Raw genomic sequence first — 500443 nt, forward strand, 5'->3', positions numbered from 1 at the left:
ACCTCAGACTGTTATGAAATAGAAGAAAACTTCTTAGTGAAAGGGGCTGCATTTTCAAGTTGCCTTCTTATAGCAAGTGCCCTAATTACATTGCTCTCATTGAAAGTCTTAGGGAGAAAACAGAACATCTGCACTGAGATTCACAACTTTTTCAGTCAAATTCTCTCTCTTGAGCTGTGATGCCAAGGAATGTGATATGGAAAGTAATGGCTGTTCTTGCTGAGGTCAGCCTTAGAGACCAAGGAATATCCACCCACTTTAATGTCTCATCCTAAATCCACCACCAGGCACCTGAGGCCTCACTCTGCAGTAGCAACTGCAAGACATTGGCCAAGTCACTCTAATTTCTGAGGCTTCGTGTCCACGTCCTTAAGGATGGGTATTATATTACTCCTACCAGCCTCAGAGATTTGTGAGCATCATATGAAAGAAGAATAGTCTAGAGAATAATAATCCATGGTGAGAAATGATGAAGACCCTTGCCACCCCCTTTCTTGGCCCCAGACCTCAGAAAGCCTGGGGGAGCACCACTTTCACAAATGGGTCTCAGCTGAGCTAAACTGGTCCTTCTGGTTAGAGGGAAAGTGGATGTTTATCCTTCAGTACAGGGGATTAGCCGTGCTTTGCACGCTTGCCATTATTCCAGCTATGTGGGCTCTTTCTTAATGAGAACGCCACCCTGGGACACATCATATCATGAGCTTTTGAGGTGGCTCTTGGAACACATTTTCTAGGTTCCTAGCCAAGGTATGGGATGTTCTGGGGGAGGACATGAGAATAGAAGGAATAGAGTGATAGGAAAACTTAGCTCCTGGACCAAGAGTCACAAAAGCTGCAATCCAGTCCCAGTCCTGACACAGAGTCACTCTGTGACCCTTGACCAAGTACTTCCTCTCTCCAAACCCCATTCTGGAAAGTGACTGGGTTAGATCTATTCACCTAGACTTTCCTTTCTTGTTCTAAAAATCTGTGATTCTAGACACTGCGGAGAAAAGAACAAGGACACCAGAGAGTAAGGGTAAAAAGAATGGAATTCCAACAGATGGGAACCAACTCATTCACTTGCTCATTTATCCATTTCTCCTTTCTTTCGGCAAGATGTCACTGAGCCCTTAATCTACAGGAAGCACAGCGAGGAAGAGAAAGAAGGGACCGCCTGCTTCCCCAGGAACTGGGGGAAGAAACACTGGCTGCCTGGAAGCAAATGAAGCCAATAATTGTCCACTGTGTAGTTCATTTAAGCCAATGCAGGTAGCCAGACAGCAAGCTGAGAGCAGCATTCAGTGACTGTATTCACTCGTCCCTATTTTTCAATGTGTCTTTCCCTTAAGTAGTAGTAACTGAAATAAGAATAATAAGGAGAATCCCCAATATTTAAAAATAAATGATGAATACAAACCTCAGCATACTGGATTCCAAAGTTCATGGAATTGTTATGCCAGAACGAAACAGATAAAGCAGCAACGTGACCTAGAAACCTGGGTTGTTGCTTGAGATCTGTCACCGACTACAGTACCTGTTTCGCTTCGAGCAAGGCACTTTCCCACTCTGAGCCTTAGCTTCCTGTTCTTTAAAGTCTGGGTTTGAACTGGATAGTCTCCAAGGACACTTCTAGGTCTGATGTTACATGAGACTCTCCCTGATATTATTCCATAAGGTAGTGTTCCCTTCTAATAATACAGCATAATGAAAATTCCCCAGAGCCAAATGCAACCCCTCTGTTTCCTTTGCACAGCTGATTAAATTAGTGAAAACCAAGCAGGCCCTCACTGGAGAGCCTGGGAAATTGCTGGATATTGGGAGGTTCATGCACAGTTGCCCTTGGCTGGATTATGCAGTCCTCCAGAGTTTCCTCTGAGTTCTTTTTAAGCATGAAGCAAAGAAGTTCAGCGATGTAGAGAACAGGCCTGGGCTCCCCTTCACTCCTTCTCGACTAAGGGCTTTTTTTCCATTTGGTGCAAGGAAGCGCATTGATTCTTTGATTCATTTTTTATATCTCCACAACCATATTTTAATTACATAAGGCTATAGAAGCCTTGACCTTCAGCTGACACTGAACAGTTTTTCACAGCATACTAGAGACTGCGTAGGAGCTTTGGGAAGCCTCTTTGAGAACCCATCCCAGGGTGAGTGTGGGTGGGTGGGTGGGTGTGTGTGGAGAGAGAGAGAGAGAGAGAGAAAAGGAATTGAGATAGGAATCTTTTTCAATGAAGCCTTCTGAGATGACGAAGGTGCCAATTGGGGCACAGAATGGGCACTGGGGACTCCCATAACTCTGCCTAAACCACCCTTCAGGTCCATGGGGAGGGAAGAACTTTCAGAGCTGAAGAGGCAGGCATGATGCAAAGAAGGAGAAGTGAATGTGGCTTCATTTAATTCTCAGGGTTGAAACTTGGAAGACATTTGTAGTTAAAAGTTATTAAAAACCTACTATGTTCCACATACAGTGAGAAACACTTCATAGACATTTTCTCTTTTTGACCCAAAACACATATGCACACACACCTCTTTGAGGTAGGTGTAGTTATCCCCACTTCATTTATGAAGACAGCAGGGCTTAGAGAGGTGAGCTGATTTGCTCAAACTAGAAAATTGAAGCACAGGTCTTTCTTACTAATTATGAAACCCAAGCTTTTAACAAAGCCAATGGTTCCCACATTGCCAGAATGGGAAAAGCCTCCTTATAATATTAAATCCTTTCTCCTTGCACTCCTTTATGAAGCTAGATTTTTAAAAAATCCATTCTACATGAATGCCTGGGACAACTACAAATTTGGAGGAATTGGAGGAATCAGTGCATTAGCCTTGCTAATGGATGGGCTCAGGACTAACAGGGATTCCTTGGGTCCACATAAGAAAGTGATGAGGAGAAGTGGACTATTAATACCTATGTTTTATCACATATGGTACGCTCTGGCTTAGAGGACTTCAAACTGGGAACATAAATTTTATTCTTTCTTCCCTCGCCCTTTCTTTCTGAAAATAACAGATTTTGACTTTTCTATACCTCCAAGGAGATGTCAGAGTCTCCTTGAGAAAAATCAAAACAAAGCTGTTTTGTGAGTAAATATATGCTGAATGAAGGAATTACCATAAGCCATTTATTCTAGGTTCATTAATTAACGCTGCCTCATTCATCAGCTGTACTGTCCAATTTACTTTAGAGGACCAGCTGTCTCCAACTCTGGAGGGCTTATATGGGGTTGAGATCATTAGTCTCTACACCCTGAAGGAGAAGTGGAGGCACAGTCTTGCTCCTTTGCAGAGTTGCACACTGAGAAACTGGAAATCAGAATAGAAATGAGTTATTGACTGAATATGAAATGATCAGATTGGCCCATATGTAAACGTTAAAATTGCATAGAGCTATAAGAGAACATGTTTTTCAAAGTGTTGAGATGTTCCCTTTACCATATTAAAGACTTAAGTCTAATCAGGCTTCTCTCCAAATGTTTATCAAGGTAGAAATTCTGCAGCAGACTGTCTATAGCCCCAAGGCATCAAGTAGAGCCAGTTTAAAATACAGCAAACATTTGTGATGTAATCTAAGGAGGCCCTTTCCCTTAAAATAATCTTTAACCCATTGGCCTTCTGGCAATATTTGACATGACACCATTAACTTCATTGGGCTAATAAATATTTTTCTGGAATAGGTGCGACTGACATGACAAGAGCTGAGACTGGGCAGTTCTGATAGGACTGATGAAGAATTAGCAGTCCAGGGCATGAGGCCCTGTTAAAGGCAAATGTGGGCAAAGACACCCCGTCAGGCAGGTGAAAGTTTGACAGTTCATTGAGGCTGGTGGTCTACCAAGAAAAGGGTGTAGAATGGGGAATTATTTGTGTGTGTGTGTGTGTGTGTTTGTGTGTGTGTGTGTGTGTGTGTGCGCGTGTGTGTTTATGTATTAGGGTGTAGGTCTCCCTACCTAGGGAGACAAACTTAATCTCATCTGTTCTTTCAGATAGTAAGCAAACATTTGCAAAGCAAATAGGCATCAGACACTAAGCTAGGCAGTCACACCTTGAAACAAAAGCTTTATAAAATTGATTTTTAAAAAGTATACTTGGGTGCCTGGGGGCTCAGTTGGTTAACCATCCACCTCCTGACTTCGGCCCAGGTCATGATCTCACAGTCATGAGATAGAGACCTGCATTGGGCTCTGTGCTAGGCAAGGAGACTGCTTAAGATTCTCTCTCTCTCTCTCTCTCTCTCTCTCTCTCTCTCTCCCTCTTTTTCTCTCTCTCTCCCTCCCCCTGCCCTCTGTCCCTCTCCCCTGCTCATGCACCTGTGCAATCTCTCACTCTCTCAAAAAAAATGTATACTAACAAATATAAATTGGATTTATGCAACAGGACTATGCAAGTGCATGGGGGATCCACACAGAGGAAAAGAAACATTGTAATAGGTAGGATGACACAGGAAAGTTAATCCCAGAAGACAGTCTGGAGATGTAGTTTGAGGAGGAAGACAGGGAAAAGGTCGCTCTGGGTATAACTTGGCTCCAACGTCAATTTTCCCTCAAGTAGAAGTTGGCTCAGTAAAAACCAGAGTCCTCACTATTCCCCTATAAATGGGCTGAGATCTTTCCCCAAAGCACTATAATGCATTTGGACATTCTCTTGCTATATTTGTATGGGAAAGAAAGAAAGCAATTCACAGCCTCCCTAGTTCTTTTTCTTACTGCTCTCCATTTGTCTTTGTTGCTGGCATGTTATTTCACTAAAGAGGAATGTCCTATTTTTAAGAGGTGGAAGGCACTATGTGGGGTGGAGGTTATACTAATAAATTTTGACATGGAAAAAAGGAGACCTCTTATGTCCTTATAATAAATGAAAACTAAGCCAAGAATCTTGAAACTCACTGTCATGTCAAAGTAATGTGAAGGCCTTCAGGAAGAAAGAGATGTCTTCAGAGGGTGGCATGTGCCCTGCTGTTGATGTGGGAGTGAGCAGCAGTACCTAAATCCCCTCATGTTTTTATTAATGCCCTCAACTCCTACAAATTCCCCAGGTCTCTCTGTGGCTGGGTGTGTCCTTTCCCTCAGAACATGCTGCTTACATCCAATCCCTCCTGGGTGATGCCAATCCTAGATTCTTTTTGTCATTTGATATACATTTATTAATTATCTTCTATTTTCCAAGAAGCTCTAAGTACTAAGAATCTAAAGAATCCAGAGATTATTAAGAAAACCTTTCCTGTTACAAGCATATTAGTCTGCTTGGGATGCCATAAGAAAATATCACACATTCAGTGGCTTAAACAACAGAAATGTATTTTCTCACAGTTCTGGAAGCTCCAAGATTAAGATGCAGGTGTCAGCAGGTTGGTTTCTCCTGAAGCCTGTCTCCTTGAATCGCAGATGGCCATCTCCTCACTGTGTCCTCACGTGGCCTTTCTTCCATGTGCATGCTCTCCTGGTGTCTCTGTGTGTGTCCAAATTTCCTCTTCTTAGCAGGACACCAGTCAGACTGGATTAGGACCCACCCTAATGCCTCATTTTAACTTAATTACCTCTTAAAGTCCCTATCTCCAAATATAGTCCCACTTTGAGGTTTTGGGAGTTGGGGTTTCAACCAATGATATTGAGGGACACACAATTCAGCCCACAATAGCAAGGCAGCTCCCTATACTCTTAAGAAAACATATATATTAGGCCAACCCACAAGAAAAAAAAAGCTTCAATTTTTTTTCTCACTCCCCCTTTTTTAATGTTTGTTTATTTTTGAGAAAGAGGCAGAGTGCAAGCTGGAGGGCAGAGAAAGAGGGAGACACAGAATCTGAAGCAGGCTCCAGGCCCTGAGCTGTCAACATGGAGCCCGATGCAGGGCTTGTACTCACAAACGGCAAGATCATGACCTGAGCGAAGTCAGATGCTTAACCACTGAGCCACCCAAGAACCCCCAAAATCTTCCATTTTTATAAAGGACCAACAGATGAAATGTGTCTTTTGGCCAGAGTAGGTCCCTTCATGTAAGTTTGCTCTTCTAGGGGATGGGGAATTCTCCACAACTTCAAGCTGCTTCTTATCCCAGTAGAGATTGAATATGCAAAGTAATTCCAGGCAGAGGGGACAGAAGATGCAAAAGCACAATCATGACAGCTCCTATTGAAAGAGTAGGATGTATAGGATGGTATCTCCTGGGGGAAGGTTAGGAGATAAGACAGAAAATCTGTAAGGCAGGAAAGGCCTAGCGGGAAAAGGACTGGGAATTTAGGTTACGGATCTCAATTTTACCCTGTAGGCTCAACAGTAGGGTTGCAACTTGGACAAGGCAGAATATTTTGACTTGAATCTCTAGGTTTTTTAGAGATATTACTGAAGCAACAGCAGGAAGAAAGACCAGAGTGGGGAGAGATGCAAAGAGGGACCCCACTTAGGAAGGGACTGAAATGCTTTAAGACATTTTCAAGTGCTTCTGTGAGTAAGTCATAGAGGTGAGGGTCAAGGTTGCCCTCATTACAAAGGTATGGAATCTCCCCCCTCAAAAGACTCTAGGCAATGTTTTGTTTTTTTTTTTAATCTGTAAGAACAGACAAATGCCAATGAGGTCAGATTTGGGGAAAGGTCACTAGCCAGAGAAGGTAAGCACCTTATTTGTAAAGCCTCCAGACACAGTTCCATTGGTTTACCTTGTACTTGAACCAAAGCCACACTGAAGGGAGAAAGGAATGAGATCAGAGTCTCTCAAAAGCTATGTGGGGAGTCTCCATGGTCATGTTAGCTGTTGGATAATTAAATTACTTCTTAGAAAAGTAAGATATATTTCCTCTTTCCCAGTATAGTATTTTTGGAAGAGAAATGTGTGCCTTCTGCTGGCTGCCTGGTGTGTCCAATTCTAAATGTCAAGGCCAAGTCCTGAAAATAGTGCTGGAGACATTTCCTCTGAGAGGTGAGTCAAGGTAGGTCCCTCCCACTGGATCAGATGAGGCTTCTCCACCAAGGGGAATAAAAACTTGCCTTCTGCAGATGCAAGATGTACACTTTCCTGTTTCAAGAGGGCCATATGATTGGACTTTTTTTCTTTTAGCTTTTCATTCCTTCACTCAACATTTGTCAAACACCTAGTATATGTCAAACTAATGATAGACACTGGTGGTACAAAGGTGAACATGACATAGTCCAGAGAAGTTTCTTGCTGTCTGATAGGGACCAGGCAGATACAAATGAATCAAAATGCCTTATAACATATACTTAACTGACCACAGAGGAAGAACCACACCTGTGTGATTTCTGTCCTCAGACAAAGCATATCATGATGTACATTGAAGATGCTGGATCCAAATATGTAGTTCATTGGCATGTATGGGTATCTGGAATTCCTACATTAATTATTCCCTGGGTTAAGACCTATTTAAATATAAGAATGTTTTATTCTAATCATATCCTGATATTTCAGCTCAGTCACTTAAAATGACCATTCACTCAAACAATACAAAACGACATAGAACTGACAGATGATCTGTTAATCATCCAAACATTTATTAACTATCTCTTATCCAAAATGTACTGGACTTGGGCACTGTAGCGAGGTAGAAAGGCATGTAAGGAGGAGAAATGGAAACAAGTAAGGCAGTTAGCAACTGCTGACCGTCAGGCATTACGTTGGGTATTTGACACATATTACATTACTTATTTTTGAAAAGAAGGCATTATTGGAATCTCTGTTGTATAGGTCAAGAAGCAGGTGATGTGAATTTCTCAAGTTCACACAGACAGCAAAGAGCAAGTCATTGCCATTCCAAAGCCCATGACCAACTCATCACTCGCTGGTAGGCTGGCAAGAGTGTTGGAGGTACATTTCACAAGGGAAGGTAGGGGAGAAGGAAAATCCTAATATGAAGTAGAGCAAGCATCTGGGAGGGGGGGTGGACACCCAGTGCAGAGCCCACCATGGCCTGATTTTTCCAGAGGTGCAGGGATAGAGCACACCTCCAGCTTCATGTACGCACACATGAAAGTATGTCCACACACTGCTGCATTTGTGGTCTTACTGGGTCAGCATTAAAGGCTGCTGTAAGATGCATGTGCTTTGTACATACATGTGCTACCATTTTTCAGGTGAATGTACATGATAATATTATCAAAATGAACACCCATTTAAAGGAATTTTTGGATTTGTGTCTTTCTGTAATCATAGATAATATTAGTTAATGGATACCAGAAGGACTGTCACTATTCTGTATGGGACATGATGACAGTTTTATTACTTGACCTCAGACCAGGGTCATCATTTTGGAATAGGTTATGCATCAAAGGACTAGAGAAATTGTATGGTTCCCTCTGGTTAGTATCTGTCTAGGTTATAGCCCCAGATGTTATGAAAAAGACATTGTACATAATCTTACTTGAGTTTCATGGAAGTTTTGTAAGTGGGTAATATTATCATCCCCACTTAAGAGATGAGAAAAACAAAGCTCAGAAATATCAAGTGATTTGTCCAAGGTCACACAGCTGTTTCCAAGCTCTTTAATATATTAGCTCATTGAATGCTCATTTACACTCCTGTTAAGTATGTACTATTATCATCATCCTCTCTATTTTTCAAACAAGACCACAGAAGCATAGAAAAGCTCAGTGACTTGCCCAAGGTCACACAGCAGGGGTTTGGTCTTGTACCTGGATTTGACCCGCACAGCTCAGCTCTTAACCATTAGCCTCTCTCACTTGATAAACTGTGATTCTGCCTTCTTGATGCTGTCAGGCTCCAGGCTGCAACTTCCTATAGGAACCTGGCTTCATCTTGTGGAAAAGACCCTTGAGCATATTCTCTGAGTGATAAAGCACCTTGCCTCCAAAAGCTCTTTTGAGCTGCTGCTAGAATGCTTTTAAAAGGAACTATTCGATAAGTTGGGGAGATTTCAGTGGAGTTTGTCATCCTAATGGGCTGGTGCTCCGGACATAATCATGCACAAGATAAACTATCCAGTGGAGAGAAAATGAAATTCCTTGCACTTGGAGCTGGAAGACACCAAGATGAAATTGCACTGAGGCTCACAAGGACAATCAACTAATCGGTTATAAGAGACTTTGGGTCCCAAAGGCCTCTGCCAGTCTGACTTCGCCTACATCTCCAAATGTAGGGAATTAGCTCCCTTCAGGAATCTAAAGGTCATTGGATGCATGCAGCCTAAGACTGTATTATTGCCATCGTGGTTCTGTCCATGTTCTACTGAACCTCCTGCTCTCTTCCACATGAACTACTCAGTGTCAAGCCAGATGGCCAAACTCTTATCCTGGCAAGATTTCCTTTGCATCTAAATGTAGGCCTTAAATCTTTTTGTCCTTTTATTTCATTTTTAATTTGATATTGCCAGTTTTTACCCAATATTACAATTTTCAAAATACTTTTGAATGTTATTTCTGCTGTTCATCATATCAACAAATATTTCCAAGATCAAACTAATCCATAAATTTGGAAAGCTTGAAATCTTATCTTCTTCCAAGTTATTGATGAGAAGTACAGAACGTGGACCCAGCTCTTTGTTTATGTCTCTTGAGACCTGACTACAGGTGGACCTCAACCCACTGAGAAAGCTAGACTCCCTGGTGACTGATCAGCTTCTATGGCAAGTTTTCAGTGAATCCTTTCTAGATCCTAGAGACTGTCATCTTCTAGTCTAAGGACTCAAAGCCATCTATTTAGTCATCTTTTCTAAATGGTCCAAATGCTCCAATCAAAAGACATAAGGTGTTAGAATGCATTAAAAAACAAGAACCATATGCAAGCTGCCTACAAGAGACTCATTTCAGAATATTCGGTTCTCTTTCTTTCTTTCTTTCTTTCTTTCTTTCTTTCTTTCTTATAGAGAGCATGCATGAGCAGAGGAGAGGGACAGAGGGAGAGAGAAATTTAAGCAGGCTCCATGCTCAGCATGGAGTCAGTTCAGGGCTCTATCTCATGACCCTGAGATCATGAACTGAGCCAAAATCAAGAGCAGGACGCTTAACTGACTGAGCCACCCAGGCACCCCAGAATGTTCAATTTAATCTATAGTGTCTTGAGGTCATCTTTGTCTCCTATATTAAAAACAAAAATATCTGCCTGTTTCCAATATCTGATCCATTTTTCATGATATCTCAAATATTATAAACAATTATCAATGATTGTAAACGCCAATTCATTTCATATGCTAATGTGTAGTTTAGTGAAGCCGAAGATTTGAGTTTAAAAAGTTACTGGGTAACCTCTTTCTCTCTTTGTCTCTTCTCCCATGGAGGCTGCAAATAGATTTGGAATGTATTTAGTACTCCATACACACACACAAGAAAACCTTCCCCATTATCTATTTATCAAGGAGAACAGAAGACTCTAGTTATTTACCCAAGACCACAGGATGAGGAATGGGAAAGGTGTCTCATGAAGTCAGTTGACAACATCACCTAGTCATGGCGTATCTTGAACACTTCCATTAGCTCAGAGCCTGAACCTAATTGGCAAGTTTAAATGGATTGTAAAATTTTATAACGGGGAACAAATTTAGAAATTGTCTAGTGCAGCCCCTCATCTTGCAGATAAAAAGTGAATCTCTCAGGGGGACAGTGGCTTAATGAGTATTATGTGGTAGATCCCTGATGCAAATTCAAAACAATCCTAATGTCCTTTCAATTATACTGGATCACTTTTCTAAACACTAATTGGCATATCAGATGGAGGAAACAGTTATTAATGGTGCAACTGATTTTGGCAAAACAGTAACAAGACTAAGTAATTTTATGAAAGGGCACTGTAAGTAAGGAGCCCAAATAGAAGCAAACAACTCATAGATGTTCCTTAGAATGGTCCTCATAACTTGTTTCCTGTCATTCCTTCCACTCAGGCATTATTTTGATTTGAGAGATGTGGAAACTCAGGCACAAAAAGCTTGGTAATTTTTCTAAATTTAGAGATGATTTGAATCCAAAGAGAGTGGCTCTAGAATTTGAGTTTTTAACCACTAGACAAAACTATCTCTCCCATTCACTTATGGCTTCTAAAGTACACCAACCAGGCTGCCACCCCAATAGGGCTAACTACTTCTTTCCAACAGAATGTGCCTTCTGTACCTGATCTAGCTCATCTGATAAACTGATATGTGCTAATGAGCACAAACGAACTATGCCCCTCAATTTACACTTTTTGACAGAGGCCTTCTGGAGACCATGACTTTGCATGAATTTAGTTCAACCAATATTTTTTTTTAATTTTTTTTTAATGTTTATTTATTTTTGAGACAGAGAGAGACAGAGCATGAATGGGGGAGGGTCAGAGAGAGAGGGAGACACAGAATCCGAAACAGGCTCCAGGCTCTGAGCAGTCAGCACAGAGCCTGATGCGGGGCTTGAACTCACGGACCGCGAGATCATGACCTGAGCCGAAGTCGGACGCTTAACCGACTGAGCCACCCAGGCGCCCCAACCAATATTTTTTGAGTACAAGCCCCATGAGGGACCTTTTACAGGTGTTCTCAGGATAGTTAATTTTACCCTTCCTCTCACATGTTAAAGCAATCTGCCTACTGTGTGATAAATAATAACACCCTGTGTCTGAGATGCACAATACCTTGAGATCACGTCTTCCCTCTTGATCCCTTTCCTGAAGCAGTTGAACGCTGAGGCAATGCAGACCCTGTGACTTTGTGGGACCTGTTTTTCTTTTCTTTTTTTTTTCTTTTTTTTTTTTTTTTTTTTTTTTTTTTTTTTTTTCTTTTCTTTTCTTTTCTTTTTTAATTTTTCTTTCCTTTCCTTTCCTTTTTTTCTCTCTCTCCTCTCCTCTCCTCTCCTTCTCTTTCCTATTCTCTTTTTAATTATACTCTGCTGTCTCACACATATTAGCCCATTTTAGAATGGAGGCCATCCAAGAGAAACTGATGAAGGGATTTCACAGATGTAGGGTGGTGTATACACTAAAATCACCAAGCTTTACTGGAATTCGAGTGGAATGAAGTCTGCACTTAGACACTGAAGGCATGTTACATCATTTGAAACTTCCCCTGTTGCTTAGTACCTTTGTAAAATTCAAGGGATTAGACAGATGAGATCTAAAAGTGTGACATGGCCCCACAGGCAGCAGGAGGGTGAAGGGTAGGAAATATCTAAAAAGTCAAGACAGACCTTCTCTTTGTCTTCAGCCTAGTTAGAGACAGAAAGATAGCCCAAAAATGAAAAATGTAGAACATAAGTTACTACAAGCCCACTATTTCCTAAACTTTCATCTTACACTAACCACATGTTTTTCCCATAATGCATATTACGGAAACTATTATAAACTTACTATTTTTCTTTAAATTGATTAATTTATTTTACTTAGATGTTTTTCTTTTTCTACAAAAATACTGAAGTACAATATTCATGTAGAGAAGTTCTCCAGTTATAAATATATAACCTGATAAATTTTTGGAAAGTAAATGCTTTTGTGTAACTGTCATCCAAATCAAGAAATGACCACCAACACTCCAGAAGCCCTCCTCCTGCCTCTTTCTATTTTTTTAATTTTTTAATGTTTATTTATTTTTGAGAGAGAGAGAGAGAGAGACAGTATGTGAGCAGGCAAGGGGCAGAGAGAGAGGAAAAAACACAGAATATGAAGCAGGTCCAGGCTCTGAGCTGTCAACACAGAGCCCAGCTTGGGACTCAGACTCACAAACTGTGAGATCATAACCTGGGCCGAAGTCAGACACTTAACCCACTGAGCCACTCAGTCACACCTCATCCTGCCTCTTTCTTAAGCATGACACTTGTCTTCTCCTCAAAGGCAATCACTATCCTACCTTCAAAAACCACAACTTAGTTTGGCTTCTTTTAGAAACTTATTAAAAATGAAATTATGATACTATGTAAGCTTTTTTGTCTGCCTTTCTAAAATGTTTATTTATTTACTTTTGAGAGGAGGGGAAGGGGTAGAAAAATGGGAAAACAGAGAATCCTAAGTAGGCTCCATGCTGTCAGTACAGAACTGGTCAAGGGTCTGGAACACAGATACCAGGAGACCATGACCTGAGCCAAAACCAAGAGTCAGACACTTAACCAACTAAGCCACCCAGGTACCCCTTGTTTGTTTGTTTGTTTGTTTTTTCATTGTTGTTGTTGTTCAATATATTGGAAGTTAGATTTATCTATGTTTGTTACATGTAGCAATAATTCGTAATTTTTCTTTCCTATAGAATATTCCATTCTATGAATATGCCACATACAGTTGAGGGGCATCTACGTTGTTCCCAAAATATTGCTACTACAAACATTTTGCAAGTCTTTTGGTGCAGTAGCATAACATATTTCTGTTAAGTATATATTTTGTAGTGGAATTGCTGGGCCAAAGATAAGTGTATGTTCACCTTTAATAAGTACTGATAAAACAGTTTTCTAAAATAATTGTACCAACTTATATTCCCACTAGCAGTATGTGACACTTCTAGTTGCTTTACATCTTTACCAACATTTGGTATTGCCAGTTTTATTTTGTTTTTTTGTTTCATTTTTGTTTTTGTTTTTTGTTTGTTTTGGTTTGGTTTTGGTTTTTAGCCATTATGGATTGAATATGGTGGTATTGCTTTGTGGTTTTAATTTGCATTCCCATTTTGACTAAGGAGATTGTACAACTTTGCATTTAGATATTCTATTTAATGAAGTGTTTTCAAGTTCAAGCCTTTAAACATTTTTCTATTGTATTGCCTTACTTTTTCTAATTTATTTATACTAGTTATTTATATGTTCTGGGCATAAGTCCTTTGTTCCTGATAAGTGTTGTAAAAATCTTCTCTGACTTGTCCTTTAACTTTTTAATGGTACCTTTAGAGAAACCTTAAATTTAATATAGTCCAATTTATTAATCTTTTCCTTTGTGATTAGTGTTTTTTTTTTTTATGTCTTAAGAAATCTTTTCCTATCTTAGGGCCATGAACAATTTTTCATGATATATTCTATATGCTTTATAATTTTACCTTTCACATTTAGGTTTGCAATTCAACTATAGTTGATTTTTGTATATAGTATGAAATAGAGGCAAGATTCATATTTTTTCATGTGAATATCTCATTCATCCAATACAGTTTATTTTTTTTAATTATTCTTTCTCCACGTCTTTCAGTGCCATGGGTGATCATATACTCTGGATCTGCTGCTGCATTCCTTATGCCAGTCCATTAACATATTAGTATGTTTTTTTTTTAACTTTTATTTAAAAAAAAATTTTAATGTTTATTCATTTTTGAGAGAGCGAGAGAGAGAGAGAGAGAGAGAGACAGAGTGTGAGTGAGGGAGGAGCAGAGAGAGAGGGAGACAGAATCCAAAGCAGGCTCCAGACTTCAGGATCCAACTTTCAGCACAGAGCCTGACGTGGGGCTCAAACTCACAGTGAGATCATGACCTTAGCTGAAGTTGGATGCTTAATGACTGAACCACCCAGGCATCCCAATGTATTAGTTATGTTCTTGTGCAAATACCACAATGTCTTAAGTAATGTAACTTCACAATGACCCAGGATATTAGGTAGTATATAAGTCATTAACTTTGCTGTTCTTTTTTTTTTTTTTAATTTTTTTTTTAACGTTTATTTATTTTTGAGACAGAGAGAGACAGAGCATGAACGGGGGAGGGGCAGAGAGAGAGGGAGACACAGAATCGGAAGCAGGCTCCAGGCTCTGAGCCATCAGCCCAGAGCCCGATGCGGGGCTCGAACTCATGGACCGTGAGATCGTGACCTGAGCTGAAGTCAGAGGCTTAACCGACTGAGCCATCCAGGCGCCCCAACTTTGCTGTTCTTTAAGACCGATTTGGCTCAACTTGGTGGTTTACAGAAAATTTTAAAATATAAACTTGAGAATCAGTTCATCAGTTTACACACACACAGACACATACACACACTTTCCTTTTATTTTGTTTGGGATTATATCAAATGAACAAACCAGTTTGAGAAGAATTGACATCTTTATAGTATTGAGTCTTCTAATTTATGAACATGGTACATCCTTTCTTATAAACCTTCCTTAATTTCTGTCAATAATGTTTTGTATTTCTCTATATAAAGCTGTTATACATCTGTCCCTAGACTTATACTTAGATACAAATGTTTTATTCCATTGAAATGGTATTTTTTTTTTAGATTTCATATTATAATCACTTGCTGCTAATAAATGAAAAGATTTTTTTTGCAAATAACATGTGTTTGGGTTCAGTTCCCTACTACTCCACTACTAGTTCTGTCTCACCTGCAGCATGCTGTTTTTCTCTTTTCTGGCATTTGGAACTACTGTTTTCCCCAACCCCAACATTAACATCTTAAACAAACCTTTTGTTATTCATTTTATGGTTATCATAGAGACAACAACAAGTAACCTTGAATTATTAGAGTTTAATACACATTAGTACTAGTATCCCTTCCTAAAGAATGCCAGGATCTTAGAACACTTTACTCATTTACAACTTGACTATTCCTTGTGCTTGGTTGTCATGAATTTAATTCTGTAAGATATTTTATGGTTTCATACAGTTAGTATTCTTTCACACTTGCCACATATTTAACTTTTCTGTCACTGCTTTTTGTTGTTTTCTTTCCTATATTTTCTTACTTTTGTATGAACTCATTTTCCTTATGTAAGAATAACTCCATTTAATATTTAAACAGATTTTTAAATAACAAATTATCTCAAAGTTTAATTAGCTGAACACAACTTCACATATTTTGAAGGCTATTTTATTGGATAAAGAATTCAAGATTCACTGTTGTTTTCTTCTATATTTTGATATTTTCTTGTCTTCTTACCCTCATTGTTTTTTCTGATAAGTCATTGGGAAATCTTATTGCAGTTGAAGATAATGTGTCTTTTTCTCTGGTACGTACTTTCATGTTTTTCTTCTTGTCTTTGATTTCAGCAGATTTATTGTGATGTGCAGTGCAGTTTTCTTGACATTTACCCCATTCCAGGTATGCCAAACTTCTTGAATATGTGGTTGGTGTCTTTCATCAACTTTTGAAAATACTTGACCATTATGTCTGTCGATATTTTTTCTGCACCATTCTCTTTTCCTCTTCCTACTCAGGCACCAATTATATGTGTATTTGCTCTCTCCTCTATGTATCATATGTTTTTGAAATCCTAATATTTGTCCACTCCACGCTTCTAACTGGATTTTTGAGGTACACTGATCTCCTCTTCAGTTGTATTTAAACAGCATTCTTAACTTTGTATTGTGTTTTTCAGTGCTAGTATTTATATTTGATTCTTTTAAATAGATTCATGATATTCCTCATCTTACTATTAATTTTTTAACATTGTTTTAAAATCTGTGTCTATTAACTTCAATATACTGATATCCTTGGGTTTTCTTCCAGTTGTCTGATTTTTTTCCTCTTGTTTCTTACTCATTTGGACATGTTTCCTGGTGTGTGTAAAAAGAACAGTTATGCATATAATTGAAGCATGGTGTACTTCAGTAAGGATTTTCTTTTGTTTCTGTTAGACACTTGAGCTAAGAAAAGATTATCTGAATCCTATTTTGAGCTGATTGAAACTTGGGTTTCTGTCATTGCAAAAGTGGTTCTATTTTTGGTTCCCCCTTATCTTAAGAAGTAGCCTTTCAACAATCAAAATTGAAAGCACTTCTCAGTGATTCTTGAACTCCAATTTTTACCTCTGAAGTCTAGAGAGATTACTGAAAGTTCACCTCAGTTTTTCATTCTCTCAGCTGCCACTTAAAATCAGCATCTGCTCTAGAGAAAAATGCAGTTGAAGACCAGTTTCACTTCTCTATGCTCCCCTTTTCTCTTAGATCTTGTCCCCTCATGGTTCGTGCTGCTGTGGTAGCTTTCCAATTATTTCAAACATATTTTTTCCCTCAATATTTTAGTATGGGAATTTTCAGATATAAAGAAAATGTTATTTTACAGTGAACAGACACATACCCATAGACCAGATTCCATTATTTACATTTTTTCATGATTGGCTTATTTCATGTATCCCCATCTATCTATCCTTCTGTCCATCCATCAATTCAACTTTTTATATGCATTTTAAAATATATTAAGGCCATGAGACACCTCCCTTTAAATATGTCAGCATGCATTTCATTAACTAGAGTTCAATATTGCTTTACAGACATTTTTTTTAGACACAAAAATTTACATTAAATGAATTTTGTAAATTTTAAGTAAACACAGATTGAGTTTTGACAAATGTATACACTGTATAATCCAAACCTCTAGCATTCATGCCTCTTTCCCATTATTTCCCACTCCAACCACCCCAGAGGCAACAGCTATTACAATTTTCTTGTACAATAGATTATTTTTGCTTATTGTAAAACTTCATAAATATGGAAGCACATACAGCATGTGATTTTGTGTAAGGCTTAATTCAATATAATATTTCTGAAGTTCATATTGTTCTGTGTATCCATAATTTGTTCTTATTTTGTTGCTGAAGAGTATTCCATTACATGAATATACAAACTTTGGATAAACTTGGTTATTCAGTCTCTGATTGAAAGACATCTAATACATTTGTATCCTTTGCCTTGTTCCTGATCTTAAGGAAAATGTGTTCAAAAGTTCACCATTATTATGTCAGTTGTTGGTATTTTATAGATTCCTTTTATCAGATTAAGGAAGTTCTCTTTTGTTGTTAGTTTGCTCTGTGTGTGTGTGTGTGTGTGTGTGAATTATAAATAGATGTTGGATTTAATATTGTCAAATGCTTTTCCTGAATCTATTAAAAATATACTGTATTTTTCTTTATTATATCAACAGAGTGAATTACATTGATTGTTTTTCTGACTTTGTATTACTAGGGTAAATCCTACTTGGTGATAATATATATTACTGCATTCTATGTGTTCATATTTTGTTAAGAATTTTTACATTTATGTTCATAAGAGATATTGGTCTACAACTTTCTTTAGTATTTCTTTATCTCTTCACTTTTTTATTTTTTCTCCTTTCTTTCTTTTTTCTTTCTTTCTTTTCTTTCCTTTTAAATAATGTCCCTATCAATTTACCCAAGGGATACAGGAGTGCTAATGCATAGGGGCACTTGTGCCCCAGTGTTTATAGCAGCACTTTCAACAATAGCCAAACTGTGGAAAGAGCCTAAATGTCCATGAACTGATGAATGGATAAAGAAATTGTGGTTTATATACACAATGGAATACTACGTGGCAATGAGAAAGAATGAAATATGGCCCTTTGTAGCAACGTGGATGGAACTGGAGAGTGTTATGCTAAGTGAAATAAGTCATACAGAGAAAGACAGATACCATATGTTTTCACTCTTATGTGGATCCTGAGAAACTTAACAGAAGACCATTGGGGAGGGGAAGGAAAAAAAAAAAGGGTAGAGAGGGAGGGAGCCAAAACATCAAAACATAAGAGACTCCTAAAAACTGCGAACAAATTGAGGGTTGATGGGAGGTGGGAGGAAGGGGAGGGTGGGTGATGGGTATTGAGAAGGGCACCTGTTGGGATGAGCACTGGGTGTTGTATGGAAACCAATTTGACAATAAATTTCATATTTAAAAATAAATAAATAAATATATTTAATTGATCTTATAATAAATAAATAAACAAACAAACAAATAAATAAATAAAGTCCCTATCAAACTTTGGTATTAACATTACACATATAACAAATTGTGAAGTGTTTTAAATCTGATACTACTCCTTCCATAAATTTTTATGGAATTTGTCAGTGAAACCATCTTTCTCTATTGTTTCATTGGTGGAAAGGTTTATGATAACTAATTCAATTTTTGTAATAGATAAAAGGCTATTTACACATTCTATTTTACCCTGCTCAAATATTTTGTCCGTTTCATCTACATTGTCAAATTCATTGCATGAAATTGTTCATGATAGTCTCTTGTTTTCTATTTAATATCAGTAGGATCTGAGTGATAATCCCTTTTCATTCTTGATATTGGTTATTTCCTTCTCTTTCATTTCCAGTCTAGCTAGGAGATAACCAATTTTGTTGATCTTTTCAAAGGGCAAATTTTAGCTCTATTAATTTCTATCTCATTTCTTTTTTTCTCTTACCTATATGATTTCCTTCTTCCTATTTGCTTTTGGCTTACTTTCCCTTTCTCTTTCTAAATTTCTAAGATGAAACATTTGGTCATTGATTTTTAGACCTTTTTTCTTTCTAATATAACATTTAAGTGTGTCACTTTCCCTCTAAACTCTGTTTTATCCATATCCCACAGAGTTTGATATGTTGTATTTTTTTACCATAGATATCAGAATATACTCTAATTTCCCATATGATTTCTTCTTTGACCTATGGAATAGCTAAAAGTGTGTTGCTTAATTTCTAATTACTTAAGGGTTTCTATGTATCTTATTATTGATTTTGAGTTTTACTCCACTGTAGTTAGAGAATATACTCTGTGCGGTTTTGTTCTTTAAATCTAATGAGGATTGTTTTATTATCCAGCATATAGACTTTCTTTGTAAACAAACCATGTACTTGATAAGAATGTGTATTCTGGGGACGCCTGGGTGGCTCAGTCCATTGAGCACCTGACTCTTGATTTTGGCTCAGGTCATGACCCCAGGGTTGTGGGATAGAGCCCTGTGTTGGGCTCCCATGTTGAGTGTGGAGCCTGATTAAGATTCTCTCTCTCTCCCTCTGCCCCTCTCCCCTGTTCACGTGCTTGCTCACTCTCTAAAAAAGAAAAATAATGTGTATTATTCTGTATTTATTGGGTGTAGTGTTCTACAAATAATAATTAAGTCCAGGTGATTGATAGTATCATCTTTGACTTTATTGGTATTTAGATTAGTGTAAGTTCTACTAAATGCATAAACGAAAGTATTAAAATCTCAAGCTATCACTGGGAATTGTTTATTTCTCCCTTTAAGCTTTTGCTACCTCATGTGTACCAGTTGGGAATTGCCCTCTAGCTAGAAACTGTAAAAGACAGAAAACTCCCTCCATCCTGTTCTCTTCTTGAAATGTCAACTCCCCTTGAGAATCTGCCAGCTTTTGTCCATTCTTTTGTCCCCAGTATATAATTATCTGTAGAACTGTTTACACAACCATATCATAAATAAGACCTTCAGATGGCTTTTAAAAATTTTTTTCCAGCTTTTCTAGGTATTTTTGGTGGAAAGATTGGTATATTAGAATTTGGTCTGCTATAAATGGAAGTGAAAGTCCCTGGTAAATGTATTTTCAAAGGAAATTTTGAATTGATACATTAAAAAAATTAAATGTAACTATTATAATTTAAAATGTTTATTGAAGGAAAAATAAGATAAAAACAGAGAGGGAAGCAAACCATAAGAGACTCTTGAATACAGAGAACAAACTGAGGGTTGCTGGAGGGGTGTTGGGTCGGGGGATGGGCTAAATGTGTGATGGGCATTGAGGTGGGTACTTGTGGGGATGAGCACTGAGTGTTATATGTAAGTGATAAATCACTAAATTCTACTCTTGAAACCATTATTAACCTATATATTAACTAACTTGGATTTAAATTTTTTAAAAAGTCAAAAAAATAAAAAATAAAATGTTTACTTATGTACCACTAAAAAAATCTTAATATATCAACTATAAACTTAATATATACATCATGTTTTGGCAAAATACATACTTGCTAAAGTGACCAGATCGTGATAGTTCAAGTTTGGAAGGGATCTTAACTGTCCAACCACCTATCCAAATCTGAAGCCCCTCCACAACATTGTTTGAAGGTGGTCCCAGCCTGAGCTTGTCCAGTGACAGAAAAAAACTCATTAGCTATGAAGCAATTGACTCCCATTTTTGGAAATTCTCTGTGTAAGAATCATCACCCTTATCCTGACTTGAAATATGCACCCTTGTAAATTCCACTCATCAATCCTAGTTCTACCCCTTGAAGTCTTCTAGAATAGTCACATTTTCATTTACATCATAACCCTGTAGATATGTGGTCTTCTTCAGCTCTTAGTTATTGGATGCTGCTAGGCTCCAGAGATCCATAATGCCAAGGACAGATATTGCAGTCAGCTCTTTTACAAGGAAGGAATTAGGAGATATATAAGAGAGTAAATAATTTGACTCTAGGTTTTATGGATACCTTGATTGCAAGAAAAAAATTGTTTAATCTACCAAAGAAATAATCCCACAGCAAAATAGATCCTTAGCCATCTTTAATATAAAGGAAAGAAGACTTTAAAAAGCAAGAAGAATAATTTTGGGAAAAAAAGATTCACTCTGAAAAGTCTGAAAAGGTTATCTATAACATTATTGAAAAATAGAATTCATCTAATTAGTCCTCTCTTCAGAAAGGACTAACCAATGGGAAAGTATCTATTCCACTATTAAAGTTGTCCTTTGACCTCTCCTGTGATTAAAAGTCTTTTCCTGTTCCTACTGCAACCTTTCCTTCTGCATGTGAAGTTAATTTTCTCTCGTTTTGTCAGTGGTGCACAATGGTAACAAAATAAAGGAAATGAAATATTAAACTAAGTTGAAGCAAGTTATGAAATAAAGGAAAGAAGAAAAGGTGAGGAACGAATTAGAGGAAAATGGAAAACATTTCCAGAAGAAAAGCATGAGATATGTTTATTTCCTGAGAGTTGTATAGAGAGGAGACTAAGAACAGCATCCTGGGAATCAAGAGTTTGATTTCCACACTCTCACTGATGAGCCTCTAAATAACTTCCTCTGTAAAATGGGGGATTTGATCAGAGGAATCTCAGGCACTTTCCCATCTGAAAGAACATAAGTCATTCATTCATTGATTCGACACTGTCGCCAGTTTTCCAATTTGAGATATGGAGTGTGGACCAGTGATTCATACTTCGAATCTGCTGCCAATTATGATTCCATTCTCATCTGAACCATGGACTCCCTGCTTACCCTGGGGGGAAAAAACAGGTTTTGGTTTATTAATTTCTATGTATAGAAAGCTATTTCCAACTCGGTTGTATACTTATTTCATTCCCTTCATTTTTAATATGTCCACAGTTAATTGGAGGAGATCAATACAGGTAGAAAGACAATTGCTGTCCATCATTTTCAATGTTATTCTTTCTATTCACCCTAAGGAGCTAATTTCTAACTTTTGGACTCATTGTTGAAAGCTTTTGGCAATGCCTCTTTTACTGAGTGGGAGAAAAAACAGTGGAACTCTCTCAACCTCATGTGGAGGCAGAGAAGCTGGACATGGTGAAGCAGTGAAACACAAATCTGATGCCTCATGCTTGCTATCTTGGCAGCAGCTCCAGATTCAAAGCCCATTCATAGGCAGGTTTTGAACACTGGCTTCCCTGCTCAGTCTGAACTCTAAGTGGTCTTTAAGTTTATGTCTATGCTAGAGGAAGTCATTTGCATGACTATAAATTGGTGACTATATGGGATTCAAATGAAATATATGTAATAAAACATCAACTGGCCATAATGTTCTACTCCAGGATTCTATAGTTTCTGAGTGGGCATTTACAGACTTATTGCTTATGAGAGACTTGAGACACTACTATTTTCCTGTGTATCTTGATGTTGCAAACAGTAGTTTTGATTAGCTTTTTAATCATTGGCGCCATGCCAATGGCCTGCACCCTTAGAAGAATTTTTGGTAACCTGGCACTATGTGGTTTTGTCCTGCTCTTGTGGAAACTCTCTTGACTCAAGGCGGTCATGTAATTATACAAGTGTATCCTGACAAAGGAACCTGCTGAAGAGACGGGTAGGTGCTGAAACCATTCCTTTTTCCATGTACCAAATCACCGTTCTGATGTGTGTTACATGCACCTAGAAAGACACACAAAGGACCCACAGATGGACCTAAACTTATTCGACTTCATCCTCCATTTTTTTTCCTTCCTTCACCACCCCAGGACAACCTTGAGCCCAGGAGAACTGACTCTGGATATTGCAGCCTTCCTACTGCTGGTCTTAGCCTTGGACTATAGACAGGAGAGCCAATTCACATCTGAGCTCCTCCCAGTGTTCTTAAGCAAGTTGCTTGTCCCCTTCTTGGCTTTGGTTTCTTCACCTGTTAAAACACCACTCTCTCAAGGTTGGATGGTGTAAAGGTAACAAGCAGTTGGATTCAAACCTCTGTTTTGGCCCTCATTTACTACCTATGTATACTTGGGCAAGTTATATAAACTCTTTATGGCTCAATTTTTTAAATCTGTAAAGTGAAATCCTAATAGTACCTACCTATAAATCATTTAATCCTTAGAAAAACCCTACAGAGCACATAATATTATTTCCACTTTACAGATTTAAAAAATTGAGATCTAGGAGGGGACACTAACTTGGCTAAGATCAATCACATAGGAGCTGAGACACGAACACCGGCTCTGGTCTAGTACTAAATTAAGACCAGCATACACAAACACACATGTGTGCATACAGTGCTTGAAACAGTGCCTGGCATATTATGCTAACATTATTAACAGTACCTGGTATTCAGTAAACACTCAATAAATGTTACCTATTGTTATGATGATTATGATGATGATGATCTGTAAAGAAGTTCCTACCTGCTAACATGCCTTCCTGCACTGGGCATTTATGTTTCTATGAGGCCCCAGCTTGGGTACTCATTGTTGCTTGAGCATTATTTGCATTCTGAAGGGGGCCTGAGGACAGCCTGCTCTGAGGGTGAGAACAGGAGCAGAACTGCCAGTGAACTGACTGGTAAATATAGAAAATCATCAGATGGGTTGGCTGCATGGGTATATCTGTCTGTCTGTTTGTGTGTGTTGGGGAAAGTAGAAGTATGTAAGCTTATTTTAATTTGAACTCAGCTTTTCTTGGCCCCCAAGAACTGTTAACACCTCTTTTTGGTGTTTTGTGGGAATTCTGGGCATAAGGTCTTTAAAGTAAAAAACTCTATGATTAATTACCCTTCCTCAGTTTTCCTAGACCACTGAAGTGAAGAGAATGTTTTCAAGGATACATGGGTAATAGAATGAACCTTCTGTGCCCCTCACTCCACCCTGTAAAATGAGTACAGTACCTAACTTGCCAGTGGAGAGTGAGGACTGGTCTCAAGGTCAGGAGGATGGATGAAGTGACCTTTTCCAGGTTCCCCCAGCCTTGAATTCTGAGGAGAGATGGGTATGAAGAGAGTATTCATAGGATGTGTTATTATATGTTGTCATACACATAGCTAGACTGGCTTACTCCTATTTAAGGGTAAGGAGACCTGGGTCCCCATTAGCCTTAAATACTTGGGAAATCTTCACCTTTAGATTTTTATACATTTGCTTCCCAGACTTTTCCTCCTCCCCCCACCCCCACCTCTTAGTTCCTACTAAGGGTAGTAAGTGGAAGGTGTGGGCAGAGATTTTTCTAATCCTCAATCCTACCCCAAGTACCCAACTAGAGAAAATACCAAAATGACTTCAATACTCAATGGAAGGTATTGTGTGATGCAAACATTCAACTTTCCAGCATCTTGTGTCCATTTTCCAGCAGGTCATGGAATAGGCAAAAGGCAGGCTGCACTCAACACTGACGGTCCCAGTGGTTATGGGCAGGAACACTTCCACTATATGGACCACCAGGGAAACTCAACCATACTTTGTACAGAGATATTACCTGGATGTGGCTTGTAACCAGTTGGGAGTCTCCACCCACAGACATCACTCTGAGGCTACTGTAGGTGGAAAGCAGGTAATACAAAACCCTCAACTTTATTCAAATTAATGTATTTCTTTGTTTTCTTATCTATATTCCCAATTACACAAGAAAATGAGGTTAAGTTCCTTTTACACATGGTAAAACCAAGACACTGGAAAGGTTAGTGAAGTCCCCCAGCTCACAAAGCAGCAACAAAGCTAGTTCATGTTCTAATTCTTCCAGGCTCCAGCTCATAGACATTATCTGGGTTTCACCATCTTTCAGAATTGCTCAAAATTCTTCCAGCATAAATTAAAATCTATGCTCCACCTACCATCTTCCATTTCCTCCTAGGCATTCAAATGTTCTTCTGCCCCCAGGCCCCTCCCCAGAAGAAGGAAGCTACAGTAAAAAGACCAGCAGGTGGGAGTAGGAGTGGTGGGAAACCTGACCTGGAGCCTGTCCCTTCAACCTGCTCCCAGTCTATAAGATCAAAAGCATCTGCATATTTCGAAACATCCAAATCAGTCCTATTTTTCACGTTCATATCAAAAATTTGGTTATGTCTAAATACAACCATAGAGGGCTCAAGAAACAGCTGGCTGGTGAGTGGACACAGCTTAGCACATAAATGAAAAAGACTGATTTCTCTCACCATTTGTTAATCTGAACCTCCAATATGAAATGCTGGCATCCCTAATGAGACGGCTAGCCTATTGAGTATTTTATTATCCAAAGATGGAATTAATAGCTGTGCCATATCTATGTCAAACCTAGGCAATAAAACTTTATGAGTCCTTCCCCATGAAATATTTTGTTTATGTCACATGAGTCTAATCTAATGTTCTTTTTTTTCTTTTTCTTCACTTCCCCACCCCCCACCCTTTTCCCTGCCCTCTTTGTCTCCTGAGGCCTATTCCCTTTGGAAGTGCATTAGTTACCTAGGAAACCTTAATGTCATTTTTTATATGAGTGGAGTTTGGTGCAGCATAAAGTTAATTTATAGGGTGGTTAGGAATTCATGTCATGACTGGTGAAATAGGAGACTTTATTATGATTTCTAGATCCACCTGTGTGGTAGGAATACATACCTTCCCTCTATCATTATGGGTAATTTCTTGAAACATAATTATGAATATGTATGCTATTTCACAAAATGAGTTGATCCATTGTTATTCAATGCAATTCATCATATTGTTCAATCTAAGCCCTAGAACATAATTAGCAATAACAACAAACCAATAATATACTAGGCAATCTGTTACAAGTTGAAGGACATGGTGGAATTTCCTTTTACATGATGAGGCAGTTCTGCCTTAGAGACAAAGAACAAACAAGATGAGATTCTGAAATCCTTCAACTACGTCTTTCATGTTCTCTGAGGCCCGCATTAGGAAACTAAATTCCAAATATGTCCACTACTTCATTCTGCTATGTTCTTTCTGTCTTTGTCCAAGGGAAAAATATATAACCATAAAGCTACATTAATGAAATGTTTCAAGACAGCTTACAAATAACAAAGAGGACATTCCAGAGCTTTTTCTAAAGGCTAAGATCCCCCACCCGTGTGGTTGGCGGTGTTTCCGGTAGAAAGGCTATCAGATTGGGAGTTGGTGCCTTCACTGTGCTGGACTGTGCCCAGCATTTTAAATCAATTAGTTCATGTGGCCCCCATAATACTCCTATGAGGTTGGCATTGTTTCTGCCAATTACAGACAGTTTCTGAGAAGTTCAGGAACCTATCAAAGACACAAAGCTACCAGTGAAGAAGGGAGCATGGAATCTAGGTTTGTACAATTCCAAGACCCACTCTTTTAATGAGTTCTACTTCCTGATCTGTTACTATGTTTGGTTTTTTGTTTGCTTGTTTGTTTGTTTATTTCCCTGGGGAAATTTATGGAGACGCCAGAGCCTTAGCATCCTTAACTATTAAATGTAGGGGGTGGGGGGACACAGAGGCTGATAGAATTAGATCTGTCTCCCTACTCTGTTGAGAGCTCAAGGTTGATAGCATCAAAGCTGCACTTCCTCAAGATGATGGACATTTTAGGGAAGACCTGGGTTCGCTGAATAAACATAAAGTCACTCAGTTTCTACAGACATCTGTGCCCATTTTGAAAAAAAAAAAAAAAAAAAGAATAATGGCTCCCACCACTCTTCAGGACATTTGGGCGGAGTCGCTAATTGGCACCATGGGCTCACATGACTGTTGGCTAATAATGCTATAGTTACAAGTGTGTAGTAATGGGTGGGCAGCCAGGAATCTTTTGAGTGCCAGGAGCCAAGGTAACACACAGCCTTACTGGGCCCTTAAATTCGCAATCCCTATGCAAACACCTTTTGCAGGCACTTTAATTGTTTCAGAAACATAGACTTTCGGGCTCCAGGAGCTCAAGCAGCTGTCTGAGTGAGTGGGGGTGGGGATGGATGGACAGGGTGGAGCAAGAGAAAGTAGGTGCAAGCATTCTGCAAACCTCTCCACAGTGCCCTCCAGCAGCAGAAGAGGCAACTTGCAGATACTTTAGGATAGGCTAAGGTGTGGAGTATAGTTTAGCAATCTAAGGCAGGAAAAAAACCCACACACAATGGGGGAGGACAAATATTCAAGGCTAGCTGTATGGTGCTGGGGAAAAGAACCAAGCTTGCCTGGCCACATGCGGTCACAGAGGGAAGGGTCCTTGGAGGCCATTCGGCCCAGTTCTCTCATTTCCTGGGTCACTGTGTCATAACGAATTAACTGCATGCCCCTACTGCACAAGACCCCCTCCCTTGTCATATGCTGAACAGCCCCTGCAACACACAATCCATTTAACTGAAACATCCAGTAGATCAATACTATTTCTCACAAGGTAAGGGCATAATTCATTCCAACATTTCCATTTTGTTTCTGTTCAGTGTTTCAACCACAGAGTGGTGCTATTGCAAAAGATAAGGGTGGGCAGAAAGCATGCTCCAGAAATTTGCTTTAGGAGAGATTTTGTAAGGGGGCTTTCAATCACTGGATCTAGTTCCTGCCCTCACAAACAACTTTCAGGGAGAAAAAGAAAGTTCAGCAACCTAAAAATACAGTCAACAGATGGATGGCCAAGGCCATGACCAAGGAGTCAACTTGAAGAGAAGCGATTACCTGGCTAATCAGAAAAGACCTAGTCCTAGATGGACTTCCACACCCAGCACTGTCTATGGGGCATGAACTCATCAGCTTACTTCCTAGTTCTGTTCTTTGCTTTAGCTGTCTATACCACTAAGATTTTCCTCTATTTAGAGAAACGGGTTTGCTTAGAAGCCCCAATGTTCTGCAGTTCCCAAATGAATCTACATTACATACAATTATCTTTTACTCTTTTTAAAAATATACACCTTCTACTCCTTTTTCCAGTCACCTTCCTCTTTGATCATCTTGCTACTCTTGGAAGCCAAGAGAGAGACCTAGGCATCAATCCCTAGTCTTCTTTAGAGAGGAGAGAAGAATCTTTTACTCTGAAACAGAAAGGAAAACAGTGAAGGAAAAGGCAGCTTGCCGGCTAGAGGGAGATTTTCTGAAAAAGGTCTTCCACAAAGGAAAGGACCAGTAGCTCTCCATTTGGAAAAAAAAGTGAGGAAAATGCATCTTTTACCCTCTGCTTCTGTCTGGTTCTCTCTCTCTCCCTCTCTCCTTCCCTCAGCCCCTCCCTCTACCCACCCCCCCTCAAAGGCACCACACATATTTGGCAAGATTAAGGTGTCACCTCTCATATTACAAGGCGTGTTGATTGCAAGCAAAGACAGACCCACCAGTGCAGGACACCCCCCCCCCCCAACTCCCAGTTGGAAAACAATACAAACTCTTCCTGTGCTTGCCTAGGTCCTGGCAAAGTGTGGCGGCCAGTCCGTGCACAGCATCTGCAGAACAAATCGGGTCTTAAACTCACTGCTGCCTTTTCTTCTTTTTTTTTTCTTCTGATTTTTCAAATTTAAGTTTGCCCCCTTCCTCCCCCTCCTCCCTCCAGACTGCCAGTGACCGAGGAGCTGCAGGCGGATCAGCCCGCACATGTTTTTAACCCTTTCCTTGCTGCAGCAGGAGCCAACCACCTCTTTCCCTGCGACCCTCGGGTTACTGGAGGACCTGGAGCTCCAGAAAGGAGCCCCTAGAACTTGGCCAGTGGAGCTGAAACCGGGCCTGAATCCTTCGTTTGACAGCGGAGGTGGGGGTGAAGTGCGGGAAGTGGGGGAGGGCAGGGAGGCGGGCCAGAGCTCAGGGAGAAAACCAGAACCCAGCAGATCACGCCCAATCCAAACCTTCATGGTGCTGTGTGTGCCGAGTGGAGGGAACAACTCGGCAGCTTAATCTGGTCCGGAGGAGGACCTCAACATTTTGGCACGAGGGAGGCACTGAAGGAGGACCCCACTCTTTCCAAGGACTGCGGGAGGTGCGACCCCTGGGCCTCAGTGGGCGCTTCTGGCCGTTTTCGATGTGGCAGCCTCCAGCAGCCAGGATAATGATGAGGCAGGTACAATCTATCTAGTACGCAGCCCCCCAGGCTCCCCATCCCTTCCTACCTCCGCTCGGACCCCGCAGCCTTGCTCTGCGTCGGGTTCGGCCTGATCTGGTAGGCGCAGTGCCCGTGCTTCTCGGTGTTTGACCAAATTCTCAAACAAGTCGTAGGAATTTGGATTTTTTTAACCTGACGCCGGCTGAAACAGAGTGGGTTGCTTCTTACCCACCTTGGAATGGCAGGGCATGACGAGACGAGACGGGATACTTACTTGCTCCCCTCCCCCAATCGCGCGTGAATCAAAAGGTCCTGGCACGAGATGGGGCCAAAGAGTGGCAGAGACTGCAGGGAGGAAGTGGTAGGGGGCTCAAGGAAGGAGTCCGCCACGCCCTGGCCCGGGGAGCTGAGCCGGAGGGGGTCAGGAGCACAAAAATCCGCTCCAAGGCTCTGAATTTCTCCTTGACCCCTAAGCGACATTCTCTCCCCCCCCCCACCCCCCACTCTCACTTCTCTCGATGGCAAATGGACGAAAGCAAGATGACTTAACTCGGTAAATTTAGAGAGAACGATCTCAGAACAAGTGGGGTCTAATGGGCAGCTAAAATTATCGCGAAATAAGAGATTTTGCCCCCTCCCTCCCATCCTTTCCTCGAATAATCTATGGGTGGGGGAGTGAGCGTCACAACTTTCCAAGCGCTACTACGAGGTTTGTTTGTGGCTTTTGCCTTTTCTGCTTCCCCGCGCTGTCCCCGCGTGCAGACTGGTGGGTGCTGGGCGGGTGCTCAGCTGCAGGGCCCCATCCTAGGAAGGGGCTTAGAAAAAGTTGGAGGCTGGGTGAAATGGGAATCTCCGATCCATCCCCCTCTTCCTCCACGTTCACGTTCTCGCAAACACACACACACACACACACACACACACACACACACACGCGGCCGCCCCTTCCTAGGTCCCCCTGAACCCCGCCTCCCCCTACCTCTTGAATCCGCTGTCCTTGACCTCCCGCACAGCGTCCTGGGTACTGGTCCCTGAGAGCAGCGAGTTCGCTGGGGAGTGATTGTCCTTGGGCGTGTTCGCGTTGTGGGGTGGGGGAAGGAGTGACGGGTGGGCTTGATAGGAGGTGGGGAGAGATCTAGAGCTGGAAGGGTCTAAGGTTTGGAGGAGGAGTTTGCACATTAGACCCAAGCCTCCACGGGGAAGGGGCAAGAAAGGCCCTTCTGCCTACAGAGGAAAATCTTAAATAAAAAGAAAGAAAAAAAAAAAGATCAAAAGGAAGTTTCTCAAGAAAAAAACAAATAAGACAGGCTGAAGACATTAACATGTAAAATACAGTGAAAAGTTGAATATTTCGTTTTTTCCTGGATCTCTAAGGGGGATAGTGAAGCCTACTATTAACTTGGAAGTTTTTGGTGTTTTTCTTGTAGAGAGGCTAGGAAAGATGACCTCGTCGCCCCACTGCCCACCCCACGCCAGCCCCAAGTCGGAGGGGCACAGGGGCTTGGGCTGGCAAGGCGCGCGGCGGCCGGGCGCGGGGGCGGGTGGCGCGGCGCTGAAGGGGTTAAGGCGCTGAGCGCGGAGCCATCTGGCCGGGTTGGCTGGTTATAACCGCGCAGATTATGTTCACGGGACTCAGAGTTGAAGGCTCCTCTCCCTACCGAGCAGCTCCGCGCGCGGCCCCGCGAGAGAGCCCGGCGCAACTACTTTCTTCCCGTTTCTTTCTTTCTTTCTTCTTCTCTTTTTTTCCCCCTGCTGGGTAGTGGAGGCGGCGGGGTGGGAGAGACTTTGAATGACCGAGTTTGCGTCCACCTTTCTCTTCATGTCGACGTCCCTGGAAACAGTCACACGGATGCCATGGTTACTTCTGCCACGGTAAGGGGAGGCGGGTACGTTGGGTGGGCACGTTCAGGGGTGGGAAGCTGAGTAGGGGGATTTTCCAGTGGACTAGCGCGGGGGTCCCCAACTCTGCACCCCGCCCCCACCTCCATCGCTCGGCTCTGGCTCACTTTCCCGGGCTTGTGCCTTCCCCGAAGTTTGCGCTGGGATCTGCCCAGGCCGAGGCGCAACCGCAACCACCCCCTCCCCACCACACACTCAAACACACACACACACACACACACACACACACGCACACACGGACACTCCTCCCCACCTCTTCTCCCGTCCCTGGGCTGCCCGAGAAACCGCCCAATATCTGGGAAAGTGATCAGGTTTAAGGGACCTGGATTGGAAATGGGGGCGGAGGCGAGGGGAAATAGGGACGACGGAAGGGCAGCGAAGAGATTCAGCAGAACCGCCCTCCAACCCCCAATCAACACACGCGTCTGCTCCTGCAGAGAGGGCTCCCCGTGCATCCTGTAACAAAAGGGGGTGGCAGACAGATCCCGCGCAGGGAAGAGTCGAGCGTGTCACCACGGCTCCCCGGCACGCGCCCGGCGCCCGGCTCCCAACATATCGGGGCTCCTTGCATGCCTCCCCCTCCCTGGTCCCGGGCGTGGGCTGGGGGAGGGGACTCGGAGCTCCGGACTGGGACGCCGGCTTCCGAGTTCGGGAGTTGCAACTCCTCGCCCGGCGCGGCGTACCTGTGCTGGAATACTCTTGCCTCTTCCGAAAGCTTTTCTCGGCAACGGCCACGCACCCCGGACTCCTTGTGGCCAGCGCCCACCCCGCGGCTACCCCACCCCGGGTCTCTGCGCAGATGTAGGAGCTCCGCGCGTTCTCCGTGCATCTGGGACCGCGCGGGGAGCGGCGGGCAAGCTGGCCGGGCAGTCCCTGGGGAATTCCTCGCTGTTTCTCCGAGCCAGCTCTCGGAATTTGAGGCGGCGGTGTGGGAAGGCTGGGAGACCGGGGACCGGTGGAACTAGGTCGGAGTCAAAAGGACCCCCGGTGGGCCAAATTACCCCATTGCCCCAAAGCGCTACTCCTACTCCAAATGAATCTGGGACGCTTGGAAGTTGAAGGTTTGGGAAAGGAGGGGTGGGGGAGGGGACTCTGGTGCTTTCGGGCGCCAGCGGGTGCGCGGCGAGAAGGCGCTGCTTCTTTGGGGGGAGTTTAGCTGCTGCATTCCTCAGCTGCGCTTTAAATGCACGGAACTGAGACCCTCGCGCCGAACCGGGTGGGGGCTGCTAACCGGTAAGGGCTCCTCCCACGTCTGGGAGCATTCCAGGTGGAGGAAACATTGAACTGGACCGCCTCCTTTAGACCTCTGGCGGCGGGCGGCAGGTTCAGAGTCGGAGTGGAGGCAGCCTCCTGGACTCAGCCGGAGCGCTGGGCTCAGAGCAGGAGAGCTGGGGCGCCTCGCGCGGGGGGGTGAGGGGGGCTGGGGGGGGCTGTTTATGTGTGCGAAGAGCAGGGGGCGGGAGCTGGGAGGTTTGGCATGAGAGGAGGTGGGTGTCACTCCTGGAGCCTATTAGAGAAGGTGCTGGACGACCTGCTTTTTCATAAAGAGATGTCCTCTCCCAGCAGACAGACCTGAGAGCAAGAAAAACACCTAAGCCCTCTGCCCTAAATGTCGGGAGGGGAGAAAGTTGTAACATAGAGGGAACTTTGCAGTTGGTTCCGTTTTCCCTACACCCAGAAATTCTCCAGCATACTCAGCCTGGCTCCCTCCCGCCCCCAATTCCTTCCTGACATGTTGCACAAAGAAAGTTGAGAGGTAGAATTTAGGGGACAAAATCCAACCGCCTCTGCCTTGGGCTCAGACACTTAGACCTGGGTATGGTGTTGGGAGTGGGGAGGGGGAGAGGAGAAGAAAGCAGGCTCTGTGAACAGTGTTGGAGGAAAATAGCAAGTCTGCGGGCCTGCAGCAAGGAGCGTGTAAGATTTTGCAGTTGGTAAGGACGGGATTGTAGCTGGAATTGGAGGGCTGGGTTCTGTGTGAATGGATCTGCTTTGCCAGGGAGGGAGAGTGGGACCCTTGGGTGCTCTGTGTGGTCAGGGAAGGAGGTTTCTGGAAAGTCTCTGCACCAGGGTGTGCATTGCGGGTGGCCGGAGAGCTGGAGCTCCACCCTGCTCTGTGCGCAGTGGAGGTGTGCGTTTCTGAGGAGAGTGTTGGATGCGCATATGTGTGACTGGCAGGAGATGAGAGCATGTGGGAACATAGGTGTAGCTAATGAGAAATCTGTGCCTGTGAAGGGTGTCAGAGCAGGAGGAGAGGTACAGTGTGTCGAAGACAGATGGCTTGTGCATGCCTGCACAGACACATGGAGTGGGTGTGGCGTGGGAGGGTGGCTGTGTGTAGCAGCGAAAGGTGGACGTGTGTGTGGAAGGTTGGGCTCCTGAGGATTACGGAAGGAGTGGGGGGGGGGCAGGGAGAGATTATCTGCAGAGAGCGGAGTGTGAACTTTTTGAGTGTGCATGGGGAAATGTGGCTGGGATGGCACTGGGGTGTGCAGAGGATAGGAAAGTGAGGGCTCAGGCACTCTTTATGGAGAAACAAGGCATTTACAGAGAAGGATGCTGGGTTGGGTTTTGCCTTCTCCCCCTCCCTACCTCCTCAGAGAGGAAGGAATTGGACAAGGCTTAGAATGAGGGGTATACATTTAAGGGGAAAAGCCCTGTGTGTCAGCACTAGGTGATGATCAGGGAGGACGTCCACATAAAATTGGAGTGAGGGGAGGAATATATTTTGCATTACTGGTGGCAGAGGTGCGTGTTCTATTCTGTTATTTGATGGGTTTCTTATTTAATAGAGGAATTCATTGTTACCAATTAATATTGATTATTAGTTAATATTTGTGGAATGCCTACTGGATGCTGAGCCCATTACTGGGTACTGGGGCATGGCACCGTGCTCTGGAAACATTCCTTCTCGGACTCAGCTGACTGCGGCAGTTTTGCCAAGAGGACTGAAAAGAGCTGGATGCCAGTTGAGGCCTCTTCAAGAACCATAATTCAGTCTAGAGATGTTTATGGATCTTAGGGGCCAAAGGGAACCTGACCTGAAATATATCTGTGATTTTGTAAAAAGGGGGCACAAGGATAGGGATGAGGTCTGGTTTTGTGTGTTGGGGATACAGCTGAAGGGTGTTCCTGTTCCTCATTGTGGGTGTGGGCTGGGCATGGGGGGTGGGTGCTGTGATCCAGGGCAGAAAGCAGGTCCTGATACATTTGAGGATTGAGTTTCTGGAAATGTGCAGTACTTCCTCACTAGCAGGAATGAGGAATGAGACTTGACATATCGGACTGGGAGTGTTTTATTAATCTTTGATGTTTTCTGGGCTGTGAGTGTGTAGCTAACCCAGGGTGCATGTATGTGTGTGTGCATGTACACACACACACACACACACACACACACACACACAGTAAGGCTGAAGTTAAGTAACTAAGAGAAGGTGAGTCAGAGGATAGAAGGAATATATGTTCTGGCCCTTACGAGGGGGTAGGGCATATTTTTTTGCAGGAATTCTGTGTGCCTGAGGAAAGATGAAAATTGTCTTGGATGCTCAGATGTGTATTTTAAGTACAAAAGGTATAGATAAAAGAAGAGCTGTAGGCTTCTGGGAGCATTTGAGGAGTGAGGGAAATGTGACATTGACTGTGTTCATATTCTGAGACAGCTAGTGAGGTCCCTGGAACAGAGCAGGAGGGGGGTGCTTTTGATTGCACATACATGCTTGCCCAGACCAGATGATAGGAAACCTCATTTATTAGGTTCTAATCATGCGAGGGCATATAATTGGGGAGACTTTATTTGACTCCTGACATTTTAAAATTCATGACATCAGAGCTGTGTCATTTGGAAGTTCTACCTTATTTTTAGGTGAAATTCATCTGCGTAAGAGAGAGTTGATAAATAGGGTGTGACCATTGGTCAGAAGACCTGGTGGCAGACATTTCAGAGGATGGTGGGAATGCCTTGATTCTACTTCAGTTGTGCCCCTTTGGAGCAGTGTGATTTTGGGGAAAATGTTCTAATCCCAGGAATGACTCAATGAGAAGAAAAGTTCACTCTGCTTTCCCCCCAGTCAAAGCTTGGTATGGGGAGGAGTACAAAGCTTTACTCAGAGGTGAAGTCTCATTGAATACAGGCACTAACATGTCTGTGACCATGGTAAAAATGAGATCTATACCTCTTCCCAAGTTGGCAACATAGTCTTAATGCCCACTGCATGTCTACTGCTCATGTACTTTGCAAAGAGAACTTTCTATAACTACCTCAGATTACTCACCCAAGAAATGGAGGCAACCTAACCGACATTGCAGTTGTTGGAAATCAGTATTCATGAAAGGTCCTTGAACTATTCTGAAGAAAGGTGGCCCCAAAATCGATGTTATTAATTATCAGAGACATTTTCCTGTTCTTTAACATGAGCTATGCAGACCACGACATGAAAATAAATGTGACTTTGAACACAGAGAAAATAGTAATTGTCCTTGGCATATTTGAATAAAAGAGGAGCAAAGTCCAGCCATCCTGGGTTGTAATGAAGGTCTGTTTTGCTCTAGACTGCGGGTCCTTGGAGGCAAGACCCTGCCTCGTAAGAGGCTTTGGGCTTGTAAAGTGCGGTGAGTCCAATGCAGCAAGTTGCTAAAACGTCTTTCCCCTGAGACAGAGGTGGAGGGCACAGAGAGGCAGGGAAACCCACTGTAGCCTCCCGGTCCTCCCAGAAGTCAGCACACATTGTCAACTCCTGGCTCAGACTCAGGCTCCCATCCTCGAGTTCAGTGGCCATAAATAGTCAGGAGCTAAGCTATTTCCATGAGGCACTAAACCAATTCTGTTGCTTTTCTTGGCGAGATTGGGCCAATTAAGTTGATTGGAAGAGGTCACTGCTGATGGGTCTCACATTCCCCAGGCGGGACAGGCCAGCAGAGTTTAATTACATAACGTTTCCCATCCCTGCAATTCCTCTCCCAGATGGATCAGATGTTCAGGCCTCTCCTCTTCCCCTCCATTCAAGACAGCTAACTGAGTGGAGGCTTCTGCTCCAGGCTCCTTCAGACCTTCTTCTGAGCAGTTACAGCGCTCTGGCCCTGTTGGAGGGAATGTAAACCCGCATGTTCCCATGTTGGCTGAAGTGAGAGAGGGGAGTCAGGCCGACACAGAAAATCTTTAAAACCCACCACCCTGCCTCAAGACCTCACCAGCTGCTGTTTTACTCTTTAATGAGGCAGGCAGTTTCTGGCAGTGGAGATGTTGAACTAATGACCGTTGCCAGGGTTTTAGATTTATTTTTATTTAAAATTGAGTCTGTTGGAGAGGGACCAAATCTACTGGAGACCAGTGTAAGCCCCGTGTGGTGCTGCTGATAAGGTCTGTGGATGTACTTTGTGCATGGACAGACGTGTGCAGAGCCAGAGGAGAGCACAGGATATATGTGTGCGTGCTGGGGGACACGTGATCTCAGGAGGGGCCTGGGTAGGCAGGAGGCGTTTGCAGAGCTTATGTCATGGGTGGTAGGTACATGGCTGCCTGGCTCAGATTACATGATCATCATATTGCTTCTTGCAGAAGGGCCAGCTGATGGGAAAAGTTGGTAGCTGCCTCTTTCAGATCATTTGTATACAGGGATGGAAGATGTGTGAACTTTTAAGAAGCATGAGGCCAGTATAGATGGTACCTCACTCTTGGCTGGACAGATTTCTATTAAGATCAAGGCTGGACAAAGGTAAACTGTACAGAGAACTCACTTTAGAACACATGAAAGCACATACAGATGCCTGAGATCTTTAAAGTATTTTTTGCTGTTGTTGATAGTTTTCTGTAACTCAGCCTTTCATTCTACCTAAAAATACCAAGGGGCTAGAGAGTGCATGCACCCCTGGATAATCAGAACGCATTGGCTGTTTCATGTCCTCATTGATGCCACAGTCCTTCTCAAGCAGCCTTAATTGGGAATCACCAGAGGCTCTCTCTGGCTCTCAGCATCCTCACAGGATAAACCTCTTAGTACAAGTGGTGATTAGCTGGAGAAGAGCAGATTTTGAAGTGAAATTTGGTGTGGTCTGTTGTGATTGCTCGCTTTTTAACAGCATTTTTAGAAAAGACCCAAATCTTTTATGGATTTGTTCAGTCAAGGTTCTTGAAAATCTTAAGGGTCTTGTTCATTTAAGGCCAGAGCTGTAGGAGTAAATGGTAGCTTACTGATCTCAGAAGATCTCAGGCCAACAAGGTGATGTCAAGCAGCCCCAGGGCAGCAGAAAGCCTGCTGACTTGGAGGTGGGGGATCTGGCTTGAGACTAAGCTCTGTCACTAATCAGATGTTGTGTGACTCTGGGTGTTCTCTCCAGGCCTTGATTCACCCATCTGTAAATGAAGGGCTTAATTTAGAAGATCTCGAAGTCCCATTCCAATTCCACCATCCTAGGATTCTACAGTGGCCCCATCCTCCAACACAATCAGTGGCTTGCCTGGAGTGCATCTTGGCACACCCTAAATGAACTCCTGTTTTTTATCTTTAGGGAATGGCTTAGTCAAAGTAGGAAAGGCATGCAAAGAATTTACCATAGTGTTCTGTTTTGGCAAGAATGCTCATGAAGTTGGCTTACCCTGCACAGCATGTGCAGAGCTAAGAGGGGTTGGGTTTGGTTTCAGGTAGGCCTGATGCAAATCATCCAGTTTCTACATGAGTGCCTTTTGGTGTCAGTGTTTGTGACTAAGACAAGTACCCACCTTTAAGATGATTGATGATTGGGACCCCTGGATGGCTCGGTCGATTAAACGTTTGACCCTTGCTTTTGGCCCAGGTCATGATCTCACGGTTTTGTGAGTTCGAACCCCACGGCCTCAGGCTCTGCAATGACAACACAGCCTGCTTGGGATTCTCTTTCTCTTCCTCTTTCTCTGCCCCTCCCCCACTCATGCTATCTCTGTCTCTCTCAGGATAAATCAACTTAAAAAAAATCTTTAAAGAAAAAGATGACTGATGATGATTGATGATGATGGTGGTGGTGGTTGATATTTGAGTACTTACTAGGTTCCAGGTGTTATTACAATTGCATGGCAGTATCTCAATGCCCAGGGTGATCTCATGTACAGATGGAGAGACTGAGGTTGCATGAGGTTAAGGGATATGCTTACACGGTTACACAAGTAGATGCTGATGTGCTGGCTTTCCATCCTGAAGCCTGAGGCCATCTCAAGTCCATCACCTGCCAGTCAGATTCTGTTTTCTGAGTTCTGTGATGTCATCCAGATTAGAGATTGTTTGATTGCCCTCTGCGAAGTTTCTCACCCCGCAGGGTGACCTGCGCCACTGGAAGGTTCATTTTCATATGCAAGACAACACATTTTCATGTGTTGAGGCTTTTTAGCCACCTGCTGGCAAGCATGTGTTAGATCTGTCTTAGCTCCCATCGGCCCTCCCTCTTTACTTCCCCTTTCTGTTGACAAGGGTATCTGCCCTTCCAGAATGGAGGTATTGATTTAAGCCACAATTGCCTCCTTGTAAACTCTGTAAGATTGGATCTGGACATCTGGTTTTGATCCACACACCCACGAGAGGTGGTAGGTCCCAGCATTCTTGAGTCCTGCGATGAGGGTTGCACGCAATCAAAGTAAAAGAGGGAGAATGGAGAACATGAGGGCTCTTCAGAATTTGGAACATTCTTTCTCTGATAGGCTCGAGAACTCCCTCCACTTAAACCAGGGCCAAAGTGGATGTCAATTTCTTGCTGAAAGGTTGGGGGCAGAGGTTGCTGCTAAGGACTGGGATCCCCAGACTGTATTTGATGCAGAGCAATGCAGTTGTAGATCCCCAGCCCTGACACTTGCCTGCCACATGCCCTTCTCTGGGAAGTACCAGAAGTAGGTAAACCAGAGGGGTGCTTGGGGTGCATGTTGCTATCTCTGAAGGATGTGACTGCAGGCTCTTATTCTTCCTCTCCCTTTGCTGATTTCCCCACCACCACTATCAGTACATTCAAGGCAATTAATGCGAATGACTTTGTTCTATTGCTGAAGGTATTTGCAATATGCAAATAAGTGTAGAACACTAATTTGATGCCTGTGAGATTGTAGTTGCTCAAAAATATGTGTCTACTTTATTTTAAACAGCTTTTCATATGTAGGGTGATGCTTTTCTTCTTAGTAAGAGGACATAGCCCTTTTATTTTTATTTATTTATGACAGCCAGGTCCTTGCAATTTACTGCCTCCTGTCCCTCTCTTTCTAGGTCTCAGACCCTAGAATTAAAAAAACATCCTCCCCCTCTGGCTCTAAATTACACCTTAGGGAATGTATTTCAAATGTGTAGTCTGGGATTCTTTCCACACTGTATCTAGCAGACCTGTTCCTGACTGTTCATAGGGCATGTCCCTTGCTTCCACTGGGTTCCACGGGAAAATGCAGCTCTGGGAATCACCTGATTGCCAACAAGTGTGCCCTGCAATTGGGAAGGAGCCTGGCTCTCCTGACACCTAGCTTCTGCCTGAAACAGCTTGCCCCATCTCTCCTGGCGAAGAACACAAAGTAGCTTCGTGACCTTGAGCAAAATCACTCTCCTTCCTTGGGCCTCTGTTTTCTTTTCTGGAAAGAGAGTGAATTGGATTCTGTAGAAGGTCAAAGGACCCTGCCAGTTGTGACAGTTCACATATTGTGATTCTGCTGCTCCCTAAGCCTCACTGTGGCCCATGCCTGGGATTTCCAGGTATCCCTGCTGGCCTGGAGGACTTATGTGCAGAAACGTGGAGGGGGTGGAGGAGGAAATTAAGTTATGTGATGCCAGATAAGTTATTGAACATATGGATCAGTGTATGTTTATAAAGTGCTGAAGAAGCAAGCTTGCCAGATTTGTGGCAGATCTTGGATTGGAAGTTGGGAGCATAGGGAAAGGTTTATATGGGATAAAATAGTTTGTGGGTAGCAGAATTCAGTAAGCTAAATCAGAAGGATCCTGAGCTATGTGCAAGAAGGCCAGACTCCACCCTCTTACTCCAGCAGAAACTGTGCAATTTTAGGGGGTCCCGAGTCACACCAGGTTTCACTTTCCTCATGTGTTAAGTGAGAGAGTTGAGGACTACTAGCTTTAGTGATCCCTAAAGCCTTTCCTACCTCATCCTCTGTGGTGGGAATGGGGACTAGTAGAAGAACCTGGATGGATGGATGCCTAAGGGGATGTGGCTTAAATGTCACAAGTGGCAGACGTATACTCTCTACTTGAATTTGAGACGGCCCTGGAGGATATATTCTGTCTTTAGAATGCCCTCCCCTCCTTCTTCACCAGGGCTATGGAAGTCATCCCTCACATCTTTGCCTTCTCTGGGAAGCCTCCTTGTATTCTCCTGAGACCCCGTGGCTCCCTCCCCAGCTTCCCTGTGTTATAGCACTTAGCAGGCTGCGTTTTATTTGCATTCTTACCTTTCACTAGAATGTGAGCTCTGGGAAGATAGGGTCTGGTCTTTTCATCTTTGTGTCCCCCAACACCTGAGCCCTGTCTGCTACAGAAATGTGTTGGTGAATGGATGCAAGAGAGGTCATCCGTGAGTCCAGACTGCAGCGCTAAGGGGCCAGCTCAGAGAGGCGATGTACCTCCCCAAGGGTCCCGAGCTGTGTTCTCTGTGTCTCCTTTTGGCCTGTCCCAAGACTGGGGTCATGGTGCTCCCTGCCTGCTCACTGAGAAAGGCTGTTTCTGCTCTCCTTAGAGACTCCCCTCATGTCTTAGTCTGCCAAGCTCTTCTGCAAATTTGAGCTCTTGGTCACAGACGAGTCGGCTGTCATTGCCCACGAATTAGGACAGTCCATCTCTCGACACTTGGGAAGTACATGTAGAAAGGTTATTCAATAAACATCGTGTTGATGGCTGCTGAGGAGCAGGCCCTGTGCCAGATGTTGGAGAAGATGCGGTGAATGCCACACCTCTGACCTTGAGGATACAGAACTGGTGAGGGAGATGGAGGGCTTACATCCTTGTGCTCCAGGGAGGAGCAGTGTGAAGATGGGCGATCAAGCGCAGGGCTCCTGACTGGAGTGCTGTTTTTTAGCCTGAATGATGATCGGGAATCTTCTCGGTCAGGCACAGCCTTCCCTCCTGTAGGTCAGTGGTTTTCTTGTCCCTGAGTTCCCAATGCCAGGCCATGGCTCTGGCAGTGGGTGCTCAGAGCCCATTCGGATGCGTGCCCGGGGTTCTTTGTGGGGAGAGTTTGGGGCAGGTGCATGTTCTACAGGTGTTGGGGCTTGGTAGATGTGTAAGTGTGTGTGCTCACAGGTGTGCTTTCCAGAAATTTCCCAGCTCCTGGCTTCAGTCTGCACAGACAGGGGAGAGGGGAGGTGCATCTGCTTGAACCTAGCTCTCTGTTTCTCCCTGTAGCCTCAGTGCTTAGTTATTGTCTCTGTGACCACAGGGACAGACTGCCATCTACTGTCCACTTCTGTCCTCCAAGTCCCTCCTGCTCAGGGAGCTCCTCAGCATTTTTTTTCCTATCCTGTTTTTAATTGGTCCAGATACCAGGAGAAAGAGAATAGACAGTGAATCCTTATTTAGTAATTTCTTGGGAATTTATGAGGGACCTTTAAGAAAAAACATAACACATCTGTTCCATGTTTTTCTTACCTGCTTAACAAAAGTGTTGTTTTCTGGGGGGGCCTTCTGCCTTACCTGGTTCTTCTTAGCCACCATGCTAGGCAAGAACCAGATGGAACACCACGAGGTGAAAGGCAGGGCACCATCTTCAGGAGCCTTGCAGTCTGTTTGGGAGTCTGGGACAGACTGCAGAGAAATAGATGGGTGGGGGCAGGGGTGCAGGGTGTGTGTGAGAAGTGGCACATTAGTGGCAGGGGCCACGGAGACTTTGAGAGTTTGGAGGAAGGAGGAGTCCTTGTAGGCTGGAGTGATTGGAAAGACATGTGGACCAGCATGACCAGCTCTGCTGTTAGCAACTCCAGGGTTCGATGAGAGTCTCCTGAGGGAGGTGCCTAGTGTCCTGGCTTTGAACTGGGAGTTCTGGGATCTAGGGGCTGTGACCTGGGGCTGCCAGTCTTGCTGTCTGAGGGCCACCCCGTCCCTGACTCTACATTACATGCCATGCTTGCATGACTTTGAGAGGTGGCCCCTGCTGTCCAGCCTGTCAGGAAGCAGCAATGCCACAGTCCCACTTGGATCTCATGCAGGGAGGGGCACCTCCAGATGTGTCCCTGCCTGTCCTGATAGCCCCACACACAGTGGGAGAGAGAGAAGTTCCCGGAAGAATCTTGGGTCCTACACAAACACAAATGTGAAGAGGTGAAGGGCTTCATGAGGCGTCTGCCACATTCCTCCCCTCCATCTCTGTCCTGGACCTTCCTTCTGAAAATCTATCTTCTTGAGTCAAAGATCTCTCCCCCAAAGGAAACTGTGTGGGTACCCTAGCACTAGTCATAGCTCGAGTGTGGGATTCCCTCACACTAGAATTCAGCCTACCTTTGCTTTTATAAAGGAGCCATGTGTTTGTTTTTTGTTTTAAGTATCTGTGACTTTTTGATGGTTGTGGATTAAAGTGGGAAAAAGTTGTTTTCATCACTCACCCTCATACTCTTCTTCCCTCTTTTCTTAGCACGTAAACAATCACCAAGGAAACCTTCAGTTCATTTCATGTTCTTGTGGTGTGTGTGTGTGTGTGTGTGTGTGTGTATGTGTGTAAGGGGAATAAGAGAAAGATATTTTAGATTGTGGTCTATTAGCAAGTCTAGGAAATCAAGCTGAATGTGGTTGGGTTACTGGCAGAGAGACCCTAGCTTGTCACTGTAATCCTCTGATATTTCCCTTTTACTTTTTGGCTCTTGTATGAATAGGGAACATGTCTTCCCAGCACACCCTTCAGTATTTACATCTCCTTTTAGGGCTGCTGTATAAAGTTACCGTCTGTCTGCTGCAAGTCCTGAGTCTTTTGGGGGACCACTTGTCAGAGGCACAGTCAAGGATAGGGCCATTCGAGAAGGTCCAATTTTTTACTAAAAAGGGAAAAAAATGTTCGGGCTTTGGAGAAAGATCTCGGTTGTTTTCCATGTGTTTTCCTGGAGGCACAAGGATGTCTGAGACTCTTGTCCAAAGAGAAATAGTGAGCAGGGGCTACAATAGAGATAGAAAGGAAAATTCCTCCAAGAGCAGCCAGTATGGAGGGAGATCATCAGTTTGAGCCAGACAACTAGTGGGGGGACTCTCTGATGGCTTGTGATGTGATTTGTAAGCATCTGTGAAAGTAGGAGGAGATGAGGAGGAAGAGAGTTCCAGGTGAGGAAGCAGGTGGGAAAAGGCTGCAGAGGGAGAGTAACAGGGGCCAGAAGAGCTGAAAGAAGCTAGGGTAGGTGGTGCACAGACCAGCGTGGGATGATGTGTAGAAGAGGTGTGGAAGAGGCAGGAGCCCACAGGGGCTCACTCTTTACCCCAAGAGTGATGGGGCACTACTGAAGACTTGGAGTCAGCCCTGGAGAGGGCACAGTCAGGCTTTTGCTTCAAAAAAGGATCACTCTGGCTGCAATGTGGAGGACGGCTCTTACGATATAGCTGTTCAATGAAAGCCTGACTGTTGGTTGGATTGATGGAAGGATGAATGAGTGAGCGAACAAATGAATGGTAATGCAGAGGAGGAGCCATAGCCTGATTTGGTCCCTGGCGACTCTGACTATGGTGGCTGGAGGAGATGATCCCAGCCTGGGAAGATGGGGGGCAGTGCACTGATGGGCATGGCTCTGACTGTGGGGAAATAGGAACTAAAGCAAGAGATCATAATGTTCAGAGTTGAGGGTGCTTGGCAGCATTTCTTTCTCTATGCATTTCCATCTTAATTGGATTCCATTTACAATCAAAAAAGAAGGTGGCTTTTGGAGTTGCACCCCCAGAAAATCTGAAACTGTGACAGTGACTTGCTCCAGAGGGGGCTGCTTGCGTTGCAGACCTTTTTACAGGTGTAAGGTGGAGTGTGAACAGATGCCAAGGTTCCTGGGTCCTGAACATCAGATCCACCTATACATGATTATTATGGGTGTGTGTGTGTGTGTGTGTGTGTGTGTGTGTGTGTTTCAAAGTCTCCTAAAAATACCAAATTCCACAGAACCTCTTTCAAGAGGTTTTTGCAACTTTCCTCAGCACTGGATCTGTACAGAGAGTCACTTGCAAGGTCACATTGTTCAGCTTATTATTAGGAGAGTGTGTGTGACAGTGACCCAGACAGACACTGGGCATACTGTCCAGCAGCTTGGGGTGTGGGAATTCAAGAACTCCCCTTGGTCAAGCCAAAGGGAGCCCAAGTGAACCTCAGGTGTCATCTCAAAGGGCTTTGTTCAACAGAGACAGGCCCACATTCTCGCTGTGCTCATCTCACTTTGCACATCCTTTCCCTTTGGCTCGGTTGTTGTTCTGGATGACATTTTGGCCAGTTGAAGTTGAATGTCTAGAGTTGAGACAGAGGCATCTGTATTTTTTAATGCTTGCCAGGGGATTCCAACATGCAGCCAAGATTGAGAACTCCTGGCTCACAGAACCAGCCCACTCTGCCCCATCTGTGCCCATCCTCACCCTTAGTGTGCTTGTGTGGACTTCTCACCTAGTTCAGGATGTTTAGTGAGTTTGGGCTGAGCTCTCCTACTCCCTACCTATCCAACATTTGCCCCAGAAACTGGCAATCAGGAGACAGATCGCAGGTAATCAGCACATTCTGAAGTGCACCACCATGCCCCATCCACTGGAGGGGTTTTTGAGGGTGAATGGTGCAGAGCAGGAGAAAGAAAGGCCAACATTCCCAGGACAGTAATGCTGTACAGGCACTTTGGTGTATGTCATCTCATTAGTTTCCACCAACAGCCCTCAGGAGCAGGTATTATACCAGGTTTCCACAGTGCATTTAGGATGCAAAATGGTTTGTGGTCTCTGAATGATCAGATTTCCTGCACTGGTTCTCCCTGGGAATATGCATGCCACTCAGAGGCCCTCCTCTAGGCTTAGCTGTGGATCAGGGCTGCTGATTTCTGCACTGATGGCTCATTGGGAAAGTAAGCACTTCTCTTCCCTCTCACTCTGTGGGATCCAGCCCAAGTGCCAGTCTTGGGATGAGGCTTCCAAGAGGCTCAGCCTGAGGCCCTGCTTTAACCAATGGCTTCCGTGTCCAAGAACATAGTTGTTCTCTCCCTTGACATTTTCTTGTTAGGAAGCCAGGGCTTGCAGGAGGGCCAGGTTGCAGAGGGTCAGAGAAGGAAGCTAAAAATCAAGGTTTGAAAAAATTAATAAGGTCTGAAAAAGTTACGTTTCCAGCCACATATTCCTGAATTGTAAAGTGGACCATCTGGAATCATTGCAATCTCTGGGTTTCTCATTTACAAAAAGATATTACCGTGTATGCTGTCAGACATGCTGGGGCTGGACATCTAACATCCATTGCTAAGTGTGTGCTTCTGGAAGCACTTTGGACTTGGGATTCCCCGACAGCAGAGTAGCCTGAGGGTGGTTTAGGAACTATAATGAGGTGGAGTGAGCCACGCTATCCAGATGTGAAGACTGGGAAGGTGGTTCAAGGAAGGAGGTCAGACATTGGTGTGACCCTGATCTGCGGCAGTGGGCAGTGAGGTGGGGACAGGCCTCAGCCTGCACAGGGCACTGCTAAAGGACTGCACTGTCACAGCCAGACACAGGCCCTACAAAGAGCAGTGGAGGCAGAGAGCCCAGGGCCCTCTCTCTCTGTGTATCTTGTTGTGGAACTGAAGTCATTCTTGGCAATGTGCAGCTGCCACCATCCCCCCACCCCAAATATGCACAGCAATCACCTTCAACAGTGTTGTGTTTTGTTTTTTTTAATCAAGGGACAGTAATGTTTCAAAGGAGAGAGGAGATTGATGAGCTGAGGCATTTATTTCTGGACTCTGGGCAATTTATATTGTTTTCCCAAATCCAATCTAGATCATGTTCATAAGGGACCATGAACTGAGTAGAAAGTTGACACTAGTATTGAGGAATATTAAGTACATTTGACAGTAGGAGCAGATAAGAGTGGTCCTCCAGTCTCCCCCTCCCCATAGGATTATGCACAGGAGTTTCAGGAGAAAATGCTCCTCAGGCTATTTCTGCCTTAGAGCGAATGGTGAAGGAATGTAAACCTCATTACTGCAAACTATATTGAGAACTAACATTTAAGCAAGAGGACCCAGTTCTATTTCCACTTCTGTCAATCACTAATAGTCACCACCTCTTGGAGCCTTAGTCTCCTCTTTTGTAAACTGGGATAATACACCCTCCCCACTTAACGTACGTAATTAATGCGGAATTTCAGATGAGATAATGCCCAGGAAAGTGTTTTGCAAGCTGTAAATTACTTTACAAATATTTGTTATGATTTAAACAGGTATATTCTTATGCTAATAGGACATTGTTCTGTCTGAAAGATGGCTGTCCTCCAAGTCAGGCAATGTTCCTGAGCAAGAACCTGCAGCACGGGGGTGTTTCTGCAGCCTTGGGACTTTGGGAGGTAGCCTTTAGATGGCACCATAAGAAATGGAAGAAATGTTCCAGCTGTGGCTTGAAAGAATCCTCCTTTACCTCTTTCTGATGATGCCGTCTGAGGGTCTAAGCTCAGGGTACCGCCATTTGTGAAAGGGCAGCTGGAGAAACAAAGTTGAGAATGGACATGCGCCAGGCAGTCAGAATGTCATCTAGGAATTTTGAGTTTATTTCAGTACAGGTTGCCCACTCCTTCTGCGAGGCCAGTCACCCAATTTGTGTCCAGCCGCTTGCTGGTGTTCTACTCCTTCCACAAGGACACATCTGTATCTGCAAAACACAAGTTTCTTAACAGCACTAGTGTGGGTCTGGTTGCAGAGCTCATGGATGACCTTCCCTCCTGCAGTGGCCCTGCCCTTTCAGTTATCTTCTCATTGTGAAAATCTCCTTGAAACATCCTAGTCTCATTTTGTGGATGCAGCACCTTATAGTTTCGAGATTATGAAATATCCACAGTCCCTTTCTGATTGCATTTTGTTTTGCCCGTAATTCATTTTGTTGATTTATTTTATATACATAAAATAGAAAAATGGTATTGCAAAGAATTATGCCTCTTGCTCAGTTTTTTGATTCGTCTTTTAACTCCTTCCTTGGGTTTGAGTTTTCCCAGTACTAGTTTGCTGTTTTCTTTTCATGGTGCTGGCTTTCCTCAGAAAGGGGGTCATTTATTCTTATTGCGACTTTATCTTCTGTGGCAGATTCTACGATATTCCTTGCATGTGGCTTCTGTGCTTGGTGTCAACTTCTCAAGTTGTCTGTGGCTTCCTGAATGTTTACCTTCTTTGAAAGGGATTCCTTACAGTTTCTGGCCAAGTCTCCCTGCTTGTTTTCAAGCCCAGGCAGGTAGAAATTTATTTTAATGTATTTTCTGTTCTATACGTGGATTTGATACAAGAGGAGAATTGCAGTGGGTACTCAGTCTGCCATCTTGAAAGGGATTCCCCTCAAAGTTCTCTGAATGCTTAATATATATGCATAAATAACTTCGGGAGCCCAGCCTTTCAACAGAGGTGCAACTGTTCTCAGAGTGCAGGCCTGTGGACTGAGCGTTTACTCCCCATATTATCCATTAAAATGATCAATAAATCACGTCCAAACTGAAAACAGAAGTGAGGCACATGAGGGTTCTTAAGTGAGTGGAGACAGGGACAGTCTGAAGAAGCCAGTCTCTTTTGGGCTGGGCTATACACACAGTGCCTGTGCTGAATTACAGGGCAGAGCCCCTCCTTAGGAGACTCTGCACCAGGGAGGAGAGAAGCAGTTCACAAAATGCAGACTGATACAGGTGACAAAGAAGCAGACCACAATGGAGCATCCTATTCAGAAAAGGACTGGTTGGCATGTTCCTACAAGACTCTTGCTGAGCCTCTGGTTATGCCAAGACCATCCCTGGTCTTTATCTTTGGGTAGCAATTCAACCAGGTCCTTTACATGAGTTGACAAGCATGAAATGAATTCTGCTTGTAGTTTAGGAAGGCTGGGGGAGGTTTGATAGGTGGGTCCTCCCCTGTGCCTCACATGTGCTGTGCAACACCAGGAGCCTGGGGCTTGCCTTCCAGATGAAAGGCTGCTAGTCTGCTGCTCAGCTTCCCTTCCCAAGCACAGATCTTAGCTTTCCTCTATGAAGATCCTTTGGACTCTCCTCATAGAGTCAAAATGTGCAGACCTTCCCTGTATAATGGGGTTCCCAATTATGTGAGCCTTTTACTTTTAATTCCCTGCATTTTCTAAGTTGAACACAAGGTTAAACAATGAAGGGCTTAGGATTCTCCAAAATGGCAAAGATTCAAATCCTTAAACCCTAGACAATTAGATAACCATTTTCTGACCCCTGAGGAGGGTTTTTAACGTGATAATTTTGTTCAGGATTTATTTGCATATGGGGATATGACACCAGGTATCCACTGTGCTAGGTACAATCCCAGTCCCCATAGCAACTCGATAAGACAGCCGTAATTTCCCCCATTTTACAGATGGAGAAACTGAGACTCAAGAGAAATAAAGCGGCTTGCCCAATGGAGCCTTGATCAGAAAGAAGCAAGATATCTCTGACACCCAACCTCATGGGCTGCCCACCTACGCTGCATCCTCTCTGTTCAGAACTGCAGTTGTTGTCTATCTGGCTTCCATTTGTCCATCCTTTCAATAAAGCTACATACCTTTTTGTAAGAAATATATAATTTCATTAGTGAAATTCTTTTACTGTACCCTTTGATCTAATTGTTAGATTAACTTTTGAGTGAACTTCAGAAGTCTCAGCCATTGTCTTGCCTCTCTTTTCTTTGTTTCCCACATTAGCCGGGACTTTTGTTGATGGACAATTTTGGTGATTATGGAAGAAAAGTGTCAGCACACCCCAAGCCACCTAACACTTGTATGTTTAAATAAATAAGGTGCGATAGAAGGCTGTCTCCATCACACAACAAATACAGTCCTAGCTCCTGGAATACGACTGCTTGTCCCTCCATGACATACTCTGTCTGCCTCCACAGGGTTTTCACAGCCATACTTTTGTTTATGTTTTTCCCAAAGCTTAGGATTTCTTTCACCTTTGTTTGCCTGGCAGACTGTTACAGGTGCTCATGCAGGAAACCTTCCCTGAAGCCCAAAACAGATCTCTGGCTTACCATTTACAGCCTTACTACATGTCCCATGAAAATATGTTGCTCATGTGTCTGTCTCTCCTGTGTATCTGTATGCTTTTTGCTGGTAACAGCCTTATTCTAATCATCTTTATATTCACCAGGACTAATTCCAGTGTTCCAGAAATGTTGGTTACACTGAACTGAACCCCAGGCAAACCTACAGCAGCACAATGGGTAACAGAATTTGGCAAGACTCTTTTCAGCGCTGCAGGATCTATCTTTGCTGAACACATCTTTGTGGGAAGGTTTGTGGTCATTTTTAAAAGCCTTCTGTTTTTTTCCATGAGAAATTTCAACTAGATAACTTTAAAAAGCAGGCTGATTGGCCAGGGCTATAAAATCATGGCTTTCAATTTCTGATCTCTAGGAATTTCTCTTGGCATTAATATTGACATTTGGAAGAGCTCTGTTGGCAAATAATTCTTACATCAGTATCCTGAAAGATTTTTCCATCCAAAAATATTTAGTGAGCACCTGCTATATGCTAGGCACTGTTCCAGATGTGGTAGATAGATCAGTCAATGGAAAAGATTAACTCTCTGCCTTCACAGAGCTTACATTCCAATGGAGACAATCCATAAATGCTGAGACAAACAAGCATAGAAATACTTCGAAAAATGACATTTTCCTATGGGGATCAGGGCCAGGATGGACAATAAAACAAAGTGATGTTACACAGTGGGAGAGGGGATTTTGGATTGCTGTGTTCAAGACACAGCAGGAAGGGTTTGTGTGGCTGGGACAGAGAGCAAGAGAGGCCGGCTAGATTGTGTAGGACCTCATGGGCCATTTACAGAGTTTATTTGTGTGATGAGTTGAAGCGTGTAATGAGAAGCCAGGATGTCCCCATGCCCCCAACAAATGTGTCGGGAAGCCAGAGTTTTTTCCCCTTCAAGTATGGTGGAAAGCCACTGGGGGAGAGTTTGAGCAGGGAATAATGTCATCTGGCTAACCTTTTTAAAAGGTTCCTCTCCTACTTGTTGGAGGGCAGGCTGGGGAGGCTGTGAGACCATCAGATGACAGCACCGTGGGTCAAAGAGAATGGTGGCCTGGACATGGGTGGTCATGAGTGAGATGTGAGGGAGCCAGAAGATTGGGGATCTGTTTTGGGAGCAGGACTGGCAGGATTTGCTGATGGACGAGCAGTGGAGGGTGAGGGGAGGAAAGCTGTGATGGAAGAAGGGACAGTCAGAGCCCCAATGCCGTTGTTCTTGTGGGGTTCTGGAAGTCCCCCCAGGAAAGAGCTTGCTTTCCATGCCCGATTGCCGTGTGTGCCACCATCAGGAGCACAAGAGAAAGAAAAGAAGTCAGAATGTTCAGTATGCTTCATTTCTCTCCTCTGAAAAATGAACTCTACTCAGTGACCTAATGGGCATAAATTCTGAGTCTAAAAAAACCACTCATTCGGCAGTGAGCTACTGAGTGCCTGATATGGTAAGGTATTGTGTCCTGTGCTGTGGGCAGTACAAAAATGTGTGGTTCCCCACCTCTAAGAACATATAGTACATCTAGGGAAATAAGACATCTTCGACTAAATAAAACTCAAGAGAAAGGCTTAAGGCAATGGGCATTTTGCACACGGAGGGCAGTTAGAGCTCTAAAGACTTTTGGTAGGCGATTGAGGAGACCCCTGGATCAGGCAAGAGAATTTTCTGGGCAGTAGATGTGGGTGGCACAGTCAGAGGCACAGAGGTGGGGAAAAGCATGGAGTGTTTAGGGTTTGACCAATGTGCCTGAAAGAGAGAGCTTATGCAAAGCAGTAATAAAAGCTGTGTCTCAGGGTACCTTCTTCTCTCTTGGGCAGTGTGGTTTGGGGGAAAGGGCCTATTGCATCCCCTTATGGCTTCCCTTCCCTTTTTCTGTTTTTGGTTTGCATTATTTCCCCCCTTAGAGCGTTCTTTGAACTTTCTGGAAACTCCTCCTGGGGTCTTCATCTGTTCCTAGTTTAACACAATGCACCAGCTCACAGGGTTCCGCTTTATAGGTTGTAGTGTTTGAGGTTCAGTGTTCCTGAAGTGTTTCTCTGTGTTCCACACTAGGTGCATGTTGTCACCCCAGTCCCGGGAAAGGAAGGACATAGCAGTGGGGCCTCGGGGAAAATCCTAGTACTTCTGAGTCCTGAGTTAGAGCCAGAGCTCTGCCAAACCTGACTTCACAGAGAAGAGGAAAAGCACTAACAACAAGTATCCTCTCTGATGTCAAGTGCAAACAAATCACTTAGCTCCTCTGAGGTCCACCCAAAATAAGCTACTGGTCTGTGAAACTGCAGGATAATCCATCTGGTTTAAGCTGTGCGTTTAGTTACTTAAAACATTCTTGCACGTGCATATGCTGGGACATGTACATACAAACACACACATCTCTTTGTGCCCTCTTCTAACTTCTGATGACTCTTCTCCTCTCCGGGAGGCTAGAATCCAAAGCTTATAAAATAGACTTCTGGAAAGCTTTTCCTCTTGCCTAGCCAGGGCACCATTTCTTTCCCTCTTCACTGGCCATTGGCCGAGTGGTTGGGGCATGGATCAGAAGCACCCCTGTATTCTGGGAGCTCATTCCCAAAGTCTGGATGGAAATCTGTACTGTGGCCTGTAATCTGGCTCCACCTGGCTCTGGGCGAACTCCACTGAAGCGTTCGACCAATCTCATGACTCCCAAATGGCCATGTGGACTTAAAGGAGCAACAGACCTCCTTTCCTCTTGGCCTCTGCCATCCTTAGACATGGGGAAGAAATGATGGCAGACCAGCATGGGAGCAGGTGAAGTTCCCTGGGTTGTGTGCCTTCTGTTAAATCCTGAAGTGGGAGAAACCAAAGGGCAGATATTATCTGTATTAAATGATGATAGAAGTGATCAGGGATTCCTCTGACTTCCTCTGGGGTTGGATAAGCCCCAAGTGAGAAAAATTTTGCTCTTTGTTTCAGTCACTAAGAAACTCAAGACCCTATTACAGTGATGATGGTTTAATGTTTCCTCCATCGCTCGGGATGAATCCCCTTTGCTTCTGCAGTTTCTGAATGGTTGCAACCATTTCTTATCATTCCCTGTGTCATCACTCAGACAAGAGGAGTAAATTTGGCTCCTTTAATCTCAAAATAGTGGTAATTGTTAATATTTGTTAAAGTGGGAATCGTGTTCAGTGCCATATGTGTGATCTTATGAATTCTCACAAGTACTCAATGGAATAACTATTTGAATATCACCACGCCATTTTGTAGACAAGGCTGCTGAGGCTTAGACAGGTTTCTCTTCATTGCTCCTAAGATCATCTGAGAAACTATGTATTTTCCTTGCTTTCCCTAATGTATTATCTTTTTTCCCCAATTATAAGTAAATTCCATGTGCAACAGGGCATTTTTGTATCCTTGCTTCACTGCTCTATCTCCAAGACCTGGAATATGACATGGCAGATGATAGTTGTTCAGTAACTATTTCTGAAATTACCACATAACTCACCTAAGGTTAAATGGCTCAGAAGCAGTGGCACCAAGCTTAGAATCACTCTTCTGATTCTAGAGTCTGTGTTCCTAGCCACTACATCACACTGCCTTCTTGTTTATTTATAGATAATTTCCCTTCTTTTCTCCCCCCCTCTAGCACCTTTCGTTGTAGCTGAATAAACAGCACATCTGTCATTTACTAGATGCAGTAAGCAACAGTCTCCCGCCACATAGACACCCTCATCCCACTTGACCTCCTGAACATGATCCTTCATTGAGTCCCTATTAAATCAGCAGGTATCGTTAACATATTTATAGTTCTTTTATCTAATTAGAAACACAAAACAATTGTCTCCTTAATTCAGAATTTCTGTTTTTTTCTCTAAATTAAGATCAGGGCCAAAAAAGTACCATGGAGTTGATTGAGGCTGCTTGGAATTCCTTGGTGCACCTGGTCGGTGGAAAGTCTCATCAGACAGACAGCTAAAAATGACAGCTAAAGCTTTGGGACCCTCCCAGAAGTAGTTATAACATACAACATTGTCTTCTGATTGTGAAATAAGTACCTGTTCCAATGCATGTGAACTACAGAGAATTAGGAAAATGTTAGGATAAATGAGGAAGACAATTTTTAGTATATATCCCTTGCAGTTCTTTCTGTGTGTGTGTGTGTGTGTGTGTGTGTGTGTGTTAATGTATCTCTGTGTGTATGTTTCTTCTTCTTAGTAAGGGAGCTCTTCACACCTTATAAACTATTTTTAAGTGGCATTTTTCCACCTCTACATATTGTATGTATTTCCCCATGTCTTGAAGTATCCTTTGTAAGATGATTTTCCCTGTATAATGGTCCATCATGCACTGTACCTGAACCATTTCATTGCTGTGGTGTATTTTCATTTTAGCCACTGTTTTTATGCCACAGTTAACCATATTTTTATGTTTTTATGTAGATTTTTATATGCATATCTGCTTATTTTCTTAGAATAGATTTCTAGAAGTTATCTTTCTCAGCTTAAAGATGTTAAAATTTTTAATTTTTTTAAATTATTTTTTTATTGTTTATTTTTGAGAGAGAGAGTGCATGAGCAGAGGAGGGGCAGAGAGAGAGAGGGGGACAGAAGATCTGACATAGACTCTGTGCTGACAGCAGAGAGCCTGATATGGGACTCGAACCCACAAACCATGGGATCATGACTTGAGCCAAAGTGGACACTCAACCAACTAAGCCTCCCAGGTGCCCCAAGATGATAACTTTTTTAAATGGTGGTGATTTAAAAAAAATTTTTTTTAATGTTTATTTTTTTGAGAGAGAGAGAGAGAGAGAAAGAGATTGCAAGCAGGGGAGGGACAGAGAGAGAGGGAGACACAGAATCTGAAGCGGGCTCCAAGCTCTGAGTTTTCCATGCAGAGCCCGATGTGAGGCTCAAACTCACAAACTGTGAGATCATGACCTGAGCCGAAGTCAGATGCTTAGTCAGATGCTTAACTGAGCGACCCAGGTGCCCCTAAATAGTGGTGATTTTTAAAAGGTTTATTAGCTCCTAGAGGGATCTGAGCTGTTGCCTATCACAGAGCAGCAGAGGGGATCCTCGCCCAGGCCCCATGTCCCTACATCACTGGCTCCTGCCCCCAGGAGCAGCACTAGTGAAGAACAGTTTGAATTATGGGAAAGACTGTCACCTACCCTTTGCTCCGTTAGCTTGATCTTTCGGGCATATGTGTGGTCTTAATCTAATTTTGGATTGCTCCTCTTGTCTTCTGTCCCCACCCCACCTACCACCAAAGAAGCGGGGTGCAGGAGCCAGGCCAGCTCCATCACTTACTAGTGGGGTGACCTGAGCAAGATACCTTGCCCGCCTGTCATCCCCAATTTCCTCTCCTGTAAAATGGGGCTAATAATCGAACTACCTCATCAGATTGTGTGAGGATGAAACAGCTGAATCCTGTAAAGTGCTGCAGACAATTCCTGGCACACAGGAAGCTCTTAATAAATGGCGATTTATTAAATAAGTTTTAAGATGGATAAACAGACTGTCATTCTTAACATCTGTGTCCATATGGTTTTGACTTAATTCATAAAGTCTGTCAGGAGCGTGTTCGCACGGCTGTGTGTGACTTGCTGGTGACTTCCTCTCCAGTCCCTGTTACCAGCTCCCTCCTCCCTTTGAGTGTTTTTCTTTCCTCCTCTCTCCCCTCCCCTTGGTCACCTACTATTTTAAAGAGTGTGGACTTCTCCCCACGTCCCGATCCAGCTGCGTGTGCATGCTTCTCCTTCCCATCCCTCTTGGGCTCGCCCTCCTTATCAGTTTATCTGTTCCACTTCAGAACCTGGCCGGCAGCTTTTCCAGTTGATTCTGTCTGTGCACTGCATGGCACAATCACTCTCCCTATTACTTAGGAACCTCTTGGATCTGTGTCGAGCTGGATTTGTTCTCCCAGCAGATGTGTGGGTAGTTAGATTTTCTTATCCCGTTCGCCTAGCCTCATGCCTCTTCCGGCTCCCCTACTAGTTTGGGGTTTTTTGCCAGCCGACCACAGACCAGGGACATCTGTCCTGAAGCTCTCCTCTCGCCTGCCCACCTGCAGTGGCATGTTGACCGAGGACTTCCTGGAGTGCCTGTGTAGAGGGAGGAAGGTTGGGGACATCAGTTTGAGTTTCCTAGACATGTTCTGGGAGCTGTATGGATCCACGACATATACGTGATTCAGCTTGTGCTCTGTGGCACCTTGACAAAAACTCAACCTAAATTATCTGCTGTGGACAACAGAGTGAGGCGCTAGGGTAGGGCAGGCAGCCGAGAAGAAGACTACCTGGGAAGTACTGTATGGGTTTTCTTGGGTTGCCATAACAACACATCACAACCTGGGTGGCTTAAAACAACCAAGAACTTATTGCCTTACTGTTCAAGAGGCCAGAAGTCCAAAATCAAGGTGCTGGCGGGGCCGTGGTCCATTTAGAGGTGCTAGGGAAGGAAGTGTCCCTTGCCTTTCCCTCAGCTTCTGGTAGCTTGATGCGTCCCTTGGCTGGTAAATGCATCACTCAGATCCTTAATCTTTGCAGGGTATTCCGCATGTGTGTTTTCACCTTGTCTTCCCTCTGTGCAGATCTCTCCGTGTCCAGATTTCCCAATTTTATAAGGATACCAGTTATATGAGGACCCGCTCCAGTGACCCCATTTTAAATTGATTACCTCTGTAAAGACCCTATTTCGAAATACAGTTGTATTTCTGAGGTGCTGGGGATTTAGGACTTTAATGTATCTTTGGGGGGACACAATTCAACCCATAAGAGGAAGGAAGGACGTTAAGGATTCACACTCCTCCACACATTCATGCTGTGAAGAGTAGGCTCTGTGCAAATATTCAGCCAATGCTTTTCAGGATTACGATGAAGAGGGGTAAGACCTTTGAGCAGAGTCTCTGGCTGTCTCACCAATAGTTGAGAGTTAAGGAGGAAGGTGTCTTGCCTTCCTTGTCTCAATCCAACCATTTTTATTTTCAACATGACTCCTGTCTCCCTCTTCCACCAATTTGGGAGTTTCTAGGATCCACAGAGAGAATGCGCAGCGGGAGGCCAGCTGGTAGGGAACAGCAGGACGTGATGGGGGTCTGGGAAAGCAGAAGGTGGAGGTAAGTGTGGAAGGGGTTGAGAGAAGAGGAAAGTTCAGGGAGTGAAGCACCAGATTGGTGAGGAGGTGGCAAAAGATTGCCTGAATTCTTGTCCCAGCCCTGCCACTAGGTTGTGTGCCTTTAGACTAGGCGTTCAATTTCTCTGGACCTTGGTTTCTCCATGGGTGAGATTGGGAGGTGGATGGCTGCTCCCTAGGGCCCCTTCCTGGCCAGAACAGAACTCTCAATTAGAGCCTAATAGGTGGAGCAAATGGGAGCTCTTGGCCCCCTGCAGAGAGTCCAGCCCCTCTTCCGGTGGAAGTATCTTCCCAGCAGCGCTGCCCCACCCACAGGGTCACCCAGTGCTTTTTTAAACAGCTCCCACTTCTCTCCTCTGCCCCCCTCCCCCACAACTGCTGTCTCTTTCCACATGTAAGCTTGCTACTCCTTTTCATGATTCACATTACTCTTTGACTGCACACATCTGTCTTCGATCGTTGTCAGCTCTGGGAGGCTATGCCAAGCTTCTTGAACACAGCCTGCGACTGCCAGGGCTCTATCCCGTGCTTTCGCCGGGAGCTGAGAGGAAGAAGGTGCCTGAAAGCTGGGATGGGGCAGCAGTGCCGGGCCTGGCTCCAGCTCCCACTGCAGATGTCCTGCCCTCATAGGTTAAGTGAATCTTAGGGCCATGATCACCTGTTTAGCTCTCCTTTACGTGCACGCACACACACATACACACACACTGCCCTGTATTCACAGGACCCGAGCCCTGCCCATGCCGTCCGATTTAGCCTGCTGCATCCTGTGTATGTTTCTATGGAAGATGGGGAAGGGGAAGTTAGGGATGGCTCCGAGAAGTGAGTGTCTCGCTTAGGGGTACCCAGCAGAATAAGCTGCTGGCCCCCAGATGCTGATGCAGGAAGCTGGCCCTGTGCATCCTTCTGTTGAAGCCCCTTTCGTGGTTGGCAGGGATGAGCAGGGAGAAGGGTCAGGAATGAAGGTCAGTGGGAAGAATTAGACGGTCTGCAGAGTCTAGGAAAACAGAACCAACTCTGGCACACACGGATCATAATTTCCCACCCCAGACAGGATACGTGTCAGTACTGGGAGTAGAGAAAAAGGAGGGGTGTGGTCCCACTGCAGGACAGGCCAGCTGTTTTCTTGTTGATGGCTTCTTCCTTCCAGTGTCCTGGGAAGTCCACAGTCAATGGGTGGGCTGTAGGTCTGCAATGGGCATTGAGCTTTCTTAGCAGGGATGCCGTGGGCAGTTTGCACAGGACAGTGCCTGGTGATTAAGTGCCACTAGCATCTTCCCTCTTCCAGTCACCGTGACAACCAGGACCACCTCCACACAGTCCCAAATGCCCTTTAGGAGGGGCTGTATCAGCCCTTTCAGAGAATCACGTTGATCAGCATTGATTAAATGAGTGCAAAACGAATGAATGATCTCCAACTTTTGTGATTTTGCAACACACTTCAGCTTCCTTTTCTCATTGTAGAAACGTACTGAACACTGGGAGCTTTGGAACCTTCAGCCCTAGGTGGAACCTTGCCAGCGTTATTTAATCCATCCCCCTGCTGCTGGGGCTGACTGGACCCAACTGCCTCAGGCAGGGCTGCCGCTCGCTTTTCAGAAAGCTCTCTGTGCAGAGGTGGTCTAGGTTGTTTCGTTTGTGCCCCTCCTCCCCGCCCCGGCTGTGAGCCTGGGGAATCCACCTCTACCCCTCCCCCTTAGAGCCGTGACTTTGGGGTCAGAGCTCTGGCATTAGTCAGCTAAGTGTCTGACTGTTGGAGGAGAGGTTTGTGTAAGATTCCCTCCACAGCTCAGCCCAGATGGGATGACGAGGACCAGATTCCATTTCTGCGCTCTGATATTTGCCAAGAGTTTCACCAGGCTTCCTGAAATAGACAGGGAAGCAGAGCAAGCTTCCTTAGGTCAAGTGATTCGGGTCCAAGTTTATCAGAGTCCTTGAGTAACTGCTGTGTTAGTAGCACGAGTGTGCCAAGCATCCTGGAGCCACTGGTCCAGGAGAAATGGTTGCGGGAGGAAGAAGGGGTCTGCTGAGCGGCCTTCCCATTGCCACCCACACACACAGTCCCAGGGCCAAGGCAGTGTCTGCCTGAGTTTGCTCACCTGCGAAAAGAAGAAAATAATCATCTCGCTACTTTTGCTACATGTACGGAGAACAAAGAGAAAATATTTATGAAGTGTTTTGAATTCCAGGAACTGTATAAATTGATGGCATATTAGGATTTGAGGTCTGCACGGTCAGAAGTTAGAAATCCATCTAATCTAGTCACTGAGTGCCATTGCCAGGAAGTTCCTGGGGTCTCTGAACTAGAGGCTAGCCCCCCAGGGTCCCTCAGGCCACCAGTGTCCTTCTCACCACTGCAGGATTTCTCCAGTCAAGTTCATGCCTTGATTCTCTCCTCCTCTTGACAACCTCAGCTCTTCAGTAGGGTCTCCATTTCTGTGGTTTCTGTTCAGTGCTCAACCTCACTGCAGTCTGGCTGTCACCACTGACATGCCACAGAGCCTTCTCTGGCCCGTGGCCGTTGTGTCACTAAACCCAGTGAAGAGAGCCAGCCTCGTATTGCGTGGCCCTTTTCCATGCTGTCTTCTTTCTTGAAATCCTGTCCTCCCGTGATACTTTCCTTAGCTGACTTTTTCTCCTCTGCCTGACCTGGGCTTTCCTCTCCCCCCACACTCTCCGCAGCCAATGTCAGGCATTCTAGTGGCTTCTCCTGTCTGCTCAACACTGACTCCCAAACACACGGGAACTTTCTCTGAGGCTCCAGACCCATGTATCCAGCTGTCCAGCAGATACGCCACCCAAATGGCTTAAGGGTACTTAACACTCAGTGCGTCTTAAATTCAACATGGGCTCCCAGGTGCTACAACCCTGCTCTGCCTCCAGTGAATGTTCTCCATTGTTTTCCAGCTTAGTAAATGGATCTACCTGCTGCTGCATTTGGTCAAGTCAGAAGTCTGGGGGTCATTCCCAGCTTGCCCTACTCTCATTCCCCATGACCAGGCACCCTCCACGTCGTCCTAATTCTAAGCTCTGAATTATCAAGTTTGTCCCAATCTCCTAATTTCCACTGCCACTGCCCTAGTCAAAGCCACTTTCATCTCTCGCTATTCACACTTTGCAAAGCTAATTGGGCCATTTTTCCACTTGAAATTTTATACTGGTTCTCCATTGCTTCTGAGTCCTTATCACAACTCTCAAGACTGTTCATAACCTCCCTTCTCTTTATACGTCCTTTCTCCCTCTCCCTCTCTTCCCCTCTCTTTCTCCTCCTTTTCTCTCTTCTCCTCTATCCCTCCGCCTCTTCCTCAGCCATACTGGATTTTGTTGTTCCTCGGAAGACAAGTGTGCCTTTTTGCCTCTGAGCCTCAGTATTTAGGTAATTGCTCCCGTTACCTAGAACAATCTCTCCCTACCCTCAGTGCCTCTTGCCTGATTCTTATCACTCTTCAGGTGTCAGCCTGAGCATCACTTCCTTTGGGAGTCTGTCCCCAGTCCCTTGTCTTATGCTAGGGTCCCCTGCTACATCCTCTCGTATTTTTCCTAACAACAGCATTTCGTATTCTAACCACTTGTTCGACACCTTTTTACTAGACTCAAGACTTCCTGGGGGCAGGAACTATCCCCATTTGTTAATAGCATCATTTCCAAACACACCTAATGCAGTACCTGACTTATGTAGTTGTCAAATGAATAGATGAGTGAATGGAAGGTATTTATCCTGCAGAAACCTGGAATGGGATCTGAGGTCGGGCCTAGGACTTAGGAATTCCCAGAACTGTGACTAACCCTCATTCACTCTGGCAAACATTTACTCTGTGCCACACAGCCAGGTAAAAAGTTGAATGAGATTTAATCCCTTCTCACAAGGAGCTTATTCCTTCTTTGAAACAAGCTCTGAAATGATTTTGGCAGGTAGACAAACTGGTCCATCTTTCTCTGTGACCAATGATGTAGGAAAAGGGAGCATGCATGCGCACACATGCACACACACACACACACACATGCACGCACACATACACACACATCATGCTCACACATGGACATGCCCAAACCCTTCTTCTGTTTTACAAAATGGTAACTCACTTTTCATTGTGGTCTTTTGGCATGCCATGGGAAATCCCATCAGCCTTCAATCTGGGGAACGAGGTTTGACTCTAACAGTCAAGTTTGTAGCTCAGTCTTTGCTGATTTCCTTCCTGTCCCCATTTCTCGTTACTGAGCACTCTGCTTGCTCCCAAAGCAAACACCTGATTTGGCGCCCCCCAAACTGTTTTTCTCCTGTCTGTGCTTAGAGTTCATCATCTCTTCCTCTTCCGGATTCTCAGATGGGATGAAGTCAGAGGATGGAGACTGACCACACCCATCAAGTTTCTTGGAAGCTCCCAGGAGGCAGCCAGTCCTTGCTGGTGGGGGAGGAGGAGGCTTTGAGAAGCTCAAGGCTCAGTGCCTGCCCCCAGGCTGCTCAATTAAGGACTTGTCTGCCCTTAGTTCTCAAAGATGTTGCTGTTTCCCCCCCGCCCCCCCACAGAGTGACACCCGGCACTGGCTCCTGCCCTTCACACCTCAGCAAGAGGCTATTTCCCAGAGGTCTTATAAGGGATTCCGTCCTCATTGGGACTGTTTTCTATTTCAGTTATCTTCAGGGAGGAACATACGGATTGGATCTTTGCCTAGCTGTGAAATCTCATTTCCATTTCTTTACACCTGCAGTTGCAATATGAGAAAGAAAAGACCAGAGCTCAGCTGATGTCCCAGACCCAGGTTATCAAGGTGCTTTGGGTTGTTTTCCAGAAGGGGCTGCAATCCTAGAGCAGATCCCATCAGTAGGGCCTTTGAGGGGACACCTTTCTTCACCTGCATTCTCTTCAGGGTGTCTGGCTTTTCATTCTGTCTTCTTCACAGGCATGGGAGCTCAGTCTGAGCACTTAGTTCACGTCTTTACAACTGACATTAGTCATCCCAGATGCTCATTCCAACTTGCAGTTTGTCCTAAGGGGCCAGCTTATCCTCTTGCATTTCCCCTTTCCTGATCCTACTTATCAGTCCCCCCCTTGGGATCTCATGGAAGCAGAATTGGTCACCACAAGGCCAACCACCCAAGGGATTTCTCCATCTTTATATGTTCCTTTCTACCTCTACCCATGGCAGACTTGGCATATAATAGTTGAACATTTAGTGGTCATTCCCTCTCACAACCCGGGACACCTTCTTAGGGACAACAAAAGAGGGCAAGGTCAACTCCAGTGCCCCCACCCCAGATTGAACCTCATTCTCTCTTCTTTCTACAATAAACTGGATCAGAACCAGCAGCCCTGCAGGAGTACATTTCTTTGTCTCACAACCAGGCCCCAGAGAGCATTTGATTCCTTGGCAGAGAGGTGTAGGCTTAATTAATTTTTCTCTTTTTTCCTTTGAACTTCTTGGAATACATGCACATACTCACATTCATGCACAATTGGGTGTATAAGAATTTTAATGGCAGGTGGTGTTAGCAGTTCTTTCCCTCCTGATACAGACCAGGGTTTCTCCATCTGGACTTTTTAGCAGGACCTAAGAATATTGACTTTCTAACCACTTGGATTTGGGTGGAGTGAGCAGAATGGGAATGGGGGAGAAGGTTCAAGGGGGAAATGTGCTTATATATAAATCACATGTGAAGGGAGTTTTGAAGTCATTATTGCTTCAGGATGTGTGAACTGTAATTATTTTTTAAGGTCTTGATTTGCCCAATGAGCATTTCCCAGGGTTGCTGCTCCAAGCATGACGTCTTTGCTATCAGGGGGTCCAGCCTGGTCTGATACGAGTTTAATCGCTTTAAAGGGGGCCCAGGGTAGGATCCGGTTTCTCCAGGCTCTCAGCTGCGGTCAGTTCTGCCTGAAGTACAACGTCCAAATGACTTCAGTGATTAAGACAGTGGAGCTAAAATGAAGAAGAGACATTTTCCCCCTCCCTTCTCCTTTTTATTTTTATTTTTTCAATGGTTGGCTGCACAAGGCAGTGAATCACTTTTAGACTGGATGGCTATTGATCATTAGCCTTGCTGTTTGTACTCCTCAGCTCCCTGCTCAAAACAGGCAGTGCTATTTTGCCTGCCCTTGGAAAGTGCCTGGTCAGCTGCCTGTGCTCTGCCTTTTGGCCCCCGTGTGTAGTCCTGCCTTCTTGCCATCCTCCTTCCATGTCCTCACACACCCGACTCTCCTGGACTCCATTCCTCACGTTCCATCAGCTGTAGCCCTCAGTCAGTAATGGTCATTCCAGGGAACAATTGTCAAGGGTCATGTAAAACATGCCACCCTCAGTGTTTTGAGAATGTTTTCCATCCCCAAAGGGCCTTTCTAGATAATGAGGAAGGTCAAACAGGGGCAGCCTACAGGAAGAAGCCCTTAGAAGGGAAATCTGTGTCCATAAGCCATGCTGATCCGAGACTTGTTTTCTGGGCTAGCAACTTAAAAATATGGAGAATTTGGAAGACTTGGGAAAAGAAAATCAAAAGAATGTTGAAAATGTTTGAGGGGTATGTGTATGGTTAATTGTTCAAAAGTTGTGGTGGGGAATTAGATTTGTGTTAAAACTTTGTATCAGGGTAACTAGGTCATTCGCTGAAGTATGCTTCAGTGCAAGGGTGACAAATTCATCACACACGCTGACACACTCTACTTTTGCTCATATCAGACCTCACTAATCAATCACAGCACTCCTTACTATCATTCTCTTGCCCATAGCAGACATCGCTAATCAATCATAGCACTTGTTCCCACTGAGTTTCACCAAGTCTTTCAGTCCTCTACACAGGCCTTTAGGTAGCCAGATGTATCCATCAACTGGATTTGGAACTTAGATTGAAACCCACTGAAACCTCTCATTTAATAGAACATTAGGCTCAGAATCAAAATATCTGAATTCTAGTCCCTGACCAATAACTTACCAATAATTAATTGCTAATAATGTTTGTCTAACTTCAGTTTCTTCCTCTATAATAAGCAAACATGCTCACCACTGAGGTCTGAGGTCAGGATTAAGTAGGAGAACGTATGAAGTATAAGATGGCGTATGTGGCGGGGCCTAGAACAGCGCCTGGCACAGTGTAAGCACTCAGCACATGATAAGCAAACATGATTTGAAGTGGCACAGGCACCACGTGCACCTCCCAACGTGTGGAACAGCGAACGGTACTTCTTCCACCCTTGCTGCTGCTTTTGTGTCCTCAGGGAGGGCACATGGAGAACAGCTGGGCCCTCTAAATCTGCCGCACTCTAACTTCATACGCACAGGGCTCAGGAAATCTCTCTTTCAGGAGCCAATATAATGCTCCCTTGTTGCCCTGGGAGGACACACTTAACACCCACGTGTCAGGACCTGACACGCCGAGTGTGTGGCCACGTGCCGTCACCAGGCCTGTGTTAGTACTGGGCTCTCCAGGCATCTTCCTGTGACTGAAGAAAGCACCAGCAGAGATCTCAGTAGAGATCTTTATACAACTGGTTGACATGGATGAAGGTGGCAGGAGAGGGTTTGTTGGAGGAGGTGTCGCTGTGCTAACCTCATTCCAAGGTCAGATGACTGCAGAGTGGTATGCAGGGCATCCCCAGGAGTAAGATGATATCAGACTGAAATCCAGGTTTGCCTCCAGACTGGGAAGGAAGTATTTGCAGAGCAGCAACCTCAGGGACCATTCTTTGAGCAAATTGGGCCCTTGCTATCATAAATTTATGCATCCTGAGGTATTGACGTCTTTAAAATGCCCTCTCAAGTTTACATACATATATATGTCATATGTAATGCATGCATTTTACTTCCTATCCTACTGCACTGAAAAAGGCAAGCTGAGTAAACCTTTTCCATGTGGCTTCAAATTCTCTTTGGATTTTGACTCATCTTTCCATTCAAAAATTTTTTTTAACATTTATTTATTTTTGAGAGACAGAGACAGAATGTGAGCAGGGAAGGGGCAGAGAGAGAGGGAGTCACAGATTCTAAAGCAGGCTCCAGGCTCTGAGCTGTCAGCACAGAGCCTGATGTGGGGTTCAAACTCATAAACTGTGAGATCATGATCTGAGCTGAAGTCGGATGCTTAACTGACTGAGTCACCCAGGCACCCCTCCATTCAAAATGTTTTTAAGTTTGTTTATTTTGAGAGAGAGAAACAGAGCACACGAGCAGGGGAGGGGCAGAGAGAAAGGGAGAGAGAGAATCCCAAGCAGGCTCCGTGCTGTCAGCTCAGAGCCTGATGTGGGGCTTGAACTCACGAACTGTGAGATCATGACCTGAGCTCAAATCAAGAGCCCGATGCTTAACTGACTGTGCCACCCAGATGCCCATATCTTTCCATTCAAATATGGGTGCTCCATACCAAAGGTCAGTCAAGGGTTTTCTGCCCTTTCTTCGGGAATGAAAGAGACAGGACCTAGATCGTTTCATCAGGTCAAGATTCAGTTCAAGTGAAAAAAATACATGTTGAGCACCTAAGTGTGTACTAGACAATGTAGGGGTTATTGAATGCCATAAAAATGTTGTCCCTGCCCTTACACAGCTTAAAAACTGTCATGGGGGGTGGGGGATAAAGAAATATACAAAGGTCAGGGCAAAATAGAAAATCTAAAGACATCATCGAAAAGCCTTGGGAGGCAGATGCCAAAAGGCTTTGTGGAGGAGGTCAGCGATTGTAGTCTTTGGGATCAGTCTTGCCTTACGGCACTGGATGGGTGGGCAGGGATGGTTGGGGTGAGGCAGTAGGACTGAAAGGCAGAAGGAGCCCCCAGAGTGAGGCTGCACAAATAAAGAGCCCTGATGGGTACAGGTTGCTATGAGGATGGATTTAGACAAGGGACATGGCCTAGGAGACAACATGCTCTCTTTTGAGGAGGTTGGATTTTAGAGGCAGAAGTCTGATACGTACTCGTACGTACTCGAACAGATCCAGCGTGGGATCTTGGCAGGTCTGCGGAATGCTTGGATAACTGGACGGCTGGCTCAGTTCTCTTCCCATTACACTGTACCACTGGGGCGCCCACTCGCTGTGAGAACTTGGCCAAGCTACTGCTTCACTCTCTGGACCTCAGTTGCCATACGTGTAGAGTCAGGAGGTTGAATTGGGTTATTCTGGGTCTGGCCCCTTTTAATTTTGTGATGATGATGAGAGGTGATAGGAATTTGTTTATTTATTTGCCACGTGGTATCTGTCTCCACATGAAAGTAGAAGACAGGGGCCGAGATCTAGGCTTGGCCTAAGCCATGCTTTGTTTCCTGCCCTGGCACTGGTAGACAGTTCGCCCGTCTTCTCATCTGGGAGGTTCCAGTAGGCTCTGTATTTGCAGGGCCACTACTTGGAATTTCATCGCCGTCCAGTAAGTGCTCTTTGACCAGTTCCTGTGTGGGGTGTGGTGCTGGGGTCATGTAGGGTAGAGATTCCCGCCAATGTTGAGGCAGACAGGCAGACATGGAAGGAGTAGTGGTCCCCAGACCTGATGCTTATTAGAGCCACTGCAGAGGATTTATTTGAAATGTGGGTTCCTGGGCCCCATTCCTTGGTATGTTGATAAAGTAAGCCCAGAGTGGGGCCTGAGAATCTGTAACGTCAACCTCTCCCAGATGATTGTGACGCTGGGCCAAGTTTAGAGAGCTCCAATCTAAGGACGATTCTCAATTATCACTACTCAGAATGACCATGTTGTACCCTGTGCATTTATTTGAATTCAATATCCGTTTCTTTCTCTTGTGTGCTTGACATAGGCATCTGTGTTCTGGGGTGGGGGCTGCAGATGGAGGGTGTAAGCTAGAACATGGGAAGACTTCCACCTCTGAGGGCCTGCATAGCTTACAACCTCCGGAAGGCAAGCCACTCACCTGGGAAATGTTGTCATTGGCATCTGCACCAACCGTTCTCTTGAGCTTTCATTTGAGAGTCATGTTATATGTACTGACACTGGAAAGAGGCCCCTATAGTGGACAGGTCAGGTGCCATCATCTCTTTTTTCCAGATGTGGCTCAGAAAGGTGAATCAGTGCACACAACCCACAGAAGTAGCAAGTGTGAGGTCTGTCACTCGGAGCATAACTCCTGCCCTCAGTTCGGTGCTGCTCCGCACTCCATGCTAAGTGAGAAGCATCTCCTTCCCCCTTCAGAGGTGCATTCTGGAGCTGGGAGAGGCCAGTGTGGACTGGGGTCATTGGGGACAGCTGCATGGAGAGGCAGACTCAAGGTGGCAGAGGACTGGCTGCAGCCTGTCGCCCAGAGCAGGGCAGCTGCCACAGCTTTGATCTAGAATGACAGCTCTTTAGATCTGCTTCCTAAGGTGGTGGCACCATGACATGTGCTATGGTGTTTCCTCTGCACAGAATTCACCTGAGGCAGAAAGTAGGCAGAGTTTATTACCCAGAAGCTTACCAGTGGGAGGATTAAGGTCAAAGTTGGTACTTTTCCTAAGTGAATGGAACTAGTATCTATTGAATGCAGTGTGCCATGAAATGCCTCATTTATTCCTCTTCACTGCTCTGCAGGGTAGGCAGTGCTAGCCTGGTTTTACAGCTGGGACAACTGAGGCTTACAGACGTTGTGTGATACAGGCACAGATGGCTAAGAGATGGCAGGGCAGGCCTTCCACTGTGGGTCTATCTGACTTTCCAGCCGGCCCTCTTGTATCAGAGCCACCTACTGTGTGGTTCATGTGGTGGCACTGCATCTCTGGAGCCCCAGTCCAGGGAACCTACTAAGCTGCTCCAACAAGGGCACCACAGCAGTAGCATCTCTGGGAAAGGTTGGTATTCATCTCATACCAGCACCTGTAGCCACTTATGAAGCATTGCCACAGAAAAACTTGTTGAGGCTCAGAGAGGTGACAGGAGTCAGTCAGGAGCACCCAGTTTCGATGTGTGGGAGAGCCCAGACTGAAAGGCAGGTCCTCTGACTCAGCCATCCTCATACCATTTGTTGCTCAGCCTCTCTGAAGATCGCTGGGAGTTGTAAGTTCCACCAGGCCAAGGAAGCCAGAAGCAGGGCCTGAGGGAATGGTTAGGCCCATGCTCCAGTCTGCAGGTGCCTCTATCCTGCCACGGGCACAGGTCGGTACTGGAGCTTTTCATGTCTGGGAAGCCAGCTCCGGCACCTCTCAGTGTCCCTCCTGAAGGGCCAGCCCTGTTCCCCTGTGGCCAGTGGTGGGATGCACCATGGTGAGGGCAGCTCCCAGTCTGGGACAGCAGAATGGGGCTGTCCCTTCTTATGCGGCTGAGTTCTAAAACCAGCTTGCAAGAATAAGGCCAGAAGAATATTCTGCCAGCCCCAAGGGTGTCTTTTATGACAACTTCTTGTTCCCTCATAATTCTTCTGACAAATTCTCCTTTTGATCCAGACTCTCCTAAGCATCAAATCATTCCAGAAGTGACATGCGTGTGCACACATACATGCTGGAGGGGAGTCCAGGGAAAAGGATAAGAGGGGAAATGAAAACTCTGAATCTGCTCAAATGTGGTAGAGAAATATATCCAGAAAGTACTGCCTACTCACTGAAATGTTATTTGCCTTTTCTTTCCCCCTGGGTAGAGTCTCCTGTTCGAACTTGAAAATAAAAATTCCTCCACTTTAGAATGAACAAGGCGAGAAATGCTGTAGGTTGGGATTTCCCAGGAGGACTGGCAGCCGTCTGCCCTGGGACCGACTTGGGGAACCTGAACTCTCTGTACTTGTTAGTTTTGTTTAGGGAAGTGAGGCAGAGAACGGGAGCAGCAGGAACATACCACCTCTACAATTTTCTTCCATGACCTTGAAGAGTAAGGACTTACCGGGCTCTCTGGGAGCATTGGAAGGAAATTAGGAAGAGCTGGTTCTGGGATTTGGGTTATGTGATCTTCACCAGAACTTCTCCTCTGTCCTTCCTGTTATCAGTGACTGCATTCAAAGAGCAGAATTTTGTCCTCCCAAATGTACACATCCCAGTGCCTGGGAAGAAGAAGGATTTAGTGTGGTGCTTATTTCTGTTCTGTATTTAACTTAACCTATTATTAAGCCAGATTTCCTTGGGTGTCCTCTCTATGATTTAATTGATCTGATGAAGGTTACAATTTTGTCATAAAAGCAGGACACAACTTGAAAGGGAAAAAAGTGGGGGGTGCTCCTGGGTGGCTCAGTTGGTTAAGCATCTGACTTCTGCTCAGGTTATGATCTCACAGTTTGTGAGTTCAAGCCCCACATCAGGCTCTGTGCTGACAGCTCAGAGCCTGGAGCCTGCTTTGGATTCTGTATCTCCCTCTCTCTCTGTCCCACCCCTGTTTGCACTCTCTCTGTGTCTCTCAAAAATTAATAAACATTAAAAATTTTTTTAAAAAAGAAAGGGAAAAAAACTAAAAAAGAATTGGTACAAACTTACATTTAATTGGTTACACAGAACCCGGTGCCAGCTGGACCGTTAAGTGGCTGTGACTTTGGGCCAGCTCACCTTGGTTCCTTGGGCCTTGGTTTCTTCAGCTGTAAAATAAAGGCTGAGGAGTTAGATGATGACCTCTCTGCTCCTCTAAGCGCTAAAATCCTCGTCTTCTGTGATGACTGTTTTTTAAATGCCGCCATCATTTAGAAGCATGTGTTTAGGAAGACACCCCCCCTCCCCCCACCCAGGGGAGCATGACCTCCTGTTGTCATGTATCTGAGAGGTTGTCATCTAGTCAGGCTGCGGCCACCTGCAGCTGTGAGTGGCTTTGACCGGCCTAGAAGGTAAGAATTCTGAATTTGCCATTTTCTTCTCCAAGGGATTGGCCAAATGCCAGATTCTTCTACTTCCCACCTCTCCCCCCTCCTCAAATGGTTGCACCTAAAAAGATTCTTTTGATTCATCCTGCTAGACCTGTCCATTAATCTTGCTTCTTTCAAACCTAACCATGATGAACGTCCATCCCTGAATTCCGACAATTAGAAATGAGGTATGTTTCACTGTTAAGTTACCACATCGCAGTGGATTTATTTCCCAGCACACAGCCGCAGCCGCAGAGGGATAGAGGGGCCCGTGCTTATTGGCTGCCTTTCCTGTTCTCCGCCCTCCCTGCCCAGATTCCCCTTTGTCCCACCATCCTCTCCCCTGGATTTTTCATGCTGTAGACCTCGCACACCCCTTGCAAGTGGACAGAGGAATCTTTTTTCCTCCCACTTCCCCAGACTCGGCCATCTCTCCGCTGCACCCGCTTCAACCCCCGCCTCCCCCACTGCCCCCACCCCCCTTGGTTCTCCTCTGATGAGATTTCCTCTCCCAGGGAATATTTTGGTCCTGTTCTCTGTTCCCAAACAAATTCCCCTGGCCCTTTAAACCTGGTTTCAATCAACATAATCACAGTCTGTTCCGTGATATCAACTCTGCCTTGATTTGTCCGTGTAATTCATGCTGTGTCCTCCACCTCTCGGGCTGTTTTATATATACACACTTAAATGCATATATATGTGTATATATTACATGTAATGTATGTGTATTATAGATTGAAGGAGCGATACATTTTCCATCATGCCTTTCATTTCTTTTCATCTTTCTCCAAATCAGTGTCTTAATGCATATCACCTAAACTGGGTTCCTTTTGAGAATCCCATGGGCTCTTTTTACTTTTTAAGAAGAGCTATCCAGGCGCCTGGGTGGCTCGAGGGTTGAGCGTCCGACTTTGGCTCAGGTCATGATCTCAAGGTTGGTGACTCTGAGCCCCGCATTGGGCTCTGTTCTGACATGAGCCTGCTTCAGATTCTGTGTCTCCCTCCCTCTGTGTCTCTGCCCCTCTGCTGCTCATGCTCTGTCTCTCTCTCACTCAAAAATAAATAAACATTAACTTTTTTTGAAGAAGAAGAGGTATCTAAATCTGGGCCAAAAATGAGTAATCAACTGAAGGCTGACTTCTTTCATCCCCAGCCCCAAATCTCATCCACGTACCAGGGTAGTGAAGAGTGAGGTGGGTGGTTTGCGTCTCCATGCATCCCCGCTACTAGGAGTGTTTTCTCAGCTTTCATTCACCACCTGTTACAGGTCCCTTCTTTTGTCTGGAAGAAAGGATATGAGGCGCTGGGGAAGCTCTGGCACAAGGAGGCCCTGGAAGTGTCTGTCACAGCATGGATATGAAGTCAGAAATGGAAGCTTAGTGGTAGAATCTTGGTACATGCATCACATACTGAATTCTACTAGCCCAGTAATTATGCTGCCTGGTCATGCAGATATAGCAAAGCAGGACAATGTTCCCAGTGATAGTGAAGACCCTACCCCCACCCCGGCAACCTGTGGGGTCATTAACACTCATCACCTCATTGGGGAGGGTGGACACCATCTAGAACAGGGAAGTCAATTAAATTGCAGAATCGATTCTGGCAAGTCATGGCTCTAATTTCCAGAGCCAGGCACTGAAGAGAGGAAAGTGTTTTGTGAATTCTGAAAATTAACTTTACAGTATTCAGAACCACAGCTGGAGGAGTCCAAGGATGGTGACTACAGAGCCACTTTCCCAAACAACAGGGGAAGAGAGGAGACTTCTGGTGGGGGGGGGGGGGCTGAACAAAGCTTAGACCTGCTCTTTGGAGCGTAGCTGGGGGGGACAGGGGGAGCTAGGGTAAGTAGAGTCCTAGAGACAGGCAGAGAACTATACTGGGAGGCACCACAACAGAGGGCACTGGACATTGCCTAGGCTTCACCATCTTGCAGTGTGCAGCATAATGGGGAAGTTCCCTCATCTTTGCTTAACTATAGGCTGTGGATGAACATAGAATTGGATGGGATTTTATCACTAATCCAGAACTAACCCTGACCAGTAAGGCAAAATGTGGAAACAGTGGCCAAGCCTTACCAGAAGGTCACAAATCTTGGTGAAAGTGTGTCTGTCCAAAGCAAAACGTTCCAACATAATAGAAAAATAATTTTGAACCATGCATTTTTTACCATTTAATTTTTGTGAGATAAATTTTGACTCGTGGCCTCCATTGTTCTTTTTTAATTACACGTGTCTTTGATTTAGTGAGATTCCCTACATTAAAAAAAAAAAAGAATGAGAGGAACCCCATTTCCCTTTTGCACTATTAGTTGTTCATGAGTTCATTTTAAGAGGGGCTTCTGGTGGACAGGTTTGTGTGGGGAGGAAATCTACGGTTGGGATTCTTCCCCTTCTCTGGTACGGAGACAAGAGCCCTTTCTTATCTTCCACCAAGAGCAGGAAGCTGGATTAACTACCACAGACTTCAGGAGGGAATGTCCAGCACATCTAGGTTTTGCAGCAGGAAACACCCCCTTGCCCTGAAGTCTATTCTTAAATCCTGTGTCATGGTCTGGATGCCCAAGTGGAAGCGGGGACATCCGTGTTCTGGAGGCATTGTGCCTAGAGACCCTCTGTAACCAGAGTGGACGGTCGGTGTGTGCAGTTCCCATGGGTAAATCTCCTCCACTACCCATCCTCCCTCAGCTACAGGGCAGGGGCTGTGCCCTCCTCCTCCTATCCCGGACAGGTATGCCCCTGCCTTCTCCTGGGTCCTGGTGCAGTGGGGACTAGAGAAAGGGGACTTGGGGGTGACATAATGGGTTCCCCTGCCTTTGTCCATCCGTACCAGCCAGCAGAGCCAGCAGAGACCCAAAGACCCGAAGACACTTACAGAATCCAAATGCATCCTCAGGACATGCCACCCAGCCCGGGGGCAGCTTTTCAGTAAAACACACACTGACTGGAAAAGCAGTGTGCGGCCCAGGTGACATCTGATAAGGGCTGTTATTTTGAAATACAAAATGTGTGTCTTCCAAGTGCTGATTTTCACAAAAGCTGGGCATGTTGTCAACACCTGCTTTGAGCTGCTTCCCTTCCCCACCCTTCTATTTGGCAACACAAGTTGCAATTCATTTCCTCCATGACTGGTCTCCTCTCTCCTGTTCTGTTACTGGGTCTTGCAATTGAAGCTTTCAATAGTTTATTCTTCCACAGTATACTTTGTGTTGAGGAAGGTGGACTTACTGACTTTAAGGTCTTTTGTAGCACTAAAAATTCCTCTGGCTTTTATAGACTGTTTCATGGGCTATTAATGCAGAACAGACTGCCTTTGGAAACAGCAATTCACAAGAGGGTCAGCGCACCTGGATTCCTACTTCCCCTTATGTCATCAACCAGGGAGTAACTTTAAATATGTCACTTTCCTCATCAGGCCTTAGTTTCCTCGTCTGTCACACAGAAGCACTATGTGGGTTAGGAAAACTCTAATGCAATAGTATCTTGAAATTTTAAATTAATGCTGAAATATCAAAGCAGGATCTTGATGCTCCATTTCCACCCAGCGCATGCGGAAAGAGAAGGGACTAACTTTGCGGTAAGAAGCTTCTGGGTAGACCGCAGGGGCACGGACAGCCGAGGGGAAGCCATGGCCCTTCCTAGAGGCCTTTCAGAAGGGTCAGCTCGAGCATGACCCTTATTGTGCACATCTCTCGCTGTGGCCATTCTCTTAGGGAGCTCTTCTTGGTGACACAGAAAGGAGTCGGGGGCGGGGACAGGGATGGTGGTGAAGAATGGTAAGAAATCTCCTTGAAAAGGCATTGGAGAGTGAGTAGGCTCTCTGCACAGATCTGAATTTGTTCACTGGGGAGAGATTTCTGGACCTCTACAGAATTCAGGGACAGATAGATGTCTTGGCAGGGAAGTCTCTGCTTCCCAGTGGCAGTTAGAAAGTAGGGTTCAGCGTCCTGGAGGTTTTGTCTTGAGGGGTGGTTGGAGCGCAAGGAGACAGGGAATGAGCTCCCCAGTGCACGGCACAACCCCTATAAGTCTGATGCAGGAATGTATTATGTACAAGACAGAAAACCAACCTGGGGGCCCTGAGACCTTTGTTTGCCTACTGTCAATTTTCACCTGGTTGCATTTTGACAAATGTGATATCTGAGGTCTTATGGAGGAAGCATCACCTGGCGAGAGGTATGTTATTCAGCTAACAGTAAGGTTGCCATCTATACATAATAAGGCTCTCAGAAGTTTCAAGTTTTTATTATTATTATTTTTTTATTCATGGGAATAATTTGAAAAATCTTCATGGAATGGGTAAGAATTCTAGGACTGCACTGGTGAAAAGCAGGTTGGGCGCTGTGCAGTGGGAAGGGAAAGCGTGATTAGGCATGTAGCGTACGTGAGTATTTAGGGAAAAACACGAGTCTGGGGTTGGGGGATCTGATCCTAGTTGTGTTGCTTCCTGGCTGTTTGCCGTTGGACGATTCATTTAACCTTCCTGCAATTCGGTTTGCTTAGGTTTAAAATGAAAAGAGTATTGGTCCTCCTATCTCACTGAACTACTGTACCAATCAGTTTGAAAACACACAGAACAGTGTATAACTTAAGCACTATGATGACATTTGGGATTCACCACTGCCACCACCCTCAGTAGTTACTTACTCTGTCCCTTGTTCTGGTCAGTTTTTTGTTGCTATGATTTGAACCAGCCTGGGAGTGGGGGTGAGGAGGCACTGATCTCCCATGATGCCAGGCGATTGGGCAATTTTTCAAGGCTGGCATCACCACCTTCCCTGATCTCTTCTTGTGTGCACCTGTTCCCCCCTGGGTCCAAGGTTCCTGGGAGGGTATTTCTTTTTTTTTTTTAATTTTTTTTTTCAATGTTTATTTATTTTTGGGACAGAGAGAGACAGAGCATGAACGGGGGAGGGGCAGAGTGAGAGGGAGACACAGAATCGGAAACAGGCTCCAGGCTCCGAGCCATCAGCCCGGAGCCTGACGCGGGGCTCGAACTCACGGACCGCGAGATCATGACCTGGCTGAAGTCGGACGCTTAACCGACTGCGCCACCCAGGCGCCCCTGGGAGGGTATTTCTAAGGGAAGTGGCAAGGTCAGAGACCACCACTGCCAGGAGCTAGTCTGAGAGCTAACCTTTTGCTTTCTGCTCTAGAGTATCAGTGACCTCAGATTTCTCTGTTGATATCTGTATCAGTTTACTCCAAGAGCTATTATTCAGTGAACTTAAGGGGAAAAAAAAACCCGAGCCTTATTTTCCTTTGGTCCCTTTCTGAGGTTTACTTGTAGGATTCCAACATTTACTCATTTCAAAACCAGCCTTCTCTCCCCTAAGTGGTCTTGCTAAAGACACGTGCCTGAGCCTTCTTTTGCCACCATGAGGGATTTCAGCCTTCTTTTTCTTTACCTTTTCCCTGATCGGCTCTTCCCAGATCCTTGTGCCTCTCCTGAGAGTAAATCCTGTATGATCCATACACAGAATTGTGTTGTTCATGTTGCACCAGGCATGGTGCTAGGCGCTGAGGCTGCCGAGATGCTTGAAATGTGGGCACTGCCCTCAGGACCACTGACGCCCAGTAGTCACCTAGAGCCACATGGGCCCCTTGACCTGGTAAGTGGTCTTCTTGGGGCCTTGCCCCAGCCTGGACTAGACCATAACAGCAGTGGCTAACGGGGCATTTTGGCCCAGCTGTAATCTCACATTTGCAAGTCCTATTGGATTTGCTTTTATTTGCAGGTTCTCCGGTCCTGTGCATTCCCTCCCATCCCTAGGAATCCCCAATCTGATCCTGTGGCTATGCCAGGGCTACAGGACCAGGAAGCCCTGCTGCAAGCATCATGGTCTACTAGCAGGTAGAGAGGGAGGGAAAGGAGCCTCAGGTCCAGAGGGGCTTTGGACTTTGGGGCAAGTTCCTTCCCGTTTAGTGCAAGTGTCCTTCTCCATACCCCAGACAGCTGCCTTCCACCTTGCTTCTCTCTCCTAATGAGAGGCAACCATGCTGCTCCTGGGCAGTAAGCTGGGACTACTAGAATTGAAATTTTTATTTTTCTTTTTTGGCATCTGAATCCTTTTTTGGCAGTCGCTGACACACAGTTTTGTATGAGAGATCACCCACATCAGGCACTGTCTCCCAGTACCTCCAGAAACTCCTCCCAGCCATCACATGAGCATCCTCAACTGATTGACCCATCCACCTTCCTGGTCTTGCCTCTGAACAAGTGTCTTTAAAGGGTGCTGTTAGGGGTGGCTGGGTGGCTCAGTCAATTGAACGTCCAACTCTTGATTTTGGCTCAGGTCATGATCTCACAGTTGTGAGATCAAGCCCCACGTTGGGCTCTGCCCTGAGCATGGAGCCTGCTTAGGATTTTCGCTCCCTCTCTCTCTCTCTGCCCCTTCCTCACTAGTGTGCACAAGCACACACTCACTCAATCAATCAATCAGTGGTGCAAGTAGCCCATATCAAGGGCTTTTGGAGAAGAGTGAGCATGAAAGAGAGAGCCTAATAATAACTACACCAGGGAAAAAGCATAAATGGTCATGCTTCCTAAGAGGTTCATCTTTTGGCTCCAGGGACTTCTTGTTTCTAGAACCCTTTATACAGTACTTACCACGAACTAGGTACCACTGTAGGTGCTAGGGACATCAGACATGGAAAGAGAGCTTTTGGTCTGCTGGGAAAGACAGACAGTGAAAGCATGGTTATACAGGACTGTGGGAAGTGCAGAGGGGAAGTCATCGGGGGGGGTCAATAAGAACAGGGGCAGACAGACAAATAGGAAATGAGGGGAGACAAGAGAGTCCATGCAGAGGTGAGAAGGCATAGGGTGTGTTTACAGAACTGAAGCCCCTCCCTGTGGGTAGCGTGCATAGAGTAAGGGGAGAACAGTGAGAGATGAGGCCAAGAAAGGAGTCAGCCAGGAACCACTGGGAAGGGCCCCGTGCCTGGGCAAGGGATTTGGGCTTTATCCTGAAGGTTTTAGTAAAGAACAAATTTTTGCAGCTGGGGAGTGACCCGGTAAGGCTTAACTCGAGAAAGCTCATTCCCTTCCAGTGTGGACAAGAAATGCCAGGGAGTCTGGGAGAAGACAAAAGTAGGGGCTCAGAGACCACCTAAGATTCCATTCACGTCACCTAGGCAAGAGAAGTAGCTCAGTCCATAGAGGAGTGGGCTAGCAGGAAAGGGGTATGTACTTGGAGAAACAGAGGAGGCAGAATCACCTGGAATTAAAGATCAGTGATGTGGGGGGCAGGGAAGAGTGAAGACTCAAGCATGATAATGTGGTGAATGCTGGTGCCCTTGCCGGAGAGCTAGCACAGAAGGCCCGAGAAGCAGCGTTTCGAGGAAGGTGGTGAAGTCGTTTGGGGACATATCTCCCTGGAGATGCCTCGGAAACAGTCAAGTGGAGATGTCCAGTGGGCAGTTGCATCCGCAGGCGTGGAGTCTAGGACTGAGGTCTGTGCCGGAGGTGGGGATTGTGGGGGCTACCCACATGTGGACAGGTTTGCACAATTGCGCCATCGCAAGCACAGATGAGAACACGGAGGATTTGGGGAGACAGCACTGAATGCGTAAGAAGGTACGTACTGGTGGCAGTTGGACAAAACTGTGAGAGTGCTGTCACAGTAGAGGAAGGAGGGAGATGGACAGATTCAGGAAGGACTGCAGGCTCTGTCCGATTTCAGTAAGGTACTCAGGGGTGTCCTGGTAGGACTGGCGCCCCGATGATGGTGATGGAAGGTGGGGGCTGTCTGTTGCGAGGGGGCTGAGGAAATGGACCTGGACGAAATGGCAGGTGCTCTTCTGCGAAGCTGGGCTGGGAGGAGGACAACTGTTTTCTTTCCTTTTTTTTAAGGTTGGCAACAGGTAGACACTGTGTACTGAAGGGAGGAAACCCGTGGTGGGGAAAGGACAGGTTGAGGATAGGGCCCAGGTGGAGGCCCAGATGGAATGAGGCTCCCGAGAAAATGGGAGGGAGTGGGACCAGCATGTCACCATAGGTCCTGTTAGAGGGGGCTGTGACAGGGATGACTGGCCACTCCGAGGAAATGATGGCTGACGCAGGGCAGGCCCTACCCCACCCATGTGGTCAGTAGCACCCCCTATCACTTTCGGGAGTGCAGTGGGTTTGGGGGGTACAGGACCAGTCCCTTAAACCATGTGCATTGGAGCAGAGTCTGGCGGGTTAGGGAGTTAAGGAATTCCTGTCTGAAGGACTTTTTTTTTTTTTTTTTTTTTTGGTGCAGTAGGAGCAAGGTTTTCAGTGTTCTAAGGGACCTCAGGGGACCAGTGTAGTTTTGAAAAAGCCGTCCCAAGGACCTGGAAAGAACAGCGGTGTGTTGTTGATCCACAGCAAGGGCCGAGCTACACCTGGGAAGGTGAATTTGCTGGGCAGCAGGCAGCGCACACGTGGGTTCCTGCTTCCCAGCAGCCTGGCCGCTGGCAGGGAGGAGGGAGGCTCCAGTCCACCTGAGCCCGGAGCCCTGCTGTGTAAGACAGATGTGCCTGAGGGTGAGGGAATGGCTGAGGCCACGTGCGAGCACTAACTCACACCAGCAGTCAGCTCTGCGCATGGAGACGTTTACTGCAGCTTTATTTATGAGGGCGGAGAATTGGAAACAATAAATTTCCCACAAAGGGGTGTAATCCAGTAAATTACAGCACATTCCGATGATGGAATATTATGTAGCCATCAAAATTTTGTTTGTGTGGAATTTTAATATGATGGGAAAATGCTTCAATTATAAGATTAAGTCAGAAAGTCACAGGATGATGTATATTAAACATTCTCCACCATGTACTGCAGAGGAACACTTTGCATGTGTTTAAAAAAGGCTGGACACAAATATTCCATAATGATACTTGTGGGAGCTGATAGATGTCTTTATATACTTTTGCATTTTTAGAATATTCTTCAATATGCTCTTATTTTATAAAGAAAAAGATTCTCTCTACAGAAATGTATTTAAGGAAAAAATTCTTTAAACATAAGAAAGGGTGTATGCAATCATAGTTTAATTTTGTCTTCTCAAAAAACCATTGTAGGGAGTCTCCATTCTCTCAGGACCTAACCGAGAAGCACCACCAGCATGGCCTCGTGTTTAAGAACACGGATTTTGGTGTCAGACATGCCTGGGTTCGAACTGCAGGTCTGCTACTCATCTTCAGAGCCTACTTAACTATGTGGTATGGCCATGGTGTGATCTCAGGCAAGCTACTTTCTCTTGGGAGTGGTTTCTTACTTATGAAAGAGGGAGCCCAGTAAATGCCCCCCAGTCTCTTTTTTATAAATCCAAACCCCAAAAAGCTCCAAAACCCAGTGTCATTTCTTGAGATTACAGCAGATGCACTTGGCTACAAAATACAACCTGAATGGACACTCCCTTCAATGAGCATTTATAATTTTGCAGTGAAAATCTTAGTTTGTTTAATCATGGGGTACTGCCCCAGGTCCATTGAGAGTATTAGATGATATACAGTAAAATACAGGGTTTCAGAGAAGAGACTGAACCGGAGGGCCTTCCTTGGAGTGTTATTGTAGAATTAAATCAATTATGACTATAGAGTGTGTAGCCCTATTCCTGGCACAGAGTCAACCTCCGTGAGGTTGACTATGATCATTATTGACATTCTAATTATTCTGGAACCTTCACTAAGTAGAGTGCATGATTTTTGCTTGCCCTTTTTTTCTTCTGTTCCTTTCCTTATTGGGACCTTTGAGGAGACTGAAGTGTGGTTTATTATGGGAACTTAAGCTGACATTGTTTAACACCCAAGAGTGGAAAAAAATGGGAACTTCCAGCAAGAAGTTCTCATGCCTCTTTCCTTCTTCCATATTTCAAGAAGTTCTCATGCCTCTTTCCTTCTTCCAGATTTCTAGTTTCCTGGAGAAGAAGCCATAGGAAATAGGGCATGTTAACAGGGCACCCAGATAGTTGAAGAGCTCATCAAATAAATAGGTCGTATTGCCTTGGTAAATAATTGAATCTCAAAGCATATGTGTTCATTGTGAAATTCTAACATATTTACAGCACAGTTGCTCTACATTAAAGGATTTACTTTGCTTAAAGCTGAAACTAGTCTAATATATACATTCTTTTTAATTGAAGAATGATGTTTTACTGTTTTCCATGGGAATCCACAATAAGCTTTTTTTATTGTAAGCCCTTCTAGTGTTCTTTAAAATATAATTCAGTTCACAAAACTTTGATTTGCACTCAACCTTTTCAGAAGCATAAGTAGGGTACAAACTGAGGTCATTACTTCTTCCTTTTCCTGGATGAGTGGCGCTCCATAAATTCTGTTAGTGTGGCACTAGCCAACTACATTATTAACATCACCAAGGGGAATTAAAATGTATCATGTTATAGGATCAAAAGTTCCACATCCTGAGTCAATGCCAGTTTATTTCCAGACCCTTCTGTTTGACCGCAGTCTGCAGTGACCCCCTCCCTCCAACCATGACTCACCCACACTGGGGTGGAAGTCACTCACTGCTCCCACACATCTGTGTGGCCCCATCAGCCTCCCTGTGGTGAAGTGTTGTGCCTTCACAACATCAACATAGAATCACAGAGCCTCAGGTCTGGAAGGAAAACTTTTTTGCCATCGGCTCTATTAAATCCAGTTAATCTGGGCATTTAGACTGCATGCCTGGAAACTCACTACAGCATGCTTTCTAGTAAACTGAAATAGATCTCCCTGAAATAGATGGCTCTAGTGTTTTGTGAGCTGGTCCAGTGGCGGAAGAGCTAGTCGGTTGGCCAGAAATGACTGCCTATAATGAGGCCTATGACCTTTTCCGCCTCAGTTCATCGGGTCCCTGTTGGCCCTACCACGACATGCCCAGCACAGTGTCAGGACACATTCCTGCACATTCTTAGGTTCCAGCTTACCCTCCGTATTAATCCATTCATTAGCACCAAATTACAACGTCCCTTGCCAAACCCATCAAGCGTAATTGGAGCTTCTGAAGTCGGTCCCCCAATTATATTAGTTCAGCTGTCTCATTAGCCACCACACATCATCCAAACCCATCGTCAGACATGTTTTCCTTCATTGTTGTCATTTTCTTAATACAGGTATTGTGGAGAAAGATTGCTTTTAACACACATTTCTGCTGAAACTATTGTTTGATCTGCAGAATGCAGTCCATCTTCCCACTGAAGAGAGGCAGGTTGGGGAGGGTGGGGGTAGGGGTGGCTTATAAAAAAAGTGGGCACAAAACTTGGGCCAATGGCAGGTCCCATCCATCTGCTTGGACAGAAGGATGCTCTTGCGGCTTGCAGCCAGAGGGGGCCCAGCTTCAGAAATGACCCACTTCGTATAAGCTGGTGCATCCAGGATCCAGTGAGCCTAGAGAAAAGTGAGGTCTGCATTTCGTACTAGAGGGGCTCTCCCAGAGTTCACAGATGAAGGATCTCTGCTCCCTGGGGGATCACAGGCATGTGGTATGCCCTATGGACTCTTGAAGACTTTGGTAATAGAGAAGGTTGTCTTTTAGGAAGAGTGCAGGACCAAGAGTCAGGGAGCCGGAATTCTGATTATAGTTTTACTTCCAGCCATGACAACTTTGAGCCCATCACTCACCACCTCTATGCCCTCAATGTCTCAGCTTTAAAATAGAAATACCCTCTCTTTTAATTTTGCTAACTCCATCTAGACCAAAACAGCCTAAAGACAGTAGGATAGAAGTTTTAAATTCAGCCCTTGGCTTATAACAGGTGCTCAGTGTATCATCCTTCCTTCCTGTAAGAGAGTTGATGGTTCTGCCATGTCCCCAGATGTGTTTGTCTGCCTTGGATCCATGTGTCTGATCCAAGCCTTCTTTCTAGCCCCTGGGGTCTCATGTTTCCCCCACTTGCCCCTGCTTGCACCTCTTAGGTCAAGGGGTTGCCTCACTGCCTGTCTCGAGGTGGCCTCTACTTGCTCTCCAGAACACCTGTAGGGATGAAGCCATTAAGTACAAATACACTTTTGAGGAAGAGGAGCTATGCACAGTTCCAAGGCTCCCTTGACCAGTTTGAGGTCTTCAGACCTTCCAACTCAACCCCTCCAGAGCTATGGAAACCTACTTTCTGTCTTTTGGGAAACCCACAAAAACTAGTGTGAAGCCATTTTTTAAGTCAAGCCCAATTATCAGAAGATGCATCAGAAAGTCACAAGGGGGCTGGTGTGAGGGGTTGGGGTGCATGAGGTAAGGGTGGGTGAGGACGGATGGAAGGGCTGCCTGTATCCCCATGAGGAGCATTGGAAGTTATGTTGGAAAAATCTCTTCAGCCTTTATTTACCATGGTGGCTAGCCACGGGAGGAGGGGGGAGCCGGGCTGGGGAAAGAAGACAATAGAATGCTGTGTTGCCTTGCTATAAAAGCACGCTCTAAGCAAATAATGTGGCAAGCTCAGTCAGAGCACTGCTCAATTAGCCCCAGTGCTTAAAGGAGGGTCTCCCTGCAGCTGGCGGTGGCGGCGGGCGTGGCGGGCTGGGGCAGAGGAGCTCAGGAGGCAAACCTGCAAGAATCCTAAGCAGGAACTGGCCCCAGGATGAAAAGCACAGAGCGCGCCAGCCTGACCCAAACCCATGCTTCTTGAATAGCCAGCCTGAGAGGGGCTTGATGGGCTGTTCTTGGGAGAGGCAGTGCAGGGAGCCCACGGATGATGTGACCAGAAAAGGGAGTGCAGACGTTTCATGCAGAGAGTGACCGACATATGGAACGTGTTATCGGGAAGGGTTACAGGCTGGAGGAGCTCCTAGAGTTTTTCAGGGGTGGGATGGGGGAGGGGGAAGCCCTCAGAAACTCAAGGAGGTTTCTAAACAAAAGGAATTTGAGAAGGGTTGGAGAAATAATGAGAAATGCAAACTTGACCCAGAGTTTTTCTCTTTCTATCTCTTGGGCTTCTCCCCTGCCTGTCCTTACATGTTTCCAATTCACAGGGACCAGAGAAGGCCACCGGAGCCATGTGCCTTACTCCTTAAATGAGCAGAGCTGGTGGGTGTGTGGTGGGGCGCAGAGTTATGGAAGACCCCTGGGGCCACCCCTTGATCCTCTGTGTCCACGGGGGCCAGAAAGAGAGTGTCAGCCCAGAGCCTTGCCTTAGACCCCTGTCGGGGGGCACCCTGATAGTGGAATGATCTTAGGATGATTTGTTCTGATCCCTTCACTCTGTAGAAGAGCAGACCAGTGCCTGGAAGGTGGGGAAAAAAGGCTTGTCCAAGGTCCCACAGTGACTACGTGGGAAGCTGGAGCAGGGGGCCCCATCTTTGGAGTCCTCTTAACCCTTGGGTTTTCTCCCCTTCTTGGCTTTACTCTCCCAGCGTACTGTGCATGCGCACACACACACACACACACACACCCCACATTCACACACACTCACACACACCACACACTCACATGCAGATACACTCATAGATACCCACACAGACACGCACACTACACACTCAAACACATTCCCACAAACACAGAGACACACACCAATGCACACAAACAAGTAGTCACATAGATACACACATACATACCACACACTCACATGCAGACACATGGACATACATACCACACACAGATTTTCACACAGACACGTAAACGCACACACACACACACACACACACACACATTCATACACATTCACACACAGATGTCCACGCAGATGTGCGCACCACACACACACAGACATTCCCACAAGCACCCAGACACACAGCACACGTAGACACTCACACCACAAGCACACACTCACACAAATATTCAGTCACACACATGCATACCTACCACACACTCACATGCAGACACAGACATACACACCACACAGATATTCACACAGACACATAGACACACACACCAAGTGTGCACATACACTTAACTCACACACAGATGTACACACCACACACTCACACAAACACACAAGTTTTCACATAGGCATGCACATGTAGACACACTACACACCCACACACAGATATTCACACATACACACTATACACTCAGAGCAGATGCACACACCACACACGGACACACACACACACACTCACAGATACATACACCCAGCCATACACACACAGACATAACATAGATGTTCACACAGGCATGCGGACACATTCACACACACACACACACACACACGTGCGCTTGCACGCTGCCTGGCCTGTTTCCTAACAGCACATGCTTTGATTGGAATTCCTCTTCTTCCCCACCTCTAAAGACCAAGGGCTGCTGGCATTGCCCCCACCCATTCTTGGAACAAGGTACAAGTGGCCTGAATGATTATGGCCTATTTTGTGGGCCTCCACACCATCGCCAGAAGCTCCTTTTGAACCTGAGCTCTCCTGCCTTCGTGCTTTCCTGTAGTACCTGGTCTGTGGCTACCTGCCCGCCATTTCCCTGGTGGGTGGGAAGAAAGTGTAAGCTGGTGCAGGATATCTGGAGGACAGTGGCAGGGTAGAGCAGTTTCTAACATGGATCTAAGTGCACACATCCTCTGGGGTTACAGTGGTGGTGGCTTTGGAGAGGACGTTCATTCCCACTTCTGTTTTTCCCTTGCCAGGAAAAAGGCCACCCATCCAGCAGCCTTTGACTCAGTCGAAAACTCCCATTCAGGAAAACCTTGTCTACCTCTCTGTCTCTGTGTCCCTCCCTCCTTCCCTCTCTCCATTCCTCCCTCCTTCTCTTTCTCTGTCTTTCTCACACACACACACACACAGGCACGCATGTACACACATGTGCCTGTGCACACGCACACACACACACATACACACACATACACCCTGAAGCCTCAAAGAGTAGAGGGTGGCTTCACTCCCCTGCTTTGGCACTTTGCAGTCAGACCCTTCGGGATTTCAGCACCTGGGCTCGAGCATGCCTTCAGGTGATCGGTGGCTCCAAGGCTCCTGTTCACAATTCCAGCCTCAAGTCATCAGCAATATGCCAACAGTGGTCCTAGAGATTCATTTTAGATCTGTCCTCCAGGAGTTTACTCAGACGCTTCCGGGCAAATTTCATGAAATGTCATCATTGAAACTAACAAATGACACATTTAATCCTGTATAGTTTTTCTAGCTCTGGGTGTTTGCTTATTTTCGCTATGTAGCAAACCACCCCAAACTTAGTGGCATAAAATGCAGCCATTTTTTCATTTCTCGTGACTTTGTGGGTCAGGAATTTGGGGACTGCTGGGTTGGGTGATATTTCTGTGCCATGTGGCCTTAACAGAGGTCGCTTGGTGGTATTCATTTGGGTGATGGGCTGGTCTGGATTATTTAGGTCAGTTTTACTTGCAAGGCTAGTGCCCTGGCAGGGCCAGACAGAAGACCATCAAGGGGAGCCTCTCCAGCATGGTGGCCTTGCGACCTGCCAGATGACTCTTGCAGTAGCTCAGGGCTCCAGCAACAGGTGGACGCTGCATGGCCTCTTACAACCTTGGACGTCATATAACATTACTTATGCTTTACTGTATTGGTCAAGCAGCCACAGGCCACCCACATACGAGGGCACACAGATACCACCTCTAGATAGGAGTGTCAAAAATGGGCAGCTGTGTTTTAAACTAGCAACATACTTGTCTGTGTTATCTGGCCCCAGTGTATTTTCCAGCTAGACCCTCTTTGTAGATTGAACCATTTTTGATACCTGATGTATCAAGAGAGCCTCTATTTGTGCTTAAACATCCCCTCTCAAGCTTCCAGGGTGTCTCCACTGTCTCCATCGTCCAGGGTTCTGTGACTGGCCTGCAGTCCTCTGACCTCCATCTTTTCCTCTGAGAATGTGCAGCCACACTCAATAGCATCCTGAGAAGCGTAATGACAGTTAGAATCCAGAGAGGCTCTCCAGAAACAATGAAGTTTTCAAACATAATGGAGAGCATTGGTCTTAAGGACATTGAGGAACAGGGACACCAAAGGGATGGAAAAGCCATCAGCATGGAGGTGAGGTCATGCAGAGTAATGACAGGATCACACGTGGGAAGGAAAATGCACGAAATCCTAAAGCCCTTGAGGAATGTGGATATCACATGGAGGATGGTGCTGATGCTACCCAGATATTTGTAAAAGGAAGAAGAAGGGAAAGATTCTGCTTCCATGGGCCACCTCATTGGCTAGGTCAGGCTATGAGCACCTCAGACCACCCACATTGTATTGTTAAAGGTGCCATGCTGGGGCGCCTGGGTGGCGCAGTCGGTTAAGCGTCCGACTTCAGCCAGGTCACGATCTCGCGATCCGTGAGTTCGAGCCCCGCGTCGGGCTCTGGGCTGATGGCTCAGAGCCTGGAGCCTGTTTCCGATTCTGTGTCTCCCTCTCTGTCTGCCCCTCCCCCGTTCATGCTCTGTCTCTCTCTGTCCCAAAAAAATAAATAAACGTTGAAAAAAAAAAATTAAAGGTGCCATGCTGGTCACGCTCACACGGGACCCCTCTGCCCCCTCAAGGATGCCCTGCTGTCAGTGAGCCTTGTGGACAGGACCCCTCCTTGTGTTCTTAAATATATTGTCCTGTGCTGGTTCCTGATGAGTAACACATGGCTGGTCCTCTGGAGAGCTGGGTTCTTTTTTTTCCTTTTTAAACTTTATTTTTTTAAGTTTTTTTTTTAATTGATTTTGAGAGAAAGAGAGAGGAATGGGGGAGGGGCAGACAGAGATGGGGAGACAGAGGATCCCAAGCAGGCTGTGCACTAGTCAGCGTAGAGCTCAAACCCACGAACTGTGAGATCATGACCCTAGCTGAAACCAAGAGTCAGATGCTTAACCGACTGAGCCACCCAGGTGCCCCATGGAGAGCTGGGTTCTATTTCTGGCTCTTCCACTAATTTTGTTGTTCCGTTTGGGGCAGATCACTTTCCTGCCATAATCTTCCCATGCTATGAGAATCCTAGTGGACTAGGATGCTGGTGCTGGCTCCATAGAATGAGGAGGACCAGAAAATGAGGCCAGTAATGAGGCTCAGGGTTGGCAAAGGATAATAGAAGAATGGAGGACTCCAGCTCAAAAGAAGCTTTAAAACCCTTTAGTTTGATAATTCTTCACCTAGGGTCTGTGGACCTCTGGGTTAGACTTCAGGGAGTCTGAAATGCCTTGAAAGTTTTCTGAAAAGTTGTTCTTTTATGTGAACATGTTTTTCAGGGGAAAGATGCTTTAGCTTTTAGCACATTCTAAAAAGGGTCAATGATCCAAAAATGGTTGAGAACCACTGCTTCAGTCTACCAGCATTATGTTATGTGATTCTTAACCGGGAGGGATACAGCCTCCCCAGATGGTATTCAGAAAGTGTGAGTACATTTTTTCAGTTGTCACCATGACTGGGGGACATGATTGGTATTTAGTAGATGGGGACCAGAGCTTCATGTGTGGGGGACAAGACTGAATAATGAATAACTATCCTGCCCAAATACCAGCAGCACCCTGTGGAGAAATATCATCAGGAATTCAGACCCAAAGACGAGCAATGATTCTCCCGTTGCCACAAAGCTCATGAGTGGCAGAGTTGGGTTTTATTCATGAATCAGAGCAGGAAATGTGCCAGGAGTCCACGTTATTTTATTTTTGCTTGCCAACCACAAATATACTACAAAGAAAACCATAGAATCGGAATCTGTCTCACCTTCGAAAATCCAGCAATTTTCCAAAGAAATCCCTGGGTTCTTGGTCTTCTTTACCATCAAATAAGGAAGGAGGGAAGAAGTGTTTTACATATTGGGAAGCCAGGGAGTGTATAAATGAGCCTGTTAGCCACACATGCCATAGATATATTTTTCAGCCGCTGTGAATTGGTGACACCAAGCTTAGACTGTGAAATGTACTCTTTACATTCCGGAGGCCCTGTCCTGGATGTCCCTTTCTCTAAAAAGGAAAGGAGCATTAATATATCAGTGTGGCACTCACTGCCTGGTTCACTGCAAGCAAGTGGCAGGAGCCTTAGACTCTCTGGAATGAATTGGGAGGCATTATGCAGTACTGGCTACAAGTAAGGCCCATGGGGTCACACCGACAGGGGTTTGCATCCTGGCTCTGCCTCTCAGTTGATATGTGATCCCAGACAAAATGACTTAATCCTTCTGAGCCTCAGTTTCCTCAACTGAAAAGTGGGGATAATAATCGTCTCTGTGAGGATTAATTGAGATAATCCATGTAAAGTGTCCCACAAAGTCCCTAGCATATGGCGCGGCTCAGTAATGCTAGCTGTTATTACAAGCGATTATTACGACTGTGTCTGTGATCAAAGACAGCTTCGGGTTCAGAGTGTTGGTGCCAAAATTGCTTTCAGAGGACAAGCTCTGGGTTGGTTTTCAGTCTCGCCCAGCTGCCCAGAAAGAGAGTCAGTAGACTGTTTGGGATTGGAGTTGTAATGTTTACAAAGTGCCTACCGCACACTCCAGCTTTGGTGGAAGATTGATTTTCTTCCTGTGTGCACATCCCGTAGCCTTTCACAAGGGGGCAAGCAGAGGTCCAGGAAATCACATAGACGTCTCTCCTGCCTCGGTTTCCTGGTCTGCCAGGGTGTTCAGGTGAATGATGGCAGCCAAGGTGAGCAGAGGGAAGAGGTGCCCAGAAAGTAGGCAGAAGCCGTGGCACTCAGTCTTCAGCCGTGAGTTTCCTGGAGAGGGGATCCAGACCAAAGATGGCCACGGACTATTTGCCAATCCCTTATTCTCATGAAAGGAGGTTGGCCGTGGGGCCAGCAGAGAGGCTGAGGGGGAGACATAGGCTATATTTGACACGAGCCCTATTGCCAAGCCTGGAGGAGAAAGGCTGCCATCTGACCACACTGCAGCCAAGTCCTCATGGGGCCAAACCATTATGGTTTGGGTTGATCCCGGTCTTGCTGCCGCTGCCCTGGTTGATGCACAAAGGTTTGGGTATTGCCAAGTCAGCTGCGGTCTTGGTTTGGAAGAGGCATCCGGAGTGTGAATGGAAGTCGTGCTTTGGGATTTCCCTTAGCTTCCAGCACTCAAGATGAAGCCAACTTCTTTTTCTGCCATTTTGAGACTCATTCTTGGCCAGGTGGACAAGATAAGTAATTTATCATCATCATTGTCATCATCTATTTTCACTATTAAAGATCACTCAGCAGTCCCTACCTTGTAATAATATTACCTTTCAGCTGTATAGCACTCTGCAGGTAATGCAGATGCTTGACACATCAACCCAATTCAAACACAAGGCATAAATCTAAAACAAAAAGTTGACTTGGACCATTATTCTCTGATGCTGAGAGTTTAATGCCAGCTGTACCCCCAACTGTCTGTATAACTGAAGCAACCTCCTCTTGCATGTTTTTACACTTGGAAAATGGAGTTTCCCCAGATGCAGAAAGCAAAACCAAAATGTCTTAGAATATTAAATGATACAGTCATTTAGAAATAGCCTGGCTGTACCCCATCCTCATCTTGAGGGGGCTGCAGCATGCCCCCCCCACACATGAGCCCATATATGCACACTTTTATGTACACTGGTGGGGGATTGTTAGTGTCCAGAACAAAGAAAACTAAATTTGTAAACACATGCCATTATAACTAGTAGCTGGATTGACTCAGATTTTCTCTGCAGATCCTTCCTTGTCCACCCTTTGGCCATGAAATGAGAGTCTGTCGTATGCAAAGGATAAAGAAAATCTGGATTTCCTGGGGCTTGTGTTGGCATACCAGGCTCCTTTCAGATCTCTTTGCCAAGATGGGGGCCACGCCAGAGGGTTCCTTGGCCTGGGGAATAACTGTACTACCTTGCTCTTGGAGCTGCTGATGCACATTGTTTTGACATGTGCCATACCTTCCATCTTTCACTGCCTTGGGGCCACAGGAGAGGGTATGCTTTGAATAATGTCAAATTCCTCTTCCAACAGCTGTGCAAAAGCAAACTCACAGCTTTCAACTTCCATCTCAGGGCATTGGGCTTGGGTTTTGAATATGGGCTCCTTGTCAGTTCAAGAGTCTCTCTTCCTCATTTACTGGCCTCCAAGAGGGACCAGTGTCAGAGATTCCTTTCCGAGGGAGGTGAGTAGACTTTTGAAGTTCTCTATTTTGTTTTGTTTCATCCTGGGATGTGCCTTCCCTGATGACTGTGTGCCTTGTTGCCCCTGGGGAGCCAGCATCTCCTGAAAGTTGAGGACCTTGTCCTGTCCCAGATCTCGGGGCAAGTGTTGTCCAAGTCAGGCAAGTTCAGAACCCTGAGTTTAAGTAAGCTCTAACAAGAGGAACAAGAGAGCAATCCAGATCCCTCCCCCTGCTCTCACCTGTTCTGACTGTGTAGGTGTGGGTCTGCCTAGGGACCGGGCCTCTCAAATGAAGCAAGGAGAGGTGTGTCTTCCTTCCTTGGGTCCCTGATCACTTCTGGTTTGGGGGAAGCCAGAGCATACTCATCAGCACCTTTTGTGAACAGCCATACACTTGCTCTCTGATCTTGGCTCCATTTCTTGCCCTCTTTAAGGCTCAATTTATGTATTCTTTATGCTTCATGAGACAGGGAACGGAAGAGTTGCTGCCACTGCAGAGGCGAGCTCAGAATGTATGAGGCGAGATTTAGAAAAGAACATAGGGCTATAGGAGAAGACGGTGCTGTGGAAACCCACACAGCCCTGGTCATGTGAGTTCATTTCTCATTTGCTCCTTGTAGCCATTCCAAGTCACTCCTTCCCTTCATCCCTTTACAAACATTTCCCTCCCTTGTTGGTTTTGGATTCATCTTGCCCCCAGTGAGTTAACCTACGTGTTTCTAGTTTGAATCTCATCATGCTATTTCCAGGTTGCCAACCCCCATGGGTGCTGGGGAATAATTGGTCTGTCCTCACCGCTGTTTGCAGCACCTTCCCTTTGAGCGTCATCTGTGCATTTTAATTAATCTGCCACTTTTTCCTCTCTCCTGCTTCCGGATCATTAATAAAGAGATTAACCAAAACCAGACCAATCCCCAGCAGAGGCTCCACCAGGATCTCTCTCTCTCTCTCTCTCCCTCTCCCTCTCTCCCTCACTCCCTCTCCCTCTCTCCCTCTCTCCCTCGCTCCCTCTCCCTCTCTCCCTCGCTCCCTCTCCCTCTTCCTTTCTCCCTCTCTCCCTCTCTCTCTCTCTTTCTTGCTCTCTCTTCCAGCAACAAGCCTTGTCATGGGTCAGAACATCTTCATGTGGCCCCACTGACTAATTTTCAGGCCCCAGGACCTGGGTTCAGAACAAAGCCAATTTGAATTAATTTTGTAATTAAGATATGGGGAGCAAGCTTCGCCAGTCTTTTATATGGCCTTAGTTTAATATTTCCACCACATTCCTTTCCCTTTTGTCATTCTACTTTAAATCTATCGCTTTCCCACCTCTCCCCCTTTCCAGTCCCTGAACAAGATATTAGGGTTATCTGGCAGGATGGAGTCTTTTGAGCCCTTAGTATTAGAGACCATGTCATAGCTTCAGAAATTCTCCAAAGAATTAAACCCTTTTGGATACAGCTGGACAGTGTCCTTGTTAACCCAGCCAGAGAAATGCATTTGCCTCCAGAGGATGTGGCTGTACCAGAAATAATGAAATCTCTTGAATTTGCATATTAAAAACTTGGCAAATTAAAAAGTGCCTCCACATTTGATCTCATGCCTCCTCCTGGAGAACAGCTAGAACATAGCCTCTATGCCTTGTTTGTAAGTCATCCTGGTTTCCAGTGCTGGCACCAAAGCCAGGACTTGAGATGGTATGTTTGGTGCCCTGTCCACTATAGCACGCGGCCTCTGCAGAGACGGGTGACCCTCAGAGGGACTGACCTTGGAGGGCATCAGGCCCCAGCAGGACAGAGTTTGCTTACTTTCATGGTGAACACTTTCATGGCGAATATGGGGAGGAAGAAATAGGAACAGTGTCCTCAAACACCTGGAAACTCTGCCCAGCCGTGGACCTTGAACTTCCTCTGGAAATAAACTCTCTGGAATGTTTGAGGCCGGGGACGGACGGACCACATGGCGTAATCTTTGAGAGCATCGATTCCAGAGCCAGACTGTGATCAAATCCTGGCTCTGCCGCTTATTAGCTGGTTACTCACCGTCTTGTGCCTCAATCTCCCCCATTTGAAATGGGGAACGTTCGTCCATACCTCAGAGGAGCTGTTACTGAGATTAAAGATTTAATGTATGTCGGCCCCTGGCACGTAGCATTTTTGTTCCTGATGCTCCCATTCCATCCAGGCTAACAATGTACTCCACACGTGTGCAGCAACCAAGGTCTCTAGGTGCTGGCTCAGGGGGAGGCGCAGCTCCTGGAGAGGCTAGTCCTGGAGAGGGAAATTGGAGCTCAAAGGAGAGCGCCCCCAGGTGTTTGTGTGTGACAGACATGAGTGGCTGTGGGCTCAGGTCCTGTCCCACCCTGGCTCTCTACCCAGCTCTCTTTTCCATTTGTGCTGCTTTGCCCAAAAACCCTCTGTGTGTGTTGTAAACTGAGCCAGAAAGGAGGAATCAGAAATTGCTCTCTTTTGAGTATTTTGAGGGATGGTGAAACCTTGTAGGAATGTTGCTCCGGGGACTGAGAAAACACCATATGTGGGAAAGCATTTCTAAGTGAGGAAAATAGCATCTGCTAGTTGGTCAGGATCTTGGAAAACTCTGAGCAGGGGAAATGGGCACTGGGGAGAGTGTAGGAAGGGGGTTTTACTGAGGTCTTTAACAGGTCTTTTTCCAATTATAGCCAAGAAGAGCCTGGGGACCATGGCCTACTTCAGAGCCAGGCCTTGTATTTTCTTTGGGAAAAGAAGGCCGAGTTGAGTGGCTTCCAGACCAGGCTTGGCAGAAGCCCATACAGGATCTCAGGCCACTGAGCAGTGTGTTGGGCAGGTCTTGATCGTGGTAGGCATTCATTTACTAAGGAGACATGGGGACTCTGCAGTGCTCCAGCCCTGTGCTAGGCAGCAGGCATGTGTACATGAAGGGGACATGGGCCCTTCACCAAGAGGAACATACGGATGATGATAACACACTAGGATACTTGGATACTTGACCGAAAGAGAAGGAGCATAGAGATCCTTCTAAATTGAAAAATTCACTGACGTGCCATGCCTGGGTCAAGCTGGCGCTGCCTTCCTTTTCTCACTCCCCACTCCAGAGAACTCGTCTTCTGGGGAAAGCCCACCCCAGAAGATGGGGTGGAAAATGCAGGCTCTGGTGACCAGAAGGAGCCAGAGCTCAGATTCAGGCCCTTCTTGCCCCTGGCTTATTCAGAAACACCACTTCCCAGCCTCCCGTACCTGTTTGCTTTTGTGATTTTCCTATTCTCTGTGCTTCCAACTCGCAATAATCTTTTCTTCTCCCACCACGAGTGTGGCTGGTCTGAGATCCAAGCACTTGCTAGTGGTGGCATTTGGGAGAGAGCTCTGTGTTGGTGCAAATTGCTGTGGGTTGTCTGTGGAAAAGGAATTCCTGACTCCAGCTGCTCGGTACCTTGTATGTGTGCCTCGAGGACAGGCATGCAGCGACTCTGCTGCCACAGATAATGCAAGTTCATGTCCCAATAACATTTCCAGTGTACCGCAACATGCCAGATACTGTGCTCAGTGCTTTCATACAGATTTCATTATGTACCTCTCACAATAATGTTGACTATGCACTAGCCACATGATCTTTATTGAGCTTAGGAACCAGGTGTCCTCTGTCACTCTTTACTGTTAACTGAGGCGTCGAACCTTAGAAGATGCCCTCCACCCCACGCCACGCCTCAGTTTCCTTCAAACATCTGTGTTTTAGAGAGTTCTATTAGCACCATTCTTAGACTTGCCCTCTACAGAAAATCTACAAGCAGATTATCAAGGTGGAGGCCACAGGCACCCTGCTGGGTTTTTTAAATCTTTTTTTAATGTTTATTTTTTGAGAGGGAGAGAGAGACAGAGCATGAGCAGGGGAGGGACAGAGAGAGAGGGAGACACAGAATCTGAAGCAGGCTCCAGACACAGGCTGGAGCACAGGCTGACAGCACAGAGCCTGACATGGGGCTTGAACTCATGGACCGTGAGATCATGACCTGAGCCAAAGTCGGATGCTTGACTGACTGAGCCACCCAGGTGCCCCACCTTGCTGGGTTTTTTTTTTTTTAATTTTTTTTTTAACGTTTATTTATTTTTGAGACAGAGAAAGACACAGCATGAACGGGGGAGGGGCAGAGAGAGAGGGAGACACAGAATCGGAAGCAAGCTCCAGGCTCTGAGCCATCAGCCCAGAGCCCGACCCGGGGCTCGAACTCGCGGACCGCGAGATCGTGACCTGAGCCGAAGTCGGACGCTTAACTGACTGAGCCACCCAGGCGCCCCTCCTGCTGGGTTTTTTGTTTGTTTTTTTTTTTAATTTTTTTTTCAACGTTTATTTATTTTTGGGACAGAGAGAGACAGAGCATGAACGGGGGAGGGGCAGAGAGAGAGAGGGAGACAGAATCGGAAACAGGCTCCAGGCTCTGAGCCATCAGCCCAGAGCCTGACGCGGGGCTCGAACTCATGGACCGAGAGATCGTGACCTGGCTGAAGTCGGATGCTTAACCGACTGGGCCACCCAGGCGCCCCCCTGCTGGGTTTTTAATGCAGCCTTGCAAGTGCCTTAGAAACACTGACCAGCCTGCAGATGATTTCCGCCCACTGCATATTCCCAGGTATCATCATAAGGTTTTGGATTTGATGGTAAGAAACAGTGGAGCTCCAGAAAGAGGTAGGACTGATGCTAAGAGGCATTTGGAAGCTTCGTTATGTTAACACTTTTTTTTTTTTTTTTGTCTCACCCCCACCCCCACCCATGATGGCCTGATTTTTCTGTGTTGAGTTTCTGTGCTTGGGACTTGAGAGAGAGCCAGAGTTGTCTAAAAGAGTCAGGAGACCTGTGTTCTAACCCCCTCCCCCCATGCCCTGGGCTCCCAGAGGCAATGCCAAACAAGGTAGGGGTGGTAGGAGCAGGTCCATCCAGGTACAGCAGTGAGTATTGTCAGGAGAGAACCTAAAAATAGTAAAAAGATCAACTAAAAGTCGGTCTGCTTTTTATGGTCAGCATGCTTTGGTGATTTTTTAGCCATATCAGTGATAAAATATTCCTTCCTGATGATCCTGACTTCTCCCATTGCCCCCATTTAATTCCCACTTTCCTTGGTTGTCACTGCCCAGGGAAGGAAAACAGGTAGTCATGAGGGCCTTTTCACTCTGCACAACCCCAGGCTCTCCCAGCCAGATTGCAGCTGATGTTATAGCCCTCGTCCACAGCTCTGAACAGGAGGACACCCTCCCATGCAGTCCTTGGTGGACTGGGCTCTGCCTGTCCCTCCTGACCAAAAATGGATGGCTACTCTTACCTTCAAACAATCTCTGCAGCCAGGGCTGGCTTCTTGGGTGTGCAGCAAGTGCCATAGCACAAGGTCCTGCACTCAAGAAGGGGACCCCACACTCACGGTTTAATGCTCTATGGTTACCATTTTGAAGTTCTTAAGAATTTTATCTTCAAATCTGTGTTTTATATGTGAAGTCTGGTGGGACCATGGAGCACACACCTGAGGGCTGGGAGGGTTTGCTCACATACAGTCACACCTCCTGCCACCATTATTTTCACACAAGGCTTTGCAACTTAGGTAGCTGTCCTGACTTCAGCCACCCTCACTTCCGTTCCTGGCTCACTGCACCCAGACCTCCACCTCGTATTCACCATGGAGAGGTTGCAGGGGAGAGGCACAGACAGGAAAGGGCTCCTGGCCTTGGAAAAGAGGGAATCTTGTGAGGAAAGCACGGAGTGCCCTGAGGCCTGTGATACCTCGTACCACAGCCAATTGGAAAACACACAGAGATTGCAAAGAAAGTGGTGGTTACTACTTTGGGGTGGGGGAGGGAGGCTTGTGGAGAAGTTAGCTTTCCAACTGGGCACTGAAGAATGAGAATAACTTCAACAGGAGAGGTGATGAATGTGTGCCAGGGGAGAGGAACGACACGTGCACACGGCTCCTAAAGCTTGTCCTGGCAGCTTTTGGAAGAGCAAACAAGGCTGGGTCCTGGGAGCGTGAGCCCAGCTGTAATCTGACCAAAAGGGCCACCTGGCCAGGAGTGCAGGGGATCCCTCTACCCTGTGCATTTCTCTTCCTCTTTCAACTGCAATTAAGTTTTCCTCATCTATAAAATGCAGGACTTGGATTAAATGCTTGCTTTATATCTCTCTTCTACTCCTACAACCTTTTGTTTCCGTGTTCAAGCCCCATAAAGATTCTTCCTTTTGTATCTCAAGGCCATCCACTGGCACCATCCACTTTGCTTCCTGTCCGTTCCCCCTTGTAAATTACCTTGCTAATCTACACATCTACTCTCCTTGTCCCTAGGATCTCTCTCACTGACCCTACTTGATCTATTTCCCCACGAGCAGGTATCCTATGTATTCTTAGCTTACAGTGACTGGGCCTTGAGAGGATTTCATAAATTGTTTTTTGATAGACTCTTAGTCCCCAATTATTTTATTGCAGCTGTATTCCATTTTGGGGGTGGGGAATGAGCGTGCAATTCTAGCTACACGTATGCCATTCATTCTGGGCTCAAGTTTCAATTTGTCAAGCCTGCAGTATTGAAGGAAATGTCAGTGATACGCAGAGTGGATGGGAGAGCAGTTATTCTGTGGGAACCACTTTCCTAGGATAATACAATTCCTGGGACAGTCTCTAGGGGTGGGCAGTAAAGCTAGAATCCTTCTTTTGGCTTTGACCTTGAAGGAGTCATTTGTCCCAAAAGAGTGGTTCCCATGGAAAGAAGATGGTCCCCTTATCAAAGAGGTGGGCCAAGGGCCAGGAGGAGGAAGTTGGAGCGAAGTGCTTGCAGCGTTGTTGGCCTTTGGGAACGAGAGAGCAGTGCTTCAGACAAGACGGGAAAGAGGCTGCGTCTGGAAGTCCCGGGAGCTAGTTAGCGTGGGCAAGCTTGGGCATGGGTACTTGGTAAGCAGGGCTGCTTCTGTTTCTTGTGCCGCTCTTGTTTATTTCCCTTCTATTTTCCCCCTGGATTTAGTAAAGTCTTTCTGCAAATACCAAAGGTGAACCGAGGGAAGGTTTTTTATTTTCCATGCTTAGAGCCTTAAAGAGGAAACTGCGAAGCCCTGGAGGCCAGTGAGGTGGTAGTGATGGTAACTAAGGGATGGAAACCTCAGGGCAGTGCTGTGGATCACGGAGTACAGGTGGAGATCACTCCTGTAGCCAGCCCTCCCCACCTGAAGCGCCTCCTTGCAGCACCGACCTTCGGAAAAGCTGGGCTTTGCTCTAGTGAGAGAGAACCAGCCAGAAATGTATCTTGAGGCCAGCCCTATAATTCCGTAAGGACCCGACAGAAACCACGTCTAGAGGTTCTGCTGTGGCAACGGAAGGAGAGTGTGGATGGATTAAAATGCCACTTCAACAAGGAGATAGCAAAATTAAGACACAGCCACCAAAGGAAACATTTTGTACTAGAAACTTAAAAGGCCAAACAAACAAACAAAAGTGAATCCACAGGGAATCTTGCTGTTCAGGGCAAGTCCAGCCCATTAACTTGAGCTGGTTGTTGCTCTGTCTCCATCTCCTACAAGCAGCGCTCTGGCAGGACCTCCCCTTTGTGAAGGGTTTGCGGGGAGGGGGGTTCTCTGTGAAGCAGTTGGGCACCCTGGTGAAGCATGTCCACTGGAGAGCTTGGCTAGGCCTTCTCACAGAGTGGGGAGCAGCCCACAAGTTCATTACAAGGTCAAGAGAACAGGTCCACCAGACATGGCCTGGCGAGGGAGGAGCCCATTTCTGAGGCTACATCATGCAGGCAGCTGACCTGACCCCATCCTCAGGTATTTCTTTGAGAGACCCAGAAGCTTCATCAGGTGTGGGGGAGGGCAGTAGAGCTCTGTTCCTTGAGACAATTGCAAGTCTGCTCCTGTTGCTAAAAGAATGTAAACACACCTTTATAATTTTTAGATTCAATTTCTTCATAATTTGCCAAGGTACATTGGACTCTGGTCTTTTCAGGCTCAAGTGATACTTAAAATTTTTTTTAATGTTTATTTATTATTTTGAGAGAGAGAGAGACAGAACGTGAATGGGGGAGGAGCAGAGAGAGAGGGAGACATAGAATCCAAAGCAGGCTTCAGGCTCCGAGCTGTCAGCACAGAGCCCGATGCGGGGCTCGAACCCACGAATGGTGAGATTATGACCTGAGCTGAAGTCAGACACTCAACCAACTGAGCCACCCAGGCACCCCTCAAGTGATGTTTAAAGAAGTAGCAGGACATCGTCCACACAGAAGAGACGGCTGCAGATAGAGCACACATCAAACGCAGATGCCGTCGGGGATTTCTGAGAGCAGAGACAGAAGTCCAAAGTGCTCACCTCATCCTCCCTCTGCCTTTGAGGCTCCTAGGAACATGGGTCCTGGGGAGAGCCCTGACTGTTGTGTACTGTAGATCTCACCACTCATGTATTTGGTTTAAAAAAAGTTATTTTGCCCTCTCTGTCTCTCACCTGCACAACACACACACACACACACACACACACACACACACTTCTTTCCCTATCACACAGCCACAATGCTGGAGGGAAGATTTGAGAGGTCTAAGAGAAAAAGGTACTTTAAAGATTCAGAGGACTCCTATTGAGACGGTATTTCCCAAGGAGAGAAATTGACAGCCCTGGTCCCTGACATCAGAGAGGACTCTGGAAGGTGACACCCTGCTCTTGCTTGCTCTCTCACAGGGTTACTCAACCCAGAATGACATGGATTCAGCTGCCACAGCCTGCTACTAATACCTGCGTTTCCTTTTCAGATCTTACAGGTGAACAAGGTGATGTCCATCTTGTTTTATGTGATATTTCTCGCGTATCTCCGTGGCATCCAAGGTAACAACATGGATCAAAGGAGTTTGCCTGAAGACTCACTAAATTCCCTGATTATTAAGCTGATCCAGGCAGATATTTTGAAAAACAAGCTCTCCAAGCAGATGGTGGACGTTAAGGAAAACTACCAGAGCACCCTGCCCAAAGCAGAAGCCCCCCGAAAGCCGGAGCAGGGAGAGCCCGCCAAGTCGGAGTTCCAGCCAGTGACTGCAATGGACACAGAACTCCTGCGGCAACAGAGACGCTACAGCTCGCCCCGGGTCCTGCTGAGTGACAGCACCCCCTTGGAGCCCCCTCCCTTGTATCTCATGGAGGATTACGTGGGCAACCCCGTGGCGGCCAACAGAACGTCGCGGAGGAAGAGGTACGCAGAGCACAAGAGTCACCGAGGTGAGTACTCGGTATGCGACAGCGAGAGCCTGTGGGTAACCGACAAGTCCTCGGCCATCGACATTCGGGGACACCAGGTCACGGTGCTGGGGGAGATCAAAACCGGCAACTCTCCCGTCAAACAATATTTTTATGAGACGAGATGTAAAGAAGCCAGGCCTGTCAAAAACGGTTGCAGGGGGATTGACGATAAACACTGGAACTCTCAGTGCAAAACGTCCCAAACCTACGTCCGCGCACTGACGTCAGAAAACAATAAACTTGTAGGCTGGCGATGGATACGGATAGACACCTCCTGTGTGTGTGCCTTGTCGAGAAAAATTGGAAGAACATAAATTGGCATCTCTCCCCATATATAAATTATTACTTTAAATTATATGATATGCATGTAGCATATAAATGTTTATATTGTTTTTATATATTATAAGTTGACCTTTATTTATTAAACTTCAGCAACCCTACAGTATATAAGCTTTTTTCTCAATAAAATCAGTGTGCTTGCCTTCCCTCAGGCCTCTCCCATCTGTTAAACCTTATTTTGTGACCCGGCTCTCAGGAGCCGTTCTGCCCCTCTGTAAAATCTGTGTACACCAGTATTCTGCATTCAGTATTGTCAAGGCCATGACTGTCGTTTTAGTAAACTTGTTAAAATCAGATGCTGTCAGAGTTGTGTGTAGACGCAGTGATGTCCCCCCTTCTGGTATACTTCATGTTTGATTAGTTCATTAAATGCACTGTTACCACGTCCGTTGAAATGATACCCGGTAGCTTTGAGCTCCACACTTACTTCTGGCCAGCAAGTTCACCATCAAGGACTTGCTCTCTCCTTTCTCTGCTGTCACTTTTGCCAATTAAAATCATGATCTGCTCCAACATTACAGCCCCGGAACAATAATAACAAACCTGGCAATTTTAGTTTTGGAAGTTTCTTTTCAGCACATTTGTTGTTTTGGGGTTTGGGGTTAAGGGTTGGATTCTTTTTTGGTTTTTGGCTTTGCCTTTTGTTTTGCTTTCTGTAAGTGGTTTTCATCCTTTTAGGCATATAGGAAAAAATGTTTTAACTGTTTGTAACAGAATAATTGTACGGTTACCCAAAAGCAAGCTGAAGTGGATCATGGATAATCTACACACGGCAGCAAACTTCCTTCCTCATCAGAGATCCTCTGAGCACATGGCCTCCCCACTCCTATCGGGGCCCCTCCCAGAGCTGCATGAGGAATTAGAAGATGGTTGCACTTTGGAGTCAGACCTGGGTTCAAATCCTAGGTCCTCACTTCCTTGTGACTGGGGGCAAGGCTTTGAAGCCTCTTCGAGCCTCTGTTTCCTATGGTCAGAAGGTCCCCACATAGGGATTCTTGCCAACTCACAGGGCTATCATGAAGAGTCAGCTAAATAACTACTATAGCCTAGACTTCCTAGCATAGGGTAGGCATTCGACATAGTTCCATCTTCCTTCCCTTCCTCTTCTTTCTTAGCTCTTGTATCCCTCTGTAACATTTTTTGGTGGATTCATCATTCTGAGATGGAAGGAAGGTGCTACTGAGTCCCAAAGAGATTGCCATGGTGATAGCCACACCAGTTCGCAAAGGCAAGCCTAAGGAGTTCCCCCAGGTTGTTCTCCCAAGCCCTTCCCCACTGGGAAGCAGACCTTCCCCCTGGTGCTAGAGCCCAAGGACTCTCATCTCCCATCTTGTCTGAGGCACAAATACCCACTCTCCTGCTCTGGAGCCCAGTCCTGTGCCTTTCCTCCATTGCCCTGCCTTCAGGGCCTGCGTGTACTCTGTCTAGAGCAGCCCAGGCCCCAAGATTTCTCTAACACATGCCTAATAAAATATATGTTCTTTATGTGGCATGAGCCTCTTGAAACAGATTCAACAAATTGCAGTGGCTTTGGTTAAGAGCATCATTATACTACACTTGATTCTGGATGCCTAAAATATGAAGGCAGGACATGAGGAATTTGCCTTGTGCCCACCTTCTGCTAAGCACTTGCAAACACTGCCACCCTTCATTGTCACAAGCCCTTTGAGGTAGGCATTACAACCTCAAGTTTACAGATGAGGACACTGAGACTTGAGGGTTTAACTTGCCCACAGTCATTGAGCAGGCAGGTGGCAGAGTGAAGAGGTAAATCCAAGCTTGAATGAGGACACAGTCTTGTTTCCTCTTCTCTAAGCCTCCTTGGCCCCTGCCTTCTGTGCAACACTTTGCATTTCAGAATGAACATTACAGCCCTAGGGAAAAGGAGAGCTTAGTTGCCTGCGTGGAAACCTTTTGTAGCTCCTGCTTCATGAGGAAGAACACAACCGACCAGTTGAGAGTAGTGGCTGTCTTATGATTGAGCCAAGCCCAGTTCTCAGGCTGGAACTAATGGTCCTTTTCTAGAACTGCTATTCCAAGTCGGTGTAGAACCTGTCTAGAGGGCCTGGCCACCTGGGGAGATGGGCTTGGGTGACAGAGACCCCAGTCTGGGAAAGCACCATCCCTAAACAATAGATCCCTAGCAGAAGGAGTTTGCCTGCACGTCGAGAGCAAGTCTGAAGCAGTGTGCTTCTGGGCTAAGGGCAGCTCTGGCGAGAGAGTGAGCCTGAGGATGAGATGAAAACCTTCCAGAAAGGACTCCAGCCTTCAGGCCATTGGAACGGCTCTGCCTCCCGTGTGCTGGGTGGCAGAGTAATGAAGCATTACCTGGTTCCAGTAACTTTTTTGGCACAAGAGGGCATTCAAGTGCTGCCAAAGTCAACATGTTGGGCTTGTGGGCCCAGGGTGGAGCCTTCCTCAGGGTTCCCAGGAGTCACGTCTCTATCCAGCGTCAATACTTGCCATTGAGATAGCTCCAAAGTTAAACTCATCGCTGTGATTGAGGACACTTGGCGGGCTGGTGTCTGGCTCCAGGAAAACTCTACACTCACCTTCATCTTCCCTTATTGCCTGGTTTCCTATTGGAGCTTCATGACACAAGGTGTGATTCAGTGTGACAAACTTCACTGAATAGGAGGCAACAGGCTCTGGCTGAGCTTTGTTGCCAGCATCTACATGTCCATGGATAGCTCACCTGTCCTGATGGGGCCTTTCAGCATCATGAGATTCTCCTGCACAGAGAGCTGTGACCAGACTGGACACTCCTCACTTTCTTAATGATGGCAACGGTGAGAAGCTCTGTTGGCCATTGGTGGGGGCTTCTCTCTGCCCTCTCATAAGTCTACAGGCTGCCTCCATCTACAGGCTGTGTGAACTTGAGCATGTTGCTTAACCTCTCTGAACCGTTGTTTCTTGGTCTATAAAATGAGGATAGAGCCTACATCATAAGATTGTTTCACAATGTAATCAAATCATCCAGTTCTTGGCTTGTAAGTCCCTCTGAGTGTTAGAGATGATGACAATGATGATGATTAGCTATTGGGGGATTTGCAGGAGTCCTCATTCTGGAATTCTGGTAGGAATTTCTAAACTTCACAGTGGAGGATTGACCCTGATTAAAGTATGTTGATTAATCACCAACTCCCAGGAGGCAGTCTTCAGGGTAACATTTACCTAGTTCCCCTGGCCCAGTCTTCCTAACTGGACTTGAATCCTCAGTTGACAAACCAAGAAAGATATTCCTAACCCTCCTCAGTGGAACTACTAGCAACGATGTGCTTTTCCGATGTGCACGAGTGTGTATTTTGTTCCTTCTCGCAAATTCTTGAGATGGCCTTGTTCTTGCTACATCTCCTTTACACTTGTACCCAATGAGGGTTGGCATTTTTGAGGATTTCTTTGTTGTTCCCTTCCCCCTATATGTGTTCATGTGTGCTTTTTAGTTTATTTAGTCAATGTAAAAACGTTCCACTGAGGCTTGGAGGAACCATCTGCATTTATTTTATCACCTTTGAACATGTGTTCAGAAATGAAATCTGTGTAGTCAGTTTATGGCTACCTAGAGATTTGTTTGGCTTCACCAGGAAGACGCGTCCCCCAGACTTCAAGCTCTGACGGCCCTGGGTGTGCACATCCAATGCCGGGCCCTCGATTAGGCTTGGCTTTGCCTCCCAGAACTCCAGCTCTGCTCAACCCCAGGGAGGGTGCTCTGAAGCCTGGAGAATAGCCAATAGCCTACAGCGGTCCCTCCTTCCACTCTGACCCCACCCGTGCCTCCGCCCCCAGACACTGTCCTCAACCCTGGCCCAAGGTCCTTGAATGTGCTCGGGGTTCCACAAACCCAGGACAAGCCACAGCCACTGCAGGCTAGAATCAGAAAGGTCCCTCAACTGGGACCTTCTTCAGACTAACCCCCAAATCTAAGGAGACCCAGACTCCTTACACATACCTTCTCAAGTTACACCGGGTGAGTGGATGTCTCAAAAGGCACACATGTTCACAACAAGCTGCAATGCAGGCACCTCAGTGTTGACTGGAACTCCTGGGTCTTTGGTTCCAGATGGAGGCTGGCCCAGCTGAGAAGAGCAGAACCACCGAGCAGGTCAGAAGTACTCTGAGGGGCAGTGGATTTGTTTCCTTCAGCCCTGGCCTATATTTGGCTACAGTATACAGAAGGCCAATGAAACAAGCACAGACATGCCTGTGGTGGGAGCCAGGGGTGCAGACAAGCAAGGAAGTAGAAGGCAAAGAGATATCAGAAGCCTTTTCTAGAAACTGGCTATCACTGAGGAGTTTGGCAGAGTTGTTACAGAGTTCAGTTAATGACATTGCCTGTCAATAATAGAGGTCTCTGTGGCAAGAAAGCATAAAAGTTTACTGGGAAATTGTGAAATACAGCCTAAAGAGTTAGATGGTTTTTCACAAGGAGATGCATGGAGGTGGATGGGCGTGTGTGCATGCATGCATTTGCATGTGTGTGTGTGTGTGTGCGTATGTGTAGCTGCTTTGATATCCTAACCACTGATGTATTGCATTTTTTTAAGGGAAGGTAATGCTGGAAAAGAATGCCCTGGAACACAAGTTTAACCTTTAGGAGACTGAGCTGGTAGCCAGCTGGGGAGCATATGGAAAATGAACATTCTTGGGGCTAGAAAACAGGCTGATCAGGGTTGAGGATTTACAGACAGAAAAGGCATCAGGCATCCTCCACAGCCAAAACAGAAGGATCTGGAATCGTGGGCTTTCTGATTTGGTAGGAAAACACTGGAAGCTGGTACTGGACTTAGTGGGTGGAGGATAAGGACCAAAGAATAAATAATAGTAATGGTGATCATTTACTGGCTGATCTTTCTGTGTAAGGCACCGTGTGCACCTGGGAGTTTTAACTCTTTTGTGCAGTTGAGAACACTGGTTAAAAAAAGTTATCACTTGCCCAAGGCTGAACAGCTAGTAAGGAAAAGTACCCAGATAGGCACCCCGGAGGTCTGTGTAGTTTGGAGGCACAAGGCTTTTAACTGAGTAACACAGTAATGGAGAAGATGCTGAGTGCTTCAGGGGACCCTGATGGCTCAATCGCAATGAGGTGGGGGGCGTGAGGAGGATGGCATGTGCTTGGCACACAGGGGAGATTGAAGGGCTAAAGTACAGCGGAGATCCCCAACAATCGCTCCACCTGAAGGAGCTGCCAGACTCCTGCAGCAGCTCTCAGCAGCAGAGAATTTCAGTAGATTGGGGAACATGAGTGGCCCTCCTACCCCACACTTTCCCTCCCCCATCCAGCCGCTTAACAATCAACTGTGCTAGGGAGAAGGTGGTTGCGGCTTCCCCGTGAAGTATAAAGATCAGCATTGCTGTATTATTTCTCTGGGGACAGGAATTTCAAATTCAGTTAGAAACTCTCATCCTCCCTTCCAAGGCAAAATTCTTTTGTTCATTCAGTCTTTTTCTTTTTAATTTGTGGAGTTTCTATGAGATGTCGTGCACCCTGTCCAACCATATGGACTCAGCACAAGAGATGTCATCCTTCCCAGAAGAGCAGTGAGTGGAAAGGATGGGACCTTAAGGCACAGCAGCATTGACTGGCCTTTATCATTTCCACATCTTTTCCATAAGCACCTCCTCTAATTATCTGATAGAAATCCATTCCCTATGTTGAAAGCCACATCCACAGATACATCTCTAACTAAATTGTCAACAAAAGGGCTACAAGAGCCCAGAAAATCGGCAACTAAGTGTAGCTTGGGACCATTGAGGAAGGCTTCACTGAGGAGGTGACCTCTGTGCTGGCTCTTAGGAATGAGTAGGAGTTTGACCAGGAATAATGAGAAGAAGGATATTCCAGACAGAAGAATAGCCTACAAAAGTATGTGATGGTGAAGGGGTCTGACCTACATAGAGAAAAGTAAATAACTTGGGGTAACAAGAATCTTCAGGACTATAGGAAGTTGGAAGGAGAAGCTAGGACCAAATAACTCAAAGCCATGTGTGAAAGGCTATGAAATTTGTATTTGATTACTTGGGTACCCCCAACTTTAGCCCCAGAATAACCACCAAGAAGTCTTCTTAGAACTGACTGCTAGGTCCTGTCACCTGAGTTTCTGATTCCTTAGCTCTGGGGTGGAGCCTGAGAATTTGCATTTCTAACAAGTTTCCAAGTGATGGTGCTGCACACTTTGAGAATCACTGATTTGCTAAGCAATGAGGAGTCAATAAGGGCTTTTTCGGCTTTTTTTTTTTTTTTTCAAGAAGATGATTTGGTGGCAATATAACTGACAGACTGTAGATAGGTTGATAGAGTGATAGCTGGAAGATCAGCAAATAAATAACCCAGGCTAAGGAGAAGGCAGTAGGACTGGGGAGAAACATCAGGTTGGAGAAGCATTTTTGAAATGCCATCTGTAAGATTTGGTAACCTATGGATGTGGAAGGTGAGAGAGGAAGGTGTTAAGGAAGATGACCACAATGTTCTCAAGGCATTGTGGTTCTAAATTCAAGAGGACAGCAAGATGTGTGGGTTTGATGGCAGGAATGATAGACAGTGAGTTTGAGGGGGCCGTGGGACATCAAGATCGAGAAAGCCAATAGACAGTTGATTTTCAAGATAGCCTTATGCTTGGGATTATAAAAGAACAATTCTTACTTATTGAGAAATAATCCAGCATAGATGAGCCATTTGTAAATGGGTCTAGTCAAAGCTCTGTGGATGGGTTGAAGCGCATCAGCAAATCAGGGTGTGGAATCTGGATTCTTCTGGGGATCTATAGTCAGGGCTCCATTGCATGTGTTCTATTCCACCTGCCTTCTTTATCAATTTGAAAGCTGGACAGACATATTGGAGATGACTGAGGAGAAGCAAATGAACATGCTGAGGCCCAGGGCTGTGTCACTCCCTGGAGATGTGTCTTGGCAACCAGCTTGAGGATACTACCATCACAGACAATTCAGGGTACGTTTTAAAGGGAGAAGTCCGATCTTGGGAAGCTGAAATCTAAAGGTTCTGTCACAAGAGGACTTATTGTGGTTTTATTTTCTGGGCCAGGACCTCTACCAATTGTTAACATGCCTCCTTGAAAGCCTCTTGGTCAATCAGGAAGATAAAAGATTTCTCTCACTATTAGGAAAATCCTGGAAGGAGCCAAACACCCTCTGCTCTGGAGGTGCAGACATGTCATTCCTTCTGCCTTGAATGCTTTTCTTTTGTTCTCCCCTCCCTCGGTCTGATTCACTCTTGCTCAGTCTTCAGATCTCAGTTTGTAAATTCCTTTTCCCTGTGGGACCTTTCCTGAAATCCTCTCCTGAGTTCATCACCCAGCCCTCCCCACCGTTTTATGTTCCCATAGCACCCAGAATTTTATCCCCTACCACATAGCACAACCAAAATGAGCTACATAGTTATTTATGTGATCACTTGTTGGATATGTTGCCCATTTGGCTGTAATCTCTGTAGGTAGATACCAAACTGGTTTTACAGCCTATCCCAAACACTGGGCACTATGCTCTCAGTAGGCATTCAATCAATATTTATAGTACAAACGAATAAAGGAGTCCCCTTCATAAACTGGGATCGCAACAGGAAGAAGGATTTCAGTCAAACCTAAGGGAGAGTGGATTAGTATGGATGATGGTATTGCTCTTCGGTCATTTAGATGTTGATGATGAGTTAGGAAAATATGTTTGGGAGGCAAAAGTTCTAAATTTATTAATATCCAACATTCTGCAATCATAATGTCTTTTTCAGTCCTAAGCTTTGAGACTCCACTATTCCATTGGTGGAAATGTTGGGATGAGAACCCGAGTTGGAAGAAAACAACTTTTAAATATAAATTAAGGGAAGCAAAACACAAGGGCATGAACCAGGGCTATGTTTACACTTCTTAAATTTTTTTTTCGTTTTATTTTAGAGAGGGAGAGAGAGCATAAGCAGGGGAGAGGGAGAGAGGGAAGGAGAGAGAGAAAATTTCAAGCAGGCTCCGTGCTCAGCGAGGAACCCAATGTAGGGCTCGATCCCATGACCCCAGGATCATGACCTAAGCCAAAATCAAGAGTTGGAAGGAAGTTCAACTGAATGAGCCACCCAGGCACCCCAACACTTTTTAAATAAAGCACAATCAGGTACCGGTTGAGCAGTCATTCAACCATTCAAGCACACATCCAGTCAACAGGTTTTCATAAAAACCTACCAACATGCCAGCTCTCCTCCTGGGCATTGATTAGTATAATGACAAACAGGCAGATGACGCCCATACCTTAGTGGAGCTTCCTTGTCTGGAGGGTGTGACAGAGAAAAAAGAAAAAGAAATAAGCAAATATGTATATAAAATTGTTCCAGGCAGTGGTAACTGCTAAGAAGAAACACAAAACAGGCAAAGGATAGGAATGAACAGGGAGCAGGTGGGGCAGGGGGATAGTGGTCTCACACGCCATGCATTGTCATGATTAAAAAAGGCTTGCTGCTTGAACTTCAAGCCTCAAACATTGGTATACCTCAGGGAAGCCAAGCACATTTCCTAGATCCAAGCAATTAGTGGCCCTAATTGAAGCAGAGAATCTGTAACCAAAAGTCAAAAGTCAGGCTTTGGCAATAGAAGTGCAAACAGGGCCCAATGAATGAATCATCTCTGGGCAAAGCTTTTTATCAGAGACCTTAGGCACCCCATTCTCCTGTTTGCATAGTGTTGCTTTTCGCCAGAGGGTCTTCTTCAGCCTCCCCTCGCTCTGAGGGACTTTTCACCCTGTCAAACCTGTTCCATTCCAGGGAAACAAGACTCAGTCACTCCCTCCTGCCGCCAGGGAGGGCCCTCTGGTCCCCTTCCAGATGCTGAAAGTCCTGGGGTGGGGGACGCAGGGGGTGGGCAAGGCCACTCCCTCTGAACTTCTGTGCCTCTGGCTCCTGCTAGCAGGTCCCCAACCAGGGTGGGGGGGGAGAGGTTTGCCCCACCCAAGGCTAGGTTTCTGGCTCTGGTACCCCAAGGGGGCTTTCTTTTCGTTTAAGTCATATTTCAAGACATCATCCCCATCACAGTGACTTTTCTTGAGACTGTGGTTGAGTCCTTTGTATTCTGCAACCCTCAGTTTTCCTTTCCTGAAAAGTGGGTATAAAAACATTCCTCATTCAATTATAAAATATCGTGGATGCTATGCCAGCCTACCTTAAAAATGAGTGGCTGGGGTAAGGATTTGAGTTTGCAAGAAGGAGAGGCAAGTGGGGAGGCCTCTGAGAAGCTCCAGAAGGGCCATTAGCACTACTTCCCTCCCCACCCTACTATGTCAGCTGGGCTCCAGAGAGGTTAGACAACCCGGCTAAGGTCACACAGCCAATATGCAGGGCAGAGCTAAAATGAGAACTAGATCTTCTGTCATCTTGTCCAGAAAACCCTCCACACTGCCTCAATAGGCTTCTTCTTGACCAAGCTGCAGGAGTGACGGACAGGAGCAGTCTAAAAGCTTCTACTGGACCAGCAGAAAAGCATTTGCAAGATGTCATCCCAGCATCTGCCCTGCCAGCAGATGTTTCTGCTGTTTCCAGGAACTTCTCAGAGACCAGATTCTTCCACATGGAATCTTCCATCCATGGCTATCAGACCCTCCAGAGACTGCCCCTCAGATCTGTGGTGAGATGTGGGGACCCAAGTCTAGCCAACCTACGCTTGACCCCTGATCTCTCCACTCATAACCATGTGATCTTGGGCAAGTTCCCTGATTTCATTCAGTCTCAAGTTTCCCATAAAATGGAAACAGTGTAGGACCTGCCTCTTGGAAGAGAGTAAAGATGTCTGTGGCTGGAGCAGGCAGTGTGGATCAGCGGATGGCGGTAGACTGGAGCAGGGAGGCTGGGGGCCTTCCCGGATCTTCTCCGGGTGTTGGAGTAGAAGGAATTCCTGAGGACCCCAGAGGAAAGGTGGTGGGAGCTCCCTCGGGGGAACCTGGGGCAGCAGTTATTTCTAACTGGTGCAGAAGTCATTTGGTATTTTAACACCTGCCCCGCTGTATCGACACCTTCCAGCCTCACATCCACTCTGCCTCCCCCACTGGGAAGTTGTCAGGATGGAAGGCAAACATGGGAGGCACATGGCAGCACGCTTGGCGTCCAGGATGCTCTCAGGAACACAGGCTTTCTCCCCCTGAGACCCAGGACCTGCACCTGCAGTTCCACAGATTGGGGATCCAGCCGGCCGCACCGCACAGAGGCACGTGTGAGGAGGAGGCATCCTTCTGAGGATGGCACTCACTTCTGAGGAGGCATCTCTTTTTCTTGCCCAAATCTTTCAGGCTGCAGCTCAAGCCAATTCCAGTGCTTGTGATTTTTTTAGTCCAGACCAGATCTGAAAGCTTTCTGAAGTCCTTGTAAAAAACACAAAACCATATATATGGCTCCAAAAGCCCAGTACCAACTGGATGAGAAGGAGGTCATAAAGCAGAGGATTCCCCATTTCTCCCAATTTCTTTTGCAACATCTACCTTTTCTCCTCCTTGTGGTCTAGCAGACAGTAGCTCCACCAGGGCTCAGGTCTGACCCTGCTTCTGGTGAGACATCACCCTATCCTGGTCCTTTCTGCTTAGCAAGAGGCAGGAGAAACACACACAGGTGAGAGCTCATGCGCCCATCAGGAGCTACAGATGTGAACCCTCCTACACTGGTCCCACCACAGGAACTCAGATGAGGCAAGGGTCTCTTGGCCACATCCATGCTCTCTTCTCTCAGGACCGGCTCTGTGTCAGGAACCCGCCTGAGACTGCAGCACTCCTCTGGAGAGAGAGGCACAGATAGCAATGTGATCAATGTTTTGGTAGTCCATGGCAGACTGTGATTAGGCAAAGATAAGAGGCTCTTTGCCTCAAGCCAACCAATAGCTTTGTGTTGTTGGAACATAGTGAGGACAGCAAGGGTCCCATCATGGAGGCCAATTGTGCCATGCTAAGGAACTCGAACCTAGTCCTACAGAAGAGGGGGAGTCTGTGTCTGTGGGAGCGAAGCAGAAGAATGGCCTTCAGTAGACAGGTTAAGAGGGGTCCAAGGGTCTCATTGGTCGAGAAGGGCCCTGAGCTTCATCTCTCTACCCTCTGGTGCTCTGGACCACCTGAACCAGCTGTTTCACTGTATCCGTGCACACTCAGGCCTGCCTGGAGTGGGAGGAGCACATGTGGCCAGCCAGGTGGTAGCCCCAGTGTACATTACAGGATGGGCTATTATTACATCCTCTCTGGAGGAAAGACATGCTCAAAGTCAGGTTGAAGGGAAAGCCCCGGAGGGATCCTGGTGGGTTGAAAGCCAGGTTTGGAGAAAGGGGACGCAAGACTCAGCATATGGCAGGGCCACCGCATCACTCACGCCGTCATCTGGCTCTGCACCATCACTCGGCATCCCGCGTGCATTCTCTGGTCCCCTTGTCCTGGTGGGAGGACCAGCTCTGGTTACTGCCCTTTGTGGTCTCCTGCAGCTGGAAGTCCAGATGCTGGGTCTCAGTCCCGGGACGATTACGCTGTCCACATTGCTTCCTCTCCCTCTTATCCTGTCATGCTTCCTCCTGAACTTTTGACATGAACCCTGCTTCGTGTCAACCTGACAGCCCAGTGGAGCCAGCCTCCTCTGCCTCTGCAACCCACAGGCATGTTCCAGGCAGGCAAGCCACACTTCCTTTCTCAGCCTGCGGGTGGCAAGGCTATGATTCTTTAGAAGGGTAGGAAGACAGACAGCACAGCTCTGGTGGCCCTCAGAGCACAAGGCTCCTGGCTGCCCCATGGATTTCTTTGCATTGTGTATCCTGTGCTGCTGATCAAAAGAGGTAAGGTCTTACCGTGTCCAGCAGGAGCCCCGCGGCAGGGCCGGCTTTCCTCTCAGCTTTCAAAGTTGCTGAACGAGAGTATTCCCAGACATGAATTTTCATCAATTGTCACTTGCATCAGGTCTCACCCAAATGCTTCCAGGAGCTCCCCATTGCTAGAATCCAAGCTTCCTGGCTGGGCACTTGGGGTCACTGACAGTGCAGCCCAACCTCTTTTCTGAATCTTTCTTTCTCTCACGGACACTGGGATCAGCCCTGCTGATTGTCTCCCTGTTTCTCAGACCTGCGGTGCACATGCCCAACGCGGATCTTTCCCTGACATACAATGGTCCCCCCTCCCCACCCGCCCCACTGCTCTGACTTGAAAGTGATGCCTGGAAAAGGAGACATGACACAGGTGTGAAGTACGGACTCTTGAATGTATGACTTTCTGCCTGAGACAGATGAGGATGCTGCACCCCAGGGAGGGTCAGTACCTCGCCCGCAGTCACAGTACGTGCAGGAGAGTGCTGGCACTTAGTCCTGCACCCTCCAACTCCAGAGCACAAGCCTCAGAATGCTCCCCATACAAAACTCATGTCCTCCAACTCATGAGGAGGGAGAGAGTTTTGGATTGCATACACAGCGCTCCCACATGTCTTGCACGCACCGGACCCCTTCTGGATGTGGGGGACGCACTTTTTCTGAAGGGAAAACACTAGCCAGTATCAGGACAACTTGGCCATTGCCAGAAGCTGCTGCCATTTCCCTCCTCGGGACTGGGGACAGAATGTGCAGAGCCCGATGCAAAAGGCTTAATGAGAAACAAATCTTATTCATAAATGAGAAACAAATCTTAACCCTTAGCACAGAGCCCTTCTATAGGCAGGGCCCTGGGTGACTGCCTGTGTGGAACCCTGTGAAGCCTGCAGGCTCCTGGTCTGGACTCCAGAGCACTGGGTGCTTCTCTCCCAGCACTCATCACCACTGGGGGCTGGGTAAGCAGGGCCCGTGGCTGTCCTTGCTGGAGCCCCAGTGTGAGCAGTGCCCACACATAGTAGGTCCTCAATAAACATTACTGAATTGAAAAGACTTCTTGTGTGCAAGGGGTTATAAACTTCACAACAGGTGATTCTAAAAACAAAAGTGATACCCATATGTCCAGATCTCCTGGTTCTTGAAACTAGAGAAAATATATGAACCTCTTTCTTTTCTTTTTTTAAAGTTCATTTATTTTTGAGAGTGAGAGAGACAGAGAGCAAGTGGGGGAGGAGCAGAGAGAGAGGGAGACGCAGAATGCAGGCTCCGAACTGTCAGCGTAGAGCCCAATGTGGGGCACCAACTCACAAACCGTGAGATCATGACCTGAGCTAAAGTCGCACGCTCAACCGTGTCACCCAGGTGCCCCTGAAACCCTCTTTAAAAACAACAAAAGGCTGAGTAAAGGGACACCTGAGTGGCTCAGTCGGTTGAGCATCCGACTTCAGCTCGGGTCATGATCTCATGGTCCGTGAGTTCAAGCCCCGCGTCGGGCTCTGCGCTGACAGCTCAGAGCCTGGAGTCTGCTTCTGATCCTGTGTCTTCCTCTCTCTCTCTCTGCCCCTCCCCAGTTCACGCTCTGTCTGTCTCGCTCTCAAAAATAAACTGAAAAAAAAAAAGATTGAGTACCATAACAGATGTAATTATGCACACACCTCCCTCAGCCCCCAAAATCCAAAGTGTTAAAATCCTACCCCTAGTACCTCAGAATGTGGTCATATTTGGAGGTAGGGTCTTTAAAGAGGTAATGAAGTTAAAACAGAGTCATTAGGGTGGGCTTGAATCCAATATGACTGGTGTCCTTATACGAAGAGGAGGTGAGGACACAGACACACATGGAAGGAAGACACACCATGTGAAGACACAGAGAGAAGACCACCATCTACAAGCCAAGGGGAGAGACCTGGACCAGACCCTTCCCCCAAGGCCCTCAGAAGAAACCAGCCCTGTCCACCCTTGGTCTTGGGCTTCTAGCCCCCAGACCTGGGAGGCAATATGTCCCATGGTGTAAGCCCCAGGCTGCATGTCTTTGCTACAGCAGCCCAAACAAACCAGCACAGGTTGTTAAAGAAGAAAAATAAATCACAACAAATTATGAATGCTAAAGGTTGATAGGTACCGCTAAACAATCAGAAAATATGAGAAGCCTAAAACAAATAAACTCATTAATTGCCTATCAAACTTCTATGATACTTTCTTTCCCATATTTTTGGTCTGAGTATTCTTCACATCTGGTCAGAGTTTCATCGTATCATTTTCTAGAGAGAGACTAGAAAGAGAACTTGGCCTCACTGGTAGCACGGGTGATCTCATTTTGCTTTTTAATAGCGATATTCAGGAAAGTCTCTTCCAGGCTCACAATTTCTCCTTGGTAATGTCATGTACCTTTTTAGAAGTATCATCAAATTTTGGAAAACCCCTATTAGGTTTCTTTCACATATCAGCTGAAAAATGTCCATTTTTTAAAATACAGTGATTGATCTTACCTGCTCTCTGAATTACCAACATTCATTAACCAGTCTATCATCCCATTGTGGGGTTACGTTATCTTTGTTAATGATGGTAGTTTTTGTTGAATCAGCATAAGAAAAGAAATCTCTCTCCCATGTGAGCATATAATTCATTCCTTTCCTATAACTGGATTATGTAATAACCCAAGACCCGCTCATTACTCCTAACAGAAATCTATCATTTCTATTGGAAATTTGTCTTTCTCTTCATGAATTAATACTTTAATGTGATCTGAGGGATTTTGGTGGGGGGAGGGGTTTACAATTTGTTTCTTGATATCAGAATAACCATACTCACTTCCATCAGATTTTAGGAACTATGTCACATATGAAGGCATTACAAGGGCGCCTCCCAGTCTTTGGAAGGGGCTGGAGCAAGTGAGGGAAACTGAAGCTTCATTAGCTTCCTGGTAAATCAGCTCTGGTCAAGGTCAAAGGCTGGGGCTCAGAAGAACTGAACCAACACACATCTCTGGCACACCCCACTCCCTAAGCCGGTCACTATCACTTGTCCCAGCCAGCAACAACGGTGTTCAGTCCCACAGTCCTAGGCTGCAGTGAATTTCTGTGAGATTAGGATGAATTTATGCACGTTTTCTGTGTTTGTGTGTAGACAAAGGGAAACAATTTCCTGAATCCAAAATGAAGGTGACTCTGAGGGCATTGTCTACTCTATTCATCTGGTCAACCAAAATTAGATTTTCTCTGGTTTCCCATGTAAGGGTATGCTGTTTGTCCTTTTCAGCAGGATGAAAGGGTTTGGTTTTGTTATCCATTCCACATGGAACCGCTGCATTCCCTCCGGAGGAGGGACTTGTCAGAGGTGGGTGAGAGGGGTCCCATTGGTCACCCAGCCTGTCCCTGGCTTTCGGGGTCCTCAAGGTAATTAGTGTGGTCTCTGGAGCCAGGCAGCTGTAACTCTGACATGAACTCCATCCTGTACTAGCTGTGCAACAGGGGCAAACTAACTCTTCTGATCCCTCCTTTCCTCACCTGTAAAATGGAGGGAAAGGTACCCAATAACACAGGACAGTTGTTGCAGTGAAAAGTTAGTTACTGTTGCAGGTAAAGCGCTTAGCACAGGGCCGGGCACTTCACAAGTGCCCACTACAGGATAGCTAATGTTTTTATTAAGAGAGTGATGGGGAATGCCTGGCTCAGTTGGTTAAGCATCTGACTCTTGGTTTCGGCTCAGGTCATGATCTCACAGTTCGGGAGTTCACACTCTGCATTGGGCTCTGCACTACAGTGCGGAGCCTACTTGGGATTCTCCCTGTATCCCTCTCTCTCTCTCTGCCCGCCCCCCCTCTCAGAATAAACTTTAAAAATAAGGGGGGCGCCTGGGTGGCGCAGTCGGTTAAGCGTCCGACTTCAGCCAGGTCACGATCTCGCGGTCCGTGAGTTCGAGCCCCGCGTCAGGCTCTGGGCTGATGGCTCGGAGCCTGGAGCCTGTTTCCGATTCTGTGTCTCCCTCTCTCTCTGCCCCTCCCCCGTTCATGCTCTGTCTCTCTCTGTCCCAAAAATAAATAAACGTTGAAAAAAAAAATTAATAAAAATAAGGGTGTGATAGGGAGAATCAGGGAAAACTCATAGTGCGGACAGACCCTGTCCCTGCTCCAGGGGATCTACCCATTCCTCTCCCTTAGGCCCCATTGAAAACTGCCCTTCTGCCCTGGGGAACAGCCACACCTCTTGTCTCCCAGTCTCTATCAGGCCCAGTGCGTGAGGTTATACGCCCCGAAAAGGCCAGATGACAAACACTGAGTATTCCAGACAGGCTGTATTCCCCAGCCCATCCCTGATTGACAAGAGCTCACTGCAAAACCTGACCCATCAACCACTAGAAAGGCAGGCCCGCTGCTTCTTCCAAGAAGTCTTTCTGGCTCTTACTCTCTTTCGTTGAATTCTGGTCATAGCCTGTATCTGCTCTAACCCTGGGCCCAGTTTATTCAAGAGTTGTCCCTTACTGTCATGTATAGTGTTTCTGAAACTGTGCATTAAAATCAAATGTTCGCAAGCATGATCATAGACTTACATGGCTTAGGTGAGCATTTTCCCAAGGATCTAAAAGAGATTGTAACATCTTGATCACACCTCACCTTTTTTTGCAATATTTTGCAATATGCTACCCATATTTTGAACATATTTGCTAATTTGTTTCCTTTACAATGCTACATGCACAATAAAATATCAATATGAAAAAAAAATGGTGTCTTAGGGACCAGACACCAGTCTAGGTATTTGGGACATATCTTTCATGGGTGGAGACAGATAATAAAAAGGGCACATAATAAATAAGTCAGTGTGTTAGATGGTGCTAAGTGTCACGGGGAGTGGGAGAGAGAAAGCAGAACAGAGTAAAAAGAGGTCCCAGAAGGCAGGGGAGGGTGGGCAGGAGGGTCCAGAAGCCTCATTGATATGCTGAGCTCTAAGCAAAGACTTGCAAGGCTGGTGAGGGAGAGCTCCCTGCGGAAGGTCAGGGGAGGAGCATTCTGGGTAGAAGGCCTACCATGGGACGCATCTGGCTTCCACTGGAACACAGTCCGTCGTCTTAATCGGGGTGAGCTCCTAAGGGTGGTTTCTTTGCTCTTCCTTGAACATGCCCTACGATGCCTCTCTTTGTCTCATCTGTTATGTTTGTGAGACCCACGTGTCCTTCCCCTAATCTCCCCGGCTCTATTTTTACAAAGCAGTAAGTTCAAAATTGAATTAAATATGTAAAATAACTGCACAAACTCTGACCCTGAGGCAGAGGGTGCGGTGGACCCTGAACTGCGGGCTGGCACGCTGCGCCCCCACGTGGAAGCTTGCGAGGTTTGGCCCCTAGGCGTGGAAGCTCCAGTCTGGCACTCGGAAGGAAGTCCCTGGGTTATCAGTGCACGGTGACCAAACGTGCATGCTGAGTACAAGAGAAATTTATGAAAGTCAAGGACTTCTTGCTGCATTAAAGAGAGGCAGGGCATAAACAGGGTGTGGGGGAGGGCTGCGCGATGCTGGTGGAATGTGGGCCACACCCACGCTCCTCTCAGAGCCAGGGAGGACTTTCCTGTCCTTGAACCAGAGAGCAGACAGTCTCCCTGAGGCTGCTGTGTGTGTGTGGGGCGGGGTGCTGGGGTTCTGGGAGGGGGTGTGGTGCCAAGGAGGGTGCCCTGCTGGATGGCCCACGATGCAAAAGTGCACTTTGTACTTCTTGGCAGAGGTCCTTGTGTTTACTGGATACGCATGGCTTTCTTCTCCACCAGCATGCTTAGGGCCAAGACCTTCTGGGGCACCCAGGCCGCAGTTCCCAGAGGCTTAAGGACAGGCTGTGGGACATGTGGACGTCTGGGCTGGTGAGCCTGGGAATCGGGGAGGGGGTGTCTGTGCAGGGAATCTGGCCCACCCCAGTCATAAATGCCATCCTCTTAGGGACACGCAGGAGTATTTTATTGTTTCATTGAAAACTGAGCCCCCAGTGCAGCTGTTCCTCCCAGGAATTCCAGGGGGCAGGGATGGTGCGGGAAGTGGGGAGAGGGCTCGCTTGTCAAATACATGAGATCTTGTTACTGGGGTTGGGGGAAATTGGATGCGGTTCCAGGGCTCAAATCTTTCTTGCCCCACACACCAGGGCGCTGGCTCCACTAAGGGCGATCAAGGCACAAGGGCCGTGTGTTTATTCCCCATCAGGCGAGCAAATGGTTTCTGAGCCAACTCTGACAGCCTGTTTTCAAATAGGAAAAGGGTTTTAAGAAAAAAAAAAAAAAAACCTCTTTGTTTAGAGAGCAAAACCTGGTCCCTGTTAGAGGTGACAGTTCAGGCTATGCTGCAGACAGGACCTTCCCCTGCCAGTTGGCTCACGGAAGGTCTTGCACTAGCTGGTCTGTCTGCCTGGAATGCTCTTTCCTTGGATTTCCACTTGCCATTGCCTTCTTGTCTTTCAGATGGCAACTTTAAAGGTCACCTTTCCAAGGATACCTTCCCTGCGCTCCGTCTCTGTCCTGCCGTACCCCCTCCTGGCACCTGTCTCCACCTGGTATTCTTGTGCCCACGAGAATACAAGCACCTTGAGAACAGGGTCTGTCTCTTCTTTCTGCTGCGACATTAGCACCTGTAAGAACACCCAGCACATGGCAGACATTCAAGAAATATACTTTATTATGTGAAATAAGCATTTTGTTTCAATGAAGAGAGGGAGAGAATATAACACGGTAGAGCAGAGGAGAAGATAAGGAGAGGGACCTGAATCAGGAAAGAAAAATAATACTGATTTTTTTTTTCTTCAAAGGTCACCTGCTCCTTGAGATCAGATGCCCTTTTGGTTCCTGCCAGGCTGCTCAGAGGCACCGGATGTGTCCCGATGTCACCTTCACTTGATGGTGACATCAAGACCCCAGTTTTCTCTCCCTTTGTCAATCACATCCCTATCCTATAGGGTCCTGAAATCCCTTTCTCATTTCTAAAATGCTTTCCTGAAACCTAATGACTTTAACTTCCTCCCTCACTTTGGAATGGGTTGTCATTTCACATTACAAAAGCTAAAAAAAAAAAAAAAGGAAACAAACAAAAACCCCACTTCCAGTCCCTCCAAACACACCTGGATTCTCCTGGAGCCAGTAGTAGTTGTGTGACCTTGATCAAATCACTTCCCTCTCTGGGCCTCAGTTTTCTCTTAAGGAAGGAGAAGTTAGAAAGTAGTGAGTTTCTGATGCCCATGCCCAGATAACATCCGCAAAGAGGGCTGCTTCTTCAATGAAAGCCTCACTTCCTAGCATCTCATCATCTCTGGGAATTATAGGAAGCAGAGGACATCCTTCCTGGTGCCCAGACCCCCTGCCTACTACCCCCTGCATCTGTCTTTCCTTTGGACACACAAAGCATCATGAGGACCCAATATATTTGACAAGAAACGAGAAGCAGAGTTGCCTCCCTGCAAAAATCGCCCCAGTTCTCCACACCCTACCCTGTATCCCACTCCTTTGCAATGCGAGTTCATATTTTTCTCATCTAGACGTGGTGCCTATGTTCCTTAAATCTGGACTGGCTTTGTGGCCGCTTTGGCCAAAATAATGCCCTAGAAGTATCGATCAGTAAATCTGGAGCATTTTCAAGAGGCTTTGCACAATTCCTTTCTCCTTCCTGGACTCCTGGAGCTGCCATGCTAGGCTAGCCTATTGGAGGGTGGGACACATGAATGACCCCATGCCACCACGAGAAGAACTGACTAGCCAAGCCCAGCAAACATCAGCCAAGATTAGCCAAGCCCGATTCTGATCAGCAGAATCATGCACCTGACCCACAGACTTGTGAGTGATGATAAATGGTCCTTGCACGGTGGCTGATAGATGATACACCGAGACTCATCCCCCACAACATCCCAACTCTCCCTAGTGTTGCACCCTTGGCCATCCTTGCACGTGAGCTTCCCTTTCTGCCTCTGCAATGACCGCTTTATTTCTTAAAAATACAATTTCCCACCCCAGAGTTCAGCTTTATGTATAAAGGCATACAGACAACTGTCTACATGATATAATTTTATTTTTCAAGGTCTTGGAAAAACTGAGTGGCATAGAGTATCAGCCACTTGGGCCAGCCATGGTATCTGAAGCTATGGTCTGAGGAATCCATCTCTTGAATTACCATAGAGATTTTGCACATCATGTAGATGAACACACAGCCCGCCTCGGTCTCAGTGGCAGGAGCTCGCAGGTGAGGAGGGAATGAGATGCAGGGATTACTACTTCTGTGGTTGGAAAGGGCTCCTGTCAGGGCTGTAGATTTGGCTGGGTGTCCCAGTAAAGGCCTCCATAGGGTCACTGGAACTAAGCAGGCCGAAAAAGCAGGAGTGCTCATAGCTTTGCTGTGGATTGACCCTGTTTTGGTACAAGCATTCCATTTCCCTTCTGAGTTTAATTACCATTTGTTAGAAGTCTAACCTAAAGCAGGTAGACACTGGGCTAAGCCCAGGAGATGACAAAAATAAATAAAGCAGAGTCCTTGGCCTTAAGGAACTCGCTAGTTCATAATCAGAAAAGCCCTAGGAGTATATGCCAATATATCACTAGGTTCAGATTTAGTTCTTCCTTCTAAAAGTCTGGCGATAAAGCCAGATCAATGATCAGCAATTAGAAAGATCAATTAGTAGGACATTTGTATTACTTATGAGTTTAGAGTTCTTTAAATTATACTCAAACTGCATTTCTCTATGCATATGCTATTAATACTCAGAGGCAAACTCTTGATTTCCAGCCCTTTCCCAAAACCCATCTCCCACATCTTTACCCACCTCTGTAAGTGATTCCTCTGTTCATCTACTTGCTCAGGCCAAAAATAGAGGGGCATCATGTATAAACAAAGCAAAACCATATATATTTGTGTATAAAATCTACTATTCTTCCTTTTGCACTGTATCTTATCCACTGTAAGTGCCATAATTCTTGGCTCCTTGGTGGCTCAGTCAGTTAAGCATCTGACTCTTGATACCTGCTCAGGTTGTGATCTCATGGTGGTGAGATCGAACCTGGAGTCGGGCTCTGCACTGAGCGTGGAGCCTGATTGGGATTCTCTCTCTGTCCCTCCCCTGCTCTCTCAGAGGAAATAAATAAATGTAAAAAAATAAAAATGAATAAATGCTATAACTCTACCCTCACAATGTACACCAAAGCCAGCCACTCCCCACTATCTCCACCACTACCACCCTGGTACAAGCCATCAACACCTGTCCCCTGGACTTCCGCACAAATCTAACTGGTCTTCCTTCCTACTTCCATCTTCTCTTACTCTTACATCCATCCTTACTTACTCTTGTAACCAGAGGGCCAAAAGATCCCATTCAAACAAAAGTCCAACTATGTTAGTTCTCAACTAAAAACCCCCAGTGACTTCCAACCACACTTACGATAAAATCCAAACTTCTCATCAGAGCCTACCAGTTCCCAGATGACCTGACCCTGACTACCTCTCTTACCACATCCCCCCATCACTCTCCCCCTAGAGCCGGCCCTGCTTTAGTCACTTGGGCAGTATTGCTTTTCCTTAAATCTGCCAAATATTCCTACCTCAGGGCCTTTGCACTACCTGTTCCCTCTGCCTGGGACCCTGCTGACCCAGCTTTCTTCATGGACTGTTTTTTATGACATTTCCATCTCTACTCAATTTCTACCTCTTCAGAAAGAACTCCCTTGATCACCAGCGCTAAAACCCACCATCCCCACTACCCATTCCTCTTCTGCAATGCCCTTCATTTGCTATCCCTTTGAACAGTGTTTACCACCATATTAATGTTGTATTTGTACTTGTTTATTTCCTGATTGGATGCTGAATGTGGGCCACCTGGCACAGCGGTCCCAACTGCCTTGCGTCTCTCCATATCCCAGCACCATGAATAGTACCTTGTGCTTCCTAACTGCACAATAGGCATTTATGGAATGGATGCCCATGGGTTCACATTCATTCTTTTAATCTTTCTAGATGTTTTGATTTGTAAAATAATCATTAACTGAATGGGCAAGTCTCCAGCATAACTCAAACATTACTCTTGGAATTCAGAAGGTGTGAATTAAATCCCATTGCCTCTCTGTTTGTTTTTCTTTCTTCAAATCATGCCTTCCTCCCTCCATTCCTAAGAGACACTGTCATTACTTCCATTTTACCAAGGAGGTAAGTCAGCCTCAGTCTTTGCTTCCTCAATAGGGCGAGCCTCTAGAAGACAAATTCTGTCCCAAAATTGTGGCCAGAGAAAGTCACTCTGGGACTCCCTTCTAAGGCACCACTTTGTGTCCTCAACACCTGCAACACGGGAAGGGCCCCTTGCCCAGGAGCCGCCTCTGTCCAGCTATCCCCGCCCCTCATAGGGCGGGCTGAGACTTGCTTGTGTCTGGGAACAAGCACCAGGCATGTGGGTCGCTGGTTTCTAGGAGCACTGCCAGTCTCCAGGAGCCCCAAGGCTGTGCTCTCCAGCGTCTTCCTGTCAGGGGCAAATAACCAGTTGTTAATGTCTTCCTGGGCGTATGCGCTTGATGTCGTCACAAGGATCTCTGCAATTGGCACAGGCTGGGGTGCAGACACCCAAGGCCTTCAGGCTGACAGCTGCATGGGGTCATTTTCAATTAGAGGATGAGTTAGAAAAGAAGAAAAAGTCTAGTGTGGAATCTCCTCCTGAAGTCTGCCTGCCCGAGACCTGGGGACTCCCAGGTGGAGGACGAACAGCCCAAGCCAACAGTGTGGCCCACGAAGGAAGCGGGGGACACAGCTTGTGCAATCCTGCCCTGGCACGGGCTGCGCTTCCAGACAGGAAAAGAAAGCACAGGTGCCTCCATAGGCTAGCTGTCTCCTGGACAGCCTCCCGTTTTCCAAGTCCTCCTTCCAACGACAGACTCCACACACCACAGGGCAGTGGGCAAGAACTCTGGAGTCATACAGAATCGAATTTGAACCCTGGTTTTGCTACCTGCTAGCTGTGTGACCTTGGGCAAATTCCTTGACCTTGCTGTATTAGCCAGGACTCCAGCAGGAAGCAGAGGAACAGTCAAATTGGATAATTTGAAGAGAATTGTATTAAGGGATGAGAGATGGTGCAGCATGCCTGGGCTGGGAACAGTGGGGCACCATGACCCAGGGCGGACCGGACGAGTGTGAGCCTGTGAAGGGACACTGAACAACTCAGAAATCAGACAAAGAATATCTTAAAGCAATAGCTTTTCAAATTAAGGTCAACATAGAAAATTCATGGTAAGGGGTGCCTGGGTGGTTCAATCAGTTAAGCATCTGACTCTTGATTTGGGCTCAGGTCATGATCTCATGGTTTGTGAGTTGGAGCCCCATGTTGGGCTCTGTGCTGACAGTGCAGAGCCAGCTTGGGATTCTCTCTCTTCCTCTCTCTCTGCCCCTCCCCCAGTTGTACACGCACATGCTCTCTCTCTATCCCTCTCAAAAATAAGTAAATGAGCATTTTTAAAAAACCCATAGTGAACAAAATATCAAAATCCCTAAATAAAACCAAGCTCCAGCGATGCCATGCTGAGCCATGATGAAAGACCAAGGCAGAAGGAAATGTGCACACCTATAGATATATGTCTCTGTGTATTTATAATGGTTAAGTTTTCCCAGAGCATATTGTTTTTAAAATACTGAAAATTAAAAGTAAGTAGATATACTCAGCATTATTTGAAACTTTAATATTTTATTCACATCAAACCAGATTGCATCATATTTTTACTTCCCTGGCTTAAAATGAAAGCAACTTAATCAGTAATGTTTTCAGAGCCTACTTGTTGATTTATGTCATTTTCAACTCAGAGAATTACTGTTTTTGACAGTATCTGCTAACCAAGTGACTATTTTAAATAACTTTTAGTTAATTTCAGCTCACCAAAATGTCTCTTGCAGGGCAACACTAACTGGGATGGCTTAAAATAAAATTCTCAGGGGGAACCTAGGTGGCTCAGTTGGTTAAACATCCAACTCTTGATTTTGGCTCAGGTCATGATCTCATGGTTTGTGTGAATTTGAGCCCCACATTGGGCTCTGCACTGACAGTGTGGAGATTGCTTGAGATTCTCTCTCTCTCTCTCTCTCTCTCTGCCCCTCCCCCATTTGCTCGCATGCGTGCTTGCTCGCTCTCTCTCTCAAAATAAATAAATAAATATTAAAAAAAAAGTTCAAGGCCACTGTTCCAAATTTGGAAAAGACTGCACTATGCAAAATGTGTGAATCAGTTTAAGAAGATCCAAATACAATGCTGATTTCATATTGCCAATGATTGATATATTATGTTAGTTAAAACTATCCCAGATGAAATTTCTATAATGCTCATATCATCAGTATGTTTAAGAGCTAAACCAATGACTTCCTTTTGTAAATCAGATCCTGTTATGGAAAATTACTTTTTATAGTTAAAAATTTGAAATCCAAAGATTCGTTGTAGATAACTTTCATATCTCCATTTCAAATGTGGAAGTAAGACATCTAAAATTTTAAGTTCTATTTAATATGCACTGACCTCATCCTAACTGATAGTGTGATCTGTGATCCATACATTTCCAATTTCCTTAGTTCTTATTTCCTTTCTTCCTAAATTCAGAAAGCATGTTTATATCTGCTGATAAAGTCTTATATTCATCAAACATATATCCCAAGTCATTTCCTCTTATTTGTTGTAACTTACAACTCTCAATTAAAAATAAGATAAGCCAAGAAATAGATTTTCAAAATATTAATGATGAGCTTCTTCCATTCAAACTTGGGAAATAAAATTAGAATACATTCAGTGTGGTGTATAAATAAAATGTTTAAAATATATGAAAATAACATGAGTTTTGATACATCCACTTCTCAATTTTTCAGTATTTTTCAGCTAATGTTCTAGAAAAAAATAACCATTAAAAACAATATAAAAGTATGTATATAAGGGCCCTTAGTTCTCCTGAGACCTCAGGCTCCAATGTGGCTGTGCAGGACACAGCCATGCCCATCCCCTGGCCTGGATGGGAAAGTTAGGAGGGGCTTCCTGGAAGCTGCAGATAGAGTGGACAGGACTAATTGACAGGAGCTGGGACCTCAACAAGGAAAAGCGAGGAAAGCATCCCAACCTCCTTCTCCTCTGACATCTCCTGCCGGTGTTCTGCATGGGCTGGACCCAACTACGTGCTGGTGGGCAAGGGAGCCCATTGGTGTGGTCCTTGTGTGCCCCTGTGGGTCAGCCTTGTAGCATAGGATGGAGAAGAGATTTGGAGGGGCACCTGGAAAGTCTATAGGACATCCTTTCCTTCTCAGTGTATTTGCTCCAAAATACAAGGTTTTCATATGGGAAAAATAAGACAATGTGTATAAATTGCCCAAGTTTTGGCAGCCCCAACCCTTGAGCCAATATTAGAGCTGAAGTGGAAGTAACCACTGCTGGCAGCAGAGCAAGGGACTTCCAGATCACAGAGGGGTAGTGGTAGGGTCCTGAGGCCACACGGGACTACATGGCAGGACTGGCCCCAGAGGATCAGCCCTGCCTTTGGAGAAACACAGTGATTGGATGGCCTCTGTTTCCTCCACAGAGTCTGATGGTGATAGAGCATACCTATCTTGCAGGATTTTGATAGATAATGCATGTGAAAGCATTTTGTAAACTCTGAAACTTGCTGATTTTTCAGTTAGGGTAGAAGGGCTGATGCTTTTTTCATCCTCAAAACAGAAAACCACATAAAAGCCATGTGGACATATTGTCTTCTTTACTGTGAAATCAGATGCAGAAAATATTTTCCTTCCTTTAGGATGCCGTGTGAATTGTACATGTTTGACAGAATACTAGCATCCAGAAGTAAGGAATTAAAAGATTCCAGTACCAACTTTCTCCTGTGTTACTGAGATGTTTTGAATCCATGTCCCCTCGTTGTTCCTCAACCTCCCTGCATGCCAAGGAGGAGCTATGGTGCTCAATTAAGTGTTTTATGCTTTGGAGAAGAGAAGTGAGTCACCTTGACAATTCAAGGCTTTGTCAGCCTGAGTGGCCTGTTCCAAGAGGAATATGTATTCTATGGTAGAGTTCAAAAATAATGAGGAAGTGGGTGCATCTAAAATGTTCCAAAATTGGAATGGCACAGATTATTTTCGATGGCCTGTTCTCCTGGAGGCAAAATGAGTTGGAAAGATCACATAATTGGACCCCGAGGCGGAGCCCAACCCCAGTCTCCCTGGACAGGATCAGAGGAGAGTAGAAAGTACATGCCTGCCCCCACCCCCCGTTTACAGATGAAAGATGGGATGCACAGCTGCGATGTGACCTCAGGGCCCAGCACCATGGCCACAGGCACACCTATACATAGGAATACACAGCAAGCTGAGGGGGGGGCAATAGGGATGTGATTGTGTGATAGCCAGAGGACTCCTCAGGGGTCTGTCCAGTCCTGCCGTGCTTGGCTCTGACCCTGAGCCAGCCACCTCACCCCTCAGCCTCATTCCTCAGCTGTGTGATGAGGGAATAGGGGTGGGCCAGGGGTACTATAGTCTGGGTGTTTGGAAGAATACATGGGAGTTTTTAAAAATGCATTCTCTTGGACTTTTGCCCCTAGAGATTCTGAGTCAGTAGACTTGTAGCACAAGCCCAGAGTCTATAATTTTTCAGATACCTACAGTGGCTTTGAGAAGAAGCCAAACTTGGGAACCATGAGTCCCCATGGTCCCCTGGATCCCACCAGCCCTTCTAGTGTGTGGGTAGAAGCTATAGAGACAGTAGGTTTGGAGCATAATGTCATGGAAGGCATGGAGGGAGAGAGCTTCCCTGGCTGGAGATGGGGCAGGGATGACTACAGTAGGTGCAAAGGCCTGGACCTCTTTTAGCCTATGTTGAGTCCTGTGTGGGTTTTACTGATATCACCATGTGAAATCAGCACACTTTCCTGACTATTTCCTTGCCTCAGATACCACAATTTCCCATATCACCCCCATAAAATCCAACCTTCATTGATCTAAAAAGGTTATAATAATAGCAAACCCCAAACACTACATTTACCTTCTTGGTCTTTGCTGGCGATTCCTCTGCATCCTGAAAATAACTTGCAAGGCACTGTGCCCGGTTCTAGATTCCTCCTCAGACTGGCTGTTTGGTAGATAAGCAGGCGCCTCCAGGGGCTGCATCTTTTCACGAGGAGTGGTCAGCTGGCCACAGGAAGACAGTAAGAGCTGGCAGTGGAGGAGCCAACAGGAGACGGGGCCAAGTGACTAGTGCCACAGAGGCAAGCAGAGACCCAGATAGTGGGTCTGGGTGTTGGGGGTATGGCAATGGAATGGCCCTACCAGGCAGGGCAGGCCACGGGCCTGAAGCTGGGGTAGGGGCTGGATGCCACAGAGCCCCAAGAGGCACTAAGACGGCTTAAACATGAAGCCTGAGGCACACATGAGCTGGGCTGTATCCCAGAGAGAAGGTAGGGACAGAACCTCCAAGCAGCAGGCAGTGCTAGGTGGTCCACAGTCCCAGGTGCTCCACCCAGAGCCCTGGGCAATGGCTGGACACTAGGTTCCAGGGCTGGGCAAGAATGTAGGGGAGGATGGGGGGGGGGAGGCTAGTAAGAGGGGCTACCCATCACCAGTCTTACCTTATGCCAGCTACTATGCCACATTCCTTTAGACCTCGGAAGTCATCTGATCCCCATTTTACAGGGGGGGAAACTGAGACTTACAGAGTGTCAAGGACATGACTGATGGGTGGCAGAGTTGGTATTTAACCCGGTTCTGTGTGACTACCAAGCCTGTGCTCTTTGCCAGGAGGCCAATCAGAAGCTGGGAAGAGGAGGCCGGTTGAAACCAGTCCATGGAATGTGCCCCGGAAAGAGTCCGTGTGAGGGGTGAGGACCACTCAGGTGCTCACTGGATCCCCACAGCCTTCCAGACCCTGGGCAGGGTTGGTTACACCGAAGGCCGGGAGGTTGGGTGAGGGGCCGGGTTGGCACTGGCTCTCTATTCTCTCTCCAGCAACCTTGGTGGGTAGGTCACCAAGGGAACGGAGGTCAGAGCCAGGGTGAGGGCATAGGACAATAGATTCATCCAGCCCAACCAGTCTGCAAGAAAACTGAGGCCCAAGAGCCGCCCAAGAATCCACCTGGCATCCGTCAACAACCCAGTGTCTGCAGGGAATTTTATAGTAAAGACAAGTATGGTCTGCAATGAACCTAGATACAAGGAGGTTTCTGGAAAAGATCAATCATGACAATGTTGTTGAGAGGTGATCAAGGCCTCCAAGGTGGAGAAGGACATGCCTGGCAAATAGACAGAGGGGAGACATTTCAGGTTGGGGCAAGAATGGTGTGTGGGATGGCTCGGAGCTGGTGCAACACCTGTGCTGAATTCGGGCAGAGTGGTTCAAATCCTAGGCTGCCACTTGACCAGTGGGGTGGCCATGGGCCAATCCATGACTTATCCGGGTCTCCACTTGCCTCCCATAAAGATGGCAGGAATAACACAAACCTCTCAAGATTGTGGTTTTGAGGAATAAGATCACGTGTGTAAAGCATTCAGCAGAGTGCTCAGCCTGTGCTGGGGCACCGGGAACGGAGTTACACCTGGGTAATTGCTGATGGTACCAAAATTCCTGGTAGCTAAAATGGGAGGAGAGAGGAGGCACGATGATGCTGAGGGGGGAGTTGACGTGAGGTCACCTCAAGACTCAGCTGACCATAACTGATATCACAGACGAGAGGCCTGGGGGCTGCCCCACAGAACACAGAGGGAGCAGAGCACAGGGCTGGTGGCCAGGTTTGCAGAACTTGGTTTTAAAATCCAAGAGCACATGGTTGATGGTGCTGCCTGGGGTTGTGGCTGCTCTGTGCTGAGGGGCTTGGGATACCCACCTGCCTAGGCTCCTTGGACAGCTTCCAGAATGCCAGGCAGCCAGACGTGAGGTCATGTGTTTACTATAGGGAGCCTGCAGCTGGGGTGGAGAGGAGGAAAGGGAGGGGGCAGCGAGGCAGGAGCCGGCTGCTCCTGTGTTCCTGTTGAGAGAAACTGGATCAGAGGCCCTTACGCAAAGCACGCATTGGTGGAGGGGTGGGAGGGAAGGGTCCTGCATCCCTGCCCTCCCCACCCCTACCCTTGTTTCCTTTACACTGTCCTGGGCCCGGAGCTTGGTGGCAGGTGTTGGTACAGGTCTGACAGGCACCCCTTAAGAGCACAGGCTGCTCAGGTCACCTTTCAGTCACTGCCCCAACACCTCAGGCAATTGAAACTCCCCAGGAAATGGCTCTGGTGGAGAGGAGAATGTGAGCCCTCACCCACAAAAGCCACTGGATGGGGTTATAAGGGGAGGTTAATGAAGTCAGAGCACTGGAAGGGCTTCAGAGGCCATCTGACCCAGGCCTCACACTTCACAAATGGGGAAACTGAGGCCCAGAGAAAGGAAGTAGACTTCTCCAACAACAAGAGAAATTAGAGGTTGTCAAAGGCTGAAAAATGCTGCCCCTCCTCCCAGAAGATAAGCACGTCCTAAGATATGGAACCTGTGAATGTTGCCTGATAATGAGCCAGGGGAGTCTTTGCAGAAGTGATCAAAACAAAGATTTTGAGATGGAGAGATTATACTGGATTCCCTGGATGGACCCTAAATGCAATTACATATATCCTGATAAGAGAGAGGCAGAGGGAGACTTGATAGAGCCCATGTCAAGGAGAAGGTGATGTGAAGATGAGCAGAGAGAGAAGATGCTGACCCTGAAGAGGAGAGGGATGTACCTGCAAATCACCAGACCCTGGAAGACCCCAGAACAGATTCTCCCGCACGGCCTCCAGAGGGAGGCAGCCCTGCAGACACATTGATTTGGGCCTGGCGAAACTGATTCCGGACCTCTGGGCCCAGAACTAGGAGACCACACATTTCTGTTGTCTTAAGCCCCTGAGTTGTGATTTGTTACAGCAGCCACCAGAAACGAGTGAACTAAAGTGACCAGGCTCCGCCCCTGGGACTGTACTTTTGCCTATCATTGGCTGCAAGGACAGAGGAGGGATGATGGGGGCCGGGGAGGCGGGGGACCCAGTTTTCAACAGGAGCTCTCCCCAGTCCTGCTGTGTGTCAAGGAACAGGGACAGAGACACACTACTTGGGCAGGCAGGCCAGCAAGCGTGTTCACTCTGTCCTGCGTGTGAGCAGAAAACCAGCCAGAGCAGGATGGAGGCAGGGCCCCAGACCAGCCTCCTGCTGCTAACCAGGCTTTAATGCTGTCTAAACACAATTTGGGATATTTACAGTTGAAATTGCTACTGTGTGGCACTGAGCATTTGGAGTCTCACTCGCTGTCTCCCTGCAGCCCAAGGGGGAGCTCCTGGGATTGATTAGGAGGAGAGCCATTTGGGGAAAGAAGTGTTAGAGCTGGGTAGCATTCCCTCCCTGCAGGCCGAGGTGGTCACAAAAGAGTCTTGCTTCTGCAGAGCAAGACAGGCCAGAAGGCTGGGCCCAAACTCCAGTGCAGAGCCACTGTGCGTTCCACTAGAGAAAAAGGCAGCAGCTCATGTGAAAATCCGGAAGGTGGGTGCAGATGATTGGGAATCCAGTCTGCTCCAGCAGCCTGGAGACCCACGGCTTTGGGTGAGGTGCTGGGCCTCCTGGAGGTTGTAACAGTTAAATGGGGAAGTGTCTGTGAAAGGGCTTTTGTGAGCTGTTAGAGGTCCCGACTCCCAGGGATTGTTAATTCTAACCCTTTAGCTCTGCTGGTTTTCCTAATCGGGTCCTACTGCACCCTGGTCAAGAAGGCCCAATTGGAGGAGGGAAGGCTGTGATGCCACGGTATGCCTGACCCAGGGCCAGTCCATCCCACCCCTGAAAAATAGCAGAGCAAACATTACCATAGGGCACACACATACACATTTCCAAGGACCTGGGGGATGGGACAAGCTTGGGTTCTTGAAAGCCCTCAGTCTGGCAGGGGACACTAAATGCATACATGGGAAATGACCTTAAAAGAAGGCAACACATCTAAAAGTGCCAAGTGACACAGCCCAGGCAGATGCAAAAATGCTGAAAGCCCACGGAGCTGGAACCCAGGGACAAGGCTGGCCTGAGGTATACCTGGCACTCCCCTGCAGCCTGGTACTAAGAGCTTCGAGGCCCAGTGCCAGACCCCTGTGCATGCCAAGGAGTGGGAAGAGGATGGGGCCATCTGGGAGAAGTGTGGCTTGGGGCAAAAGGCAGGAAGGGCATCTTCCCTTGTGTTACTGGGGTGACATGGAAAAAAGGAGATTCTGGGTCAGGAACACTGTGGTCCCATGAGTCTGGCAGAGGCTGGCAGTACCAGGACAGGGATTCTGGTAGGAGGACCTGTGAACGTAGCACTAGGTGGGTGGGAGGGAGTAGGCTGAGCCTTGTCCAGGAGGAGCCTTGTCAGGGGAACAAGGGCTCTCCTGAAGTGCCACCTGACCATGACAGAGTTCCGTGTAAGTGCCACTGAGAGTCGGAAGCCCAGCCACAGGCATGAGGTCTGGACGTGACCAAAATTCCATGTTCTAGGACCTACACAGAGAGGGAAAGCTGGGGTCTCATAGAGGCAAGTCCGAGTTCTGCCACAGCAACCAGGCAGAACCCCCAGGACAGGCTGTTTAGGGGCAGGTGGTTTCTGGACAGGTGGACTTGCCGGGCCGTGAGTGTGCAGCACTAAGTAGAGAAGAGAGAGCCAATCACCTTCCTCGGATAGTGGTAGGCTGTGACTGTGCACAGCTCCCACCACTGTTGTTTTCATTTATTCCTCTACGTCCTCCATCCACAATCCTCTCCCCACCCCCTCGATGTGTTTGATACAAATCCTTAATAGAAATGGACTCTAAAACACATTTTAAATACATTGTGTTTGTGTGTTTAATCTACACAAATGACATCATGCTGTGGACTTTCCGCTGTTTCCTCTCTTTTTTAACTTAAAAGTACGTTTTTAAGATCTGCCCATGCTGCTAAGTCTTAGTGTTCCATGGAGCACCCCCACCCCTTTTCACTTAGCCAGACCCCTGGGGATGAGTCCTAGCCTACACCTGACTGTGCTCATGTCCTGTCGTGACCGGGCTTCAGTCACTACGTAAAGGCAGACTCTCTTAAACATTCCAGGTTTGTCTCCAGAACCTCGGCACCAGCAGCACAGGCAGGAAGCCAGACTGGTCCTCACCCTTGTCCTTACCATCATCGTTGACACTCTGATGAAAGCCAAGTTCAGGGTTTTGTGGTAGTTAAGAGTCTGGGTTCAGATCTTCACTCCATCACTTACTAGTTATATGACCTTGGGTAAGACACTTTTCTATGCCTCTGTTTTTGCTTCTATAAGATGGGGATAGTGATACCATTACCTCATGGCATTAATATGAGTAGTAAATGAGCTAGTAAAAGTGTGGTGCATATTTAAGTGTTTAGTAATTACTACATTACTAGTACACTACTTGCTGCTATTAGTATTAGAACTTCTAGTGAGATTTATCATCTCTTTATATACTTGTTGGCCACTTGCGTTTCCCCCTATTGTGGATTGCCTATTCATACCTTTTTCCCCCCATTATTCCATTGGGAACCTATGTATTTCCTGCTTATTTGAGTTTGCTGAACATCCTAGATTTTTTTTTTTAATTTTTTTTTTCAACGGTTTATTTATTTTTGGGACAGAGAGAGACAGAGCATGAACGGGGGAGGGGCAGAGAGAGAGGGAGACACAGAACCGGAAACAGGCTCCAGGCTCTGAGCCATCAGCCCAGAGCCCGACGCGGGGCTCGAACTCACGGACCGCGAGATCGTGACCTGGCTGAAGTCGGACGCTTAACCGACTGCGCCACCCAGGCGCCCCTAGATTTTTTATTTTTGTAAACACCTCCCAATTTGTTACTGGTTTATTATCCTTGACAGTGATGTCTTTTGTTGAACAAAAATTCTGATAAAAGTCAGATGTATCATTTTTTAAATTGTTTTGTGGTTTGTGCTTTTGGAGTTTCATTTAATAAATACTTTCTTACAGAAAAATTGAGAATATATTATCTCTTTTATTGTGTTATAATTTTACTTTTCATATGTAGATCATTAGTCTTTCAAAAGATCACACTTATGCTTCGTAAGGTAGGTTTAGAATTTATTTTCCTCCAATATAATTCTTTTTTTCATGATTTTGTAGTGATTCATACATATATATTCAGGAAATGAATATATATGAATATAATGAGAGTTTTTAGCACTGATTTCTATTGCATTGATCTCCTTGGGTATCCCTGCACCAAAATCACCTTGCTTTTATCATTACATCATGATAGGTTCATAGTATTTTCATATTTTATGAGTAAGATGACTATCCTTAGTTTCTCTTTACGAAGTTTAATTAGCAATTTGTGAATCTATATTGTTTGATACACATTTGGAATAAGTTTATGTCTCCAAAAAAAATCCTTATGAGATTTAAATTGGAATTAAAATGACTTTGTAGATTTCTCTGGAGAGAATTGAAATATTTACAATGTTAGATTGACCATTCATTAGTAAGATACATTTCTTCATTTATTTCTGCTTCATTTTTATTTTCTATTTCCTTTAATTCTTTGGGTTTACTCAATTTCTCTTTTTCTACCTTCTTGAGTTGGAAACTTAGCTCATTTGTTTTTGTTCTTTCTTGCTTTGTGATCAATGTATTTAAAGCTGTAAAATTCTCTCAAAGAAGTGATTTAGTTGTGCCCTACATATTTTGACACATGGCACTTTTATTCTGTTCAGTTAAGTACTTCATACTTTCCCCTCTGATTTCCTCTTTAACCAAAGGGTTATTCAATAGCATGCTCTTTAGTTTCCAGGCATATGGGATTTTTAAAAACTATCCTTTTGTTATGAAGTCTTCACTATATAGCATTATAGTCAGAGTATAGTTTGTGCAATGCTTGTTCTTGGGAATTTATTGAGGCTCCTTTTGTCACTCAAGTTTAATGCTGACTTTTGTGAATATTCCATGTGTTCTTGAAAAGCGTGTGCAGTTTATATTCATTAGGTGTGAAATATATATGTATTAGTTCAGGCTTATTCATTGCATAGTTGTATAATTCATATCTAGCATATCTTTTCTTTTCTTGTCAGTTTCATTGATTAGTTTCATGATGGAATGTGTTAAAATCACCAGCTACAACAAATGATTGATCTATTTATCTCAAAAGTTAAGTCTCAGTTTTTATTTTATATGTTACAAGTCTTTATTATTAGGTTCATACATGTTTGTGTATGAACCTATTGTCTATTCATTTTACTGATGTATAGTATTTTTCTTGGTCCCTTTGGATGAAGTTTACCTCAAAATGCATTTTGTCTGAAAAAACTTGGTTATGTGTTTGGTACATATTTTCTTGGTATATGTATTTCCATACCTTTGTTTTTATATATTGAGTATATGCAAAGGATACTTTTAACACAAGTAAAAGGGTGTCAAAATCAATAAATATGAACATCAGCCACTGTTCAGCTCAAGTGGTAGAACATTAGCCCCTGTGTACTTCTTCCTGATCCCATCATGTTCCCTTTACCCCCAGAGGTAACCTGAATTTTTGTCTGCCATTTCTTCACTTTTCTTTTTTTTAATGTTTATTCATTTTGAGAGAGAGAGAAAGAACACACCAGCAGGGGAGGGGGAGAGAGAGAGAGTGACAGAGAATCCCAAGCAGATTTCACGCCGTCAGCACAGAGCCTAATGTGGGGCTTGAACTGATGAACTGTGAGATCATGACCTGAGCCAAAGCCAAGAGTTGGTTGCTTAATCAACTGAGCCAACCCAAGTGCCCCTTCACTTTTCTTTATGTTTTCACACATTCATGTATCCCTACATAGTAAATCATCCCATTTTTCATGCTTTCTAACTTTGTATGAATGAAATAATATGGCATATATCTTTCTGTGACTTTTTTTTAACTCAACATTACTTTTGTGACTCATCCATGATGATGTGCAAGACAATAATTCGTTAATTTTCACTTTTTGATAGTATTCCACATTCACAATATGATTTATATATAATATATGCATATAAAATATAGATCAAAATTTATGTACTTATGTTCTTATTACTTTCTAGTTTTTAGTTTTTTATTGCTAGGTTAAGCATTGCTGCCATGAATATTCTCTCTCTCTCTCTCTCTCTCTCTCTCCTGATATATAAATGCAAGAGTTCTATCTTGATTGTGAATTGTTGGGCTGGTTAAGGTTTGGATTGGAATTGCTAGGTATGCAATTCAACAAAGATATGCATATCCTCAAAATTATGTAAATATTAGAATTCCTCACCCTAATATCCACATATTTTGACATATCTTTTCTGATCCTTTTTTTTTTCTTTCTATGCTTTCTTTTGCAAAATTTCTTTTGGAAAATTTTTGAGACATTAGTCCTCTCTTTAGCTGTTAAATTTGCTGTTTAGTTCATCCATTGAGCTCTGTTTTAATTGTTACATTTTTTAGTTTCTACAAGTTCTGTTTGATTCATTTTAAAATCTCATTGGCTTTTTTGATAGTCTTTGGTCCTTACTAATTTTTTCAAGCCTCGATTTTATCTCCTAAAGTGTAGCAAAGGTATTTATTTTATTTCTATATCTGATTATGCCAATATCCAAAGTATTAACGGGTGTGCTGTCTTTTTTCTGGGTCTACAGATTAATAAAGGGAGAGGATATCAGTTTGCTCTGTGAAATTACAACAGAGGAATACACACACTTCTGGAATGGGGTTCTAGCTATGGAGGTGGAAGGGCTAATCCCAGCAGCCAAGCTTGAATAGAGACCCAAGTCCCCAAGTCAGAATGAATTTCCTGTCCCTCTCTCTTTCTATCTACTCCCCCTCCGTGATATGTACCTTGAAAAGCACAAAATGGGCAGGTCATTTATCTCATGCCACTGGGCCATGGCGTTCTCATCTTCTGATGGATAACCCAGGAAGAAATTATATTAATACAGTGTGGGATTAATATCCTTTTCTATTTGTAGCCACATGTGGAAGAAGTTTGTCACCTTCATGCTGACTGCATCCTACCAGTATCCTTAGAGCCACATAGAGAAATATTACATTCTTAACCTCCACTTGCGAAGGCAGACAGGCAGCAGACAGAATCAGAGCTGGGAGAGAAGAGGATTTTGTAGAGGGGAGCCCAACCTAAATGAGAATCACAAGCAAACCTTATTAACTACCCAACAGTTACTTCTCCTTTATCCCTCCCGAAGAAACCCTGACATTTCTCAGGTATCCACTTCCAGAAGACAGACTTCAGGGGAGGCTGTGTTGGTTTCTTCATTCTTAAGGAGAGAAGCAAGAAGAGCTGGCCACTGTTCTTCCATTGGACATTATCATGTGTGGATGAGATGCCTGGGACTGCCATAGCCAACTTGTGACCTTGAGGGGAATCAGCCTGAAGATGAAGCCACCCTGTGGAAGAGGAAGAGGAAGAGAACCACAGGAGTGAGGAACCAGAGCCCTGACCTATTAAGCTGGCTCTGCTTGTGTCTTCTCATATGAGATATGAATGAGATATCTCATTTAAGATATGATTGCTTAAAACTTGAATCAAGGTCATCCATAATTTGTAACCAAAACATCCTAAATGAATCCAAAGTAAGAGAGAGCATTTCAAAACTATAGTCACAGAATAGAAAAGAGCTGGGAGGGTGTCTAATGCCCCCCAAACCTCTCATGGAAGAAGGCTGAGACCTGGGTCCATGCTAACTCCTGTAAGGGCAGTGACTGGAAATGCAGGCCTCTTTGTCTTGAATCACAGCCATTTTATCAATGACTGACTGGCCAACTAGCATTTGCCACAGTTCCCAAGAAGTAGACACCTATTTATTCCTGTTCCAAATCCCATTTTTATTGGAATTTACCCTATTCCATGTGATTCTGATGGGATTGTCAATCCAGAGGCACCATCAGAGGGAGAAACATGTGGCCTATGCTGGCCAAGACTTTGTTCTTACTCTGACCAGTATGTTTGGGGATGAACATGTGACCCCAAGTCTGGCCAGTCAGAATACTTTTCAAGCATTGTTGAACTGTTGCATGTTCTAGGAAGGACAGGGGCCAAACCCTTTTCCCTCCCCTCAGGATTTTAGGAGACACCTGAGATTCTTTACATGACTGTCTTTTAGACCTGAAATGAAATGCCACTTTGCTGACACTCCAAGATAAAGGAATCTAACCAAGTAGTGGATCTCCTCATGCTGCTCTATTTTCTTCATGGTTTTTTCCATTATCTAGTTGTTTTTTTTTTAATTTATTGTTTGGTCTCCTTTTACATTCTCTCACACCCCCCACCATCATCAAGAATTTGGTAATTCCATGAAAGCAAGGACCTTGTTTGTATTGTTCTTTGCTGTATTTTCAGTGCCCAGAACAGAGCCTGGCACAAAATAGATGTTCGATACATGTTCATTGTGGTAGACAGTAGTATTCTCTAAAATATTTGCTCCCTTCAGTACCAGATCCTTCCCTGTGGGTCCCTTTATGAGGTTTATCCCTATAGGAATGTATTTCCCACCACCGCTGATACCATACTTGACCTATTTTGGCCAATAGAAACCATTATTGGTATTTGACTAATGCAGGCTGAAGTGATATATACTACCACGGAGCAGAAGCTTAAAGAACTAATGGACAGTTTTATTACTGCTTTTTTACTCCTTCACAAGACCAAGAAAGATGGCACATTCTCAATGTGGCCCAGTAATGAAATCTGTGTCCTTCTTACCCTATGAAGGATGTATAACTTGAGTAACAAACTTTTATAAATGTAAGACACTGAGATTTGGAAAGTAGTTGTTACTGCAGCAAAATCTAGGTAAAACTGATTAATACATTAGTTAAATCAATTAATAAGCTAATAAATTATTTTTCCTTGAGCTAGTTTTTATACAATATTTATTTTATCTTATACAGTAAAAGTTACATTTTTGGTTTCCAGTTCTATGAGTTTTAGAACTTGAAAAAATTTGTGTAACCACATCACAATCAGGTTACAAAACAATCCCATAACTTCCTCAACCCCCGTAAACTTCCTCCATGGTCACAGTCTCTCCAACTCAAACCTCAGAAACTACTGACCTGTTCTTCATCACTATTGTTTTTTCTTCTCAAGAATATCATATTAAGGCAACCACACAGTAAGCAATGTTTTGATACTGTCTCTTTCACTCAGCATAATGCTTTTGACATTGATGCAAGTTGTTGCATGTATAAATAGTGCATTCCTTTTTATTGCTGAGTAGTATTTCATTGTGTGGATACACCAGTTATCTTTATCCAGTTGAACAAACATTTGAATTGAAGGATGTTTGACTCTTTCCAATTTTTGATGATTATGAATAGAGCTGCTATAAGCATTCATGTACAAGAGTGGGATTGCTGGATCCTATGATAAGGACATGTTTAATGTTATAAGAAACTACCAAAGTATTTTCCAGAGTACCTATACTATTTGCATTCCAGCCAGCAAACATATGAGAGCTGTTCATACATCTTACCAGTTGTCCCACATCTCCATCAGCACTTATCATTGTCAGTATTTTTATTTTAGTTATTCTAATATGTATGCAGTGGTATCTAATTATGGTTTTTATTTGCATTTTTCTAATAGCTAAAGGTATGGAACATCTTTTCATATGCTTATATTCCACCTGTATCTCCTCTTTGCTGTCTGTTCAAGTCTTCTGTGCATTTTCTTTTTTTAAATCATTTTGCTATTTTTATCATAAATGTGCTCTTTAATCCCCATTCTCTATATCTCCCATCCCCCCCACACACACCTCCCCTCTGCTAATTATCAGTTTTTTCTCTACACTGAAGAGTCTATTTCTTGGTTTGCCTCTCTCTCTCTCCTTTTTTTTCCTTTTTCTCGTTTGTTTTGTTTCTTAAGTTTCACATGTGAGTGACTTAATATGGTATTTGTCTTTCTCTGACTGACTTATTTCACTTAACATTATACTTTCTAGTTCTATGTTATTATAAATGGCAACATTTCATTCTTTTTATGGCTGAATAATATTCCTAAATATATATATATATATAGAGAGAGAGAGAGAGAGAGAGAGTACCTCTTCTTTATTCATCTATCGATAGATACTTGGACTGCTTCTGTAGTTTGGTTATTGTAAATATTGCTGCTATAAACCTTCACATGTATCCCTTTGAATTAGTGTTTTTGTATTTTGGGGGTAAATATCCACTAGGGTCATTACTGAATCATAGGATAGTTTTCTTTTTAATTTTTTGAGGAATCTCCTTACGTTTTTCCACAGTGGTTGCAGAAATTTACATTCCCACCAACAGTGCAAGAGGGTTCTTTTTTCTCCACATCCTCACCAACACTTGTTGATACTTGTTTTTAATTTTATGAAAGCTGTGAGGTGGTATTTCATGTAGTTCTGATTTGCATTTCCCTGATGATGAGTGATGTTGAGCATCTTTTCATGTGTCTGTTGGCCACCTGTATGTTTTCTTTGGAGAAATATCTGTTCATGTCCTCTTCCTATTTTTTAATTGGCTTGTTTTATTTTTGGGTATTGAGTTGTATCTGTTCTTTATATATTTTGGATACCAACCCTTTATTGGCTACATCATTTGCAAGTATCTTCTCCCATTTTGTAGGTTGTCTTTTAGTTTTGTTCATTATTTCCTTTGCTGTGCAGAAGCTTTTTATTTTGATATAACTCCAATAGTTTTTTGCTTTTATCTCCCTTACCTCAGGAGGCATATCTAGAAAAATGTTGCTGTGGCCAATGTCAGAGAGATTACTGCCTATGTTCTCATCCCCGAAGAGAGCTAGTTTTAACTGCATGTCTGTCACTTGCAACTAAAAAAGCTTGTCATTAATATACTCTTATGCTGTTCTCTTTTCACTTATGTTTCATCTTCCTCTCCAAAGTGTGAGGAGAGACATCTTATCCATCATTGTACCTTCAGGGCCAAGGATAGTATTTTCTCATTATGTATCTATGCTTTTATTACTTGGTCCTTGCCTTTATAGACAAGCCATTCAAGATGGAGACAGGGGAGGGAACTTTCAGGCTTCAGAAGCTCCAAATTAGGGATATTCTTGATCAATTCTTAACACTACACTCTGCCATCTGTTTTATGTCCTCTGACCTAACCTATCTCATTAAAATGAGGGAACAGCAAAGTGGCTCTCCAGGTGTTTTTAGACCAAGGAGTCTTGCCAATGTGGCTAGAGAATTAACAAAGTTTTCTGGGCTACTCTGAAGCTCCTATCTCTTTATGTGGGGACCTGACAATTTACTAATTTTCAGCTGATGGTACTTTATTTTGTTTTTCTTAGTAGAGTGAAGTTTTTGGAGATAAAAAAGAAGCTCAAACCTTCTGTGAATAACAGATGGGGAAAGATGAGAAAGTTCAGGAAGGTAATCCGTGCCAGTGTGGTCCCAGGTGGAGGGAGGATGCCAGGGCTGGGAGATTAGGTGTAGGAATAAGGAGCCCATTGACCCAGCCAATCACCTGTGAGAGGAGACAGCTCCAGGTGACTTCACTGTGGTGTGGGGAAGACTAGTTTCAGATGATAGGTAGCTAGTCTCCCGTCCTACTGACACCAGGTAACCCAGTTTTATGGCAGGAACAAAGGATCAGAGTTTGACATGGAAGAAAGTGTTCCTGAAATTAATATTGATAGTTTACTGCTGGGTCAGGAACATAAACATATTTATGCATGCTTGTGTGTATATATACACACACACGCAAGACCCAACACAACATATATCTGTCTCTTCCAAATGGTTTAGAGAAGAGTTTTGAGTGAGGTGGTATAGAGAAGGGTCTGGAGCCATGGATCACTCTGGCAGTCTGTTAAGCCCATAGCCACTTCTCAGAATGTTTCTTAAAAACTTAGAATACCATAAAACACATACTATTACAAATGAAAACAATGGTATTGAAACACAGATATCAAAATATGACAAAAACATGATGAAATGCCTTTAGTAATGCAATAAATAACAAGATACTGCAGTAATTCCAAAAACTACCATTATTCCAAAGCAGTAATGAGTATGATGGTATTTCATGACATCCGTAACAACTAGGACATGATATGAAACTATGCATTCTGTTGGTGACAAAGTCACTAGAACCACTATTAGTAATGTGATTTGGCACCTATCCTCAAAATAGATGGATGTGCTACAATTCAGTTAGAGGTTAGTAAAATAAACATATATTTTTTTTCCCATCCAAGCTCTTGGATGAATTCTATCCAAACATATCTTGGAAGTCACTGAATCTTGGATAAGAACCCTTCTTTCAGAGATAGGCCACTGACTTAAAGAGATGTAGCATCTTCTTGGGATCCCATCCTGCCCTGTCGATTCAGACCTAAATGACCCAGTTACTCGGTGTTTGACTCAAAGAAGCAAGCTGTGTACCTGCTTTGTTGTTCTGCCCCATTGTGCCAGGGAACCAGACTGGGCTTTGAATATGCATAATCTGGGGTAGTGCTTGTCACTTCTCCCAGATCATCACAGAAGGCCTAGTGGCACAGATGGGGCCTGCTCTGTGCCCTCCAACTCAGCAGCCTGGAGCCATCCCAGCAGGAGCAATGGCACCAATTCCTGCCCTCACCCCTTTCTCCAGCCCATGCCCGAATCTATGTGCCCCACCTACTCATGCATCCTTGAAGCTGCATGTCCATCTGAAGACCACCACACCCCTGAAGTGACATGAGAAAAAAAAGGGGGAGGGAACCAAGTCAGTAAGCCTAATGTGTGTGGGACAGTATGACAAGCACTTTACATACATACCCTGTCAACACAGCCCTGTGACATGGGTGATATTACCCCATCTTGCAGATGAGAACACAGAGACCCTGAGAGGTTAAGTGAGTTGCATCATTTGAGGCCCAGATTGGTGGAAGCCTCATTTCCCAACATAATGCACAGAGTCCCCAGATTGAGATCACACCGTCTCTTTGAAATAGCTCATTTCTCCTATGGGTAGCTCTGACCCCACATAGTTTTTCCTTATACTGAGCTTTAGTCTGAGGGTTGGTTGGTACTAATTATTAATTTTATTTAATGACAGACTGTTCATTTATTCATTCATCTAACAATGTCATTGAGTTCCTACCAGTTGTAGGCACCAGAGATGCAGCAGAAAGAAAAACAAATCCTTTCCCTCTTGAAATTCACATTCCAGTAAAGAGAAAAGCTATCAAAATAAGTAAATAGCAGGTATATCAGATTATTGAGAGAACTCTGGAGAATGACACGGGAGATACAGGTGATCACGATGGGCTCCTCGGAGGAAAGGAAATTCCAGCCAAGGTTAGTCTCAAGAGTAAGGTGACAACTCACATTCAGGGGAGCATCCACACAGGAATGCCTGGCACACATCAGTAGAGCTTAGCATGGCAGGAGTGGAGTGAACAGGAAGAAAATGCGGCAGGAGCGTCGCTGATGTTCAGCTAACATATACCGATAACGGCAGTACTGATGATGAAAATACTGAAAACCTTCTAACCTGGTTGGTAAACAACCTCACTTCCAAACTCTCAAGTACCACCTCAGCGTTACTCTAGCCCCATAGACCTGCCCTCCCTCTTGGAACTCCTTGAATCCAGCAACTAGGGGATAATGCCTGGCAGAGCAGGGAATCTTCAGGCCCTTCCTCCAGTCCTGTGGTGGGCACCGGCTCAGACTGGTCAGTGCCCACATGGGCACCCTTTTGTGCCATTTAATAGTCTGAATATCACCCTGTGACACAAAGTTGAAGAAAGAGCAGGGTCCAGATCAGGTAGTTAAGACTTTGTTTACTTTGGATGGGAAGGGAGCCCCCTTTGTAGTTCCGAGCAGAGGAAAGGCATGGGCAGTTGACAGGTTTAAATACCTGACCTGACTGCAAGGTGGAGAATGCTGAAAACAGATTGTAAGGAAGCAAGGTCTGAGGCAGGGAGCCCAGGAGACTATGGTCACAATCCCGCAGAGATGGCAATGGTTTGGTGTGGTTCAGCTGGCAAGAAGTGGTCTGATTCCAGACATAGTTTTAAAGTAGATCTGACAAATGTGGGTCATGAAAGAGGGAGAGGGGGGAAGGATGATGCCAAAGGTTTTGATCCGAGCAGCTGGAAGAATGGAGTTTCCATCACCAGAGACGAGCGAGACTGTGGGTGGCACTCAGATGAAAGACTGACTCTTTGGACTAAGACACCAGGGGGTTGAGACCACGAAAGGTTTTTAACCTGAGCAATTGGGAAGCAGAATCGCTGTATACTGGGATGGAAATCCTGCAAGAGGAATCTGGTTTGGGAGATAGTGAGATAATATTAGATATTCATATAATCCAATATGCAGAGATCAATGTTTGCAATTTGCATTTAAAACCCAACACTACATAAGAAATAATGATGTAAGGGTAGGGAAAGGGAAAAGAAAGATCCAAGGAGTAAACTCTGGGACAGATGTAAAACAAACAAAACAAAACCAAGAAAAGAAACAGTGAAGCAGGGGGAAGATCCAGAGGGAGGGGTGCCCTGCAGCCCCCTGAGCAACAGCATCAAGGAGAATGTAACCATCTGTAGCAGGTGCTGTGGGTTCTCAACAAGATAAAGACTGAGAATATCTCTGGATGGCGCAGCATGGAGGTGTTTGGAAGTGGCGACAAAAGCCAGATGGTGAGGGCTCAAGGGGGAATAGAACATTCCTCCCAGTGGAGACCACTGAGATTTAAAAGTCTTTTGAGGAATTTTGCTCTAAAGGAGAGCAGGTAAATGGAACAATAATTGGAGGGAGAGGTTTTTCTGTTTTTGTCTTAATATGGGAGATATTACAGCTTGTTTGTGCTGATGGGAATGATCCCAGAGAAATAGGTGCAGGAGGGGCCCAGACAGGAGAGTGCTGGAGGGCAGATGTGCAAGCTCAAGGCCAGCAGGCTGGAGGGCAGAGGTCCGCCTCTAATGGCTCCTACCTTCTCAGTGAGAGAGAGAGGGTGAGGAGGGAACCACTGACGGTCTGCAGGGAGAAAAGAGACAATGAAATAGTTACCCAGCAAAGCGGGAGAGTGAATGGCCTGGGAGAAGATGTCACCAAGCAGCAAGCAGCATTGCCACCCTCCATAGGCTTGGGAGGACTGAACCATTCCGTTTCCAGTTTCTTTGAAGAGACCATTCGAATCTCATACAGAAAGGACGGAGGGTGAAGCAGAGAGCTTCCCAGGTGGTGTCCAGAGCTCCTTGAAGACAAGGACGGGCCGTGCCTCTAGCACCTCCACAGGCTGAGGGCACAATGTAGAGCAGCACTCACTGCTGCTGCTGATGGTTGATGACCCCCTGTCCTAAAGTACCTCAGCCACCAATTGCCAGTGTCTGCAACCCTAATTTAAAGCTTCCTTTTAATCTGAACATTTTATGATTATAATAAAGCATACCTACAAGAAGGTACATAAGTCTGAAGCACATGAAACCACCACTCAAGTCAAAGGCATAGAACATTCCAGGCACTGAGAAGACTCCTTCCTGGCCTCAGAAGCTTCTCTCCTGCTCTCCCTGTCAGTGACTTCCAAAATAACCCGTACTCTTGTTTTCTATAAATTTTTTTTGCCTGTTTTCGAACCCTGTATAAATGGATTCATACTTTGAATATTTTTTACATATGGCTTTTTTTGCTCAATATTATGTCTGCAAGATTCGTGTTGTTGCATATAGTAGAGTTTGTATTTTTTCTCTGCTGCATTGTATCCATTGTATGTGAATTTATCACAGTCTATTTATAGTCCATGTACTATTGATGGGCATGAAATTTGTTTCCAGTTTGGGGCTATTACAAATAATGCTGTTATGAGCATTCTTTTATAGTCTTTTTCTTTTCACAAATATATGCATATCTGCCAGTTATATTTGTAGGTGTGGACCCTGGTGGGTCCTTGGGAATGTGTGTGTTAGCTTTCAGACAAACGGCACACAATTTCCCAAAGTAGTTACACCAATTTGGGTTATACAGCTACAGTAATTCCTTCTCTTGAGCCTTAGATATTTTTCCAGTCTTTAGAAGGTCCTTCTTAGATCCCTTTTATTTCTTTTTTTTAATGTTTATTTATTTATGAGAGAGAGCACAAACAGGGGAGGGGCAGAGAAAGAGGGAGACACAGAATCAGAAGCAGTCTCCAGGCTCCAAGCTGTCAGCACAGAGTCTGACGTGGGGCTTGAACTCATGAACCGTGAGATCATGACCAGAGCCAAAGTTGGACACTTAACTGACTGAGCCACCCAGGTGCCCTTCCTTTTGTTTCTTCTTAAGAAGAGAAACGATTTAAGTCTGGGAAGTGAACATCATATACATGCTTACCTGGGACCAGGAATAGAATATTGATGGTTCTGGGTGACAGTGGGGAGAAGCTCAGGATCAGCTGTGGTTGGGATGGGGAAGTGAGAGGGCATTAGAGTGAAGCTGTCATGATCGGCCAAGGCTGGCCCTGTACAGAAGCAAGCAGACCCTCTTCTGGGTCCGGAGGGCCTGCAGCATCTAAGGACATGGAGCCCTAGCACACTCACCGCACCCCCATTACTCTCTCACCCACTCGTGTGCTTTATATCCCTTCTCCTTATGATCCACTCTGATTCATTACCAATGTTATGCTTTTTGGGGGGGCGGGGGGGGGGGCGGGGATGGCTCAAATGTTTTTTGGAAAGCTGCATAATGCAAATAGTGTCTTAAATTATGAAGCTGTATTAAATTTTTTGTAATCAAGGATCTGGCAAAAAATCAAAGATTATAGAATCTCCTTCAGTGACAGGCCAGGATCTCCCATGAGTAGGTCTGTAGGAGAGCAGGTCGGGGGAGGACATGATCTCTCTAGGTTATTGTGAGTCCGAAGGGAAAAGAGAGTGGGAAGGAGCAGGAGATTGGCACATGAAGGAAACAGAGAGAGTCAGAATACCTTAAGGAACAAATTCAATCATTTCAACTTAAGCTCCAACTCTGTAGATCCCCGTGTAAATCCAGTTGTATGTCCTTGGCTCTAGAATGGAGTCCCAGAAAATGCTATTCAGGGATTATCTGACTGATTTCCTTACAGGATAGAAGAGCTAAGAAAGCACCAGCTGCTCTAATAAGTAAACCCCAACATGTCAGTAGCTTGACACAATAAGGTGTACTTCTGCCTCCCATAACAGTCCAGTGTAAGTGTCCTGATTAGAAAGATTCCAGCTCAGGGACTCAGACTCCTTCTGTTTGTGGCTCTGCATCCAACATGTGGATGGAGATAGCAGTGGATAAGGCACACTCTCTCTTGTAAAAGACTTTCAGGTCATTCACATTCATCCACTAGTGAGAATTGGTTATCTAGCCACACCAGAATGCAATAGGAAACATGGACATCTGGTCTTTCGTGGCCATCTCTGGGACAAACTCATAGCTTTTGTCTGATTTATGCAGATCCACTTTATTATGTCAAATGTCCTTTTCTCTATTCTATGTTTTAGTATCAGGGCCCAGATCATGTGTGATACTTTTCTGAGCCACCAGCCCCCAGCATACTGGAGGAACTTTGTAACTGATGATTGATTGATTGCTTTTAGTCCCTTCTAGAGTTTTACAAAGGACCAAGCCCTAATTCTTATTTTGTTTGTTGTCTACCTACACCTCCTACTTCCTGGACAACCATAACCTCCCCACCCCTTTTTCTATCTGTAGAAAAACAATCATGCTCCTTGACTCAGTTCAAATGGTGCCTCAACAGCTAATCCTTCCCCATCTACCAAAAGTTTTTTGTTCACAAATTTAGCACTTGACACTGCTTCTTGAGAATGTTGTGCTCTCAAGTGCATCTAACAAATTGCCCTTCTAAATTCTAGTATTTCCATGCCTCTGAATCCCTCTTAACACTTTGTTCTGAAACAGGCAAGGAGAAAATTCTCAGTGTAAGCTTGCCAACTAGTGGGTCAACAAGATGAGATTCTCACACTCCCCCAAAATATCCCCTGGACCAACTGCCTTGTACCTGCCTGTATCAGCACATAACTCAATAAAAGCTGAACTCTTTTACACAGTCAGGCAGTGCAGACAGCAATATTAGAATGCAGCTTCACTTCTACCTCACTCCCCTTATCTCCTCCTTGTCATCACAAGTGAAACTCACAAAAAAAATCTGAGCAGAGAGAAAATTTGGAAGAAAGGAATATATGATCCCTGTGGCATGAGCTTAAGTGTGTGTAAGTGTTGTGGTAGGGAAAAAGGCAGAATCCTAGGGAAAGTGCCTTCCACACCCAGTCTGCTGAGTGTCGGAGGGAACCAGCTGGCCCCAGGATCAGTTGTCTCTGAGGTTGGGGAGAAGGCAAAGAGCACAAAGACCTCTCTCCAGGGGTCTTCTTATCTAGGCAGGGTTGGGTCGTATAGTTTCCTGGCTAAAACCATGAGGCAATATGCTATGGGAGAGAAAACATTGGATATGGTGGTCAAGGAGGCCAGCTCTCTACTTACTGTAATGAGGTAGGCCCTTACACTTCATCTGTGAAATGGACATAACTTTCTGCCACCATCAGATCCACAGAGGTATGGAAAGGCAGCTTCCATGATCCAGTGATCAAACTTGCCAACAAAGGGCTTTACACTAAGTATAACCAATAAGTATATTCCAAACAAATATCCCAGAGTATTATAATCAACTCTCCCAAGACCTCAGCATCCTGGAGCCACAGATTACAAACACGGAAAGGAACTTGTAAAGTTGGGCTAGCCACCTTCTTCTAGAACCACCTTCTCATTTTCTAGATGACCTATGTTTCATTCCTAAACACTCAGATCAATTGCTGGGAACTGACTAAGCCCTGGACAATAAGCTGTAAACCTAAGTTATAGAGTGGGGTTTCCAGAAAGCTCCTAAGAAAAATAAGCCCCTTTAATCCTTTTTACTTAGGATACAGTGATGGCTGGAGCAGAGGCCATTGCAGATCTGAGATGACCTTGAGGAAAGAAGCCTGCATGAGTCCTCTGGACCCTGCAAAGGAAGCCTTGTGTTTGTTCTGGCCATCTGCCAGCCATGCCCCTCCCCTTGCAACAAGGAATGCCCCCTTCTGGACCACTTTGCTAATATTCAAGACCCCAGAATTTTCAGACTAAATCATCCCAAGCCCACTCCCAGGGCAACGTGTCCTCTTCTGTGGGTCTGTCCTCCCAAGCATGGAATATGTCACCAGTGTTGGCACCCCTAAGTGTCTGGATGCATGGTGGTCAAGAAGGCCTCTCTGAGGAAGTAATGATTGAACAGTGACTTGAATAAAGTAAGGGGACAAGGAATGTGAGAACCTCAGGCACAGGAACCTCAAGTACAGAGGCTTTAGGTGAGAAAATACTCATGTGTTTCATGAAGCTGTGGGACCTGACTCTCTGGAAAGTGGCACCACAACATTCACCTCAGAACCCATGAAAGCCAGTCTGTGCCACCAGGGTGTACCTCATGGCAGCTGTGTAATTCCATCTCCTAAAAACAATTTGAGTCAGGTAAATTCTGAATTTAAGTTCTACATAAATTAGCCTTTTGCCCCCTCTCAAATGTTCTGTACATCATTCTCACATTTACCAAGGCTGTAATGACACCAGCTTATGGTTGGCCACCTCTGGCCATGGGCAATATGGTACCAGAAGGCTGGTCTGTATTATCTGTTCCAGTTGCCATTCTCATTCCTGGAACATGGTTTCCTTTCATCTTAGACTAATTTCTTCCAGGCCCTGGGCTCATTTGCCCATTTGGTCTTTGACATACCCGTCTGGGATGAGTTTGATATGGTTCCTGGCCTGGAGGCAGGGGGATGAAGGAGGTGACCTCCAGAGGAATCCACAAGCCACAGGAATTATCAGTGTGTGTCTGAGTCATGTCACCACCAACTAGGCCAGAGTTTGGCCCATTTTAGCATTTGAGAGTTCTTTCTCAGCAGGAGGGGGAGAAGGGAAGGAAATGAATTAAGTGTAGGCAGGGAGAATTGTGTGAGCGCTGTCCTCTCCTGCAAAAGATTTATTGCACGGAGAAGATAGCAGGTGTTCATTAAACTAGGTTTCTTTGTGTTTGAATCTATTATCTGGTGTTGAGAAAACACAAGTTGCTTTCAATGCAAATGCATCTTAGCCACTCAAGTCGCCCTTGGAAAGGATGCCAACTGACTCAGAGTACATTCACCAGGATATAATAAAGGCAGAGACTCTTCAGGGCTTTGGGGATGTGATGCAGGGCCAGCTGTGATTAATACATGTCCTGAGATTGGATTAGAAATGATAATTAACTCTTCCTTTAGGAAGAGACTAGGATTTGGGGAGCACAGGAGGGACACGAAGAATTGGAGACATAAAAAACCTTGCCTTCGCTACAGTCTCTTCAGGAAATCTGGAAGGCCCAATGTTTCTTGATAAGATTTCCACAGAGAAGCCAACTTGATAGACGCCAAAGGTTTTCCCGTCTTGGATTTCACTTACATTCTGGAGCCAAGGCAAAGGTAGGCAGCTACCCGCTTGTTTCCTTTGGAATGAACTCAGGCAAATTCCTCAGGGTTTGTTTATGTTGGCTGTCTGCAGGGACTTAAGAGCCTAGAGGCAAGAGAGGGCAACCTCCACTCAGAGTATCTGAGCAAATTCCAGTGATCTTAAGCTTCTGGAAGGGAGTTTCTGGGTGGGGTGGGGTGGGGTGGGGTGGAGGGCAAATGGAAAGTGAGGAGACTTCCAGGACTAGACACCCAGGAATTGGTACTTCTTTGCAGAGATATTCAAACATTTTATACTTGGAACAGTCTGGACAACTACAGAGTGCTGAGGTCCCTTGGCGTGACAAGCATCACTCCTTTATTTACTTCCAGGATCATAGGGAGGACCAGGAGGCCTCCAGGGAGTAGCTGAGGTGGCCTGGAGGTACCCTTGGGGGACTTTGGGTCAGGAGCAGGCAGTGGCTATTTATAATCTCGTAGAAAATTATATGAATTATTTTAGTCCTCAGTCTGGACTTGCTTGTGTGTCAGTGAAGTATGGGCTCTGCTCCTCTGCAATGTGGCTGTGGAGAGTGCAGCAATGAGACATGGAAAGGGGAGGGAAGTGGTGGGTTATTGTTGCTTTCCAATGAAATCCTCCTTGCTGACCACCTTCTAAATACCTACTCCAGTCCCACATTGCTTCTTACCTGCCACCCTCCTTCCTTACAGCAACCAGCCTTCACTGAGTGCAGACTATGTGTCCAGAGACTGTGCAAGGCTTTGGATCCTAGAGAGATTAACATGTGCCCTTTTTCCTTCAGGGAAGTCAAGCCCACGGGTGGGTTGTACCTAGCCTAACACCAGGCCCACTGCTGCACAAGCACATTTGTAGTGGTTTTGTGACAGAAGAGTGAGGAGTTGGGGACTGGAGAGAGGTCTGTCTGAAAAACAGTGTAGAGAAAAAGCTGACCCTTTGGTGTGTGCACCCTTGAATGGGAACCAAAGGTCAGGTGTAAAACCATGGGTTTTCTGGCAGCACACCAGAAATGAGCATTCCAGATGTAGCAAAAGCCTAGGAAAGGAACATGGGAATATATAAGAGACCACAACAGATTGGTTTGGCCAAAGTAGAAAGTTTATATAATTAAATAATGGGCGGGGGTTGGGGGGAAGGCTGGAGAAAAAAACCTAATGGCAGCATGGCAGAAGAAATAGCATAGTCTTTAAGAGACACCTGGGTTTCAGGGCACCTGGGTGGCTCAGCCAGTTGAGTTCTGCTCAGGTCATGATCTCACAGTTAGTGAGTTCAACCCACATTGGGCTCGCTGCTGTCAGCATGGAGCCCGCTTTGGATCTTGTCCCCTTCTCTCTCTTCCCCTCCCTTGCTCATGCTCTCTCTCTCTTTCAAAAATAAACAAACATTTAAAAAAAAAAGACCTGGGTTTTACTTGTGGCTCATGAATGTATTAGCTAGGTGTCCTTAAGTTAATTAGAGAGTGTCTTAGAGCACCAGGTTTTTTATCCATTAATGGGATCGTTGTTATGGGTCTTTGTGAGGATTACAAATAATGACTCCAATGTGCCCGGTCCAAAATAGTCTTAATGAGTGGTTGTTCCATATGTGCATATCCATCCCCCTCACTTTCCCTAAACCCCTTTGGATCCCAGACCCACCATGTGTACGTAATCCCCCTTGCAGAGTAAAGGAGGTAATTGTAAAGTGTTTGTGGAGGGAGGTGGTGGAATGGTAAGCCTGGGCCAGGTGGCCATGACCATGGTGGGCCAGGAGTCTCCTGACCTGTCCTAAGAAGTGTCATGGAAGGGCATGACCAGGGATGAGGGATGAGGTTGATGTAAGCTTGCAGGAGGATCCCTGGGCATGAGAACTGAGGGAAGGGCAGAGAGCTCAGCCTGGTGAGAATGGCATAGGCGAAGAGAAAGGTCAGGCCCTGTCTGGGCACCCCATAGAATCATGGGGCATGTGGAGGGTCAGGCAGCTGGGAGCCACAGCCTGTCTGACCATTGCTCCTGCTCAAACAGTACGGATCACGTAACTTGAGGAGTCCAGTTAGATACTCGGTGAAGTTTGCAGCCTCTGTTGTTGTAGTAGTTGAATGAATTGATAATCCTCGTGTTGTCCATTACCTGACACCCCCTGCATGTACTTTCTCACCCCTCTCACCCTCCCTACTTTAATCCCCTTGTGTATATAATAACAGCTTCAAATCTCTCTTCAGAGTGGGTAATCTATAAAGAAATAGAAATATCTTCTCTTTTTAAAAATCTCTTTACCAGTGAGACATGCTTTTAACTGATCCCTTGCTTTCCAAATGGCATGCCACTGCCCACATGCCTCCCCTATAAGGGGCAGAGAAATGGCTACATAATATCTTTCCAATATAAACTCTGATGTGAGTGAGCACTCTTCAATGTGCATCTGATTCTTCATTTCTGACCTTACTGAAAATAGATTCAAGAGTGCAGATTTGCACTGATAGATGGTAGACACTTTTCAGAAAGCCCATTCTTGGTTGCCAGTTCTCTGAAGGTCCTTTGGGATTTTCTGATTTCGTGATCCTGGAAAATAATTGCCTCCATGTGGCATCCTGAACAGGAGATAGTGTAACGAGAGTCACCATGTTGGATTCTAGATGTGTCGTGATGCTATGAAGTAATCATCCAAAGATCAGTAGAAAAGCCAGTTTTCTTCTGAGGGGATTTCAGTCTTGATGATGAAGCATTTCAATCCAGAAGTCTACCCTGCTCCCACAATAAACTCTCTTTTCTTTGGTAGACGTTTATAAGGAACCACTCAAGGAAACCACAAAAACCATGAAAAATTAGTTTAGATTAATGCATTTTCTGAAAATCATGGCCTAGCGACTGAAGCTTATACTTGGGTATCACTTGATATGTTTCTAATGGAGTTGGTGCAATGTTTTCAGAAAACCACGACATACTTATTCGACGTCAAAGCAAGGCATTTGTTTTAAAAGCCAAGGCACATTAACAGGAGTGGGGAGTAAAGACAATAATTCTTTAGTGCATCCTGGCTAGTGACATTGCATTTGAGGTCTCCCTCAATAGTTTACTCATCTGGAAACCCAGCCTGGAATGGAGTTTAGCAAACGTGCTGATGTCAAGAATGCTAACCAGCCAGTGCCGGGTACTCTGCAGAGATCATCCCAGCACGCAAATACTCCATTTCCTGGCATCTGTGCCACCTTCTTGGAACCTGGACATTAGGTTTATTGTTGGCCACAATACTCTCTACCAATGGGTTTTATACTGGGCATATATTTGTCTTAGCCATTGATGATGATGTTTTTCTTCTTAGAAATGTAGGTGTTTGTTACAATATCACTCCTTGATATAAATCTCATGATCTGCAGTCCTGAGAAGGATGCAGGGCAGGTATCATTTCTATGCTCCAGATGGAGAAAGAGCTCAGAGATGTTGGAGTTCGCCCCACTGAGACAGTGGGCTCTAGAACCAAGTCTGGCTCCAAAACAGAGTGCATTTTCCATTAGAGTACATTGTCTCAGCATCATATGAGTCTCTGTCCCCCAAAAGGCTTTACCCAAACACAGACAACTGAGAAATGTTCCTTCTTGCTTCTCACCAATGAGTGGTTTGGAGGGGTGGCAGGCTGCAATTCATTCCAGCTTGGCCACTTCCTCGCTTTGCACTCTCTAGCAGAGGCAACACTTCTTTGAGCCTTGAATTCTGCATCTGTGTGTGACAGAGTGCCAGAAGCCCCTGCCATGACCCCACATACCATCTCTGCCAGGTAAGATTAGAGGCTCTAGATTCAGTGAAGGCTGACACAAAGATTTCCTTCTGTGTGACAAGGGATTCCACAGAGTGGAAGGAGACTAGAAGCTTCTGTAGCCTTAGAGAGGCAAACCCTTAGATTCAGCTTGGGCTAGAGGCAAGATTTTTCAACCCTCCAAGACCCCCAACTGAAAATCCCAAATTGGCATTTATCAGAGTGGATCAGTGTGGCAAGAAAGACCCCAGGGCCTTAGACGGGATGTCCCTGTGTGGAAGTGGTGTTCTCAGTGGTGAACTTGACTTAATGCAAAGATCCAGCCATTCCTGGGGAAGGGCCGAGCCTGGCACATATGTGATGAGGCTGAAAGCCCTTGGGGATCCAGCCCCCTGTGGCACAGTGAGGCCATACCTTGTAGCAAGTGTAGGCCATGACTTTGTTATGATCAGAAATCTGTTCAGCAAGGGTGCCCATGTTGAGTAGCAAATTCTCCAATGGCGCCCTTTGTGCACGTTAGCCAAAGAGGAGAGAATACACCTCTGTCATCCCTTTAAGGAGGTCCCTGAAAGCCCCCTTGGGGTGGAGTATGCTCAGGGAACTTGGAGGAATCAAAGGTAAGTGGCCTCAGGAAGGAGATATCGATGGTCTCTCATTCCAGCTTTATCAAAAATTATGTGGGCACTCAAGTGATTAATGGGGAAAACAGAGACATGCAACTGAGTGTGGCAGTGTGACTCACCTGGTTAAGTGTAAGATGGGGAATAAAAACACTTTGCAGGAGGTTGTAAAGATTAAGCAAGGTGATGAGTGTACAGTTCTTATCACAACTGGCTCCTAGTGAGTGCTCCTCGGGTGGTGATTACCATTACTGTCACTACGAGTACTGTCACTATGATTATGTGACTCCACGGGCCTCAGGCAGAGCACCCAGGGCCAATGGACTCCTGAGGGAGGTGTCATGATGCCGAAGAAACACAGGCTGGAGTTTGAACCCCAGGATTAAAGCCACCATAGCTTCAGTTTCAGAGGCCAGTGATAAGAGGCAACTTTAGAGTGAGATTCCTTCCAAGGGAGCCCAGGATCTATGGAAAGACTTCTGAAATGTATGGAAAATTGTTTCATATCTTAGAGCTTATATATGAAAGAAACTTGAGAGAAGCATTCCCAAATTTGGCAATAGTCTTAACATTCAGATGAAATCACCAATAAGCTGTGGAACTGAAAACAACTTTCTAGGTTCTTATTTTCTATCAGAAATAAAAAGCACGGTCTGAGGCGCTTTAAGGGCCATAGGCTTCCATGCAAATATGGCCAAGTCCAAGAACCACACCACTCACAACCAGTCACAAAAATGGCACAGGAATGGCATTAAGAAACCCCACTTACAAAGATATTAATCTCTTGATGGGTAGGCCCTGAGTTCTTGAGGAATGTGCACTTTGCCAGGAAGCACAAGAAGGGCCTGAAGAAGGTTCAGGACAATGCCAAGGCCAAGAGTGCATGTGTCGAGGCTATCAAGGCCCGCAACAAGACCAAAGAGGTCAAGCCCAAGATCCCAAAGGGAGGAACCACAAGTTTGCCTATATCGCTCATCCCATGCTGGGGAAACGTGGTCATGCCTGCATCGCCAAGGGTCTCAGGCTCTGTGGCCCAAAGTCTAAGGCCAAGGCTCAAACCAAGACAGCTCTGGCTCCAGCTCCTGCTGTGGCTCAGGCTCCCAAAGGTGCACAGGACCACCCCCACCTCCGCTGCCCCTCCGCCACCAAAGGCTCCAGCATAGAGGCTTCTGTCTGCCAGCGTGAGGACAGAGGGACTGGCATGACCCCTTGGCTTCTATCTGCAGGGGTTGGTGTCCTCCTGTCCCATTGGTACAAATACACCTGTGTGTGGCAGGATCTGTCTAAAAAAAAAAAAAAAGAAGCAAAAGCAAATGTTGATTGACTTTGCTAGGAGAAAGAGTGAATTACCTTTCTCTTTCCTAATTGAAAACGTTGTTATGAAAAGCAATCAAAAAGTACATGACTAAAGATGTTGAGGGAGCAGTACTGTAATATAAAGGCAAGCAAGTCAGTTCATTAATAAAAAATAAAACCATTTGTCATAGATTTTGTCATGTTTCTGGTTTAGACTAAAATTTGTATTTTGGAACTTTTCTTTTCATGCTAAATATTCACTTTTGTACCTGATTTTATTTTATAATTTTGAGTATGTTTTCTTGAAGAGGATCCCTAAAATTGTAGAAGCTTCTGGGCCCACAAAACCAGGATCTGCCCATGTTAATCACACTACTTTTAACATAACGATATTGAAAAGTGCTTTACATATGCTCCACATCGACGCAGAGAGGAGCTTCAGGGAGCTTTCTGGAAGGAGGTGGAACCATTGAGAAGACAAATAAAGAAGGAAAACCTTGCTCTGTGAAAAGATACTGAGCGATCAAAAGAGACAGGTGGAGTACAGTGAAGTCAGAGGTGAGGCAGTTGAGAAAATTTAAAGGGTTAAGGCAGACACTGAGAAAAGTTTCTGAGTGTAGTAGGAATGAGGCCCATAGAAAAGGGTGGAAGAGGCCTATTTTAGGGGCCTCATCTGTTTCTCAACTAGCAGCTTCACTCAGACCAAGCAGATGTGGTTCTTGATAGAAGTTGACACATGCTCTCTGAAGAATTAGATGCAGGCCAACCAGAGTCCATCATGCTGGGAGAAAACTAGGAGCAGGTTATTATGTGGGATCCTTGTCAAAAGTCTGCCTCCTTCCCTTAGGGCCTATGGCTTCATTCCCCTAATTGAGGAAGACATCTTGGCTTGGAAGCCTCAGTCCTCAGCTCCTTACTCTGTTAGACAGACAGGAAGTGAGACAAAGGTGGGGCAATAAAACATGAAGGTTCCTGAACTCATATGTAGAGCTGTCTTTTTGAATTCCCATCTGGCTTTCACCTTGCACTTCCTTTCTGCAGATAAAGCTGCATGTGCCATGGGAAGTGCAGAAGAATAAGTGGGTTCCACTGCCTTTGAGTCCTGGTGAGGCATCTGTCTTCTAGCCTGGTTTGGAAGGGGTCTGGTTCTTGGGGCACTGCCATTTCCTGCTGTACAGAACAGGGAAGGGGAGCAAGAGGTTAGCCAGATGTGTAAATAGGGCTGCATTCTGAAGAAACATCTGCTCTGTCTTCCAGAACTTGCGGCTAAGCCTTCAAGGGTGGGTTCTGCTCTCTGGCGCCCTCTGCTGTGGCTGAGCAGAACGGATACTACTGTGGGTTGGGACAAGAGTAGAAATTCCAAGCAACTCTTCCCTGGGCTGAATTGGGTTAGGTTATCCAAGACACAGATGGCCAGGGCTTGGGTTGTGAAAGGTGAGTAGAATGGTAACACGGAAGATAAGACTGACTATGCTCTTCATGTTTGCCGTACCATGGTGATCCTGTAGAACTGTACATGTCAACACATGGATGTGAATGGATGTTAGTGCTTGTCCAGTCCAACCTCTTCATTTACTAGCAAGGAGCATATCTTGGAAAATACATGCAGCAGGTAAAGGTTGGGCCATCAGTAGAACAGGAAATTCAGAAGAGTAGGGTATGGGGGGATGAGGAGAAATCTTCACCTCTCCCAGATTATCCATGAAGGATCATACAAGTGAGAGCTTGGAAACTGCTAGAATAATATGTTTGAGATTATAGGTGGGTTGCTTCTGAGGGGAGGAGGCAAAAAATAACATGGTACTCCAGGAAGGGCATGCTTCTGAAATATGGAGTGATCTCAGGACTAGGAGAAACATGCTGAGAAAAAGAAGATGGTGGCCATGAAGATAAAACACTGGAAAGGTGATCCAAACCTTCAGTGTTTCCTTAAAGTAATCAAAACAGTTGGAATGGCTACACTAGACTCTGTTCCTGTACTAGAAGAGTACTTTCCAGAGCCGAGAAAGAAGTGATATGCAGACTGAATGTGGCCACAATATTTCAGGCCTGTGAAATAATGAAACCCGCATCAAGGCACATTCCAGTGAAATTTTTGAATTCCAAGAATACATTTTAAAACCCTATTTGCACGAAGGCAGGAAGAAAAAAGAAAGGTACAAAGGAATATCGATCAGGCTTATGCCAGAAGTTTTCCCTCTGAAACCCTGGAAGACCATGAATTAATTGCCACAGCCATAATGTTTTGAAAGAAAGGATGGTGACCCAAGAAAGGTAAATCCAGTCAAATCACCATTCCAACAAAAGCAAATGCTCCATGTCTTTGGTCAGGTCCCCTGAGATGGGAACTGCATACCTGACCTGCAGGAGGTTGACTGGGAAGTGTGTTCCAGAAGCACACCTGCCGAAGTGGTGGGCAGGGGGAGGGGTGAGGTAAGCAGACCAGGGCAACCGGAAGAGCTGAGCTGCAATACATTTTGGCCAATTCCATATGGAGCTCTGGAGCTGAGGAAGCCCTTTAGAATTATCTCGAATTGAGCCAAGGGGGGCCTCCTCCACCTACAGAGATGAGAGGCTGCCCCCAGCAGAGAAGTGGCCCTGGTCTTCACTTATAGCAGTTCTGAGAGGGGCTTCAAACTGTGGCCATCAGAAGCTAAGGAGTGAGCACCTCAATCCTGAAGGGATCTGGGTAGAATCTTTAACACCACATTGTTAAAAAAAACATATTACCTGAAGGTATACTCTGGACACCTAAGGGAGGACTGTGACAATATAAAAAGACAGGAGCATTTTCCTAATTTATTTTTAACCTCAAACCCTATTTGGCTACGTATTTCAAACAACCATGGGGCACACTGGTCCCTGAGTTTTCCCAACTCATTCTTGTCCTTACTTCTAGAATGCCTTCCACAGCCAGGTGGAATCTCCAACCACAATTTATGTCCGCTTAGAAAAGCACCTGGTAAGTTTCTCTCCCGTGTTTCTTAACAAGGATTCATCTGTTTACAAGGTTAGAACGTTATTTTGGGTGCATTAGCAAACCCAAAGGCTTTCATTTGCCTGGCAGAAAAGCAAAGTTCCATATGGCAAAACAACAGCCATTTTATTGAGGAGTTAATGATGATTTTCTGCATCTTTAAAATCCTTGCCGAGAATAGCACCTTTCCCCCACCCCCAAGCAGGATTGTCCTAGACAGGGCTGCTCTGGAGAGGCTATGAGAGGGGAGAGAGGGAAGGGAAGTTCACCTTTTATTCCATGCTCTTTTCTTTACAATGAGTACATCAAGAAAATAGCCATCAAGATTATTTATGTAGGGGTGCCTGGGTGGCTCACTCAGTTAAGCATCTAACTCTTGATTTCAGCTCCAGTCATGATGTCACAGTTGTGAGATTAAGCCCAGCGTCGGTCTCCATGCTGACAGCGTGGAACCTGCTTGGGATTCTCTCTCTCCCTCCCTCTCTCTCTCTCTGCCCCTCCCCTGTTCGCTATCTCTCTCTGTCTCAAAATAAATAAACATTTTTTTAAGAAGATTATTTCGGTAAATCAGCCATCAAGTGGATTCCATTTCTTTTTATTCTTAGTAAGGAAAAAACTGATGAACCCAATGGTAAATACTGTTTGCCGCCATGACCTCCATCTAGAGCTCATGGCTGTTTCTCTTGGAGTTAAAAATTCAGATTATTTAAACTATTTTATTTACATTTTACATTTTTTTGCATTTTCTAAATCTTCAATGAGTATATGTTACTTTTATGACTAAACAAAATAGATGCTATTCCAGATCAATGTAAGTGACCACATATATACCATGAGACCACAAATGAAGTCAAAGTAAACTCAGACATTAACTGTTATTATTTCTAGAGAAAAGGTGTAGGAAAAGGAGTGATATTTTTTTCATTTCTTCAGTGTTACAGATGTTTGCTCATAATTAATTTTCTTTTGTATTTTACAGTGAAATGTCAAAGTTTACAATTTCCTTAAAGAGCAGAGGGTGGGGGGTGCTGTTTGGCTCAGTCGGTTAAGCATCCAACTTCATCTTATGTCATAATCTCACATGAGTTCAAGCCCCGAGTCAGGCTCTGTGCTGACAGCTCAGAGCCTGGAGCCTGCTTCTGATTCTGTGTCTCCCTCTCTCTCTCTGCCCCTCCCCCACTTGTGCTCTGTCTCACTGTCAGAAATGAATAAATGTTTAAAAAAATAAATAAAAAAGCAGAGGGTAGGTTTAATTGTTTGTTTTAAATTAGGACTGGGGATGACTGGGTGGCTCAGCTGGTTAAGGGTTTGACTCTTGATTTTGGCTCAGGTCATGATCTCATGGTTCATGGGATTGAGTTCCAAGTTGGGCTCTGTGTTGAGTGTGGAGCTTACTTGGGATTCTCTCTCTCCCTCTCTCTGTTGCTTCCCTGCTTGCGCGCTCTCACTCTACCTCTTTCTCTTTCTCTCTCGCTCTCAAAATAAGTAAGTAAACATTAAAAATAAATAAATTAGGATGCACCTACCATCTCTCTACCCAGACTAACAAATCCTTTGGGAAGTTCTTAGCCTACATCCCAGTTGCTGCCCTGTTGGGCAGGCACTTCTGGTGGTCACACTGGTAAGGCAGGTGCTGAGATGATTTTAGCCTGGGGATGGGGGCAAATCACAAAATTCCTAATTCATTTGTAGTGAGAGAGAGGGAGAAAGTGGAGTCCTTTCAGGGTGGAAATGTATATCTGGGCAGATGGAATCTCCCTTCCTCTCCATCTAGATCTCCCTGGGAGGTGCTGTCTCGCCTAATCACTAGAGTGTGGGCTTTGGCCACCACAGGCTCCACACCCAATCTGCAATCCAGGAAGGGGTGGGGCAGGAAACAAAACAAAAACGCCCATTATGCAACGGAAATTAAAATGGAGCCTCTACCCCTGCTACCAATCCCCTCTACCTTGCTTGACTTTTTTTCTCCATAGCACTTATTATCCCCTAAGACACTATACAGCTTATTTTCATTGTTTATTGTGTCATCCTGGCTCACCTACAAGAAGGCAGGAATCATTGTGTTGAGTGATGTATCCCAAGTGCCCAATATGGAGCCTAGTACATGGTAGTTGTTTGGTACGTACTTTTGAATAACATTCAAGACAACTGAGGGGCGCCTGGGTGACTCAGTCAATCGAGTGTCCGACTTCAGCTCAGGTCATGATCTCAAGGTCCACGAGTTTGAGCCCCGCGTCGGGCTCGTGCTTACAGTTAGGAGCCTGGAGCCTGCTTAGGATTCTGTCTCCCTCTCTCTCTCTGCCCCTCCTCCACTCACTCTCTCTTTCTCAAAAATAAATAAACATTAAAAAAATTGACAACAAACTTATGGGATAAAAGGAATGATAAGCTACATGAAGCGGAAGAAGAAAGCAAGATAGCATATACTGCATATTTGCAACCAAAAATACAGATGTACTTGAGAGGGAATGACAGTCTGGAAGGAAACACAGCAATTGTTGATGTTGATTACAAATTTGAGGACTGTGGGTGATTTCACTTTCTTCTGGTTTTTTTTTTTTTTTTGTGTGTGTGTGTGTGTGTGTGTGTGTGAGAACAGGGGAGAGAGGGTGTGCATGGCAGAGAAGCAGGGGGAGAGAGAGAGAAAGAGAGAGAGAGAGAGAGAGAGAGAGAGAGAGAGAATCCTAAGCAGGCTCTATGCCCAGTGTGGAGCCCAATTCGAGGCTTGATCCCACAATCCTGGGATCATCACCTGAGCCAAAATCAAGAGTTGGATGCTTAACCTACCCAGCCACCCAGGTGCCCCTTGTTTTTTAGATCATCTGACTCTTGGTGTGCAAGTTCCACCTCTCTGATCGTACAAAAGTGTGTACTTGAAAAAAGGAAAAGAGGTGGGGTCCTGAGCCAGCCACAGTCCGTGCAATGTGGGTGTCTTGGTGCTGGAGGTGGCCCCTGACCATCAGAATGGACCATCACTGCTTGCAGGAAATACCAACCCCACCCACACCCATAGAAGTCCTGGGGACATCCTCCTCCTTTTTATGGGCCTGGAATCTCCCTGTCATTAGTGCCCCAGAAGTGAAATTTTTCTCTTATTGGCCACTTCCCTCCCCGCTGAGTTAGCTGAAGCCTGTTGTAAGATGATGCAGTGTTTTGGTAATACTGTAGTTTGAATCTAGGCTAACATGGTAGGTTTGAACATTAAAGCGTGAAGTGGTTAAAATTTATTGTAGGACTACTGGTATGTGAGCGGCGTGGGACAGGATTGTCTGCTGCTCCTTCTAAAGCTGTATCTATGCCCTGGAGTCCCCATGAAAGAAGGAGCTACTTTCCAGAGCAAGAGTTGGCAGGGCAGTGCGATCCTGCACGTGGCCAGGAGGACACAGAAGCCATGGGGAGCGGCAAGGATGACCAGCCCGGCACCCCAGGCCCTCGAATTACCAGGTGTGCTGAAACATGAGAACACTCATGTCTTCTCTGGAGTGTGGCCCTCCTCAAAGCTTCTATGCAGACACTGAGAATGACCTGGGAGGAACTGGGGCCGGGTCCCGAGGAAGAGGACTGTGCAACAGGTTTCTGGACAGTGTGTGGGGCTGAAGTGTGCAAAGGACGGTGATGAATGGTGTTTGGCCTTTACTTCCAACTATACTTGAAAATCTGGCCCCCCAGCTCTGGGAGGAAAGATGTAACCTCAGAACCATCTCGGGTCTGTCATTGATTTGTATATAAAATGGTAAGCCCCTTACGTCTCCTGCTTTAACATTTCCTGCCTCCTGTATCCCTTGTATTTCTCCAGAGCCCTTATTACTAGCTAAAATCCTGTCTCTCCCCAGAAAGTGAGCTCCATGAGTCAGACATTTTATCTCTTCTACTCTGCTCATCTCTCATCTCAGAGACCATCTGGGAAGCAGTTGGTCCTCAATAAATATTGGTATGAAGTGACAGAAAGAGAGAGAGCCACAGACAAGGAGACGCATCTTTATAAAGAATGTTTTGATTTATTTTATTACTTTAAATCTGAACCTGCATAAAGTGATGGTTAGTTGCACAAGCTCAAAGCATCCCCATGACATGGAGACAAGCTCAGGTTGGGACCTCTGCCACTCACCATCAAGTCCTGTGGCCACAGCCATCAGCCCTGTGACTTAATTTGTACCCACTGAGGCTGTGACAGTCCCAGCTGCAAGCGACTCAGAGGGGTCTGCTTGGGGAGCTGGTGGGAAAGGGAGAGGGATCGCTCAGGAGGGGGGCTTGCTCCTCTCACAGACTGTGACCACATGAGAGGGGACACCTGAGGAAACGCAAGGAAGGTGCATGGCGCCTGGGAGCTCTGGGGTAGAGATACCCAGTTCTTGCACCGGGTGACTCAAAATGGGGTGCCGATCCCCCAAAAGGATACAAAGAGGACCTAAAAGGAACTTAAGCTTGAAGTTTCTGAGAAGCAGCTCCAGTTCTCTTCCTGCTTGTGCTTGCTCGCTCGCTCGCTCTAACCCTTCTCTCTTTGCACAAATGCACCTTTGCAAAGACCCCCTGAGGCCGGGCCCTGGCAGACGCCAGCCAGCCCTCCCATGCAGGTGCACAGGCATGCTCCGTGAGGTCCCCTGCCACTGCGGCAGCCCCCGCGGTGGGGTCGACTCGCTCACACGTTGGTGTGCTGTGAGGCAGAAGACGCGATGCTGCCTGGCTGGCTTCGGCCCGAGGGTGCTGAGCTGGCCGCCCGGCTCTTGCTCCGACGCCCCCCTCCCAGGCTCCTTGGGGCTGGCTCGTCCGTCAGCTTGAGTTTCTCGTGCTCCTCCTTCAGGAAGAAGTCCACCAACAGGCCCTTTTCTTTCTTGATCTGGTCGCTGATGTCCGTGGGGATATCTGGGATCATCCAATCCACGAGGACACTCAGGAACATCACGAGGTTCTGCCAAAAAGAAAGGAGAAGGGTTGCGAGGAGAGGCCCAGCCCAGTGGGTCAGAGTGAGGGTCTCAGCAGCGGAGCTGGCAGTGTGATGCCATGGTGGCAGTGGTGGAGAGCACAGATCCAGGGGCAGGATACCTCCGTGTTCCTCTGGCTCTTCTACTTACTGGCAGGTGGTCTTAACCAATGAGCAGAAGTGTCTGTCCTGCAGGGTCGGAACAGTAACAGCACCTGCCTCCCAGAGTTGTTGCAAGGATTAAGTAAGTCAATACCTTGCACGCAGTGGAGCTTGAGAAGTGTCACCCATTGCTTTTTCCCCTCTGGTTCTTCCCGCCTGGCTTCTCAGCCTCCAGGTCCCCTGCTCCAGAGCCTTCTAGGAAGTGGGCGCAGAGCTTGCTGGCCTCTCCGGGGCTTCTGCTGGGCCAGCGGCTCCTCTCCTGCTTCCTGCTTGCCTTCTGTCCTCCATATCAGAGCCAGTCCTTTGGTTTCTGTGCTGAATTCTGGTTTCAGCAAACCTCACGCTCATCCTGCTCTCTCTTCCTGCTAAGCCAGTCACACTGGCCCAGCTAGGGTCCCTGCCCCTAGCTTCCCCTTCTCCTTTCTAAGCTTCTGTGCACACTTGTAATTGGCTTCCTTCTTCCACCTGTGGAGCCCCATCCTTTCCCTTGGAAACGCAGGTAAGACAGGACTACCTTACCCTGCAGCATTTTCCACTGAAGCGGTAAATATATCACAATAGTGCCAGCATGGCCCGATCCCCACCCAGTTCCCCAGGCCATGCTCTGCCCAGTATGCTGCTCCAGTGGTGGCCTTCTCTGCCTGCCAATCACATGCTTGCTCTGAGATCTGGGCACAAGATCATAAGGGTATGGCTGTCTTCCAGGCTCCAAACCTAGTCCCACCTTGACCTTGAACCTCGCTTGCACCCAGGGGCCCAGAGGAGGGCCCCGGGACCAGCTGCTGTTTCCAGAGGCTCCTGGGTGCATTCATGCTCTAAAGCTGCTTCGAGTCACACTCTTCTCTTAAGCCAACTTTCACAGTGCCAACAAATGTTACAGGTGAGCTGTGGGAAAGCCAGGGGACACCTGCAGGGGGGCATCAGAGTGGTTTTTCTAACAGACCACCCCATCTCCCCAGAGGAAGAATGGCTATCTTCTTTAGGTGAAAGACTAGCCGAGGGGCTTCTCCACTTCCTGGGCCAGGGGCAAAGCCAGATATCTTAGAGCCCTCCAGAGATCTGCCTTCAGGGAATATAAAAGCCTGAGGGAGTGGAAGAGAAAAGGATCTTGAAGGCCGGCAGGACCCCAAGTGGGAGCTGGGGCCACGCACTTGGCGGATCTCTGCCGTGCAACCGGAGCTGCGGCCATTGTCAGAGATAGCAATCACGGGGCTCGAGTTTGCTATTCACCGAGGCATGGCCGGATGGCTCTGGGGCCCTCTCTGCCAGATGTCTCAGGGGCTGAGGCACTCTAACAAAGGAGGGAGCCAGCCGAGAGCTAGAAGAATGATTCAGAACTTGAGCCCTTTCTTGGGCTGCAGAGACCAGGCGGGACTGTTTGTCTGCATCGGGGATGAGATTCTGGTTTCCACTGCTCTTCTCACTTCCTGTCTTGTCTTACGTCTGAACGGGACTCTATCTCCACCCTGCAACTTACTCCACATCTGTCTTGTAACCTTACTCTGTGTTCTATTCTCTTGCTGCAAATCCATCCATGAATGGAAGCCCTCTCAAGAGTGCTTCCTGCCTCCTCTGGGGAGGCACTCACTTCTGCCTGCCACATGCAGACACCCCTAGGTCACAGCGCCATTAAAACCTGCAGATGAGGAGCAGGCGAAGAGCCATGTGGTCTTTACCCCTGCAGCCTGGATTCTAACTGGCTACTCTTTATCTGAACAACTCACCTGGAAGATTATGACAAAAGCCAGACGGGCAGACAGAATGGACCAGTACTGTTTGGAAAACTCATATGGGTTCGGGGCCCACGGCGGCTCTCGGTAATCCTTAAACCTGCCCAGAGAGAAATGTGGTGTTAAGATTTGGACGAGGTGGAGGGAAGGGGGTGCTTCTCCAGGGGGAAACCTCAAGGATGAGAGCAGCAGGCAAGCCCCTGCCTCCCCAATTTGGGAAGTAGCAGGAAGCAGGGAGGAACAAATGTCTGTGGAACTTAAGCCATGTGGACAGATCATAACATGGTCAGTAGAAGAGAATACTGACCAACCGTGGAATAAGCCAACAAGTGTCCATGGAATAAAAGTACCAAAGTCCAAAACAACCAGTCTTGGCCTTGATATGTCTTTTTCCAACACTCTCTCCAACATCCCCCACAGCTTCCTCTGGTGTCTGGATTCTTCTTCCAGAGGAGCCCAAGGCAGTGGATCCATGTTGGCTCCATGAGCTTGAGAAGGGAAGGGAGATGCCCAGAAACCTTGGACAGTTCTCTGAAGTCCAGGGGCTCAGGGAGAACACAAGCACCTGTGGACAATCCTAGGCTTCCTTTCTGGCTAGCTGTTTCAGGACCACAGCCATAGAGGGGCTGGCCTTGCTTGGTAGCTGCATTCTTGCACCCCAAGGAAGGCTGACTCAGACCAAGCTCAAGGCTGAGTGAATTTGGGGGGTGGCAGTAATAGTTGCTATTGGTCAGTATCTTCTTCTACTGACCATATTTATGATCTGTCCATGTGGCTTAAGAAACAAAATGTCAGGAGCGCCTTAGTGGCTCAGTCAGTTAAGCATCCAACTCTTGATTTCAGCTCAGGTCATGATCTCATGGTCAGTTGTGAGACAGAACCTGGCATTGGGTTCTGAGCTAGGCAGGGAGCCTGCTTGAGATTCTCTCCCCCCCATCCCCCCAATGCGTGTGCACGTACATGCTTTCTCTCTCTCTCTCTCAAAAAAAGGAAAAGAAAAGAAAAAGAAAGGAAAGGAAAGAAAAGAAACACAATGTCAGTGCGTGATGTAAACTCGTGCCTCTTTCTCAGACCCGTGGAACCATCTAGGGCTTTTCCTCACCGCTGCCTTTTCACCCCCATTCTGTGATGACTCATGTTAAAAATGGCTCATTTTTTCAGACTCACTTTTTTCTAAGCCTGGAAAAGTGACAAGAGCTGGTACCAGAAGAATTATAACCCTTCGTGGAACTGTTTTCTCCCTGGAATTCAATAGATCTTTGACGTTGAGTAAAAGCAAAACAAGCCGCGGGCTGGGGGAAGGAATAGGGTGGCATGAGGCCACCAAGTGGGGTGCATGGCTGCCAAGGAAGGCAGGGGCGGGCAGGGGACTCTGCCCGAGGAGGGGCCACAAAGGAACATGCAGAGTGTGCCAATCCCTGAGCAAGGAGCTTTACTGGAAGTTTTCCCCATTGGATCTCCACCACAACATCCTTGGGCAGGCACTGATATCCACATGACACAGGAGGAAACTGAGGCTCAGGGAAAGTCAATTACTTGCCAAGGTCTCTCTCATGGCCAGCAAGAAGCAGAGTCAAGGTGAGACCCCAAGTCTGGCTGAAGGCAGGCCTTTTCTCTATTGTCACAAAGCACCTCACCAACAGCTGCGGTTTGAGGCGGGGGATTCAGAAATGGGTGCTTTCTGTCCCTTCCCTGCCCTGAATGAGCCAGCTGCCCTAAAATATCCAGGAAACAGCACAGTGGCTTCCCACTGTCCAAGGAGAGATGCAAGAAGAAGAGAAGGAAAAAAAGAGGAAGAGGAAAAGAGATACACACACACACACACACACACACACACACACACACACACCCCAGAAAGAAAAAGGCACAGCGGCAGAGTCAGCAACAGAGACAGAGGCTGATACTAAGCAGTCAACTAGGGTTGGGCAGGAGGCCAGGAGCTGCCCCTTCCCCACCCCCACTTCCAACAGCTGATCACAGCTGTTGCAGGCTCACTTTGCCATCCGGATGAAAAGCAAAGCTAACTGCAGCCCAGCAAAACACCACAGGATTCAGCATATCCATCCATGGCTGAGGACAGAAGCACGGCCAACCCCAGATTATGCTTGCTGACGGGAGACAGGGAGAGCATGGCTTAAAGGACAGGGACACTTTGGAGTGGGAAAAACCCCGGCTCGCCCGCCCTCCTGCTGCTCCCCCCACCAAAGGATCTCACGGCAAAAGGGGATTTCTCTACTCTTCCCAAGACCTCAGGAGGCGGGACATATGCCCATTTTGTACCACAGGCACATCCCTCCCCAAGTCCAGCCCATCCCTCCTGCTACAATCAAAGTCTGTTTGTCTTGTTCTCTAGCTCCATCTAGGAAGGGACAGCTGCTCACTGGCCTTGGTGTAGGGGCCACTGCTCACTCCTCTTTTTCCCAGTCTGAAAAGAGTCCATAAATAATCTAATTCTGGTCCCACTTCTGCTCCTCACTCACCACAGCTTTTGGAAATATCACTTTGCCCTCCTCGAGTGTCCAAGACATTTTTAAAAGCTAACAAGCACATCCATTTAATCAAAGATCTGAGGAAAGACTAACACAGATATTTCCAGAAAGCTTTACTTGGAAATACCCCTACACCAATGGGCTAGAGGGAGCCCTGTTGGGAATGACAGGACAAACTACCCACAGACAAGAACAAGACACAATTTAATGAGTTCTGCATCTGTTCACGTTTCCCTTTCCAAAGCTAACTTTAAAAAAAAACTGTGACCTACATTACTAAGAAATACATTACATTAATTTTACATTAATGCACACATAAGTACATGTCAAGGAAATAAAAATTACACAAAACATGCTTACCCTGGCTGTGTGCACTGATATTTTCTGATTCTATCCTATCCTATCTTATCCTATTCTAGTCTTTCAAGTGCTGACCATGATCTGCTAAGATGATTTCATAACCTGCTAATGAACAATGACTCATAGTTTGAAAAATATGATTTCGGTAAGCCTCTGCCACCAGGTAAATGATTGGTTGTTTACATTCCAATAGAGGTTCAGATTTCATAATTGTTTAAAGTGGCATCCTAAGAAGTCAAGCTTATCAAATGTTTTCCCTGAGCAACAAGAAGACGCTAATTAAACAAGGAGATAATTAAGACTAGAAATGGCCACAAAAAATGGACTTAATTGCGTCCGCAGCAGTGACGGTTGTCTGCTAGGTCTGTTTGGCTTCTAAGCCCAGGGCACGGCACTGGCAAAGGCATGGGCTTTGGAGTCACCAGGTGAGGGCTTGATGTCTTCTCTACCACTTTAGTTCTATGTCCTCTAAAAAGTTACCCAATGTGCTGATGGCTATGGTGCTGGTCTATGGAGTAGCCTCAATGCTCCAGCTCCCAGGTGGCATGTAATGAGGAGGAAAGGTCAATGAAGAGCACCCGACAGCACCTGGCCTATCAGGTACATGCCCAATACACACTAGCTATTCTTTCTCCCCCGACTGAAGGCACATTATGGAATACGCCTCTTTCTTTAAGAGGACAGAGCACATGTGCCCCTCTTCCCGGCTCCCCCTGGCATTCCAGGGGGATTTCTGAGCACTCGGGCGCAGATGCTCCAAGTTTCCCATCGTGCTGATATGAATGAGAAGTCAGCCACTGCCACATCTGCAAGGGGCTTCTCTCAGGATCTCTGTCCAGGGAAATGGCACAAAATAGGTAAGCCTTAGGCCTGTGGGAAGTAGAACTTCTGCTCTGTTCCCATCAGCTCAAAGGCCTTCCCAAACGAGATACTTCACCCCGTTTGAGGGAGTACGTCTCCCAAAGTCCCTGTGAGTGGCCAAGCACTGGGTGACCTTCATAGCGGGTCACCTCCTGCACCTGCTGGCTGGGACTTAAGCTCGGAAGTATGATTTTAGGAGCCATTCCTTTCTCACCCTCACCCCTCCAAGGCTCTCCTTATTCTGAGCCTTAACATTGATTTTGAGAGTTCCCTGGAGTCTCATAATAATGAGAGGCTTGTAATTACAAACAACTAGAGTGTCTAATGAGCTAGTGCGCCCTGGGAGTGGCTCTGTCACTTACTAACTGTAAGACCCCATGAAACGTATTTCCTACCTCTGAACCTCAGCATTCGGATCTGTTAAGTGGGGCTAGTGAAATGTGCTGAGTACAGAGAAGTGCTCCAGCTCTCTCCCACCAGCCACAAATAAATGAACACGTGTGCGCGTACATTAAATGTTAAAGGAAAGCACAGTGAAAATTAAGTAAGACAATGCATGTGAATGTGATTTCTGGAGGCTTCCACAGAGAATAAACAGGATGGTTTCAACAATGACTGGGGTGGGGGCTAAGGAGAAAGTCTTTCCCTTTTGTGTATATACCTATGTATATAGAATTACTTCTATGATAGCAAAAAAGTTCATAATTTCAAAAGAATATAATTAACTGTGATATTCTGTTCCGTGCACTTTTATACTAAGCTTTCAGGACCTAAATTATAGTGTTAACTGAGACAGACTCACACAGAGTAAGTGAAACTGGTACAAAAATCATTATATCTTAGCTTTAAGTTACTTTAAGATTATATCGAGATTGTTCTAACACTATGAAAAATCACATTGAGTTGTATTTATACACTACCTAAAGAAAGAAGGTTCCCATGAATTCAAAATGTATTTCACTATTATAAAACAAAGCCATGAAACACCCTAAAGGTTCTATGAGTTCACTTGATGATGATGCATGGAGAAATGTCTGAGAAAGACTCACACAAAGGTGTGACTGAGATTACTGTTGGAAAAGTGCCCAGGACTGGGCAGAGGTTAGGGTGGAGGTAGGACAGAGTTAGAGAGGTTGCTTGTAATGTTTGGAGTTTTTATAGACTCTATAGAACAGATTAATATATTACATGTATCATGAAATACTAATTTTTTAGAAACAGAAAGGAATCTTTGGAGATTATTAATTCCAAGTTCCCATTTTTATAGATGGGGAAACTGAGATGTGGAGAAGGAAGAGAGACTCCTGGCTCAGATGTCCCCCCACCATCCTCACTTGCAGGAGTGACCAGTGACCATGACACCTGCCACAATTCATCGTAATACAAAATCACCGTGGGCAGGAAGAGGACATACCGAAGTAACAGACAGAGGAGTTAGACATCAACACTCAGGAATGGCTTTTTCCAAAAATGAGGTTTTAGTTACACTATGAATCAATTAGTAAATACATCTCTCAACTCCAACCACGGTATGTTAATTGTTTTAATAGTCCCGATGGAAATTAATGTCATATTAATGCTAAACACAATTACATACAATATTTTCATACCATCTGAGCTACTTCAAACTGCCTTCCGAAACTGGCCTTTGACAAGGGAAAACAGTACAGGCAATTAGGAACTAATGAGAACCACGTTAATCCAGTGGTTGATAAAGATCAGGAAAGGCAACACCTGGAAAAGCTGAGTCTCCTTCTGGTTTCAGCGAGGAACAGATGAGAGGCAGCCATGTACTGAAGAGAACTTGCCCCTTCAAAGACTTTTCACATGACTTTGGGATATGAAAGAACTCGGGCCCTGCAAAGAAACCTAGCAGGGGCCACCAAGGATGCTGTTTCTGGATGTTCAGCACCTCTAAGCAGACCCATGGGGTTGGCCATGCCCAAGTAGGCTCCCCAAGCTCCCGGACCCAGATCCCCAGCCAGGCTCTCTCCCATACTGACCCTCTGCTCCCTTCCAGTGGAGCCAGAAGCCTGAGCCACCACCCACCGTACAGGACATGGTAGCCCTTCAACCCTGTCGGTAGCCACTAATCATGCCTGCTGCCTGATGTCGCCGGACTTTCTGGAGCAGCCCCCTGCTGGAGCAGCTAGAGGCCTGAAGAAAATGTTGCTCCAAAAATGCTGGGAATGCATCTCAAATGGGCAGCTGGAGACTTGTCCTAACTTTTATTGCTATTTTTAAGATACCTCTATCCCTGGCGAGGCTGGGCTGGAGCCCGAGACCTCAGTTTTATTTGACCACATTTATCTCCAGAGGTCACTGAAAGCTAAGAATAAGAAGGGTCATAGAGTTCCCAACACTATTTGCCAGAAAACCAGGGCAAACTTTTCATTTCCCACCATGGAAGCAGTTTTAAACATTGGCTTTGGGGCTAGCTCTAGAGCTGTCTCTGTTTCTCACAATCTCTCTCTTCTTCTCTCCTTGTCTCTCATCCTCTCTCCCTCCCTCTCTTCCTCCCCATCCCGCCCCCCCCCCAACTCTCCTTCATTTCTATTTTGTACAGCCACTGACGACTCCTGGCTTACAAAGACATCAGCAGGTTAAGCCACCACTCCCAAACTCCTGGGCCAGACAAGTTCACATAGCATGCAGTGAGTAGAGCATACCGAGGCAGAGATTTCCATCAACAGTTATTACCCATCTAGGAAAGGTAGCCCTAAAGTACACCTATGTGATATGCTGTATCTAGATAATATGCTGACGCCACTCCCTGGACACCTGCTTCCACCGTAGAGTAGAGCATCTCTTTATTGCACATGTAACCCACTGCTCTTCACACTGCAGCCAGAGAGAACACTAATGAGAAGTAGGATCTCATCCCTGCTCCCTGTGGCTCCCCACTGCCCTAAGATGAAGTCCACACACCTCCATATGCCCACCACATTCTTCACGGTCTGGCTTCTGTTTTTTCTTCCCACCTCACCTCTCAGAGCCTATCCTCTACTCGAGCTCCCACCACCGAGCACCGAGTAGCCCGTCTACCCGGGATACCTCATTCTCCCTATCATTATTTTAATTGATGTGATTGGAATAAAATTCATCATATTTACTGTAAAATTGGATTCTCTTAGCATCTTCCCCATCCCTGTCAATGGACCCACCATGCCCGGTCCTCTGACTTTAGCCCAATCTTGGGAGGTATCTTTGCCTTGGGCTCCCTCTTCTGTCCCTTGTCACCAATGCTGTCAGGTATTCTAGTAAACAGCTCATCTTCTCACTTCCCCTTCTACCACTCTGGTCTATGTTCACCAAGGTTCATGGCTGGTGACGGCAGCAACTCAGCCACCCTCCGGAGTTATCCCAATTCTAGTCCATCCTTCTCTCTGAGACTAGATTAATTCTCCTACGCATACACTTTATCTATCATTCCTGGCTCTAAAAAGGTAACTTCCTATTACATCATGTTACAATGCCTGCAGTATTTCAAGACTTCCCATTACCTACTTCATCTACCTATTCAAATTCAACAATGCTTTGGCTTATACTATCCTAGGAGTTTTGATATATTGTATTTCCTATATTATTCCTTACTGTGATCTTCTAAGCACTCTCCTTGCTAATTACATCACCTAGCCCCTAAGTGTTCATCTAACACCCCAAATTCATCCCCACCCCATGACTTAGCCCATGCCAACTCCCCACCTAGCATACTCTTTCTGTCTTAAGACTCCTCAGGCCCTCCAGGAAGCCTACCCTTCCCATTCTAGCCCCCACCGATCTTTCTCTCTTCTGAACACCCACAGTGCTCATGTTCCACACTAGATATAATCCCTGAATAGCCTGCTATGTCTTATCCGCTCTGTTTATTTCTTCCAACCAGCCCATAAACCTCTTCATGGTAAGGACAAGGCTATATACTTCTTTGCTCCATAGTGTCTAGCAAAAGGCACTCAATAAACATTTATTGATGCACTGAAATTGATTTATAGTTATTCGGAAGGTTCAGGGCAGGAGAAAGATGGAGAGGAGAGTGATATCAATCTAGATCTTCCAGATAATTAGTTGGATCTACCACATCCGGTCATCTGCTGCCCTCCTCCTCCCGAGTTCTTTACCTGCAGAACTGAACTTCCTGGTCAAACTGTGAGTTTTCTGGTTGCGTTCCCTCCTTCAGCTGGCTGACGTTGAAAAAGGAGAGGGTGTGGTTGACAAAGCCGTGCAGGGTCCCGTTGTGACTATAGGCATACTGGTACACGAGACGGGGGATGAAGTCAGAGGTGATGGCAATGACAAAAGCCTGCAGGACAGAGCACACGCACTTGAGGAGTGGTCAGGATGGATGCTATCAGGTGGAGCAGGGTCCTTCTGGCTGACAGACTGCTGCCCCTTGGGCTCCCCATCCAGAGGCACTGCTCTGGCTGATACAGAAGTCCTTATCTCTGAGCTCCCACGGCTTTTCCATCTTTGTTATGTGTAAGGGAATCCACAGACAGTGGCTGTCAGGAGGGTGAATTACAATCCCTGATGCAAAGGGTGCTAAGCCAGTGTGGATCATTTGGTTCTGGAGAGAATGAGCCACCTCTGGTCTGAATTGACACTGGTGTTAGCCAAGTCAAAGCAGAGTAGAAGATATTCTGAGAAAATTACTGACGTTGATTAGAGTGTCACTTAAGTGCAATGTGCAAGGACACTGAATGGCCATGTACATCTGCCTCTGAGTGACACTAGAAAACCAGGAATACCAAGGATATGGGTCCACAGTTCCCCCAATTTGACCATTGTCTCTTGACACTTTTCAGCACAGCATGTAACGGAAGTTGTTCTTTCAACCAAAGAAAGCAGCGGGTCTTGCCCGATCGAACCACACGTACCTAACATACTATCTGGCATATTTAAGTGTTCTATAAATGTCTACAGAGCAAACCAAACACCAAGTGAGTGATTGCATGTTTGAATGTAGAGGTACTTTCTGCAAAGAAAACCTTAAATCTTTTTGGCAGGTGTTTATACTGTATTCTGCACTAACAATTAAAGCCCTTTTAAAAATGTAGTTTAGGCGTTGTTTTCTAAATGTATATATGAGTGCGGATGGCCACACCATATTTGAGAATGAGTAATGTGCTTACAATCACCACAGCTACAACTTACTGAGCACTTGCTACATGTCCTTTCATCTTCCCATTTAATTTCCAGAATGATCCTATTTGGTGGGTAACCTTATGCTCTCTCATGTTTACAGATAGGTAAAGAAGACAGAAACCCAGAGAAGTAAGATTTCTTGTCATTCTGTCATATGATAGAAAGTACCTAGAACGCAGGGCCTCTTTTCCAGTAGACACAACCCCAAAGGAGCTACTGATCTGTTTTCAAATTGCACCTCATTTCTCAGCCACAAGATGTGCGCTTCCTACGTTGAACATTCACAGTGCAGTGAGCTGATTCTCTCTGCCTTTCCTCCTGCCTCTCCAGGCCTTTAATGTGTTCTTAATAGGCAACCAAGTCACAGAATCAATGTTTCTCTCCCAGGGGAAAATGGGTGGTGGCTTTCTTGGGAGGTGCCAAGCTGGGGGTCTTTTCTTGGGAGGTAGGACAGGAGGCCCTGCCTAGCCACCATCCATACAAAAGGCAGAAGCAAAAGTTGCTATTGGCTTGGGCCCATCAGGATTTCCTCTGAAATGTGGACATGTCTGGCAAGGCAGTTAAAGAGGTCACAACAGGTAGGACACCCCTTCTTGCATGTCCTATCTTAACCTACGCGGTGCCAGAGTCCATGGGAATAATTAGGACTTCGCATTGACAGCTTGGAGGAACCGTAATTAGGAACCGCCGCCCGGGCAATGCTCCAGGTATTGTTTAGCTCAGGAGGAGAAAAAGAAAGGAAAGAGATGGATAGATATGTGGAATTCTTTCCTCATTATTCTTGGCTCCGAGGAAAGATCAGATTTTGACTCTTAAGGTCACGGTATGCACTCTGGTGGGTAATTACCTTCCTTTCTCTCTGTGAAATTAACGATATAGTAGCGCGGCTCTGGCCAATGGCACCACGTATGCACTACTAACCAGGGGGCTGCCTTTAACAAAGCTCCAGAAGGAAAAGGCTGGGAGGTAACAAGGGCTGGTATCCTGCTCTGAAGACCTCAGCTCCTGTGGAAAGCCCTTCCCACAGGGCTAGGGTGTCACGAATTTAACACTTACGTTGCTGATAACAGAGAACTTGCCGATCCCGGAGAGAATGTCAAACCAAATCCCTGTAAGACAGAAAGAAGGGCATCTGGCTCATTCCCACCCTTGGCCCGGTGACAACAAGGCTGCAGCTCAGGGTGATGCTCCACAGGCACATTACCAGTGGAGGTTTGCCAGGTCCCCCAGAAATGGGCTTGCCTACAAAGCCTTAGGTGTCCCCCTCCACCGTCTGGAAAGCAGGGGGACAAGTAGGGGTGGATAAAGGTCTCCCAGAGCCTGAAGATATGAGGATGAGGACCTCCAAGGGCTTCCCCCAGCCCTCTTGATTCCAGACGTGGTGTGATGGTGGTGGCAGGTCATGGCAGGGAGACTGAGGGGACAGACAGAGGCAGAGGGCCTGCCATGGTCTCTAAGCAGGGGACATACCAATATCTTTGGTTCTCACGGCATCTGGCCGTCTCAGCTCAGTCACAAACTTCTTTGCATCAAGCCGCACTTCAATGACATTGTTGAGGAGGGCAAACACAGGTGCCAGAGGGAAGGAGGCCACAAAGAGGGTGACAAAGCCAAACTGGATGACTACGAGAGAGAAGAGGAGGAGAAGCATCGCTGGGAAGAAGTAAGAGCTAGATAAACTTTGCCTTGCAGCTATGGCCCCTTGGCTTTTTCTTATGGGGTCTCTTTCCCACCTTGATCTCCCAGGCTCCCTTTTTCTCCTGCCCACAGTCATGGGTGTTTCTCTCTCAGTATCTGCAGGCCCACCAGCCAAGGCTGTCACCCAGGAGCAAAGCTCTGCATTAGGCACAGTGAGAAGACATGAGAAAAGGAATCTCTCCTTTCCATCACTCTATGTCCAGTCACTAATCCTGGTCCTCTAACTCACAGGTTGACCACCTTTCTCAGCAAGGGTCCAGAGAGTAAATATTTTTGTATTTGCAGGCCACATAGTCTTGTCACAATGACTTAACTCTGCCATTGTAGAGTGAAAGCAGCTAGAGACAAAACGTAGACAAATGGGCTTCCAATAAAACTTTACTTACAAAGGCAGTACGTAAACTGAGCTGGATTTGGCCCATGGGACATAGTTTGCCATCCCCTGATGTAACATAAAAAAAATCACCTCCCAAATTTGGACTCTTCTTTCTATACCCATAGTCCCTGCCTTTATTTAGAAAGTTTATTCATTCATCACACATTTATTGAGAGCTCACTGAGGGTCAGGCACCTTGCCAAGTATTTAAGGAGGCGAAGGTCTGGTCCTACTTTCAGGGAGCTGGGTGTTAAAGCAGAAGAAAGAAATGTACACAAAGATGTGCTGCAAGACTTTATGTGTGCCAAGAGAGCCTCCATATCAAACACCTAAGCTTAGTCCTGAAAGGTGGGCCTGGATTAAAGAGAGCATCCCAAGCCATGGAAGCAGTGTGAGCAAAGGAAAGGAGGCAGCTTGTGCCAATCAGATGGCCATGTGGAGCCCAGCTCCTCATCCCTTCCACCTGGACAATTTCAAGAGCCTCCTAACTGCTTCCCTTGTCACCAGTCTTCCCAGAACCTCCAGCAGTCTGATCCTGTCACTTACCTCCTCCCGAAAATGTCTGCTGGCTCCCTTGTGTTCACTGGGTATAGGCCAAATTACTCATGTTGGGATGCAGGTACCTTATAATCTGCTCCCGACCACCCTCCAGCCCTGTCTCTCAACATCTCCCCCCAGCCATCATGCCTGTGGCTTCTGGCACTGAGCTTCTGCCCCTCCGGATCCTCTCTGATCCTGTCAGGTGCTCCTATACACTTGTGGACAAGCACTTGTTCACCAGCTAGCAATGTCCATGCACCCTCGAGACAGTTCAAATACCATCTCTTTGGAGAAGCCTGCTCCTCCTGCTCTATCCTCGCACCACCACCTTTGTGCCTGCCTCTGTTACGGCCATCGTCATGTACTGTTGTGATTGATCTACTCACATGTCTTCCTTTCCCACTAGAAAGGCAAGGGCTCTGTCCAACCCTAGGGGCTCAGCACCCATAGTCCTGAGCCCCAGGAAAACCAGTCTAATAGGACACCCGTACATACCAAGGGCAAGTTATTTACTTTTCTGTGTCTTAGTAACTTCAACTATAAATTGAGGATGATAATACCCACCTAGGTTGTCACAAAGGTAAATGATACTGTACAAATAAAGCACTTAGAACAATGTGTGGCACCTAATAATTGTTCAGTAATATTACCTGTTACGTATATTTTTACTCTTGTTGGAATAAATATCAATACTTACAGATGGCTGCCATGTATATTGCACACTTACATGTTAAACAGACACAAACTTTTTTTAAAAAATGTTTATTTATTTATTCTTGAGAGAGAGAGAGAACACAAGCAGGCAAGGAGCAGAAAGAGAGAGAGGGAAACAGAATCTGAAGCAGGCTCCAGGCTCTGAGCTGTCAGCGCAGATCATGGAACAGGGCTTGAACCCACAAACTTGAGATCATGACCTGAGCTTAAGTAGGACGCTTAACCGACTGAGCCACCCAGGTGCCCCAAACAGACACAAATTTAAGCACTAACTGAGAGTCAGGAGGCCTAACCGCTAGCCCTGGATATGTTTCTCACTAGCCGTATGTCTCTGGGCAATTTACTCTGTTTCAATGGACTTCAATATCTCCATTGATAAATTCCGAACAGACTGGTTTAAATTCCTTTCAGGTCTGATTTGTAACGATGCTGTGGTTCTCATTCTCTCAGACAAGCTTCAAGATTCTAGAATATCCAAATAAAGAATGAAAAACAGGATCCAAACTAAAAAAATAATAAAAAAAGAAAAAAATAAACGTTCACAGAGGGATATGCCTAAACTCGGTCGAAGTTTCGAGAAAGAGAACATGCGTGGAACTTCACCCAGCACAACTGCTTTTGATTTGGCAGCTTGATCAGACCCACAGTTGTGGTTTATTGCTCTTGCTGATACAAGTCTGTCACTGCCATGGCCCTTGATGCCCAGTTGGATTCTCAGCTGGCCCTGGGAGACCAGCAGGTGCCAGTTGGTGGCAAGATGCACCAGAAAGCTCGGATTTGTTAAGGTTGGGCCCTTGGAAGGATGACTGCCAAGCTGGCTGGCCAAAGGGGTTGGGGTGGTGGGGAGGGAAAGAGAAATCTTCAAAAACAAGCTCTGGGAGCCAGTTCAAGATACAGGGTCTATGGCATCTTTTAAATCAGGCTTTGCTGAGGAATTCACTTTAGAGTTGGGGGTGGGGATGGGGGCAGAGAGAGTGGAATTAACAAGGAAAGCAAAACAGATGTTAGACTAGTTTTCTAAAACCTGTAAAATGCATGTCTGTATTTAAGTGTATATATATGAACCTGTCTTTATTTATGGACTTCTAAATTGGTCTTCTTGATTCTAATGAGCTCAGTTCTACAGGGCAAATGTTCTTCGTCTTGTAAGTGACTTCCTCTCACAGAACTGTGTAAACTCTCCAAAGCCCCAACAAGGGTCAGGCAAGGAGACTGACAGGGAAAGGAAGGGGCAGGTTACTTCTGAGTGACTATAAATGTAGACAGCCTGCCCTCACCATACTCCTAGCAGCGGCACTACACATCCAGTGTCTTCTGGCTATAGGAAAATAGGACTCTCTACTTACTCTCCTTTCCTTCACGTCATCTCCAGAGGCAGATATGAGACCTCTCCCAGGGGTTGCCCTGACAGTTTGCTTTCTTACCTTCATAAGCTCTCCAGACACACAGGCTCCCTTCGATTTCTCTTCTGTTGGCACAAAGGACTGCCAGTGGCAGCTCAGTGCTATCAGTGCCCATGAATTACCTCAAGTCCATGATATGGTTCTTGTCTTTTTCCTTGCCATGTAAGCCTGTGTGTCCGGCACTGGATAGCCTCAAGGGGTTGGGCTCAGCACAGGCCAGTGGAGCTGTCCCCCTTCCAGTGTTACCTGGGGTACTTAGGCTGAGAGGAGCCACTCTCTGTAGATGCTCCATTTCTGCAGGTGCTGCCTGCTTGGATGGGGCATACTACACATATCTAGGAATCAACCCAAAGAGGCAGAAACAAATAGGAAGCTTTGGTTTATCTCGGGGAGAAAAAAATATATCAAACTATAGCCTTCTAGCATACAAATTCCAAATCCAAGACTTTCTTTTTAGTCAAAGGCCTAACTGCTGTATCAGATGGGCGTCCTTCTGGGTTCACTTCAGAGGACACGATGATACCGGCCTTCACCAACACCAAGATTTGCTTCTAAAAACAGCCAGCCTCCACTGGGAGAAGAACAACGCCAGGAACCCTCAGTGCACTACATAATAGAAGCCAGCTTGGCTTGACCAACAACAGATTAAACCTGGCCAAGCCAATTACGGAGGAATCCATAAATTGATTTTCAACTAAATCTTTACAAAGCCTGCTGTGAAGTGCTCCAGAAATGCTGAGCTGGAAGCAGAAAGATTGGAAACATTCCGAGGCCCAAACTCCATCAGTTTTCTCATCTTAGTCTCTAGGACCTTTTAAAATAACCACCAACCCTATACTACCTAGTGCTGGAGACAATTAAAATCTTGGCCTTGGTTACCTGGGCTTAGGTTAAAATAACAAGGAGGAGTGTATTAAATTAAACAAGATGGCTTCCAGCAAGGACATTCCAGGACAATGTGCTTAAAGAAGAAAAATAGTACATTAGGTAGAATAGATTGGCCAGGATTGGTGGAAAAGCTCTTGATGGAACATAGTTTTTACTCATTTATTTAAAATTCTTCAGTGAAAATATCCACCCTCCCCTTACACATGTGCACATGTGTACACACACACACAAACACGCACACACAGATCCTTGTCATGGCATTCAAAACCCTTTGTGATCTAACCCTAATTTATTTTTACAGACACATCTCCTCACCCATGCTCTGTGCTCAGCGTTAACACTTAGCTGGTATGCTTGAAGACCAACTTTGTCTGCTTTCCAACCATTTCAAAACCATTTGTATTTCTTCAAACTCACCATGTTTTCCATGTCTCTGAGCCTTCGTACATCCTGCTACTCTCTGTAATTATCCTTCTCTTCTTGTCTGCTGAATGAATCACCATCTACATTTCAGATCCAACTCACATCTAACCTTCTCTATGGAGACTCTCCTACACCCCAGTCCTACCTCCTCACCCACCTCCTCACTCCATAAAGTCTTGTTCTATTTGTCTGTCTAACTTGCTCCCTAGATGGGAAACCCCTTGAGACCATGGCCATATCTGATTCATTTCTGAGTCCCCACAATTTTGTGTGGTGCCTATCCCACAACAGATGTTCAGAGATTATTTATTTCATAAATACAAACTTCCCTTTTTTACCAGCTGTAAACACAAAACAGATACAGAGAGGCAGCTTCTAAACTGTGGGAATGGAAGTCACTGCACTTAGTGATGGTGAGGTGAGATGGGGCATAAATGCTAACACCTCCACACAGCAGTTTTTAGTGCTATAAACTTGCACAGGGGACTTTGAGGAAAGTGGTGTAAAACCAGTCAGTTAGGAGAGTCTAAATCTAATGAAAATAATTATAGCATTTCCCCCCTCAACTCTTGATAGCTTAGTAAAAGCAACACAGTCGGGATTAAAACCTGAGGGCTTGAGAATTTTCCCTTTTATGAACCACTAACAAGAAGCAATGCAAGGAAATTATCGAGGGACACACTGATGTGAGCTTGTCTTCTCACTCAGGAAGCAGTTACTAAAAACTACAAACAGCCCATTAACATAAGCGCTTATGTGAAAACACAGTAAGGGTATGTCATCACTGTTGATTTCATCAGCCCCTATTTCAAGGCTGCAACCCAGTGATGCCCTCCTCCTGAGGGCAAGGGAAGCCAACTGTGCTCAGCACTGAGAGTATCTGTTGTAAAAAAGAATTGCAAATGTTGGTTGATGATTAAATAGAAAGAGATGCTGAGAAGGGCGTGAGCTGGTTCCTCAGCCTGGGCCTGTACTGCTTAGGAAAACAGTTAAAAGCCCTGAAAGAATATAAGAAGGTTCTCAATGCCCATCATTCACCATTCATTCACCCATCCAGCAATCATTTATTGAGCACATTCTATACATTGGGCACCATGTTCATTGCTAGGAAACAAAGATGAACAGATTACTATGTCATCCTTCTAAGAGTTCACAGTATGCAGTGGAGAAGCTGGCCATGAAAACAAACGCTGCTGGTGTCACAGAGTTGAACTCTAATGGCAGCATTAATAGAGCACCAGGGCAGGAATAACTCACATTCACCAGCAGATCCATGAAGGCTTCACAGATTCACAACCACTGGGCTTGACTTGAAGAACAAAGTAAAAGAGGCATTTGAAGGTTGGCTATACGGTTGGTAGTTAAGATCTATCCTGAAAATCCACAGATCCGGGGCATCTGGGTGGCTCAGTCAGTTAAGCGTCCAACTTCAGCTCAGGTCATGATCTCACGGTTGGGGAGTTCAAGCCCCACATCGGGCTCTGTGCTGACAGCTCAGAGGCTGTAACCTACTTGGATTCTGTGTCTCCCTCTCTCTCTTTGCTCCTTCCCCACTCACACTGTCTCTCTCTCTCTCTCAAAAATAAATAAACATTAAAAAATTGTTTAAAAAAAAGAAAATCCACAGATCCAAGTTTACAAATGAACTACTTAGGAAATTCAGTCAGTGGAATTCCTTTGCAGTATGTATGGAGTCACTTGGGGTTTATACAATGGATCAGGCTCAATTCAGAAACTCTGGAAGTCATAACAGGAAGGAACAGGTTTGAAGCAACAGATTAAATATTAAGAGTTTACTGCATACAAATCAATGCAACATTGGGACAGATCAGCAAGGCATATTTTCTTTTCTTTGTGATTAAGGGAGACCCAATACCCACTTTGCCCTCACCCCCACACAAATTCTGAAATACTAGTTTCTTCAGATGGGGAAAGAAGATCCAGTGACTTTTGAGAGTCCTGCTCTTCAACAATTCAGAGTCTAGCTATAACAGCAGAACTCTGGGTGATAGTATGATGCAGACCAGTCCATTAGCAGCTTTCTTCCCTCCTTGGGAGCAGAGGCTAGGGTCAAGGGAGCCTTCAGAGATGAAGTGTGCTGACGACCACAGAAAAGGGCAGGAGAATGTGATTCTCAGCCACAGGGGGCTTAAAGGCCTGGACACTATGGTCTTCTGGAAAAAATCTGCCCATTGTTCCCCTTCCATATCCTTTAAGCAAAACTCCAAGTGCTCAGACTTCATGGAGCTTCAACCAACATTTCTTAAACATCTACCATGTGTAGGCACCATGCTCTCTGGTTCATAAAATAATAGTTAGTGTCAAATATTATTATTATTTCCATTTTTCAAGTAAGAAAACTGAGTCTCAGATGAAATAATTTTCCCAGGGCCACATACCTAGCAATTGATGAAGATGGGAAACAAAGATAGTTTCTGATGCCAACATAATTCGATATCCTTTCCTCACACAAAAATGTAAATATTAGGCCCTGTGTCCACTCTCACATCTCTTAGGTTTCCTTTATTGGATCTTCTCCAATCCGATTTCTAATATTCTTGTCAGACAATGAACCAGCATCTGTGCTGATATTTTCACTCTCCAAAGCACCTTCACTCACATGTCTTGTATGACTGGTGCACTAGAGCTGTCCCTGCTGTTGTCCGTGTCATTACTCCTGTCTGGCCTGAATTTGTGCCCCCTCAAAAAACTGACATCAGTGGACCTAGTTCAGCATCTTAAAACAAGAGAGAACTGAGTTGGTGAGATCTACTGATTTATTTCTGATTTTCAAAGAACAGCCTGGTGAATTTCCAATAAATGTTTATTGTGAACAAATGAATGACCTGGCTTACTCATGCTTGTTTACTTTATCCACCTGCAAAACGGGAATGTGAAGGCCAGTTACTCATTCCTTCCTCTCATCCATTCACCCATCCATCCGTCAATCCTCCCATATACCTATTTGGGCCATGGTAACACAGTCAGTGAGGCAGAAGGGCAATGAAACTAGGCATGATTGGAAAGAAGTTCCCAAGCAACAAATGATTAAGAACGTTTTTCCTTTATTCTTTTCCCCTTTCATCTTCCCAAAGGGCTTTAAAAAAGCCAACAAAAGGAACACACAGTGAGGTTTATGGAATTTTAGAAAAAAGGAAGTGACAGAGAAAGGAGAGAGAAACAAATATGCAAACTCTAAGGACCTATTATGGGGCCACAGCTGAGCAACAGAGTTCACTCTGAGCTTCCTGGGTGTTCCAGAAAGAAGAGAAATGATAAAGTGATGGTGTTCTCCAAAAGTTTTAACCTTAAAGACTGCCTTCCATTCATTCATTCACTCATTTCATAAGCACTGACTGGGCATCTTCTGTTCACCAGAAGCCTTCTGTAGTACACTTAGGGGTATCATATCCAAATATACTCTTGTCTTTTCTCTTAAGTATGTATGGAGAGAGGGACTCCTAGTACAGAAAGTGACAAGCAATGTACACTTCAAAGAGAGAGAGAGAGAGAGGGAGAGAGACATGAACTGTGACTCACCCTACTTCCCAGAAACACTGGAATGAGACCCTGGATACTGCCTGAACTGTGTTTAAATGCCATTTGGAGAAGATGGCAGGTGCCTGATTATCCAGTGAGATGACTCAGTTTGTATAAACAGGATGGTTCAGGGAAAGGAATTTCCTGATTCTCTGAGCCACTGCCTCGTAGCACACAATCTTGGAGTTCTGTGACAAAATGATCGAGCTTCAGTGCTGATGCTTGTACAGATACTCTGGAATATTTCATCACTTACAGCTAAGGCACCCCTGGGACTAGTTTTATATATCCAGCCCGTTAGAAACTTGGAAATTACTCAGTGTGGTCTCTATTATCCATGACCAAAGAATATCAGAATATGGAAGGGATCCTGGGTGTCACCAAAGTCACTGCTCTATTGGAAGCTCTCTACTCTTTCTTTAGTAAGGGGCTACCTTTACCTGGTCATTTCCAGGGGAGGATACTCAGGGAGGTATGGAGCCAGCTCTTTCCATTGCTCGTTATTCTCTGTCTCAGCTGCAAGTCACTGAGACTTCGGGCCATTTGTTACAAAGCTTTATCATAGCTGTAGCTGACTATTACATAGAATATTTTGCCTGAAGTACCCAGATGATTAAACAAGTCTACCAATTTGTATGGCCTTAGGAAGCCTGCCTTTGGGAGGATACCATTCCCTAATCATAAGCACTTGAAAATAAGGATTCTTGGCCCCTGGTTGGGGGAAGTCAGGGGTAGATTGTGCCAGCTAAATCAACACAGCCAGAGGGGCTGGAGAGCTCTGATGAACGATGATGTCTGTGGAGTCCAATTGTCACTCTGTCTTCAAGGTCCACACTACAGAATCACCTCTTTCATTCTATATTCCTCTTCTTTCCTTTTCAAACATTCATTGAGCACCTACTGTATGCCAGGCCCGGTGGTTAGGTGCTATGAATGAATAAAACACAAATCCTGACCTCAAGAAGCTCCCTTCACAGTTTCATGAATATGAACATAGGCCACTGGTCTTCAATTGTATCACTTATTTATCTGATAAACTGGCAATAAACTTGATCGAGAGATTCTTTAGGAACTTATAGAATTAAATTTGGGCCCACGTTCTTATGCCAAAGTTACTCTACACAAGTGGAACTATGGCAAGTAACAGAGAACTAACGTTGCCTGCAGCCTTAAAGCAACTCAGGAATTTCCTCCCATTGGCCCTGAGGAAAACTCCACAATGGGGCTGTGAGGGACCTGTGGCCAAAAAGCTTTGAAGCCCCATTTTGGGGTTGGGGACAGTGATGATTAATGTCACAGCCTGCTCCTGGGCCAGCATTCTTTCCTCCCCTCAGAGATGGGGGTGGGCGACTACCCTTGAAGTCCTTTTTAGTAAGCTCTTCAGGAAAAGGGTTTGATATTGGAGATTCCCTCGAAAGCTTGCTGTTCCCCTCACAGGTTTCTCCAGCTTAATCCCTCACTCTCAGGTTTCTCTTTGTCTGGGGCTGGCCCATCCCCACCACCAGTGCCGCCCAGAGGTAGCTCCCTACCGCCAGTGCCCCCTCCACAGGCTGACTCTCAGCAACCCCCCCATGCCACCCCCCAATTCCCAGCTTCCCCTTCACCTCATGGCCCCTCCCCCATGCCTGCTGGGCCCCGGTTCCAGTTCAATTTAGAAAAATGTAAATATAATACATCTCTCTCTGCTGCCTCCCTCAACTGATGACGTGCCTCACCATTACAACTGACAGGCTCAGAGTGGGCTCAGCACACTTCCTGTCTGCATGGGTGGTCCTGGGGATCACGGGGAAGGAAGCTGACAGCTGAGAGCGGGGCCAGGGATCACCATGTCAGGCACACCAGAGGGAGTGGGCAGCTTTGGTTTCACTGCTCTCATTTTTGTTCAAAGCCCAAGACAAGGGCCTTTCTGGAATTAGGAGGTCTAGCCCATTGGGAAGGAAGAAGAATACCTCACCCTACCCCTATCCCTCCGCTAAAGCCCAAGTTCCCATAAGTCCTCATGAAAGTCTCTTACACAATGATCCAGGAAGGGGCTCTGGCTTTCAGTCCCACTAATGGGTGTGTGGGGCAACCTGAGGCAACTTGCATCACTCCCTGGGCCTCTTGGCTTCAAGGTACACTGTCTAAGATGGATATGTGAACTGGGATGCCAGCACTGGAAGAGACCCTGGAGGTTACCTGGTCCAGCGGTTTGAAACTCTTTATTCTTGTCAAGACACTCAGTAAAAAATGATTACGTGCACCATTCACTTCCACTGGGGTGGCCAGGTTTTGTGCATGCTGAAACTTTCTTTGCTCTCTCATTCAAAAATAATCTAGAAATGTGAGAAAGTGAGGGTGATGTTGCCTCTGCTTTACCTTATATTTTTAAACTATATTATCAGTAGGAGCACCTAAGTTGTGATATATTACACATTTGGTTGTGACTGCAGACCAGTGGGTCAGGTCTCTGCAAGGAAAAACTCACCATCTGGTCTAATTCCCTCTAATGTGAAGGAGGAAAGTGAGGTTCAGAGAGATGATAGGAGGTGCTCAAGGTCACACGTGCACTTAAAGGCAGAACTGGATTCACATCCACTTCTCACCGGACACCCTGGGAAGTTGGGAAGGAGAGAGATTGCTTGCTCTGTCCTACAGTGATCATCTGAAGAGAAAAGCAGGCTTCATTCTGAAGACAAAGGTGCAGAGAAATCAGAAGCAGTGATATGATCACCACCACCAAAGCTTAATTATCCACAGAGATGGCAGAAACTATCGCCTCCAACAAGGTTTTGACATTTGTGGACTTGGGTCTTCTCTCTAGGCAAGCTTTCCCAGGGCTGCTACCTATGAGCAGCATGGAAGGGTTCATATTACGCCTTCTCTTATTTCCTTGGCTTACTCACTGGAAAGGAGTACATAATAGGCCTGGGCTGGGGGAGGGGAGAAGGCTAAAGCAAAGGGGAGGAGGGGGAGGGGAGACAGGAAAGGAGGAGGAGGGCAGAGAAAGAGAAATAGGGAAAACCCCCAATTCTTGGTAATCCACTCAATGGATTATCAGCCCATTAATACGTGAGAACTGACAGCAGCATTGCTAGAAGTAAGTTGTTTCAGCCTAGATAAGAGAAAGGCAGAGCCAGATAAGTGATACCCTCCTGTTCAGTCACTCCTTTACAGGGTTTTTTGGTGTGTTTTCAGTGCCCATGCTGTGTGCAAGGCCCTGTGGCTCCAGGAACCTGCCACCTAGGAAATCAGTTACCAAGAAGTATCAGAGGCATTACTGTCTTAGGAGGCAGCTTGTCTGAAATCCTGGGGTGGGAGTAGGGACAGCTAAAATCCTGAGGAATGGGAGAGGAGGGGAGGGGAAAGAGGAGCAGGAAGGGAGGGGGATGGGAGGGAAGCTGTTTTGGGAAGGAGGTGACAGCAGAGTAAGAAGGCAAAGGGGATTCCAGGGCAGGGAAGAAGGAGTGAAATGAAGGCTATGAGTGATAAATTGTCTGTTGGGGTCCATTTTGGCTGGATCCAAGAATATGTAAGAGGGCCTAGGGTTAAATACACCGAAACAATGTCCCACGAATGCCTTAGGAAAGATATGGGAACCCTGGAAGTTTTAGAACAATGGATGGCAAGACCAATGCTAACCTTCGTAAGAAGAAACAGGGCAGTGGAGAGATGGCGGTGGTTGCAAGGGGCTGTGTTGAGGGTGTGGCAGGAAAAAAACTACTAGGTGTAGGAGATTAAGAGGCTGAGCAGAAGAAGCAGCCTCCAGAGATATCCTAGAGGAAAGATGGTAGCCTGGATGGGAGGTGTGTGGAGACAGAAAAGTGAATGAGCAGCGATGTTGAGATTTCTCAGCTAGGGGCCTGGAGGGAGGGGGAACCATACGTGTGGTTGGGAAGGCAGGAAATGGTCACACAGGAGCTGAGTCTCTGGACAGAAGAGCTGAGAAATGTCTCCCCTGGGATAGATTCTCCTCCTGGCCTGTCTGTTGTCTCAAAACAAGCCTGAGGTAGTGGGTGGGAGATGAGTCTCTTGTTTCTAGGCCAGAGTCTGTTCTGCCTCAGTACATGGGTTCCAAACCCAAGGAAGTTTGGTCAGTTGGCAATTACGAGCCGGAACAAAGAAGAGAATGGACAATTCTCTGTAATACACCTCTGCTCCATTAAATGGAAGCTTGAAAGGGCTAGCCTCTCTGAAGAAAGCACAGTCAGCTGCATTGTGTGTGTGTGTGTGTGTGTGTGTGTGTGTGACAACAAGGCCCTTTCATGTAACCTTCTGCCCCTGTCACTCTGCCGCTAGACCCTGAGGTCCTGGGGGGCCCGGGGCCCACTTACTGCCTCTGTGCCCCCAGTGCCTGGCACAGGTCCTGGAGCAGCAATGCTCCCGGGGACAGCCGAGGAGGGGGCACCAAAGAGGGAAGACGTGAAATCTGAGTTGAGCTTAAATCCAAGTCTGAGGGAGAGCATTCCACTCTGTCCATTTTGGCTAATGACTTGATCCCTGAAGGCAAAGGAACAAATTAAAGCCAGAAGTGACTTTTCTTTAAGGGAAGCCCTGATAATAAACGTGGTTCACTTTGGTCTTGGGAGATGAAAATTGCTGCATATAAAAAATATATATAAATATGTCCACAGTGAAAAGGGAGGCCAGCCCAAATATTGTGGGATAGAAAGAAGCGGGGCCTCTATTTCTCTGCCACTGAAGGAAGGGAGCTAAAGTGCCATTCATTCAAGACACATTTTATTGAGGTCTTACTTACTACATTCCAGGAATTGTGCCAAGTGGTGAGCCTAGGGAGGGATAAGGGGGTCCCTGCCCCCACAAACTCACATTTTTTCCTCTACCAAAGCAGGTATAGGAGAAGAGAGGAGCCATTGATGGAAGAAACTGCTTCCAAGAGACAGGTTAGAGCTTGAGCAACTCAGCAAGAACTTGCTGCAGGCAGGTGAACTAGCACAGGCAAACCCAGCCCTGGTGGTGGCAGATAAGCATGTGCGCATGTGCAGAGCCAGCGGGAGGAGGGCGAGGATGCTCTTACAAGCTATACGTGCAGGACACTGGAACTTTCACTTAAGGGAACTCTATCACGTTGAAGGATTTGACATACAAAAGAGAACATGCTCTGGACTGTACCTTAGCAAAGCCATTGTAAAAAGAAAATGGGAAAGAGGGAAAAAGGAGGCAGGGGACAAGTTAGGACGCATTTGGAGTCATGCAAAGGAGGTGAGTACTTGCCATTATAAAATAAGTAAGTCAAGGAGATGAAAAGTACAGCATAGGGAACACAGTCAATAATAAAAAAAGAAGTGGAAGAAGAAGAAAAAGGAGGAAGGGCAAGGGCTTGAGTGGGGATGCAAAATTCTTAGTAGAGGCAAAGCCAGTGAGGGAAGGAGCCATGAATATAAAAGGCCCTGGATCATACTGATCCTCTCCTCAGCAGGTGTTGATGCGAAGCCAGACAGGAATCTTGGAGAAGAAGACAAGGTCTGTGCCAATGCAGTGATGCTGCTTCTGAACCCAGAAGTTCAAGTCTGCAATTTCAGGAGGGCGCTGCAATCTTTGGGACCTACCCCATGCGTTTCCACCTGCTGGATGACTCTTACAAGTCTTGGTGGACAGCCCTTGGCCCTCCAAAGTCATGACCTGGCCTTCATTCCAAATGAATGAGTAAGTAAATATCCAAGCTCAATGCACCTCCCTTTCTACTAAAGTTTGACAGGATGTAAACTCATGACCAAGAAAAATGAGGTTTCCTCTAACAACTATGTGAATGACAGAAAAAATTCATCTTGTCACCCACATTAAAGGCCTAGGGGATAGGCCTATTTAAGAAGCTGAAGGAACGCTCTAGGGGGATAATTGAATTCCTGAGTCAGGAAGACAATAGTGATTATTTTTTAGAAGACTGGAGGAACAAAAGTTTGCGGGTTTTAGATAAACAGATGACAAAAGGAGCCCATTTGCGATGCCAGACTTGACAAGGAGAACCCTAAGGGCTTAGATTCTCTGAAAAGACAAACATCTTGGAGTGTTTACCTCTCAGACTTCTGAGTGTGATTTTTAGATTTGCCTTGGAGTCTGGTACCCACAGTCTTTCAACATTACTGCCCAACCCTATACTAATGGGTCAATACATTGAGGGCTCACTACATTGAGGGCTTTAAATTGTTTTTAGTCAATTCCTAGATTAAAGGGAAAGAAATTGGACTCTTGACAAGAACAGTGGCAGCTCATATCCATAGACAGCCTAAGTGGACCAAGCACTGTTTTTTAACTATGTTTTATATTCATTACCTACTTCTCAGAACCATCCTGTAAGGTAGGTGCTATTATCATTAAATCTACTTTCCAGATGGGGAAACTGAGCCTGGCTGGCTTTATACATCAGCCCAGAGTCATGTAACTAGCCATAGCAGGCCTGGGACTGGAAGCCTGGTGGTTTGACTCCAGAGCCCACCCCTACCCTCACTTAGCCTATGTTGCTAAATGGGGTAATGTTTGGTAAAGTTTAGTCTGCAGTCCAGTCTTTGATTGTACATGGGAACAAATATTCTCTTCACAAGGGTCAAGAGTATATTCCAGAGACAAAAGGAATAAAAGGACTCTAAGTCAGAAACATAGCTCTTGCACCTATATAAACTATGAAATAAAATAATCACATCTTTGAAGTGGCTGACAGCTTGGCAAAATGGCCTAAAGAATGCTGGGAGTGAGTTTCTGTGGAACCCAGCTTGGAAAACCCATGTGTGATTCGTGCTTCCTCCTCTAGAGAAGCCTGAATCAGTATCAACTGCATTGTTGACTGAATCAATATCATCCTGAACTGTTGAAGGCTCTGTCCTGGTTTCCAAACTTGTTCCTCCCTTTATATGTTTAATACATATCTGATGAATGAAATAATGAATGAATGAGTGAATGAGTGCGCCTGTGTTTCTTCTTCCTTCCTTAGTCTTTCTTACTACCTCCCTTCCACACTTGCTGCCTATCTCCTCAAGGGAAACAGAGTCACAGCACTGGCTAAGATTTTACAACTGCTCCCTATAGCCTGATGTGAAACACAAATTTGTCTCATCTTCAGACAAATTAACGTACCAGGTCTTTATCTAAGCCCTATCTACCCAAAAACCACCATTTGCTATGTCAATACTTACTCGTGGCCAGGAGACTCTTTGAACTTGCGAGTCCTTTTCCTTGGAATGCTCTCCCTTACTCTTATCATTAATATGTAGACTGTCAGAACCAGAAGGGACCTCAGGAATCAAGCCCGACCTCCTACCTACGGCTGGAAATCTCTTCAAAACATCCTTGACCCACCCACAATCAACCAAGCCCCGCTTTGAAAATGATCCTTCATTTGCCACTTGAAGTTGTTAAAAGCTTACCTCTGTTAAGAAAACTTCCCTCACTAATTAAGAAATCATTCATTCATTTACTCATATTTGTTTATCAGACACACTGAGTGTCTGTTATATGCCAGGAAATGTGCTGGGTCATGGAGGCCATGAAGATGAATAAGCCATGATTCCTACACACTGTTCTTTAGAATCTAATAGTCTGGGTCTGCAGAACAGATATGTGACCAGTATTATCATAATTCTGGAAGATACACCATCAGTGTGTGTACCTATATGTAATGGGACAGAAAGGCAAATAATTAATGATTCCTCTCAGGAGGAATGGGGCTTGATCTAGGGAGACTTCACAGGGAGAGCACCATGAAAAGCTAACTTTTGAAGGAGGAGAAGTCTGGAATATTCAAATCAACAAAGTGGAATGAGGTGGCCACAGGGGGCTGAGCATCTCAAACTTACTGTGCACTGATAATTCCTTCATATCACATTACTTCAGGCTACTAAATAATTTGTATTCACTGGAAGAGTATTTTGTACACTGCCTGTGGCTCGGTGAATTGGTCTAATCCTTTTAGAAAGCAATACATAAAATAAATAAATAAATCAAGAACTATACAATGGCCATAACTTAGATCTAGTAATCACATCTGTGGGAATCTACCTTGAGGAAATCATTAGCAAATATGGAAAGGATTATATGCATGGAGATAATATATATTAGATTACCAAAATAGGGGAAGAATCAGAAAGTGAGTCTCCAATGTGTTTCACTGGAAAATCAGCAAATGAACTACAGTACATTTATTAGAGGGGGTCATTTATTATGCAGCTCTTAGTTTTGGATATTATATGACAACTTGGAAATATTTATTCATCTAATGCTAACTGGAAAACAGCAACAAATGTGTGTATGTGATCACAACTTTATTTTAAAAATCATATACATAACAAAAAGGGTCTAAGAAGAAATGGCACCAAAATGCTAGTAAACATTGGGCTGAAATGAGGTAAGTCTGGGAGACATGTTCCCTTCTTTTCTCTATTTTCAAGCCTTCTGTTATATGGTTGTTTTGTTCCCTTATAACCTGTAAGGAGTTTTGTGTGGGCGCACGCGCGCGCGCGCGCGTGTGTGTGTGTGTGTGTGCGTTTTGTTTAATCTACAGAATGAATTTCACTCTCTACAATCGTGGTATAAACTTCTTCCAGAAGCCACTAAATCTTCTAGTTCTCACTGTTTTTTCCCCTCTTCTCATTACTTTGTAAAGTGCCCACGTCTGAACACATAGTGGATGTCCATTCAGTGATAAGGTGGCTGACAAAGTTCAGCCTATATCCCTGCACGTGGCTTTCCTAGGGTTCAAGACCATTAAGAGAATCAGCAATACTTGACAAACCCGGCTTTTATATGTGTTAGATGTTCTTCTAAGCACTTTTCAGATACTAATTCATTAAATACAACAATCCTATGAGGTAGATATTATTATTAACATCTTTTTTTTTTTTTTACAGCTAAAGCAAACTGACACACATAAAAAGTTAGCCACTTACCCAAAACTGTCCAAATACTTGGGTCACAGAGCCAGGATTTGAACCCAGAGAGTAGAGCTCAAGTGTCTCTGCTCTTAAGGGTTCAAAAGAGGAACCTTTGAAAGAGCCAGCTATCTAGACAGACAGGTACACAGGCCAGGAAGACCTACATGGATAGCTGGGTGGTGGGGTAGGGGAGTAATGTTGGAGTGTGGGGGTTGGGAGCCATATTTAATGTAAGCCCCTTCCCAAATGGAAGCCTCAGCTTCTGGCAGCAATTTCTGTCTGATAGGATGGCAGACATTGAGTGGCATCTGGAGTATGAGTGATCACCTCTGTGTAAAAACCTGGCTCAGTGCTGGAGAGGGATCAGAGATAGTACTTAGATAAAGGAAAAAGCATAAGGGAGCTACATATTTCCATAAACTGTGTCTTGATATTTTCCTACCCTATAGCTCCCAAAGCAGATATAACTGTTTCTCTTCTGATAAGTTTGTTTAGATTATAAAGTACAAATTTTTCCTGGAATTTTAGATACCTCAGAACTAGAACAGACATTTTATGGCCATCTAATCTAGACCCTGTCCATCCCTCTACCCTTAACATACATACACACATTCTTATAAACAGAAGAGGAGAAATATCCACTAGAAATAACAAGCAAGGGACCCAGTGCACAAAAAGGTATCTGTGACCCCCCTATTGCGAGTGATTAACCAAAGGAGGCAGGAGCCATTATGCAAACACAATGACAGGTCCAATGACAAAGTTCCAAGTGATTCTTCTGATGGGTCCCACTGATGTTTCTCCGTATACATTCTGGATTGAATAAATGTTTAGATGATATGGCTGACCTCTTGGTCCTATGTTTTTAATTCATTAGTTTCAAATCTTATGAAGAGGCTTCTCAAATATCTACCCCAATGAAAGGTCAGGATTATTCACAAGAAACCAAGAGTCTGAAGGCAGCTTATCTAAGTTGGGACATTTATCATGGAGATTTCATGGCTTCCAAACCACATCTGAAATGACTGTGTTCTACCAGCCTGTACTACCCGCACTCCTACTTTCAAGCCTTATCCAAGAACAAGGAGAGGCTCTCTCACTGGAAATATACCCCTCATCCCCTACACAAAACATCCCAACTTTTTAAGAGAAAATCTGACATGTTACCCAGCCCCACTTGAGTAGAGTAGGGGACTCTTCTATATTCTCCACGTTAAAGATGCTATGTGTCCTTACTCTTCCTAATGACAATCTATTCTTAAATTTCAGACTTCACTATTTCCTTTTCAGCTTTATCAATGCCAGAAACCATGGCAAAATACCTGAGACCAAACTTCTCATATCATAGATGAGGAGAGGAAGCCCAAGAAGAAAAGGATATTATCCTAGTGTCAAGGTGGTGACAGAGTTGCTCTCGGTTCTCATTCCAGGACTCCTTTTGCCCTACCCTCCCTCAACTTCCATGTGGCACTGAAGGTGACACTGTGCAGCCATGAAGCCCAGGAGGAAGCAGAGACTGCCCCAGTCATTTCCCTACCCTCTTCCCTAGCCCTTTTTGCAGACCCCTTGTGTGAACCTGCCCCCAGTAAAAGGAAAGATAATAGGATCTTACTCATCTCCATGTACTCTGGAGTCAGTCCAGTGTATGGCTCCAAGCTGTAGTCTAGGTCCCACTGCTCTGGATGCTTTGAGTGGGCAGAGTCAGTTTCTCCAGGTTCTGTCTCATCTTTCAGCTTCCGAAATAGTTTCTTTAGTTTCCTGGAAAAGAAATGGACCAGTCACTAAAAGCCTTTGGAAGACAGAGTTAGTTATACAGACAGAAGGAGAGAAAAACTAAGGCTTTTTGACACTGCAGTTATCTCTGCTCCAAGGACACACAGAAGGACACTAAAAAGACTACTTTTCTCTTAAAGACAACCTGGGGTTTTTCAACAGGATAAGGAAAGGTTCCCCCCAAAAAGGGTCAGGTTTCTTCAAAACCAAAGAAACTGAATTCTTCCTACTGTTTGATGAGCAGCAAAAGAGTTGGCCCTTCTTGCCAAATGCTGAGATCATCCTATTGTCTAACAGGTGATCTATCCACCCTCTTCATGGGGAAGAGAGGATGCCCAGAAAGTACTAAAAAGATGCTTTCCTCCAAGCTCAAACATTTTCAGGTCTTAATAACATAAACAGTACCATATTTTTCATTAAATCCAAACTAAATGTTGTCAACTACTCTTATGGGTTGAAGTGAGTCCCCCAAGATTCACCTGTTGAAGCACTAATCCCAGATGTGCCTGCATTTGACTACAGGGCTTTTAGTAGGTAATTAAGATTAAGTGAGGTCATAAAGCTGGGGTATTAATCCAATAGGACTGGTAGCTTTATAAGAAAAGGAAGAGACAGTGATCTTTCTCTCTCCACCATGTGAGGAAGGACACAGTAAGAAGATGGTTATTGCAAGCCAAGAAGAGGGCCCTCATTAGAAACCAAACTCTACCAATTCTTGATCTTCGACTTTCCAGCATCCAGAACTGTGAGAAATAAATTCCTGTTGTTTATGCCACCCAGTCTATGATATTTTGTTATGGAAGCCCAAGGAGACTAAGTCAACCAAGATAATAATGGCCTAGCCTCTCAGTGCTTGGATGAGAATTGAGTGAAACAATGTCTATATGATCCTTAGCATAATATCTGGACATAGTAAGCATTCAATAGGTAATTAATATTTTTATTTTTAATATTAAATGCTAAAATATGCCTGAGGATATGGTCTTTTCATACTTCCCATTAATGCACAATCATAGGGAATGAAATTAGGTAAAGGAACAAGGTGCCAATTCTGCTAATCAATCTAAGAGAAAGTTTCTAGGAGATAGTTGGGAGGAGAATTAATAGCAGAACAGTCAGAATCATAGACTTGAAAAGTTAAAGGGATTTTGAAGTCCATGCTCCATTCAATGCAGGAATTCCCCCCACATTCCCTACACAAGATGATTTAACCCCTGTGTTTCCAGAAGAACATTCTCAATATCATTAGGTATAGCATTCCATTGTTAGAAAGTGCTTCTCACAGTTAGTGGAAATCTAATGGTTCAAAACAATGTTTTGATCAGTGTCTTGTCTACTACCATTTGTCATCAAGAAGATGTAGTATAGTAGTGTAGTGTAGTGGGTAGAAGTCTGATCTTTGATGTCAGAAAATAATTGTTTAAAACCCAGTTTCACAACTCACCAGCTATATTTTCTTGGTGAAGCTATTAAAACTCCGTAAGATTTAATTTTCTTATCTATGAGAAAATAAATATCAGCTACCCCATAGGGTCAGTTAAGGAGATAATCTCTGTAACATGCTTAGCTTAGGGCTTGGTACATGCTAAGAGCTCAATAAATATATTTATCCTTGTCCCTGTCATCACCGTCATCATTATCACCATCACCATCACAGAAGGATTTAAAGAATGAGTTGAGATCCACAGAAGCCATAGTAAAATACAGTATTTCATAATAAAAGAGCAAGCAAGAATTCTGTGATAATAAGAAATTGAGAAAAATCTAGGTGAAGCCTAAAGATTCTGAAGCCAAATAGTTTGGACTGGCTGAGACCCTGTGTGTAGGTCAGGGCAAAAGGAGAAGTGAAGAAAAAAAAATGAAAGAGAGAAAAAAAGAAAAAGAAAAAAGAGAGAAGGAGGGAAGGATGGAGGAAGGGACGGTCTGGAATCAGAACTAAAATTGAGACTTTTCCTCCAGATAGCAGTAATCAGAAAACGTGGCCAAATTTTTAGTAAAGAATAATCAGTGGTTTTAAATAAATATGGAAAATTGAGCACATGTATATATCTCTTTTCTGAAACGCGACTAAAATGATAGCGAATGAATTTTAGAATGAACAAAATCACAAGGTTAAAGAAAACAGTCATGAATACAGCAGTGTATAAGAGATGTTAATAAATATCTTAGAAGACAGACAGTGGATAAAGGGGTTAGCAAAGCTGTGATGGCTGAACACCAAGTGCCTGCAGTGAAAAGCAGCAGAAAAAAAAGCAAGCCCTCTCATGCTGGAATCTCAAAAAGGTTCAGAAGTTTTAGGCACTAGGTACTGCTAAAGGCAGGCAATAGTGATTGGTCAAGGCACTGCTTAAGGAGGAAGAGTAGACCCTAGTGTCTCTGCCCAACCATATTGCCCAGGTGACTGACTACCACTTCTCCCACAGGAGGATTAAGAAGTTTATTAATTAATCAGCAGGATTAAGAAGTTTATTCAGAGGAAAAAATGAACTGGGGAAATTACAGATCTGAAATGAGTCCAATAAAATGATCGGAAGTAAAAAAATCAATAAACTCACAGAAGAAAATAGAAAAGAAATAAATAGACAATAGGAAAGAAAAGATAAGACAATAGGAAAGAAAAATAGAAAAGAAAATAAATAGACAATAGGAAAGAAAAATAAGCAACTGCAACATTTAATCAGAAAGAGAATACAGAGAAAATGGCGAGGAAAGCATAAAGAAATATAAGAAAATGTCCAGAGCTGAAAGATATGCATTTTCTGATTGGAAGGACCTACTCAGCATAATGATGAAAAAAAGGACTTCCACCAAAGCCCATCACCATGAGATTTCACAACTCTAGGAACAATGAACATGATTCTAAAAGCTTCCATGACTAGAGAGACAAACAGATTCTCTAAAAATTATTTGGAACAAAAAGATATTAGAATTCTCAACATCAGTCCTTGACATTAGAAAGCCCCAGGGAAATTTATTAATATTGAGAAGGCAAATGATTTTTAGCAAGGGATTTTATACCTAGCCAAAGTATACATCAAGTGCAAAGGCAGAAGAAAAAATGTAAAACATGCCTTTAAAAACAAGGTTTTTAAAAAGATATCCATGCATCCACTCTTGTGAAGTTCCTGGAGAATGAATTTCACCAACCAGTGATATAAAACAAGAAAGGTAACAATGGAATCCAGCAAACAAGAAATTACAGAAAAAGCAAGTGCTAGATCTAACTGGGATTCACAGCTATATAGAAGGTTCAGTGAACAGTTTTGGTTTGAACAGGAGAATGAAGATTCCCAGAGGATGGTCTCCAAGAAAAAACAAGACATCTGATGTGTTAAATGAGGCCATATAGCTGGGAAAATGGACACTTAAGTACTGCCAATAATGTGTAGTATCATGAAGGGAGAAATTTAGGTAATTATGACAAAATAAAACAAAGAAAACTAACCTGACCTGAAGCAGGGGATGTTTTCCCCAAGGAAGAGATGCATAAACCAACTAAATGATAAAAGATGGCAGAAGCATAGGAAAGGGAGAGTGGCATGATGGGTGAAGATGTGTTCTAGGCAGAGGAGATCATCTGTGCAGCGGCCAAAGGCAAATATGAGAACAGCTCAGAGAAGGGACTGAATGGAGTTCCACATGCTCGGAGCATGGAGTAGGAGAGGAAAAGTGAGGAAAGAGAAGAGCAAGAAGGCAGCACAAGTCTATGGCATGGAAAGTAAGCCATATTAGGCAGTGGCCCAGCTGACAGATTATGGCAGCAGAGTCCAGGGTAATTGCAGTGGACATGAGAAGGAGGAGGCAGACTGAGACAGGCTCAGGAAGCAGACTTAAGAAGCTGTGGTGACCTGTACATGGGAAAGAGAGGAACCAAGGACCATTTTGGGGTCTTCAGGCTTGCATGTGGATAGTGGTACAGTTTGCTGCGACAAGGAACACTAGAGAAGAGGCCCTTTTGATGAGGGGGAGGCAGGCGTGTCAAGGCAGAGGATCCCACAGGACAAGTAAGTAGGGATGTCTAGTAAGCATTTTATACATGGGTCTAGAGCCCTGAAAACAGATCTGGGTGGACGCTAACAATAATGAGAATCATCCTGGAGAGAGCAACCAAAACCATAGCAATGAGCCCCACCTGTGGATGGAGCACAGGGAAGGAATACCAACAGTCCAGGGATGGGGAGAGGGAGAGGGGCTTTCCAAGGGCAGGAAAGCAGAAGTCACAGGAACAGAAGGCCAACTGCTAGACCATGTAGCAAAGAAGGGAAGGGCAGAAGGGGAGCTTCAGGAATGACACTGCAGTCACTGTGTAATACACTGTGGGCACGTCGAAGACGATGAGGGGAAAAACAACCCACAAGTAATTCTTATGAACCCTTCCTTCCCAGAAGCTGCCCTTCTGGAGATCTCAGTGACCATTAAAAAAATTAATAAAGAAGGTCCCTCAAGAATAGGATTTAACAGGAATCCTGCAAATTGTATACCATACAGATGGGCTGTTTGGAAAACTTCAGATTACGATTCCGGCTGTATGATGCACTCGCTCGTTAAAATAACTCCTTTGATGTTACCCCCTTGTCCTTTTCATCTGCTCTGCTATTTTTCCGTCCCTTTTTAATGACAGGTCCGAGAAACTGTCTGGAAGGCTTGGAGCCTTTCCTTTGCTTGTGCCCCATGGGCTCATCCCAAGACCATGGTGATTGTCTGTCACACCTTAGGCCTTCCCACTGCAGGAATCTGGGGCCTAGGCCGCTCCGTACGCCTCAAGCCTCATTAAAGAAGGCAGGACTAAGCCCTAAATGAGCCAAACAAGATGAACACAGCAACCTCTGAGCTATGATTCCTCTCCTTGACACCTGACAAGGTTCAAATTTGTTCCTTAAACTTCTGATTCATGGCCAGATTCCACTGTCTTTGAGAACACAGACCTCCTTTGCCTGTGATGGCTTTAAAGAGAGACTGTTTTATGTCTTGAAATGTAATATTTATCACATTTACTGAAAAAAAAAGCATAAAGTTTATAGAATCTTACTGGCCGTGTCCAGGGTACATTACAACTATTTGGGGATGTGATCTGGTGTTTTTAGTAAGAATAGGGATGGGGGGACATTTTGCTAGTGGAAGTATTGATCTATTTGCTCTGTCTCAGACTTTGCCCAGGAAAGAAAAGGTAGGCATTTTATCTTTTATTAAAAAAAAAAAAACAACACCCATCTTTCTGAATGATAAAAGGCTCATTTCCAACTTTCCTTCAAGGAAGACTGGAACTAAGTTTGAGAGAAAATTATAGTGAGAAGTTAGGATGTGGGGTGGCACGTTTTAGGGGCACCATCTGATTCATGCCAAAAGTCTACAAACACATATGGGAAAGGCAGGGTGTGGGGGGCAGCAGTGAGGGAACAGAAACCCCCGATAGGGGACTCAGGTAATAAATAGCACAAGATCAGATTCTGCCATACCGCCCACCATGTCTGAAGTCATCTCAGATGGAGCTGCCGATGAGCATTGTTCTGGGGCCTGTAATGTTTAAAACCGTCCAGTTCCTCTCTGGAAAGCATCTGTCACAACTGTGTCAGGCCCCAGGAGCCTGGGGTTGCTAAGTGGGGATAGTTCAAGGCCAGATCACGCAACCCAGTTTTATTTATTATCATGTCCTCAATTAGTCACAGAGCTGCCTTTAAAGAGCCTAGTGCCCCCAGTTTTATGGCCTCCCTTTGAAGCACTTTGTGTTTCCATCCCCAGGGTCTCTGAATCAGGCCTAGCCAAGGTGGGACTGCTGCCGTCTGGTGGAAGGTGCCTGGAGGGAGCTGGGCTTCTGCACGGCCCTGTCTGGGACACCTGCCAGATTTAGGGGCAGCAAAGGAGAGTCTGAGAGAGTTGGTGGAGCTTATCCAGGTCCCAAAGGGCAGCTGTACAGTAACCATGGGCATGCCTAGTATCTGTGCCAGCCTTGTGGAAGCCTGTGGGATTAAGAAGTGATAATATTGCTCTAAAGCAACGTTTCCCAAGCAACAGTCACATTCCAACAGCAGTTCATTTGACACCTTTGGAGGTCCCTACACTTGGCCCTCATCTCATTAGATGCTCCCGTTCAGCTCATTTCCTGCTCCCGTTCAGCCCCTCTGATGGCGGTTAAGGAGAAAACCCCAGTCTGCTGCTGGCATGTCTTTAACAACTCCCCAGTGCCCGTGCAGCTTCCTTTAGAACAAAGAGAATGCAGATCTTAAGCTAATGTCATTGGTTGTTTAATAATGTTTACTTCTGACTGTATTTCTTTCTACTGTGATTTGCTGGTCACAGTAGCTGATAGTGTTCATGTTTCATTTTCAGAAATGTAATGAATTTAAATAAAACATGAGTTGCTTTAGAGGAAATTAATATGCAACAGTCAGGTAGTTATGGAGAAAAAAACTTAAAGGTTAGTTCACAAATCACCAAAGATTGGACACGGTGTTCTACAAGAAGCCTACTAGAGTATACAATTCTCAAGGGCATTAAAATTGTGGTTATGGTATGTTTGTAAGACACACACACACACACACACACACACACACACACACAGAATCTACTAAGAATGTTGCATCCTTCACCCTCAGGGAGAGAGGTAACTGACTACCTGGCTTACTGATAAAGGTCACTTAGATAGTCTCTAATATTTTAAAACTTTCTTTGGAAGAATCTTAGAAAACTACTTCCAGAAGTAGATGATAAACATCTTCTAATTGTATAATCTCATGTTTTTTTACCCCAAATATTCTTAACTAGTATAATCACCTACCTAACTCCTCAGCCTTGCTTCTGTTTTTAAAAATCAAATCGGGTATCTAAGACTAATATTTACCTCCCTTGGGGAAAGAATTTGATGTAGGCTCTGAAGGTACATGACTCAAAGGCCATCAGGCCCTGAACAGAAGAGAAAAACAGTGCTCCTGACTTGATCTTTTTAATCTCACTCTTGGGCTTGCAACAGTCACAAAGCGTCACTTACAAACATAAAGCTAATGACATTCAGTAACACCTTGGCTGCCTGGAGCCCCTAAGAACGGTTCTTCCTTTCTCGGATTTCATATGCTCTATTTTCGAGATAGCTGAGCATTTGTCCAACCTTTATTTGTACATAAGCCAGGTTGCATGAAAATCTTTCTAGAATAACTTTAACAAGGTCACACAGTGAGTATACTACAATGGCTCAATTTAAACCCAGATCTGTTGAACAATCTCTGTCTTACTGAAATGTGCTACCCCCTCCAAAGAATTCAAGACCAATGGGTCTCATTCTTATCATTTATACCTCTTCTTCCTGTCAGGTCAACTGTCATATCTCTTTTGACTTGGAAAGACTCCTTTTTATTTTCTTGCTTATTTCATGTTTCTCAACTGTGTCATTCATATAAGGATATCTCCAGGTGCTTGAACTCTGGATTGGATGGGGTCTAATTTATTGAGAGTGGGTTCTGAGCAAGGAGGGGAAAATCCAAAAATCACCATCATAGTGATTTCATGTAACTGAACTCAAAATACAACCTGTAAAATTACAAGAACTTTGGAGACAGAAGACTCCAGGGCTTGGTAGAAGGATTCTGCTCTACATCCTCAGTGATTAATTACATACTTATTATTATAATTAACTATGTATCTTATGTAGTTCATATATATATTATAATTAACTACACAGTTATATTGTATGTGTCCTTTAGCAACCTAGAAACTGAAATGAGGAACAATCTTTTGAAACAGAAGTAACTTGTATTTGGAAGCAGCAGTGCCCAGTTTTATTGAGTAGACGACATGGTCACAGAATGTCACAGCTGAAATGAGAACACCTTGGAGATGATTCTAATGCCATTATTTTCATCAGGAGATGAGGACAGCAAGACTTAGAAGCTGAGAAGTTGTTTGTTCCCAGCTTCATGAGTCACTGTACAATTTCCATCATTAATTAAAGTGTGGCATATTAAACACATATCAAGCATAAACAAGAAAATTTAGCCTTTGAGGCAAACAGCCATGTGTTAACTTCATCTGTTATGAAGTAGATGGGTGGGGGACATGCCAATACACTGTCCAAACATATGCCTGAGCTCTTGCCTCTCTTCTATCTATAAAAGGCCTCTGGTCCAGAGTAAATGGGCTAAGTAGTAGAGCAGATGTCCAGGCATAAATAAATCTCATGCCTGCAAGCTGTATACAATTCCATCCAGAGCAGAATAATGATACACTGGAAGGACAGGTGTCTTTCCCAGATGTCTGAAGGAGAATGGACACTTTCCTTTGTAGCAGCAGTGGAGGGGCTGGTCCCTTGGCTTCAAAGGAGCCAGATGTGGCTGTGGTACATCTTTTCTTGGTCTGTATATTTTCTGGATGTTTCTCCACAACAAATGTAGTCTCTCTCTGAGATGGTAAGCTCCTAGGGAACAGTGACCATGTGTCTTACCAGCTTTGCTTGACTATCACCGAATGACTGTCAACCAGAAAGCTGGGGATGGAGCAAAGTTTCAGAGGGCTGGGTTTCTCAAAATTGATGATTTCCGGACTGGTGACCAGAGGCTGGCTGCAGCAGGGAGGTGAAACAAGATGTCCAGACACCAACATTCTTGCCAGTCCTCATACCAGAAAAACACACACCCAAGAGCCATCTGAGATTGTGTCAGTGTGAGGACAGAAAAGCACCCTAAGCATTCAGCCTAAGTAATGGTATGAGAACACCAAAAAGCAATAGAAATGTGTGGTGGTGGTGGTGGTGGTGGTGGTGGTGGTGGTGGTGGCGGCGGCGGCGGCAGTCAGGGGAGGGGGGAGGGGTTACATTTTTCTTTGACCTGAAGGTAGATTTTCACTTACTGCATTTTCTTTCCTTTTGGATCTAGTGCCTACAAGTCTGTGTTTATTTTCAAGTCGATCTCAATGCAACACTTAAGGGAAAGAAGTCCTTCTGTGAAATCTGTATAAAACCATGTGGGAGGAGAGAGAAGATCCACATGCAAATCCAGCCTGAGCTTCACCAGCTCTGCACCCTTCCCTCCTCCAAGACCACATGTGTCTAAAGTATTACGTAGTATTTCCCCCTTTCGTATTCATTTCTACCCACCATAATGAAAGTCTACATTACTCATTCAGTGGGAGGACAGCGAGCATTAAAGATATTTTACACTTTGAGGTCCGAGATACCTGAGTCCTGGCTCTGCCACTTAGTCATTACATTACTTAAGCAAGTGCTTAATCTTTCAGAGCCTCAAACCTCCCCAATCAGATGGGTAGACAAGCCTCATGGGAGGGGCCCTGCCTCATGGGGAAAACTATTGGCAAGTGGGCAGAGGAGTAAATAACCAGGCTCTCTGAGGGGAGGAGGCAGGGAGCATCCTGCTGAAAGTCTGGCCCTGCTGGGCTAGGCCCTGGTGGCAAGTGAGGAGATAAGAAGAATTCATTACATACGGGACTCCGATCTCAAAGATGTTATTCTGGATCAGCTGCTTCCCCAACATGATGATGCTGAGCTGAATGCAGAGCTCCATAAGGCAGCCTCCCGGAGCACACTGCCCAGAAGAGAAGATAACAGTAGATGTGGTTAAGACCAAGGGGAGCTCAGGGGCGCCTGGGTGGCGCAGTCGGTTAAGCGTCCGACTTCAGCCAGGTCACGATCTCGCGGTCCGTGAGTTCGAGCCCCGCGTCGGGCTCTGGGCTGATGGCTCGGAGCCTGGAGCCTGTTTCCGATTCTGTGTCTCCCCCTCTCTCTGCCTCTCCCCCATTCATGCTCTGTCTCTCTCTGTCCCAAAAATAAATAAACGTTGAAAAAAAAAATTAAAAAAAAAAAAAAGACCAAGGGGAGCTCAGAGAAGCAAGGGCAAAAAGTAAAGCGTGCGAAACGGGGTAAGGGTGAGGCTGAGGCCAGGGGGGCGCCTACAAACCACCAGCCAGCCATGGACCACTGGTGGCTATACTTGCCTCTTCCATGCGGTAGCCATCAAATACATAAACGTAGCTTCCAGGTCTGCCCACGAACCTGAAATCCACAAGCATGGGAGAGTTAGGGAAGGAGAAAGGCAGGGTTGCTTGTAGGCATGGCCTTCAGAGTGGAACAGCCACCACCTGGCGTCCTCCTTGAAAGTAGGGGCTAAATCACCTAGGGCCCTCACCTGTACCACCCAGGGTTCCAGGGAATAGGGGCCGAGGCTGGAGCTGGTGTGGGGCTGGGAAGGTCACATGTGTGGGTGTGCATGTATGACAATCTCTGAGCCTAAACACCACACGGTTTGCATGATATCTAAGTGTACTTTCTGTGCACCTTCTTCCCCCAACTAATGCCAAGAATTGAGTTCTGATTGCAGCTCCTCGGTGAGAGCTTTTGATTTCCCAGGAAATGAAGGGGGAGACAGGCCAAAGTTGCAAGTACAGATTCCTGGGGTCCGAAAAGAAAAATCCAAACTCCTAACTGAAAGCATCTGAAGGAATGGAAGCAGCCTGTCTCATGCTTCTTCCAAGTAGGGTCTATTTTACTGGGGAACAAGAGGATGGGGCAGGTGGGGGTGAAGCAGAGAGGTAAAAGCCAATCATGGAACCAGACAGGTAATGAGAAGATTCCTTTTCACTTGTAATGTCAGCCCCTCATCCACCTGTTGAAATCCTACCCATCTATTTAAGGCTCAGCTCAAATCTTTCCTTCTCTGTAAAGTCTTCTTACTGTCTCTGTTCACAATTACATATTTCCCCATCACTTTCTTAACACTTCTCTTATGGCATTTACTGCAGTGTGCTGTTGACAAGACCATCTTTTTCAATATGCCACAAATTTACCTAAGGGTTGGGACCCTATTTTTTGGCCTGGAATTTCCATGTATAAAATTTGCTATGGATATTAAATCTAGAGACAAAGCAACAGTGGAGTATATACCCATTAATACAGACAGTCTCTCTACTACTATAATTTCATAAGAGTCAAGAGCAGAGATCCCAGGAAGGACGCTGTGGTTTTGGTCAAAAAACATTTATAAGAAACTATCAAATATGTACAAGAACAGTTTTTGCTATCAATGCCTGCTTGATGAGATTTTAGTGATAGGAAAGCTTCCTGACAGTTAATCATTACTGGGAAATCTCCTTATAGGTAGCCAAGTGATCTAACCATGAAAAGTATTCATCAGAAGTCATTTTACATCCAGACAGTCTATATAATAAAGAATCTGACTGGCCTTTGTTGTTGGTTCTTGGGAAAGCCTCTACATCCTTAGAATTTCTTGGTTGGAGTCTCTTTGTTATTCATGGTGGCCTCTTGGGACTATACCTAAATTTATGCTAATGAGATCACTCAGGATGGGGGAGGCTGTGCCAGAAAAACCAACTATGTGATTAGAGGGTTGAACCTTTGATCCATGTAATAGCAGCCTGACCTCAGGGAGAGAAGGAGGACTGGAGGTTGAGCTCAGTCACATGGTGAATGATCTAACCAATCATACCTACCTACGTACCGCAACCTTACAAATTCTGGCCACTGAGGCTTGGATGAGCTTCATGGTTGGTGGTACACATCAACGTGCCAGGAAACTGATCCATCTTGAGGACACGGAAGCTTCTGTTTAAGACCTTCCTAAATCTCACCCTATGTGCCTCTCCCATTTGCTGGTTTGGATTTGTACCCCCTTTCTATCGTAAAACTGTAATTTTAAGTGCAGCACATTCCTGAGTTCTGTGAGTCATTCTAGAGAATTATCAAACCTGAGGAGTTAGTGGTCATAGCCGGTGGGTACCAATCACAAGTGGCATAGGAACCCCAGGGCCTGCAGCTAGTGTTCGGAGTGAGCAGTCTCGTGGAAGATCATGCCCTTACTTGGTGAAGTATGTGCTAACTCAGGGTAGCTAGTGACAGAAATGCATTGAAAGACTTCCAAATCACTCACCAGACCTGAAATTTCCTCCTACGTCATCCTCAAAGTTGGGATGTCCAGATTATTCTAAGACTCACCCTCTGGGGCCCAGGGTCAAATCCCTGCAGTTTCCCTGGTTACCTGAATCTGAAGATTCTAATCCAAAATGATGTGGTGCGAATGCCATTGCTTCAGGAATGACAAGGTGGGGACAGAAGTGGGGAATAGGATTGAGGGTGTGAATGGGCAGCAGGGACAAGCTGACTCTAGCAGGGACCCCTGTCTTAGTGACAAGTCACCACGTGTGACACCATTATACTCACCGCCCCTTGAAAAAGGCCACATAGAAGATAGGCGAGTAGGCATTGACAAACTTTAGCAAGAAAGCTTTGAGTATCAGGCGCTCTTCAAAAGTCTGTTCTGTTTTTGGAACCTCTGAAAGATAAGAGCAAAGATGCTAAGACTGAGAGGCATATTTTTCACCTCTTCAGAGTTTTAATCCGTATTACATAAGCCATTGGTCTCTTGGCTCTTACTGCTTCAGGGTAGAAGCCAAGAGACCTGTCTCTCTAGCACAGCAGAACTGAAGTCATCTGGGAGTCCCAAATGGTTTACCAGATACTATGAGGCTACAGAAGGCCAAGGGTACATATAATCATCACCTTTCTCCTTCCACTTCCCTCTTCTTACCCACTCTAGCAATGGTTTCTTACCATACCCCTCTGAGGGGGATCTTGGCTGGCAGAACTTTCTCCAACCACCCTCTCTTCATCAAGGGGTAGTCAGCTTTTCCCTGTGTGATTGCTGCTTCCATAAGATTTTATCTGAACAAAATCCCTGATGAAAAAGGCTTGTTAACCAATGAACAACAGTCAATAGGCAGCAAAGACTTGTCTTGGGCACCATGACATTGTTCCTCTTTTCCGCCTCCTCCATTTCTAGCAGGACAGCCTGGATCTGTGTGCTCTCTGGATAGGCTGAGACACTTCTCATGCACTCACTCAAATGATGAAGGATCATCAGATAAGTGAAATAAGCACAAGCCTAATAATGTCTCAAACTCGGGGGTCACAGCCCCATTGAGTTCTATGAGGTCCAAGCAGAGGAGCCAGCTGATAATCCCCAAAGGGGCCTGAGAAATACTGAGCAGAAAACCTCACTGATGCCTTTGGAAGACCCGAGACCCATGGGATGCTCGGTGGACAACTGGGCAGAGTGTTTGATGGGGATTTCATAGACTGTGACAAATGGCTTGGCAAAGATAGGAGGTTAAAGGGTCACATTTCAGGGGCAGAAAGAAAGCACCAGCCCTGTATCATGTGCACTGATAAGTACCGCCTGAAAGCGTGCTGAGCACAGGGCCAAAGTACCAGGACCATGCCAGCCAGGAGGTTCCGTGTCCAGATGAGGATGACACACGGACCCACCTGACTTGTCTGCCCACCTGACTCACACATAGCTTTTGTCAGAATCTTTGGAAAAGTGGACACAAAACTCTGTTCCCTCCCCTGGAATTCCTTTCCCTGGGCCCTCCTCTCATGTACAAATCCTTCATATCCTTTACCATTCAGATCAGATGTTGCCTATAATCTCCTTCCTGAAGCCTTCCCAGATGACGTCAGATGGTAGAAATCTCTTTTTCTCCTACAGTATTTTACATTTCTCTGTATTAATTACCCACATCCAAGCCCTTTGAAAACCACAACAGTAGCTTTAATTAATCTTCTGTCTTACTTGGGGTGGCCCTCTGTGTCAAGAAGTAAGCAGTTTGGGAGTAAGTGGCTTATTTGGGAAGTGCTCCCAGGAAGCTTGGGGTAGTGAGACAGGAGTGGGGAAGACAGCACGGATGTGTTCACGAACAATTTAATGCAGCAGGCTACTAGGGCTCAGTCCCACTGGGGGGTCTTCTTAGAGACTGTGAAACCCCCCTCATAATTATTACACTGAGGAGTGAGAGCAAGTGGAGCCCCTACCTGGTTGAAGGTCACTGCTGGACTTGACTCCCTAGCACTTCCACCTTGTCCTATGCGTGGGCTGAGCATGCTCACAACCAGAGAACACCCACATGCAGGGAGCTGCAGTGACCTCCTGGGTGGCCAAAGGGATCATGCGCTATGCAGGAGTGTCTGCTCTGATCTGCTCCACACCTGTTGCATACATCTGCTATCTAACGTCATCCTTACCTACTTGTGTTGGGGTGGGGGTGGGGGGGAGACAGTACATCTCACTGTTATAAATAAAGGCAGCTCAGATCCAGAGAGATTAGAGCCTTGCTCAAGATCACACAGCCACAGTGGCTCTTATGGGTTACGTAAGAGTTAAGGTTTTGAACTCATATCTGCCTGTCTTCAAAGACAATTTTTACTCTGCCGCACTGTGAACTCAAGATCTTTGATTACTGTTTACATCGCACATCCTCTGTCACCTCCCCACCATCCACCCACAGTCTAACATGATATATACCTAGGAAATATCTGTGACTGTTCAGTCCACATTAATTGAACACCCGCCAGGATGAATAAAGACTTCACACTCCTCAAAGAGCTTAATTTAGCAAGGTCTCTGTGAAAACCTTTTGCAAACTGCTAAGTCTTTTCAAGATTGAATCTATGAGTGGCAAGGTATCATTTCCCCTCAGGTCATGGCAGAAGGGGATCTTAGGGAAAGAATGCTGTATTTCCATGATCTGTTTTCCCACACAGCACAGTGCGCCCCTCATTCATTTGCAATCTTAGAACACAATCCTAAGGATAAGAGACAGTGCCCAACATCATCGGTGTGGTCCAAACACAAGCCTAAACCTACTAAAGAGACAGTCACAGGCATATGTGAGCTCTTGGGGATGAATGGCCCTGGGAGGGGCCTTGAGAATGGGAAAGCTTAGAGATGCAGGTAGTGATCACAATTGTGATCTGGCCTTGACTTCTCTCTAGGCTGAAAGAGCCTTGAGAGATGAGAGCTACTCATTGTCTAGTCATGTCCTAGCCCCCATGAGCCCTAAGAAACATGGCATCATCCCTAGGCAGACAGTGACACGGAAAACCAGCTCATTCTCCAAGTGTCTCATCATCCTAAAGCCTACTTGAGTTTGATTATGCTTACGAACAGTCCTAGAGGCCCTGGCAGGCCATGCCGAACCTAAAGAGCACCCAGTCACGCTATTCTGGGCTCAGCTGTGTGTTGAGGGGAGTGACTATTTGATTGTGTTACTCCAGAGGTGGCTGTAGGGGCAGATTTTTGCATCAGACACACCTGATTTCAAATGCAGAGCATAATTAGAGGTCTGAACTTCTATAAAAAGAATAATGACATCCACCCAACAGGGTTGCCCTGAAAACTGCATAGGATTCTTAGAAAGCCCTCAGCCTAGTGCTTGGCAAGTGCCAGACCTCAATCAAGGATAGCTCCTGTTGTCCTAAAGCGTTCTCTTCTTGCATCACCTCCTCCAAGCTGGCAGCCCTGCTTTCTGCAGCACGGTTGGGCCATCCATGGCCAGGTGTTTGTGCACATGTCTTAGCCCCAAAGGTTCTGGGCATCCTTTCCATGTTGTTTAATGAGCACTTTCTACCAATCAATGGGGAGGATAGTGAGGAGGTGATCCTGCTGGCACATAGCTGGGAAAATCTAATCGAAACAGCCTGTCCTCACCTCTGCAGAAGTCCACCACCCAAGCTTCCCGAGGTTCTCCAGACAACTATGAAAATAAACATTGCCAGGGAATCTGGAGACACTGTCCTCATTTTATAGGAGATGAAGTTGGAAAAGTCTACCGTGCTATCCCTCAGCTGGCAGACAGCTTGGTAGTTTTCTCCTTCCTTCCACGCCTGGAGGGACATGGCATTGCCCATGAGACAGAAGGCCAGGCCAGTCCCACACTGCCTTGCCCAATAAGCATTTGGATAATGATCTGTGTTCACCATTTACAGTGAACACTGCCTCAGCTGCTATTTCTTCTTTAGTTTATGTACATCAGCAAAGCCCCTCAGATATTTAAACTGTAAGGCCTTTTTTGTTCCTGCTACAAATTCTGCCTGACAAAGAGGCCAGTGCATCCCTGTTTGATTTATGTTTCTCAAGTCTTCCCTGGGCTCAAGATCCACATCCCTTTCCTCGGTCTGATTCCTATTCTCCTTGACAAAAGAAAAAAATGCTGAGGCCCAGGAAATGCTTACCATCAATTTCTAAGGTCACTTTCCATTTTAAGATCTCATAACAATAGGGGTGCCTGGGTGGCTCAGTCTGTTAAGCGTCTGACTTTAGCTCAGGTCATGATCTCATGGTTCGTGGGTTCAGGTACTGTGTCGGGCTCTGTGTTGACATCTCAGAGCCTGGAGCCTGCTTCAGATTCTCCCTCTCTCTTTCTCTCTCTCTCTCTGTGCTCCTCCCTGGCTTGTGCTCTCTCTCTCAAAAATAAATAAACATTAAAAAAAAAAAGATCTCATAACTGTGAACCCCCATATGACTGTTAACCCTCACTTTCCCAAGCCCCATGCCACCCTCCCCTCGCCATGCATGGTTTGGGTGGCAAAACAATGAGCATAGTCAGATACACCTTCTGGTAGGCCACAGCTATCACTAGATGTACTCTTCTAAGCATATTTATTGAAAGAATGAATAAATGAATGAATGAATGAATGAATGACATGAAAAAATATGATTTGGAATAGTGAAAAAATATTTATCATTTATTAAAAATTCCCTGTCATATTCCAAGGACCACTGTTTGTGGGTATGGAGTCACAAGAAAGACAGATCTGCCTAATTTCAATTTCAATTTAATTTAATCGATTTAAATTTCCCTACCTTATCCACAAGATAAGAGCTGGGGATGTTGGGGTTAGATGCAGGGCCATGCCCATGCCACGTGAGGGGCAGGGAGGGACAGGAGGTGAGGTGCTCTCTGCCAAAGAAGAAATGTAAGTGATGGGGGAGGGGCAGAGGCACCCAGCAGAAATGTTCATTAACTTCCCTGTCGTTGGTAGTGGGATCCCATCATTAGCATCTCCACGGAATCTTTAGTAAAGACGCATTAAAACCTGCTTTCCTCACCAGTGTTGAAAGAATTCTGGGTTTGTTCTTAGGGGAGGGATATGCCAAAGGACTGAGTCCTGCTTCAACATGGCCACAGGTCATGAACAGAGACCACCATGTGCCCTGTTGTGTTACAGAGGAGAAAGAGACACAGAGAGAAGGAAGGAGGGAAAGGGAAAGAAGGAAGGAGGAGGGAGAGATGAAGGAAGGAAGGAAGGAAGGAAGGGAGAGGGATGGAGGCAGAGAGTAAAAGAAAGGAGGAGGAGAGAGGAGGGGAAGGGAGGAAAGAGGACGGAAGGGAGACAGGAAGGAGGAGGGGAAGGGAAGGGAGGGAAGCAGGGATGGAGGGAGGGGAGGAAGGAAGCAAAGACTTTCAGTAGGTTTTTGAGCCTTTGTCCCATGTACCTAAGGCAGCCAATTCAACAGTAACAACCACTGCTTGTCTCTCATTTTAAAATAGTTTGGGTATAAGAAAATTAAAACTGATGTCACCCCAAAATAAGTATTCAGGTCTAAGGAGCTGAAAATTTGGAAACTTGTCATGTAAATGTGGCTAGAAGGGGATTAAGAATGAGGAACAGAGAGGCACGTGTCTTTGATTTTCTTTTATAATCTCCTTTGAACTCTTTGTACTCAGATCTCCCAATCCCTGCAGGAATTTCCTCCAAGTTCTGGGGAAAGAGAATCTGATCCTTTCAGGATGCTTTACTCCAACTGGAAATGAGTGGCTCCTTTCCTCCATACTGATAAATCATGGGCCTAGTTATTATTTATTAGTTTTATTTCTGAAAACAGCCTTTGCCTGCACCTTTAGGGCCATGAGCCATCATAAATAATGGGCATTTCCAATAAACAATCCAAATCCGCTTGATAGGCCACTAAATCAGCTGGATGCCCCCACCTCAGAGAAGCTCTGCAGCCATGTAATGTGCTTCACAGAGCCTTCCAGGGAAGGCTCCCAGGGAATACCTTCCAGGGATGGAGATAAGTGGGGTGGGGGTGGGGGTGGGGATGGGAGTGTTAAAGCCCTGAAGCTCCAGTTAGACTATTGGATCTGTCTCAGTAGCCAACACTAGGAACCTCATCTGTCTATGGCAGAGACTATATGACTCAAGAAACAGAACAAGTTTTCCCAGGGTCCACTTGGGATGGGATGGTGTCTTCAGTCCAAGCAGAACAATTTGTACTGCAGGCCACTGGGCAGGATCCCCTCATAAGACACAGACCTCTGGAGTGGTCTGAATCTGAGACCATGAGAAAACAGCCCAGCCTTAATGCTTCATAAAACTCCAAGCCCAGTGCCTTCAGGCTACAATCGCTACAGGGAGGTGAAGTAGGGAGTCAACACAGAGAGAGTGTGGGTAAGTAGAAGGCAACCCTTCTCTGTCATTATATGCTCCTGAAATCCCATATCCCCCAGAAAGTCACCCCAGGTTGACTGGACGCCTTCTGAGGGTTTTGCCTGCTCCCAACCTGTTGAAGCAGATTTCCAACAGAGGGCAGACTCTATCCAGGACCAGGAAGGGCAACCACATGGAATTCCTGTGCAGAGCCATTACCCAGCCCCCCTTTTTGTTAAGTGTTAAACCTCTGGAGTGTTGTGTCATGAAAAAATATGAGTACAAATGACCCAGCTGTAAACTGCCTTGGAAAATAATTAGTATGAAAGCCCAAGTTAGTCCCAGGGGGCCAGCTCAGAATTCAAAGTCCCCAGAGCTCCATCCTAATCATATGGAAACAGTATTGCCAGCAAGAGGATGCCAGCTGCAGAACCTGAATTTTTGAAAAGCAGCTCGGGGTAACTGGAGCCCCCAGCAACCCAGCCAGCAGATATAGAATGATGGTGACAAAAGGAAATGAGATGTCCAAGTGTATGTTTCAGGAAGTACCAGCCCCGGCACTGCTCTGGGCAGAAGGAAGGAGGGCCTGAACTTGTGTGGCTGAGTCAGAAAGCAGAGGTGCCTGCCCCTCTCCCCGCCTCTCCCCCAGGGCAGATCCAGCTTCTGCAAACAGCTACATTTTCTGACAGCCCTACCACCTGGCCTTCCGTGTGTGTGTGTGTGTGTGTGTGTGTGTGTGTGTGTGTGTGTTGGGGGCAGGGGCAGAGGTAGGTGTGTCTCAGCCTCCAATGTGATGCTGTTGCCTTGTTTGTGTCATCGGAAAGGAATCACCTTAGGAGAAACCAGCCAGCTGGGTAATTAAGCAGCCAGAGCATTGCCTAAGGGAGCTGAGAGCCCCAGAACTAGAGATTAAGGAAGGGCACTCCTGAGATATGCCTGAACCCTAGAGAATTCCGTAGTGCAAGGGATCCCTCCTTTAGAGTCAGGAAGATGACTTTTGATCCCAGACGAAGGGACGTGAGACCTGCTGTGCTGTCTAGCAGCCTAGCCCAAGGTGACAGCATCACAGGGCATCTCATTTTAAGAAAGAAGGAGACTAGGGGCGCCTGGGTGGCTCAGTCGGTTGGGCGGCTGACTTCAGCTCGGATCATGATCTTGCATTTTGTGAGTTTGAGCCCCATGTCGGGTTCTGTGCTGACAGCTCGGAGCCTGGAGCCTGCTTTGGATTCTGTCTCCCTCTCTCTCTGCCCCTCTCCTGCTCATGCTCTGTTTCTCTCTGTCTCTCAAAAATAAATAAAGATTAAAAAAATTTTTTTTTAATTAAAAAAAAAAAAAAGAAGGAGACTAAATAGGACGGGAGCATCTGGGAGGGGGAAGAGGAAGAGAGAGAGACTGATTAATACTGTTATGGGCCAATCAGGAAAACCCCATGCTCAGTGCCCACTATGTGCCGGGCACTATACGGGCACTTGCCATGGATTCCCCATGTGATTGCTATCACTGCCCTGTGAGGACTGTCTCCCCATGGCAATGATAGGAGTGGGGAGACAACAGGTAGGTGTGCCTGGTTTGTGGCCATCGACACTCCCACGACATCAGTGGGTCATCTTGCAAACACACACAGGTCTGGAAAAGCCCAGTGAGAAGGAAGGGAGTCATTCCACCTTAGCCCATCTCCTCATGCCTTTCCAGGGAAGGCAGCTCAGAAGGAATGCTTTTATCTTTTTCATCCTTCCCTAGTTCCACAAATGTTTATCAAGTGACTATTGTGTACCAGGCATCAGGCACTGGGAATACAGTGGTGGCCAAAACCAATAAGCTCCCTGCCATGAGGAGATTACAGTCTAGAAGAGGGGCATAGATTAATGAGACCATTCTGGAGAGCAATGAGGATAAAAGGCAGGGAGATGAGAAGAAAAGGGGGCAGGAAGATGGTTTTAGTCAGAGCGGTCAAGAAGGGCCTCTGGAAAGCTGACCTCTCAGCTGAGGCCCCAGGGATGTGGTGGAGGGAGCACGGACGAGCTGGGGAGGAGCCATGGGTGGTAACCACAGGGAAGGGCAGCAGACAGGAGAGACCTACAGATGTGTAGAGAATGGAAAGACCCCAAGGACTGGAACATTCTGAGCAAGGAGAAAGCATTTATTAGGCAGTAGAACTGGAGGAGAAGGCAGGGGCAGGTCAATGGGACTTCACAGGCCACAGAAGGGACTTAAACCTCACTGGAAGCACAATGGGAAGTCGCCTTGGGGTTTTGCAGAGGGGAGGGCTATAGCGAGATTATATTTTAAAAATATCACAGAAGATGGGCTGTGTATATGTGTGTCAAGAGGGAGGTATGGAAGCAGAGAGACAAATGAGGAGTGCACAGTGGTCCAGGCAAGAGATGGCCAATATTAGGATGGAACCTGTGAACTGTGATCAGATCTGGGGTATATTTGAAGGTGGAGTGGACAATACTTAACAGACTGGACTCTAGGTTTGAAAAGAAAGAGAGAAAGAGAGAAAGAGAGAGAGAGAGAGTGAGTTCGGGTCCGGGATGACACTTGGGTTCTAGTACAAGCATCTGAGTGGTTGGTGGTTCCACTTCCAGAGAGGGGAAAAAAGTGGGTGAGAACTAACAGGTTTGGAGGGAAAATTAAGAATTCAAAGTTGGACACATGGAGTCCTTGGACCTCTGTGCTTCTGTCCTCCCTGGGCCGTGCCCCCAGTGGGATGGAGCACTGCATGAACTGTACCATCCTTCAAAGGTACCCAGCTAGCTTCAAGGAACCAGAGCCTTGAGCAAGTCATGGCCCCAGGTGGAGGGCACACCCTGTGATATCCCAAGTGCTTCCTGCTTCTGGTCTTTTTCTATTGTCTGTGACACAACTCACAAGGCTGTAACAGAAGAACACAGGAAGACCTTGGGCCGGAAGGACTTTTCTGTCCCAGTGTTCCCAGATAAGGGATTTATTTTTCTGCGCCTCACTGTCCTCATTCCTAAGATGGGACCTTCCTTAAACATTTCTTGTAGAGTCTGAGGGAGATAAAGTATGGAAAGCACCAAGCATAGAGGAAGGGCTCCAACATTTGCTTTTATTATTTTATGTACCAAAGCATTCTAGCAGACATTTAATTTCTACACCTGCCTCCTCTTTAGTGAGACAGGTACCTGCAAGTTACCTAAAAATCTTGACAGAGTCCTCTTAGAAGGTCAGGGTGGGCATCACTTGGGTTGGTGAGGGCCCCTGGAGTCACCAGGGTAACCTCTCTCTGAGGGAGATTCAAAGGGATAGTATCAGATCTATTGTGTTTTGAAGGTTAAGAAGACAAGCTGTATGTCCCGGAGCCTACAGGATGGATGGCATCCTGGAGATGGGGGTAGAGGTATAGACGGGTGTCCTGAAAGCAGGCGACCCTGACGGCTGCAGCCCCTTGACTGAGCTCACTCTAGAGGGGAGGATCATCCTCCCTGAAGAGCAATGGCCTGCCCGGGGCCTGCGACCCGGAGGGACCCTCTCAGCAATGGCCCAGACTCTTCTGTCAGATGGGACAGGGCCAGCATCCAACAGCAATGCTGTGTAGCAATGAGAGGAAGGCTGGCCATACTGCAGGTCTGACTTCCCTGTTTAAATGTGGATGTTGGCCTGACCACCTCTATGAGTCAAGATCCCATCAGGAAGCAGAACTCCCCTCACTGGTTCAAAGGAAGTGACCCTAATGAAGGTATTACTTACTGCAGTGAGGGGGCAAGGAGAAGAAATGGTGTCACTGGAGCCCAAGAAGGGCCATGAGGGAGGACTCATCCGGTAGAATCTGTGGACACACGCAGTTTTTTTTAAGCTTTTTAAATGTTTTTTTTTTTTTTTTTTTTTTTTTTTTTTTTTTGAGAAAGAGTGTGTGTGTGTGAGCGGAGGAGGGCCAGAGAGAGAGGGAGAGAATCCCAAGCAGTCTCCGCACTATCAGTGCAGAGCCTGATATGGGGCTTGAACCCATGAACCATGAGATTATGACCTGAGCCGAAATCAAGAGTCAGACACTGAACCAACTGAGCCACGCAGGCACCCAGAAAGGGTGCATTTTTGTCAGAGATGAGGGAGAAGCAGGGAAGAACTACCCCCAATTCTCCCTTGTGCCTGCTAAGCTTCCTTCTGTTCTTCCATGGCTTCCTATTGAAGTCAGAGCAGGGGGCCCCAGTGACACCATCGGCAGAGCCTCAGGGATGCAGGACATGGTGCAAAAGGGTGGAGAAGGGGTCTGGAGAGAAAACAAGGCAAACAGAGAATGCCCACCATACTCTGTTCTCTTCTTGTGGCTTAAGTCTTGAGTCTGGGTTCTTAGAAACTCAAAGAAAGGGAGAGAAATATATCGGACTTCCCGCTAACAGGAGATATGAGTGCTTCAGTGACTAACTGGAAAAAGGAGAGAGATGTGTTCATAGTTACCGTTCAAATTTGGGAAGAAATTCTTGCCAGTTATATGAAACTATTATAAGTAGCATGCTGCTAATAATAGTTTCATATAACTGGCATGGATTGTTCCACGAACTTGGGCTATAACCATGATCAGGTCTTTTTTATTATTAGCAGCAGCCTCCCATGATCCAGGACCCTCCCAGACAACATTTACAATACTTCGTGCCCGCAGCACCAAGGGGGCCCTCAGACAATGGCAGAATCCACTTTCACCACACCCTTCCCCTGGCCTCACAGATGGGCAGGCAGGAGGCTCTTCCTCCCCAGTTGCCTGAGGCCACCCAGAGAGTCAGGAGCTCAAATACAACCCTACGGACCTGACTCAGGCCAGATTTCAAATTACCAGCACTACAGCACCCCCCACCCCCTGCCCTGTCCTCAGGAAGACACAGGTTCTGGCCTGCACACACCCACCCGCATCCACACGTGTCCTCGCTGTGGAGTACCTTCCTGAGCAGACTCGGTCTGCAGCAAAGCCCACTCTCCTTGTCCCAGGGCTCCGAGCCAACAAAGCCAGCACGTCCCCCCTAACTCTGAAAACACACGTTGCCCACATTTGATGGAAAATTAGATCCATCCATGTATGTCCAAAATGTTCTTCTTTAAAGAATTTCTGATGTCCTGGCAGCCTTTGGTAGCAAGCTTTGTCTTCTTTTTTTCCTTTCTTCCCTCTTTTCTCTTTAGTAGTGATACATTGGCTTTTCCTGAAGGTAGCTTAGAACTCGATTTTAGACTGAGCCATTTCAAATCCTCAGAAAAAAGCTTTTTTAGAAAATTTAATAAAGCATGAGGGACTCCAAAGTTTGTGAACCTGCGCAGGTGTCCTGATGCACGCAGACCTAGGAGGCAGGCGACGATGCGCTCAGAGTTTGCTCCCTCCAAGTCTCCCTGATCGTCTCAGAGACCCCTACCATCTGCCACTCACATGGGCCGGGGCATTGCCTTTTAAACCTTCTGGAGCCTCTGGTGTGCTTTCTTTGGCTTTCTCCACACACCTAAAGTTCCCTGAGGAACCAGGACCGCTATATATTACCAGACAGTAGAGCATCACAGTCTTAGAGTTGAGGCCTGACTCACCACCTCCCAGCTGCATGACTTCGGGCCTATTAGCTGTTTATCTCTGTGTCTCAGGCTTCTCCACTCTAAAATGGGAGTGTTAAGAGTCCTGATGCCCTTGGGGCTTGTTTTGAGGATTAAATATATTGATAAACAGAAAGTGCTTACAGCAGCGCTTGGCATGCTCTAATACACACACACACACATACTCACACATGCCACCAACCAGATGCTCCTGGGTCAAGTTCCTAAGCGTCTTCAGGCTTCCCAGAAGTGAAATGAAAGCCATGACCAGTTCCCAGCTCTACGGTGACGATTCTGTGGGATGATGTATGTACAATGTCTACCAGTGCCTGGCACATGGCAGGTGCCCCCAAAAGTCCTTCACCCCATCCCTCTTTTTGTTCCCTTCCTAGCCCCACTTCAGTGGCCCTGGGGCAGCAACACTCAGAAGCACGGCATGATCAGTATTTAAACAACTCAAGAACACAGTCATTTTCCTACAACTTGGAGACTCTGACTTGGCACACCACCATCCTTTGAGCACCTGCAAGATGCCCGACCCCAAAACTAGGAGAGGCTCACCGCAGAGTGAAGGGTGAACCACACAGCTCCACACACAGCCAGCACTGCGCACACAGTTTTGAAAGGGAGAGGAAGAGAAGGTGGTGGTGGAAGAGCTAGAGATCGAGAATGATCCTGATAAAAAACAAGCTGCTGACATCTTGGTTATTAAGGCTAGAAGCCTGCTGGCAGCCCTGCCCCTCTCACAGCTGGAGTGCGGACATGCTCCCCATCTGGGCCGAGCCTGACCCATGCCTATGTTGGTCACGAGAAGACCCTACAGTTTTCAGGAGCTCTGGACATCCTGCTCCCCATGTGTGGGTTCAGAAGCTCGCTGCCTCAAAGGCACCATCTATCCCTGTGCCAAGGAAAAAGCATGGTCTGCATGCTTGTGCACCCCACCCCCGGCCAGAATTCATATGTTGAAAACCTAATCCCCCTTGTGATGGTATTCAGAGGTGGGGCCTTTGGAAGGTGCGGCCTTTGGAAGGTGCTCAGGCCATGAAGGGGGAACCTTCAGGAGTGAGTGGGGTGCCCTTGTAAAAGAGGCTCCAGAGGGGCCCCTCGTGCCTCTGCCATATGAAGACACAGCCATAGGACCTGGGAGAGGACACTTCCCCAGCCCTGTTGACATCCTGAGCTCAGACTTCCAGCCTCCAGAGTATGAGAAACACATTTCTGCTGTTGACACCCACTATGTGGTATTCTGTGATAGCAGCTGGACAGGCTAGGACCAAAGCATGCCTTGAGCTCGTCTACTTGGTGACCCTTGTCACCTTGCCTCATACCCTGGCCTCCAATGACATCTGAGCCCGGTCTGATTTTCCTGGACATCTGGGGTCCTGATGTCCTGCCCAGCTATTGCTTGTTTCCCATCCAAGGAACCAGACCCTTTCCTATAAACCACCACCTGGGACCCCTTCAGGAATGAACAGATCACTGGGGACCGTACTGTCCCACCTATTCATTGGGATCCTCACAAACTAATTACTGACACTTGCTGAAGGGGGCTACCCACCTTGCAGAGCAGAGTCTGGCCACCAAGGCCCCAAGCTTCACTCATTTTCCCCTAGCAACCCCATCCCACCACCTAGGTCCCAGCTTAGTCTCTGCCCCACCATTGCCATACAGCCACCAGCTCACAGTGTGCCTTGCACCCGAGCCTGTGACCACTGTTACCATGGCAGCCAGGGAGGCAATTATTGTGTCTTTATCTACCACTGCTGAGCCAACTCTTAACACATTCTGGAGTCTGTCACAAATATTTGTGGCCAGAAGGGACCTCAGATGGGCCTGATGTCTGGGGCTGTTGGGAGATGCTCCCAAGAAATCGGTCTTCACCACCCAGCCTTTGCAGGAAACACTTGGGAACTCGCTGGGGTTGTTTACACCAGCTGTTTGCACCTGGTGAGCAAGGCGGTAGTCATAGGCTCCTCAGCAATCAGGAGATCTGAGGCAAGAAGCCAGACTGGTATTAAAGCCAGCGTGAGAATGGCACAGGAAACCCCTAAGCCTGGCAGAATCCTCATTCCATTAGGTGGCCTTATTCACAACTTTTTGTCCCCATGCAGGCCTGGGGGGACTCTGCAGTCATACCTCTGCCTGAAGATGCACAGGTCACCCCTGCTGTGCACGACCACCTCGGTGAGTGAGTTAGTGTGCACACTCTTGGCCATTAAGGACACTTTAAGTCTTCTGATAGCTTTGTTGCATCTTTCAGTGACTGTCCCATCAAGCCAACTTCACATTTACCTTATTCATCTCAATGTTTCTGCAAATCCTTTTGAAGGTAGGAAATAACAAACGCATACATGCTCGTGGTAGCTTCCACTGTGGCTTGCAGGATGCCTAGCCTATGGGCATTCCCCGGAAACAATTTTTTTGAATGCATATACGAAGACAGAGATAACTGCATCAGCAAACTCACAGATCTCCTATGAGGCAGGCACTATGGGGGACATAAAAGGAAACGTAAGACCGAGGAGCTGTTCTCCAAGGCTTTGTAGCCTGGCTGGAGCCAGCAGCAGAGACCCTTGCTGTCCATGGAGTGTCCACACACTTCTACACATCTTCCCACTGCTTCACAATTAGGCTGCTTCCAGCCAGTGTGCTGTGAGCAGAAGTGAGAGATGGTGTGTTTCACAGCCTCCCTGGTGTCCATGTGGCCTCCATCAGTCTGGGTCCAGAGCCCCTGCCCTGCTGCACTGGACATGGAGCGTGAGCAAGAACAAGTAAACAACTCCGAATTATGCACCTGAGATTTTAAGATAGATTTATCACCCTGGCAGAGTCTCGTCTACCCTAAGACTGGGAAATCCACACACAAGGGCCTCAAATGCTAGTTTATATCTGACCCAAGGGCAAACGGAAGTTGTCTGTGGGGGGATGGAGTAGTGCTCCCCTCCCCCAGCCCAAGGAGAAAGTTTGAAAAGACTGACTGGGTGGGGATTTCCAAGCAGGAGGCCCATAGACAGAGGCTAAAGACAAGGGCATAGTCCTTAGGCTGTGACAACAGTCCCCACAGAGGTGATGATCAGTGGACAGGAAGGAGGGAAATAATGAAGGAAAGATCAATAAAACTGGTTCCAGAAAAGCTCCCTGTTTGCCCAATGCCACGTATCTGGGGATGGGAGGGAGAAGGAGTCAGGCCGAGAACTCAAAGGTTCCTTCCACTGGGCTCCCGAATTCAGTGGCCCTTCCACTATACAAAAACACCTGTCTGACCCTCTGAGAACATCCAGTCCAAGGCAGACAAGAGCAGCAACCTAGGACGAGGCCCACATGGGTTCCTGCATGGAGACCCAATACACCACTTTGGTACAGACAGTAAGAAACTCACACCGACAGAGCGCAAAAGGTATTTGCAGTTCAGAGGGACAATCTGAGTTTGAGCCTTAGTAAAATGAGGATATAATACTCTCCTTGCTGACCACACACAGTTTCTGTGAGGATGAAATGGGATAACAGAACTCTTTTAAGTTGAAAGTCGCTTTATGAGTATCACTATCACAAAGAACAAAAGGTACTTGCCAGGATTTCATCTCCTTTCCAGAGCACAGACTTCCTTACCAGCCACTGGTTGCACAGCGTGGGGGAGCCTGAACTTTTTGGGTGAGGGAGAAAGCACTGTTAGGAACAGTGGATGTAGCTTCACAGTGTGGATGGTGTTTTATGGCCCAGTGCAAAGAGAATTTGCCCTGCGTTGTAGACAGGAGGTGCTCACTAAACCCTTGTCAGTGAGGTTCTGACTGTGGACCAGGCTCTATCTTCTAGCCCTACCACTCTCTAGAGCCATGGAACACAAGTGAAACAAAGTAATGCAAATGGGCAGCAGGAAGACATTTCTGCACCATCGCCGATTTCCTGTTCCTCTCTTCCCTACTTCCTGCCCACACACTCATTAATCTCCTTTACATTAGGCCTTCCTGCCTCTCTCTTCTCTGTGGCATCCTATGTCCCTGCCAGGATAGTTCTGCAAACATACAGCTCCAATCATGTCACATTCTTCAGAAAGTCCCCCAGTGGTGTGGGGCCAGAGCCACTGAGGGGGATGGGGGACGTTTCTTTCCACTCCTGATGCTTCCCCGATGTGGAAGGAGTGTGCTTATTTGTAATGCCCTAACTTGTCTCCCCCACCTCATCCTTTACCCTCTTGAGGGACAGAAGCTTATCTCATTAGTCAGCCTGGAGGGTGACACCAGCATGCCTCATCTGTCCACCCCCTCTGCCCTTCCTCTGGGGAGAAAAGGGTCTATGCCCTGCCCCTCCACATCCTAAGACTTGCCTGGCTTCCCTGCCCTCCGTTGCTGGCCACTGGGAGGGATGTCTGTCTGTAATCCTGTATTAGGAAGTCTATCTGGCTCTCCTGCTAAGCTGTTTCCTCCCATGTAGCCTATTTTAGCTTTAAAAGTGAAGTCTTGGCTTTTGCCTACATCTTACTTTTTAGCATATTCAATGATTAGGGCTGAAAGACAGGTACTTTTTATTAGATGACTCTTCAAACTCCAGCAAACACTTTCCCATGTCTATGAAAATTAGCAGCATCCTTGGCCTGGCATTCAAGGTCTTCTACAGAAAAATCAGGTCTGGGTCAATGCTCTGGGCCTAGTTTCTCACTCCGCTATGCCCTGGACATGCTGCAGACCCTAGAAGAACCACCACACTGGACTCCCCTAGCATCCTGGACATGCTTCGTGTTTCCTTCTTCCGTACGCTGAGCTCTCTGCCCCCTCAGCTCCCCTGGCACCAAAGTTGTGCCCATTGTACAAGCCTAGCCCCTGTGCACGCACCCCCCCCCCCACCCCGGGGACTTTTCTGACCCTGAAGGGTCTGATTTCTCCCTTCACTGCCAGATTTCTTATCCTGTTTCCTCTGCCAGGAACCTCTTCTCCTCCTGCCCTCTTCCCCCTCCCTCTGTACCTGAGCAATCCAACTTGATGCCCTTATACCTCAGAAGCCCCCCCAGGATGCTCCCCCTAAGTGCTTCTATAGAATCTCACATACCACTAAACACCCTGAAGCAACATTCTCTGCTGACTTTTCTCCAGAAACCTATGAAGGGACACGGACGGGTAACACTTATTAATGTGCACATGCCTAAAGAGAGCAGAACCTCCATTCCAGATGGTACCTTGGCTACATCCACATGGAGACCAAAAGTCAATGTCCACTGTGAGTAGAGGCCAAGCCAGGGAAAGGCACTGAAAGAATCCCTTTAACTGGAATTAGTGAAACCTTTCTGGAATGTTCTGATCCTCCAGGGAAGGCTCTCTTGACAAGGGGGTTATCCTATCAAGTGTCTAGCTTTTAACTAGTCAGTGAATTAAAGACATCTAATCATTAGTTCAATTTTTCTGAGGATAGTCAGAAGCTGACAGCCCTAGTCCCCAGATTCCACCAGGGAAAGAGGTGCATGCCCCAAGGCCACCCAGGATAAGTACCATGAGGAAAGGGTCTCAGTTCTCAGCTCTCCCCTGTCTAATAAGCGCAAATGCCAAAAAATGGTGCTCAGGCAACAGCAGGTTGTGGCTCAAATGACACGTCTGAATACTGAGGCCACCGCATTTTTCTCACTGGCTTGAAGCTTGGGAAGTCTGATATGCCTCTTTGAAGTCTGCTCAGTGTGTGGGGAATGTGTGGATTTTCTGGGGCCTCAGCAATATGGGGATAGATGAGACCCTCCAGGGCTCAAGTATCAAGAGCTTTCTCCACTCTGTAAACACTCCTGGGAAAATGAGGAAAGGCTAAAACTCTGTAATTTGTAACAGGAAGTGTTGAATCCATCTTGCTTCTAGGTTAGGCTAAAAAGAATAGGTCCCATGAATGATTCTTTGGGGACAATGAGGCAATCAACTTGGGCTGGAAGACTACTGATAGAGAATGCCCTAAGGAGGATTTCTCGCTGAGGGGAGGCCCCTGGCAGGCCCTGCAAGTACTTAACTTCAGTACTTCCTCATTTCTCCAACCGAAATGCACTCTACAAAGCATTTTGTTCCTGTTCCTTTTTTCGTTTTCAGTCACCACCACCAAAAACCTCGCATGTGTTGAGCCGACTTCGTTCAAGGGGGCCTAGGGCAGACATGGGATTTCGTGACACAGTACCGATTTTGGTGAGCCATGTGGCCACAGCACCATAGATCTCGTCCAGGATGAGGATGACCACGAGGTTGATGATGACTGCTGTGGCTGTCACTGTCACCCGGACATTGGAGCGTGTAGCCTTGTTGAGAGACAGGGCTGCTGCAGTTGTTATGCGATACACGATGACCCCAAAGACGATGGAGAATGTCAGGGCAATCTGTTTGAGAGAAAGGGAGAGTTACAGCTCAGCAGACAAGTACCGGGCAGCTATTATTTGGTCGGCCAACAGTCCTCTTCGCTACGTCAGGTACTATTAATCTGGAGTCCACCAGTAGGCAACAAGGGGGCGGCACACCCTCTAAACTCTCCTGCAAATTCTATGGAGGGGTGCACTGTCCATGGAGACTGTCTTCCATTTACGAAATGCCAAATGGTCTCTAACACATACAAACCCCTAAGGATGAAAACACTGGACGCTGAGGTGCGTACAACACACGTGATGTTATTTCTTTCATTAGGGGGTTTCCAGTTGACCACAGAGGAGAGCTGAACTCTTACAGTGAATGATACCTGAGAGGTACTGCATGCTCTGTGAAGGGGCTGAGAGTACAGAGGAACAAGCAGATCAGGGGAATAATGGGATGTAAACTGGGCTCTCGGTGAAAGGAAACAGGGAGCCGTGGAAGGTGTCTGAGCTGAGAAGCGGTGAGTCAGCTTCATGCGGTGTGTGTGGGAAAGCTGCCCAAAGAAGAATAAAGAGAGATAAACCAGGCATGAGATTTGTAGACTCTTGGTCCTCAGGGTGGACAAAATATCACTGTAAGATTTCTCTGCCAGGCAACTGTAATAGAGGACTCGGATTTCTCCTTTGGTGCAGAAATCTCCGGCTGTTAGGCTGAAAGGAAAGCTTACCAGTCGCTTGACCTCCAAGGGCCCCCCATTTCCTCTTTCTAGAACCTAAGAATAATAACTCACTCTCCCAGACCAGGCCCTCTCCTCTCCCATCAGAGCCAGGGAGGACCATTTCCATGAAGCAGAAGGATGTCAGGGGAAGAAAGTGCCCTGCATAAGCTCTCAGGGCAGAGGAAGGAGATTGAACGTCTAGGTGTGTAACCTGCTCAGAGCAAAACTCTAATTTGCGTCAGTCAAGTGAAGTCTTCTTAGAATTCTTTCTGCACAGGGGCGCCTGGGTGGCGCAGTCGGTTAAGCGTCCGACTTCAGCCAGGTCACGATCTCGCGGTCCGTGAGTTCGAGCCCCGCGTCAGGCTCTGGGCTGATGGCTCGGAGCCTGGAGCCTGTTTCCGATTCTGTGTCTCCCTCTCTCTCTGCCCCTCCCCCGTTCATGCTCTGTCTCTCTCTGTCCCAAAAATAAATAAACGTTGAAAAAAAAAATTTAAAAAAAAAAAAAAAAAGAATTCTTTCTGCACAGAAGGCTGTTCAGGTAGTATTTCCTCTGGGATCAGGGGATGGTGGGGGCAGGAGGGGGGTGGTTGGCGCTGGCTGGGGACAGCAAAGATTCCCTCTGAAAATACAAAGTATCCTGGACTACACGTTCCCTCCCTAGAAAGGAGGGGAGGAGAGAGGGGGTAGCAGGGGTCGGGGTGGGGGCGCTCTGGTTCAAGCAATGCTTTGCAAGCTGTGTATGACACCGGTGGGCGAATGGGGAATGGGTTCCAGATGTGTCAAGGTATGAAGGACTTCAGGCCTCTGGGGGGCGCCTGGGGGTGCCGGAGCTGGGGGTGTGCTGGTGGCAGCCTCAGCTGTTTATCCCCGCACGTTGTACAAATATCAGCATTTGCCCTGTGGGCCACAGTGTGAAAAAGGAGGCCTCCCTAAGGCAGGCAGGATGGCAACGTTCTCTGGGTAGAGGGCGTGTGTGCGTGCATGTGCGCACGCACATGTGTGTATGTCAGGGTGGAGAAGAGGTTACATGGGAATGACACCGTGTGGGAGACCCTCATTAGAGGGAGTGGGAGCAGCAGAAGCCCCAGCCTCCAGGACAACGGAGGAATGGGCACCGTGTAAGTAGGAAAGGCTGGACATGACATCACCGCTCTCCAACAATGTAGACATTTTCACTTCCCGTTCCTCCGGGACTGTCACTGCCAGACAGTAAGGGCCTGGAAAACGTGGTGTGAGATTCTTTTCCCCCGAAATCACTTTTGCAGCAAAAGGCCAGTGATGGAAGTATTGATGAGGCGGGGAAGGCCAGGGCATCAAAGAGTGAGTGTGTGTGAGCGTTCTGGAGGATTCTGGGGGAATGACTGGGGGGAAAACAATGGCAAAAACATCCTTTGCTTTGGGTCCTGGGGGTGGGGCATGGAGAAATGAGGGGGAAGGAGATTGGCTTCTATTCTTCTCCAAGAGGCCCAGCTGCTAAACTGGGGAAGGAAGAAAATTCTTTATTGCTACCCAGAGTGTGACCCATGGACCTGCTGCATGGGCCAGGAGCTTGGTCAACATGCAGCATCTCCAGCTCCAGATCCAGTGGCTCAGGATCTGCACTTGAACAAGACTCCTATCCAAGTTCTAGAGGCACTGCTCTACTCACTTGTCCCAGCCTCCTGTCCTCCTGGGCCCTACCTCCAACACACCCCTCCCCAGCCCTCTGGTGCTGTTCTGTGCAATCCTAGATTCTCAGCTCCTGATTTTCCCTTCCACTACAGCAACCAGGTCTGAAGCTGTCCTTCAGTGTCCCTGCAGGCTCCTCAGGACTCCTCAAGCTAGATGAGCCTGGAGGACACCAGCCCAGTCCTGTGACCAGTTTGCAGATGAGGAAACAGGCATGAAAAGTGAAGTGATTTGCTCAAGGTCACAAGGCGTGGCCTACAACCCTAGCCTCTGGGATCCTGATGGGAGTTAAAGGATATTAGCATTCAGGGGTCATCCACGTCCAGCCTCTAATTTCATATATAAGGAAACTGAGGCCCAAGAAGCAGCAATGTGATCAGTCCAGGGTCTGGATAGCTCCTGGCAAAGCTGGGATGCTAATGGCGGTGCCCTCTCGATTGCGTTATTCAGTACACATCTTCCTGAGCACTTATCCTCATAACAATCATGTAAAACATGCCTTTTGTGGATGCCATTTACTGACTGTCCAGGATCTGAACCCTGCTCTGTGGCTCCCACGTCTACAATCTCATTCTATCCTGATGTTAGAAAGCAGGTCCTCTAGTAGTTACTAAATTCAGCACTGTTTTCACCACTGTGGCTACAGTGTTGATGTTGCTTAGTAAATTCAGGAAATATGTGCTGGGGATATTTCATGTTTATGAGCAGTCTCCCCCCAAATAGGCCAAAAGTGGGGACTTGTCTTGGACTGCATTCTGTGCCTCACGCCCTTTCACAGCGGTGCCTTACTGCAGAACCTACTTGGTAAAGATTTGCTGGTCCCTGGCTCTAGCACCCTAGCTCTCCAGAACATGGGAACATCACCATGGTCCCCATTGCTTTTGGTGTTCTGATCCCATAGCTTTACTTGTGGACACAGCCAAACTGCAACAGAACCCAGGCTATGGAGTCCAGAGTCCTATTTAATGCTATGAGAGACAGGAAGGAGAGATGGTCTGGTCCCCACGCTCCAGGTCTTACATCCACAATCATGGTGGAGAAAACCACTGCACACGTACAAGGATGAGCCTAATAGCAGGCGGACAGAGTACGGGCTCAGTTCATGAGCTTCATATGTGCCGAGCAGAGCACAGGGGGATTAGTCAGAGAAAATCCCAAAGAAGTAGCTTTGGGACAGTTTCCTACGAGAAAGGTTTGGAGAGAAGAATACAAAAAACAAAACAAAAAAAAAAGAGCAAGTAGAAACAGATAAGTCAGAAGCAATCTTGGCTGAACCAGTGGGAGAAGAGCCAGTCTGAGGCAGGGCACGTAATAGTAGCTCAATTTTAAAACACACACACACTATCGACTTTATCATTGACATAATAGGTCATCTCTGGCAACTTATTAATGATTAATTACCTTACTTTCTCATTCAGTCACTCATAAAATATGTCTTGAGTACCTTCTACATGCCAGTCACCATTCTAAGTGTCAGGGATATAGTAGTGAGCAGACTGCCCAGGAGTGTCTGCCCTCGTGGCACTGATCTTCTAGTGGGGAAAGACAGACAACAAACTACTAAAATGCATCAAACAGAGAGTATATCTGGTTAGGAAAGGCATGGGTGAGGAGGTGATATTTCAGGAAGGCCCTAAAGAGGGAAATCGGAGGGAAGGGGCTGTCAGGCAGAGGGTGGCCAAAGGAGAATAAAAGGGGGAGGTGGGTGTGGAGAGGAGGAGGGCCATTCCTGTGGCACAAGGATGCTGGCTTCTATATCTCATGAGATGCAGGGCCTTAAGAGAGTTTTGAGCAGAGAAGTGACATGATTTGATCCAGATTTTAAAAAGATCAGTAAGCTGATGATTTTTTTTTTTTTTAAAGTAGGCTCTACACCCACCATGGGGTTTGAACTCACGATCCTAAGATCAAGAGTCGCATGCTCTATCAGCTGAGCCAGCGAACAACCTCAGCAGGCTGACTAATCTGGAGGGGCACAATTGGAGGCCACCACAATAAGGCAGGTGATGGAGGAGGGTTTCTGGGGGCTGGTCCCCAACACACAAGTGGAAGTAAATGACTGCCTTGGGCATGGAAGGAAAGCTCAAGCACCTAGCTCTAGAGCCAGGACACTGCTTCTGATAATCCCCTCCCACATAAAAAGAAAACAAAAGACCTTTAATTCAAAAAGGAAAAACACTGTTGTAGCTCAACACATTAGGTTGGAGAAGAAAGAGAAAATTCACCTTGTCCCACGCTGGCCTCTGTCACAGCTGGGGAAGAGGAACACAGCAGCGGGGCACTGCCTTATTCTCAACCATCCCATGAAAAATATCCCCAGCTGATCTGGCAGACCGGCATCCCTGAAACCCTCCCCACAGCCGTGGTCCTGACCTCTCCTGCCAACGTTTAATCACGGGGTGGAGGAGAGAAGGACGTTCAGTACTCACATGTGTTGCAGTATGTGCCTTTGGCTTTACTCTAATTCCATAACCAAACCCCACTTTTTAAGAAACATCACCCTGCCCCTTTATGTGCCACTCCACACCTTGTTCTAGGGCTGTGCCAAGCCCTTTTCTTTAGAAGACAGAGTTGTTTTTTTTCCAATGAAAAAAAATAAGGAAAAGTTAGCATAAAATAAAGATTTTTAAAAATCTAATAGGTATGAGACTATGTAATTTATTGTCCAACCCATAATACTTTTGAGAGTAAGAAGGAGTGCTATTGATCTTTATTTCTGTCAACCCAAGCACGCCTGACTGTAAAGGGGTGATCTTTAAAGGGCTCCTGCCCTATTTCTACCACTCTCCTCCTAGCTCCTGTTCACGTAGTCCAGTTCTGGGCACTGGCTGATGACAGGTGGGGGACCCCAGGCATAGAGAGACGCAACAATTAGTTCTCAGTTCCAATATTGAATCTCCCATTTGTATCAAGATGTGGAGTCAGTCGGGTGGGGTTGGGAAAAGGAAGATCAAAGATATAATTATATATTACTTCCAAACAACACAGAAAAAACTCCACACCAGTTAGGAGGTCTCCATGGAATTAAAAAAAAAAATTAGAACTTTGGGGAGATGACCCACCATTGAGCCAGTTTTCAGTACCGGCAAACCTCAAGAGTGTTGCGGGTTTGGTTCTAGACCACCGTGATAAAGCAAGTTATTATGGTGAAGAAAGTCAAATGAATTGTTTGGTTTCCCAGTACATATAAAAGTTATGTTTGTACTATATTGTAATCTATTAAGTGTGCGGTAGCATTATGTCTAAAAAAAACCCATCATACATACTCTGATTAACAAATATTTTCCTGCTAAAAAGTGCTAACGATCCGAGCTTTCAGTCAATTGTAATCACTGATCACAGATCACCGTAACAAATATAATAATAATGAAAAGGTTTGAAACAATGCAAGAATTGCCAAGCTATGACATAGAGACCAGAAGTGAACAAACGCTTTGGGAAAATGGTGCCAAGAGATTTGTTCAAAGCAGGCTGCCACAAACCTTCAACTATAAAAAATGTAACACCTGCAAAGCGCAATAAAGGCACAATAAAACAAAGGTATGCCTTCGTTTGTCCGTGGTGGTGAGGTAACCTGTTTGTTGTTGACAGTGATGCTGATGATACCAGTTCCTCTCTCATACAGTAGACAAGCTTCTATTTTCAGTGCTCTCCTTGCCTGACTGATCACTGGCATATGACATAATTGATTGCCCTCCCCTTGCAATACTTTCTTGGTTTCCACAACTCCCTACAATCCTTTGGCTGTTAGTTTTAATCTTGTCTTTTGGATCCTCCTCATGCTCCCAAACTTGAACATGGCAGTGTCTTGGGACTCAACCCTAGGACTTTCCTCTATTGACCCTCAGCCTCCTGGTAATCTCATACAATTTCATGGCTGTAAATACCACCAATAACCATCTGATTAGGAGTCCTCTGAACTGCAAATTTATATCCATTATGAAGGCAACTTCAGAATTCCTCCCTATCCCAGTAAGGGATAACTCCAGCTTTTTTGATTGCTCAGGATAAGAACCTTAAAGTCATCGTGGACTTCCCTCTGTTTTGCATCCTATGATGAAATTCTTTTGGATTCACCTTTTCTCCAAGTATAAGCAGTGCCACTTGCATGGCTCTGATTCTTGGCTTTCTGTTTTTTCCACTGGTCTAATTATATCCTGGCAACAATGCCACACCATCGTATTTATAACTGTTTTATAATAAGTGTTCATTTGGTATATTCTTAGCCTTGTCCTTCCATATAAATTGTCAGGGAGAAAATAAAAAGACCTAACACTGTTATGGTTCCATTAATGGCCACCCAACTTATATGCTATTATTACTGTGTACACTGTAATTCTACCTTATTTACTTTTATTTTAATGTTTATTTATTTTTCAGAAAGACAGAAAGACAGAGTGCAAGCTGGGGAGGGGCAGAGAGAGGGAGACAGAATCTGAAGCAGGTTCCAGGCTCTGAGCTTTCAGCACAGAGCCTAATGTGGGACTCGAACTCATGAACCATGAGATCATGATCTGAGCTGAAGTCAGACACTTAACTGACTGAGCCACCCAGGCACCCCGATTCTACCTTATTTTTAACCCTATGAGACACCATCATTATAGTTTTCACAGCCAAGGTACGCATAGGCTTTCCCACATTATTTACCACTTTGTTCTTCACTTCTTAAAACTATAATTCTCCATATGGGATCACATCTGAAGTACATTCTTAGGATTACCTTTAGTGAAAGATTCAGTTGGTGGAAAACCTCAGTTTTTGTTTCACTATAAATATCTTTATCCTAATACTTCTATATTGTATTTCTCCTGGGTATAGAATTCTGGATTATCAAGTGTTTTCTTTTCAGCACAGGAAGACAGCATGTCAGTATATTCTGACTTCCAACTGCTATGTGAAATCAATGGCTAATTGGACAGTCTCTTCATTGAAGGTAATCTTTTGATTTCTGAACATATTTGAGATTTTCCTTGTGTCTTATATATTCTATGATTTCATTGTGATGAATGTAAATGTAGATTTCTTTTTATTTTTCCTGCTTAATTTCATTGGGATTCTCCATTTATTTATTTATTTATTTATTTATTTATTTATTTATTTTGGAGAGAGAGAGAGAGAGAGAGAGAGAGAGTGCGTGCGCGCGCACAAGTGGGGGAGGGGCAGAGAGAGAAGGAGACACAGAATCCAAAGCAGGCTCCAGGCTCGGAGCTGTCAGCACAGAGCCTGATGTGGGGCTCGAACTCACAAACCGTGAGATCAAGACCTGAGCTGAAGTCAGACGCTTAACTGACTGAGCCACACTGGGATTCTTCAATCTCCAAATTGGAATTCTGTTAGCAGAATTAGCCAATTAGGTGACCATCGGTTAGTGTATCTTGTTCATTACTATTCTCGCTCCTTTTGCAGTAGTGCAATTAAATACATGTTAAATTTTCTCAGTCTGTTTCCAAATCTATTAATTTCTCTTTTGAATTCTCAACCTTTTGTCTCCCTATGCTGCATTATGGATAATTTTTTCTAACCTGTGCTGTAGTTCAAAAATTATCTCTTCAGCTATGTCTAATTTGTTGTTAATCCCATCCATAGTGTATATATGTAATATTATGTTTATGTACATTTATATACTCCTGTTCATATTCATATCACATATGTTCATTATTAAATATTATATATTCATATTTATCAATATATATTCATTTCTAGAAGATTATTGGCTGCTTTTCAAATCTTTAGGTCATTTTTAAAATAGTTTCTTATTTTTGGCAGATATTTTCAAACTGGCTGTCTTAACCTGTGACCTTTAGTCTTTTCTGTCTATCCCCACTGGTTCTCTTTCAGAGTGCTTCAGCTTCTTGTGCAATTAATTGTTTTTAACTGTGTTCTCTTTTTGGTCTTGGAAAAATTCTTCTGGGGGATTTTTTGAGGACTGGTGTAAATATGCCTTCCTACAGAGAATCTGTGTTGGCTTCTGCCAGGCACCTGGAAGGGCTGCCTGTCCTCGACCAAGTTTACAGCCCGAGGTTCCCTGGGTCTCTCAAGTGACAAACTATGCTGTAAGTCCACGATGGGGATGATCCATGACCACTTCTCAGAGACAAGGTTTTGTTCCTCTTTTCTCCCTGTTCTACTTAGAACCAGAGCAGTGTTCTCTACAGTCACACGAGTCGGGAGGGGGTGGGTTTAGTTCTATTTCACATTTATTCTGAGAGTGTGGTTCCTTGTGGAGTTCCAGTTTAACTTGGTGAGAACTTCCTGTTAGCATCCCCACTTTGAGTGAGCCATATCTTCTGATTGCTATCCTCCTTGCCCCATAAAACCACCAAAACCAAAGCCCAAGTTTGTCTACATGGGAAAATGTCCTCAAAGTAAAAGCAGTATTAATGCCCAGGTATTTGTTTCTTGGTTCTCAGTTTCCCCTAGATGGATCCATATTAGGAATAGCCTAGTATTGGGGTGCCTGGCTGGCTCAGTCAGTTAGGCGTCCAACTGGTTCAGGTCATGATCTCATGGTTCACAAGTTCAAGCCCCGAATCGGGCTCTGTGCTGACAGCTCAGGGCCTAGAGCCTGCTTCAGATTCTGTGTCTCAATATCTCTCTGCCCCTCCCCTGCTCACACACTCGCTCTCTCTCTCTCTCTCTCTCTCTCAAAATAAATAAATAAACATTAAAAATTAAAAAACAAAGGAATCGCCTAGTATTCATTACTAACCTATCAGCCTCCCAAGCCTTTAGGAAGAATGAAAAAATACATTCATCCAGTATTTTTTGTTATTTTCAGCAAGATGGGGTGCTACTAATATCCTAACCTACCACTACTGGAGATAGAAGTCTATTTTACTTATCAATTTTCTTATTTATGTATGTATTTGCCATCTGTAAACTCCTTAAAGGAGGGATTATTTTATTTTCTACTCTATCCCCAGTGCCTAAGAACAGTGTCAAGCACATAGATGGCACCCATTAAATATATTTTAACAGTGTTTTATGAAGATTTTACTTTAAGTAATCTCTGCACCCAACGTGGGGCTCGAACTCACAACCCCAAGATCAAGAGTCGCACACTCCACCAACTGAGCCAGCCAGGTGCCTCCCCCACCTGCCCCGTTAAACATTTTTTGAATGAATGAATAAACTTGGAGATGACAATATGCATATTGTGGGAGGCTCTGAAATGCTAAACTAAACTTTGTATCATTCCTGTGTAACACCCTGCAACTTGCCACATATTCTTGAATAAATTCTATATGCCTTGCTCTTGTTAAGGTAACAGATGCAGACTTCTAAGTCTTGGCGAGGCACCCATCACCTCTGTACTTCAGAGGATCTGTACATCAACTCTGTACTGCTCTGTGAAATGAGGAGCAGGAATAGGTGGTGCCTAGGATCCCTTCTCTTTTTCAATCTCTGAGATTAAGACACGGCTCCTGTCCCCAGTGATCACAGTGACCATAATAATGGCAATAATAATCTCAGATCAGGGCCAGAGTTGCCAGAGTCACCAGAAAATAATTATGATTTCAGTCCCAGAATAAGCAATCCCTCCCCAACCCCACAACTAATGCTTAGAAATGCTTAGAAATGCTCTAAGGACCCAACTCTCCTTTGTAAGCCGGAAGTTCTAGTCTTGAACACTAGAAGGAATGTACACAGAAAGGGGGGGGGGCAGGTGTCTCAGTGACCCGAGCTGAGCCCTTCTGAGCTTCACCTTCCTGAGGTCTTCTTGCTCCACTCACATCCTGGCTCCCAAGAATGACCAGCTACCACTTTTCTGATCTGACTTGAGCCTGAATCACAGACCTATTCCTGATCTTTGCTGACATAGCTGAGACCATCTGGGTCTTCTGAAAAGGTTCTTCCAAACTCTAAGGGAGAACATAGGGAAGTAAACATGGCAAGGCTGAAGAATCAGGCTCGCGGAGCCAAAGCTGGCTGTCTTCCGTGGTTTCCAGGCTCTGTTCTCTTCCACAAACCATCAGGGAGAGCCAGCCAGCCCACAGCCCCAACAGGCTGCCACAATTCTGCAGCCATCTTACCTGGATTACTTCTTCCAAGGTCTTGGTCTGTCTCAATGCGGAAGGCACCACATCACAACCCACCCCCGGAAGTTCCAATTTCAAATACCTGGGCTCAAGGCTGGGAAGACAGAACCCCCTTCTGTAGCCACTGAAGGCCACTGACCCCCATCCCAGGTCCAAGGGAATCACCTTTCCCTCTTCAGATGGCGGGTAGTGGCCTCGCTATCAGGTTAGATCTTCCCTGTTTAGACAGGACTGTGGCTTCATCTTTACTAGTCCTCATTATCCCCACAGCATACTAGAATAACCCACCCATAGCATTTGCTCTACAGGATCTACATGCATAAGTTACAGGCAGGTGTTCCATCAAGGAAATTACCATGAACAAGATGGAGGCGAAGTTCATCAAGTAACCTGGGAAACGATCTTTCCAGGTCAGCTTATCTTCATCATCCTGTGGAAACAGGAGAGTACAATCAGAAGGCACAAACAGATATATCGATTTTCTTTCAAATTTGCACCAATTTGCATATCCTTAATCATTCATTACTCTAGATAGGTGTTTTCCTAGTCTCTGATAGCCACAACAGCCCTCCTAATTCTGTGATCTCTACATAGCCTGGAAAAACCAAGGCGAAATGAGGACAAGATTTGATCCTTGCCTCAAACTGAGCTGACATTTTAGTTACCAGCTGTGTGATCTCAGACACAAGTCTTGACGTTTCTGACCCGCTATTTCTTCATCTGTAAAATGGGCGCGGTCATGACACCCATTCTGCCTAATGCACAGGATGGTTTATTTACTTTGTTTCATTTTAAAGAGAAATATGTGAATGTAATAAAGCAACGGACAGATGACAGACAGAACCCGACCCAAAGAGCTGCATCCCCAAATAGATCATTCTTTAAACAAAACATCAACCATTCACTGTAGATCCTAGTAAGTGTACAAATTACCCACAACTGCCGTTCTTCAAAGAACCTGCACGTGTGATCGTTTGTTTCCTCCGAAAGGACTATGTTCTGCCCCCGGTCACAAAAGCAAACATTTTGAGGCAGAGGTTGGGCTGATGCCTTGCAGTCAATCTGTCTGCGAACCCCACCTTTCCTTCTCAGACTGGGTCCAGTTCACCCAGGCCACTCTCCTGACCACAGTCATCCACTTTGGACAAACTCTGGGGGCCCGCATTGGCAGGGTGACGCCAGCAAGGTATGGATGTAAGACATCTCTACCAATTAGCTGCCACTTAACTTCTGCCCGGGCACTTGATTTCTCCAAGCTGCCGTTCTATAAGATTAGAATTGGTGCAGTGTCCTGCCTACTACCAAGGTTGTGGGGAAAACCCTCTAAAGCCACATTGGTGAAGATGCCCTGGAACAGCAAAGCGCTCCATGCTGGTGAGGCAGGAGTCCCCCTGCGTCTCTGCAATGTGTCTGAGTCAAACTCAGCAAGTGAACGGTCCAGGGCCTCCTGCTCTATTTTCTCTTCCCTCCTCCCTCTTATTTCAGAACACACCTGCTTTGACTCTAGCAACAGTGCCATCTAGCCTGTGAGAGCTTGTACTGTAGGCTAAGGGCCCTCCTGGCCTAAAAGACTTCTTTCTAAAGACAAGTGGGCGCCCACCGTGTGCAGACCCTAGTGCCAGGCGTGGTGGGAAGACAGAAGAATGTAGATATGATCACTGCCCTGGGAGGCTCACAGTCAGATGACACAGAAGGGACACCCACACCAAAAAGCTTCAGGAAGCACTTGCCATTTGGGAGAGAGGGTTATCTGAGGAGTGAGGCTGTGGGCAACTTGAAAAAGGAATGGTGTGTGTCTTCCTCACGGCACATTGAAACTGAGCACAGGGCTGAGCTGGCTCAATAAATGGGGGTGGAAGTGAGGGTTAGGGCAGAAGCCATTCAGTGATTAGCACAGTCATTCCCAGATGACATAAGTAAGTGACACTCATATTTCACAGATGGCATGATACAATCCAGGCTCTAGACACCGAGCCCAGCAGACTTGCCATCACACAGTGAGAACAGGTAACTAACTACTGGTCAGACCATTCTGAACAGGTGGGAGCTTGTAAACTTACTCCTATTAGGACTGGAACAAGACGTGTTCATATTCTAAATTAGGCCAACATTAAGAGGCAGTTAGCATTCCTTTACTTTTCTCCTTCAGTGTCAATTCTTAGTTTTACTCACACCAGTGATATTTGAGATTTTGATGAGGAAAAGTGAGGATGAGTAAGATAGTAATATCACACCAAATTACCATGCATCTTAGATTGATTAGCCAGCCTGTGGCGAGGGCCAAGCGGTATGCACCCACACACAGAGGTAAGAACTCTCAGCACCTCCCTCCTCTTTTAACAATGGAGATGACAACACTTGTCCCACCTAAGTGGCAGAAGCATTGTGCAGATCAGGAGTGAATGCCTCATGAGAGCTTTGTAAGCTATAAGGCGGTAGCAGACAAAAGTAAGATCTCATCAACTTTATGGTTATGTCAAAGGTATCAAAGGATTAGGAAGCACTTAGCTAATGTCCCCATTGTTAAGATACAAGGCTAGCTGTCTTCTGTGTTTGTTTCTTTGTCTCTGCTGTCTTGGGTCTTTGTCTCCGGGTTATGGCTCCTACTTCCAAGTCTCCAAATAGCAAACAGCTCAGCCGCAATATTCACTTGAAACCAACAAAGTGCCCTTTGGAAATGGGAGCACTGACAGTGTAGCAGGTGAGAATACTATGTAAACAAAATCCTTCCGGAGCAGTTTTGAAAAGCGGCCAATCATCCCTGAGTTGTATTTTCATTTTTAATTAAGGTATAATTTACATAGAGCAAAATTCCCCTCATTAGTGTGCAGTTCCATGAGTTGTGATAAACATACACTGCTGTGTAGCCACAAGCACAATGAGGACAAGGAATAATTACAATTCACTCAATACCCCCCCTCCACCCAAACCCCAGGTCCCTTTGGAGTCCATCTCCCCGATCTCCAGCTCCTGGCATGACCTGCCATGTGTCCCTTTAGTTTTTGCCTTTTCCAGAATGCCGTATAAGTAAACTAGAGAGTATGGAGCCTTTGGGCCTGACTTCCTTCACTCATCACATGGCAGCTGAGACTCATCCATGTGGCATTCCCAGGAGTCTGCTCCTTTTCATTGCTGAAAAGTGTTTCATTGTATGGACGTGCCATGGTCCACCTACCCATCAGCAGCAGAGAGGTGTTTGGACTGTTTCCACCTTCTTATGATTATGAATAAAGTCATTGTAAGTACTGGTGTACTGGTTTTGGTGTGAGAATAGGTTCTCATTTCACTTAGGTAGCTACCAAGTCATGGGCTTGCTAAGTCATAGGGTAAGTCTAGAAACGAGACTGAGAACAGTGATAACTGTATAAGACACCTTCTGTGAAGATGAAATGAGGTAACACATGGGAATTTGTACGGGTCTGTGCCTGGCACACAGCTAGAACCCAGTATTTGCTACCTAATATCATTACCATCATTATTATGGCTTCATCTACCATGGACCTTGGCCATGACTGGAACATATCAGGTTAAGTTTCCTTGTCAAAGTAGCAAAGGAACCCCAATTCACTTTGGGCAATACTTCCTGTAGCTCAGACCCAGGGACGACTCTTCCTGTTCCAGAGCTACACAACCATCCTGTGCGGCCTCATTCTGCCATTTTGGTGCCACTCTGCCCTCACACATAGCTGCTCAACGTTCCCTCTGCTGAGTGAGTGCTCAAGAACTCTCAAAAACATCTACTTTAGAAACAGAGATCCCACCAACGTTACCATATTCTCTCTTTTTAGTTCTGTCTCCAAAAATAGTTCCTTCTCCAGGAACCCTTCATAGCCTGACCAGAGTAAGGCCAGCTTTTGAGTACATGTCCCTCCTTTCACTGAGCCTGAGCACCCCCCACCCCCAACTGGTCTTGGTCCCCAGAGCCCCAGCACACACAGCCTCTTGGGCTGAGCCCAGTTCCTGCCCCTCAGCCCTGTGGACTTGCCCATGACTGATGCCCAGAGCCATCTAGAGACTCTAGAGATAAAGAAAGACTTTTAGGGACAGGGCCTCAATCGAGGAGGGAAGTCTTGGCAAAGGAGCATGAGGCAGTCACATGGCACAGCACCTAAGTCTACAGGCATGCCTGAAGCCCAGGGCTGAATGCAGTATAATTTGTGGCTAAAATGGAAAACATTCTTTAATCCTCCCACTGCTTGGTTTACCCAGCAGACATAGAAAAACAGACTCTGGCTCCCTGTCTCCTGTCCTGAGGTCCAGCCTGCTTACTCTGCCCTCTTGGCTCCCCACACAGCTTGCTGCTTCACTTTCTCTTGTTTCTCGGCCTGCTGCCTTGGCCTTCCTGGGTTCCAGTGCTGGGCTGAGATCTTCTCTCTCCCTGACCCTGGTCCCCACCGTTCCACTGTGTGCTCTGCCCCAATTCAGAATGGAGACAGCCCCTCCCTACTCACTCTCTCAGGGGAACACTCTTCTACACTGACCCCCCTGGCAGGCCTCCTTGCCTGTAAAAGGAGGGAGTCTGGGCTGAAGCCAGTAGCCCCTCCACTAGTACTATATGTGAGGCCTTAAGATATAACCTCAGCTATAACATCACACAAAGGACTTAAGCCGAATGACCATGGACTTAGAATATGTCTAAACCCTGTGCCAGACTCCAAGGCTGACATGATCTGGGGTCTGGCTCCTCTCGAACTTCATTTCTTACCATTTAATCCCTTGCTTACTCCATTTCAGCCCCTTGGTTTCCTTCTTGCTCACTGAACACCCCAGCTGGTTTCTACCCCAAGACTTTTGTCAGACTCCTCGCTGACCTCTTTACCCAGCTAGGCCCTCTGCTCACACTCCTGTTCTCAGTCCTAGCACCCCTCCTGCCATGAGGTCTGTCCCAACGCTCCAGTCCATCCCCTGGCCCTTTCCATTCTCGATCACATCTCTTCACTATCTGAAGTTATCTTGCTTGTTTATCTCCTCTCTGTCTCCCTCAGGAAAACAGAAGCTCCACGAGGACAGGCAGTTTCTGTGTCTAGTTCTGCACTGGATCTCCGGAGCTGTGGTCAGCCTGGCCCATGGAGTTCACGTGCAAGTAGGACTCAGTGGGTGAATATCAGCTTGCAAACAACAGCCTAGCTCATTCTGGTAGCGCTCTGTGCTCGCAAGGTTGGGACCAAGTATTTAATCTTGGAGTGCGACAAATTTAGTGCCACATTAAGAGGAGCCCACAAAACAATGCTGTGCCACTGCCTCGAGTTACACACCAGTGCCAAGACCTAAGGGGGAAATGCAAATGGTTCATGGTGACCTTTCAACATTTAAAAAAAACAGTCAAGCACGTGTCCCACGGGCATGTGCCATTGAGGACAGCTTTTCTCAAGCTAAACAATACAGGGAAGAGTTTTAGCCTGTGACTGATAACCAGAGGTGTTCTGACCCATCTTCCTGCCTCCAGGCTAGGAGGCCACAAGCCATCCTGTGCTCATCAGGAAGATCTCTGTGACAGAGACCCTGCAGCCACACTTAGCTCCTCCTGGTTGTATCTTGTCCCTTTGGGTCACATATTATATCTTACTGTACCTTACAAGCCTCTAGCTTCAGTTTGGACCCTTTCCTGATGTTCTAGCCCACAGAAGACAGAACCGATCTGTAGAACATTTGCTTACAAACTGGAAGTTCTTCATGAAATCCCCCCTTATTCTTGCTTTCTTCAGGCTCCATACTCATCATTCTTATTGTTTTCTACCAAACACATATGGCTCTGCATTCCCGTCTGTATCTACTCCCTCTGTACCATGATGGCCCTATAGGTGGGTATCCACAGCTCACAGTGCTGGGGTGGGCAGGGGGCTGGAAAGTAGGTCCTGAGCCTTAGAAACTGGACAGGAGAGGGTTGGGGGCTCATCCCCCAGCAGATAGATGCTCAGGGCAAAGAGAAGATAGGCTGCGCTGCTATGCAGGGGTGAGGTTGGAATGGGACACCCACGGTGATGTCACTGGCTCCCACATTAGCTAATCATCACAACCACTTGGGGAGCGTTTGAAACTACACCAGTTCCTGGCCAGGCCCCAGATCTACTTAATCAGAATCTAAGGGGTGAAAGAATCAGTTTTTGAAAATGCTTCATGGGTGACGCTGTAGATCAGCCCAATTTGGGAACTACTCTTCAAGACTCACCCCTCCCTTGCTGTTTTGCTCCAGGGCCCATATTCCTGTGGCTTGCCCCACTGTGAACAGTCTCGGAGAGGAGCTCACAGCGTGGAAGCAAGCTTGGAGACAATTCCCTCATAAGAAGAGTGTCCACACAGAATGTGTCATGTCAGCTGCCCTGCTGGCCCAGACAACTTGCCAACTGGCTCCCATCCACACCCTCCCCGCCCACCCGCAGGCTGACTGCAGAGATGGAGCAGGCACCCATCACACTCGAGTGTGGGGATAAATTTCAGATCTACTGCGCTGTGTTGGCAAGAACCCGGAGGAGAACGCACGCCCTAGGCATCAGCCATGCTTGGAAGGCCAGTAGCTGAGGCCTGGTGTGGTTTGCAAACCGTTTGTTGGACATGTCAGAGAAGACTTAGCAGCTGATTACCTGGCTTCATTTGCAAAGTTTACCTTGCATTTTTGTGAACTTATTGAGCTTTAAAATTCCCCACTAGGTGCAGAGCAGCTTAATAGACACCTTATTAGGGGATGGTCCCTGCCTTCCATTCAAAAGCAGAGGTGACAGGCTTCTCAGCATGGGGGAAAAAAAATGACATTCGGAACTGTGTTGGTAACTTTTATTTAAAGACTGCACCCTTTGAAAGATTTCAGGTGCAAATGAGTAAATAATGAACTTTACTCTTCTGAGTAAGGGCACTTTGTTCATGGTTTTAGTAACAACATCAATAAATTCTGGCCTCAAGCCAGGGACAGGGGTGTTACTCTCACACCACAGTTAGACTGTTAGATTGCATACATTTAAACTGGTGCTTGTAACTAGGTCTGCATGAGAAACAATTGTTCAGGAACTTGCAACAACAGTACACTGGCAAAAAGACACTGTAATTAACTCTCACTGTGGAATTTAGTGACACTGAACTTGAGCCTGCAATGTTTGTTTGTTGGTTTGGTTTCAGATTTTGTTAACTAGTAGACAACAGTGGTTAGTTGCTACTCCTCTTCATTAAAAACAGAGGTCAGAGCAAATGGAAAGGAACCCCAGCAAGGAAAATTGGGTAAGACACCCAGAAGCACTTCCTAGATCTTCCTCAAACCTGGGGGCCCCAGTCAAGGAAGGTGTCTTCCATTATGCTTCAGGAGAACAGTAATCTCCAACCCTGGCCCTGGCACCTCCTGTAGACACACCCAGAGCCACTAAAACACATCCTGTTCTGAAATTAAAAAGTGAAATAATCCATACAAGGGATGTCTCCCTCCATATGGACTGTGTGTAAGGTGAGAGCCTGCCCCAGCCATGCATGCTTTTTCTTTGGGTTCGGTGCCCTCCGTGACCAGGAGTTGGCTCTGTCCTGTTAGGCTGAGGATATCCTGGACAGAGCCACAGGACCATAACAGAAGGCAGTGTCCTTGGCATGCCTCACTAGGCTCTGGCACAGACAGGGGAGTGAAGCAAATGACAGGAAGAAAATCTAGAAAGGGGAGGAAATGGAGGAGGAAGGGAGAGGATTGTTGCTCGTGGTTGAATGCACAGGTGGTCTCTGCTCAGCTTCCTCTGTTGCTAGTAATACCACAGGGCCCAGGACAGGGCTCTGCCCACAGAGGGCTACTGGGTGGACTAAGTGTGTGCAGATCCCAGCACAGGAGGGCAATTGGAGCTTCTGCACTGACTGCCACCAGGCCATGTGGTGAGGAAGGGAAGGACCTGGGGCCTGCTGCTATCAGCAGACCCCCTGTACTGCTGCACCTCCCACTCTCATCTCACCCATATAGAGACCTTGTCGTCAGCCCCTCTAGCTCCCAGTCAGTACTGAGTTCAAAGGATTTGCTTTTGACACTCAAGAAAGGTTATGACACATTAATAGGCTGGTGGGGTCAGGCCTCTCAGATGCCACTGGTGCAGTAGCCCTAGCTGCCAGACTATTGAGAGGAGGTGCTAACGAGTCCTTTTACATCCTTTAGTGAGCATCTACTTTGTGCAGAGACTGTGCTGTGCTCTAAGAGTCTCAATGTCATTACAGAGACAGATGGGTAAACACTTACAGTGCAGTGGAGTAGTCGCTGGGATGTGGCCATGCCCAGGATGCCATGGAAGCATGGGGGAAGTGCTCCTAACTTTTATGTCTTCGGAAAGACTCGGGAAAATGCATGAATGAGTGCTTGTATACATATGTGTGCATACACGCACATGCACACGTATATACAATCAAGTTTTGTGGTCTGGGAGTGCCCCAGAATAGTAACTCTGCTTAACTAAGGTAGTGATCCAAGACTGACTGTTCTATCCATCCATCCATCCATCCGCTCACCCATCCACCCACCACTCATCTATCCATCCATCTATCCATCCACCCACACATCTATCCACCCACTCACCCGTCCACCCATCCACCAACTCACTCATCCATCTATCCATCCATCCATCCATCCATCCATCCACCCACCTACCCATCCATCCATCCTTTACTGTGTGCTTACTATCCATCCACCCATCCACCCACTCACCCATCCATCCACCTACTCATCCTTTACTGTGTGCTTACAATGGGTCTGCCCACCCATCCATCCATCCATCCACCCACCTACCCCACCCATCCATCCATCTACCCACTCACCCATCCATCCATCTGCCACTCATCCATCTATCCACCCATCTGTCTCTCCACCCACCCACCCTTCTATCCACCCACTCACTCATCCATCCATCCTTTGCTGTGTGTTTACCATCCATCCACCTGTCTACCCATCCATCCATCCACTCACCCATCCACCCACCCACTCATCCATCCATCCACCCACTTACCCGTCCACCCATCCACCAACTCACTCATCTATCCATCCATCCACCCACACATCTATCCACCCACTCACCTGTCCACCCATCCACCAACTCACTCATCCATCTATCCATCCATCCATCAATCCATCCATCCATCCATCCACCTACCCATCCATCCATCCATCCTTTACTGTGTGCTTACTATCCATCCACCCATCCACCCACTTACCCATCCATCCACCTACTCATCCTTTACTGTGTGCTTACCATTGGTCTACCCACCCATCCATCCATCCATCCACCCACCTACCCCACCCATCCATCCATCTACCCACTCACCCATCCATCCATCTGCCACTCATCCATCTATCCACCCATCTGTCTCTCCACCCACCCACCCTTCTATCCATCCACTCACTCATCCATCCATTCACCCAACCATCCATCCTTTGTTGTGTGCTTACCATCCATCCACCTATCTACCCATCCATCCATCCGCTCATTTACCCATCCACCCACCCACTCATCCATCCATCCACCCACTCACCCGTCCACCCATCCACCAACTCACTCATCTATCCATCCATCCACCCACCCACCTACCCACCTACCCTCCCATCCACTCACCCACCCACCCACCATCCTTTACTGTGTGCTTACTATGTTACAAGCATTTTTCAGGATTCTTTATATATCTGATCTCATTTATTCCTCACAATAAGTTTATGAGATAGGAATTATTAGACCTATTTTACACCTGAGAAAATTAGGACCCAAGAAGATTACTTACTTGATCAGGGTCATGCTAGTACATTCATAAGTCGCTGAGCTGGAATTTTAATCTAGATGTGAATGATTTCAAGTCAGTGTTCTTTTTTATCGTTCCTGCATTCCATACACTGTGTCCTTCAGAACACTGGATGTTCCACATGCACAACCTCTCTCTCTTTTAGGATATGTAATAGGCCAATGAATACCAGAGGCTCTGAGAAGACCTGAAGTATCTCCACCTAAGCCAGCATTCCCAGACCCAGCTGACCATGAAACTTCTTTGGCGGCCAACTACCAGTCCCATGGCTTTTTGACAAAAGTTGCTTTATACCCTTTCTGATCTAGGATTACAACCCAGGACTTCTGCCCCCACCCCCCACCCCCCTGGCAAGGTATTTTTTTTCTTCAGCCAGCAAATAATGATTTGACCTTATGCCAATCAACAACCCATCCCTTGCATCTTGAAGATGTTTTTCTCCAACGGGCCTTCCACCTCTATTCTCTCCCCTGAGCTGCATGGCTTTTCCATGAAACACAGAGGGTAAACGACCTCATGGAAATGAGGGGTTTGATCTGCAAGTGTGGGCTGCACATACACTGGAACCTTCTCAACCTGTCTCCTGGCTCTGGGTCTCAAACTGTGACTGGCCCGGGGCAAGCACCCATCTTCCTGGTCATTCTAGCCTCATACCTTCCACTGCAGGTACTACTGTTAGGCTGGCAGGATAATGACCTCGCTTTCAATGCTCGGCCTCTCAATTGCCAACTTCAGCATTAGAGAGATCTATCTGCTTATAGTTCTCTTCCTGAAAAAGAGACAGACTGGCAGGACCAAGCCAGACATGCATGCTCCATGCCCAGAAGAGATTTAACTCACTGCCTCAGAAAGAGGGACTGGGCCCTGCCTCTCCCCACCTGCAGCCAAGAACCAGAAGCCAAGGCTGACACAGTGTTGTGTCCACCTGGGGGAAGCCCCTCCACTCTGCACCCTGCCCCACATCCCTGTTCTGCCACCTCTGACCCAGAGAGTCAACACACGTCACCTCCCTGCACTCCAGGCCCTGACTCACCGCATTGTTGGGCAATGACTGCCCAGAAATCTGCAGCCTCAGCTGCTCCAACCAGGCTCCCTGCTCTGTACCACAGGGTACAGCCACCTCCCTATATCACAGGCTAAGGGTTTTGTTTTGTTTTTTTTCCAATGAGCTCAAGTCACCCCATCTCAGTCTCTTGGGAGTTGGCTCCCAGGTCATGCACAGGGCATCCCTTTACTTAGGGAACAAAATGCACAGCTTCACATAAGAGCCTGCCCTCTTCTGACCTCTCCGCCACTCACTCCTCTATCTCCAGACCCTGACAAAGGGCAGCCAGGGTTCTCTGGGATCCTGCATGAGCTAGATCAGAATTTATGGAGGATGCATTATGTTTTGATTTTTTTCTGATATAACAGTGAGGACTGAGGCAGAGGAGGGAAGAGAAATCTACCTCCTTGAAAATGGCAAGTAACCTGGAAGGAAGCCCCCGGGCAACAGATGCCTGATAGAAACAAGGAGTCTCCTCCATCACTCTTGTTTTCTTGCCCTTGTTTCCATCCATTTCACTACATCTTCAACAAATTCTCTGGGAAAGAAGGAGGGAAAACAAAAGTGAAGGAAAGAGAGTTTCAAATTACTCCTATTGACTTCTCTCTCTCCTTTTTTTCCTTTTCTTTTTTGAAAGAGATAGAGAGTGTGCCCATGTAAGCAGGGAAGGGGGGCAGAGAGAGAATGAAGGAAGGAGGGAAGGAGGGAGGGAGGGGGAAGGGGGAGAGGAAAGAGAGAGAGAGAGAGAGAGAATATGAATGAATGAATCCCAAGCAGACTCCACACTCAGCATGGAGCCAGACAGGGGGCTTGATCTTACCACTGTGAGATCATGACCTGAGCCAAAATCAAGAGTTGGACCCTTAACCGACTGAGCCACCAGGTGCCCCTCTCCCTCCTTCCTGAGTGTGGGGAGGAAAGCATCAGGCAGCTACCCCGGGGCTGCCCTAGAGTAGATGGATGGCTCACATCACCACTGGTTTGTGCTGGGGAAGCACTCCTGAAGTGAGGTTCTAGCCCCAGCTCTGCCATTTACTTGCTGTGTGCCATTCAGGAGCCAGAAGGAAAAGAAAAAGACATTCAGATTCCTCACTACTGAATTTTACCTTGAAAAAGTAAACTAATTTTCTGAACTATGCTCACTACTATATCCATCTCCTTTCTTCTCCCAAAGCTTCAGGCTCCCCCCCCCCCAAAGCTGGCCACTGGTATTTCAGCAGATGAAGACTCTTTGGTAGTTGTGCAGCAAATAATTAACCTTAACCAAAAACAGGTCAGATCTTTGCCCTCGGCTGCTTAGAATGCCATGGCTGATGGGAGCATCTTTGTTTGTCTGGAATATTTGGCCAACAAACTGTATGATAATGTGATTTATGGTGAGGTCTTTGGGCCACATGGCATCAGTTCTACCCCCACACAGGCTGGAGACTAAGGATCAGTCATGCAGGTGGTATATATGATCAAGCCCCAATAAAAACTCTAGACACCAAAGCTCTGGCTTGCCTGATGGGCATTACTTTGTGAGTATTGTCACACACTGATGCTGAGAAAGTGACACTGCCCTGACCACATCGGGGGAGGACGCTCCAAGTTCCGTGTTTGGTGCTTTCTTGGACTCTACACTATGTACTTCATCCCTTGGCTGCCTTCAAGCTATGTCCTTTCCTTGGAATATACTATGCCATCAATATAACAGCTTTCAGTGAGTTCTGTGAGTCCTTCCAGCAACTCACCAAAGGGAGGTATAGGGACCGCCAGACTTGTGATCTGTGTCAGAGCTGAGGGTGGTCTGTGCAGACGAAGGCTCCTAACTCTGAAGTGAGCTAACTCTTTATAGTTGGCCTCAACTTTTATGGTGGATAATACTGAGTAACGGATTGGCAGATGGTACTTCTACTGGTGAAGCAATTCCTCCTGTAGTGGTCTGGGAAACGTACCCAGTAAGGGCTCTTGCTTCATGAAAAGATTACAGGGATTGCCTTAAACGTAGTAGTCAGCTTTTAGAATCAGATAAATGCAAACGCACACTGCCACAGTGCCAGGGTTGCAGAATTTCTGGCAGTCTTGGTAATCCTTCATGGAGACAGTGCTTGGGAGCTACACAGCCTTCCTTGCTGTGCCCTTGGCCCTCGGTTCATGCTGTCAACATACACTCATTGCATTCTGTTCTGATTTTCTGTGTGTCTCCGTGCATATCAGACTGTGAGCCCCCTGAGAGCCGAGACCATGTCTTGCTCATCTTCTGCTTTCTGGAGATCAAGGCAAAGGTTACACTCTAAGTGTCTGATGAATTAATTGGACTGGGTTTGCTGATCCTTCAACACAGTAAGCAGTTGTGTCCATGGATGTGTGGTTATTATAGCCCCATAACCAGTTTCTCTTTAAACTGTGAGCCCACATAAAATTTTACAAGTCTCCCGTTCCTCTCTAAGAAGATAGCCAAAAGGAAAAATCAACACGGAGGCAGCAGCATGGAGCTAGGAGCACACACGTGGGATGTGGGAGACCAGGGACCTGGTGACAGCCTCATAATCCCTGGTGGCTACATGACCTTAGACAAGTCACTTGACCTACCACGAGGTCTTCTCACTGTGAGGCAGCAAAAAATAGCGTGGCATCTGGCCACCTCCCCTCCACCCACAGAGGTGCCAAGAGGTAATAATTCTAAAGCTCATACTATCACAAGTTCAGATTCCACAGATATTTTTTAAGCACTTAATACCTGTTAGGGACTCTAGAAGGCACTTCACCATTGTTTCTTTCCCTTGAGTGCCCCTATTCCGGTGTTGGAGGGTAATAGTGGGGAAGAAGCCATGAATGGAGGTAGAGATGGCAGAAGCTGGCCGTGAGACGATAATTATCGAAGCTGGGTAAGGGGGTCTGAAGGTTCACTCCACTGTCTCCTCCATTTCTGTGTATGTCTGAAATGTTCTAGTAACACATGCATTTAAAACAATCCTCTTGACAACAATGTGAGGCGAGTCTTCCTGGTCCCACTTGACCCATGGGGAACTGAGGCAGTACTGAGGAAACAGGCGGGTTCTACAGGATGCTAAAAGCAGAGTTGGGTCTGAGACCACAGGTTGCTACTTCTGTGCATTCTCCCACACCCCCAGCTGCCCATCTCTGGGGAGGTGACTGTCCTGCACAGCAGGTGCCTGCTCACTCAGAACCACACTTGCCCTCAGAAACAGGTTCTTTGAAGGTACAGGTTTGCTTCCAAGGGAGGCATATGACTGCAAAACAGTGGAGACATGAGAAAAAAATCCACCTTCCCCTCCTATGCCAGGGACCCCCTTCCACATTTCATTTGAGAAATTCAAGGAATATGGAGACTCCTCAAAGCCACAATCATCATCGGCAAACATTTGCTGAGCCCCCAAGAGCACTGAGTAGCCATCTCTGGAGACTCCAAAAGTGCTATAGCACACAGGCCTGCACCTTAGCAACTGCCTCAAATCTGCTGGCAATGATACTTTTAAATTTATTAGCAAACAGTACAAAGAGACAAAAATATCATCACAATAGTCTTCACCTTCAAAAGGATTTGCTCTAGAATGGAGAGAGGACTGCCCATCTCTTCTGCAAAGGAAGGAACTGTGTGTGTGTGTGTGTGTGTGTGTGTGTGTGCATTTTTGTACATGCATGTGTGTGTGTCAGGGAAGAGGGGATAGATGGAGCTGAGCAAAAAGAAACACACTTCTCAAAAGCCACACTAGGAACATGGCCATCTGCAGTGCCAGAGTTGGCTGCAGCTTGCGTTTGTTTGGAAGTTCAACACTGGGATCTACACAATTTTCCCTAAATAGCCCCTTGGAAGGAAGAACAACATAGCACAAGTAACACCAACAGTACTCGAAAGCATGGAGACACGCTCAACCATTTTCTTTACTCTGACCATATTTTGCCAAGGCTCACGTCCTAGAAATCTCTCCCTCTCCATTACAGGGAAGTCACCAGATGGGCTGTGTTTTCTCGCCCCACGTTTTAACTTTTTCTCAAGCTCTTGCAGCAACACACTGGTTGGCCAAGCAGAATACACCAAGGAGCTTGGGAAACATTGCCCAGTCACTTCTGCCACCTCAGAAACTCCCACCGTGCCTGTCACAGGACATCCACTGCACACGTCACTGTGCATGGCACTGCTTGGGTATCTCTTCCTGGTGGGTGGGGTGGGGGGGGTTATGGCTGGAAAGGACAGCCCCTAAATGCTTCTTCCACACTTCCTCTCTAAATCAGGTGACTTTTCAAGCTATAGCTGGATTCCCCATACTCCAGATTCTCTGTGGCATCTCCTGGGCTTTCCACAGAACCAAGAGGCAATCAGCAGACCAGAAGCTAAACCCATGACCAGGCCGCCCATCCTCCCATCCAAGGATATGTAAAAATGTATCAACTTTATGACGCTGGGGAAAAAAGCCAAGTCCAACTCTGTAATTGTGGTCCACTCACAAGGCGCAACTGTATTGTCAGTGCATTCTCTGGGAGGCTAGGCTGTTCATGCCTCACGGAGGCAGGGGCTGTGAAGGGTAACAGAGGCCTTGCAGTGTTCTACATTCTGTGCCCTTCTAATGATCTGGATTTAAAAAGTATAGTCCTTGGATTGAAGAATCAAGCTCTTCAAGTAAATGCTGCCCGGCTCATTTTCTTTCAAGTTAGATTTGGGCCTAGTGTGGATGGTCCCTGGATGTCAGTACCCGGTGTAAGGGAGTCAGCTTCCTATATGTGTGTGGTGTGGTGTGTGTCTGTGTGTGTGTGTGTGTGCCCATGAGCGCCTGCTAAGGAAGCAGAGAAAGTAGCAGACACCCCAATACATCGAAAATTTCTGCCAAATGACCTCACAATGAGGAATAACATCCACCTTGGGCAAGAGTCTAGAAGTGAACAATTTCAAAGAGAATTCCACGCACTTAGAAAGAGCCAATATTAGTATCTTAGAGTAGATAATGCAATAACTTCCCTTTTGTTTGGAAGTTCTATGTAATACCACTTCTGGACTTCAGGAAGGCTTTTTTATGAATTTAATTTTTAAATAGGTAATGTGCTCCAGTGGTTCAAAACACCCAAGCGTATCCATGGTAAAGGGTCTTCCTCTTATCCAAGTCCACACCTGCCTGGCTCTCATTCCCCAGATGCAACCACTATTACGAATTTCCTGACTACACTTACAGGATGACTTATGAATACAGGAGTACAAATGTGTGTGTGCGTTTACTTGTGTTTTCTCCCTCTTTTACACAAAAGGAGGCACACCATGCACCCTGTTTAGTACCTTTGGTGAAGCCTGAGAAAAGCTATACTAACTCTGAGGACAAGCTGGAGAAATGGGGAGCGGATAGCGCTGTGCAGTGGTGGAGACGTGGCACAGAACCAGAAATGGAAGCTAGTTCTGTTGACTTTCTGTCTTGGGTCCTTTCCACTGTGCTGCCTTCCCATTGCACTGTCTCCTGGATCTGCTATTTGCTCACTGTTAAAAAACAGACAACAGGCCCAAAATGGAGTCTCTTGTGCTACGCCCATGTCACCAAACTGAGACTTAATACCTAACCCAACTGCAGTTTCAGCCTCTCCCAGGAATGCAATCTTAACCAGTCAGTCTGGAATTTCCTGATCAGCACTAGTGAGATAATCCACCTGACAGACCCCTGCCTTCCCCCCAAAGATCTTGCTTTAAACAATCCACTTTTTGCTAGTAACTTCCTTGTTCTGTCCCCTTCTGCCTAGAAGAGTCTCTCATTTTGTACAGCTCTTTGGAACTCCTTTCTACCTGGCAGATTAGATGCTAGATGCTACCTGATTCATAAGGCACTGAATAAAGCCAACAAGTTTTTTTAAATTTACTCGGCTCAATTTTGTCTTTTAATACCATGTAAAGGAGTATCTCTTAAGCCCCAGCAAGCCTCTCAGAAGCAGTTTGTCCACTTCTTTAAGTGGCTTAAAATCTCCCCTGGCAATCTTGCACATACTACTCATTTGTTTAATAAACCTTTTCCTCATAGATGATGCAAAGATCAATTCTGAGCCCTTATCTCTTCAAATGATTAAATGGCCTCACCACATGGAAGGCCCAGCCCAGTGCTCGGCACATAGTAGCTACTTCATAAAATAAGTATTAGCAAAACTGGTTGATTACCAAACTCCAATTTAATGGGATCTGCAGTAATCCATAGACAGAGAACTGGCTCCTTTCAGAGCCAGACCAGTGATGGTTTACTCTGGCGACAAAAGCCTTCCTCGAGCCTGAGGTCACTTCCTACCCTCCCGCCAGAGAATCGGAAATAGTGGTTTTCTTCATTTTCAGAATTCATTTAAGAACCCCGTGGATTCTAATGGTTACCTACTGGCAATGTTCAGGCCCACCCCTGGACAAAGCTGAGCTGGAAGGCCAGGCAGGTCAAGGGGGGGTGTGTGAAATGGCAGCACCAAATTTGGGGCAGGGATGAGAAATTCTCTCCCAGGGCCACCTTTACTGTCCCTCCTGGCTTCCCCCCACTTCACCCCTGACCTGCCCTTGCCCATCAGACCAACTCTGGTCTTCCATCAGACTGATGATCTCAGGAAGTCACATTTCTTTACTGCTGGCTTCAGTCATGTACGAGAGAGGGTGACCCCCTGGAGAAAACAATATTTACTCAGAGATTCCAAAAGTGAAGGAGGACTCCCAGGAAATTAGTTGTTGCTTTTGTTGGAGACCGCGACCACTCTCCACTCATCAGTATAAATAATTATAAACTTGTGGTAGCTAGTGAGCACAGGAAAGGAGAGCAAAGTAAAACTTCCATTGGCTGGTAATTTTCTGAATTAATCTGCAAGGTACATGTCTTTTCCAGGCCACCAGAGAATCTCAGGTCAAGTCCCCAAACAGTGCACTGGGCTCTCATCCTAATTTTCCCTTAGGGAGCCAACACAGTCATTACCTCCACATAAACATGTCACCCCTCCCCACACACAGCCCTGGGAAATCTCTCCCAGCCAGCCACAAGTGAAGGAACTTAACAGCTCTGGCAAGCAGCACTGTCTCAAATACAGAAAATGGCTGGCACAAGGCTCCCTCCAGGGTCACAGCCTTCTGTTGGCACCGGTGGCCACGTATTCCTAGAAGAAGCGCTCTCTGGGAAAGGTGCAGAGCTGCCGGCTCTTCCACCACACCCAGACTGCAGCGGTGACAAGTGCTGGGTTTGAATCCTGCCTCTCACACTGGGTTCTGAATCATTGTTTTAGTTGCCCGAGCCGCAGTTTTCCTCATCTGTAAACCTCTGCCTCCTGGAGGAGTTATAAGGACTAAGTGAAAGTATCCTAGCAAAATATTGAGCAGAGCACCTGGTAGGCTGGTAGTGCTAGATAAATGTGACTTATCTAACATCATGACTGTGGCCCTCAAAACAGAACACCACCCCCTGCCCCCACTGCCTACTGCATCAGGCTTCCACTCTGCTCCCTGGCTTTCAATTCTCTCCCTCCAAGCTTTCTCCCACATCGTGTTCCGGTCCTCATTTCCTCCTGCTCCCCGTCAGCCATCTTCTGTTCCCAGACATTGGGAGAGTGTCTCCCTACCAGCTCTTAGTCAATAATAACAAGAATAAATCATCCCAATAACAACAACAGGGACAGTAGGCAGGTGACACCTGCATATGCTGGGTGCCGAGAAGGGCTCTGCATAGGCCCTCTCACTCTGTCTTCATCATACCACCTCACTCGCTCACCACAAGCCTGTGGGATGGGGTCAGTATGTCAGCTTTAAAGCTCAGGGGTAAAAGGTCAAGCTGCCCAAGGTCAGTCTGCAACCTTACTAGAATGTAAGCTGAATGACAGCACAGGGTGCTGCTATGTCTACGTCCATGTTCCTAAAACCTAGGAGCGTTCCTGCCCTTCAACAAATATTAGTTGGATACATGAATGAGTGAATGAATGGGTAGATGGATGGATGGATGGAAGGTAGGAAGGAAGGTAGGAAGGAAGGAAGGGAGGGGCTGGAATCTGAGTCTCTGGTCAGTGTGAGTCCACGTCCAGATATGACACTCTTCCTGCTACCTCTCTATGTATAGCCTATTCATCCTTAGGAGACCAGCTTCTTCCAAAAGTTTTCTGCCAGCTACAGCCCACTACTTTCGGTCCTTTTCTAGTGTGTTTGTAACATGCAAAGTCTCCACCACACAATGCAGGGCTTCGTAAACAGTCTAAGGGCAAGGGCTACTTATTCACTAGACCTCTTGGTCTCATAAATCAGGCACTTAAGAAACACCTCCTGGTTGAATGGCATCTTTCAGGGGAAAGGCTGCCAGTCATCACCTCCTCTAGATCCCTCCATCTTCAAACGCTAGCCTTTCTAATAGGAAAGACGAAGTGAACTGAGTCTTACTCCTGATGTTTTTCGAGGAACTACATTTGCCCTTGATCTCTTGCCCCAGTATGTCACCACCTTCTGGCAAGTTCTTAAAGCTGCTCTAACAATGGGCTGTAGCAGTAACTCTGCCCCAGGTGCCAGGAGTCCTGGTCCCAAGTCCCAGCTCTAATGTTACTTGCTATAAGAACTTCTCCATTCTGGAACCCAGTTTTCTCATCTGTAAAATAAAGGTGTCCACGATCTCTACATTCTCATCTGCTTTGACTATCCACGCAACTCATGTGTCCACCCTATCCTCAGGGCCACAGAGAGCAGGACAGGTCTACTTGCAGCTGAACAGCCCTTCTAAGGTGGGAGGTCCGTGTCCCACCTCCCCCTTCCCTGTGGTTTGCACCATGATGTCCCTCTAGACCGCTCCTCAACAGAGGGCTCCTGGACCAGGAGCCACATCACTTCTGCCAAGATGGCACACTGTGTACCACTCTGCTCCCCTTCCTCACAGGGCCCCTCTCCTTACTAGAGACCAGACACACTGCTCTTCCCTGTCACAGGGGCAAGAGGTGACAAGAGGAAGGCAGGGTTCTTAGCAAGAGTTGCCGACAACCTCTCCTGAAGGTAAAGAAGCTCTCTGAGCACCATGGTAAGAAATACACTTTGGAAAGGCATCAGCCACTGAAAGGGGATCTCTCAGATAGACAGGAATGAAAAGAACATTCGGTCATGGCTTGGCCAAGAAACAAACATGCTGGGCAATTGTCTCGTGCCGACAAAGAATGAACAACAAAAGGATGAGACTGCTTGCTTTTAGAAGCATCAAGCCAACTAACCAGGTGAAATGTGGCTCCCTGTTCACAATAATTATTGGGTGAAAAACTGAGGTTACAAAGTGTGCAGTACATCCCATTTTACATACAGACAAAGATGCACGAAAGCACACAAAGATCCAAAGCAAATATATTAAAATGTTGACAGGGATCACATTAGGAATGACGCTTTTAAAAAGCATTTGCTTTAGGCGTGCCTGGGTGGCTCAGTCGGTTGGGCGTCCAACTTCGGCTCAGGTCATGATCTCGTGGTTCATGAGTTCAAGCCCCACATTGGGTTCTGTGCTGACAGTTCAGAGCCTGGAGCCTGCTTCAGATTCTGTGTCTCCCTCTCTCTCTGAGCCTCCCCTGGTTGTGCTCTCTCTCTCTCTCCCAAAAATAAATAAACATTAAAAAACAGCATTTGCTTTTAAAAAAAATACTTCTTTGTAATTTCTAATTTACCTGCAGTAAACAAGCATTGTTCCGTAAGGAGAAAAAAAATACTAAGTTATTGTAAATGTCATCTCATCCTAAGATTTTGAAAATAAAAATGTTAAAAGTAAAAGGTTCTTCCCTTCTAAAATGTACTGCAGAACTGACCCCAGATTGAACAGAAGGAAATGCATGAGCTTGAGGAACTAGAGAAAAGATAGAGGTTCTCAGGACTCAGGAGGGGCACAAGGCAGGGAAAGGGGAAAGGCTCCAGGAGACACTTGGGGTCAGAGGGGTGGTGCTAGGAAGGCCCCCGGAACCCACCAGAAAGGAGAGTAAGTCATGGAAGACAAATCCTGTTCACACACAAGTCAGACCTACAGGAGACAAATGGGAAGTGCAAACCAACAAGCCAAATCCTGTTTCAGAACAGAAGCAAAGACAACATTACTCTACTTGATGTTTGGAGATTCAAGAAGGTATCATTCTTTCAACATGTATTTACCTTTTATTAGTTATTAATTATTGTCCTTTTATTAGTTATTACTTATTATTCTGTTAGCATAATCCATTATCCCTCTCTACCCTCCTCTCCTCCCCCTTTAGCAAAAGGGGACTTTGCAGATGTTCTGGTTTTTCCGAGGCCCTGGTTAGGTACCCCTGGTGTGCTTGGGATCCTCTCTCTGACTCTCTCTCTCTTTTCCTCTCTCTGCCTCTCTCTCAAAATAAATAAATAAATTTAAAACTTCTTCTGCTGAAGATGAGCAGGAGGAAAGATCAGCTAGAGGTAGGGAAGAAAACCCACCCCAGGAAAAGAGTGAGACTATGGACACATTGCTTTCTTCCCTGAAGCCATCAAAGGCTTTGGGTCCCGACTCCTTGTTGAGAAGTTCTACTCCTCAGGCTCAGTTTGGAGATAGTGGCCCCTGGGTAACTGAAGTTGGCAGATTTTGACATGTATTTCCTGGGGGTGACCTTGAAGATGTTCTGATTCTAATTTAGAAAGACTCTCAGTTTGGAACACTAGCTGCATAGCTAGATCCCTATACCTCCACCTCTACCAGATGTGACAGGATCATTTATGTTAGGAATTTGAAGGGCTGTCCAACCAGAGCCTTGGACTAGTGCCTCAAGTTGGCTCCAAGTCCACATATGCTTAAGCCAAAACCTTCAGGGCACCAACTGGGTGGCGAGGGTGTCTCTGGGCTCTGAGTTAGGAGGCCAAATTGTCAGTTTCCTGGGACATATCTGGGACCACACTCTCTGTATAAAGAGACACATCAAGGTGAATGCTGGGGACCGAGGTTAACATTTTCCAACACATTTACTGGAACACAATGCTGATATGGAGTGAACGCCATCTTCTTGTGAATTACACGGAATTAGATGGACTGGTAATTGGTTAAGTAAAAATATCCAAGAGTGTTGACAAGTGAGATAATGAAGGAAGGTCCTTGATAGTGTGCCACAGTCCTTTGCTCTTTCCTGGTCAATATTTTCATCAATGATCTGGATTAAAGACAGAGACAGTAAGCTTAAACTGTGCAAATATCACCAGGCTGGAAAGAACAGATAACACACTGGCTGTCAGTAGGAGTACCCATGAAGATCTCAGTTGCCTAGCAAGAGTAGCTGAAATTCACAAGTTGGGTTTGAATCTGACAATTGTAAGGACCTATATTTAGGTTCAAAAAAGCATATGGGTGAGCACAGCCCATGCCAATGTCAGCTCATCTGAACAAGACTTAGGAATCTGAGCTCAGCATAAGCCAAAAGCGTGAGGCAGCCTCTAAAACTTAGATTATACTGACAGATGTATAACTTTTGAAACTAATCCAGTAAGTCCAACTCTGTCTACTTTTGGAGCTCTTCTCTGGCACCTTATTAAAAGGGACACTCACAAATAGGAGAGGTGACCAGAATAGGAAAAGATCTGGAAACAGTGTCAAGTAGGGGATGGGTGAAATAGATGGCATGCTTTGCGAGGAATGGAAAACACTCAAGTGAGGCAGGACAGCCAGCTTCAATTATCGGAAGAACTGCCTTGTGAAGATGGCTCTGCCTCTGCTGTGTGCACCTGGAGAGCAGCACTAGGACCCACTGGTGGAAATTGTGGGATTCCTGATCAAAAGGTGGAACAGGCTGCATTATGAAGTAGTAAATCTCCATCCCTAGGAGCATTCAAGCAGAGGCTAAATGAGCACCTATCAGAGACATGGTAGAACTTATTGGAACCCTCGTAACTCTGGGGCTCTGTGAATTCAGGGCCACATAATGATGCAAGAAAAAATCCCAGGTAATGAGGAAAAGCAAACAGGGGATATGTCATGGCTAGCCACCTGCTGGAATTCTGGTCACGAGGATTAATGGGAGGTGACTCACAGGTGGTCTCAGGGTAAAGGATACAGACAAGGTTAAGCTCTCATAAAGACGAGCCTCTGGATGAGAGAACTGCTCTGCAGTGAAAAATGGAAAAGCTTTTTGCACGAGGCTCAAGCTTTGCACGAGGCTCAAGGCACGAGACAATTGCCGGAGTGGAGGAGGTACCCGTTACTTGTCCAAGGACCTGGTGCCATTGCCAGCAGCCCCAGGACCTGCACTAAAGACTTTGCAACAGGGCACTACCTTGTGCTCTGTGTGGAAGGGCGATCTCTAAGCTGGAAAGACACTTCAGATAAACTCAGAACAGATAGCATCCCTATTAACAGATCTGGGGTGGAGTCAGTGTGGCAGCCATGGGACTTCCAGGAGATCACTTCCCCTATCTACCCTTGGCGTTCTCTTCAGTGAAGGGAGGGGAGGGCTACAGATATGTCTGACTAGTCACTTCCACCTCTCACATTTGCTACGACTTTCATGGATTTTGTGACTTTTGGTTCAGTGACATCAAGGTCACAGCACACATGGGAGGGACAGAGTGCCCAAGGTGTAATCAATTTCCCATAAGGATGAGGCCAAAGCAGGGTGTCCTTGGGGAAAAGCTCCATAAGGACAGCATTCAGAGTTGCGGCTGACCCCGCCCCACTTTCCCACTCCCATCCCTGGGAATAATGCTTAAAGTGCAAGTCCCACTAAAAGTTAATGAACAAATCCCCCACTGATGTTGCAGTCGCTTCCACCCGGGAGGAAATTTACTCTCTTCCTCTAACCTTTTCCTTCCTTATTCAGCTTCATATCCTCTTCTTACTCCCTCGAGCCCATTACTACTTATGGCCCCTGTGGCTATTTTTCGAGTCAAAAAGCTATTTATTAAGCTCTTACATCTCTTCCTTGACAACCCTTATTCTCCCTCATTTCCCTGTTCAATCCACAAACCTACACTTCCTTTGACTAACCCCCAGGAACACAGAAGGATCAGTCTTGGCAAGTTTCCTTCCTGGATCCAGAGGTTAAGCATAGACTGTGCTGGGAAACAGAGGGGTAGAAGGCATAACCGGACAAAATTATGGAAGAAGAGGTCCATTGCTTTACTTAAGTTATTCAAAAAGTGATATTCATGCTTTCTCTTTAATGAATTTTCTTTTTTTCCTGAGGAAGAAGGGAGGAAACATGCATAGAGATAAGTTCAATGGTTCTTGAATTCTTTATCCTAAGACCTGTGTTTTTCTTTCTGGTTTCCTATCCCACAGTTTTGGATTATTAAATTTTTTCAGCTCCTATATTCACCCAAACCAGAAAGTAGGTTGAGGATTCTGGTCTTTTGAGATTTTAAGAGATAAATGAGTAATCTACAAGGGAAACTATTATGGTCTTGAGTTATCGGCTGTATATTCTCTCTCTCTCTCTCTCTCTCTCTCTCTCTCTCTCTCTCTCTGTTTCTCTTTCTCTCAGCGGGGCTAGGCAAAGGGAAGGAAAATGGAAGGTCAGTCATAACAATGAGGGATAGAGGCCTGGGTAGTGGTGGGTTGGGGGTGAAGAGAACCATGCTCACAGCAGCCACAGGCACAGGAAAGAGGCAAGGCTAAGAGGTCCTGCAGTTCATGCTGTTCAGCTCCAATGCCCTGGGAACTTACTGTGTCCAGCTCAGGTAATGTCCTACAGGCCAAGAAATACTATGTTAGGCACTGAAGAGCCTGTGTTTGTGAACGCAGTTAGGCAAGAAAGCAGGCAACACATAAGGACTGGCCATCTCTTTCCCTGGATGTTAAAGATTTATTGAATTCTGCTATGTGGCTACTGCCATGCCAACTATGGTGGGAAATGAAATGAAAAACTATGGTTCTCTACCTTCAAGGAGCTAATCATGTGGTTGATACCATATTTGGATACCCAACAAAGATCACTCACCTGAGTGGAATGAGTGAAATGTGGTCTTATTTGGAGGCAAATGGAGAGACAAGAAAACATTGGGAGTTTTTCTTTTCCACACTGAGATGTCTATACTTATCAGGAGAAAGCAGAGAAGAATGGTGACCTCTAGGACCCTGTAGCACTGAGGGCTATGATGATATAGCCAGTGTCCCCTAGGGCCACCCCCTCTCTGCAGTGTTCTTGGACCTGTCTCTATTCTGTGCATTCTAAAAGCATATCCTGACCCTGGGCTGTGAGAAACACTACCTCCAGCTGTCTGCCTTATTATCATCATAAGCCTTCTCTCATGGCCCTCTCTCTATGTGAGCCTATAATTAAAGTCAGAAGACACAGCTCAGGCAAGATCCTGAACTATCTTATTTTGGGGAAAAAAAAAATCAAGAAGTGGAGGAAAGATTCAGATGTCTCTCCCACTCTCTCTGAACTGTCAGAGATCTGTAAAAGATTAAAAAATCTAAAGGGAATGCAATGTATACCATCTTCCCTCAACAGACTTTAATCTGGTTGAGGAGACAAGGCTCAGACAAGTGAGGACTTAAACACTAAACAAATAATAACAGACTTAAACAGGCAAGTTGGGGGTCCACAGAGTCAATTCTGTGTTGGCCACATACAGTGGAATTTTCTGGGCAACCTAAATTTTTAAAAAAAAATTTTTTTTCAACGTTTATTTATTTTTGGGACAGAGAGAGACAGAGCATGAACGGGGGAGGGGCAGAGAGAGAGGGAGACACAGAATCGGAAACAGGCTCCAGGCTCTGAGCCATCAGCCCAGAGCCCGACGCGGGGCTCGAACTCACGGACCGCGAGATCGTGACCTGGCTGAAGTCGGACGCTTAACCGACTGCACCACCCAGGCGCCCCTGGGCAACCTAAATTTTAACAACCAGATCAATCGTTAGGTCATATGTCTTGATTTTCAGTTTAGAAAACAGTCACCATGATTGTATGCCAAAGAGTCAAAAAGATACTGTGTGTAAGAGAACTTCAGAAGAGGGAGGGGGAAGATCTCAGTGCAGGCAGAGGAGGTCAGAGATGGCTTCATGGGGGAGGCCATGACAGGGACCTGGAAATGGTCCCCATCCTCCAAGTGAGTGCACCCACTAGTCCGGCCCTTCCAAGGTTTGGCCTCGCAGCTATCTTGCCTCCGGTCCTACCTTCATCTCTCTTGAATCTGCTCCACTTGGGCCCTCCCTCTGCCCCCATGTGAGATAGTGTTCCACCATCTATAATTCACTGTGGCAGGTGTGTTCAGGGACAGGAAGGCATGGAGACAGGAGACTATAAACAACTGTCCTCACCACCACTCCGGTCACACTCAAAGCTTAGGCAGGCCCAGTATCTGCCCTGGGGCCCTTCATGCCAGGTGTCCCTCCCACCCCACCCCTCACCAGGCCCTAGGGCTCCTCGGCTGACAATGTGGCACCAAGATCTGGCAGTAAACAGCTCCACCAGAAATACCAGCTGCTCTTGGGTTTTTAGCACCTGGGTCACTGCCAACAGTGGGACCACTGCTCCCCTAAGGGATCAGAGCACCAATTCACAAATATTCACTGAGTTTGGGCCACGGGCTAGACACAGACACTATGATAATAAAACAGAGAAGGCCTTTGCCATTGAGGAGTTGATAATCCAGTGGGGAAATAGCCAAGTAAGAAGAAATTAGTTTACAAAGTCTGAGCACTACACAGGGAGCTGTCCCTCTTTGAGGGCCACGGAAGCTCCACGTGGTGTTCTTGGTTCAAAGTGGGTCAGCTTCCACCTGGGAATACCATTCCCCCAAAAGAGTACAACTTCTTCCCAACTACTCTGGTTGCCTTGGCCCTAGTATTCAGCATTGCTTGAAACACCACTTCTTCTAGGAAGTCTTTCCCTACTAACCATATTCCATCCTAAATCTCTATATCCCTTGAAGGTTGTAAGATACAGCATGGCACACCCATCTGCTGATATTTTTGGTGCCTCCTTCCCACGTAGTTAATGCTGGTTCCATTCTAACCATTACCCACTTCAGAATAAGGTCCAGATTGTTTACTCATTTTAATCTTCCCCCTGGAAGTCCTAAAGAGCCTGGTGCTTTAACAACGGTTCAAGGCCCAGGCTTTGGAGTCACGGGTCTTTGGTGCAAATTCTGGCTCCACTACATATTAGCCTAGGAGATTAGGTACATTACCTATTTCTGTGAGCCTCCATTTTACCCCTTATACAATGTATGAAATTAACCAACTCCCAGAGTAGCAATTAAATAAGGTAACAGCAATTAAATAAGGTAATATAGGAGAAAGGTCTAGTTCTGTGTCATGTACATGGCATGTTCTCAAGAAGTCAGGGTTCTTTGGTGCCAGATCTGTACACAGTAGAGACTCAGTATGAGCCGGAGACTGCCTGTGCCCATCTTGGCATGGTTATGAGGAATCAACTCTCTCTACTCTTGGGCTGGCCAGTGGTAGAAGAGACAGAGAAGGCCCCAAGCATCTACTAAGCCACCCTGGAAAGGGGCCTGACCTTCAGAGTAAGGCCTGCACGGCTGTCTGAACTTGGTCAATTAGCAGAGGACTGGGGTCAAGAGCCATAGGAAAGCTGGGGGCTTACAGGGTACCAATGATACTCTTGGCATGTCCACAGGAGTCTCCGTGAACATGGAAAGGATCATAGGAGCGAGGGCTGGTGACAGTCCACCCTTCCCAGTCAGGTCAAGTTCCTTCCTTCGTCACCATCTACTCCCTCACCACTCACCTCCACCCAACCACAACAGAGAAGAGGGGCTTCAGGGGAGAGCTGAGGGCAGGACAGGACAACTGCCTGTGGCGACCTTCTCACTCCAGCCTGGCTTCTGCAAATAGCTCTGCCCACAGAGGACTTGGCCATTTCCCCAATCCTTCTGCTGGAGCAGCACCCCCCTCAAGTGGCAGCAGAGATAATTCTATTGAGACTGGCTTCTTCTCATCTGGAAAACAGACAGTTTTGGTATCAGGCAGAGAGGGGCCGGCCCCCCAGACAAGGTGGGGCAGCCTTTACATAGCGAGGCAGTGGGCAGGCTCCTGCAGGATCAGGTCCTGGGGCAGCTCTCTGGAATGGCAAGGTTTCACTCCCCGTCTCCTGGCAGAGCCCTCCACTGCCTGCTCACTGCACCCCAAGAAATGAAAAGCATATATGTGTTCTCATAGCCATCAGCCAAATCTGTTGACCCCTACAGAACCACTACTTACATTGTCTGCACATACACACACACACACACACAATCTTTCTTAAACACTCATCAACTTGCAGTGCTAACTAGGTACCATGGACAGGAATTTCCAGAGCTCTCCTTATGGATTTCAATATAAAACGTCTACATTCCTTCTTTATTTCCCAAATACTTACTAAGCACTTACTATGTGTCAGATTAATGAAGAGACAAAGACAAATTAGACATGGTCCATCCCCTTTAAGGGGTACAGAGTCTAGAAGGGGAAACAGATCTATACCATTAAACTGTGCCACAAAGGCAGTCAACTGTTACTTGTAGTAAAATAGAAGTCCATTTCAATGCTATGGGAGCACAAAGGGGGAGTGGTTGGTTTTCTTGAAGGTCTAGGGGCATCTTAAGGGAAGGCTGGGGGCCTTTACACTAAAGGGCCCCATGGCCCTCTGGGAGGCTAGTGTGTGGCACCTAAACCTGGCAGCAAGCAGTCCACCTGAGGACACTGGCAGGGTCACTGTCAGTGTGGGAACGGTTTTCTGATGGTTTGTAATGCCAATTTCATTATTCTCTTTAGTTCCTTCCTTGTGCAAACAGTGGAAATACAATGCCCCAACCCTGTTCCCTTGCCTCATGTGCAGCTACCATGGCCCACTCAGTGTTTCTGGAGAACTGGGTGTTCTGCAAAGATATTCCTGATGGCCAGGATGAAACATCCAAATTTGAGTAAAGGAGGCTGAAGGAAAGTGTAGGTGTGCACGCATTCATCTGAACGTGTACAGAGGGAAACAACGGGTGACGGGTAAGTGCAGGATGGAGAAGAAACTGAAGAAAAAGAGGAAGGCCACCTAGAAAAGGTTGACAATCATCTGAAGCAACATACTTGGCATATCTTTGGCTGAGAATAGTTGATAAACAGTGCTTTAAACAACTGAGTTAAGCTAGGTTACAAATGGTTGCACAAGGCACTGTTTCCACCTATTCCAATGATGCACAGTTCATGTTCCACATTCTTTAGTGATTTGCCTTTTGCACTGGACCCTCAGCTCAAAGGGCCTATCCTGTCCACCACCTAACCCTGTGCCTGGCTGAGAACAGTTGCTAAATAAAAATGAATGAATGACCTTTGTTGAATATGAGCAAAAGAAAATGAGAGTTCGGAGAGCCCCACACCAGGAAGACTGTCCCACAGGAGGGATTTTTGAAACCCCAGGATATACCTCCAATGAAGTGTGTGCAATTACCTTACTGAAGAAACTCTGTGAAATGGAGTTGGCATCCACAAGTCTGGGCTGGTCAGGCGGGATCTTGGATGGAGGCTGGGGGACGCCCCACCCCCCTCACATGTTTTGGATGCTGGGGCTTGATTCTGAATGCTAGCAGCATGCAAGGTGTCCCCTGCACGAGGCCATGTTTTCTGAGAACTTGGAGTGCTGCACAAATACCCAACATCTGTGAATTTCCACAGTACCTTTCTCTAAGGAATTCCACACACTTACAGACATGATCTCATCCATCCTCTCTTTCCCTCTGAGGCAGGGAGGGGACCAACATGATTATCTCTGTTACACATGTGAGGGGACAGACACAGAGAAGGAAAGAAACTTTCCCAAGGTTACACAGCAAATACAGGACTGTTGAAAAGGATACCAGGTGGTCTGGCCCCATGCCCCCCATTGGTTCCCTCTCCTGCCTTTGCCTTGACATTATACTGAGAGTTAGAAGCATTAGGAAAAGGTACATATTATGAGGACTGTTGTATTATCATCATGAATGTCCGGTGAAATCCAGTAAGACCACTAAAAAATAGTATTAGTCATCGCTACAAACCCTCTTCTCCTTCCAGGTTCCTACTTCAATGATTAGGACCTTGTGGGGGAACAGAAATAAATAAAACACAGGAACAACAACAGTGGTGAGAAAGAGGCCAAAATTCTACCCCTGGATCAGGGCCTGAGCAATGGGCTGAGCCCATCAGCTCCCATGGGAGCGGGGATGGCTTTGGAACATTCAGTGCTTTGGGAAATCATGAAGGGAAGGAAGTCTGGCCTGAATAAGAGCCCAAGAAGCAAAGACCGGCTGAGTGTCACAAGAGGCCTGGAGCAAGGACAATCCTTCACAAGGAGGACCAGTCACCCCTCTCTGCTTTAATCAGAGGGCTCTCTTAATTAACACAAAGCCCTGGCTATACCATTGACAAGGATTTTCTTACAATCTTTAAAGCCCCAGCTGCCCCTAAACAAAGGCTTGACTCCTCTACTCCCTTTTGAGGGATTAAAGTACTGACTAATCTAATCCCATCTGTACCTACTCAAATCCCTGGGAGCCTAGATCTAAAGGGCTTAGACCCAGAAGGTGAAAATCTCAATTAGGCATGCTGCTTTATCCAAACCTAGGAGACAATGGCACACAGTTTAATCCAGATTCGCCTATTACTCTGCAAATAGGTCAAAGGGTAATAGGGCCCAGTGGCGGCTGGTTCATCCAAGGCTAGCATTCTTCTACACAATCCCTATTCCTTAGCTCCACTAAAAAGAAAATCCTGACCCATGGGAGCACCCCTCCCTTGTCAGAGGTTTTTGAGCACCAGAAATACCCCATGTCTCCTACCTAACTCATATTTCTATTTCAGATGATCAGTACACCAGTCTCCTAAGTCCCTATCCTGCTGTCCAGTCTGGAGGCACAGGAAGTGCCAGTCTTAAAGGGCCAAGGCCTCAAATCAGGGATTTGCCCTCTCAGGTCGCGTAATGGAGATGCAGAGAGCAAAGACAAAGTGAGAGCCACAGGGTGTACTGATTAGGAAGGCAACTAATGATCCTAGAGAGATCTGTTTCAGAAGTATGGGGAGGGACACAGATGGCAAGGTTATTAAAGGGCAAATAGGATGAATGGAGGCTAAGGTGGGAACTTCCAGAAGAATGGCAGTAAGAGAAACTGACATCAAGGATACTTAAAGGGAGGGGGGGGGTACATATTTGACGGGGTATTTGTAAGACAGCAGGACTTTGACTTGGTTTTAGGGGAAGAATGGGAGATAACTTAGAGATTACAAATGTGAAAGAAAAAAGATCATTTTTGAGTAAAAGCCCAGGACTGGACAGGGAGAGATGGGGTCATGAACATAGAGACAGGCTTTTTGCGGGAGGTGGGAACTGGCTTCATTTCAGTACCTTCTTGGTGGAACCCAGAATCTACTGTTCTGCGGGCCTGGCCCCTCAGGTCCTCACAAGGTGTGACCTCCAGGGCCAGGCCCCGGCTCACCAATGCTGACCGAGGTCTTGCTCCTAAGCTCTCACGGACTCTGGTCTGCTCCCATGACTGGCTCTTCCCTTTCCTCCAGACCCAGCTGGGATCTCTGCGTTCAGCTGCCCCGCACCTTGAGACTTGCTCCCCTTCAAGCCCACTGTGACACACAAGCAGGTGGACTGAGACTCCTGCAGGGGTGCCCATGGCAATGGGCAGGTTTAAGGAGAGAAGCCTGGCCTGCTGCGGTCTCTTCTTTTTCTTGTGGCCTAGCTTAGGGTGTGACCTTGTGGAGTTGCCAGCCCGGCGTCTGGCACATAGTATACACTCAAGAAATAATTGCTGAACTTAAGCCTGCTTTGTATTCTTCTTCCCTTCTTGGAGGCTGCTAATGGAAAATGATTTTTCCTAAGCAAGGCAGCTAAAATGTTGCTTGTGTAAGATGCTGACATAAGACAGACGCCCGACGTGCGCAGTGTGTGAGCTTCGTTGTGACATGTTTAAGTCTCAGACCGCTCGCGGAAAGCAGCTCTCCATACGCCCTGCACAACCAGACGCAGCAGGGCAAAGTCAATTCTAAAATTACCCAGGCACTTTCTGCTTTGAGAATCGACTGGCTGGCTGGACCTATGGAGGAAGTCACTCCTTAACACAGGCACTCGCGACAGAATGAATGCATGGGACTGATGGGAGACATGAAGGCAAAGGTGACAAGGGGCTCAAAGCACCCTGAATCCAGTCCCGAAGCAGCCAGGATTGAAGCCCACAGCTTTGGAACCGCCTGCCTCCCTGCCTCACTATTTTCTCACTCAGGATTCCCCTGAAACAACATACTTAAAAAAAAAAAAAAAAAAAGCCAAATAAGAGTGAGTGCTCTGAATGAGGGAATCCACAGTTGCTACTGACTTTGGATCTCCAGGAGGAAAACGAGGCAGCCAAAGCTCTTGGCCAGCTTCATGTTAACATAAGTTGGCCAGCTCTGCAGATTCCTGAAAGTCTACATCCTCCGCGGGGTGAAATTCTCCTTTGCTCTGTGCCTGGTCTGTTCTAGCTCAAGCCGGGACATCAGCCAAGTCACCCCAGGGCAAGAGTTTCCAAGGTAGCTGCCCGAGGTTTCCTCCTGTCCTGGTGTTACCCTGTCATGTGAAAACAGGAGCTGGGAGCTGGGGTGGGGGGTGGGAGGGCATGACTCCTACCCTGGGAAAGAGGGTCCCTCACTCTGGGCCTCAATTGGCTCAAAGGTTCAGGCAGAATCACACCAACGTTCATTATACTTGGAACAAGTTGCCCCCATTCTCGGCATAAAAATAAAGCTGGAAACCTAACGAAAATCAGAAATTAGACCTAAAATTAATTTTAGAAGCTCTGACTATTGACCAGCCAGCAGGCAATTATTGAATGAACACCTACTAAGTCTCTGCACTACTGCAGAGAGAGAGAGCACATGGCAGTGACAAGTCACAGACTCCCCATCTCTGTGATCACTTCAACAGCACATGTGCGAACACTGGAATGACAGACTCCCCGCCTTCCGCGAGCTGACGTAAAGAGGGGATAGGCATCAAAGTGGTAAGAAATAAATGAGTGAGACTGTTTGGGGTACTGTCAGGTGCTAAAGGAAAATCACCCAGGTGAAGGCAGAAGGGCCACGACAGCTAGGGCTGGCAAAGAACTCTCCAGAGAGTGATGAGGAGAGCAGACAGCCGAACAGAACACTGAGAAAGAACCTCCCAGCAAACCAAAGGCCCTAAGATGGATATGAACTATTATTATTTCAGGGACCAAAAAAAAAAAAAAAAAAGAACGAATGCAACAAGGTGAAGCATGGAAGGAGAGAGGGAGATGGGGACCAGATCTTGCAGGGTCTTACAGACACAATGGGGGAGGCCTCTGGTGGGTTTTATGTGGGTGACATCATCTGATCTATACTTCAGAAAGCTCATCCCGGCTAACATGTGAGGCTAGACTACAAGAGAATGAGTCCCCCAGACAGTGCAGACGGGTAGTTCTTGCAATAACCCAGGCCCAGTGATGGGGGTTTGGACTAGGTTTGCAGGAGTGAGAAGGGTGAGGGGCATTCAGGTGAAGGATATATTTCAGTACTAGAGCCAAAGGTACTTACTGTGGAGCATCAGTTACATACAGTGTACAACAGAACAAAAAGAATCAAGGATGGTTTCTAAGTTTTTGTCTGTCTGATTTTTTTTTTATGTAAGTTATTCAAAAAAGACACATGCTTAAACTGGAGATTTGAGATATCTTCTTCAGCCATTAACTTGTTAGCTGGCTGACATCTGGTTGATACTGAATGCTAAATTCAAGGAGATGCATTGACTCCTGGATTCACTTAAGCCCCTCCACTATGACATGGCTCAAAGATCCCAGGGGCAGGCCAAGATCAGGCTCTAATGCAATCAACTACATTTGGGTCCTGGCAGCGGACCTACACTCACGTGTAGGGTGCTGTGTTCCCACCAAGCAGTTTTACCACGGAAGCCCAGCATCCCAAGCTGGCCTGGGTTTTAGCAAGATGTCCGTGGCCTTGGTGGGTCTGCGAGTGATAACAAGAGGCCATTTCCCAGGTGCCCATTCCCAGACCAGAAGGTCATGAGGCGGCCCGGGTGAGGGCAGAGTTGGCAAGGGAATGGGAAGATGAACTGAGAAAGGAGGAAAATGAAAACGGGCACTGCTGAGCGCCAGTCACACATCTATGTTGGTCTAATGGCAGCGCGGGGGAAGCAGTTGGTGACCCCGCCCTTCCCGAGGAATCTCCCTCACGTGACCCTCTGGGACTCCTCCTCCCATATTACTTGTCACTTCTCAGTGACTTTGTTTGGGCCTTATTATCCCAGTCTCTAAACCCCAGACAGCCCCGGCTCAGTGCTTGGGCACCTCTCTTCTCTACCTGTACTCACCGACTTGGTGAGCTCAGAGAATCTCACGGCTGAGAAAGCATCTAAGTGCCACCGCACTGTCCAGCCTGGGTCTGTGCCTGGCATCGAGTGGGGCCTCAGTCCACACTGTTGTTGTTCCCGTGCACCAGGCCTTCTACAAGTGTGCTTCCACTAAGTTCTCTCAAGATCCTATGGGGTCGGTCTTCTCAAGCCCCACTTTACAGATGAGGAAAATGTGCCCTGAAAATATCGAAGTGACTTCTCTCATCTCTACAGGGACCATAATAGCTGTCACCATGGAACATGTTCGCCACTAAATTCCAGATATCCTCCCTGACCAATATCTTTCTGGGTACTCAGGCCAAAATCTTATAGTCATCCTTGATTTCATTCTTTTCCTCACATCTCATGCTCACTCCATCAACAAATACTGAGGGATATGCCTTTGAAATAGAGCCAGAATAAGAACATTTATCACCACCCCCATGGCTATCCCCCTAGTTCAGGCCACTGTTTTCTCCCCTGGGACTACCACAATAGCCTTCTACTGGTTCCCTGCTCTGCCCTTGCCCCCAATAGTCTAGTTTCCACAAAGCAACCAGGGTGAACATTCAAAAATGTTAGTGGACTATGTCAGTCCTTGCTCAGAGTCCCTGTGACTTATCACTTCATCCATAATAAATCCAGGGGCCTTGAAAGGTCCACAGTCTCTCCATGATCCATCCCAAGCTACCATCCTGCCTTTCCCTCCAGCTGCTTCCTCTCTCAAGAGCTCTCACTGGCCCCCTCACTGCCCCCTGAGCACAACAAACTTGTTCTACATCAGGACCTCTGCACTCGCTGCTCCCTCTGCCTGGAACCCTTCACCCTCACCACCTCTTGGCTTGCTCCTTCACTTGCGTCATTTAAGCTCAAGTGCCACTGTGCCAGAGAGGCCACTTCTGACCACCTTATCTGCCTCTTCAGTCTATCCCTTTACTCTGCTTTATCTTCAAAGGGCATATTGCTACTGAACACATGAGATGTTTTCTTGTTCACTAGTTTATTGTCTGTCTCCCACTACTAGACTGCAAACCCCCTGAGGGCACGGATTTTTGTCCCTTTTTTTCACTGCCGCATCCCTAGAGCCTGGATCTGTGTCTGGCATAGAGTGGGGCCTCAATCAACATGTGCTGTTGTTCCCACATACCAGGCACTTTACAAGTGCACCTTCACTTAATCCTCTTAAGATACTACACGGTCAGTCTTATGGTGACCCTCTTTATAGATGAGGAAAATGAGAGGACAATAAGTCATCCCGTCCAATATTGACAGAGCCAGAGGGTGGCAGATACGGGACTTGAAACAGCCCCATTTGGTTCTAAAGCTCTCTCCACTATGAAAGAATGTGCCCCAAAGCTCATACCAACCCCCAAAGCTTCTAGGATCTCTGCTTCAGTGCCTTAGTCGAAGGCTTTACTCAAGAGATAGTCAGACAGAGAGACAGAGACATAGGGACAGAAAGAGAAAGAGAGAGACAGAAGGACAGAAAGTCAGATGGAGGCAGGGGATTCTCCTTGGGAAAGGCTGAGCTGTTCAGATCCACAAGCAGAGTGGTGAGCCCGGCTTTCCAGCACAATGCTGGGATTGCTGAACTCCCCACCAACCTCACACAGAGCTTACAGAGGGGTGAGCATTAGGGGAAGAGGTTTTTCCTTACTTGCCATTAACTAATGGGCAAATCCCTTCCTCTGTTCTAGCCTCAATTTCCCATCTGTAAAACAAAGGGGATGGCCTGATCATGGTTCCAAAACCTGGCTATACATCAGAATCAGCCTGGAGTTGTGTGAAGCACATGGCATTCAATACTTTATTCCTAGAGACAAACCAAGAAACAGACTCTTAACTATAGAGAACAAACTGATGGTTACCAGAGGTGTGGGGGTGGGGGGGTAGGGGGGTGGTTAAAATAGGTGATGGGGATTAAGGAGTGCACTTGTGATGAGTACCAGGTGATGTACATAGGTGTTGAATCACTATATTGTACACCTGAAATTAATATAACACTGTATGTTAACTATACTGGAATTAAAATTAAAAAAAAAACTTCATAAAAAATTAAGTTTTGAAAAAGAAACAAAACAAAACCCAAAACACTTTATTCCCAGAGGGATTTTGATTAGTGTGAATCTTTGGTGGGCAGGAAAATATGTATTTTTAACAAGAGTTTAACATCAGATCTGGGTGTGAGGCAGCACCACGAAACAACTGAGAGCTTGGTCCCTGAGATCAGAGGCTGCCTGAATCCAATCCTGACTGCGAGACTTTAGGACTTAATCTCTCTGAGGCCCAGCCAGTTTCCTCACCAGAGAACCAGGGACAATAATATGAATGCTGTCAAGGCCTGGTATGAAGATTAAGTGCATTGGTATTAATGGGGTAGAACAGTTGGTATTTGTAAAGTCCGTACTTAAGTGCTATGTAAGTGTCTGCTGAATAATAGTTAGGCAGCTCGGCTGCTGCCAGCCATGGACAGCCTCTAATGGGTTTTTCTGGTTTTGATATTCTACAATTCCCCGCCCCACTACTCCTAAGAAGGAAAAGGGGACTGGCCCTCATTAAACTCTTGTCTTTCAGTGGAGAGCACTCAAGCGCCACTCCTGACTCACTACTGAATCAGCCTAATGTGCATTAGGCCCTTTTAATGACAACTTTGAACAACGTGTCAGATCAGGCAAGGTTATTGACACTGACATAGAATCACTGTATTGCCAAGTTGAAAAGGATCTTAAGATCATTGGTCAGCATTCTTTTCAAGCACATATGGAACTTTTACAAAAAATAATAATACTAATAACACATTCCAGGTCACAAAGCAAATCTCAAAATACTGCCAAAACCAGTATCATTTATGCCACATTTTCTAAACAAAACTCAAGCAAATTAGAAATAGCCCGGATACCAACATCCCCACCCCTACATCAGAAGAAATATAAAACATACTTTAAAATGTAGAAATAATTCATGGAATAAAGAATTCAAAATAGAATTTTTCAAATATGAGGGCAGGGCTTTGGTGTTTTGTCCGCTGATGAATTCATAGAACCCAGAATAGTGCCTGGCATATATGTGTTTGTGGAATTAGGGAGGAATGAATAAATGAACAAGTTAAATGACAATAAATTTGTATGCTTTATTATAAAAGAAATAAGACTGGGAATTAGTGAGTTAAACATTAACAGCAAAGAACAACAGAGTTAAACCCAAAGAAAGGAAAAAGGAAGCAAGAAGTAATAGAAGACAGGAATAAATGAAACAGAAGACAAACAATTCTAGAAAGGGTAAATTAAACCAAAATCTGTTTTTTTTAAAGAGTAATAAAATAAATATCTTGCATACTGATCATACTTTTAAAAAGAAAGATGACATAAACAATATATGGAATCATAAAGGCAGGAATATGATAGCAAATGGAACAAAGATTAAGGACTTCAAAAGACAATTCTATGAAGAATTTTATACCAATAAATTTGAAAATATGTACAAAATGGACAACTTCCTAGGAAAATATAATTTAACAACACAATCAAGAAGAGGATAAAAATCTGAATAGAACAGAACCAGTAAAAAAAAAAATAAATTCCATAATTAAAAAGCCACCCACAAATACCCAGAAGGTGGGCCAGATGTTTTTACACTGAGTTTTATCAGACTTTGCAGAAACAAATAATTTTTCCCTTTGATAATATATGGCAGAAAATAAAAAAGAAGGAACAGTTTAAACTAGTGACATGCAGTTTTTACAATCTTGGCACCAAAAGCAGACACACAGTACAAGAAAAAGAATTAGTGGTCCAACCTCACTAAGAAACATAGAGGCAAATATCCTAAATCAAATATGGCAACATATTAAAATAAGTACATAATGGCCACATGGGCTTCTACTGGGAGTGCATGCACAATTTAACTTCAGTGCCCGGTCACTGAAGCTCCTCACATTCAAAGGCTAAAGGAGAAACGCCACATGATTATTTGGGTTGGTATCGAAAAAGCATTTGAAATGTGAATCTTAAGTATCGTGGCAAAATAGGAACAGAAGAGAACTTCTTTTATCTGATAAATGGTCTCGACAAAAAACAACCACAGCAAGTTTCCTATTGGTGAATAAAATATTAAAAGCATTCCATTGAAAATCAGAAACAAAATAAAATAAAAGCCTACATTTTTAGTGAACATGGTACTAAAGAACAATGGCCACAGAGTAGAAAACAAATAAAATACAAAAATTAAAACAGAAAAAAAAATAGAATTGTCATTGTTTGCAGAAAATGTGACTATCTACTGAACAGAAAATGGAAGAGGCACTCCATTTCTGACAGCATGGTAAACAAAATGTGAAGCAGATCTCTTCCAAGTATGGAAAACACACTAATTCTTGTGAAAATATATGAAACATCTTCTTTAAGTATGCCTGAACCGGCGCTACAATAAGGAAACAATTCCAAATAAATGTACCAATCCACCAGTTCTAAGTGAATAGGCAACTACTAACAATCAAAAATTGTTAGAACTACATGAGAAATTGACAAATTTCAATATTTAACTGTCATTAAATTCCAATCCTTTTCTCATTGCTTTTCAACCCTTGAGTTTTTTGGAAGACATTTTCTTTTCCATTTTAAAGATATGGGGGTAGTTTTGATAACCCTTAGAAATCATTTCTGAATTTACTGCACAGTGTTCAGGAAATGTGATCTTTGTAATACAAATTCTGTAAAAACACGTTCAGACCTGCCTCCTGCTTGAGACATGGTCAATTTTGCATCACCGGGGAGATTTCAACTTAGCGCACTCAGTAGCTGATAACGCAAGAAGGCAAAACTTCAGCAGGTTACAGAAAATCTGAAAACCACAGTTGGCACACTTGATCTAAGAAATTAAACAATACATACCAGAGCCATGTTTCACAAGTTCTATCAACCAAAATAATGTCAATATTCATCAAAGAATGCCATAGTCATGGTAAAAACAAGTCACAGACTGGAAGAAGACATTTTCAATGCATACGACACATAAAGATAGTATCTACAATATATAAAAAAATCCTATAAATCAACAGGCAAACAATTCAACAGGAAAATGAGCGAACGAAAACAACAAAAAATTCACATGGATGATAAACCTAAGAAGAGATGCTCATTCTTATCAGTAACCCAGGATGTGTAAAATAAAACCATCATATAGAAAACCATGAAAACTGGTCCCTGCTGCACTCTACACATAAAAATAAATTCCAGGTAGCTTAAGATTCATTTAAGATTCATGTAGAAAAGTAATCTTTAAAAAAGTTTAGGGAAAAAATGGAATATCTTTATGATCTTACAGGGTAGAGAACAATTTCTTCAGCAAAACACAAAGAGGCACAATCCAAAAAAAAAAAAAATCTGACTAAATCTAAATTTAAGACTAATGAAACACCACTTAATAATTAGCAATTGGCAAAATTTTTATTCTGCTATCGGGAAGTGCTTGTAGAGATGTATACATTAGTGGCAGCAGAAATCAGTTCAGTTGTTTTAGAGAACAATTTGATTATATCCCACAAAGATGTGTTTCCTGTAGGAGTAAGTAATTCCATTCCTAGAGAAATTCCTACATAAATGTTCCCAGATACATGTGTAAGAGGATTCGTAACTGCATTGCAGGTAGTAGAAAATAAGACATCAGCCTCAGTGGATACATAAATGCCAGTATACTAATCTAAGGAATATGGTAATTCAGTTTCAATGATACTAGAGGTACATATCTCAAAATGATCTTTCTGAAAACCAATGCTGAGCAAAAAAGCAAGTAACAAAATCATATGTGTAGTATGACACTATTGAGATAAAGTTTACAAACATGCAAAAAAAAATACAGTATAGTATTTGTATGCATGTATGTTAAGTATAAAAGCACACAAATATCCATGAAAACAGTAAACACAAACTTCAGGAGATTAGTAACCTCTAGGAAAAGAAGGAGCAAGAATGTAAGAGCAAGGGCTTCAATTATATTCAAAATGACATTTAATAAATCCGAAGCAAATATGACAAAACGTCCTTTACAACAAAACGTCCTTTATGACAAAGCATGCTTTATGACAAAGCTGCGTCACAGTTACATAGGTACTCATTAGTTTACTCTTTAAATTCTTCAGTGTGCTCAAAGTATTTCACAACTTTAAAAGCATAGTATCAGTTTCCTCTAGCCACACAAGGCAGAAATTCCTCATTGAATGTTTCTGGTGATTATCCATGTTACCTTCATGCGATCACTTCCAGAAGTGGAGAGCTCACTACAACAGAAGATTACTTATTCGGAATACCCAGGATCTGACCTGACAAGGGTGTGTGCTGTTTTTGAAATTTTTCAGTCTTAGATCCAAAAGAGCAAAAAGATTGGGGGAAAAGAGCGGGGGATGGGGGGCACTTATTGCATATAATACATTTGCAGAATTGCAATTAAATATTTCAGAGCATTAGCCTCTTGCCAGAATACATAAATGTCTGAGATCCCTCGTGACTCCTGCATTATCAAGATTGCCATCATCGATCACAACCTATATCTGCCCCTGTCCATGTGCTTTCTGTGACATCACCAACCAGTCATTCCCACTCAGCAGGTCACACTCACCATGTGCTATGACAGCAGCTTCTTCTTTACTTTTTATAAGGCATGATTTTTAAATGGGCAGGCATAAAATAATGCTCTTTTTAGAACAATCCTGTCATTGGAAGCTTCTGGTATTTACAAAGTTCTCAAAAAAACCCAGCCTTTTAACTGAACTTTGTGATGCAGCCAATTCTGTTGGTGGGCAGATTTGACTGTTAAAAAAGTTCTTCCCCGAGGAATCTGAAATCTGTCTTCCCTGAAACTTTTACCACTTGGACTTGATTCTGCCCTTGGAAACCCCCCGAGTGAGCTTCTCTAGCAAGAGTAAATGTGTGTATGTGTATGAGTGTGTGTGTGTGTGTGTGTGTGTGTGTGTGTATTATACACCCTATCCTATACATGTTTTCAAATGCACCCCATGTTTTCTATGTTTTTAAAAGAAATCTATTTCTGAGTCTAACAAGATTCAGATATGAGGGAACTGTAGGCAAAGAAACCCTAGCTTATAACAAGAATTATTTGAATAATGCACAGACGTTAAGGTAGTTATGTTTTTAAAACTCACCTACTTAAAGTAATTGAAATTGGAATATCAATTGCCTGTCACTTCTGGGAAAATCATACCTGTGGTTAAGAAACATAATTTCGCTAACAGATTGTTCATCATTATGGCTTTTATACAGTTGGAATCCAACAAAGTTTCATTGAAAAAAATTATGACACTTTATTTTCTTAAGAGCTGGTGATTTATGAGGACCACTTTAGTAGGCATATAGGGCATGCTTTATTTGGGAATGGAGATTCTGTGATGATATTTGCTTGTCAGGGGTGGACTCTGGGTGTGTAATAGGTAGATAGTTGTCTTATGAACTATTATAACTTTAATAGAGGGAGAATCAAATGTTGGTTAATGTCCTCTGCCCACGGTAAGAGAGAGGGAAGCGGGGGTGGGGTGGGGGGAAGAAAGAAAGAAAGGAAGAAAAAGAGGAGGCCGGAGAGAAAAAACCTATCCTAAATAAACAGTGAAGAGACAAGGGTGCCAGACCTCTAACCCCAGGCTCCCCAGCCAAGAACCACAGTGTGGTTTCCCCTCTTCACCCTCCAGCATCCTATCAGTCTGTCCACATGATGGGAGGGCCAGGCAGAGCCCTCAACCAAATGTGACCATCTATGGAGCTGGTCCTCCAGAGGGGCATACAATACAAGGTCACTTCTGGGTACCCCAATTCATGCACTATTACATCTGCTTAATCCAGGCCTAATACTATATAAACAACTATAAATTCTTACAAATTCGGACTCTATTGTTTTTGGCCACTCTGTGGCTTCCTAAATAGATATTAAAGGAATTCTCCAAAGCCTATGATAACTGTTGGTTTTTCCTCTTAAGTCCTGGTGTTTTGGATTGTCTAGTCCAGCCCTGAGCAGAGGTCTGTGTTTAATTTAAGATGATTTCTACTGTCTGAATCCCAACTGCCTTGGATGGTTCCAGCTCCCTTCTTTCTATTCTACCCATTTAAGATCACAAGCCCCTATAGCTCCTTCCAAGAGTCAAATGCTGCCAGGTCAATGAGGTTCCCAAAGCCTTTTGGCTTGCGAAGGAGAGAGTACCTTTGGCCTTGCTCAAGGGTTCAGCCTGGCCCTAGACTGACACTGTGCCCTACACTTTCTGAGGGAGAACCCGGATGCCATGGGAAGAAGGGTGGCCTGGGGGTCAGGGACACTGTGTTCTATTCTGGCTCGGTTACTGCCTGGCCAGTTATATGACCCTGGAAATACTCCTGAACCTAACTTTCCAATTCATAAAGCAATTTTATACACATTAGCTACCTCATCTGCTCCTCACAAAAACTCTACCAATAGGACAAATATTATCCCTTATGTCTCTGTTGAACCCTGCAGGGGCTGCTCATCTCACTCAGAATAAAAAACAATGGCCCTGCGGTGGCCAACAAGGCCCTACAGGATCCTGTCTCCAGCCACTTCTCAGACCTCATCCCTCCCACTGTCCCTTTGCTCTTTCTGTCACTGTCACACTGGCCTCCTGATTGTTCCTCAAACACATCAAGAGGATTCCTACCCTAGGGCCTTTGCATTTACTATTTTCTCTACCTGTATGCTCTCTCCCCAGATATCCATACTATTTGCTTTCTTACTTCATGATGATGTCTGCTCACATGTTACTTTCTCAGAGAGATCTTCCTTGTCCACCCTATTAAAAAAAAAAACAACAAAACAGTACCTTTCCCTCCACCTCCTGCCCCATCTCTCTCTGTCCCTGTACACTGCTTTATCTTTCTTTGGAGCGTTCATCACCCTTTGATACACTACGTATTTGATACACTACATAAATACGTAGTGGAGTTTGTCTCCATTGTCTGTCCTTCAACCACCAAATTGGAAGGTGCTTGAAAACAGGCACTTTGCCTTTGCTCACTGCTGTAATCCCATGATTGAGAACAGTGCCCGGCACATAGTACACATCCAAGAAATATTTGAGTTAATGGTGTTACTCCTAAGTTACATGTGAGGGAGATGAGAGTCAGAGAGGGTGAGTAACCTGCTCAAGGATGCTAAACTAGTAACCATAGCAATGCTCCTTCCCTTCCTTGAAAGTTGGAAGACCAGAGCTCCACTGCCAACTCCTGCACTTCCTGGCCAGGTGACCTTGTCCACTCTGGATCTGAAATTTCATTTAACAATACAGCTTATCTAATTTGTGGAGCTTTAGAATGTGCATAACTCATTTAGGTTTAGATCCTGTTTGTTCTTTACAGTCATTACAGCCTCTGATTCAGATAGGATGGGTGTCGATCCTAGTAGTTCAGGGAAATCAAATGCTTCCCCCCAAATTGACCCTGCTAGGAAGTGGCAGAACCAAGCCTGACCTGGTTCAGAGCTCTGAGGTCTTCTGCAGACCTAATGTGTTCCCAGCATTTCCCCCCAGACGATGCTCAATCAACTTTTACGCACATGAGTCTGTTGATCCATGTATCTTCAGGGCTTAGCTTTGAAAGTTTCTCCACCACTTCCAGCCTTCCCAGCTTGACACTGATTTCTCCTTCCTCTGAACAGACGGCATATATGGAATTCACACCATGCTACATGATGCTGCTAAACTGTCTTGAGTTAATTTTATTCTAAATGATATATGCTAAATAATAAGATATTTATCGACAAAGACATCCCGATTCTATGTCCATGTTTCAAATACCATCTGGAATGTCAGATTTCTATCACTGGCCCAGATTTCTCTTCTGAGCTCTGGATCCAACTGCTGAAATGAACTCTTCACACACATGTTCTTATAAACACCTTGATTCAGTATGTCCAAAACTGAACTCATCATCCTTCCCCTGAATGTTTCTCTTCCTGTCTTCCCCACCTTAGTAGATAAAATCACCACCTCCCAGCTGTTCACATGAGACACCTGCATGTGGGTCTTCCCTGTTTTCCTAACCAAACCTGGTGAATTTCACCTGCTCTGTATCTGGACTTGTGTCTACTCCTAATTCCTTGGCCTAAAAGCTACTGTCCTCACTGATGTCCCAGCACATGGAGTTACTTCCCCAGGACTCCATACAGTAGCCAGAGTATTTTAAAATGCAACTCTCATCATGGAGTGTCCCTGCTTTTAAAATCTTTCAGTGACTTCCCACGGGTCTTAAGAATAAGGTGAAACCCTTAGCCAGGCGTTCAAAGCTCCTTTAGTCCCATGTGAGCCCCTGCTCTCAACAAAACATTCCATAGTGCAGGCATCCTTTTCCTTGACTACTAAGCAAGTTGCCTGTTTACTTATACAGTGGTTCAGGGTATGTGCCCTGGAGTCAGACTGCCCAGGTGTCAAGGGTCACGTTGGTCACCCAACACCCTGTGACCTTAGACACATTACTTAAACTCTATCTCAATTTCCCTATCTGTAATATGGAGATAATCAAGGTACCTACCTTGTAAGCTCCATGCTGTAAAAAATTAAAAGTGCTTCAAAGAGAGCCTGGCACTTAGTAAGGCACATAAGATACATTAGTTCTTCTTAGCTCTTTTCTTCCCTCTTTGACTCATCAACTTACGCTCAGCTTTTCAGTTTTCATTAAATATCAATTCATCAGCAAAGCTTCCTCAACTCTTCAGAGTAGGCTAGTTTCTCCTGTTATGCGGTCCCATTCCATTTGTGTCACTGAATGAAAGTATGATGCAATGATTTCCTTAAAGTATGTCTTTTCCATAAACTGTAAGCTTCACAAAGACAGAGATCAAGTCTGTCTCATTCACTTTCCCATCCACAGCAACTAGCACAGTGTCTGGCACAGAGCAGGTGCTCAATAAAATATTTACTGAATAAGTGATTCAATAAATAGCACTTGGGATCATTCGCAAACCTATCTACTTTGATTCTTCCAAAAGCCTCCACTTAGTTCAATTAACTAAATGTATTGACTCCCACCCACAAAGGTTGCTGGTGTTCCCCAAATCCATTCTCCTTTCTCAGGGTGTTGTTAAAGCTCCTGCTTTTAGCTGAGTCTGTGCATGTCCAAAAGAAAAGCTATACCCCCTGGCCTCCCTTTCCATGAGGAATGGCTGTTGCCTAAATTCTGGCTCATGGAATATGAGTAGAAATCACATGCACAACTTCTGGGTCATGCCTTTAAAAGGAAAGAGGTTGCCCTCTCTTTTGACAGTCCCTCTTCTCCTAAGCATATTCTTGATCAAAATATTTTTAATTTCAGCTCTTTCCATGTACTTAAATCCTCCACTGCTATGCCCATTGATCCCAGGAAGGGATCAATACTGAGCTGGACTCAGGTTCCATTCAAGCAAGAGTTGGCAACCAACCAGAGGCCTCCAGGAAAGCTATGAGTGGGCTTGAAACTCCCCCCCCTGCATCCCCATCCACTGAGCTTAGCTCAGATTCTTTATTCACTCATGGTTCTGCATTCATATATAATTTGACCAATCTCTCTGGGAATCTATATTTTCTACAAGCAACACATTTAGGGTAAATGAGTGACCCACAACATCATCACTTCCCTCCCTCTTTGTTCTCTTTGTACTATCAGGGTGATCTGACTATGAGAAATTCTGGGGATGCCCAAACCTCAATAGAGAGGTAGGGGTGCAGCTCTAGTGCCTTTAGCTGGTAGCTAGAGCTCATGCCCCAGCCTAACTGTTGTGTAAGGACAGGAAGCATCATGGGCCAATCATGGGCCAGCTGGTATGGGCCATGGAAGAAAATACAGAAAGAAAGGGATGGAGTGCATGAGGATCCAGGGGTCTGGGAAAGTGGTGGGAACTGGAAAAGTTACCCAGTGAGAGTGAGAATGGTGTTGGAGGACAGGGCCTTGACATCTGCTGCTCTGGGTGCTGCTCTGGGCAGTTGGGGTGAGGATTCAGTAGTGGAGGAGACATAATGACCAGGAGGCTGGTAGGGAGGCAGTGAATGAAGAAAGGTGTTAAGCAGAGGTGATAAGTTGAAAGTGAGACCAGTGTGACTAGCAGCTCTGCCTGAAGATGGGAGATCCTTCATGAAAGCCCAAGATTACAGAGGCTTAGATTCTAGAATGCCAGGCCATTCTGTAACAGGTGATTACTGCGGAGAGAAAGGACAGGTCCCAGCTGCTGCAAGAGCTCCTCAGAGAGCGAATGGTGTAGTTTGCTCTGCACAGAGAAGGGAGCCTGGCACCCAGGACTCTTCTCTGTCCGTGACATAGGGCAGAGATGACCGAGAATACTTAAGCCTTTTGTAAATAGTTTACACAGCACTGAGAATTAGCTGCATCCTCCCTTTTCCAAAAGAACAGTTTGATTTTATAGGTTCTTTCACATAAACAGTCTTGTTAATGTGGGTTTGGAAGGGAGACCTCAGAGAGAGAAGGCAGTGGTTAAACAGGAGCTAGAAGCCTCTTGCCAAATTATTTTCATATTTGCCTCCTGTAACCAAAAATGAAAACCCTCTGAACAGTTAAGATTCATGTTCCCAAAGGGCTATAAGAGTCACAGAATGGGCTTATTTATCCAGGCCTATGGATAAATATATGGCACGCAGTAGGGCCTCATTAATAATCATTGTAGACTGATTTGGTAGACGGGATTTTGGACTCCTAGGGCAAATTCTAACCACAAGTGGATAAAGGAAATCAAAAAGTCAGGAGTTATGTTTTAACAATTCTGTTTAAAGAAAAAACAAACAAACAAACAAACGCCTGGAGAATAAAAGCTGCCACTCTCATAAATGTAGCATACTTGAATTTACTGACCAATTTCCCAAGACTTGCTCCTTCCTCAAAAGCCAAGCTCGCATTTGAAATATAGGAAATCCTGGCAATGCCTATATATATTGAGAAATGTTAAAGTGCTTCCTCTCAGCCATTTGGTGACTTTCAAAAATGTGCACATAGTCATCATACATGAGAAAATACACATTAGAATGTACATGAACTTGTTTGGGCTCCCCCTATGATTTGTGATATCCCAAGGTTCCCCTCTGGATATTCCTTGAAATCAGTTAGCCTAAAAATTCACTTCTGCCTTCTCCACATCCTTGCCAACATTGATTGTTGCCTAGTTGTTAATTTTAGCCATTCTGACAGGTGTGAGGTGATATCTCAGTGTGGTTTTGACTTGTATCTCCCTGATGATGAGTGATGTTGAGCATCTTTTCAGGTGTCCGTTAGCCATCTGGATGTCTTCTTTGGAAAAGTGTTCATGTATTCCGCCCATTTCTTCACTGGATTATTTGTGGGGTTTTTTGGGTGTTGAGTCTGGTAAGTTCTTTATAGATTTTGGATACTAACCCTTTATCTGATATGTCATTTGCAAATATCTTCTTCCATTCTGTTGGTTATCCACACAAAACTGCAGAAACAAGTTCCTTGAGCTGTATGGGCTTTGCAGGGATGATACCGTCCAATCTCCTGCTTCCAAGCATGCCTACATCAGCCCAAACTAAAGATAAGTGCTTAAGAACAGCCTTTAGATAGCTATTTCTTAAATGTAATGAAGTGTCATGCTGAGATACAGCCAGGTCCTGTGCTAGAAGTCAAAGATACAAGGTCAAACAGAAGACCTGCCCTCCAAGAGATTTAATCTGGAAGGTAAGAATATCAGTCAATGCTTTAAAACCCTATGTAAGAGTCCCTCCTAAAAGGAGTGAGTTGAACTGTGACTCCCAAAACTGTACGTCCAAGTCCTAACCCTGGAACCTGTGAATGTGACTTTATTTGGAAAAAGGGCCTTTGCAAATGTAACTTAGCAAAAGATCTTAAGATGAGCTCATCTTGGATTTAGTGTGGGGACCTAAATCCAATGACTAGTATCCTTATAAGAGACAGGAGGAGAGAAGACACAGACACAGGGGTGAAGGCCAAGTGAAGACAGAGGCAGAGACTGGAGAGATGCGGCTACAAGCCAAGGAATGCCTGGAGCCACCAGAAGCTGGACAAGGTAAGGACGGGTTCTCCCTTAGGGCCTTCAGAGGGAGTGTGACCCTGCCAAAACCTTTACTTTGGACTTTTGGCCTCTAGAACCATGAGAGAATAAATCTCTGTTGTTTTAAGCCACCCCGCTTACAGTAATTTGTCACAAGAATCCTAGGATATAAATCTGAAGGCCAACAGCTAAGTCCATCAGGGAGTGAGAGATGGCCTCCCAGGAGAGATGACATTAGCCCTAAGTTTTCTAGATGAGGAGGAGCATGTTGGATTAAAACATGGAAAGCATTTTCCAAGCAAAGAGACTTGCATGTCCAAAGTCACTGAGGCATGATTCAGCAAGAGGTACTCAGAGAACTGCAAGTAGTTGGGAAATATTTGGCAGAATGGCTTCATATGGGACAGCGGGAGAAGCTGTTGGAGTGGTGGGTCATGTAGGGCCTTGTGGGTAAAGCCAAGAAGCTTGAAAATAATCCTGAACACTATGGAGAGCATTAGAGGATTTTAAACAAGGGAGTGTCATAATTAGATTTGCATTCTGGATGGATCCCTCTGACACAGCTGGAAGGGGGCCTGAAAAGGGGTGGGAGACCAGTCAGGGGGTCACTGAAGAAGTCTAGGCAAGATGTGATGAGGGCCTGAACTCAGAGGACAAAGAAGGGATAAATCCAGGACATTAAGTACGCCCTGGCAGATAGATATGGGGATGAAGAGAAAAGAGTAACTGAGGATGGCTCCAAAGTTTCTGGCTTACACAACTAAGTCTTTCAAAATTGGTGTCATCTAACAAGCATACAACACATGCATTTATTCTTGTTTTCATTTTTCACTTATTTTTTAACCCAAGGATACAGACATTAGATGAACTTCTTTAGTGTTTGAAGGTCTCTTTGTGTCTCAAGCTACTTTAAACATTTCCTTCCAGAAAGCAGCCGGTCAAAGCCACAGTTTCCATCTGGGGAAACTCGGCAGGTGGCTGAGGGGAATGCTAAATCCCCCCGACCCTGTGTGCCAACATTATAATCAGTGCTGCAACAACACATGAATTAAATAGCTAAGAGGGGTCAGTGCAAGGAGGGAAGGTTTATGGAGCTTCCTGGAAGAAATATGGAAGATGACACATGGTGGGCTCTTGGGAACTGGGAGCTCCCAGCTTGTTTACAGAGCAGTTGTTACCAAGTCCTCTCTGGCATGACTCACACTGGCAGCCCCACCAACTTCCATATTTCAAGTTGCCAGACTCCTCTGCTGGTTCCAAAACAAGGAAAACTCAGAGTGAATCCTTCTTCCACCATCTACCATCCATGACATTGGCTAAAAAAGCCTGGGCAAAGGGGGTGTTCCCAGCTACACCCTTCCCCTCAGGGCTCAGCTGGCCCAGAGACACTAGTCTCATTTACTTGGGGAGCCACTTCAGGTCCTCCTTCTGTCTGCCAGCTCCTAGCTTCTGCCAAAGAAAGGAGACACAGGGAGAGATGCTAAAACCGGAAGAAACAAGATCCAGTATCAGGATCTGGCCCAGAGCCTGCAGACTTTGAGCAACCTCCCTGCTCTGCTTAGGCCTGCCAAGATTCCGGCCCATTCCTTTGACTTTCCCACATGCGGATTATCTGCCACTCTATCAGATCACTCTGGAGTGACCTTTGTTTGGCAAAAGTTCAGAGGACACAGTCATTTTAGCCAAATTCCCATTAGTCCTCCAGCTCTGCTATTATGTCCACATCTCTGAGTCCAAACCTCAGATAAGGACTCACCCCACTTCCTGCCATCCAAACAGGGATTAAACAAGAACAGAGGAGGCAGGGAGGCTGGCTCTGGGACTTGCAGTGGACCTGAGGCCATGGCAAGTTGTACACCGGGCCCAAGAAACATTAGCCAACCCCCAGGTCTGACGAGCTTGGTGGTACTGCCAGCTTTGTTTCCTGCCTGGACCTCCAGAGAGCTAGAAGTAGCCCCAAACACTCCATTTATGGGAAGAAGCTAAAAACTATGGAGACTGGGGTTATAATACAGCATTCATTGTTATCGATGAATAGGGGTAACTGCAGACATTCCTTTGCTCCTCCTCCTTCTTCTCCTTTCTCTTTATTCTCCTCCTTCTTCTGCTTCCTTTTAAAGAGGTCTACTTATTTTAACCTGGATTTTTAGAATTTCAAGGGTGCCCAGTTTAGAATCACAGCATGAACTACTTAGGAACCTCTATCCTAAACTATGTATGACTGGAAAAGCAAAGACAGGGAAAAGCACAAATTCCAAATTCAGAGCCCTATTAGATCAGTTTGGGGGCTAATGCTACATTTTCCTGGTTTACCAAAGGGTGTGAAGGTGTGCCTAAGTACTATGGGGAGAGAAAGTGACTACTGATGGAAAGTTCAGTCAAATGAAAAATGGTACTAAAGAAAGAGCATCATATTAAGGTATTTATCAAGGGCTCTTCTGTAGATTAACAATATTTTCCATAGGTCAACAGTCTGTGTGTGTACATGTTGTAAAGCTGGAAAAAAAATCGGCATCTCAACAACAAGAAAATCCTTCCCCTTCTCGGAAGTCAGAGTGACCCTACTTGCCCTCTAAATTGTTTCCAGAAGTTTAAGTTATCATTTCATACTTTCTTGGTTGATCATTTACCAACCGGGATACATTTCCTCTTGGAACTAAAACCATAGCTCACAATTTGTCCCACTGATTTCCCTGCCAAAAATCAGCCTTAGTTCAAATGATAAAATATCTTTACTGGAGAAGCACTCATGATCCATCTATTGCCCCCACAAGCATTTTTCCACATTAATGATGGAGTCAGAAGATGTAGACAGTTCTAGGATTTGATACAAGTTACCCACCCATTCCCAGGATGTGATAAATGGCTCCCTGGCCAGCACTGACCCCCAGAGTCGAAGATAATGACCCACCTATGCTCCAGAACATCTGCTCTTCCCACTGCACATGCAAAAAGAACAAAGGCCTCCTGCTTTCCCAGAAGGGGCACCCAAGTCAATGGGAAAGTTCTAGGACATGAATTAAGTGACCTGACCTACCATGTCTCACAGTGAACAACTGAGTGGTGGCAAGAGAGGCAATTACACTCAAGCTGCTTCTACGTACCAGTCGCAGGTCAAGGGCTAGCTCTATGTAGTTCCTCCAACAAGTTCACAAGCATGTGCAATTAGGAACCCAGTAACTAAATAAAGATCTAAGCTTCTAGTGATCTCTCCTATTAATATAACCTCTTGAAATAATCCAAACCATCCTCCCACTGACATAACAAGTACAAGTAAGTATAAATAACTAATAATGAATACAAGTGAGTAATAATAAGTACAATACTAAAGGCTAAGGACTAAGAAAACTATAATACATTCATATGATATATTAATCCAAATAACCCAAAATCTATGAAAAGAAATGAGTGTGTTCATCATATGCTAACTACAAGTTAAGGGCTAAGAAAAATATAATACATTCACATGATAACATATTGGGCATTGTAATGATGCTCTTGAACTCTATTTAACAAGACTGGGAACTTCTCATGTTCTAAGATGAAGTAAAGAAATGATGATGGGGCACCTGGGGGGCTCAGTTGGTTAAGCACGAGACTCTTGGTTTTTCAGCTCAGGTCATGATCTCGCAGTTTGTGAGATTGAGCCCCATGTTGTGCTCTGTTCTGACAGTGTGGAGCCTGCTTGGGATATTCTCCCTCTCTCTCTCTCTCTCTCTCTCTCCCTCCCTCCCTCCTTCTCTCCTTCCCTCCCTCCCTCAAAATAAGTAAACTTTAAAAACCTATGATAGAAAATTAAATATGTAGAATGATTTTTAACTCCATGACAATATACACTAAAATGGGGTTTACAAGAGTTTTTCTGGGGGATGAAATAATGATTTACTTTCCTTCATTATATATTACTTCCCTTTTTCAATGTTCTACACTTAGCACATTTTACTTTTATATACTGAAAAAATAATCGTTTGACAATGCCATGGATTTAGGGGGCTGGTGATGAGGATGCCAAAGAAGGATGTGCTGAGCTGGAAGGTGGCCAGGCATCACCAGAATTATTGTGCTGATTGCTGACCCCCATTCTGACACTCCAATCGCTGGGCGTGGAAGGGTCCAGAGTGATCCCTGGCTCCACCCCGCATCCTGCAGTCCAAACCCTCTGGTTATGAGCAAGTTCTTTCATGACTCACTATAGGCCCCTGGACTGGTCACTTCCCTTAAAACAATCCAGCTGGCAAAGAGCACACAGTGGTGTTAGGAGGATTAATTCATTCATGTTTATAGACGAGCTCTCTGGGATTCTTGGATGGGAGTCACTTCATGCTAAGGAGTGAGAATATTCGGCGGAGTACATTTCCAGGGCAAACTTCCTGCTGCAGTTCTCTAAACTTGATGCAGATGCCCAAATTCAGAACAAAATTTATGTAAGTTGGCTGGCAGACCACACACCATTAAAATAAAAATGAACTGGATGTCAAATATCTACAGCCAACTGAACACCATCACGTCTGTCCTTCCTGAGGAACCATGAGGCTCTTTCCAACTCTGGGCCACTGATGAGCAGGACTGCTTGGCCCTGGGTGAGTGGCAAAGCTTCCAAGGTTATGTATATCTCCACCACAGGGATGTAAGTGGCCAAAAGGTGCCATGAAAATCAGTACAGGCCCACCGGCCCTAGACCAAGCAAAAAGAAAGCCAGTGTGCGGAAAATCCTGCATGTGGCATCATAATATTTGGAAAGCATAGTATTTTTGAAGAAAAGCAACAGCAGCAGCTCCCCAGATGAGGATTTGACTCTGGAAAAATCTGTGGATGAAGAATGACTCGTGGAACGGGCCGCCCTTTTGCCCAGGCCAGCACTTAGTTCTGGCTGTGCTGCAGCCAGCTTCTGACAGTAGCAGATAAATGGTTATGAGAGCTATGTGGGAACCGTGCAGAGGCCTCAGGAGCTCCTCAGGGATATTTTTCCATCTCCCACCTCCCACCAGTTGGAGGACAAAGCATGCTCATTTTCAGAGAAAATGGAATGCCCAAGTTAGCCCAGAAGATCTGGAATTGCATTTCAAGGTCGTTTTGTAACCACATCTCAAGGGCTTTAGCTGACAAGATACAGAAATAAGATAGGTCCCACAGGGGTGGGTTTTGGACATCTTCTTTCAAAGAAGCGTGATTTACAGAGAAGACAGGTACAGAAGGCAAGTTAAATCAAGGATCGCCTCCTCGCTCCCCGCATCACCCTGCCTCAATCTCTGAAACCCGAACACAGTGTGAGACAAGTAACTAAATTAACATCCTGTGCTTATCTTTCCCACAAAGGGATCCAACTCCTTTCTCTCTGGGGTTGGCACACCCACTGACCCAATTCCAATGTATATTTTCCCTTGAACTGCATATCTGGCCTGCCTGCAACAGGAGGATGCCATTCTCCTAGCAGGTAGTAGCCTGTGAATATTAAATACACCTATCAATCTGGTCTTAGATATTAAAGGAAAAGAGAGAACATGGATCACTGTGTTCTTAGGTATTTTATGGATTAAGTCAGCTATTAAGTGAACCTCCAACTCAGAAGAAGTAACCAAGGAAAGCAGAGACTGGCATTGGCTTTGCTCTAGACTTGGTGCACATTAATCATGAAAGCCTCACTTAGGTTGCCCCATCTGAAAGAACAGGAGACTACATGGACATACTTCTCTCCGAGAAGGTTGGAAGAACAAATGAAGTAACCACTAAAGGCATGGGGAGCCCTCGGTGGGGGAAAATTAGCATGAATCAGATCACTATTACTAGCAAATAGAATGCTGACATTTGGTTTTATTGAACAGATAAAAGCCGACATATGTACATGGTAAAAGGCTGAGAGAGCGAGAAAGAACCCAGCATCTTCCATGTTTTGAAAGGAAAGAAACCTACCTCACTGAAACAGAGTAAACACCAAGCCTTGGTAAGCCTGACACCGAAAAAAGAGCTTTTTATTTAAGATGTGGTGTTTCCTCAATGACTGCCATGATGGGAGCAGGAGATGTAGAACAAAAGGCACAAGAAACAGCCCCAAGACACCTCAGAATGGGGCAGGGGGTGGTGGAAGGGTATGGAGTATGTTCCCCATCATATCATCTATCCTATCCCAAAATGGAGTCCATGGAAATTCCTTAGAAATTCCAGAGGCCACTTTGGAGATAACAAACCCAACAGTCATATGAAAGACCTGTGAAATAGGGGGGTGGAGGCATGCATTTATGTCAGATAAAGGGTTAAGACTAGGGACCGGTCCTTTTCCTGTTTCCTCTCAGATCTGCCCATCCTTTGCTCTAATATGTAATATAGGGGCAGTGGTCCCTGAAGTCCCATTTCCAAGACTCTCTCACCAACTGGCTTCAGACTAGACTCAGCCAAGGCAAGAACTGGTGGCAGATTGGCAGGTGGATGGAAAGAAGAATCCTGAGTACTGCTCCCTTCCCTCTATCTGCTTCATGCAGTGGCTGCACCTCCACCATACTTCCGGCACCCCGCCATACTGCCCTTCCTCCGATGACCCCATCTCCCACCATGCAGCTTCCACCACTGTTCCGGTGCCCAGGCAGCCCAGCCCTGTGCTCTGGTTACACCATCTTCTACCTTGGCTCCCCAGGTCCTGCTGCCACTTATCTCTGAGTTGCTTCACCACCCCTGTTTAGCTTGTCAGCGATTCACGTATCTAACGAACTTTCCCTGTATTAAATTCCCTCTGCTGACCTCCTGGGCTTCCCAAGTTTCTGACTGGATCTTGACCGATACATTTTAGGACCTAGAAGCTCTATACTGTTGGTGTCTACCTCAGACCTCCAGGAGCTTTACTACAGAGTGGGGAGGTCCAAATTCCAACTGCCAGCACCTGTATCTCTTTGCCTGAAGACTTGTTTTGATAGTTTGAGTCTTTTCTGTTCATGTGTATCTTCAGGGCAGGTCAGAAGTGCAGGGAAATTTTCACACACACACACACACACACACACACACACACACACACACACACACACAACCTCCCTCAATGGTGACCCATGGGAGCTTCCTGCCCACTCAGGCAGTAAAACTGCCAAGTGCCTGTTCTAGCTCAGCTCCCAGAATTTCCCAACAGAAACAGCTCCAGTTGTCCACAGCAGTAACCTGATTGACAAGGCACCTTTTATTGGCTGCCTTCTTTCCTCTGTCACTTGCCCACTCCACTACTGGGGTTTCCACCTCTCGAATAAATTTTGCACCTGAATCCTTGGCTCCAGGTCTGCATCTGGGGCCACCTAAAGTAGGACCCTGTTTTCTTGTCTTCCTAGTTCCTTATTCTTCATGGAAGTGTAGAAAGTCATGTCCAGGAAGAATGCTGTGCTGCAGACGCTCTGAATGAGAAGCGCTTTCTCACCAGCTGGAGCATGGCTGAGCAGGCCACGGTGCTAGGGTGGAGAGGGGAGGTTCCAGAAACCTCATCTAGCCTGGGTAACGACTGGTAGAAGAGCACTGTCTTGAGACCTCTGTTTTCTCTGTCCACAAAAGAGCAATCCCACCTGCTTTCTCCAAGAGCTTTCTGACCATCATGTCAAAAGAATCACAGGGAGCCAGAATACCTCCTGACCCTGGAGGAATTTTTTAAACCGACACTTGATTTTCTGGCACGTGACGGGGAAGACGGCAAAGGAACCTGAAGGGCTTATGTGTGCTTCCAGTGAATTCTAGGGAAGTGAAATAATGACCTTGGCCCAGACAGCAAAAGACAAATTTAATTTACATGCTTCAGGCCGTATATGGAAAAATCATTTAGACTGAAAAAAGAAAAGTCCAAACTGCAAGTCAATAGTGGCAAACATCACACATCCCGACGGTATGTGCTGGCCTCCATTTGCTACTCTGCCGTTCCAGCATTCTCCATCGTTGCACATATTTGGGCCTTGTGTTTTCCATGAGGGTCTGGTCTGAAATACCATCCTGAATTTGCCCAGCCTCAGCTCAGAGGCTAGAGCCACCGCTTCTCCTCCCGCAGCACGCTCTTACTTCAAGGGCTGACCCATCTCTCTGGCTTCTCCTGCATCACACAGTCCTCAGGACTCTCCTTATTTGTAACTTCTTAATTTAGACCAGGGCCAGTGGAAATGTATACAATGAGAGCATAGGGAAGGTCTTATTTTAGCCAGCACTTCTGATGCTGAGAATGGACTGTCAGTTGAAGAGGGCCAGAGCCCCTGTATGATAGCCTGGGCCACCCGAGGAGTCTCTCTTTGGGATGAGTAATTCCCATGCTCCACAAAGGGATATGTTTATGGACACATTCTGTGCTTCTCTGGCATCCCTCTCCACGAAGCCCAAACCACCCTGGAGACTGTAAGTAAAGCAAGGTCTTCTGGATAAGATGTCGCATTTATTTTTAAACCCAAGGATTTAAAGGGATGTCCATAATCAGAAACCCTCAGTCCCCTCCTGACACACAGACACACACACGCACACATACGCACACACTGAGAGACAGACGAGGAAACAGAGACTGAGGCAGAGACACAGAGAGACCGTCCTAGAGCAGATATACTCTGTGGCCCAAGAGTGTAGTCAGTGGGAGACGTAAGAGCAAGTGCAGAAGAAGTCAGTCCACCTGGCACTTTTCTAGCACACACTTTGCCACAGAATGTTGCCACCCCCAAATAAATTCCTGCAGCTTTAAAGTTTATTCACTTATTTTGAGAGAGACAAGTGAGAGGGAGAGAGGACAAGCAGGGGATGGGCAGAGAGATACAGGGAAAGAGAGAATCCCAAGGAGGCTCTGCACTGTCAGTGTGGAGCCTGAGGTGGAGCTCAAACTCATGAACCATGAGATCATGACCTGAACAGAAATCAAGAGTCAGAGGCTTAACCGATTGAGCCACCCAGGCGCCCCAAATTCCTGCAACTTTAAAACTCATTACTTATCTCTTTAAGATGTTCTGCTTTTGGCTGTATACTTCACTCTGAAATCTCTAAAAAACTCAGGAAGTTCTTTATGCAGCAGTTCCCAAACTTTCTCAGTTCGTGGTACCCTTAATGTCTACGTAATTTTTACACATATGCCCTAGGCTAAAAGAAACCCTTGGCAGTTCCAGAGTAGTTGAGTCCAAAGAACCTAGTGAGCATTTTTGTACTAACAAGTTTAGTAGCCATTTGGGGGAAAATACACACAAATGGAAAGAAGAAATATTTTATTTCATTCTTAGCCTTAACTGCTTACTAAAAGGATGTGCTCACCTGTTGGACACTATCCAACTTCACCAACCTTGGAATCAGACTGGACATGACCACTATCACTTCCTGGTTCTATGATGGCTTTGTGCGGAACTGGTGTCATAAGCACTGAGAGCTTGACCTCACTAAGACAGGATGACATTGAAAGGCTTATCATATGTGTTAACACTGACACGGCCAAGGGGGTAGTTCATGTGGTGTCTGTCTGACAGACATCAAGTATTTCTGGGCTTCCCTCAAAAATGTTTATAAATTCTATACCTCTGTGAGTTCACTGTGGAACTCTGGGGGGTGTCTTGGGCACAGTTTGGAAAACACAGCCTTCCTGCTTCAACCTTTGTCAACACAATGAAACTATCTGTCCATGACTTTCTCCTAAGTGTGTGTGTGTGTGTGTGTGTGTGTGTGTGTGTGTGTGTATGTAAACAAACCCATAACCAAACACATACAAGTGCATACATGAATCAAAGTGCCCAAGGCAAGGTCTGGAAGTGTACAAACCACACTATATCTGCAGCTACCTCTAGGGAGACAAACAACATTTGGAGGAGGTGCGAATGAGGGAGCCCTTCATTTTATCTCTCATGTGGAACTTTTCTTGACGAGAATGCTTTCACATATAATAACTATAAACAAAAAAAAACCCCACAATTGTAATGTACCCAAACACAAAAACTTTACCTACAATACCACTTCAGATAGGGCTAATTTTGTGCAGAGAGGGGTGAGTCCCAAACTCCAGTGGAGGGACTTAGTCACTAAAGGACTCAAACAGGCTTTGTCATACACTGATAGGCGAACACTTCTCATTTACTTCTTCTTACAACATTTCCCTCTTGAGGAGAATTCACTTTCCATAACAGTGATTCTCAAGGGTGGTAGTCAGGAACAGGACTGTGGGCTTTTCCACAGTGCTCCCTCCATGTACCTTCCCAGAGTCTAACTGTTCACACTCTACTCACATCATGATGCTATAGAGGGGAAGGCCACTGTCCTTTGTTAGTTTGGAGCTGCTGCCTGGCAATGACCATATTTCCCAGCCTGCCTTTCCTGTAGGTAGAGCCAGGGGACAAGGTCCCACCAATGAGGGAAAGGGATGCAGAACCCTGAAATTCCAAATTTGAGTCCTTAACTATTCCTAAGAAGACATCTCCATTCTATAGTCAAACAGATGGACTCCCCAGTCCCTTGCTACATCCATTTCTCTGCACCTTTGCTTATCCATTTCCCTTGGCAAGACTGGCCTAGGGAGGAAGGGACCATAGGTGAGAAACAGAAGCCTCTCCTTGAGAGATGGCACAAAGACAGTGAGATCCAGGGGAAGTGGATGGTGAGAAGCAGAAATAGATGAGCCAGAGCTGGAAACAATGAATCAAAGATACAAGAAAACAACAATCAATCAGTAACCATATAAAATAAAATGAATAAAATAAAATAAAGTAAATAAAAGTACATGAAATTGTCAGGGGGGCGGCCTTCAGTAACAATTCAACTCCGTAAGCTGTTTCACCCATGGAGCTACATTGTACACAGTGACCTGTTTCATTGCCCTTATTATCAAACATGAGAAATTCCAGGGGAGCAAGGATAAATGACTTGGATTTCAGAGCTGACCAGCCCTTGGTCAGTTGGTCCTTATCAGTTTAAGTAAGGGCTGGTCTGAGAAGCAAGAAGACTGACTCCTCCAGAAGGAGCGTGGGATAGAAGCAGCCTCTTTCCTGACAGTCCTCAGTTCATGCAGAAGCACAGGTGAGACTGAAGGCCCAGAATGGTGCCAGCATTTAGAACTCAGCCGTAATAGTGAGAGGCTATGAAACACCCAGATAATAAAGAAGATTAGTGACTGTCGGCACCAATGCAAACACGAGGCTTTCAGCAATGGACCCAGGCTTGAGCCTCACCTTAGCTCTTCATGATGTGACTCTTTGGCAAACTGAGTCATCTTCTGTCCCCATTGTATCCCTGTGCCGATGGGGAACCTTCTTAACCCCTAAGAAGTCTGAGAGAATTACTTAGATCTCTCTCTCTTTTTTTTTTTTTTTTTTTTGACCCTCAAATGGTCATTTAGCGCCTTCAAAGAGGGCCCGAGGGAACTTCACTCTGTTCCACAGAACATTCTCACGGACCACCGAGGGCCTCTGTGGAAAGTCTGGGCCATACCCCCTTGTCCCGGACAGCCCCGACCCTCCCTGGGCCCCTCTTCCCCCCTGAGCTGACAGTCCTGAGCTTCCTGGTGCTGTTGTCCCAGCCTCCTCGTCAAAGGCCCTACAATTATGCATAATTTATTCCACATGTTTTGTCTGTTGCGCCTGCCAGAGGCATCTGTCGTAAATGTTTCAATACTTTAACTTTAGATGAGTTTTCTTTTGAAATAATTGTCCCCAGAGTGGTGCACTGAACAGTAAATTAACACCCATCTATCCCCAGGCCTCCTTTTGGCACATGTTCTAGCTTCGACGCTCCCCATAAAACATTCAGTAAATGTAGCATCGCAGGCAGCGCCTGGCCGCCACGGGAGCACAGGTGGCGCGCCCACACCGGGTAAACAGCTGGGTGACAAGTCCTGTGAGGTAAACCCTGGGGACCGGTTAGATAGGAGTTTGCTTTAGAGTCCTCTCAGTGGTTTGTTTTACAGGAGAACATGCTTTTAGGTCTCACATTTGCCACCTCCCCAGCTTGCTACACGCTCCTTGTTCCTTGACATGAAAATACATTTCCCCTCCTCTCTGAAGCCATCAGTTATCTGATCCCACCTGTGTCGCGCCAGTGACAACCCCCCCACATCCTGCCCCATCACACACACGCTCTGTCTCTCCTACACACACATACTACCACACACTCTCACACATGCTCACACAAACATTCACAACTCATGAGCAGTCTGAACAACTGATCTTCCGGGTACTCATTATTAGTGGTGGGCGTTATTGTGCTTTTTGCCAAATTTTTATTTCTGCGCCCCAGTAGCTTCTTAACTCCCCAAAGTAAGGGCCTGGCTAGGAAGGAGCTGTGGCTCATCAGCTACAATGAGTCAGGGTGTGCTGACTTACTGACTGAACCCATGTTCCAGTGCTTTGCCACTTGCTCTCAGATCCACTCAGCCATTCCCTTCCTCTGCTTGGGTACTGACCCCTGAAAACGATATTCCCCAGAAGAAGTGAACAACTGACTTTGAGTTGGGTTTGGCCAATGGGGGGCACTGGTGGGAGACTGGAGGGTGGCAGGGAGATTCAGGGTATTTCTCCTCCACTGTCTCCCCCAAGGCATCTCCAGAAGTAGCTGCACCTCCTGCAGGGTTCCAGCCCCCACTGGGTGGTCGTGGCACCTGGCCTGTGGTAATCCCACCTCCCTCTTTGTGTTTCCAGTCCTAAGAATGGCAGCAATTCCCTGAAGCTGCCAATCTCTGGGCTTCCTGTTTCCTGCTTCCTCTACCTGCCCAGTTCTAACACCTCTGTAATTAGGTCCTCCTATTGTTTTCCCTCAACTGGCATGTGCTCTGCTTTCTGAGTGTACTCTAGCTAATACAAAGCTTATTGAAAGAAAAGGAGGCATAGGCTAGAATTAGAAGGGGCTGAGTGAAAGGTCAGAGGGATGACAGGAAAGATCGGGACTGCTCCCCAATTCCGCCATCCAGAGCATCTTGCCATACTCAGCTTCAAGCCTTATCATCCTGCACAGAGAAAAACCTTGCCCTGGAGGAAAACTTGAGGAAACCTCCAAATTGGTCCAGGACAGACTAGTCCAGAAGAGATTCAAACTGATTTAGGGGGCTGGGGTAGAAAGAGAAAGAGAGAGAGCCTATTCTTTTATTATAAGTATCAGACTCTAGATTCTTCCTTGGAAACACAACATATATATGTTTATGTTCCTGAATTTTTCCTACTGTCTGTTGAACCTCCTGCTGTAAACTGAGCTAATTCTACTCATGGTTGTCTTCAGTGGAAACAGAGCATCACACCATGAGCATTTACACAAAACTATTAAAGAAAAAGTAGGTTAGCAAGTTTGTCTCATTCCAGTCTTTCCAATGAATACCCTTGTCCTTCTTGCCTTAATATAAGGAAGAAAAAGCAAGCATGACTTTTTAGTAATGTTTGAGGATTTGTTGAGGGAAAACATTCGAAGGACAGAGAAGCACAGTGGTCAACAGCATTGCTCTGGAGTCAGACTGCCTGGCTCATACTCTGATTCTGCCACATATTAGCTTTGAGCAAGTTGTTCATTTCTTTAATCCTCAGCCTTTTCACATTTATAAATTGGAGATAATAATGGTTTTGAGACCTATATGAAATAAAACATGTAAAGCCTTACACAAAATAAGCAGTCCATAAATATTACTCAGAATTTTATTATTATTACTATCCTCACTATGCCTATACCCTTGAAAATCATAAGAATATATGTAAGAAGCCTACAACAGACCCAGTTCAGACCCAAAGACACCTGCAGATTGAAAGGGTGGAGATGGAGAAACATTTATCATGCAAATGGATGTCAAAAGAGAGCTGGAATAGCAACACTTATATTGGATGAACTAGACTTTAAAACTAAGATTGTAACAAGAGCTAAAGAAGGGCATTATATAATCATAAGGGGAAAATCCAACAAGAAGATCTAACAACTGTAAGTATTTATGCACCTAACATGGGGTACCCAAATATATAAAACAATTAAAAACAAACATAAGAGACTCTTAAAAACTGAGAACAAACTGAGGGTTGATGGGGGGTGGGAGGGAGGGGGGTGGGTGATGGGTATTGAGGAGGGCACCTTTTGGGATGACCACTGGGTGTTGTATGGAAACCAATTTGACAATAAATTTCATATTAAAAAAAACATAAAGGAACTCATTGATAATAACACAATAATAGTAGGGGTCTTTAACACCCCACTTACATCAATGGACAGATCATGTAAACAAAATAAACAAGGATGGGGCGCCTGGGTGGCTCAGCCGGTTAAGCGTCCAACTTCGGCTCAGGTCATGATCTCACGGTCCGTGAGTTGGAGCCCCACATCGGGCTCTGTGCTGACAGCTCAGAGCCTGGAGCCCGTTTCAGATTCTGTGTCTCCCTCTCTCTCTGCCCCTCCCCTGTTCATGCTCTGTCTCTCTCTGTCTCAAAAATAAATAAACGTTAAAAATTTTTTTTTTAAATAAATAAACAAGGATCAATGGCTTTGAATGACACAGTGTACCAGATAGATTTCACAGATATATTCAAAACACTCCATCCTAAAACAGAATAGATCACATATTAGTTCACAAAACAGGCCTCAACAAATACAAAAATGTTGAAATCATACCATGCTTCTTTTCTGACCACAACACTATGAAAATAGTCAAACACAAGAAAAAATTTGGAAAGACCAAAAATACATGGAGGTTAAACAACATGCTACTAAACAATGAATGGGTCAACCAGAAAATCAAAGAAGAAATTTAAAAATATATGGAAACAAATTAAAATGAAAACAAAATTGTCCAAAACGTTTGAGATGCAGCAAAAGAAGTTCTGAGGCAAGTATATAGCAATACAGGCTTACTTCAAGAAGCAAGAAAACTCTCAAATAAACAATATAACCTTACATGTAAAGGAGCTAGAAAAAGAAAATAAAGCCTAAAGCCAGCAGAAGAAATAAAAATATAAGAGCAGAAATAAATGATATAGAAACTAAAAAACAAAACAAAACAAAACAAAAAAAACAATAGAACAGATCAATGAAACCAGGGAGCTGGTTATTTGAAAAAATTAATAAAAGTGATAAATCTCTAGCCAAATTTATCAAAAATAAAAGATAAAGGACCCAAATAAATAAAATCACAAGTAAAACAACAAATGAGAGAGGAGAAATAACAACTAACAGCACAGAAATACAATTATAAGAGAATATTATGAAAACCTATATGTCAACGAATTGGACAACCTGGAAGAAATGGACAAATTTCTAGTAACATATAAACCAGAAAAACTGAAACAAAAGAAACAGACAACTTGAACAGACTGATAACCAGCAGAGAAATTTAATCAGTAATCAAAATACTCCCAAAAAACAAAAATCCAGGGCCAGATGGCTTCACAGGTGAATTCTACCACACATTTAAAGTTAAGGGGTGCCTGGGTGGCTCAGTAGGTTGAGTGGCCGACTTCAGCTCAGGTCACGATCTCACAGTTTGTGAGTTCGAGCCCCGCATAGGGCTCTGTGCTGACAGCTCAGAGCCTGGAGCGTGCTTCTGATTCTGTCTCCCTCTCTCTCTGCCCCTCCCCCATTCATGCTGTGTCTCTCTCTGTCTCAGAAATAAATAAACATTAAAAAAATTTTTTTTAAATAATAATAATACCTATTCTTCTCAAACTATTCTAAAAAATGAAAAAAGAAGGAAAACTTCCAAATTCATTCTATGCAGCCAGCATTACCCTGATACCAAAACCAGATAAAGACTCCACTAAAAAAGAGAACTACAGGCCAATATCCCCGATAAACATGGATGCAAAAATTCTCCATAAAATACTAGCAAATAGAAACCAGCAGTACATTAAAAAAAATCACCCATCACAATCAAGTGAGAATTACTTCTGGGTTGCAAGGGTGAGTCAATATTTGCAAATCTACCAACATGATACACCACATTAATAAAAGAAAGGATAAGAACCATATGATCCTCTCAATAGATGCAGAAAAAACAGCTGACAAAGCACAATATCCATTCATGATACAAACCCTCAACAAAGTACGTTTAGAGGGAACACCTCAGCATAATAAAGGCCATAAATGAAAAACCCACAGCTATTATCATCCTCAATAGGGAAAAACTGAGAGCTTTTCCTTTATGGTCTGGAACAAGACAGAGATGTCCACTTTTACCACTATTATTTAACATAGTTCTGAAAGTCTTAGCCACAGCAGACAACAAAAAGAAATAAAAGGCATCCATATCAGCAAGGAAGAAGTAAAACTTTCACTATTTGCGGATGACATGATACTACATACAGAAAACCCAAAAGACTCCACCAAAAAAACTGTTGAGCTAATAAATTCAGTGGAATCACAGGATACAAAACCAATATATAGAAATCTTCTGCATTTCTGTATACCAACAATGAAACAGTAGAAAAAGAAATTAAGGTATCAACCCTACTTACAACTGCACCAAAAACAGTAAGATACCTATGAATAAACCTAACCAATGAGGCAAAAGACCTGTACTCTGAAAACCATAAAACACTGATGAAAGAAATTGAAGATAACATAAAGAAATGGAAAAACATTCCATGCTCATGGACTAGAAGAACAAATATTGTTAAAATGTCTATAGTATCCAAAGCAATCTACACATTTAATGGAATCTCTATTAAAATACCAATAGCATTTTTCACAGAGCTAGAACAAACAATCCTAAAATTTATATGGAACCACAAAAGACCCCAAATAGCCAAAGGAACCTTGAAAAAGAAAAGCAAAGCTAGAGGCATCACAATTCCAGACGTCAACTTATCTAACAAAGCTGTAGAAATCATGACAGTATGGTATTGGCACAAAAACAGACGTATGGATTAATAGATCATAAAACCCAGAAATGAAACCACAATTATATGGTCAATTAATCTTCAACAAAGCAGGAAAGAATATTCAATGGGAAAAAGACAACCTCTCCAACAAATGATGTTGGCAAAACTGGACAGCAACATGGAAAAGAAGGAAACTGGACCATGTTCTTATATCATACACAAAAATAAATGGAAAACCGATTAAAGACCTAAATGTAAGACCTGAGGGGTGCCTGGGTGGCTCAGTCAGTTAAGCATCCAACTTCGGCTCATGGCACGATTTCACAGTTTGTGAGTTTGAGTCCCATATCGGGCTCTGTGCTGACAGCTGAGAGCCCGGAGCCTGCTTCAGATTCGGTGTCTCCCTCTCTCTCTCTCTCTGCTCCTCCCCAGTTCTTGCTCTGTCTCTCTCTCTCTCTCAAAAATAAATTTAAAAATTTAAAAATTAAAAAAAATCTAAATGTAAGACCTGATACCATAAAAATCCTAGAGGAGAACACAGGCAGTAACCTCTTTGACATCTGCTATAGCAACTTCCTTCTAAATATGTCTTCTGAAGCAAGGGAAACAAAAGCAAAAATAAACTATTGGGACTTCATCAAAATAAAAAGCTTCTGCACAATGAGAAAACAATCACTAAAACAAAAAGGCAATCTATGGAATGGGAAAAGATATTTGCAAATGACATATCTGATAAAGGATTAGTATCCAAAATATATAAAGAACTTCTAAAACTCAACACCCCAAAGATGAATAATCCAATTAAAAATTGGGCAAAAGATGGGGCACCTGGGTGGCTCAGTCAGTTGAGCATTCAACTATTGGTTTTGGTTCAGGTCATGATCTTATAATTTGTGAGTTCAAGCCCACATCATACTCCATGCTGACAGTGTGGAGCCTGCTTGAGATTCTCTCTTTCCCCCTCTCTCTATCCCTCCCCCACTTGCTCTATCTCTCTCTCAAAAATAAATAAACTTTAAAAAAAATTTTTTAATGGGCAAAAGACATGAAAAGACATTTTTCCAAAGAAGACATACAAATGGCCAACAGACACATAAAAAGATGCTCAACATCACTGATCATCAGGGAAATACAAATCAAAATGAGATATCACTTCACACCTGTCAGAATGGCTAAAATAAAAAATGCAAGAACAACAAGCGTTGTCGAGGATGTGGAGAAAAAGGAACCCTCTGGCACTGTTGGTGGGAATGCAAACTGGTGCAGCCACTCTGGAAAACAGTATGGAGGTTCTTCAAAAAGTTAAAAATAGAACTATCCTGGTGCACCTGGATGGCTTAGTTGGTTAAGAATATGACTTTGGCTCAAATCATGATCTCACAGTTTGTGAGTCCGAGCCCCACATAGGGCTCTGTGCTGACAGCTTGGAACCTGGAGCCTGCATCAGAATCTGTGTCTCCCTCTCTCTCTGCCCCTCCCCTGCTCATGTTCTGTCTCTCTTTCTTTCAAAAATAAATAAACATTAAAAAAAAAAAAACAGAACTACCCTATGATCCAGCAATTGCACTACTAGGTTATTTACCCAAAGGATACAAAAATGCGGGGGCGCCTGGGTGGCTCAGTGGGTTGAGCGTCCGACTTCGGCTCAGGTAGTGATCTCAGGGTCTGTGAGTTCAAGCCCCGCATTGGGCTCTGTGCCGACAGCTCAGAGCCTGGAGCCTGTTTTGGATTCTGTGTCTCCCTCTCTCTCTGACCCTCCCCCATTCATGCTCTGTCTCTCTCTGTCTCAAAAAAATTAAGGTTAAAAAAAAATTAAAAACAAAGGATACAAAAATCCTAATTCAAAGGGATACATGCACCCTGATGCATATAGCAGCATTATCTACAATAGCCAAATTATGGAAATAGCCCAAGAGTCCATCAACTGATGAATGGATAAAGAAGAGGTGGTATATATACCACACACACACACACACACACACACACACACACACACACACAGAGGAATATTACTGAGCTATAAAAAAGAATTAAATCTTGCCATTTGCAAAGACACGGATGGAGCTACAGAGTATTATGCTAAGCGAAATAAGTCAGAGAAAGGCAAATACCATATGATTTCACTCATATGTGGAATTTAAGAAACAAAACAAATGAGCAAAGGGGAAAAAAAGAGAGAGGGAGAGGCAAACCAAGAAACAGATTCTTAACTATAGAAAACAAACTGATGGTTACCAGAGGGGAGGTGGGCAGGGGGAGGGGTTAAGTAGGTGATAGGGATTAAGGAGGACACTTGAGCACCGGGTGTTGTATGGAAGTGTGGAATCACTATATTATACTCCTGAAATTAATATTACACTGTTGTTAACTAACTGGAATTAAAGTAAAACTTTTTAAAAAGGCATATTTAAAAAACAGATGTAAGAATATCCAAATTAACACCACCTAAGACAAATAAGAGACAGTGTATGCCCCAAAGTTATGGGCTAAGGGCCAACATCATCTCTCACATAAACAAAGAAAGTCAACAACTCTCAGAACCACAGAGGCTATAACTCAATCTTCCCATGTGACAGCTGAAGCAGAAAAGACCCAGAGAAAAGCTCAACTACCTGATGAGAGTACCATGACCCAGCCAGCCAGCCTTGGGCCATACCATACTGTCTCTCCCGAATGTGGACATGTAGTTACCACCTCATTACAGTATAGAATGTTTCATTTCAAATAAGCATCGTGTTTATGTGATGTAAATTGTTTTCTGGGAAGCCTTACAAAGAGAGAACAAAAAAGCAATGGGCCACAGCTAACATCACACTTAATGGTGAAAGACTAATTTTTTTTTCTCCTAAGATCAAGATCAAGAACAAGACAAGGAAGTCTGTTCTCCTCACTTCTATTCAACATTGTACAAGAGATTGTAGTCAGAGCAATTAGCTAGAAAAAAAGAGAGACAGAAATAAAATGCATCCAGATTGGGAAAAGAAGAAGTAAAACTATCTCTATTCACAGATAACATTATCTTATACATAGAAAATCATAAGGAGTTCACTAAAAACTATTAGAATTAAAAAATGAGTTCACCAAAGTTGTGGGATACAAAATCAATACACAAAATCAATTATATTTCTATATGCTAGCAATGAATAATGCAAAACAGAAATTAAGAACGATTCTCAATAGCATCAAAAAGAATAAAATAATTACAAACAAATTTAACAAAATATGTATAAGACTTCTACACTGAAAATATAAAACATTGTTGAAAGGAACTAAATAAGATCTAAATAAATAGAAAGAAACATCACGCTCATAGCTTATAAGAATAGTGTGGGGCGCCTGGGTAGCTCATTCGGTTAAATGTCCGACTTTGGCTCAGGTCAAGATCTCATGGTCTATGGGTTCGAGCCCCACATCAGACTCTGTGCTGACAGCTCAGAGCCTGGAGCCTTTTCAGTTTTTGTGTCTCCCTCTCTCTCCTTCTCCCTACCCTGCTCTCTCTCTTTCTCTCTCTCTCTCTCTCTCAAAAATAAATAAACACTAAAAATTTAAAAAAAAAAGACTTAATAGTATTATGATGGCAATATTCCTAAATTAACCTATAGATTCAACTCAGTTCCTATCACAAATACTAGCATGTGTTTTTTTACAGAAATTGATAAGCTGGTTATGAAATTCATATGGAAATGCAAGGCACCCAGAATCATCAAAACAATTTTGAAAAAGAAGCACAAAGTCAAAGTCACATTCCCAATTTCAAAACTTATTACACAAGTGTAGTAATCAAGACAATGTGGCACTGGCATAAAGATAGACACATAGGTTAACAGAATACAATTGAGTGTCCAGAAACAAATTTTTACATTTATATTGAATAGATTTTTGATGAGGATGTCAATATAATTCAGTAGAGATAACAGTCTTTCAACAAATAGTGCTAGACAATTGAATATCCACATGTAAAAACAAACAAAAAACAAGAATTCGGACACCTTAGTTAGTTAACTAATACATAAAAATTAACTCAAAATGGATCATACACCTAAAAATGTAAGAGCCAACACAAAAATCCCTTAGAAGAAAACCTAGGAGTATATGTCTATGACCTTGAACTAGGCAATGATTTCTTGGATATGATACAAAAGCACCAGTGACAAAAGGAAATACATATAATTTGAATTACAACAAAACTTTTTGTGCTTTGAATTGTATCATCAATAAAATTAAAAGACAATATCCATTCAACAGGAGAAAATATTTGTAAATCATATTATATATTGGATTGGTATTCAGATTATTAAATAACTCTTACAACATAATCATAAGAGAACAATTTAAAAAATGGGCAAAGAGGGCACTTGGGTGGCACAGTCAGTTAAATGTCCAACTCTTGATTTCGGCTCAGGTCAGGATCTCACAGTACATGAGATCAAGCCCTGCTTTGGGTTCTGCACTGACAACGTGGAGCCTGCTTGGGATTCTCTCTCCCTCTCTCTCTGTCCCTCCCCCCACTCTCTCTTTCTCAAAATAAATAAATAAATAAATAAATAAACAAACAAACAAACAAACAAACAAACTTAATAAAAATAAAATAAAAAGTAAAAAATGGGCAAAGGATTTGAATAGGCATTTCTCCAAAGAAGGCATACAAACAGCCAATAAGTACATGAAAAGATGTTCAACATTATTAGTCATTAGAGATATGCTAATTAAAACCACAGTGAAATGCCACTTCACACAACTAGGATAGATAAAATAAAAAAGATAACAGCAAGTGTTGCTGAGATGTGGAGAAACCATACATTGTATGGTTAGACTGTAAAATGGTATAGTTACTTTGGGAAATAGTATGGCAGGTCTTCAAATTGTTAAATATGGAGCTACTGTGTGACCCAATTATTCCACTCTTACCTATAAATCCAAGAGAAATGAAAACATGCATCCACACAAAAACTTGTACACAAATATTCATAGCACCATTATTGATAACAGCCCAAAGGTGGAAGCCATCCAAGTGGCTTTATCATACCAATTGATAAAGGAGGTATATCTAAACTATGTAATATTACTTGGCAATAAAAAAGTATGAAATACTGATGTAGCTAAAACATGGATGAATCATGAAAACATTTTTCCAAGTGAAAGCAGCTAAATACTACATTTTTCATGATACCATTGACATGAAAACCCAAAATAGGCAAATCTTTTTTTATTGTATTATTTATTTATTTTGAAAGAGAGAAACAGAGAAGAGAGAGAGAGAGTGTGTGCATGCGGGAGGGTCAGAGAGAGAGGAGAAGAGAGAGAATCCCAAACAGGCTCTGCGCTGTCAGCATGGAGCCTGATGCAGAGCTTGAATTCATGAATCATGAGATCATGACCTGAGCTGAAACCAAGAGTCAGATGCTTCACTGACTGAGCCACCCAGGGGCCCCAGAATAGGCAAATCTATAGAAAAAGAAAGTAGATTAGTTGTTTTTCCAGAGTTTAGTAACTACTAGGTATAGGGTTTCTTTTTGGGGTGATAAAAATATTTGAGGGGTGCCTGGGTGGCTCAGTTGGTTAAGCATCTTACTCTTGATTTCGGCTCAGGTCATAATCTCACGGTTTGTAAGTCCCAATTCCGCATCAGGTTCAGCACTGACAGTGTGGAGCCTACTTCGGATTCTCTCTCTCCCTCTCTCTGCCCCTTCCCTGTGTGCTCGCTTGCTCTCTCTCTCTCATCAAGTAAATAAATAAACCTTAAAAAAATATTTTAAACTTAGATGGTAGAAATGCTGCACAAATCTGTGAATATACCAAAAGCTATTGAATCGTACACTTTATGTGGGTGAATTTTATGGTCTGAGGACTAAATCTCAATAAAGAAGTCTTTAAAAATGGGGTTGATATCTTCAAAATTAAAAAAAAAAAGCAATAGGCCTTGGGGATCGGGTGAAGCTAAGTTTGACTACCAGCTTCCCCACACACATTATATGGTCTTGGACAAATTCCCATACTGCTCTGGGTCTCAATAAATGGTAGCTTATCATCCAACTGGAAGGAAAGTAAAGAGATGTGAGGATATGCAGACTCGGGGTCACAGTCAAGGCAGAGCCAAGAGGATCCTCTGGGATGAAAGAGGCATATCCAAGACCACCAGCTAAATTTTGGTTCTTTTTCCCTGTCTATTCCCCAGCAGAAGGGACCTTTCCTAAATATCCCACACATGAGAGGGTCTCCAGAGCCATGTTATACAGTGGGTATTGACCTCAACTCTTCCAGTAGGCAAGAGCAGCATCCCTCCCATCAGACAGCAACACGTGCTCCTCCCTTCATCTCCCATCTTTGGCTAGACTTACAGCAGGAACAGAAGATTTACAGCATTAACAGAATGGAGGGAACAGAAGAAGGATGTTGACAATCACATTCCAAGCCATTTTCATCTCTCACTGCTTAATCAGGAAGGTCATTTTCTCTCCAGTGCCCAAAAGACATTAGATGCTTTGAGCTTTGCATTCTCAACAGTGTAATGGAAATAGATGTTGAATGCTAAAACATAAACATATGTATCATTCATAATGCATTCAGATGTTTTTCAATTATTCATGGTTCCTGAAAGTTATGTGACCTATCATGCATATATATCCAAGCAAAGTTTATATTAGAACCACAGTCTCAATGTACGCAATTCCAGCTCCTTGGCATTCCCGTCCATGGAATTAAAATTAAATGAGTCAGTGGTCAATAAAAGTTACATGTGATTTCCATAAAATTATCCATTGTATATTGCTCTAGGGTGGAGAAAGAAGGTTGCATGGAGTTGCTAAAGCTAAGAACACAGAATTCTTGCTTTCTGATGAGGGTGGTGGTGATGATTAGTCTGTCCTAAGAATGAATTCATTATTTCCCTGAATAATTGGTGGTCTTGGACTTACTTTTTGTCTAGGAAAAAAAAATAATAACTCAGAGAGCCATGCTCTTTCTCTTCTAAGTCCTGTTTTCTTTAAGAAAGAAAGAAAGAAAAGAGAGAAAGAAAGAAAGAAAGAAAGAAAGAAAGAAAGAAAGAAAGAAAAAATAAAAAAGCCAGTGTTCTGGCCTCAAAAACACCACATTCTTCTGTTTTGGTGCTTGAATAAATTTGCATGTTAACATGAATGGTTCCAACTTTAAGAATGTAAAATTAAATGAAATTTGAATTCAAAGCCAAGATGGAGAAAAGACACATGCAAAAACAACAGATTTCCAATCTTGTTGATTTTTTTCAGGAACCAGATTAGGAAAGACATAAACACACACACACACACACACACACACACACACACACACACACACATACAGTTTCAAAGAAGGGTGGCACTCAGAGAAGACAGGCACTGCCAAAGAGGAGCCCCCCACACTGTACCCCCAGCTCACACACACTATGCGTATTTACAGATCACAGCACAGATTCTGAAGCTCTGTTTTAATGTCTGAATGCCACCGTAAAACTCAGAAATAGGACTCGGAAGACATGTTCACCATCACATTCGTACTTGTGAAAGCCCACCCAGATAAAATGAAATGTAAGGAACTTTATATGAGTAGCTCAAGTGAACACAGGCATGAATTTGCCTCAGCTGGCCCTAAGAGCCATGTCTTGCTTGGACTTCTTCACTGCACTCGAAGGGCAGTATTGCATGTAGTGGTTAGATGCACAGACCGTCAGAGATGTACAGAATCCCAGATCTACTCACCATTTACTGGCTGGGTGACTTCTGGCAACTGACTTAAGCTATGAACATAACTTTTGTCATTAGTTTTCATTTGCCTAATAAGAGTGCCAGCATCATAAATTTACCATGAAAATAAGATAATATAATGCACTTAGAATGGCATCTAGGCTAGAGCAAGCATTCGACAAGGGTTAACTGCCATTGTGCTAGTTAGTATGGTGGTAGTTATCATTATTAGGTATTTAGGTGATTCAGTCCTGCCCTGAAACTGTTTCTTTCTTCTCCAACCTACTCTCCCATTTTGGCCAGACACCACCATCCAGAAAGAGAGACAAATCAAGTCATGGCAAAAGCCTGCTCTGAGTGCAGGTCAACAGAATGTGTCATGAATCATCCCCTCCTGTCCCACTCCTGTCAACCTCTTCTCACAGCCCAGTCTCTGATGAAGGCATTCCAAATGAAATGACAAAGCACCTTCAGAAACGAAGAAGATGGCAAGCAACAAGCACCAGCAACTTACCTCATCTTCATCCTCAGCCATATTGGTGCCCAATTTCTGGACCACCGACTTGCCACTTGCCTTTAACATTTTCTCTCGAACTTTGGTTTCATACTCAGGCCGGGAGTGTTCCTAAAACCCAAGAGTCAAAGAGTAGTAGGTAAGCAGGCAGAAGAGCCCCTGGCCTGTGGGTGATAATCAGACACTACGAGTACGGTATAAAGTCAGGACTTAGGATCGAATGCTATTTGGATATGAACACCACACACGATCACAAGGAGTCTAGACCAGGAACACAATGTGGGGGAGAGGGAAGGAACACACAATAGTTGTTACCACACTGAAAACCAAACCTGGGCACGTTCCTGGGGATGGCGCCAGTGTTGAGAAAGGAGAGAGGAAACATTAACTGGGCAGCTGATACAAACAGAAGCATCTGGTTGTCCTACTAACTATCCTCATACCTCAAACTTTAAGTTTCAATGAGCCAAATCCCAGCCAGAGAAACAGATGTGCCCCACAGCTGGGAGTTAGGGCAACAGCAAAACTTCCTGCTCCATTATTCTGCAAGCTAAAATGGCGACCAATAAACATCAAAGCTAAAGATGGCCACAGGGAATCTTAAAACTCACTTGCCTGAACCTGTTTCCTGTACAACCTAGGTGAGTAACTCATTGGCAAGTACACCAATGCTCAAGAGATATCACTGAGCCATTCAGCAATATAAACCTGAATAGTGAGTCACCAGGCAGGGGAAAGAGACTAACTAATCAAGAGGACTACGGTCAAACCAATGCAGATGCTGAAGCAGGAAGATGCAGGACTTACTTCAAAGAGAATTTAACAGTGTACACCTGGCCTCATTGGCAGGTCTTCCCTGCAGCGTCCAAGGATAAATATCTACAGGTGTGAGGACTTCATGTTCCCGCATCATTTATCGATAACTTGTAGGCAAGGGTTCAGGCACTGGCTCACAGTTGACCCAGAGTACACACATTTCTTTACCACTGCTCAGACGTCAGAGATTCCAAAAGCCAAACAAGCTAGGCTCCTGACCAATCTTTGGCTTTCCCAAGACATTCATAACATTGGAGAGGGGAAACCATGCATGTGACTTATAAGCATAACCACTGCAACAGGGGGTGATGCTATTGAAGGGTTTTAAGGCACCCTGTCATTACCAATCTCCAAGGATGCATCAGCCCCGTCCCTTCCAGGACTTGTCTGTGGCAGCATGCCTGGGGGAATCTCCTTCCTCTTGAATAGCCTAGAGTTGCATAGTTTGTACCACAGATAGTTCTCAATTATGTATATTTCTTTTATTTTTTCCTAGCTGTTTTGCGTGTGAGAGTCTCCTAATATGAGGATCTGCTACCAAAACTGTCTTATTTTGTATTTTTCACAGTAATTAGCACCATGCAAAGCACCCGGGAATCTCTAAATGCTTGTGAAGCTCACTGATTTTGTCTCTCACCTTCATCCATTCTCTACCACATCATCTCCTAATGTGTGTGCCAAAAGAGTTTTAGCTAAAAAGGGATTTCAGGGTCTAAGAGATTGGAAAAGCCCATACAAGGTATCACCTGAGAGTCACAATGAGCATATTAGAAGCTCTGAACAGTTTTACTGTGAAGACACTTGCTTAATTTTTTTAAAGCCACCATTTCTTACAAAAAATCCCTTTGCTCCAACAATTAACATCCTATAGGAATACTTTGAGAAATGGGGTTTGAAATTGTCCTCCATGGCCTCTGAAATCTGGCCACTTTGTATCTATATTATTTCCATGGAAGATTTTTTATTTTTTTAATATTTATTTCTGAGAGAGAGAGAGAGAGAGAGAGAGCAAGCATGGGAGGTAGAGGGGCAGAGAGAGAAGGAGACATAGAATCTGAAGCAGGCTCCAGGCTCTGAGCTGTCACCACAGAGCCTGATGTGGGACTTGAACTCATGGAGTACAAGATCATGATCTGAGCTGAAGTCAGATGCTTAACCGACTGAGCCACCCAGGTGCCCCTCCATGGAAGATTTTAATTAAAAAATCACAGCAATATCCTTTTGGTGAGTACCATAATGTGGATTCTAACCCCCCTCAAGCTAGAGTTGTTTCTACCTTTCATACCCTGAAAAGGGGCTGAGGAACTTTCCCTAATTGACTAGGAGGCTGCTCTCAACCTGCCTCTGACTTTCCAAAGACGTGCCATGCCATCAGGCATGTCTCCGCATTCCTCTAGTGGTGGCTATGGCTCACCTCACCCCACACTGGGCCCCCATTCAGAACCCCTCCTCTGTTTGGAACAAGCCGAGCATTCTTGGTGCATAAACAGGAGTCCAAGACTCTCAAAGCAGAGTTAGGCTGCTCTGCATTCTAGCTGAGGAAGGTCAGACAAGGATTTCTCTGTTGGTAGCCAAGAAGGTCAGGTGAGGTTACAGAATTCTTCAAAGGCAGAGGGCTGGACAACTGAGCTCATGGCCAGAGCAGAATCTAGTCCCTGTGAGGGTTGCTCCAATGCACCCAGCCATGGATAGGTCCTTCTTATTTCTGATGTTCCCCATACACGGCCTCTCTGGATTGGTGGTCTGATGCAAAATCATCACAAACATATAACTCCTCCCACCAAGACTCCGGGAAATATTTCCCAAGGCTACTTCCACCTGGTTGGTCTCCTCAGGAACTGGCTGAGGGATGGCACAGGGCCAACTCAGGACCAGCCTTCTCTGAGATGATCTAAAGAGGTAAATCCAGAGATATGTTCAACAAATGCCTTCATCAAGAGTTCCCAAGTTCCTACTGTGCTCTGAGCCTTTTTCCAAGCTCTGAGGTCACAATGGGTCCCTCCTCTTGAGGATCTTATCTTCAAGTGGAGGAAGGTGACAGTAAGACAACACACACATAAGAAACCAGCAGATAGGGATAAGAACAACAGAAGAAATAAAATAGGATGGCTGCTTTAGAATGGGGATTCTGAGAAGGCCAGTCAGAGGAGGGTAATGTTTTGGTATGGAAAAGTCAAGAAAGGATAGGCCATGTGGAGACTGCAGCATTCTAGGCAGAGGTGACAGCCAGTGCAAAGACTAGAATGAGCGTGGGAAAGAATGAAGGTCTACATGGCTGGAAGGTCTGAGCAAGGAGGAGAATGACATGTGCTGAGGTCAGAAAAGGCAGGTAGAGGATTTTGCTTCCTATGTAATAGGAAACCAGCAGGGTCATCTAAAGCTTGATATGACAGATGAGGGATGGGAGAGAGATTGAGGAGAGGATATCTGTGTTCAGACAAGGCCACACTCTCTAAGAGGAACACCTGGGGTCTGACAGAAGCTAATGAGGCAAATGAGGCCCACTGAGCTGAAGATCATCCCACCTCACAGGGAAAGACTCTTGAGATCTTGCAGGCCTCCCTTCAACAAGAACAGAATCCAAAGTAAATCCCTTGAGGTGCCCTTGCTGGTTCCACAGGGAAGCCCCTCAGGCAGGGGACAGACACACTGACTCAAGAAGTTGGCTCTTGGGTTTGGTTTTTCACGTCCTTCCCTGCCCTGAAAGAAAGCAGTCTCTAGCCTCCTTCCACTTCTCCCTGGTTTACAACCTAGACTTGAGGCATCCCACTTGTTTAACCCTTCCTGGGGTGGCCCACGTGGTGGGTTCCCCCCAGGTGGGAAGGACAGAGGGGAAATGAGCCTTTGTCCCGGTGAGTTAACCACTCTCCTCTCTCCTGAGGAGGTAAGTGTTTCCTAGTGAAGACCACGGGGAAGCATAACATCTTAGGACTACAGACAGCTGACCATGGGAATATTCCTGATTCCTAGAGATACCATCTGGTTAAAATAGAAATAACTTCTAATCATGACCTCCAAGGGCCCCTGCCTCCCTCTCCCCAATGCCCAAGTCATACCCGCCATCCTCTTGCTCCTCGCCTGAATGCAGGTTAAACCTGCCCACGACACTTCAGATAAGGAATCTTGTAAAGTCATAAACACCTTCCTATCCTGCCCTCCATGACTTCCCATGACCTGCAGGAGATGCACAGCAGCCATCAGTAACTGCCCCAACCTGAGTGCATGCCTATATTTGTTGCTTTGTCCACCACTACATCCCCAAACCTGTTCCCACAGCCAACTGCACCTTCCCTCATCTCACTGTTTCTGATCTATACCCCTAGCTTCCCGGATCAAGACTTCTGCCTGCTGTTTCCTCCTGTGGGTACCCTTTCTTCCCTTTGAAATTTTCTTCAATGGAATTTGACCAGTCTTCAAAACTCTGATAAAAAAAAACAAATTTTTAAAAAGGCATTTCTTCTTCTGGCTACATTAGCCAGAAGGAATTTCTATCACATATTTACCATTGTGTTCTAAATATTAGAGACCAGACAGCACCCTAGTTGAATAGAACCCTTTGGAGATGCTCAGAGACCACCCGACATAATTCCATATTGCATATCAAAACTTGGTACATAGTTGGTGCTTACTGGGTATGTTCAGACTGAACTGAACTTAAAGTGTGTTTGATATCCTAGTTTGAAATATAAACACATTAAAGGAAAAGACAAGGTTGTCCTCCCTTCCTCTCAGCCATGCCTGACCCTGGGCTTGCACACTCAGGGCACACCAACCATGCTGTAGAACCAACCTGCCTTGCAGTAACCTCACCCATCAGGAGTGACCAGAGCCCATGAGGACCACCTCATTGTGATAAACCCAGTCTTGGCCAGACCACTCTCACCCTGCACATGAGTTCCTGAAATCATGTACCTCCCATGAAGTTACCACTGCTCACTGGGTTCATCAGAAAACAGGAAACCTGGCTACTAAAAGAAAATGGATCATATGGCCACCCCTGGAAGGGGCTGTGACTGAGATTTTGAGGGAACTGAGTCACAACCAATATCTTTCTCTGTGTGAATGTGTTTATACCTCCTAACAGAGACTTGCTGGCATCCTCAGCTCTACTTAGCCCACACACTTAGCTGGTCTCTGGCCCCAGGCAGGCTTGGATGCCAGGATGTTTCCTCTTCTCTTCTTTGGAGACATGCTAGGCCCTTCATTAGGAGAGTGGGAGCTCCCGCCACCACTACCCCCACACCTGGCCATAATTCCCCGGTCTCTCTCTCTGCTGAAGCAACTGGAACCAACAGGATAAGGATGTCCCAATCAGGTCACACCCACAGTCCCACTTCTACAGCTCTTTTATTGGAAGCACTCATTTGGGCATTCTCCCCCAAGAAAGGCAACTGCCTTCATTATTCTCTGTTGCTTATCTTCCTCATTTGTATCCTCTCTGAAGGTAGAATCCACATGCACATTCCCTGATTTGCCATGGAACCCATGATGCCGTCAGTCCCTGGGCATATGTTCAACGCACAGGACTGGAATACAGTGAGCCCATGTACTCAGTGCATGGTAATGGAATGCCCACCTGCCCAATTATAGCATCAAGGAGAAGAAATGATGTCATGCTACAGACATAGGGACTCACAAAGATCCCGAGTGTAAGGCGAGGCACATCAATTACTATGGGAGAATACAGAAAAGGCCTGCTCTCCATGTAGCCGCCATAATGCTTGTGGCCAGCCTTTGCATGTGGGTACTCAGGCAAATGCAAGTGCCCCTTGATCTTTCTAGACACCGTTCCCAGTACCTCATCAACAATGTCCACGATATCAGGAGTGCCTACCCAATATTCACATTTATTGTTCAGTCACTGGTAGTGTGTGGAAACAGATAAGAACTGTGAGCAACCATGCACACACTACTCATTGCCAGTTTGCCAACATCAGGACTGTGGACCTGGTTCTCATAAGAGCCCAGGGGGACGGCTGATTTGTTTTCAGTCTTTTCAATATCATCTGTCCATAAAACTAGACTCCAGAAGAGCCTACCCTTTGCCCTTAGCTCATCCTCCAGTTTCACACATGCTGTACTGGCTTATAATAGTTCAATGGTTCTTCTTCCACAGGCATCAAAGGCAATCAGCTTCTGGCACCCACACCTCTCCCTTGACCCTCAGTAGGCTTACATATGCATGCTCTGGGCTACATGAGAGTGATTCCTACCCTTTGGCTTCATGCACACTAGCAGCCATGACATGAGAGACAGAATTAAATCTCAAAAGTTAAGTCCCAAAGCTACCATAAGGCTTTTCTCTTATACCACCTCTTTTTCCACCTGACTACCTTGAACTCTTGGCCTCAGTGCCTATCAACCACAGCTAAGACCATGGAGCCAATGGATTGATGTGGCAGCAAATGTTAAGTGGTCATCTCACTCAAGAAGATCTATTTCCAGGGTGAAACCAAGAAAGGACCCAGAGAAGTATGCAAGGAAACTCACTTCTTCCTCTTCTATCCCAGTCAGGTCCCAGAAGTAGCCCAGTCGCATCTGCAATCTCTTCCAGTTTTCAAGAAACATGGTAGCTTAAAAAGAGAGAAAAAGTTCTATTAATTTTAAAGGGAAGATTTTGAGTACACTTTAGGTTCCCCAATGGAGGTGAAGGATAAACATACTGATTTCAAATTTAGGGACTCTCTTTAAAGCACTTATTCCCTTCCTTCTACTTCCAGCTGGAACTGATCAAAACATTCCACATCCCTGACTGTTCACTCCATATATTTAAAGGGAGATACACATGCACACATGCTTGCGTGCTCCTTTCCCACTTCTAGATTATGAGGAGAGGGTAAACACAGACCTCAAGACATGAAGGAGGGAGGGAAGGATGAAGAAAATAAGACTGGAAGGGTCTGTAGTCTTTCTTGACAAGCCTCATCTTGCCTCCACACACATTCTTTCTTCCTGCACCTTCCTCAGCTGGCTCTCACTCTCCATCTTTCCTTCCGTCCCCAGCACCCCTTCCCTTCTCTGGGCCCCACTCATCCCAACCTGAGGTCATGTAACAGTCTCCTAACTGACCCCAGTCTCAGCCTTCTGAGCCACCCTGCATGTGGCTCATGGAGCAATCTCCCCTAAGTGACGTTCACCCATTCCTCCATTTGTTCGGCAAGTAGCTGCTGTGCGCCTCCCACACCGGCATGCCTGTTGGTCTGCCTGCTCCAGCCGCAGCCCCTTAAAGGGATAGCCCAACACGCCCCAGGGAGAACCAACACCCATGGGCTTGTGATACCAGGACTGAACACCTAACACCTGCTGATGGAGCAAGCCGGTTCTCTCTTTTGATAATTGAAACTAAGAGACACGAAGAGAAGCAGACATGGGACGAGCCATGCAGCACCTGAACAGAGGAAGGGCCATGTTTCCGGTAGCTCCTCCAGCTCCAGTTCCCCAGACACCTGGCTGCCTGTCATTACCTGCATCCATGAGCTTGCTTCTTGCTTTCTTACAACAAATCTCTTGTTATCTGAGCAAGCTTGAACCAATTTCCAATCTTGCAAAAAGAACCAGGCCTGACTAAGGTCATCTGTAACCATATACAACACTGTTCTAGACATCATGAGGGAGATCAAGGGAAACTAACGTGGATTTGCTCTCAAACTGTTTACAGTCTATGGGGAGAGACTGTCAATAACTAAAATACAAGGCATGGAGTGAGCAGGGCCTAAAGAACAGCACAGATAAGAGCTGTGGACATGCAGCAGAGGGAGCGCTAGCTGCCAGAGAAACCACCTGAGTGGAGTCGAAAACAATGGCATTTGGGCTGTGAAGAAGGGGTGGGAAGAGGGCAGATGCCCACTCTCCTCCATCTAAACTTTCAATGGCTCCTTATTGCCTAGTTCTTCTCTCTGGATGGGGGGATCCTGTATATGCGGCCCAACCCATCTGTCTGAATCCATTCCCTCGGTTTGTCAACACACAACCTCACACTTGCACTGCTGCTAAGGTCACCTCCTTGTTGCCCTCCTCGTCCCCAACTCATGCACACTGTCCCGCTCTCCTATGGTGCCCTCCACTGTCTATCCTCATCCTTTGCTGAACCACTCAAGCCCCACCTCGTCCATAGGATCAGGCTTGGGACACCCTCTCCTCCACACTCCTAATTGTCCTTTAGGTCTGGTGCCCTGGACAAAAAAGGAAAGTGACACTCCTGAGCCACCCCCTCACCTGGACACCAAGCATGGGAAGAGCCTGGGCGCCTGTTGCTGCACCATGCAGAGCAGTGCAGTAACAGGGCCATAAATTTCCTCAGCTCTTAGCTGCCTGTCTACCAAGGGCACAGCACAGAACTAAGCAGAACACCTACAGACCAGCTGAATGTGCAGTTGCTAAAGGCTATGTTTGTTTTACTTGGCACCTACATTACACTGCATGGGTTCATGCAGTTTCTCCTGTGGATTTGAGGCTTCTTAATGTCAGTGCATCGTGACCTCCCAACCCTGGCATTGGCCTGGGGATGCCCTGAGAACAAGGTGGAGAGGAGGGCGTCCCTCCTTTTCCTACGCTCTTCTCAGCGCCTGAGGAGGGCTCTGCATACAGTGGGACTCAGAGTGCTTCTTGACTGCCATCTCTATGAAGCAGACAAGTCTGACCATGTGAACAGAGGAGAGGGGCAAAGAAGTCACCGCAGAGGAGCCATGAGGACAAGGGAGGACTGTCATAACGACGAAGAGCGGCTCACAGCTCCTGGTGTGTATTACACGCCAGGGACTATGTTAAGTGCTCCACACATATCTCATTCACTTCTCATGGGAACACTACAGGGTAAGTATCCCTTCACCCACCTCACAGATGAGCATAATGAGGCCTAAAGGTTAAGAGCCTTGCTCCAGGTATACAGCACCTTAGTTAAGAGTGCCGACTTTGGTGGGGCACCTGGATGGCTCAGTCGGTTGAGCATCAGTGAGTTCAAGCCCCCCATCGGACTCCCTGCTGTCACTCACCAACCCCCCCCTGCCCCCCGCCAAGCCTGCTTTGGATCCTCTGTCTCCCCCTCTCTCTGCCCCTCCCCTGGCTGTGCTCGCTTTCTCAAAAATAAATAAAACTTAAGAACAAAACAAAAAACAAAACAAAACAGAGTGCTGACTTTTGTGACCAGGAGCCAGATCCACACTGTCTGGCCATGGACCCTCAGCTGGTAAGGGGCAGAACTGAGACACACACATCTAGGACTGCCTGGCTCCTAAGACAGTGTCCTTAACTTCTATTCAGAACAGAGTCCAGAAACCCTGTCCCGTTACTTCCCTTTTCAATAGAGCTTCACTCACTTTCCAAAGTTCCCTGGAGTCTGAAGCCGGACGACAGAGGAACCAGGAGCTGGGCGTGAAGACTCCCACAGACCCAGACCCTGCCAGACTAGCACCTTCCACGCAGCCCTGGCTCAGCAGCCCCCACTCCTGCTCCACTGACAGAGAATCTCTCTGCAAAGTGCCACTTCTCCCCAGCCTTCCTCCTGGCAGGTTGGGCCCCAGCCCAGGCCCACCCAGCACAGCATCACTGATCATAATAATCATGGTAATGAGAGGCAGTACTATTATTTTTAATTGTAATTTGCAGGCAATTGTGCCCAGCGGCTCTTGGCTGCCGCAACCAAATACACAATCACATAAAACACAGCAAGGCTGTTAAAAAACACAACCGAACCCCACGCTATGCCAGGAAGCTCTGACGCATCCCACCCTTCCTGCTTTCCCCGCACGGCCACAGGAGGGGGAGGGAGAGGAGCGGGGGTGGGGGCAGTAAATTATGGCAGATCCCGGGGGTGGGGGGTTGAGAGGCATCTGTTAATTACAGCTATTGAGGAAAGAGGAGAGGTAGTTGTTGGGGCTTGAGAGTGGGAAAAGTACAATTGAAAACCAAGTTTGTCTATGACAAGGGATTACGGATCCTAGGAAAAGTCTGTAAGGGATCATGGGTCTGGCGTTATTAAGCTTTAGCTATTCAGTCATGGGCATCTCTTAAGACAAATTGGTGGGAATTAGGACTGTAATATATCAAAAAATATGTGTTCCAGGTTCCAAATGAGTTCCAGTGAATTTGGGGGTAGTTATGAGATGCCATGCTTGACAAGGAGCCACAGAGCTGCAGCCCAAGATGCCCCAGGCAACAAGCTTCAGCTTCAGCCAGTTCTACTGAACCCCTCCTGTGAACCATTCCAGGGCCAAATGGTACTAAGTGCCACTTCCTCCTACTCCCTGTCCCTACTTCTGTGGACTGACTACTGCCCATGTGCTCCTGGGTACTGGCTATTCCACCTGATAACAGAAAATAGAGTGTCCCCTGGAAATGTTTCTTGGTGACCTAGTAATATGGCGGTCTTTCCAGTCTGGTTCTATCTCCACCCAAGTAGAGGTCCCTACAGGGAACAGAGAACGCTTGTATTAGGTACTCCCAACACTACTGACAACAGACCTCTCCCTGTCCCCTCTTCACACTTTCGGGAATGTGTGACTCATGGTCCCATCCTGGCATGTCCTTCAGGCGCCATGGAGTCAGTGATAATCAAGTATCCTCTGCAGAAGGATCATGGCCCTGCTGCTCTGCAGTCCAATGGGGAAGCTAAGGGCTTGTGTATCCAACAATGAGGAAAAAGTAAAAGTCAGGTAGCTACTCAAGATGGACTGAAATGTGTTGACTCTGTCCCTTGTATGATACATGTGGGTGTGTCTTCTTAGAAATGTCCAGTTACCACAGGGTTATTATTCCAGGTTATTCCATTCCAGTTTGTGAAGAGAAGTGTGTGTGTGTGTGTGTGTGTGTGTGTGTGGTCAGATGGCTATGGCCCAGAGAAAGTTTATTACCCTAATACTCTGGGGGTAAGGGAGGAGAAGGAAAATGATGAAACTATCTGTTCTTTACAAATCCCTTTGGTGGAAATACTGACAATACTTCTCTGGCATTAAGTAAAATCTCTAACATCTACACTCATGGTATCCTGGAAATTGCACTGAACCTGGAGTCAGGAGACCAGGTTTAGGCCCATCTTGACCACCAGCTACCTTGGTGACCATGGCAGTCACCTCACCACTCTGAGTGTTATACTGAATATCTATGACTTTACATATCTTAGTAGATAAACCTGGAGCACCTTACAGGTGTGCTAGGGGTTTTCAAACATGCATTGGTTCAAATTCTGAATAGATCATATGTGAGATTAAAACAAGATTAACATCCTATATGCTTTTAAAATATATATAAAGCCGTGGAGGGTACTCCTAGGTCTATTCACATGTCTAAGAGAGAAAGCTACTGTCCCTAAAATACTTATTGAGGTATAAGTATTAAATACTAAAGGACATAAATCAAAGGGTATGGGCTTCAGAGCATGGTCACTGTAACCACTTAAAGATATCACCAATATAAGCAAGGCTCATGGTGACCACTTACCCCACAGAGCCATGAAGATGGAGAAGAAGACGGTGGCAGGGTTGTCAAACAGGTGGCTCGCCTTTGCTGTACCACAGGCTGAGCTGAGGTTCCAGTAATCACAGGACTTGTCACACAGGGGACACATGGTGAAGGCATTCTGCTGGTCACACATCTCTTTGCTGCAGTTGAGAGAGGCTGCTGGGTCAAGTGGAAGTCAAGGAGGACCCACCCCAAGCAAATCACCCTGAAAACATCTCCCACTTCCAAATCCATGGCTAAGCTTATAAACTCCATAGGTGAGGTGTGTTAGAGATGCTGGAATTGGATTCTTTGCCATGAGAGTTTTACTTCTGCATTTTGTCAAAGAAACGGATGGGCCACTTCTGAGGTGCGGATCCCCCTGTCACTAGGAGTGTCCTAATTAGTGAGCATCTGTCAGAGATGTTGTACACTGAGTGATGCCTTATAAAGTCCCCTCAAAATGTGCTGCATCTATGAGGTTGGTGGGGAGCACCGATGACTCTGAATCCAGCACCTGCCTGAAGTCCGATTCCACCACCATCATATCAAGCCCAGGTTATCTTCTTAAACCCTGATGGCTGCCCCAAACAGGTGTGGGACTGGTCATTGGGAGAAGCAAACCAAGAGTCTGGCTGGATCAACACAAGCTCTTACTTCTTTCTAAAGAAGCCACGGGAAGAAGAATGGAGTCAGAGCTGGGTTGGAAGTCTCTTTCTAAGTGCATCAGCTGCACGCCCATTTGTAGAATGGGGATTAATACCCTCAGCATAATAAGAATGATCAAAACTATGAAATGGGGGATGCCTCAGTCAGTGAAGCATCCAACTCTTGATGTCGGCTCTGTTCATGATCTCGTGGTTCGTGAGTTCAAGCCCCACATCAGGCTCTGCACTGTGTCAGCATGGAGCCTGCCTGGGATTCTTTCTCCCTTTCTCTCTGCCCCTGCCCCACTTGTTCTCTCTCTCCCTCTCTCTCTTTCCCTCTCTCTCTCTCTCTTAAAATAAATAAATAAACTTAAAAAATTATTTAAAAAAAAACATGAAATGGGATTAGGGAGAATGCAAGAATAAGGTAAATTCTTCCAAAGTCTAGATTCTATGATACTTGTAGAGAGAAACACGAGTCAAATAACCATTGGTTATATTCTAAGCTGTCCATTCTATTTAATGGACTAATGAATATAGTTGAAATTCCATTCACTCTTTAGGTGATTAGCTAGATCCAATAAATTCAGGCTCATATGAATGCTTGCAAATAAGAACCAAAGAACTACCAGCCCTAATTGGCTTCCCCAGTGTCCTTCCACACTACATATTGGTAGGAAAATGAATGAACTCATCACTCTGGTGTGTAATATTTCCCTAGGGGGAATGGGTAGATGGTTAAACTCATTGTTTGGGGGAAAAGGGTGGAGAACTCGAGATTTCATGAAAATGAAGCATTGGCTGTTCTCAGAGAGCAGCTGGAGACACAGTCTTAGCGAGGTAGGAGGTACTACACTAAAAACCACAGCTGTGTTTCCTCTGGAAAGAGGCAGCAGAGGGCACTATAGAGTACGGCTGACAAGAGGGAGGCCATTGCCACAGTGAGCTGGCTGGCATCCTGTGTGCTAAATCAAGTGCTTAAATGAAACCTGGAAGTCAAGGGATGCCTGGATCCAGCTCCCTTCCATGAAGAAGTTGAAGGATTTCCCTGAGGGCTGTCACAGTCTGTCAAGTCCCAGCTTTCAGGCTTGTTTTTAATGAGCCATTAAGCCCACAACAAGGAAAGGCCTTCTGTGTGAGAGAATGGAAACTCTAAGTCTCTGAATAAATCCTCATTCCTCCATTGACTCGCTGTGAAGCTGTCCATTGGCAAGTGTCAATAGGAGTGAGTCACTCACATAGACAATATTAAATAATATCTTAATAGTAAGTTTAGCCATGCAGGTTTTACTTGGGCACATTCTGTTTTTTTTTAAGTTTTCTTTTTTTGTAATGTTTGTTTACTTTTGAGAGAGAGAGACAGAGACAGAGTGCGAGCAGGGGAAGAGCAGAGAGAGGAGACACAGAATCCGAAGCAGGCTCCAGGCTTTGAGGTGTCAGCACAGAGCCCGACATGGGGCTCAAACTCACAAGCCATGAGATCATGACCTGAGCCGAAGTCAGACACTTAACCGACTGAGTCACCCAGATACCCCACACTTGGGTAAATTCTTATTGGTAACTGGAGAGCAAGGTTTATTCTAAGTCTTCTGGGTCAGACAAATGTCCGCTGTATCACTGAGGAGTTGTTATTTTCAGAGATGAGACTACCCTCTTAGAAAACAGATTCACACAGAAAACTGTTAGTCTGTATAAATTAGAGTAAAAAGCTGTGCTTTTAAGCCATGTTTGAGAACATATAAGTTCCTCAGTGCTGTCCTTAAGTATGTGTGTCAGGGACGTCACTTTGTTGTTTGGGATTTTTTTTTTTTTTTTTACACATAGACTTGGGGGAGGGATAATCCTAGTCAACCCAATTCTAACCAAACCCGGTCAATGCTTTTAAAAAAAAGGTCAGGAATGAACACAGTGTCAGCAACTAGCTTGGTGCAAAGCACTTTGAAACTTAAGTGCTGTGTCACCAATCATTTGTACAAAATGGCAGCCATTGTAACATGGAGACTTCTCAAATCATTTAAATTTGAAGTCAGAATGCTTTATAGGTATTGGGTTGTTTTGTCTGTCGGATGCAAGGAATTTGAACAGAATTCTAGAGAAATTCTGCCTCAGGAGGATATTAAAATGACTTCGTATTCTCTGAGAGAGGCCGTCTCTCTAGACAAACTAAAAAGACAACTAGAAAGATGAGGGAAGCTCGCTAGAACTGAAATCACATCTGGGTTATTCACCAGCTGCATAATCCACAGATTTCTTGTTAGATGCAAATGTGGCTATAACTCATATTTCTTCAATCTATCATTTTCTCTAGAAAGCATAAAAGGGCTGATAAATGGTCTGGCAATCAGATGAACCAGGACCCCAAGGTGAGTGGTGTTCTTAATCAGTAGTAACTCATTGCTCACAAATTAGGTGATACAGGGCTGTGCTAGCATGAAGGGAAGAGGTGCAATACAGCATTTATTCAAGAAATTCAGACACAACATTGCTATTAAGGACTCAGACCTAAAGTAACCATTTTTTTTAACATGGTTTAGATCAATCAGATTTTTTTTTTTAAATGTCCCAGTCTTTCCTACGCATGTAAGCAAATGCCTAATAAATGGAATCAATCCCTTGGTTAGTAAAGTACTATAGACAAGTCATGTACATATGGAACCATTTATTACTCATAAGTGATATTTGTATCTCACATATCAAAGTTGTGGGTGATAAAAGGTACCATTCAAAGTTCCACATAATGTAAATTTTCTGCTTTTGATATTATACTATAGTTACATGAGACACAACCAGTGGGGGGAACAGGATGAAGGATACAGTGGGTCCTTTGTACTATCTTCCTATTAATCTATAATGTTTTCAAAATAAAACATTTTTTAATGATACATAGATAATAAATTCCAGGCTTAATGTCAAAATACTCTAAAGTAATCCCAGGAATTACTTCTGCAAGTTTTTAATCATGCTTAGGAGTAGCTGACAGACACAGATCTCAGAAGAGTATGAATTTGTTTAGATTCAGTATTGGGACTTAAAGACTATCCTTTTGTTGATCGAGAGTGGTATTTCATGAGTTTTCATCAAGCCCAAAGAGCTTGGATTTCTGATGGATACACAATTATGATTAAAGAGCAGTTCTTTTAAAAAATTCTTCATAATTTGTTATCATTTACATCTTCCTTATTTATCACACCCCACCAACAACCAAAATTTCAATTTTATAACAGTCAATTTCAAACTTTTGGACTGTGACCTACAGTTTAAAAAAAAAATCTTTTAATCAGATTCCAGTATACAAATACACACTCTCTCCCCTATAAACATACTTAGATAACTAAATAAAATCTCATAAAACAATACCTATACTTCCTTCTTATGATGAATACTAATATTATATTTCACTCTACTCTATCCTGTCTTTTTCTGGTTCACTTAAAACATAGCCATTCAACTGATTCTTTAATCCACTAGTGGGTTGTTATACATAGTTTCTGAAACATTACACACTCTTACAGGTAATAAGATACACCTGCAGTGATAACAATGATCTTTTACATGACTATATACCTGCATATATACAAGCACATGTGTATAGATATATATTTTTCAGCATGTGTAGACCATGATAATTTCCAGCTAAAATGGTCACTGTCTCATGTATTCCCAGATGGGCAACCAGGGCAAAGGTTCTAAAACCCAACATTAACCAGGACGCTGATGCCCACCCCCTTCTCCTACACTGGCATCGGCTCTCTATGCACAGTATGGAGTTTTCCAGTTTGGATCAATCTGAGGCCCAGCTCTCTAGGGATCAAACTCAGTAAAGGGAAACATGGGAGCCATGTTTCCTGAGAAAGCACCAGGCAAGGCCAGCTGAAGCTACTTGGCTACCAAGGAAGATATAAGCCCTCTGGGGGACTTCACATCTTAGCGGAAAAAGCAAAGATGGGAGCAGGAGGCAGCAGAGGTCAAACTGCAACCCTGACAATTATTAGTTGTTGAAGTTGGACAAGTTAGGTGACCATACTTAGCATCAGATGAAAATAGTAACAGTTTACAACCATTGATCTCTACAGGATCAAAAAAACTAATACATGAAAACCACCCAGCACCATGCCTGGCACAAGGTAGGCATCCAGTAAGTATCCATTCTCCCCTTGTGCTCCATGGCCTGAAGAAAGCAGAACCTCTGCTATGTATCTCGTGTGACAAAGGTCCCAGAACTCCCAGTCAATAACGCCAGACAGTTGGTCCTGGAGTTTTACACACAAAAATATCCAAACCCTTGTCTCTTATCTCAAGGTATTTTGCTTTATTCTAACCACGGGCAATGCCTATTCCAGCTTCTCTAGTTTACAAGACCATTCCTATAGACAGACATGGTGGAAAGAAGAGCTACCTGGTTCCTGCCATTGGTGAAACCTTTTCCTCAAAGGAGCACAGCTCTTGGCCCTTCCTCCAGAATAGCCACTACTTCCTCCAACTACAGTAGACACCCACAGTCTGCCCGGTGTCCTCATCCACCTGGCTACTGAGGAAACATCCTGCTGGTACAGCGTGATCCCGGCCCACAGCCACGATTGCTGGCCCAGGGCCCTCCGCCTAACCCAAAGTGAGCCAACAGGCCCTTTTCATTCAGGACCAATCAAGTAGAAAGCTCTAAGTTGTAACACCCATGAGCTATTAGTAGGACTGTTTACATCCAATGGAGAAAATCTGTAGTGAAACAAATATGAGAAAGAACCAGAGACAGGAGATAAACAGGAGTCCCTATTTCCATTGTCTCTTCGGCTAGCCACATGCCTGCCACTAGGTTCCCCCGACACACCCCAGAACCCTTATGATAAATTCGTTTTGTTGTTGTTGTGGTTTTTTTTGCTTCAGCTACTTCATGTTGCACGTCTATCACTTGCAACTGAAAAAGTATTAAAATACACTAACCCACTAACTATGCTTCGCTTTTCAAGGACAGTGCTGCAGATGGCAAGAGATTTAAATTTGAAATATAAGTGTCTCTCGTGTCGCTTGTACTTTATTTCCACAGACGTTGACCCTTTCAACAACTATTTATTAATATTCTACTATGTGCCAAACATTGTCTCCTTGAATCCTCACAACAACATCACGAGGTACGAGTTATTACCACCATTTACAGCCAAGGGAAGGAAGACTCAGGGAGTGAACTACCCAGTCCTACAGCTAATACGTAATGCTGTCCATCCTAAAGGATGCTATTTTTAAGTGCTTATATTCTTTGTAGTCTCTCTTTTCACCAGAAGGACCAGCCTTTATTCTATCTTTGGCTGTCCAAGAGCCTCACCATGGGGCCTATCACCTGAAGTTTCCAACTTCCTGAACCAGAGGCTGAGCCCTCCTTTCCAGAACTGCCTGCTTCCATGGTCAGCCTCACAGTGTTTGACCATATAAACATGCAATCGCCACCCAACACCACTCAACATCTCCTGACTTGGGTCTTTATAGAAAACCAGAGAAAAGAATAAGTCACGAAGTTGAGGGGGAAACGCATTTCTCAGGCATGATTTTTTTTCATCAGGTATAATTCATTTGCCCATATCAGACTTAGGCCCTGGAGAAGAGCTTAAGTAGGAGAGAAAGGGAGCCACCCCAGCACAGCTCTGAAGCCATTCCCAGACTCTGTAGTTCCCAGATCTGTCTCTGGAGGGAAGTTGCATGTGTGGTAAGGGGAGGAGAGAATAGAGGGTAAGGACTTTGGAAAGAAGCGTGTGAAATGTACTCGCAACTGGGATGAATCGCCAAACTACTGCCATGTGGGAACTGAGCCCTCTTCTTTAACACCGTCTCACCTGGGAATATCTTCTTCGATTGTTGCACATCCATAAAGAAACACGATCACCCCGATTACAGAAGATGGGATGAGGAATGATGTATATAATCCCAGCCAGGCAAAATACAGTCCAATTTTTTCTCCAAAATACTTTCTGTAAAAGAAAGAAAATCGCAACACATAGTAAGAACACCATATACATTCCACATTTCTGTTTGTTCTAAACCTGACAATGGGTTGGCATAAAGGAAAAGAGATGGAAGTTAGATAGCGAAACAGGGACCTCGGCACAAAGATCAACGGGTCTCTTCTGATATGAATTACGTTCCCTTGGAATCACACACACATTTATTCATTTTTTGAGAGACAGAGCATGAGTGGGGGAAGAGAGAGAGAGGGAGACACAGAATCCGAAGCAGGCTCCAGGCTCCGAGCTGTCAGCACAGAGCCCAACGTGGGGCTCGAACCCACAAACTGTGAGATCATGACCTGAGCCGAAGTCTGACGCTTAACCGACTGAGCCACCCAGGCACCCCTTATCATTCTGCATTTTTAAACTACTTTGTTAATGAATTATTTTCATTAAAAAAATCCTTTTAAAGATAAAATTAACCAGCCATTATCTTTTTGATCCCCATTCAGGAATGTAGTAAATTATCACACCAAGTCTCTAAAAAGGGATTTTTTTTCCTTTAAACAAATATTGGTTATGGATACCTGATGAGAAAACTACAAGTAGATTTTACTTCTTGAGAGCCTCTGACATAAAACTCAGGAGGGACAAGGGAGGGCAGCCCAGTCTTTGATGTGAGAACGAAAGAACAACAACAGAGAACAGAATCTATTTCTCTACTACCAGAGGTGCTGACTGCGAGGAAATGGGGCTTCCACCCTAACAGCAAGAGAAATCTGGATAATCTGTGACATCAAACTTCCCTTGAAGTTTCCATCAGGGAGTGGAAGCTGCAAGGTAATCGTGTGAACTGAATTGAAAAAACAAAAGCAAAAACAACAACGACAAGCCCCTCCCAGGAAAGATGGGACATGTGAACACTTTCAGATTTGGCAGAGCATGGGAAGAAAAGGCAGACACCATAAAAGTGGGCACAAAGAAATAGATAAAATTTTTTAAACCTTAAAGGTTGAGTATAGGTTAGCATGACATGTTAGAAAAAAATGGCAGCTCTGGACACAAGAGGGCTTTGCGCTCACTCATAAGATCCTAGCCAAGGACCGCCACTCGGTACTCAGGACGACGGTAACAGGCAAGGTCAGAAACTGGAAAGGGCCTCCTTAGTTGCAGAGAGGCATGAAAGCACACCATCTCCCAGGACCATCTCTTATTCAAATCACTGAGTGACAAGGATCAGCAGTCTGCAGTGAGGGAGGGGCAGGAGAGAGACCCCTCTGCGGCAAAGGACTGCTGACAGCTGACGGTGGAAAGGGGACAATGAGGACAAACTGTCAGCACTTCCAGGGCCCACGTGAAGCACATGGTAATAGCATCCCACTGCTAAAGGAATGTGAAGCCTGTCGTATGCTGCAGATGACTCTCACAACAACAAAATCCAAGCCATGCCCAACCTCTGACTAGGTTGACTCTGCTACCCTCATGACAGAAGAGGTATAAGCCCATTTCAGTTTTTCTTATTTCTTTTAGGTTTATTTATTTTTTTGAGAGAGAAATAGAGAGACAGAGAGCACGCAAGAGCACACAGGCGGGGGAAGAGCAGAGAGAGTGAAGGAGAGTCCCAAGCAAGTCTCCATGCTGTCACCACAGAGTCCGACATGGGGCTAGATCTCACAAACCATGAGATCATGGCCTGAACTGAAATCAGGAGTCAGCTGTTTAACCGACTGAGCAACCCAGGTGCCCCAAGTCCATTTCTAGGTGTAAATACCACTTACCTCAGTTTCTATGTCCTTTCATACACAATGTTCAGAAAATTCAATAAAAAAAAAATCCTGAGTTACATAAAAAATTAAACACTCACTGTCAAGAAATTAGGAAATCAACAAAACCAAAGTTGCTCTAGACGCCAGAATTATTAGGGACTTTAAAGTAATTATAATTCATTTTTTAAGGAAGAATCTAATGCAAAAGATAGGCAACATGCATGAGAAAATTGGGAACTCCCATAGAGAGACGAAAATACAAAAATGCAAAATGGAATTGCTAGAGGAAAAAAAAAGCAATAATGGATATCAGATATGAGAAACATCTTTATTAGAGTGCCTTAGCAGGAGACTAAACACAGCTTAGGAAAAAATGAATAATTCTGAATATAAGTCAACAAATATTATCCAAACTAAGACACAAAGAGAAAGAAAAGAGGAAAAATATAGCAATCAAGAGCCATAGGATAATATCCTAGGGTCTATCATATGTAACTGAAGTCCCAGAAAGATAAAGAGAAAGAGACAGAAGAAACACTTGAATGGATTATGGCTAAAAAAATTTTCCAAAATTAATCGAAAACAATAAAACACAGATCCAAGAACTCCAGAGAACCCCAAGCAGAATAAATATAAAAACAAAAACAGAAACCCACATAGCTAGACAATATCATAATCAAACTTCTGAAAAACAAAGATAGAAAATCTTTAATTAAGCTGGGGTGAGGGTGAGGGTGAGGTGGGGAGGGTATTACATGCAAAGGAACAAAGATAAGATTTACAGTCAATTTCTTGGCAGAAACTATGCAAGCCAGAAGAATAGAGTGTCAACCTTAAAATATGGAAATTAAAAAAAAAAAACAGTCAAAGCAGAATACAGAATATTATGTGACATAGTGCTTCCATGGGGGATAAAACTAGTTCTTTGGAAGCCAAAACTATCTTAGGTAGCTTTCAGGTGGTTTTTAGGTCTCCAAAGGGCCACAGTACATAAGCAGATACATAGTATATACATGGTATTAAAATTTCATGTAGCAATAATGGAATAAAGGCAGAGAAACACTGATATCAAGCAAAAATAGTGATAATGTCTTATGGAGTTTATAACGTATGTAGGAATAGGATAATAATAGCACAAAAGACAGGAGAGAAGAAACCAAGATATACTGTTGGAAGGCCCATACCCTGTGTTTGAAAGGGTATAATATTATTACTTTTTTAAAATTTATTGTCAAGTTAGCTAACATACAGTGTACACAGTGTGCTCCTGGTTTTGGGGGTAGATACCCGTGATTCATCACTTCTATACAACACCCAGTGCTCATCCCAACAAGTGCCCTCCTCAATGACTATCACCTGTTCCCCCCACCACCATCAACCCTCAGTTTGTTCTCTGCATTCAAGAGTCTCTTATGGTTTGCATCCCTCTATGTTTGAAACTATTTTTTCCCCTTCCCTTCCCCCATGGTCTTCCGTTACGTTTCTGAAGTTCCACATATGAGTGAAAACATGTGAGATCTGTCTTTCTCTGACTAACTTATGTCACTTAGCATAATATCCTCCAGTTCCATCCACTTTGCCACAAATGGCAGGATTTCATTCTTTCTCATTGTCAAGTAATATTCCATTGTATATATAAACCACATCTTTTTTTTTCAATATATGAAATTTATTGTCAAAATGGTTTCCATACAACACCCAGTGCTCATTCCAAAAGGTGCCCTCCTCAATACCCATCACCCACCCTCCCCTCCCTCCCACCCCCCCATCAACCCTCAGTTTGTTCTCAGTTTTTAAGAGTCTCTTATGCTTTGGCTCTCTCCCACTCTAACCTCTTTTTTTTTTTCCTTCCCCTCCCCCATGGGTTTCTGTTAAGTTTCTCAGGATCCACCTAAGAGTGAAAACATATGGTATCTGTCTTTCTCTGTATGGCTTATTTCACTTAGCATCACACTCTCCAGTTCCATCCACATTGCTACAAAGGGCCATATTTCGTTCTTTCTCATTGCCCTGTAGTACTCCATTGTGTATATAAACCACAATTTCTTTATCCATTCATCAGATGATGGACATTTAGGCTCTTTCCATAATTTGGCTATTGTTGAGAGTGCTGCTATAAACATTGGGGTACAAGTGCCCCTATGCATCAGTACTCCTGTATCCCTTGGGTAAATTCCTAGCAGTGCTATTGCTGGGTCATAGGGTAGGTCTACTTTTAATTTTCTGAGGAACCTCCACACTGTTTCCAGAGTGGCTGCACCAATTTGCATTCCCACCAACAGTGCAAAAGGGTTCCCGTTTCTCCACATCCTCTCCAGCATCCATAGTCTCCTGTTTTGTTCATTTTAGTCACTCTGACTGGCGTGAGGTGATATCTGAGTGTGGTTTTGATTTGTATTTCCCTGATAAGGAGCGACGTTGAGCATCTTTTCATGTGCCTGTTGGCCATCCGGATGTCTTCTTTAGAGAAGTGTTTATTCATGTTTTCTGCCCATTTCTTCACTGGGTTATTTGTTTTTCGGGTGTGGAGTTTGGTGAGCTCTTTATAGATTTTGGATACTAGCCCTTTGTCCGATATGTCATTTGCAAATATCTTTTCCCATTCCGTTGGTTGCCTTTTAGTTTTGTTGGTTGTTTCCTTTGCTGTGCGGAAGCTTTTTATCTTCATAAGGTCCCAGTAATTCATTTTTGCTTTTAATTCCCTTGCCTTTGGGGATGTGTTGAGTAAGAGATTGCTACGGCTGAGGTCAGAGAGGTCTTTTCCTGCTTTCTCCTCTAGGGATTTGATGATAAACCACATCTTCTTTATCCATTCATCAGTTGATGGACATTTGGGCTCTTTCCATAATTTGGCTATTGTTGATAGTGCTGCTATAAACATTGGGGTACATATGCCCCTATGAATCAGCACTCCTGTATCCTTTGATAAATTCCTACTAGCACTATTGCTGGGTTGTAGGGTAGCTCTATTTTTAATTTTTTGAGGAACCTCCACACTGTTTTCCAGAGTGACTACACCAGTTTGCATTCCCTCCAACAGTGCAAGAGGGTTCCCATTTGTCCACATCCTCACCAACATCTGTTGTTTCCTGAGTTGTTAATTTTAGCTACAAAGCTGTAATCATCAAGACAGTACAGTACTGGCACAAGAACAGACGCATAGATCAATGTAATAGAATAGAGAACCCAGAATTGGATCCACAAATGTATGGCCAACTAATCTTTGACAAAGCAGGAAAGAGTATGCAATGGAAAAAAGACGGTCTCTTTAGCAAATGGTGCTGGGAGAACTGGAGAGCAACATGCAGAAGAATGAAACTGGATCACTTTCTTATGCCATACACAAAAATAAACTCCAAATGGATGAAAAACCTAAATGTGAGACAGGAAACCATCAAAACTGTAAAGGAGAAAACAGGCAACAACTTCTTTCACCTCAGCCACAGCAATTTCTTGCTCAACACATCTCTAAAGGCAAGGGAAATAAAAGCAAACTGAACTACTGGGACTTCATCAAGATAAAAGGCTTCTGTACTACAAAGGAAACAATCAACAAAATTAAAAGGCAACTGACGGAATGGGAGAAGATATTTGCAAACGACATATCAGATAAAGGGTTGGTATCCAAAATCCATAAAGAACTTAGCAAACTCAACACCCAAAAATCAAATAATCCAGTAAAGAAATGGGCAGAATACATGAATAGACACTTTTCCAAAGAAGACATCCAGATGCCAACAGACACATGAAAAGATGCTCAACATCACTCATCATCAGTGAAATGGTATAATATTATTTTAAGGTAGAATGTGATAAATTAAAGATGTATTCTGGTAAACCCTGGAGAAACCACTAAATTTTTAGGATAGGTATAATTAATAGGCCAAAATGGGAGATGAAATGAAATCATAAAATATATTCATTTGCAAAGAAGGCATGAAAAGAAGAAAAACAGAAATAAACTACAGACAAAACAAATAAAAAACAAAGATGGTAATATGGTAATTTTAAAATATAGATACATTAATAATAACACTAAATGTAAATGTATAAGAAACCTACTTTAATTATAAAGGCATATATAGAAGAAAAAGTAAATGAAAAAAGACATACCATGCAAACATGAATCAAAAGGAAGCTGGGACACATAAAGAAGACTTCAGAAAAAAAAACATTACTTGGGATAAAGAGGGGCATCAATTAATGATAATGTGGTCAATTCATTAAGAAGGCCTAATAATCCTAAATGCATACAGTAAAATGCATACATCAGCTGCATACATCAAAATACATACAATAAAAACCAATAGAACTAAAAGGATGAATCGACAAATTTTCAAGTATAAATTGGAGATGTTAACACTTCTCTCTCAAGTAATGGAGAGAAAACCAGACATAAAATCAGTAAGAATATAGATGTCACTACACACTAACTTGACAGTCCACTAAGCAGCAGAAAATACATTCGTTTCAATACACATTCACCAAGATAGTCCATATTCTGAGTCTTAAGGCTAATCCAACAAATTTAAAAGGATTGAAGTAATGAAAATTTTATTCCCTGACCACAATTAAGTTAAACTTTTTAGTTTAGTTGATTTTTGTCAACAGCAGAAAGATATCTGAAAATAACCACAAATACTTGGAAATTAAACAGCACCCTTCTAAATAACCCAAAGAAGGGACAAAGAAGAAATAAAGGGAATTAGAAGGTATTTTCAATTGAGTGAAAAGGAAAACACAACATATCAAAAATTGTGGGACGCTGTTACAGAAATACTTCGCAATTTATACCAATTAATACTTGTATTAACATAAGAAATCTTTGAATCAAAATCATCTAAGCTTGCACTTCAACTAGAAAAAGAAGAACAAATTCAATCCAAAGCAAGAAGAAGAAAATAAATAATAAAGCAGGGACCAGAGGTCAGTGAGGAAGAAAGCAGAAAATCAATAGAGAAAGTCAATGAAACCAAAAGCTGGTTGTTTGACAGGACCCATAAAAGTGATAAATGTTCAGTCAGACTAATCAAGAAGGTGAAAGATAAAACACAAATTACCAACATGGGGAATGAAAGAAGGGACATCACTACAGATCCTATTTTCCATGACCATGTGATACTGTTAGCTGCTTCCTCATGGGTGTGCTCGTCTTGCCTTCCCCTCCACTTCACACTGCCCACCTCTGGAAGAAGAGCGAGGAACAGAGAAGGCAGGAGGCACATAAGACATAACAAACATAAACTGCCCTAGTGCTCTTGTCTTGATTGTTTGTACGGCCCCACTTTAAATTCTCACAATATCTTTTCCAGGTGAGAAAACTAAAACTCTCTGGATAGATAGACTTGTCCAATGTCACATGGCTAGTGCAGAGCAAAGCAAGAGCTTGATCCCTTGTCATCTGACCCCTCCATGTCCATTGCTCTTGCCAGGATAACAACAGATGCCATAGTGACTGAAATTTATTGAGGACTGATTGTTTGCCAAGCTCTGTTCTAAGAGATTCTAAATAATGTCTTATTTTTCAGTCCTCACAACTCTATGAGGTAGTATGCTATTACCCACCAGTTACAGATGAAGACACTTATATAAAAAAAGATTAGCCACATGCGACTAAAAGATTACTCACATGGCTAGTAAGAAAGCAGAGACAAGATTCAAATCCAGTGGGGCTAACTTGAGATTCTAGCTCTTCACCTCCATAGTATACTGACTTCCAGGAAGGACTTAGAGAAGGAAAGGAAATGGTTGGGCAAGGGGACACGCCCAGAGAAAACTTGCTGAGTTGGAGAAGGACAATATATAGCTACTTATCCATCCCCCTCCCTTGCCATGTTCTCACTTTTTTTTTCCAGCTCTGAAGCCAGACCACCACAGCATCCCATCTGAAGCATATTCAGAGACATAAGATTTCCCCAACCACTCTCTTAACCCATATAATCTACAAATCTCTTCTCCTGTTGTTTCCCAAACTTATGCTTAAGAAGCTGATGTGATAAATTAAACCTTACTGGGGTACTTCATCACTTCTTCCAGGAAAGGAATTACATTCCAAGCTTTATGGAAACACAATACCTTTACCCCTTAAAGGAAGGGGTAGGGTATTTTGAGGGGCTCTTCTAACTGTTCTACCTAAGCAATTTACTCCTCTTTTTACCATAAAAACACTGCTGGTCAGAGAGGTGGACAGGAAGCCTGAAGACAGAGCCTAGATGCCTGGAAAAGGAAGGTGGGAAGGTCGAAAAGCATTAGGGTAAGAACAGATGGAACAAAAAAGGAAAAAAAAATCAATTATGTCATTTAAGGAAAACAGTTTAGTAGAGTCAAAACTTCAGATGCCTTCAGAAGCCAGGCAGGAAGCATAAATGTTTGATGCAGACCAGGCATGACCAATCATAGCATCTCCAGTGGAACACTAGAGGGCTTAGGTCTGTCTTCAGGGACCAGTAACTACTCAGCTCCAGCAGTCCAGGGTGACGTGTGAGAAAATGGGACCTGAATTGCCAGAACCTAGATTTTTCAAGAAAAGCTGGAAATCTGCATTTCTCCTAATTTTTCAATGTTGGCAACTAACTCAACTGGAAAAAAAATGTGCGAGTCAAACAAAAATATCCAAGGACTGGACGATATCTATGGGATTATCATCTGGTGCCCCCGCTGGTAGAGCAGAGATCCCAGAGCAGGGGCTTGGAGTGGGGAGAGCTGGGCATGAGTGTGCCCGCTTCTGCTTCCTAATTTGGGAAAGTCTTCCACTTCTCTAAGCTTAATTTTCTTTCCATTTAAAATACGTTAGTGTGAAAATGAAATGAGTAAGGTATAGGAAGACATGGTGAGCAAGTAATAAATGCTGGAGGACACAGGAAGCAAGTAATAAATGTTACCTATTGTTGATGATGTTATTCTAAAAGTCCACGTGGTCTACTACATTAAAATGAAAAACTTCTCTTCATCAATGGTACTATTAAGCAAGTAAAGAGACAGGCCAAGGAATAGGGAAACAAAATATTTGTATACATTTATACGACAATAGACTTGTATCCGGAATACATACAGAATAGATCAATATGAATTAGGAATCCAATAGAAAAATGAGAAAAAGACTTTAAGGAACATTTCATTAAAAAGATACCTAACTGACCAATAAACATGAAAAGGTACTCAACTTCCCTAATGATCAGATTATTGGGGAAATGAAAATGAAATCACAATGCAATATCTCTACCCAGTAAAGAGAATGGTAAAAATGAAAAAGAGGGGAAATACAAAGTTTTGGCCAAATGTAGAGAAACCAAAATGCTCACGCAGTGCAGGTGGGATATACACAGGTGGATCCACTTGGGAAAACTGGTTGGCAGCACCTACTACAGCGGGGCATGGGCATCCCCAGTGATGCAGTAACTCTTCTAAGTATATGCTCAACAGAAGTGCAAACGTGTGCACTGAGAGACCCATACAAGACTCACTATTTATAATAGCCCCAAGCTGGAAACCACCCTAATGCCTATAAGGAATAAAATGGATAAATATGTTGTGATATACTTGCACAATGGAATATTATGCTGCAGTGAGAATGAACATATTACAAAGAACATGCAACCATATGGATAAATGTCATCAATACAACAGTGAACAAAAGAGGCCAAATACTGAAGAATATATATACTTTATTATTCTATTTATATAAAGTTGAAAAACAAAATAACGGTGCTAGAAGTCCATATAGTAGTGTAATCGTATTTTTCTTTGATCTGGGTACTGGTTGTATGGGTGGGTTCAGTTTGCAAAAATTCAACAAATTATATTTATTATATATGCACACCTTTCTATAGGTATATTATACTTTGATTTTAAAATGGTTTCATTTTTTAATTTTATTTTAATTTTTTTAAACATTTATTCCTTTTTGAGAGACAGAGAGAGACAGAGTGCAAGTGGGGGTAGGGGGAGAGAGAGAGAGGGAGACACAGAATCCAAAGCAGGCTCCAGGATCCGAGCTGTCAGCATGGAGCCTGATGTGGGGCTCGAACCCACAGACCGTGAGATCATGACCTGAGCTGAAGTCGGAGGCTTAACCGACTGAGCCACCCAGGCAACCCTAAAAATGGTTTCATTTTTAAATTTTTTATTAATGTTTTTATCTGAGTGTAGTTGATACACAATGTTACATTAGTTCCAAGCATATAACATAGTGATTCAACAAGTTAAAACATGCTATGCTCACCAAAGTGCAGCTACCCTCTGTCGCCACACCATGCTATTACAATACCATTGGCTATATTTCTTATGCTGTGCCTTTTATACCTGTGAATTATTCATTCCATAACTGGAAGTCTGTACTTCCCATTCCCCTTCACCCATTTTACCCATGCTCCCCTCTGGCAACCATCAGTTCATTCTCTTTGTTTATTCATTTTGTTTTGTTTTGTTTTGTTTTGTTTTTAGATTCCACATATGGGTGAAATCATATGGCATTTGTCTTTCTTGGTCTGACTTATTTTCCTTAGCACAGTACCCTTTAGGTCCATCCATGTTGTTGCAAATGGCAAAATCTCATGCTTTTCAGTGGCTGTGTAATGTTCCATTATATATAATACCATATCTTCCTATCCATTCACATCTATCAATGGACTCTTAGGTTGCTTCCATATCTTGGCTATTGTAAATAATGCTGCAAAAACACAGGGGTGCGTGTATCTTTTTGAATGAGTATTTTCATTTTCTTTGGGTAATTACCTAGTAATGGAGTTACTGGATCATTTGGTATTTCTATTACTAATTTTTTGAGGAACCTCCATAGTGTTTTCCACAGTGGCTGCACTAGTTTGCATTCCAACCAACAGTGCGTGAGGATTCCTTTTTCTCCACATCTTTGCAACAACACTTATTTCTTGTCTTTTTGATTGTAGCCATTCTGACAGGTGTGAGGTGGTATCTCATCGTGGTTTTGATTTGCATTTCCCTGATGATTAATGCTGCTGAGCATCTTTTTATGTGTCTGTTGGCCATCTGTATATCTTCTTTGGAAAAATGTCTATTCAGGCCCTCTGCCCATTTTTTAATCGGGTATTTATTTTTTTGGTGTTGTCTTTGGTCTTTATACATTTTGGATACTAACCCTTTATCAGATGTGTCATTGGCAAATACCTTCTCTAGTTGTCGACTATTTCCTTCACTTTCCAAAACCTTTTTATTTTTATGTAGTTCCAATAGTTTATTTTTGTTTTTGTTTCCCTTCCCTTTCCCTTGCCTTCCCATGTTTAGAAAAATGTTGCTATGGACAATGTCAGAGAAATTACTGCCCGTGCTCTCTTCTAGGATTTTTTATGGTTACAGGTCTCACATTTAGGTCTTTTATGCATTTTGAGTTTATGTATGGTGTTAGAAAGTGGTGTAGTTTCATTCTTTCCAGTTTTCCCAGCACCATTTATTGAAGAGACTCTTTTCCTCATTGTATATTCTTGCCTCCTTTTTCGTAGATTAATTGACCATATAATCACTGGTCTATTTCTGGGCTCTCTATTCTGTTCAAGTGATCTATGTGTCTATTTTTGTGTCTGTACCATAGTGTTTTAGTTACTACAGCTTTGTAGTATATATTGAGATCTGTAATTATGATACCTCCAGCTTTGTTTTCTTTCTCAAGACCAAAAGGATCATTCACCACAATCAAATGGAATTTATTCCAAGGACGCAAGGATGGTTCAATATTTGCAAATCAATCAACATGAATCATCACATCAACAAAATGAAGGATAAAAATCCTATGATCATCTCAGTAGATGCAGGAAAAGAATCTGACAAAATATCAACATTAATTCATGATAAAAACTCTCAACAAAGTAGGGTTAGAGGGAACCTACCTCAACATAATAAAGACCATATATGAAAAATCCACAGCTAACATCTTAATAGAAAAAAACCAGAGCTTTTCCTCTAAGATGAGGAAGAAGATAAGGATATTCATCATAATCTCTTTTATTAAACACAGTACTGGAAGTCCTCACCACACCCATCAGACAAGAAAAAGAAATCAGAGGTATCCATATGGGTAAACAAGTTGTTAACCTGTCACTATTTGCAGATGACATGATACTATATAGAGAAAACCCTAAAGACTCTACCAAAAAATCTACTAGAAATAATAAGTGAATTCAGTAAAGTTTCAGGATACTAAATTAATACACAGAAATTAGTAGCACTTTTACACACTAATAACAAAATAGCAGAAACAGAAATTAAGAAAACAATTCCATTTACAATTATACCCAAAAAAAAATAAAATACCCAAACATAAACTTAACCAAAGAGGTAAAAGACCAGTACTCCAAAAACTATACAACACTGATTAAAGAAACTGGAAGGGGGCGCCTGGGTGGCGCAGTCGGTTAAGCGTCCGACTTCAGCCAGGTCACGATCTCGCGGTCCGTGAGTTCGAGCCCCGCGTCGGGCTCTGGGCTGATGGCTCGGAGCCTGGAGCCTGTCTCCGATTCTGTGTCTCCCTCTCTCTCGGCCCCTCCCCCGTTCATGCTCTGTCTCTCTCTGTCCCAAAAATAAATAAACGTTGAAAAAAAAAAAAGAAACTGGAAGAAGATGTCACAAACAAATAGGAAGATATTACACGCTCATGGACTGGATGAATTAATATTGTTAAAATGTCCATATTACCCAAAGCAATCTACAGATTGGAAGCAATCCCTATAAAAATACCAACAGCATTTTTCACAAAACTAGAACAAATAATACTAAAGTTTGTATGGAACCACAAAAGACCCCAAATAGCCAAAGCAATCTGAAAATGGTTTTAAAAAGACACCACATGTCCTATAATCTGCAGGCCAACAGATTCCCTGAAGATCATTTTGTCCATTCTCTTGCCTTCAAGCCAGACAGCATTTAATCCACATCTGGTGTATGTATCATTCAGGCCCAGTCTATCACCAGACCTGAACAGGGAGTTCTCACCTTAGTGAAGCAAAAAGGCCAGGCTAACAAAGACAAGGCTTCCAGAACCAGGCTGCCAGCCCTGAAATGCAAGGTCGGCATTCGGCGGGGCAGCCCAAGGCAGTGATGGGGTTGAATGCTGCTTGTGTCATTCCCAAGCGATCGGATCCGAAGTGGAGCAGACATGCCAGCAGGGCATGTTTCAGGGGAGCCAGCCCTGTCAGCCAGAGGGAGCGAATTCTGCTCTCAACTGCTGCCAAGCCCACATCAGCCTGACAGCATGGCAAAAGCACAGCACCTTCCTTCCTGGTCTTACGAAAAGTTCAGGCTTTCCCAGCCCATCAGGAGACAGACTGTGGGCAGGTGCTGGGATGCCAAAGAGAAAGTTTGGAGCCTTTAATTAGAGTTCACAATGGCTGGTTCTTTGGAAGACAGCCTGGAAATTCCCAGCTACAGAAGGAGCCAGGCAAGCCAGCAAAGGCCTTTCCTTGGTGAAACCACGAGATTGGGCCAATTACCAATGCCCCTTTCCTGTATCTTCAGCTCTTGGAAATCATAGCTGATAAGGGGTCAGCACTGGGAGCAAGAGGAGAAATGCAGCATTTATTCAGCATGTACCATATGCCAAGCTCTTGGTTAAGTGCTTTATACACATTATCTCATTTAATGCCTACAAAACCTTACAAGGCAAGCTAAAAACTAGTGTTGGAATTAAGGTTAGATTCAGATGAACAAAAACAGTGAAAGATGACTTGGTTTGGTCAGGTTTTTAAAAAGTCTTTCTTGGGATAATATTCAGTCAAGTCAAGGTTCAAGCTCCCTGTCAGAATGGTCTTGCCCAGCTCAAAGAGTTTCCCCACCTTTACAAGGTAGTATACAGGTAAGGAGGAAGTAGGTGCATCCTTAGGCTGAAAGAGGGGAGGGGACTTCTGGCCAGAAGGCTGTCCGCTGGGAATTTCCTGGTCTAGACCTTGGAGCCCTGCCCTGGTCCCCACTTCTCAGTAGCTGAGCTGGGCTGGATTGGCTCCCAGTATTGTGTGGGCATCCACCAAGGGGTGGCCAGGCCAGCATGGTCCTACTGGGGCATCCACCCCAGGCTTCCTCTTCCTTGTCCCCATTCCAGCCTCTTCAAGTCAGCTAGTTCATGAGAAGCTCTGGATCCCCCAGACTCTATTTGTGGTCTGTGGGATGAAGGGGGTGCTATTTCAGGCTCAGCTATCCCGAGTCAGCTGCCCTGGCAGCAGCATGAACACTGGCCCCATGCTGGATGCTGGGCTTCTCTAAAGGACTTGTAATTTCCTAAGACTGCACACTAAGACAGGAGGTGCAAACCCTGGGCACTAGGGTGAACCCCCAAAATATCCAGGTGCTTGCTTCCTCTTGCTTCCACCTCCCTCTCCTACTCCAGAATAGTTTGACCCTAGGGAGGCACCAGAATAATGACCTCTCAACTCCTACTCTCCTACATCTTTCTATTTCTTTCTTACAATGGACTTCCTTCATTGGAAAAGCTGGTTTTCCCTTTCTGTCTGTTGGGAATTTCCCCATGTCTTATCCCCTCCATGCCTCACCGCAATCCTAGGGAGTACTGCCCCACCCCCTGCAGCTGGGAGAGGTGGGGGTGGGTAGCAGAAAGGTTGCTGGAAAAGCAACCCAAGACGAGAATCTATATCAAAAGAGATTTCAAACATTGTCTATACAGATATACATTATACTCATTAAAGATTGGTGCTTATCAGTTTCTTTTCTTAGGACCCACGATCCTAAGACCTGAAGTACATGGTGCTTCTCTCCAGGGAGTACAGACATGCCTGTGAGAAAGAGACCACCATCACAGGACATAAGGTTCTCCAGGCCTCTCCCCCATCGCACCTCCCAGCTTCTGCCTCCTGATCACCAGCCTGGCAATCCAGGGCCTGAACCCATCCCTGGGTGGAGTGGGGGGGGGTGTCCCACTGTTGGGGAACTGCAGCTGGATTGTCACCCATCTACCATAGCCGAAAGCAGGAGCCAGGCTGCCTCCAGCTCTGGGAGGCACAGGCCAGCACACACAGTAGGTGGCTCCTCCAATCAACAATGGAGGGCCAGGAGGCTCTCAGTGCTTAGCCGTCCCAGAGAGGTCAAGAGAAGACCTCCTTCTGAAAAGAACATTTTGCAAATATGGGGCAAATTCAGAAAGGAGAGTGAAGAATGGGCTAGGCTTCAGGGCTGTAAAAACCGGGCTTGGCTCAAGTCCTGACATTAAGAGACAACACAGATGCCAGCTAATGGGATGGGAGCACTTCAGAAGTTCCAGAGGGGAAAAAATACTCCTTGGAATCAGAGGACCCTAAGTCCATGACACTCTCCTGTGCCACTTCTGTCAATTGTCTCCCTCTCCCCTCCAAGTCCTCTGTTTGAAAACGTTTCCAAATAAAGAACTGCTGAATGAAGCAAGGGAAGCTGCAGGCCCAGGCCCAGGACTCAGAATTGGCTGGGCTGAAGTGGCCCATCACAGGCCCCTCAAGCAGCAGGTGTGTCCAGAGGTGCAAACAGAACAGAAGACCAGGGAGGGCCAGGGACCACAGGATGGAGATGCCAAGCCCAGGGTCAAATAGAGAAGGGAGGTTCAGGTGACGGTAAGTTAGACAGATAAAAAAATCAGGGCTAGGAAAGTGAGTTAAAGTAGGAAAAACAAGGCAGCAGAAACCAAGCTCCAAAGCCAGAGCACTGGCAGGATCTTCTCCAGAACCCAGGAGAAATACTGAAGGCAAGTTCTGATCCTGGCTCTTTCCACACATTTGTGGATTCCCTTCAGCAGCTGGATAGACCTCTGTTAACAGCCATGTCTCCCCAGCCAAAAGGAGAAACAGATCACAAAGTAAAATAAAATACCTCCATCTCTAATTGTCCACTTCGTTTCAGGTACTCTGTGGAATGCTTTCATCGCATTCTCCCTTATGTTCCTCACAAGAACCCGGTGAGGGAATACAGGGCTTGGCAAAAATGGTGTCCTTGTGTGAATGAAAAGGTTCCTTCCTCTGGGAATACACAGCCCACATCAGGGCACAAGGCGTGGAAAGAGAGCATGGTGTGGATTCCAGACCCCACTCACACTCTCAGCCAGGGACCTACGGGCAAGGCACAAAATTCACAAGTCTGTGTGCAGTCCTAGAAGTACGCATTATATCCCCATCTAATAGATGACGGGATGGGTATTTAAATGTTAAACACCTCACTCAAGTGCATGAAGCCATTAGGTCGTGGAGCCAATATTCAAACTCTAATCCACTGATTAGGTCCAAAAACCCCTGATTTCTACTACCACACTAATATCACAAAGCAGGGAGGAGTGCCTTTCAGGAAGCCCTTCCAATAGTTAACAGCAATGGCTGTAGATTCCTAATGACCCTAAAATAGTCAAGAAGCCTCATTCCCCAGTTGTGCGATTTGTCCCCAGTTCATGAGATGGAACTACAGAAAAAAGCAAAATGATTGATATTCTCCCAGCTTGTTGGTTTCCAATCCCACAGTTCCACCAGCTAACCTGACACTTCCCCATGGTGGCTAATAAGAGTCTTGAAGTCAATGCACCCAAAGTGCAACTCTTGGTTTCTCTACCTCTCTCACCACTCTTCAACTGTCCTCCCCAGTCTTCCTCATTTGGAGACACAGAACCACAATCCAGGTGCCCAGGACAACACATGGAAGGAAGATCACAGACTCTGTTCACCACACTCCACATCCAATCCATCAGCAGACCCTGCAGACTGTCCTTTCAAAAACCCACCAAATCCAACCATATCTCGCCATTTCCACCACTCACACCCTGGCCTCACTTCGGCAGTCTCTCTCCTGAGTCACTTCCACCCATGCCCTGAAATCTCTTCACTACATAAAAGGCAGAAGAATCCATTTAAACATCTCTCAGATTCATTATTCCTCTGCTCAAGGTAATTGTATGACTTCATATCACATGTACAATAAAACCTGAAATTGTTTTCATGACCTGCAGGGTCCTATCTGATCTGGCCCCAACCCCCTCACCCCCTTGAAACAAGTCCAACTTCATGTTTTCCTGCTGCCCCTCCTCTTTGGCTTTGCTCCAGCTCACTCACCCCCCTTTGCTCCTCAAGCACACCACATCTGCTCCCAACTCAGGGTCTTTGCTACAGTTGTGCCTTTGGCCTGGGACACCCCTCCCTCAGACTTTCTCATACTCGCTTCCTCAGAAAGGCCTTCTGTGACACACCCGTCCCAAATGTCACCCACTCTCTGGCCTTGCTTCATTTTTCTTCATGACACTTCTCATTACCCAACATTATGTGCTAAGTTTATTGGTGTCTTTGTCCATCTCTGCTCCTAGAATGTAAGCTTCACAAGAGCAGAGACATTTTCTGTCCCATTCGCTATTGTTCCCTAGTGCCTGGAATGTGTCTGGTACACAGCAGTGACTTAATAAGCATTTGATTAGTGGATGAGTAACTCCTCACAATAACCCCTCAGAGTGGTTACTAGGCCTATCCCTCAGCATGAGCTGAGTAAGGCTCTGAGAACTGAGAGCCTTGTGTCGTCACATAGCTAATAAGAGAAGAATCTGCACTCCAGCCCAGGGATGCCTGATCTCAAGCCTATGCTGTCCCCATAGCATGTATCCCTTCAGGAATGGAACAGATGATAATGCAGACTGGACCCTCCTGGTTTACTAAGTATTATGAGTTATCTTCTATTAAAAAAAAAAAAAAACTGGGGCGCCTGGGTGGCTCAGTCGGTTAAGCGTCCGACTTCGGCTCAGGTCACGATCTCACAGTCTGTGAGTTCGAGCCCCGCGTCAGGCTCTGTGCTGATAGCTCAGAGCCTGGAGCCTGCTTCAAATTCTGTGTCTTCCTCTCACTCTGACCCTCCCCTATTCATGCTCTGTCTCTCTCTGTCTCAAAAATAAATAAATGTTAAAAAAAATTAAAAAGAAAAAAAACTGAAAGGAACCCTAAGGCTCATCTGAAACAGAATTCTCCACTCAAAGGCTTACAAAACCCTGCAGCCCTTCCCCCCAGAAGCACATTCACATTGGAGAAGCCAGTGATAGCATCTGTTCCAATTTCTATTTGTAAAAAGGTAATATATAAAATGATTATACAGACATTTTCTGTTTATTAATGAGCAGCATGAGAGCCTCCAAGACACATCAGATGGTGATTAGAGACACACACTCGTGCACAGATCCCCCAGTTAGCACCTGGTGGTTTTGACCATTCTACATTGTTTGCATTTTCACTCTTAAATATAGTTTATTTCTTACCCACAACCAATCTTTTAAAAAAAGATGGAAACATGAAGGATACCGATGTGGAAATATAACACGTTAATGCAGAACAGGAAAATGACAAGAAAGAAGTCAATAAATTTGCCTCTAGGTGATATTCACACAGATCCATAGATTGCATGCCAAAATTATTAATATGACATAAGATACCCTTATTGCCAAAACTCAATGTTAAAAGGTTGGAGGAGCTATTGTATCCAATTATATTTAATTGGCTTTTCATTTATTGAGGGTTAAAGAATGTCCCCAACTACCGTGTGTCATCTGCAGAGAACTCCTTGTAAATGTAACCTAAAACTTTCTCTTGTAGCTCTTAATTTGGGAATGAAGAATACACATTAAATGTTGAACTCAAAATGCAGATATACCAAATTTCAAGTCAGAAAAGTGTTTTTCTATTTGGGAGCTTTAATATGATGATAAGTTCTAATCTAAGTTTTTACATACATCATTACCCAAACCAAGGATGACATACTCTGCTACTTAAAAATGTATTTGTTGGGACATGTCTTTCTTTTCTTGCATAATTTAATGTGATAACATAAACAGTATGTGCTACCTCTGTCGAAAAAAAGGATAGACTTGCCTTTATGTATAATGAATACTATAAAAGATGAGATGTAATGAATTGTATAGTACAGTACCCATTAATATTTATTTGAAATAAACTACTTTTTCTTAGAATCATTTCTTCATCATATTCCACATAATTCTGACTTAAAAACAATTCCTAGGGGGCGCCTGGGTGGCTCAGTCAGTTGAGCGACTGACTTCAGCTCAGGTCATGATCTCACGGTTTGTTAGTTTGAGCCCCGTGTCGGGCTCTGTGCTGACAGCTCAGAGCCTGGAGCCTGCTTCAGATTCTGTGTCTCCCTCTCTCTCTGCCCCTCCCCCGCTCATGCTCTGTCTCTCTCTGTCTCAGAAATAAACAAAAAAAATTTTTAAACAATTCCTAGGGGCTGCTATGAAGGTGGTCCGTGCAGAGCCACACACCTACTCTCTACCCACCCAGCTCCACAGGGTCTGTGTCCCACAAGGGTGACCTCAGGGGAGAGAGTCAGGCAGATCCCCTGGCTCTCTGGCTTCTGGGTTGGCCAGTGGGAGGCATCAGCAGGAAATCAAAGGGTAGGGGAATGGGCTGGCCATGGGGCCACAGCATCCAGCAGGGGCCTCGCCTGCACAGTGGCTTCAGCCACAGCCCACCTCTCTGCATTCTGTGACCACAGCCCCCTCCCGCCCCTTTGGGCCTAGAGGTACTAACAGCTCCCCACTATTGCTGATCGACCCCTAGGGTGCCTTCCCATCCTTTCTGGATTTCCTTTAATCAATCACATTTGAGCATGCCTCCTCTTTCCTAAATAAATACAAGGTTCAACAGTCAAAAAAAGCACATGATGAGAGTTAGAGGTTGCTGATCTGTTACAATCCTCTCCTTTTACAGATTAGGGAACAGAGGCTAAAGGATCTTACCAGACTTGTCCTAAAGCCCTGCCAAAAACAAGCCAGAGCCACAATCAGAGACCAGAATTTGACACAGGAGTGATAGAGACCATATAATGTATGGCTATGAGAAGAGCCATGAGTTCATACATATGAATTGCTTGAAACAGCACCTGAGCAGAGTAGATACTCAGAACCGTCAGCTAGCATCATCATCATCACCATCATCGTCGTCGTGTACCAATTCCCAATCCAGTTCAGAAAAAGGGGACATGGACTTAAAAATACACAATCCTTTCAGCATAAGGATCCTAAAATCAATCCTACTTTGTAGATGGAGAAACCAAAGCCCCAAAAGGTTCTGTCCAAGGCAAGACCCCTGCCACCTTCAGTATGAATGAGAAAGAAGTGCCAAGGCTCGTGACTTGGTGGTGGCATGGAGTGAATTCCAGCCCCCTAATACTCCCTTGACCAGATGCCCTGTTCAGCTCTGCATAGCTGTCCCAGAATGGCCCCGCTTCAAGGTCCCCCAGCAAGCAGCCGTCACTGTTAAATGAAAATGACCTTCATCTCACTGAGTGGTTACAAATATCCACTGAGGCAGCATAGGAAACGTGCTTTCAGAATTCTAAAGCAGAGGGTTCCAGCACAAATTACCATGGCTTCCTTACTCCACATTCTTCCAAAAAGAAAAGGGGCCAGAGATTAGAATAAGAAGAGGCTGAGGAGCTGTTCTGACTTCACTATTCCATAATGTGTGGGGGTGGCAGAAAAAAAAATAAGCCTTTATTCCCGTATGACAAAAAATCATTCTTCAGTGTTCTTCAATATTCTCAAGGGGGAAAGAAAGACCAGCGCTATGATGTGTAACAACCATGCCAAGAAACCTGTTATATTTCATGTTGAAAGGTTGATGAAAAGAAGGTCTTGATTCAAAGCACAGTTTTACTGCAAGTTTATGGGCAACGTTGGTATTGATGTTTTTAAAGAACACCTGCTAGCATGGTGGGACCCCCAGAAAAAGCTCAGTTAGAGAGCCCAGCCCGCCCAAACTATGTATGCTCTTTACCGAGACACAGGCAGCCCACATTCTTCCCTCAGTGTTCATCCATGTGAAAACCTAACTGGAATCTGGTTTTTTTCTTTCTGGTTCGAGGTGCACTTCCCATCTTAAAGATAACTCTGTTTGGGACACCTGGGTGGCTCAGTCAGTTAAGTGTCCAACTCTTGATTTTGGCTCAGGTCACAATCTCATCATTAGGGATTAAGCCCTGTGTCAGGCTCCATGCTGAGCATGGAGCGTGCTCAGGATTCTCTCTCTCCCTTTCTCTCTGCCTCTCCCCAGCGCTCACACTCTCTCAAAATAAATAAACTTAAAAAAAAAAAAAAGATAACCCTGTTTGTTCTGCCATTTGGCACCACACCTCTTCTTGGTGATGTCTTTTTTTCCCAAATTTGTTCCCGTCTCATCCACCGGGAAGGGAAGAAAAAGAACATGTATTAAGCACCTACACTGCTTTTTACATACATAGGTAAGTTAGTCCTCACCCTATGAGTTAGAAATTATCCCCCAATTTGCAGATAAGGAAAACAAGCCTCAAAGAAGTCAAATCCCATGCCCCAGATCCACACCCAGTTAGCTACACACCTGAATTTCCAACTGAAATCTATTTTAACAGTCTTTGATCCTTCCTACTGCCCCACTGTGCCAATTCCAAACCCCCTCTTTCCACTGCTAATCATACCTGCCTCCTCCACCACTAGAATATGATTAATGGATAAGAGAATAGAATCATATTCTCTCTCTCTCTCTCTCTCTCTCTCTCTCTCTCTCTCTCACACACACACACACACACATACACACACACACACACACAGATCCTACCAAACAGGAACAATCTCCATTGTCTCATCTTGACCCAGAAGATCACCACATGCCCATATGAGTCATGTTAAAAACTATGGAAGAATAAAAATTAAAAACCTCCTAATTGTTTTTCCAACAGTTAAAATGCATTGTCCTGAGCTCCATAAATTTTTTCTCTAATAGTTTCCTAAATAGTTTTCTCCCTCTAATCTCTCCACAGTGCACCTCTCTGGTCTCTGACAATGTACACTCCCTAAGCTCAGAAGTCCTTCCCAGCTAGTGCCCTTCCCAGTACCTACTGCAGCCTTTGGTGCAGTAAGCAGTAAATGACAGTAATGAACAGAGCAGCATGGGCTCAACAACTAGAAATAAACTAACAACATCTAAACCCCATCCTCACATATAGTGGTTGGGGGTAAAGATGCCTAGACGTTCCAAGACTTCAAGGGAGACGATCAGAATATCCTCCCCCAATCCAATTATTCCTTACTCAGGCCCCACACTGGCAATGAGCACTGTTGGCAGACACAGGTCTTCAGACCTCACCTACATTCTAGAACTTGGTTCCTCTGCATTGCACTGAAGCTTTATCATTAAAATCAATAACACTGAAAATCTGCACAGCACTTTATTGTGAACAAAGTACAGTCACATACTCTATCCCATGCAATCCTCCCAAAAACTCTTTGGAAAAAAAAGTAAAGGTCACAGATAGAAACAACTGGCCCAAAGCCAAAGAGCCACGACAGGGGATGCTGGGCCTCAGGCCATGTCTTCTGTCACCATTGTCCGAGCTCTTGCGGCTGTACTACTTTTGTATTATTTCAGGGGTTGTGTCTGGTCTCCCTAGCCTTGCTGTAACACCTCAAGGATTATCCATCTTCTCTCTCCCCACCTGGGCACTGGGCAAAGCTCTGCCCTTTCCCAGCCTTTGGTAAACCCCTGCTGAACGCATGAGTGAGGAGCATATGAAGTGACCTCCTCTTTCTGTCAAGTAATGGCAAGTAGAAGAAAGAAAGCCTCAAGTGATTCACTTTTCAGATGAGTGGCTTTTAGGAATAAAGCAGCACTAGTGTTTGTGACCAGAGTCCTGATTCTCTGGAAGAATCTACCTTTGGGCAGCTTTGGCTATCCCCTCAAGAGCTTTCTCCCAGCATCTTTGACTTACAGACAAGGGATGAAGGGCTCCTTTGAGCTGAGATGCAACCTCAGTCCCAGTGCTTTCTTCTTGTTGGCATACAAATGTGGAAGCCTAGCAGAACTTAAGGCTTCAGTCAAAGGTCACATGCTTTCAGCTCCTTGGTGCAGCTCCTGAGGTGTGTGAGTGCAGATTGATGCCATGACTTCAAGGTTCATCCACTCCAGCTTGTGAGGAGAGGAGCTCCCAACCATGGCAGGCCCCAAAGGACTCAGCTTCCAGATCTTAGGGGAAGGTCATGAATCTCTTCTCCAAACCTCCCTCAAAGTATTTCTGGAACCCCAGACCCGTGATAGCAAATGCATGAAGGACAACTATCCCCTTTAAAATATATGCAGAAGGGACTGAGGGAGGAAATAATCAGATGGCATGAGCTTGGAAGAAGTAAAAAGGTGGCTGGACAGAAGGAGCTCACAAGGGCCACTGAGCTGTAGCTTGAGGCACTGGCATCAGCCAAGAACCCTCAGCACTGCAGAGGATAAAAGGAATGGTCCTTCCATCAGGCAGTGGGGTCGTAGTAGCAAAAATCAGCTAAGGCCTCAGTGAGGCTCCAGAAAGAAGGAAAGATTCAATCATTTGTCTTTCACCTCACGATCAGGATACAGAGGAGACAAGGTCTTAGGGACAAAGGCAGCAAGAGGGAAGAAAAGAGAGCAGTGTCCCCATGTCAACATGATCCTCTCAAAACCTGGCAAGTAGTGGCATGGGCTGAGGACCTGCAGAGGCTGCATGGGGCTTGTAAAAGTGGCTCTGAAGTCATCCAAAGGCTCTTCCCCAGCAATGCTGTCTGATTATTTCAGGGCAAATCCATCACAAACATATGGATTTGATTGTACCTCCCCACCCCCCATCTTCCTCTCCTTGTGCCAGACAAACACATACAGATTTCAAAATGAAAAGGAAAAAACAAAAGAACGGCCAGGGACCAAAATGCGTAGTATGGTTTTAAGCAAGCTTGGAACATGCTAGGAAAATAATTGTCACTGGTCAACAAATCCAAACAGCAGTGGCACCCAGCCCTGTCATTAACATTGACAGCCAGGAAAGTAACTGCAATTCGGTGGGAGCAGACATGTGGTCTGCCAGAGGGGACTAGAAATAAATGGCCCCCAAATGTCTGACACTTAAATGGGTAAGGTGACGCATCATCTCCCTACAGTCTCCAGACCAATGCATGAGGGTGAGTCCACTTGTGTCCTCAAATTTTATCAAAGGGTCAGTGTCCAGCTGTTCTCCATCTCCACTGGAAATGGAACAAAACTGCTTCCATTAGAGCAGAGGGAACACAATTCAGACATCAAAAGAAATGACCAGTTGTATGTATTCTTACAACAGAGCATATTAATTGCATGCCTATGAATCAATCTATTTACAAATATTTATTGAATGCTTACCCTAAAGTAAGGGTTGCACTGTGTGTCAGACACAAAGCTAGGTGATTTTCAAATATTATTAGCAATCTTCACAACAGCCCTCCAAGATGGGTATTGTGAATCCCGTTTTATAGGTGAGGACGGAGACACAGAGAAGTTAAATGAGCTTCCCAAGATCATAAATCCCGGAAATGGTAGACCAAGGATCAAATTCAAGTTCATCCAATTCTGATTTGTTTTCTCTATTTTCTTCACTTTCAGCTAAGTGCTGAAGGGAATTCTTTGTACCTCCGCACAAAAACGAGCACACTGTTTTATGCCAAGTAGATGGTGAATGAATGAATGAACAAGCACAAACAATAGGTTCTACCACCACCATTCTTATGCCATATTTCATTAATTCAAATGTTCACCTTTAAGTATTACATAAAATAAATGTATATCTTACAATCAGAAGACTCTTGGAATCAATGAAAAAATGATCATCTCAAACTAAGATCAGTGTGACATGAAAGCATAATGAATGATATGGGACAGTGAGCATTAAGTGCCAAACATAGGTAAGTGTCACAGTTCAGACAGAGCAGTCCAAAAAGAGTGGAGTTGATTTTAGATATAAAGGCCAAATAAATAAATGAAGGCCAAAGAACCTTGATGAGGATGGGGAACGGTCATTTGAGGCATCTCTCTTAGCAGAATATACAGATCTCTTGGGGTGCCTGGGTGGCTCAATCAGTTAAGCATCTGCCTTGGTTTCAGCTCAGATCATGATCTCATGGTTCAATTCGTGAGTTCAAGCCCCACATGGGGCTCTGCAATGACAGTGTGGAGCCTGCTCAGGATTCTCTCTCCCTCCCTCTCTCTCTGCCCTTCCCCCACTTGTGTGCATGCTCTCTCTCGCTCTCTCTCTCTCAAAATAAATAAACTTTAAAAAAAAGGAAGAGTACATAGATTTCTTAAAAATAGGGGCCTCATCTGATCTCTGTTTTGCTCCCCAAGCTCCCAGTTTTGCATTATGTAAGAAAGAATGGTGGGGTCTCCCCTCTGAAGTATCAAAAAATAAAGGAAAGCCCAACAACTCATCAGACATTCCCAGTCTGATGACCTCTGAACACACCTAGATCCAGGATTCCATACCTAAAATGGGAAACCTAATTGATTGCTCACCTGATGAACTACAGAAACTTACTGTGCAGTGACAGTATCGAATCAAGAACTCACTCAACAGTATTTTGCTTACTCACCTCTCTCTAGCCAAACTTCCTTTTTGCATTTCCACATTTTTTATCACGCCCCCTCTCCCCATACACACACACACACACACACACACACACTCCCCCCCCCACACACACACAGCCATTTGAAGGTAAATTAATCTCCCTTCTCTATTCTCAATTTAAGTAATCTAAATGTCTACTTTCTTCAGGAAATGCTACATGGTGTTAGGGAACAGGGACAGAAAATGGTCACACACCAAGCAGGGCCTTTAATAAGGAGTTTCTCTACTACGTCTCCCTTCAAGAGGCCGTCCCAAGAGGTACAAAAACTTAAAAACAATTCTTGCTTGCTGAAAGTAAGGGGTGAAAATCTGATGAGGAACAGGATATTCACAGGGTCTCAAAGACTGTCCTCATAAATTTATTATTAATTACAGAGGAAAACCAGTAACCACACAGTGGAGGAATCTGGCAGACACCACGAAGAACCCAGTGATCAAAGCTAACATCACCATAAAAGGGACACACAGACAGCACAGGCCTCCTGCATGATATACTGACAAGGACACACATCGCTTATGTAGGATTCCTGCTAAAAACACATGATCTGGATCCAGTCATGAGGAAACGTCAGACTAACCCAAACGGAAAGACCTTCAACAAAATGATCCTTTATTCTTCAAAAATGCCAAAGTCATGAAAGACTAAAACAAGATCACAAATTGAAAAAGACTAAAGAGACATACCAACTCTAAATGGTAATACAGGACATTATTGGGACCACTGAAACTCCAATATGGATTCTAGATCAGATAATGGCATCAACAGCAATGTTGAAGTCCCTGGTGTTAAAAATTACACTGTAAGAAAAAAATCTATGTTTTTGGAAAACACACATTCAGGTACTTAAGGGATAAAGAGGCATGACGTCTGCCACATTCTCCTAAATGGTTCAATAAAGATAATGTATTCATAAATGTATAGACAGAGAGAGAATGGCAGAGCACATGCAGCAACATGTGAACAAGTGATGAACCTGAGTGCTGACAATCAGGGAGTCCTTTGTATTACTTTTACAGTGTTCCCATCCTGTAAGTTTGAAATCATTTCAAAATAAAAAGCAAGAAACAAATTAAACCAATTTCTCCTCCTTTTACGGGTGTCACTGAGTCCGGGCCCTCGCCTCTAACTAAGCAGCCATGTCTGATCTCTTGGGCTCCACCAGCCACCAGGGAAGGACACAGAGAAACGTCCAGCAACACCTCTTGTCTCTCAACACGTTCAGCCTTCCCTTTGGTTTCAGTAGAGACTGCTAGCGAACAACGTGATCACTGAAAGTAATTATCTGAGCATAAAACAATTAGTACGACAACCACAGAGAGAAAGTTAATAGCCACTTACGTGGCTGTTCACTTGTAAATACACCAGCAGTGAAACTCGGCCAAACCCGCGCTCTGCCCTGAGGAATTACGAGTCTTAAATCAAAGTTACAAGGGCAGGGCAGGCAGTAGAGGCTGTGCACATTTTGAGGGAGGCTCCAAAAACAAGCATAAAGATGTTCCTGGAAGCAGTTCTGGAAGGGGAAAAGGAAACCCTGATCACTTCATGAGGTATTGGAACAGGTTGCAAGGGAAGGGGACTGGGCGTCCTTTCCTGGACATCTTTAAAAGAAGGAGAAACCGTCTAGGAAAATGTTACAATGTGTAGAATTTACTTCAAAATACTTGATCATATAAAGTGTGAGTGGAGGTGTCTTACTCGGCCACAGCTCTGATGCAGGTGCCAGCCAAGACGGCCCAGGTGTTCAGCTGGCGCTCTATTCAGGAAGCCCGCTCTCGCAGGTGGTTTCTCTGCCTCGCGCATCTCCATCGACAAGCACAGCTTGGTTAATTAGCATAGAGTGTCAGAAATGGGTTTTCATGGGTAAAAACGATGGCCTGTTTGTTGACTAGCATAATGAGTGCTAGAAAAGAGCTCTCATTTGGTGAAATTAGAGGTATTCAAATAATGTGGACTGGCTAGACCTATTTCAGACATTTTCCTACCCTTGCTTATAAATATCCAAGGGGGCCTGTACCCCTTGTCCTAGATGCCTTAGGCTAAACCCCTATATGGCCCCATGTCTAGCTGAGTCTCTGGATTCTATTTCCCTGACACTGTTTATAAAGGTGACAAAGTTCTGTCTCTAGAGTTGAGGGGTTTGCCTGGAATCAATCTTTCACGCATGGAGATGGGTCAGAGAATACAAAAGAACGATGACTTGGGAAATCCTGAACACGTCGTGAGAGCTATTATTTTTCACACCTGTTAATAAATGTCACTTACTCAAAAACTGCAGGGACTATGGTAAAGAATTATGGGTGGCTGAACTGGCTTAGGTCGGCGTGAAGCAGATGAACAAGGGGTGGCCCTACATAAACACAGGGGCAGAGGCACGGCAGGCTGCGGGTAGGCCTTTTTGTTAATGACCTTCAACTTAATGCCACTGTGGTCTGAGGAGATATGCCATCTGACCTCAATTCCGAAAAAAATCACTGGAATTTGTTTTAAGGGCTAGAGTACAGCAGCTCAGTAAATGGCCATGGGCACACAAAAAGCATGTGTTTGCTGCCATTTGGGTGCAGCGTTCTATAAATATCAATTAGGATAATTTCATTCATAATGTTGTTCAGGTGTACCACATCTGATCGTCTACTTGTTCCCATCAGTTATTGAGAGAGTTGAAATCCCTAGATATCACTGTGGCTTTGTCTATTTCTCCTGTTTTGTCAATTTTTGCTCACTGTGTATTGTTAGGTACACACAACCATAAATAGGGCTGTTGCATCTTTTTAAGAAGTTGGCTCCTTTATTGATTACAAATATTATCCATATCTCTGATAATACTCCTTACACTGAAGTCTATTTTGTCTGATATTGACATAGACACTTTGGCTTCCTTTTGATTAGCGTTTATGTGGTATATCTCCTTTCATCCTTATACTTTAAACCTATCTGTGCCCTTATATTTAAAGTATGTTTCCAGTAGGCACCATATAATTACGTATTGTTTTTAATCCAACCTCACAATTATATTCTATCCCATTTATACTTGATGTAATTACCACTATGCTTGGATAGAAGTACACCATCTTGCTATTTTATTTTGCACTTGTTCAGAGCCACAGAAGGGCTCACCTCGTTCTTTCAGGGATTACCTGCCTGCTGTCTAATGTCTGGCAACAGTTATTACTTGAATTATAACTAGGTTTGTAGTTGTTTATGGCAGAAAAGCTAGTCCTACAGTAGGTACTCCATCATGACCAGATGTGGAAGTAGGGAATCCGTGTTTAAAAAGTTTCTCAGGTGATTCTGGTGTGCTGCTAGAATTGGGAATCTCTGCTTTAATTCAAGGGTCACACTTTAAATGGGTCACACTTTAAAAGACACAGCAGAAATGTGAACTGCTGGATATAAGACAATAGGGACTGCTGGGGGGTGTGGGGAACCAGACAGCATAGGTTCAGACTAAGAATATTCACACATCTTTTGGACCAAATCTTTTTAAATGTCTCCTGGCTAAAATCTTCCCTGGGGCCACCAACTTGCACCACTTGTGACTTTTTTTTTAATTAATCAATTCATTTAAATTCAAGTTAGTTAACATACAGTGTAGTACTTGTTTCAGGAGTAGAACCCAGGGGTTCATCCCTTACATAAAACTCCCAGTGATCATCCCAACAGTCCCCTCCTTAATGCCCATTACACATTTAGCCCATCCCCCCATCCATCGCCTCTCCAGCAACCCTCAGTTTGTCCTCTGTATTTAAGAGTCTCTTATGGTTTGCCTCCCTCTCTGTTTTTATCTTATTTTTGCTTCCCTTCCTCTGTGTTCATGTGTTTTGTTTCTTAAATTCCATATATTAGTGAAATCATGTATTTCATGTGACTCTCCTTTAGTGTCAATGTACCTCTTAAAATGGGATGCCCAGAATGGAGCACCATCTTCCATGGAGGACTGACAGCTCAAGGTCAGTGACACCATAACTTTGAATCTTGACTCCGTTATCTTTCAGGGCAACTACTTCTTCCACATGTGTACCAATGGAAAATCTGGTAAGTATGCCTCCCATTCTCAAGGACCCAGAGCCTAGTGACTAGATGGCATAACACAACCTCTTGACTGATGCTGGCCAATCAATGCTACCTCTGTCCTTCATAATCTCTACCCCCAGGAGAACAGAGATCAGAAGCACAGGAAACACCAACAAGTACACCAGCTCTTAGAAAGTATCTTGGCAAAACTCCAGGGTGATGGTAAAGTTGTGATCTGTGTGCGGATTTTGTTTAAACGTTCCCATGAACACTCCCGCAGCTCACTTTCACAGGTAACAAGTAATGCTGGAAATGGAGAGGTTGGGGCCACCGTAGAGCAAAACTGTGGGGTCACTATTCCTGTCTGGCTTCCACTCAGCAGCCCCAGATCTGCTGTGAATTAGCTGCATGGCCTTGGGCTACTGAGCTGTCTTTCCTAAGCTTCCAATTATTCCTATGAGGTCTCCCTCTCCAAGAAACTTTGCCCCTTCTCCCATCCTGGCACCCTCTCTCCCACCACTCAATCTATGCCCCATTTCCACAAGGCTTGGCATTGCCCTGGCCCTGACACACTTCTGGGAAAAGTAGTTGGGGAAATTTTATCCCTCAGATAACGTTCTTCAGTCTGATCTTACCAGCTTCCTATTCAAAATCCTTCCACGTCACTTTGATTGAGAGTTTTCACACTGGCTTTATGATCTGATGCCTGCCTATCTTTCCTGCCTTACATCCCTCCCCACCCTCACATATACCTTTCATTCCTGTGAAACACAGCCTCCTGCAGACCCCTGAATGATTATGTTTTTTCACCATTGTTTGCCTTAATTCGTGCCCACCCCCCTCCTCTCTACCCAACTTATGTCATTATTCATAGCTCAGTCATGCATATTCCAGGCCTCCTCTGATTCAGGAACCCCCTTTTTGTACCTCCTAATTCTGCTGCACATATTCTGTCTGAGCAGTCATCACACATCTGTAGATATTAGCTGACTCATCTTTTCTCCAAGGTGACTATAAGCCCCTCAAAGGCCCGGATTTTTCATTACTACTGCCTATACAGTTCCTGCCACAGTATATGCGCTTGAATCACTGAGTGTTTTGAATGATGAGGGCATCAATGATGAGCAAGTCACATCACGGGGGCGGCGGCCTACCTGCCTCACAGGAAGGGCCAGGCCTGCAAACTAAGCCCTTGTCACAGTATCCTGAGCTCAGACTCAGGCTCCTGGGACTATGTCAGAATGTCACACAACCCAGTGTGGACTCTGCAGCCCATGCACTCCCTTCTCCACCCTCTGTCTAAATCCTCTCCCTGAGCGGGCCCAGTTAAATGGAAGAAACCTCTGCTCCCTCTGCTCACAACTGCTTCACAAACAAGAAGGAGCCACACTCCCAGATGTGCTGCCCGAGAGGTGCTTTGGTGCCTGGAATTTAAGAAGTCAGGAAACCTCTGGAAAAACATCAGTTGGAAAATCCATCCACAGCCAGCCCTCTCTAGGCCTCTCTCCTGCCGAGTTTGCTCACTGCTTGAAGTCTACAACCCACTAGTTGTTTACGTTCCTAACCCTGAGTTAGGGGCATCTGCAATTTAATTTGAGCCATGACTAGACAGGACTGTTCTCTGTTAGAGTTGCAAGAGCATAAGCAACCTTCTAGGCTGAACCCTGTGTGGCATTCTCTGGCACCACCCCTACCCTGAGCCTATAAATACCTTCTATCACTTTCCAAAATCATCTCTGGCAAGCCAAGATGGGGGTCAGTCACCCCCAAACCTGGAAGATGTCACTAGGGGTGAACAGATACAGAGTAGCTGCAACAGACTGGTAAGGAAAGGAGATGGAAGAGGAAAGAACAAAGTGTGATGGCTATTGGAGGAGGGAGAAGGGAAAGTGCAGGGGAACCAGAGAGGTTAGAGGGAGATGCATGCAGCCGTGAAGCCTGAAGATCACTAACTCAGGCCCTGGGAAGGGTTGCGAAGGACACCAGAGAGCCATGATGGGCTCTAAAACACCTTGCCAGGAGTCCGGCTCCAAATGAATAGTAAACAGAGTTGGCCAGGCACACCCACCCCTCCTCGCCACCCACGAAAGTATCTTCACCTACGGAGAAACATGCCAACTCCCCTCTGCCCATGTCCAAGACTCTGAGGACTAAAGGCCAACACTGAGAGAAGGGACAACAGACAGCAAAGAGAGTCCTGGTCAGGGGACCATACTGTTCCCAGCTCATTCACTAGGGAAGTCTACTTTGCATCTCATCTATCCCCACTGCTCAGTGGTCCCACCAGGTGGCTCACTGGAAATTACTGTCACCTTTCAAAGACACACTACTGCTCTGCCTCTCTGCCCCATGTCACATTCATCACCCACCGTCTACCTATAGAAAACACACCATTGGTTTATGTTATTGGATGTGCACGCAGGCAGATAAGAGCCCCTGTTACAATGGAGAGCAAAGCCCTAAAGGGCAGAATCCCATGGCAACAACGCAGAGGGCCGTCCAGTCTGCTTACACACTCACGCACATGCACACACACACGCACATAATTCCCGTGCACCAACACCACTGGAACAACTCAAAGCCATTTGGAGCAGCAGCCCCCAAGCCGGGCCTCTGAGCCTTCCCAAAGTCAGTCAGCCCTCATGCCAGGTGTCCTGCCATGCAGCTGCCATCGACCCTCCAGGCCATCAGCCCCTGAGATGCCACGCAGACTTTTCCACTCATCCAAAGCTTCTTAAGTGCTTCTGATATACACCATGTGTCCCAACAGGAAAACACACACTCATCAACTCCACAAAATGCTCCAGATGTGATCAAAGCTGGAGAGGCAAAAGAAAACAGAGATGGGGGTGTTCAGGAAAGGGAAGAGGAAGAGAGAAATCCAGGGGTTATGGCAGCAGGGGTACCCTGGGTGGTGGTGAGTCCAATGGATTGAGTCTAGAACTGGGGGTCCAGACTCCCAGGCTCCAATCCTTCCTTGCCACAATCAACTTGCCTCATTGTGAGACCTGGGGTCCTGCCCCAGACCAGCTTCAGGCTTAAGATTCTATCTAGAGAGCCTAGAAAGTTGGCCCTGGAAGGGATGTTACAGATCACCCATCCCAACCCCCCTATTGTTAGGTGAGGAAGGCAGCAGGTAAGTCAACCTGCCTGGAACATCTTCCACCACCTCTAACCCCACACACCCTTCTACCTCCCAGCTCACCACTGTCTGTATTAAATATCAGCAGGTTACGGCAGCAAAGATTAATGATTCCTTATCATTAAAGGAATGATGTCCCTCTGCCCCATTAAATCTGCTAGAGGATTTTGGTTCCCTTTTTATAAAGTGAGGCTTTCAAGGACCTCCCCTGCAAATCTAAAATTCCTAAGTCTCCATGATCTTTGGCAATACCCCCTTTAAGGAACCAGATCTGTTTTATTCTAAAAGGTCCTAGAGTCCCCTCACCATACCATCTAAACATCTGACCACATCCGTTCACTATCCCCCACCATCGTCTGGAGGCTCCTTTTAGGAAGCAGCCCCTGTATCTCACCAACAGCCTTCCTCTCTCAAAGTGGTACAAAGTGGTTAAGATAATGGGCTCTGGAGTTGTACTATGTGAGATCTGGAGCAAGTGACTTATCTACTCTGTGTTGCAGTGTCCTCTTTTTGACAATGAGGTTGGTGACTGTGCCAACCTCACAGGGTTACCATGAAGATCCAAGCAGAGCACGCATACAGAGGGCATGGTGACACAGGTGCACAGTGAGTATAGGGGTCAATGCTATTAGTACTGGTCATCATCATGCCTACTGAGACATCTGCCACTGGGGAACAGGGCATTACAACCTAGTGAAATCTATGGGTTAGTTAGGATGTAGAAGGGAGAAAACAGAAAAGAGACTCTAAGCTTAGTGTCATACCACCCAGAACATCTGTCATGTCCTCTTGGAAGGACAGAAGACATCTCAGGAGCAGAAACCGCCCTTCTCCCCAGACCCTCCCAACCCCGCCCCTCCATCTTGTCTGGCACAAAATGTGCAATCTCTTTCTAGTGCCCCACAAGGAAGAACTTCAGGTCCTTTAAAAGTAAAAGCCAGCCAGATCATGTTAATGTCGTCCACACAAGTGCATCCACATAAGCCAAACTCTTCAAGGACGTACTCTTTTCCTTAGGATAAAGCCCCAAATCCTCAACCAGCCTATAGGATCCTCCAGGACCTGAGTCCTGCTTCACCCCAGCCTGGTCCCCTATCACTCCCCTCACTGCAGACCTAATGCACTCTCTTCCAACAGTGGGGCAGTATACACAGTGGTGAAGAGAACCAGCTCTGAAGCCAGACTCAGGAGTTCAAATCTTACCTCTTACTTACTAGCTGTGTGACCCTGAGTGACTTCACAATCTCTTTGTGTTTTAACTTCTCATCTGCGAAAGGACTATAGTGATGTCTATCTCAAAGGGCTGTTGTAGGTTAGCAAATGCAAAGAGCTTAAGCAGTGCCTAACACACAGGAAGGACCATGTAATATCAGCTATTGCCATTACTCTGCTTACCTTTGCCTGGCTTATCTTTGCTTTCACTCATGTATCAAAACTTAGTTCGGGGCACCTGGGTGGCTCAGTTGGTTAAGCATTCGACTTTGGCTCAGGTCATGATCTCACAGCTCATGAGTTCGAGCCCTGTATCGGGCTCTGTGCTGACAGCTGAGAGCCTGGAGCTTGCTTTGGATTCTGTGTGTGTGTGTCTCTGCCCCATCCTTGCTCAAGCTCTGTCTGTCTCTTTCAAAAACAAATAAACATTAAAAAATTTTTAAGAAAACTTAGTTCAAAGTCACTTCCTTAACTTAGTTCAAAGTCCTTCTCCACCTAGGCTAGATTACCCTACATCTTTATTCCCATCACATTCCATGATCCTCCACTGTAAACCATGCCACATTTAAAATTAACTATATATTATCTGTGTTCCCTACTAGATCACAAGCCCCAGGAGATCAGACTAGTGTGGACCACAGGTTTAGATATTCCCGGGACAGTCCTGGTTTACACTTGCTGTCTCAGTGTGGTAGGTCAGATTGGTTTTCAGCCAATATTAACTTCCCAGCAACATAGATTTGTGCTTGGCTATGCGAGTTCTTTGGCCAATGGAACAGTAGCAAATGTGATGTTGGTGATACCTTAAGAGGTGCTATGTGTTTCCATTCCTTTGCTTGTGCTCTTGTGATTCACCATAAGAACATGCCCCAGGTAGCTTCTGATCTAAGGAGAATGTACACAACTATGAAGACCTGGACAGTCTGAGGTCTGGAGCCAAGCCCAGACAACCCGCAGCCTGAAGCAGAGCTTTTCCACTCAACCAACAGATACACGAGCAAGACAAATAAGTTACTGCTGTCATAAGCTACTGACTTTGGGGTACTTTGTTATGCAGCATTACCGTGACAATAGTTGACTAGTACACTCAGCATAATTATTAATAGTGCTCACCTTTACTCTTAAAAGTGTTCCAGGTAGATGATAAATAATGTAACCACCCAAAGTCAGCCCATAGCTATCCACCTTTTTGTCATTTTTAACTCCAGTGCCTAAAACAGTGCCTGGCTCAGGGAAGGCGCTCAATGAACCCACTGGACAAAACTGAACTGAATTACAGAATTTCTTAAATCTCTTCCCCAAAAACATGGAGTCTTCTTCCCAACTGCATGGTTAGATGTTAAACCCTCAGAGAAGGGCTAATATATTCAAAAGGAGATATGATCTCACAGGATTTGACTGGATGGTGTTAAGCCTTCAGAGAAGGGCTAGTATTCCAAAGAGAGATACGATCTCACAGGATTTGACAAAGAGGGGAAACAGATCATGGAGTAAGCATGGAGGATGAATGAAGTGAAGGGGAATGAAGCTCCACAGACAACAGGAATCTCTATCAGGTGCATCAGGTGGGGCTTCCAGGAGGCTGAGTGTCCATGAGTGGGGCAAAGAGACACCCTTAGGATGGTTCTTCTCTCCACTGAGCAGCTTGCCTTCCTGACCAAAGGTTGAGGATTGGGCAGAATATCAACCGAAGGCAATACTGCCATTTTGTTATTGATAAGAGCTGGAAATCAGTCATTGTCTTTACCCTCATCTGGACAAAAATGCCCACATAAAAAGTTGAAAATCCCAGTCCTTTAATCCTCTCTCTGTGTCTCTTGTGTTCAGTTGAGTATGGATTCTATGAGAGAAACTGATGAGGTGGAGCCAACAACCCTGAGGCCTAAGCCCTCAAGATGAGTTTTCCTGAGTCCCTTCAATGGGCTGGGTGACCCAAGCTAGGTGCCACATCTTTCAAAGTTTGCGTCAACCATTCTGCCAGAGGCAGACAGCAATCCTTGGCGGTCAGCCAACCACTCATATCTTTGAATACCTTAGATAATCTCAAAGGTACTGGAGGACAGCAACCTCCCAGGCAGGGATCTTGAAGCTTTTTGTTTTGCTTTATTTTGTTTCTTGCTTATGTCTGTGACTTCCAGACCCACAAAATGCTGTGGTTTTCCGTTTCTAAAACAGAGGCATGTCCCTCTGCGAAAAGCCTGGGCGTGCCGGGCTAATTAAATTTAGCTATCTTGTGGTTGTTGTTGTAACGTGTGTTCCGCCAATGTTATTCAATGTGTTAAGACGTTTTCTGTTTATGTTGGTTACATACCCATGTGGTGTGGGTGGAGAACATCACTCAAGGGAATATCATTAGCAGGAACAGGGAGCTCAAGGGTTCCAGAGACACGTGGTGAGACAGTGGCTCACGGGATCAAACAGTTGGGCCGTGTCCATGGTAACTTATCCACATGCTAGTCCCTTCCCTCTTGCTAGGGCAAGAGCAGTCCCTCAGATCTACCTGAGGTCCCCGACTTCCGCAGACAGGCTTGCACCTGCCAGGGCCAGCCTAGAGGTTTTGCAGAGGAGAAGAGATCCCCCTCTCTCCATCAGGGAGAGAGACTGCACCCGGCCCAAAGGGGCTGGGTGACTTGCCCAAAGTTTCCCAAGAGAGTGGGTGAGAAACTGCCTACTACCACTTCACAGCTAGGAGTGCATGAGTCCTGAAACCCTCGTGAGCCCTGTTTTGCCACCTGCCTACATTCCAGAGAAGCCATTTGACAGCATCCCCTTTGGTTTTCCACTGTCGTGACTCCTTTGTCTGGGCTCTCTTGCCACACTCTCTCAAACGTCTCCTCCAACCACTGCCCGTAGCGCTGTGCTTTCTTCTCAGAGCTTCCTCAGCCTTGGCCATTCTCGGGTCTCTCCTGACCACAAATGCCTTTATCAGAGTCCTGTAAAGCTCCCAACCATATTTCTTCTCTCCTTCATACCTCTGCTTTCTACTCTAAACTCACCTGCTCCGTAAGTTACATGTTTCCCTCACAAACCACACTAAATCCAGGCACTACCCCTTCTAAACCTTCTACCACCTGCTCCTTGCACATCAACATATATCTGGTGTGTCAGCTACCTGCTGGGCACTACTTACAGCTCTGTGACCTCTATCAGCAGCGTTCCATTACGAGCACCTTGTGTCCCAACATAACACTTCAAGCTTCCTGCTCCCCCATTTCTTTTAGTTGTGATGCCACACCCAGGGCAAAGTTCTTCATCCAGTAGACCCATGATGCAAAGACCGTGTTGTTAACAGAGTTCTATTTTGAGAATAATCTTTGATCATCTGGGTTTCTTGCAACCTGACGACATCACACTTATTCTGGTCCCATCTCTGAGGCCCCCTGAGCTTCAGAAACACCATTTCACTCTCACTGGGGAACAAAAAGAAGACATTCCCATGACAAAGGCAGACCTTCCACAAAATCCCACACCTAACAGGAGCCAGGAGCCAGACTCTGGGACAGACTGTGGAAGAGTCTCACCTGGTACACAGTGCGAACCTGCTGGGGTGTCTGGTTGCGAAACCTGCAAATGAGACACAGCAGCACGTTGGAGTTGGGCAGGAGCTACTCGATTGACAAGAGCAAGAAATGACATCTGACAACCTGACAACATGGAAGAAGTCAGAACAAAAAGACTGCAAAAAACAGAATTGAGAAATCAAAAGCATGGCGTTCTGGGGTTGCTTAACAGAAGCACAAATGATTCTCTCCAGCTCAATGAGCCAAGAGTGGCCCATCACCCCTGCCATGCCCAGGGGACTGTTCATAACCATGACACCACTGTAAAGCAGAGGTTGACTATAGCCAATGAGCTCCACTCACCAGGAGCCCACACTAGTTTTCCCTCAGAGATTAACACCAGATAGCTGGAAACCCAGCTTGCCTGACGTCCAGTTGGATGGAGCCGTGTGTCACCTTCAGCCACATGCTACAAGGGAAAAAATATAGTTTCTGTAATCAGACAGGTCTGGGTGTGAATCCCAGATGGGCTGCCAGCTCTGTGGCTTGGGGAAGGTCCTTATCTTACTGAGCTCAGTATTCCCATCTGTAAAATGGAGGTAAGAATACTCATGTTGCAGGGTCACTGGGAGGCACAGAGCTCACACACACAAAGTGCACAGTTGCAATGCACTGATTTACAATGAGAAAACATAGTCCTATGATTATGCAATATTTGTCAAAACTCTTGAGCTGAAGGGCTATGTAAAGTTCTGCTAGCTTAGGGAATACTATCGTTTTCCTCTAGGGAGCAGATAAATAATAGCTTCGCTTAACCAAACCTATGTCCATCACCACAGTATTTGTGCAATACTTTATCACAGTCCTCAAACTAATATCACTGGCCAGGTAGGACAGGTGTTATGGTCCCTATTTCATAGCTGAGGAAACTGAGGTTTGGGAGACAGCTTGTCCAGACATTACATCAACTGGAAACAAAGCTGAAGCTAAAATTGAGTTCTTTTCATTCTTAACCCACTGCTCCTCACCTAAGAGAATGTCCCTAAGCAAGTGCCTCAGGACTTAAACACAGGCACACTCTATCCATCTTTTAATTTAGTAAGTGGCGGCCTTACTCCTTCTCCATTTCCTTCCTGGATAGGGAGCTCTTATTTGTTTAAGTCTGTCTTCATATGCGTCCTCTCCAAATCTTTGATCACATTACTTTCCCTTCCCTGAAATATTTCCAGCCCGGCTGAGTTTTTTCTTTAGACACGATGACCTCAGACACATGTGAGGCTTTGCCATGATTTGGTAAGTTATGTGATGCTAAAATGTTTCCTGAGGATTTCCAGGGTCTGTGGGTACTGTGACATATCACATGGATATGTCTAGAAAGAGTTACGGTCACCTCCCAACAATCTTTGCCTGAGGCATGGCTGATACCCCTAAGCCCATCATTGCAGATGACTAGTTTGGGGGTCAATTTCCCCTCATGATCTTTTCCATATGCTAGTTTTCACAGCCTCACAGTTACTTTTTGTAAATTTCTCCATCAGTTTGTCCCTCCATTTCCCAGAAAAGCCTAGTGGCCATCTACAAGCTTAGAGATTTGACTTTGAACTTAAGCTCCCTCAGAATGGGGCCATGCTTAACTCATCTCCATACATCCAGCACCAGTGTCTGACATATGGTCAGTGCAAAATATGTGTTGGTTCAGCTACACCAGCTAATGTGTGCAGAAGGACCCTGCTCTGAGTACCCCAAGGCCAGTGAGTCCCGAAGAGAAGCATCATGATGATGAGGCTGTTGAAGAGCCCGTGTCACACAAGGACATGCAGAAAGGCCCAGGAGCATTTTATGTAGAAGGAAAAAAAAGTCCAGGGAGCTGAACTAGAATCCGAAGGAGGGAAATGGGCAAAGTTCCTGCTCCGGCTCCATGATCTCCTAGTGACTAGAAATGTCCAGCAGAGAAAACAAGTGATCCCTGAGGCAAGATGCTTCTACTACAAGAGAAATCAAGCAGAGGCTGGGCATTTGCTGGAATATGCTGTGAGAGCAAGTCTCCATCCCTTCATTCCAGGCCTAGGCACTGGGGTGGCGGCCCCTAAGTGCATTCCTCCTCTGCCGGTAGGGTTTGGTCCCAGAGGTTCTGGGTAGCTGAGAGTCTACTGCTCACAAGGGCCCAAGGGGAAAATGGAAAATATAGCTTGCCATGTATTTTTAGAATAACAGCAGCCTCTCTTCTTCCCTGCGAAATTGGACATAAGAGAGTCAAGGAGGCAATAAGCTGTGAGGCAGACAACCTGTTCTTTCCCCGGTTCTGCCCATGGAATTCTGGGTGGCCATGGGGAGTGTGCGTGCGTGCGTGTGTGTGTGCGTGTGTGTGTGTGTGGCCTCCTGGTACTTGGGATCCACCATCTGTACCATATGGCTGATACTGTAGGCAGAAAGATTAAAAGTTTGATCTGAAACAGGAGCCACCATCCATGGAAGGCTGTTCTGAGGCTTGGGAGGCCACCCTCATAAGACCAAGCTGGCCTCCAGGCACAGCCTTGGACTGGAGTGGAGAGCACTGGATTCCAACTCCTTGTCCACAGGTTGACCACAGACCTACTGCTCTCCCTCTGGGCAGGGGGGGGGGGTGGTTTGCACCTGAAGGACAGTGGCTCTCAGTGGGGGAAGCAAGAACCCTGTCCCAGCTACATTTAATAAACAGCCTGGCTTACTTCCTGACCTGTACAATGGGCCAGAATATAACAGCACAGAACATTACAATCCTTGTTTCTGCCTTGCCTCAACCAGCTACTGCCTGTTGCTCTGTGTCTACTCTGTTCCCCCAACCCGGGAGGTAAAGGAAAAATATTCTTCAGGCCCACAAGATACTATTTCTTTCCAGTCTGCAAAAGGTTGCCCCGCCAAATCCAATACTTCAAATGCTGGGACCCATGCAAATACCAAGGTGCTAGCCCTGCACTTCGTCTCTCCTTGGTCTCCCCTCCCTTGGATCTAGCCTCACCTCCTTCCAATTCTCTGCTAATTCACAGGGCAGAGCCAGGGACACAGGCCAGACTGGCACAGAGTCTATACAGGCGAGACCTGTAAGTCAACTTTTTGACCTAACGGCTCTCACTCAACAGTCATGAGGGATCTAGCTTTGAGTCAGTGGGATTTCCAGCCATCAGTATCAGGCTAAACAGTAAATCCATACAAAGGGCAGCCCAGGCTGGCCATGAATACACATTCATGTCCTTTAACCTCAGTCCTTCAGAAAGTAACATTTCTAATTCAAGTGCCACCTCTTCCAGGAAGTCTTCCCTTATTCTGCTAGTAGCAATTACTCTTCATCTGCTATCCTGCAGTATTATGTTTGTACTTAAGTTATAATCCTTTTAAGCCCTCACTTCATCCTGCCTTGCACACATCTACCTCCCTACATAATTGCTAGATCTTTAGGGCACAAACCCCACCTTATTCATCTTGCACCTCCCCATGCCTCCTAGCACAGAGACTTGCTCGCCGTAAGCATCAGTAAATGCTTACTGCGTTGGACTGAACCGCCTTTATAAATCCCAGAGAAGGATCAAGGAGGAGGCAGCAGTGCTCAGGAAATAATTAATCACGGGTTGATCAACATTTTTTCCTCTCCAGTCCCTCCCCCAAACCAGCTGCGGCCGGTCCTTCCTGAGCCTGGCCTGCTGAGAAGCCTCCTAAGAAAGAATGTGGCTTCCTCTGTCTTCCTTCTGGAGGGATTTGGATGGGTCACATTTCAGGGGGGTAGAAGTAGGGCCCCAAGACCGAGAGGGACAGATCAAATCACACAGCCGTCTAGTGGCTGTCCTGGAGAACTCTGGCAAGCACAAGGACCTCCGCCTTGCAGAGGAGGAGGGAAAGGCAATTCCTGTGATGCCAGGGCTCCAGAGAGGCTCCCCATGGGCAGGGCTGGAGAGGGCTGGATTCTAAGATGGCAGAGATGTGCAGCAAGGTGGGGGCACAGGGCTGCTCTTGCTATTCACAGATGAGCCCCAAAGGCTGCGGAGATGGTGTGACCCCATAGAAATCACTCTCAAGTCATTGTGGAAGTGTTCGTGTCTTAAGACGTTAGGCCAGGACATTTCGAAGAGAACTCCAGAGCTGCCACATGGATGGGTGTGCCATGCCCAAGGCCTGATTTCTAGGAAGCCTCACTCATGAAGTGGGCATTAAGTAATGAGTAAGAGTCTGGGTGCCTGGGTGGCTCAGTCGGTTAGGCGTCCAACTGCGGCTCAGGTCATGATCTCACGGTTCGTGAGTTCAAGCCCCACGTCGGACTCTGTGCTGACAGCTCAGGGCCTGGAGCCTGCTTCTGATTCTGTGTCTCCCTCCCCTCAGCAGCTCCCCTGCTCACACTCTGTCTCTCTCTCAAAATAAATATTTAAAAAAGATTTTAAGTAATGATTAAGAGTCAATCACTCCTCTCCAGACTGTAATCCTGATTCGGTGTGGCAAACCCGAGGCCATCCATGCATTATCCTCTTGCAGAATTCCCCAAAGTCAATGGACTGCAGTCATGCTAAGCCTGGGAGACTTCTGGACCCCTCTCTTCCTCACAAAGTCATGGGCAAGCAGCGGCATGGGCTTAAAATAAAATTTATGTATACCAACTTCAACATAGTTAGAAGCTAAGTTAAACTCAGCTTAAAGCTTTGTCTGATCCATACCAAAACCTTCCAGCTAAGAAAATCAGCCTGTGAGCAGACATTAATTTTAGTGAAAAGACAGGTCATGGCCCTAATAGTGGATCACACCTGCACAAATTCAAAAGGCCCCAGGCCTCCAGGTTCCCCGGAAAATAAAGGCTGTTTCCCTCCTGGGATGTTGGGGAGTTAACCTAGAGCAGTATAGACAAAAAAAAAATCTACTTTTCTGGCTGTGAGGACCCTCTTATGGCTCCTAAGGGACCAGAAGAGTCATTTCCTTCCAGCTAAGGCATCATTTCATCCATTGTCTTGGTCACAAGCTGTGTTTCTACCAGGGCACAAGTGCTGCTGGCTGCAAGTTCTTAGAGAGAGCTACTGAGAGTGGTATCCCTGCTGGATACCTCCCTGGGGAACTTTCCAGGCAATGCTCTCTCTCTCACACACACACATACACACATACAGCTCAGGCCTGCAGGCCCCACCCAAGCTTTCCAGAGCAAAGACAGGATCCAGGGGTGGAGAGCCCTGTTGGGCTGGGAGAGACCCATTAGCAGTCTCACAGTGCAGCCTGCTGGGCATGAATGAAGGTGCAGCAGGAGGCAGGGGTGAGGGGAGCAGGGAAAGGTATCTTGCCTCCCCTCTATCCACTTCTAACACCTGGGAAAAGGGCCTCAAACCCCAAATTTTCAGTTTAGGCTTGAAGGCCTTTGAAAGGGAAAAGACAGTCCTGGGGCTTTCAAATGCACACAGATCTCCCACCCCCACGGAGTTGTCAACTGCTCGATGCTTTAGAACATTCCAAATAGTTGGCATGAAGGAGGAGCACTGTGGATCCACAGGAGGAACAGGAGATCAGTACTGAAAAGAAAGGAGCTGAGTGTCCAAGGAAACAGGCGGGAAATGCCTCCCGTAAGCCTCTGTATGAATTGTCATTTCCAACTTATAGAGGACTTCCTGCTTCCGCCAGGCTTTCAACACAAGCACATGGAGACAATTTCTACATGAGGCCCAAAGAGGGTGTGGTCCACGTTAGTAAGCAGCAATGGAACAACACTGACACTGTGGGGGCCAGCCCGGGGCTGGACTCTGCACAGGCCAGGTGGGTCCTGGCAGGCGGTGGCAGGAAAGATGGAGAAGTTGCTGAAGAGAGATGGCCCTGAAGAAGCACCCACAGGACCTGGTGTCAGAGCAGGGAGTGGCAGGTGAGAAAGAGGGCCGCCAATAAAGAGGAAAAAGGAGGTGGCTTTGAATCGGGCAAGGTGAGCTGGGCCATTTGCAAGGCAATGTAACGGGAGTCCAGGGTGGTGCCTGCTGGGTGTGGATAGCTGTTTCCCACACCTTGCACCCTCTTTTCTCTCCATGACCCCTCTCACACCCTGGTCTCGCTTACCTGTCTCTGCTTCCCTGCCTATTACTCTGTTCGCCCCTAATGCCCCTGGCCCTTCCCTCTCTCCCACTACTGTCAATTTTTCCTTCCAGCAGCTCCTTGAAATTGGAGAGTTTCTTATACCACTGGGTGGACAGCAGCCCCCCCCCCCACAACCCCCATACACCACCCAGTGACCCCCTTCCCTTCCCCCACAGCCAGCCTCAGAGGGATGCCTGAGGCTCCAGCCTTCCTCCCTCCCAGCCAAACCAGCCAAGCCGCTGGCCTCACCCAGGAGCTGTGGGAGCTCCCTGAGCCATCTGATGTATGAGGAGCAGTGGACAGCCTCCAGCTCCACAGCACACCATGCCCCGTCTAGACAGATCTGAGCTCTGTGTCCTCAGGAACCGCCAGTCCCCAGAGCAAGGCTTTGCTCCAAAGGTAATTCTTCCCCTGCAGGTGAGGCCGCTTTGGTGGCCAAAACTGAGTGCACATTGGAGCCTTTTTCCACTTAGCTGGCGGCCAGTCACCTGAAGTCTCTGGGGGAGAAGACAAGGCTCTCTGGTAGGGAAAATTCTTATTTTTTCATCATATTTTGTAAAAACGAGTATGTAGCTGGAGAAAACAGGCGACAGAGTGGGTGGCCACTTGGGATGCAAGGAGGAAGATCAAAGCCCACCAAGCATGGAGGAAACAGCCTTGGTGTGGCCCAGAGAACAATCTAGGTGGCCAGTGCTTCAGACAAGGCAGCCAGGGAATGGGAGGTGTGGGGTGAGGAAGCCTCAGTCACAGGCACCCCATGGCCCTGCTCTGCGACCCCAGTGCTTCAGTTAACAGTCTTCAGCTGGAACAAACACCTGCTGTCAAGAGACATCCAAGCAAGCTCCCAGTTCCCTGGGCGGGCCGTCACATCTCTGTGTGGGAGGTGAACCTACCCAAGCTGCGGCCCCCAGGCTGCTTTCTTCTTCCAAGAAGAAGCTGGAATCCCTCCCTCTGGACACAATCCTTCTGGCTGCTGCCCCTCTCACAATCCCAGCCCAGGGCAATTAGCCAGGAACACTCTCTGTGTTTACTGGCTGATTAATTAGCTCATTAGAAGAGCCACAAGTGACCATGTGGCAGCGAGTCCATTATGGCAGTCATGAGGCCAAAAGTTCCCATCTTTTCCAAATGGGCCTGTGCTACCAAATCTCCTCACAGATCCCTCAGTTCAGCCTCCCAATTTATTATTCCTTTTTTTTTTTTTTTTTTCAGTTTACGATAACCAGGATCTCGATGACCATGGAGGGAACGTGGCTTGCCCAAAGAAGCCACAGCCCACAATGGCAGGCCCGGCCTCCACTCTCAGCTCAGTGCTTTCCCACTTCACAGTGCTGCCTCTCAACATTCCAGCCGGGAATGAAGCTGGGCTCAGAGAGCCCACTGAGACTCCAGAGTCCTCAACCCACTTGAGGCTAGTCAGACCCACAGCATTCTAGTACGTTCTCTCAAAGGACTTTCACTAATGTTCTGCAGAAGCTAGGGAAACTCTCAAGGTACAAAGACATCATTTGAGGGGCAGCACTAAAGGGAGGGATTCCAGTCTCTTCTCCCTTCTAATGTGAAGAAGCCATAAAGAGCTGACATTCCCTGTCAGAAGAGCCAGTTTATTCCTCACGTGATTAGTCAGGTCTTCCCTTCTCTTGGTCAACACCATGGCCACTTGGGCATAACCCAAGGATCTGCTTCACCCTATCCTCCAGGATGAATTTGAAGGACAATAGTAAGAGTGATAGCTGCATACACACACATACACACACGCACACACACACACACACACACACACACAGGCAGGGAAAGAGAGACTATATGCTGAGAGACAGAAGTCATGGTATATCAGTGTACATTAACTGCTGCCCCACACAGACCCCATCCCCCTCCCTGCCCTGAGCTGCTTCCTCATGCATCAGACATAGAGCAGGACAATCATAGCCTAGAAAAACAGATCCCTCTCCTTGGCCAACAGACTGCCAGGGGTTAAGAGGGTTGACGGGTGCCTTTCAGAATCTGCATCTCTAGGGTCCTCCCAAGAGTGCCCCCCAGATCTTACCTGATGAGGTCAATAGGTTGAAATTTATAAAACACTCCGTAGCGTGCCCATTCTTGATACAGCAGCTAAACAAGAAAAACAGGGAAACAGATAAGAGGTGCAGGGGGACAACTGTTCACCTGTTTGTCCACCCTAGCCAGTCAAAATTTTAGCGCCCCAAACCACCCTAGCAAATCAAAATTGAATCCCCAATGTTCAGCTTCTAGGAAAATTCTCACGAGATCCACCAGAAAGATATCCAAAGGCAGGAGGCTACAGAGGCTGACTTCCTCTTTGGCTATAGGAGGCTATAGAGGTGACCTTTATCACACTCTGGGGCGGTGCGTGACAATCATAACCCCACCTTCTTTATTCCCTTGCCTTGCTTCGTCCAGGAAAATGAGTCCTGGCTTGCTTTCATTCACTCATTTAACGTATTTATTGAACATCTACTACGTGCCAGATGCTGGATATAGCTATAAACCAAACAAAATCACTGTTGTCATGGAGCTTACACCCTGATGTGTGGAAACAAACAGAAACACACCAACATGTAAGATTTATAAATGCTTGGGGCACCTGGGTGGCTCAGTTGGTTAAGCATCTGACTCTTGGTTTCAGCTTGGGTCATGATCTCATGATGTGTGAGTTCGAGCCCTGTGTCGGGCTCTGTGCTGACAGCACAGAGCCTGCTTGGGATTCTCCCTCTCCCTCTCTCTCTCTCTCTCTCTCTGCCTCTCCTCGCCTCCCCCGCTTGCACACATGCTCACTCTCTCGCTCTCTCTCTCTCTCAAAATAAATAAGTAAACTTTAAAAAAATAGATTTATAAATGGCTTCAGGAAAAGGAAATTGAGGCAAAGGAATAGAATACAAAGGGCAGCGGAGTGGAGTAGGATGCTATTTTAGATAGATGGCAAGGGAAAGCCTCTCTGAGGTGACCTCTGAGCTGAAGAAGTGAGGGAATGTGCCAGGCAGAAAAGTGCTCTCCTGTGCAAAGGCCCTGAGGACAGTGCGTGCGTTATATCCTAGGGAAAACAGGGAAGCCTGTTTGCACTTCCAGGGCAGTGTGACTGTGAGGCAAAAAATGAGAGATAATGTCAGAAAGTACTGAGGTGACAGATTACTCATGCGCTTGTAGGCCACGCCCAAACCTTTGGACTTTGAAGGAAACCAGGAGGGGAGATTTGCCGGAGTGGGGAGAAACAGTCTGCCTTGACTACAGACCTTGACTACAGACTCCGGCTGCTGTGTGGAGAAGAGACTAAGAGCCGGAATAGGAGTAGGGGGCCTACCACAGCGGTCCAGAAGAGATCATGGTGGCCTTTGCCACAGAGGCAGTGGGGGAAGTAATGAGAAGTGGTTGATTCCACTTTATATTTTAAATGTAGAGTAAGATTGACTGTTAGATTGGATGTGGAATGAGAGATGGAGAACCTGGCCTGAGCTGCTGAGTGAATGGTGACTCCATGCGCTATGGTGGGGAGACTGTGGGAAGAACCAGTCAGCAAGGCAGAACCAGTTCCGTTTGGGACGTGCTAATCCAAGATCCCCTTCTGGCATCCACATGGGGCTACTGAGTAAGCAGCTGGACGTAAGCTTCTGGAGTTCAAAGGAGAGTCCATCTCCTTTACAAAGAAGATGTACATTTGGGAGGTGTCAGGCCAGAGATGACTTATAAGGTCATTAAACTAAGGATCTAACCACCAAGGAAGAGGAAGTAGGTAAGGAAGAGGCGTGACATCAGGGCCCCAGTGCGGCAATGGTCAGAGAGCAAGGAGATGATGAACAGCACAGGAGACGGCAGAGCAGCCGGGAATGTGCTACACGTGTGTGGTGTCCTGGAAACCAAGGGACAACTGGTTTCAAAACGAAGAAAATGACCAGCTGTGCCAAACACTGCTGATGGGTCAGGTCAGATAAGAATGGAGCAGTGACCTCCGGACTCGGTGACTGTAAGGTCACGCATGACCTTGACAAGAGGGGTTTCTGTGGAGCTGTGGGGGCAACACCCGAGTGCACCACATTCTAGAAGTTAAGGGAGGAAATGAGGCACCAACACATCAAGCCATGCCGTCCTGTGACGTTTTCCCAGCAACGTTAGCAGAGCCAGCATGTGGGCAAAACCTAGGTGTCAATCCCAGCGGCAAACCGCATTTTGGTTTCAAACACTTCGCCGGTGAGCTTCACAGCTCATCCGCCTGGAAATGAAGTGATCTGGTAATGAACCGTTATTAGACATCATCTACATACCCAAGCTGAATAGATATTAGCGTGTAACTGAATTATACGTCTAGCATTGACAAGTCAAGCTAGACGTCAAGCATTGACAATACACTGGCCATCCTGTTAATGTTCTCTATTCTCCTTACACATCACACGTCCTTACACATGACAAAGAATTCATAAGGAATTCTGTCAAGGAGACCCTGCTCTAACTAGGTATTTTAGATATCCAGTTGTACGTTAGGAAGCCATCCTTTTCACCTGAGAACCTTTTTTTTTTTATTTTTTTTTCAACGTTTATTTATTTTTGGGACAGAAAGAGACAGAGCATGAACGGGGGAGGGGCAGAGAGAGAGGGAGACACAGAATCGGAAACAGGCTCCAGGCTCTGAGCCATCAGCCCAGATCCCGACGCGGGGCTCGAACTCACAAACCGCGAGATCGTGACCTGGCTGAAGTCGAACGCTTAACCGACTGTGCCACCCAGGCGCCCCTAAAGACATGCTTTTTAAGTAAACTGACATAAGAACTGGCATTCCTCCTTAATGGGTAAAGACTTCTATCATCATCATACCTCCCAACCACTACAGAACAGAACCCAAAACCACATGGACCCTGACAGAGCAGCCTTAGTCACCGCCACTTGCAGAGGAGGAAACCCACACACGAAAAGCGACGCAGCGCCATGACCAGCAGAGCAGGATGTGAATCCGTGAGTTTGGATGCCGCTCACTCCGGGCAGGTGGCGTCTAACCTAATCTCACTGTTCCTATTACACCACCTCCTCCCCTTTGTCTGAGGTGCTACTACTGCCCTGGGTCTTTATTCCCTCTCATAGTGCAATCCCTGCACTCACCAGCACCTGGCTGTCATCATCTGTGGCCCAAAGGGAGGCCGACGTGCGTCAGGAGGTAAGAGCAAGGACTCCCCTGAGGGCTGTGGGTCGTCACTGCCTGCGTCCCGGTTCTGACCTCCAGAGCAGACTCCTCTCCGAGTCACATATCAAGCCAAAACCTGAGCCTGAGAACATCCATCTGCTACTGCCCTGGAGGGAAAAGCTAAAAACACTCCAAGAACCAGTATGGCACAGTTGGCTTGGGCCCAAACTGACAGCCAAGCTCACAAGCCTTGCCCCTGGTGGGATATCGAGCATGCTGCAAGAAACGTCTGGAGGTCCCTTTCTCAGCGTGGCACCCTCGGAGCACAAAGCTAGATTCAGTTTGTGAGGATGAGCCAAGAGAGCTGTGTGAGCCCTGTGCAGATGGGCAGGATGGACACAGAGGACATCACGGGGCAGCCCCTGCAATGGAGCTCCAGCTACTGGACACCAAGCCTGGGAAGTGATGCAGCAGTGAGGGCCGAATGCCCACGTGGCTCTCTCCAGGCTGGCTCGAGCGCTGCAGACCCTTTGCCATCTCTACAAATGTTCACTCACACATACTTAGAGACCAAGTGAGTCTTACATACTAAAGCCCAGGTTACGGGGTCCCAGAGCAGACTTGCAGTCAGGGTGGAGGGAGACATGCTCTGGAGTCTGCCCCCTAGGGATTAGCGTGGTGGAGGAAAGTGCAGGAAGACATCCACAGTATCTCGTAACAATCCCTTTACGTGTGCAGAGTCTAGATCCTTCTAATGCAGCTTTTAGTAAATCCACTTTCTCCCTCAGAGCTACACCGCGTCCTCTTCACAACTGGCCAAGCCTGCAAATAGATTAGGGAAGGTCCACAGCTCCCTCTCAATGGACAGTACCTTATTTCAGAGGCCCGGGTGTCATTCCAAACACGTCGGCCTGACCCTAAACCTTTACGGCAGGAAGCAACGACCCACAGGGGCCACCCTGCCTGATGGATCAGGGCATTCAAGCAGCCCATGGGTTCCCTGGGGATCACATTTGACAGTGGGTCAGTTGGTTTTAGTATTTCATGAGACTGTAAAGGAACCCGACTGTTAAAACCATTTGCAATGCCAGAGAATGGCAAGATGCTTGAGACTCGAGGCCCTCTCGAGCTCCTCCGAGAGCCAGGCTTGCAACAGGAAGAAAGATGCCAGCTGCAGCCCACCGAAAGGTGGTGATGGAACAGGGCAAACTCAATGGAAGAGAATGGAATTCTACTCCCAGATCCTGCAATGACCTGTTTGAATTTTTAGTGACTCACTTCAACTATCTCGGTCTTCTCCAGTAGCAAAATTAGTGCAGGAGGAGAAAAATCAATCCTCAAGTGACACCCAGGACAAAAGTACCTTTCTGGTCAGAAAAACAGACTGACTCTCTTCACACACCTTTTAGTGGGTCACTTTATAACCGTCCACTAGAGAAAACAATCATCTGCAAAAGCTGGAAAATACAAGACCCAGGGTTTAAAAACTGCTAAGGAGAATCACATTCCAGTGATGTACCTTAAGCACCCCTGTAAGTGGGTGAGGAAGCTGCGGGAGCTGGCAGGGCTAAGGCAGCCGTCAGAAGATGATTATGGTCACTTCCCTGGGATGCTTGGGAAAACCAGGCAGGTCCAGCTAATGTGGAATTAGGTGGCTACTGGCACCCAGGGGAGACCCATCCACATCCATGCTGCTCCCTCTTCCTGCTGCCCTGCTTTCTAGAAAGGTGTGAAATCCGGGATGCCTGGGTGGCTCAGTTAAACATCCAACTCTAGGTTTCGGCTCAGGTCATGATTTCATGGTTTGTGAGTTTGAGCCCCAAGTCGGGCTCTGGGCTGACAGTGTGGAGCCTGCTTGGGATTCTCTCTCTCTCTCTCTCTCTCTCTCTCTCTCTCTCTCTCTCTGCCCCTCCCCAGCTTGCTCTCTAAGTAAATAAATAAAAACTTTAAAAAAAAGGAAAAAAAGGTGGGAAACCCCTGTTCTTCAGAGGCAGGCTGCGTCTTGGTAATTAGCCTCCAGGAACAGGGAGAGAGACTTCCAGCCCCTGGCTGGGGCTGAGTCATTGAAACTGCACAACTGCACAAGGCAAGCTGGAAGGGAAGAAGACTGCATTCTCAGGGGCCTCTGGTCTTTCCTGGGATCTGCCCATGAGGAGCCTGGGCCTCGAGGAGATCATGGGAACAGGCACGAATTGCAGGGAAGAGTAAAAGAGAACATCTAGATACCGGCAGGATGGGCAGCTTGGGGTGCCCTTGTAAATCACCTCTAAAGGCCCCCAGAGGGGTGACCCCACTGCAGTGCCTAACCCTTCACACCCCCCAGCAACAGATGCAAGGGTTCTCCCTGGCACCCAACCAAAATCCTTCCTGCAGCTCTCTCCAAGAACACTAGACTATTATAACGCAATTAAAACGAATCAATATGCTGCACATATTCAGAGGTTTGGACTCTTTCTTCCTTAGGATACTTTTAGGCCCCACTCATACAGTACTGAAACTGTGGGAACAAACCCAGCACAGCGCTGAGAATTCCCGCTGCCATACAACAAGACCCTGTGTACCTGGCTGTAAAGCACAGGCTGCGATTTGGACACCAGGGTTTTAGTCCTGACTCGACAATCATTTATGGCCATTGGAACCATCTCCTCACCTTGCTGGGTATCAGTTTCCCAACCCAAATGGACAGAAAAAAAGCTTCCCCTCTCCCACGGATTCCCTTATCCCAACCCCAGCAAAGTCAATATCCCTAACCATGACCGTGGCAGAGGAAAATAAGGACTGGCCAGCAAACCCAAGGCAAAGCCACAAGAAAGGGGCCTCTTGTCTTTTGAAGACAGCTGTCTACCTTTGACATCCGCTGTGGGAATTAATCACCAAGGTGCGGTTCCATCCGACCTGGTCTCTCCCTGCCTCCCAGATTCTACCCATTCTGCCGGTTGGGCTGTGCACTGGGAATAATTCTGTTGGCCTACCCGAAAGATTCCTGAAAGGAAAAATTTTTGTTGTGTCGTGTTGTTAATGCTAACGTAACATCATCCCAAAGACGAACAGACATATATTTTAGATAGTCTACAATTTGCTCCCCTCTGCCTCTGCAGGTAACAGAGGTCTGGCTGATTTCTGCCAGGAGTTGCTGTGTGTTCCCAGTCTCTGGAATGTTCCTGTAGAGTGCTCCACCTTGACCGGCTGGGGTCACCACCCACTCAGCAGGAGGATCCTTAGGTGGGCAGCAGTGGCGAGCACTCTTTAAAGGGGAGGAAGGTGAAATGAGAAAGCGGGAGGGCAGAAAACGGTTGGGGTGAGCTAGGTGAGACAAGGGGAGAAATGCTTCCTCCTTTTCCTTTAACTCTGATCCGGGACTTTTCAGGAAATTAAACACCGAGACTATTAGCATCAGATAGAAAACAGATGAGGTTAAGACATCGCAATACTACAGCAGATTCCCTGGGCAGGCAGAGAGGGGACATGTGTAAGCAATCACAGCAGTATTTCTGGAAAAGACCTTTTATGTTTTTAATACTTAACACTTCATAACAGGGACTAATAGGCAGGATAAAAAGAAGGCTGCTCAAAAGGCAACTTGGGGGATGAATAATTTTCCAGACAACAGAGCTGGGGGGAGGGAAACTCCTCGGGCTTCAATTCCTCAGCCCTCCCACCTTTGCCCTCCCTCCTCTGCTCACCAGAGTTGCTGATGGTTGGGGGAAGCTGGGTGGGAGGATGGCATGAAGGGGCTGACAGCCAGATGGGGCAGTCCCCACTAAAGAAGCGGGTGATTGTTAGAGCGCCGCACCATGGTGAGGGAGGGTGGCACACCCACACAGAAGAACCGGATCTGGGTGGAGAGCCTGGAGAGAGGGGTAGGGGCAGGTACTGTCTGTGATTGGCGCAGAAGGGGTCCTTCCAAAGGGACCTTTTCCTTCCCCTAACTATAACCTCTGATTCCTAGCTGCCCCGAATATACAGCATGACTGATCCTCCTTCTCCCTCACATCTCTCATCTCTAACTTGGGAATGGCTATTCCCCACTTGTCTGCCTAGAGAATAAGAAGAATAAGTTAAAGATGACACCCCCCCCAAAAGAAAACAGCCATGATGGCACGGATAGTAACACACTTATTCAGCAGGGACATTGGATTGGAGAGTCAGAGGTGTTCCAAGCCTCCTCCCTTTAATTGTGGCAGTGTCATCACGGGCAAGGTGCTCACTCTCTCTGGGTCTCAGTTTTCCCACCTATAAATTAAGGAATTTGGATGCCAGTGTTTCTCAGCTGAGGCCCTTTCATCATCGGAGGTGGGACAATGCTTCTGGGCGGGACTTCTGGATAGACTTCAGGATGGTGAGCACTGCGGGCTGTCCAAGCACTAAATGCCAGTATGAGCACCCCATACACACAGTCATGTCAATGACCAGAAATGGCCCTCACGTTTCCAACGCCTGGAGGGTAGGGGGCTGTGGAAGAGCTGCTGAAAAATATTTAATCAGGTAAACAGGACATTTGGGGCTAGCCCCACACCCACCCACAGTCTCCTGTGCCCAAGCACTCAGTGTGGCCCAGGCTGGCTTACCTTTCTGTCATTCGTGTCATCCCCTGGGCTGTCATATTCACCCTGTAAGACAGGAGGGATGGCTGCATCAAGCCAAGGGAACTATCAAAAACAGAGAAAGGATTTTCTTTTCCATCTTCTAGCGTCACCCCTTTCTGTCATTCCCTTTGGGGGAAAGTCAAAAGCCTGACACGGTAAGGAGGCAATGTTCAGTTTTGTTAGTCATCAACATTTGCCATGTTTCCTCTGGACAGCTTCTCGCACAAAGATGCTCTCCTCCTAGGCGTCTGCCATCAGCCTGTGCCTCCTCGGAGCAAACGCAATGGCAGAGGCCGTGGCCAGCAAACGGTGTGAACTCACCCTGCGCCAGGGCACAGCGCCCCCTGTCCACAAGCGGCAAAACCTAACAGCATATTTGCCCACAGCCAAGGTATGGGGGTGGGAGACTGCCATCTGGAAACTCCTTTGGGTACTCAGAGGCCCCACCTCCGCAGTCTCATTGGGCATGACTGTGTGACCCATGGGAAAGAAGTGACCGGTCAAGGAGCAGTACAGTCGTGAGGGCACCTAGGTCAGGGGCCAGGCAAGTTCTTCACAAAGCGTCTCGAAGAAATGTCATTGCACTGTATCATGGGATGTTTATAACATGACTCTCAGTCAAGGAAAGCTTTACTTACAAGTCTGTCTGTTTTCTCTACTGAACCAAACAATAGCAAAAGCAATTTTGACAGATTGGCTTCAACATTGTTAAATATATTTTTTTGAAAAAACCTGATACTTAATATATATTTGCCTATTAAGGATGAGGAATTTCACACCCACACAAAATAATCACACACAAAATATCACCTTCAGACTTTTTCAGGGTCTGACCGCCCAGGATGTGTGTTACCTGGGCCTTCGACTCTCCTTCCACCGCCACCCACCCACCTTCACCACCACCCTCTCCCATCATACACTGGCATGCCACGTCTGCCTTCCCAAAACCACAGGGCACGTGGGGAACGCTCCCACCAAAGCCGGCTCATCCCGCCATTGGGACAATACCCGGAGAGGCAGTTGTGGGGATTACTGTCCACCCCAAGGAGGCCGGATTCGGCCCAGGTGTCTGAGCGGCGTGACTCCCTCACGCCTCGCCTGCTGTGTACTCGGCCACCATGTCCCCTGCGTTGCACAGCCGTTTGCAGACTGCGCGGAAAGGATACTTACGTCATGAAGAGGGTAGGCAGCCTCATAGATGTTGTTGGCGATCAGAGAGTTAATGCCTGTGGAAGAAAGGAAGGTGAAAATGGCAACTGTAGGGCAGGAGTTTCTCGACCTCACCTCTGTCTGTTGGAAACAGGCACTGCGTGCTCCTCTGTCACCCCTCAATCTACAAGTTTCTGTGGAGCTTTAGTTCTTAGCCTAAGAACAATATTTTTACTTCCCAAAAACAAAGTTATGTTTCAGTATCAAATATACTCTCTCAAACCTCATGCTTCCCCTTTTCTCCTGCCCCCCGACCACCACAAAGTCTCTGCTACCACCATCAGGTGACACTACCTGTGTTCAGTGACAGCACAGGAATGACTATGGATTACTGTCATATGATCAGGAAAAGTATATGTCATAGCATCCCACAGCACGTTATCAGAACTCATTTCTGGTGCCTTCCCATTCCGTCCCAGAGTAGTGCTGGTCTGCCTCCCGGAGGTAGAGGGCCGTAGAGCAGTGGTTCTCAAAGTGTGGTCTGGGGAACCCTGGGGGTCCCCATGACCTTTTCAGGGTGCTCCGAAGGTCAAAACTAATTTTATAATAGCACTAGGACATTTTTTGCTTTTTCCCTCCTATTCTCTCATGAGTGTACAGTGGGATTTTGTGACATGGGGTGGCATCATCCCCCTGACAGCAAATGGAATGTGTGTTTGTGTATCCTTGGGCTTTAAAAATTTCCTCAGTTTTGGGGTCCCCGGGTGGCTCCGTCGGTTAAGCATCCGACTTCAGCTGAGGTCATGATCTTAGAGTGTGTGAGTTTGAGCCCTGCATCAGGCTCTGTGCTGACAGCTCAGAGTCTAGAGCCTACTTTGGATTCTGTGTCTCCCTCTCTCTTTGCCTCTCCCTCACTCGCTCTCTCTCAAAAATAAACATTAAAAATTGTTTTTTAATTTCTCAGTTTTAATTTCTAATACAATAAATATTGACTGATATAACCCACCAAAACAAAAGCCCTTTGGATGCTCTCAATAATTTTTAAAAAGTGTAATGGTTTCCTGAGATCACAAAGTTTGAGAACCACACACGAGATTCACTTTTTAATCCCGACAGTATTTCACACCACATGCACATAGCAGACCCTACGAAATATATGCTAAATGAGTCAATGACTCTGTCCCTATAACTCCGGTATAGTCACAACAGAGAACTTTCTGCTCAGGACAAAGGCACTGTTATTTACTTGTTTCATTCATGGTTTTATTCAGAGACTATAAAATGGTCTGTATGTTCTGACTCAGGATAGTCTGTCCTGGGTCACTGGCTCCCATATGGGAGACATTATATCCCACCAACCCTAAGTACCGACGACCCTACCATGTGAGGATGCACGTGTAATCACGGAGGGGGAGAAGGAGGGGTAAGCTCTGGTTCATGGGGATTTCCCTTGTCTCAAACACACATTCTGCTCTGAACCATTCTTTGCAGAGAGACTACAGACAGTTGTGAGATGAGAAGAAAATTGGTTTGGGAGGAAAACATGTATCACGTGCAAATGCTAAGTAATGTGCATTTGCACGGCTCTGGATAAATGACAAGGATGGATAACAAATCTAGACAACATTTTCCACCTCCCCTTCCCAAGCGATACCCCACCCACATACTGAGAGACCACAGAGGCTCTCAAACAATCCTCTCTCCTCATCGGCCTCCTCTTCTTCAAACCCTGCCCCTATTCGCTTCATTTTTAGGGCCCTGGAATCCAGGAGGACCAGCCATAGGCCCCACGTAGAAGCAGAGGCCCTCGGGAGACTGCAGGGGGCGCTCTGGGAAGCGACCACTCTTGTAGTGAGTTGAGAGCCGCCGCATCGCCAAAGGACCAGTCCTCTCCTGATTTTAAGTTTCCTCTTTGGCATGAACATAAACCACCGGAAATAACTTTGGGGGCTGGGGGGGAATAGACAGTGGGTAAAAGGGAGTGTGGATGGGGAGGGGTGCCCAGGGGGTGCTGAATGAGCTGCAGATCTATCTTACTCACAAGACTACAATTTCACTCTGAGCATCATTAATCAGTTCAAGAGCCATAACCACAGCAATGTGAAGCCACCCTACAATAATCAAGGGGAGGAGACCCAAGTGAGGAGGGGGGTGGGGGATGTTCCAAAGCTACAAAAGGGCTGTCCACATGGATAGAGGCTGAAGCATCACAGGCGGGTGGAGCTCTAAACTAGACCGCACCCTGTGCACTACCCCCACCCAATCAATCCCTGCACTCACACCCATGGTAACCACAGCAGCAACATACACCCTGAAGACAGCCCCCGGCCTGCCTGGAAAAAGTTAAACAGGTGTGGAAATCTCTGCTGTGCTGGGCACTGAGCACAGCAGCCGAGTGTCTGACAGCATTAAGCTGACCACTTGGACTCAGGGGTCCTGCTGCCAGATCCTCAGGAGGATCTAAATCACTGGAGGTCTCAAATGAAGCTTCCCTTGCACCACGTGCCTGGAACAGGCAGCTCACTTCACTTGTGGGATGTTGTCTGCCCCTTGTTGTGTGTCTCCTGGAGGCTTACAAGGTACCCAAGGTCAGAGAGCATTCTCCCCTCACCTGTATCTCTCGTGGCACCTAGTACACTGCTGGGAACACAGAAGGGATAACGGTGGGTAAGAGCAACCAGCCCCATGGCTAAACGTATCGCAGTATCTCTTCCCATTTATCACAGGCACCATCTTCTTCACTACTCCAATTTTCTATGGCAACCTATGCTGATGAAGAACCTTTAAACTCTAGTCAATTAGTCCATTTCCTAGAGAGGAAACCCAACCAATGGTTCTTTGTCTTGGGGCCAATACAATTCAGTTCATCACACCGGAGTTGTCCCAACCAGATAACCAGAGCCCCAAAATGCTGTACATGATGTGTCTCTGTCCTCCAGGGCTGTGTACCTCCTTTTTCCAGAGGGCATCAGACGGGCGATTCCAACCAGTGGCTGCTACAGAGGGAGGCAACAGCACATAAAAGAAAAAGAATGGGGAGGGTGGGGGAGGCAAGTTGAAAATAACTATTCAGCCACAACTTCACCCAAGAATGGGAACTGCTTTGGCCTCTTGGGTCACCCACAGACTTCAGAAACCAAGATCCTACCCCCAAACAAGCATGGAAATCAGTTTGAAAGAAGAAGAAAATAATCAAACGTTTTTTAAAAAGGAGTCTCTGCTTTGAAAACTGAAATTCTGAATTTTTTCCTCTCTTTTCAGCAAAAATGAGCTAATTGGTTCCATCATGCACCATTCCATCTGGCCATAATGGCAAAGCTTTCTTCTTCAGGATCACATCTAGTCTTTCCTCTCTGCTCTAGACCCAGGGAGACAGAGAAAGAGAGACCTAACCACTCATCCCACTGCCCCCAGAAGCAGGGCCAGCAAGAAGGAGAAAGCACAGAGGACACTGTCCTTTCCCTCTCCCCACAAAGAGAAGCAGTGTCTCGGCTCAAACACAGCACAGCTCACTAGGGACCCCCTCACTGATCCGTACGGTCCCTTTGAGTCACTAGGTTCTTCATATTTCTTGTTTTTAGAACTATGATCCCTAAAGGAAAGGGCTCATGCTTCCCCTCTGCCCAACACCAACCACAGCTCTGCACAGACTGACCCGGCCAGGCCTGGCAACGCTGTCCCTTGGCATCATCCATCCAGAGGGTCAGGGCCAAGGAACAAAGCAGGGTGGGCTCAGGCTCCAGGACTGGTACCTAAAACACACACTTGGAACACAAAACCCGAGGCCTAGCATTTAGCTTCCAGGACATCTCTGGCTTCCCGGACACAAAGGATCAACCAAAGCACAGTTTATGGTAGGCCTCCCAAAGAGAGCCTCATTAAATCTATGAGTGCCGCTGGGTGATGGGGACTGCAGCTCTATTCCCTCCAGGCCAAACTCAAAGAAAACTTTCATCCAGCGGGACAGGTACTTAGAGGGATGGGGCTGAACTCTTGAAAACCCATTTGGTTTTGATTCCCCCCAGAACAGGGACCAGTCCGCCCGGCATCTGCTTTCATCCCCCTACTCCAGCCGGACGTAAATCTAAACCAGAGGCCCCAGACGGTGCATTTAACAGAGACTATATTTACCCATCACCAAATTGTCTTGACGTGTGCTTAATTACTTAAATGCCTTTAATCCCAAGCCTTTTCTTCTAACAAAATATAAACCAGTTCAGCTGGATGAATGATAAACCAGATGTTTACAACATACAACTCAGTCTGGCTTTGGTCAAAATAATTAAGACATCGTCTCCTGAGTGGGGAGGAGAGAGTCCCAAAGCGTACATTTGTTGAAATGCTCTGACACCAAAATGTCTATGAAAATGTAGTCCCATCAATCTGTAATTTTCTGTCCAAGAAAAGGCAGCAACAACTTCCATACGAAAGGAGTAGAAAAGGTGTCTCTCTCTCCCTCTGACGTGGTCAAGGGGGCTTGTGACTCTCTCCATAGTAAAGTGTGCTTTAAAAGGCATATAGCCAACAATACTGCAGTAATGCTCTATGGTGACAGAGGGCCACTACACTTATCATGGTAAGCACTGGACCACGTGCACGACTGTTGAATCACGATGTTGTACACCTGAAACTAATAGAACGCTGTATGTTAATGACACTTCAATTTTTTTAAAAAAGGCATTCCATGAAAGGGTGAATTTGCAGAGCCCTGGCAGGTGACCTTACATGATGTTGATTAAGGAGGCATCGTGGCGCTAAGGGGGCACCGCCAAGTTTCGCCAGGCCAAGCCCACTCAGACTACCACCACCACGCAGAACCCAAATTCATGAATATATTCGGTCGCGGAACACTGTGCACATTCGTCCATAATCCCTTCACTTCCAGGGGTGAATAAGAGGGAAAGAAGGTTGCAGAAGGCACAGAAGAAACCCCCACAAATATAAATTAGACCATCACCAAATGCCAATCCACCCATACTTTTTTAAGGTCAGTAACCCTTTCTTTACCTTATTATACTTGTTTTTACCCTCCTGCCCATCCTTCCGCCACAGGACAAAAAAGGAAAAAAAGAAAATAGAAAAAAGAAAGTCCACAAGGCCCTACTGCTGGCTAGGACAAAAGGTACTGAATGCTAAACGTCCATATGACAAATGTTAGAAAAGTAACAGCAACAATTAGGCCCTTCACAAAGATGACCTGGTTATCATTGGGTACTTCAGAAAACCAGTGGCCACATCCCCAGAGGACAGAGCACTCCGCATGATTCTTTCCAATTCCCGGATGTGAATAGAAGCCTGTGGCAGCCAGCCCAAAGTCATCTTTATCTAACTTTAGAGTTCCTAAGAATCACCTGGGTAGCTTGTTAGAAATGCAGCTTTTGGAGCCCTGCCCCCACCCCCCACCCCCCGCCCACCACACACACACACACACACACACACACACACACACACACACACACACGGAGTCTGACTCGGCAAATCCTGTGTGGGATTTGGAGAGCCAGGGCTTTCCGAAGTACACCAGGGGTTTCGGATGCCAATGGACCGTGGCCACACCTAAGCAATGTCACCCAGGGCTTCGGGCAAAGGAATGATGTAGGAATGCAATCTTTTCTCCCAACCATGCTAGCCAGTGGTCCTGAATCCTCCCTGCCCTTACCTCCCCCTCATTGTCTTCTCCCATGGTCTTTGAGGTCCGTAAACATCATACCACCTCAAGTCCTGGCTATGGCCCAGGACCTGCTCAGTGTGAATTTATAGAAGAGCCAGTCCCCTCTCTAAGCCCAGCTGGCTCTTTTTTTTAATTTTTTAATGTTTATTTTTGAGAGAGAGAGAGACAGAGACAGAGATAGAGACCATGAGCAGGGGAGGGGCAGAGAGAGAGGGAGACACAGAATCCAGAGCAGGTTCCAGGCTCTGAGCTGTCAGCCCAGAGGCCGACACAGGGCTTGAACCCACAAACTGAGAGATCATGACTGAGCTAAAGTCGGATGCTTAACCGACTGAGCCACCCAGGCGCTCCAAGCCCAGCTGGCTCTTATGGAAAGGAGACCATGTTGTTCCTTTGAATCAAAGTCTATGAAATGCTGGACCTGGAATTAGAAGCTTCAAGCACACTGTGGGGTCTCTATGTTACAAGGGGAGAAAGAAATGGGTCCAGTGAGGGAATGTGACTTGACCTAAGTTTCTCAATTTGCTCGTCCCAGAACTGAAATGCCACCTGCTTCTCCAGTCTTGCTGGGCATGTGCCTATCCTCCTTTTGCTCCTTCTAGATACACATTCACCCCTTCTCTATCTGACATGAATGGGCTCCCTTGCTCTCTGGCTTTCCATTGGGTTCAGCAGGTCAGAGGGAATTTGGACCCCTGACCTCCTCCCTGAATAGTCACCTGCTTGTCCCAATGGGTCTCCTCTACCCAGTTCTGTCCATCCATGTTCCAGTAACCTTTCTCTCACCTTATGGATCTGGAGCTAGGAACAGCTTTACTGCTCTAATTCCAGGCATCCCCAACTCCCTATCCACACCTTTATAAATGGTTTCTCAATATTTCTACCTTAAATTATCCTATTTTGAGAGTGTCATTTGTTCCTGTTGGGACCCTGAGTCTCGGGAGTGGCTTCCATCATGTCTCCTGTATTATTTGCTCTCCTTGCATGCATCTGTCTTTCCAGACAGCCACGTGGCAGCCTATTTCCTCTTCTCCTCAAATATTACCTCATATGTAAGCCCCATAAGAGCAGGGATTTGTGTCTGTTGTGTCTGGTTGATTCACTACTCCATTCTTTATATATGAATGACACATGGTAGATGCTTAATAAATAACCATTGAGTAAATGAATGGATGCTACACTGGGAAGACCTCAACTTCCATTTCTCTGTGAAACCTTTCCCAGATAACTTCATCCATTTATTCATTAATTTAATTGAACTTAATTTAATTAATTTAAAGAGAACTGAAGAAGAGCCAGGGCACCTGGGTTCTAAATCTGGCTCTAAATCTCTGATCTTGGGCACCCTGTTAATTTCTCAGTTGTGAAATTACATAATATTTGCTGACCCTATTTTGCACGGTGGCTTCAAGGATCACATGAGAAATAAGTGTGAAAGTGCACATGTGCAAGGGGTCCTTATTATTCTGGTTACAATAATACCTTATGTGTTCAGAGAGCTCTTATCTGCTTATCTCAGTTGTCACAACAGAGAGCCCAGAAGAAAGAAAAAGTACCTCAGTCTCACAAAACCCATTCTCTAATGTTGCATGCCATAACCACAGCAGAATCCTCAGACCCTCCCTCAATGCATTTTCTCTCTTTGCTCCAAATTCTAATAAGCTGCTTTTTCTGTCTCCCAAACAGCAAAAACTGAAAGAGCAGAATTCAGAGAAGGAGGTTACCAGAGTCAAAAATTCAAGATATCACAGAGTATGGAGCAAAGAACCCTAATAATACTTTGGGAATCCTCGAGGAAACATTTTAAAAATTGATGTTATTTTTTTTAATTTTTATGTAATATTTATTTGTTTTTGAGAGACAAAGTGAGAGACAGAACATGAACATGGGAGGGGCAGAGATCGGGAGACAGAATCTGAAGCAAGCTCCAGGCTCTGAGCTGTCAGCGCAGAGCCCGACGCAGGCTCGAACTCACAAACTGTGAGATCATGACCTGTGCCGAAGTCGGACGCTCAACCGACTGAGCCACCCTAAAAACTTCTGTTCTTAGTGATGATCCTGAACCATCCAAAAAAAGTTACATATGCATTTATATAGAAGATATACCTTGATCTATTCTACATAAGAAAGCAGAGAATAGCATGAGAGATTTTAGAAAAATTTCTGTACCAAAAGATGTTGCTGAGGATATTAAGAGCTAAACCACTAACCATACTCCCCTTTCACTTGGTTCAAGGTCAAATTTGCAGCCCCAACTGTAGGAACTACAGGCCCTTATGGTTTAAATATTTGTATTCCATTTCCCCCCTAGTTTTGACATTCTATTTTAATTTGTGTTTTTCCTGGTTCTTATTTCTTTCTTTATTTATATTATGCTGTTTTATTGTTTTTCTTGTAAGCCACCTCAAAAATTTTGTGGAACAAGACGGGAATATAAATAATTCCATACATGCAACTCATATACAGCTTCATGCTTTGCAAAACTAGGCTCTCAAAAAAAAAAAAAAAGTATTTTCTACAAAGAAAAAAGTGATAATACTAAATGACCAGGAGTGTGTCTGAGTTACTATTATCTCTAGTATATTTTCCAGCTTTGATTCCAGTCTTTCTTATTTTTGCCATCTTCTAATTCCCTTTGTAATTGGGTACAATGGCAAAGGAATGAAGCTTTGTGAACTGGCCACAATAATGACCATATAAAAAGTAATTCCAGGGGTGAAGGATCAAGAAAAATACCTTGGAAAACAATTCCAAGCACTGTCCTGTTCTCCCTGTTCTCTTCTTTTTATGAGGCAGATTCCTCTGGAGGAATCTAAGTCAATTCTAGTCATTTGTGCTTCTCTATAAAACCAGAGAGAAGGGCAATAAAATCAAAATTTACCCCATGGCTCAAAGGGCCATGTTATCTTGAGGCCTCTGAGTGTCATTACATTCCTCATTTTTTCTGATCTTCTAAGTAAGATGGTACATTGGCCAAAGAGCTTAAGGGGAACTTGACTTTCCAACACAGAAGACAAACAACTTGAAAATCAGCCTGGGGGTTCTCTTCTGCTGGGAAACAGAGAAGTTCAGTCATATGTCCCTTGTTACAAAGCTAGTAAATCAGCAGCAGCTACTGCTGAACTAACAGACTCTTGGATGGGGGTTAGGGCTTCAATGTTATGGATCGGGGGGTGGGGTGACACAAACATCAAGTTCATAACAGGTAACTATTAAGAGGTTTGGATTTTATCTAAGGGAAATGTGGATCTATTTTGTCATTTCAAGCAGACCAGTGAAATAATCAGATATGCATTTTTGTTTCAACGTTTATTTATTTTTGGGACAGAGAGAGACAGAGCATGAACGGGGGAGGGGCAGAGAGAGAGGGAGACACAGAATCGGAAACAGGCTCCAGGCTCTGAGCCGTCAGCCCAGAGCCTGACGCGGGGCTCGAACTCACGGACCGCGAGATCGTGACCTGGCTGAAGTCGGACGCTTTAACCGACTGCGCCACCCAGGCGCCCCAGCAGATATGCATTTTAAGAAGCTCACACGGGCTGTTAATTTTACGTTATAGGTTAAAAATGGGTAAAACTAGGGTTAAGAAGACCTTTTAGTGGTTGGGATAATAAATTCAAGAAAAAACACAGTTGATATAGAGTAGGGTAATGGCTGTAAAAACTCAAATTGTGTCTAGGGGCACCTGGGTGGCTCAGTCCATTGGGCAACCGACTTCGGCTGAAGTCATGATCTCACAGTCCATGGGTTTGAGCCCCGCGTCGGGCTCTGTGCTGACAGCTCAGAGCCTGCAGCCTGCTTTGGATTCTGTGTCTCCCTTTCTCTCTGCACCTCCCTGGTTGCACGCTGTCTCTCTCTCTCTCCAAAATAAATAAATATTAAAAAAATAAATAAAAAGAGTCAAATTGTGCCTATTTCATAGATGTTCACAAGATCAACCCAACAGCACTTTGTTACAGTTCCAGGCTTGAGAAATTAAGAACTAAAGTTCACTGAAATTTGGGGTACATGGATGAGAGCTGGGTTGTCCCCCCAAAGGGAAGTCTGTATTTTTTTGGTTTACGTTGTGCTTGAGGTTCCTTCAGAGCATCTGCATGAAGACACAGAGTGTGTAGTTAGACATTTTGTTCTGAGAATCTAGAGAAAATATAATTCATCATTTCATTTTTATAATGCCCATGCTTAAAGTACAGAAATCAACAATGGGTTCCCCCCACACACAACTGGTAAAATCTGCCAGATATTTATTTATTTTTTATTTTTTTAAATTTTTTTAATATGAAATTTATTGTCAAATTGGTTTCCATACAACACTCAGCGCTCATCCCAACAGGTGCCCTCCTCAATGCCCATCACCCACTTTCCCCTCCCTCCCACCCCCCATCAACCCTCATTTTATTCTCAGTTTTTAAGAGTCTCTTATAGTTTGGCTAACAATGGGGCTTTAAAATTTATTTGTATAGTGAGTTGTTTAAAGTTTCACTTAAATTATATTAGAATAGCACTAAAGAAGAGGCTTTATAATATGTTAACCTCAGTTTTCCTTCATTTTCAGCATTTTGTAAGTGCAGGAAAACTGAGGCTAACAGACACAATACAGCCTACCAAAATCTAACCAAATTTAGTAGAGACAGAACTTGAACTCATTTCTCCACGTTTCCCTGCCAAGACCCCTAGCAGAAGTACCTGGGTGTTTTAGGACCTAAGGTTCAATATATGTTAAAAGAAGGTAGGCTCTCCCTTCCAATTCAAATGCCTATAAATCAGTGGCCAGATGGCTACTGCTTCTGTAGTAACAGACTTTAAAGATTCAACCTAATTCCACCTCTAGTTCACAGCATCCCAAAGGTATTGGATATAAGATTTGGAGCAAAGAAACCCAAGTTCTAGACCCATCTGACAATGACTCAGTATGTGACCCTGGACAAGTCACATGTCATCTCTGTCCCCATTTGTAGAATTACTGACATGCCAACTTTCCCCTGAGCTACGAAATGAATACTGGATAATTTATGTTGATACTTAGACACACACACATGGAAGTTAATTGCTTCCACCTCTGTGTTCCCTCTTCACTCTGTACATGTCTCTACAGTTGTACCTAGCAGATTAGCTCATAATTATTTATTTACATGACTGTCTGCATAGCTAAACTAAGAGCCCTCAAGGCTAGAAATTAGGTCAAATTCATCTTGGCATCTCTCAGTTTCTATAACATCATTTGACACAGACAAGGTGCTCAATAAATGTTTTCTGAATGACAAAAAAGAAATTTTTGAAAACTATTCAACACAACAAAATTCTTAAGAAGTTTGATTTGAGACATCACCAAAAAATTCATATCCTCAAATGAAAAAGAAAAAAAACTTCAGTGTTAAAGTAGAGGATCCCTAATGGCCTTTTGACAACCCAGAGACGGTCTCTCAAAATAAACTTCAGTTTTCAAGGACTTCCTAGTTTACAAGACAAACTAACAGCTCAATCTTCCCAAAGACTCTGCAAGATAGATGTTACTATCCCACTTTACATCCAAGGAAACTGAGTTGCAGAGAATTTATTTGTCCATAGTTACAATTACCAGCAATCGCTGTGGGCTAACAGGCTAGGCACGTTTAATTAATTTGCTAAACCAAATTCATGGACTAGAATGTGCAAGGCAGACAGCTAGGTGCACTGGGGCATAGGAGATGATTCAACACACTTCAAGGACTGTTTGGGAGCCTAGGCCATGGACATAGCAATCAGCAAGAAAGAGACTGAATTTGGTGGGAGTTCCAAGGACAGGGCATTGGAAGAACCCATGGGACAGCCAAGTTTGGTCTGGGGATGGGCATGGGGGGATGGGGGGAGGACATTCAGGTAAAGGGAACCATGTGAGCAAAAACAGAGAAGACAGTGGTCACAATAACAGGAAGAGAAGCAGGAGAGAGAGGAAGAGAGGGGGAATTAGAAATGGACATTTGATATACTGATTTTAAGGTTCTGGTGAACATCTCAGTGGAGATATCCATCTGTCAGTTGGAAATGTTGGGCTAGAATTAGTGAGAGAAGTGGGAAATAGAAATACATGGTTCCTAGTCATCTGTATACAGAGAAAAGTAAGGAGGCCAAGGGAATACGGAGAAGAAAGCATCTAAAATCTAGGAGAAGGAAGAAGAACCAAAGAAAGTGTGGTCCATGAGGCAGAAATAGAATGGCAGCAGAGGGGCACCTGGGTGGCTCAAGTATTAAGCATCCCACTCTTGACCTCGGCTCCAGTCATGATCTCACGGTTCATGGGATCAAGCCCTACATCGGGCTCTGTGCTGTCAGTGCAAAGCCTGCTTGGGATTCTCTCTCTCCCTCTCTCTTGCCCCTCCCCTGCTCATACTCACTCTCTCTCTATAGATATAGATATAGATATCTAAAATATATATATGTGTGTATATATATATATATTTTAATTTTTATTATTTTTTTTAAGAGTGGCAGCAGATCAGTACAGCAGTAGCACCTTCCTGGATATCTACTCTCAGAGGATGAAGGTCCATAAAGAAGGTGTGGAAGGATGTGTAGGAGGTTAAAAAAGAGGAAGACTAAGAAAAAGGCCATGAAATGTGGGAATTGGAAGTCACCTATGACATCTGAGGGAGCAGGTTTGGTCAAATTGAGGATGGTCTGACAGGATAAAAGGCAGATTAATGGAGCTGAGGAGTGAACTGGTCAAGAAATTAGGTAAATTCAAGAATTCTGATAGAAGTCATGAGAAAATATAAAATACATTCTAAGATCTCTTGACTCTTCTGGTTGTCCTTGGAACCAAGGAAAAATGGCTGCTCTAAGTGGGGGCTTCAGTCCTTCCATGGAATCAAGCTGGGCTAATTAATTACCTCCCTCACTCATGTCCTGACCTCATCAGTACCATGTTCCAGACAAACAACACCACATGCAAGACTTGACTTTCAAAAACTAGAGTGTTATTTGGGTGTTTGTACAAGATGAATACATCAACGCAACCCGTCATCATAAATTGCCCCCTCGAGAAGTTCTGCACTAGACTAAAGGCACTATCACTATATAAAACCTGTTCTGGTTCCTTCTCCAGGACTACTCCCTTGGTATTAAGGCAGCTTATGAGTCCCCCCGCAAAACTCTCCAATGCTACCTTTATTATCATTAGCACTGTTGTGATTTCTTGGCTTCATTGACTACATTATTCACTAGACTTGCCTCTAAATGACTTTGAACTCTTTAACTCAAGGCTGCCTCAAAAGCCAAAGATTTGCCACCCCAGAGTGTATTTTGAAGGAATTTCTCTCAAAGGTTCCAAAAGCCATTCTGAGTGCTGGTAGCTGCTCTGGAAAGAGCTCTGGCCTGCAGAGTGATTCCTGTGGAAAGGACGCATGCTTGTGCTCATAAGCTCCCATCTCCACCTCAGCCATTTTGTGTGTCTTCCGCAAAGTTCTCCAGCATCAGTTGGCCTGCCCTATGGGCTCCCAAATGCTGACGTTCCTACTGCAAAGACTAATACACTCAAGTTTCAAAAACAAATCACCAAGGGAACAGATTCAGCCACATTCGGTGACAGGAACGCTGAACTCAGGAGCTGCACCTTCAGACTAACGTGTGACCTCTGAAAAGTCACCCTGCGGGAGGTCGGCTCCTTCACACATAAAGGGAGAAGGCTGCATAAAGGGTCTCTGAGATGCCTTTCTTCTTAAAAACTAAATAAATAAACTAAACCTGCCATGTTTGGGTGATTATTAAAACCTTGTATAGGTTGTGGAGACAGGGATGAAGGTCTGGGAGAAGTTACAGCAATCTGGGGAACGCCCCTGCCCCCACAAGATGGGGTGCTGCTGCTCCTGGAGAGCAAGCAGGACCCCTGGCCCTGAGTGCAAGCAGCCTCCCCTCCCCCATGGGGGTGTCTGTTTGTTCTGTTCTTCGTTGCCCCCCATACCCTGCAGCAAGCTGCAGAGAGGACAGCTCTGGCACCGTGGCAGCCCATCAGCACTGGGCCCGTGGGCGGCAGAGGGGGTCCTTACCCATTGTGTTGTTAGCCCGAGAACAGGCTGTGCGCTTCAGGATCTCGTGCACCTGAAACAGACAAGAGCAGGGCTGTGAGCACCATGACCGTGTGTGCCACCATGGGAGGGGGCGGGCAGGGGACCAGGCAACTGGACCCACTTCCAGAGAGGGGGAAGCCAAGCATATGCCAAGCTCATGCACTGCACATCAAACCTGTTCGAACTTGAGTGCTTTGAGGAAGCAAAGAACCTAAGTCCCTCGCACGCACACTATCCCCTTCGCCCTAGCCCGAAAACATAAAGGCTGTATATGGACTGCAGTTACAGGAGGTAAGGAAAACATGCCAGGGAGCCCAGACCCACATGCTTCAGGAGGGCTTGGGAGGGAGTGCTGGGGCCAGAACGTCCAGGGAAGGGGAAGAGGAGGGTGTCCTGTCCGCCAACCCTGAGTAGCACCACACTGGGGAAAGCCCGGGATGAGCAGGCCGCTGAATCCAGTTCCAGGCCCAGCTCCTAGCCAAGGGGTCCTGAGCAAACCTCCCTGAGGGCCCTGACAGTCCCTGGCCTTCTCTGTAATGGAGCTGACTCACAGAGCTGTTCTAAGAAAACATGAAAGTGCTTTGTAAACTCATAGAGGGCCACATACATCTTGCTCATTGTTACTATTATTTCTCTGTTTTTTTTCCTGAGTCCTCATCTTGTCTCCCCAGTCAGACACTTCCTCAAGACTCCTTGTCTCGGAGCACTTCTGGGGCACATACCAGGCTCTCAGCCCAATGATGACTGTATGGCGAAATAGGCCAACAGAGCCCTGGACGTAGGACTTGCAGGGAAATGTCTCTCACATGTGAGGGAGGGCTGCAGAGGAAACAGTGACTGGGCAGCTAGTGCCCTCCAAAGGGTCCCAAGCCTGTGCCCAACGATAAAGAGGTTCCCAGCAAGGAAGTCTGCTCTGGGACAAATAGCTGGGGTGCTAGGACACCTACAAAGAAGGGGCACAGGGATGCCGTATACAGATACGAGCAAGTTCCTCAGACAATAGTCCAGGGCAGAGTAGACCCCAAGACAAAACTCAAAGGCTCTTTTCTACCCCTTCTCACTATGCGGGGGGCGGACTAGGGAAAGGGAGAAGCTTCCAGAATGAGAGCTGAATGAGAGAAGCGTGTTCCTGCATCATCATTCACACTCCCATATTCCAGCCACAGACCTAGAGCGAGTGGAAAATAAATAACTTCCAGCACTATGGGGCCCAAGAATGTTTAATTCACTTATAATACTGTGCAGTAATTCGACAGCAATAATAATTAGGAACAGCATTTATATGACATTGACTATTTTACAAGTACTTTGCAATTATTTGGTAATCTCCACAACACCCTATAACTCCCCCATAGACATGAGACCCAAGCCACAGGGCGATTTAAACAGCTTGTAATAGCATCAACAAAAAAATGGGAAGTTTATGCCTTTTTCCATAGGATGATAAATCATGTACTCATTTTAACCTTCCTAAAACACTAGGCTAAGGAACCTGAGGTGTTTTCTTCCCCAACCTGTGAGCAAAGAGTCAGGAAGGGCCATGTTTTCAGTGTGCCTTAGAAATGTTTTGTAGCTTCCTCTAATCACCTGTCACTTCTCATCCTTCTGATCACCCTGCTGACTTGGAAGTCCTTCTACTACCTGACCCTTACTTCTCCTCTGTTGAAACTTAAGTTCTTTCCTAGGGTACAATGGAAACACACTGCCATTGTTTCCACTGTGGCATAAATAAGTGAGCAGCTTTTCTTGGGTCCCTCTTTTTCTCCTCTGTCTATTATGCTGAATGCTCTCCAGGCAGATAGGGAATAAATGGACCAGAGCATGGAGACACGCTACAGCTCAGATGGAGGCCACGGGGCACAGGCCATACACAGATTTTCGTCAGAATCCATCATCATGCAAAAGCCAAAACCTTGATTTCAAAAGGAAAAAAAAAAATAGTAGAAGAACAGCTACAGTCATGAATTTTGGCTTTCTATTGAATGGGCTGGGAATTTTATTCTTGAACAAACTGGCTAGTTCTAGCATCCCCTGTGATATAAATGCACAACACTCCTTACAGGGTAAAAGAAACACAGTAGCCCCGCAACGGGTCCTCATTCAGACACTAGTGACCTATATGAATTTTTTCAATCCACTGCCTCTTAGAGCCTCAGTTTCCCCAACTGTCAAGCAAGGGGGTCACCTGATTAGCTGAAAGACCCCACCAGCTCAGACATTTCCTGTTTTTGTGATTCCAAATGGCCAAGGTGGAGAATCCTAAAGAGAAGAGACTTCTCTCAGCCTCTAAGTGAGGGGATCTGTTTGCTATTCCTTTTGCCACTAAGATTGGGAAGCTCCTGGATCCGCCCCTTGGTTGCTAGGCAACCCCAAGCAAAGGATGATGGGAGGTAGCAGGAAGAGCAAGAGAAGGCCCTACCACACTGGGTACCCAGCCTTCCCCTTATTCTAGAACCCACCACCCGTAGTTGACCTGTGTACTTACAATGCGGCTACGGGTGGCATTATCAAAGAAGGTGTCCTTGTCCTGGATGTTGTACCTGGAGACACCAAGAAAACAGAAGGTCAACTCATTTTATGACCCTTGTCCTGAGACCACTGTCACCTCAGGCCAGAGCAAACCTTGAGAAAGCAACACAGCAAGATGTGTGAGACACACATATTCACACATGCTCACATACACACAGTGTTTATAATTTTTTTTGACCTAGTAATTGTGAGAACTGATCACAGAAATGAATCCTAGGAAATATAAATTCAATAGAAGAAAAAAGTTCCATAAATAAAAATGTTCGTTGCAAAGTTACTGACAATAAGGATAGTGGACATAAAATGAAATTCCAAAATCAACAGGGTGGATTATCATGCAGTCACTGAAAATTATAATTATGAGAACATCCTAAGTAGAAAATTTTAGACTGATAGGAAAATATTATACTATCATATGTTTTAAACATGAAAGTATGTAGAAAGGATTCCTGTGTATGGACAAAGAGAGTAAACAATATAACAACCACCAGAAAGAGTATAGTTTCCTGGTGCTGGGATGATAAGGCTTTGTTTTTCAAACTTTCATTTAATATTGTCACTACTGTCACATCAGTTAGCTACCAAACTCTTAATTATGGAAGGCCCGCATCTGTTCTCCACTTCACACTGTGACCTTTTCGCTAAAAAGAACACCTGTGTAGATCTGACTGTGCTCAGGGTGCAGATGCCTGGAATGTGCTCCCAGCTCCCCCGGAGCCCCCATCACTTGGGTGCATGTGTTTCCTAGTAACCAATGAAGAGTAGAACATGATAGTAGGTAGACCATTGCTCTAACAATTCAGAGGATGGAGAGCTTATTTTGGGCGGGAAGGACAGAAGATTCTTCCAGATGGAGGTGTCTAGGAACTGGATTTGAAGGGTCACAGGCACTGAATGAATGGAGATGCGTGGGAGATGGCAGTTCAGATGCCAGCACCAGCATGCAGACCCAAGGAAGGGGAAGCATGGAAGAGACACAGAGCACCAAAAAAAACCAAAAAACAAAAAACAAAAAACCCCAGCAGCCAGTAGGTCAATGTGCCAGTCCCAGTCCCAGTTCAGCCACTTAATGCTGTGTGAACTTGAACAGATCCCCGACCTTAGTTTCCTCTCTATGAGACACCATTATATCTGAATGGCCACCTCATGAGGCAGGGTGACATTGTGACTTATGCTAAATACATCTTTTAGTCTTAATCCAGGGCTCGTGACTCATAGCTCCCAAATTCCTTGGAATTTTCTGAACAATAAGGGCAATGGGAACATGTTTTGTCATAATACTTGGTCTCCTGTCCTCAGTTCCTGAAATCATTTTCAGAGCCATAAAGGTGAAATGGGTGTCTTGTTATTCCTAACAAGCCTCTTTCAGCCACAACTAGGCTTTTATCAATGAGGTGGTTTTTGGAAATCCCCTAAAGGTGGAAGGGAGGTGGGGGAGAGAGCTGATTGCCAGAGGAACCAACCTTGAATAGAGGGTGGAACTTTCAGTCCCACCCCTGATTTCTGGGGAGGTGAGAGGGATTAGAGGTTAAATCAGTAGCCAATGGCCTGTGATTTAATCAACCATGGCTACATAAGGAAGCCTCTAGAAAAACCCCAAAGGAAAGGGCTTGCAGAGTACCCAGGCTGGGGAACTAGGATGCCTCCATGTGCCCCCATGGCGGGCCCCAAGCTTCACAAAGACACAAGCACCTTCATTCAGAACCTCACTTTATGTATCTCTTCATCTGGCCATTGATTCATATCCTTTGTAATAAATTAGTAATCTAGTGAGTAAATCAGTTTTCTGAGTTCTGTAAGCTCCTCTAGCAAGTTAATCAAACCTGAAGAGGAGGTCATGGGAACCTCTGATCTACAGCCAGCCAGTCAGAAGCACAGGGAACACCTTGGACTTGTGATTGGCATCTGAGGTGGAGGGCAGTCTTGTTGCACTGAGCCCTCAACCTGGGAAATGTAATGTTCTCCAAGGGTAGGTAGTGTCAGAACTGTGTGGAATTGCAGGATGTCAAAGAATTCCTTGGTGGATGGGAAGACCAGCACACACATTGGAATTGGTGACCAGAAATGGGACCAGAATTGGGACCAGAATCATGAGGGGAATAATGATTCAATGAGAAAATATGTGCAAAACGAACAGTAAATACATGTGTATTGAATTATTATCTAATATGGCAAAAAATGGGTAGGAGATGTTATCCAATCAACACCAGAAACACAGCTTTGGGAATGCCATCTCCCCAAAAGGGACAGATTCTTCTATCTCCTCTACCTATCTTTGGTCCTTGCTTTCCCTCTCTTAATCCTGACACTCTTATTCTCCCATCAGCACCTACAACAGAACTCATGCTTGCCTGCTCCATCTCTCACTTCCCAACCATGACTCATTCTTCCAAAGGTTTCCCAAATGGCCATCCCTGTGAAGAGCTCTTATCCCGCCCCCCTCCCTAGGGGGGATCTGGGTGGGCATCTCTTCAGAGTCAGTGGGTACATGAGTATGCAGATGGGAATACAAAAATCCAGAAACTTTATTCTCCTTCTCTCTGGTTTATCACAATATGTTGAAACCCTATTAGACTAGGAACTGGGCAGAATGGTTTCCTCACAGAAGGCAAACAGGTATCTGACCATTTTCTCACTGAACCCCGAAGTTTATGGCTCTGTGCTCCATGATTTTCCATCCATCATGCAACATGACTAAAATGGCGGGTGCTCCATGAGCCACTGGACACATGTTGGGGAGCTCTTTGGGATAATCTCATTTAGGGAAGGGGATTCAGAAAGCAGATGCAGGGAACATTTCATCATGAGAGTATGCCTCCTCCCCTATCTCCCAGGCTGTGGGGCACTCACTGTGGGAGCTGAGACACTGAGTGGTATTTGATTTCCCTTCCCATCCCCTGCCACATCCCTACCCCAACAGCTCCCATACTTACAGATACATTTTCTCCCTGGAGAATGGGTAGGAGAGATTTTTCATCTTGTTGTTACTGTGCTCTGGAACTCTAGGTTTCAGGGGCGAGCTCAGCTTCTGCAGAAGCTCGTTGAACTTCTTCGTGATGCTGCCTTCTGATTTGATCTCATACATCTACAAAAGGCAAAGCCACAGGCCTAAAAAGGAGACCGCGTCCAACCGAGAGAAGAATGACTACAACCACAGCTGCACGGGGCACCAAACCCCCAGCGAGGGACACTCTGGAAAGAGGAGGAGACTGGGAGAGACAAGTGGAGCCCTCCCTTCCCTGCTGCTTTCACAAAGGTGTGGGCTCTCGACCCCGTCTCGGTCATCTCTGCGGATGGAGTAACCAATGCAGAGAAACCAGCGAGGAGGCCAAATTTGCTATATGACTTTGTTACATCATCTTAAGAGAAACAGAAGACCTACTATGTGACAGTTGCCATACTAAGTGCTCCACACAAATTAGCTCCAATACACACAGAAACCCAGCTCAGTAAATACTACTCTCATACTATGAGGAGCAAATTAAGGCTCAGAAAGGTGCAATGAGCCAACAAAGGTCACATGGATAGTAACTGAGTGACAGCTTGGATTTAACTCATGTCAACCTAGTCAAAGTCTGTACTCTGCAACTACACCATGCCCCACATCACTTTCTTTGTGTGTTCCTCTTGGGAATTAGCTGATAAATGAGTCTGTTTTCAAAGTACTAAACCTCTAGAAAATACCTGCCTTGAGTAAGATACAGAGTTAGTATCAAGATAATTATTGATATATATATAGTACACATAGCTTTTTATAATGCATAGGGTGTTTTTGCATACATTACAGATCTTGTTCTTTTTAATTGATAGATGTAGTCCTTGAGAATGGAGGCTGCACTTACAGCAGAGCTGTGACAGATTAAAGGTGGCCACAAATTTCTCATACAAATTTTCCTTTCAAGAAGCACTATTCTGTTCCCACCCTCTTAAATCTGAGTGGGCTCTGTAGATGCTTAATCAGTACAGCAGAAGAGACACTCTGCTGGTTGCATCCTCTAGAAGACAGGCAGCTTCTGTTTGGTTTGCCTTTGTCTCAAAGTCCGGAGCCACCAGGAAGAAGTCCATGGGAAGGTAAGAGCATTCGCTCAGAAAGACAAAGGACTTAAGCTGGACCCGGCCTTTCAGCTGCCTGGCCATGCATCAGCCATATGAAGGAAGTCTTCTTGGACCTTCCTGTCCAGGTCAACCCCCAGCTAAATTCCACCAAGGGACACAACTCAATACCACATGAGTGGAAGAATCATCCAGCCCAGCTCTGCTCAAGTTCCTAACCATAAACTCATAAGAAAGGAAAAAGTGGCTATGTTTTCAGCTACTACGTTTGAGCTCATTTGTCACGTTGTGCTAGAAAACCAGAACAAGGGCCAACATCCAGATCTTCTAACTTGAAAGCTGATTTTCTTCTCTATCATGACATCCATCCAGTGGCTTAAATCTAGAGAGGCAGTAAAACAGGTATGAAATACAAGGTAGACAGAGTTAAATGCCGCAAAAGCCACACAAAGTATTTGAGGGTTCAAAGAAAGGAGACAGCACATCCAATTGAGGAATCAGAAATATGTTTCATTGGGGAATAGCATTTTTGTTGAGCTTTCACAGAAAGGTAACTTTCTCTTGCTATCATTTTGCTCTTTAATAAAATAATAAATTAGGGGGAGGGGAAGAACGTCCCCAATCTAACAACTGAAATAGAACCATGGTTTATTTATTTCTTCTAACAAGTTTTTTGATGCATTTTGATTTTATTTCAATTACAAAATTAACACAGTTCTAGTAAACAAGCAAACCCAAACCATAAAAGTACATTAACTGTATGTGAACAGTTCAATTTCATTTCCAGCCGAATCCCACCATCCTTTCCAGAGGAAATCTCTATTAACAACTTGGAGTACGTTTCATACTAACTTTTTCCATACACATTCCTTTCTAAATCCAACTATGATCCTGTTTCATGTATGGTTCCACAATTTGCCTGTTTCATTTAGCAATATATCACAGATATATTACCTTTCCAGGTCAGTTCACATAGAACTACCTTAATGAATGTGTAATATTACACAGCAGACATGAATCCTAATTTGTTTAGTCATTCCCCTATTGATGGGCATTTGTTTCATTTTCTACACATGCTTTATCTTGTTTGATCACACTTCTATTAACATTACCTTATGAATAGTTTGAATGAATAAGGCTTGAACAGATGCAGGCAAAGACATTCTAGACAAACAAGAAAGTAGAAAAGTTCAAGCTGGATTGAAGAAGGGTTACATGGCCTGATTTCTTTGGAGTACCCAGATAGTGTAAACCAGGTAATAACTGGAGTATCTGAATCCCCTGGCAAAGCCTGTGTTCTTGACTATTCTACTCTACTGCTTTGTTTGCTAAAATGTGAGTTATCATGGGGGGAAAAAATAGTGTGCCACTTATAATCATGCCTCCATTGTCATTAAGTTCTTAAGCATCCTGCCAAGTCTCTCCGCACACATTGGTCACTGCAATGCAAAGAGCTCATCCCTCAGGAATCTTTGAGCCTGGAGGGATGGGGACAGAGCAATGGCCCCCTCATGCAGTCCCAGAACACATCTCACAGGTCATTTGGGGCAGGTGCTGACCAGGCACGTGTCCTGCACTGAGATTGCAATGTGCTAATCATACCCATCACCATGTGTCTTTCAATGGCATGTGCATGGAAATTAAAGTTTCCAAACAGGAGGGAAGCTGATGGACTCTGTCTTCCAGATGCCTTGGAATGACAGACTCAGACCCACCAGGGTATTTCTCCTTTGTCCACTTCTCTCCATTACTACCTTCCCAGACTCTCCTAGTCTGGGAAGCCTTCAACCTCCCTATGAAAAAGCCTTCAATGGTTATATTGCTCTAATGATAAAGAACAAAGTTCTTAACACAGCCCATGGGACCCCACAGGAGTCCCCATAGTCCCCTGCTCACTGCACCCAACTGCTGGCCCTCTTGCAGTTTTCCCAACATTCTGAGCCCTCGACACTCTGCATCTACTCCCTGCCCCCCCCCCCCCCGCCAACTCTGTTCACACTTGATGCCTCCCTTAATCGTCACTTCCTAAAGAAAGTCCTTCCTGGCTTCCAGACAAGGTCAAGTCCTACCTTCACAGTATTTCATGGGCCCAAATTCCTCTCCTTCGTAGCACTTACTGCAGTTGTAATTTTACATTCACTTGAATGATTATTTGATTAATGTCCGGCTGCCTTACCAAACCATGATCTCCATGAAGGCAGGATACCGTCCAAACTGTTTCCTGTCTTTGAATGAATGAATGAATGAATGAATGAATGATAAATTTGGGGGGAAACCAGCATTGATGATGGCAGTTGCTGCCACTGGAGGAGCCCAGGCTGGGGACGGAACAGCCACAAGGTAACAGGCCTGGTAGAAATAAATGGGATTGGAGAGTCAAGCTAAAATACTAAAGACTCTGGCTGGCTGAACAGCTTCCCTCCCTGTCCCCACCAACTGCAAAGGCACTTGGGAGCCCAGCCTCGGCAGAGGCCAGGAATGCCCGTATTCAACAGGTACAGATTAATAACCCAGAAACTGTGTCAGGGCTTTGTTCTGGCAGAAGGTTAGCTGAGAACCTCCACGTAGTTCTTCACCCTCACCCTGCAGTGGGTCTGGTAGAGCTCACTTAGAGAAACGGGCTAAAAGGAGTAGGCACCTATGGTATGTCTTCAGAGGGACCAGGCATGGGCCCAGGATACCTTTCGACTGTTTCCTGATGGGGGTACTCCAAATCACTGAAAGCAATATCATCTGCCTCCAGGAAAAATGTAAAACGTGGAGGAGAGTCTCACCAGAAATATCAAAGTAACATCCACTCCACAGCACTGACCAAGACCCCACATGGTCATGTCCAGGCTGAAAGATCTGATTGACTTACATTGGAAAGAGATTTCCCAGACTTCAGGGGCTCGTGGGGGATGGAGCCAGACATGTACTCACAATAAAACACAGGTGGGTGAACCCATGGCACAATGCCAGGGACACATAAGCTCACAGGACAAAGGACCCTGCTCCCTGCCTGAGCATTGTACCTATTCCTGAAACTTCTTCCCTTCCTTTTCATCTGGACTACTCCTACTTCTCCTTCACCACTAGGCTTAAGGATCAACTTGCCCAGAAAAACTTCCTTGGCTGCTCACTTCTCGTCATGCTTCTTCAGTACCCTGTGAACAAATGCCTGCGTCATGAAGTTTATCATGTTCTTCTCTAATTCTTGGCTCACTTGCCTGTCTCCCTAACTGACTATAGACTTCTGGAGAGCAGGGACCAAACCCTGTGTGCCTGGTCCACAGCAGGAACACAATAACATCTACTGAGTGAATGACCTGGGTCCTGGTCCTTGCTGACACCAAGGAGCTGTGTGACTTTAGGCAAGTCACTCTCCCTCTCAGGTTCTCCACCTCTAAAGAGAGAACTAGGGAATACCCACTTCCCACTACAATGGAGTAAAATGGACCAGATTTACCCTATCAGAAACAACCAAGACACCCAGACAAAAACAAACAAAAAAACATGAAATAATGATTGCTGTGTTCTCCCAAAACTCATATTTTGAAATCCTTAGTGCCCAATATGATGATATTAGAAGGTGGGGCCTTTGGGAAGTGATTCGATCATGAGGGTGGAGCCCCTTCTGCCACGCGAGGACACAGTGAGAAGTACCAGCTAGGAACGAGGAAGAGGTCCTTCACCTGACCACAATGGCACCCTGGTCTAAGACTTCCAGCCTCCAAAACTCTGAGAAAGAATTCCACACCCACTTTCTTGTTTATAAGCCACCCCGTCCATGGTATTCCATTATAGCAGCCCCAATGGATAGAGACTGTGGTTTTCAAGATACTGGCTATCAGGCAACAAAGTTCCTAGGAGACAGGAAACAAGCAAGATGGCTCCTGGGATGGCTCCAGCTCACTGCCTTGACAGAGGTTCTCAGCCAAGGGGCAGGAAGGGAAGACAAGTGGGGCCCATTGAACCCCTGAGCTGAGGAGACAGAGCTGGAAGTCTGGGGAGGCCAAGGCAAATGGAGTTCACAGGACAGGGTAGCCCAGAGGAGAGAGCTTCACAAGGAGCTCCAGAGAGCTGCAGAAGGTCCCCTGTGACCATTTGACCGCACAGGTGCGAGGGACCTAGCTGAGCCTGGAGAAAGAACCATCTAAAAGGACTGAAAATAGCACCTCTTCCCATCAGGCAGAATGGAAAATCTCATCATCCACAGGGCACTGGGAAGAGTACTCAGGTTGACTCGGTAGTGGGGGATCATTAGCCCTAGACCATGCACTGCTCCAGACCCACTTCAAAAATCATAAAAGAAAGAACTGGACTAAATGCCTTGGAAAGTCCTGTCCAACAGTGTACAGCTTTAAACATTTAATGAAAAAGAAACATTCGTGATGTTTCTATGTTTCAACATCGTGGGCACCCCCTAGATGCAGGCACTGAGCTTGGTGGTTGATTTGCCAAGTGCTGAAGATGCACAAAGCTGGTGATGACCCCTCCAAAACAGAATGCTTTGCAATGTGCCCAGCACTTCCGTAGGCACCACTTCATCGGGCCCCATGAACACTCTGCAAGTGTGCTTGCCAAGTAGCATTAGCATCGCTACCTTACAGACAGGAAAACAGACTCAGACGCAAGGAATTGCCAGAGTCGCTGGTGAAACCAGGCCTGAAACCCAGGTTTCCTGACTCCCCCCCCCCTCCCCATCCAGGCTCTTTCCTTCAACCTTTGATCTGTGGAAGGGCCCCATGATCCCCCAAGAAGGAAGCAGGCTGGAGTTCCCTTTCGGTCCCACCAAACCCAATAAGCCAGGCTTTCTTCTCTTGTGTCCAGCAGGATCCAGGAAAGGCACCCCGACCCTCTTTATTGTCATTAATATGCTCAGCGGCGGCCTCGTTATTACTGTTATTCTTGGACATCAGAGAATTATGAACATCCTCAGAAATGGCAAGACACATGTTAGCCAGCTGTTCCCCATTATGCCCTCCTTGGGTACATGATACGCCTTTCATGTGCTTAAAATCATAAATAATTTTTAAAGTATGTTGCTCTTATTTTTTATTCCAGGGCTCAAATGTGGTTCTCATAAAAGCTCACTTTGGCCTCATTGTCATAGTCTAAGAGGTTTACCGAGATCCCTTCTTTCCTTACTTCTTTCTCCCCCCCTTGTCTCCCTCTGCCTCTCCCCTCCAGAGGGGCACAGCACTGTGGTCTCAGGACTGATTTGTTTCCTTCCTGTGTTGGAATCATGTTCCCTCCAGGGATGCAAGGAACCGAGGCTATGGTGATGTCTATCATGAACAGATACATAATACTGTCCCCATTCTACAGATAAAGAAACCAAGGCACAGAAAGTTTTACTAACATGCCCAGTACCATACAAACATGAAAAGGTCCAATGACCCCAGAGATCAAGGAGAAGGTGCAACAATAAGAGCTATAAATGATATAATCTTGATCATCTGTGAGTCACTCACCTGTAGTGACCTAAGAAGGCCTCTCCTTACAACTTGTAGGAAAAGTCAGTGGGAAGAGCACAAACCAGGCATCAAGATGGACAGTGAGCCCCGCTGTGAGCATGTGTGTCTGCTTATATCCCATGACCCCAAAAGTCTGCCTCTTTTCATCTATTTATGCTTTCCTCTGCTCCTCCTAGTCACTAGATAATTGAAGGTCAACTGTTAAAATTGATGACATCTCACTCGCCTTAAGGCTAGGGCTTGAAGATCAGCATCACACCCACTTCCTGACCTTTAATGTCAAAAGGCTCGGGCACACTGAGAAGTCAGTGTGGAGCATGGCACCACAAGCCACTAGCCGACAAGGGCAGAAGGCTCTGGACTAAAGAAGTTATGAGAAAGGGAAGCTATAGAGGCAGCAGAATTTGCCCCCATGTTCTTATCCCGCGTGCCGGTGCCTGAGAGGGCAGAGGGAGGGATACACACGCACACGTACACACGCATGCGTGCACACTCTGTACCAGATTCAAGGACTCCCACGCATAAGCATTTACCTGTGTGTGTGAGTGTTAAGCTATTCACCAAAATGCCAACAGCACCAGAATCCCCAAGACCAGCCGCATCCTAGATCCCACAGGGAGACTCTGGGTGACACCAACAACAGAAGCTAACCAGTCTCTTCATCCCTACCTATGCTTACGGGTAAATTTCCTGTCTGAAGCAATACTGAGCCTGGAAAGTGATACTACAAAATGCACATTCTCCTTTGTCTAGCTCTATACTCATTTATGGTTTTTAATTCCGTTTTGGTATGTACTCTACACATGAATGAATGTTTGATGACTTTAAAAATACGGGATAAAATCCAAACTACTTACATGGCTGACAAATCCCCTATAAGCTGCACCTCCTGCCTCCCACTATATGCATAATGGCCTCCTCTCAGTTCCCCACACAGGCTGGGGTTTCCTTACCTTGGGGCTGATGACCTGTCCTTCCCTCTCCTGAGAAGGTTCTCACCTGTCCTCCCCACCTGCCAAACCCCAACCTGGCCCTCAAGTCTAAGCTCAAATGGCGCCTTCCCTCACCCTCCCTCCACCACCCCTCCCCACCCCCCCCCCCCCGCCTAAATTAGTTTCCTCTGGTTGACTCTGTCCACCCCGCTCTTTTTCTTCTGTGGGTGCCTCCCAGCTCATACAGCTCTCTAACTTCTGAGTCTTCACCATGCCAAAGCCAATGGAGCCAAGACCAGTGTGGTCACCACTGAATCACCTGCCCTCAGCAGAGTATAGTGATACTCAATAGGTATCCATTGGATGGATGGATGGATGGACGGACGGACAGATGGACAGACGGACAGATGGGTGGATGCATGGGTGAGTGGGTGCGTGGATGGGTGGGTAGATGAAAAATGGGCCTTCCAAAAGGCTAGGACTCCCTATATACAACCTAGCCCCATTCCAGCTACAGTTAGACTTTTCCCAAATGTTTTTTGGCAACTGAAGGGGCAACTGAAAACCCAGAGCAGGAATGGATAATATGGTACATGTGCTGCTAGCCCCACCCATGTAGACAGCCCTATGGGATGACAGGAATCCTTCTTAATGTCCTCAAATGGGCCTCAGAGACCACTCAGCATCAGTCTGTATCCAGTTGCCACCACAGATTAGGTCTGGTATGTGTGACCCATTCTTTCATTCATTAACACATATTGGTTTCATGCCTGCTCTATTCCATGCCCCTTCTAGGTGCTACCTGTATCACAAAGCCAAATCCTTGCCCTCATGGAGCTTCCAGTGTAGTGTGGACACAGATAATCAAACAAGAACACAAATACATGACTCAGGAGCCGGTGGTACTATTAGGAAGGAAAAACAAGAGAAGGGCATAGAGAGTTGCCAGGAGCATGCCTCACAGAGGGTGAACAGGGAGGACTGTCCAAGGAGGGGACATATGAACAGAAATCCCAGTGAAGTGAGGGAGTGAATTCTGTGGGTAGATAGAGGTCTTCCAGGCAGAGGGAAGAGCAATCAGAGAGTCCCTGAGATAGAAAAAGGCTTGGCATTCTGGAGGAAGAACAAGGAGGCCAGTGAGGCTGGAGCAGAGCCAGCAAGTAGGAAGACGTAGGAAATAAATTTCTGTATCAGAGGCAGCAGATGTGGCATCCATTCAGAGTCCCTAACATAGACATTATCATTCCTGGCCCCTCTCTGATCAATGGCCCTTTAATGCCTACTGCAGGAACCACAAAACACCCTCAGGTTGGACCCTGCCCCAGCCATGGCACACATCAGTGGCCCCACTCTGCCTTTATACTCAAGTGTACATGCTTGGGCTTTTGTTGGTGTAGTGCTGGTAAATGTTTACCAACTAATGGAGAGGCTGTTGATTTATAACATTTGTGGATTTCTATGGTATAAACAGTGCCCACCATGGCCATTTTCAAGCTACCAATAGTTTAACCACTACCTTGCAAAATTCCTGAAAAAGTAACAATCAGATCTCGACAGGTGTTATGAGCCAACATGTCACTGACCCCAGTTCTTACTGGGTAAGAAGAGCTCTGCCCATGAGCCCCAGGTGCCAGAAGCTGACTGCCTCTGCCTGCTTCTCCACCTCTCCCCTTCTGCTCACTCTTTCCCATACACCCTCAGGAGCAGCCATGGCCAAGCTGGAAGAGCACCCACATATCCCAGTTACTCAGGACAGTCCTGGCATAATCACTGGGAGCTCTTCCACCCTCAAAGAGCCCTACTTTGGGTGATAAATTCAATGGTCAACCTATCCACTGCCCTCCAGCACCAGGTCCCAGCCAACCCCAGTATGGCACATGCTACCCCAGTTCAGAGAAACATGACTCTAGGCTTTAACAAAAGAAAGCCACCACTTCTATTTCCATTTTTTTTTAGCATTTATTTATTTTTGAGATAGAGAGAGAGCATGAACAGGGGAGAGTCAGAGAGAGAGGGAGACACAGAATCTAAAACAGGCTCCAGGCTCTGAGCTGTCAGCACAGAGCCCAATGCGGGGCTCGAACTCACGGACCGCGAGATAATGACCTGAGCCAAAGTCGGACGCTTAACCGACTGAGCCACCCAGGCGCCCCATTTCCATTTTTTTAACCATGAGTCTTAAAATAACTTACTACAACAATTCAAAAACACTTCCCATAACATTTTCATATATTCTTCACCGTTTTTGAGCCCTGAGTCAGACTTATCCACTAACAGACCAACACTAGGTCTGCCAGGTCCATATGGTCTCACCAGGCCCATATGCATGTCTAGAACATGGCCATATGCCATCTCAGGTTCCTCACTCAAACCACAGCACTTAGGTGGCATCAATTATTTTATTTCTATTTTTGAAAATGAGAAGCATTACCTAAAACAAAAAGGAATAAAAAGCCAAAGGAATAAAAAGCTGCACTCTTTCCAGCCTATTTAAATACCAATCAAAGAGCATGCACCGAAAAGCCCATAAAGACATCAAATATGAACCCTACCCTTTCAGCTGTACCTCCATTAAAAACAAATGTCTGGGACCAGAAAATGGCAACATAGGGCAAGGCCTCACCTACAGCCAACCCTATGTAAACACCAACAGTTCTGGTTCATTTAAAAATTACTGCTGATAATAATAAAAAGAAATCTGCCCTGAAAGGCATCTTGAAGGCTGAGTAGACAGTGACCCTTCTCCCTGTGACCAGGAATCTACAAGTTCTCCATCCTCAACAAAGCTCATTGGGTTTTTCCTGCTTTTTACTTTCTGGTCACCAGAGAGATTCACTAAACTATCAAAATAGCCCCAAAGAGTAATTAGCTCACCACCTGATGAAGGACAGAGTTGGTCTGAATGAGGAGGGAAAATAATGTTCTGGAAGATCACATGAACTATACACAGCTGTGAACCAAAAGTCCTGCTATTACACTGTAGATCACAGCTGCAAGAAGACCCTGGGGCTGGGGGAGCAAGGATAATCTGGCATCAATCAGCCAATCAATCTGATATTTACTGAGCATCTATTATTTATGTAACACGAAACTAGAGTTTGCAGGGAATACACAGGAAACACAAACTATAGTTCTCAGAGGGGGAGTGGGGATGTAGCACCTTGGGAGACACAAGAGTAAGGCACCCTAAGAAATAAAGGAAAAACTAACAAATGAGAAAAATCCTGACTATAGGTTGACTAAGAATCCACTTAAGGAATAAAGGAGGGTCTATGAGGGAAGTGAGATTTGGGCTGGGATGCAAAGAATGTGTTTCCTTATTGTTTATTGTGTATTTAGAGAAGATGGGGAGATCATTCTAGGACCAGAGGCAAATATTTAAAGCATGTGAAAAGTTTCCAGGCCCTGGAAGAGAGAGTAAAGTACTCTCCTCTTGACAAGAGTCTAAATCAGGGAGCTCAATGTAGGCTCCACAGAGAGGCATGGGCAAGAGAACTTAGAGAAAACCCAGTGACATTACCAGGCTCGAGGACAAAGGGCAGCCCCAGATACAGACTAGGGATCCACATGCTAAGTGTACTACCTCATTCAGCACACAGCTTGAAGAAGTGACAGATGTGGGACAATTTTACTCTGAGATATTTGGACACAATCAGAGTGTGAATGACCCCACAGGAGTCCCTCAGCTAACATCAACAATGGGGAAAGAATGAACAAATTCATTAACTGTCACTTGGCTGATGTGTGGACCCCAACATTTTAAAGCTATGACAGAGAAGTTAGGGTCCAACCTCCATACTTTACAGATGAGAAAGCTATCATCCAGGACTGCTAAGTAACTCACTGTTCCAGTCCCAGGCAATGACAAGAGAAAAAATCTGATGTGTTACCTGTCCCAGCCCAGAGGTATGTAATCTGAGATGAAGTTTCCCAGGGTATGTTCTACAGATCACTGGTTCCCCAGGATTCCTAGGAACATACCTATGAATAACCTATGAGTGTTCAGAGGAAAAGAGTTAAAGTGGAACTTCGCTCTTAGACTAAGAGTCTTCTTAGAACTTTTAATTGGTCAGAAAAACTTAATAACTAGTGTTTCTAAAGTCTGTTAGACCATGAATTATTTTTATTTTTATTATTTTTTGATTTGAGAGACAGAACAAGTGAGAGGGGTAGGGAGAGAGAGAGAAAGTCTTAAGCAGGCTTCACACTCAGCACAGAGACTGATGCAAGGCTCAATCCCACGACCCTGGGATCATGACCTGAGCCAAAATCAAGAGTCAGATGTTCAACCAACTGAACCACCCAGGCACCCCAGACCATGATTAAAAAAAAAAAAAAAAAAAAAAAAAAAAAAAAAAGACCACTGGTTCTAGAGTATAGGCTCTGAGAAATGATGTTCTAGACCATGCTAGCCCAAGCTTCAATTTGGACGTTTCAGTAAAGTGAAGTAGGAGCACAGCTTTGCAGTCAGAAAGAAATGAGTCTAACCCCTTCATGCCAGGTGACCTTAGGGAAGCTTATTAACCTCTCTGAACCTGTTTCCTCATCTATAAAATGGAGCTAAAGCTAGTCTTACCACATATTGTTGTGAGGATAAAAACAAAAAGCATGTAATGCTCTTATCAAAGAACACAGTGCATAAGAAGCATTAGCTACATTTAAAACTCAATTTAATTATTTATCATCCAAACGCTTTGGGACGCAGCGAAGGCAGTCCTGAGAGGAAAATACATTGCAATCCAGGCCTATCTCAAGAAACAAGAAAAATCCCAAATACAAAATCTAACAGCACACCTAAAGGAAATAGAAGCAGAACAGCAAAGGCAGCCTAAACCCAGCAGAAGAAGAGAAATAATAAAGATCAGAGCAGAAATAAACAATATAGAATCTAAAAAAACTGTAGAGCAGATCAACGAAACCAAGAGTTGGTTTTTTGAAAAAAACAAAATTGACAAACCTCTAGCCAGGCTTCTCAAAAAGAAAAGGGAGATGACCCAAATAGATAAAATCATGAATGAAAATGGAATTATTACAACCAATCCCTCAGAGATACAAACAATTATCAGGGAATACTATGAAAAATTATATGCCAACAAATTGGACAACCTGGAAGAAATGGACACATTCCTGAACACCCACACTCTTCCAAAACTCAATCAGGAGGAAATAGAAAGCTTGAACAGACCCATAACCAGCGAAGAAATTGAATCGGTTATCAAAAATCTCCCAACAAATAAGAGTCCAGGACCAGATGGCTTCCCAGGGGAGTTCTACCAGACATTTAAAGCAGAGATAATACCTATCCTTCTCAAGCTATTCCAAGAAATAGAAAGGGAAGGAAAACTTCCAGACTCATTCTATGAAGCCAGTATTACTTTGATTCCTAAACCAGACAGAGACCCAGTAAAAAAAGAGAACTACAGGCCAATATCCCTGATGAATATGGATGCAAAAATTCTCAATAAGATACTAGCAAATCGAATTCAACAGCATATAAAAAGAATTATTCACCATGATCAAGTGGGATTCATTCCTGGGATGCAGGGCTGGTTCAACATTCGCAAATCAATCAACGTGATACATCACATTAACAAAAAAAAAGAGAAGAACCATATGATCCTGTCAATCGATGCAGAAAAGGCCTTTGACAAAATCCAGCACCCTTTCTTAATAAAAACCCTTGAGAAAGTCGGGATAGAAGGAACATACTTAAAGATCATAAAAGCCATTTATGAAAAGCCCACAGCTAACATCATCCTCAACGGGGAAAAACTGAGAGCTTTTTCCCTGAGATCAGGAACACGACAGGGATGCCCACTCTCACCGCTGTTGTTTAACATAGTGCTGGAAGTTCTAGCATCAGCAATCAGACAACAAAAGGAAATCAAAGGCATCCAAATTGGCAAAGATGAAGTCAAGCTTTCGCTTTTTGCAGATGACATGATATTATACATGGAAAATCCGATAGACTCCACCAAAAGTCTGCTAGAACTGATACATGAATTCAGCAAAGTTGCAGGATACAAAATCAATGTCCAGAAATCAGTTGCATTCTTATACACTAACAATGAAGCAACAGAAAGACAAATAAAGAAAATGATCCCATTCACAATTGCACCAAGAAGCATAAAATACCTAGGAATAAATCTAACCAAAGATGTAAAGGATCTGTATGCTGAAAACTATAGAAAGCTTATGAAGGTAATTGAAGAAGACTTAAAGAAATGGAAAGACATTCCCTGCTCATGGATTGGAAAAATAAATATTGTCAAAATGTCAATACTACCCAAAGCTATCTACACATTCAATGCAATCCCAATCAAAATTGCACCAGCATTCTTCTCGAAATTAGAACAAGCAATCCTAAAATTCATATGGAACCACAAAAGGCCCCGAATAGCCAAAGGAATTTTGAAGAAGAAGACCAAAGCAGGAGGCATCACAATCCCAGACTTTAGCCTCTACTACAAAGCTGTAATCATCAAGACAGCATGGTATTGGCACAAAAACAGACACACAGACCAATGGAATAGAATAGAAACCCCAGAACTAGACCCACAAACGTATGGCCAACTCATCTTTGACAAAGCAGGAAAGAACATCCAATGGAAAAAAGACAGCCTCTTTAACAAATGGTGCTGGGAGAACTGGACAGCAACATGCAGAAGGTTGAAACTAGACCACTTTCTCACACCATTTACAAAAATAAACTCAAAATGGATAAAGGACCTAAATGTGAGACAGGAAACCATCAAAACCTTAGAGGAGAAAGCAGGAAAAGATCTCTCTGACCTCAGCCGTAGCAATCTCTTACTCGACACATCCCCAAAGGCAAGGGAATTAAAAGCAAAAGTGAATTACTGGGACCTTATGAAGATAAAAAGCTTCTGCACAGCAAAGGAAACAACCAACAAAACTAAAAGGCAACCAACGGAATGGGAAAAGATATTTGCAAATGACATATCGGACAAAGGGCTAGTATCTAAAATCTATAAAGAGCTCACCAAACTCCACACCCGAAAAACAAATAACCCAGTGAAGAAATGGGCAGAAAACATGAATAGACACTTCTCTAAAGAAGACATCCGGATGGCCAACAGGCACATGAAAAGATGTTCAGCGTCGCTCCTTATCAGGGAAATACAAATCAAAACCACACTCAGGTATCACCTCACGCCAGTCAGAGTGGCCAAAATGAACAAATCAGGAGACTATAGATGCTGGAGAGGATGTGGAGAAACGGGAACCCTCTTGCACTGTTGGTGGGAATGCAAATTGGTGCAGCCGCTCTGGAAAGCAGTGTGGAGGTTCCTCAGAAAATTAAAAATAGACCTACCCTATGACCCAGCAATAGCACTGCTAGGAATTTATCCAAGGGATACAGGAGTACTGATGCATAGGGGCACTTGTACCCCAATGTTCATAGCAGCACTCTCAACAATAGCCAAATTATGGAAAGAGCCTAAATGTCCATCAACTGATGAATGGATAAAGAAATTGTGGTATATATACACAATGGAGTACTATGTGGCAATGAGAAAAAATGAAATATGGCCCTTTGTAGCAACGTGGATGGAACTGGAGAGTGTAATGCTAAGTGAAATAAGCCATACAGAGAAAGACAGATACCATATGGTTTCACTCTTATGTGGATCCTGAGAAACTTAACAGGAACCCATGGGGGAGGGGAAGGAAAAAAAAAAAAAAGAGGTTAGAGTGGGAGAGAGCCAAAGCATAAGAGACTGTTAAAAACTGAGAACAAACTGAGGGTTGATGGGGGGTGGGAGGGAGGGGAGGGTGGGTGATGGGTATTGAGGAGGGCACCTTTTGGGATGAGCACTGGGTGTTGTATGGAAACCAATTTGTCAATAAATTTCATAAAAAAAAAAAAGGAAAAAAAAATAAAAAATAAAACTCAATTTAATTATTTATCAACTTATATCTCTGGTTATAAGTTCTTTTATTTTCAGATATTTTGAGTGATATCATTGAGAGTGGTTTTACTACCTTTCTTCTCAAAGCCAACCATAAGAATTATGAAATATGGGCAACCTTTAAAACACGCTAACAGACTTTATCCTTTTTACCCCTTATCAAGGCAGAAGAAGCTTTCACCTAATCAAACCAACAATTATCTTTGGGAACAGAAGTATAAGTGGGGAAATAATTGCTGAATTGAAAAGCAGCTCTTAGCCACACTGGGTCTCCTTCCACTATGCATGCTAAGATGAGCCCCTTCCAGTCTCTTCGGATTTCATTAAAGCAAAAGCAGAACGTGAAACAGACACAGACATGGTGAGGTCATGAAGGAGGATGCTTGCACAAAGGCTCCTCCAGAGGAGTCCACAGCCCAGCATCAAGGAATGAACAAGGCTACTTCAAGCAACCCTAGAAAATGCCAAGTGGATTCCTGGGATACAGAGCAAACCCACAAGCCTACCTGAGACCCAGGTCTTGGATCATTGGCTTGTTACTTCCTGCCCAGAGGAAGAGTATACTCATTCCCCAGGGCTGTCATAACAAACTACCACAAAGTGGGTGGCCTGAAACAGCAGAAATGTATGCTCTCACAGATGTGAAAGCCACAAGTCTGGAATTGGTCTGCCAACAGGCCTCCACCCCCTCTGAAGGCTCTAAGGGGAAAACCTTCCTTAGGTTCTGAGGGCCCCAAGCATTCACCTTGGCTTGGAGCTGCATTCCTCCATTCACAGCCTTTGCCTTCACCTGGTCTTCTTCCCTGTGTGTCTGTGGATCTCAATTATCTTTCAGCCAATAATTGGATTTGGGCCCACCCAACATCCAGGATGATCTTATCTTGAGATCCTTACCTAATTCTATCTGCAAAGACCCTTTTTCCAAATAAGATCGCATTCATAAGTTCCACAGTTAGGGCTTGGATACCTATTTTTGGATACACTATTCATACCACTACAAAAAAAGATTATGGACCTTAAAAGCACAAGCACTTGTGATGGCTAATTGTATGTGTCAACTTGACTGGCCACGGGGTGCCCAGATATTTGGCCAGCATTATTCTGAGTGTGGTTTTTGGATGAGATTAACAATTTGAATGGATACACTGAGTAAAGCAGTTTGCCCCCCTAATGTGGTGGCCCTCCATCCGATCAGTTGAAGGCCTCAATAGAACAAAAAGGTTGACTAAGAGGGAACTTCTCCTGCCTGCTTGTTTCAGCTGGGACATTAATTTTTTTTTTCCTGCCCTCAGACTGGAACTGAAATGGGCTCTTCTTGGGTCTCCAACCTGATGGGCATTTGGACTAGAACTTATACCATTAGCTCTCTTGGGTACCATAATCAGCTTACCATAATCACTTGGAACAATTCCTCATAATAAATATAACACACACACACACACACACACACACACACACACACACACACAGTCTTATTGGTTCTATTTCTCTGGAGGAACCTGATTAATATAAGCCTCACCTCTAGATAACTAAGAAGCAAGAAGTGCTGTGGTCCTGACTGGGCAGAGTACCTGAAGCTGGCTGGACACCATAAGCCAGAGGGAGAGTCTTCCCGTGGAGCTTTTGCAAAACCACAGTTACCAAATCAGAATCTCCAGAGAGGCAGTAGCAGGTATCCGAGAACAACTTCTACCAATTTATAAGGCTTAATGGAATTAATATCTTCCTCTAAGGGGCCATTGAGGCTAACCAAAATGCCAAGTTTCTTTGCTTTTAAGATGAAATTCTAATAGTCCAGTGTGGTAACACCAATTTCTTAATGGCATTTATATATATTTTCAGTTAATGAAAATCAAATGATGAACTATTCTTTAATAAATGCAGTTTGGTAGATAAAAGAGATCTCAAACCAAGGATTCCATGGAGAGACTTAAAAGATGAATGATATTTCTGCTCTTTTCTCTTTGGATCATTGACTCACCAGAAATTTCCACACATTACTTTGTACTACAATCCACCTTGCACTGCAGTTTAACGTGGCAACCTCAGCTTTTATCCAAAAGCAGTTAAAAGATTGCTATGCAAAGAACATTCCAGCACTTTATATGAACTCATTACTAAAAATACGTCCCTTATATTGTTTCTGTCCTTTACATTGCAATTATACTTTAACCACAGGAAAAAGTTTGTGTCCTCTGACAAAACAGATGCTCATCTCCACGGATTACATGAACCACAGTCCTTCCTTCCTTGGCTACCAGGAAGCTCAAAGGGAAATCTGTCACACTTGCATTAATCACTCTTATTTTTTCATTTCTACTGTCATCATTTCCCCTGCACTTCCTTACTGTCCCCCAATCACAGGGTTCTTTTCTATTTACCCTTTGTTAAAAAATGATCCCTTTGTATTTATGATTTTGTTTGTAACCCGTCAAAATCCTGTTTTGCAAAATAGGGTAAGATATGAATCAACCCCAGGTTCATGGGGGCAGAGCCAATAGTGAAACTCAAGTCTCCTTTTGCCACATCTGCTGTCTATCCCTGGAAATGGGCACCTTCAAGACCTCCCTCCCGCACTGTGGAGCTTAGCAGTCTTCCTGCTGACTCTCCCAGGGACTGCACCACAGGTCTCACACATGCAACCATTATGTTTAGGGACACCCCAAGGAGCCATGCTCTAGGAAACAGAAATCACAGTGCAAAGGCCATCTGTTCCCGCCTCTCCCCAGACTCTATGTCTGGGCTTCTGGCTGCCGTCGCAGGTTTAAGGAACTGGGTCCAGTTTCCCCCAATGCTGCAGATGCTGGCTGTGAAGGGAAACAGCAGGAAAGAGTCGGCCGATTCATTGCCGACTGTGCCGCCCTATTCACATCACGTGTGAACAACAACGACAACAGTAAAAGTACCCACTATCATGTGTTGTGTGTGCCTCTATGCTAGACATCTGATATCATCACCACTCCTTTCAACAGCCTGCCACGACATTTATTACTCCTGTTTTGGAGATGAGGCTTGCTCTAAGCCTGCTTTCCTAAAAAGATATAACTTGCTGGAAGTTAACAGCATCTCCTTGCCTGCGAAGGACTCATAAGCTAATGTCCTCATAGGCTTCTGGGAACAGCAAAAGTAGCCCCTGCAATATCAGTCTCTCTACTCAAAACAGCTACATAAATTTTGACAGACTGGACAAAAGTGATTTTCACCCACCCCAGGCATATCACTTCTTCCAAATTTGGTGGATTCTGGCTAGATTAATATGACCTCATGGACAAGAATGGACTCCGTTACCTCCCCCTTGTCTGTTTCCAGCCTTTCCTGTTGCAGGAAGCACTTGGAGAGTCAGTGAACGTAAGGGGTAAAAGAGGGGGGGAATGTTCGTTCATATGGACAAAAGGCGAATGAGGGAGAAACATAAATGTTGAGCGCAATCTAGAAGGCCCATTTTGGTAATGAGCAGAGGTGAGAAGGCACCCATTTCAAACCTTCCCAGGCTACCCCGGGGCCAAAGGCCAGGCCTCCCCACCCCCTTCCTGTGCACGGAGGTTGAGTGTCCCTCACAAAATGCTGGCTCTTCTGTTGTTGTTCTTGGAAAACAAATGTTTCCTTCCAAGATCCCCCTCCTGGTTAATATCTGTGTTCAGGACTCTGAGTCCCTAGACGCGTTACTATGGATTTGTCCAGGTTTGGAGATCTTGATTTCGTGATTTCCTCCCCATCTTCCTGGTCTCTCCAGACCCTGCTGAGTTATGATACAAACCTCCACCGGCCCGGAGGATGCTCAACTGATCCCACGCCGTGCCTCAGCCTTCCTCCACGTTCCCCCCGCCACCAGGATGTGGCTCTCTGCAAACGTAGTTTATTCTCATCGTAGTCACTTCCCAAACCCACTAAAACAGGAGGAAAACGCCAGTGGCCCCCATGCTAACCTTGCACAGATTTCCCTGCCTCATCCTCCCTGTCCATGCCTCTGGGTATAGCCCCCACCTCCACCCCTGTGATCAGGTTCTGTCAGACTGATTTTGAAAAACATGCATCCTACCCTGCCTACCAAGTTATACCTCCTCTCCTGCTTATGACATCCCCTGTGAGGTCAGCCACTGCATCCTGTGATTACAAAGAAGATCAGGGCCATGTGGCTGGACCCACAGAAGGATGACACACAGTTCACCTGTGTCAAGTATGGGACCCAGAAACTTTGGGGAGAAGTTCCTTCTGTTATATCTGCAGCCTTCCAGGAGCCACCACTGGCTTTGCTCTCCCCAGACTCCTTGCCCCATCGTATTTGCATATAGATCTGTGCTGTGCTAATGAGTTGCCATTTGAGATAGTGTTTTACTCATGCTTTGATGTCTGCGTATGTGCATTCCTGATGAGCCCTTTGTAAACTCTCTGAGAGCATGGATTATTTCTGTGCCCTTCAGTGTCTCTCCAAAGACCCCCTACAGGTCCTCCATCAGTGTTGGCTGCAGTGAAGCTGGCTGGGTCGGGGAAGGGCTAGGAATCGAGAATGCACATAAAAATATTTGAGCACACAGACACAATGATAAACTCCTACACTTCCATAGTACCAGTTAGGAGTTAGAGTCTTGCAACACCCTTTTAAGAAAAAATAGGGCATGTATTATTATAGCCTATATCATAGATGAGGAAACTGGGGCTCTGGAAGACGAAGTGACATCCCCAAGTCACACAGCAAATAAACATGGAACCAAGGCTAGAAGTCTGGTCTTCTAGACCCTACCACAGTGTCTACCACCCTCAGCCCCTAAAAGGAAAAGGAAGGGGGTGGGGACAGCCTGACTGTGCATCAACCAATGAATGGATACAGAAGATGTAGTATGTGTACACAGTGGAATCTTACTCAGCCATGAGAAAAAAAGAATTCCTGCCATTTGCAACATAGATGAACCTTGAGCACACCATGCTAAGTGCAATAAAAGCAGAGGAAAAAAAAAAAACTGTACTATGTAATATCACTTATATGTGGAATCTAAGAAGCCAAACCTATAAAAATAGAGAGTAAAATGGTGGTTACCAGGGAATGGGGTGGGGGGATAAAACAGCTGCGGTTTAAAGGGTACAAACCAGTAACAAGTAGTAAATAAGCCATAGAGATTTAAGGCACAGTAGACCGAATATAGACAACAACGTTGTACTATAACCAAAGACTAGAACTTAATTATTCCAACGCCAAAAAGAAAGAATAATTTTGTAACAGTGATACAGGTGCTAATTACCTCTACAATGGCAATCATATTACAGTATATAAATGTGTCCAATTTACATGTTGTATGCCTTATATTTACACAAGGTTATGTCAAATATATTTGATTTCTTTTAAAATGAAAAAAAAAAGACAAAGAAGGAGGGAAACTCAGAGATGGCTGCACTGTAATATGTCCTTGCCCTAATCATTCCAACTACAAATTCAAGTGCAGGTACTACCCAAACTATAGATGGTAGTTCCAACGGGCTAAGCGTATGGGGACACATGACTCTGCAGGAAAATAGGTCATTTAAGCAGATCTATGCTCTCAAAGGTATGAGCCTATGCAAGGACAAGCAGAGACCAGGGGCAGGCATTACTTGGGGGCTGAGTCTGGGAATGAGGAGGAGAGGAAGGTGGTAGAGAAACGAGAGGTATGGTAGGATGTCCCAAGAACAGAGAGGGAGGCAAGGAAAAGGCACCAGGAGAGAGAGGTACAAGGGAGAGGGAAGAAGGATGGCAAGGAGAGCAAAGAAGAGACAAAAAGGGGAAAGAAGAAGGATACACGCTTCTTCTGTGTCTCTGGCTTCCCTGCTATTAGGAGCATCCTGGGAGATAGAAGCCATAGCATGGGCTTTGGAGTTTTGCTCACCTTCTTTCCAAGGATCAGCCAGCAGAGAGAAAGTTAGAAGCCAGAAGAAAGAGAAGTGAAACGGTTAGCCAGGTTGTGACACCACCAGAGGGAAGCAGAAGCCTCCATCCAAGACTGATACTTGAGGCATGTTGCCAGCAAACCAGGAAATCCTCTAATCATCTATGGAGGAGGAGTGGAGGTCCACAATAAAGACGGCGCCTGCGTTCGAGGACAATGGGATTAGGAGCAAGAGGTCCAAAACTAGGAGACAATGCAGCAGTGCAAATGAAGGGACAAAGGCCCTGGTATGGTCCTTGTGAAAACAAGACACTCAGGCAGGTGACCCCAAAACATTTACTTCTTTTGGCAGAATATCTGTAGCTGATATTCACGTCTGTGTTTGTTCATTGTTTGTCATGTGTCCACCTGCCACGAAGGTATCGTCTGTCTTAATAAACCTATAAAAACAGAACCCACAGACTTTACCCTCTTGAGCAGGGGATTCATGAGGGTAGCAAACATGTTGGTATTTGGTGAGTGAATTTTGATGGGGACGGTCGATCTATTGGTAGGGAAGACGGTATAAGCCTAGACAATGACGTTGATCAAAATGGTGCTGCTGACTCTGAGGATAGTGATGAGAGTGAAGACGGTGATAAGGCAGGTGGTAACAGTGGCAGTGCAGAAAGCAACAGACATGCAGTTCTGTTCCTGATGGGGGTGGAAATTCTGGTGATGGTGGTCAGAATGAGGAAAATGATCTCTGCAAAGTTAGGTCACCACTTATGAAATACTTTGTGTGTGTGTGTGTGTGTGAGAGAGAGAGAGAGAGAGAGAGAGAGAGAGAAAGGGAAAGAAAGAGAGAGAGAAAGGGAAAGAGAGAGAGAGACAGAGAGAGAGACAGAGAGAGACAGAGACAAAGAAACCGAGAAAGAGAAAGAGAGATATCATCTATAAATCACTCATTAGACTAGAGTAGCATGTGCCCCAGAACCCTTCCTAGAGAAACATCACAAGTGGCCAAAGTCAACAGCCACTGTTTTCTCCTAAAATGCCTAACAACAACAACAAAAAAAAAGAATAGTAAATCTGTGGACACTTTTCCTTTCTCTTTGGAAATGTTCGCTGGATTTTGTTATACACGGAGAAGCTCACCTAAGAATTCCCTGGGGGAATTTTGAAATTATACATAAACTATACTAACTGAAAGGAACCTCAAAACTCATCTGAACTGTGTGGTTCTCCACCCAAATATACATCAGAACCTCCTGAGGATTTTTTTCTTCACAATATTGGTGCCAGAACCTCATTCCATACCAACCACCTGAATCAAAATCCCAGAGTTGGGAGGCTGGCACGACATTCTAAAAACATTCCCCAGTTGGTTTTCTTTTAATCAACTCTCTTGATTAAGAACCTTCTATTTTACAGAGGAGACCAGCAAAAGCCACCACACAATACTTAGTGGTAGAGTCACAACCAGAATAGGGATCTTTGCAGCAAGTTCGGAGCTATTCTCCCTGCATGCTGCCTACCCAGTCCGCATGGCTTGCTGTCTGCTCTCATTGCTACATCTGGCCTTAAAAAAAAAAAAAATGCCTGGAAGTGTCAGGACCTCAAGAAGAGGGAGAGAGGAAGTATAACAGAGAAACCAAGAATCTGGACCAGAGCAACATCTGGCTTCCCATGAAGCACATCCCAGGGAGAGCTCCAAGGTGAAGGGACATCCCAAACCCGGCCCCTGTCTGCACCCCAACTTGCTTTCCCACCCCACCCACATCACTGCCCCATACTTAGGGTCCCTAGGGAGGCAAGAGCAATTTCAACTCCACAAACCTTCATCCCCCAAACCCTGGCCTTGTTCCCACACTATTGCCAGCCAGCCCACCCTCCGGAGGCCCCCAAACCCAGAAGAAACATGCTCATACTTTCTTGGTGGGGACTTTGATCTTCAAGAACTCTGCCTCTCTGGCCAGCACCTGCCACGGGGCGTGTATCCGGACAAAGATGGATCCCTGGCTTTTACTCTGCAAGGTACAAAGGAAGAAGAAATGGAAACACTTAGAAGGACATAGCTTAAATTCCTGTTTCCCTAGCTCTCCCAAACTAGAAGCCCCGACCTGGCATTTCTTCAGTTTCTGGTGTTTGTTCTCTTTAACAAAACACCAGGGTCCTGTCCCCTCCTGCCCCTATCTAGTCACCAGCTCTGTTCCAGAAGGGCCCTCATCAAAAACCACAGGGTAATGTTCCCAAAGTGTGGTCCCTGGAGGCTTGGTGGCTTCAGAAGAAAAGAAGAATTAAAACAAGTATGTTCCCAAGATTTGAAACATAAGCAATTACGATTTTTGCAAAAACCCTATTATAGTCTTCATAACAAGTAGGGAGTTCACCTTTGCTAGCATTCAGTGAACAGCCTGCAACTCACCCCATTCACATATTTGTGCTCTATCATGCTAGGTCATAGCCTCAAATGACAAAAGTGGCTCACCTAAGCCCCAAAGTAAGGATACAAATAATAATGTAAACAGGGGTGCCTGGGTGGCTCAGTTGGTTAAGTGTCTGACTTCGGCTTAGGTCATGATCTCACAGTTCATGGGTTCAAGTCCCGCATCAGGCTCTGTGCTGACAGCTCAGAGCCTGCAGCCTGCTTCGGATTCTGTGTCTCCCTTTCTCTCTGCCCCTTCCCAGCGCTCGCTCTCTCTCTCTCTCTCTCTCTCTCTCTCAAAAATAAATAAACATTAAAAAAATTTTAACAATAATTATAATGTAAACAGTACAATGTAAAATGACATCATCAACATAAACCATGAACAGGGCTCCAGTGTGAATGTGGAATATGAATCTATGACCCAGGACAAGGAATTCCATGAGTATATAGACTTCACCCAAAAAATATAAAGGAAAGGAAATGCAGTGATGAGCATCTGAAATTTAGGTCATATTGATTTAGTAATCCATTTGGCCCTGGCCACAGTGTGAGTGATAAAAACTGGTCAGGGGGGGTCCCTGGGTGGCTCAGTTGGTTAAGCGTCCGACTTCGGCTCAGGTCATGATCTCACAGTTTGTGGGTATGAGCCCCGCATCAGGCTCTATGCTGACAGTAAGAAGCCTGCTTGGGATTCTGTCTCTCTGTCTCTCTGTCTCTCTGTCTCTCTCTCTCTCTCTCGTTCTGCCTCTCCCCTGCTAGGTCTCTCTTTCTCTCTCTCTCTCTCTCAATAATAAATAATAAACATTAAAAAATTTTTGGTCAGATTATGATGTCAAGCCATCAGTTTCTCCCCATCTTCAAATAAAACCTCAAAATTTTTTCAAAACAAACACAAAAAGAAAACAACTACCTCTGACCTTAATTCAATTAGTTTTGTCACTAAAGAATGAAAGGAAACCAAAGCAAGTCAGAAAAATGGGCAAAAGCGCCATTATTGGTGAGAAGCTTCTAAAACCACCTGCAGAGTTCATTACAAATGCAGTGTTCGCAGAGAAAACAGAGCAAGGAGGCAGCACCATGCCTTCATTGGATGACTGTCGGAGATCCCCTAAAACCCGTGCACCGTGGTGGGAAGATGCTGGCCAGCCTGCTACTGATGTAAGGGGGCAGCGTGGGAATCAGGTCCTAGTGAGTGTGCTCCACAGACAGACGTGCTTGTAGCTTCTTGACCCCCCTAGGCCCCCTGAGGCTTCTACTGAATTACAGTATATTTTGTGAAGCAGGAAGCACGGAGACCAGTACTGAGAAGACACCAACTCTGCGTGCGACAAAGGTATTCCTGCTCACGTAAAAGGTGTCCCCTTTGAAAATCATTCCCCAGCTTCATTCATAAAGACCAGCTGGTGTTCATCAATCCACTCTCTGGTCTTGGTTTTGTGTTGAAGATAACAGTGGAAGCCATTCACATCCAGCCTCTTACCATCGGCTTTTCCAGTGTGCTAGGCAGAGAAACAGGTAGCAAACCAGAAGACTGCGCTCCCCATTGAAGTATATGGACTACTGATGGTGCTCACAGGACAATGGAGAAGATAAAGAGACACTATGGTGTTCAGAATGCAAGTGAAGACTATCTCTATGATTCTGAACGGTGGGCGCACAATACATTCAGTAATTCACATACCCAGAACCTACTCCCCACTTTGGGGATGAAAGCTTATGATTTAAAAAAGGAGAAGAAGAGGGGCGCCTGGGTGGCGCAGTCGGTTAAGCGTCCGACTTCAGCCAGGTCACGATCTCGCGGTCCGTGAGTTCGAGCCCCGCGTCGGGCTCTGGGCTGATGGCTCAGAGCCTGGAGCCTGTTTCCGATTCTGTGTCTCCCTCTCTCTCTGCCCCTCCCCCGTTCATGCTCTGTCTCTCTCTGTCCCAAAGATAAATGAACATTGAAAAAAAAAAAATAAAAAAAAAAAAAAATAAAAAAGGAGAAGAAGGAAGAAGAAATGAAGATTTTGTATGAAGACTGAACCACGGTATGAAAGTCTTGGAGGGTCCAGAGTTTGCAAACACCTGAAAATAAGAGCCATGGCCGTGATGCGTATTTACTGAGCGCATATCATGTGCCAGCACAGAGCCAAACAGTCGTATGTTTTAGAACAAAGAAGATGTACGGCCACACCGTCAGGCAGGGACTATCACTGTCTCTCTTTTACAGTTGAGGAAATCAAGACAGGGAAAATTTAAGTAATTTGTCCAAAGTTACACAGATAGTGTGACAAAAAGGTATTCGGATCAAAGCAGTCTATGCCCTACCTGATGACTTTCTTGGCCATGGAGGCAGACATAACACACTACTGGGCAAAGTGAACAGCCACCTCCAAGAGCTGTAGTAGAGCATAAAGACACACTTTTCAGACTAAAGTCAAATCAAAGGATGGATAAGGAGTATACAAGGCAGTCCTAAGATAAACACTCAACCTTCCGGCTTCCACGGATGACATAGTTCTGACCAAACACTGGCAGTGGCTTTCAGCAAGGAATCTCCTCAATTTCCATGTCTGTCTGTGGTTACACTATCCAGGAGTACTAGACAGAGTTATCAATCACTTGCTGCTACTTCAAACTGTAATTTAAGCTTTTCTAACTTAGTGAAAATGAAGGGTAAGAAAAAAAACCACCTGGGAAGCTGACCTGCACCCCCAGCTCTCCAACACAGCCCCAGAAAAGATGTTTGTGGTGAAAGGCGGTGAACAGTACCATCCTTCTTACTGAGATGAAATCATGACTATTATTGATTTCAATACATGATGTTTTGTCTTTATTTTTAAATTGCGATGAATGGTTTTTTGTTTTTTGGTTGTTTTTTTTTTTTTGTTTGTTTTGGTTTTTTTTAGAGAGAGAAAGAGAGAGCACAAGCAAACAGAGGGAGCAGACAGAGAGACTCCTAAGCAGATTCCACACTCAGCACAGGGCCCAATGTGGGGCTCTATCCCACAACCCTGGGATCATGACCTGAGCCAAAATCAAGAGTCAGACGCTCAACCTATTGAGCCACCCAGGCGCCCCTGTGATGAATGCTTTTTTTGAAAGTTTGCATAGAATTGGTAGCTCAAGTGTGCACTGAAGTGGCTACAGATGTTCAAAGTTTGAGGAAGGAATGAGAAAGCAAGGGTCAAATCTCATGACCTTGGTGGCAGACTGCTAGCTGTCCCCTGAAAGCCATTATCATCTCCTTCATACACTTTAAAACTAAGTGTATAGCCATCCAGAATCAAGCCTGTATCTCCCCTGCAGTTAGATGTAACCATAATACTAATCATGAAGCAGCTGCCGGCCACCCTCTTCAAAGACAGTGTGCAGGTTCATCGTCCTCCTTACCCTTGACCTGCTGCCTGGAACATGGAGACAAGCATCTCAGACCTTGAGGTCAAAGTCAAGGCCAGAAACAGCAAAGTATCAAGAGAAAAGCCGAGTCCTAACCTCTCAGAGTGTTGTAACTGCCCTGGCTGTCCCGGGGATTTTTACGTGAGACATAAAACTGTTGAGCCCTTGTGATTTTAGAGGGTCTATTAATTGCAGCCCAACCTTTTTGCTCATTGCCTCCCGCAAAGCATACTTCATTCTCCTCAACTGGAACTTGTTTTAAATGAAGATAAAGGCTGGTATGCAATCATGTGGTGCTAACATCCAGTCATGACCCTTTCAACCCAGGCAATACTGTTACCCTCTCCTAAAAAAGAAAATCACACAGGGTGCCTGGGTGGCTAGGTCAGTTAAGGGTCCGACTTTAGCTCAGGTCATGATCTCATCATGGTTCATGAGTTCAAGCCCCTCATCGGGCTCTGTGCTGATAGCTCAGAGCCTGGAGCCTGCTTCGGATTCTGTGTCTCCCTCTTTCTCTGCCCCTCCCCCACTCACACTCAGTCTCTCTCTCAAAAATAAATGTTAAGAAAAAAATTTTTTTAATTAAAAAAAGAAGAAGAAGAAAAGGAAATCATGGGAGCTGATGTGAAACATTAGCTCGTGTGACTGGCCATGTCTCCTGAAGAAAAACAAATACTTGAAAACCCCTGAACAGAACCATCCCCAAATGCAGAAGCTCTCTTTACTAACTCAGGAATCTAAAATTGGAGATAAATATAGATTGAGCTTTAAATTAAAAAAATGGTTTCCTTCTTCTCCAGGCTCAATTGACTTCCATTCTTCCCCATATTTGAATTCTCTCAAGCACAGCAAGGGAGTGGAAAGAGTTTGGGCTTCAGATAAAAACAGATTAAGACTGGAATCCTGGATTTTATAGCTGGAGGACATTGGACAAGGCACTGAACCAAAGGAGCCTCAGTTTCTTTATCTGAATAAGGATGAGAAATGTTGCAGGTCTGTTGTGAGGATTGAAGACAGTGTGTGAGGTTCCCTGCCCCAGGGCCTGGCACACAGGCCATCTGAGACGTATCTGTGGGCCATGACCATGGTGATTCCCCCCACCCAACTGAAATGACGGCTTTCTGACTGCAGGGACAGCATCTAATGCTTCTTTTGTGTTCCTCAAGCACTTCCCACAGGGCTGGACACATAGGAGATCTTCCCTGAATCTCTGCACTCAATAGAAAAACTCAGGGAAAATCAGTTCCTGTTCCATTAAAATTGTGACTAAGTAATCCTTGTTTACTGCCCTTGAACTTTTAAAATTATCTACAGGATTTTCAAAATGTCCCATGTGTCCTAAAGGAATTCACAGGTTGAAAATAGAGCACATCTCCAGACTTTGAGGACAATGTCGGAAAACATGACTCTCTGAAATCAACACAAAATTCAACATAAACAGTATATAAGAGCTTGCCTACCAGAGCATATAACCCATCTCTGGAAGATATTTTATAAACATATCATCAATGCGACCAGAGGGACTCCCAAATCACATCAGGCAACCAAAATTCAAGTTCATGTAAAACAATCTACAACATGTAATTTGGTTCTGGTCATCAGACAAAGAAGAACCAGTGTCCAAAGACTTCTCTGAGCAAGCACAAGCACATCCATCTTGGGGACACAACTATCCCAGAGGCAAGAAACGTGAAATATACAACAGAGCCAGAAAATCTCTCCAGCTCAGCTGCAATGTCTTGTGCCACTCCTTTCACTATGGTTCTGTTTTCATAAAACCCTACAAATTCTGTCTGTCCAGCTCCCGGGTGTCAGGGAAAAGGTACCCAAGAAGATGACACAGGTACTCTGGTCAAAGGAAATGAATAGTATATGTAGGGCTCAATACCATCCATACTTTCAGGCATCCACTGGGGGCTTTGGAAGGTAACCCCATGGATAAGGGGGCCTCCTGTACTCCTCAGTCATAACCTGACTTTTGGTTTTCTAGGTCTCTTTTAAGTTGTGCTGTCACTTGGTTTCCTAGACCTAGTCACCACTAACTACATTAATGGAGCACAGAGTTCACCAAGCAAAGCAGGTCCCCATCTCTAACCAGTGCCTTGCTTAATCGGCCAGTTTCCCACCCTCTCCCTCCTCCCTTCTTCTCTAAAGTTGCCTAGACAGCAGGCCCAATCAAATGCACCTTCTCTAAGGCACACAGTACCTCTACCCTCTCCCTGGACTCCAGCCACATAGCCCTTCCCACTGTTCACCAACTGCTCCAGCCAGTGTCCTACTTCAGAACCTGCTTGTAAGCTATTTCCTCCTCTACCAAGTCCTCCCCACCCTCAGACCTAGCCAACTCCTAACTAGTTCTCAGCTAAACATTCCTTCCTCCAGAAGACCTTTTCTGAACCCAGGATTATGCCTGGTCCCCCCTCTTGCCTGCATGGCTCCTGTCCTTGTCCTTCATAGCAATGGCCGACATTGCAATCACGGTGAGTAGGTGTTTAATGCTTGCCTTCCTGGCAGACCTTAAGCTCTATGAAGACAAAGAATGTGTCTATCGTGTTGACTGCTTTGTCCTAAGCAGCCAACACAGTACTGACATATGGTAAACACTCACTAAATAAATATCTACTGTAACTTCAACATGCATAGATACCTAGTTCTGCTTAGATCTGTGATTAATTTTTTTAAAGAAGTTTACCTATTTATTTTGAGAGAGAAAGAGAGAGAGAATGAACAGGGGAGGGGCAGGGAGAGAGATTGAGAGAGAGAGAATCCCAAGCAGGCTCTGTGCTCCATGCACAGAGCCTTGATGCAGGGCTTGATCCCACAAACCATGAGATCACGAACTGAGCTGAAATCAAGAGTCGGAGGCTTAACTGACTGAGCCACCCAGGCGCCCCATCCTGTGATTAATTTCTAAAAATTGGCTACCACAGCCCAGAAAGTAACTGGTGACCTTTGGCCAACCACATTTAAATCTGGTTCTATTCTAAGAGAATAATTCAATTACCCTTAACTGTCATTTCTGAACCGTTTTCTCATGTTAACAACCAAAGTTATTCAAGATTCCACTTGACCAGGAAACTTATGAAAACCTTGCAGGAGGACGTCTCCATTCCTAACAGGAGCCCCCAGCCCTCACTGCATTTGCAGACCACTGCTTCCTTTCCTGGAGGCCTAACCCATCTGCACACATTCATCTGGTGCTCATAAAACACAATCTGAACTGAGCTGGGACCACATAATACCTGGAACCTCTCTGCCTGATAGCATTAAAGGGTACTGTAGTATTAAGGAAAAGAATCAGGGATACCTTGGAAAATAAAAGGGACATCAAATGTAAAAGTCTTTGGTATCTTTACTTGCCAAGTAGCAGACTTCCATGGTACCATTCAACATCCTCAGCAGAGGATGCATCCAAAGCAGAGCCAGCTGATGGGCATGTGGTGAATTTCAGAAGAATGCGCTGATTTGGCCAAAGTACTCTGGAGATAAAGAGGCCTCCAAAGATAGCTAACGTATCTTTCTCAAGTAACAAATGAAGACCTAGAACTCAGGAGACTCCATTGCTTGGACATGGACATACGGCCAGTTAGCAGCAGAGCCAGGAATGAAATCCAAGTCTCCTGACACCAAGGCTCCATCCCTTAATCCCCGTGTGGGATGGCAGCACACGTCCCCAGGGGCTCCGATGTGTCTGAGGTCAATCCTGAGCCTCTCCCTTCACAAGAAATCGGGCAAATGAGGGATGGAGGAACAGCAGTGTTAGAGGAGGGAACTGTACCCCCAGCCACCTCCCTCCAGTGTTCCCACCACTGCTCAAGGCCCTTGGCAGGGACCAGAGGCCAAGCACTCCTGGTGAGATTATCCATATTGTTTATGTCTTGCTGTTGTTATCCAAAGATTGCATGTGGCTTTGCAAGACCACGTCTTCCCTCTAGAGAAACAAGAATGAATGGGAGGCAGCCCTAGCCAAACACTGGAAACCGATACTCCACAAGCCTCCTTCCCACGCAGTCCTGCCAAGCCACCTCAACGCTGACCCCAGACGCCTGAGTGTACTCTGGTCCCGAGCCCTGCTGTGAGCTGAGAACATCAGCTGCAGCACATCGTGGCCCACGAATGGGGCTGCCAGAGGAAGGGTGGAGAGATGAGCATGTAGACATGGAGAGGGACAAAGCAGAGACAGACTTGTCTAAGATATCACCAACCTAGGCCATCTTGGATCAGCAGGGACCACAGGCATATGGTCCCACAGTGAGGGTGAGAGAAGCCCTCTGTGACTCCCACGTTCTCAAATCACCACAGCTGATGTGCATACACTAGAGGAGTTCTACCAGGTGGTGCTGAACCAGGGCTGGGGCAGCCATCACCACAGACTAAAGAGGAGTGTGGAGAAGTGGCCCTGAGACTTTTGAAATGTGAGCAGGTAATGAGGGGGTCCTCATAACTGCTCCATCTGAGGAACACCACGGTCTACCTGTGTCACTGTTAAGACCAAAGTCTTCACTTGCCTTCAGCCATCCGGAACTTCCAACCTATGGTCAGGGAGTGGGCTCTGGCCTGACTTCCTGGAGACCCAGGGACTTAGAATTGAGCACAAGTAAGAATGTCCTGGCTGGAGGAGGAGAGACGAAAGCTTGCCTTTCTGAGAAGCCATGGATGAGAGCAAGGGAACCCCCTCTTGAACTCTAGCCTCCCCAGACCAAGGTGGGGATGAGTCAGTGATCAACAAAGGCAAAGGGTAGGAATGAATGCCCACCTAACCCTGTCCCAGAAACCCAAAATATACCTGTGGCATGTCCCCTCTTACAGAAAAGACTTCACCTAGTTCCCAACCAAAGATTCAGGACAACCTAGCCAGAGTCCTATGGAAATTACAATTCAGCCAATCTTGTCCTTTATTGAAAGCAGCCATCCCCAAAGTTCCTGGAAGGGGAAGAGACACTCTATGCCAGGAGGATCTCTAGGGTCAGCTACCAAAATGGACAGGTGCCCAGAAGCAATTATCTCTGGACCCATGCTGTAGTGTCTACTGTGTGTATCACCTATTACTGTACTCCAGACAGGAGCCCTCTAGAAAACCTCTGCTCAAAGCCCAGGTGAAGATGAAGCAGTGAGAGGGAACCTAGGAGACCCAAGGAGTCAGACCCTCTTACACACCAAGGGCTGAGAGAACCTGCTCCCCCACCAACCCCTGAGTAGAGGCCCCCAAGGGCAACACAGCACCCTGGAAGGAGTATCACATGAATAGAGTGCGAATAAGTGTTCTCTGGGTCTCATTCTACTTCAAAAATACTGCAGAAGAAATGGGGGGAAATCTTCACCATACATGACACGACATGGGAAGGCTGTGGGTACTTGGGCCTGAGGACCCAGTCCTGGAGCTTGGCTCTGTCACTTACCAGCTGCGCCATTTATGACAAGTCACCAAAGCTCTTTTTTTTTTTTTTTGAGTTTATTTATTTTGAGAGAGAGAGTGAGAGAGAGAGAGCACACACATGTACATGTGAGATGTAGGGGCAGAGAAAGAGGGAGAGAGAGAGAATCCCAAGCAGACTCCACACTAGTGAGGGGCCTGACATGGAGCTCGATCTCACGAACCATAAGATCATGACCTGAACTGAAACCAAGAGTCGGATGCTTAACCAACTGGGCCACCCAGGGGCCCCATCACCAAAGCTCTTGAAACTCAGAGACAATGTTAAAATAATTGTAAAAATTAATAATAATACTACCTGGAGGAGAAAAGGATGAACTATACAACGACACATGTAGAATCTTCTGCAGAGTAGATAGGCTCGTTACCTCAATTCTGATGATGGCTTCACAGGTGTGTACACACATCAGAACTCAATAGATTTGATGCTTTAAATATCTGTGGTTTATCACAGGTCAGTTGCCATGTATAAAGTAACAAGCTAAACAGAATCCATCAGCCAGGGACCAAATTTCTACACAAATAGAGGACAAAAATGCATCAGCCCTTAAGATGCTGGCAGAAAGGACAGGGCCTCTTGCAAAAACTAAGGAAGACTGGCAGGGTTGGGGGTGGGGCTGATGACCAGGTTGCAGGGACACATGGCCAGCCCCAGACAGAGAGGAAAAGGTCACAGATAAACCATAAGGAAAGACCGGACAAAAATCCTGCCCTTTCCTATTCGTCACAGTGAAACTATTTTGGACAGTCGACATCCCGCAAGTGGAATCAGATGCTGCAGAAGGCTAGCTCTCAGCGGTGTGTGGGCTTCCCACTCACCCCCAGCAGGACACTGCGAGCATTTCAGTGCCCAGGGGAAGGAAGAGCAGATGCACAGAGGTGGGCAACAGGGCCCCCCGTTGGGTGGCCGATACATACTCAGACCGGGGATGATCAATAGGTCCTGGGTGGGCTGGCACAGTCCCAGTTTACTTCCCTTGCCTCATCATCCCATCCTGTACAGCACTGTAGCATTATCAAAAATGCTCCAGATCGGACAGTAAATCCTGGGGTCACCCTGTGATCAGCAACAAGCACCACTAAATTCAACAGCCATCAGACCTTTGGGCAGCAGTGCCCAGGATCTCCTTCCTGACCTTCCTTCCTTTGGCCCCTGTGATAAATGTCCCACTCAGAGAGAAGCATTTCCAGGCATTTAAAAGCCCACTGTATTACCTCTGAAAGTACCCTATCGTTAATATCCCTCCTAACTCAAAACTTATGTGATTCTTTGATTTTGATACTTTTCTTCCTCCCTGAAGACACTTCTATAAAACATTCAAGCTATCATTAATTAACTCCTCTCCCTCCCAAAGATGTGCCCTTGTCTTCTCTTAGCGGTGACTCACCTGTCCCCTAAGGAACAGCTCCACTATTTTCTATGATTCAATCATCTCACATATTTCAATTGAACAAGTATTTATTGGACAACAACCGTGTGCTCAGCAATGTGCTAAGAATTAAGGGCATACAGAAGAAATATAAGCTATCATGCCATCACACGGCTTTCAGACTCTTTGGAAACCAGATGAACGATATCTAACACATAAAACAGATGAATAACATCATAACTAGGCAGTAATTAATGTCCAAATAGACAGGACAACTAGTGAATGTTCACTTGATTCTTGCTTCCCTTTCACTCATCAGTAATTGCCAGACCTCTGTTCTGAAAGCAATTCTTCTCCTGGATCTCAGCCTATGTTTTCAGTGACCTGATCCTATCACCAACTCCAGGGATGAGCCCAATTAGCCTGAGCCAATCAGCATATCCCTCCCCTAGGCCAAAACAATTGGTTCTGGAATATGTTTGTAATGCAGTCAGAACCAATACGATGTGAGGAAATGTTGGCCAGGGGTTCTGGAGAAAGCAGCTTTCTCTTTCTGGCACAAAACTCTGGGGAGAATAGTGGAAGTCAATTTGCTCCATAAGGGGAAGACCTGGGTCAGCCAACGGACCACTGAGTAAACAGAAGATGAAGTAGAACCTGCAGAAGGTTAAGCAGAGAGATGGAGAAGTAGGGAGTCCTTGGGGACATCATCTGAGCTGCCAGATCAAGCTTCACCAAATTCGCTTATGAGCTTTCTGATTACATGAGCTCATCAATTCCCTTTGTTGTTTAAGCCAGTTTGAGTCCGGTTTTCTGTCAGTGCAAACAAGAGTTCTCACTGCTGTGAGAAACCAGTGAAAGAGCTGCATCTGGGCTAGAGGAGCCAGAGAGGATGCCTTGGAGAACAGGGAGCTTGAGTCATACTGTGAACACGATATGATGGGATTTACATATGCGAAGTGTTCTGGGTGGCACAGAAGAGAAGAGACAGGCAGACAAAGGTACAAGGAGGAATGTGTACAGCGTGTGGAGACCAGCCTGCCTACAGTGGGGTGGAAGCTAGGGAGCCAGAGGGCTGAGCTGTGGGCTGTGCTGGCCACACTGCTCACTATGTTACTGCTGCCCATGAACCTAATGACAGCGACCTGGACGGATCAACCCTGTACGGTCACCTAGATTCATTACATCTTCAACAGGAGAGAGAAGAGTAAGCATCCCGCTTTTCAGGGAACCCTGAGAAAATGCCTTCCTCCTTTCTCCAGTGGAGCTCAAGTTGGGAATTTCTTCCTATTCTCCAGTGAGCCCAAGAAATACAATAGGTGGGCAGTGACTGCCCATCCGCTCTGCAGTTGGTCTAGACTGTGGTCAAGAGAATAAAGGAACAAGCCTCCTTTGTGCCACTGTGATCTTCTGCAGGTCAGGGGAAGCAGGCTTCGTAAAGGCAGGGCTCTGGCTTTATTCTAGGGGCCATTCATCCTTCATAACAGAGATCTTATATAGGAGGCAGGGTAGACTTTGAACATGTACAAAGAAGCTGTAAAACCTTCCACAAGACTAGTTTATGCTTTATTCGGGTAAAGAACCCTTTCTTCAAATATTTCAAAGGACTACCCTCGTTGAGCTGCGGAGGACCAGAACATCACCTGCTCAGCCATCTTTGGCCCTGATATAGTCTCCGTGCCACCTTTATGCAAACCACAAGAGGTGTACATTCCCCTTGGAAATGGGTGAAAGCTTCTGATTGTCACACTGACTAGGGAGCGCCACTGTCATTTAGTAGATGGAAGAAGGGATACCAAATATGCTTCAATGTTTTAGAAAGCCCCGCATGAGAAAAATTCTCCTTCCTGAAATAAACAGTGCTCTGTCAAGAACCACAACCCTAGAGCTCAAGGACCTGCGGTCGAAAACCAGCATGCTGCCGGCAGATTGATCAGACCAGACACAGAAGCGGGCGTTAGCAAATTATCGCACCAGTTGCCCGCCCCCACCCCACCAGACCCAGGCTTAAGACATATTAAGGTAGAGCTTAATGAAATTGATTTATGAATAAAGGCTATTAAATTAACCAAGATCTAGATCTTGGATCTGATACTGAGGAGCTGATGAGGGACACTCAGGAAACGACCCATCGTGGTGATGATTAAGAAGAACAGAGGAGTTGACTATTTTGTGGGCTTCAAAAAATGCCCAGAACCAGCCCGTCTGCTAAGAATGCTATGAAAATAATCCATTAGCCTAGAGTGGTCTGGGGGCCAGAGGATGAAGTAGATGGGGTCTCTGGGAAGCAGGGTACATTTAAGGAAGAGTCCAGAGACTCTGCCTAACATCCCAGATCTTTCATATGCCCCTATGTGACCACAGATATGGTAATGTAGTTTCTCTGAGACACACTTCTCTTGTTGGTAAAACAGAAAAATGATCATCCAAAGCAGCAGCGCCCTCACAGAGTGCCTGTGAAGACTAGCAATGACACAAGAAAGGTACCTCTCATGACACCTGGCACATAACACCAACAGCAATTGAATTTTGCAGATGGTGTCTTTAGGCCAGAGGAATTTGAATTGAGGGGGTTTGTGCAATCCAGTTTCCAGCATCCTCCCTCTTTTCCCAGAAAAACCTGGCTCCTGGCTCCTAGGGCATTTTTTCCCCTATATGAAGCAAGAGACCAGTTTGGAACATGTACCCTCCATGCAGCCAAAACAGGCTTTTCCACAGCCGTGGGAGCACACTGCCATGGGGCTGGCCCTGCCTGAGACTGCCCGTCCCTCCCTGTGGCCTCCAGTTGGGAAGAAAAGGGGTCATCAGCCATGCTAATTAAATCTACAGATGATAACAAACTGGGCGGAGCTGCAAACAGCACCAGAGAGGATGGGGAAATAAATGAGAAGGGACTTGGGGAGTTTAGAAAATATGGGACAGGAAATAACAAAATGAGATTCAATGCAGAAGAATGCGAATAACTAACTGGGGGGAATAATCAGAAACATAGACACTGGTGGGGGGAGGGCTGGGAAAAGGCTGGGAGATGAGGAGTTAGGCAGGTGACAGGTGGCAAGTGGGAGAATGGGTAGCAAGAGGTGAGCGACAAGGAAGGGATGGAAGCCTAGTGGTGAGGCCACATGGATAAGGGGCTGGTGTCAGCTGAGCCGGTGCCCCAGCTCCCACCCAGCTGGGCGATGCAGCATTCTCCAAGGCTCACTTCCAAAGGCAGTCCTCCATGCAAGCTGCAACTCAAGTCACACCTGCTCCAAGAAGCCCTTCCAGACTCTTAAAGCAAGGGACACCGGTCTCCTCACATGTCACTCATCTGTGACATGCATCACCATGTCTGACTGTAGGCATCTCTGACTCCCTTGCCTCCAGGGCGACAAAGACCCAGCTCTGGAGCTCACTGGCTCCTCCTGGAGCCATGTGCTAAGCCACTAAGCCCATAGTAGGTTTGCAACAAAAAGGGGGAGGAGGCAGTGACATCATCTCAACACAACAAAGGGAAGAATTTCTCTCCTCTTCATGGGTCAAGATGATTTCTGAGGCTTCTCTGTCTTTATCCCTATCCTGGTGCAATTAGCCTAGATGATGGTGTCCCGGAATCAAACACGTGTTGTCTTTTTAGCCCTTTTTCAGGCCAGAACACAAACCAGAGGTCACTCAGGGTCCAGGGAAAAGAGGATGAATAATGGGTTTGGGGAACACGATGAAGCGTACACCCCAGCCTCGGCTGACAATTGATGACTCTTCTGATTTGGCTGTGATGCAGGCAGTGGCTTCGTAAAACTACAGGGGTTTCCCTGAGGCACTTGCCTCCTTTACGCAGAAGCTTCCCATGCTCAACAGCAATTGGGAGAACAACATGTAACTCATTCTCTGGGAACCTAAGTGAGGCTCTGCAGAGAAGTCATCGCTGCTGGGGGCCACTGTCAAGTCAAGCTCTTAGAAGAAAGGCAGGAGTCCCTCATTAAATCCAAGAACACCACAGTTCTCACTAAACATGTGTGTTTCAAGGGATAAAAGGAGCAAACACCAAAAATTTACTTTGAAGCTAAGCCTACTTTGGCATCAGGGAAAACTGGAGGGGAAAGTCAAGAACCAAACATGCAAAAAATCTGCCTCTGAGAAGCTGGGCGACGGGAGTATTTTTAGAGCATCTTCTCAGCATAGCAGGTTCACCATATCCCAACCCAGCAGGATCCTCCACTATTGCGAGGTCTCTGCGGAAAGCAAGCCCCCCGTCTTTCCTGCTCTCCCGGACCCACGCTATTCCAGCACCGCTTCCCCCTGAGGACGAGCAGTGGGAGAGACTAGGCATGAGCTGATGACACAGAGCTCCAGGTCCTGGTGCCAGCTCTGCACTTGTACCTTAGGGACGTCACACCCACGCCTCTCTGGGCCTCTGCTTTCTGCTTACCTATACAACAATAGGTTGAACTCAGAAGGTTCCCTTGCACTGACAGATCTTTGACTTCATGAAAGGTGGGAGTTTTCTTAGCAATTCATCCTGAAGCACTGGCCTTTCAGTCATTCTACCACAAAAGTAATTTGATGGGCTGCAAAGCCCCCCATCCTCCCAGGGGTAAACTAGAGTACAGAATCACAAAAACTACCACCGCCTAAACAGAATATTTCTTCTGTCTTCTTTCCCCAAGGCTCCCGTCCCTATTCTCACATTCCAAAACTTGAAAGGGTCAAAGGTCCAACTTGGGAGAAGGCACCTCTCTGCTGGAAGAAAAATACAGCAGACATCAGCCAGCAAAAGTACTTACCAAACGTTAGTACTTACCCTAACCAAGTCGGCCCCGTACAGTTGTGCAGGCCATGTAATGCACAAAGATGTCACATTACTAGGGGGTCCTAACCATAGAGAAGTTATCTTAGAGTTGACAGTTTGCTGACACATGGCAGTAAAGTGTCTTGATCTAACAAAATCATGTTAAAACAATTTTTTTTATTTTTTAAATTTTTTTAATGTTTACCTAGTTTTGAGAGAGAGAGAGAATGCAAGCACAAGCAGGGAAGAGGCAGAGAGAGAGAGAGAGAGACACAGAATCCAAAGCAGGCTCCAGGCTCTCAGCTGTCAGCACAAAGCCCAAAGCAGGGCTCCAACTCACGAACCACATGATCATGGCCTGAGTCAAAGTCAGACACTTAACCTATTCAGCCACCCAGGAGCCCCTTAAAACAATTTTTACAAGAATGGAAGCAAGGCATCTTGAGGAAGGGAAACCTTTTTCTAATTGGCACAAAGATATCATATGGACTAGCTGTGGCCCCCGTCTTAACCCTGCATGTTGACCCACAGGAAAACAACCAGAGAGGGGACAGGAGAGTTTAGTGTCCCTTCCAGTGCCCCAAAGCAAAACCTGCTCTCAAGAATCAATATTCTGGAAAAGTCATCTTCACAAGTTGTAAATGACCAGTAGGTCAAAGCAGAACACCTCCTGTGAATATATATATATATATATTAAAGGATCAAGCAAGGCAATAATTTCTTAAAGACTGGGTGCATGCCTTCCCCCATCAAGTCCCAAGGCACCCAATACAATGCTTATAGCAAAGTAAGCACCCCAACAGCTCACTGGAATGAAGGGAACCAATGGAGGAATGGAGAACCTACTAGTGGGTAATCAAAGAATCCAGGACTCCTATGTCCTAGCCTACAAAGAAACCATGGCTGGCTAGGAAGCCCAACACACTCCACTTCAAGTCCCTTCAATAAGTCCTGCACACAGGACCTGCTCAGGGAGCTTCATGGGCGTCTCTGAAACCAGAGAAAGTTAGAGATACACAATCTTCTAAGTTCATTTTATTCATCCCTGCAACCAAGAGAATCAGAGAAGCAGTCCAGAAAATAGCCTCAGGATGTCCATCAGCCTTAACAAGGTTCAGGTAAATGAGACAGGAATAAAATACGTCTGCTGTCCTCCCTCTCCTGATACCCAGCTGTTTCAGAGCGCTCTCCATTGGACCCTCCACCTGCCTCTGTCTTGCTCTGAAGGGTCTGTGCCTTGAGCATTCCCTCATCCTGGCTCACCTGCCACTTAACTCACATCCTGTCCAGCTAAGGGAGGCCCTGGATGTCCTGAAGGAGCTCACAGTCTAACCCCGGATTCCCATGCTGTGAGATTACCAAGAGACTGATTTGTCAGTCTATGACAAGGCAACCCCCAGAGGCACTAAAGCCTGGGGTAGATCTGCTCCCACAAGGCTGAACTGTGACAGGGGCTTGAACACCTTCTGCTACCAGTGACTCACAGCAGGCATGAAGGCCCATAAGGAGGCTGATGAGGGAGAGGACAAAAGCCCAGGGGGTATCTCTAAAGAGGCTCAAAAATCATGCCACCTAGTTGATGGTTACACAGTTCTGTGAATATACTAAAAATGACTGGGGAAGCTTTTAGGGCATTAGAATTCCATTTCCATTTTTTTCAAATCATGCTACCTACACCTCCACTTCTGCCCACAAAGAGGACCAGCCCTGTTAGGACTCTGGAAGAGCCTCCTGGATAGTGCTTCCCCAAGAAAAGGATGTGCCCATGGTCCCGGGAGAAGACAGGAAAAGAAATGGGTCCAGAATCTGATGGCCCTACTCTTCCTTCGGTATGACTTTGGTGGTGATCTAACTACTCTGATCCCTGGCCCACAGAGTGGAAGAAATGGCATCCTTCACAAGACTGCTATGAGGAGCCAATGTGAAGAAGCCAGTGTGAAGAAGACACCGTCTACGGGCATACGCATGGCAGGTACACATCTTTGTATTTCCTTTGGTGATAGGAACCACTGCACTTGGGCCTTTTCTTTTTCTCAATATTTGGTAACCTGGGCAGGTCAGCGAGGCTACTATATGTGACCAACTTCTATATTGTTGTAAATAAAAAAGACAGGGGGTGAGGACTGGGGAGGTTACAGGTCCTGCCAGGGTCGGAACTGTAATTTTTGCTCGAAAGTGCTGAAAGCAGTTTTATTTGTCTCTCTCATGATACCTGGTGTCCCTGGGCTCCTGAATTCTGGCCTGTGTCCTCTGGCTCTATCACTGAGCTGCCCAAGCCTCTGACTGTAGACAACTTTTACGTTGCTATACAGATGACAAATCTGGAACTGCGTGGGCAAACACTGGCCAAGTCATTTTGCACCGCATGGCTGCTGCATTCCCCTCCCCATCCATGCCCCTGACCTGTCTCTGACTCACTGGAGGGACCATGGCTGGCACCCGTCCAGCACGCTGGGGGGAAGCCAAGGGGAGTCTGCTCAAAGACTCAAAGAGGCTGGGAGGAGCAGGTCCTAGCAATGAGGGATGGGCCGAGCTGGAGCATCATCTCTGGCTGCTCTTCTAGCCATTCCGTCAACACATCGGGACAAATGAGGTGTTTCTGTCAATCACCGAAGATGCATGGCATCCCGACTGAATCCTCCCTGAGCTGATGCGGCTGCTTGGGAGACATTCAGCATCTAAAGAAGCTCCTTGTCCAGGCACGGTGAAGTGTTCTAGAGGAAAGGCTCTGCAGGTGGCCAGAGCATATGTGACAATCTGCATGGGGAGCTGTAAAGCGGATCAGAGCTCAGTGACAGCCTCACAGCCTTCTTGAGGGGCCTCTCAGCCCCGGGGACACCAGCTATGGTTGTGAAGCAGTAACATGGCCCTACTCCCACCCCGACCGAGGGATACCCACAGAAGCCCAGACTTCACACCCACACGTGGGAAGATGGGAATAAAGTCCTCAAGGCTCACTTCTTCCACACACAGCCATGGAGACCCCAGTCTGAACGAGGAGGGGCTTACAGACAGAAGCCCTACCCAGACCCTGCCCTCAAGTAGCATACAGACTGGGGAACCCTCCAAGAGGCTAGAAAAAAGGCCTGAAAGTCTAAGGGCTGAAGAAAAGTTAAGAGAGAGGGACAGCTGGGAGGAGCCTAGGCTTCCCAGTCCTTTCTCCTAAAGATCCAGGTCATTCGGTCAGTGTCCCGGGGCTCAGGTCACAAATGGCAGAGAGAAAAGAGACTTCCACCTGACCTGCCATTCACCAGCTGGGTAAGCTTGGACTAGACACCTCAATCCCCTTCCCTTCCCTTCACTTGTGCAATGAATGGTAGAGGCAGACCTGTGAGGCCCCTTGCAGCTCCAGGGCTACGTGCTTCTTTGATGCTTTACACTGAGTCACTTTTATTACCACAGCATGGCCTGCAGTCCATGCAATCCTCTGTGGTCACAGCCTCCTGTCCTTGCTTAGCCCCCAGCTTGAGCCTCTCCTTGCCCCTGGCTTCTGTGTGCACCTGTAAAAGTGTACCTGTGGACACACAGCTCCCTCCCAACCCTTCATGCCTCCTGCCCGCATGCCCTGTTTTCTGACTTTATACCTCCCTGTCAAAACCTCAATTGTGGCTCCAAAGTTCTCCCCCAACCAGCTCCTCAGGTCACCTTTCCCTGACTGTGTTTGTAGCTGCACAAACAAAACTTTGGAAAGCCCCTGAGAATAGGGTCCATGTCTATTTTCTATTCAGAACTCTCACCTGCTGAGCCATCATCTAGGTCAGGGGGCAGCAAGCTTTTCCTGTAAAAGGGCAAACACTCAATATTTCAAAGTTTCGCAGGCCCCATTGTCTCTGTCACAACTACTCAACTCTGCTGATGTGCAAAAGCAGTCATAGACAATACATAAATAAGTGACTGCAGCTGAATTTCAGTACAATCTTATTCACAAAAATAGGTGGTAAGCTGGATTTGGTCTGCATGCCACAGTTTGCCAATGATTAATCTAGGGCAGGTCTCACTGATAGACACACCTCCACTTGGCCCTTCTCTCAACACTGATTGTCTATTCAAAGCTGGCACTATGGGTTTTTTTTTTTTTATGTTTATGTATTTTGAGAGGAGGAGCGTGAGCCCATGCACATGCGCAGGAGAGGGGCAGAGACAAAGAGAGAGAGAGAGAGAGAGAGAGAGAGAGAGAGAATGAATATCAGTGCAGAGCCCAACACAGGGCTCTATCTCACAAACCACGAGATCATGACCTGAGCTGAAATCAAGAGTGGGACGCCCAACTGACAGAGCCACCCAGGTGCCCCAGGCTTTTCGTCTTTTAACTGCTGGATCCCAGTATAATACTGTGCCTCATATATACTATATATGTATATCCAATAAATGTCCTATTACCGCCCTGATATAATGGCACGTGTTTCACATCTCATGACCTAGGGAGATCATCTCTAGGACAGACCCATGAGGTATCAAGAGGCAGACAAGCCCCAATGCGAGGATGGCCCAGAGCCGAAACCCAACCACACAAGTTTGTACAGCTCCTGCCAGGGAATGCAGGGGAGGGCAAGCTGGCCTGCTGGCCTCAGCACGGCTCTTGGAGGGAACTCCATTCTGCTACATCAAAGGGCGCACCTCTTGATCAAAAGTTTGGACCAGACGCACTGCCTCCTGGATCTTCCTCCACCCCCTCCCACACTAACTAACCCCGACTAATAGCCCTCCAGGGACCGGGATCAACCATGGAAGGCAGACATCTGTGGGAGCTTCCAGTGCCTTTCATCTGAACCCATAGCAGATGCCTAGCGTCTACCACCAACACATTCATTACGCTGCACAGGTAAGACAGAGCATCCAGACCCATCAGGCCATTTGACTCAAGATATCCTTGTGACGGACTGGGAGGACCCTCATTCTACAGAAGACCAGACTGAGCTCAGAGAGGCTGTGACTTGCTCAAAATCACTGCAGTAAGTGGCAGTACTGGTCCCAGGGCTTCAACATGATGTGAGCACTACAAAAAGCTGATGTGACCAAGGCTGCATCTAGAACAGCAGAGAGGAGGACTCTTTTCTCACTGATGCATTTCAAGGGAGCAGAGGGACAGACAAACAAGAGCCCATTCAGGGGAGAGACATGAGAAAAGAAGAACTCAAGACCACATCCAATGAAAAATGGAGGAAGGTGTCTGATTAGAGAAGGCAAGGGTATGGGTGAGGGATCACGATATTCGGCCACCTGAGAAAGAAGTAAATGTCCCTCATAGCCCACTGTCTGGCCATGCCCCTCCTCCCCTCCCCCCAAAAAAGAGATAGACAAACCAAGAAACAGATTCTCATCTATTGAGAACAAACTGATGGTTGCCGGACATTAGGTGGGCAGGGGGACAGGTAAAAGAGGTGATGGGGATTAAGCAATGCACTTGCTGTGATGAGCACCGACGCTGTATGAAGTGCTGAATCATCATATTGTACACCTGAAACTAACTGTATGTTAACTAACTGTAACTTAAATAAAAACTTTAAGAATCATGTTCTAACATACGATTAGGTTCTTAGAGCATTATTTTAATTATTTCACCAGCCTTTTGGAATAAGGCAGTAAATAAACATTCCTTCATCAATTGCCATCTTGAAGTGAATAGAGAATGGTTATTATCGTGGGTTGAATAGTGTCCTCTAAAAATCCACTTCCGGGGCGCCTGGGTGGCGCAGTCGGTTAAGCATCCGACTTCAGCCAGGTCACGATCTCGCGGTCCGGGAGTTCGAGCCCCGCGTCAGGCTCTGGGCTGATGGCTCAGAGCCTGGAGCCTGTTTCCGATTCTGTGTCTCCCTCTCTCTCTGCCCCTCCCCCGTTCATGCTCTGTCTCTCTCTGTCCCAAAAATAAATAAACGTTGAAAAAAAAATTAAAAAAAAAAAATCCACTTCCACCTTAAACTCCAGAATATGACCTTATTTGGAAATAGGTCACTGCAGATACAGTCAGTTAAGATAAAGTCATACTGCATGAGGGTGGGCCCTAAATCCAATGACTGGTGCCTCTGTAAGAAGAGGAAGGGACACAAAGAGAAAAAAAGACAATGTGAAAATGGAGGCAGAGACTGGGGTAATGCGGCCATGAGCCAAGGAATTCCATGATTGCTGGCAACCACCAGAAGCTAGGAGAGGGTCATGGGCCAGTCCTCCCTCAGAGCCTCCAGAACTTACAAACCTGCTTGATTGTGGGCTCTGGCCTCCAAAACTGTGAAAGAATAATCTTCTGTTGTTTTCAACCAACAAGTCTCGGGTAATTGTTTATGGCAGCCTTAAAAAACAAATACAGTTATGGACTTAGAAATATTGGGGCGCCTGGGTGGCTCAGTGGTTAAGCATCCAACTTCGGCTCAGGTCATGATCTCGCAGTTTGTGAGTTTGAGCCCCACGTCAGGCTCTGTGCTGACAGCTCAGAGCTCAGATTCTGGGTCTCCCGCTCTCTCTGCCCTTCTCTCACTAGCTCTCGCTCTCTCTCTCTCTTTCTCTCTCTCTCTCTCAAAAATAAACATTAAAAATGTTTTTTTTAAAAGAGAAATATTATCAGGCTGAGCAATTCATAGGCAGCAGTACAACATGGTGGTTAAGAGCACACAACATGAGGCCAAACCACCTGGGTTCACATCTGCAGCCAATGCGACCAGCTATGCGACCTGGGGCAAGTTATGTAACTTTCCTGTGCCTCAGTCTCTCCTTCTACAAAATAATGAAAGTATCAACCTCCTAAGACCATTGTATGGATTTAGTGCATTAGTACATGTAAAGCATGAAGAACAGAGTTTCTGTTAGGGAACAAACCTTATAAATTTTCGCTATTACAATCAGCTAAAGCAGACTGGGGAATCTGAGTTTTATATTTTATTATAATCTCTACTCTAACAGTAGACAGTAATTAGGAGTCTCCACCTAATAAAGTGGAAAGCACTGTACCAACCAAATTATGTTTTATGTACTTTCTAATTCTTACAATGAGACTGTAAGAGAAGTAGAATAATCCTCACTTTATACGTGAAGAAACTGAGGCTCAAGAAGGTTGAGTAACTTGTTCAGGACCACATCATAATAAGGGATGCAATTAAGATTTATACTCAGGTCTATGCGACTTTAATGCCTTTCCATAACATCACACTGGCCCCTTGGGCAGGGACCAATTCAGTTCCCCACTATATTACCAGCCCTAGCACCATGCCTAGCTAATAGTACCTGTGTCCCAAACACTCGACTGCCCTGAATACTGGCATTAGTGACTTTCTCTTAAGCTCAGCCCACATGGCATAGAAGCAAGTACCCAACACCAACAAAGCTAGACAGCAACCCCCAAATGAACCGGCAGGTTTATGGGAACGTCAGATTCCCACACTGATCTATATAGCATCCTATGTGGACACACAAACTTCCTGAAAATGTGTCTTTTGTTACTTAGAGAAACCAGGGAAGGTGGCACTGAGATTCAGCACTCCCCTGAAGGAACACGTTGCCTACTAACTTTACTAAGATTTCAATCTTCCATGGAAAATGGAGCAGGAAGAAAAGCTGTACCCTCTAAAATTTTATTCTAAAGCAAAGTGCTACTCCTGTTCTACTCAGGTCTATCTTAACATTTTATTGAAGAGAAGAAAGTGGAAATGGCCACTGGGAACATTAACCCTGGGACCTCTCGCATAACCACAAGCTTGAAGGGTCTGTAAGAATGGAACAAATCATTACAACATTTTCAAGGAGCAAGAGAAGTGGGAAGGAGGAAACCTAGGGGGTCAAGGAAGACTTCACAGAAGAACAGGCCTGAGCTAAGACCCATATCTTAGGGGAGGAAAGACCATGCCAGGTGGAGGAAAGAATGTGGGCAAAAGCCTGGAGGCAAGAGGCAGCATAGCAAGTGTTTGGTGTGGCCAGAGTCTAGGGTGTGTGTCTGGGGTCAAGTCATTGAACAGACCTACTGGAGATAAAGTGAAGACATGGGCAAGCAGCTAATCACAGAAACCTGCTATAACATGTGTGAGGAGTGTGAAGTTGATCTTAGGTGCTTAGAAGCCACTGAAAGATTTTAAAGGGATTGACTTGATCAGATTTGTATGGAAAAGACCACCTCGATACAGCATGAAGATGGTTTGGAGCAGGCAATATAGGGATCAGTTGGGGGATACTGCAATAATGTAAGAGTGGGGGGCGGGTACCGAGTGCTGGAATCAGAATGGTGGCACTGGGGAAGGAGAGGTGGAAACAGATATGGGAAAGAGGACTGACGTGAGTTGGTCTCTAAGTGGATGTGAGGGAAGGGAGACATCTAGGGAGGCTTCCAGATTCTGACATGGTTGAGAAGGAGAATGGTTAGAACAACCCCCAAGATAGAATCAAGGTTACAGGACTGACAGAGAAGATGTTAAGTTCATCTACAAACATGTGGAGTCTGAGACATCCAGGCACGTGTGGTCAGGAGACAGGCAGGAGAGCCTGGAACACATGAGCTAAGTTACGTAAGAGCATTTGAGAATCATCATATGCATGTAAATAATAACTTAGCCACAGTGACATGGGTGAAACATCCCAGAAAGAGTGTTTGAAGAAAGGAGTAAAAGAAAAAGGAGAAAAGGAGATGAAGATGAAACTCTAAGAACACTGCTACTTCAATGGAAGATAAGGGGTGGGGGGCAGGCGGTGAAGCACATGAGAGGGAATAACAAGGATGCCCAGAGAAGCACAGAAAATGTAGGTACAAATCATGTTACAGACCCTGGAACCTTTGTAAGAGAAAATACCAAATTGGAAGTGGTCAACTGTGTCAAATGCAAAAGAATGATCAAGTAAAAACAGGACTGAAATGATCTTTGATTTCGCTGAATGGAAATATTAAACAAAATTAAATAATATAGAGCACATTTAACACAGTTCCTAAAATTTAGCAGACACTTGCTAAATAGCATTTGGATGGATGGACAGATGGATGGATGGAAGCACTTCACACTGACCACCCCTGAACTCACTGTCTGCATCATGGGTTGTATTTGCGATGGTTTCTTCCAGAGCCAGAGAGACAAAGGTGACCTCAGGGCATCTCTTCCAGGCTAAGCCATATACTCATCTACCTATATCTCTACACAAAAAAGAACTGTCCAGTCCACAGAATAACAAGAAAAAAATTCATAGCTATTTTACCAAGAAGAGTCTTCCAAAGGTCATTCCATCTATCCCCCTGCCTCTGGCAGCATGTCAAGAACAATTTTTAACTCACGCCATCAGTAACATACAGAAACCCACATATGCATGCATCCAAATCAGACTTGCCAGAAGGAAGGGAGGAGTAGGCTTGCGTCTACCCTACCACCTCTTGCATCTGGCGGGGGGAACGGAAAAACTCGTCATCAGCATAGCTGCTGCCCCTGGAGCCAACAGCACAACCACAGAGCCAAGTCTCTGTGAAATGCATCAGATCAAACTCAATGATCAATAATAAAATCAACAGCCTTCGCAAAGCCAAAGGGGTTGAAATTCAGAAGGGGCAATCCTGTAATTTCTCCTGGGGCCATACAGCACACTCATTTTTGTGAGATTTACAGCTTTAACCAATTCTCCGGATGCAGGACAATGTTACAGAAGTCAAACCTTCTGACTAGGTGAGAGGCCAGGGTCAGGGGAATAATGATATAACAATCAGAGAGGCTCATGGACCCCTAGACCCCCTACTCCCACCAGCTCTAACAAGAGAAATCCAAACTGCTTATGAGGGTTAACCAATCAAACCAGAAAATCCAACAGCCATACAGTTCAGCTGGAAGAATGTTCCTTTATTAAACAAACAATGTGTCTGGAACACTTTTGGTCTCATTGTTCCATTCCAGGCTGGAGACTGAAGCTATAGAAATAAATTAGCAATTTCAATAATGCTCATCCTGGGCTGACTCTGCTGGCAAATTGAGACTCTTCCTGGCAGGGGCCAAGAACTGAGTTAACTCTTGCAGGCTATGGTTTGGGGTGGGGGGTGGCAGCTGGAGAGGCATAGAAAAGAGATCTCAAATTGTAAACCACTAGTGAAAGAGGAAGGCTGGATAGCACTGAGAAGAAAGGTGCTGCCTCTTCTTCAGGGATCTTTAAGAATGGAAAGGAGCAGGCAAAAACCTCTCTGGCTTGAGACTGTATGCCAGCAATACCAGTAGACCCTGACCCATATCCACTCAGTCAGCACAACCCATCACCTCTCCTAGGGTCTGAAAGAAATAATGCCTCTCCCCAACTCGAGCTTCCATCAGTGGGCCAGGTACACCAGGAGGAGATGGACGTACTCCCGCGAGGCTGTGGTCTGCATTTTACAAACGAGAAAGTCTAGAGTGATTTCTGGGGACCACTTGACTTCAGAACCTTCTGCTGTGCTCCATCTTCTCCACTTCTCAGGGAAGCGAATTTGGAGAGCCATGGCCCTTAAATGACACCTTCAAACAGCAAGGCCAGATCTGGATGCCTCCCCACAGGCATGGAGTAGGGGCTGTGCCAGCTTCGGGTCGTGGCCCACCGGCTGGACAGAGGACAAGAGGACATTTACAGCTTGGTCAGACATCAGAGGGACTGGTGGCCAGAGGACTAGCCATGTGACAGGTCTTCTTTTCCAAGGTTCAGAGGAAACCGACATCAAAGCTAGGAGAGGCATTAGCTGGGTGGTCTGAGAGAGCAATTAGGGAACAGGAAAGGAATGGAGAAAGGAGAGCAGAGCGCCTGGTCGCCCACATCCCCAAACAGCGCTCTCTTTGTCTTCCTGACACAAAGTCCAGCAGCAGACAAAGGCCCCAAGAGAAAAGGCCACGACCTTGCTACAACTAGGCTCAGGGGGCATTGCGACCCGCAGAGCCATGCAGTGCCGTCCACTGGAGAGATGATGGACAAAGGGAAAATTCTCAAGAAGAGAATGAGGTTAAGAGCTGGAAAGGGATGCTCCCAGGTGCCTCAGTCAGTTGAATGCCTGACTCTTGATTTCGGCTCAGGTTGTGATACCAGGGTTGGGGGACTGAGCCCCGTGTCAGGCCCCATGCCGAGCATGGAGCCTGCTTAGGATTCTCTCTCTCTTTTCCCTGCTCATGTTCCCCGCCCCCCCCCCACCTCTCTCTCTCTCAATAAAAAAAGACAACAAAATACCCATAATTTTAAAAGAGCAAGAAGGGGAGATGAGAGCAAAGAGAGGTGCTTGTGGGCAGAGATGCCTCCCTGTGGTTTTCCTGCTAGGAAAGCATCCTTAAGGCGTGTCAAGCACTCACCATACGCCCTCCTGGAAACCACTAAGGCCACCACCTGTGTGTTGGCCTCAAATCTCAGAGTGGCTCGGTTCCCCTCCTCCGGCTTCCTGTCACCAGCTAGGATGCTGAAAACTAAGATCAGTTAAATACCTGAGGCTCACACATACAGCCCACACTCACTGCAGTGCAATTTAACCTAGAAAGAAGACTCACACGCCCCAGGGGTAGGTCCACATACTCTACCTATAAAATAGACCTGGAGAAGCCGGGTGCCCCAGAGCTTACACACAAACTTACAACAGCTCTGTGCAAGCACTCATAGAAATGTCATTTAGTGGTTTGTTTCATATGCATCCTGAGTAATTTCTCTTGCTCAGTCATCAATGCCATCAAATAGCACAAAGACTTGAGTGGATTTGTACCTGCATATGTCTGCTCAGCCGTCTGATCTCTGACTGTTCTGCAGGACTCTTCTCTGAGTTTGGAGAAGAGGGCCCCTCAGGGAAGCAGGGAGAGTGCTGGGCCAGGAGCTCAGGTCTTCACCTCAAGCCCCTGCTTTTCTACTAGCTAGAATTGAGGCCTTCGCAAGACACATCGTCTTGCCAGGCCTTGGTTTTTCCATGGAAGCAGGAGGTTGAATGCAATGACTAATGTCACAGGTCATTTCTAGCTGTAACATTTTCTGGGCTTATTTAATGCACTTGAAACAGTGCCAAGTATTTATAATGAACAACTATAATAGCAAACGTTCCTTGACCTGGTCAAAAGGTTTGAGCTCTGTAACACTGTGCCAATGTCCGGAAAACTGGTTGAAGCTGTAAATGTCACAAACGTGAGCATACCATATTGGCCTGGGAGAAATCACAGGATTGCTTTCTCTGCACGTCAACCCCTATGTGGCAGACACCTCTTGAAACCCTTCTGGTGCATTATCTAAGTTACTTACACCTCACACCAGCCTTGGCGAGCGTATCTTATAATCAGCATTTGACAGAGAAACAGAGGTACAGAACAGTTTAAAATGTGGCCCAAGGTCACACAACTAGTAAAAACTGGAGATCGCAAACCCCAGGCATCTATCTCCAGACCCTGAACACCGAACCCGGACATTCTGTGGCTGCACCGGCAGTGAATGAAGGGAAGGGCATTTTGAATCTGGGCCTCTTCCCAGCCAAGGTGCCCAGCAACACTAGACTGTGGCCACAGTGGGCAGTGATTCTAGCTGCTGCCACCAGGGTGCTGTAAAATTCATGAGAGCAGAGGATGCAATTACTGGCATCTGGTCAGAACACAAGGGCAGCTTCAGTTTCGGACATGTCGTCCCACCCCATCTACCTGAGCAGTCTCTTCTGCAGACAGCGTGAATGCCAGCCAAGTGAAGACCTGAAAGCCTGCCCTTCTGCCCCCTTGCCCAGCTCTCCTTCCCGCTGCTCTAATTGCAAATATCTCCTGATGAAAAGCAATCACAGCATGATGGCAAGGTAGCCTGAAGGCGAGGTCAGCTCACTAAGGCCCCGAGGCCATCTCTGTCCTGACCCAGGACATTCCACACTTTCTGCACCATTCCATAGTGGTGGACAGGCCATGGCAACACAAAAGCCAGGAAACTCTTCCCGGGGGCCAGGTGACAGTGTCCAGCCTACTTCGGGAAGGTGTTTCCACCTTGCCTAATAGTCTCCATTGGAGGAAACAGCAATCGCTTAAGCCCTTCTCTCCAACCTGTGACCTAAGAAAACACACTGGGCCTGCAGATAGCTCTGGATCATCTGGACGGAAAATGAACCAAACAGAAGAGAGAGGAAGCCAGCAGGCAGACCTGAAACCCACTCTCTTCCCCCAGCATGGTGAAGGACATGGTGAAGGACAAACAGCCCCAGGGCAGGGCTACATGGATGAAGAGCAGAGAGGACCCAGAGCAGGATGCACCAACTTCCCATCCGCCACCATCAGAACCATGTTCAAAAATCTGGTTCCGATTTGCTGCAGCCATCCATTGCCTGATTCTACCAGAAAGCACTACATTCTTGTTCTGCTATTTCATCTCCCTCTGGTCCAGCCTGCTCTGGCCCCGTGTCAGATTAATATTCCTATTCCGTGGAAGCCGGACGAAATTTCCTCTGGTGGGGTTGACCTCTCCAGTTGGCCCCAGCTGCCCGGAAGCTTACAAAGCCAGTGGCAGCCACCACCCCTTCCCCAGTGCTGGGATCCGGAAGCATAAACACTCCGGGCGGCCTCGGACTCACACACAAACTTATTAGGAAAGAGTGAGGCTTTACAAGGTGTCAGACCTTTCACCAAGCCTTCAGGTTGGGAGACCTGAGCTCGGGCTTTTGCAGGGAGAGAATAACTGAAGGGGAAATGCCCTAAAGGCACAGACCAGGCTATGTCTGAAGGTCGTGCTTACTGACTAATGACCAAGGCTCGGCAAAGGGAGGTGGCCGTAAGCAAGTACAGCAATACTTAATATTTACAGAGCAACTTACCGCATGTCAGGCACTGTGCTATGTAAGGGTTTTAAATGCATCATCTCATTTAATTCTCTCGACAAACCCAGAAAGGACACACAATTCTTTTTCCCATTTCACAGATGGAAAAAAAGGTGAGCCTAAGAAAGGTCTGGTAACGTGCCCAGGGTGTCAGTAAGTGGCAGAGCCAAGGCCTGAACTCACTCTGTCCAAATCCAGAGTCCCAGTCCTTAATCACTGAGCACACTACCAGCAGGGTCTGAGTTCTTTGGATCATCCCTTAGACCCATTCAATCCTTAATGAGCAACAACAGGGATCATTTTGAGGGCTGTGCAGGGGCTAATTAAGACCCTGGGCCAGAACAGTCCTGCCTGCATCTGCCTTACAGACCCTGACTGTGAATCAACACATACACAAGAAATGGGAGTCTGTCAAGGCAGACTCCAGCCAAAGCCAGAGCAAACTTTCCTGTGTCCGTTTTTCTGGAGATGTATACCGTTGCCCCTCTCCATGAGCAGGGATCACCAGAAGAAAACCACAGATCCTATCACCCAGTAGATGCCTGCAGTGGGCCAAGAGGACTCTGAATAGAGTCCTGACCTGGGACTCAGGACCTGCATTTGAGGAGGAGAGGCCCTTCCCAGCCTGCAAACCGAAGCTGCCCTGACCCTCCCAAGCAAGTTTAAAAGCAAACAGGAAAAGCAGGTGTTCAAAGAGCCATCTGTACACTCATGGTCACAGCAGCATTACGCACACTAGCTGAAAAGTGGAAGCCACCCATGTGACCATTGACAGACCATGGATATACATACGGTGGACTATTATTCAGCCTTAAAAAGAAGGGAATTCTGCCACAGCCTACAACAGGGATGACCTTGAAGACATTGTGCCAACTGAAATAAAAGGACGCAAAAGAACAAATACTGTATGACTCCCCTTAATATAAGGTACCTAGAGTAGTTAAGTCCAAAGAGACAGAAAATAGAACAGTGGTTGCCAGGGATTGGGGATGGAAGGGAGTGGGGAGTTAGTGTTAAATGGGGACAGAGTCTCATCTGGGGAAGATGAACAAGTTCTGGGCGTGAATGTGGAAATGGTTACCCAACAATGCGAATGTACTTTATGCCACCGAACTGTATGCTTAAAAATGGCCAGCATGGCACACTTTGTTATTTAAAATCGTGTGTATAATCATAGGTATGTATAGGTATTTAAACTATGTGTATTTCACCACAATTACAAAAAACAATTATAATGTGATGTCTCTTGAATCTAATAGCCATTAAAAATTTGGCTTGAGGCATGCCTGGGTGGCTCAGTCGGCTAAGTGTCCAACTCTTGATTTCGGCTCAGGTCATGATCTCATGGTTTGGGGGATCAAGCCCCTCGTCAGGCTCCACGTGGAGCCTGCTTGGGATTCTCTGTCTCCCTCTCTCTCTGCCCCTCCCTGCTCATGCTGTCTGTCTCTCTCTCTCTCAAAATAAATAAACTTTAAAAAATTTGGCTTGGATCTTAAAAAAAAAAAAAAGTCAAAAAGCAATGAGTAATTCACAAAATCCACAGAGAGCTACGTTCACTAGCCTCAAACCCCAATGAAATGTTAAGGATAGATTCACTGAAATCCAGGAAAGTGAAAGTTAAATCTTCCAACATTGAATTATTTAAGGAGGTAACCCTACCTGACACAGCAGCGTCCTCAGTAAAAATGTATGATTCGAGGCAGATCATTCACGAATGGGCTGGGACCAACCCTGAGAACCTACTGCTTCCCCAGTGAAGACTTTGATCCTGGGGGCCGGCCCCTTCCCCGGCTCTGTGGCGGTCCCTTCCCACCAGTGTCCAGGGAAAAGGGGGTGCCTGTCTCCCGAAGGCCCAACTAGCCATATCGCTGAGTCACAACTGGTTTTCTCTCTTCAGCCATTCTCTTAGTCATTCACTAATGCTTCATGTGCACCTTCTGCATGCCAAGCATGGGGGGGGGGGGAGGGCGGAGCTCCAGAAGCAGGGAAGCAGGGAGCATGAAGGGAGCAGGGTAACTAATGTTTTGGAACATTGCAACATGCCATGCACACCTCTAAGCTCTCCACAGGCATCATCTCCTGCACGCCTCACACAAGCTCTGTGGGGCACATACGGCTGATATGGCTTCTTCTTCTTTTTTTTTTTTTTTCTTTGATGTAAATGCCAACTCTTCATGAGAGAGACAAAGCTTCTGGCACTTACACAAGGATTTGAATCTAGACTCGTCTGGCCCCTGAGTCAGGGTGCTTAGCCATGATTCTGCCCTGCTCATGTGGAGATACAGACATTAATGTCCCATGATCGCTGCCCTCAAGGAGGGCACACGCTGCCGGGAACAGCAGGACAGGAGCAGTTGTAGTCCAAGAAGAAACTTGCTCAAATGTGGGTCAGCATATGAGCACCCGGCAGCCTCAACAAGTCAAGACACCTACACGCGGATGGGACTCGTAGACGCTAAATGTCTTGTGTCTTTATCTCCTTCCCCTGCTGGTGGCTTTCCTGGGAACCAGGACCACGTGTCCTCCTCTCCATAGCCCCTCCTTCCCGGTGCCACACTGAGAGTGACAGAGTTGGGGTGTGCTGGCCACCAGATGGACAATCAACCCAGGAATGACAAAGTGGGGTTCCCAAGGAGAGGGAAAATGAGGCCTTTTTAGGTCAGGGCCTGACGAGAAGTAAAGTCTTCTTACAGGGGGGCCGTGCCTGGTTTGTAGGGTTTCACTTGGTGAAGCTGCCCTCCAAGGCTCTTTACTGCCTCCTGGTGGCCTGGAAGACTCTGTGGCAGTTGTGCGAATAATGCCCTGGGGCTAAGAGTTCAGACAGGATAGATAATCATAGGCAGTGTGTCTGTGGACAAGCAAAAGCAGGTACACAGACGGAAAACAGGACTCATCGGGTCTATGCCTTCTTTGGTCTGTGGCCCCTAGGGCTTAAGATTCCACTCTTTTTAATTTTCTGCCCAGACCTGCAACTTGGGGAAAACAGTTCTGCCCAGAGGTGGTAATTCCACCTGTACTGAGTCCTTGGCAGCATGGAAAATCTCCCCCCAGGGGCCTGGGGAAGGTGGCAAGGCCTCTTGTGGCTGCACAGCTCATTCCTCTAGTATGACAGCCACTCTAGACGCTAGCAGCCTCAATGCTGGTGCACTAGCCAGAGGAGAATGTGCTTCCAGCTGGTCACACTGGAACAGCATTGGGTAACAGAGTAAGACCCTGTCTTAAACCCTGCGGGCCCCCCCAGAGGTGGGCCTTGCACCCAGAGCCCAAGGCAGACGTGTACATGTCAGAACAGATAAACGGACTGCTCTTTTTATAAGGTATTCATATACCTAATCTGGAGTTAATTATTTTTGAGTGGCTCTATCTTTCAGGATTTTCCTAAAAGCACATATTAAAAGTGAGAGAGAATCCAACCCAGAAAGAGTCCAACCCAGCAAGCACTTCTCAAGCCCTGTGTTAAGGACCAGGGAGTGCAAGTGGATTTCTTTTTTCTAAAATTCCCATTCTTGTGATACACATTCAAGCAATATATACCTTTTCTTTGATTTAAAACGTACATACACGAAAAGCCTGGTGCCCGTATCTGACCACACCAGGTCAGATTTCATCACTGCCAGGATGGCATGGACAACTGGGGCTCTTCCTTTGCCAACCAGCTTTTCATGAGATGAAAATTTAGTTCCTCTGACCGCCTTTCCTACACTCAAAGATACAGCCCACAAACAAAGAAATTCAAGAGTTACTAGATGTTCCATGACATTCTGCTTGAAATATTTATACCTAAAGCCGATATCTTAATACTGGAAATTCCCCATGACAACATTTCCACAAGTCTTGAGTTCTACAAACTTGTAAAGCTCTATAAACTTGTAAAGCATCAACCATAGTTCCCATTTGGCCATCTAATAGATAATAAACTCTGTAATGTTTTATTTCTTTTAATCTCATCTGCTCAACCAAGGGATTTCCACTGTCCTTTCTCTTGCAGCTTATTGAATAATAAACCATTGGGTACTTAATGTTATTAAAATGAAGTAACTTGACGTACAGTCTACTCTGGATAAAAAGTTTTCCCATGATTATTTACGGATAGGCTCAAAATGTGGTTCTGGGACAAGCAGCATCAGCAGCTTCTGGGAGCTTGTTAGGGGTGCAAATTCTCCAGCCCTGAGACTAATGGAATCAGAGAAACTCTCAGCGTGGGGGCCAGAGAGCTGTGCTCTAAACAAGCCTTCCAGGAGTCTCAGTTCCAGGTAAGAGGACGTAAGCATGTTCCCTGCATCTTTTCTTCTGAACATAGCTACGAAACCTGAACAGAAGGTATGGAGCAGCAACTCGAGAATTCTGAAAGATAAACAGTAGTAGGCAGACTGAGGAACTAGGGAGCTCCTCAAACTAACACCAAACTGGTGTTTTTCTCCTTCGGTATCCCCCCGCTTAGAGCCAAGGCAGTCCAAAAGCCAGAGGTGGGCACCACCAGCACGGCAGAGAGCCCCAAGAGAAGCCCTCTAGTGTTGGCTTGAGAAATAAATTTTAAAAAAAAAAAAAAAAGGGGGAACCTCAACACTCAGAGAGAAGGGAAGCAAACCCCCATTTTTTTTCTTTTCTCTATGCTTTTGCACCCTAGCCCACAGGCCTCTAGAAGTCTAAGGGAAAGGAACCTTCTCCCCTGAACAGAGGGGCTGTGCCCCCAAGAGGGTGGAGCAAACCCCTGTTGCTGTTTCTCTCTCTCTCTGTTCTCCCACCGCTTGACCCAGATACAGATGCAATTGTGGGAAATATGCGGCAGAAGAGGGTAAGCAAATCCCAAGGTTTCTGGAGAAAAGGTGACAAAGGGGACGTTGGAAAACTGGAAGGTACAAAAAGATCACGGAGAGGGAGGAGCACAGCAAACTGTCCCCATAAAGCTGTTCATGAACTCCTTCGCTCACCCCTGGGCTCTAGGCACATGCATCTGACCCTAAACAGCAGGCTACATAAAGACTGAACTACGTGGTAGACCACTGCCCACATTCCAAACTAGCCACCTGGGAGCATCTGCGGGACAGATCCAAACAGCACAAGGCTTTGAAAATGAAACTGATATTGAAACCACGGTCCACAGAGGACTGGTCAGAACTTGCAGCCTCCCAGGCAGATCAAGTGCCTGCTAAAACACAAATAGGATTTAAACAGGACCCAACATCTAATAATATTGAAAATGTCCAGGACGCACTCAGAAATTATTGAGCACACAAAGAAACAGAAAATGATTTTATGGGAAAAGGCAACAGATGCCAACTCCAACACAGCAAAGATACTAAATACCTGGCAAACACCTTTAAGCTACTTTAAGTAGCTATTATAAAAATGCCTCAGAAAGGGACACTCTTGAAATAAATAGAAAATTTCAGCCAAAAAAAAAAAAAAAAAAAAAAAAAAAAACAGAAGACATAAAAATGAACCCAATAGAAGTTCCAGGAAAAAAAATACAATAATCAAAATCAAAAGCTCATTGATGGGCTCAATAGCAGAATGAGGGTGACAGAAGAAAGAGAATCCTTCAAAAAATCAATAGAAATGATCCAGTCTGGCTCTCTTCCAGGGGGACGGCATCCATAAGCATTCAGAATGGTCCAGCATTTGACATGTCATCATAGGCTGTCCTACAAAGCAGCCTCTAACAACACTAGGCTATCCTGAACCCCTGGTAATAGAATCGTTTACCTTTATACCAAGGAGATTAAGAAAGCCCTAAAATCTGCATGTGACGTGTATCCAGGCCAACTTCAAGGAGTCTGTTCTGGGAGACCTAAAGTTCTTATGAGGTTGTCTAAAACAAGAAAACATGTCAGCGGGGTCCATGATGGTTCCATGCGTGCTAAGTGTGTTCATGACAGGATCAAGTGTGCTTTCCTTACTGAGGAGCAGAAAATCATTGTGAAAATGTTGAAGCCACAAGCACAGAGTCAGAAAGCTACATTTTACAATGAATCTCTTTTGAGTAATAAAATAATTAAATTAAAAAGAAATTATCCAATCTGAACAACAGAGAGAAAAACAGGACCTCAGAGACCTATAGGACATTACCAAAATGATCTAACATTAATGCCACCAAACCTCCCAGAAAGACAAAAGAGTGAGCTCAGTGCAGAAAAGAAATTTTTTTAATAACTGAAAACTTCCTCCCAAATCTGGTGAAAGATAGAAATGTACAGATTCCAGAAGCCCAGAAAATCTCAAACAGAATAAATCCAAAGAAATCCATCCTCACACATATCATAATCAATTGTTGACAAAACTAATGACAAAGATAAAAAAATACTAAAGGTAAACAGAAAATAACTATCTGAATGAGTACAGATTTCTCACCAGGAAACGAGAAGGCCAGAAAACAGCAGAAGAACATTTTGTAAATACAGACCGAAAAGAACAATTAACCCAGAATTCTCTATCCTGTGGAAATGTCATTCACGAATGAAGGTTAAAATAAAGGGCTCTCAGATGAAAGAAAACAATATAACTTCCTGCAAACAATAAAAGCATTGCTAAAGGCAAGTCCTCAGACATAAGGGAATCTTAGAACATCAGGAATGAAGAAAGACCCACAAAAATGGTAAATATCTAAGTAAATGAAATACACCATTCTATTCTTCTTGATTTTTAAAAATATGTTTAGTAGTTAAAATAAAAACTATAACATTTCTGACACATTTTTCAATAGGTGTCACCGTAGTTACATAAGAAAATGACAAGACAAAGCAGGAAGGGACTTATGAGATGGTAAGGTTTGTGCACTCACCTTGAAGTGGTAAAACACTGATTCTGAATAGACTATAAAAACATAAGCATATCTACTGTAATTCCTAGAGCAACTGCTAATCAAAACATACAGAGAAACATAGTCCTAAATAAGCTCTTCAGGTGACTCTGATAATGCTCAAATTTGAGAAGAAATGGACCACCTACATATACAAACACACAAAAAAGATCTTTCAATCTAACTGACATCCTGATTAGTAGTCCCTATGACACTGTATCTCCAGCTTTAAGAGATACAGGGGATGATTTCGACCTAAAAAAAGTTCTAAAGTGATTATCAGGAGAATCATAGGACATAAGCAATGAACAAATAAATAAGCCTGTTTGTCAATTCCCCAGCAGGGTAAAAGGGGCAGCTCTTTCCCACCCCTGGACTAGTAATCAAGGCTGGAGACTGGACATCTGGTTTTTGAGAATCACCAATGGTCCTTGTGAGGGGAGTCTGATGGAAAAAACTGAGGGCCTTGCTGCCCCAGTTGTGGTGGGAGGAATTCACTTGGCATTTCTGTGCCTTCATCTTCCCCTCCTTTGAAGCTCTACCATTCTATATGTCAAAATGAAGATGAAAAGAGTAACACCGAAGATGAGGAGTGCTTCACAGAAACCTAGGAGGGTTGACAACCAACACTTCGCAGGGATATTACCTGTTTCTTAAGAGAACAAAGAAACTGACAGAAATAAACTGGGTAATTCTCTCAGCTTCCTAGTGAATTAGAGAAATACCCCCAATTAATTATTTTGGGCAACTGAATTTCAAAGAAATCCCTTGCCTGAAGCCCCAACTGGAGGGGATCTGAGTACATAAGGAAGGTAGGATAATAAAACATTCTCGGTTAAAAAAATAATTCAGGAAGAGAACGACAAGGGGAAAAACTCTGATTGAGATAATCCAGGATTTCAAGCTCCAAAGAAAATTCTAAGTGGAGATATAAATTCAGGAGTTCTCTTAACATGAAGACGGCAGCAGAAATGTTGGAAATAAATCATCGTGGGAGTAACTGTAAAATGAGAAAAGGGAGCCTAGAAATGAGATTCAAAGCAGCCCAACATTTTTTTTTTTTAATTTTTTTTTCAACGTTTATTCATTTTTGGGACAGAAAGAGACAGAGCATGAACGGGGGAGGGGCAGAGAGAGAGGGAGACACAGAATCGGAAACAGGCTCCAGGCTCCGAGCCATCAGCCCAGAGCCCGACGCGGGGCTCGAACTCACGGACCGCGAGATCGTGACCTGGCTGAAGTCGGACGCTTAACCGACTGCGCCACCCAGGCGCCCCAAAGCAGCCCAACATTTAAATAATAACACTGGGGCAGCCTGGGTGGCTTATTCAGTTGAGTGTTTGACTCTTGATTTCACTAGGTCATGATCCCAGGGTCGTGGGATCAAGCCCTGCATCAGGCTCTACACTTGGGATTCTCTCTCTCTCTCTCCCTCTGCCCCTCCCCTGCTCATACACATGTGCGCACTCTCTCTCAAATTAAAAACATAAAATCAAAAATCAAAAAGTATTAAAATAATAATCCAGCAGAATAACCCAGCCAAGAAGACTGAGAGGAGGTGGCCAGAGAAGTAGGAGGGAAATCAGGAAAGCATGGCATCGGCTTAGATAGTGTTTCAAACAGGAAGGAAAGGTCAGCTCTTCTGAATGTTGCTATAAGGTTAAGGAAGCGGAGAACTAAAATATCTGTTACCTTTTAGCACCAACCATAGGGGGACAGTCATCTATGGCCCACAGGGGGCCATTTGGGGCACAGTGGCAGGATCAGAAGTCAGACTGAAGGAGCTTGCTTAAGATAAAAAGATTTAAAAAAAAAAAAAACAGAAAATGTAAAAAAAACAAAAACAAAAAACTCTGAAAGGCTGTGAAATACCTAACATAAAGTGCAATGTTTACAACAAGGAGGTATTAGCACAAATACAGTCGAACAGAACCACAGAATAAATTAGAGAATCCAGAAGCAGCCACACACACTTGTTTGATGACATGGAACACTGCAGAGCCACAGGAAACGACGGTTCTTTCAACAAACATTGTTGGGTCAATCAGACATCCATGTGGAGAAAAAAATTAATCTTGACTCACAAACATGCCACACACATAAGAAAAAAATCAACTTTATGTGGACTATAGTCCAAAAGTGAATTGTTAACCAATAAAGTTCTGGAAGATAACATTAAAAAATATATTCACAACTTGTACTTTAAAGGTGATGGTTTCTCAAACAGAACACAAAAAACACTAATCATAAGGAAAAGATCAATAAATTAGACTAGAATAAAATTAAGAAACTCTATCCACCAAAAGGCACAAATGAAGAAGGAAAGGAATACCACAGAGTGGAAAAAAGATATTTGGAAAACAGATACTCAGCACAAGACTCATACCAAGAACATATGAAGAACTCCTTCAAATCAATGAGAAAAAGGCAGACAATTCATCTCTTAAAATGGCTGAAAGACACGAACAAGCACTTCACAAAAGAGAATATCCAATGGCTAGGGGAAAAAATACATGTGACAAGGTTTTCATCTCATTAGCCATCAGAAAATGAAAATTAAAACCACACTCAGACACCACTATGTATGTAGCAAGAATGGCTGAAGTTAAAATGACTGACAACGCCAGGAGTTGCCAAGTATGTGGAGAAACTGGAACTCCTGTACACCGCTAATGGAGAGTATAAATTAACATAAAAACTTTGGAAACTGGTCAGTTGTGTCTACTAAAGTTAAACAAACATATATACCATATGACCCAGCACTTCCCCCCACAAAGAATACCCATCAGAAGTCCATTCACCAAGGGGCGCCTGAGTGGCTCAGTCGGTTGAGCATCTGACTCTTGATTTTGGCTCAGGTCATGATCCCAGGGTCGTGGGATCAAGTCCCACATTGGGCTACACAAGATTCTCTCTCTCTTTCTCCCTCTGCCCCTCTCCCCCGTGCATTCACCAAAAGATTTGTAAAAGAACAGTCAAAGCAACACTATTCATAGCTTAAAGCAGAAAACAATGTCCACTGACAGGAGACTGAGTAAGTAAATTGTGGTACACTCAAATGAAATAAATACCCTTATACTAGTGAATAAACCACCACTACACATAACACAGATGAACATCACATACTTAATGTTGAGGGAAAAAAAAATGAGGCACTAAGTATATACCAAATGATTCCATTTACATAAAGTTCAAAAACAGGCAACACTCACGCCTGAACATCGAAGTAGTTATGGTGACCTTTGGACAGGGGCCCGTGACTGGGCAGAGGCCCAAGGGGGGTTCTGGAGAGCTGGAAATGTTATATTTCTTCATCTGGGTGGTGTTACACACATGGATCCACTTGGTGATAATTCATCAAGTCCTACACTTACAATTTGTGCACGTACGCTTTTCTGATATATGTTACACTTCAACAGGAAGGTTTCTTTAAGCCTGGCTGTGAAGAAGAGGAGCGAGCAGGTGATAACTGGAGGGGTAACAGGGTTGAAAGAGGGGTTCCCAAGGACAGGGGAAAAAAGGGTGGGCATGTAAAAGCAAGCGGCAGCCAAGAAGCTTGCTGTCTCTTGCTAGGGTGGGAGAGACTCCCCTGCTCTCTGCCTGAGCTGGGACTTCACATTCTGCCCTACTGTGCCTGTGCATGAGAGACACACAGTAGACTACTTAAAACAACCCCTTTGGATGGTGCTTCCAGGTTAGAAGCCAGAAAATCTCTCTTTAACAGTCATTTCTTTGTTTAGAGAGAGAGAGAAAGGGAAGAAGGGAGGGAGTCCAGGCACCAAGCAGGGGAGGGGCAGTGGGGAGGGAGTGAGGGAAGGGGAGAAGGAGAGAGAGAGAGGGAAAGGGAGAGAAGGAGACAGGGAGACAGGGAGAGAGGGAGAGAGAGAGAGAGAGGATCTTAAACAGACTCCATATTCAGTGAGGAGCCAGATGCAGGGTTCAATCCCACAACTCTGGGATCATGACCTGAGCCAAAACCAAAGAGTCGGACGCTCAACTGACTGAGCCTCCCAGGCTCCCCTAACAGTCATTTCTGATCACAGCTCAGAGGATTACAGACTTCATGTTATTAGGAATTCTAACAACTCAGCCAAGTAGCCAAGTCGCATGAGTTCCATCTTCAGAGAAGGAAAAAGACACATGCAGTGGGTTAGCAGCTATCCCCCAAAATCGCTTGGTCCCTCAAAGACCATGGATTCTGGGATCTTCAGTCAGAACCCATGAGAATAAGGTGGCAGCACGTGTCATGGCATGCACGTTCAGTGCATGGCACTGAAATGGAGCTTCGTTTCATCTCTGAGAGCCTCAGTTTCTATAAAATAGGAATAATTTCACAAGAACTACTACCCCACAATAGCTTTAAGAGAATATGAATATATACTCGGGTGACCACACAAATGCTTGTTCCCAGGGCACCTGGGTGGCTCTGAACATCTGACTTTGGCTCAGGTCATGATCTCGCAGGTTCGTGAGTTCAACCCCCACATCGGGCTCACTGCTGTCAGCCTGTCAAAGCAGAGCCCGCTTCGGATCCTCTGACCCCCCTTCCTTACTTGTGCTCTCCCAAAAATGAATAAATATTTAAAAAACAACAACAAAACAAAACAAAACAAAAAACGAATGCCTGTTCCCTTTCTCCTCCCCCTTCCCGAGGGGAGTGGAAGGTTTTCAGAAAAGAAAACCAGCTCTCCCTTGCAAAGAGTTCCCACACACCAGGGATGCAAAGGTCTCTAGGGTTCCAGACGCATGTTCTTGAGACCACGCAGTCTCCTGGTGCGATATATGCCAAGAGCTAATCCCTCTCCCTCTGCAGTCCTCCTTCAGCCCATCCACATGGGTTTCTGTGTTTCTACATGGCTTGGGTGTGTGTGCTTTTCCTAGACTGGGAAGGAGGGAGACACGGCAGCACAGTGTGTGTGTGTCTGTGTTTCAAGCTGCAGCTGTTTATTTCCCCAGTTGAATTTTAAAATCACTCCAAATTCATCAGCATCTTCTGAGGAAGCCTCCTAAACAGCAACATGTTCAAAACTCAGAAGCTGTCCGGGGATAGGGAGAAAGAGCACTGGGACGGGGAGCAGGATGCGGGAGTTCTGTCTTTAACAGCTTTCTCCCCACCCCCACCCCCACTGCCCCAGCCAACCCCCTTCCCAGGTCACTCAAGTTCTGACAATCTCTTGGAGCAGCCATCCCACTCACCCTCATTCACACTCCTGGACCTCAATTTAATCATGGTAAACCGAGAGCCTTGGGAGGCTAGAGAGGTACCACTGCACCTGGCATCACCTTCTAGCTCTGGGTCAAGGTAAAGAGTGAGGCAAGATACAGCAGGAGGAAGACAAGGTTGTTTGGACAGGCATCTGTTTCTGAGCCCCTCCTCACTGAGAGAGACTTAACTTTCCATGCTTAGTAGTGAGCACCCATCTAGAGAGCAGAGGACAATTTGTAACACTTCTGGGAATTGGAGAAAGTTACCAAACTTCCATGGGCCTCCACCTGTAAAATGAGACGAGCATTAAAGACTCTCAAAGGTCCCTTGCAACTCTGACATTCTGAGTCATCGGGGTTTACAATAAAATAAAATAAACCCTCCCTTTTCCAAAAAAAAAAAAAAAAAATGGGGGGAGCATTCACTCTTCCTCTGCATTTAACTTGTGGCCCCTGCCATCCTGGCCCAGGCCCCTACCTGGACAGGAAATGGCCCCAACCCCCTCATCTGGCGGGACTCGGTGGCTTCATCTGCTGAGTATTTAATTAGAACTGGTGATGGCTGTTTGGACAGAGCCAAGGCCAAGAGGGCAGGAAGGCGTCCCCTTGTTCTCGGCTCAGGAGACTAAGAGAAAGCCGAACAGCTGGGACAGGTCTCGGGGTAGGTCGTCCCCCTGCTGGCAGCGCTCGATGGCTTTCTGTGTTCATCAATTCAGATGTCCTCTTGGGGACAGCCTTGACTTCAGAGGGGTGGGGCCCCTCTCAGCAGAAGAACCGGCTCTCCCCAGCCCAGAGCCCGCTCCATTGGCGGTTTGCTTTCCGAGGGCTGCACGCAGCCCAGCAAGCCCGTGCGGTAGAGGCTGCAAAAGGGACCTGGAGATGTTAGCAAACCCAGGCAGGAAGTAACAACGAGCAGATTCAACCTGGAAAAATGTGGCTGCTGCATCTGGGGATAAATAATCAGAAACACAAATACTCAGGTGGGAGGGAGATGCCTGGAACAGGAAGCGGCCAGACAGCATTTGGACAGGAGCTTGCAATGTGATCTAGTGACAAAGAAATTGCTGGGGGATTCACGAGCTGGATGCACGGAGGTGATACCCCAACAAGAACAAGGAAGGAACAGGGGCGGGGCCAAGCAGCTGTACTGCGCCTCTCTAGAGGCCAGGACTAGGTGGACCAAGGGACTGAGATGGCAGCAAGAGAGGTTTAAGTCAGACTCTAGAAAGAACCTTGTCCCTAAAGTATAGGGAGATATTATCTGAAACGATGGAGAAGTCTCTAGGAAGATGTTTGAAGGACAGGGACACGAGAAGCCTGTTCCAGAGGCAGGGGCGTGGACAAGATGACCTCCAGATATCTCATGCAGCCCACCGAGGAAAATGTGAATCTTCAGGAAACAATGAGCGGACCTGCTTATTGGTGTCACAGGAGACAGAGGATGGAGGAACCCAAACCAGCCAAAAACACTGAAATTCAAGATCTGGGAAAAGTCATACGACTGTCCTGAGTCTGAGACAAAGCTGGGAAAAGAGCTCCAATCTGCAGATTGTCAGACTCTCTCCTCCTCAGGCCCAAAAGGAAGATATTTTCCAATCCTCCTACTGGCTCCACTGCCTGGGACATGGGAGCTTCAAAATGAGGCTCTGGAGACATGAGACATGTACATGAGACCCAGCGGGGCCAATCAAATGCATGCCATCTGACCGGCTCCTTCACCAACACATGGTTGCTCTGGAGGGAGTTAGGTTAGACACCAAGAAGAACTTCCCTCTTGAGTTCTACGATACCACACAAGCAAGCAAAAGAGCCAGTTTATATTCTCTCTTCCTCTGGTAGGATAAGAGGCTCGAATGTGCTTGGAGCTATACAGTGCATAGCTGTTCTCAGCAAAGCACAGCAAGAAAGGTACGGTGTGCCTCCCTTCAAACTTGAGATTTGAAAGTCCAGATTTAGAAAGCAGAAAAATTGCACTGATTTTTCACTTTAAAAACGGACTTACTGGGGCACCTTGGTGATGTGGTCAGTTAAGCATCCGACTCTTGATCTCGGCTCAGGTCGTGATCTCACAGTTCGGGAGTTCGAGCCCTGCATGAGGCTTTGGGTTTCTGTCTCTCCCTCTCCCCCATTTGTGTGTATGTGTACTCTCTGTCTCTCTCTCTCTCTCTTTCTCTCCCTCTCTCTCAAAGTAAATAAACAAATTTTAAAAATTTTAACTGGACTTACTATAACAAGTTACATTAAAATGCTTAAAGTTCAATGAGGATTTTAAAATCAGGCTAGACTGCTAGCCCAAACCAGGGCACAAAGATTAAAGATCTAGTCACAGGCCCGGGAATGTGAAGGTCTGTATGATTCCAGGTGAGCCTTCCTGGCGACCAGTCAGCCTTCTGGTGAGGTATTTGATACTGGGTCTTAGCTTTTGAGAGAGATTTCCAGAGACTCCAGAAAGAAGAAAAGAAAAAAAAAGCCTTTTAAAGAGGGGCTGGCTCCTCAGGGCATTGGGACAACAGGCAGGTGTTAGAGTCTCCTGCTGGTCCATGAAGCCAGACCAGAAGACAGATGGATGTCATCTGGATGGGAGACTACATCTCATGTACAGACAGGTCAGCCTAGAGGTCAGCAAAAGACAGAAGTGTTTTAGGGATCTCTGGATCCGAGATCAAGGAACTAGAATAACAAGGAAACTGAATCTCGGGCATATGCCAGGCACGGCTCTCAAGCACTTTGGGGTATGTCATCTCACTGAATCACTTGTTTCCTTGACAAATATTAAGTACCCACAATGTGCCAGATGTTTCTTCAAAACAACTCGAAGAGATCCAATTAGAAAACTAAAGTGACAGGAGACATCATACGGCTTGCCCAAGCTTATACATCGCTTAGTGGCTGAGCTGGGATTCAGATGCAGTCTGGCATTCCAACTCTGCTTACATCAGAACTTTCTCCCTCAGGAAATCTTCCAGCCCTGCCCTCCCTGGTTCCAAGCAAGACAGTTAGAATGTGAATCTACATACATATGCCAACGAGGTCTGTGCAATTTGCAATCACCCAAACCAGTGAAGCTGAGGGGTGGTGCAGATAAACCACAGCCCTTTGGTCCTGGAGGGTGTTACACTCTGGGTCTGAGGGAGGGAGATCCTAGCATATCTGTCTGATTCAGCTTGGCTTAGGCTAAGATTAATGACTGAATTAGCTTCCATTTCCTGAGCATCCTAACAGCAGGAGGGAATGACCCAGAATGCAGGAGGCTGTGGGCAGATTAACCATTCACCCTCCATAAGTAGCCACACATGGAATAAACCTGCACATTTACAGGGGCCATCCTGCATGACCCTGAAAAAACTGTCTGCCTTCTGTTTCTTCATTAAACACTGACCTCCCCAGATGTACTGACCACGTCCTTCATCCCAGATCAGAACAGAAGCCTTCGCGCTTAAAGGGCATTCCATCTCAAACGGTGCCTGGCTGTTACAGCATTAGGCTGTAAGGTAAGCGGCTTAGGACAGCTGGGGTAAAGGAAGGAGGGAGGCCGGTCTGGGGCCATGGTCCTTGAAAAAAAGAAAGAGCCAGTATGGTGTGATTTCCAGAGCCTCGCTCCACCTGCTGGTGCCCAAAAGCCTGAAGCTTTGATCCCTATTCAAGTGTAGCGGCTTCAAAGCAGGGTTACATGAAGGGTCTGAAGGAAAGACCGGACAGTCCACATAAAGGATGTAGAGTGATGGAGAAACCAGACGGGGAGAAGCCACAGAAAATGCACAGAAAAAGCACGCTCAAGACCAACGCCTCCTGGTCCCCCATACCCACTCTGGTGCCTGAAGGCAGGAAAGGGCAGCACACACACCTAGGGATCATCCCAACCCTGCTCCACAGAGAAGCTTCCAGCCCGGCTCAATGTCCTCCCTGCTGGGGTCCCGAGAAGCTCCGGATGCCACACTGCCCCGACGCCCCACAGCACCCCACGTGCTCTCCAGCTCTTGCCTTGTCCCTCCCCAGCCTCACCCTCCTGGCAAACCCTGCTGCCTCTCACCCCTGCCTACTGGCTCCACACCCATCTAATGGCCTCAGGGCCAGCCCTGAGCAGATGGATTCTTTTTTTTTTTTTAATATTCTTTATGTTTATTTATTTACTTTTGAGGGGGGGGGGATGCTACCCACAAGTAGGGGAGAGGCAGAGAGAGAGACACACAGAATGTGAAGCAGGCTCCAGGCTCTGCACTATCAGCACAGAGCCCAACATGGGGCTCGAACTTACGAACCGTGAGACCATGACCTGAGCCGAAGTCGGACTCTTAACTGACTGAGCCACCCAGGCGCCCCTGAGCAGACCAATTCTTGCCACAAACACAAATTACAAACCTTGTAACTAAAAGGTGTCCACAGGATGCAACTCTTCCCCAACCCACAACCTCCCCAGACAGACAGGATGGAAGACAGGTGTGCCCAACAGGGAGCAAAGAGGTAAGCAGAATAATCTCAAGTCCAGAGGCTACCTTTTCCTCTCCTGAACCTGCTTTAGCTGCTGGCAATCCCAATGGTGACCATATGGCCACCCTCTCCTCACACCAAGCTCAGATGACAGAAGCGTTATCCCTGGACGGGTGGGACACCGCAGTGACCAAGAGCTCAGACTCCGGGTCTGTCTGTATCCCTCCCTGACACTAGCCATTGGACCCTGACCAAGTTAGGTAATTTCAGTTTCCTTATCTACAAAAGAGGGGGCAGTAGTGGTAAATACTACAGAGGGTTGTTACCAGGACTAAATGAGTTACTTGATGTACCTAGCACAGAAGTCATTGTGCTCATTAAGAATAACTTGGAAGGCAGAAGCAAGATGCCCAGGGAGGAATTGGTCCAGATTCCCATGGCAGGAGGGAGAGAACAGGTACCGCCCCCCCCCAACACCGGCAACACTGAGACCAACAGTGACTGGATGAAAGTGGGGTCCTGATGCCAGGGGGGCCTTCGGAGCAGGGCCATGGGTCACATGGGCAGCTCCCGCCACAGTGTCCACAGCAAACAGGACCTGCATCTTTTTCTAGAGGACTGGACAATCATATCACAGAGAGAAGCCTGGCATAAACACAACCACCGCCAAGGGCTTCAACACAGTGGTCTGTGGCATTGTGGGAGATGCCCACCAGAGGAGAGCTAGAGGCTGCTAGAAGAAAGAAGAGGGAGACAGCTAGAGAGGAAGGAGGATGGAAAGACAGAAAAGGACAGCTGATAACCCCCGGGGCTCAGGGCACAAAACCCCCCTCAACACTGGGCCCGAGGGTGGCCTGTAAGGGCTCAGGCGTACCCACAAGTCTCCTGACCACCCACCTCTCCTCAGGGTAGGTGGATCTGAGGGGGAGGCAGCCTGCTGTCACATTTTCTTCCCTGGTTGGGGAAGGAGGTGAGGGAACCAAGAAGGAGAAACAGGAACTGGGAGGGGACTCCCCAGGAAGAGTGAAGGGACAGGTTCCCTGCTGGAAGAGGGGCGGGGCTGGGTTGCAGAGAGCGCCCCATCTCTGGAAAGCCTTCCCTGCCAAGCCTAACTCTTGTGGATCTCTCCCTCCCCTCGGCTCTACAGTGTACTTTCTCACTACACATTGTGCGTTGAATGAATTCAACAAACACTGTTGAGCACTTACTATGTGCCAGACATTGTCCAAAAGAACAAAGAAAGAATGAAACACAGTCCCTGTTCTCAAAGTCTTCAGTCGATCCAGGAACAAGTGAAGCTCAGAGGCTATACTAAGTGCTTGGGTGATGTTGCCCAAGTACAGAATAAGGAGTGTCAAACAGTGAACAGACACAACAGAGCATCAAATAGCATTTTTAAATAGTGCAAAAGTGAGCCTCTTTCTAACTTTCCTGCAAAGATAAAATCTCAGATGCCAATACACCTTTAACCTCTCCAACACTAGCTAAGCCTCCTTCTCAAGAAGAGTGAGCAGTACCCCCCACCCCCAATGGCCTAAGATCTTCCACAGCTGCTGCATCCAGCCAGAAATGAATGACATTATTTGGTTTTTTCTGTGGTTTATTTTTGCATTACTGTCTATTTCTTGGCCAGTGATACTGGTTCTCTATGATAAGGATATGGTATTTCCTTTTAAAATAAATTTAAGGGGCATCTGGGTGGCTCAGTCAGTTAAGTGTCTGATCTTTCATTTCAGCTCAGGTCATGATCTCATGGTTCGTGAGTTCGAGGCCAGTGTCGGGTTCTGTGCTGACAGTGCAAGGCTTACTTGGGATTCTATCTCTCCCTCTCCCTCTCTCTCTCTCTCTGCCCCTCCCCTGCTGGCACTCTCTCTCTCAAAATAAATAAATAAACAAACATAATTTTTTTTTTTTTAACGGGGCACCTAGGTAGCTCAGTCGGTTAAGCATCCGACTCTTTAATACCAGCTCAGGTCATGATCTCACAGTTCATGAGTTCAAGCCCGGCATCGGGCTCCAAGCTGTTAGTGCGAGCCTGCTTGGGATTCCCTCTTTCTTCCTCTCTCTTTGCCCCTCCCATCACCACATGCTTGCTCTCTCTCTGTCTCAAAATAAATAAATAAACTTTAAACAAATTTAAATAAAATAAAATAAATTTAAGTTTAAAAAGTGAGCCAACTTAGCAAAAACAATCCAGCAAATAAGAGTAGAGAGAGTAAACTCCTGACACTGGTCAGCAGTGGTATTCAGGATCACGGTATTCAGAACCAGTGCTGTGAGACTCTCCAGTCCAGAAGAGACGCAGTGAGCACATGTGCCTGCATGAGGAGGTCTCGTTTCCCAGCTCGACAGTAAACTTCCCGCACCTCCTCCTCCCTTTGGGGATACCTTCATGCATTCAGAATATGGACAGAAAATTCAGCTCAGCTCATAGGGAGGGTAAAAAATTGGAAAATTAAAGCAGAAACGTGGACAAGGTGGGAGAGCCAACTCGGGCCCACTGGCAAAGAGGAAACCCCACATGATCCCTACAAAGGACGGTGAAAACAAGGACACTTCATTTTCTGACAGCCTACAGTTTAGGAAGTATGTTCACCTGTGGAGGGTGCTGCCTACCCGTCTCAAATAAGAAAAGAGACCCAGCATGGCTGACAAACGTGCACAAAAGCACGGGTCAGTGAGTCCCATTTGTGGCCCTCCACACACAAAGTTCTCCCCACTACATTCTGCTGCCGGGCAAGTCCAGGTGACCTGCACGAAGTAACTCCTACTGACGGCCACTGGTCTTCTAAAATGTTCTGCTAGCAGAGCTGGGACACCCAGGCCGTGCTCACAGGCCATGGTGTGAGCTGGTCCGAATGCACCCCCTCAACTCCACGGCGCACAGTGAGAACAGTACATAGCAACACACACAACGCCGTAACCGTGGGCGGGTGGTCTGGCAAGGAGCCAACCACGAACCCACACAAACTCTGAGGGCTCTGGGGCTTCAGCTCCAAAGCCTTCGGGTTCCTGTGTCTGCACTTGACAAAGAAAACACAACAGACCAACATACCCATCAAATTCCACTCCTTCTGACTTCCTGTTCCTGAAAAGGTGCTAAAACGCCACAGGCCCTCTCTGCAGCCAGGGAAGCCTCGACCCTCCGAGGGCCTGTGGATGAGCTAAGTGTAAGTTCCCTGGGCTGGACGAGTTCAGAGGGAGGGAGAAACACAGCTTTAGCTAAAACATTCACAGCCAGAGATACTCCACCCTTTGACACCTGACAGCAATGAAGGGATCCCCAAGTGGAAACTCAACGAGACAGTTACAAGAATGCCAGTGGTCACCTGGCCCCTTGGACTGCTGAGCTGGATGGGGAGTCCGGCTACTATCCACAGTGGGCTGGGGTGCAGCAGATGAGAACCCCAAACCAGCAATGATCAAGGGATGGTGAACACGTTCCAGAAGACATCACAATGCACCCAGGACTTCCTGGAAGCCATTGGACCAAAAATGGCAATCTCTATGAATCTTGCTGGGGAGATTCACAACACTCTTGCCTTAGCTGACCTCCAAGCCAAGAGGGATGGAGGGATGAGGGAAGGTAGGGTCACCACAGAGCACTGTCTGTTCCAAAAGACAATGACACAGCTAACAACCCTACCATCTCTTCATCCTTTTGCTTCCAAGATACTGTCACTTCGTCCTCCTCACAGTCATGATGCACAGAACAGGGAAGGCTGGGAACACATCAGGGGCACTGTTGCTTTTGTTTGCAGCCTGATGTAAACATGAGCATTATCTCCCCTGCAGAAAAGCCATCATCCTGCTCAGACTCACCAATCTACTCGCCCTTTGCTCATCCAGAACAAGGGTCAGCCTTCTTAGCAGACTGCACCACCGGGTGCCATATGTTGACAGCTGCCTGAATCCACAGGGGCCGTGGAGCCCCATAAGAGCTGTTAGAACACCCTTCATAAAAGTCCTTCAAACATTCAAACCAAGACCAATTTTAGTGGAAGGACTCACAGGATGGGCAACAAACACCCACCACCAAACCTAAGTTGCAAAATTAAACATGATCGCCCAATTCTAAGTTTTCCTAACATTAATATTCTTGTTACTTCTCATCCACTTCCTCTGCCCTCAACAAGTACTTACTGGCAGACAAGGAGTAACAGCCGCCAAAGGTTTAAGGAAAGAACAATTTTAAATTGAGAAAATCATCTTTATCACTGCAATTTTCCAGTAAATTGAGAAAACAGTAGCAATTTTTATGTTAGCATAGACTACATCAGTCTAAGTCATGGAAAGCGAGCACTCTCAAGTACACCGTTTGAGAATCCTTGATGATGCCCAACCTTCTCCTTTTCCAGATGGGGAAGTCAAAGGTCCAGAAAGAAACCAGCTGGTAGTAGAACAGAACCTAGAACACAGGTCTCTGGTACTCAGCCCAACCCTCTTTCCTCTCCATGTCCTTCCTGAGTTCAAGCATATTATAGACTAAACCACATACTTCCAAATGCAATTAACCACGCAGGCCCCAAGTAGCAGCGGCAGCAGCAGGGAGGGGCTCAGGGGATGTCACAAGTGTGTTCTGTTCACATGCCCCTCAAATCATGCCCCTGCCTCAGGACTCCCCAGGAACCTTCTCTGAACCAGACAGTCTCCAGACAGCAGCCAGTGGGCATCCCCATGTGGCCTCCATGTGGGGAGGGATCCCCACAGCAGCCAGACAGGACCACCACTCACTGCCTGAAGCTTCTCCTCAGTCTTAGAGGTTATGTTCACGGTTTCATAACCTTTTTTGGGCCTTGGAGCCCTAAGATGGTCAGCTAAAGACCAGCTATAGACCCCTTCACAGAATATTTTTAGATGTGTAAAATAATTATACAGAATAATGAGGAGACTAAGTATATAGAAATATAGTTATTAAAATATTTAAGGGGCGCCTGGATGGCTCAGATGGTTAAGTGTCTGACTTTAGCTCAGGTCATGATCTCACAGTTCGTGAGTTCGAGCCCCACATTGGGCACAGCAGAGAGCCCTCTTCGGATCCTCTGTCCCCTCTCTCTCCAGCCCCCCTCACTGGTTCTCTCTCCTTCTCTCTCTCTCAAAATAAATAAACTTATAAAAAAGTATTTAAGCATAAACTCATGATATTATCATATACCTGTTTCTTTATCAACACAATAAATAGCAAGACCTAGCAGCACAACCCAAAACTGTCATAATTTCAATTTCTTTAATGTTTATTTATTTTTGAGAGAAACAGAGCATGAGTGGGGGAGGGGCAGAAAGAGAGTTGGACACAGAAACCAAAGCAGGCTCCAGGCTCTGAACTGTCAGCACAGAGCCTGACATGGGCCCGAACCCATGAACTGGAAGATCATGACCTGAGCCGAAGTCAGACATTTAGCCAACTGAGCCACCCAGGCACCCCTAAACTCAGCATGAGGATCCGTGCTTTTGGAGCTTTGTGCAACAACTATATAATGCGACAGAAATCCATGTGTGATGTGTGATGTGTGATTTCTATCAGCGACAAACTCACAGGAACTCATAGTAATGTAACTTTGTACCTATGTCCTTAATTGAAGTAAACACTAAGTTCCAGTTAAGTGTTGGTGAAAATAAAGTACAATTTTCTAGCATCCAGGTTAATGAATTCTGCCCCTGAATTCTATTCACAAAACTCCCAAGGTTTCAGAGCTCCCGATGCTGCCTCAGAGCCCCAGGGTCATCAGAGATGAGGCACTGGGGCACCCAGATGAGCTGACCTAGGGTGGCTGGGAGACCCTGCCTGCAGGAAGAAGGAGACACTTAAGGCTGAAGTGGCCCCAGAACCAATCTCACCACATGCCAAGCATCAGATACAACTACCAGGTGTCTCCAGACCTGGAAGGCTCAAAGAAAGACCCTTCCACATGCAACACCCACTTCAGCAAAACTTCTAACTTGCACAGCATCTACCAGCAGCTCAGCGTGCAGAGGGTGAATCCTGCCCAGAGACCTGATAAGAATAGAAGACTCAGCCCCCTCACTTCTGTAAGGACCCAAGCATCGGGGAAGAGAAAGGAAAGGTGAACCAGCTGAGAGCTTCCAAGCAGAGGGAGGACTTGGGGTCTCCCAGACCATCTGTCACTCTCCTGGTACCCTCTCTTACTGCTTTTTTAGATAGACTTTAGGTGACTCTCTGCAATCAGGTCAGCATCCCCTAATAGACTACAAGGTCCTCGAAGGCAAGGACCACATCTTAGTCACATGTTTCATCAGCTCCCAGGATGTGGCACCTGTAGGCGCTCAGTCAACATGTGCTAAATGAGAGGCAGGAGAGGGTGGCAGGGACAGAGTCTGGCAGGCCTCCCCTGGAGCTGATCCCTTGCGTGTCTTTACAGTTGAAGTGACTGCCCAAGCAGCCTCTGGTCCACAAAGACCTCGAACTTATCAACTGACAAACGGAGGGTGGCCTTCCTTCTCCATGCCTGTCTCAGGGCCCAAACCATCTAGCACTGCCCTGAAGAGGCAAGATTAATTAGCAGGATAGAGACCAACTTTTCCATGACCAAGTGCAGAGGCACACGTAAATGACAGCAGAAAACACAAGGGATACTCAAAATATGTAACAATCCGCACCGTGTCTGAAGTCAGAACAGGCACTGGCCAAGGACCCTGGTGTGACAGGTCAAACCAGGAGCACCAGTCAGACCCCAGCCCTGAGGGAAGACAGTAACTCAGCTCCAAGGAAGACAGAGCTACCAGAAGGAAGTCAGTCCCCCTTGACCTGCTTGTCGGCACAGACTCTCTATCATCAGTGTTTCATTTATGTAAGACATTACCTAGCAGTGTGACCTTGTACAAGCCATGTCCTCCCAACTTTAGGCCCTGTTCTCTGACGGAATTGAAAGAAATGATCCAAAGCCCTTCCTGCTCTAATATCCTATGATTGCATTTTCTCATACATCACCGGCTGCACCTGGTAACAGAAAACCAGCAAGACACACAGCCAGCTAAGGTGGCACACAGGCCAGAGGCCCTCAGCCAGGCCAGTCACTGACCCTTGCCCTCTGTCCTGTGCGGTGGGACTGGCAAATCAAAGGCTGGACACTCCTTCCAGCCCCTTTGGAGGAATTCTAGAGACTCTAGAAGCCCTGGTCAACAGATGGAAGACACCAGACATGAAGGACATGAGAGAGGGCCACACCCCAGCTCCTGTCCTCTGCTGCTGAAACCCCCCGCCTGCTTTTCACCAGACCCACTGCCCGAACTCTTTCACTACCCGGACGGTGCTCGCCTCCGGATGGGCAACTGTGTAGACTAAATGTCACCCCTGGAGAGTCATTTTAAGAGAACAGGGGGAGCAGTAGCAAGGCACAGATCTGCTCCTCACCAGCCTGACACCGGCTCGGACAAGGGACAACAGCCGCTTGCACCACCTCAGCAGGGTCGCCATTAGCATCAAGCAAGAATACTGAGTGTCCATTTTTGTTAACTCTTTGGAAAAGGAAACATCTACCCAGTTTTGGGGGGGCCTGACTTCCCCTCCTCACTTTTCTCTGTACTCCACCCCCAGGCTGCCGAGAGGCCTCCCCCTCGGAGATGAGATCCAACCAGCCTTGTGGAGGCTCTGCTCCGCTCAGCTGTGCAGCCCCAGGGGCAGGGGTTGCTGGGGCCTGTCTTTGTTGTGTCCCCTGAAGATCCCTTAGGGTAGGAGAGAGAGGCAGGTGAGAAGCCTAAGGCTCCCGCGTGCGGCTTCAGGGTGGGGCACGTGGGACAGGAACACACGCAAAGCCAGGGGGAAATCAGCACATTTTCCTCAGTCATTAGCACAAGTCAACAGCAGTGTGACCGCTACCCACACCCGGGGGAGCGCAGCAGCCATCACCGAGAAACAGCACGGACTGGGGCGTCATTAGCTCCACATTTGTATTTTGCCTGTGTTCGCAGGAGCCTCTCCTCTCGGAATTCTGAGGAAGGAAGACTAGGAAAGCGCTGTCAAGGGCTTGGCAGGCATCTCTGGTGCAACAAAGACCCCAGACCCTCAGATGGAGTTCGAACCTCAGTTGGATCTCGAAGTAGGTGTCACCGTGACGGAGCCACTAGCCTCTCAGCCTGGTTCCTCATCTCCTTCAAAAGATGAAGATAGCAGCCGCCTGGCAGGATAGTCCCAAAGACGAAATGAGGGAGCACAAGTGAAAGTGAGATCCACGTTAGGAGGCACACTGAAGGCATTCAGGAAAGTTGGGTTCCTCCCTTTAAACCACAGACTAATGATAGAGAGCAAATTTCCCAAAATCACCCCAGCTCCATCCAGGGGCCTAGGAGGACACACTGTTTAATCAGAAGTATAAAAACTCTTCTGAAAAGGAAGTGGGAACAGGAGGTGATGACAAAGGTCAAGAAACAGTGGCCTCTGGCTTTAAGAAAGTGAGAAGACATTCTGATATTCCTGGCCCACATCTTTTCCCCTAAATCAGCCTTCCTGGGAGATCTAGACATCCTACACCCCAGATGTCCCCCAGCCCATTTCTCTGGCTCCAAGCAGTAATTTGGGTTAGATATCAGACATCCAGGGCTCTAAGGTGAACAGTCAGGTGTCAGGGTCATTCTAAGGCTGGTGGGGAGGGGTCCCCTCTCTGTAGAGAGGGAAGGGATTTGGTCGGTCCTGGGCTCCCACCTGACACCAAGTCAGAGAGGAGAGCACCACCTCCTGGTGCCTCCCAGCTGGCACCGTGCCCCTTCCAGGCCTGGCTCTGCCAGAAGCAGCCCAGGGACTTGTTGGAGATGCCAGACCAGGCTGAATAAAGGCAGCTTCTGCTATCGGTTCTCTGGTGCCCTAATCCCAGGGGAGCTAGCCCCAAGCAAGGCGGCCCCTAGCCTCCCTGTCAATGCCCTCTCCTCCATTCCCAGTTTGGAAGGTCCAGCTAGCCACACAGAGGGAGCTGTGGGCCGTGCCTGCTAGAATCTCAGGGCCTGCAGTGTGGGCGAGGGCCTTTACACCCTAAGTCCACAAATGCCCCCCGCCCCCAGGCCTGCCACATGCCTAGCACTGCGCCTCGCTCTGGGATGCCCCCTGGTGCCCCTTGTTCATCTGAGTGTCTGCCTCTGTCCTTCTGGCTGTCTGGGTCAGGGCAGGAGGTTTGGGACAGGGTAGGAGGAGGTGTGTCACAGAAGGCCTCAGTCAGCCCCCCCCGGCTCCACAGCCCCGTCTGGAGGCCCTGGGTGGGTAAATCCCTCAAATGCTCGCATTACCCTCCCACTCGGCAGTGATGCCCGTCTCTAGGCAGGTCGCCCTCATGAATCCAAATTGGCAGTGAGGGTGCAGGCATCTCTGCCACCCACAGGCATCTCCAGCACAACCTCTTCAAATGAAATCTAATCAGATGGCTACATCTAAGAAAACATATATGCAAACTGTCACCTGATAAATACTAAACAGCCTTTAAAACATGAACAATGTCCATACATGGAACTACGCCCACTGACTGAAAATGCAGAGCACCAAACAGAAGGCATGCACCAGGGCCACCAGGGGCGGAAATGACTCCTGTGATAGTCAATCAACTAGAATTTGATGGACACAAAGTTCTTTTGATCTATAAGGCTAAGTGAATAGTTTCTAATGGGTCTCTGATACAAACCCATTTCGTCTCCATTTATCTTAAAATCGAATTGAAACCAGAGCCTAAAAGACAGCGGGGCCCAGACGGGCAGGGGTAGCTGAGCAGATGGGACCACCACACTCACCCTCCAAGCTGCCTTCAGGTGCAGCCAAGCCACGGCCCTGCTCCCGGGAGGTACCAGCTCCAGGCTGCTAGCTCATGACAAAGACTGAGCATCCTGATGCACAGGAGAGCTCTGCAGGCTCCCATAGGCCCCCAGGAGAGGTGCTCGGGGGCTCCGGCTAATGAAGCTCCAGCCAGTGTTTGGCACCAACATGGCATCACAGGGGAGGGGCGCGAGGGGGAACCAGAGAAGATCAAGGACTGCTGGCCCTGAAGGAGGTGACAATTCCTTCTCAATCTTGTTGGGGTGACACACGGTAGGAGGCCACGTGGGTGCCCATCATGCTGGGGGAAGTCATCGGGTAACTGTGGTGACGGCAACTTGCTCATCCATTAGGAAAACTGGGTTAGATGCGCGTGCAGAGCGCAAAGGATCCCAAAATACAGGGCCGAGAGGGAAAGTCAGGAATAGAATGAGCTGTAAAACAGGGTACCTCCTAGGTAAATTAAAAACATGTACAGTTTCAAGAAACCATCACAGCCAGCGGAGCCTAAGGAGGCAGGATACCTATACATAATGTGGCATCTGGGATGCGATCCGGCACAGAAAAAGGATAGGAGGTAGAAGCTAAATAAATCTGAATAAAGTAGAGATTTTAGTTAATGATAGTATATCAACACTGGTTCATTAATTGTGATAAAGGTACCATATTAATGCAGGGGCACCTGGATGGCTCAGTCGGTTAAGTGTCAGCTCAAGTCATGATCTCATGGTCGTGAGATTGATCTCCATGCTGGGCATGGAGTCTGCTTAAGATTCTCCCTCTCCCTCGAAAGAAAGAAAAGAAAGAAAAGAAAAGAAAAGAAAAGAAAAGAAAAGAAAAGAAAAGAAAAGAAAAGAAAAGAAAAGAAAAGAAAAGAAAAGAAAAAGAAAAGAAAAGAAAAGAAAAGAAAAGAAAAGAAAAGAAAAGAAAGAAAAGAAAAGAAAAGAAAGAAAAGAAAAGAAAGTATCATATTAATATAGATGTTAATAGTAGAGGAAACTGGGTACAAAGTAGACGGAAACTCTCCGTCCAATTTTTCTGTAAATCTGAAACTGTTCTAAACAATAAAGTCCGCTTTTTAAATGAAAAACTTGCATAAAGCAAGAACAGCGCCAGGGCACTTGCTGGGATGAGCACTGTGTGTTGTATGGAAACCAATTTGACAATAAATTATATTTAACAAAAATAAAAAAAAATTAAAACATTAAAAAAATTTAAAAAGCAAGAACAGCACCATCCACTCCCCCAGGAACATACTGCACTGGAACGACTGCCTGTGGAGGGAACAGGCAAGTATCAAGGCGGGCGTTCAAGTACATGACACAAGGGTCCTCCCTGTACGCCAATGGTGATAATGTGCCACGACTGACAAGTGCCATTAACTTAACGCTTTGCATCAGAGGTCCCAAAACTAACAATGATTAATTTTCAGAAAAGAGAGAGAGAGAGAGAGACAAAACTGCAGGAGAGTAGGTCACAAAGGCCACATGAGTGGAGGGGGCTCTGGGTTGCTGAGTGACCTGGAGGGGCCTCGTGAGGCAAAAGAGTTAAACAGGCTTTGAAGCTGGGGTGGGGGGCCGGGGGTGTGGAGGTTGGCGCTTTGTGCTGGTTGCAGACCAGGGATGACCATCCAGGACACGCTCCATGCCCCCATCTAACACTGGTCAGTCCCAAGAGCTATTTCTGGGCCCTCTGAATTCCCAGCCAAAGCCAGGAAAACTTAAATGGAACCTGCTGGTGGGCAGCAAAGCTGGACAGTGATAGAATAGTCGTAAGAGTTGCCAGGGCAGTTATATTCGAATTTCAGATCAGCAACAAATAATTTTTGTAGCATTAGGCATATATATCCCAAATATTGCATGGGACATACGTATGCTAAAAACGGATTTGCTGTTGATCTGACATTCAAATGTAACTAGCCATCTTGAATCTGCTAAATCTGGCAACTCTAATTAACAACAGTAGTGACATGCACTATTACTGTCCTAAGTACTTAATTTACTTCTCTTGTTTTCCTCTTCAAACAACCTCCTGAAGAATACATCGCTACCCCCTTTTTACAGACATGGAAACTTGGACGCCAGACCTGGGATGTGAACATCTGTGTAAAGAGCCCACCCTCTTGAGCATGATGCTGTGCCCCAACTAAGTGGCTGAACAAGGTCCAGGCCTCTGCTCCCTGACACCCAGAGACAGGTGTGCCCACAGTGGTGGTGCCAAGCTCCTTGCATCATCTTCAAAACACATTACCACCTGAAAAACCTTCCCACCAGACCCAATTCATCAAATGAACTTTGGGTTTCAAAAAGGGAAAATCAAGGGAGCCCCAATGAGTCCTAAAACAGTACAATCTTCCTGCATTGGTGGAAAGAACAAGGAGAGAAGCAGCTCCTACTTTGAGGGTCTAGATAGGCAGCACACATCAGCAGGGCAAGGGTCTGAGCCGAGCCGCATGCCATCCCTCCTGGAGACAAAGAAATGGATGAATGACCCCTGGCAGTCCTGTCCAGTTTGGGGACAGTATTAACTTGAGTCCTACAAAACAGGTTTCTAATGAGAATGGCACCCCACCCCTCAGCATGACTCATATTTAAAGTAACACTAAGGAGGGGCGCCTGGGTGGCGCAGTCGGTTAAGCGTCCGACTTCAGCCAGGTCACGATCTCGCGGACCGTGAGTTCGAGCCCCGCGTCAGGCTCTGGGCTGATGGCTCGGAGCCTGGAGCCTGTTTCCGATTCTGTGTCTCCCTCTCTCTCTGCCCCTCCCCCGTTCATGCTCTGTCTCTCTCTGTCCCAAAAATAAATAAACATTGAATAAATAAATAAATAAATAAATAAAAAATAAAGTAACACTAAGGAGCATTTATTGAGCACCTACTATGTATTGCACATTGTGCCAGATGTTTTCACTGCCCATCAATTGCTGGGGCATGTAAACCTACAGTCCAGCAGGGCATTTGCCTATTTTGCAGATGAGGAACCTGAGATTCAGAGAGATCACTTATTTATTCAACTACATGACTTTACTGTTCAGACTCTGTCCTGAGTGCTGAGGATGCAGAAGTGAACCAAACAAGACCCCTGCCTTCATGAAGCTGGTTGGGGCGCAGATAAAAAAACAAATCTATTATGCTGTTTCAGGTAGCAGTGCCAAGTGTGATGAAGAAAAGTAAAGCATGGTCAAGGAACAGAGTGATAGGGTGGGAGTATTTTTAGCTAGGATGGTCATGAAGATGTCTGGAAAGAGGTGACATTTAGGCAGAGGTCTGAAGTGAGGGACTGAGCATGCCCAGGTCTGCGAAGGGTGCCCAAGGCAGAGGGGGCAATCAGTGCAAAGGCCCTGAGGTAAGGGTGACCAACACAAAACCAAGATAATGCCAATGGGCTGGAGGAGGTACAGGAAGGTGGGAGGGGTAGAAGATGAGTTCAGAGGGGATGGTTAGGCCAAGTAATCTTTAAAGGATCACTGTGATATGAAGAAATGGATGGATCCAAGAATGGATGGTCAGATGGACAGATGGATATGTAGATAAACAGACTTCCATGGATTCCTTTAGGCTGCTACTGACCAGGGATGAGAATATATGTAGCTCACAAGTTGATAAAATATGTCCAATGTTCAGTTTCCAATTAATCATCTCCCTCAGAGGGCCTCAGGCAAGCACATTCCTTAGTGAAGTATATGCCCTAGAGAGGAATTTAATCCAAAGTTGCACAGGCAATCTGGGTCTTCATTCCAAGGAAACCATTTGAAGAAACCAAGGCAAGGCAGAAATGTCTTGCCTCCAATCTCTAGGCCAATGCCCACAGAACAGGCTGGACATCACCATCACTGCCTTCACCACCTGGGACACCCCTAGGCAGAGGCACCAGCTGTACCAATGCTCTTCCTCAAGTCTTTGAACAAGAAAATCTTGTATGCTCATCAGATTTAAAACAAAAACAAAAACAAAAACAAAAAACAAAACAAAACCACGCCACCTGCCAGAACAAAGCCAACACTCCCGGCAGGTGACACTGGTCACCAGGGCCCCAGTCCTGCAAGGCCATCCCATCCCACGACCCTTTACCACCTGCCCAGCCTCACCTCCACATCCTTCTCGAGCTCGAGCCCGGCCTCCATCAGGTTGTGCTCAAACTCCTCCCGCTGTTCCTTCCTCTCCTCCTCCAGGGCATCAAGTGGTCCCAGTTCAATGTCACCGTGGCCACCAGCACGAGGTTCCTTGCCCGTCTCCCCATTGGAGACAATCGCCAGCGAGGGGCCAGGGGAGCCATGGCCAGGGTGCACCCCGCGTTTCCGGTAATGGTAGGCGAGCACATAGTCGACCTTCCTCTGGTTGTCATGGAAGTGCATGCGGCTCAGACGGGCCTCCGAGGACACTGGCTCGTTGGCGTCCAGGTAGTTATTGATGACCTGGCCGGAGAGAACGGGACAGAGACAGCGAGGGCCAGTGAGGAGGAGTGAGAGATGGAGGAGGCTGACCCTGTGCTCTGGGCCCAGGGCGGTGGACTAGGAGGCAAGGCCCTCAGGCCCAGTGAAAGGACACAGTGGCCTAAGTCCTTCCACCATATCCAGCCCACTCAGCCCTCCACCCACATGTCCACAGCCTGGACACCGATGCCTTCACTCCTGCCCTGGCATCCGTGCACACACGTATGCTCACATGCACAGACGACACGTGCAGCAGCGAAGCCCTGTGCTTCCGCACCTGCCTGCACACCAGAGCCATGAGCCACTCCTGCACACGCACACACAGCATCGACACACAGCACGTCTGCACCAGCTCTCCTGCACCCATCTGTGCACAAGTGCACTCTGGCACACGCAGCCCTCCACATGCACGGTAACACACCCACGCACACTCATCTCCTTGCAGATCCGCCGGCCTGCCTACAAACGCATGCACGCTTACACACACAGATTACTCACTGGCAAGTTCTCTGGATCCATTGGAACAAGGGCCAGTTTCCTGTCACCCGGCCCACCCCAGCCCCACCCCACGGGGATTCACTCTATACTATGCCCCTTCACAGCCCCACATCCTCCTCCTCCTCCTCTGCAGCCACCAGTGGGGACGGCAGCAGGGGGACTGACTTCTGCTCCCGACCAGCCTGGAGGTGGGAGGTTGAGAGAAGAGGAGGGGAAAGAACAAGGCGGAGCAGGCGAGGGACCTGCCTCCCTCCCTTTGGGCGTCTCCCTGTTTATTACTGGTTTGGTACCCAGCTGCCTCTGCAGCCACCTGGGAGGTCACCTGGGCAACCAGATGAAGCGCCAGCCACAGGGGAGAGCCTCAGAGCCACCACGGCAGAGGTCTGGTTCCTCAGACCTCTGAGGGGAGCCAAGGAGTCTGCAGACCAACAGGTGGGCTCACGTGGCCTCACACCTCCCTCTCCCTGTCCTCTGACCACAAGACTCCAGCATAGTCGGGACACTGTGCCACCATGACTTGGAGAGAGAGAGGAAAAGGCCCTAAGAAAAACCCTGGAGATCTCTCTCTCTCTCTCTCTCACACACACACACACACACACACACACACACACACAAACCCCTGCCCCCCAGGTGGAGAGTGTCTCAGTCAAGAGGCGCCCTTTGGGCCCCCAACAGGGCCAGCCTTTACCCCACCCCAGCACTCACCGAGCTGCCACAGGAGCTCCCTCCACCGGAGGGTGGGCCAGAATCTCGGTCATGGTCAGAACTGCCCTGCGGACCCGGGGCTTGGGAACCGGGAACCTTGAGGTATTGCTGGCCACGTTTGGGGCCCTGGCCACCTCTGGCCACTGCCCGAGGGCTCAGCCGGCGTGGGGAGCCAGGGAGCAGGGGGATATCTGTGAGAGGAAGAGACAAAAGAGGCAAAGCAGCTTCAGGTGACAGAAAACCCAGGACACAGAGAAATTGAGGCACTGATGGGAGGGGAACTGGGATGTCCCTAAGAAAAAGGCCACATCTCCTCACAGCCTTGGTTAGCCAGGGGGGAAGAGGGTCTCAGCCGCTATGTACACACGCATGCACACACGCACGCACACTGGGCGTGGAGCCACCAGCAGGAGCCCCTTCAGATGATGGGTGTCATAACCTCTTATAATTCCCAAACAAGAGAAGGTGGCTCCGGCGAGCCAGGGTAAGTGGGGCACTCCTTGGAGAGACACCTTGAATTAATGCCAAAGGCTTGAGTTTGGGGCCTCTCCCAGGGCAGCCAGGCAGCCCTCATGGCCCGAGGAGAGAGCAGAGAGGAAGACAGACCAACTGTGGGGCCCCTGAGGGCAGGGCCGGGCTCTGACAAAAGCACTGCCTCCAATGCCCTTGAGGGGTTCCCATGCACCTGCTGCCCCCACCGGGGCCTCGGAGCTCCACAGCCCCTTCTGGGCCCTCCCCAGAACAGCCCCCGAACAACCCACAGCGGGAGCAGCAGTGCTATTTCAGGGAACTTCCAGCTTCACCCCTGGAGGGAAAAGACCCAGGCTGGTGACAGAATTGCAGAATGTCACAACTGGAGGGGACTGAAGCATTAAACACTCCGCTTTGCACCAAAAAGCCCCAGGCAGGGGCCATGAGCTAGCTGCCAGGGCCTCGAGGCTGATGAGACTCGATCTGTCCCTGCGTCTGAGAAATACTCTTTCCAGCAAAGCAGCAAACCCAGTGCGCCTGGGCCTAACCCTGAGCTCTGCCACTTGCTCTGAGACTTCTCTGAGCCTGTTTCTTCAACTGCAACATGAGAATCCCACACTTGCAGGGTTGTAGTGAGAATCCGAAGCAGAGATGTACATGCGAAACACCCAGGGCAGTCATCAGCCCATGGGTGGGCAATAAAAGGTGCTTATTATAATTATTATTATTTTCATTTTGAGCTCCGTGTAAGAAGAAATCATACCATATACATCCAGCTCAGCCCTCAGCACCTGCTGAATGAATGAAGGAACAAAAAGCAGCTGGAAGGAGAGCTTCTGATCAGTGACCAGCTTGTAGAGCAGCCCCTTAGGTGCCCAGCTCTCTGCTGGACAGTTCAGGAGCCCTAGGACACTTGGTCCCTACACTGGAAAATCTTATCATCTCTTTATGAGGACAGACCTGGCAGGTAGGAAGCACAATGAAGACCAGCAGAGGAAAGCTCTCATAATTTACTTCTACACTGTGGGCTCTAGTCCGTATTGTGGAAGACCAGAAAGGCTAGAAGGCTTCCTGAGGAACTGAGCCTGAAGCTGGTCTCAAAGGGTGGACAGCTTCTGAAAGGCAGGAGAGAGAACACAGAAAAGCAACAGTGGGTATGCATGCTGGTAGAGCGACAGGGGGCAGTTCAAGACATCACGGGAGTGGATTCTCTCCTCAGTCCTTAGTCTCACCTCATCCCTTTCCCCCTGGGCCTTTCTGCATGCTTGCCCGCCATCTGGCCCAGGGCAGCATTGAGAACAGGGCTCTACAGCCCAGAGATGGCTTGAAAACCTTCAGATGCATGTCTAAGGAGCCCAAGACCAAACTGATGTATAACTGGGCAGATGACAAAGGTGACGTTCACTCAAGCATCCTTGACAGCCATATTCATATTCACACCTGTGACTCAAGATAGCTCATATTCAGAGTCAGCCCAAAACTTTGGTCAAACCATTATCCAGGAGCCACAGTCTCCTGAAGGTACAACCTGGGGTTTGAGGCTGGCCTTCGGGGCCCCACCAGCCATCCCAGCAGCAACCTCTGCTTGCCTCTGACACAGAGACCATGGCTGCATGAGGCCCTGCTTTTATGCCCACCTTTTCTCCCAACCAACGAGAACACAGCATATGGCTGAGTTGTTTCAGCTGCAAATGACATACCATGCAGTAATGACACAGAGGTGGAAAGATCCAAGAGAGCTGGCTTACATCATGAAATGAAGGCTGTGGTGGCAGATGAGGGGAGGGGTTGGGGGGTTGGGGGGTGGGATGTGAGCGATGTCTGGGCATCAGGAAGAATAGAGCAGGTGAACACGCTCCACAGGAATCCTCTAAGAAGCTGAAAAAAGGTGAATTGGGGTTGATCCGAAGTAAAGGCCATCATACACAGCTTATGGAACATGATACTCATTTGAAAATAATCTTTCCTTCGTTGACCATTTACTTGGCTCTTGGCACATGATGCCTTGCAAAACAGATCCCTGGGTGTTCAGGATTAGCTGCCTTCTTGGGTTATGGGTGCCCTGAAGGGCATGGCTCACCCACTTCTGGATACCCTGGATAGATTTTCACAAGGCTTGGACCTGGGGCCTCTTTTCTACACTCTTACCCTTTTCTACACTCTTTTTCTACACTCTTACCCGTGCCCTCTATCTGCTCCTATGCCCTCTATGCCCTCCTAGATACTCTATCTGCTCCTATGGCCTTAATGATCACCTACGTCCCCATAACCCTCAACATTTTGCCTTTAACCCTTACTTTCTTCTAGCTTCTGATTCCACACATCCTCCCGCCTACCTGGCATCTCCACTTGGATGCTTCAGAGCCCCTTCAAAACCTCCACCTCCAAAACCAAACTTACAATCTGCTCTACAAGATGACTCTCTTCCAGGATTCCCTATGGCCATGAATGCCACCACTACGTTCAGTCCATACACCAGAAATCTACAGGCAGCCTCCAGAGTCTTCTTCCCTCATGCCCCACAGCCAATGTGTCACCACTCCTATGAATTTTGCCCTGAAATATCTCCCAAATCCATCTGTTTTTCACCACCTCCATGACTACCACCCTAGCCCAAACTACCACACTTATTCAGCTGGATAACCCCAGCAGCCTCCCAATAGCGCCTACTCCATGCGCCCTTGCTCTCCTTCACCGTTCTCCAAAGGCAGCCAGGGGGTCCTTTCAAAATGTCGACTTCGCTATGACACCCACGTGTGTGGAGATTTCTGGTGCTTCCCACCACTCTCAAGCTGTGAGCCCCTGCACAGCCTGGCCCGCTCATGTCTCCACCTCATCTCTCCCCGTGTCCCTCTGCATTTCTGAGCTCTGGCCATACCGCGCTGCTTGCAGTGTCTGGAATGCACCATACTCCCTCCCCGCCCAGGGTCTTACCCATGCTCCTCCCTCTGGCTACAATGTGCTTCTTCGTCTAGCTGTGGGCCACCTGCTATTTTGGCCATTAGGGACCCAGAAAATCAGAAGTAACACATTCCTGTCTCGAGAAGCTACTGATCAAGGTATAAGACAGAAATAGTCAGATACTACAGGCAAAGCTAATTTGCTTCCACTTCATACGTGACTTAAATTCCAGAAGCTGAGGTAGTGCAGGGAGGGCTTAGGGGACACACAGACACATGTAAAGTCAGCAGACGAAGGCCTCCAAGCTTTATCCAATGGACTCCACTGGTCAGCAGGGAACTACAGAGAGTGGGGCACTTATTGGCTGGTGTCACTGAATAAAGGTAACCTGTTGGTGGCAGCCCACTGATTGTCTAGTCAAAGGAACTCCTGTGCTCCGAGCTTCTGCCCAGATCTGACCACCCCCAAGTGACTCCCCCATATGGGACTAGCCCATTTTTCAACTAATCACACCCTCATAAACTTCCTGGAGCATCGGGGTGGGGAGAAAGAAAGGCCTTCCTCACCTAGCCAAAGTGTAACCAGATGAAAATGACCAGGGGCCTCCCGCTAAACATGGACAGAGGGCAACCCCAGCTTGGCACCAGACCCTGCCCACATCCACCTCTGTCCCAAGACATTCTCCCCCGCCACCTTCGGAGGGATCTTTTCGAATCACACCGCCCCACTCTCCCACTGAAAGCCTTCCAGTGGCTCCCCACTGCTAGAGTAGAAAACCTTCACCATGAACTGAAAGGTGTTGCATCCATTCTCCAGCCTTGCCCTCACCCTCCTTCCCATTCCCTTCTTTGAGACTAGAGTCTTTCTAAATATTCTTATCTGCTCCATTTGCTAAGACGCTGAAGCACAGTGGCACCCAGGGCCATGGGATAAGGGGAGGGAGCTGCACTTGTTGAGGGTGAGGAGGAATCGAAGGGGAGGAGAGCAGTGTTCTAGTCTCGACCTGATGTTTGGAGGACCTGCAGCCTGTCTGAATGGTCCACGGCGGACAGTCTTTTGTAGTCCAGGAATAAGAAAGTCACTAAAAGGCAGGCTGTGATTTGGGACGACATGAGCGTCGCACAGGGGTGGGCTCTACAGACAACTGAGAAGTGCTAGGTCAACAGCCACACCCTTCTCCATCCCACTCTACAACCCCCCCTCCCAGGACTAGCCAATGGCACTCCACTACACAATGAGCCCCACACTGAGCAGGAGGACCCCTGGTGCCTAGGCCTGGCATTGCCAGAATTTCAGAAAAATAATGTATTTTCTCTGCACGTTTTACTTCCGTGATTGAGAGGGGGGTGTCATTACCATATCTTTCCCTCACAGGGTGAGTGTGATGATACGGTAAGAGAAGAGATTACAACTCCTTGGAAGTACGTGAGCTACAGAAAACGTGAGGGATCTTTACCAAATCCTACTCCGGGGCTCAGGGCCCGCCCCCTTCATCTGCACCTGCCCGCCCCGATTTCTCTGCTCCATTCCAGTCACTGTGCCCTAAGTCCCCAGAATTCCCCTTCTGTGCCACCCACCTGCCTGCTGACTACTCACCTCCTCCTGGAAGTTCTGGACTAGGCAGCTGTCTATCCCCCATGACTGCAACTTCCTTTCTCATCTGGGACCATCACACACTTTCTAATCCTTTTTTTTTTAATGTTTATTTTGATTTTGAGAGAGAGAGAGCACAGGCAGGGGAGAGGCAGAGAGAGAGGGAGAGAGAATCCCAAACAGGCTCCACACTGTCGGCACAGAGCCTGACGTGGGGCCCGAACTCGCAAACCATGAGATCACGACCTGAGCCAAAACCAAGAGTTGGACACTTAAACGACTGAACCACCCACGCGCCCCTCTTATCCTTTAGAACCCACTATTTCAGGGGTGTACTCTGTCTCTTCTAGAAGGATCCAATTTCCACCACCCAGAAAGGCTGCAGGTACCTCAGGCTGTGCTATAGAAGCAGACAAAGAAGGAGCAAGATCAGAGATCTGCAGGGAAAAGAACAGAGACTATAGGCAGGGAGAGGCCCAAATCTCAATGAAAAAACAGGTATAGCTTGTTTTCGGGGTCCTCCCATGGCCTGCCCTTTCACACCCTACCCAAGGCCCCACCCAGCCATGGTCCCCATTCTGTGCTGCACTTTCTCACCCACCACCAGGGTCTTCCAACACCCATTCCCCCATTTAGCTCTTGGCTGTCTTGGCTGAGAAGCTAATACACTGCAAAGTACAGGGAGCCCTTGCTGGCATCCCGAGACAAGCGATACAATGAAAGCATTCTGAAGACTCTCAGGGGCTCTGGAGATGCCGCTGGCCCTGCAGGGGTCCAGGGGCAGGGGTCTCACTGTGAGGAATACTCTCTAGTGGTGGGCACTGCTACCCCACGCTGGGTGAGGGGAGAACTGCCACAGGGAGAGATCCGGACCCTTCGACTCATGCCTCAGCTCTCGGGCAGTTTGGCAAGAACCTTCAGGGTCACAGCCAAGGATCAGAGCAAGGAGGGGCCCCTGAGTTGGGGAGCCGGGCAGGAGCAGACTGTGGGGAGTCGGGTGGGGGGTGGTGAGAAGAGCTCGAGCAGTAGCTGATGGCAGGAAAACTGGAGCAAAGGGACCCAGAGGCACAGTCAAGAGCAAGGCAGCAGCAGCCTGCACAGACGGGGAGCAGGAAGTGGGTTCACCGGGCACGGAGGAGGGTGAGGTGAGTCACTGGGGCCCTAGGAGGTTTCCAGAGCCTCCAAGAAAGAATAGCAGGAGGTGGTTTCCTGTGGGAGAAGGACCTCCAGGCAGCACGGCTCTTCCTCGAAGCTTCCCTCGTGGCATTGTTACTGTCTCACTACTAACCACTGGCAGGGCAAGTGTGGGTGCCCCAAAAGACAGGACCGCCTCTCTCACCGGCCTTTTGGGGCCACTGCTTCCAGCAAACCCAGATAGGCCAGGGCTGCCCTGAGTGGAGATGGCACATCCACGCTCTCCTAGGCCAGGGACAAGACTCCTGGTGGGCCTCAGAGAGACCTGGGCGCCTTCAGGACGCTCACCTGGACCCTCCCCAAGCAGCCTGGGACAGATGGACTGCACTTCAGTTAGGGTCAACTTTTATGCTGAGGTCTTACTCTGTTTTCCTACATGAATCTGACAGGCAAAATCTGAGCCTCCACACTTAAAATCTGGACCTTGCAATGGCCCTGCTGTTCACCCTACTCTCTACCCCAGAGTTCCTGTTAAACAGTACCTTTCTGGGCCTCTGCATGTGGCCAGAGTAACAGAGGGGTGATCTTCCAGTGCCCTCTCCCTCTTCGGCTCTGCTTATCTTGACTCAAAAACAGCCCTCTCTCTACCGATGCTCAAACATTCCCTTCCTAATGAAGATACAGCCCCAGTGTGGATCCTTACCTTGAACCTGGATAAGTAAGAGCTAACTGGCCTCCCTGCCACTAAGCTGGCTCCCCGCTGATCCTCAGGTCACAACCTGACCGAGTTACTCCCACTCAGGGGCTTTCATTCTTCTTAGATGAAAACCAAATTGTCTGATATGCACGCAGGGCCTTTCATGATCTGGGCCCTGCCTACCTAGCCGAATATCGTTTCATCTCCTAACATCCATCCATGGCCTGCTTACCCTTTCCAGCCTCCTGGCCCCATGCACACACCACATGCCATGCTCCAACCACACCTGGCCGCTCTTGGGGAGTGGGGGAGCGTACATACATGCCATTGCTCACATCTCTATTCTTCTCAGACCATTTAACCTCCTGGGCGCTGTGTAATACACTGGAAATAGAAGGCTTGCCCTAGATGCTCACAAAGAAGGCAGACTAATAAGGAGAACAGATTAATAAGGAGATTTCAGGAACAAGAGAAAAGCTGAGGCCGGAGTATAAACAAGGAACTACAGTAGCAGAAGCCCGCAGCTCTGCTTAGAGCCAGCAGGCCTCCCAGAGTACGTGACTTTTGAGGAGCATCTAGAAAAGACAAGTAGGCATCTTCCAATGGGCAAGGGAGGAAAGGAGATTCCAGGGAGAAGGGCAATTGTTTGTATGGTCCTTCGCAATCAGCTGCTGGGCTTGCCTGTTTCAGGTCATCAGCCTCCTGAGAACAAGGCATGCGTCCGCCTCGTGTTCCTCTTCCACCCACGTAGTCCCAATAGGTGGCCAGCTACGTGGCAGAACTTGGGGCGGGCAAAGAAAGGGCACTTCGGGCTTATAGTACACACTTTTTAACAGGGCCTACGAGGCCCCTTACTATCTTTCCTGCTAATATCAACCATCTCCTGCTAGTCACTCCTCCCTCCCTCCCACCTCCTTCTTCTATCTCCCTCCCTACCTCTCTCTCTCTCTCTCTCTCTCTCTCTCTCTCTCTCACGCACACGCGCACAGACACACAGACACACAGACACACACACACACACACACACACACACAGAATACACACACACATCAGAGAGAATAAACTACCAGCAGCTTCCAGAAGAAGGCGACCTGCTTTTTCTTATCCCTACTCTTTGATCTTTGGAATTGTTCTCCCTTTTGCTCCTAAACATCTCTCCTCAACCAAGACTACTTGGTAAGTCCCTTCCTGACATCTCTCAACCCTTTAAAAAGGCCTTTTAACAAAGATCACTTATAGTCATTGCTCAGAGCCAGGATCCTACAAGTGAAGACCCAGGTCAAGAAAAGCAGCAGCATTTCAGGAAGCGCTTCCCTCAGGGACAGAACCCAGGGACTGGGATCTGGATGAGTTCCTCAAATGAAACCTATTCATGGGCATCTCATCCTACACTGTGGTTGGTTGTGTGGCTGATGACATTAAGGGACAATGTCCCCCCTTCTATGTCAGGAGGAAGCAGCCAGTCTACAACGCAATTGATCAAAACTGCTCTGTTAGCTAATCGTAACCTGTTTCGCAAGTATAATAACATGAAAAGAGCAGAACGATGCAATGCTGAGCAAAATGCAAGCCTTCCTCCAGCCCCTCCACACAGATCACACATATGCTCACATACACACGCATGCACACATACACACCACTTTATGAGGGTGACTGGCTCCTCTCCTGGTCATGCCTGGGGGAGTCCCACCTTGTCCCCCATCTTCCTCCACCGTCCACAAACATCTCCTACCTCTCATCTCTTCCTCCTGGTATAACCAAGATTGATGAGCTCTGCCTTATTCTGCGCTCTCCAAAGAAGGTGGGACAGATCTCTGCTGCCCAAAACGGACTGGCTCTGAGGCTAAAGCCTAAGACAGCTCCTGCAATCACAATGCTCTGCTCAGACTGCAGAGGCCTGTGGATCTGGATGAGATATGAGGGATACAGAGAGATTCAGCAGACAAGAGGAACATGGATGCGCCTCAGGATTTTATAAGATATCCCAAATACACATATAATCGATAGGAAATTGCTCAAAAGCTTTCTCTCCGCTACAGTGTGGTTAACTGAAATAAGTAAATTTATATCATATAGACAGCAAGCCTCATGTGCTCAGCGGTGCTCTTCCTGAGGACAGGAACAGTGCCCATCTTGTTCGCCCCTGTATGCTTAGCCCCAAACATGAGGACTGGCCCATAATTGGCTTCGGGAGCAGGACAAGTGCCTTCCCACAGCTTGGGAAGGTGGAGCTCAACATCAAGCGTCAGCTAAGATGGTTAACACGAAGTAGAAGCTTAAAGAATTGTTCATGAACACATCTGAGACACCCCTAGGGACTCCCAGAATTGTCAGGTCAGACTTTTAAAAGGACTGGAGATCCCATAGTAATTAGTAGGGGAACAGCTTGAGAGACCCATTTGGTAATTTCTCATGACTCCACCTCTACTAGGCGGCTGTGGTGACCATGCCAAAGACAAACTGCTCTTCCTTAAAACCGGATGCGTCCTCATTTGACTATCAGTGAGGTTATGATCACCACATTCCAAAGGACAGAACCAGGAGGAGTGGTTCTGGAGAAGGAGAAATAGAAGCATACAAGAGCTGCTCTGTGGGGGAGGCAGAGATGGTTGTGGGAAGCCAGACTTAAAAAAAATATTAGCATTCAGGGGCGCCTGGGTGGCTCAGTCGATTGAGCGTCCAACTTCGGCTCAGGTCATGATCTCACAGTTTGTGAGTTCGAGCCCTGCATCAGGCTATGTGCTGACAGCTCAGAGCCTGGAGCCTGCTTCAGATTCTGTGTCTCCCTCTCTCTCTCTACTATCTTCCACTCGCACTCTGTCTCTCTCTCTCAAAAATAAAATAAACATTAAAAAAAATTTTTTTTAAATATTAGCATTCAGCAATTGGGAAAGATGAGGACCAGTGGAGACAGGGACCTCCTTCTCAACCCTGGGTACATATTAGAATCACCAAAGAAAGTTAAAATATTGATGTCTGGGCCCCACCTCAAGATTTGGACTTAACTTGTGCTCTATTGTGCCACCAGGGTTGAGATCGCTGGTCTATAGAATCAAAAGCGTGAACAGAGATCTAGTCGCAAGGTCCTGACGTATCAAAGAAAGGCACACTACCTAGACCGTAAATAAAGCAAGCTTAGGTCAAATAAAACAAAGCACCACTTAGCACGGCCAGGATAAACATTTAGAGCTAGAGACCTGTCCTGGCCTGGGTGTTGAAAAAAAATTGGGTGCCAGGTGGAACCCAGAAGCAAGGGAAGCCTGTTACTGGAGAAGGAAAAGAAAGCTACCATGCTTGGCAACCCATGAGCGTGCTTTGGCCCACTGGCTATAGAAGCAGTGTGTGCTTTAACCAGGGCTAAGACCCTCCACGTATGTGGCCTTGCTGTGGCTCCCCGACTACCAAAGCACACTGTAGAACCTGGATCATAATGCCAGCTTGAGAGCCAAAGGGGGTAGGAATGGGTTCTACACAATCCAAGTAAATGCAAACGCTAAATGTCATTAAATGTAGTTAACATGTGCCTGAATGATTTGATAGTTTATGGATGAACTAGAAGTTCGTCTATCTGTCATAACAAACAGAAAGGCAAGCAACTTCCTCTAAATTGACACCTTAGAGACATCTGGGCGGCTCAGTCAGTTAAGCCTCCAACTCTTGATTTTGGCTCAGGTCATGATATTGTGGTTTGTGAGTTCAAGCTCCACATCAGGCGGGCTCTGTGCTGACAGTGTGGAGCCTGCTTGGGATTCTCTCTCTCTCCCTCTCTCTCTGTCATTCCCATGCTCCCTCTAATTTAATAAATAAATTTTTTAAAAGGTTTTTTTTAATATTTTTAAAAGAAGCAATTGAATCCACTGGCCAACTGTTATCATACCAACTCAGCATTGATTCATTCCTTCATTCACAGCACTAGAACAATCCTAAAATTTGTATGGAACCACAAAAGACCCTGAAGAGCCAAAGCAATCTTGAAAAAGAAAAACAAAACTGGAAGTTTCCAGATTCCAAGTTACATTACAAAGTGGTACTAATTAAAAACACTACGATACTGGCATAAAAATAGACACATAGATCAATGGAATAGAACAGAAAACCCAGAAATAAACCCACAATTGTATGGTCAATCAATCTTCAACAAAGGAGGAATCAACATACAATGGGAAAAAGTTTCTTCAACGAATGGTGTTGGGGAAACTGAACAGTCACGTGCAAAAGAATGAAACTGAACCACTTTCTTTCACTATCACAAAAATAAACTCAAAATGGATTAAAGACCTAAATGTGAGACCTGAAACCATAAAAATCCTTGAAGAGAGCACATGCAGTAATCTCTCTGACATTGGCTGTAGCCCCATCTTTCTAGATGTGTCTCCTGAGGCAAAGGAAATAAGAAGCAAAAAATAAACTACTGGAACAACATCAAAATCAGAAGTTTCTGCACAGTGAAGGAAACAATCAACAAAACTAAAAGGCAACCAATGGAATGGGAGAAGATATTTGCAAATGACATATCCAATAAAGGGTTAGTATCCAAAATATATAAGGAAATGATACAACTCAATACCCAAAAAACAATCCAATTAAAAAATGGGCAGAGCACATGAAGAGACATCTCTCCAAAAAGGACATACAGATGGCCAACAGACTCATGAAAAGATGCTCAACCTTACTCATCATCAGAGAAAAGCAAATCAAAATCACAATGCAGTATCACTTTACACCTGTCAGAATAGCTAACACCAACAACACAAGAAACAACAAGTGGTGGCGAGGTTGTGGAGAAAAAGGACCCCTTTGCACTGTTCGTGGGAATGCAAATTGGTGCAGCCACTGTGGAAAACTGTATGGAGGTTCCTCAAAAAGTTAAAAATACAACTACTGTATGATCCAGGAATTACACGACTGGGTATTTACCAAAAAAAAAAAAACAAAAAAACAAAAAAACAAAAACACTAATTCAAAGAGATACATGCACCCATATGTTTATAGCAGAGTCACTTACCAAACTATGGAAGCAGCCCAAGTGTCCATCATAGACGAATGGACAAAAAAGATGTGGTGTGTGTATGCATGTATGTGGTTGTGTGTGTATGTATATATATAACGGAATATTATTCACCCACTAAAAAAATGAAGTCTTGCCATTTGCAATGACATGGATGTAGCTAGAGGGTATAACGCTAAGCAAAATAAGTCAATCAGGAAAAGACAAATACCATATGATCTCACCCATATGTGGAATTTAAGAAACAAAACAAATGAGCAAAGGAAAAGCAGAGAGAGAGAGAGACAAACCAAGAAACAGACTCTTAACTATAGGGAACAAACTGATGGCTACCGGATGGGAAGTGGGTAGGATGGCAGGGGAGATAGGGGATGGGGATTAAAGAGTACACTTATGATGATTAAATTAAAAGAAACATAATAAATGTTTTAGCAAAGTAATGAGATCACGCTTGCAAACCTTAGCACAGGGCGGATGTTCAGTAAACAGTAGTTCTTATCTCTGTAATTATCAACATCATCATCATCATCTGGGGACTCTGGCACCAGACAGATAAAAATAAATTTAAAAATTCATTCCTTCGTTCAAAAACCATTTAATAAGCATTTACCACCCCCGTTCTTCCCTAGATGCTGAAACTTGGAAGACCTCAGAGCCTTACACACTGGAGATGCAAGTGTGTAAATCTATATATTTAATACAGGAAAATAAGTGTGACCATGCCACACCAAAATTATCACTTTTGATAAGCCCCTAACACAGAGACCACTGGTTGCTTACCAAAACTCCATGCTCTCCTCTTCTCTCTGGACCTACAGCTAGACTGTATTTTCTAGCCTCCCTTGCTATGGCAGGCTATGAGATGAACCTGTGAGACTGAATTCCAGCCAGAGGAAGTAAACAGAGCAACATGTGCTACTCCCAGACCTAGCCCATAGAAACATTCTGCGCATGCTCCTGCACACCCCTCTGGGCTCTTCTCCCCCTTCAGATAACTGTAGAATAACCCTCAGGGTCACCCTAGAAGTCATAGTTGAAACTGGCTAAGCCTCCATCAATGCGGAGCTCCTGAAAAGTTATATGGAGAAGAGCCACCCCAGTAACTTGTTTACCCACCTGAACTATTACTTCAGCAAGAAGTGAACTATTGTGTTTTACTCATTTATTTTTTGGTCTGTTTGTTAGAGCGGCTAGCTGAGCATGACCCTAGCTAGCATAGCACCCTTCACTAAGAATGCAGATAATAATAAAGAACTCCACTTACAAGTGCAGCAGTTAGCCCACTGAGATACCATTTGAATCAAATACCCACACACCAGAGCCCTGCTCAACAGACCTTTTCCCAAATTTCTCCCAACCTGACAGATTTAACAGCCCCCTCACAATTTCTACAAATCAAAGATAGGGACTGGGTATCATATTTGACCCTCGCTGCAGCTGGCCACATAGTAGGTGCTCAATGAAAGAGTATATTTAAAAACTGAAATGCTGAAAACATGAGCAGAAAGAGTTCTGGGCAAAATAATCTCCCCTATGCTTTGTGCTAAAGAATTCTGGAGCTTTGGTAATGTTGAGTTCAAGCACTGTTGAGCAGTAACAAAGGTGATTTTAAAGAAAAGTTGTGGCCTTGCCCACAGGGTGCCCCCATAGTCCAACTCTCCCTTAAGACAAAAATGAAGGCTGGGATCTCAGCTTCTCATTAAAATTAAATAAACACAACAATTTCACTCTTCTAAATCATGAGGCTCACTTTTGAATTAATATTAGAGACCCCTGTCATCTCTGGCCCTTGCCCATGACCTATATCTGAAACCATTTGTTAACAAAATACTTTCTGATTAAAAACCTGCTGACAAAAACTTATTTCCTTTGCACAGATTCCTTCTCTCCTGTGCTCTGCCCCATTATTCCAGCCATTTAGCTGCTCCAAGCCTTGGCCTCTGCCTCCTCGGTTCAGTGAGATTTTGCTTCTCTTGGATTCCTGCTCCCTGCACCCCAGTCAATAACATGTCTTTATGGGGCTACATTTGCGACTTTCTGTTCTCAGGGATTCCACTTCCGTGTTGATGGTTTTTCAGTGCCTGAAAATGGTTGGCTTATGTATTTTATCCTGTTGTTCGGCTGTTTACAGAAGAGTGTCCACCCCAGTACCAGTTATTTTATGGGCACTAGAAAAATGTTTACAGTAGACTATCCCTAAAAACTTCTAAGGCCACGCCCTGAGTAAATCAACAGGAGAGACAGACTTGAGTCTTAGTGAGTTAGAGAATCTTGGGAAATACCTGATATTTTCTACAAATATACCCTAACAAAGCAGAAAACCAAACCTAAATAGGCTCAAAGGAATCAGCCAGTAATTAAACCGCCTGCTAGAGAACTTTTTTAATTTGCTTAACCTTCCTGAGAGAAAGGTAATGTTGTATCACGCACAATGTCCATTTTACCATCAAAACTTACTAGACATGCAAAGAAACAGGAGTAAGTGACCCGTGAAAGACACAAAGCCAGCAATAAAAAATTGATCTCAGCCCTCTGGCCTTTTTCACTTTTACTCTATCCCCAACTTCATGGAAGATGGCACCTGCGTTGTCCTCACGGGAAAAGGCTGGTCAAGGCTTCCAGGTCACACAACAGACAGGGCCTGTGCTGGATCTGGCCCTGTCAAGGGGACTGGTGTTTTGTACTCCTTACTCCTTCCTAGTTCCACTGTTTATGCTTTTAAAATAAACAGGACTTGATCACCAAAAATAAACAAATGAAACACACACACACACACACACACACACACACACACACACACATACCCCTGTTCTCAAGACAGCCAGACTCATAATCTAGAGATCAAGAGTTACATGCTCCTCCAACTGAGCCAGGCAGGCGCCCTCCAAAGAAAAGACTTTAAAAGCAGGAAACATAAATATGTATCTAATAAAGATAATAAAGATAAATACAATCTTACTAAGTGGAAGATATGGAAACTGCAAAAGTGCAAAGAAATAGAAAACACAAACAAAAACAAATGTAATTGGTTTCATACTTCCTGATTTCAAAACTATTACAAAGTTACTGTGTAGTACTGGCATAAGGACAGAAAAATAGATCAGTCATTAGATTTGGGATTCTAGGGGCGCCTGGGTGGCTCAGTCAGTTAAGCATCTGACTTTGGCTCGGGTCATGATCTCACAGTTTGTGAGTTTGAGCCCCGCATCAGGCTCTGTGCTGACAGCTCAGAGCCTGGAGCCTGCTTTGGTTTCTGCATCTCCCTCTCTCTCTCTGCCCCTCCCCTGCTTGCTCTCTCTCTCTCTCTGTCTCTCAAAAATGAACATTTTTTAAAAAATAAAAAAATAAAAAAAAAAAAGAATTGAGGTTCCAGAAATAAAACCTTGAATTTCAACAAAGGTACCAAGAAATTGGGGAAAGAAATGGGGAAATGGTACTGGGACAACTAGATGTCCACACACAAGAGAAGGAAATTGGACCCTTTCCTCACACAATACACAAAAAAATTAACATTTTCAAAAATGGATCGTAGACCTAAATGCAATAACTAAAACTATAAAACAACTTGACGATAACACAAGAGTAACCTTTATTAATTGGGTTAAGCAATGGTTTCTTAGCTACTATAATACCAAAAAGTACAAGCAATCAAAGAACAATAGACAAACTGCCTTCCATCAAAATTTAAAATGTTTCAAAAGACACCATTAATAAAGTGAATATACAACCCAGAGAATTGGGAGGAAATATTTCTAAGTCATATATCAGAATAGGGACTTGTATCCAAAATATATAAAGAACTTTCACAACTCAACAAATAAAAAGACAATTAACCTAATTTGAAAATGAGCAAAGGGCATAAGCAGACATTTCTCCAAGACGACACGCAAGAAATATTCAACAGCACATGAAAAGATGTTCAACATTATTAGTCATGAGGGAAATGCAAATCAAAACTACAATGACATACCACTTCACACCTCTAGGATGGCTCTGATAAAAAAAGACAAACAATAACAAGGTTGATGAGGATGTGGAGAAATGAGAACCCTCAGACATTGCTGGTGGGAATGTAAAATAGTACGGCCACTTTGTAAAACAGCCTAGCAATCCGTGAAAAAGTTAACCAGTCATTCCACTCTAGACACACACACACACACACACACACACACACACACACACACACACCTGAACTTGAACATTCATTGCAGCATTATTCATAGTAACCAGAAAGTGGAAATCCAAATGTCCATCAACAGATAAACAAATGTGGTATATCCGCAGAAGGGAATATTATTTAGCTATAAAAAGAACTAATACATGTTAATTCTAATACTAATACATGTTACAATATGGCTTAACACTAAAAACAGGCTCAGTTAAAGGGCCCAGACATAAAACACTATACGTTATAGGATTCCACTTATATAAAATGTCTAGAATAGGGAAATCCACAGAGACAGAGATTAGATTAGTGGTTTCCTGGAGTTAGAGGGAGGGAGGAAAGGTGAATGGCTGTCAGTGAGTATGAGGTTTCTTTTTAGGATGATGAAAATGTTCTAACATTAGACAGCAGTGATGGATGCACAACTCTGTGAATATAATAAAAACTACTGACTTATATTTTTAAGGGGTGGATTTTATTATTATATCTCAACAAAGCTGACCTGGAATTATTTTCAAAAAATGGAATTCCTAGAACTAAAAATTACAATAACTAAAAAGAAAAACATCATCAGATGAGCTTAACAGCAAACTGGAGAAGGCAGAGCAAAGATCAGTGAAGCTAAGGCTGGATCAATAGAAATGATCTGATCTAGAAAACAGAGGACTAGAGACTGGAATAAAATTTAACAGAGTTTCAGGAATTGGTGGGACCACAGAGTCTAACATACATGTGATGGGAGCTCCAGTAAAAGAAGAGGATGAAAATAGGGCAGAAAAATAATTGAAGAAATAGTGATTGAAATCATCCCCACAAGTTGATAAAATACAGTAATGTCCACATTCAAGAAGGTCAACAAACTCAAAGTTAAGAAAAATACAAATAAAATTACACCTGCACACATCATGGTCAAACCACTGAACACCAAAAATAAAAATAAAATATCAAAAGCTACCAGATTATAAAGGTATTCTACATGAATAAAATAAAAATCTGGATTAAGGCTGACTTCTCAGCAGACCCATGGAGACCCACAGAGAACACCTGGAGTGCTCAACAGAATAAACTGTCAACCCATTATTCTATATCCAATGCAAGTATTCTTCCAAAAGGAGAGTGAAATGGACGACTTTCCATAAAAACACAAGCTGAGTGCGGGCACCTGGGTGGCTCAGGTCATGATCTCGCGGTTCCTGAGTTCAAGCCCCACATCAGGCTCTGTGCTGACAGTTCGGAGCCTGGAGCCTGGAGCCTGCTTCAGATTCCCTGTCTCCCTCTCTCTCTGCCCCTCCCCTCCTCTCTCTCTCTCTCTCTCTCTCTCTCAAAAATAAATAAACATTAAAATATTTTTAAAAAACACACACAAGCTGAGAGAATTTGTCACCAGCAGAACCACACTTCAAGCCACACTAATGGAGGTCCTTCAGGCTCCAGGGAAATGACAACAGATGGAAGCCTAGAAAGTTGTGTCTGGGAAGTCTTGTCTCCCTCCCCCTCGAGGAGAGGAGAAAGAGACTGGCAGCCCCTGGTCTCAATGGACGATGAACCATGGAGCTTTTTATATGCTATAAGCTACTACTTTTCAAATGAGAGGTTTAACCCAATGGCTGGTGATCTAAAGGTCTGCCGACAGCATTTTAAAAAATATTAACACCATGGAGTGGACCAGAAAAGAATAAAACACAAACACCCCTTTAAAAAAGCCAGAAACAATAAATGCTCACGTGATAATACGCTTTCCAAAAATCTATTAATGAAACTACAGCTCATTATGTTGGGCAATGTCTTATATAAATAGCACAAATATCACTGTGACATTCTTCCTAACGTTTAATGTTGATGAACTAGAACTGGCCTCCTGCTGTTGGACTATGAAACCTGTGTAACTTATAACTTACTGTCTGTTTTCTGACCTGCCTGTCAGGAAGCTTGCAGACAAGTTTTTGTTCAACGATAGTACCTATTCTTAGTCTAGGTTTTATGATATAATACTGTGCTCCCAATCCTTCATGATTTCACACTTGTTCATTTACCCTTGTTTTAAGTTTTATTGTTATCTAGATTTTCTTCTTTTGTAAACTATTTGAAGATAAGTAATACATAGAAATAGTTATTTGATACAGGCACAAATAAAAAGATTAAAAAGGAATTGAGTGAACAACAATTACCATACTATTTAAAATAAGGAAAATTTTATTCTTATTTATTTGTATTTAAACATTTTTCACAATGGAAGTATATTATTGCTTTTTTAAAGCTATGTTTAATTAGCTTATGATGAATATCAGGCATCAAGGACTGTTAGAAAATGGGAATTATCCCTATGTCAGTGAATAAGTCAGAAGATACAAAGTATTAAAAAAGAAGCCCAAAATGGAATCATTTGCACAGGTGCAGACACACACACACACACACACACACACACACACACACAAGCACACCCCAGCAAACCAAGACTTAACAGTTTCAACCTATCCCTGAAAAGTCAGTCTGAAACTTCCTGATCAGCACTAGTGAGTTAGTAATTTGTATAATAAAACACTGCCACTCTCTCCCCTGCAAAAAGATGGTTTCCTGGCCTGAAACAATCTGTCTGCATTTGCTAATAACTTCTTGTCCCACCCTCCTTCCTATAAAAAACTTCCATTTTGTATAACTCCTCCAAGCTCCCTTCAACTTGCTGGATGGGATGTTGCTGGATTCATGTATCATTTAATAAAACTATAATTAACAACTTAATTAAAATAAAATTAGATCTTTGATTTTATTCCATTGAATTTTTACTTGGGGTAATTGGTATCTATACTTCCTATACTTTCTTGACAAAGGGTAGTGTACTTGAGTTTGCCAAACAGGGAGGAAATGACACCAGCTAACGGTGAGAACTGTAATCCTTTAGCAGTATCAGTGAAAGTTAACATCAATGGAGAGTTGTCAGCCAGACAGACTTAAAAGTTATTTCCCTAAAGTTTCTGGAGGAAAAGCAGGGTTGATGAGAGGAGTCCAAAAAAGACCTAAAGTACATCTTGAAATAATTACTGTACAGTCGGGTTAATTTCATTGTTGCAGTCAGAGCAAGTCAATGTCTGACCCCCACTTCTTCCTTCCCGCGACCAACAACAGTGGATAAGGCTGTGAAAGTATTAAGATCATCTTAGGGTGAAGGTTAAGGTCTTGACAGGCAGGTGTTGTGGTTTACTGATCTTTGTAACTCCAACACTGACCATAGCATCTGGCATACAGTCCAGTTGATAGTTGGCCTCCGAACTGACATGAGTCACACTTACGGGGGCATAATATAGTGAGCCAGGTTTGCTAGAGCCCATCAGGACCCTAAGCACACCTTCTTCCCCCAGTGGTCACTAGCTCAGTTTCCCATGTCCCCGTAAACCCTAAATGCGGAACTCAGGTCATCCGTGCTGGTGAAGACACGTCCCCAGTGTAGATCACAGTGGCACATGTCCTTACAAGTTTGGTGATGACAACCAGGCTTCTTGGGCTTGGCCCCACAAAATAAACTAACCATGATGGCTCCAGATTGGAAATACAGCTGACTTGAACAACGCAGGGTTAGGGGTGCCAATCCCCTTGGATGATTAAAAATCCAACTGTGACTTTTGACTCCCCCCAAACTTAACTACTAATTGCCTATGGTTCACTGAATGCCTTACCAATAACATAAACAGTCAATTAACACATTTTGTATATGTATTATATAATGTATTC

General features: G+C 45.6%; 2 protein-coding genes and 1 pseudogene across 2 annotated transcripts; 2 read left to right on the plus strand and 1 right to left on the minus strand.

Moving 5' to 3' along the window:
• Positions 1–97434: 97434 nt before the first annotated feature.
• Positions 97435–98623, plus strand: NTF3 (neurotrophin 3). The gene has a single exon (XM_032593718.1). The coding sequence runs from the start codon at positions 97565–97567 to the stop codon at positions 98336–98338; it is 774 nt and encodes a 257-aa protein (XP_032449609.1). The 5' UTR covers positions 97435–97564; the 3' UTR covers positions 98339–98623.
• A 61583-nt stretch (positions 98624–160206) lies between these two features.
• Positions 160207–481878, minus strand: ANO2 (anoctamin 2). Its single transcript, XM_032593765.1, has 25 exons — positions 481839–481878; positions 480749–480972; positions 479201–479527; positions 419766–419864; positions 396553–396704; positions 393576–393630; positions 391070–391121; positions 377396–377451; positions 376208–376249; positions 368559–368623; positions 323303–323437; positions 316834–316994; positions 311890–311972; positions 305584–305694; positions 232931–233005; positions 221987–222182; positions 204263–204374; positions 202024–202081; positions 201514–201614; positions 191927–192072; positions 173339–173491; positions 172925–172977; positions 170845–171026; positions 163011–163116; positions 160207–161112 (listed from the first exon to the last, which is right to left on the minus strand). Exons 1-25 carry the CDS (start codon positions 481876–481878, stop codon positions 160843–160845), a joined length of 3054 nt encoding a protein of 1017 aa, XP_032449656.1. The 3' UTR covers positions 160207–160842.
• Positions 454525–454920, plus strand: LOC115518019 (annotated as a pseudogene).
• Positions 481879–500443: the final 18565 nt, after the last annotated feature.

Source organism: Lynx canadensis, chromosome B4, assembly GCF_007474595.2.
Source record: "Lynx canadensis isolate LIC74 chromosome B4, mLynCan4.pri.v2, whole genome shotgun sequence".
NCBI classification, from domain to species: Eukaryota; Metazoa; Chordata; class Mammalia; order Carnivora; family Felidae; genus Lynx; species Lynx canadensis.

What these genes read in the sequence shown, in the direction of transcription:
- NTF3 (XM_032593718.1), top strand. Translation starts at nt 97,565, where the DNA reads ATGTCCATCTTGTTTTATGTGATATTTCTCGCGTATCTCCGTGGCATC.
- ANO2 (XM_032593765.1), bottom strand. Translation starts at nt 481,878, where the DNA reads ATGTACATCTCTGCTTCGGATTCTCACTACAACCCTGCAA. An exon ending in GTGGCCTTTTTCAAGGGGCG is followed by an intron (nt 202,082 to 204,262) that starts GTGAGTATAATG and finishes TGTGGATTTCAG; the next exon opens with GTTCGTGGGCAGACCTGGAA. An exon ending in TCCAGAGTACATGGAGATGA is followed by an intron (nt 173,492 to 191,926) that starts GTAAGATCCTAT and finishes TCTCTCTCGTAG; the next exon opens with TCATCCAGTTTGGCTTTGTC.